Raw genomic sequence first — 479,709 nt, 5'->3', positions numbered from 1 at the left:
CTACTCAATAATGAAAATTGCCCTCTTTGTCTTTATTAAAATATATTAAAATGATTACATCCTTGTATTGTGTGTATATCCCACTGTATTTCCGTGGTCTGTACTTTAATGCATACGACAAAGATACACGACCAGTTGACATACAAAGATAAAATAAAAAGCGTCATACAGTGTTGCCGGTTCGTACGAAAAATAAAATAATATACGATGATAATATATCTAAGCCATTCAATAATGCTTATTTCTGTTGGACAGTTGTTTAAGAATATGTTACAGTTGTGAGTAACTAATTGCGAAAAATAAAGTTCCAACCCTAGATGCACCATTTTTCGTAAACACCTACTTGTGGAGCTTGAAATTTTAAAGCAAAATCCGGCAATATGGCATTCAAGAGATGTATGAACCTAACTTTTACCTCTTTTTAATATATTTGACTTTTCATTTAAGCTGTCTACATCGCTGTCTTAGACGTTAAAATCCAGACCACGCAGTTTCGATGACCAGATCGATATAACTTCCTTACATTTGATAAGCGTCAAATTTATTTTGTATTTTTTGCTACTTTTCTTCCAATCTATTCGTATTTTATCACAAATTAAACATTCCTCTGACTTCTACAAATATTAGAAAACCAACATTTTTCTCAAATTCAACAGAATCAAGTTTCAAGTTTTTCATTTCACGGTATTGAGCTATTTTTCCACAGTATTGATATAGTTTTAAGTAGAAACTCTAATTATTTTTTTTATTTATTTGAAAATTATACAGAAAATCAATTTTCAAATAAATTAGACAAAAAAATTATTTTCTGCTATTGACAGTAGTAATTGATGTCAATCGGGGGTTTTCTCGAAGAGGCATGACATGGCAAGGTGAGGATCGTGACTTGTGCTAGATGCACCAGAAGAAGTTTTTACTCCCCTCAGTATCATATAAACAATACATACTAAGGGCTGGCAAAGGTTAGTCTTGGATCGAGATTTCCGTATGTAAGAAGAGTACAATGCGTTTATAATGTACTGAACAAAGAGAGGACAGTAAACACGTTGCCAAACGTATGAAATAAAGCGAGAAACTGTGCACATCGCTAAGAGACGTGGAAGGGGATAAAGCAGATTTGTCGCAGTTGACCGGTCGACCCAATCAATACCTTTGTCAGTACTTAAAGTTCTAGGGAATGGTGTACGTCATGCGTTCAGCTTCACTATTTAATTACGTCTGGTGATACTTAATTTGTTTATTTATTAACGAATCGTTGTAATTTTTCCTATAGCTTGAATTTTTTTAAGTACAAGCTAGAAACACTTGCATTTTTGGTAAAAATAAGTGGAATTGAGTGGGTGTTCGATAGTGGTCGCGCTATTAGAACTATGAATTCAAAAATCGATAACTTGAAATCTATTAGAAATAATAGATTGTAGTTTTTTCAAGAAGTTTATTAATATTTCTACTGTATTTTCTTTGTAGACAGTATGTGAAAATCTTTATCAATAAAAAAATTACACAATTGCTGAAAATTGCTATGCTCTAAAAGTAAATGGATGGATTGTTTAGAATTTTTGAACGGAAAAAACAACCTTATCGAATTTTTCTTATGTAAACATATTGTAAAATATCCGATCTTGAAAATAAAAAAAAGTTTCAATATCTAAAGTGTTTCTTGAGTTATGGCCTGTTATGTGTTAAAAAGTTGAGTTTTTAAATTATCGCGATTACTGACGTTTTCTCGCTATAAAAAAAATGACACCTTAACGATATCCTTATAATTCCATTTCAGATGCTCAGAAACATGTCTAATGATTTTATCTAGTTATCTCTTGAAAAAAAAGTCTTTTTTAAAAATAAGCGGTTTGCGATCGTGATTTTACTTTACTTGATAGGGAAAGGCGTATCGGCAACGCCGCAACAGCACACCGTCGCGCGTCGCGTCTGTTGGTCGCATTTCTCTCACTCCGACTTAATAAGATCCCTATGCGATTTACTTCCACACATGTAAATGCCGACCCAAACATAACAGTTGCCAGCACGGTATACCTAAGTTTTCTGTCCATGGCGAACAGTAGATGGAAAACTTTAAGCCTCTAAAGGACAGCCAGGAATACTTGGCTCAAATATAACTTTAAGAAATCGGGAGAGCTCATAACTAAGTCGCGTAAGGATATCGCCAAGCATACGGGACACTGGCCAGTTGATAAACATGCGGCGAGAATGGGCATCCCGTTTAACGAAAATTGCCGAAGCTGCAAGGACCCGCAAAAAGGGGATTTTTCCATTTTTTTACATGAAACCGGCTTTGTATAAGACCCGCAATCGTTTCTTCGGATATTACAGCTTTGTAAATCTTTAAGATGTTGCCGGGAAAAGTATAACGGAATAGACTAAGAGCCAGTAAAAGGCTACCTGCATGTATTTGACCAGACCTAGGGTTTTGTACAGTGAAGCTCCTATACTTACTGTACATGACATGGGGACTCACTAAGCCCAACGTGGCGGACGCGGCAGGCGCTCAGGTTAGACAGTAATCAATTTTTGGTAAATTTTAAATGTATTTGACCACGTCTGCCGTTTTGCAATTTGAAAATATATTATTATTATTATCGGAAAACAACAATGGCAGACCATAATCGCGCATTTAACATTGCTGCAGACAGTTTTGAAAATGGTGAAAAAAAAAATTTGAAAGTAATTGACCAGATCTGCCATTGATATATTTGATTTATTAGGGTCTTATAAACTTATGTTAATCACGGTAGATGTCTTTATTGAGTACACACTTCAGCAGACAACAAAATCTAAAGTGCTATCCGATGAGATGTATGTTTATGACGTTCCCTGTTTCACATCAATATGATTTACACTATCACTGTATTTATAAAAATTAATATTTAATTTTGTCAACAACATACTAAAACATATAAGGCTGATGATAAAAAAGTAAATATATTTTGAAAGAATTTCAAATATCTAGGTATAACGCAGTCAGCAAATAATAATTCAAATATTTATTTGAATTTCTTCTTTTTATATATTTAAGACAAAATTTAAAAAAATGAATTAAAAACGTAAATTGATAAAAAAACGTTTTTTTTATCAATTTGAATTTGTATTGATCGTCATCGGAATTATGTTTTTCATGGTGTAACTGGTCTTCATCGTCCATTGAATCGGAATCTGTAAAAATAAAACGTAAATTATGAAATAAAAGTAATTTGTAAATTGATCCGAACATAGTCGATAAAGAATTGATTACTATGAAATTATCAGAGACTTGGGTAATTAAGTCACTCACAAGGGTTGGAAATTGATCGTCTTCGAACCATTTAAACACAAATTTCTCGTATTGTTCAATACAACCATACTCTAACGGGTCCAATGTCGTAGGTTTGCTTTTTGTGAGCATTTTTCCAAATTGTTGAAATATAATGTGTTCTTAGAAGTTGCTGGTACAGCTCACTCTAACATGGTGGTATTGAGCTTGCATCAAAATTAAGTATTTTTTTGCTGAAGTTTTAATTGACGACGGAAGCTTTATAATTGCTGTCGAAAAGTTAGTACCTTAATTCTATCATCAACGTCAATTGATTTTTCTGCATTATAAAGGTGGCAAGTAAATTTCTGAATGCTGTTAAATACCTGTTGTAACTGGTCCTCTGTCAAATTTTCTTCACCAAGCATTCCAAATGCTTGTTGAAATTCAACATCTTTTTTCAGTAATGTAAAAAGTATTTTCTTCCCCTTATTAAAGAAAACCGGATTAAAATCACATCCTGTGAACGCACGGAAATCGATTAAGATTTTGGCTAACAATTCATCAAGCTCTTTATACATTTTTGTGACGTCAATATACGTTATTTCCAGTTCCATTGAGCATTCAAATATTCCAATGAGAATTTTGCAAATGTGTCATAATACCAATCATTGTAATTAAAGCTATTAGTCTATGCGTACATCCGATCGGACAGTAGTTCAGATTTTGTTGTTTGCTGAAGTGTGTACTCAATAAAGACATCTGCTGTAATTAACATAAGTTTATAAGACCCTAATAAGTATAATCGAGAGTAAAATATATCAATGGCAGATCTGGTCAATTACTTAGTTTCAAAATTTTATTTTTTTCACCACTTTCAAAACTGTCTGCAGCAATGTTAAACGCGCGATAATGGTCTGCCATTGTTGTTTTCCGATAATAATAATAATATATTTCCAAATTGCAAACCGGTAGACGTGGTCAAAAACATTTAAAATTTGCCAAAAATCGATACTTTTTTACCTTGGCGCCCGCAGCGCCGCGTCCGCCACGTTTGACATGGGGAGTCACTAATCCCCATGTCATGTACAGTAAGTATAGGGGCATCACTGTACAAAACCCTAGGTTTGTTCAAATACATACAGGTAGCCTTTCACTGGCTCTTAGACTAGAAGTCACCCGTTACCTTAATGCCACCGACAGTGAACTATCGAGTTTTCCCATCCTAGGGTCTCAAAGTGAGTGATATCAAAACGGAAATTCTGCTAATTGGAGTTCGACAAGCGGTCGCACTCGCCACTTCCACTAACCCATTGATGTCAATGTAATAGTTGATACTAATAATAATTGCAATTATTGATTTCTGAAAATCAGTGATATACTAGATATATAAATTATTAATGCATGAAATTAATAAACGCATGATAAAATTTTAATTATTTTTTCTAAAAATACGCATTTTATTTGGGAGATCCCCATGTAACAAGGTGGATCAAATTACACGGTTTTAAAGGGAAACGCCCTTTTGTATTGGAGATAGACAAAAACTAATATCTTTAATAATAATAATATCTTTTTTAGCAAAATATCATAAGACGTAATTAAAACCAAAAATTCCGTATTATGATAAATGCGTAGGAAAATTAATTATGTTTTGTCCCCTTTTTCATCTAGAGAAATCTGGTAACCATATGTGCATCATAAAAGTTTTGCATAATTAATTTTCTTACGACGCGACGGCAACAAAAAAGGGCATATTCTAGAAAAAAAAATATTTTCACTGAACTCAACCGTGCCAATAGAGCTGACTTTCCTAAAAATCAAACCCCTTCCTTAGTCTAATCGCGCAAAAATCAACTCGACTTTTCCGCTTCATTACTTTGTACTCATCAACCCTTTATCACAGCGGACGTATCGCCGTATAAGCTCATTATATTCGACATTTTTTCCCCTACACCTCCTCCACCCTCCCACTATTATTCTCTTCCATTCTCTACCAAAACGATCAGGGGTGGGGGTATTACTACGGCGGGGGAACGAATCCAGAGGGCGCCTGCTCCAGATATCCGGATGCTGGATGCCGCCGGAGCCAGGCGTCAGCAGTAACGGTTGCGAATCTGGTGACGTAACCGCGGTCGACGGGGTGGTTTTTTGAGGGCGCGATCGTTTCAAAAACGCGATTTTTGAGAGAAAATTTCGGGAAATTGACTGAGAGTGGGTGGAGGTCGACGTGATTGAGTCTACTTGATGCAGGTAAACATATTTTTGAAGTTATTTGAGTATTTTGGGATGTTTTTGCCAAAAAAATGATGCGTGTAAATAGTATTGTATGGTTGGGCCGTAAGGATAAATCCCAAATGTGTAGTTCATGTTTTTTTTTGTTCACGTGGCAAATTATATACCCTAACATTTTCGCCCTACTGTTAAATATATTGTGATTATGTTTTGGTAAATACGAATTAGAATACTTTTTATTTGTAATTTATCTAGTAATTTTATACTGTGTTGAACACAGTTGATCTTATTTACCATGGATTTTTAAAAGGATTACCTGCTATCTAATATTGACAGTTTATATTTAAGGAGTTTAACTTTTAATCGAAAATTTATAAAATATATTTATTATTTATAACTAAAAACGCTTGTGATAAGTTATATTAAGTAAAATTCTATGAACTAAACGTTTTCTATAAAATTTGTGTTACAGTTTGGCGACAAATTTCTTATTTATTATATTGAATTCTCGATTTCTGAAGACTTGTTGAATATATCGCCAATATATGGGCTATAATTTTAAATATAGTATTTCTAAGTACAATTTTCTAGATATTAATTGATATATTATATCGTAAATATTGATAATACGTATATATTGATTCGTAATTGTTTTTCTTTTCTCTAACTGTTGCAGGTAAATATATTTTTATATATACTTGTATATTTTTAGATGTTTTTACGGAAAAAAAGTGCGTGTGTTATAAACTTACGTGCATAGAAATCGGCCCACTGTGAACTTTTGGATTTAACTGTATCTTTTAGAATCTATTTATCAGAGCAAGTAAAAGATATGAGCTGTTTCAAAGACAATTTAACATGCTTTAATAAGAGCATAAATTTATCCAGGGGCGCTATTCTGTACAATCGTCGGTATCGGCAAGTTACCGACAGCTATCGGTACGTACTGCCAATGAGCGTCGTGTTGATTGTTGTTGTCATACTTACCGATTGGTCCTATGGCAGATATCGCAAATTTGTACCGACGAAAATCGATATACCGTGCCCTTGTCAACCTCACGGTAGAGATACCGAGAGTCGTCGGTACAAATTTGCGATATCTGTCATAGGGCCCGGTAACTATGACAACAACAATTAACACATATTTACTATATGCAAATGTGTACCGATAGCTATCGGTAACTCACCGATTCTGACGATTGTACAGAATAGCGCCCCAGGGTACTTATCGTTTATATGCGTACCAACGGGTAAACAAATAAAAGGTATTTATGTTGTGGTGACAATAAGAATAACAAACTTGTCAAATATTACAATTACTACCTTTGTAATCCAAATTTTCAAATTGTTCTTTTATTTTTTGATTAGTTGTGTTTCATTGTTTGATTAGTGTTTCAATTTAATGCATGCATCATCGGAAAAAGCCGCTTAAGTAATCGCTTTAATCGAAAATGGACTAAAACAGAGAGCTGTAGCTCGGCAACTACATATGACACGAGGAGCCGTTCGAAGAGTGTGTGAACGATATGAGGAGACTCGATCCTTTCGTAGTCGATCTGGAATTGGTAGAATGAGATATACAACGGATCGTGATGACCGCTTTATTGCTTCAACAATGTTAAGAAATCGGCGTCTTAATGCTATTCAGGTGCAACAACAGCTCCGTGAAACACGAGGAGTGACTATTAGTCAGTGGATAGTAAGACGAAGATTGAAGGAAAGTAACATGACCCCCAAAACTCCCGCAATTGGTCCAAAACTTACCCCAGCTCATCGTCAAGCACGCTTGCGTTTTGCACTGGAACATCTGAATTGGACACTAAAACAATGGGAATCTGTTTTATTCTCAGATGAGACCAGGATATGCCTCTATGGTAGCGACCGAAGAAGAAAAGTGTACTGGAGGCCAGGTGAGCGATTTGCAGAATGCTGCATTGAGGAGGGGATTGCTTATGGAGGTGGTTCCTGCATGATCTGGGATGCAATTTCTATGACTGCGCGAACCGACCCAGTTTTCATCCGTTGGGGCGACCGTCGGTACGGGAGAGGAGGTTTAACTGGTGCTAGGTATATTGAGGAGTTTTTAGCAGTTCATGTGGTACCTTACGTCGACTACATTGGAAACGAATTCACTTTTATGCATGACAATGCGAGGGCACACATATCAAGAATCGTACACGATTACATTCAGAAGTCGGATTTCGGGTTATGGAATGGCCAGCAGGCAGTCCAGACTTAAATCCGATAGAACATTTATGGGATGAGCTAAAACGAAGAATTCGTACTAGACGAAGGGCCCCAACTTCTATCCCAGCGCTTAACATCCCGCAAGAAACAATATTAAATTTGATCGAATCTATACCAAATCGTATGAGAGATGTTATTAGAGCAAGAGGGGGTCATACCCATTATTGAAAATTTAGTTTAGTTAATTGTCTATAAATAAATAAATAAATAATAACATACCTCTTAGTGATAAAAAACGATAGTTTGTTTCATGCATTAATTTAATAATTTTAATCCAAAGAAACCAAAATACAAATTATTATCTCTAAACTCTTTTCAAAGAATATGAAATTGTCTTTCAAACAGCATGTATTTTTTCTTAATCTGACAAATATATTCTAAAAAATATATAGTTAACTTCAAAAGTTTGCCTTGGGCCGATTTCTATTCACGCAAGTGTATTATTGTATGGTTGGGCATTGAGGATAAATCCCACAGGTACAGGGGGGCAATTTTTGGCCAATCGTTTCCATGCAAATTGTTCGCAACTTTTCGATCAACACTAAAATCCAATTTTTAAGTCTTCGCATTTTTGCGTATTAGCAAATTTCCCTGCGTTATCTTGTGAGCGGATCGACAGCATCGTAAGGATATGTTACGTTTTGGTTATTATTTGTTTAAGTGCGCATATTAGATTTGATAATGTTTCCAAGTCTGTAGTTGGGTTTAGGTGTAACAATAATAGTAATGGATGACTTAATGAACGTTTTGGCCATTCGAAACCTAGATAATGCCGAACTGCTGGGAACTGGGGAATTTATTAAAATATTTCGGTTATCCAAAGACTTCTGCCGTTTTTTAATTCAGTTACTTGAGCCGTATATGCGACCACAAAGAAGAGAGACTGATTTCGATGTGCAAAGCCGGGTAACATTTTTCTCTATTATTGTATATCTATGAAGTAACATTAAATTTCAGATTTTAGCTGCTTTTTTTCATTATTAACCCACTTGACCAACAACACAACAAACATCGATTATCGACACCAAGTAATGAAAAGTAAACAAACAGTAAAAATACAGTTAAACTGGAGAGAATTTAGTTTTTCACTGTGATTTGTCGACGTTGCCACAGCTCCGGCTCGTAATTTTGCGTACACTCACGACGATCGCAAATTAAGATGCGAAGATGGCTGAAAAATTGAATTTTTAAAACGCATTCGTTTTCTAACACTCTCAAAGTTGCGCGTTCGCATGTAAACGATCAATTACAAAAATTGTCCCCCAGTTCGTGTTTATTTGTTGACGTGGTATTACTTTTTCCTCCAATATTATATACATTATTTTCATTCAAATTAACTTCACTTAATTTATTAATTACAATACTTTGTATTTTAAAATTTTCTAGTTGAATACTTTATTACTTATTGTAATTTTAATACACATAAAAAATAGAAATTGAGATTTTGTAACCTGAATTTCCAAAAGGTTTTGCGTGGTTTGTAATACTGATAATTATATTTAATTGTCTGTTTTAACTTATACAATCCAAAATGTAAAAAGGCTATTTACCTATTATTTATAATTAAAAATACTTGATTAATTGTATATAATAAAATTTTATGAACTAAATGTTTACTATAAGATGTGTGTTACAGCTTGGAGAAAAATTATTTATTTTTTTTTTATATTAAATATTGAATTCTATTCCTGAAGACTTCGTTGAATATATCGCCAATATACCGGGTGTTGCATCGTCGGACGGGACATAGGAATAACATATATAATTCTATTTAGGTTTATTGAAGAGCACTAAAACCCACATTCAAAAGAATAACTTTAGATATTTTTGATTAGCTCGTTTACGAGTGCTCGAGTTATCGCCGATTTCTTTTTAAATATTTCTCCTTTCTTATGGCGCTGTATTTACTTATGAGCACCAGTCAAGGTAAAATATAACTGTCAAATGAAGTTGTCCTTTTAGAAATTTACCTATTTAGTGCTTTATTATTATTGAAAACTCATTCCTACATCGGAAATCTTAAAGATGTATTTATAAATACAAATTAATATGAATTGAAGTTAAATAAAGTAATCAATTACAAGGTTAATTATAGTATTATTACAATATTCAATAAGTGATTAATTTAGGTACTATTAAATTGTTAAAACTTTAGGATTTAAGAAGATGTTCAAATATTCGTCCATCGACTGATAGACAATAACCCAGGCGATCATAAAATTCTCTTCTTACATTCGCTAGTTGGTAAACTGAAATTCTATTGCATTCGGCAGAAATAGCATTTTTTAACTCGTCTAGATTTGGGTATTTTTTATCCTTGTATATCCTGTTTTTTAAATGGCTCCAGAGAAAGAAATCATTTGGCGAAATATCAGGAGACCTTGCTGGCCAATTTACTGTATGATTTAGGCCAATAACGTTTCCGTTAAAGCTATTGTCTAAATAAAATATTCCCGAACAGCCAGGGTACTATGTGCCGGGCAGCCATCCATTTGGTACCAAACTTCCTGATTTTCCCTAGCGGCATCATGTAAAGCAGGTAAAATATGATTTTCGAGTAGTTCCAAATAATATTCTGCATTTAAATTTCGCGTAAGAAATAATGGCCCAATAATATTGTGTCCGAATATCTCTGCCCAAACATTTACTTTCTGTGGATATTGCGTCCTTGTTTCGACAAACCTGTGCTGGTTTTCTTTGCTCCAATATCGATAATTTTGAACATTGGGTTCATTATTTAAGGTAAACGTGCATTCGTCAGTGAAACATATGTTTTTTAAAAATTCCCTATCCGTGTTTGCTCTTTTTATCATATCAAAACAAAACGCCTGCCGCCGTATTTCGTCCCCATCTCGTAGCTCTTGGTGCTTTTCATATTTGAAGGTATAGTATTTGTGTCGTTTCAAAATTCGAAACGCTGTATTGTGATCTATTCCTATTTCATCTTCAAGTTTCCTTGTGCTGATCTTTCCATCGTTCTCTTCCACGCACAATAAAACTTCCGTCGGTATCATTTCTTGCACCTTCTCTTTGTTCCTGCCTGGCTTCACATCTGCAATTATTTATTAGGGTACCTTTCGTCTCAAATCTCTGGATATTCCTTGCGATTGTAGATTTTCCAGGTATCGGTCTATTCGGATACAGAGCAGCAAACATGTCCGACCCCTTTTGATAACTATTTCCTTGATAATACCATTTAATCATCAATACTTTTTCTTCGGTAGTGTAATTCATGGCTAATATTTTCGATGTAGGTATGAGTTTTTAATAATAATAATAAAGCACTAAATAGATAAATTTCTGAAATGACAACTTCATTTGACAGTTATCTTTTACCTTGACTGGTGCTGGTGAAGTAAATATAGGGCCATAAGAAAGCAGAAATATTTAAAAAGAAATCGGCAATAACTCGTAAACGGGCTAATCAAAAATATCTAAAGTTATTCTTTTGAATGTGGGTTTTAGTGCTCTTCAATAAACCTAATAGAATTATTCTCTAAAATAATTACGGAAGCCAATAATTGACCCCATTAAAATTTACATGGGCTTTCCTATGTCCCGCTCGACGATGCAACACCCGGTTATTATGGGTTATATTTTTTAATTTGGTCTTTTTAAATCAAATTTTCTAGTTATTGATTGAAATATTGGCTTGTTGAAATATTGAAATATCTTGCTTCATACGAGTATACTTGAAGCAGGTAAAGATATGTTTAAAAAACCCTTTAGTATTGTTAAGTTATCATTTAGGAAAACACAATCGTGAATATGTTTAGGTTTCCTTGGTAACAAAAGAGACGCATGCATATACAATTTGATCGAAAAAAAACCGGCATCAGCGATGGCTATGAAACTAAGATCTCTGTCATTTTAGAACTATGTAATATGACCTTGTGGATTGAATATAAAAGTAATCAGTCCTGTCGGCTTATTAAACACGTAGCTACCCCGACAGAATTAGTTCTGCATACATTTCACAAGGCCCTTACTATATACCTAATTTTGTTTAAAAATAATTTCAATTTTGAGGAAATTGGACATAGACTAGTTTTAAGTTTGCTTCAGTTAAAAAGGAAGTGCCACTATACAGGGTGTCCAAGAAATAAGTGCAAGTATTTTAACCCTCAACTGGTGTGGTGTGGTCCAGAGGACTTCAAGCACTATTTAAAGCTCTGTAAAATGTTTACGTTTAAGAATTAGGCCTCACCGCGCCAATTACCTTTAAGTTAGGGTACCAATATGCAACTGTTAAAGGCGCACTTGATTTTATCAAGTATTGTTCTTACCAGCGGGGGCTAAAGTTTCGTTGGGGTCTGTGTGGCACCACCACGCCTAGAATGTTTCATTATTAGGGTGGTGGATAGTCTAAAAAGTGTACCGCACTGGGACGCTAATTTTGAGGAAGCATTAATTGAGTGGTTTGATGAATTTAAAGAGGCTTAAGTGTGATGAAGACCATCGAGACATTGATTTTTCTCCGAAGAGTAACCATAACTCCGATTCTGAATCTCTTACACTTATAGAAGAGAGAGCTACCTTCCGTCTTAATAACAAGCTAGCGAATACTGAAATAAGCGTCCAGTTTGGTAACACCACTCTGCGTAATAACAAATATCCAAAATATCTGGGGATTACTCTAGACCGTACACTCTCATTTCGAAAACACTTAGAAAATGTTGCTGGGAAAATCAGAACACGAACAACATTATACAAAAACTTTGTGGTACTTCTTGGGGTGCAAAAGCAACAACACTTCGGATCTTCGCCCTTGGTCTGGTATTCAGTGTGGCAGAGTATTGTGCACCCGTGTGGTTGAACAGCCACCACACAAATCTCGTAGACAGACAGCTGAACAACACCATGCGGCTGATTACAGGGACAATCAGATGCACCCCTAGTTACTGGCTTCCAGTTCTGAGTAACATCCTACCTCCAAATCTACGCAGAAACGAGGCTCTTCTTAGAGAATTTGATAAAATAATAGCTACCCCAACGCTACCTGTCCATAAAACACTTCCTGCTTTACAGGTGAATAGACTTAAGTCGAGGAATCCACCTTTGCGAACAGCTGAACAACTAAAAAGCAGTAACTACAATTCTCGAGAACAGTGGCTTTAGTTATGGAGAGAAATGGCCGATGCGCACCTATATTCCTGGTTCAAACATAACTATTGCCAGACACTTTGAATAGGATACGCTCTGGCCATGGAAGATGGGCGGATTCCCTTTATAAGTGGGGAAAAATACCTTCCCCAGAATGTGATTGCGGATCCCCTCACCAAACCATCCATCACATAACTAGAGAGTGCAACCTACGCGCTTATGGTGAAGACTGGAGGGACTTTCTGGAGGCTTCTCCATCAGCTTTGGAATGGATAGGGCATCTAGATGTTAATATATAGTGTTCGTAAATACGTTTTTTATGTTGTTTTTTTATATTATACTTGTTTTTTTTTATATTTACATTGTAATGTTTTCATTTACATTGTAGTTTATTTTATGTCAATGTTTAAGTGTCTGGTTTTCTTGCATGTATATGAGCCATACGATAAATAAATAAATAGAAGAGAGAAAATTGAATAATCAATACCAGAAAGAAAGATATGTGGTATATGGCAACCATATGTCAATGAAGAAATGACAAAAAACAAAAATCTCATGAATCAAATGTACCCGATCCATGTGCGGTAAATGCGGATCCTATATATTAACTGTATTTGAAAAAGTTATGTACATTCAAGGTTTGCAGTTTTGTTGAAAATAATTTATGTTTATTACTTTAGCTTCACATTTCAGTTGTTTGTACTTTTAATAATACGGTAAAATCATAAAATATATATGTTTTTAATTTCTATGGGTTTCTTAACCAAGTTATATTTTTGTTGTCAAAAATTCCTAAAAAATGCGTTTTACTTCATTTTTGTGTCCGTTCTTATTAATTTGTGTACAGTGTTAAAATAACAAGCTTTTTATAAAATCTCTTCATTATGTATTTTAAACTGAAAAAAAAAATTGGGGTCCGTCGGACCCCAGCACGTCATAAGCGTTACAAAAATTCACCACACCGCGTCGCGAACAAATTTTTTTTGAAAAATCGAAATTTTTTGAAAAATTTTTTGGAATTTTTTTTAGTTTTTAGTTAAAAACATAATTTCTTGATAATATGGCAACATAGGTATTAGATTAAATTTACAAGAAAGAATATCCAGGATAGTTCCAGTGGTTCTCAAAATTGTAGCAAAAAATCATTTTTTTTGGAAATTTTCAGAGTAAAATAACTCCGTTATTTTGAACTTATTTGAAAAACGGTAAAGAGAAAATCAACCAACCTTTAAAATACTTGCACTTGTTTCTGGGAGACCCTGTATAGCATTGGCATTGGATAGCGAGGATAACTCCCAAATAGATTTTGGTATATTTTTAATTGGGTATTTCAATTTTTACTTATGTCATTATTATTCAGTATAACTTCTAATATTTTTTAATATTTTTAGAGCAATTATAGTTATACACTCATAAGTTTCAGAAATCCGTCCTGTCGTTAACTTGCTATATAAATTATATAACTTGTCATATACTGCACAAGCCACGAACACAGACATTTCAGTCTAGAACTGAACTTTACTCCCACATACCAGTTTCTGATTATATCTGTAACTTACTTGGAACATGAATGCTGTTTAGACTTGCAAGAGTCCTTATCGTGCCCGGTGAAACTTGATATTACAGGACATCGCGTATCGACGATAACAAGATAAATTCTGATCTGGAGCTATTGAGTTTTGAACTTTGATAGAAACTGTTCATAGCACTGATTCGTAGTATTTATAAAATAAAAATGATCTGAAGTGTCTAATATGAAGTTTTTGATGGTTGATGAAATTTCTAATATACTAATAAAAGTTTATATAAATATAAAAATAAAAAAAAATAAAGTATATATAAATAAATGGAAGATATTTTAGATTCCTCTTTCAGTCGTGGAATACCCAGGCTTATAAGTATTTTTTTTTTCATGGATTGGCGTAAAATTTTTATAGCACTTGATCTTCATATGCTAGAGGAAAGTAACCAAATATGGAATACCATTTAGTTTTCGTGTTATATGAAAAAAAGGTATTGTTATTAGGTTTTCGATTAGGTTAGGTTGTACAGGGTTTTCTACATTCATGACTTGAGCACAAAAACGAAACTTGCAGTATACCGAGCAACAATAATCCCCATCATGTTATATGGAAGTGAAACCTGGGTACCGGAACGCCTGCACATGAACGCATTAAACAAGTTGCAACACGTTAGAAAACTGTTAGAGTCAAATCGTACCACCATGTCTCAAACTTATCGGTCTTTGATAGCTAGCCTAGATCGGTCCTCCTAGCTGCGAGAGCGATGAAGTCATGATAACTAAATCCCGCTTAAGATGGGCTGGTCCCGAATGGAGGATGCAAGAAAACCGCCTACCGAAATATTTTCTTTATAGTGAGCTCATAGACGGTAAGGGAGAACCTGGCAGACAACTCAAAATGTACAAGGATATTTTCTACGAAAACTTAAAGAGGTTAAGCATGCAAAATCAGTGGGAAAAAGCAGCGTACAATAGAACGCAATGGAGAAGAACTGTAAACTTAGTTAAGAACGACAGCCGATTTAGGAGACAACAAAGTATTAAGGAAGCTATAGTATCGGGCTTTTATTTATTTATTTATTTCTAGCCGGAACAAAAACAGGACAAGTCCCAAAATTAGTGTCCACAGCTTGCATATAATAACTAAATACCAATAACAATAGTAATAACCAATTTTAAAATTATAATACTATTTTTCTTAAAATTACAATTTTTTCTATATATATATATATACACAAACTAAGTCAATATCAACACCAATATGTTTAAGATTTAAGCAAAAAAATATGAAATGAAAACACTATGAAATAACAAGCAAAGGAATCGCGATAAGGAATACAATAATTATATATTAAAAGTAAACAATTAAATTATAGATATTAAACCATAGAAAAAAGGAATTAACTTATAAATACAAATTTACTATTCAGGAGTATAATATCTGGACATGGCTATACACTCACAAATTGTCGTTTTAATTTACATTTTAAGGCAAACAAACTATCAGAAAAAAAAATCAAAATCCGTGCAGTAGGAATTGGCAAACTCCAGCATTCTGTTAACTGGTGAATTGGCAGCACTATTTGTGTGAGAAAATGTCTTCTTGAAAAGGGAGGTGAATCTTAAATTTTTTGTTGGAACATTAAATGAAATCATAGACAAGAGATAAGGTGAATCGATGTGGAGAATTTATTATTTTGTGTAATACTGCTATATCAGTAATTATTCTACGATGTTCTAAAGTTAATATATTAAATCGATTGCACATAGATATATAAGAGTCGTTAATATTATTTTTATATCTCAAATATTTAACAAATCTTTTTTGCACCTGCTCTAGCCTATTTATATAAATATGGTACATTGGATTCCACATTGAGGATGCAAAGTTCAACTGACTGTATACATACGCATAATATGAAGAGAGCAAAGCTTTATTGCTGGTGAATTGTCTAGCCTGCCTGTTTATAAATCCCAGCATTCTAAATGCTTTAGAAACAATAGCCTCAATATGCTCGCTAAAAATCATTTTCTCATCAAAGAATACACCTAGATCTCGTGCTCCTTGTTTTCGAAGTAAATCAATGTCACCTAAGCTATAGTTATACACTATCTTATTGTGATTACGACTGAATGAGATCATGAAACATTTTTCCGGATTTAGAAAAAGATTATTTTTCGAACAGTAATTCTTAAAATTGTCCAATTCAGACTGAAATAAAAGCGCATCATTGATGTTATGAATTTTCATAAAAATTTTTAAGTCGTCCGCATATAACTAATAGTTGGAAAAATGAAAACAATTTTTTATATCATTAACATAGATAATAAATTATAACGGACCCAGGTGACTTCCCTGTGGAACTCCCGATGTAGACTCATACGGGAATGATAGACTCTCAGCCACTGACACCCACTGAGACCGGCCCGATAAATACGATCGAAACCAGTCAAGCATGACTCCGTCCACACCGACTCCCGCCAATTTTCCTAACAAAATACTATGATCGACCTTGTCAAAAGCCTTACTGAAGTCAGTGTAAACAGAGTCCACCTGTACACGATCATCCATGCTACTCAATATAAATTGGGCATAGCTGATAAGGTTTGTGTCTGTAGACCTCCCAGAAAAAAACCCATGTTGCTCGGGAAAAGCCACAGTTGCTCTTTTCAGCCACAGAAAAGCTCAGGAAAGGAAACTCCTTGCGTAACCATCTTCTGATGGGTGTCAGATACTCGTCAGCGAGTTAAGCTGTACGCACACTGGTGCGATCACGGCCGCGATCACAATTTCCACGCAGTCGCAGCCAAAAGTTGCTGAAGAATACATATTTTCCGTTTCACATTGGCGCGATCGAGTTTTGGAAACGAAGCGGCCTGGCAGCGTTCTATTCTGCGGTGGCGATCAGATTCAACTTGTCGAGTTTGATAGTGTGATCGCGACCCAACTGATAGGAATTTTCCGTTATTTTGTGTGTTTTTTCTTGTTGCAGTTTAGAAATGGAGTTAACAGAGCAGCTAATTAAGGCTGTAAAAATACACATTTTTTCCTGACATCTGAAGACTTTTCTATATTTATATATTAATCGTTTAAAACGTTCTACGTCTGCCGATGCCATCTCTCCATGTCTGTTTATCTTTCCATGCACCGTTTCCGAGAGCTCTTTCGTGCATAAAAGTGTCAATCCCTTCATGCCAACTTCTTCTCGGTCTACCTGGTTTTCTTCTTCTTGCAGGTTTCCAGTTTACAATTTGCTTTGGGATTATTATTTCTGCCATTCTTTGGACATGCCCGTACCATATGAGTTGTCTATTCTTTATCTCATCCACTATTGTATGTTTAACTTCCATAATCTCTCTTATGCGTTCATCAGTTATTCGTTCGAGTTTTGATTTGCCTGCTGCTCTCCTCCAAAAATCCGTCTCTGTAGCTTCCAGCATTCATTTTGTTGTTTCCTTAATTGGCTACACTTCACAGCTCTATGTGGTTATACTCTTGATAATGGTATTATATATTGTTTTGTATAGATATGTTTTGTTCCTGTTTTTAATACTTCTGTGCCACAGTATCCCATTTAATACCGTGATAGCATTCCTCCCAAGTTGGTTGCGTTCTTTAATTGCTGTATCCAACAGTCCATTATTTGCGATTTACATACCCAAATATTTGTGTTTTGTGCAGCATTTAATTTTCTTCCCTTCTTCTAGTATTTCTATATTAAAAAAAAACATAAAACTCTAAATATTTCGTTAGTAATTGATCATGAAGAAACAAAACTTGAATAAAAATTTACTAGAAGAACTTTGTCTATTAATATTTTACTTTTATTGACTGCATTTTAGAAATTACGAAATAATTTTATTCATATTTATTCAGACAAATAAACTTGCGGTTAAAAATTTGCTGTTATTTTGCATATTTTTATTAGTCTCGAAAATATTTATCACGACAAAAAAGTAAAAAATGTATTTCAGTTGAAATTAACTTCCATTATTGGAGAGGATTATTGGAGAGCCTCAACGGAACCTTCCTTATCAGATCACAGAATCATCATCGAACTTCCCTTCTTTTTTTAAATAATTATATTACTGTTTTAGTACTACTTTATGTTTAAGTTTAATAAAGAAATATTATTTTATTTAGGATTGTTTAAAATTAGAAGGTAAATTAACTAATTAAAACAACAGAATATTAAACAGAAAAAAAATTCTACTATCCTCAATCCTCAAACACAGCAATATCTTTAATAGCATTGTTATAAACTCTAGAGAGTTTAAGCGACAAGTTCACACCTTTTAGAGTAGGTAATCAGTTAACATTCCTGAATATTTGCTAATGGAGTAATGCGCATCTATTTAACCCAGTTTCGTTAATATTTTTGCTCTAGATTATTATCTGGAGCAGTAATATTACCGTTCCATCCTTTTAAGTAATTACTTTAAGAGATAGAACTAGTGCAGCATCGTAATAGTTTTTGACAATATAATTTAAAGAGTTCCAGGAGTATATTCTACCGTCCTTAAAACGAACTATAGTGTGATTAACTAAACTACACAGAAGAACTATACTGTGATTAAACGAGAAGGCTTTCTTACAGATTTAGTCTCACTAAATAAGGTCATATTTTAAAATAACAGTTACCTACTTATTGCTAGTCACAGTTTTATCTGATATGGTAAAAAGAACAGGCTTTAAACGACTAATATTGGAGGTAATTTATATTTATTTCTTGTGTTTGATTTAAAAAAAATTGCGCCGGGAGGCACGTATAGCCGCCCATACTAAAATATGTAATAAGAAGTTGGCAGTTCTTTTAGTTTCAAAGTAAAGGAATTTTTTCAATTTTTTTTATCTCAAAAACTGCGACTTTTACTGATTTTGATGTTATTACAAATTTTGTTGCAAATATTATTCCTAATCTTAAATTGAAAACCGCGTTTCGCTAGCTACTGTAATTTTGGAGTTATAATTTTTTAAAATTTTTTACCTCCTGCCATACCCCCTTACCAACCCCCACCCCCACCAAAAACTAATAGCCAGATTCTCGGATGCCACAGTATTTTTGTGCCAAATTTGGTTAGCGGTTTTTGAGTTATCGTGTTACAGACGGACAGACACCATGAAAATATTTTGTATTTAGGCCATTTATGTCCCAAATAACTCATTTGAGTGAAATTAAAAAAAAACTTTTTTTTGCCGATCTTAATAGCCTACCATACCTATTGGTATGGTCGGCTAAAAAAATAAATAAATACGCGATAGTTGTTGCTGTATACATATTGATAGAATATAAATACATAGAAGATAGTTAAATATCTTCTTGAAATGGACATTGTGTTAATTTTGTTTTGACATTGGGTTAATTTTGAAATTTTACATAAAATTTCGGTCAGATATATATCACTGACCGTTATCAGGTGTAAATTATTCTACATCCTAAAACTACTGAGCTTATATTTTACTCGTGAAGGAGTTGGGTGCAGTCAAATTAAAGAAACAGTTTTGCTTCTTTAAATTTAAGATTTTTTCAATGAGATTTCTTGTGGACAACCCGGGTTTCCGATCACTTCATGTTGTGGTAACTGAATCACATAAAATCAACAACGTTCACAAGGTACTTGGTAGATGTACATTTTCTGTGTTTTCGATCTTGTTAAGATGCCATTTTAAGTAGTTATGATTTCTGTGAATGTAAAATGGAAGACTTGGAGGCAGTGGCGTATACAGGATTCATGCCTGGGGGGGTCTATAACTCAGTATTATACCTAAATATATATTTTTTTACATTAACAAGTAAGTACCTACCTAATTACAGCTAAGTACTATGATAAATAGTAGGTATAAATAAATAACAAATATTTTTCTTAGGATAATGGTTTAATAATTTTTCTATACTTTGCTAAACTGTTGACCGAAGAAAGAGCCGAATACCAACAAACATTGCAGCCACAATCCGACATTCAAATAAGAACCGCAGCCTCTCCGGAGGATCAATATTAAAGAAGTAAAACAAATTTGCCAAACCCTGAAAAATAGAAAATCGCCTGGTCCAGGTGAAATTCCTCCAGAATTACTCAAGTACGGCACGGATAAATTATATAAGCAGCTCGCTAGTTTTTTCCGTCTAGGAATCTCCGTGTTGAGCTCTGTTTCAAGGGTCTATGGAAAATTGGTCAAAAAAAGAATTGAGGAAGAATACCGGGATATGGAGGCTGAAGAGCAAGCGGGGTTTAGAGCTGGTAGATCCACGGTCGACCATTTATTTACACTGACACAGATAATTGAGAAAAAGATGACAAAAAATCAAGAAATACATCTCCTCTATGTAGACCTCAAGAAAGCATAAGTGTACCCCAGTCTAAATTGTGGGAAGCCCTCGAGAAAACGAATATCAGCAAAACATTAATTAAGGCTGTCCAAGAACTTTATAAGAACAACACTAGCCAAGTAAAGAAAGGACAAACATTATCAAAGGGATTCAGCATAAACAAAGGTCTTAAACAGGGCTGCTGTCTATCGCCGACACTGTTTAAAATTTATTTGGAACAAGCTCTGAAAACGTGGAAAAGGAAGTGCTAACAGATGGGGATACCACTAAACGACTCGATAGTTTACACTCTGTGTTTCGCTGATGATCAAATAATACTGGCTCAAGACTACTAAGTAACATTACATCACAAAAAAAAATAATCATTAACACAAAAATTAACTAAAAATTAAAGAAACAAATAACAAAATAAGAAGGAACAAACAAAAGGCCAAGTGAATAAAGTAAAAGCACAGATACAAATAAAATTAAATATTAATATCCAGGCTTTTTGCCTTTTGCCTGCATTTCATTAAGTACCTCCTCTGTACTAACACATATTTCTGGATACATATACAAAAGGGATAAGCCATTTAGTCTGTCTTTACTTACGGTGTTACTTAGATAGGACTTTAACAATTTTAGGGTTGAAAATTTCCTTTCAGGTGTAGCCGTACTAACGGGTGAAGTGCAATTTTTTTTTAATAAAATAAATATGTTAGGAAGTAGTTCTTCGTCAAATCTTAACAGAGCATCGAGTGCGGAACTTGGGTAGTCTTCTGGTGCATAGTCTTCAAATATTCTATGCTAGAGCTTAAATTCAGCCGAAACTACAGAAAATGAAGAGTTTTCTAAGTCGTTTTTATAAAAATCTATAGCATATATTTTAAATGCGATACTTCATAATCGGATTTTTTTATTTAGGGAGGGAATATAAGAGAGCTAAATGACCGTAGTATGTCTTTGTATTTAACAAATCGTTCTTCCAAATAGATCTACGTAAATCTTCTACGTAATCTAAAAAAGGAATAAAGATTGATAATCTGTAATAATCTTGAGCAGTTTCAGTTTTAAAATTCGGCCTTTTTTTTGTCTACTAGTTAGTAGGAAACAAAAAGGAAATAAAAAAAACTGAATGGTTTTTTTTATTTCCTGTCCAAACAATTCGTTCATGTTTCTGTTTGCTTCTGTAAAAATATTTGCGAAGCTGGTATTTAAATTATTGTTTAAAATATAAATAGGACCGGCGCGCGTCGTGTCTGGAGGGGGCAATTGCCCCCTTTGCCCCCACTTGGATACGCCACTGCTTGGAGGTGTTTAGATTACTAAGGTATTTTCTTATAACCGAACCGATTCTAAAACTCTGTTGCGCATACACGGAAGAAAATGTGCGGCAAATATTTCTAGTAGAGATTTTAGACCGTCCAAGATCAGTAATTATAAAAACCAGAAGAAATGTGTTGCTTTGTTAATTTAATAAGGTACCCTGCACAGAGATGTGAATGTGCATTTAAATCAAAGTAAATCAAATTCAAATTCAATTCAAATTCAAATTTCTTTATTAGACCGCATTACGTTTTACAGATTAATAATTATTCTTAATAAATGCGTGTCTAAAGGGATCGCACCGCGATTAAAAAACCGATACAAAAGCACAAAGTGCCAGAGTGGTGCGACCTTAAAAAGAAAATAAAAATAAATTAAATTATAAAAATAAACGGAATTAAAAAAAATAAAATTGGATCAAAAAAAGTGAAAATATAATTTTGTCAGCAGAGATAAGCTGACAGGCATAACGAAACAGTGTAAAAAGCGGAACAGGAATCAATGACGGGCATATCAGAAGAACAAGAACCTCGCAAATCAGTAGAAGAAATTATAATTTTTACGAATTTAGTAAATTATTTTTAATTTGTTTTTTATAATCTGTAAAGGATTGACATTTAAAGTTATTAGAAATATTATTCTAATGTGGCGCTATGAAACTGAAAGATTTTTGGAAGTTAGCTGTTCGATGTGGAGAAATTTTAAAATAATGCACTCGCCTAGTCGAATCATGGTCAACGTAGTGAAACAATGAGAACAAATAGGGAGGCTGCTCTGTGGTTAAAATTCGATAAATGAATGTCATTAAATGTCGTCTGTTAGTCATGGATAAAATAGATATTTTTTTAAGATGTGGCGTTATATGATCTCTAAAAGGAATATTAAAAGAAAACCGTAGACACGAGTCTTGAAGCATTTTAATTTTTCTAGAGAATCTAGCGTTTAGGGATGTACCATAAATAACATCGCCGTAATCAAATAAAGATAAAATAAGTGTGTCACATAATTGATACTTAGTCTTTGATGGTATATATTTCTTAAGAGACGAAAAATTCTTCAAACGTATATAATCAGCATTTAATTTAGTAGTTATATGTGCCTGAAAAGAAAGCTTCGCATCAAAATAGACTCCAAGATTTTTAGTCTCTGTAACATTATCTATATGGATATTAGTGTTACCAGCCGTATTTGTAATTTTGTTTATATCACTACCAAATACTATAACACAAGATTTACCCACATTTTTTTTTAAATCAGTTTAATTGTTAAACACATATGATATAGTGGAGTGCACGGAGATTTTTACCTCTGAATTCATTAAACTAATAAGTTCCAGTAAAATTAAAATTTATAATTTAAAATTGGCTAAAGCAACGTAAATTTTATCAGCTCTAATGAAGGTTTAGCTTTATAGAGGATATATCTAGAGGATAATAAAAATCGAGATAAAAATAATATTATTTTCGGTCATATATATTGTTAAGGAGACGTCATTGCCTTTTATTTTGCGAAAAAGCCAGTTATTAAGATATATAAAATTCTGGTAGCACAATAAGTCACAATAGTGGTAAATAGAGGATTGCGAGAAAGGAAAAATAACATTTTCTTTTACACACACTGAGCGGTTGTATTCGCCCTTTAATTCATCCGAAGGGATTGGTCTTAAAAGATATAACATTATATACTTTTTGTAGGTTTTGTGTTAATACATTTTATGATTGTAGAATAGGGGAGCCATTTACATTTATGGTGATTTTAATTAGTGACTTTTTTCTCAATGACAAGGGGCCGTCCACTGCTGGAAACCCTGCGACCTGTGAGGCCTATTTGGTTTGTCTCCTTTCTATATCTACACCCATTCTCCTTTCCCTGCACTAACTTATGTAGGTCCTTGATAGGATTGGAGCATAGTTGCTCCGGTTCTAGCCTAGTTTTCCCAAATAAAATGTGTCGCTGGCGATTAAGAGTCTCGCAGTGAGATATTATAAGCTCCGAGATATTATGTTGTTCCGCAGGATCTTTATTGCAGAGGTTGCAGCAAATAATTCTTTGATACAGCTTGTTCAGATAGCACTTGACAACCAGTGCCATAGCACTTGACAACCAGCAGCGACTCTTCCCTTACTCGATACCTACTTTACCAAATTTTGACACCAATGAATGAAAACTCCTAATATTCTGGTATAATGATAAAGAAGTTAGCTCTGCAATATATATTTTTTTTTAATTTGGAAATAATAAAAATCTAAATGCACCGGAGAAAGAAAGATTTAAACACCTCAAAGAACTTCTTACACTGATATTCGGTAAGTTATTGATGGATCAATATACAGATATGTTTAATACTCAATAATCAGTTTCATATAAAATTTAATGGTGAGATTGTTAATCTCGAAATAAAATACAACAAAGTCCAACAGGGTGCTCGTTGAATGAGTATGCTAACAACCCAACTGCTTGGAGGGAAAAGAGAAGAAAAAAAAATGACTAAACGAGATCCACCAAATCGTGGCGATATACCAGTGTTTACCATTTTAGTATGTTGTTATACTTGGTACTTATATTTTTAATACATTTTGATACGAATTCTGTTCTTTTACAGTGTTTTCCTAGTTCTGGTTTCTGCAGTGTAAATAATTATTATTATTGTGTTATTTGCGCTATTGCGTTTCATGATATAAAGAAATATAAGAATTTTATTTTTTAACCACTAACTTAATTCATTTCATGGAAGAAAAATGGTACATTTAATACAAAACAAAATTGGAACAATTTTAAGGCTACTTCTCTTGAACTTACGATCGAGATACTTTTGGAAAATACAAAGTTTTGCCATCCTAATTTTCGTTCTAAAAAGATATAATTGGTATCATTGAATACATATTTCTTAAAAAGAATGAAAAGTTAGGCATCAAAACTTGTATTATTTCCTAAATTCGTGTCCTGTCAAGAGGCCTGTTGTAATCCGCACTTTATTCCTGCTAAGCATTACCAACTCTTTTGCGGTTTTAGAGCTAAGCCCTTGGATAAAGGCCTTGCTGTGCCTGTGTCTCTGTCTGTTTTTCCAGTGGACAATCTGCTTTTTCCTGATCCAGAGTTAATAATCCTTAATTGGTGATGGTCAGAATTTTAAAAAATCCAATAACTAAATTTTAAAAACCATTTTTTTCTGTAAGCTACATTTAATATTAATGTTTCTCATATATACCCTACTAGAACCGACTAAAAATATACTTTTTGTTTTCCAAAAAGTAAGCGTGTATGCTTCTATATGGTAATGTAATATAAAACTTTGTGTTACTGAATAGACTGCCCCCGCTCTTACATAAAAACGTATATTTTAACGTCGTGTCGAAAGTTGAAATGTAGTTTTAGAATGTTTAACGGCATCAAGTTTCAACTTCCACATAAGCAGAACATTTTATTTGCGAACATTCAATACGAATATATTGATATTTTGAAGCAAAATATCAATATGATTTCCTTCTTATTTCAGCACTGTTAATACAATTTGTACAATAATGCAGTGGAATTAATTTACAGGGTGCGTCTTAAAAGGATATAACTTTTTTATTTTTTTTTCAGATAAAAAAACGAGATTTGGTATGTTAGTATTTGACATAAATTAGGATTGACTGACGTATTCAATTGTTTCTGGTTACTTTCTGTTTCGCTGGAAATGGCTACAACTTTTGTTTTTGTACTTTCTTCTTCTTACAGTGCCATACTTTATACTGAGCGTTGGCTACCTCTCGCATGTACTTGTGATGTGTGTTATTAGTGTTTCACAAGTATACGGGACCTACAGTTTATCGCCGAATCCGAACGGCACTATTTGAGAGGCTGTACAAGTCAAATATACTCAAGACGGTTTGCCATTGCCTTCTTTGAGGTGGCGCGGCGCGGCAGCTCGCTGGTTACTCTATTTAGATAAATCAATATTTTTATGTAAATAAATAAAGCGACCTACTAGCCGAGGACCGAACCCAGTACCATCCCATCTCTCGCACCGCAAATCGACACACTAACTGCTTGCTCTACGGCCGGCCATGAATCATATAGGTTCTTCTGTACTTTATTCGATAGAAAATAGCACTCTGAATAGAATGACATATATGTCAACTTTTGACATTTCCACATTAAAAAAATCGTATTTTAAATTTCAATCTAGAGTGCCAAGGCTGTATTAAAAACACTAATTTTTAATCACGGTGCTTTTGTTAAAAGGTGCCCAAATAGTATTTTTAATCATATCTCAATTTTTTTTCAAATGGAACAACGGCGGCTCATTCGTATATTTGGAAAAAGCATATTTGGAAAAAGCATTTATTACGGATAATTTGGTACCACACAGTTGTTATTTCGAGTCAAATTGTCGTTATGAATCTCATGATACAATCTCAAATAAACCATGTGCAAACCTTTGGACAAATACACCAGCCTGACGCATCTCCACCAAAAGGTAAGAACCTCTCACTTCCACTCCGACGAGGAGAAAAAAGCCAGGATGGAAAGCCGTCCAACACCGAGAAGCAATCCGGGACGTATCACCAGCTTCAGAACTCGAATTTAAGGACATGGATTAGGCAAGTCATTAACACTTAGGGTCATGTCTTTACAATAGGAATTGACCTCAAATCCAAGGAGGCAATAGAGAAAGAGGAATTGTCCTCTATTATAGATTCGGGACAACACCGGTGCCAGGTCTAAGAAGAAACCAAGTTAAAGAGGGGGAGAAAATGGAGAGATTCTCCAGCTTCCACCTCATGGGTATCTCAGCTTCATCCAGAGACAAGCTCCTCGACTGTGAAGGGACGTAGGGCCAAATCCCAACCGTGGAAGGTTGCATACCCTCGGAGGAAGTAGATGTCCACTTCTCGGAGGAAGATCATACAACAAGAGAAAAATCCCCATGCATGATGGGTTATAGACTATATGATGGATTATAACTCAAGTAAGGGGTATACAATAGATCTTTAAAATATCGGTGATTAACCCTCCTTCCACCCTTTCTAAATCCTACAACTCAAGGGTGCGACCATAGTAAGGCGGTGAGCGAAGAGGTAAGATAAGAGGTGCAGCGCGCGGTGAACCTCCTGCTAAACAAATCAACGACGGCTTATAGAATATCCTATAGTGGGGCTGCGAGGACAGCGGTATCGCGAGCTGGACCGCGATGTGCTCGCGTAAAATCAAAAATGTTTGTTTTTCAGGCGGTGTAGTACGCTCGAGACGGTCATCGGCTTAACCCGTGTACCTTCGAGGGGGATCGGTCTGTTCACTTCTACATTATTGGCACAAATATTGGCGAAACTTAACTTAAACTTTCCGTTAATAAAAGCAATCGAACCTTCTTTGAGAACATTTTGGTACTGACTGATGATCGAAGTGTATCACACCGCACCGTACACCGCGTGGTACACCTCCACACTATGGCCAGGCCCACTCTCGTCTCACCTCTATCTGCCGCTTACCTCCTAGTTCACCGCTACACTATGGACGTAGAGTAAAACATCAAAAGCGAGCTATATAGGCAAAGTAACAAGATAAGCAGATAAATACGAACTCCTGAGACTGGTTTAAAGGAATTCTCTATCAAGAATCCTTTATTCTTGATAGAGAATTTTAAACTTAAACCTTTAAACAAGAATACTTTATAATCTATTTTATCAAGAATAAAGGAAAAAGATCCATCGATCGAACCTAACAAAACTCTTGGTTAAAGAGCCTCAGAAGATGGTTTGGATGCTTATCAATAGCTATCTTTAGTGCTGAACTATTCATAACCATGTCAACCATTTGAATTATTTCTGTTAATAATTGTGAAGAAACGGCGATTTTTGAGGAGAATGGAGCATTGAAATCAACTGCATTGATAAATTAGTCTTTACTAATATACTTATTTTCACGTTAATGTTGTGTCGGTTCTGTTTGGTGCGGGCAGTGTATAGTGACGAAGGATCCAGACAAAGGAGCCGACGGCGGTAGCGTATTTTTTTAGTATTAAGTACAATTTTGTTATTTGAGCCAAGTTAATAAATCGTCCACGTATGCACACGATTCGTCTTCTCTTCCTCAACCCGAACACTCAGACCCTGGGAGTGACCCTAGTATCCGTCTAAGAGACTGCTGCAATGTGTAAATAACATACCATGGGACAACAAAAATAGTTTTTAATTATTATTTATATTTTTCCATATACGTATTTTCTTTGGAAACATCATTTTGTTGAGCGCATTAAATGAAAAGGGTAATTCTGTAATTAAGTAAAAACCTGACCTTTCCTTGTCACAAACAAATTAATTAATTACCCACTAAATAATTCAAAGCGAGATAAATTTACCACTAACTGAAATAGTTGATATTTTCAATTCAGAATAACTATTTTAGTACTATATAGAAAGCAACTTGAATAAAGTTTGTCATATAAAATATGATTTCCTTGAAAGTGATGGAAATGTATTTTAGATTTTACGGAATAATTCCCAAATTTAATACAAAGAAAATATATATTTATTTATATTATTTTTATCAGTCTGTGTTAATGGGGATAATATTGGTTATTGTTATATTTGGTATAAAAGCTAGGATAAATTACCTTAAAAGAGATAAAGGACCTAATAGTCATATTTATATATTTTTGGAATTACTTTTAGGTAAGATCGGTTTTATATTGAATAGGTTTTGAGTTGTAAGTAGTAAGTGGTTGAAAAGACTAAACATTTTCACATTGGACAATCGAATAACTATTACCCTCTGAATAGCAAACTCATATGAATAGCTTGCTATTGGAGTCCTGCTATGCCTAACATAGTATTACTATTTAATCCTTTGATTTCATGAAGTAAAAATTGAAACAAAGATTAGTATTAGAGCTTTGTTTGGAGACAAGGACAGTCTCTGATCCATGATACTGCTGCTATCTTAAGGTGTTTTTTTTTGCAATTCTTCTTCTTTTTCTTCAAGTACCATCTGCTAACGGAGGTTGGCTATCATCATGGTCATTTTTATTTTATTTGCGGCTACTCTAAATAATCCATTTGATGTCATTCAATACCATTCTCTGAGATTCTTCGGCCAGAATGTTCGTCTCCTGCCCCGATTACGTTCTCCTTGGATTTTTCCTTCCATAACATTCTGTAGGAATTGGTATTTAGGACTGCGCATAACATGCAAAATAGTTTTTGAGTTCTCAGTTCTGGACTTTATTTCTTGCAATTGTTCGGCAGTTTCATTTATTATTGTGCCTAAGTATTTGTAGTGTTGGACTTTTTCTATTGGCGTGCTCTGTATTTACATTTTGGTCTTTTGTTATAATCATGAATTTTGTTGTCTTAAATTTTTGCAATTATATTTGTTAATTTCATAAAAGTATTACACCTAGTATTTTTCTCGAGATTTATATTGCTGAAAGTATATATGAGTAAGTACGGTGCGATAAAAAAAACGGCGTTAGCGATGGCTATGAAATGAAGATTGCTGTCATTTTATATGTAAAAATATATGGGGAATGTCAACGATCGTCATTTTCAAGCCAAATAGACGCCGTTTTTTTTTCGATCAAACGGTATATAGTCTCCAGTAACGTCGGAGCCCGTAGAGTTTTAATAATGCTCCATTATATTCATACAAGTACTTTTGTAACCATACCATTGGAATATGGTTTTCACTCTATTATTGTTAGTACTATACCATACAGGGTATCCCAAAAATAAGTGCAAGTATTTTAACTGGTAGTATGTTCACCCCATGTATTAGAAACAGCCCATGAGTTTTTTTTCGAAAAAAAAAATGCTAAAAATTTTATATTCTTCTTGACATTTTCCGGAAAATATTCAAACATTTTTGAGTGCCGCATGTTCAGTTTTTGCAAATTTGTTTATAGTGCTTCGAGAGAACGCAATGTTGCCACCTCCTACTGTTTATAAGTTAACATTTTCAAATTTTGAATATTCCATGGTCTAAATTATAAGAAAATGCATTATAAGAAAATCTTGAAGAGATAAGTAAAAAAATGGTATAATACAATTTGATAGACGATTAAATTGTGCATCTAATTCACGTAAAATATACAGGATGTTCTATTTAAACTAAACAAGTTATTGCCGTTTAAAGCTAGTAATTATTAATTATTTAAAATAAATGTTTAGATACTCTGTATAAAGTAGTATAATTTTTATTATTGAAACACAAAATTCAGTAGATAGAAAAACTTCAGTCCAATATTTGGTTTTAAAAATTTAAATACGCCTAGAAAAATGAAGCATTAAAATTGTTATTGTATTTTCACAAAAACGTTAAATATTTCAAAAACGGTCAGATTTAACTGCGGTAAACCTTAATTTTAATTGTAGGAACTAAAAATGTAATAACATACAGGGTGTTCCATTAAAAAATACAACTTTGATATTTTTTATTTATTTGGGACACTCTGTAGCTTTTGAAAATAATTTTAAATTGTAGCTTCAGAGTCCTCCACCAATCCCATAACTCCAAATTTCTAAAAATCTAATCGTGTAGCTACAATATTCTAAATACGTGTCGAATGAGGTGAATAACCCTGTATATTGTTATTCTTTTGTCCCAGTGGGCAGTTTCCATATTGATACTGATCAAAATATACCTACCTTTTTAAGGTCTGCTAGGTTACTCAGGTGTCTTAAATATGATAGTAACAAGCATTTTGAGAAGAAGACAATGGGAACAACTTATCGAGCAATTGTATTATCTAGAGACTCAATTTAAAGGAGCTAAGAGGAACAAACGATTTACATCAAAGATCGTCACTTTAATGCTGAAAATTATCTACACCCACGCACTTTGGATTATCGTCTTAAATATCTGGATTTACGTTGATCCTATCTGCTTTCTGATGTACAGATACGTTATTATGACGTATATGTTGACGTATTTTACCCTATTCTCCGAAATTGTTTATATAATCAAGAACAGCCTTCTTGAAATCTATGAAAGGATATTAAACTTGGAACATTTTGACAAAAAGCAGTTTATCAGATATTTCCGAATGTATAGAAGATATATTTTTAAACTACAGACTTCGGTGGATTTAGTTAATAACTTATGTGCTAATTCGTTGTTCTTTGGATTTGGGTTTCTGTGGACCAGTACACTACTTTCCGCAACTTTGATGTATAACATGATAACGATAAGAGCGTATTTTGGTCTTGAGTTGCAGAAGAAATTCTTTGTTTCATCGTTTCTGGCCAATACAACCTTTATGGTAAGTTATTTAGTTAAATGTATCCCACCAAAATGAAAAGATGTAAAAATATCTTTATTTAGTTTCAACTTTTTTAATTATTCCCTCGTTTATTCTTTTTTTAATGTTGACTGTTTGAATGTCTTGATTTTAGTTATACCATTATAGTTATTATGCCATTACAAACAAAAAATGTAAAAATAAACTTGCTTTTGTTTCAACTTTATTTTAATGATTTTTGTTTAATTTTGACTGCTTTGAATGTCTTGATTTTAAAATTGCCAGCTGCCACATAAATCAGCTCTGATGTAATATACGATTTTTGTTTTATAATTGATTGTTATTATTGGATTGATGATTTAAAAACTTAGGGTCACACATAAATTATGAGAAACGCCATATTAGCTAAATTAATTTAATAATTCAAATAAGCTAAAAAATGAGACATTCAAATAAAACTACTGAAAACTTATATTCAGTCACTTTTGTTGTTAGGAAAATTTAACAGTGATTGTTAACAAATCATCCCCATAATTTGTTTAATCTTTGTGTGAGGAATTATGGAAAAACTGAAATTTCAAATCCATTGTCTCATTTTGAGGTTTAAAACTTTTGAAACTGATTACCAAACTTTTGTCGAGTGATATCAGTATAATGTAGTAAACGTTAACTCCTGTCGTCGCGTGCGTAGATACTTTAAGGTATATGATATAGAAAGGAATGTCCGTTTAAAGGGGCACTGACTATGTGGGTGCTCAGGTGCTTCAGCACCCACGAGAAAATAACAGTGGGTGCGGAGCACCCACAAACGTAAGCATCAAAGTTATTTAGTCTAGCAACTTTAAGCGGCACTTATCTCATCCACCGAAAGTCAAGTCATCGCTCAAAAAGTATAGAGGGTCTTTTGGTTCATGCATATGCAATATAGTTACCAACCATTCTCTTTTTCAACTTTTAAATCAGCAAACAATTTGACACGGGAATAATTATTTCCTTCATGTAGCCAATTCTGGGTCCATCTTCTATTAACTAACCGTTCTTTTTCTGTTTTTTCTTTATTGCACAAGTGAGCAAAATGCAAGACAGAATTTCACTTTGAAAAAAATTGTTGAAATGAGAGCGTCACTGTAGCAACCATTGTATATAAAACTGTACTATAAAATTGCATGTGTGTACAGAGACCAATACAGGTTAAACTGCGCAAACTGACCTGCACAGTCCGCCTGTGTTAAATAACAGCATGTTTGGGGTCTCTGAACACAAATTACCTATAACAGATGCGAAAGAAAGCGACTGCATCGGAAACCGCTCGGCAAACCCGACACGCCTATTGAGTGGTGTAAATACACCAGTCGTTTAGTCCGGAAACCTATGCTGTGTCGTATTCGCTTGCTGGAATGACATAGTGCGTGGTTATATGTTTCTTTTTAAAAACGCGTGTAGGATTTTTGTTGAACTTTTGAACTGTTATTTCTAAGTTTTGGTAATTTGTATATCTTATTTAAAATGGGATGCAAATGTGTTTATTTATAAGGAAAAAAAATATTTATAGTATAAAAAATTAATTTATTTAACAAAATTTAATTAAAAATGTGACAAAATAGTTACCTTTCTATTGGTTCTATCGGACTTTTTTCGACTATATAAATCTTTATTTGTAAACTTTAATACATCAAATATTTTCAATCTAATAAATCATTTAATGATGTAAATAAGAGGAAATTTCTCACATGGGTGGTCAAATTTTATAGTTTTCATTATATCAAACAGCCTCTGAGAAATGTTTTCAACTCAAAATGCCTTTAATTATGTTTGACTACATCATTAAAAAGGGTCTTCAAATACATCAATGTGATATTTGTCTAAAATTTGCAAAAGAATCCGAATCTCTGGATAACTCGAAATTATTTACCCATTTAAAAGCCTTTGATCATGAAAGTGGAAAAATTTGTTCATTTTATTTACAGGCTGGAAAAATTATTTATATTAAATTTTGATGAGTTTTGCACTGAAGAAAACATTCAGAGGCTGTTTGATATAATGAAAACTATAGAATTTGACCACCCATGTGAGAAATTTCCTCTTATTTACATCATTAAATTATTTATTAGATTGAAAATATTTTATGCATTAAAGTTTACAAAATAAAGATTTATATAGTCGAAAAAGTCCGATAGAACCAATAGAAATGTAACTATTTTGTCACATCTTTAATGAAATTTTGTTAAATAAATTAATTTTTTATACTATAAATATCTTTTTTTTTCCTAATCTCCTACGAGCTGATATAATATGACGAGCAATCTATTAAATTACTGCGAGATTATACAGAAAAGTCCACAGACTTCGAGACATAGGAAAATCAGGTCCATTTAGCGTGGGTCCAAAGTTTGACAACTTTTCAAAAATGACAGTTTTGTTTAGACTGACGTTTAATTTCACCTGACTTCTCGGTGAATGGTATCTTTTTATGGGGGTACATAAAATCTAAAATTTACGGCCATGAAGAAATTCAAAACTTGGAGCAGTTAAGGCAGAAAATATTTAATGCCTTTGACACTGTCACCCCTGATATGTTATCCAATGTGAGGAGGGGATTTTATGATCGTTTGGGTTATTGTTTAATGCAAGAGGGAGGCACTTTTGAACAATTTTTGTAATTTTTTAAATTTCATTATCCTGTTTTTTTACCGTTTACCCATTACCTACCTTGACGAACATGGGAAAATGAAGGTCCTTTTCAGGACCACAAATATTTTGATTGAGAGAATTGGTAACTTTTTTTTGGATTAAAAAACAAAAGTTGTTAATATAATACCAATTTAAAAGTGTTTTAGTAGTTTTAATACACACTATGATATAAAATTTATTATTATTATAATGTACATTATTAAAACTATTGTTCATTCAAAAAGGCATTAAGGCCCAATTGCAACAATGATTTAAATTTTTCTTAAAGATAAGTAGAGCTTAGAATGAGCTGTATTTATATTTACTTTAATATTCACCTTAAATGAGGGAATCTGACTGATACAATTTTTGAATTTGAATTGTTTTTAATGATACTAACAATTTTAGTTCAATTTTTAATAAAATTTATTTAATATTAATAGAAATCCAAGAGATTTGAAACCTCTTTTAGCGATTTATAACATTCTCAAATGAATTACAGGTGCCCTTATTTTCTATGAAAATCACACAGCTTTTTTCATAGTCGCTGCAGTTGCTATAGCTATAAAAAACTAATTTTTTAAGGTGTAAAAATTGCGACACACGCTAAAAGGACTTGATTTTTCGTATGTCTAGAAGTCTGTGGACCTTTTTGTATGCCTCGATAACATATTGGTGCAGATTATTTTCACCCAAACAAATAATAACCCAAACTATACATTAATGCGGATTGTCTATGAACTCTTTCTGAAGGTCACAGAAATCTGAACGCGTAATTCGGTGTTCTTTCGCATCTGTTATAGGTAATTTGTGCTCTGAATGTGTTTACAAAGTTTATATACAGGGTCCGGCAATAGTGCGTCGGGTATCTGTAGCTCCTAGAATAAAAAACTTGAGAATTTTGTTTAAGTGCGAACCTAAAGTATATGCCAGGATGTATTTCAAGAAAATATTTTAACTCCTATAGGGTGGCTCAAAAAAGTGTGAGTGGACCTTGATGATTTTTTTTAAATGGAATACCCTGTATATTATTGCATTTTTGGCTTCCTTTCAGATCATTTTACATAACCTTAAGATATGAATAAATATATTTCGATAGTTTCAGAGATATTAAAAAATAAATAAAAAATATGTATTTTTCAGCCATTCTTAAAAAATTATTAAAAATACAAGAACTGTCCTGAAATCAAAACTATATTAGGTATTTACTTTAGATGGTCTGTATTTACTTTGCTATAAATATGAAAATCGTAAATTATACAGAATGTTCAAAATTCTGCGCCAAACTTTCTAAAATATAAAATAATTTTTCCTCGTTTCTTTAAATGGAACATCCTGTATATTATTTTTTCAATAGACGGAGACTTAAAAAATGAACATTTTTTGTTTTTAAAGTATTTCAAATTTTTTAACGGTTTCGCAGATATTTGCGGTTTTATATTTCATATGGCATTTTCCACAGTAAATTTTTATCAAAGCCACCCAATGATTTTTCTCTCGTATTTTACCATTGAAAGCGCCATATGAAATAATACTGCGCGTATCTGCGAAACCGTTCAAAATTTTGAAATACTCTAAATACAAAAAATGTTCATTTTTTAACTCTCCATTTAATAAAAAAATAATATACAGGGTGTTCCATTTAAAATAACAAAGAACAATTATTTTATATTTTAGAAAGTTTGGCGTAGAATATTGAACATCCTGTATGATATACGATTACTATATTTATAACAATATAAGAACAGACTATCTAAAGTAAATGCCTAATATAGTTTTGATTTCAGAGCAGGTTCTTGTATTTTTAATAATTTTTTTAAGAAGGGCTGAAAAATACATATTTTTTATTTATTTTTTAATATCTCTGAAACTATCGAAATATATTTATTCATATCTTAGGGTTATGTAAAGTGATCTGAAAGAAAGCCAAAAATGCAATTATATACAGGGTGTTCCATTTAAAAAAAATCATCCAGGTCCACTCATACTTTTTTGAGCCACCCTATAAAAGTTAAAATATTTTCCTGAAATACATCCTGGTACATACTTCAGGTTTGCACTTATACAAAATTCTCAAGTTTTTTATTCTAGGAGCTACAGATGCCTGACGCACTATTGCCGGACACTGTATATCTACATTAAAATTATAATGATTCTCAATCATATCAATCAAATTATACTCAATAGAATTGTAAATGACATAAATTAGTATTGTATTTTCCTAATTATTGTTATGTACGTTGCGCATGTAAAATGTGTAATAAATACAACAAATAATGTTGATCTGGAAATTTGTTACGTTTACCCATTAAGGTTAAAAAAAATTATATAAGCACTCACGAGGTTTCATAAAAGCCGGCGCCCCTGTCCATTTAAATTGAGTCTTGTTGGTATGAGAAGCTTATATTAGCTTATTTAAGCTACGAGAAGATTATTTTTTGAGGGGTAAATTTGAGATATATATATATATAGAGGTAATAATGAGACAAAGTAGGGGTAAATATGAGACAACTTAATAGCATGCATATTTTAGTCACATCTCAAACCTATAACAAAAAAATGTAATGAAACGAAACAAGTAGGTATATAGAAAAAGATCTTAAAAAGGCTGCAAAGTTAGTCAGCAGCGGAGATGTTACACAGCTAAAGCTTTTCATATTGATCAAAACTGTAGTTACTGAGATAAACAATGTTTTAAAGAAAAACGTTGTTTTAAAGGCGCAGCTTTTAGGATTGCTGGAATGTTTGCTCTAACATTATTAATATTTAATGTCACTTATTAACTACATTATATTTTTCTTCATTTTTAATTTAATATAAATGTTTTACATTTGAAAAATGTCTCATTTTTACACCACTTAAAGATTGCAATAGTTAATGAATTTTTAATAGAGTATATTTTAATATTTAAATCCCTTAGAGAATGAAAGAATATGGACGTCTTAAAATATAAACAAAATAATAAAAAAAAATTAAGCATCCTCAATACTAATCAATTGAAAGAAATAGTTGAACTTAGAATAATCTATTAATTCAACAATAAATATGTAAAGTATATTACTATTGGAAAATACAAAAAAAGCTTTAATTTATTTAATAGATATACTAATTCGAGTTATTTATAGATATTTTTATAATTAATTAATAAAAAGGCGCCACATAAACATATGAAACATAAATAGATGAGACATGTTATCTAAAAACCCAATCCAATATCTAACTTTTAATTTGACAGAAACTTTAATTAATTATGAAGTTAATAACTTACATTCTTGTAGGTCAACACTAACATGTTTGTTTTCATATGCATTTTCAAAGTAACAATGTAGTTGTTATTCAGAGAATTACTCCGATATTCACTTTAAACATGTTTAATTTAAGAGTTCTAGAAATATATTGTAAATGTTACGGAATTATTCCTACTCTAAATTCAAATAAATTGTATTTTTCTTTATATTGTTGTTATCAAGTCCTATTCGTTGCGGGTATATTAGTTATTACTAAATTGGGTATAAGAGACAGAATCAATTACCTTAAGAGAGATAAAGGTCCCTACAATTATATCTTTGTTTTTCTCGAGTACTTATTAGGTAAGACAAGGTTGGATTTTTGCTGAATATACAAAATGCACATTAGACCCTTGAATACCTGAAATTTTTACATATCATGTCCCAAACATTGTTTACCTCTATATTTTTGTTCCTTTTTCTTGTCTCATTTCTTTAGAAAAGTTTTTGTTTGTTTTGGTTCTGAGGCCTTCCAGGATTTGTTGGACATAGTTTAGATATGTTTATGAGAAGAGTTTTTTTAATAGCATTTATTAATAGTATTATTTTAATTTGTAGTATCTTTTACCTCCATACTTATACCGTATAATCGAAAAAAAAACGGTATCCAGTTGGTTTGGTAATAAACATCGATGACATTTCCCATATAATTTTACATATTAAATGACAGCGATATTCATTTCATAATTTTTTAATATTTTATTCTTTAAATTTACGCTTCTTCCAATGAGGTTCAATATGGACAAGCCACACGTTACAACCACATTATGTGGTCTAAATATAGTCTAAAATGCCAGTTTTAGACTATATTTAGACCACATTTTTCGACGTTTCCAATATACGTCTTGTATCATTCTTAGCGAAGTTCCAGATTTAAGAATAGTATTTATGCTATAATGTTTAGTAAGGTCATTTGATAAAAATACAATTTGGGCATCTTTTAACCGGCCAGGATAAGACACGAAAAAAATTAGACTATCAAATCCATTTTTCCAAGGCTCCTTGATTAAAAATTAGTAATTTTAACACAGTCCTGACACTCTGAATTGAAATTTGAAATGCAATTTTGTTTTAAAACAAAAATGTCAAAAATTGATATATGACGTGTCATTCTATTCAGAGTGTCATTTTCTATCGAATAAAGTAGAAAAAATACACCGAGGCTGCCATTTAAAAATCAAAAGGTGTAGTAATTTTTCCGGTGAAACAGGAAGTGATCAAAAACAATTGAATACCTAAATCAATCCTAATTTATGTCACATACACTAGCATACCAAATCTCGTTTTGTTTATCTGAAAAAATAAAAAAGTTATATGGATAAGCCATTTAAAGTAAGCCAAGTAGATTTTCCTAGTCCTCCCCCCCTCCTCCTTCTTATTACTCTATAAGAGTATGGTGACATTATGATATCGCATTTGTGGTGGCCTCGTGCAGACTATGACCTATTATTGTCTTCATTTGGTCCACCCAACGGTTTGGAGATCTCCCTCTAGGACGTTTCCCGTTCACTTTTCCCTTCACAATTAGTTTTTCTAGGCTTTTTCCTGGATATGTGGCCAAAGTATCTTAAGTATGACTGATTTATTGATATCGTCAGTCTAGATTCGATATTCAGTTGTTCTAGTATTGAAATATTTGTACGGTGAGCTGTGTACGGTATTCGCAGCATCCGTCTATAACACCACATTTCAAAAGCATCGATTTTACGTTTCATTGCCAACTTCAATGTCCAGGTCTCTGAGGCATAAGTGGCAATGGGGAAAATTAGGGCTCTTAGTAGTCTGAGTTTGTTGCTAATTGAAATGGCTGAATCTTTCCATATTTTATTGAGTTTGGTCATGGAATTACGTGCTATACACAATCTTCTCTTGATTTTTGCATCACATCCTCCTTTGTTTGATATCAAGTGCATAATGGATTTTAATTCATTAGCGGAGGATGCGAGTATAAGTGTATCACCTGCGTACCTTAAATTTGTTATTTATTTACCGCCTATAGTGATACCGCCGTGGTAGTCTTCCATAACTTCCCCCATTATAGATTCGCCACATATATTGAAGAGTAAGGGAGATAAAATGCATCCCTGGCACACTCCCGTCTCCAAGTCAAATGCATCTGAAATGGTGTGCATCCTCTGCTGTTCTCGTACAGACCTCGGATCAGCTGGATAAGGTGTTGAGATTTGGTTTGGTTTGGTTTACCATGTTTTCTAGTACAGACCAAAGTTTGCTCCACTTAATACAATCAAATGCTTTGCTGTAGTCCACGAAACACAGATTAGTCGGGGAACAGCATCCAAACTCATACGCTTTCTTGATAATTTGTCGGACGTTTAATATTTGCTCTTTAGTACCTTTGCCGGGCATGAAACCTGTTTGCTCTTCAGATATTTCTTTTAGAATAAAGTATTTTAGGCGGCTATTGATAATGTGTAGCAGTACTTTGCTAGTGTGATTGATAAGCGCTATCGCGTTCTATAATTAGCGCAGTCAGTAGCGCAGCCTTTCTTGAAAAGTGGTATGCGAGTGTATGCGAATTAATACGTATTAATGTAATTGCATTAATGCGGGTAATGCGAGTAAAGTGCGAGTATATGCGAATTAGCTGGTTCAAGGTTTTTATATAGCTTCTCATTACCACTCACTCTTGTTTCCATACTTCAGCTATACCTACTGGGTTTGTCACTGTCACCGTCTCATTTTTATTATTTCTTATTATCTGTGTCCGTGGTTTGAATTCGCGAGCGAGGTACCTAACCTTGTCATATAGCTCACGCGTTTTATTATTGTTTGCATGGTCTTCCAACTCTTTACATATTCTTCCAATATGGTCATTTTTGTGCTTTCAACATGCCTTCTTTATATCCTGATCTAGTTTAATTTTAATGGTCTTTTTTTCTTCTGATGTACCTTTTGTTATCATTAAAGTCCTACGTTCTTCTATGAGTGAAATCGTATTTTCGGATATCCAGTTTCCTGCAGTTGCTTTGTCACGTGAGCTTTGTTCTAATCCGTTCTCTATCCATTTCCTTGCTCTACGCCATGATTTATCTGGATCGTCTGTAAAGGCTGGTGAGCCTAGCTGTTGTAATGTTTGTTGGAGCAATGTACTGTCTGGGATCGTCCATTTTTTGTTTGTGGTCGTTTATGTTGTTGTTTGTAATTTCACGGCCAGATCTATCTTTATTAGCTTGTGGTCATATCCACACACTGCGCCGGGTTTTGCCCTAGTATTTGTAAACTTTTTTGTACACTCCAGATGGCGACGTCCATGTTGAAAGGCGACGGGGGTGGTGTTTAAACATGGTGTTTATGATCGCTAGTCCATTGTCTGTGGCGAATTGAATGAGATTCTCCCCTCGAACATTTCGATCTCCTAGTCCATACTTCCCCAGTACGTTTCGAATGTGGTTGTCCTCCGTTGTTTTACCTACTTAAAATCCCCCATTAGTACTAATATGTCCTTACACGGAATTGTAGACATAATAGTTTCTATTTGTGCATAAACGGCTTGGGCGTCATCATCCAGAGCATCCGAAGTGGGTAAATATACTTGAACGAGGTGGAGTTTAGTCGGCTTACAATCCAGCGTGATTCTAATGATACGCCACTAATTGCTTCGTATCCAATAACATATTGCGATACTCGCTTATTCACAAAGAAGGCCACTCCACTAGTGCCAGTTGTTTGTTTTGGCTCCGGAAATGTAAACTGTGTGATCCGCCGTGTCGAAATTGTGTTTCAGATATTCCACAAAACGCTAAATCCTCCCTCAGAATTTCTCTCTCCAAAATATGTAACTTGCTTGTTTGCAACAGACCTCAAACGTTCCACGTTCCCAAGAAGATCTTTTTTCTTATTTGTAGTCGATTGTTCTTTCCAGTCGGACATTTCGCCTGCGTTGCCTGGTTGCTCACATTCGCAGGCCCGGTAGCACATTTCACACCAATCGACCCGGACCCGATTAGGCGCCGGTTGCCAACCGGATTGCTAAGCGATCTCCGTTGCTGTTTTTTACTGTTCATTTTCCTAGTACACCCTCTCAAATAGTGCGGTTTGGATTCGTCAGAGAAAATCTAGATCCCATGCACTTGTGATACATACATACGAAATCTAGAAACCAGAACATGCTACGCTTTGAACAGAGCTAAAAACTTACCCAATGTTTAGATAAACATATTATGCCTTAATGAGCATTTTGTATATCATTTTGTAATATTCAATACAGAATAGGACATTGTAGATTGAAGAATTCGTTTTAAGGTTTATCCGGTTGTGCATCTATGCTTAATGCCATATTCACCAGTATCAGTAAAAAGACGCAATGGGAACAACTTTACGAACAGCTGAATTTTCTAGACACTAAACTTAAAAGCAACGAACAGAAAGATCGCTTTAGGTCGGAGATTACTACATTATTTTTAAAACTTATTTTTCCCTATATAGAACTGGCAATAACTTTGAGCATATGGATTAATGTGGACCCGATGTATTTTCTTATATACAGGGACTTAATTTTTGTATACATACTAACCTTAGCCACAGTGTTCTCTGAACTCTTATACGTAGTTCGGAGGAGTCTTCAAGAAATTCATAAAAATATAAAATGTCTGGAAAATATGGACAACGAGGAGTTTCTCAGACAGTTCCGATTATATAGAAGATACGTTTTTAAGATTCAAGTTGCGGTAGATCTAATTAATAATCTATGTTCTAATTCTATGTTTTCCGTGTTTGCTTGTTTGTGGAGTAGCACATTACTGGCAACCACATTGACGTATAATATGATTGGTGTGAAGTCGTACTTTGGTATTCAGTTGAAGATGAAGTATATTGTGTCTACCATAATATCAAATACGACGTTCCTGGTAAGATATTACGGTTTTTTATAGTTAAAAACAATAGGATCAAGTGGTGTAAAAATTAGACACGCCATATTTAGGTTAAAAATGAGTCATGTAAATAAAACTACTAAAAGTTCAGTAATTTCTAAACTACTAAAAACTTAAAATATTCAGTAAGTATTCTTGTAAGGAACATTTAACTGTAATTGTTAACAGAGTATACCTATAGTTGTTTAATCTTTGTGATTATTTATCGAAAAACTGAAATTACAAATCCATTGACTCGTTTTCAAGGACCGACTTTTGAAACTGACTATAAAACTTTTGTCGAGTGACATCAGCATGAAGTAGTATGCGTTTAATTCCTGTCGTTGCGTGCGTATATAGGTTACGGTACATAGTCTTGAAAAACATGTTCGTTTAAATTAAGTTCTGTTGGTATGAGAAGCTATATTTTTGGATGAGTAAATTTGAGACACAAGGATGGGCAATAATGAGAGAAAGATAGGGGGACAACTTCATAATCATCATAATTTTCAGCTTATTAAACCGTTTCTAAATATGGTGTAGCCTCCCTCACATATTTAGATACTCTCTTTATAGTTGGGCCCATTGTTGTCTATTGTTGGCTATGCGGGCCCAAGTTATCCCTGCTAATTTCCTAATATTATGGTCCCATCTCAGGTTCGGTCTTCTTCTAGATCTCTTAATTCCTCGTGAGTACCATGCTGTAATTTCTGTGGTCCATCTGTTGTCCGTTCTTCTTGCTAGGTGTCATGCCCATTGCTATTTGAGGGATTTGATTTTGCTATTGTGGATGACATCTATTACTTGGGTCTTTTGTTTTACCGTCTCTCCTGGTTATCCCAGCATATTTCGTTTCATTGAGGCAGTTTAATGTCCGTTTTAAGTGTCCAGGTTCCGCATCCGGTCATGACTGGTAGTACATATTGGTCGACTGTTTTCTTCTTTAGGTAGAGTATCATTGGCACCACTACTTGAGACAACTTAATACTATGTATGTTTTTGAATTATAGTCACAAATCACAATATAACAAAAAAAATGAACCAACCTAATCTAACCACATACAGAAAGAAAACATACCGGGTGTTGCATCGTCGAGCGGGACATAGGAAATCCGATGTAAATTTTAACGGGGTCAATTATTGGCTTCCCTAATTATTTTAGAGAATAATTCTATTTAGGTTTATTGAAGAGCACTAAAACCCACATTCAAAAGAATAACTTTAGATATTTTTGATTAGCCCGTTTACGAGTTATCGCCGATTTCTTTTCAAATATTTCTCCTTTCTTATGGCCCTGTATTTACTTATGACCACCAGTCAAGGTTAAAGATAACTGTCAAATGAAGTTTTCATTTCAGAAATTTATCTATTATTATTATTATTAAAAACTCATACATCGAAAATATTAGCCATGAATTACACTACCGAATAAAAAGTATTGATGATTAAATGGTATTATCAAGAAAATAGTTATCAGAAGGTGTCGGATATGTTTTCTGCTCTGTATCCGAATAGACCGATACCTGAAAAATCTACAATCGCAAAGAATATCCAGAGATTTGAGACCAAAGGTACCCTAATAAATAACTGCAGATGTGAAGCAACGCAGGAACAAAGAGAAGATGCAAGAAATGATACCGACTTGGAAGTTGTGCGTGGAAGAGAACGATGGAAAGATCAGCACAAGGTACAATAGATCACACCAGATCGTTTCGAATTTTGAAACGACATAAATACTATTCCTTCAAATATGAAAAGCACCAAGAGCTACGAGATGGGGACGAAATACGGCGGCAGGTGTTTTGTTTTGATATGATGGAAACATCAAACACGGATAGGGAATTTTTAAAAAAAACATATGTTTCACTGATAAATGCACGTTTACCTTAAATAATGAACCCAATGTTCAAAATTATCGATATTGGAACAAAGAAAACCAACACAGGTTTGTCGAAACAAGGACGCAATATCCACAGAAAGTAAATGTTTGGGCAGGGATATTCGGACACAATATTATCGGGCCATTATTTCTTACGCGAAATTTAAATGCAGAATATTATTTGGAACTACTCGAAAATCATATTTTATCTGCTTTACATGATGCCGCTAGGGAAAATCAGGAAGTTTGGTACCAAATTGATGGCTGCCCGGCACATAGAACCCTGGATGTTCGGGAATATTTAGACAATAGTTTTAACGGAAACGTTATTGGCCTAAATCATACAGTAAATCGGCCAGCAAGGTTTCCTGATATTTCGCCAAATGATTTCTTTTTCTGGGGCTATTTAAAAAACAGGATATACAAAGATAAAAAATACCCAAATCTAGACGAATTAAAAATGCTATTTCTGCCGAATGCAATAGAATTTCAGTTTTACAACTAGCAAATGTAAGAAGAGAATTTTATGATCGCCTGGGTTATTGTCTAGCAGTCGATGGAGGAATATTTGAACATCTTCTTAAATCCTAAAGTTCTAACAATTTAATAGTACCTAAATTAATAAGTTATTAAATATTGTAATAATACTATAATTAACCTTGTAATTGATTACATTATTTTACTTGAATTCATATTAATTTGTATTTATAAATACATCTTTAAGATTTCCGAGGTAGGAACGAGTTTTCAATAATAATAAAGCACTAAATAGGTAAATTTCTGAAATGACAACTTCATTTGACAGTTATCTTTTACCTTGAGTGGTGCCCATAAGGAAATACAGGGCCATAAGAAAGGAGAAATATTTAAAAAGAAATCGGCGATAACTAAGTAACGAGCTAATAAAAAATATCTAAAGTTATTCTTTTGAATGTGGGTTTTAGTGCTCTTCAATGAACATAAATAGAATTATTCTCTAAAATAATTAGGGAAGCCAATAATTGACCCGATTAAAATTTACATGGGATTTCCTATGTCCCGTCTGACGATGCAACACCCGGTATACCTACAATGAAGTTGGTTTTATAAGGGGTCGATCAACGACAACTAATGTTTTAATTATTACACAATTTATTGCTGATGCTATTGATACAAAGAGTCAGGTATACATTGTGAATACTGATTTTTCCAAAGGGTTTGACCCACGCCGACGCACAGTAGTTCACTCCCTTATAAAAATTTGGCCAAAACTCAATATATCGAAAAAAATTATTTTGATCAAATATTTTATAATATATATTTAAAAACATGAAAGGTTTGTTATAAAAATATATTTTGGAAAATCATGCACTTTAGAGCACTTATGTGATAACATTTTATATGCAATAGTCTAAAAAAGCATATATAACTGTTTTTGTATCGACAATGAATAAATTACTCACTTAGTGTTTTCAAAATAATATTAAATAGTGCATTTTATAATTAGACCATACTGCACGTATACTTTCCTCATATAATATCAGTTTTTGACAGATAAAATGAAAAAAAATAGTACTAACCATTTGAAAATATCAAAATTATATTGTACCTGTGAAATATATTTTATATACATAACTAAATCAAGGATATCGCAGCTGAACTAAGTGATTGTTTTTAACTTAAATGAAACTTCATAATGTCTTTTTTGAGAACCATGTCAAATTAGCTGCTAATATCTGCTATTCAGCATAAATTGTCTTGTAAACAAACGTCTTATATAAATGTTGCATGGTTTATAAATGTGCATTTAAAAAATTGAAATAGAGCATTTTAAATATTTCATTGTTAGCCAGGCCATAAAAAATGACCGGTATAAGATATGTGAGTTTTTCTTCACAAATTTATTCTATTTTCTTTGGTGTTAAGAAAATATTGGTTTAAAGTACAGGGTATTAACATAGTATAGCATTAGATATTAACAAATATAAATTAACCTCAGATTTTAACCAATTTTCGGATATACCTACTATTATTAACGAAAATTTTAATAAATAAGAAATAGCATGGCAACACCGCATAGTTTTTCAAATAAAAATAGTGTCCTATATGCACAATTTTATGCTGAATCAAATTATGTACAGAAAAAGGGAGTTATGATTTAAAAAAGCCCAGGACTTTATCATTACTTTGGGACACCCTTTATACAACAAAATATTTTTAGTATATGCACCTTAATAAAACATGCAAATACCGTATGATCGAGAAAAAACGGCGTCAACGATGGCTATGAAATGAAGATCGCTGTCATTTTATATGTAAATTTGTATGGGAAATATCATCGATCGTCATTTCCCAGCCAACTGGACGCCGTTTTTTTTCGATCATACTGTATTTATATAATACTTTTTTCATATTTTCGTCTACGCAACGACGATATTAAACTTTCTCACACTTATGGGCCACCCTGTATCTTTATTAGCTTATCAACGATTTACCGCATATCTTCTAACCGTTGTTCATTCTGTTTGTTGTTTTTTAATTTTTCCTAAATATCTTTATAAAGTAATACTTATTAATATTGGTAAATAAATTGCGCTTTTAAATTCTAATGAACCATCGTTACTTTACCTGTATAATTGAAAACGTCTAACGATAAAGAACTTTTTTTTATAGGTTTGGCAACTCCAAACGCCTAAATATTTATAGATTTGCTAAAAAATATTAATTGATACATTAATTTTCCCCGATATAATAATATACAGGTTTTGGCCACGTACGTCCATAAGAGCGAACCAGTGTGCGACGTGTCCATGGGACTCTTTTCTACCATCTGTAGCAGGTTGGGTTTTTCGCTAATTTGTTAATTTTGTTTGAGTCCTATTTAAAAACATATCGTTGAGTGTGGAGTATGGTCAGAATTCGGTTGAACTCTGCGCTACTTCAGGTGTACCTCAGGGGTCTATTTTGGGACCGTTATTGTTTAACATTTTTATAAACGGTATCACCAATATAATTGATTTAAATGTTTCTTTCAATGAATTGATTGTAATATGCCGTAGGCGTATTTTGATTGCATTGGTTAATCTCTGGGGTTATTTTTTTGTTTAGATTGCATGCGAAATACTCGTTTTGCGTGCACAGAAGTTTTATTTTTAGTACACGGTTAACGTGCACTTCACGGGGGTGTCACTTGTATGGGAAAACAGGCAACAGTCAAATTTAAACGTGCCAGGACCAACGACAAAGAAAGCAACATCTGCCAGGCATTGGCTTTCTTTGTCACTCACATTGCTTAAATCATGATACCGCGGCCATTTTGCCAACAAAGAAGCTGGCCGGCTGTCCTGGCAAGTGATTTAAAACAATTTTGCTTTTTACAATATTAAATTACCATTTGGATGTATTTAATGCGATTATTCAATTAACTGGTAAGTCAGAAATTACACACAAATACTTTATTCGTAAATACAACTAAGATGTAAACGTAGTTTTGTATTTTTAGATTTCAACTTTTGCAAAGACCCGCCATAGAACTTGCCTGGCAGCGTACCTGTTTAATTAAACGTATTATTTCCTGATAATAATATCAAAACACGTAAGTACCTCTATAATTTATGATGAAAAATGATTTTGATTATGTTTTATATTATTTAAATACTTTATAACCTCAAATAATAGTAAGATCCTTGTTTATATCGCACAGCCCGTTCAAAACTGTATTGTCTTCAAAAAATGTTTACAGAACAAACAATTATTACAAAAACAATGTCCTTTTAATCTGATTTATACCTCAGAAGGATGCCAGTTAAATTTTTATTAAATCAACATTACATTATTTGGCCATTAATATGCAAAAAGGAGCATATTGCGTTAACTTAAATTTTCTTTTACTTCTCCTGACAATGTTCTCTATATTCTCTATTTTGAGTTAGTAAACTTTTGAACGGGATGTGCGATATATAAAATACATAATATATCCAAGGGCATGATCTGATAAAAGTATTTTTTGATGCATTTTTTGGTTGTTTATGCACATTGGCTTGGTTTATGTTTTATTCAGCTTATATTTATTTGGTATAACAGTTTTTTTTGCCTTTGGAATGGCATGCATTGAGGCTAGATAGTGTTTCATTAGACCATTAAAGAAATTTAAATTAGCATATATTTTTTGTGATGTTAGTGTGTTATCATGATACAGGTAGTTGTATCATAGTGCCTTATGCATGTTATTTACCTTTATATACTTATGTATTATCAGTAAATAGATGATAACATACTACTAAAATGTCTTTTTAATAGTATGTTTATCTTTCCAATTCACTACTTATTTGCAAAATGTATTTTGAACTAATTTAAGTCATTAATTGATCATCTTTCTTTTTCAGGTTTCGGGAAATTCTTTTTCATTGTTAAAAAAATATATATATTTCAATATTATTGTAATATAAATCGCAGCTCTAAAAAATAAATGATATTGTTTACTAATGTGTAATTTATTTACAATGAATTTTCTCTGAAAATAATGTCTTTAATAATATCATTGATTTGCTGTGTAAAGTTAATAGACATATTTTTTAATACATTAAATTATATTAAAGTAATAAAAAATATGTTTATTAACTTTAAACAGTAAGTCAGTGAGACTTATAAAAATATTTTTTTTTAAATTTCCCCTCTTTTAAGCCCCGCTCCTCCAATTCCCCTCAATTTAGCTAGTACTGCCAGGCGACACCAGGTGGCGTCTGTTTCCATTTTTTAACATGAAGTTAGCATTTCTTTAATGTACCTATTCCCTGGTGCACTTAGACACAGCGATTTCAATAATCGAGTACTCGAGCGAATTTTTGCTCGAATTATCTCACCACTAATTTTTATGATTTAATTACAAATATGCAGTTTTCATATTTTTCCCTATACTTGTAGTAAAGAAGTAGTTTTGGGAAAAAAATCATAGACGTGCTTCTGGGGTCGAAATATATTACCCCAAAAAATATTTGCACTTATTTAAGACTTACCGTATATTAATATAATATGTAATATTTTTTGTACTATTTCTTTCTTTTAAGGAAGGTATTATTATTATTATTGTTATTTAAATTTATATTTTGTGTGTATACAAATTCCGTTATAAAATGTTATTCAATTATCACATTGATATACTAACAATTTTAATTTCTTATAGCTCAAGTTATATTTATTTAAAAACCATACATGGTCTATAAATAGATTATTATCAAAAAACCTTATCTATTATTTAACAATCAATTTATTAGAAGCTCTAATTAATTATGTGTTTAATAACACATAAATTCTAATAGGTTAACATCACAACCACCCATTCATATATTTCCATTTAGGAAATTTGTATTCGGCAGTTATTTATAACTGAAAGTCAAATATTCTTGTTAGGCATGTTGAATTTAAAAATTCTCGAAAAATACTGTAAATGTTATGGAATTATTCCTACACTAAATACAAGTAAAATTTATTTTTATTTATATTGTTGTTACCAGTGTCTTTTCGTTCCGTGTGTATTAGTTATTGTGAAATTGGGTCTAAGAGACCGAACAAATTACCTTAAAAGAGATAAAGGTCCGTATAATAATATTTTTGTTTTTCTGGAACACCTAGTAGGTAAAGTACAGCCGTACAGCATATTGTTGTTATTTAGGATCGTTAATATATAAAATGCGTTGAGTATGAATTGACATTCATATTTTAGATTTTTTATATCTATATTATAATATCTGTTTGATAAATGGTGTTTTATTTTATTCACTTATTACTCCATAATTTAAAAAAAAAATATTACAAAGTTTTAATTATACAGGGTTGTTCACCACATACGACACGGAGTATTGTAGCTAAACGATGAGATTTTTACAAATTGTAAGTTTGGGGTTCGTTGAAGGACTATTAGAGCTACAATTTAAAAATATTTTTACAATATACAGAGTGTCCCAAATAAATAAAAAATATCAAAGTTGTATTTTTTTAAATGGAACACCCTGTATATTATTACATTTTTAGTTTCTACGATTAAAATAAAGGTAAATTTGATTAAGGTTTATTATACTTAAACCTTACCGTTTTTGAAATATTTTCAATTTTGTGAAATTGCAGTAAAAATTTTAAAGCTTCATTTCTCCAAGGGTATCAATGTTTTTAATACTAAATATTTAATGAAGTATATTTATTGATCAGTTATTGTGTTGCAATAATAAAAATAATACAGAGTGTCTAAAAATTTATTTTAAATAATTATTAGCTTCAAAAGGCAATAACTTCTTTAATTTAAATGGAATGCCCTGTATATTTTAGGAGAATCAGATGCACAATTAAATTGTCTATCAAATTGTATTATACCATTTTTTACCTATCCCTTCAAGTTTTCGTAGAAAATGCATTTTCTTATAATTTAGACCTCACTTATCAATATATCCATGGAATATTGACATTTTAGATTGTTTTTAAAGCAACAAATGTACAAAATGTACAGACTAGTAATATTATCGTTTTCAGCAAAACAATAATATTACTAGCCCATTTGTATGCAAAAAGAAAACTATTTAAATCTTTATAAAAGAGTATACCATTAATTAAATATAACACCATTATTTACGCCCATATACTAATTAATGACATACTTAATTGTGTTCGTTAATAAATTATTATAAATAAATGTGGATTTTTGAGTCAGAAATCAATATAATAATAAGTTATCAAATTAAAGTCTTTGTTGTTATAAATAAGCATTTATTAAAAAATGAAATATCATTTTTAAGGTATTACTTTTTATCACACTGTCTAATGCCCATACAAAATTCAGTTTTTTAGTATTTGAAGCAATTATTAATCAACGCAAACAGTCAGTTAATGTAGTTTGAATACTGAAATCATATTAATTGGTCCTCTTTAACAAATATTTAAACAGTTTTTTTTTATTTTTTAATGAAATAAACGAATTATATCGACAATATTATTATCTGTACTCTTTAAAAATTTGGTACATCTTTAAAAATAATCTAAAATGTCAATAGTCCATGGGTATATCGATAAATAAGTTCTAAATTACAAGAAAATGCATTTTATACGGAAACTTGAAGAGATAGGTAAAAAATGGTATAATATAATTTGATAGACAATTAAATTCTGCATCTGATTCTCGTAAAATATACAGGGTGTTCCATTTAAATTAAACAAGTTATTGCCGTTTGAAGCTAATAATTATTTAAAATAAATTTTTAGACACTCTGTATAAGGTAGTATTATTTTTATTATTGCAACACAATAACTGATCAGTAAATAAACTTCAGTAAATATTTAGTATTAAAAACTTTGATACCCTTGGAGAAATTGTACCTCTAATAGTCCTTCATCGAACCCAAAACTTACAATTTGTAAAAATCTCATCGTTTAGTTACAATACTCCGTGTCGTATGTGGTGAACAACCCTGTATATTCGTGGTTTTCGTTTGATTTGCTATTTCCATCTTTATAGTCCTGTTTTATTTCTTTATTCCAGATTATACAGTGACCGAAAAATGGACACCTTCAAATTTTCACATAATTTACACCCACACTTATATTACCACAATTATATGACTAAAGGACCGCAATTTTTATGGTTTTATACAGGGTGGCGCACTTCATTCGCCTCGATTGATTATACGAAAACGGAAAGATGTAGAAACAAAATATTTTATGGGTATTTGTGGGAAGGCAATGTGCATAATTTTAAATTATTTTGAAATATACAGGGTGTGTCAAAACCAAGATCCATACCAAAGTTGTATTTTTCTTATGGAACACCCAGTATTTTATTTCATTTTTGGATTCTTAGACATAAAATAAGGCATTTGTTATAAGGGTTTAATATGTTTAAAAGCTTTGGTTTTTGAGATATTTAAATATGCATGCTATAATAAAAAAGTTTGTCAACACCTTGTACATTACTTTTCGGGATTAATTCTTGTGCTAACTTTTAAGCCAGAGAAATAAACTTTACTAAAAATTTTTATTGCTTCCTTAAATGTATACAAGGGTATCAAAAATTGCTGGTCTATTTTAAATATACATTTTACATAAAAACTTCGTTATTTCAAACGCAACACTATGTATTTTTGTAAATAAATCGAAGAAGATTTAAATGCTCTTTCAAATTATATAAGGGTTTCCTATACCTATGTGGCTCAGATTTTGAATAAAAAGCGATTTTTCAATAAAATTGTAATCAAGATAGCTGCCCAAGTAGCAAAAAGAAATTCTAAAAGGATTGAATTATTTTATAACAGTCGAATAGCGTTGTCTTAAGGACTGCTTGATTTTATTAAGCGTTTGGTTTCGACCATTCTGTTTTTTAATAAAAGTTGTCATATTAAACTATTTTCTAGTGGTTTTTACAACGTATCCTATAACGCATTAAACGATAATTTCTTTTAGTATGATATAACACTTAATAAGACAATGCTATATGATAAAAAACATATTATTTTATTAGACTCTTATACCCACCATGTAAGAGTTCTATAATATTCATATAGTTACTAGTTATATAGCCTTATGCCTTATATGATAAAATTGTGATTAACAAAATAAATTCGCTGTAATATTTGCATTATAAAACTGGTAATGTATAATATAACCTCATTTTAAATTAAATGGTATACCTAGCTATTTATTTTGTTATTTTTGTTGTTGCAAAAGTAATATCTACGTAGAAGTATAATCACAGCTATTATGAATTCTGGACAAAGTTGGAAAAAAGTTAACAAACGCAGTGGTAGTTATAAAGAGCATGTAAGAAAAAACTCCTCGAAATTACGGCAAATAATCCCGAGAATTCCTTGGGTTCCCAAAAGCCAAAATCTCTCGGGTTGTCTGGCTTCTTCAAAGCATTGTTGCCACGTTGATGTAAAAGTTTTACTGTAGTAATGTTTGTATTGTTTTATTGTTGTTTTTCCAAGTCCTTAGGTTGCCGCTCACTCGTCGGGCATGCATGAAATGCATTGCGTGCATGAATCCATGAAAATCTGATCATGTTTGTTAGTTTAAATACTAACCAAATGAGATTTGGCATCTATTTGTCACAAATCTCAATATGTCAAAAATAGTTCTATAGTGCCTGGAAATTCTGCGTAATGATAGATATTTATCCTATACCGTTTTATTTTACAACAAAGACTTATTTAAGGGATTCATTTATAATAAAATGGTTGCATTATAATTCGCCATGTTTAAGGCAGAATTTTTGTATGGCCTATGGCCGCCATTATATGAAGCAAAATTAAAAACATCAAAATAAATTGTAAAATGTTATTTTTGAGAACTATTTTGTGATAAGATTTCCACATACAGTAATAATCTGTTTAATTAAATTAAAAACAAGAATTTTTGAAAATTTTATTTTATTTTATTGTTTAAATTTATACGTAAACCTTAATCGAAATTAAAGCGCTTTAATTTTTTGCCAAATACTTACCTATAATCTACCAGTAAAATTTTCTGCGCAACAAAAATTATCCCTACTTTTCAAATCCAAAGATTTTTTATATTATATATTTGATGTACCTTCTGGCTCTATCCACCATTTTCACCGTCGAGTAAAGTCTCCTTTTTAACAATCCACATCCTCCAGATTCATTTTACGACACGCTTAAAATATAATTTGCTCCTGATTTTTTTCGGTAAAAAATAAAATACTCTTTTACCTCGCTAAATGATCAAATGTTTTTATTGTTCTGTTTCTTAGATGTGAGCACGTAATACACAATAAAACTAGTTTTATAATAGTTATATAACGCTGTGTAAAATAGTTGTATAAGAGTTGTATACCCTTTTTATAGAACTTCTAGACTACTAAACGGTTGTATAAAAATGGGCCTTTTTTGGTTGTAAAGCTATCGTATTACGGTCTTATAGCACGTTATACGAATTGAGGTATCCTATAAAAATGATCACATAGCTGTTTATACAGCCTTTATAAAATAAAATTTGCTACTTGGGTGGTGTTGCCATGGCAATTTTCTAGTGACACATAGTAACTATTTTCAAAATCGACATTAGTCTATGGACTTAATTTAAATTTATAACAGTTTATTTTTATTTAATTTACCTACAATAAGGTTAATAAGTAAGTATTTATTATTTTATCAAGAAAAATGAAGCAGTATCTCCTGACGGAAGGACTGGATATGTTACTAGTGATGTTATTTCGTGAGGACAATTATTGCTTGTTGGCCTGAAGGGTTTATGCTCAAAGATATCCAAATAGGAACTTTCTTGACAAGCGTTCTTTTGAAAAACTACGAAGAAAATGAATTTGCCTTAATTGGTTCTTTTATATAGAAAATCCAATATATCTACAAGTCATCGTAATATAGATCAGAGAACTACTTTATTTTTCTTGATAAAATAATAAATACTTACTTATTAAACTATTGTTGGTAAATTAAATAAAAGTAAGTTGTTATAAATTTAAATAAACTCCATAAACTAATGGCGATTTTGAAAATTACCATGCAATACACCAGCTATCTTGATTTTATTGAAAAAATCGCTTTTTATTCAAAATCTGAGCCAGATAGGTATAGGAAACCCTAATATAGTTTGAAAGAGCATTTAAATCTGCTTCGACTTATTTAAAAAAATACATAGTGTTGTATTTGATATAACAAAGTTTTTATGTAAAATAAATATTTAAAATACACCAGCAATTTTTGATACCCCTGTATACATTTAAGGAAGCTATAAAATTTTTTAGTAAAGTTTATTTCTCTGGCTTCAATGTCAGCACAAGAATTAACTCGAAAAGTAATGTACAGGGTGGGTCAAATTCGACGCTTTTAAATGGAAACACCCTTTTCTATAGGAGATAGACAAAAACTAATATCGGTGTCTGGAGCTCAATTTTTGTCAAAAACATGATGGTGAAAACCGCATATCGATATCTGTTACCGTTTCGGAGTTACGGGGTGTTTTTCAAAAATATGCGTTTTTAACAAATCGCTGTAACTTTTTTGGTATGGAAAATTTTGTATTTTTATGAAAACATTTCCAAAGCACCTTTTTACGTAGAATTTAATGGTTTAAGTATAATTTTTTTAAAATTAATAATTTAAGAATTATCAACAGAAAATTTGATTTTTTATACGGGACACCCTGTATATTTTCAATTAACTGAAAAGAATTTAAAATTACCGTTCCAAAAATATAGCACACTTGATATTTTCTTATAATCCCCTTCGAAATACAGAATTTTTAAAAGTTCGCCACTTTTAACTAGTAGGCTTTGAACCCCTCATTGATGATATGCCCTTAATGGAACTCGAAACCATATTTTTCCAGCAAGACGACGCACCGCCTCTGAACGCTGAAGTTATCAGCAAATTTCTACACCCAATTTCAAGAATAATTGAATAGCTGACCAAGAACCCAGCCGTTGGTCGTCGAGGCCGCCTGACTTAGTGCCCATGAATCTAATCCTATGGATATATTTACGGAAGAATAAAGGTTCCTTATTCTTCTGTATAATCTAGACAAGAATTAGAAATACTTAGCAGTTATGAGAGGGTATCTTTCACCCCCACTTAGTTAATGAATTCCGCGAGAAATGTTCAAAAACTGCCCCGTCTGTCCATAACAGAAGACGGTCGATATGTCGAACACCTGTAGCAAAATCTCATGTCCTGGTTTGCTATTTATTTTTATTGTTATTAGATATAGTTTAAATGTGTTGATGTCGGTTAAATATGTTTTAAATTGTTATAAAATTCTGCATCTCTCATAGCAAATATTATTTTCGTTTTAATTGATGCTCATAGCTAGAATTTTTTTACATTACAGCCGGTGCCGTTCAAAGCCTACTTATTGAAAGCGGGCGAATTTTTATATACTCTATATCTCGAAGAGGAATCGAGCAAAATATCAAGTGTGTTATATTTTTGAAAGGTAATTTTAAATTCATTTCAACAAATTAAAAATATACAGGGTGTCCCATATAAAAAATCAATTTTTCTGTTGATAACTCTTAAATTATTAATTTTAAAAAAAATATACTAAAACAATTAAATTCTACGTAAAAAGGTGCTTTGGAAATGTTTTCATAGAAATACAAAATTTTCCATAGCAAAAAAGTTACAGCGATTTGTTAAAAATGCACATTTTTGAAAAACACCCCGTAACTCCGAAACGGTAACAGATATTGATATGCGGTTTTCACCATTATGTTTTTGATGAAAATTGAGCTCCAGACACCGATATTATTTTTCGTCTATCTCCTATAGAAAAGGGTGTTTCCATTTAAAAGGTCGAATTTGACCCACCCTGTACAGGGTGGTGACAAACTTTTTTGTTATAGCATGCATATTTAAATATCTTTAAATATCTCAAAAACCAAAGCATTTAAACATATTAAACCCTTATAATAAATGGCCTATTTTATGCCCAAGAATCCAAAAATGAAATAGAATACCGGGTGTTCCATAAGAAAAACTATAACTTTGGTAATGGATCTTAGTTCTGACACACCCTGTACATTTGAAAATAATTTTAAATTATGCACATTGCCTCTCTACACATACCTACAAATAATTTGGTTTGTACATCTTTCCGTTTTCGTATAATCAACCGAGGCGAATGAGGTGCACCACCCTGTATACTGGGTGCGTCTCAAAAGTGGCTCACCCCTATAACTTTTTTATTTTTTCAGATAAAACAACCAGATTTGGTATGTTAGTATATGACATAAATTAGGATTCATTGACGTATTCAATTCTTTTCGGCCTTCCTTGTTTCACCGGAAATGACTACAAATTTTGATTTTTAAATGGCACAGTCGGTATTTTTGTTTTACTTTATTCGATAGAAAATGACACAATAGAATAACATACAATCAATATGTCAACTTTCGATACTTTCGATATATTCGAAAATGTCAAAAGTTGACATATTATGATATGTCATTCTTTTCAGAGTGTCATTTTCTATCGAATAAAGTAACAAAATACTGAGGGTGCCATTTAAACATCAAAAGTTGTAGTCATTTCCGGTGAAACACGAAGTGACCGAAAACAATTGAATAGGTACATTATATATAATTGTATATATAATTGTGTTTATTTTAATAACGGTCAGTGTATTATCTAGGATGAAAGAACTTGTATGTGAGAATGAAGTACATATGTAAGAAAGTACCTTGTACGTATGTAAGAAAGTACCTTGCTTTCTTTAGAACTTTATTTATCATATTTATTTTTTAACTGATTTTTTTCTATTTACACATAATCCCTCGATTATTGTTTTTATTTCTATTTTTCCTAGACCTTTGCCATTTTATTTACCTAAAAAGAAAAGTCTTTGTTTGCTGTTAAGTTCTCTCTAACATCAAATTGAGTATTCCTAGATATAACTGACATAATTTAAAGTTATTGTTTGATCGTACACAGCATTTTATGTATTAATAATTTTAGTGCAGATCAGAACTTGGTTCAATAAAATGTCATTTTAAGGATTGTCCGGTTCCGCGGCTATGCTTAATGCTGTCTACACTAGCTTTCAGAAAAAGAAGCAATGGGAACAACTTTTCGAACAACTTTATTTCCTAGATAATAAACTCAAAAAGGCGAAACGAAATAACTGGTTCAGATCGGAAATAGCAACTTTATTTTTAAAACTCGCCTACCCTCATGGAGTGTGGATAACCACCTTGAATATTTGGATTCACATAGATCCTATATGCTTTCTTTTATACAGAGACGTCACTTTTGCATACGTATTAACTCTAGCTACGGTATTCTCGGAACTCGTATACATTGTTAAGAGAAACTTGCAGGAAGTCCATAAAAATATAATATATTTGGAACATAATATGGATATGGAAGAGTTTCTTAGATATTTCAGATTATACAGAAGATACGTTTTAAAAATTCAAGTCGCAGTGGATCTAATTAATAGCCTGTTCTCTAATTCGATGTTTTGCGTTTTCGGCTTTTTGTGGAGTGGTACATTGCTTGCCACTACATTGATGTACAATATGATCGCGATAAAGTCATACTTTGGTATTCAGTTACAGAATCAGTATATTGTATCTACTATTTTGTTAAACACAACGTTTTTGGTAAGATATTAAAATTTTTAATCACTGTTTATTAGCCAGAGATATTTTTGCTACCCATAGTTTGCAAATTTGAAGAAGAATTTTAATTGCTAATTACTAAATCTTTCAAACTAGTCAGAGGTTAGAGAGATATTTTCAAAATTATCTTTTTTTGATAACCTAAAAATATTAAATTTTTTATTTGAATTACTTTGGTATTTTTGACAATGTACTATTTTAGAAGCGTCGAAAGAGACAAATTTACGCCATACAGTTCTATCGTGATATATTCACATTCAGGCAAGTGCAATAAGTGCAAGTATTTTAACTGGTAGAATAGTTCAACCCCAGATACACGCCTATGAGGTTTTTTTCGCGAAAAAAACATTTTGAAAATTCGAAATTTTTTGAAAAAATGTTTGGAATTTTTTTAGTTAAAAAATATAATTTTTTTTATATTATGGCAACATAGGTATTGGACTAAATTTACAAAAAAGAAGAAAGAATCCAGAAAAGATCCAGTCGTTCTCAAAATTTTAGCAAAAAATCATTTTTTTTTGGAAATTTTTGAAAAATAACTCCGTTATTTTGGACTTATTTGAAAAACGATAAAGAGAAAATATGTTTCTTTTATCGAGATCTACCACCCCTTAAAATACTTGCAATTATTTCTGGGACACCCTGTATAATGTTGTAAATAAATATTCAATTGATATGCTAATTTAAATTTCTTATAGCTCATGGTAGGGTCCAGTAGTGCACAAATGAAACATTTTTAAACTAAATATTGCAAACGTATAAAAATATACCAAAAGTACCCCTCAAAAAGTCAGTCTTTCAGATTTAACCCATAAAAAGTCTAAAAATGAAATATTATCCTGGTTTAAGTATGAAACAGTCACCAAACGCACGTTTAAAGACTTTGCAATCGTTTATTTTTTTTATTTTTTTTTGATATTATTAATTTATTAATTATCAAATGCTGAAGTAAAGGTGAGGCTAGAAGGACAGAAATTAGACACAGGAATTTATCTTTTTTATGATTAGAACTCAAATAAAAAATCTAAATTAATAAAAAACACCTACATATAATTCAGATCACAATAGAGTAATATTACACCGTCCCAAAAAATTTATAAACTGAAAGTGTGAAATAATTATATTAAATTAAAAATTAAGAAGAATCGGTAGTTAATAAGTGGCATTAAAATGTTAATAGTGTCACCTTAAAGAGTGAAAAAAAAACAAAGAACATTTTTGCAGTCCTAGAAGTCCCCCATTGCAAATTTGATGGTGCTAATTTTACAACAGTGTCTATCTTTAAAACATTATTTATCTCGGTAACTACAATTTTGATCAATATGAAAAGCTTTGGCTGCGTATATTAAGGTTAAATCTCCGCTGATGACTAACTTAGCCTTTTCTAGATCTTTTTCGATATACTTGTTTGGTTTCTTAACATTTTTTGTAACTTTTGAGTTTTGAATAAAATTTAAAAATATATATGCCATTAAGTTGTCTCATATTTACTCATACCTTTGTCTCATTTTTTACTTCTATGTGTGTCTCAAATTTACCCCTCCAAAAATTGTTTCTCTGTGTGGCTTAATTTAAACAGATATGCCTGTCTTTACTATATACGTAATCTATCTACGCACTCGAGAACAGGAGTTGAACACTTACTACTTCATACTTTAGTCACCCGACAAAAGTTTGTTAGTCTGTTTCAAAAATGTTATATCTCAAAACGAAACAAGGGATTTGCAATTTTAGTTTTTCCATGATTTGATCATCGCACAAAGATTAAACAAATATCGGGAATGAACTGTTCACAATTATTGTTAAATGTTTCTAACAAGAAAATTAACTGAATATAATCGAATAGAGTCAATCAGGGTAAAGGGAATTTAGCGGTAAATGAAAACACCTTAAATTATCTATTCAAATCGCTAAATACGTTTCATTGACATGATGTGTTCCTTAAGCGAACGAATTATTTTTGTATTTTCATGAATGAATTGTTGTTATCATTTACCCCAATGTGATGGGTAAAAGAAAATATTCATGGGGAAAATGGAAAGACAATATTGTCATGTTTTTTTACGTATATTTTCACATACCAGCTGAGAAGGAACCGCCATCTATAGGAAAACGTATAATTTTCTTTTATATCTTATCTAGATAATTTTAAAATAAAGTTCAGTTAAATAAAATAATCGGAACGCTTCTCTAAATACTTGTCAGTTACGTAACACAGTGTTTCCATGCTCTGTCGTTTGCATTCCTCCATCTTTGAGTACCACGTTTGTTCTTGAATGTATAAATCAGTTAACTTCTGATCTTTAATATTTACGCCTGACGATCATCAGTTTCATGAATCAGTACTTTCACAAGAACTCAAAAGAAAATGTTAAATCGAAAACATGTAGCGTTGGAACTTACAGGCGTTGAAACTTTAAAAAAAGGATTGTTGAAAAGACCTCAAAGGTTTAATAAATGGTTAATAAATAATGTCTAAATCTATGGAGTGCCTACATGTCTGTAGGTACCAAATTTCAAGAAAAATGGTTCACAAATGTTAAAAATGAACAAAATATGTATATGTTATGGCTAAAATGGATACTTGGCTAGTTTTCAAACTAGCCAGCTATTTTGCAAACAAACAGCACAACTAACACCTAACCCACAAAATAACAGCGCTTTCTGCAAAATAGCCGGCTAGTTTGAAAACTAGCCAAGTATCCATTTTAGCCGTAGCATATATATTTTTATTTAACCTTTCGAGGGCTGTAACTTCTATGTAACTTTTACGTTTATAGAAACTGTTTGTTTTGTTTTTATATGTAGAGCCACCCACTAAAGTTGAATACACTATTTTTTGACAGCCTGTTTAGTGTTATTAAAAAAAATCTTATTCATTATTTTTAGACAATGCCATGGATAATGTCATATTTATGTGACAAATCAACAAAGATATCAGATAATATATACAGTACATGTCTGAAAATGATTTCCAAAGAAAGATCATTCGACGAAAAACGACTGGAAGTTCAGGACTTTCTCGAACAATTAACTATGAAGAAAATAAGATATTCACTGTCACGCATCACAACTGTAAACAAGAAGTTGATTTATGTATACTTTAGTGCTATAGCTAGTTATTTTGTAGTTATATTACAATTTATGCCGTTGAATGTTATACGAAACACAAATGAAACAAATATATAACAAAAGATATTTTAAATATATGAGTTTTATTTTTAACAATAATTATTATATCTTTTGACTAACAGTTCAATGAAAGAATTGACAGAAAAAAAAATACATAGATTATACCAAATAAACTTTTAGTCACAAGATTAAGCTTGACCGGCACAATGTTGCCGAATTTTACATATTTTCTTTTAATCCAAATATTTTAGGAAACAAAAATTAATTAATTAGAAATATATAACAAGTATTATTTATATATCAAAAACACTCACCTCCTTAACAGCATCTACGGGACATAAAGAGCCATTATTAACGCTTTCATATTCAAAATATTCTAATAAGATCGCGATGAGTTTTTTTTGCAACGGCTGGTAAACTGCTTCGGCATCTTCAGTACTTCAATTACTGCAGGTTGCACAACGCTCAATGAAACGAAATATATTGGGAATAACCAAAAAACTGCAAAAGAATAGAGTGGATAGGATAAAAGACCCAGGTAATAGATGCCATCCACAGAATCAAATCCATTAAGTGGCAATGAGCAGGAGACTTGACAAGAAGGACGGACAACAGATGGGCCACAAAAATTACAGCATAATACCCACGAGGAATTAAGAGACCTAGAAGAAGACCAAACCTGAGATGGGTCCATGATATTAGGAAATTATCAGGGATGACTTGGGCTCGCATAGCCAACAATAGACAGCAATGTGAGGTATGTGAGGTAGGCTACACCATAAATGGTCGAATAAGCAGAAAATGTTGATGATATATGTATAAATAAATAAGTACCTAAAAACTGTATTTGGTTGAACAGCGACTCCACTTCTTCTTCTTCTTCTTCTTCTTCTTCGGGTTCCATCTCCTAATGGAGGTTGGAAATCATCATGGCAATTCTAACTTTGTTAACGGATGCTCTGAATAACTCGTTTGGAGTCATTCCAAACTATTCTCTCAAATTCTTGAGCCATTATGTTCTTCTGCTTCCTTGGCTCCTTCTGCCCTTTCCTTCTATTATGTTCTGCAGTAGGGCATATTTAGGTCCTCTCATTATGTGTCCAAAGTACTCAAGTTTTCTCTTCTTAAGGGTGTTAATCACCTCTTCGTCCTTCTGAATTCTGCGTCGCAGTTCTACATTTGTAACCTTGTCAGTCCATGCATGCAATCCTCAGCATACGCCGATAACACCATCTTTCGAATGCCACAAGCTTCTCCATTTCGGCGTTTTTAAGTGTCCAAGCCTCTGAACCACAGAGTAGAGTTGCAAATATGTAACCCCTTAGCATTCTTAATCTAAGCTTTAAGTTGATGTCTCCACTGCAGAGACATTTTTTGAGTTTTACAAAGGCTGCTCTGGCTATTTCTATTCGAGCTTTTATTTCTGCTGATTGATCCAAGCTTTCGGTCAACCAACTGCCTAGATATTTTTATTTTTGTACTCCCTCCATAGGTGTATATATCATCTATTAGAACATTGGCTTGGACATCTTCTCTCTTAGTAATTATCATAAATTTAGTTTTCTTAGAGTTCATTTTCAGGCCATAGACACTACATATGTTATTTAGTCTTTGTAGAAGTGAGACCTTCCACGTTGTCTGCTATAAGGACAGTATCGTCCGCGAACCGCATATTATTTAAGACCTGCCCATTAATAGTGATGCCCTTCTTACTACTAGTCAAGGACGCAAAATTGATTCGCTATATATATATTAAACAATAGCGGAGAAAGTATACATCCTTGACGAACGCCGCTCAGAATCTTTACTTCATCAGAAAGTTGGTCGTCCACTATAACCTTCGCTGTTTGCCCCCAATAAAGGTTTACTATTATCTTGATATCTCGGCTATCGATATTCATGCCTTTAAGTATTTCAATTATTCTATGATGTTGAAGTTTATCGAAAGCCTTCTCGAAATCTATAAAACACACATACAGGTCCTGATTACCACTCCACTTGCCCCAATATTATTTTATAATTTTTTATCCCTCAGCTAATTGTACAATAAACTATTTTTTTGTGTATTATAGTCAATTTGGAAACTTTTTTACCTCTACGCGTTTTTGCTCTATATGGATATCTTCTCCATATTATGATCATCGAAAAAAAAACGGTAGCACAGACGCCTCGAAAATGATAATTGATGATAATTTTGGTAAAGTGGATCTTTAGACATCATTTACATGAAAAAAATGACATAAAACTTATCAAAAATGAACATTAATAATTATACAAGGACTAAACAAAGACAGAACGTTTCCAGAAACACCAATCTATTTCCAGAAAAATATATTTTTCTCGAACTTAAAACTTTACCATTTAAAAATCATTTTTACTCAGTACTATGGAGTAAAACTACGAAGTGAAACTATGGAGTGTAGAGATGAGGAGAAATATCTCTTATGGGACTTTATTTCAAAAAGTGGTCACAAAAAAGAATAAAGGTTCACTAATTGACCACAGTGGCGCTAATGGCGCATAAATCTAAAAAAATGAAAAGTAACCATAGATAAGATAGTAAAAGTAACATAACCAAACATTACCCAAAAAAGCATTTTTTTATTTTTTAGAATATAAAACTATTATTTTTATATATTAGAGGCCCAGTTTATTGCTGCTGAATAAAAATCGATAGTTTATTTCATGTGACTTGAAACACGCGCCTTCACGTCAAATATTTATCTCTTTTGAATTATTTCCTGTTCTAAAAATTTTCGGCGCATATTTTAAATTTTAGGTTTGTGCTACAGCAGCGCCATCTTAATTCTTCCTTTTTTATTACCATTTTTTAATGCACGAAGATATTTCTCCTTACCTCTACACTCCATGCTTAATACCAAAATAAATTACAACCTTTCTAATTTGAGCTGGCCGTAAGCGCCATTAAAAAATAAAGAAGAGTACTGGTAAAGTAAATGACGTTTAGGGCTTGACCTCTCCAAAATTATTACCGATTGTCATTCCCAGCCGTCTTTGACGCCGTTTTTTGTCGATTGTATGGTACAATTCAATATTAATAGAATTGCTTGATTGTATTAATTTTAATGGATTGCCTATACAAGAATCAAATGCTTATTTCATGTCATTAATTTGATAAACCTAAATGTATTAATTTTCTAAATACATTAGATTTCTACTATGAGTATTAATTTTACAAATTTTTACTAAAATGATTAAAATTAAACAATAATCAAATTAAAATTGCTGTGTGGGTAAAATATTTAATTTCCTAATTGCTATTTGATTTTAAAACCTCAAATGAACCAGAACTACTTTTTGAGTTTTAAACCATGTTCTATTTGAAAATGATCGAAATCTACTGTCAATTTTACGGTCTCGTTCCCATGCTTAATAGAAATAAAATCTACTTTTATTTGCAATGTTCTTATCAATGTTTGCTTGTTCTCACCACGTTTGTGATTATGGAAATCGGTATAAAGGCTAGAATAAATTATCTTATTGACGCCAAGGGTACTTATAATCACATCTTTATTTCTTTTGAATTCATTCTGGGTAAGATGCTTAAGATTTTACATTGATTGTTGTATCCGTATTGTTTTTGAAATGTAACTCACTTTAGAATTTATTGTTATATTTATTATTTATCCCTACTAAACTATTTTCTTCGTTATTTCAAATGGAACACCCTGTATAATTAATCATAAACTAACATAGATTTTATTTAACTTACTATGTAATATCAAAGGATCTGCTATCCTAACACTAGACCGAATTGACACTTATTATATGCAGAATTTAATGATCTTTAATTTTCTCCTTCTCCTTCTCCTTCTCCTTCTCCTTCTCCTTCTCCTTCTCCTTCTCCTTCTCCTTCTCCTTCTCCTTCTCCTTCTCCTTCTCCTTCTCCTTCTCCTTCTCCTTCTCCTTCTCCTTCTCCTTCTCCTTCTCCTTCTCCTTCTCCTTCTCCTTCTCCTTCTCCTTCTCCTTCTCCTTCTCCTTCTCCTTCTCCTTCTCCTTCTCCTTCTCCTTCTCCTTCTCCCTTCTCCTTCTCCTTCTCCTTCCTTCTCCTTCTCCTTCTCCTTCTCCTTCTCCTTCTCCTTCTCCTTCTCCTTCTCCTTCTCCTTCTTCTCCTTCTCCTTCTCCTTCTCCTTCTCCTTCTCCTTCTCCTTCTCCTTCTTCTCTTCTCTCTTTCTCTCCTTCTCTCTCCTTTCTCCTTCTCCTTTCTCTCCTTCTCCTTCTCCTTCTCCTTCTCTCTCCTTCTCTCTCTCCCTTCTCTCCTTCTCTCCTTCTCTCCTTCTCTCCTTCTCTTATCTTCTCTCCTTCTCTCCTTCTCTCCTTCTCTCTTTCTCCTTCTCTCCTTCTCTCTTCTCTCCTTCTCTCCTTCTCTTCTCCTTCTCTCCTTCTCTCCTTCTCTCCTTCTCTCCTTCTCCTTCTCTCCTTCTCTCCTCTCTCTCCTTCTCTCCTTCTCTCCTTCTCTCCTTCTCTCCTTCTCTCCTTCTCTCCTTCTCTCCTTCTCTCCTTTCTCCTTCTCTCCTTCTCTCCTTCTCTCCTTCTCTCCTTCTCTCCTCTCCTTCTCTCCTTTCTCTTCTCTCCTTCTCTCCTTCTCTTCTTCTCTCTCTTCTCTCCTTCTCTCCTTCTCTCCTTCTCTCCTTCTCTCCTTCTCTCCTTCTCTCCTTCTCTCCTTCTCTCCTTCTCTCCTTCTCTCCTTCTCTCCTTCTCTCCTTCTCTCCTTCTCTCCTTCTCTCCTTCTCTCCTTCTTCTCTCCTTCTCTCCTTCTCTCCTTCTCTCCTTCTCTCCTTCTCTCCTTCTCTCCTTCTCTCCTTCTCTCCTTCTCTCCTTCTCTCTCTCTCCTTCTCCTTCACCTTCTCCTTCTTCGAGCCTTGACCATTCATGAAACATTAGAAAATCTTAAATAGTCTGGCTTTTTTTATTTATTTAGATCTGTTTATTTTGTCTGTAACTTTATAACTTAGTTTAAATTAATTTTATTATTTTACAATACGACACATAAACTTGACATATTATCTTTAAGGTTCACTAAGTTACTTGGCTATTTTAAATTCAACAATCACAAGTATGTGGAAGCGTAGAGAATGGGAACAACTTCTCAAGCATCTTTATTATTTCGAAGCTAGGTTTGAACAAACTAAAAGAAAGCGATGGGTTAGACTAGATGTTATAACTTTAATCATTAAAATGATCACAACCCATGGACTCTGGATAAGCACCATAAACATTTGGGCTGACGTGGACCCAAGTTATTTCCTTCTATACCGAATTATCATTTATCTGTATATATTAACTGTATTAACGGCATTTTCAGAGATAATCTATATTGTCACAAGAGACTTGAACGAAACATACCAGAGTATAAGACGTTTGGAGCGTATGAACAAAATAAAGTTTCTTAGATATTTTCGAATGTATAGAAAACATGTATTCAAAATCCAAATTACAGTGGACCTGATTAATAATCTATGGTCAAGTGCTTTATTCTTCGCGTTTGCTTATGTGTGGATCGGTACATTGCAGGCGGCCACGCTAGTTTATAATATGATAGTGGCAAAATCGTATTTTGGTGCTCAACTGGAAAGCAAGTTCTTTGCCTCTCTAATTGTTCGGGATATAACATTTTTGGTGAGCAATATAATTTTATTACTAGGGATTCTCTTAGTTATTGTCCGCATAGAAAATTCTGTAAAAAAATTTATACTGGAAATCATTAAGGCAAAAAAGCTCTTTTAAACGAGCCCTAGTTTGTTAAAATCGGCTAACCTAAATCAGAGTTATCCTTATTTTAATAAAAGCAAGTTTAACCTTTCCCCACAACCTTCCCCCACCCCTTATGAGATAGAGCAAAATACTCTATATCAAAAAAAAAATAAAAAATTTTCGATGATTACAATATATTTTAAATACCTGTTCACCTGCATATTTTTGAGAAAAACCTTGTTTTCTGATTGGCTATCAGAGGAACGCCCTCTAGCGGACATTTTTCGAACTTATTTCCGAAAATTATTTCCAGCAATTTCTCTTGGTCGATTAAAGCTTGATTTTCCTGCATCCGTTGTCCGACGATACGTTCATACGATATTAATTTTATTGGTAGAATTTAAAGACTTTGATTGGTTAGAAAATAACGCAGTTTTTAAATTTATTGCATTTTCATGCCTCCGTTTATCGGATATACGTTGGTGTTATTTTATATTTTCTTTTCCATAACGATTTTGCTATTTTACTTATATTTTTATTATTGTTAGATTAAATTTGTCAAAAAAGTGTCAAAACGTCCGTTATCGTATGAACAGGTCCGTTGACGGGCTGAAGTAAAATATTTACGGATGAAAAGTGGCGCGAAAACGCTATGACCAATCAGAGCACCGTCGGATCAACGTACCAACGTATAAAGGATGCATGAAAATCAAGCTTTACTCATTAGAATTTTTTTCCCAAAGTTATACGATAAGTAGTTTCCGAGACTCAACCGGTATCCATTCATATTTGGTGCTTTTGGTTCCATCGTAACTTATACTGTTTATTTATTTTCCTCTGCCTTAAACCATACTGGTATCAGCAATTCGTCTGTCAAGACTGTGAAATACAAAAAACGTATACAAATTGTACAGCAAGAGAAATAAATAAGGAGGTAATTAGTTTTTCATCAATGTATTAAAAAAATAAAATTATATTATTAAATGATATCGATGTTTGGCCAGTAATATTCGATGTTTCGTAACATCGAATAATTCGTCTTAATATTAACCTAACTTCTATGAAGTGTAGCAATTTTAAACAATTCCTCGCCTTATCTGTTTACTTCACTTATTTAAAGATATTATATAGCAAAAAAACTAACGCACTTTTGCAAAATCTCTTGTTGGATGTAGTTTTTAAGTCTTTCTAGTCGATGTGGCAACAATAGGCGACGAACATACAACACGGGTAGGTAATTTACGATTTCTGCCGGCGGTTCTCAAAATGTTTTTGGTTTGGTTTGGTTTCTCTGATTTATGTTAAATAACTCAATTTATTTTAAAAATGGCAAAGACACAATATGTGTCTTTTGACAAGATCTACCCCCTTTTAAATAATTGCACTTATTTCTGGGACACCCTGTATAATAGTTGATAAGTTTTTTTATGGCGTTCTGCATGTTGTTGCCATCGTACTCTCATGGCAGATGCTTTATAGGTTAGGTTAGGTAATAGAGTATCATGAAAAAAATTACAGTTTTTTCTCTTGGACTCTATTTGAAACTATTTCCTTCTTTTACTTTTTTAAGTAATTTTTTACTTTAAAATCTATTAAATTGTAAATATTTTGTTTTAATTTTAGAGTATACCTTGGGTAGTAACGTATCTATGTGAGAAATCTACAAAGATATCAGAAAATATCTATCAGACATGTTTAAAAATGATTTCCAAAGAAACAACCTTCGACGAAAAACGTCTAGAAGTGCAGGACTTTTTAGACCAATTGACTGCGAAGAAAATAAAATATTCCTTTTCTCGAATTTCTACTGTTAACAAGAAAGTTGTGTACATTTACTTTGGCGCTCTTGCCAGCAATTTTGTTGCTATTTTACAATTTATGCCAATAAGCGCTGTAAAATTTAACCAAAATTCCACTCGTTCAGAGTAAGAAATGTAACAAATAAAATAGATTTTTTAGACTAGGTTTATTATTTTATAAAAAAATAACATTAGTGTTACTTTAATAAAATTTCATTGTTCTTAAAATATTGAATGTTTATACAAGTAGGTACATATTTATATTAAAAGCGACTTTCAAATTAAAAGTTAATTACTTACTTAACATTTGAAACCGGGACTGCGATAGATAGCAGATCGACGCAGTTAGCTGGGGGTTGTTCGCTAGGGTCGCTATACCAGGTTCTTTCTTTTAATGAAACAACCATTAGAAAGATATATCCATTTTTTAAATATACAACTACATATATGACAAATAAGTGTAGATTACGATTTTAGGGAATGCCAAGACTTAACAGTTCAAGACTCAAAGAGGTACTTACAACAGCATCTTGTCTGACTGGCTAACTTCTGTCTTCTACTGATTCACTCGCAACCAACCGACTAACTAACCTCGATTAACTGACTAACCTTGACCAACTGACTAACCTGAACTAACTGACTAACTGAACATTGGACTGCAACTGACTAACCGACTAACTCGAACTCTCTTCAGCATACTCTTTTATTTTCTATCCCTCGTGGTCATCGCCGGTTACGTTGTTCAATATGTTTTCATCTAACTACATTCACCCGGCTATGATCACGAGGAAATCGATCTTCGGTAACCTGCGTTTGATTATCGATCCGAGATTGTTGTATTTTAATATTGTTTAATTTTTAATGTTATTTAAAAACATATCTGGGTCGATGTCATGCAGGTAACCGATCTCTTGGGCCTATATCAAATTGGTTTACTAGAATTATATTATTTGCACTTTTTTACCAATTTGATCTACCACCTAACCCAAGTTGACATCTACTTAAGTCTTGACAGTATTTCAAAAAACATGTGCTATCTCTCGTGGGGAGATTTCTCGTGTAAAAATAAGATTTTTTTGCATATCAACATAGGTTTGGTTTTGCTTTGTTTCGTAGCTACAATGTGTTAAAGTCTCAAAATTCTTTTAGCGATTCGAATGAAATTTTGATGGTAAAAGTTACTATAAACGTGGGACCTAATACTCATCTGGGACGTGCATATGGTTTATCACTGGAATATTTTTTTAAAAAAAGCATGTACGCCACTGACTTTTTTCTCTTGTTAGCGAAATAGTATAAGCCGTTAATGGCGACTAAAAGTTATCTCTAGATATTTTGTCGATTTCGGCGTCCTTTATGAGATAAACGCAATTTTACTAATTTGTCTTAATCCAAGTTAATAGTAACCTTTAAAAAAAGTTTTTAATTGGCATTGAACGGCCTACACAATTTTGCTATTAAAAGAGAAAAATCAGTGCCGCACATTTTTTTTTTTTTCGAAAAATATTCCAGTGATATCCCTTGTACAGAGTGGGTCAAATTCGACGCTTTTAAATGGAAACACCCTTTCCTATAGGAGATAGACAAAAACTATATCGGTGTCTGGAGCTCAATTTTTGTCAAAAACATGATGGTGAAAACCGCATATCGATATATGTTACCGTTTAGGAGTTACGGGGGTGTTTTTCAAAAATATGCATTTTTAACAAATCGCTGTAACTTTTGTGCAATGGAAAATTTTGTATTTTTATTAAAACATTTCCAAAGCACCTTTTTACGTAGAATTTAATGGTTTAAGTATAATTTTTTTAAAATTAATAATTTAAGAATTATCAGCAGAAAATTTGATTTTTTATATGGGACACCCTGTATATTTTTAATTTATTGAAAAGAATTTAAAATTGCCTTTCCAAAAATATAACACACTTGATATTTTGCTCGATTCCTCTTCGAGATATAGAGTATATAAAAATTCGCCCGCTTTAAATAAGTAGGCTTTGAACGACACCGGCCTTAATGCAAAAAAAATCTAGCTGTGAGCATCAATTAAAACGAAAATAATATTTGCCGAGAGATGCAGAATTTTATCACAATTTAAAATATATTTAACCAACATCAACACATTTAAACTATATTTAATAACAATAAAAATAAATAGCAAACCAAGACATGAGATTTTGCTACAGGTGTTCAACATATCGACCGTCTTCTGTTATGGACAGACGGGGCAGTTATTGAACATTTCTCGCGGAATTCATTAACTCAGTAGGGGTGAAAGATACCCTCTCATAACTGCTATGTATTTCTAATTCTTGTCTAGATTATACGGAAGGATAATAAGGAACCTTTATTCTTCCGCAAATATATCCATAGGATTAGATCCATGGGCACTAAGTCAGGCGGCCTCGATGACCAACGACTAGGATCTTGGTTAGCTATTCAATTATTCTTGAAATTGGCTGCAAAAATTTGCTGATAACTTCAGCGTTCAGAGGCGGTGCGTCGTCTTGCTGGAAAAATATGTTTTCGAGTTCCATTAAGGGCATATCATCAATAAGGGGTCCAAAGCCTACTAGTTAAAAGTGGTTTTAAAAAATTCTGTATTTCGAAGGGGATTGTAACAAAATATCAAGTGTGCTATATTTTTGGAAAGGTAATTTTAAATTCTTTTCAGTTAAATAAAAATATAGAGGGTGTCCCAAATAAAAAATCAATTTTTCTGTTGATAACTCTTAAATTATTAATTAAAAAAAAAATATACTTAAACCATTAAATTCTACGTAAAAAGGTGCTTTGGAAATGTCTTCATAGAAATACAAAATTTTCCATAGTAAAAAAGTTACAGCGATTTGTTAAAAATGCACACTTTTCAAAAACACCCCGTAACTCCGAAACGGTAACAGATATTGATGTGCGGTTTTCACCATAATGTTTTTGATGAAAATTGAGCTCCAGACACCGATATTAGTTTTCGTCTATCTCCTATAGAAAAGGGTGTTTCCATTTAAAAGCGTCGAATTTGACCCACCCTGTACACGTCCCTGATGAATCTATGGACACTTTTTGGGATTAAAATATGTAGCCCTTATAGTATCTCAGAACCACTTTACCTCTTTTTGTTTCCCCGGCTACTACTATACTTTTTATACCATATAATCCTAAGCGGCAGCCTAACATGATTTGTTCTCTTTATATCTCCGGTTAGAGAGAAGATAGAAAGTTGCGGTTTGCGCTGATATTTTGGAAATTTTGTACCCTATTTAACTGTGAAAAGAGAAATATAGCCTCCTATTTAAATTTTTTATTCAAAAGCGGAATATCTGTTATGATATGATGTCAAACAGCGCTCTCTAGCTACCACGAAAAAATGTATGGAAACAAAATTTATACTGGAGATCATTAAGGAAGAAAAGCTCTTTTAAACTAGCCCTGGTTTATTTAAATCGGCTAACCCAAACCAAAGTTATCCTTATTCTAATAAAACCAACTTTAACTTTACCCCACCACTCTATTTTTTGAGCTCATGAAAATGCTCTATCTCAAAAAAAATTAAAATTTCTCGATGATTACAATAGTAATATTTAAAATACCTGTTCACCTGCATATTTTTGAGAAAAAGCCTGTTTTCTGATTGGCTATCACAGAAACGCCCCTTAGCGGACATTTTTCGAACTTGAAAATAATTTCCAGCGATTTTTCTTGGTCGATTTACTTACTAGAGCTTTTTTCCCAAAGTTATACGATAAGGAGTTTCTGAGATACAGCCGGCGTCCATTCTTGATCACCCGGATGATCGGAATCCAACAAGCGATGGCTCGTTTAAAAGAGCATTACTTGCTCTATATTGTACCATATAAACAATAATAATAAGCTTTTGAACGTAGACGCTAGGGGGCGTTGTCTTACAATTTAACAAACATTGCGCGTTTTTTTCAAAAAAATTAAATGCAATAGTATATGTAATATTAGCTGATAGTAAAGAGTACTTAAAGCTTAAAAACTCAGCGAAAACCGCATCTTGATCTCTTTTTTCAGACCGAAGATATTAGCAAAATTATAATAAATACCAAAATATAAGCCCATAATTACCTTATTTTTACAACACGGTATCAAAAGCCCTTATATATCATAATATCAGATGTATTAATATCTAATAATTAAGATAATAATAGTGAACAAGAAACGATGATTCAGTGAAGTCATGGTAGGCTTTGGAAAAAAGTTGCCTTTGACGTAATAGTATAAACGTCAAATTGTTATTAGATCAACATTTTGATAGTATTAGCTGCGTTTTTTATCTTTTGGTTGCCTTTTCAAAATGCCAACAACTTTAACTACTTCAAATAATAAAGGCATTTTGAAAAAGCATTTATAAAAGATAAAAAAACGCTGCTAAGACAATTTTAAAATAAACTAACTGTTTCTATCTTATTTTTTGTTAGAATGGGCCTAATCAAGAGGGCTACTGATACTGTATTGTAAAAATAAGGTAATTAAGGGCTTATTTTTTGGTATTGATTATAATTTTGGTAATATCTTCGGTTTGAAAGAAGATATCAAGATGCGGTTTTCGCTGACTTTTTAAGCATTTACTACTCTTTACTATCAGCTAAAATAACACATACTATCGTATTTATTTTTTTTTGAAAAAACGCGCTATGTTTGTTAAATTGTAAGAAATCGCCCCCTAGCGTCTTCGTTCAAAACCTTATTATTATGATTTTATGGTATAATATAGAGTAAGAAACGCTCTTTTAAACGAGCCCTCGTTTGTGGGATTCTGATCATCCAGTCTGGAGTTATTAACATTTAAATAAAGATGGATCTAACCTTCCACCATCACTTCATTTCAGCAGATAGGGGAAAATGGTTCTAACAAAAAAAATCCAAAATTTACTGAAGATTATGAAGCTATTATTTATAGTACCTATGTACCTACCCTGTCTATGTAAAATTCTGTAAAAAAATTATTTTCTTATTTCCTCTAGCAGTTGCGCCACCTAGCGGCCCTTTTACAAACTTGAAAATAATTTCCAGCAATTTCTCATAGCCCCTTTAGTTATAAATATTTTTTTCCGTAAGCCCTACGGCTAATAATTTCCGAGATACAGCCGAGAGCTATTCTTAGTGGGACACCCGGTACAATGATATCGGACATGGAGAACTAGCCTCTGTAAAACCATCTCAGATAATGGCTTTTATTTATTATAACTCGTACATAAAAGATCTGTAAGGTCGCAGTGATTCCCCCCCCCCACATCCCACATATTCTATATTCTACATCAAATTATTACGCATTCTAGATATAATGTTGGGGTTTACTCTTTTCAACTTTTGCGCTAAATATACGTTACAAGAGATAAAGTCTTTCAAAGTTAACGGTAACAAATATAATAGTGGTTTGCTGTAATAGTGCCTTAACTCATCTTTTTTAACATATTTATGGGACCTATACTTCACACAAGCCGGCAACAAAAATAACCTTTTAATGCTAAGTTAAGCACGCTGTCCTCAGTAGAGAACTAGGTTTAAAACGCATTTAGGTCAAAAAACGAGCGAGACCAGCAAAGCACACGGACCTAGTATAATGAGGAGAATCCTCGACGATAATAGATCTTTGCTGAACGAGATAGCGCACGAACTTATCCACTAGAGGCGGCCAAGTTTGCCCTTCCAATTCGTTTTGTGTACAATGGACGACGTCATTCGGCTTGATTTAATATGTTCCTCGTTACGGTGGTGGCAACGTTAAAAATCCGAACCGTGTGTGCGAACTATCCGCAAATTTGTTCAATGCGGAACGATCAGGGGCGGCTCGTAGCACTGGAAGATGGTGAGGCACATTAGAAGAGAATTTTTATTAGTATGTATATAGGGTGACCATTAGTACGAGGAAGTCCAATATCTTCGTAATTGACAAATATATGAAAAAAACTTCTATATAAAAAAAGTGTAAAATTGCAATCGCATTACCATTTTTCTGTACAGAATTGGGTTCAGCATAAAATTCGGCATAGTTCACACTATTGATTTATTTGAAGCACTATATTTACGGTGTACGGGTATAATTTTACGGTGCGGATATAACTCAGAGGAAGAGGAAGAGGAAGACTCGTTTGTGAGAGCGAGGATTTGCAGTACGATGAGTCATATACAAATAGTGAGACAGAATAGCAAATATATGATATCTGTTATTGAAATAATAAAAAAAATATATTTATGATATAATCGTATACATGATTTATCTATAATTAAATGGACGAGGCGGCGAGCGTTCCCTGAAAGCGCTAGAGTAATATCGCGTTTTTGACAACTGTCTGCAGCTGCTTTAGCCACGATCTTTTTGTCTGCCCTTTTGCATACGGCTTTTAAAATAAATAAATATGACATTCCACCAATCCCCATGCATGTATGCCCATATTTTTTTTAATTCTTCAAATTTCATTTTTTAATAATTTTTAAAAATTCATGCTTCTTTCGCGTTGTCTGTCGGCATTTTAGCGACTAGAAAAATGTCAACAATTTTCCACGTTTCTTAATAATAAATAAAAGTTATTTTCGCAATTATAACTCGTGTAGCTTATAAAATTTTTAGTGTCAAAATTTCACCCTTTCGATTGGCCGCCCCCGCTTTAAGCCCCGGGATCGCGCTGGCAGACATGACTATTTCATAATGGCTACACAAAAGGATACTTCACACAAAAAAAATAGCCATGTAACGATGATAAGGTTTTTCATGTAGCCAACTCTTAGACTAACACTGAGGTGTTCGTTTAGGGGAGAGTGTCTTGTTAAAAACTTTGTGGGGAAAATCCGAAGATTGTTCTTACATAATCAAGGAATATCTTTTATTTTTCTCGGTCACAGGTTCTGAGAAATTTCTTCGATTATCATAGACCGTTCAGGGATTCCTATTGATAGATAAGTTGGTTTCCACTTGGGAAACAGAACGGTTCTGGTTCATTTGGTAGAATGTTCGCTCCTTTTCTAGCTAGATCATTTCCTTTTTCTTTGTTTCCTATCTATATGGTCGTTTTAAATGCTTGTCTTGGTGAGCCGATACGCAGAGTGGAAACAGTTTATTTCCTTTGCCTAATTTGTTCCGCTTCTCTAAGCATTCTTTTAGCAACTTCGAATTGATGATTACTGAATTGATCGTTTTAAATGCTACTTGACTATCCGATAAGATGGATATTTCTTGTTTCCGATTGTTCCTATCTAAGATAGGAGTTGTACGGTATTACGGATTTTTCGGTAGCCTGGAGGATTTACCTTGAAAGATTTCTGCTTGAAGGATGCTGGAGAGTAGGTTCCCATTAGTTTGGAGTATTTCAGCCCAAATACTCCTCTCCCTGTCCCTGCTTTGTTTATGGAAGCATCAGTATACCACGTTATGGTATGGTCTTTTATTCAAATATTTTTTACTGCTCAATACTAACAGTAAGATGTTTCTTAAAGTTGTACATTCTTGGTATGCCATCCACTGGGAGTGGACGTTTCCTTTTGAGGGTGTCAAAACCGATCCCCTATAATTTGATATAAATAAGAATCAGTGACCTAAATAAGAATCAGTGGCCTTGATATGATTTAGAGCCAGTCAACATCTTGGCCACTCTCAAATTAAGCTGGCGATGGCGATTGCCTTGTAGCCATCATAAAACAAGAAGAAGAACTTCCTCATATGAATAAAGATTCACAACCATTCCTCTTTATTGTGGTTGGTAGGTATATAATCTTGTTCCATTCTAATGGTAAGCCAAATTTTCTTCGTCTCTTTTACAGTTATCTGTGCCATAATAGGTATATTTGACTGCCTGATATATTTCTCTTATTAATATATCAACAGGTATTGACAGTCTGTCTGTAGTTCATACTTAAACTTTTATTTGACATTGTGTCTTTCAGATTATTCCAGTTTAGCTACCATTTATAAATATCTCTTAATGTGGCTTTGGTTGTGAAATTATTTATAACAATATCATCAACATGTTTCAAAATATAATTCAAATTGTTATATAAAAAATGCACTTGGAATCATAACGAATTATAACTACACAGGGTGTCAAAAAATAGTGGATCTTGTGGGTGATTCTACACATAAAAATAGAGCAAACAAGTTCCTATGAATAAAAAATATGCCCTAAAATGCTAACCATTTAAAATCTAAGCCGTTTTTCTTGAAATTTGGTACTCTTACACATATGTTAATGCCAAAGCTAATGGCGATAGTGTAAAATTCCATAACAGCCCTGAAAGGATACTTTCCATTAGGGTAGAGAGCACTACTGGTGATACTTCTTTTATCATTATCATACAGTAATTTCAACAAATGATAATTAAAGCTAGGACTTTTTTATGCAAAGAAGGTGCTCTTCATTTAGTTCGAAACCGTGAACGGGTTTCAAGGTTATAACGCCACCTTGGGTGAAAAAAAAGTTTATAATGGAAACTCAGGTTCACCAGGTCCCGTTACAAATAGGTTCCAGCTAGCTCAGTAAATAATTAAGTAAAATATATGCACAGAACAAGAGATATCAAAAGGGAGGTGTATGGAAAAAGTGTACTGATTGAAAAGTCTAAAATGTACTGGATTCGTTTAATAAATAGTAAATTTAAAGTTAAAACAAATTGCCAAGATCTATCATAAAATGTAGCAAATATTTAAATACGAAATAATGAAATATATATATATATATATATATATATATATATATATATATATATATATATATATATATATATATATATATATATATATATATATATATATATATATATATATATATATATATATATATATATATATACTAGTAAAAATGAACTATCCGTAAAATAAATTAAATCATGAATAGTATCACAAAATATTGTTGTGACTAAACTGTGAACAACCCTGATGCGTATTTGTGATTATGATTAAATGTCTATAAAGAATAAAATGAAATTTAAATGTAAAAATCCCCTGGTATACCAAGTTCACATACGATCGTATATTTAATGTAATAAATTTTAATCAATCATAAACGCAATAAAATAAGATATGATTAAAGTCTTATCTGTCATCCAGTGGTCGTTCCAGTCAGTCCATGAAAAAATCCAGATTGCCGGTCTTCAGTGTCACAGTGGCATTCCTCGTCACAATGGCATTAGTTGCAGTACCAAATCCAGTACAAAAAAAAATTGATAAAAATCTTAAGCTAAACCGTAATCATCACTAAGGAGTAATAGCCAAGGAACAAGAAACCTAAAATATGATCTACTTTAGTGACACGTTCTAGTTTGGACATAGTAAAATACCTTTCCACCATGCGGACCTTCCAAGACAAGATGGCGTCTCAACGCATGTTACTCCATGGAAAAGGGTTCCTTAACTGTCCTCGTACTCATCCCAGTACGTCCACGCACCCATCTACAGCTCCTGTCCTCTAAAATAAATAGTTGTAGAAGAGAACCTTACACCTAAGAATGTCTCTTACCCAACCAACAAAGATATCCCTTTTCAAGGTTTTCCTCGGAATTCGAACTACACAGGCCAAGCTCAATTTCTTGCCAATCGGTCTTCTCGACCCTCAATGAATTCCAAGACCGTAATTCTACTGAACAATCCCAATATGGAACGGCGACCAGCCAAAATTTCACTAGAATTTCTTTCTTTTATTTTCGGCAGAGATCAGAAGGCTTCCCCTGCTTTACCAAGATGGTTCAAAGTCGAAAAAGGACGCGTGTTTGCAAAATCCGCAAAAGACGCTGGACTCCAAGATACCAACCCAAAATCCAACACTGGCAACCAGTAAAACAAAAGACCCAAAATAAAATTTGACATACAATTTTATTTAATGCATACGAATTGGGTGAAACATTTTATTACATCATAATAAACATATTATAATCCATATATGAACATAATATCTTCGGAAAATTATTACTACATTTTCCGATCATAAAAAAACGATTAAAAAGATCGAAAACCTAATTTACAAAGATCCATCTGTCAACCTTCAACTTGCCGGTGTCACACGATCAGCTGACAAACAATTGAAACGTCAGTCTGTAAATCGTAATATAAACAAGATGAAATTTAGGGAAAAATCAACTATAATCAGGTAAAATCAATTGATTACACACAGGAAAAATACATAATAAAATCCTTAACCCATATGTATATTGTAGACCCAACATTCCCACTTGTTGCGTTGAAACAGACAAAAGATAATCACATCAAAATATCCTAACACAAGCATAAGTCTAAATAAAGAATTAGTAACCACTGTAGAAAGAAAAGTAGGTTTTAAACAGACAAATTGATATTTTATTAATGAGGTTTTATATTACAGTTATCGTAGACAACTCCATCCCAAGAAATTGTTGTGGTGAAGAGACTTAATAGATATGATATTATTAGAAGTTATATGTACAGTTAAGAAGTAAGCTAATTAAACGTTATTATTCAAGTTATTCAAGTAAGTTTTAGTTTTATTCCTAAAAATAAGCAAAATAAGTAAAATAAGTTACGGTGAGATTTTAAACCGTAGAATGTAGAATGTAGAATGTTTAGGAAGGGAGATAATCACCGCGACCTTATAGATCTATTGTGTGTTCCCCTTTCTTGAGTTATAACGAGTTATAACTCATCATACAGTCTCAGGGCTTTAAGAAAAGCCAGTATCTGAGACGGCTCCACAGAGGCCAGCTCTCCATCCTCGACATCAGACGTACCAAGGTTCATGGCACGAATGGTCGTCGTCTCGGCGCACTCAGTGATAAGGTGTTCTGGTGTTTCCCCATTTTCCCCACAAAATCTGCATTCGCCGTTGTTTCTCATTTTCAGCCTACTGAGGTGTTCGTTGAGGAGACAGTGTCCTGTTAGAAACCCCGTGACAATCCGAAGATTGTTTTTACTTAAATCAAGGAAAACCTTTGATTTTTCTCGGTCGTAAGTTCTGAGGAAGTTTTTCGAGTGTCTTAGACCGTTGAAGGACACCCATTCCAAGTTACGGATGGAGTCTTCCAGATTCTTCAGTTCCGCTTTCAGTTGGTTCCCGTTTGGAAAACAGAACGGTTCTGGTCCAGTTAGTGGAGTGTTCGCTCCTTTTATAGCTAGATCATTTGCTTTTTCATTGCCTTCTATCCCTTGGTGAGCAGGCACCCAGAGTAGGAGGACTTTATTTTCTTTGCCTAATTTGTTGAGCTTCTCCAGACATTCTTTGACCAACTTCGAATTGATGGTACCGTAACAAGGTATTTGCGTTTAAAGGTCCCGATGCATCGATTTTAGTTTTAGCAATCAAGAGATTAATGGTTTTAGCACTCAGGAGATTAATTTATTTAAAATTTCTTTACATTTTATCATTTCACTAATACTAAAATCGATACATCGTAATTTTTAAACGCAAATATCTTGAAAACCGTTCACCCTTTCGAAGTAAACGAAGAGTACCTTTTTTACGTAAAAAAATCTAGCTTTTATGTGTTGAAATTACTGTATTTATTTATAAGGATAAAAGAAGTAAAAAAACTGTTTTTTTTTATTTACACCACATAGAGATCATGTCTAAATGAGCCTGCAACTGTAAAAATTTGTACGTCATATTTATAGCACGCGTAATATTATCAAATTAAAATAATAGTAATAAAAATTAGTGATGGGTTGTTATTTAACTATCTGTTATTTTATAACAATTATTTAGAAATAACATAACGCAATCGTTACTACTTCTAAAAAATAACAGATATAAAATAACGACACATAGAGATCGGCCGCTCGTGAAACGAAAAACGAAGTCGGCGCTCTGCACCGCCACGAAATTCTATGCTGCTCGAAGCAATTCCAAAAAACAACTAGTATGGATGGAAAATATGTTATTTCGTCAACCATCGATACAGGCGGCGAGACAACGGACAACGGAGTGAAGAATGCGCTACGGCGAACGTAGCTGCTTCGGTCGATGCCGTCGACGGTGGTATTGGGCTTCCCACAACAGCTTAAAAATAATAGGATATAAAAGAAGCAGGTTTTTTGAAACAGTTGCGGGCATAACGCCTGGCGGTCGAGATAACAGGAGTGGGAAAGGAACGCTGCTGCATCGGTCGATTGTCGATGGAGGCTCGCAACGGGTTGGAGAAGCAGTCATTTTAGATACGTTGTTTTTCAACCTGTTACGAGCATAACAGGGTGGCGGTCGAGATAATCGGAGTGGGAAGGAACGCTGCTGCATCGGTCGATTGTCGATGGAAGTTCGAAACAGGTTGGAGAATAACGCATCAGTTGTTTTAGATATATTGTTTTTCAACCTGTTACGAGCATAACGGGTGGAGGTCGAGATATTATGGCGCTGTATGTTTCAGTACGTTATTAAGTTTCAATATTTAGGTATTTATTTATTCTGAAAAATCTTCAGAATAATATTTTAAGATTTTTTAAAAATGTATACAGGGTGTTTTGAAAAATCTGGCCATTGAAATAATGATTAATCACGATCCTGCTTAAAGCCCTTGACGTAAAAAGCTGATTTTTGGAAAACGGATTGACTTTAGGGTGTAGAGGTTCGATAAGAAGGGATTTTTCGAAACTCGAATTCTAAGGGGGTGAAACCACCCTCAAATATTCGAATATTTTTTATTTAAAAACCGGTGAGTTTTTCGGAAAAACTCTTAAACACATATATTTTATTTCGTTGTTTTACATATTTTAAGATTTTTTAAAAATATATACAGGGTGTTTCATAAAATATGACCATTGAGTAATCACGATTCTGCTTAAACTGCTTGACGTTTAAAGCTGATTTTTGGCAAACGGATTTACTGTGGGGTTGAGATTCGATAAGGAGGGGTTTCTCGAATCTCAAATTCCAAGAGGGTAAAAACGCGCCTCAAATATTACAATATTTGTTATTTAAAAAACGGTTAGTCTTTCGGGAAAACACTTTCTTGGACACGCGTAATTTATTTTGTTTTATTACATATTTTGAATTTTTTTAAAAAATCATACAGGGTGTTCCAAAAAGTTGAGTAATTGATTAACCACGATTCTGCTTAAACTGCTCGACGTTTAAAGCTTATTTTTGGCAAATGTGAGAAACTTTTATCCAGTTTGTATGTTAATAGAGATTCTTGCTTTGCTTTATCATCACCATTACAAATTAAAAATTAAATTAATTCGACGCGAACGAAGACGCGGGTACACGCTAGTTTAAGTGTAAAATTAATTCGAACTCTAGTGTGTAGTTGGTTTACTTATGAAGAATATACTACACATTTTTTTATATTGCTATTTTTTGACCGCAAATGGTAAAACTATAACTAAGAGCTTCTCGCCCGTCGAGAGAGATGTACCCTGTACACTGCTACGCAATTCAGGATCTACGCGGATCGAGGGGCAGGGCGTAGGTAGATCGGAATGTATAGGTATAGACGAGTGGCGGAATTTTGGCTTTTTTATATCGCAATTTGTAAACAGCGCTTATTGTAAACAACGACCATTTTTAGAGGGGTATTTTAGATAACAATTGATATTTAGAAATATTTTGATACCCTGGAAATACTACCACCGAGCATGTCATTGTTGCAAGTTGCAACTGCGTTAATACGCCTGGCGGTGACCGCGTCATACTCTTTCAGATATTTTGCAATAAAATAAAGAAAACTGTTATCTAAAAATAACAGTTTTGCCCACCACTAATAAAAATACACATTATATGCTACGTTAGCTATCCCAAAATCGACCTTGAATATAACGAAACAACCGAGATGAGTGGGTGTGAACACGAAAAGCGTAGGTGATATATAAAGATTTTTTAGATAACCGAAAAAAAATCTACCCGGTCTCGCTCTTCTCCGAAAATCTTTAACAATAATTTTTTTCTCCTTTTTGTGCTGAAAAATGGAACAGGATGAGGCGTATTTTTCATTCGAGGTGTAATGAAATAGGCTTTTACATCTGTCGGCCATGACAACGAACCGATTTGTTATCCGGAGACACCTTAAATCGGAAGTAATGGTTTCTTGTCACACGGTTTTTCCTTGGCTTAATGCTTTATATGTAGTCTTGTAGAATTTAATACTTTTAACGGTATTGCAATAAATTGGAGTAAGCGGAGTTATTTCAATTCTATCACGTATTATGATATATTATCTAAATAGTAGACTTCAGCTAGTAGACAGAAAAGACATTCTAATAAATAACACAACACAGGAAATAGTAGAAGAATATACAGGGTGGTCCGAACTGTATTCCGGAAACTTCTGCACTTCAGCGTATTCTGCATATAAAAATAAGTTCGTATAAATGTATGTCCTAAAATGTATAGTTTCGGAGATACATGGTGTAGAAGTTTCATTTTTATTTCTATTTTTTCCAAATAATTTCTGAAGTAACGTCAATATTTGCATGAAAATTGGTGTGTGGGAGTTTTTTGACACGAGAAATTTGATTTTGATGTCAATATGACTCCCATTTGTAGGTGGCGCCACCTACATGTGTTTTAACAGTTATGAAGGGTAATCACTTTTCATCCGTACCTGTATAAAAGTACTGAGTGAAGAATTATGCATTTCTGTGACTTTTTACGTAAAAAATGTATCCTGGTAAAAATTGCGACGAGTAACCGTTCTCAAGATATTTAGAATGGAAATAATCAATACATATCATTATTTTCAAAACATAAAAAAGTTGAGTAGATAGTTATTTGACTGAAATAATATATTCGGGCAATTTTTATTTTTTAATTTGTATTGATAATTTCGATTACAAATATCTCGAGAACCATTACTCGTAGCGATTTTTCCTAAGACACCTTTTTTTTACGTAAAAAATGTCGTAAATGTATATTTTTTTACTCAGTAGTTTTATACAGGTACGGACGAAAAGTTATTACTCTTCAAACTAGTTAAAACACATGTAGGTGGCACCATCTACAAATGGGAGTCATATTGACATCAAAATCCCAAATTTCTCATGTCAATAAACTCCCAGACACCAATTTTCATCCAAATATTTACGTTACTTCATAAATTATTTGGAGAAAATCGAAATAAAAATGAAACTTCTACGCCCTGTATCTCCGAATCTAAGCCATTTTAGGACATATATTTACACGAACTTTTTTACTTATTTTTATCTACAAAATATGCTGCTGAAGTCTCCGGAATACAGTTCGGACCAGTTATACACAGCTCGGGATCTCTACCAAAGTTTACAGAATAAAATATAAGTTCGGTCACTTAGCATCGGCACTTTGAATATCGCGTATCAAAAGCCAGAAACCGCCTCGTCCGATACGCCGGACTTCGATGAAAACAGGAGTGGAAGCCGGGGTAAATAGAAGCCGCATTTTTACCGATCGCAATGTGCGACAAGGTGCAGGGGAACGTGGGGTATTTCAAAAATACCTAATAGTAAATCTACAAAAGAAAAAATATACTATCAGTTTATTGGTGTATTACATATAAATATTTAGACATGGCAAGATAAAAAAAGATATAGCAAAAATAAAATAAATTTTAAAAACAAACAATAAAGCTACACAATATCAACAGTAAATAATGTAAAAGTATATTACGTAACGAGTGTTTTGGAAAAAATAATATTACGCACGAGTGCAGTATTCCATGAGTGCGTAATATGGTTTTCCAACACGAATTACGTACACTATAAAATTCAAAGCTGAAACTATTAAATGTCAACAACTTTTGATGTTTAAATGGTATACTCGGTATTTTTTTACGTTATTCGATAGAAAATGATACTCTGAGTAGAGATACACTCTGAGTAGATATCATATGTCAGCTTTTAACAGTTTCACATATGATTTATTTGAAAGTGTAACACGCGGTTTATAACGACAATTTGACTCGAAATACCAAGTGTGTGGCATGAAATTATTCGTAAAGAAATACTTTTTCCAAATATACTAATGAGCCACCCTCTTTCCATTTGAAAAAAAATAAGATATGGTTAAAAATACCATTTGGGCATCTTTTAACCGGCCAAGACAAGGCATGGAAAACATTAGACGATCAAATCTATTTTTCCCAGGACTCCTTGATTAAAGTTTTGTTTTTAAAAGAGCTATGACACTCAATATTGAAATTTTAAAAGATTTTTTTAAGCTAAAATGCCAAAAGGTGACATATGATATATCATTATATTCAAAGTGTCATCTTTTTATCGAATAAAGTAGAAAAATGCCGAGGTTGCCGTTTAAAAATCAAAAGTTGTCGTCATTTTCGGTGAAACCGGAAGTGACCGAAAAAAATTGAAAACGTTAATCAATCCTAATTTAGGTCATATACTAACACACCAAATCTCGTTTTTTTATCTGAAAAAATAAAAAAGTTATAGGGGGTAGGCCACTTTTGAGACACACCTAGTATATGATTTTTCGTGTAAAAAAATAAAGTGTTCTTGAATAATTCTAATTAGATACTTTAAATAATTTTTTTCCAGTGGCGAAAAACTCAATATTATTTTTAAGAAATAATAAAAATAATTATGCTTTTTTTATAATACACTAATAAATAATTAACTAAGGCTAATGTGATCAGTAACATTTTGCAATGAAAATTAAATAATCACTTGAAAAATAATTCCATATGCATGCGAGACCACTCTGTAATAACGCCGAAATCAGAGTAATACGCCGAACGTGATCCGCCGTGTATGCTGGGTCCAAAGTCCACACACCAGTAATACACTGGGAAACACGTGCGTGAAGCGGCTTTTGATACCTGCCGCCGACACAAGTGACGGTGATATTTTATTCTGTAAACTTTGTCTCTACTACAGAAATCAACAGAATAATTAAGTTAGCATGGAGTACTTATGGAAGAAACTCAATTATATTCAAATCTAGTATGCCACTTAATTTAAAGAAAAAATAACATTCGACCAATGTGTACTACCCTACATGACCTATGCATGCGCGAAACCTGAACACTTAAAACGGACATTATAAGGAAACTGCAGGTCGTACAATGCGAATGTGAAAAAAAGAAAGACCGTAAAAGGATATAGTGGATACGACAAAAGGACCCAGGTAATAGAAACATACACAGAATCAAATCCCTAAAATGTCAATAGGCAGGACACCTGTCAAAAAAGACGGATAACTGATGGACCACAACAGATGGTACATCATGATACCCACGAGTAATTAAGAGAACTAGAAGGCCGAACTTGGGATGGGACCATTATATTAGGAAATTAGCAGGGATAACTTGGGCCCGCATAGCCAAAAATAGACAACAATGTGTCCAATGACAAAGGATCTAAACATGTGTGTGTGTGTGTGTGAGGCAGGCTACACCATAATTGGAAACGTCATAGCTCAGAATTACAGTTGGCAAGGAAGAGCTTGGAAAAAATATCGGGAAATTAGATTTGAATTTAGGAAGTGACTTTTTGGAGTATCCCACTAGCATATTCTCAGTCTTTCACTTTTTCTCTGTTTATAGAAAACCGACATTTATGTGTGTCGGTTTTCTATAAACAGTATGTTTTATAATACTAAACTATATATTTTTGAAACTATTATTGAACAATTTTGGAAGATTTCATTCTTAAATCCACTGTATATCGAAGTGCAAAGTATACTAAACGATATAGTAATTTTGGAATTAGCTAAAATATGTAAACCAAACCAACCTAACCAAACTATGCTAAAATACCGGGTGCGTCTCAAAAGTGGCTCACCCTTAAAACTTTTTTATTTTTTCAGATAAAAAAATGAGATTTGGTATGTTATTATATGACATAAATTAGGATTGATTGACGTATTCAATTGTCCAATTCCTGTTTCATCGGAAATGACTACAACATTTGATTTTTAAATACCCTCGGTATTTTTTTACTTTCTTTACATATCATATGTCAACTTTTGACATATTCGCTCAAAAACAAACTGTATTTTAAATTTCAATCTAGAGTGCCATGGCTTTGCTAAAAACACTAATTTTTAATCAAGGAGCCTTGGAAAAATAGATTTGCTCGTCTAATATTTTTAGTGTCTTGTCCTGGCCGGATATAAAATGCCCAAATCGTATTTTCAAAAATATCTCAATTATTTCAAATGGAGTGAGGGTGGCTCATTAGCATATTTGGAAAAAGCATTTTTTTACGAATAATTTGATACCACACACTTGGTATTTCGAGCCAAATTGTCGTTATGAACCGCATGTTACAATTTCAAATAAACCATAATATGCGAAAATGTCAAAAATTGACATATGTTATGTCATTCTATTGAGAGTGTCACTTCCTATCGAATAAAGTAAAAAAATACCGAGGGTGTCATTTAAAAATCAAAAGTTGTAGTCATTTCCGGTGAAACCGGAAGTTACCTTGAATAGTCTGTTAACTGGAATGGTATCATATGCTTTGTGAATGTCAATAAACATGAGGTGTGTCTCCTGATCAATACTACTTTTTTTCTCTATTGGTTGTTTCAGACAGAAAATATTATCGGTACAGGTTCTCCCAGTCCGAAAACCAGATTTGTTTTTCTACTAAAAACTATCTTTAAATAAAAAACAGGAAAATTGTAAACTGGACGAGACACTTAAAATAATGTCGCTGTACACCATCAGTTTCAAAATTTTACTGGTGTTGGTGGATCCCCTGCTGCTACATTTCTATCATATTCCCAAAACTCGTAAAAAATATTAACACTGGAAATCATTGGTCCAAAACATTGACCTAAAAAATAAAGCTTTTGAATCGAAGTATAGAACATATTATGAGGAGCAGACTTACTAAATGCATTTTGTCCATTTTTTAAGATTTTCAGCCAAAGGTGGCATTGCAAACTAGATACACAGAGTTACAATATGATGCCATAAACGACGTGTATAATAAATTTTATCCAATTCGAATTAAATGGCGAAAACGCCAAGACTTTCTATCTGCGGTAGATAAACATACAGAAGTATGTCATTGTTTGCTGTGGATATACTGCTGTGTGTTTGTCATTGCCATATGAGAGTTTTTTTGTGTACTACAACTTCTCTATTTTTTTTAAAATAATACTACTTTAATGAAACTACGACTGGGGACCATGTAGTTGGGGATACGGACCGTGGTAGGTAACAGAAAATTAAAGAGAAATTTCACGTTTAAAGAACAGTCTACAGTTTTTTTTCAAATTTTTCAGATATCATCAAAATTAGATCTTTCACATGTAGGTGTACTATTTTTATGATTTTCTATCCATTTTACAAGTATACTAGTCTGTCGGTAAGTTTGTTCCAAAAAGCGCGGCAGATTTTCTTTGTTTGCCCAAATTCGAAAAAATGGACAAAATGCATCTGGAAAGTCTGCCCTCATATACTTTCACTTGACAGACTATTTAAATATAATGATAATTCCAATCCAATTAAAAAAAGAGAGACATAATGATATATAGAGTAAATTATTAATTGGTTCTGCTAAAATTAAATTATGATCTAAACTAAAAAACGGAAAAGTGCACCAATATAAAAATCTAATTTTCTTGTTTTTCCTTACGTTCAGCATAAAGACAAATCCAGGGCTCATTAAAAGTGACGTTTAATTTTAGAAAGAACGACAATTTTTCTAGGTTAAGAGCTGCTTTCGTCTCATTTCCTGCCGATTTAATAGGTCGAGAAAATGGGAAAAACCGGCGACGGGCATCGGGGAAAATCGAAAATTTTCGGTATCTCGTCGGGCGGAAAGTTAATATTCGACGTTTATAGGTGGATTAAAAGTTTTACGATGGGAGTTGCACAAGACTGTAGCCGATAAGTTAATGTCTTTATTGGGTAATAAAATGGATATACAAAAAAATTATAGGCATGTATACAAATAGAGTTGGAGTATATGTTTGATATTTAAATATAATATCAAGGTTAGATGTAATATTAAATCTGATGCTAGTTTATCGGAACCGTTGACGGTTATTTTCTATGCAGTTTGCCAAGTTTTACTTCTATCCTTGTCTGAAAATAAAACCTGCAAAAAATAGTGTTACAAGATCTTGTAACAGAAATGTTAAAAAACATTTTCTGCAATTTGTGTCCAAGATGCTTCCGTTTTCAGCAGCCACTGTTTCTAAAAAAAAAGCAAATTCATCGTTTCGTTTAATAATGTACTTTCATATTTTTAATATCCCTTCTATACAGACCGGACCACCGTAGTAGTAACATAGGCAGAACCGGACGAATTATCGTATACCCGTCCGCCGGATAAAAAGCAGGCAAAAAAATGCGATAAAATAAAAATAAGTAGATATGTGATAAGAATGTTTCAGAATTTGTATTATTCGTATTTTAATAGCCACAATGAATACTTAGATTCTCGCGACAGTTCTCGTGTAAAATTTATGTTTTATGTAAAATAATGGATGTTTACGAAGTTCGTGAGAAAATTCAAATTGTAAAATGGTATTTCCAAAATAGGTCTTATTGGGATATACAAACAATTATTCCACAAACTTTTGTAGACAGGCCAATTCCATCTTTACCTACTGTATACATGGGTGCGTGTTACCACAAAAACAAAAAAAGCCTGATGTGTTGATTAATGAAGAACAGGAGTTAAAGCAAGTGTTCATTTGTGCTACCGCGGATCAAAATCCCACGTTTTCAAGTAATCAAATTGCTGAGGTGGTTGTCCTGCCCACAATGCCCGTATTGTTTACGAATATTTGAACAATACTTTTCCCAACCGTTTAATTAGTGGACAACTATTTTGTGGCCCGCTAGATTACCAGATCTTTCTCCCAATGACTTATTTTTGTGGAGTTATGTAAAATCCAAAGTGTATGGTCATAATAGGGCTAATAATCTGGATGAGCTTCAAGTAAAAATACGAGAGGCTTTCCAAACTATTAGCCCTAATATGTTAGCCAATGTCAGACGGAGATTTTAGGACCGCCTAGGCTTCTGTCTAGCACAAGAAGATGGTCTTTTTGAACCCTTGTTATAACTTTTTTTTATTTAGAGTAATATTTTAGTTTTTTTTTGGGTTTAGAGAATTTATTTATTTTTAGTTTTGGCTTGCAAACACACTCAAATAATAAATATTTAAGTATTTTAATTTTAAATGTTACCTTAAATGAAGGTAAACACTTAAAATGAAAATAAGAAATACTCGGCACTCCTCAAGTCGTATTCCTAGTCTGTCACGACCGACCCGTCCAAGCACAACTGCAACTGCGTACTGCCTGACCAGCCGACTAGCCGGCAGTGAATCTCGAGTACGAACGCAAAACGGGTAAACGTAAATTCGTCCGGCAACTTGCTATGTTACTAGTAGCCTGGTCTTCTCTGTATATCATTATTTGTTGCTACATAATATTTTTGTTTAAATTATACATTTTTATTTTTATTTCTATATCATGGTTCTGAAAATAAAAATATATAAATTAATGTAAGTAGTATTCTTATGAGTTTAAAAGCTCAACAGCTGATTAAAACATATATTTTTAGTTAAAAACGCTACAATAGCCAACACAGCTGAATTTTAATTCATTATTACATAAAATTGACAAGGAGTAGGACACAAATCATCTACATTATATCATATTTGTGTCTAAAAAGAGAAAAACTCGTGGTTCGAAAATGAATCGACAATAAAATGGAAACCTTATTTCCAAAATGTTTCCGTTTAGCGCTATCTGTGTAGAAATTTCGAACGAGTCACCTGTCAACAACGCCAATCCGAACTTTAATTTAAACATTTTTATTTACTTATTATAACACAATTAAAACATAAAAACATGTATTCCGTTGTGGAAAAAAGAGAAAAAAAACGTTTGCTGCTAACATTTTTCTTCGGTCTCCTGTTGGGTATGGGTAGTGGCTGTTATTACATTTAATCCTAAAACAAATAATCTCTGGAATGCGTATAATAAATTATTATAAAATCGATAAGAAACATATCTCTATTTGTAGTCACCATATATATGTCCATTCCTCTGCTTTTTTTTAATTATACTATAAAAACATTTTAAGAATGCTTAAATTGTTAAGTCTTCCCCATTTTGCAAAAACTGCAGAAAAAAATCCAAACTGTAAAATTGACAGATTATCAAATAAATTATGGAAACTTTTCAGGCACAAAACGGGTACGAAATCTTTGTAAATGTGAGCCACATCTGTTTCTTAAAAGTTTCGAAAAATTTGTGACACTAAGATCTTTATTGTTATAGCTTATGTAGCGAAACCATATTTTGGTAAAATATTTCGAAACAAAAAGCGATTTATTATACGAAACATATGTATAAAAAATGTGACGAAACTGTTTCGTAATGTTTCTTAGCGGAGATTTTGTTTCGATTTTGTGTCTAAAAATGTTATTTGGGTATTAGTATGAATATTGATTGATATTGTCATCTCAAGATTAATATTTTTTCGATGGTAATCTAATGGCAATTGGGGTGATAATCTTTTTGTCACCCGGTAAAACAACAACAAGCTTTTTTTTCATGGACGAATCTTACGAGTTATATTTTTTTAGAATTTCTATTAATTATAACATTGGCAAAAACAGCATATTATTATTGTACCTACTTTATTTTGAAATTTAATGCATTATAAAATACTATACAATGTTCCTTTAATATTTTCCTCAGCTGTAAAAGCAAAGGAAGTGTAATGAGCAAGGCAATATCGCTACTTGTGGTTAAGCAGGTGTAGCTAAATGCTACATTTCCTTTAATATAAAGGTGCTAAATTTCCCCCTCCTGTTTGGTTCATTTAATGTTATAATATGCGGTTCATAATGATAGTATTACTCAAAATACTAAGTAAGTGGTACCAAATAATATACAATATTTGTAAAAAATACTTTTTTCAAATATACTAATGAGTCACTCTTGTTCCATTTGAAAAAAAATGAGATATGATTAAAAATACGATTTGATCATCTTTTAACCGGCCATGACAAGACACGTAAAATATTAGACGATCAAATTTAATTTTCCATGTTCTTAACAGAGCCACAGCATTCTAGATTGAAAAATAAAATAGGATTTTTTAAGCGAGAATGTCAACAGTTATAATATGTCTTTCTATTCAGAGTATCATTTTCTATCGAATAAAGTATAAAAAATACCCAGGGGCCATTTAAAATTCCAAAGTTTAAGTAATTTCCGGTGAAACAGGAAGGGACCGAAAACAATTGAATATGTCGATCAATCCTAATTTATGTCACATACTAACATACCTCTTTTGTTTACCTTGAAAAAAAACCGGTATTGCAATTAATATTAGTCATGTCTTAAACTGTAAATGTGTTATAATATAGCCTGGTCTTATAGCCCAGTCAAATTAGACAAATCGGTGGAAATAATTCCTAGAGTTTTCCTAGATTTGTGCTGATATGTCACAAGAATGCAGCGAGGTCGAGAGGGGAGTACGGGTTAAATGTCAATTTTATCACTTTTTCTCTTATATCTCGGTAAAGATGACTCCTACAGAAAAATACTTCATATACAAAATTAATTTCCTACTACTAAAATTGTATTTTTTGTTTAAGTCATTTAGTATATTTATTCTTTATTTACTAATGAGTTTATATTGGTTTCAGATGTAATGACAATGAATACAGTTGCAATTTTGCTTCTGGTGATGGCTAGAATGAAATTATTGGCTGGACTTCCTGACACCATCCCTATAGGTAAATTAAGACTAGTTATTTATTTTAGAATAAGTACTATGATATTGTTTATTAAATAGCCAATTAAGCCCATAAATTAATTCAACGTTTACATTTAATATAAGCACATTCAATACTATAACAAGTAACAACGAAACTGAGTAACAGTGACAAAATATATTAAAGTAATTAAAGAAAACTACAGAATATTTTTGAGAATGACGTTATATTTTTATGTCTTTCTAAATAGGAGCACGTCTTGCTATAGTTTGCACCATCAGACATTTAGAGACAAATTCTTAACTCTTATTGTGTAAAATGGTTAATATAGGTGCTCACTTGATATTGTGGATGAAACTTTCTGCATTTTGCAATATGCATTAGGGCAATCTTCGTTTCGGTTATTTGCTATTCTTAAATTTTCCCTTCAGCCGCTTGTTTTCGGGCAAATTTACTGATACTATAAAAAATTACTTGTAAAAGGTGGCAGATGTAGCAAAAGTAATTGGTTGCTCTCTACAGGGTGGCCCATCGAAAACGTTTCGGAAGGAATAACAGACAGGGTATTTTTTTTCAAAAAATTCAAAAACACGTCAATTTTGTTTGTGAGGGGGACAACTTTTGACCCAAAAATGATTGCAAAATCTTCAACCCTCTAAGCGGGGGTGTCATCCCCCAACTTTTTTCAAATGGGAAGGGGGGTCAGGTGGCGCCGCAATGAAAAGGGCTTTTATTCTCTATATTCCCCGCTTTGTTTTTAAAAATCGGTCGAGTCATTTTTAAAATATGAAGGATTGAAATTTGAAAAGTACTTTTTGCAAAAAAACGCATAAATTGAATTAATTAAAAAAAACTTAACTTATTAATGAAGCAAATGCTGAAAATGTTGCCCGTCAACCTCCATACAGTAATACAAATTATTTTCAAACAGTTCTCGAACATTCTGAAGAACTTGCGGGGTCACTTCGCGACAAACATCAATAATTCGTCTTCGCAGGTCTTCTAATGAGGCGGGTGGAGTGCTATATACTTAACTTTTTATGTCTCCCCATAGAAAAAAGTCTAAAGGAGTCAAGTCGGGTGACCGAGGAGGCCACTCAATTGCACCCCTTCGTCCTGTCCACCGATCGGGAAAGTTATTGTTCAAAAATTACGCACATTTTGAGAACAATGTGGAGGTGCACCGTCTTGTTGAAATATTAGTTCCACTTCAACGTATCCAGGATTGTTCTCTATGATGTCAGTTAGGACTGGGTCGATGGTATTTTCCAGTAAATCAAAGTACATATCATTTGTTTGATTTCCAGGAAAAAAAAACGAAACCAGTTTTTTGCTACTAACTCGCGAACAATTTTGACATACACCTGTTTGTCAGGATGGCGTTCATTGAATATCTACGCAACCCGATTGCCACATTCATTATTTTTAAAATTTAGTTCGATTATTTCCACTTTTTCTGCAAGTGAGTACACCATAATTGATAAAAAATTTAACGATATTGAGAAGAACTTCAACGCACAAGTCACAGAACAGCTATCTAGCAACTACCCCACCTGATCTTTCAACCTTGTGGCAAGTGAAAAAATGCGTAAACATCTAGAAATAATAAGAAAAAACAACAAATTGGTTGAAGGAATTTATCCTTATCATTTACACTGATAAATGTTTAAATAAACTTTTCAAATTTCAATCCTTCATATTTTCTCAATGACTCGACCGATTTTCAAAAACGAAGCGGGAAAGTATAGAGAATAAAAAGCCCTTTTCATTGCGGTGCCACTTGACCCCACTTCCCATTTGAAAAAAAGTTGGGGGATGACACCCCCGCTTAGAGGGTTGAAGATTTTGCAGTCATTTTTGGGGCAAAAGTTGATCCCCTCACAAACAAAATTGACGTGTATTTGGATTTTCTGAAAAAAAAAAATTACCCTGGTCGTTATGCCTTGCGGAACGTTTTCGATGGGCCACCCTGTATACGTCATAATTCGATTGCCGGTCGTCCGGTTTGATGACTTCGGTCGTGTGAGACGACTAATGTTGGAGACCCGGTCGGAATTGGTATATTGGTAGTGTGGACAAAGAAATCCGCCATTCTTAACAGGTATCCGATTGTCAGCCATTTTAAAATCGTTTTTCGTTTTTAAAATTTATATTCAGATTCCGATTTTTAGTAGAACAATATTGATAAGGTTGAGTTTGGGGGGAACCAAAGTAGAGTTTTATGATTAAACCAGCTAGAAAATAAAAAAAAAATATTTTGCGAGTTACTTTTTTATAGATATTTTTATTTCATAAAACTACCTAATTTTGAAGGCGCTCGTTGTTTTCCGGAGTATTTAAATCAGATATATCAAAAAAGTGACATCCGTTTACAAAACTGATGTCTGGATTAATGATTCAGAATTATTATAATATGAAATTAGGTAGGCACTTATAGTTATATATTCGAGGAGTGATTTTCGAGGATGATCCATTTGTAATGAGATAGTTTGGTTAGGTTTTTATGTATTCTAGGTAGCGAATTTGAAACTAAATGTAACGTAGGTGCTTAGAGACGAATTTTAAATGACTGAAATCCAACGTAATATTACGTTGGTAATTGGTAGAATTACACTCCGTATTAGGTCAGATACCGACGTTGAGGCGACCCGAATGTGTATTCCTCATTTAGGTGCAAATAAGGGTCGTCAGGCGGTCGAACCGACGCGACGTTGGTGTACCCGACGTCGGGTTTATTGAACTCGACGTATACCCGACGTTAGATAACGTCCAAATGCTACTTGGGTCGGAACTGGAATTTCGAAAAATCCCTTCTTATCGAACCTCTACACCCTAAAATCAACCTGTATGCCACATTAGAATCAGCCTGTATGCCAAAATTGAGCTTCTTACGTTGAGTGGTTTGAGCAGGATCATGATTAATCAGTGAGTCAGTCACTTGGACACTTAAAACGGACATCATAAAAAACGTCGCACAACGTTCAATGGAACAAAATATGCTGGGAATAACCAAGAGAGACCGTAAAAGAATAGAGTGGATACGACAAAACACTCAGGTAATAGATATAATCCACAGAGTAAAATCCCTCAAATGGCAATGGGTCCTGCCCTGAAATATGTGTTTATACTTGCCATGTTTAACGACAATTTAATAACCAAGATAGACCGTAAAAGAATAGAGTGGATACGACAAAAAATAATAGATGTCATCCACAGAATCAAATCCCTTAAGTGGCAATGGGCAGGACACCTGGCAATAAGAACGGACAACAGATGGACAACAAAAATTACAGCATGGTAGGTACTTACGGGGAATTAAGAGATCCCAAAGATCAAACCTGGGGTGGGACCATGATATTACGAAATTAGCAGGGATAACTTAGACCTGCATAGCCAACAATAGAGAACAATGGGCGCAACTACAAAGAGAGGATCTAATTATGTGAAAGAGGTTACAACATAATTGGAAATGGTTGAATAAGCTGAAAATGATGATGATATTTTATTCATTACTGTCAATTACGGCTTATGTACATACACTTGCCAAATAGACTTAAATACAATAAGTGTAGTTAATGAAACAAATTAAACAATAATATTATATAAGTATGGACAGCGTTAATTAAAAAATAGATTTAAAAACTTTCTGTGATTCCGTAATAACTAGTAGCTAGTAATTTAATAGACTTTTTGACTTAATCCACTTGCTCTTTAATAAATTTAAAAGCATCTGAAATGAATTTATTCGCTTTTAAATTAACAATACCGACCACTTTCCGAGCTCAATAAAAAAGAAACATCAATTTAAGGAGAAAATACGTAACAATGACTGGAAGGAAAATCGAAAGGCCCTTTGGATTGTGCTGCAAACGGCGAACCGCGCCTCGAACAGTGACAAAGAAATGTAGCACGTGCCTGGAAAAATTACATTTTCCGAAGGTAAAAGGGAATATTTTCGGGCTGTTTTACATTTCTATTGCTTTTCTACCGGCTTGTTTCTACTTGGCTAGATGTAAATGCGTAGTTTAGTTAAGGTTTCTTTTTCTTGTTTTTTTTTGTTTTTTTTTAATATGGAATGGAGGGATAAACCTACTACCTAATTTAAACATAATTATTTCACGCTAAAACGGTTTACAAAGGTTTACGAATTTTACATTTGAAAGTATCTACAGATCTAACTTTTTTAAATAAATACCTAACCTTTGTGTATACGGGGTGTTTCAAAAAACATGTGCCATCTCACGTAAAAATAAGATTTATATTTTATATCAATATAGGTCCGATTGTGCTTTTCCTCGTAGCTAGATGGGGTTAAAGTCTTATTTTTTTTTCGATTTATTATAATTTTCTTCCAAGTACTTTTAGCGATTTGAATGAAGTTTTGCGGGTAAAAGTTACTATAAGTACTGCATATTTGAATGCTAAAAAAGTATCGACAGAATCACCAGGGGCGTACATATGGGTTATTACTGGAATATTGTTTTTCTAAAAAAAGCATGTACGCCAGTGGCTTTTTTTTCTTGTTAGCGAAATAATGTAAACCCTTTAAAGCTGATTAAAACTTGTCTCTTGATATTTTGTCGATTTTGGCCTCTTTGATTAGATAAATGCAATTTTATTATTTTATTTGTCATAACCCAAATTTAATAACAATCTTTAAAAAAAATTAATATAATTAACTTACGAAAGTGTTAAATAAGTAATCATTAATTCCTCATCAAAAAATATGAAAAAAAAGTTCCTATAAACATGGGTATGGAAATGTATATTTATAAAGTTACAGGATGTTAAAACTTATTTAAAATAAGTCTTTTGTACTTATATTAAATACCATTATTTTTTATTTGAAATTGCTGTAGGTTAAACTAATAGTAATAATAACTCATAGTAATAATATTTAAAAATAAATAAAATAAAATAAATAATTTATTTAATTTTTATTTTAATTTTATTAATTCTGATTAATAAAATAGCGTTTATCCCGTCACGGAGATCGAAATCGACAAAATATCAAGATACAACTTTTAATTGGCTTTAAAAGGCCTCTACAATTTTGCTACCAAAGAAAAAAAACAGTAGGGCACATTTTTTTTAAATATTAAAAAATTCCAGTGATAACCCATATTTTAATGAATCTATCGACACTTTTTTAGCACTAAAATATAGCAAAAAAAGTTAGCAAAAAAAAGCAGCACTGATAGTAACTTTTACTCTCAAAATTTTATTCAAATCACTAAAAGTACTTGGAAGAAAATTATAATAAATCAAAATGAATGTGTTATTAAGACTTCAACACCCTGTAGCTACTAAACAAAGCAGAATCGGACTTATGTTGATATGAAAAATAAATCTTATTTTTACTCGAGGAATCTCCCTACGAGAGATGGCATATGTTTTTTAAACACCCTGTATGTTTTTAACAGTTTTATATTCTACAATATGCAATAACAGGCGAATACAATTTAATTATTGTAATGTAACTTACTACTACCAACTACTAAACATCTCTAGTACTAGAGTTATGCTAAAACGTAAACTCACATTTCAGTTTAAAAGTAATCTAAATGCAATCAGCTATTATCTGTTCGTGCCAATGTTTTTGGTTCAGTATAACTTAGTGTGACAAGGGCCTTTGACTGTGCTTAAATTTTCTCTCTGTGACTTTGTGAATAGCACTGCAAACAAAAGGTGCGCAGTCAAAAGCGCAGAAATGCAGTATTTTTAGTCTAAATACATATATTGGCACCAAAAAAATATTTTATCATCAAGCCTGGCATCCCAGAGATTTCAGTACATGCTTGTGGGGACCTGCTAACTAACAAAAACCTCTTCAGTTGTGAATGTAACAAATGCGGCATGTTTTTGATATTTGGATTTTTTGGAATAGTGATCAAGGTTTTCTCTGCCGTGTTTTTTTCCTTGTGAATTCCAGTCAGAGCATGGCTGTTAATGTAAACTGTCTGTTATACAGTTACAACTGTTACTTGTTACGAGTTACACCTACTATTCTGTTACAGTGGGAAATGTGAGTGTTCGATCGTGGGAAACTTATATTACAGCTGTAAATTCCTACTGTTACTTGACTGTGAAAAAATCGCAGTTACTATTTTTCCCTATATTATCTCATCTGTACCGGGTGCGTCTCGAAAGTAGTTCACCCCTATAACTTTTTTATTTTTTTTAGATAAAAAAACGAGATTTGGTATATAAATTAGGATTGATTGACGTATTCAATTGTTTTTAGTCACTTCTAAATGAATTGGTGTTTGTTGTTCCTGTTTTAGTCAAATTTAATGATATATTTATATTTGGAATATTACTGGAGAGGTATAAAATACCTCTTCTTTACCCTTTGGTAAAACATTACCGGAAATGACTACAACTTTTGATTTTTAAATGGCACCCTCGGTATATTTCTAGTTTATTCGATAGAAAGTGACACTCTGAATACAATGACATCTCGTATATCAACTTTTGACATTTTCGCTTAAAAACAAATCGTATTTCAAATTTCAATCTAGTGTGCCATGGCGGTGTTAAAAACACTAATTTTAAATCAAGGAGCCTTCGAAAAATAGTTTTGAGCATCTAATGTTTTTCGTGTCTTGTCCTGGCCGGTTAAAAGATGCCCAATTTGTATTTTTAATCATATCTCATTTTTTTCAAATGGAATAAGGGTGGGTCATTAGCATATTTTTTTCGAAAAAGCATTTTTTTACGAATAATTTGGTACCACACACTTGGTATTTCGAGTCAAATTTTCGTTATGAACCGCATTTTACTGTTTTAAATAAACCATATATGTACGAAAATATCAAAAATTGACATATGATATGTCATTCTATTCAGAGTGTCATTTTCTATCGAATAAAGTAGAAATCTACCGAGGATGCAATTTAAAAATCAAAAATTGTATTCATTTTCGGTAAAATAGGAAGTGACAATAAACAATTGAATACGTCAATCAGTCCTAATTTATGTCATATACTAACATACCAAATCTCGTTTTTTTATTTAAAGAAATAAAAAAAAATATAGGTGACAGCCACTCCAAAAAAATCCCATATGGGTATTTCGCCACTAAAAGAAAATTCACAAAATAAAATAGTTATTTTTTGTAAACACTTCTTGTTAACCCAAACGGAAATTACTTGTCAGAAGTTAGGTTTACAGATATACAAATTTGCCTAACGAACAAAAAATGTTTAACGTTTCGGAAAGTTTATCTCTTTCCGTCGTCGTCGGTAAAAAAAATACAAAGAATAAAGAAAAAAACTATTTAAAATATTTAAATTCCACAATTCGAGAACACTTTAGTTTTTAAAACAGATACGTCTAAAAAAAGTTTGACATTCTGTTAAAAAATAACAGAACAAATAAAAAAAATAGCAAAAGTGTTTACACAATAACTATTTTATTTTGTAGATTTTCTTGCAGTGGCGAAATACCGATATAGGATTTTTTGGAGGGATAAATCCGCCACATAGGTATAGACATGTTTTACAATGTCAGCCAATATTGAGATGCACCCGGTATTTTATACCTCTCAAGTAATATTCCAAATATAAATATACAGGAACAACAAACAACAATTTATTTGGGGTATAATGGTATAAAACTAGCTAAATAAACAGTTAGTTTTTTATATTTTGTTTTTCTTTTCTACATGATTTACAATTATTAATACGTTGTAATAATTCTAAATTGAGTGTAATTCTACAGATTAATATATAACTATTATTAACAAAAATATTAGTATTAGTTAAAGCAGGAAATTTTAAAGAATAAACGACTACATCGCTGCAGATATTATGAAATTACGTAAATGTAGCCTTAAGAGCTTTTAAGCTGCTTTAATTATAGTATTTAAAGTGTGCAGCACAATGTAATGCTTTCAGCCATAGTATGCTCTAGTTTCAGCTTGTGAAATACGAAATTATAACTATAGATATCTATATATATATATCGATATACTATATTGAACAAAGTTTGTATTTTGCATTGTTGAAAAAAAAATACATAACTTTTCGCTCATAATATAACTTTTAACATTTGTTTTGCTTATCTTTAGTTTCATTTTATATATTTTTTTTAATACCGGTAATGCAGTAATAACAGTTGATTATTAATTTTATTGTTGGGTCATTTTAGCTTGAACTTCGTAAATTTTATTATTATTAGTTTTGTTTATCAGAAAAAAAAAATGTTTAAATGTGTTTACACATTTATAATAAGACCCTTTACACATAAAAGATAGTAAAATGAAAGTTCTGAATAAAGTACCCATGCTAAGAGAGGTTCCTTACAGTACTCTAATCTATTAAATTTTAAGTCTTTAAGGGGCCCACAGACGGTCAAAATGTTTGCGCAATAATATTGCCCAATAATATTGTTAGTTATCTCCAAACAGTACAATGAATTTGTTCAATAATTAGTTTCGTTTTGCACTTTGGCTAACATGGATAAGAAAAAACAAGTTGCTATTGCCATTGTTTTGGCCACTTGTTTAAAAAAGAAACAAAAGTGTCGAAGTAAATGGATGAAAGATTGGTATAAGATATATGTTGCTATATTCTTTGCTTTTAGTATTCCATAAAGTTGGCAAAGAATGGTACATTTCGACTTGACATGACTTCTAAAACAAATCGTCTTTCTTCCTCTTTTGCTTTTGATCCCATATTTGCTGACAATCCACTGATCTAAATATTCTAAATAGGACCTAGAAATAGCCAAAATATAAATATCGCATAATCCTATAAATAAACGTCAAAGTGACAATTCTATTTAGATTTTAATGAATAATATATAGAATACGAATAGAATTATTAATAACATAAAATATTAAGTTTACGTTAATAACCCTATTACATATCTATATTTATTAATTTACAATTTATATACCGGTGGGCATACGTGTTTTGTTCCTTTTAGAACTCACAATATATTTATTGTTCTACTAGTTAGTGTAAAGTTCATGACGTTGGTGTTAATTAAATACTACTATTTGGCGCTTGGAGCTCATTATATCCGTTTTGTTGCATATTAAACAACAATATTATTGGTTTAAACTGTATTGAATTGCAGCATCAAACTCTGAGTTTCAATTAATTAGAATATTTGGGAAGGCAAATCATTTTTATAAACTTATCGAACCGGCATTGGTAGTTCAGGAAAAAACAACACAACACTGGGATATTATCCAATAAAGCTAATTATTAATTGTGGCGTATATAGTAAATTCATTTAGTAGTAGATATTTTGCAGTTAAGCTTTGCCTGCTAATTATATATATATATATATATATATATATTAATGTATTAACATAATGGCTTTTGTTTAAAGTTGGTCGTATTTGTTACTTTTGTACAGAAATGTAGTTTTGTGCAGGGTTTACTGTTACTACAATTATAGTTTTTATGTAATATTAAGAAAAAAATACTAGATATTTTTAGTATTAATATTCCATAAAAAAATCAGATAGCGTATCAAAACGTCAATGGTCTTTTTTTTTCGTAGATGCCGAATGTGGCACTGACCACCGACTTTTAATCTCAAAAATAAAAATCCAGTTAAAACCCAAATATCCACACTGTAAAAAGCAAAGCTACATGACCAGATTGAACGTACGGGGTCTAGAGAACAACGATACCGCCGACGCCCTCCGGGAAGCCATCAAAGGATTACTTCCACCGATAACTTCAATCTCAATCGTGGATGCTGAACATGGCTGGACACAACTAAGAGATGCGATTCACAAAAACAGCGAAGCAATACTGGGAAAATCCAACAAAAAGAAACAACCAGACTTGTTTAACGAAAATCAACCGCATATACAGGCTTTGTTGGAACAAAAGCATAGAGCACATCAAGCCGTCACTGCAAATCCACACAATCCAAGACTAGCAGCCAACTTTAAGGTAGCTAACAACACGCTCCGAAGAAACCTGCGCCAACTAAAGGATAACTGGTGATCGCAAAAAGCTAGACAGATTCAGGAGTATGCCACGCATCACGACTATCGTAAATTCTTCGTGGCTGTAAAAGAAGTATACGGTCCAACTAAGAAGGCAAGATTCCCAATCATTGATTGAGCCAATGGCGAACTTCTAAAAGAGGAAGAGCAAATCAGAAACCGCTGGAAAGAGCATTACAGCCATATCCTTAACCAAGAAAACAACCCCAATATGGAAACTATCAACATAATACCTCAGTATGACAACATCGATGTATTAGACATTTCAATAACAGAACAGGAAATAAAGGACTCCATAAAACAGCTTAAAAACAACAAATCAGCTGGCTGTGACGCGATTCCGGCGGAAATCTATAAGTGTGCAAGTAAAGAACTTATTGGTCATCTTAAGGCTCTCTTTGATCTGATATGGGAAAGCGGAGAAGTATCTCAGAAGTGTCATATCATGGATCACTGAGCGATCCCTTCCTAACAAACACAGGCGTTAGGCAGGGATGTGTCGTAGCGCCTCTCCTATTCAATATATTCATGGCAGCGCTCTCCATTATAGTGGACAGCAAACTGCAGGAGAGAGGTTTGGGCATTAGATACAGATACGACGGCGGTCTGTTCAACATAAAAATACTCAGGGCAAAAACACGTACAAAATTCATCACAGAACTTCAATACGCTGATGACTGTGCTCTAGTTGCAAATACGTTACAGCAATTGCAAGAAATGTTGAACACATATACATGGGCATACGAGGCCTTGGGACTTATGCTGAACATCGATAAAATTAAAATCATGTACACTCCCCCGGAAGATCACAACAATGCTATAAAAATCGGATATGAGCTGTTGGAATATGTATTCAATTACCTCGGCAGTTTGATTTCGGAAAAGGCCAATATCGACTCTGAAATTCAGCACAGGATTAGCAGCGCCTGAAGAGCATTCTGGAAATTAAAAGACAGGGTTTTCTACAATCATGACTTGAGCACAAACACAAAACTTGCGGTGTACCAAGCGATAATAATTCCCACCATGTTATATGGAAGCGAAACCTGGGTGCCGATGCCGTACCGCCGACACATGAACGCATTAAACAAGCTGCAACAGAGACCTCTTAGACAACTCTTAAGAATAAAATGGTTCCATCATGTCTCAAACGTAGCGGTCCTTGAAAAAGCTAACTGCGAGAGTATTGAAGTCATGATTACAAAGTCCCGCTTAAGATGGGCTGGTCACGTATGCAGAATGCAAGAAAACTGCATACCAAAATCGCTGCTTTACGGTGAGCTTGTAGACGGTAAGAGGAGGCCGGGTGAACAACTCAAAAGGTTCAAGGATATTTTCCACGAAAACTTAAAGGGAATTAACAAGCAGAATGAGTGGGAAGAGGCAGCTCACAATAGAACGGGATGGAGAAGAATTGTAAAGTCAGTTAAGAGCGACAACCAAAAAGTAAAGAGGCAACACAGCAGTGAGATTTTTGAATGTCTGGAGTGCGGTAGACAGATAACATCACGTATCGGGCTTTTCAGCCACAGAAAAGCTCATGAAAGAAAACGCCTTGCGTGACATTTTCTGATGCGAGTGAAAATACTCGTCAGCGAGTAATGGCGGTATGGTATGATATGGTATGGTAATAGTTTAAAATTTTCCACGCCCTTTTCACAATTTTGAGAACAAATGAAGGATATAGGAAAAAACATGATAAGCGTCATTTTACTAAATTTACAGGAGATTACTGGACGACTAGTAGTTATCAATTTCTTTTCTTATATGTTTGTATATTTTTACTAGGCTATTTTGACGACGATATGTCAATATCACGAAGTGGCGTAACTCATTTTTTGATATTTTTCGGGAGAGCGGTTTAAAGCTTCTTACTACTTTTGTCTCAGTACCAACCAAAATATATTTTAGTCACTCTATCTCTTTAACAAAAAAGAAACGCAGTGACTTCAATATATTTTGGTTAGTATTGAAACAAAAGTCATAAAAAACTTTAAACCTTTACGCCACTTCGTGATATTGACGACGATATATAATATAATTTCAAAGCTTATTGCCCTGCAGTGTTTATAGATTTTGCAGGGACCTGTTAGACCTATTATAGTATTGTAAAATATTAAAATTAGTAAAAGGGCGCTTATCATGTGTTTCCTCTGGACTCTTCGTTTTTTTGCAGGAAAAAGATTTAGTTAAATGAATTTTGCTTCTTCAGCAATATATCTGGACAGAAGACTCAACCTAATTTTCAAACAGTAGGTAGTAGAAAAAGTTCTATACAGACATTATGAGGAAAAGCAATATTTTCTTCACTTTTTATATAAATATAAATTAATGTGTTTCTATTTAAGATATATTATAATGTTGTTAAAAATAATAAATAAAAATATATCAAATATTTTTTTTATTAACATACATTAATAGTATATTCGAAAGCTATATAAAAATGATCCAAATAAGACTAAGTTTAAACTAAAAATTACTTCATATATCCCTCAAATAATCGATGGTTTAAGCCATTAGAGCATTGGTGATTGTGCTTAAATGCCGTGTTTTATAAATCTAATTATTACATAATCTATATATCTATGAGACACACTTTATAATTTTTTTCTTTCGTTTAAAAGTTTTTAAAGTTACCTAATGATTTATAATATCAAATGTCATTCGTAAAACTCGATTGGTTAACTAAAAATTAAGGTATTTTATACAAAAAGAATATATTACTTTTTATCATGACCTTCAGAAAGTTCGAATATCATTACTTTTTTTGTATGTCGTAAGTTAAAGATAGAAAAGTATTATATACTGGTTATTCACCTCATTTGACACCAAGTATTGTAGTACACCAAATATTGTACTGAAGTTTTTTCTATTTACTAAATTTTGTGTTGCAATAATAAAATAACACTGCCTTATACAGAGTGTCTAAAAAATTATTTTAAATAATTACTAGCTTTAAACGGCAATAACTTTAATTAAAGGGAATATTCTGTATATTTTCGATGAATCAGATGTACAATTTAATTGTCTATCAAAATGAATTATACCATTTTTTACCTATCTTTTCAAGTTTCCGTAGAAAATGCATTTTCTTATAATTTAGATCTCAGTTATCAATATGCCCATGTTGTTCCATTTAAATTAAAGAAGTTATTTAAAGCCGTTTAATGCTAGTAATTATTTAAAATAAATTTTTAGACACTCTGTATAAGGCAGTGTTATTTTTATTATTGCAACACAAAATTTAGTAAATAGAAAAATTTCAGTACAATATTTGTGTTTAAAAACTTAAATACGCCTAGAAAAATTAAGCATTAGTTGTTACTGTATTTTCGCAAAATCGTAAATATTTAAATATTTCAAAAACGGTAAGATTAAAGTGCGGGAAACCTTAATTAAATTTACTTTTATTTAAATCTTAGAAACAAAAATGTACTAATATACAGGGTGTTTCATTTAAAAAAATACAACTTTAATATTTTTGATTTATTTGAGACACTCTGTACCTTTTGGAAATAAATTTAAATTGTAGCTTTAGTAGTCCCCCAACGACTCTATCACTGACAATTTCTAAAAATCTAATAGTGTGGCTACAATACCCCGTGTCGAATGAGGTGAATCATAATCCTGTATATTACTGGCAGAATTTGAAATCCGAAATTGTATAAACTCCTAGGTATTATATAAATCAGATATTGTTTAAAATAAATTATATTATATACGTCTTGTAATCATTGTATAAAATACTGATTTTATAATAAGCCATATATGGAAAATTATGCATAAAATTTGGGCTTTACTGGATAAAAGTGCTGTTTTAATCAGGGTTGTTACAGTGAGTGGGTTAACCTTCTCCGTCGAAATTCCTTTTCGATGCATTACGCCAAGGCAAGATTGTAGTTTTAAAAAATACAAGCAATGACGAAAAAAAGGTTGAAAGCAAAGTTATCAACTCATTATTGCAACTGAATAGCCGTAAAATTTTATAGCGCGCACAGCAACCATAATAAAATATCTTTCAGAAATAACTAGGACGCTCGTAATATACTTAAGTACAGAATTTAATGCTTAACCGTCGTAGAAGAGAGCCGAGTGTGTATAATAATATATGTACAAAGTTGCCATGGATAGATAAAAAGACATATATGTACAAAATTGACCTGGTTTATGCTTTTACAGCACACTCTGTAGCTAGCAACCAGAAATAGAGAGCTCATACTTGGTAACTATGAGGCCTTTGCATCCAGATATTTTAAGAAAAACTAACAGTAAATTTAGTGATTCACAAGATAATTTACTCGATGAACTCAATAAATTATTCTTATAATATAAGGCAGCATTATTCTTATAATATTTGGGATTTGAAAAAATATATCAAAAAAGATGTTTTGCGAAAGTTAAACGTAAGGAAAATATATTTTTTATACATTCAATAACAGTAAAAACATCTCGGAAACTTCTCAAAGCAACTGACTGTAAAATATTTTTTTACTTAAAAAAAACTTCTCAAACATTAACAAATTACTTCAGAACTTTGTTTTATTATGTTTAAGCATAAAGTGAAAAATCATATACACTCAAAGATGAGTTATGTTAAAAAATAAATTACTTTTTAACTTGATCTTAACTTTTATAAGCAGAGCCAGTTCGAAAACCGTTTATTGACTTGTGAGAAGCTGTTTGGGATTAAAGCTACATCTTTACCAGTCATTAATAAAAAAATATTACCTTCAGTATTAAAAGTAATTTAAAGTTATACGGAAATTGTTTACACATTTTAAATAGTAGATTATTTAATTTTTTACTTACTAAGCTTAAAAAGAGAAAATTATAATAATCGTTTTAGGAGATTAGATTTTACTGGGGGGCGTTTTATATTAAATGTATATCCAACCCATATTTATTCTTGTTAATTACTAATAAAGTATAAGACAAAGTGAGTATCCATTTTTGGTATATCCGTTCATTCCATTTTCAATTACTATAAACTACATTATATCCTTCGTCCAAGCTTTTACCAAATAAAGTTTTTTGTCGGATATCTTGGAAATAAATTGAAAAATATACACTTTGTAATATGGCATTATTCCATTAGTATACAGGGTGTTTCAAAACATATGCGAAAAACTTCAGGGGGTGAGTCCTTGTTCAAAATAAAGGGTAGTTTGCTTCATAAACGTTGGGTCAAAAGTCAACCATTAGGGAGATATTGCGGTACAAAGATGGCGGAAAAATAATGTTTTTATTTTTTATCTTGAAAACGAAAAGAGATAGACTAATAAAATTTTATGGAAGCATTACTGTTATGAAAACACACTTTCTGGTAATTTTTTCACTTTTTTAAAATGAGTGGAAGGGGTTGAAATAAACTACCCCTATCATTCTTGTTAACGAAATTTAAAGAAAAATCTTATCAAACACATGCAAGAACATTAATTTGGATAGTTTAGTTTGTTTAGAAACTTTTTTATCTCTTGTATTTTTTTGATAAAACTCACCGATTTGAAATTAAAAAATAAAATGTAAAGCATTACATGTCAGGACAAAAAACATTTTTAGATTAAGAATCTAGTGATAATAACGATAATAATAATCATCTAGATAATAACGTACTGCAGTAGAGTAATGTCAAATAAAATAATATTAGGAACATCCTAAAAAGTAACAGCGGCCGACTAGATTCTTTTCTAAAAAAAAATAGCAGCCCACTAGATTCTTTATCAGAAAATGTTTTTTGTCCTGACATGTAATGCTTTACATTTTATTTTTTAATTTCCAATCGGTGAGTTTTATCAAAAAAACACAAGAGGTAAAAAAGTTTCTAAATAAACTAAACTATCCAAATTAAAGCATTTGCATGTGTTTGATAAGATTTTTCTTTAAATTTCGTTAACAAGAATGATAGGGGTAGTTTATTTCAACCCCTTCCACTCATTTTAAAAAAGTAAAAAAATTACCTGAAAGTGTGTTTTCCTAACAGTAATGCTTCCATAAAATTTCATTAGTCAATCTCTTTTCGTTTTCATGATAAAAAATAAAAACATTATTTTTCCGCCATCTTTGTACCGCGATATCTCCCTAATGATTGACTTTTGACCCAACGTTTATAAAGCAAACTACCCTTTATTTTGAACAAGGAATCATCCCCTAAAGATTGTCGCATTTGTTTTGAAACACCCTGTATAAAAATAAAACTTTTCATTTGTACACTGCCATCGAAAAAAAAAATCACCATCCTAAACCTTTTTGTCAAACATGATGCTTTTTAACTTCTTTATTTTACATCCTATTTTTATTTTCGGGGTATTTTACCAGTTTTAGATTGATTAATTGTTAATGTTTTTTATATGATGATAAATAGCATATTTTATTTCGACAATATTATAAAACAAAACTAATTCAACACAATGTACTAAAACACTTAACTTTTTACACTGGATGTGCGTTTCGCTAATCACGTTAGCATCATTAGCATGTGATTAACATTTATTTTTTATGTATTGTACAGTATGTCCCCGGATTATCTATACAAGAGGAAAAACTTTTATATTATTGATATATAGAGGAAAATGCATCCTTCATAAAAATTATTATTAATCAACGTAAACAGTCAATTAATGTAGTTTGATTACTGGGATCATAATAATCGGTCCTCTTTAACGAAAAAGTATTTAAACAGTTTTTTTTTATGAATTAAACGAACTATATCGAGAATACTAGTATCTGTACTCTGAAAATTTGCAAAAATAATCTAAAATGTCAATATTCCAAAGGTATAGTGATAAATGAGGTCTAAATTATAAGGAAGTGCTTTTCTACAAAACCTTGAAGAGATAGGTGAAAAATGGTATAATGTCTTAAAATATACAGGATGTTCCCTTTAAATTAAACCAGTTATTGCCGTTTAAAGCTAGTAATTATTTAAAAAAAAAGTAAAGTAAAGATTTCAGTTAACGACTCCTTTTTGCCGCCAGGGCTAATCTGGACGGGGCCTACTTTGTTGTACACGTTATCCGAACCGCGGTCCTCGGCCATATCATGGTCAATGGCCTACCGACTTAGGAAGTGTCTAAATCATCCGGCCTCGAACCGGCGCGGCGCGGCGTGAATGAGCAGTGTGTATCAATAGATTTTACACTTTTCCCTTGAACAACAGCACGATACAGAGTTTCGAACCGGTCACCCGTCCATCCACCAGTATCGCCTTACGTTGCTTAACTTCGGTGGTAAATGGGAACCGGTGTTTCAACGTAGCTAGGCCGTTGCTAGTAATTATTTAATAAAAAATTTAGAGACTCTCTATAAGGTAGTATTTTGTTTATTATTACAACACAATATCTGATCAATAAATAAACTTTGGTAAATATTTAGTATTAAAAATTTCGACCCTTGGAGAAATGAAGCCTTAAAATTTTTATTGCAATTTCACAAAATTGAAAATATTTCAAAAACGGTAAGGCTTAAGTGTGATAAACCTTATGGCCCTCGTCTGTCTTTCTTTCTGCCATTGTCAGTCGAAATTTTCCGTGTGTTATTGTACAGACTCTATATTATATATTTAAGTAAAGCAAGAATTCTTATATAATTTTATTATATACCTATTCTGCAAGAAATTTGTTTTCTATTTTATAATTTGGCTTGCCTGAAAAAAGCCTTTTACCATACTTTTTCTATCGATAGTTGCGCCTCGGTGGTACGAAAGTACTACCATTGCACGCAGGCCGCTATATCCCGTTCGGGACTTAATATCTTACCGATACTTTCCGACAAGTCGGAATTAACCTCTCTGCGCTGTGGTTGTCATTCTGTGGATCTGCCCAAGCTCATCTGATGATGGAGTAGGGCTCCGAAACCGGTAGTGAGAGCAGGTTGATCCACATTATGACAAACACAGCGTAGAATTAAATTTCTATATCAGCAGTTAAGTGGCAAAAATTCTTATATAATTTTATTATATCTTTTATAAATCCTTTTCTACTACCTAAATTTATATCCATTAGTATTTTAGACCATAATTTAAATTCGTGACTCTATATCATTTTCGCTATTTCGTATTAGCACGTCCTACGTGAAACAAACTCCAGAATTCTCTGCCGGTGAATATTTCCAGAATCTCGAAAGGGAATTTAAATTGGGATTTTACAAATTCAGAAACGAAACAGTTCATCGCTCTCATTTCTAATTAGGAGGATTTGAGTTATCTTCTTCCTTGTTTAAATTATTGAAGTTAATCTGAGAGTATAGCCGGGAGCTTTCTGTAAATTAAGGATCTTGTTATAAAATTTTTATTTTTAGAAACCTCTTTTAATTATTTCTATATTTATAAAAATTTCATCATCTAAAAAAAACATGTATTGGGAAATAAAAAAAATTAGATAAATATTCGACTATATTCGATAAGGGGCAACGGCCCAGCTACGTCGAAACACCGGTTCCCATTAGAACACCGAAGTTAAGCGACGTAAGGCGATGCTAGTTGATGGACGGGTGACCGGTTCAAAACTTTGCATCGTGCTGTTGTCCAAGAAAAAAGTGTAAAATCTATTGATACACACTGGCCGGATGAGATCGGATATCTCGTGAGTAAGAGTTAATTTAGACACTTCCTAAGTCGGTAGGCCATTGACCATGATATGGCCGAGGACCGCGGTTCGGATTCCGCGTAAACAAAATAGGTCCCGTCCAGTTTAGCCATTGCAGCAGAAAGGAGACGTTAACTTGAACCTCACAATATATTCGATAAGTAAATAAATGCCTTTATTGTCAAAAATTTTTACAATTTGTAGATAAAGGTAAAGTTAACAAACAAAAGAGAATACAAAACAAGTATACAAATTACATTGTCAGTCTTATTGTTTAAAATAAACATTTATAAATGTTTAAAATGGCAAAGAATAAAAAAATACAAATAATATTCAAAAATATTTAGTAAGTTTGGAGTAAATATAGTAATAGCAAATATTAGACCAGTGTTTACAAGATCAAATTCGATTATCAAAATATAAGTAATTTACAGCGAAGAAAGCCTTGTCTAGTAAATAAGATTTCAGTGCTTTGCGAAATGAAAAAAATGATGTTCTGGATTTTACTTCAAATGGCAGGTGTTTGTTTATTTTTTTCGAGTTGTATAATATTGAACTTTTAACTAACTCTGAGCGTGGGGTAGGTAGATCTTGCTCTGCATTCTTGAGTGGATAAGTGTGAGATGGCCTTTCTTGAGAAGCTGATACATGCTTACGGATTAGACAAACGGATTCAAATATAAATAAAGAAGGAAGAGTTATTATTTTTAATTTTTTAAAAAAGTTCTGGCAATGACTTCTGCTGTATAGTCCCAGTGAATATCGAACAGCTCTCTTCTGGAGCTTGAAAATGCGGTCAAATTGAGCGGCACAACACGTACTCCAGAATGGAAGGGCATATCTGAGGTGTGACTCAGAAGGTGCATAATAAACAGTTCTAGCCACTGACAAGTTAAGTTCCTTAGAAATAGATCTTAATGCAAAACAGGCAGAGCTTAATTTTTTCGACAAAACGTCGATATGCATGTCCCATTTTAGAGAATTTTCTACAACAAGCCTTAAGAATTTGACAGATTTTACGACGTCAATGGAGGTGTTGTTAAGTACAAAAGCCTGCAGCGAGTTTTTATACGACAAAGCTTTAGTTTTAGAAATGTTGTCATGTGTAAGTCATTTGATATAATCCTATGAAGTGCCGTGAATAATAATAAAAATAATAAAATTTTGACTTCACATCACTAGCCATCGTTCTCTACATCCTGTTATTTTATCTCTATGATTTTTGAAGTGAAACTTTACGCGTGCTGGGAGTAAAAATTCAAAGCCGTCACCCTACACCCGAATAGAGTCCTCAGACGCTCGAGATAGTCAGATACACGGACAGACGGACATTTTAATACAAATTTTGTAAAAGCGAATCAAATTATTTATTAGTTTTTAATTTATTAACTTTTTCAATATTTCAAACAAATTTGAAATTTATCGAACATGTCCTTCAAATCCTTCATTTAATAGCTGCTAGTAAGGAGTTTTATTTCAAATATGCGCACATAGTGCACACATATTTTTTTAGAAGTAAGAACTATTTTGTTTTTTTTTTATTTCTAAGTAACTATTTAAAAACAAGTATATAAAACAACAGTATATAATGTGCTAAGCGACAAAATCATTTATTTCGAGATATCCTATATTTTTTGTTTCATAACCAAAGTATAAGAACGGGCGGTGTGCGTTGAGAATTTTTTCAATATAATTAATAGCCGTGGCACTTAGCGCTTTATACAGGATCAGTCTTAAATAAGTGCAAATATTTTTAGGGGTAGTATATTTTGACCCCAGAAACACGATGTTATTTTTGAGAAAAGTGAATTTTGGAAATTTGGAATTTTTTAAAAAATGTTTTGGAAATGTTTTTAGTTGAAAAAAAAATAATTTCTTGATAATATGGCAACATAGGTAGTAGATTAAATTTACAGGAAACAAAACCAAGAAAAGATCCGGTGGTTCTCAAAATTTAAGGAAAAACTTATTTTTGAAAATTTTCAAAGTAAATTAACTCGGTTATTTTTGACTTATTTGAAAAACGACAAAAAGAAAATATGTTTCTTTTATCGAGATCTACCAGCCCTGAAAATATTTGCATTTGTTTAACACTCACCCTGTATGTTGGTTATGGAATTTAGGATATTTTACAAATAAAACATGACTAACCGATTTTTTGGTACTTACCAAATTTTATTTAATTTATATCTTCCATTGTTAAATGACCAACCATCTCTATTTTAACTTAGGTATGCTGTATATTTTTGTATGTTTAGTCTAGTAGAATGTTCGTATGTCTGTAGAGAATAATATAGTAAGCTAAAACAAGTAATTGGCAACACCAACAAATCTAAGAAAACCTGTACAGTTTCTGTACAGTAATGTCTAAGAAGGTTACTTAAGAGTCTATTACGCTGTACTGTTCGGGTCGCTCTCAGGGGTCGAATGAAGCGGGTGTGTGACCGAAGGAAATATATATTATATTCAGAAATCTGCCTAAGGCTTAGCCCGATCCTGTCGTGTTAAACCACACCCAAAACACACTTGCTTTGATTAAGGCTTGATTAAGGTTTGCAGAGCTTCAGCATTTGCCATAAAATAGCGAGCAATTTGATACAAAACCATAAAAATTATATATTACTGTAATCACAAAACTTCAATCTATTTACGTAGTGTAACGGAATCTTAAAATATGTCTTTATTTTCGAGAAAATTTAGTCCAAACATAAGGAATATTTTGTTGATGTTTGACCATCAAATTCTTAAAAATATAAAGTTGTCTAAAAATGTGCTACCATACGGATATAGTATAATCCTTCATCTTTAATTTCCTTCTTCATTTGTGTAAAAATACCTAACCAGTTTTACATAAAACGTTAAATGCCGAACGCTTATTTTGCTACTTTTTCGAAGTAGTGAAATGGACTCTTAAAATATATCTTATCCAAATAATCATTATAGGAGAAAAATTCAAAGGAAGGAAATAATAGAATTTATAGTAATCGAAAACGGAGCAAACAACTATAAAGAAAATTGGAACTGACTCTGTCTATTAGACTTAGCTGTAATTAACTGGGTTAAATATTGAAGGTCAGTGTATTTAACAGCTAAATTGCATTTTAGGATGTTTTAGTTCAAATAATATACATTTTTGAAGGTTTTGCCAAAAGTATAGCTAACTTATAACGTTGTCGATTAAAAAACTAATTATTACATATTTATATGAGCGGTTAATTCATCTGATAGTACAATCAATACCTCTCTGTATTTATTGTCAAGTTATTTTTTTTTTCTTTAGAATTATTTTATGTAAAAGGGTTCTTCAAATGACATAGAAGAATTAAAATTGCGCATAAACGTATGAAATAGAACCGAGAAAAATATCTCCAGAATAATCTAAGGAAAGTCCGTAATCGACTAGCTTACTGTCAGGAAGTTGGTGAAAGACCAAATTTGAACATTTAGTAAAAAAATAAATAGGAGCAAATTTTTTTTACAATATAGAAAATTATTTTTTTTAGTATTTTCTTTAATTATTTTTTTACTCCACAGCGCAGCGGCTTAAGTTAGGTATAGAATATATTGAATGATTTCTGTTTAAAGGGAAACTTTTGTATTGTTATTAGAAAATCGATAAGTGTGGTATAACCGCAGATAGACTTTTAAATCCGTGATTATCAATATACCCCACGACCAAGATTTTAAAAATATTTTAGTACCGGTTTTTAAGATATTTAGCCAAGTCTAGACTTTTGGCAAACCCGGTATAATAAACTTAATTAGGGTTGCCAGACCTCCGGGATTTTCGGAAACCTATTTTACTATCCCGGAAAGGCATCAATCAAATTTTAAAAATAAATATTGTAAGACAAAATAAATAAATTTATTAACTTATGCTTCATATTCTCCCATCACATTTTTTGACCTAGATTCACCTTCATTTATGATATTTTGGTAATTGTACAGGGTGGTCCGAACTGTATTCCGGAAACTTCGGCATCATATTCTGCAGGTAAAAATATGTAAAAAAGTTCGTATAAATGTATATCCTAAAATGCTTAGTTTGGGGTATAGAAATTTCATTTTTATTTCGATTTTTTCCAAATAATTTCTGAAGTAGCCAGTCATCAATATTTTGATGAAAATTGGTGTCTAGGAGGTTTTTGACATGAGAAATTTAATTTTGATGTCAAAATGACTCCTACTAGTAGAGGGCGCCACCTACATATTTTTTAACTGGTTTGAAGATTAATAACTTTTCGTCCGTACCTGTATAAAGCTATTGAGTAACAAAATATACATTTACGACGATTTTTTGCGTGAAAAAGGTCTCTTGGTAAAAATCGCTACGAGTAAAGGTACATTCAGGCTGAGAGCGTGGAGCGTCGCGTCGCATTTGCGTCACGTCCGCGTGTCGAAATGGAATCAATTCTCTTAACTTAAATTAGAGCGTTCAGGCAGACAGCGTCGCGTTTGGCGTTGCGCTAGCGTCCGCTGAGCATCGGGGTTCGAGTTCAATGGAGCGGACGCGACGCAAACGCTCTCAGCCTGGATGTACCTTAATGGTTTTCGAGATATTTGGAATCGAAATTATCTACCTGTCATCATTGACATAAATTAAACACGTTGAGTAAATAGTTATTAGACTGAAATCATAAATTTGAAATGTTTTTGTGTCAGTTCATCAGAAACTGTTTTATCATAATTTTTTGCAGAAAAATTTATGATTAATTTAAAAAAATAAAAATTTCACAAATTTATTATTTCAGTGAAATAACTATCTACTAAGCGTGTTTATTTTTCGTCAATAATGATATGTATTGACTATTGCTATTGTAAATATCTTAAGAACGGTTGCTCGTAGTGATTTTTTTAGCGTAAAAAGGCACAGAGATGTATATTTTTTCGCTCGGTAGTTTTATACAGGTACGGACAAAAAGTTATGACGCTTCAAAACAGTTAAAACACATGTACATGGCGCCCTCTCTTAGTAGGAGTCATATTGACATCAAAATCAAATTTCTCATGTCAAAAAACTTCCAGACATCAAAATTCATCCAAATATTGACTTCAGAAATTATTTAGAAAAAATCGAAATAAAAATTAAACTTGTAACACCATGTATCTCTGAAAGTAAGCATTTTAGGACATACATTTATACGAACTTTTTTACTTATTTTTATCTGCAGAATATGCTGCCGAAGTTTCCGGAATACAGTTTACCACCCTGTATATCTTCGTTTTTTCAGAGCGTCGCTTTTTTTGCTCTCGCTTTTTCTTGCTCTCTCGGAATTTTGCTATGAAAATCTAGCAACCCTGGATTTAATGTAGCTAATTTAAATTCCAATGCCAAAAATATCAAGCTCTCTACACGTCAATTGAACTAACCTCTCTGTAAATACTGGAAATGAGCAATTTCGTTTCTAACCTAGAAACCAATTTAAAGGCTGCTATCGATTAGCGACGTTTGCTAAATATTTAAATCTCAATTTGCCCTTAGTCCGATCCAATCGCCACAAACGATAATTAACAGGAAATAGCTTTACATATTTGTTGATTAAATGGTACAGTTTAATTTTTTGAAGGGGAAATCGGAAAACTAATTATACTTGTGTTTGGCATTTGTAATACAACGTAAATACGTGTACGTTCAAAAGTTGGGGATATTGTAAATGAGTTCTCACGTTCAGGCTGTAATAACTTTTTAATAAAATGGATGTTGTGTGGCGGAATACTAATGGTATTCATATTGAGTGTCAGAGTTTATTATATAAAAAAGATCCTTTTTTCATTTTTAAGTGTGCACCATTTACTTACCATCAATTAACATTAAAATAAATTTCTACAGAATGATCCAGAAATGAAGTGCTACAAATTCGTGGTACGAGCAAGTTTGCCAAAGTTGTGCCTTGAGATGTTCACCAAGATTCCATCAAAAAAGTTTAAAAAATTTCCAGGATTGCTGAGTTATTTGAAAAAAAAACGGATTTTTTGAAACTTTTTCGATATCATGTTGGTTTCCGAGATAATATCCAATGATACTAACCTAACCAATGCTCGTACCTCGAATTTGTAGCACCCTGTATATACAAATTTAATCAGTGTGCTTTAATTCTCAACAAATTATTTTTTTTAAGTTTTGTTCGAGAAATTTCCACACTCGGATTGCTCAAGAATTGCTCAAGATTTTATTTTAATAAAAGGTTTTCTTTAAATTTACGGTTTTAACAAACACGTTCTTATATTGTGGTGCTTGGACCGAACATGACCTGCAATATCTGGCTTAATTATGCTCTTTGCTTTTTATGTCATTTAAGTTGAATATATCACAGGACAACAGGAGAGATTGTATGTTTTAGGAGAGGAGACATCAATAGGATCAGAGAGGAAGAATATGAACATATTAAACGGTGCATTAGAGAAGCTGCAGAAGAAGCACTCGGACAAGAAGATCGGAAGACAAAAACGGCATATTGGTGGGACAGAGAGACTGAAAAAAAAAACAAAAGAAGCGTATCAAAAATTACTGTAACACAAAGACAAATATACCAAAACAGAATATAAAAGAATAAATAGAGAAGTGGTAATTAGAAAAGAATATAAAAGCCTGGGAAAACAAATGTTAGCACGAGATACTCCGAAACCTGGAAAACAATAAAAGCAGTTAGAACAAAAAATAAAACAAAAATCGTGCTAAATAATGTATCAGATCACCAATGGCTACAATATTTCCGTAAACTTCTTTCGGAAACTAAAACAAATTTTTTCGAAGAAGAAAAATACACTGTTTTAGAGGGAATCCAGCTACTATCGAACAAGTAATAGCAGTAATAACAGTCAAAGAAACCAAACTAAAAAAAATATCCTGAACCAGGTGGCCTAAATGCAGAGCTGATCAAGTATGGCCCATCAAAACTCTTAGAAATGCTCAGAAAACTATTTCAGAGATGCCTAAATGGGGAAACGATACCTACAGAATGGAGACAAGCGTATATATTATCTCCTATCCACAAAGAAGATCCAAAAAACCATCCAAAAAATTACAGAGGAACCGCGGTAATACCAACCATAGCCAGACGATCGACGATCGTCTGTGGACAATGTTTTTACTCTTAAAATCACTCTGGAGAAAAGACTACAGCGTAGCAGAGAGGCCGATGTTGCTTTCATAGATTTGGAAAAAGCTTACTATAATATACCTAACTTAAGACTATGAAAGGAGATGAAAACTTAAGGATGTAAATATAATATCAATTAATACAAATTATTAAAATACTAGTTTTTAATCAAGGAGCCTCGAAAAATAGATTTGATCGTCTAATGTTCTTATGCCCTCTTGCACCGTTTGTATAAACTTTGTTTAAAGGCTAACCAGTGATTAACTGTAATGAAATATTATATAGTTAATCACTGTTTAGCCTTTAAACAAAGTTTATACAAACGGTGCAAGTGGGCATTAGTGTCTTGTCCCGGTCAGTTAAAAGATGCCCAAATCGTATTTTTTATCATGACTCAATTTTTCGATTCCTTAACATATTTGGAAAAAAAGCATTTTTTACGAATTATTTAGTACCACACACTTGGTATTTCGAGTCAAATTTTCGTTATGAATCGCATGTTGCAATTTCAAATAAACCATATTCGAAAATGTCAAAAGTTGACATGATATATCATTCTATTCAGAATGTCCTTTGAATAAGAAGACTAAGGAAGGAGCATATCAAAAATCTTAGGTACACCGCGATGGGCCTCAAATATGGCCGACTTAAATTCCGGTTTATCAGTGTCGGTATAATTTTATTTAAAAAATGTAAAACTATGATGTAGGGTAGACGTGGGGTAGACTCAATAATTTGTTGTTTTATTTTACGTTGTGAATAAATGTTGGTAGTTATTAAAATTGTTATAAAAATATATAATTCTAATAAAAATAGATAAGTTATAATAAATATTAATTACCACAAACATCCGATACGCTACTGAAGCAGGTAAGTCAAGTTAACGTATCTAAATTCTTTGACATCTAATCTTTGACAAGTAATAAATAAAAGCTAAAATGCAAGAAAAATATATAATTTAGTTAATTTAAGTGAATTTCATAAATGATCGGTTTACTACACGTATGTATATTATATAGTCACTTACTAGCGAAAAGTTGTTCCATTATTTCACTCAATTTTTGCCGAGATCTACCGCACGCTACACAACCAACTATTTTAGAGTCTTTTTCGATAAATCGCGATAGTGTCACTGTTAATTTAAGTGCTGCCACAATTTCCATCTAGATTTACCACCTTTATACAACTATCAGTAGTAGAATAAATAATAAATAACATAAAATAAGCTCCGTAAAGACTGACAAATCCACAAAATTTCAAATCAAATTCAAATGTGTCAAATGAATCGTCAAACAGAACTGTCAAGGATCCCCACCCTAGAGAGCTTTTATGGTGCTTTTTCCGCCCACCATGCATGAATACATGGATAGCATTATGCTCCTTCCTTAGTCTTCTTATTCAAAGAGAATGTCAAACCAAAACAAAATACCGAGATTGCCATTTAAAAATCAAAAGTTGTAGTCATATCCTGTGAAACAGTAAGTGGCCGAAAACAATTGAATAAGTCAATCAATCCTAATTTATGTCATATACTAACATATAGTAAACGCCACGAATGTTTGGGAGTGATTCATCGGTCGCTACAATGTGAACTAATCTGTTCAAGGTCACATAAAACTTACTTCCAGTGCCGTGGTGTTTCAAGTCATATAATAATCAATATATTATCTGTTGTAATTTGTTGTTTTAACTGTCAAAGTCTTGTCAAAACATATTTTTGATTATAAATATAAAATGGAATGCCCCATTGGTCGCACTGCAAGCACACCAATGGACTGACGCACAAAAACGAATCAATCAAAGAAACGCGATATAGTATCGTCTTTGTCAATCACGCTAAGATTTTAGAATAAGTAGGAGGAGCGCAGGTAGATGATTAGACCGGGCCTTTAAAAACCTACGTCTGCGGTAAAAATTTACGTTTTTAATGTAAAGATGATAGCGCGCGTGTCGATTCCAACTTCATCAAGCGATGAATCACTCCCAAACATTCGTGGCGTTTACTTTACCAAATCTCGTTTTTTATCTGAAAAAAATAAAAAAGTTACAGGGGAGACGTTAGAGTTACACTTTTGAGACGTATCCGGTATTTTACTTTGTTTAAACTAGAAATAATGTATTATTTTCACATGTAAATTTTATAACCGAAAAGACTATATACATAGTCTTTTCGGTTGATTTGTATATTTGTTTTACTTCACTTATCATGAAAATTGATGAGCTGAGCTCATAATATTACCCGTCTGTATGTCAACAACTTTCAATTGTATTAATGCTGGTTGTATATTACCAAAAAGTTCTAGCTTAACCATTTGCATCCGAAATGAAATAAAAACAGTTGCCATAAATCCGCCTGCCAAAGCAAACGTTTTTTCGCGATTTATTTCACTTCATTCACGTTTCTATTACTGGCTGCCGTTTCCACTTTAAATTCAAATGCGCTATTTTTGCAGGAGGACTGTTCCACCCGACCGACGATAAGCAGGAAATCGCTTTCCGATACGCGGTGGAGAAAATTAACGGCGATCGCACCATCCTGCCGCGGTCTAAGCTGCAGGCGCAGATCGAGAAGATCCCGCCTCAGGACAGCTTCCACGCCTCAAAGAAAGGTAAGTTAGTTTTTTAGGTAGAGCTGGAATTTATTTTAGGTGTAGATGCCGCTATTTAGTAGGAATGCGTTCCTTTCGTGAATGTAACTACAGAACGATTATCGAATGTAATACCACAAGATGTTTCGGAATTAGCGAATAATACTTTTACTTGACACGAAATGCGTTACCCGGCAACACTAGGACTCTGAAGGAGGAGTAGTGTTGCCGTTCGTTTGCCATTCTGTAAAAAAATACCATTTAGTGAGTGTACCATTTAAAAATCAAAAGTTGTAGTCATTTCCGGTGAAACAGGAAATGACCAAAAACAATTCAATACGTCAATCAATCATAATTTATGTCATACTAAAGGCTGGCATAGGTTAGCCTTGGGTCGAGATTTCCGTATGTAAGAAGAGTACAATACGTTTATAATGTACTGAACAAAGAGAGGACAGTAAACACGTTGCCAAACGGATGAAATAAACCGAGAAACTGTGCACATCGCTAAGAGACGTGGAAGGGGATATAGCAGATTTGTCGCAGTTGACCGGTCGACCCAATCAATACCTCTCAGTACTTAAAGTTCTAGGGAAAGGTGTACGTCATGCGTTCAGCTTCACGATTTAATTACGTCTCGTGATACTTGATTTGTTTATTTATTAACGAGTCGTTGTAATTTTCCCTATAGCTTGAATTTTTTTAAGTGCAAGCTAGAAACACTTGCATTTTTGGTAAAAATAAGTGGAATTGAGTGGGTGTTCGACAGTGGTCGCGCTATTAGAACTCTGAATTCAAAAATCGATATCTCGAAATCTATTATAAATAATAGATTGTAGTTTTTTCAAGAACTTTGTTAATATTTCTGCTGTATTTTCTTTGTAGGCAGTATGTGAAAATCTTTATCAATAAAAAAATTACACGATTGCTGAAAATTGCTATGCTCTAAAAGTAAATGGTTGGATTGTTTACAATTTTTGAATGGAAAAAACAACCTTATCGAATTTTTCTTATGTAAACATATTGGAAAATATCCGATCTTGAAAATAAAAAAAAGTTTCAATATCTAAAGTGGTTCTTGAGTTATGGTCTGCTATGTGTTAAACAGTTGAGTTGCAGATGCTCAGAAACATGTCTAATGATTTTATCTAGTTATCTCTTGAAAAAAAAATCTATTAAAAATAAGCGGTTTGCGATCGTGATTTTACTTTACTTGATAGGGAAAGGCGTATCGGCAACGCCGCAACAGCACACCGTCGCGCGCCGCGTCGGTCGTTCGCATTTCTCTCACTCCGACTTAATAAGATCCCTATGCGATTTACTTCCACACATGTAAATGCCGACCCAAAAGTAACAGTTGCCAGCACGGTATCCTAACACGCAAAATCTCGTTTTTTAAATAAAATAATAAAAAAGTTATAGGGGTGAGCCACCTTTGAGACGCACCCGGTATATACTTATAATAGTGACGATATAGTTCGCTTATTTCATTAAGAAATAAAAAAAAAACTGTTTAAATAAATGTAAAAGAGAAGCAATATTTAATATGCCCCAATATTCGAACTACGTTAACTGACTATTTGCGTAACAGAATTTTGTATGCAGTATTAGACAGTGTGGTAAAAAGTAACACCTTATAAACTCTATTTCATTTTTTGACGAATGCTTGTTTATAACAACAGAGACGTTCACATTCATAACTTATTATTATATTGATCTCTCATTCAAATCCACATTTATTTGTAATAATTTATTAACTGACACAATTAAATATGCAATTAATTCATATTTGGGCGGTAATATAATGGTGGTATATTTAATTGGTACACTCTTTTACAAAGATTTAAATAGTTTTCTTAAACTATACGTTTTGTACATTTGTTGCTTTAAAAATATCTAAAATGTCAATATTCCATGGGTGTATTGATAAATAAGGTCTAAATTATAAGAAAATGCATTTTCTATGAAAACTTGAAGAGATAAGTAAAAAATGGTATAATACAATTTGATAGACAATTAAATCGTGCATCTGATTCATGTAAAATATACAGGGTGTTCTATTTAAGTTAAACAAGTTATTGCCGTTTAAATCTAGTAATTTAATAAAGCTTTCTTTTAGAGATTTAAGCTTTATTTAAACTAATTTTTAGACGCTCTGTATGAAGTAGTATGATTTTATTATGGCAACACAAAACTTAGAAAATAAATAGAAAAACTTCAGTACAATATTTGGTTTTAACAACTTAAATACGCCTACAGAAACAAAACATTAAAATTGTTACAACATTTTTATAAAAAAACTAATTATTTGAAAAACGGTAAGATTAAAGTGCAGCAAACCTTAATCAAATTTACCTTTACTTTAATCGTAGAAACTAAAAGTATAATAATATACAGGGTGTTCCATATATAAAAATACAACTTTGATATTTTTTATTTATTTGGGACACTCTGTATCATTTGTAAATGATTTTAAATTGTTGCTTTACGATACCATCACCCACAATTTCTAAAAATCTAATAATTTGGCTACAGTACTCCGTAATAAAATAAATGAGGTGAATAACCCTTTATAGATAAAATCCAAAAAAAAAATTAAAATCTAATTTATCTGTGAATTTTTTTGACAGACACAACTGTCCCAGTTATGGTATCTAAGGTTGGATTGACTTTTAAAAGTTAACTAGTCTTGCCGTTATCAACGATTCAGGCATATATTTTTAACACTCTCCTTCAGACAATTTTCACGCCTCAAGGAAAATGAAATTGGATTTAGTCTAGCGTCAAGCAATATCTAAGCTTTTCAGAACAGGCAGTACTCCGATATTAAATTCTCGATATTGCTTTCACGTATCGAAGTTAATATTTATTAAAAATAAGTCTTTCTAAAATTGGCGAATAAGATATATCAAACATGGTGTGACTGTTTATTTTCTTGTTATTACTGTAGATGCATTGAGAATATTTCCATAGTCTTTTATGTCTGTTTTATCTTAAAAATAATAACTGCCTATACATACTAAATATAATTAATTAAATAATAAAACTCGCTGCAGCCTTTTGTACTTAGCAACACCACCATTGACGTCGTAAAATCTGTAAAATTGTTAAGGCTTGTTGTAGACAATTCTCTGAAATGGGGCATGCATATCGACGCTTTGTCGAGAAAAAATCAGCTCTGACTGTTTTGCATTAAGATCTGTTTCTAAAGAGCTTAACTTGTCAGTGGCTAGAACTGTTTATTATGCACTTTTTGAGTCGCACCTCAGATATGCCCTTCCATTCTGGGGTACGTGTTATGCGACTCAATTTGACCGCATTTTCAATCTCCAGAAGAGAGCTGTTCGATATTCACTGGGTCTAAACAGCAGAACTCTTTTAAGAAAAATAAAAATTTGAACTCTTCCTTCCTTATTTATATTTGAATCCGTTTCTCAAGAAAGGCCATCTCACACTTATCCACTCAGGAACACGGAGCAAGATCTTTATCTACCTACCCCACGCCCAGAGTTAGTTAAAAGTTCAATATTATACAACTCGAAAAAAATGCATAATCACATACCATTTGAAATCAAATCCATAACATCATTTTTTTCATTTCGCAAAGCATTGAAATCTGATTTACTAGACAAGGCTTTCTACGCCGTAAATGACTTATATTTTGATAATCGAATTTGACCTTGTAAACGCTGGTCTAGTATTGGTATTACTATTATATAAGGATTTTTGCCACTTAACTGCTTATATAGAAATTTAATTCTACGCTGAGTTTGTCATAATGCGGATCAACCCGCTCTCACTACCGGTTTCGGAGCCCTAATCCATCATCAGGTGAGCCTGGGCAGATCCACAAAATGACAACCACAGTGCAGAGATAGTTAATTCCGACTTGTCGGCAAGTGTAGGTTAGATATTAAGTCCCGAACGGGAGATAGCCGCCTCCGTGCAATGGTAGTACTTTCGTACCACCGGGGCGCAACTATCGATAGTAAAATGATGGTAAAAGGCTTTTTTTCAGGCAAGCCAAATTATAAAATAGAAAACAAATTTCTTGCAGTATAGGTATATAATAAAATTATATAAGGATTCTTGCCACTTAACTGCTTATATAGAAATTTAATTCTACGCTGTGTTTGTCATAATGCGGATCAACCCGCTCTCACTACCGGTTTCGGAGCCCTACTCCATCATCAGGTGAGCCGCAGCACGCAGGCCGCTCTCTCCCGTTCGGGACTTAATATCTAACCGACACTTTCCGACAAGTCGGAATTAACTATCCCTGCGCTGGTGGTTGTCATTTTGTGGATCTGCCCAAGCTCACCTGATGGTGGATCACTACCGAAACCGGTAGTGAGAGCGCGTTGATCCGCATTATGACAAACATAGCGTAGAATTAAATTTCTATATAAGCAGTTAAGTGTGGCAAGAATCCTTATATAATTTTATTATATACCTATACTGCAAGAAATTTGTTTTCTATTTTATATTGGTATTACTATATTTAGTATAAACTAACTAAATATTTTTGAATCTTATTTTTATTCTTTGACATTGTAAACATTTATAAATGTTTATTTTAAACAATAAGACAGACAATGTAATTTGTATACTGGTTTTGTATTCTCTTTTGTTTGTTTACTTTACCTTTGTCTAAAAATTGTAATTTTTTTTTGACAATAAAGGCATTTATTTATTTTTATTTGTACAAATTTAATCAGTGTGCTTTAATTCTCAACAAATTAACTTTTTTAAGTTTTGTCGAGAAATTCCCACACTCAGATGCTCAAGATTTTATTTTAATAAAAGGTGTTCTTTAAATTTACATTAAGGTTTTCTTTTAACAAACACGTTCCTTGTGAACAACCGTCTTCCAACCACCTTATGTTATGGTGCTTGGACCGCACATGACCTGCAATATCTGATTTAATTATGCTGCGCGTATGCTTTTTATATCATTTAAGCTGAATATATCACAGGACAACAAGAGATATTGTATTTTTTAGGAGAGGAGACATCAGTAGAACCAGTGAGGAAGAAGTTTTATCTTAAAAATAGAATGTTTACAAACTAGGCAAGAAAATTGAGAAATGATAGGATGGGAGATTGTTTTTCAGATTTCCATTGTCTTTATTTATTTTGATTAAAGGTTGATTCTCACCATATACCATCCATTTCCATTCCGTATGCATTCCATATCTGTTCGATAAACGATGATATAAAAATAATGGTATTTAAAATAATTACAAAAAACCTAATTTTAAAAATTTTTAACATCTTGTAACTCTAAAACTATGCATTTCCATACCCATGTTTATAGGAACTTTGTTTCATATTTTTTGATGAGGAATCAACGAGAACTTATTTAAAACTTTCGCAAGTTAATGATATTAAAATTTTTTAAAGGTTGCTATTAGACTTGGATCAAGGCAAATTAATAAAATTGCGTTTATTTCATCAAGGAGGCCGAAATCGACAAAATATCAAGAGACAACTTTTAATCGGCATTAAACTTAGTTTAATGCCGAAAATTACACTAAACACATACACTAAATTACACTAGTTCGATAGCAAGAGAAAAAAAATCAGTGGCGTACATGGTTTTTTTAGAAAAATATTCCAGTGATATGCACGTCCCTGGTGAATATGTCGATACTTTTTTAGCTTTAAAATATGTCGCATTTATAGTAACTTTTACCCTCAAAATTTCATTCGAAACGACTAAAAGTACTTGGAAGAAAATTATAATAAATCGAAAAAATATTAAGACTTAATAGTAGCCACGAAACAAAGCGGAATCGGATCTATGCTGATAGGAAAAATTAATCTTATTTTTACGTGAGGAATCTTTCCACGAGAGATGGCACATGTTTTTGAAACACCTTGTATATTCTTAATGCGAATTATTTGCCCTGTTTACAGACAATCCATTAGTAAGATAAAACCACCCCTTAAAGACCCTAGCAATATTCGTTTCCTCGATACATTTATACATTTGCAGCCATAAAACGACAAAAAAATAATATTTCCATTTTAGATATATCCTATTTGATAGCATCAAAGACTTATTTCTAATAAATATCGACTTTGATACGTGAAAGCAATATCTAGAATTTAATATCGCTGCATTTCCTGTTCTGAAAAGCTGAGATATTGCTCGACGCTAGTCTAAATGCAATTTACGTTTCTTTGAGGCGAGGAAGCTGTCTTGATGAGGATTTTTTCTCAATCGTTGCTTATAGCTTGAAGAAAGACCAGTTAATGGTTGTTTGATGAAAGCTGTTAATTGCTACCCCTGATGAAAGCTGTTAATTGCTACTATATCTATACTAATATATAAAATCCTTAAGTGACTGACATACTGATTAATCACGATCCTGCTCAAACCACTCAACGTAAGGAGATCAATTTTGGCATACAGGTTGATTCTAGGGTGTAGAGGTTCGATAAGAAGGAATTTTTCGAAATTTCAGTTTCAAGAGGGTGAAACCACCCCTCAAATATTACAATAGTTTTTATTTAAAAAACGGTCACGTTTCCGAAAAAACGCTTAAACACGTATATTTTATTTTGTTTTTTTACATATTTTAAGATTTTTTAAAAATATGTACAGGGTGTTTCGAAAAATCTGGTCATTGATTAATCACGTAGAGGTTCGATAAGAAGGGATTCTTCGAAACTCGAACTCTAAGGGGGTGAAACTATCCCTCAAATATTAAAATATTTTTTATTTAAAAACCGGTGAGTTTTTCGGAAAAACTCTTAAACACGTATATTTTATTTTGTTGTTTTACATATTTTAAGATTTTTTTATAAATGTATACAGGGTGTTTCATAAAATGTGACCATTGAGTAATCACGATTCTGCTTAAACTGCTTGACGTTTAAAGCTGATTTTTGGCAAACGGATTGACTGTGGGGTGTAGAGGTTCGATAAGGAGGGGTTTCTCGAATCTCAAATTCTAAGAGGGTGAAAACGCCCCTCAAATATTAAAATATTTGTTATTTAAAAAAAGGTTATTCTTTCGGGAAAACGCTTGGACAAGCATAATTTATTTGGTTTTTTTACATATTTTGAATTTTTTTACAAAATCATACAGGGTGTTCCAAAAAGTTAAATTTCTTAACCACGATTCTGTTTAAACTGCTTGACGTAAAAAGCTAATTTTTTGCAAACGGATTTTTCGAAAGTCAAATTCCAACGAGATGAAACTACCCCTCAAATATTACCAAGTTATATAATAATATCGCCATATTGTTTTTTTCATGCTGACATAAATGTGAAAATTTTTATCCAGTTTGTATGTTAATGGAAATGTTGCTTTGCTTTATCATCATTACAAATGATTAATTCGACGCGAATATATAAAAATCCTGGCACCCACTGATTACCGCCATCCTGCTCAAACCACTCAACGTAAAAAGCTCAATTTTGACATACAGGTTGATTCTAGGGTGTAGAGGTTCGATAAGAAGGGATTTTTCGAAATTCCAGTTCCAAGGGGGTGAAACCACCCCTCAAATATTACAATATTTTTTATTTAAAAAACGGTCAAGTTTCCGAAAAAACGTATATTTTATTTTGTTTTTTTACATATTTTAAGAGTTTTTAAAAATGAATACAGGGTGTTTCGAAAAATCTGGTCATTGGTTAACCACGATCCTGCTTAAAGCGCTTGACGTAAAAAGCTGATTTTTGGAAAACGGATTGACTTTACGGTGTAGCGGTTCGATAAGAAGGGATTTTTCGAAACTCGAATGCTAAGGGGGTGAAACCACCCCTCAAATATTGAATATTTTTTTATTTAATAACCGTTGAGTTTTTCGGAAAAAACTCTTAAATACGTATATTTTATTTTGTTGTTTTACATATTTTAAGATTTTTTAAAAATTTATAAAGGGTGTTTCATAAAATATGACCATTGAGTAATCACGATTCTTCTTAAACTGCTTGACGTTTAAAGCTGATTTTTGGCGAACGGATTGACTGTGGGGTGTAGAGGTTCGATAAGGAGGGGTTTCTCGATTGTTTTTTCTCATGCTGACATAAATGTGAGAAAATTTGAGAAAAAAACCAAACCATCACCATTACAAATGATTAATTCGACGCGAACGAAGTCGCGGGTACACGCTAATAAAAATATTTCTTGCCTTGAGCTGCTCATATAGACATTAATTCCACACTGTGTTCGTCATAATGTGGATCAACCTGCTCTTTTTTGGTTTCGGAGCCCTACTCCATCATCAGGTGAGCTTAGGTCGATTCCGCAAAATGACGTATTTTCACTTAGTCAAATTTAAAGTGTTATATTTTTGTTATTTTTAGCCCAATTTTCATGAATTTTTAGCAAGCTATATAAAGATAAAAAAATTGCAACTAAAAATAGGAGTCGACGTGTCCGAGATTTACAATTCTACCCTTTCTATTTTTTTAGAAGTGCTTAGAGCACAATTTAATATGTATGGAAAAATATACTACTCATTTTAAAGCACAAAGATATTGAGCTTAAAAAAGAGCACTTCAAATATTAGCATTTTAAGCCGCAAGCCTCGAACCATTTGTGAAAAATTAGGCGAAATAATCTTATTAAATTCGCCACTGTGACGGATACCATGAGCCACAGAACAGAGGCAAATAATTAAAGGGGAAATTTACCCAAATTGCCGGCGGGATCTCACTAATTATCCTGTGTACCATACGGCTTACAATAATATTAATGTTTAATAAAGTCCCTGCACGGGGACTGACCGTGCCAGGCCGGACACTACGACCCGCAATTAGAAGCACTAGGATATTAGTTCTGTCAATTAATTGCTGTCCATATTTGGGAAAGTGTACAAAAAGTTTGCATGTACAATGTACATGTTTGAGAAATTATTTCTTTTATAATTCTGTTTTTCCTTTACCTAATTTATTATAATTATTAATTTGTTATTATTTTATATTTTATTTTTTTTATATTTTTGTATTATTATTTTATATTTTATTATATTGTTAGTATTAATTGGACACATTGGATTTGCCGCTAGTCAAGCTTATGTTGTCTTTAGTGAAATAAAATCTCTATGATGACTCCTCGTTGAAAAATTGGTAGTTCTAAATTAATTGAAAAAATATCATGTAATAATGATGCATTTAAATGGGGTGATTCACGACGATGGTACGTCAGACGATTATGGAAACCCGATGATAGAATTTTTTGGAAAATTTGGTCTTTTATATAAAGTTCCATCTATATAAAATATTTTTAGCGTTACAATGTGGCCACATCATTGCAAACGTGGTAGCATCTTTCTTATTGTAAATATAACACCCAGTATATTATTACATTTTTGAAAACTATTTTTATCTCTCCAAAAAAATCCTTTATGGGTATTTCGCCACTGCACTGCAAGAAAATCTACAAATAAAATAGTTATTTTTATAATCACTTCTGCATTCAACCTAAACGGACACTGCTTGTCAGAAGTTATGTTTACAGTTATACAAATTTGCCTAACAAAGAAAAAAATGCTTAACGTTTCGGAAGGTTTGTCTCTTTCCGTCGTCGGAAGCAAAAAAAAAATACAAAGAATAGAAAAAACTATTTAAAATATTTAAATTCCACTATTCGAGAACACTTTACTTTTTTAAAACAGATACGTCTACAAGAAAACGTTGACGTTCTGTTAAAATGACATTATATCAACTTAAAACTGAACAATTTCTACCTGATAACAATTACTTAATAAGGTAAAACCAAAAAGCCCCAAACTTTCTGTATGATTATTTTTAAAGTTTACGTATGTTATGTTCTTTAAAATAAAAAAAAAACAAAAATTAAATAACGCCAAAATTATAATGAAAGAAGCGATAAATCCCTAAAAGAAAAATAAAAGAGGCTTTTTTAATCCAATCTAATAAAAATAAATGTATTGTTCATGCATCTGTAGATGTTAGTAATGTATGGCAATCGCTTCTTTGATTTTAAAGAACATAACATAAATAAACATAACATACGTAAAATTTAAAAATAATCATACAGAAAGTTTGGGGCTTTTTGGTTTTACCTTATTTGTTATTTATACTTTTTGGTTTTACGTAATTGTTATCAGGTAGTAATTGTTAATTTTGAAGTTTAACTTGATATAATGTCATTTTAACAAAACGTCAACGGTTTCTTGTAGACGTATCTGTTTTAAAAAAGTAAAGTGTTCTCGATTAGTTGAATTTAAATATTTTAAATAGTTTTTTTCTTTATTCTTTGTATTTTTTTTGCTGCCGACGACGGAAAGAGATAAACTTTCCGAAACGCTAAGCATTTTTTTCATTGTTAAGAAAATTTGTATAAAACTGTAAACATAACTTATGACAAGCAGTGTCCGTTTTGGGTTTAACGCAGAAGTGTTTACAAAAAATAACTATTTTATTTTGTAGATTTTCTTGCAGTGCAGTGGCGAAATACCCATAAAGGATTTTTTTGGAGAGATGAATCCGCCACATAGGTATAGACATTTATTACTATTTTTATATCTCATAATTTTTCTATTATACTGCTTCGAGCTAATAAATAAAATATGTGTAAAATTGACAAACACATTTGGATAAGCATTAGTAAAATCATGAATTGATCTTTTTAAAAGTTGAAATTTGGGTTATAAGATAATGAAAGAGGATATATTTCAGCTTTCTAAATATACTGATTGGATATTACACAGGGAGTGCAACAATGTTATTTATTTTCGTTTCTCAAACCCTTGTTATTTTAAATTCAACCCTATGTATCTTACTTAGAAACATGAAAACACTAATAAAATAGTTTTTAATAATTTACCTCTTAATAGCCTATGTCTAAACCTTCGAGTTTCTTAAGTAGACCTATTTAAAAATTAATAATTCTATTACTATAGTCTTATTTCAAAAATTTCGTTACCATGACAATTTTATAAATCTAGCAAATAAAGTCTAATTGATAGTTATAATTACTGTATTTTAAGGAACTCTTTAATGTTTTAAATACATTTTCTGTAAAATCAAATGGGGAAAACTTATTCATCATTTTTAAAATTTACATGGGATTTTCTATGTTCAGGTAGACACACAACAGTTTTCAGCAATTTATCATCGATGTGGTTTTTGTTATATTTATATTGCTACACGGTTTTACGTACATTGTGGACGTATTTTTTCAGATCGATTTCATTTTTACATACAACATAATAATAAATGTGAATAATATTTTGTTCGAATTTTTACGGAAATAGTAAATTTAAAACAATGGTCTTATAAATTTAAAACAATGGTGTTGTGGTTTAAACAATGTTAAAAAAGAATGATTCGATAGATACATATTATAAAAATAGATAAAAAATAACAATTTTTGACCCAGGTACTTGAATTAGAACTAAGGACCTTGATAAATACACTTATAAAAATATATCTGTATAGGGTTTTCTGCAATTTATAACTTTTTAAGTTGTTAGGAATTATGAAAATCTAATTTGAATTTTCTGTGCTCTAGAAATTGTTGTGCTGTTAAATATGCAAAAATATATGTTAATATAAAAACTTATATAAGTTCAAAACAGTTTATATAAGTTTAAACGGTAAAGGAAAATATAGTACCAAAAAATAATTAAGTTGGAAGACCTTATTTATATATCAGAAATCTAGCTTTACATTTGAATCAAGTGAGTAATATTTGTTAAAAGTGAATTATTTTTGTATAAGAAGATAATGATCAATATTCGCTAATGAGACGAGATAAGGAAAATAGAGCTTCCAAAAAAATATGGTAGGGAAATAAAAATAAACATTCGAATTTATACAGAACTACTTAATTAACAAATTACAGTTAGATAAAATTCTAGAAATAGCCTCAAAGTTTATAATATCTTTCTCGCGCATAAACAGAACCTCCATTGTCCCATTTCCAAGTAGGAACAACTTAGGCAAATTATAAAACAGTTTATAGTTTAAAATATAGCTAGAATTTATTGCTGCCCACCAAGAACTGAACTGGCCAACTTTAGAATAAAATGACAATTGTTCTCCAATGAGAATTATATTTTTTGTGGCTGCTAACAATATCCGCTACACCAACGATACTGTCTTATTCGACTGACTAAAAAGATAGGAGAACACACATACAAAACTTATGATAACATACCGAAATCCAGATATGTTTAAAAAATTTAATATAATATTTAACAGAAGGCCCATAGAAAGAGTATATAAATTTAAGTACTTGGACAACTGGCATTCTTGAGGTTTCGAAGAGTACTTGTCTATTCAAAAAAGTAATCTGTGTACTTCGCCATTTGCACTGTAAGAAAATCTTCAAAATAAAACAGTTATTAATTGTAAAACAGCTGCGTTAATCCAATGGAGACCAACTTGTCAGCAGTGGGTTACTAATAAAACAAATTTGCCTAACTGACAAAAAATGCCTAACGTTTCAGGAAGCTCTTTCCGTTGTTGGAAGCAAAAAACAATACAAGGAACAAAGAAAAAAAACTATTTAAAATATCTAAATACATTTATTTAAGAACGCTTTATTTTTTTTACAAATTTTAACTCCGACACAGAAGTATAGACTGCCAGGTTAAGAACTACATGTGGTGGGTTCTCCTGTATGGTATGGAAGGTTGAGGAGAACTATCTGAAAAACCAAACGAAAAAATATCTTAGTTGAGGAATATCGGAGATAATATTACTTTGAATAATCATGAATAAAGCTCTTGATGTTTTGGAAATAAAAGTTTTGGTACATTAACGCTGCGCTGATTGACTGTTAATAATTGAGAACAATACAATTTTTATCTAATATAATTATTTTCAAATAATATTAAACCAGTATGCATCAGATAAGAAATTAGTAATCATCAATATAATAAAATAGATAAGAAAAAAAAGAATAATAAGTGATTTGAGAAATTTAAAATAAATTCTTTAAAAAATATGAAATATTTTACCGCAATGTTATTAAGGAATCTTCTCTGCATTATTCTGCTTTACTTCAGACTTTGCAAATACATATTCGAGCGTACTCTAAATTATGAGTTGGCTCAAGCGTGCTTTTAAATCCTTAGGAGCTTTAGTGCTGATTAACCGAATCTAATAAATATCTCGACTGCAGATTACCACCTGTGGAAAAATCGATATCCGGTGATTTACCGCCGTTGGCTTTTGTATCTTCTTTCGCATTTCATTATAAGTTTATCGTTTAAGAATGAATTAGTAGAGTGTTTAATCATTTGAAAGAAGGCTTTCAACAAATTTGCATTACAAATAAGTGACTTTTTAATAACCTAAGGGATATATTTAGGGTGTATTCCGTTGCTTACCTTGATTCTGATTTTATGTCCCGTTTCTATCGGTTTCCTGAAAGTTTTGTTATTACGGAACACGGTTCCTGAAAAATTCGGTTATAACTGTCACCAAACTAACCAGCGCGAGAAGGCTGGTTTTTCTGGTTTTGTTTGTCATTCAATGTCATTTATGTGACATAAATCAAGCAAATATTGGAAGTTCGAGTGAAATAATTCTCATTTAATTTCTATAATTTGTAATAATATTTTGCATTTACATCCAAAAGCTATGGAGGTAGGCAGCAAAGGTAAATAAATTTCATTAACGGAGTCAGGAACATTTAAAGAAAACATGAAAAATAAGACAACAAGTAATCGTGAATGTTTTGTAAGCTATAAAGATATAAATATTGATTAGATTTGTTTATTTATTATTGACCTGTTTTAATATTGGACCTGCAAATCTTCACTTGAGCTGTCTAACGTGTTTAACAGTTTATTAATAAAGTACTTTTCAATATTAAACTTCATTGAAAAGAAGAAGCAAACGTAACAGCAGAGAATAGGTACATTAAAAATGCATAAAAAATACATTTTATAATAGATGTATTGAAATTTAGAAAACGTCAACATTTGACATTTCCAGTATTTTACCAAACCGTTCCGTATCGAACCGATGTTTTTCAGGAACCGCTCTTTACCGTAGTTTACCGGTTTGGTTCGCCCGCTTTTGCAACGAAATACAGCCTTAAGGCCTTTTGAGGAGTTAGAAAGGGTTAGGTTGAGGAGTTAGTAAGTAATAACGGTACGGAAATTTGAAAAACTATGAAATGGATTAACCATTTTAGAACAAGCAAACATTTTTTATGAAGAATGCATTTTTCTAAAAATGTAAATAATAAAAAAGTTTTTTTTCTTGTAAAGACAATCCGGAGACATACTCTATGTCGAATAAAAGAAAAGTTGTTCATAACCTAGCAAGTTACGAATCACCTTTCTTTGATTCGAAATTTGGAACCTCTATTCCACTTTAATCTAAATTGTTAAACATAAACGGAACATGCTGTGTGCAATTGAATTTCATTATTGAAGCATTCATTCGAATATCGTCCCACGTGGCTGTCTGCTAATGCAACAGCAAAATTAAAGCTGTATGTTAATTTGGCTGATGAATTTACCATTAGCGGTTTACCGTAAACTGTAATTTGCTAAGCTTGCTGTGGGTTTTTAATAGACTGGTCCGATACGTTGCTTTGTGCATTTATATCGAGCTTTATTATACTATGAAATTATTGCGTTAAATACGATACTCTGACATTGAATTGAGTACAATTAATATATTATAATTGAAGGGCCCAGGGGAAAAACTTGATAAGCGCCAATTTTTTAATTGTAGGATTTTACAATATTACAGTAGGTCTAATTGGGCGCTAGAAAATGTATAAACTCTGCAGGGAAATAAGTTGTTAAGTCCTATGATATATGCTTAGTAAAAATATAGAATACAAGGAAGGAACCTGATAACCATCAGCCGTCCAGTGCTCGCCTGAAAAATTAGAAAAATGGCGCTTATCATATTTTCTCTTGAACCTTTCAATTAAAACCAAAATTCCATTTTATATTCTAAAAAAATATACCTATATTCGGTAGTCTTCTACAAAGAATTTTATATATTTAAGCAGCTAAATTACCGTCGGGGATAAAGACAATTGACAAAAAAGACCGCCGTTAAGGACTGTTTAGATTATCGGATAACTTGTTTGGGCAAACCATTTGTTGGATGCGAAATAAGCTAGCAATAAACACTAAACTTGTTTATGACCTAATAGAAATGCAAAAATAAAGGTTATGTTTTCATTTCGAAATGAGTCCATCAAAATGGACGGACACAAAGCAGTAATGATTTGGCGGTAGGTGGAACCTAAAGGTATGGTAAAGTTTAGTTTAAAATAGCTTTAGCAAACAAAACACGCTTTAATCAAAGCTGAAAGCGTGTTTAATTGCTTTGGTTTCACTCTTGTTCTTTTATTTGTTTTTCTATATTTGATTACTGCGCATCTGCTTGCTATGCGCAACCTAACCAAAACGAAGCGAGCAAAATAATATATAAATTTATATATTATAAAACTATATAAGAATTCTTACCATTTAACTTCTGATGTAGAAATTTATATCCACACTGTGTTTGTCATAATGTGGATCAACTTGCTCTCACTACCAGTTTCGGAGCCCTACTCCATCATCAGGTGAGCTTGGGTCGATTCCAAAAAATGACAAACACAGCGCCGAGTACCTAATACCGACTCGTCGGAAAATAGCGGTAAGATATTAAGTCCCGGACGGGATATAGAGGCTTGCGTGCAATGGTAGTACTTTCGTACCACCGAGGCGCAACTATCGATAGTAAAAAGATGGTAATGGTATTCTGCGCTGTGTTTGTCATTTTGTGGAATCGAGCTAAGCTCACCTGATGATGGTGTAGGGCTCCGAAATCCTTATGAGAGCAGGTTGATCCACATTATCACAAACACAGTGTGGATATAAATTTCTATATAAGCAGTTAAATGGCAAGAGTTCTTATATAATTTTATTATATACCTATACCGGAAGAAATTTGTTTCCCAATCTTCTTAAGTGACTGACATACTGATTAATCACGATCTTGTTCAAACCACTCAACGTAAGAAGCTCAATTTTAGCATACAGGTTGACTCTGGGGTGTAGAGGTTCGATAAGAAGGGATTTTTCGAAATTCCAGTTCCAAGAGGGTGAAACCACCCCTCAAATATTACAATATTTTTATTATAAAATTATAAAACGCTTAAACACGTATATTTTATTTTGTTTTTTTACATATATTAAGATTTTTTATAAATGTATACAGGGTGTTTCGAAAAATCTGGTCATTGATTAATCACGATCCTGCTTAAAGCTCTTGACGTAAAAAGCTGATTTTTGGAAAACAGATTCACTTTAGGGTGTAGAGGTTCGATAAGAAGGGATTTTTTGAAACTCGAATTCTAAGGGGGTGAAACTATCCCTCAAATATTAAAATATTTTTTATTTAAAAACCGGTGAGTTTTTCGGAAAAACTCTTAAATATTAAATTAATTTTTTATTTTGTTGTTTTACACATTTTAAGATTTTTTAAAATTTATACAAGGTGTTTCATAAAATATGACCATTGAATAATCACGATTCTGCTTACACTGCTTGACGTTTAAAGCTGATTTTTGGCAAACGGATTGACTGTGGGGTGTAGAGGTTTGATAAGGAGGGGTTTCTCGAATCTCAAATTCCAAGAGGGTGAAAACGCCCCTCAAATATTACAATATTTGTTATTTAAAAAACGGTTAGTCTTTCGGGAAAACGCTTGGACAAACATAATTTATTTGTTTTTTACATATTTTGAAATTTTTTAAAAAATCATACAGGGTGTTCCAAAAAGTCTGGTAATTTCTTAACCACGATTCTGCTTAAACTGCTTGACGTAAAAAGCTTATTTTTGGCAAACGGAATTTTCGAAAGTCAAATTCCAACGAGATGAAACTACCCCTCAAATATTACCAAGTTATATAATAATATCGCCATATTGTTTTTTCTCATGCTGACATAAATGTGAGAAAATTTTATCCAGTTTGTATGTTAATGGAAATTCTTGCTTTGCTTTATCATCACCATTACAAATGATTAATTCGACGCGAACGAAGTCGCTGGTAGACGCTAGTTTATATATAATATATGAATATAGATATGTATTTCCACAAATTTGCTGCCAGTTTCTAAAATATTAATTTTGCAATTTTTTAATATGATTTTAGACCACTTTAAAAGATAGGCGATTAAAAATACAATATATATTGTAAAATAAAACAGTAGTAATTATCTACTGTTTCTGAGCAGAATAGCTAGAAATATTTCTATAAATGTCATATTCTATCAGACGTAAGGTTTCGACCAGAACTTATTCTAAAACCGTGCTGTTAAAAGTCGATTTGTAGCGCTCTCGAAGCTTGAAATATAAATCACGCTACCTTCTATGAACTCTAGCTTTTAGTAGTGAATAAATCACACAAACGACGAGTAGTACGTCCAGAGTTATTTATAATATCATTACTTATAGGACAATTACCTTTATCATATTTTATTTACCTTCTCGTTATATTCTTGATAAAGAGGTCTTTAAAGTGAGACTTAAGAGAGGTTTAAGACTAACTTATTTTTACAATTGAAGGTGTTTTGATTAATTTAGTTATTCAATTGCTTTTATTAACTAGTTTATTCATACTTTCTTACAAAACATTCTTATAAACAAAAGTACATTAAATTTAAAAAAAAATCAGGGTGGCGCACCTCATTCGCCTCGGTTGATTATACGAAAACGGAAAGATGTAGAAACATAATATTTTATGGGTATGTGTGAGGAGGCAATGTGCACAATTTAAAATTATTTTGAAATATACAGGATGTTCCAGAACTAATATACGTACTAAAGTTATATTTTTTCTTATGGAACACCCGGTACTTAATTTTTGGATTCTTTGGCCCAAAAAAAGGCATTTATTATAAGGGTTAAATATGTTTAAAATCTTTGTTTATTGAGATATTTAAACATATTTAAATTTGCATGTTAAAATAGAATAGATTATTAACACCCTGAATTTAAAGGTAAAGAAATAAACGTTATTGAAAAATGGTATTGCTTCCTTAAATTTATACAAGGGCATCAAAAATTGTTGATCTATTTTAAATATTTATTTTGCATAAAAACTTCATCATTTCATATGATGATGATTTCATACATCACCCTGTATTTTTTAAAATAAATCTAAGCAGATTGAAATGCTCTTTTAAACGATATTAGGGTTTCCTATACCTATCTAGCTCAGATTTTGAATAAAGAGCAATTATCCAATAAAATGGGAACCAAGGAGGCTAGTGTCTAGTGACAGTTAGTAGCTATTTTCAAAATCGAAATTAGTTTATGGACTTATTTAAATTGATACCAGTTTACTTTTATTTAATTTACCCCTACAATAGTTTAATAAATAATATTTATTAAATATGTATTTATTATTCTATCAAGAAGAACGGAGAAGTAGTTTTTTTTATTTATTTTACGATGATTTGTAGATGTATGGATTTTCTATAAAAGAGCCAATTACGGCAAATTCATTCCAACGACAGGTTTTTGCCTGGTTTTTTATAAACCACACTACCAGATCTGAGAAATAGGTCAAGTAATTTTTCAAAGGAACGCTTATCAGGAAAATTTCTATTTGGATATCTTTGAGCATAAGCTCTTGAGGCCAAGAAATAATTTTCCTCACAAAATAAAATCACTAGTAACATATCCATTCGTTGCACCAGCAGATAATGCTTTGTTTTTCTTCATAAAATAATGAATACTTTCTTATTAAACTATTGTAGGTAAATCTAAATAAACTGTTATAAATTATAAATAATAACGTCCATAAACTAATGTCGCCTTTGAAAATAGTTACTAACTGTCACTAGAAAATTGCCATGGCGACACCAGCCATCTGGATTGCAATCTTATTTAAAAATCGCTTTTTATTTAAAATCTGAGCTAGAAGGTAGAGGAAACCTTAATATAGTTTAAAAGGGCATTCGAATCTGCTTCGGTTTGTTTTAAAAACTACAGGTTATTGGTTTGGTTTGGTTTGGTTTGTTTGGTTTGGTTACAGGTTATTGCATTTGAAATAACGAAATTTATATATAAAATATATCCTTAAAACAGATCAGCAATTTTTGATACCCCTGTATGGAAGCAATACCAATTTTCAATAAAGTTTATTTCTTTTCCTTTAGGCTTCATTTAGAACCTCGAAATCAGTGGAATGAATTAGTAGTTTCAATTAGCTGTAGAAGTTTGTTTACCTAATTTTAATGTAAGCATTCAGAACGTCATAAGTAGTGGTAGTAATTTTCAATTAGTGGAAGAAGTTAACAAACTTTTGACTATTCCACTAACTATACTTCAAAATTTGCGAGGAATGTCATTTTGGCCTTTGATTATCACCCGTCAAGAAAAATTTTGGTTAGAAATAAAAAGTTTATTGTTTTATAAGCTAAATATTATGCTTTCTCTATGGATACAACAGACTACCGCAAGCTGTTGCTAGGATACTTTATTAATTTTAATTGTCTTTTTTAGACATTGTGATCGGAAACTAAAAAGTATAAAGTATAATTGAAACTACTAATTTATTCCACTAATTGAGAGGTTCTGAACGAAGCTTCAAACTCAGCACAAGAATTAATTCTGAAAAGTAACGTACAGGGTGTTAATAATATATTCTATTATAGCATGCAAATTTAAATATTTTTAAATATCTCAATAACCAAAGAATTTAAACATATTTAACCCTTTTAATAAATGTTTTTTTTGGGCCCAAGAATCCAAAAATAAAATAAAATACCTAATCTTCTATTTGACGATCATGGAAATCCCATTATCAATGGCGAAAAAATCGTTCAATTTAATGGGTCTTTGTAGCGTTGTGACTCGGGAACTATGTAAGCTAGGAGGCTGAAACTCGGAATGAAAAAGTACCATCTTTTTAAGAATTTTGATATACATTATCAATGAATCAAATCAAAAAATCGTCAGATTTAAATGATTTTTTTATGTCGATAAATTGAACCAAAGCTTACTTGACCCTGTACGACACGTTTTTACTTACGTCAAGTTACTTACGTCTACCATCAAAAAGTTTTGACGTAAGAAACGTCAAAAGTTGATGTTTTACAGCGACCAAATTTGATGGGTAGGCTATGTAAGCGACGGTGCACACGGTCCCACCGTGTAAAGTTGTATACGACGCCGACGTTTCGTTTACATCTTCTTTAGGGTGGGACTAAGGCATTTGGTATTGAAGAAAAATGTGGGTCGATTTCGGCATAATATGGGACGGGCTACAGGCCGACGCCCTTATATAATTAAGAAAACCCCTGATGATTTCGTCCATTTAAAGGCATCGATTCGAAATATTCGAGTATAATATACTTATTATACCCGAATGGAGTCCTCACTTCAAAGATGCGCACACAAATTTTTATATTAAAAACTTACTAAAAATCAAATGAATACTCTCTGTTAATTAAACTCATTACCTTTAAATTTTACGTACACTTTATTAAGGTAGCATAAAGCTTTTCTTATACAGCTTTGTCGCCCTCTTTTAATATTAATCCCTTAATACGCGAGACGTCTCCATCCGGGATATACCCCAGCTACATCCACTTACCCCCACCAGAAACGTCGCGGCGTAAGTGTGTTCCTCATTACTCGATGCATAAGTAATTAGTTTACTTTCGCTCCATCACCTTAAGGGTTATTGACTGTAAACTCGACGGAGCATGAAGACGAACCGCAACCGAGATGAAAGATGTCTTGTGGCCGAACTTAAAGACAGTGGTGGTTCGTTGGGTGTGCTATAATTTAAATTAATAATTGTTAGATATCAAAGAATTCATGTCGAATATTTTTAGTAGTCAATATACAGAGTGTCCCAAATTCGGGCCTCATAACTAGGATCTCGAAAACTAGAAGAGATATGAGATCGGTTAAAAGGAGACAAAGTTGCACTTAATTGCTAATAATAATAATAGCTCCCGTATACAGACCGGACCACCGTAGTAGTAACATAGGCAGAACCGGACGAATTAGCGTATACCCGTCCGCCGGATAAAAAGCAGGCGAAAAAATGCCATAAAATAAAAATAGGTAGATATGTGATAAGAATGTTTCAGAATTTGTATTTATTCGTGTTTTAATAGCCAAAACGAATACATAGATTCTCGCGACAGTTCTCGTGTAAAATTTATTTTTTAAGTAAAATAATGGATGTTTACGAAGTTTGTGAGAAAATTCAAATTGTAAAATGGTATTTCCAAAATAGGTCTTATCGGGATATACAAACAATTTTTCCACAAACTTTTGTAGACAAGCCAATTCCATCTTTACCTACTGTATCAAGAGTTATTAATAATTTTGAAACACATGGGTGCGTGTTCCCACAAAAACACAAAAAGCCTGATGTGTTGATTAATGAAGAACAGGAGTTAAAGCAAGTGTTGATTTGTGCTACCGCGAATCAAAATCCCACGTTTTCAAGTAATCAAATTGCTGAGGTGGTTGTCCTGCCCACAATGCCCGTATTGTTCACGAATATTTGAACAATACTTTTCCCAACCGTTTAATTAGTGGATATGGAACTATTTTGTGGCCCGTTAGATCACCAGATCTTTCTCTCAATGACTTATTTTTGTGGGATTATGTAAAATCCAAAGTGTATGGTCATAATAAGGCTAATAATCTGGATGAGCTTCAAGTAAAAATACGAGAGGCTTTCCAAACTATTAGCCCTAATATGTTAGCCAATGTCAGACGGGGATTTTTCGACCGCCTAGGCTTCTGTCTAGCACAAGAAGATGGTGTTTTTGAACACTTGTTATAACTTTTTTTTTATTTAGAGTAATATTTTAGTTTTTTTGGGTTTAGAAAATTTATTTATTTTTAGTTTTGGCTTGTAAACACACTCAAATAATAAATATTTAAGTATTTTCATTTTAAATGTTACCTTAAGTTTCTCGATGGTTTGTTTTTTGGTTCATCTCATTAGCTTTATTTTTGTTGGAAATATTCGGTTTTAAAGAAGGCACTAACATTTTTTCGTAATTTTTACATTAGACCATGCCTTTGTTTTTGGGCCTAGTCAACACATCTAGTAAGTTCAATGACTTATTTTTGTGGGGTTATGTAAAATCCAAAGTGTATGGTCATAATAGGGCTAATAATCTGGATGAGCTTCAAGTAAAAATACGAGAGGCTTTCCAAACTATTAGCCCTAATATGTTAGCCAATGTCAGACGGGGATTTTACGACCGCCTAGGCTTCTGTCTAGCACAAGAAGATGGTCTTTTTGAACACTTGTTATAACTTTTTTTTTATTTAGAATAATATTTTAGTTTTTTGGGGGTTTAGAAAATTTATATATTTTTAGTTTTGGCTTGTAAACACACTCAAATAATAAATATTTAAGTATTTTTATTTTAAATGTTACCTTAAGTGAAGGTAAACACTTAAAATGAAAATAATAAATACTCGGCACTCCTCTAGTCGTATTCCTAGTCTGTCATGACCGACCCGTCCAAGCACAACTGCAACTACGTACTGCCTGACCAGCCGACTAGCCGGCAGTGAATCTCGAGTACGAACGCAAAACGGGTAAACGTAAATTCGTCCGGCAACTTGCTATGTTACTAGTAGCCTGGTCTTCTCTGTATAGCGTTTAACGCCTTGGAAGTAGCAAGGTACAGCTTGCCATACCAGAACCGTTCGGTATACAAGGAAGGTAATGTGGCTAGCACTACGCTTCAACCGCCTATTATTACCTCAGGATTATGAATCCCAAGTATTCATTTAAGACTGAATCGACCTAGGTACCCAAACTATTTCAATTTTTAATAAAAATAGTCGGCTGGTGCAATGCCGGGTGTGGGATTCGAACCCACTACCTTGAGATTGGTAGCCAGAGCCTGTACCTAGTTTAAAAGTTTTGAATACTTAAAAAAAAAATTAAAAAATTGTATGTGCACTATGTGTGCATATTTGAAGTGAAAGCTCTTCTTACTTCCGTCTGTCTTTCTGTCCGTCTGTCCGTCTGTCCATCTGTCCGTCTGATGACTCCATTCTTGTACCTCTATCCACGAGCCGAGTTAAGTTCCAATCGACCCATAATTAAGAAAAATCCTGATGATTTCGTCCATTTAGAGGCATCGGTTCGAAACATCGAGGGCGTCATCCCGTCCCCAATTATGCCAAACTTGACCTACATTTTTCTTCAATATCAAATCCTTAGTCCCACCCTGATAAAGATGTAAACAAAACGTCGTATCCAAATTTGCAGGGTGGAACTGGGTGTACCGTCGCTCACTTAGCCTACCCACTAAATTTAGTGGCAATCGGACGACATCAACTTTTGACGTTTCTTACGTCAAAACTAACTGTCACAGTGACACATGCCGTACACGGTTAAGTTGGCCTTGGTCCAATCTATCGACATATCAAATTTTATTTAAATCGGACGATATTTTCATTTGATTCATTGATGATGGGGTTTCGTAGTGCACGTAACGTCGTCGAAACATCATGAAAAGATGGGGCTCTTCGAGCTTAAACAATATTTATACATATGGCATAATATAACGCTTGCTGGGGTTATTAATATTTGCTGGTATAAATATATATCTTGCCAAAAACTTTTTATTTATATTTTTGAGTCATCTAAAGATACAGAAAAATGGAGATATCTATCGTTTGTATAAAGGAAATTTTATTGCGTTTATTTTTTAGACTGTTTGATTTTTTAGAGACTTTTTCTATTAATGTAATTTTTGTAGAATTAAAATAGTATATTGTTTTATCAGGTATAAAAATGACACTTTTTGTAACGAGGCTGTGGCTCCACGTTTGACGGAGGAGCGTTAGAGTCCGTGATACAGTCGAGGCACAAAAAGTAATTCTTACTTCGAATAGAACATGCTATTTTTTTCAAACGCTACAAATAATTTGAAACGTTCGAAATACTCTTAATATACCTTGTATGTAATTATATAACGAAAGACTATGGTTACGCTCGTTGAATTTGATACTTTATGTCAGTTTAATAACATATTTTCGTACTTTTATGCTTAGGAGTAAAAGTGCTTTACTTTTATGCCTACAACAACACATCAAAATTAATTAAATCGAAAAGTCAATAACGGTTGGTTTGAAATACGTTGGGTCTATTTTGATTTTTGTTTAGAATTGAAAAATGAAGTGAAATATGCAATAATGTACGGGGGTTCCATTTGAAAAAATTAAACTTTGATCTGCCACGACTTTATGACCGACCCTGTATACTGAACTTTATTATTCGCTAATAGACATTTAAAAGCTCTATAACTTTTATATTTAACCTTTTGCGTTACCTCGTATATTTTACCTAATAATCGACCGTTTCCGTACATATCAGCAATCCTCTATTACAATATATTTCTAGATTTGAATATCATATTTTTAGATGTTTAGTATAATGTTCAGTATGTCACTGATTTACAGTGGACATCAGTTATTACAAATAAGCTATAAGCGTAAGCGACACGAGCTGTCAATTGTGGAAGATGGCAGAGTTCCAAACCAAATTTATTTAAAACATAATTTTCTGTACAATTATTTTCCGTCAATTCTTCTTATATGTTAATAGATATTATTTTACTTCAAACAAAGTCGAATCAAACAAATACGAGATTATTAAAATCGGACCAACCGTTCTTGTATCGTAAAAGTGTAAAAAATGGTGTAAATCCAGATTTTGACTTGGTTATTTAGATTGCGTTGGTCACTTAAGTACAGTTAAATAAATTTGATATCAAAAATGTAAATTTGTATAACAATACTAGAAAATTAAATATAAAAAGAAATGACAATAACATTATGAATATTTTAAATAAAGAATAATATATAAATATTTCTTAAAAAGTTTAATTCTTATATTGTATTTCCCCAGATGACAGTATAAAATTCTTTAATATCCCTTGTACCCGAAAAAAACACACACTAACCCAATAAATCCGTCACCGTCTGACAGCCGACACAAAACCGACCTTTACGACAGTCTTTTTCTTTTGCAGTTTGTCATCTTTTGAGGACGGGCGTGGCCGCCATTTTCGGTCCCCAATCGCCCCACACCGCCAGCCACGTGCAGTCGATTTGCGACACCATGGAGATCCCCCACTTGGAGACACGCTGGGACTATCGCCTGAAGCGCGAGAGCTGTCTGGTGAATTTGTATCCCCATCCGACCACTTTGTCGAAGGTAAGTGAGGGTTATTGGATATCTGTTGTTTAATATGCGAATATCTATATTAATGTCTGGCCACGGAGCGATCAGCAATGAATGAAATGGTTGGTAATACTGTGTAAGAAGATTTAGGGGTAGTGATTGGTACTGATGCTAAAACAAATTGTCGATAGAGAAATGTTAGTAAATTATATAAATTTTTTGGCTTTTCTTTTTCCTATTAAAAATTAGCAAATTTTGATCTTCTTATTTGTGAAATCAACCTTTTTTTCATGTCAAATATTACTATATGTAATGATGTATGATGATGGTAATGAAAAATTTTTCATTACAAAAATAGTGTTGAACATGGAAAAAAGATTTAACATAATCATAGCTTATTTTCATCCTGGCGCACAGGAGTCATTTTTTTAGGAATTAATAAATCGAAAAAATAATGTATCAAAAAAAAAACAATGATTGATGTTGCAGTCTAAGAGTTAGCAACGTTTTCGAGAAAGTCTTTTAAGATGTCTGACTCTTTGATATATCTTTACTAAGCTCTCTGGAACAGCATGCGGCCCGTCTGGCTGCCGATACCCGTTGCGCTCACTACTGCGCATCGGAAGAAGATCCTATATATTTTATTTAATTTAGTCTATAAATTCTAGTAGTGAATATAAATCGAACATGTCTCCATAGCGCAGTGCGTAGAGTTTCCGACTACGAACCGAGGATTCAGAGTTCGAATCCGGGTCAGGGCAAAGACTTTTTTATTTTATTTTCGTTTATATTCTGACAATGAAGTATTAACCCATACAGCACATCAAATCACATTTACGATGTGTTTACATTATTAGATGTAGACACAAGGTGACACAATTCCCCCGATGTAAATATGCTACGTTTACACATTGTAGTTCAACACGTATGCACAAAGGTTAAACGTCCGCCTCACACAATGTAGCCACAGTATAGCATTTACGTATACACAAAGTAAGGGATACACAGTGTGCCGTAGGATACACAGTGCGTGTGTATTACGTTTAAACTATGTTTACACATTGCAGTTGTGACTACCGCGTGTATACGTATGTATTTTGCTTCGTATATACATCTTGTGCTAGATAAAACTACTTCTTATGAACGAATTTAGGAAATAATACAAGTTTTGATGTATAATTTTTCGTTCTTTTTAAGAAATATTTATTCAATAATACCAATTATATCTTTTTAGAACGAAAATTAGGAAGGCAAAACTTTGTATTTTCCAAAAGTATCTCGATCGTAAGTTCAAGAGAAGTAGCCTTAAAATTGTTCCATTTTTGTTTTGTATTGAATGTACCATTTTTCTTCCATAAAATGCATTAAGTGGTTAAAAAATAAAATTCCTATATTTCTTTATATCATGGAACGCAATAGCGCAAATAACACAATAATAATAATTATTTACACTGCAGAAACCAGAAGTAAGAAAACACCATAAAAGAACAGAATTGGTATCAAAATGTATTAAAAATATAAGTACCTAGTATAACAACACACTAAAATGGTAAACACTGGTATATCGTCACGATTTGGTGGACCTCGTTTAGTTATTTTTTTCTCCTCTTTTCCCTCCAAGCAGTTGGTTTATTAGCATATTCATTCATCGAGCACTCTGTTGGACTTTGTTGTATTTTATTTCCAGATTAACAATCTCACCCTTAAATTTTATATGAAACTGATTATTGAATATTAAACATATCTGTATATTGATCCATCAATAACTTACCGAATATTAGTGTAAGAAGTTCTTTGAAGTGTTTAAATCTTTCTTTCTGCGGTCCATTTAGATTTTTATTATTTCCAAATTAAAAAAAAATTATATTGCAGAACTAACTCAGCTAACCTCTTCATCATTATACGAGAATATTTGGAGTTTTCATTCATTGGAGTCAAAATTTGGTAAATTGGGTATCGAGTAAGGGAAGAGTCGCTGCTATAATATTAATAATACTCTTAGGAAGGTGTAACAAGGTAATTAAAAACTTGTACTTACCTTAAAATCTCTTTTAAACTACACACAAACAGAACATTTATATAGAGCTTCCGAATGATAAAACAATAATGGCTGCTAACATATACCACTCCTAGAAATGAGAAAGGAGAGAGGCCACATAAGATACACTTGGTCGGTGTATCTACGCTGAGGCTATCCGCGCATGCGCCCACCTTCATTTCATGCTAGAATGTAGACACAACAGTACACTATTACAAAGTGTCTATATAGATATTTATATTATGTGTATACGTCACATTTTTACAAGGTGTGTACTATAGGCACAACTATGATACGAAGTATCACACATACATATGACTTATACATTGTATGTCTCATATACCGACGTCAGATTTCATCATTTTAATAATTATTTGTTACGTTACAAAAAACACTTTAGAATATTGAGTGCATACGGTATACAACTAGTAAACACTGTATCACACAATTCTATCAATACAAACCTGCGTGTATCTAATATGCATATGTTAGAACTAGATGAACACTTAGGTTCACTTTAACATATGTTGTTGCGTTTCTGTCTCCCTTGTAGAAACGTAATTTCATTTGGAAGTGCTATATGGGAAATAATTCTGGTAATTAAAAAAACAAATATTTAATACCTTACTATCAGAATATAAACGAAAATAAAATAAAAAAAGTTTTTGCACTGACCCGGATTCGAACTCTGACATATCTAACCGACACTTTTCGACAAGTCGGAATTAACTATCTCTGCGCTGTGGTTGTCATTTTGTGGATCTGCCCAAGCTCACCTGATGATGGAGTAGGGCTCCGAAACCGATAGTGAGAGCAGGTTGATCCACATTATGACAAACACAGCGTAGAATTAAATTTCTATATAAGCAGTTAAGTGGCAAGAATCCTTATATAATTTTAATATATTTTCTTATATCTTAGGATTATGTAAAGTGAAAGTAATCTGAAAAGAAGCCAAAAATGCAATAATATACAGGGTGTTCCATTTAAAAAAAAATATTCCGATCCACTCACACTTTTTTGAACCACCCTATAGAAGTTAAAATATTTTCCTGGAATACATCCTAGAACATATGTACTTTAGATTTACACTTAAACAAAATTCGTAAGTTTTTTATTCTAGGAGCTACAGATGCCCGACGCACTATTGCCGGACCCTGTATATAGTTCCATAAGCGCTTTTTTGTAGCTAGATGGTTTGCATTCTCATTGCCTCCTATCCTGTGGTGAGCGAATGTTCTATCCTTTCGTAAATGGCAATGTTATTTTATAATTTATACCTAGAACTATTTTATTCAAACGTGCATTTTACTATTTATTTTAATATATTATTGGGTATAATTGAATTAAAATTTCACTATTTTTATACCAAAATCTTTAATTATTATGAAAATTTTATCAATATTAATATAAAATTTCAATAACATTGAGTCTTTTAAGGAGCCTAGCTATAAAAAAAATATGACTATTAGTTAGTATTTACAGTAGTTAAATTAATGTAGCTACATTCAAGACTCTCTTACCAATGTTTGATTATTCCACTAACAAATTTTATTGTTCGATATTATATGAAAGCCATAAAATTTTTATTTTACTACCTTGCTGGTATCATTTTATATGTCTAACATAAAGACATTGCTAATCACATATTTTATTAGATCCAACTACTCGGTCAAAACCTTATTCTTAACTGAGTCGACATTCTTCATCTTCCACTACAACAGCAACTATGTATTTTCTTCTGGCGCCTCGCCAGAATATGTATGCAGTTTTAAAAACTACAAGCATACACTTTCGGTAATAAATTTAAAGAAATTTTGTGCTCCCAGGCTCCGCTTGTACTTTATTTTAGGAGGAGCTTTTCGTTTTTCGGCTTTTTTCGGCAGTGCGGACCCATTTATGTTATCTTTAGTTTATGGTCAATTTAAAAATTCAAATTTTATTCCAAACGCTTTTAACTTAGATTTTCGCCTATAAGCAGAAAGCGTATTGTTATTTATAGTGTTGTAATTTTGTTTACAATTTGCGAGTTAAAATATTGTCGCGAACTAGCCTTGGGGTCTCAATTTTCCTTTAAAATAGTGTGCTTATATAACTGAATATTTGTTAATTATAAAATTAAATTAATAAATTAACGATCAAAGTTGGCAAATGCAATTGAAACTTTTATGGATATACAGAAAATAATATTTACTCAATTCATTATTAAGAATGCTGCCAGGCTAATGACTATAATACTGACTGAGATATAAGAATATCTGTAAGAATGTAAGACTTATTTTAACATTGACCACGCTATCTTCTATATAGATCAGGTGAAAGTTAATCATCGGCAACATTAGAGATCTATTGTGTCTCTTTCTTGAGCTGTAACTTATCATACAGTCTCAGGGCTTTGACAAAAGCCAGTATCTGAGACGGTTTTACAGAGATTGGTTCTTCTCTCCAATATCAGTCGTTCTCAGTCCATCACCAATATCAGTCGTATCAAAGTTTATAGTACTGATGGTTATTGTCTCGGCGCACTCAGTGATTAGGTGTTCTGGTCTTTCCCCATTTTCTCCACAGAATCTGCATTAGTTGTTGTGTCTTAGCCTCAATCTACTAAGATGTTAATTGAGGAGATTCCTGTTAGAATATCTGTGACAATCCGAACATTCCCACCCCAGATCACGGATGGGGTTTCCAGGTCCTTGAGTTCTACTTTAAATTGCTTTCCACTTGGGAAGTAGAACGTTTCTGTAAAAAGCAATGGTGAACGCTTATTAACAACATGCACAGAGTATAATCTTTGCATCACCAATACGTGGTTCATGCTGAAGGACAAATTTAAAGGTGCCTGGAAACATCCGAGATCAGGCTATTGGCACCAATTGGACCACGTAGTTGTTCGAAGGACGCACCTAAAAGAGTCAAATCAAGTCCCACAAAAGCAAGTCTCACAAAAGCCAGAGTAGATGCCACGAAAACTTAAAGGGAATTAACAAGCAGAATGAGTGGGAAGAGGCAGCTCACAATAGAACGGAATGGAGAAGAATTGTAAAGTCAGTTAAGAGCGACAACCAAAAATAAAGAGGCAACAAAGCAATGAGATTTTTGAATGTCTGGAGTGCGGTAGACAGATAACATCACGTATCGGGCTTTTCAATCACAGAAAAGCTCATGAAAGTAAACGCCTTGCGTGAACATCTTCTAATGCGTGTCAAATCCTCGTCAGCGAATAATGACGGTATATGGTAAATATGGTATAGAACGTTACTGGTTCAGTTCCTGTTCGGCCCTATCTAGATCAATTGCTTTTTTACTAAATGTTTCCCTAATTTTTCCGCCTTTATTCCAATAATTAAGTTGTTAAGATGAAATTTTCGGGAATTTATCTAAATCAAAATAATTTAAACAAAATCGGGTTAGTTGCGCCTCTTTAAATACAAGAACGGCTAGACCGCATGGAGTACTTATGGAAGAAACTCAATCATATTCAAATCTAAAATGCCAATTTATCTAAAGAAGAAAATATTCTACCAATGTGTACTACCAGTCATGACCTATGCTGCTACCTGGACACTTAAAGGTTGATTCTCACTATATCTTCCGTTTCCATTCCATTCCATATCCGTTCCGTATTTTTTATTGTATTGACGCTATACGTAAGCTTTCGTTCCGTATCAGTTCCAAACTTTTTATTGTACAATTTATATCATTACGAAAGTTTTATTTTAAAAAATTGTATCTTTTGAAAAAGGTAATAATAATTAAATATCAGAAAAATGTTAACAGAAATGGCACAAAGAACTTGACAACGCTGATTCCGTTACGCTTCAGTCCGTCCACCAAAAAAATGTGTGGAAGGAGATGATATGGAACGGACGGGAAACGGAAAGGATAATGCATTGTCCTATTCATTTACTTGATATAATATTTTATGTAAACGGTAGGAAGCTGATACGGAAGGTATAGTCAGACTCAACCTTAAAACAGATATTTCGGAACGAAATATGCTGGGAATGATCAACAGAGACCGTAAAAGTAATAAGTAATTCACCGAAACCATATCCTACTTTCACAACAGTAGCGGATATGATTCACCCTTTTTTGACTAAGAAATAAATAAAATTGCCCAGGTGCCAACGAAATTTTTGTTAGCAATTTTTTATAGATACTTCTATTTAATTGTCCATATTTATGTTCTTATAATACACCTAATTATACAGGGTGGCCCATCGAAAACGTTCGGCAAGGCATAACGGCCAGGGGAATTTTTTTTCAGAAAATTCAAAAACACGTCAATTTTGTTTGTGAGGGGGACAACTTCTGGCCCAAAAATTATTGCAAAATCTTCAACCCTCAAAGCGGGGGTGTCATCCCCCAATTTTTTTCAAATGGGAAGGGGGGTCAAGTGGTACCGCAATGAAAAGAACTTTCTATTCTCTATACATTCCCGCTTCGTTTTTTAAAATCGGTCGAGTCATTGAGAAAATATGAAGGATTAAAATTTGAAAATTTTATTTAAACATTTATCAGAGTAACGATAAGGATAAATTCCTTCGACCAATTTGCAGTTTTTTCTTTATATTTCTAGATGTTTACGCATTTTTTCCCTTGCCAGAAGGTTGAACGATCAGGTGCGGTAGTTGCTAGATAGCTGTTCTGTGACTTGTGCGTTGAAGTGGTTGAAGTTCTTTTCAATATCGTTAAACTTTTTAATAATTATTGTGTACTCACTTGCAGAAAGAGTGGAAATAATCGAACTTTATTTTACAAATAATGAATGTGGCAATCGGGCTGCGCAGATATTCAATGAACGCCATCCTGACAAACACCTTTATGGCAAAATTGTTCGCGAGTTAGTAGCAACATTTCGCGAAACTGGTTCCGTTATGAATAAATAGAGGCAGAGGGAAAATCCTGTAGTAAATGAAGCTATGGAGGTATTCGTATTGGGCGAAGTTGCCATGGACAGTACGCTGAGTACAAGAAAATTAGCCAATGAGACCGGCGCGAATCGTACAAGTGTCCAAAGGTGTCCAATTAAAAAAACACAAGTTCCACCCGTACAAAATTCAGTTGGTACAAGAACTCAACGAAGATAAAAGATACAAGACTAAAAAATATTAAAAATTAAAGAAACATGATATAAAATAAATATAAAATAGCTCGACGTATTTTTAGAAAAAAATCCTAACAAAGATGACTTTTGTTTCAGTGAGGATTAAATTATCTTTTAAAGCTATATCACTGCCCAAGCTATATTAAACATATTAACCATATGAGATAATTTCTATAGTTAGATACGTTACAATATGGATGGAAGAAAGATCAAAAAGGCGATCTGACACCTATTCAATCAACAGAAGATAAAGCAAAAAAATGCGTTTAGTTAAAATCGAATGAAAACTAAAATAAATAATACATTGAGTACACAAGTAGGTATATTGTATAAACAAAATAATTAACAGGTGTAGATAAAACAACCACAAAACTTCAATGTGGCAATATCAATACTGACAATATTGCCATAACAATAACTCTGTAAAAGGAAGAAACACACAATTGCGACGAAAAAAGTAAGAAAGCTTTAAAGAAAGACACACAAAATGTTCATTCCCGAAAGCACCCTCAACACACTAAAAAAAACAAGAAAACCCTGCATGGTTAAACCTTTCTTCTTTCATTAATTTTTTTGTACTTATTTAAAATGTTGCTATATATTACACTGAGACCCTGGGTATCAGACCTCATGTTGACCGTTTTGTTCAAATTAATATGAATCATTTCGCCTATGTTGCGTTTATACCAGTTTGGTTCTCTCTCGAGAACCATAACATCATCAAAATTAAATTCATGTCCAGTGTCAAAATGGTGTGAGGCCAAAGCAGTTTTATCCTTTTTAGATTTGTTCCGAGTATTGCAATCATTTCTGTGTTGATTAATCCTATTACCTAAATATTGCTTATTCTGACCTATGTAACAACTGCCGCAAGAACAAGGAATGCTGTAAATTAAGTTGGATTGGAAGAATTCTATTAATTAATTTAGATTGAGTAGAATTTTTTTAATGGAAAACAATTTTTTATATTGTATATTTATATAATTTCTATATTAGTTAACAATAAAGCAGACATTCAACAGTAACAGGCTAAGCTAGTTTCCGTCTGGATTAGACGCAGTGGTTTTTTACAAAAAAAAACTTTCATTTTTTAGATTCTATTTCTATGGCGAAATGTTTTCAAGAATGAACCCGCTATAAAGATATAGACATTATCGATATTTGGGGCTTACCAGGTAAACACATGCAAAAATGTAGAAGTTTGTAGATAAAAATGAAATTCGGTGTGGGACAGAGATATGACAGAGAATTCAGATTGCATGAAGAGTTGTAGGGACAATCAATTCAGTCTGGTGCGACAAACATATAGATATTAAGAACAAAAAACCTATTGATCAAACAATGTTAGAATCTGTCTTAGGCTATGAAAGTGAGATATGCGCTTTAAAAGGAGGAAACAAACGGAGAATATTGGCTCTAGAGATATATTACTTACGTATAAGCGCTAGGGTGACACAAGAAACACTAACGCAACAAAAAGAATAGGTTTGTGATAGTTTGGTCATCTAATGAGAATGGAGGAAACTAGCGCCGAAACGTGCACTCAAACTTCAACAACAATTAGGAACAGGTCAAAAGAGTTTAAGAAATTCGTTAGACCCTCCCATCCACTCGAAACTTTCGCCACTTCGAAGCCTTTCAGCAAGATAGCCGTAAAGTTCCCTTTAGATAAAGCTAAAAATATATAGGCCCTAATAACACCAACTGCTTAAGAATGATTTACGAGGCGTTCGCAGTTAAAACCGTCTTGGCTGCGAACTAACTAAGCTTCGGTCCTGTCATAAAGCAGAAACAATAATACCCTCTGGTTTCCCTGCGATATCGCTTTATGAAAAGCGACTTTAATTTAATAATCCCGCTGCGAAACGAATGTTTGGAAGATCGTAAAGCGATTTTTGCTAATTCTTGTCGTATTTAATTTTATGCTCGGTGAGTGGAAAATTGGAATAAGTACCGACGAACTTTCCTTTTAAGATAAGTTTGCCATTTAACTTTAAGAATTGGACAGAGGGTGCTCTAAGGAAGTATTAAAAAGGTTATTATTACTATGTTATAGTGAAGTTTATGAATGAATGGTGAAAAAATGGAGTTGAAATCAAAGTTAAAATTGTAAATTCTTTAAATATGTTTTTATAGTAGTAGTAGTTTGCATTCTTTAAGCCCCAATCTTCTTTGCTGATATCACTTGACATGGTACTACTCTGGTATATGAGCTCAGTAGTTTTAGTATTTAGATCAGATCATACCTGATAACGATCAGTGATATATCTGACCAAAACGTTGTCATAAAAAAAATAATAAAAAAAATAGTAGAAAATAAGATAAAAGGTAACAGAAAGAAAGGTAAATTAAAAATTATATAAAAAATATTTACGGATATAAAAAGAGCTATAAAAGGGGGTGTCAAAATATCTAAAATCTTTTTTTCTCATATGACAACAGAAAAACTGTAATTTATATTATAGCTGTGTTAAATTAAATAAAACTATGTTACGGTGAGATAAATCAAAAGATAAAGAAAAGAGACAGCGACAAACTAATAGTTATTATTTAATTATTTAACTTTTACTCCTCAAAAGGTCAATGCCCAAATCGGTAGCTTCTACGGAGAGTAGGGGGGGTTATAACTAAATGTGTCTAAATTAAATATAAATAAGCGCCACCCACTTTCTGGACCCTAAAAGTAAAAGTGATGTTTCTGATAGAAAGTGGGAAACAAAATACTAAATAAAACAATAAGAATCACTTAACTCATTTAATAAAGAAGGTTCAGCAGCAATCACGATAAAAAGGTAAAACTCTAAATATTGTATGTATGGCTTAAGACGAGAAAATCAGTTGTCAATATATCAAATTAAATTATAGAAATATACCAATATATCAGATAAAACTATTTAAATCTTATACTGAAATAAACTTAATAACTCAGTACATTTATATACTAAGGCAAATAATGAAAAGTAATTAACTACAAAACAGTACAGCTCAAAAAGTATCGGCAGTACACAAGTGGTAACTTGAACGATAGTGTCTAAACTTAAAACGGTTAAATCGATATCATAAATCTCAAAATGGTTATATAACAAACGCTATAAATTACTAAAACGGAAATACGTACTCGCGATACTTACTAGTAAGTTCACAGATCGAGCCGCAAGTAAAAAGTCTAAAGAAGTTAAACTACTAAGTTAACTATCTTAAATACGCAAAAATAATTAAACTCAATAAACGATTAATAAGACTGTTCGGCGGAAATAACTCAAAACAGTAAAATGAAATGAAATGGGTACTTATCAGGACATTCCAGAATCTCGGTGGTCGGTGACTCAGATGGTTGCTGACTTTTTGACTGCTTATGGAGACGGCGGACGGCGGACGGTGAGCTGGCTTCAATATCCCATGGTGGTCGGTCTCAGGAGGTCTTCTGGATCAAATGAGCTAGGTGATGAGGTGATGGTTAGCTCAGAACCACATGGTGAACACGGACGGGTGACGTCTTATTCAAAGGATGACGTAGGGACCTCATGACAAGAAGAAACGGCAGCAACGGCAACGAATAATAGATCCAGCAGTACAAAAGGTAAAATGGAGATCAAATCCAAAATTAAATGGAGATAAAAACGAAGTTAAACTAAATTAAATGTAAATCCAAATTAAATTAAATCCAACTAAATTAAATCCAAATTAAATTAAATCCAAATTAAATTAAATGTAAATCCAAATTAAATTAAATCCAAATTAAATTAAACGGCCTGAAAAAGAAGTTCAAAATTACCTTCAAGAAAAACCACAAAATGGCGTAAAACATACCTGAGATGTCATGTGGCCATTCATTAACTCTTTTCTTCAAATTCATAGGGTTCAAATAATTGGATAAATCGGAAAACTTCCACTTGAATAGTGCAAACGGCAAACTATTCACTAAATAATTATTTACCAGAATTTGCTATAGAACATATATCAGCACAAGGCTTGATCCCAAAACGTGTCTACACACAAAGACGGATCGTTCTAGAAGAAAGAATCATGAATGAACACCAGACAAAAAGGGCAGTAGAAAAAACACAGCAAATCAATGTTGCCAATAAACCAAATAACATACTCCCTAAGAGCAAAACATGATATACGTTAAATATAAAAAAAACAATAAATCAAAAGTATTGAAAGTAAACGGAAATCGAAGAAGAAATCGAAAGTACTACAGGAAAATAACATTACGCAACCAATATACAATGTAAACAATCAAAAAGTCACTATCATATATAAATGTCATATATAACTGTCAATCAAACCCTAATTCGGTAACTAATGCTAATATACTCGATATTTACGTTGCCGCAGAATAAGAAATTACAAAATAACCTCAAATATTATTCCGCTGTAAACACATCGCTCTCAAAACAGTACTCAAGCTAATTTTAATAAAATTACGATTTTGCAAGCCTTTAAGAGACTAAATATCAGCCACACATCGTAAGTAATATATTTAAAAGTACTTATTAATAATTACTAAACGTTTTATTTACTTTTAGTTTATGATGTTCAACAATTGAATGTGCTACACTGATATCAACACTTGTTCGATTCAAAATAAAGCTAAATCCGTATTATAATCATGGGAAAAACTATAGCATTTTTATAATAATGGTACATTCCAAGGAATTTGTGTAAAATATGATAATATAAACCAAATTTAGCTTGTTGAAATAGAAGGCATCGTATTTAGCTTCGAAGAACTATAAAGCAGTATGAGACAGAGAAATTTACAGTAAAATTAGATCCATTTTTTTTATGTTGTTAAAAGAAAAAGTGTAATGCAACAGTAAATAAACATATTTTAGACTAGAAATTATATTATTTACCAATTTGTTTTTAGATTTTAAAGAAATGGCGAATGTTCCAGGTTTGATAAAACAATAAACTAAATTCAAGAAATGTCTCTAAAATTACAATATTGAGGCCAAAATAAATAAAATTAGAAAAGAAATGTATGAGAATATAAATCCCGTAACAACGTTGTATATGTTATAGTAAAAGTTGGTAATCAGTGATTGTTAACAATTACTAGTAAAAGCTCACATTCACTGATTTGCGAAGACTACGCCAGTAAACGTTCAACAGCTATTGTTGAAACCAACTTTTACTAGTGAATGCTAGCATTCCCTGGACGATAGCAGTGAGTTTGAAAGATTCAGTTAGCGCGGTTGCCACATGTTGTAAAATATAAGAATAAATAAGGATAAGTTGAATAATATGCAATATAAGTGTTTTTTTATAAATGATTTAGTGTTTTATTTTGCTAAACTAGGCAGTCGCAAGAATGTAACAGTGTTTGTTTTTTATTTTTGAAATATAATGAAGCCATAGCAAATGTTAAGTATGCAAGAGAAAAATATATTATGGAACATAGTGACTATGAACTTATTTCCCTTTTGATATTTAAAAGGTTATAATATGTCGTTATTATATTTTTATAATTTTTAGTAAGTATACTAAAGAAGTAAATTTTAATATTAAGATGTGTGGATCGGCTTGAATATTGAGGCGATCCAATATTCTTAAAAGTTTTATTTGTTCTAACTTCCACCAACATTCTTCCTCACCACACTCGCCCTGTATAATATAATAACTTTTACTGACAACATTTAGTAAATGTTACTTTTAAGCTGGATTTATAAACTCGTGAGTTGAGGTTCAGTTGCCGTTCAAAATGTTCAACGCTATAAAATGAACGCGCGCATTTATGAAGTCACTTGATCGAAAAGTTGGCAGTTCATTTTACGTTCAACGGAGTTCAAAGATGGTCAATGTTTATGTCGGCAGTTGCGGGCAGTTGGCGACCGCTGGCGACGTTCGGCGACAGCCAATGAATAAGCGCCTGTCGATCACGTGAAGCACAGTACGCAGTGGCATTGGAAAATGACCCTTATTGTTGTTTCATTATTTCTGTTAATGTAATGTTTATATTTTGCGTAATCGTGGATTACTGTGTTTGGTTTGGTGTGTTTCTGTGTTTGAACTTTGACAAATACCAAAAGAATTTTTAAATCGAAAGAAAAACATTCGAAATTTTCACAATTCCAAACCTAACCTACAACCGACACTTACAGTTTTTAAATGCAAAAATATTGAACCTCAACTGCCGCGAACATCCAACTGCAACTGAACCTCAACTGAACGCCAACTTCCGAGTTTATAAAGCCAGCTTTAGAATAGAATAAAATAGAATAGAATAGAATAATTTATTTATGTCTTTGTCTTTCTTGTATCATTGAATATTTTAACCTTATAGTCGTAAATGTATTTTTTTTCACGTATCAGTAGTGTTATACAGGTACGGACGAAAATTTAATACACTTCAAACCAGTTAAAATATATGTAGGTGGCACCCTCTACACGTAGGAGTCAAGTTGACATCAAAATCAAATTTCTCATGTCAAAAACCTCCCAAAAACCAATTTTCATTGAAATGTTGACGTTTCTTCAGAAATTATTTGGAAAAAATCGAAATAAAAATGAAACCTACACCCTGTATCTCCGAAACTAAGCATTTTAGAACATACATTTATACGAAGCTTTTTACTTATTTTTATCTGCAGAATATGTTGCTAAAGTTTCCGGAATACAATTCGGACCGCCCTGTATAAATAACAGTAACAGTTTCAACTACACCACTAGTTCCTACACCACTAGTATAGCCTCTCAAATAGTACCGTTCGGATTCGGTGATAAACTGTAGGTCCCGGGTACCTCTGGCATATTAATGACACACGTCAAAAGTACACGTGAGAGGTAGCCTACGGTCTGTATAGAGTATGGCACTGTAAGAAGAAAATAGATTGTAAATATTAACAAAAATCTGTTTACGAAACTTGTATCAAAATTCGATGAAACTCTATCTGGATATTCCTTCTTATATCTGCTCCATTTAATATTAACTCGAAAACCTCTTCCAGCCGATGCTACCCCGCAGTAGTAAGAATAATATATTCTCCAGCTTTCCAACGATACCGCTTTATAAAATAGGAATTTAATTTAATAATCCCGCAAAGGCAGTCAGGTAGTCTGAGCGGGAGTTCTGGAGGGGACCGTCGCCGTGTAATATATTTGCTGGCGCAAAGCTTTGCGGTTATCGAGTCGGAGTTAGGTTTGCTTTAATATAACAGAGGGAATAGTAGAGCAAAGGAAGTGTTTACGCCATTACGCTAATTAATAGTAAGACAGCTATTGTTCTATATTTAACGAGGATGCCTCGCAAAAACGGTTATAAAAGTCAAATATAGTAGTACTAGTTCATTTTCTTAGAGTGCCGTGTAGATTCTTGCGTAGTTGTTATTTTTTTTATGAGATGGTTCTATTATTTGCAGTTTCTTGGTGTGCTTGGATCTGTATACCTGCCCAGTGCAACACTTAATTTTAAAATCGCACCTTCGATGACGTAACTGAAAGTTTATTTGATATGAACTGTACAATCCTATTCTATTGTATATTTCATACACATGCGATATAGATTTTATTTCTAAAATAATGTTCATTTGTATACTTTAAGAAAAATTTAATTCTTAATATTTTATTATTCTTATAGGCCAATCAAATTAGAGGGTTTACTTGGAAAAAAGTGTTGGAAAGCTAATTATGGTCTTGATTTGTTCAGTTGACATAAAAGATAAGCATTATGACAAACACAGCGTAGAATTAAATTTCTATATTAGCAGTTAAGTGGCAAGAATCTTTATATAATTTTATTATATACCTCTACTGCAAGAAATTTGTTTTCTATTTTATAATTTGGCTTGCCTGAAAAAAAAGCCTTTTACCATCCTTTTACTATCGATAGTTGCGCCTCGGTGGTACGAAAGTACTACCATTGCACGCAGGCCACTATCTCCCGTTCGGGACTTAATATCTAACCGATACTTTCCGACAAGTCGGAATTAACTATCTCTGTGCTGGTGGTTGTCTATTTGTGGATCTCTCAAGCTCACCTGATGATGGAGTAGGGCTCCGAAACCGGTAGTCAGAGCAGGCTGATCCGCATTATGACAAACACAGCGTAGAATTAAATTTCTATATCAGCAGTAATACCAATACTAGACCAGCGTTTACAAGGTCAAATTCGATTATCAAAATATAAGTAAGGCAAGAATCTTTATACAATTTTATTATAAAAGATAAGTATCCTATATAGTTTTGCACGGTTGCAGGAGGACTAAAATATGGTAAAATTCTTGGACTTTTTTTAGATTTTCACCTATAGTTTCGAAACGTTGCGTTCTAGCCAATATTTCACTATACAAAAATTAAAGACCATTAAATTCTGCGTATAATGAGTATAAATTCGTTCATTACTTATCTTTTATGTCAACTGAACAAATCAAAACCATAACAACATAACATATAACATTAAGGTTTCAAACACTTTTTTCCAAGTAGCCCCTATAATAGATCTTATTTGACTATATCTTATTATTGACTTATTATTGATCTATTAATAGTGGATTTTTACGATAATTAAATTTAAATAATAATCGAACATTTTATAACTGTCATCGTTCTATCGCACTGAAATTTAATAATTCCTCAAAGACACGACGAGAGGCCGCCAGGGCTCTATTTCTGCTCCACCTCCGCTCTATATTCGATTCCGTTCCCGTCTTGACGCATCGCGCATTGTGGTTATCCAGTTCTAGAGAAATTCAGGCTTTAATTGATTTGAGAAACGGAGAAACCAATAGCAAACTCAATTTACTCTCATTAAAATTTATTGGATTGCGAAATATTTACAGCTATCAATTAGATTCAAGTACTTCGGTATATGTCTGTGTTATTAATGACATAAAAATCTAGACATTTGTAGATAACGAGAAAAAATGAATAAAAGTGGAATGATATCGATTGTATTAATTTTGTAAGACATATTGTTACAATAGGATGTAAGAATTTACTAGAAAGGATAGATGCCAGAACTGCAAGGTTGCGCACTATACGCGCACCCTTGAGGGTGCGCGTCAATTCTGTACCGAAATTTTACTAATTTCAATAAAACAAAACATCCGTTGGTCGTAGAGGTCGGTATACCATTAAATATTCTTATTTAAGTAGTGGTGGGCAAAACCGTTATTTTTAAATAACAGTTGAAAATGCTCTTACTGTTATTTATATATAACAGCTTAAAACAACAGGTTTCTGTTATGTTTTTACTTTAATTTTAAACATCTAAAAGAGCATGCACGTTGTCCTAGTTGTAGTAAAATCATAAAAATGTTCATATTTATTTCTTAATAAAAAATATTGTAAAATTAAAAAGAAGTATAAAAAAGACTCAAAGTCTCGGTATCACAAAAAGTCTACTTTTAAAAAACACTTAATATTTCTATATCACCAAAATTCTAATTCATTTAATCACTAAATTTCTAATCACCATTCACAATTTCATGATATTGTTCTTGCAGATAGGCAAGTAAAATTATCTTTGAAGAGTTTTAAAACGTATCATAAAGAATTATTTAAAAATATTAATTAAAATAACTAAGCAACTGAAACTTAATAACTAAGTAATAACTTACAAACAAAAAACTTTAAAATGTAAATAAATATATAAAAATAAGTTTGCAGCAAATGCAAAACGATTCTAATAACAGAAGATGAATTAAGAATTTTCTTAAATAATTAATAATTATATTTATTAACCATGCAATAATGATGCCAAAAATATCCAGAAATCCGACAAAACAAAATCACATTCAAACTATTGAAATAAATTCAGACTGCCAATATGTTTTAAAAAACGCAAAATACCCTTTAGTTATATTTTTTTCAAATATATATATTAAAAATTAAATAATTAAATTCTAACGCCACCGTACACCGCAATCGACCTACATAGGCGAAAAAGCTATTATTTTCCAACACGGTTATCTCGACCGCCGCCCGTTATGCTCGTAAAAAGTTAAAAAACAACGTATCTAAAATAACTGTTTATTTTCTATACGTTATACTCCAACCTCTCGCAACTATTTTATATACTGATATTTTCAAAGCGGCCCATACATTATTAAACAAATTGCGCAACACAGGCTGTTGCGCAACGACTTGCCAATGTATGGTAAGGTTTGATGCGTTGCGCAATTGTTTGATAAGTTTCAAGAATGTTTGAATTCTTTTGTGCAACAGGCGTTTGCGCAGCGCGTTGTGTAGTGTATGTGTGTGCTGCGCAAATTATTTGTTTTCTTTTTCGATTTCCGGTATCATTGACATCATCTAGGGTATATACAATAATAATTGATGCAATGGCAATTGAGGACATGATTGTTTCTCAAACAATGCACGACTTTTAATAAAAGTTTGATCAAGATTTTACTAAGTGCATTTGTGAAGCAGTTGTGCAACGGAACGTTGCGCATCGCTTTGTTGCGCAACTTGTTTGATAGTGTATGGACCGCTGAATCAATTGTGCGACGGAACGTTGCGCATCGCTTTGTTGCGCAATTTGTTTGATAATATATGGGCCGCTTAACAGCGCATTCAGATGGAGTGGGTCCACGTGTTTCCTCATGATAGTCGGACTAAATCAACCGGACGGAGCATACGCGACCCATGTGAAATTGTACATATAAACTCATGGTAATTCCTCGACGTCGCGGACGGTCCGCTCCATCTGAAAGCGCTGTTAGTATAAATATATTTTTTGTATTATTGGGATTTTGCTTCTATAATATTTTATACCGTGCTGGCAACTGTTACTTACGGGTCGGCATTTACATGTGTGGAAGCAAATCACAAAGGGATCTTATTAAGTCGGAGTGAGAGAAATGTGACCGAACGACGCGACGCGCGACGGTGTGCTGTTGCGGCGTTGCCGATACGCCTTTCCCTATCAAGTAAAGTAGGATCACGATCGCAAACCGCTTATTTTTAAAAGACTTTTTTTTCAAGAGATAACTGGATAAAATAATTAGACATGTTTCTGAGCATCTGAAATTGAATTATAAGGATTTCGTTAGGGTGTCATTTTTTCATAACGAGAAAACGTCAGTAATCGCGATAATTTAAAAACTCAACTTTTTAACACATAACAGGCCATAACTCAAGAACCACTTTAGATATTAAAACTTTTTTTTAATTTCAAGATCGGATATTTTACAATATGTTTACATAAGAAAAATTCGATAAGGTTGTTTTTTCCATTCAAAAATTATAAACAATCCATCCATTTACTTTTAGAGCATAGGAATTTTCAGCAATCGTGTAATTTTTTTATTGATAAAGATTTTTACATACTCTCTACAAAGAAAATACAGCAGAAATATTAAGAAAGTTCTTGAAAAAACTACAATCTATTATTTCTAATAGATTTCGAGATATCGATTTTTGAATTCAGAGTTCTAATAGCGCGACCACTATCGAACACCCACTCAATTTCACTTATTTTTACCAAAAATGCAAGTGTTTCTAGCTTGCACTTAAAAAAATTCAAGCAATAGGAAAAATTACAACGACTCGTTAATAAATAAACAAATTAAGTATCACGAGACGTAATTAAATCGTGAAGCTGAACGCATGACGTACACCTTTCCCTAGAACTTTAAGTACTGACAGAGGTATTGATTGGGTCGACCGGTCAACTGCGACAAATCTGCTATATCCCCTTCCACGTCTCTTAGCGATGTGCAGAGTTTCTCGGTTTATTTCATACGTTTTGCAACGTGTTTACTGTCCTCTCTTTATTCAGTACATTATAAACGCATTGTACTCTTCTTACATACGGAAATCTCGACCCAAGACTAACCTTTGCCAGCCCTTAGTATATGAAAACTGTAATGAAAATTTTAATTCTTGCCTGATGTTTTCATTTCTCCAAAGCTCATTACCTTTTTTACCTTTAATAATGATGTTAATTATTAGGATTATGTCACTGTCCATTATAAAATTCATCAATACAATGTCATGAGTCATGCATTCAATGATCGCATGACTCATGACATCTCTAATATAAATATGCCTGTTAATCCAAATAGGTTATACTGCATTACAATTCCCGGCAGAATACAAGCTGTACTGCATTTTCTGGTTTAATTTTCCGACAGAGTTATAATAGGATTTCCCCCGTTATTACGTTAGGAAGTAATTTTGTCTTAGATGATTTGAGGAGCGAGGCGATATGAATAGAAACTTCGCATATCCCCTTGTTAAAACACGCTAACGATTTGGAGCTCAAAGTAATTTATTATTTACCTCTTTTCAACCAATTACGAGGCGGTTTAATGGATAAGATACAGATTTCACCGAAGTCTGGTGTATTAATCTCAATTTTATATGAGCGTAATAATGGAAACAGGTATTTGCTTTAAACATTTAACTTAGCCTAATTATTATATTTTTTGTGTATTCTGATTTTTTAATAGTCTAGTTAAAGCTGTAGTGGATCTACTAATAGGGCATTCTTAGCTTAACAGGCATAGCTGATGAGACTGACGGAGAAGTCATGTGCAGATTTTGGCAATCTGAAATAGAAACGACAGAACTCATTTTGTGTCGGTGCGACAGCCAAATGAGCCTGGTACTAAGGGCTAGCAAAGGTTAGTCTTGGGTCGAGATTTCCGTATGTAAGAAGAGTACGATGCATTTATAATGTACTGAGCAAAGAGAGAACAGTAAAAACGTTGCCAAACGTATGAAACTGTGCAACTGTGTTGCTAAGAGACGTGGAAGGGAATCTAGCAGATTCGTCGCGGTCGACCGGTCGACCCAATCAGAACCATATCAGTACTTAAAATTCTAGGGAAGAGTGTACATCATGCGTTCAGTTTCAATATTTAATTACGTCTTACGTGATACTTTATTTGTTTATTTATTAATCAGTCGTTGTAATTTTCCCTATAGCTTGTAAATTTTTAAGTGCAAGTTAGAAACACTTGCACTTTTGGTAAAAATAAGTGGAATTGAGTTGGTGTTCGACAGTGGTCGCGCTATTAGAATTCTGAATTCAAAAGTCGATATCTCGAAATCCATTTGACATAATTGATTGTAATTTTTATCAAAATTCATTCCTGCCTTATTTTCTTCGCAGACAGAATGTGAAAATCTTTATAAATAAAAAAGTTTCACGATTGCTGAAAATTGCAATGCACTAAAAGTAAATAGATTGCTTTTTTTTCAATTTTGAAGGGAAAACCCAAGTTTATAGAATTTCTCTTATTTAAGCATTTTGTAAAAGATCCGAACTTGAAAATAAAAAAAAAGTTTCAATATCTAAAGTAGTTCTTGCGTGTTATGTGTTAAAAAGTTCTTGTTATAAAAAAATGGGCACCCTAACAATATTCTTATAATTTCATTTCCGATGCTCAGAAACATATCTAATGCTTTTATCCAGTTATCTTTTCTAAGATAAAAGTCTTTTAAAAATAAACGGTTTGCGATCGTGATTTGAATACTTAATTGCAAATGCAACGCCATAACAGCACACCGTTGCATTTCTTTCACTCCGGTTTAATAAGATCCCCATGCGATTTACTTTCACACGTGTAAATACCGACCCAAAAGTAAAAGTTGCCAGCACGGAATATGAAGGGTTCAGTCTCCGAGTTCCTTGGCTTTTTGAAGAAAATAGGATTGGAGAACGTGAATGAATCTAAGGATCAGAAGAGGACCACAATACATCTGAAAAGGTCGCAGTGGCCGGTAGTCACCTCGAAGAATTTAATTTAATCTAATCTGATTTTTTATGGCATGAATTGTTGGCTCTAACTTTATCTTCTAACTTTATGCTCTATTATTTATAGCACATCAATTTTCATGAAAATGATTCACAAATTTTTGTATAAGTTGCAGGATAGGTTAGGTTACTGGGGTTTGGGATTATGTTTGATGCCTCACTCGGAGGCCTTGGGCCCATTGCGATACTCCTGTTTATTATTGTACCAAACATTCCTCTCATTCTTTCTTTGCTTTAAAAAAAATTCCGGATGTCGCTGATGTTAGCTTCTGTTTAAAATGTCGGTATTCCAGTGCCGGACAGTGGTACAATAGGCGCTCTGTGGTTTCTTCTTCGTCTCCGCGTTTTCTGCAGTAGTCGTTGTTGGAAACCTTCCATCTCACGAGGTTTACCCCTGTGGGGGCAATTTCCAGTAATGACATCTACAATTATGTGTACTAGATTCTTTTTGTGCTCTAGTAGTTCCTTTGTATTTTTGCTACCTACTACTAAGTCGTCACGGTGTTGCCACGTCTCTTGCTGCTTGGCGTTGATGGTAGTTATTATAATTCAGTGCGTTAATCTTCACAAGTAGTGGGTCGTCTACCACGGCTTCTACCCTGGACGCAGGCGGTCCATCACAATTTTTGATCTCACTGATTGCATGGTGATGCTTCTTAAGGCACTCTAGCTGTCAGAGTATATCACGATATCTCTTATTGGTCTATCAGCGATTTTCCTCGTATATTACTAGCTGCTTCCTTTATAGCGTAAACCTCTGCTTGTAGAACATAACAGCCATCCGATAGCCTTAAAGATCGTCGGATGTCTAGTTCCTCTGACAAGATTCCTACACCTGTGATTCCTGAAGTCGAGGAAGCATCTGTGTAGTTTATTCGAGATTCTAGCATATGTGCATCTATTCTAAGACTCTATACAGACCGGACCACCGTAGTAGTATCATAGGCAAAACCGGACGAATTAGCGTATACCCGTCCGCCGGATAAAAAGCAGGCGAAAAAATGCGATAAAATAAAAATAGGTAGATATGTGATAAGAATGTTTCAGAATTTGTATTTATTCGTGTTTTAATAGCCAAAACGAATACATAGATTCTCGCGGCAGCTCTCGTGTAAAATTTATTTTTTAAGTAAAATAACGGATGTTTACGAAGTTCGTGAGAAAATTCAAATTGTAAAATGGTATTTCCAAAATAGGTGTTATCGGGATATACAAACAATTTTTCCACAAACTTTTGTAGACAGGCCAATTCCATCTTTACCTACTATATCAAGAGTTATTAATAATTTTGAAACACATGAGTGCGTGTCCCCATAAAAACACAAAAAGCCTGATGTGTTGATTAATGAAGAACAGGAGTTAAGCAAGTGTTCATTTGTGCTACCGCGGATCAAAATCCCACGTTTTCAAGTAATCAAATTGCTGAGGTAACAGATTCTTCACCTAGCACGGTTAAAAGAGTCCTTAAAAAGAATGGATACCGATCGTATAAAGCGCGCAAAACTCAAGAAATTTTCCATGAAGACCAATTCGGCGTATGGCGTTTTGTGAATCTGTAATGGAAAAGGCCAATTTGGATGAAAACTTTATTCGGCGTATAGTTTTGACCGACGAATCAAGTTTTCATTTATTGAGTCGTCATAACCCTACACAAGTACGATATTGGTCTCGGCAAAATTTGCACAAATATTTTGAGGTACGCACGCAATATCATCAAAAGCTAAATATTTGGGGTGGTTTTGTAGGGGAGCATATGATTGGTCCATTTTTATAGAGGGTAATTTAACTGTTGCAAAGTATTTGGACTTGTTACAACAGCAGATTGTGCCTAGAATTCGTGAGATATTGGTAGAAAGATTCCACAATGTCTGGTTTCAACAAGATGGTTGCCCTGCCCACAATGCCCGTATTGTTCAAGAATATTTGAACAATACTTTTTCCAACCAATAATTAGTGGATATGGATATGGATATGGAACTATTTTGTGGCCCGCTAGATCACCAGATCTTTATCCCAATAATTTCTTTTTGTGGGGTTATGTAAAATCCAAAGTGTATGGTCATAATAGGGCTAATAATCTGGATGAGCTTCAAATAAAAATACGAGAGGTTTTCCAAACTATTAGCCCTAATATGTTAGCCAATGTCAGACGGGGATTTTACGACCGCCTAGGCTTTTGTCTAGCACAAGAAGGTGGTCTTTTTGAACACTTGTTATAACTCTTTTTTATTTAGAGTAATATTTTAGTTTTTTTTTATTTTATTGAGGTATATTTTAATTTTGGAAATGAGTTTTGGGTTTAGAGAATTTATTTATTTTTAGTTTTGGCTTGTAAACACACTCAAATAATAAATATTTCAGTATTTTTATTTTAAATGTTACCTTAAGTGAAGGTAAACACTTAAAATGAAAACAATAAATGCTCGGCACTCCTCGCGTCGTATTACTAGTCTGTCACGACCGACCCGTCCAAGCACAACTGCAACTGCCTACTGCCTGACCAGCCGACTAGCAGTGAATAAGTACAAACGCAATCGGGTAAGCGTAAATTCGTCCGGGAAGTTGTTATGTTACTAGTAGCCTGGTCTTCTCTGTATAAGACTGCTATATTATTATTGGATAAGTTGCAAGCGGCAGAAAAATTTCAATATCTCACAAAAAGTCAGTACCGTGTGATTAAATATAAAAGAATAATCCATTATTTCGATTACTAAATAAATCTAAGCTCTGCACTTAAGACTAAATTATTTTTATTAGTAGAATATCATGCAATATACAATTTCCAAATCATAATTATTATTGAAATAAAAATGTCTAATATTGATACGATGTTTAATAAAGTGGAATAGGTATTTTCATAGACACTAACTTGAAAGAGTTACATTGGAAGGCTTGGCATTTTTTTACATTTTATGTTTTTGATGGGTTCCATTTCTATATAATAACTAACGTGTAATGTGTATGCTTAACTTTTATATATTTAATGAAAAAACGTGTTATGTGTACGCTAGACCTTTATATAACTATTTAAAAAATAAAAGTATTTTTAATATCTAATTCTTGAATAATAATAAATTGTCAATCGTAAAAAACATACATTATACGTATTTATTAGGAAATGGTGTTTTTCTCAAACGTCACAAAAGTATTAATTTTTGCGACATGGTTATATGACATGATTGACAATATAAAAAAGTAATTTTAATGCCTGGCCTTTGAATAAGAAGACTAAGGAAGGAGCATATCAAAAATCTTAGGTACACCGCGATGGGCCTCAAATATGGCCGACTTAAATTCCGGTTTATCAGTGTCGTTCTAATTTTATTTAAAAAATGTAAAACTATGATGTAGGGTAGACGTGGGGTAGACTCAATAATTTGTTGTTTTATTTTACGTTTTGAATAAATGTTGGTAGTTATTAAAATTGTTATAAAAATATATAATTCTAATAAAAATAGATAAGTTATAATAAATATTTATTAACACAAACATCCGATACGCTACTGAAGCAGGTAAGTCAAATTAACGTATCTAAATTCTTTGACATCTAATCTTTGACAAGTAATAAATAAAAGCTAAAATGCAAGAAAAATATATAATTTAGTTAATTTAAGTGAATTTCATAAATGATCGGTTTACTACACGTATGTGTATTATATAGTCACTTACTAGCGAAAAGTTGTTCCATTATTTCACTCAATTTTGCCGAGATCTACCGCACGCTACACAACCAACTATTTTAGAGTCTTTTTCGATAAATCACGATAGTGTCACTGTTAATTTAAGTTCTGCCACAATTTCCATCTAGATTTACTACCTTTATACAACTATCAGTAGTAGAATAAATAATAAATAACATAAAATAAGCTCCGTAAAGACTGACAAATCAACAAAATTTCAAATCAAATTCAAATGTGTCAAATGAATCGTCAAAGAGAACTGTCAAGGATCCCCACCCTAGAGAGCTTTTATGGTGGCTTTTCCGCCCACCATGCATGAATACATGGATAGCATTATGCTCATTCCTTAGTCTTCTTATTCAAAAGAAGAGCACTTTTACGCCTAAGCAAATACGATAATATATTATTAAACTGACATAAAGTGTCAAATTCAACGAGCGTAACCATAGTTTCTCGATATATAATTACATACAAGGTGTAACTTTTAAATCTTTTTATATTATTTGGTCCCGATTTGAACGTTTAAAATTGTTTAAAAAATTATTTGTGGCCTTTGAAAAAAATAGCTTTTTCTATTCTGAGTAAAATTGACTCTTTATACCTCGGCTGTATGTCGGCCTCGGTATAGTCAAACGTACAGCATCGCCACAAAAAGTGTCATTTTTACTCCTAATAAAACAATATACTATTATTTTCAAATTAATTCTGACATTTTACCATTTTTATATAGCCATGTTTTCTAATGAAATAACTTTAAATAAAATGGTATTCACTCAAAATTTCAAATTTCAATCGTTGGACACACATACAGTAACGAGTTTCCATGGCTACATCGGCGAATAATAGAATTTTTCCCTTTATATGCACAATTATTTCAACACCGAATGTCGACTTTAAATAGTTTTTTATCAAAAAATGGAAAACGCTTTTATCTCTTTTGAAGTGATGCACAATTGGCCTTTTGAACGGTTGACAATGGATGTAACGCTAGTAAAATATAACGAGCTATCTGTCTTTCAAAAAGTTTCCAGTTACGGTATTTAGTATTACACTATTCTGTGAACACAATTTTTGATAAATTTCTAAAAGAATGTTAATATTCACTTTTGATGATATAAATTTGAATATATTTCGTTTAAAAAAAATATTAAATTTACATTTCCAAAAAAAAATAATAATACTATTACTATAACAGGGTGGTCCGAACTGTATTCTGGTAGCATATTTTGCGGATAAAAATAAGTAAAAAAAGTTCGTATAAATGTATGTCCTAAAATGCTTAGTTTCGGAGATACAGGTTGTAGAAGTTTCATTTTGATTTCGATTTTTTCCAAATAATTTTTTAAGTAATGTCAATATTTGTATGGGAATTGGTGTCTGGAAGTTTTTTGACATGAGAAATTTGATTTTGATGTCAATATGACTCCTACTTGTACATGGCGTCACTTAATTTTTTTTAACTGGTTTGAAGAGTAATAACTTTTCGTCCAAATTTGTGTAAAACTACTGAGTATACATTTCCGAGGTTTTTTACGCAAAAAAGGTCTCTTGGTAAAAATCGCTACGAGTAATGGTTCTTGAGATATTTGAAATCGAAATTATCAATACCTGTCATCATTGTCATAAATTAAATATGTTGAGTAAATAGTTATTAGACTGATAATAAATTTGAAATGTTTTTGTGCCAAAAGTTCAACAGAAACTCTTTTAGCATCATCTTTTCGAAGAATTTATGATATAATTTAAAAAAATAAAAATTTCCCAAATTTATTATTTCAGTCAAATAACTATCTACTCAACACGTGTGTTTATTTTTGTCAATAATGACATTTATTGACTATTTCCATTCTAAATATCTTGAGAAAGGTTGCTCGTAGCGATTTTTACCAAGAGACATTCTTTACGTAAAAAGTCACGGAAATGTATATTTATTTGTATTGTATTTGTATTTGACTAAGAGTGGGTCCCAGGTGGGACCCTCCACTGTGGCCGCGAGGGCCTATTGTAGCTCAGTTTCTACAAGCTCTTTAATAGAAAAAGAGCATTAAATTTCACCCTTAAAATACCCCGCAATATATTTATTTACTCAGTAGTTTTATACAGGCACGGACAAAAAGTAATTTCTCTTCAAAACAGGTAAACATACATTTTCTTCCAAATATTGACGTTAATTCAGAAATTATTTGGAAAAAGTCGAAATAAAAATGAAACTCAATCGTGTTTTTATCATTCAATTTGAAACAATCAAATGTATTATTCTTCACATATCCATAAGTCAATTGAATAATTGAATTTTCTGACTATAAATAATATATTTAATATTATTCGCTAAAATGTTTGATGCTTTTTTTGGTTTATTCCTGCATAAAATACTTAATAGGATTTGTTCCTATCTACGAACGAAAAGTAATTTCTCTTCAAAACAGTTAAACACACATTTTCATCCAAATATTGATGTAAATTCAGAATTTTTTTGGAAAAAGTCGAAATAAAAATAAAACTTCTACACCCTGTATTTCCAAAACTAGGCATTTTGGGACATATATTTATGACAAGTTTTTTATTTATTTTATCTGCAAAATATGCTGCCAAAGTTTCCGGAATACAGTTCAGACCACCCTGTGCTAATTGTTGATCAATGTTACCTACAGCAGATAAAGATAATATTATTGCAAAGAAAAACTGTTTTTAAAGTTTAACATCTTTAAAACTATGCAATTTTAGACCCATGCTTTTATGATTTTATTTCTATATTTATCTAAAAAAAGACCCATGTCTATAAAGAAGAACATTACAAAATTTTTAAAATAAAAATCGTTTTCTGTGTTAAAAGCCAGTGAAATAAAGTCTACACAGACATGTTTTTTAGTAGACTTTAACTTAAATAAAAGTTTTCTAACGAACGGAAATGTTTTAAAGTTTTATGTCAGACTGCCGTAGAGTACTGATGTAGAAAATAAAACAGTGGTATTTCTGCGCAATATATCCAACCATGTTAGATATAAAATAGTTTCAGAAAATAAACTCTAGAAGTCGAAAATATATGAACCATAATTTACAAATACACCATCTCAAATATTCGTAAAATAGTTTTACAAGTACCTTAATTAAAATTAATTAATCGCAGTTTAGTGTGCAGTTATTGCATTTTACAAGTTTATGAAGCAGCTGGAAATATTATTATGCACGGTTGAGGAATATTAAATATTATATTAATTGTGTTTAATTTTATGTATTTATGAAAATATAATCAATTAAACTTCTGGGCGTAATAAAATCTCAGCTCTTTATAATACCATATTCTTAAGACTAAAGTGGGCGCTATTTTCTTAATTTACGCTATATAGTTACTTAGTATACCAGTCTGTCACGCTTTGTAATTATATGTATAGTATAAAATTTATGGCTAAAAATGTATGTAGTGACAACATACTATTATTTTATGATCTTGCTTTTCGTTTGCTCTTTTAATACAGCCCTGAAAAATTAAAATATTATCATATATCAGTAACTGATTTTTCGCGTCGACATCATCGTTATAACAATGAAAAGTTAGCCATAAAAATCTTTATAATTCTGAAGTCCCAAAAAGCACAGCATAATATAAAAATACATAAGTATTATCAAGAGAATCATGATGTTTTTATCTACTATAACATGTTTTATAATAAAATAAATAAATGTGTCTCATAATTTTATGAATTATGAAAAACAATTTTTTTTGAATTTTGTTATATTTTTGGCTGTAGATTAATTAAAACAACATTTAAAACCGTAAAGTATATATTTAAATGTGATATACTATTGATCTTTCTTCTATTTGAAATATTTATGAGTCTCAAAGTCGCCAAATTTTATATGTAGATATAAAATCTGAGAAACATAAAAAAGAATAAATATAAAAGCGAACAAACACACGTTTATGATATTATTTTACCCTGGCAATATCAGCAAACGGATATGTTTAGAGGTTGATATTTCTATACGGAAATATATTTTTTTTATTATTAATACAATAGATTCATTCAACTAAATATTATATTGTCTCAACCTTTTTTGTTTATTACAACAATTTTTTTAATTTTTTTCGACAAAAAAACGAGATTTGATAGGCTAGAATATGACATAAACCAGGATTGATTGCTATATAAATATATGTTTTATAATGCTTAGTTTCGAAGATACAGGATGTAGAATTTTTAATTTTATTTCGATTTTTTCTAAATAATTTCTGAAGAAACGTAAATATTTGGATGAAAATTGGTGTCTGCGAATTTTTTGACATGAGAAATTTCATTTTGATGTCAATATGACTCCTATTTGAAGTGTGGCATCACCTACATGTGTGTGGTAACTAAATTGAAGAGTAATAACTTTTCGTCCGTACCTGTATAAATACTACTAAGTTAAAAAATATACATTTGCGTTATTTTTTACGAAAAAAATGTATCTTTTTCAAAATTGCTACGAGCAACCATTCTCAAGATATTTAGGATGGTAATAGTCAATACATGACATTATTGACAAGAAATAAGCATAGATACCTATATATATATATATATATATATATATATATATATATATATATATATATATATAGTAGATAGTTATTTGAGTGAAATGATAAATTTGGCCACTTTTTATTTTTTTAAATTTATCATAAATTTTTCATCGAATAAATGATAAAACAGTTTCTGTTGAACTTTTGACACAAAAACATTTAAAATTTATGATTTAAATCTAATAACTATTTGGTCGACATGTTTAATTTATGTCAATGATGACAGGTATTAATAATTTAGATTCTAAATACCTCGAGGACCATTATTCGTAACAATTTTTACTAAGAGACCTTTTTTGCCCAAAAAACGTAGTATATGTATATTTTTTTACTGTTACTAGGTACGCACGAAAAGTTATTACTCTTCAAATCAGTTAAAAAATATGTAGGTGGGGCACTCTAGAAGTAGGAGTCCTATTGATTTGGTTTTTACAAGAAACAAAAAATGTAGTTTGTAGGGACCATTTTTTAAGGGTGGGGGTAGTTTTCACCCTTCCCGTACTTCTTGATTTTTGTAAAAGTTAGAAGTTAGATGTTAGAGCACTTACCGCCATTACTCGCTGACGAGTATTTGACACGCATCAGGAGATGGTCACGCAAGGCGTTTTCTTTCATGAGCTTTTCTGTGACTGAAAAGCCCGATACGTAATGTTATCTGTTGCACTCCAGACATTCAAAAATCTCATTGCTTTGTTGCCTCTTTACTTTTTGGTTGTCGCTCTTAACTGACTTTACAATTCTTCTCCATTCTGTTCTATTGTGAGGTGCCTCTTCCCACTCATTCTGCTTGTTAATTTCCTTTAAGTTTTCGTGGAAAATATTCTTGAACCTTTTGAGTTGTCCACCCGGCCTCTTCTTACCGTCTACAAACTCACCGTAAAACAGAGACTTTGGTATGCGGTTTTCTTGCATTCTGCACACGTGACCAGCCCATCCTAAGCGGGACTTTGCAATCATGACTTCAATACTCCCGCAGTTAGCTTTTTCAAGGACCGATACGTTGAGACGTGATGGAACCATTTTATTCTTAAGAGTTGTCTAAGATGTCTCTGTTGCAACTTGTTTAATGCGTTCATGTGTCGGCGGTACGGCACCCAGGTTTCGCTTCCATATAACATGGTGGGAATTATTATCGCTCGGTACACCGCAAGTTTCGTTTTTGTGCTCAAGTCATGATTGTAGAAAACCCTGTTTTTTAATTTCCAGAATGCTCTTGAAGCTCTCTCCTGAACGAAAGGATTGAAGCGCTGCTAATCCTGTGCTGAATTTCAGAGTCGATATTGGCCTTTTCCGAAATCAAACTGTCGAGATAATTGAATTCCGCTACACATTCCAACAGCTCATCTCCGATTTTTATAGCATTGTTGTGATCTTCCGGGGGAGTGCACATGATTTTAGTTTTATCGATGTTCAGCTTAAGTCCCAAGGCCTCGTATGCCCATGTATATGTGTTCAACATTTCTTGCAATTGCTGTAACGTATTTGCAACTAGAACACAGTCATCAGCGTATTGAAGTTCTGTCATGAATCTTGTACGTGTTTTTGCCCTGAGTTTTTTATGTTGAACAGACCGCCGTCGAATATGTATCTAATGCCCAAACCTCTCTCCTGCAGTTTGCTGTCCACTATAATGGAGAGCGCTGCCATGAATATATTGAATAGGAGAGGCGCTAAGACACATCCCTGCCTAACGCCTGTGTTTGTTAGGAAGGGATCGCTCAGTGATCCATGATATGACACCCTTGATTTGTTGTTGTTATGGAGGCTTTTACACACTGTAAGAAATTTGATGGGTACTCCAAACTTTTTCATAATTGCCCAAAGTGCATCTCTGTTCACAGAGTCGAAGGCTTTTGTTAGATCGTTGAATGCAACGTAAAGTTTAGACTGCTGCTCTTTTACTTTTTCCTGTAGTTGCCGGATGGAGAATATGGAATCGACGGTACCGCGGTTGGTGCGAAAACCTGTTTGCGATTCTGGGAGGATTTTTTCTATATGTGGGTGCAGGCGGTTTGACATAATTTTTGCAAAAATTTTTCCTCCAATAGCCAGTAGTAAAATTCCTCGGTAGTTTCCGCAGTCTGATGCACTTCCTTTGTTCTTAAATATATTCACTATATTCGCGTTGCAAAAGTCCTGAGGTACCTCTCCGCTTTCCCATATGACATCAAAGAGAGCCTTAAGATGACCAATAAGTTCTTTACTGGTACACTTATAGATTTCAGCCGGAATCGCGTCACAGCCAGCTGATTTGTTGTTTTTAAGCTGTTTTATGGAGTCCTTTATTTCATGGATTCTGTGATTAGAATGTCTAATACATCGAGGCTGTTATACTGAGGCATTATGTTGATAGCTTCCATATTGGGGTTGTTTTCTTGGTTAAGGATATGGCTGTAATGCTCTTTCCAGCGGTTTCTGATTTGCTCTTCCTCTTTTAGAAGTTCGCCATTTTGTGCCATGATTGGGCATCTTGCCTTCTTAGTTGGACCGTATACTTCTTTTACAGCCTCGAAGAATTTACGATAGTCGTGATGCGTGACATACTCCTGAATCTGACTAGCTTTTTGCGACCCCCAGTTATCCTTGAGTTGGTTTCTTCGGAGCGTGTTGTTGGCTGTCTTAAAGTTGTCTGCTAGTCTTGGATTGTGTGGATTTGTAGTGACGGCTTGATGTGCTCTATGCTTTTGTTCCAACAAAGCCTGTATATGCGGTTGATTTTCGTTAAACCCGTATTGGTGACGCAAAGATTATACTCTGTGCATGTTGTTAATAAGCGTTCGCCATTGCTATTTACGTTTCCCATTTCATGTTTTCCCAATACGTCAGGCCATATTTCCTGTTGTTTGCCGACACGGGCATTAAAGTCACCTAGCAAAATGATTCGTTCGTGCTTTGGAATTTGTTTGAGTATATTTTGCAGAGCTTGGTAAAATTTATCCTTATCCTCAATTTTAGCGTCTAGGGTAGGAACGTAGGCACTTATGATGTTGACGTAAGTTTTGTCTGATATGGGGTACCTTAGGGTCATAAGACGTTCGGAGACACCAATAGGTACCTCTGTTAATTTGGTGGCGATTTCGTTTTTGATTGCAATGCCTACGCCATGAATCCTCCTGTGTGTTGCCGGGTGACTCTTCCAAAAGAAGGTGTAATGCTCCTCAGTGAGACTACCTTCATCCGCAAAGCGGGTTTCGCTAAGAGCGGCAACATCTATATTTAATCGGTGGAGTTTCTGTGAGACCAGTGCTGTTCTTCTCTCTGGTCGATTGGAGTTTGTCCTGTCCAGTAGAGTGCGGACGTTCCACGCCACAAACTTGAAATATTGACGAAGTTTAGTTCTCCGATGATACGCTCGAGTAGGCACCCCCTTCCGGACATCCGATCGAGGGGATATTTTACCTCCGGACGATGATTTTGTCCTACTCGAATGTTCCATCCTTGATGAGTGTAAGCTGCGTAAAAAGGTTAAACTGTGACGGTTACGCTGCCGCACAGTTTGGCTGCAACTTTAGCACGGGATGGCTATGGCACAGTGAGAACTGCGACGATAGTTCCCTTGTGCTACGCCCTCGGCCGGCCTTACCAAAGTCGACCTACCTCGGCTGCACTTACCAAAACATAGACACCCAAAATCTGATTCAAATCGGAATAACGGTTCCTAAAATATCTGAAAAAATGTGTTCAAATTTTTAAAGTTAGATGCCCTCTAGCGGATAAACGAAGCACTTTTGTATAGAAGGAAATTGTGTAAAATGAACTTATTTTGATTCCAAATATACGTGGTAGTTTTATGCCCAAGGAATGTTGGGACACCCTGTATTAAAATACCAAATTTTTATTAGGAAAATTCGAAAAAATTACAGAAGCGACATTTTAAAAACACCCGTTATATCAAGTGACTCTAACTTAAAAATATTCTTTTCGGTAACTTTTTCTTAATTTAATGTAAAAGTCTATGATTAAAGCGAAATACCAGACGAATGAATAAAAAAGTAAAAAAGTTTTCAATAAACCCGACTGACATTTGTCGTAGAAAAATTCTTCCATCTCTCATTACGAATTCATAAATTCGTCCTATAGAATTAATGCAATTTGTCTTCAGTTTTCATTTGACTAAGAATCTCATTTATTTTTCCTTAATGAAAAAGGGGACCGTTAAACGAGATTTCGCTCTTTTTTTTTTCATTTATTTTTGTCAAAAGTACGTGGATCTGATGGACGCTAGTAGCTACTTTTTTTCGTTATTTCTTGATTGTTTACAGGGTTTTTTAAAGGTTTCAATTAAATTACAAATTAAATTGTACAGAACTGGAAATGACCGTACGCTTTCAAGAATAAAAAGACAGGATTAAAGAGAAAAAATGTAATAATTTGCTTTTTTAGTGTTTTTCTGTTAGTAGTTGTTTTTTGTTTATCAGACAATCATGCATTTTTATATATAATATAATTTAGTAAATAATCTCAAAATAAATTACAGTTTTTAGTCTACGATGTGATGCATTATTTATATAACAGACCTATGAAGCATTATCTACAGGGTTATTCACCACATAGGACACGGAGTATTGTAGCTAAACTATTAGATTTTTACAAATTAGTTAAGGGTTTGTTGAATGACTATTAGAGCTACAATTTAAAAATATTTTTACAAGATACAGTGTCCCAATTAAATAAAAATATCAAAGTTTTATTCTTTTAAATGGAACAGCCTGCATATTATTATATTTTTAGTTTTTACTAATTAAAACGGAATATTTCTTTTCCGTTTTATATACAATAATACACAAAATAATACACAATAAAAAAATGTATTTTAAATTTCAATCTAAAGTGCTCTGTTAGAGGGCTAAGTTAAAAACACTAATTTTTAATCAAGGAGCCTTGGAAAATGTATTTCGTTAGTCCTGGCCGGTTAAAAGATGCGTAAATCGTATTTTTATCCATATCTCAATTCTTTCAAATGGAACAAGTGTAGCTCATTAGCGTATTTGCAAAAAGCATTTTTTACCAATAATTTGGTACCAATCGCATTGAACCGCATGTTACAATTTCAAGTAAGCCATATGCAAAAATGACAAAAGTTGAAATTTGATATGTCATTTTATTCAGAGTGGAATATTACACTCTGAATAAAGTAAAAAAATACCGAGGGTTTAATTTAAAAATCAAAAGTTGTAGTCATTTCCGGTGAAACTGGGAGTGACCAAAAACAATTGAATACGTCAATCAATCCTAATTTATGTCATATACTAACATACCAAATCTCGTTTTTTATCTGAAAATATAAAAAGTTATAGAGGTGAGCTACTTCTGGGAATCACCCGGTATACACGTTGTTCTAAATCAGACTGCACACTACAGAGATCTCTTACACCAGAAGATAAACAAAGATGATTAAATTAGAGAAAAATAGCGGTTTGTTGAATTCTACAACATTATGTTTTAAAATCTAAAAAAGTCCGATAACTTCTGAGTCACACAAAAAAGTGGTCTATGCTTTTTACCAGACCATCTTATGAATATACTAGCTACATGTGAATAAGTTTTTTTGTACTGTTTCTTTTCCCTCCTGTAAAATTAGGAATAATGGAAAAGCAGTTTAACACATTTCATTGACGTTATGCTATTTAGACTAAAAAATAACCACTTTCAAAAATATCAAATGTATTCGAAACATGAAACATGAAAACAAAAAAGAAAACATGCTCGTTTGTGATCATATATGCTCTTATAAGGGAACGTTCCCGTACAATGATCCTGAACGTCCGAAAATGTTCGCGAACTCTAGTTCTCTCATCACGAACTGGTATTTTCTCTCCGTTACACTACTACCTAAGTATAACAAAAATCTATTGTTTTTTTTAATTGCAGGCATATGTGGATCTTGTGAAAGCCTGGGGCTGGAAATCCTTTACGATCATTTACGAAAACAACGAAGGATTGGTGCGATTACAAGAACTGCTCAAGGCTCATGGACCATACGAATTTCCTATAACTGTGCGACAGTTAAGCGAAGGAACTGATTACAGGTAAAATCATTTGAAATAAAAATATAGAAAGTAGGGTAAAATTAATAAACGTTGAGAAAAAAGTGTAGTGCATGCAATTTTCTATTTACATTTGCATACAATTTGCAGTGTATTGCATATAATTTAGCTTACAATTTGCGGTTTTGCGACGGCATTGAAATTTGAATCAGATTTTGATCCCGATACTGCAAAGAATTTTATCACACTGACATTAACGTTGGTTGTTTATACAATAGTATAACTGTATCTTATCATCTCATCTCACTGCCATTACTCGCTGATGAGTATTTGACACGCATTAAAAGATGATTACGAAAGACGTTTTCTTTCATGAGCTTTTCTGTGACTGAAAAGCCCGATACGTGATGTTATCTCTCTTCCGCACTCCGGACATTCAAAAATCTCATTACTTTGTTGCCCTTTACTACAATCAGTAGTTACTATAATCAGTACAACAAGTAGTAACTTATCTTATTCAATTATCGTTAGGAATTAAATTGGATTATCTAATTAATTTATTAAATATCATTAACATTCAAAATTAAGCCATTAAGGTTTAAATTAAACAAAATGCAGCTTAGATATTAGGTACATAAAATATCTAAGAAAAATAGAAGACCAGTATATTGGTGGAACAGTGATATCTCTAACTCACGGAAACTCTGCGTTAAAGCCAGAAGAGCGCTCACTCGGATGCGTAAAAAGGTATGCCACAGTGATATCATCGAGGTCGAGAATGAGTACCGTACTGCAAGAAAAAAATTGAGAAGCAAGATACTAAAATCTAAAGAACAATCATGAAGAGAAATAGTGAATAATTTAGAAGACGACCTCTGGGGACAGGCTTATAAGATAGTCACAAAGAAATTAAAGACCAAATGCGATATAGACCCACTGACGCAGCGGCAGGAGGCGAACGGCTATTTTCAAGCGGAAAACATGAGAAATGGTCAAAGGTTGATTTCAACTACTCTGCATCAGTAACCGAGATCGATATCAAGAATTCAGCGCAGAAGCTTAAAAGAGGCAAAGTACCTGGACCTGACGGCATACCGGTAGAAGTGGTCCAACTGATAGCTGACCAGCATCCCTCCATTATTGTCAATCTTTTTAACGGTATTATAAGGAGAGCTGGCTTTCCCCAAAAATGGAAATGCGCTCAACTCGTACTCATAGAAAAACCAGTAAAAAAAGGTGAGAAACGCTCATATAGACCTATATGCATCTTAGATTCAATGGGGAAACTCTTAGAAATGACATTGAAAGAGAAACTGGAGTGCGAATCAATTTGGTTTTCGTAAAGGATTAATCACAATAGACCCCATTAACAGAGTAGTCAACACAGTGGAAAATTTAAAAAAAGTGAGTGTAACAAATAGGGATGCTTTACTGCTGATTACACTAGATGTAAGAAATGCATTCAATACGGCATCTTGGGAGGTCATAGTGCGCGAACTCACGTTCCACTGGAAAGTTAGTTAGTATCTCATTGAAAACGTCAAGAACTATTTCAGTGAGAGATCGATACTGGTGGGTGACGGTAAAATGAAGGTGACGAAAGGGGTGCCACAGGGGTCAATTCTGGGTCCACTTCTGCGGAATGTACTCTATGATGGGCTTCTCAGATTGCAGTTCCCTCTGGGTGTTGATATTTTAACATATGCTGATAATATTGCCTTGATTGTTAGAGCCAAAACCGTTAAGGAACTTGCATCCATAGCGGAGCATGCTGTCGACCAGGTATGCTCCTGGATGGAAGAAGTCGGATTAGAAATTGCCCCTTATAAATCTGAGTGTGTAATGCTGGCTGGTGCTCGTATTAAGGTCGATCTAGAATTTCCGCTACAGGGCAAGATCATCAAACCAAACAAGTCCTTAATACTTTAAGGACGACATACTAAAAGGTACTCCTTGGAGTCACGTTTGGATCTAATGGTAGCTTTGTCGAACATATTGGTACAATAACAACAAAGGCGAAAAGGCAGAGTAAGGCAGCCAAATTGGTCGATCCTAGGCCAAACAAAACGACGGATGCTAACCGCGGTGCAGACATCAACCATTCTCTATACCGCAGAATGTTGGGGGAAAACCATCAGCATAAGGAAATGTAGAGAAAAGTTAACGGCGGTTCAAAGACGATTGGCTCTAAGAGTGTGCCGTGGGTACCGCACGATATCTTCAGACGCTGCCCAGGTTATCAGCTCCATGACACCCATAGATTTACTTGTTGCAGAACGGATAGAGAGTAAAAAACACCCCAAAAGAAATAAGAATGAAAATAGAGCAATAACATTAGATCTATGGAGCGAAAGATGGAGGCAAAATACCAATAGAAACGCTTGCTGAACCAGGAAGCTCATACTGGATTTGGAGAGTTGGGTGAATAGAAGTCACGGAGAGGAGGGTTATGCCATGACCCAATGCTTTTCTGGCCATGGTTTATGCATTATTTATTTCGAACGCATATCATTCGTCAGAGAGGAAGGAACTTTCGAAGAAAATAAATCAAAAAAACATATCACTTACCAACCTAGTTCCAGCTATGTTGCAGTCGATCGAAATCTGGGAGGCTGTACAAAGCTTCTCATGGAGGTAGTCATATCTAAGGAAGCAAGATAGTTATGGATCTAACAAAATTATATTAATAACTTACCATGGGAGTTTAAAACGTTGAATTTTTTACTTCTGACTGATGCTACGGGCCTCTGAAGAACAGTCTAGGAGTGCCCTTTTTCAAATACATAAGATCGTCACAGTACAACATAACATCGTCACAGTACAACATAACATCGTCACAGTACAAACTTATCACGTACTGGAACCGCCTCCCCCGAAGTTATACCGAAAGGTGATCCCGGGCCGAGATATCTTAGGCGGAACGTGGATGTTTTTAGTCGGTAAGGCATACCATCAGCCACCCCGACAGTCCCGTCAGTGAGGTGGACTCTGGTTTGCAGATTTTCCCCCACGAAAAAAAAAGAAGATATTAGGTACATATTCTAATCAATTCTGTTTTACCAATTGATATAATCTATTACACTAAAGCTTCATTCAGAACCTCCCAATTAATGGAATAATTACACTTTATACTTTTTAGTTTACGATCATTCACAATGTTTAAAAAACAATTAAAATTAATAGAATATCCAAGCAACAGCTTGCGCTAGTCAGTTGTATCCATAGAGAAAGCCTAATATTTAGCTTATAACACATTCAACTTTTGATTTCTAACCAAAACGACGAAAGATAATCAAGGGCCAAAATGACATTTCTCGAAAATTTTGATATATAACTAGTGGAAAGCTTCATTCAGAACCTCGCAATTAGTGGAATAAATTAGTGGTTTCAATTACAATTGATACTTTTTAGTTTATGATCATTCACAATGTCTAAAAAACACAATTAAAATTAATATAATATCTTAGCAACAGCTTGCAGTAATCAATTGTATCCATAGAGAAAGCCTAATATTTAATTTATTAAACAGTAAACTTTTGGTTTCTAACAACATTTTCTCTTGACGGCTGATAATTAAAAGGCAAAACATTGCCTGGAAACTTATATGGTGAAATTTTGATAAAATAATTTAGTACTCACTAAAAACACGGTATGTCGCTAGTGGTAGGAAAAATAATTTTTAGAGGTTACTAGTTTATTTGGTTGCCTGTGATATGCATATACAGGGTGTTTCTTAATTAATCTAAAAAATAAAAAATCATTAGAAAACGGCTTAAGGCGGGCTCTTAATAAGTATATTCATTTTTTTCTCGGCAACCGTTTGATGAACAAGAAAAACTCAAAAGATCAATTTTGTTGAAAAAGGATGGCCAGTCAAGAAAAAAATATATTTTCTTTAAAAAAGCAGTAGTGTACCATTTATGTTAAGCAAAATATCGATTTTTTTTAATTTTTAACACCCTGTAGATCAGAAAGGAAGTACTTTAGACCTAATGGTTATATAAAAATTGTTTTAAGAACACATGAGGAATCACACCACATTTTTTTAGACTAATTAGAAGACACCCTGTATATTGTCAACTTGACAATGATTGTTGATAAATCAAAAAATACCTTTTCTGTGAAAAAAAGCCCGATTTTCGCAAGAAAAATTTTGGTTTTTATTGAATTTGGGCCTGCGTCTGCAAATACCGGTATGTTTTTTAATATTCTATCTATCTAAATTTTAAATATCATTGTCAGAAATAGTTTTATTATTTATTAACTGTAAAAATGGTTTACTTATAAGTTTTATCAAATATTGTGATTTACTTTCTACCTTGTAGTCAAAATTTATATTTAATAAACTGTAAAATATATATATTCTTATGTTTTAATCAAGTTACTCTGATATATTAATATATCAGTGTAACTTTAAAGCTAAATCCTTTGAAATCAAATATAAACATAACAAATATTTACAGCTGAAAAGGCGAAGGCGCTGGGTTAAACGTAGTCTCTACTAAGAACACGGAGGGGCGCTTTGACGCAAAATTTTACTATAAAGTTTCATATCTATCTTAATAGAAGATTATTTTCTTTTATCTATGGGCCAAAACGACATTCCTCGCAAATTTTGAAGTATAATTAGTGGAAAAGTCAAAAGTTTGTTAACTTTTTCCACTAATTGAAAATTCCTACCACTAATTTTAACGTTCTGAATGCTTACACTGATATTAAAAGAACAAACTTATACCGCAAATTGAAATCACTAATTTATTCCACTAATTGCAAGGTTCTTAATGAAGCTGAAAAGTTAAAAGTTTGATAATTTTTTCTACTAATTGAAAATGTCTACCACTAATTTTGACGTTCGGAATGCTTAAATTAAAATTACAGGAACAAACTTCTACGCTAAACAACTGAAACCACTAATTTATTCCACTAATTGCTAGGTTCTAAATGAAGATTAAAAGCCGAATGCAGTTTAAACACATTTGTTATCGCTAGTAGTATGAATAATATTACCAAATGTTTCGAAAATGGCAACAATTCATTTGATGTGCCATGTGTCGGAGCACCACAGTAGCACGAGCCGCTGTCTAATAATATTCTTGACAAATATCTTTTCCTACACTATACTACCACTATACTGCGATATACATAAAGAGAGGGAAATGTATGGGCCATTAGAGAAATAGATGGTAATCATATACGGTGTCGGAATGATATAGACACGCCGGCTGTAGTAAACGGATTTACTATTGAGATAACTCGAATTTGTTACTGCAGAGTCATTCGTTTAAACAAAGAGAATAATTTTAGTATTCTAATTTGTCTTCCTTTTTATATACAGGGTGGCCCATTAATGCGAGGAAGTCTTATATCGTAGTCATTGTAGAAGATATTAAAAAAGTTTTATACAGATGTTATCTATACCCAAGTAGCAAATTTTATTTTATAAAGGTTGTATAAACAGCTATGTGATAATTTTTATAGGATACCTCAATTCATATAACGTGCTATATGACCGTAATATGATAGCTTTACAACCAAAAAAGGCCCATTTTTATACAACCGTTTAGTAGTATAGAAGTTCTATAAAAAGGGTATACAACTCTTATGCAACTATTCTACACAGCATTATATGACTATTATAAAACTAGTTTTATTGTCTATTACGTGGTCACATCTAAGAAACAGAACAATAAAAACATTTGATCATTTAGCGAGGTACAAGAGTATATTATTTTTTACCGAAGAATATTAGGAGCAAATTATATTTTAAGTGTGTCGTAAAATGAATCTAGAGGATGTGGATTGTTAAAAAGGAGACTTTACTCGACAATGAAAATGGCAGGTAGAACCAGAAGGTACAACAAATATGTAATCAAAAATCATTAATAGGGTTTGAAAAGTAGGGACAATTTTTGTTGCGCCGAAAATTTTACTGGTAGATTATAGGTATATATTTGGCAAAAAATTAAAGCGCTTTAATTTCGATTAAGGTTTACATATAAATTTAAACAATAAAATAAAATAAAATTTTCAAAAATTCTTGTTTTTAATTTAATTAAACACTTATTACTGTTATGTGGGAATCTTATCACAAAATAGTTCTCAGAAATAACATTTTACAATGTATTATGATGTTTTTAATTTTGCTTCATATAATGGCGGCCATAGGCCATACAAAAATTCTGCGTTAAACATTAACGCTGCGTTAACATCATTACGCAGAATTTCCAGGCACTATAGAACTATTTTGGACATATTGAGATTTGTGACAAATAGACGTTGCCAAATCTCATTTGATTAGTATCAATCAACTAACAAACATGATCAGATTTTCATGGATTCATGCACGCAATGCATTTCATGCGTGCCCGACGAGTGAGCGGCAAACTAAGGACTTGGAAAAACAACAATAAAACAATACAAACATTACTACAGTAAAACTTTTACACCAATGGCAACAATGCTTTGAAGAAGCCAGACAACCCGAGAGATTTTGACTTTTGAGAGCCCAGGGAATTCTCGGGATTATTTGCCGTAATTTCGAGGAGTTTTTTCTTACATGCTCTTTATAACTACCACTGCGTTTGTTAAGTTTTTTCCAACTTTGTCCAGAATTCATAATAGCTGTGATTGATTATACTCGTAAGTAGATATTACTTTTGCAACAACAACAATAACAAAATAAATAACTAGGTATACCTTTTAAATTAAAATGAGGTTATATTATACATTACCAGTTTTATAATGCAGATATTACAGCGAATTTATTTTGTTAATCACAATTTTATCATATAAGGCTATATAACTGTGTTGTATACAGCACCGTAGTTTAAAACGTTCTATCATACAACGTAATACAACTTTAATAAGACAAGTTTAAGTAACTATTATATGATCTTGTGACTACTAGTTATATGAATATTATAGAACTCTTACATGGTGGGTATAAGAGTCTAATAAAATAATATGTTTGTTATCATATAGCATTGTCTTATTAAGTGTTATATCATACTAAAAGAAATTATCGTTTAATGTGTTATAGGATACGTTGTAAAAACCACTAGAAAATAGTTTAATATGACAACTTTTATTAAAAAACAGAATGGTCGAAACCAAACGCTTAATAAAATCAAGCAGTGCTTAAGACAACGCTATTCGACTGTTATAAAATAATTCAATCCTTTTAGAATTTCTTTTTGCTACTTGGGTACTAATATATAAAATCCTTAAGTGATTGACTCACTAATTAATTACGATCCTGCTCAAACCACTCAACGTAAGAAGCTCAATTTTGGCTTACCGGTTGATTCTAGGGTGTAGAGGTTCGATAAGAAGGGATTTTTCGAAATTCCAGTTCCAAGGGGGTGAAACCACCCCTCAAATATCACAATATTTTTTATTTAAAAAACGGTCTAGTTTCCGAAAAAAAGCTTAAACACGTATATTTTATTTTGTTTCTTTATATATTTTAAATTTTTTTAAAAATGTATACAGAGAAAATCTGGCCATTGATTAATCACGATCCTGCTTAAAGCGCTTGACGTAAAAAGCTAATTTTTAGAAAACGGATTGACTTTAGGGTGTAGAGGTTCGATAAGAAGGGATTTTTCGAAACTCGAATTCTAAGGGGGTGAAATCACCCCCCAAATATAAGAATATTTTTTAGTTAAAAACCGGAGAGTTTTTCGGAAAAACTCTTAAACACGTATATTTTACTTTATTATTTTACATATTTTAAGATTTTTTAAAATTTATACAGGGTGTTTCCTAAAATATGATCATTGAGTAATCATGATTCTGCTTAAACTGCTTGACGTTTAAAGCTGATTTTTGGCAAATGGATTGACTGTGGGATGTAGAGGTTCGATAGGGAGGAGTTTCTCGAATCTCAAATTCCAAGAGGGTGAAAACGCCCCTCAAATATTACAATGTTTGTTATTTAAAAAACGGTTAGTCTTTCAGGAAAACGGTTGGACACGCATAATTTATTTATTTATTTTGCGTTCCAAAAAGTTGGGTAATTAATGAACCACGATTCTTCTTAAACTGCTTGACATAAAAAGTTTGTTTTTGGCAAACGAATTTTTCGGAAGTCAAATTCCAACGAGACGAAACTACCCCTCAAATATTACCAAGTTATATAATAATATCGCCATATTGTTTTAACATTGAAAATGTTTCTGTTATCCTATATAAGGGAGCCCAAATCGAATTAAAATGCTACATTTGCCACACAATGACGTCATATATACAAGGGTATAGGAAATCTCGGCGCAGCGGCGGCAGTCGGCCAGCGCGCGCAAAAACCATTACATCGCTAATTGTTTATTGATATATCTTTATTAGTTTAAAAGCAAAAAATATGGGGTTTGCTTTGATACCTTGTCAAGACATAAGCGAAACCTTTAAATTGTTTTTTTTTTTCATTTTGGCCTTCGTTTTTCGTTAAATGAAAGTTATTATGTTTAAAGTTTTTTTTGGTCATAAGCGCTAATGGAAATGTTTTTTCGTAAATAATTATAAAAAATTACTCCCTACGAAGACTTTGTTGTGTACTGGATGAAAAAATAAGTATTTGTTTTCTCTATACGGTGGTATTAATATATCGGTTTTTGATGATAGTGCCCTTTTACCCGGTCTAATTTTGTACTCCTTTCGGAATAAGGGTCCCCATATCATGTACTGTGCTTCCATCCCTGAAAAATTCAGCTTGTGACACCGAAGTGAGAGGTAACGTCAAAATACGCTTTAATCTACCTACATCATAGGTAGGTGTAGGTACTCTAGGTATATTCTACCTAGACAGTCGCTGAACTAGCTGACAGTAGTAATTAATTTGTTATCCGATAAGTAGTTGTCATTATATAAGTTTAATCATCTTATACCTCCTATAACGGTAGGTTTTGGATTTTTCCTGATTGGTTTGTTAAACAAAAATATACTGGGCATATAAATGTCTGTTACAGGTTAATTCGTTAAAGAAATATGTTACACACATATTATTTTAATAATAATAGTATAATAGTAATGGCTATATTATGTTATAACACATACATATGTATTGAATGTACTTATTTTAACCAATGCATTGTTTTGTTTTTTTAATCTCACAAATAAGAAATGTTTTATAGTTTTTATTATAAAAAACAGTGATTATACAATTTATTTACACCCCTTACACTGTTTTCTGTAAGGGGTGTAACCAGGAGTATATTTCGTAACCTCTTACGATATAAGAGGGCACAAAGTGTTTTATTACTTAATGCTTAAAATTTAATAATATATTTGTACATAAAATAAAATAGACTAGAAAGTCAATTAATTAATATTGACGTAATTACTAAATAAGTACAAGATTTTTTTTCTAATTATTTTAGTGTATTTTTAGTCACCTAATTATAAAGGAGAGATATCCAACCATTGCATTATTTTACTCACAAATAAATGTTTTATGGTTTTTATTATAAAACAACGATTAATTTATTATACACCCCTTAACCCAAACACTCCAAGGAGGATATTTCGTGACCCCTTATTTAAAGTGGACAAGCTTTATTAGTCAATGTTTTAATTACCCAGCGTCTTTAATAAAAATCTAATGTAATTTTTCATAGAAATGATCTGACATAAAAAGCAAATTTTATCAAAAAACTTTTTGATTATCTACAAGGAGTAAACCGCTGACAAATGTCTGTATACTAATGCCAAAGTAATGCCAAAAATACAAATTAAATACCAAAATTTCTCATATAATGCCCCACTAATGCCAAGCTGATTCCAATATAATACCACTAATACCACGAATAATATGTAACACATTTGTTTCACGAATTAACCTGTAACAATACTGGTAGGTACGTGCACAGATTTTTTCCTAGGTAACTTAAAAGTCGTTAAAAAGTCTAATTATATTTAAAGAAGATATAATTCCAACAAATTACATTATAAGGCCAATAATGCACAAGTAATACCATTAAAATTTTAGCGTTTTTAACTTGTGTAACATATTTCTTTAACGAATTAACCTGTAACAATAGTGGTAGGTACGCGCACAGATTTTTTCGCTAGGTAACTTATTAAGTCGTTAAACAGGCCTATAAAAGCTATAACAACATAGGTAACTAATATTTATAATTTAATTCGAGTTTTAATCTCAAATAATAAATGTTTTTACTGGTGTATTTCTGAAGTGTTCATTATTAAAAGTAGATATTCTTCAAGTTATGCGAAGTAATAAGTAATGTTTCCGGTGAGACCGCGTATATGTCACCGGATTCTGGTTAGTATAAAGACTTTTTCTATAGAAAGAGTTTTTTCTATATTTTCCTTTCAAAATAAGACTAATTTCTTCTTATTCTTTTAAATATTACAGTGTTTCTTTTTCCTAAAATGTTATACTTAATTTTCGCTTAAAATTAAAAAATCACAAATGGAGGAAAATATACGTTATTGAATAAAGTTTATACAAATCACTTTACCATAACAAAAAAGTAAAAACATGTCATGGCGGAAGATATTCAGGTGGCATTTCACACATTTATCTATTAAAATCGAGATTAAAATAATAAACTTGCGTAACATGTTATACACGAGATAGAAAATTTCAGAATCGATTAATACGCAATACGCTACGCAGTCAACTTATTCCTATGCGCGGATGAGCGTCTTCAAGACTCTTCCTTCGGCCAGGGTCACGACGCCGTCGAAGAGGAATCGGCCTACGTTTGGCTAAACAGGCTGGACACGGAGTACGATATTGGCGAGTCTGACTATTTATAAAAATTTGCAAAGTAAAATATGTTGGAAAAATAATTAATCCATACATATATAAAAGCTCAAAGGGTTTTTTTGTTGCATCCATCCCGCCGAAACCGCTTTACCAATCTTGATGATTCTTTTTTTAAATGAAAAGTATATATGTGTAGATTTGTTATGAAGTATTTTTATAGTGCTTAATGGCTATTTCTTTGTATAAAACGACTAAATACTAAAACATACCTGAAAAACACCTACACACAATACCTCCAGAAATAAATTATTTGTCATTGTCAGTGGTGTGTCAGTTAGATTATATATAACGTTTTTAGATATTTTAGAGTGAGTTCATGCCGCCAGCTTTACATACATAAATATTAGCACAAAGGTTCGTTTAAACGACATTAGTGAATTAGCTACACAAAGCGATTTTAGGAAATTCATCCTCTTAGAGAGTAAAATTATCTCGGAACAGTTTATTGTATGAAAATTCCTTACTATTTGGTCTAGAAGAATGAAATCCTACAAAAAGAATTAGAAGAAATTTCTGAAATTCATCAACCAAATGGGTAAAGTTAGTAAAAATTTATATAAAACTTGGTGACCTCTGGATTATACACATAAAAATTGGCACAAAGGTAAAGCGAATTTATGAAATTTATACCCTTAGGGAGTAGAATAGAGAATGAAAGTTTGCTCTACGAAAATGCAATACTATAACATTATAAACCAGACAGTATAAAATGTTATACAAGGGTTTATTTAGTGACATCATAACGAAATATATCTTCCTCAATTATCCTTCAAAGAATAAAAAATAACCTATAAAGAGAGTATTAGTGCTCTTAATAAATAAAAAAAATGAAAAATAAAAAACATCTATGCTCACTAGCTCTCTATAAAGAAGTAAAAAATCATTTAAATCAATGCATGAACGATTCGAGGTGTAACGCGAACGTAGTCGCGAGAAAAAGCTAGTAATTTATTAAATTATTTTATTTAACTCATTAATTTTCATTGAAAAGGAATTTTTGTAATTCGCCACTATATTAGTTAAAAACTAAGAAACTCATATCAAATTTAAGTTTTGCGATTTTAACTTATACTTTTTACAAAATCTGAACACATTTTAAAAGAAAAAAAGTTTTTCATAATATTTGTGTAGATTGACTACAAGTTGTATAACATAAATTTCTACGACCGGTCTACCTAGTGGTCTGCAGCATCGCCTTGTGGTGCAAACGTGGGCCTGTTAATCTGTGACGTAACGCACAACAGCCAAGAAAAACAGAAGCGTGGCTAAGAATTTAGTAATTTAAAAAAATTATTTTAAATACAGTAGTAGGTATTATAAAGTTTTGTGTTTAAATGGGGTTTGCCTTTAACAGTTAAAAAATTATATCGTAAAGTGTAACTTTCCGTAAGAATTCTTTTTTTTGCTTGCTTGTTTTACGGATAGGTGCGATCGCATAATTATTATTGATAATGTTTTACTTAATTTTAACATTACTACTTTTTCAGCGAATCTTTAAATCTGTTGTTTTTTGTTAAGTTCGTTATTTAAACATATGTATGTAATACACTCATATTAACGCTAATCATATTTTTACGTTTTTATTCATCATTTTCAATGCCCCCCCGGTGGCATCTTTGTAAAGGACTGTGAATTGTTTTTCATGCTGACTTAAATGTGAGAAAATTTTATCCAGTTTGTATGTTAATGGAAATTCTTGCTTTGCTTTATCATCACTATTACAAATGAATAATTCGACACGAACGAAGTCGCGGGTACAAGCTAGTATGGTTTATAAAGAGGCATTATTTTAAAAATATATTTGTATATACAGGATGTCACGATAAAAAAGTAATAATACTAGTATCTATTATATTCATATTGTGCTCCCTATTTTTGTGTAGAATAATTGGATTCAGTATAAAAGTCTGTATATAGAACACTATCTTTGTTTGAAGCACTATGCGGTGTCGACATTCTATTTCTGATTTATTTATTTATTATACTAGTTTATTAATACTTAGCTATATTTTCCTTAACACTAAAGATAACAGAATAAACCTGAGAAGGAAAATTTACATTATTTTATACAGGGTAATTTCTATAGCGTCGCCAACATTGTTAGTTTAAAATGCAATATCCCATTTTTTTTAAATGTGGCACCCATAATAGATAGACGCTGAGCGTTTTTAAGATACGATTATTTTAAGTAAGAAATTTAGTAAAAAAAGTCATTAATGCATTTAAAATTATTCCGTTAGATTCTTAAATACCATGCTGTAAATTCACATCATAAAACTGAATAACGGTTTTTTTTGCTATGAATTTTCTTCTTCCATTAACGTCTTTAATTACAACTCAACGGTTTTCTTCGGGCTCCATTATAGAACGGAGAAAAATTTTCCAACAGCAGGAAAGAAAAAAAGTAAATTAATTTTAAGTAAGACTTTTATTGGCCACAATTTATTTCTTTTAAAGGTGTGGCGAGAAGGGGTTAATAGGGTTATTTTTTTGGAATTATCGGCGATGTGGAGGTTCCTGTTATTTCTTATTTAAATTTATTTTTAGGATAAAAATAGATGTTTTTTTTGCTATTTATGTATACAGGATTATTCATCTCGACACGGAGTACTGTAGTCAAATGATTATGGCTTTAAAAATTGTGTAATGGGATCATTGGAGGATTACTAAAGCTACAATTTAATATTATTTTGAAAAGGTACAGAGTGTCCCAAATAAAGAAAAAATATTACAGTTGCATTTTTTTAAATGAAACACTCTCTATTATCATTACATTTTCAGTTTCTCTGATTAAAATAAATGCAAATTTGATTACGGTTTACCGCACTAATCTTACCGTTTTATATTTACAATTTTGTGAAAATACAGTAACATTTTTAAGCAGTTCATTTCAAAAATTACATCTACATTTTCTTTAATTTCCTCTAAAACGGTAAGGAAATTTGGAAGATTATAAACGGGATTTACCATTTTAGATCAAGCCAATATTTTTATGAAGAATGCATTTTTCTCAAAATGTCAACAATAAAAAAGTTTTTCTAAAACATTTTTATTATTGACATTTGAAAAAAATTTAATATAAAAACTTACTGGTAATCTAGCTACTCGGTTTTTGTTTATAATTAGCTAACATTTTAATACGATAATTATACAAATTGTCTGACACACGAGCATTAGATTTATTTATCATTTTACCATGTTAACTGCGAACATTTTTTTATTTTATTTTCCAACACGACACATTTCAGTTAGTCGAAAAAACAAATATGCGACCTAATAAAAATTGCAAAAAACTGCATGCGACTGCATTTTCCACTTTCAACATTGGTTTTATGACAACGGTGTTGGCAATATGCTTTTAAATTACGCACAGTTTAAATCGGTGTAGTAGTTACGGTCCATTTGTTTGGGAAAGAATTATAACTGCTGCGTCTGAAAAATTGATTTTAAACCTTTTTGTTGGATATATGACCGCATAAATAATTTACAATATTTTTGAAAAAAACTACCAAAAAATGCTGGCATTTTGTATTTGTTTTTATATACGGATAAAAATACAGGGTTGTTCACCACATACGCCACGAAGTATTGTAGCTAAACGATTAGATTTTTACAGAAGTTTTGGGTTCGTTGAAGGACTATTAGAGCTACAATTTAAAAATATTTTTACAATATACAGAATGTCCCAAATATGGGACTACTCTACTATACTCAAAATCATAGTTTTGACAACTTGAGCTGTCTAGTTGTTGTAATATCTTTACTTGGAAAATATCTACGTTTCACACTTTAAATATAAAGTGGATGACGTCATTTTTAAGTTATCTAGTTGTTGCGATAGAAAGATAATCCAAAATAACAAAGGTTGGTAAGAGTTAACTCAAAACAGCCAATTTTCTAGTTATCTAGTTGTAGTTTCGAAGTAGAGAAATAGCAATCGTGATTCCCAAATTTGAACTGCCTTAACACCTCTTATAAACAGCAGACGATATCGCGAAATTCGGTAATGGGTTGCTCGTAATCAACATTTAGGATCGCAAATTTTGTTTGTCAACGCAAATTAAACGATCCAAAAATCAAAAAAGGAGTGTTTTCAAGCGGCCACCCCTTCTAATAACAAACAATATTGCTGCTTAACTGTGGTAATAGTACGAAAAAATACACGTCAACTTGCTGTTGATTTATAAAAATTTCGATTATTAAAGAGGATTATAAAGTAAAACCTTGTCGAGAAATCAACAGAACATAGATTCCCAGATGACACTATTTTATGTTCATCCAACTTACATACGTATGCAAATTACTTAAAACAAAATAGATATATTATGATTATAATATATTTTCCATAGAACTCAATATACAGGGTGTTTCAAAACAAATGCAAAAAACTTCAGGGGGTGATTCCTTGTTCAAAATAAAGGGTAGTTTGCTTCATAAACGTTGGGTCAAAAGTCAACCATTAGGGAGATATCGCGGTACTAAAATGGCGGGAAAATAATGTTCTTATTTTTTATCTTGAAAACGAAAAGAGATAGACTAATGAAATTTTATGGAAGCATTACTTTTATGAAAACACACTTTCTGGTAATTTTTTCACTTTTTTAAAATGAGTGGAAGGGGTTGAAATAAACTACCCCTATCATTCTTGTTAACGAAATTTAAAGAAAAATCTTATCAAACACATGAAAAAAAAATTAATTTGGAAAGCTTAGTTTGTTTAGAAACTTTTTTATCTCTTGTGTTTTTTTAATAAAACTCACCGATTTGAAATTAAAAAATAAAATGTAAAGCATTACATGTCAGGACTAAAAATATTTTTAGATTAAGAATCTAGTGATAATAATGATAATAATAATAATCTAGATAATAACGTATTGCAGTAGGGTAATGTCAAATAAAACAATATTAGAAACATCCTAAAAAGTGACAGCGGCCGACTAGATTTTTTCTAAAAAATTACAGCTGCCCACTAGATTCTTTATCTAAAAATGTTTTTGTCCTGACATGTAATGCTTTACATTTTATTTTTTAATTTCAAATCGGTGAGTTTTATCAAAAAAACACAAGAAATAAAAAAGTTTCTAAATAAACTAAACTATCACAATTAATTTTTTTTGCATGTGTTTGATAAGATTTTTCTTTAAATTTTATTAACAAGAATGATAGGGGTAGTTTATTTCAACCCCTTCCACTCATTTTAAAAAAGTGAAAAAATTACCAGAAAGTGTGTTTTCATAATAGTAATGCTTCCGAATGCTTCCGTAAAATTTCATTAGTCTATCTCTTTTCGTTTTAAAGATAAAAAATAAAAACATTATTTTTCCGCCATCTTCGTACCGCGATATCTCCCTAATGGTTGACTTTTGACCCAACGTTTATAAAGCAAACTACCCTTTATTTTGAACAAGGAATCACCCCCTGAAGTTTTTCGCATTTGTTTTGAAACACCCTGTATATTTCTAATACCTAACTTTTCTTAAAAAAAAAATGTGTCCTAAACTATAAAAATATCAAGAAGTTACAATCTAGTTACACGTTACTTGTACTAGATAATGTCAAATTTTTCCTGCAAAGAAACTACACAAAGTGTAGTTTTTGTTTTAAATTTTTGAAGTAAAGCTGGTCAAGAATACATTGGGTAAAATGTCCTGGAAATTTGAAACATTCTGCATCTTTATTCATTTCAGCATTTATTTTTTGATTTCGATTTATAATCTGTTTTTTAAATTAATTTATTTTGAGTAATTAATCTTTTTATTTACTGCTCTTTACTGCTTAATTTCGTGCTTCTAATTTTTTGAGTATTTTTTGCAATGATGGCGACAGTAATTGCCGTGAGGTAAAATCGGGATAACAGTGCCGCCAAGCCTTTAAGCAAGCTTTTTTTCCTGGCAGCAAAACGCAGTGGTTAAAATTGAAGGAACATCGTCAGAAGAAATCACGATTAAACGAAATGTAAGACAGGGCTGTGTGCTGTCACCGCTCTTATTTAATATATATTCAGAGGCTATCTTCAAAGAAGCTCTAGAAGGAATCGAATGTGGAATTAAGATTAACGGGAAAGTGATCAATAATATCAGGTATGCCGACGATACAGTTGTGCTGGCCGAGAATGAACAAGATTTGCAGAGGCTAATGAATGAATTAGTTCGGCATAGTGAAAACTGCGGTGTCCTCATAAATACCACAAAAACGAAGGTTCTTGCATTCATCAAAACACCTGTGCAGATTCACCTGGATATCAACGGTGACCCAGTAGAGCAAGTGTCTTCATACAAGTATTTGGGGTGTATTGTAAATGATCAATGCGACCCGAAGAAAGAAATTAGAAGCCGCATAGAACAAGCTAGAAAAACATTTATAAATATGAGACAATTTTTCACAAGGTCAGATTTGAGTTTGGAGCTACGGGTACGCATGGTCAGATGCTACATTTTTTCAGTTCTCCTGTACGGGTGTGAGAGTTGGACTCTTGACATATCGTTAGAAAAAAAACTAGATGCCTTCGAAATGTATATTTACCGCCGTATATTAAGGATATCATGGGTCCAAAGAGTTTCAAATGTGGAGGTTCTTAATCGAATGAGAAAACAGAAAGAACTCATGCTTACCATCAAAGAAAGAAAAACACGCTACATAGGCAACATAATGAGGGGTAAAAAGTATGAACTTCTCAGATTAATAATTGAAGGCAAAGTCCAGGGCAAAAAATCTATCGGCAGACGCCAGAATTCCTGGCTAAAGGACATTCGTAGATGGTTTGGTTGCTCATCAATCGACATATTTCGTATGGCTGTATCTAGAATGACGTTAGCTATTTGGATCGCCAACCTTCGAAAGGAGACGGCGTCGTAAGAAGAAGAAGTCCTCTAAGACTTCTAAAAAGCTGTTGTTGTCTTTAATTCTACAAAAAAATCAACAATTATGGAATCAACAACACTGCTGCAACTGTTTTCGATACATATTCTGAGGGTTAATATATACAGGGTGGCGCACCTCATTCGCCTCGGTTGATTATACGAAAACGAACATATATAGAAACAAAATATTTTATAGGTATATGTGGGGAGGCAATATGCACAATTTAAAATTGTTTTTAAATATACAGGGTGTCTCAGAACTAAGATCCATACCATTTTTTCTTATGAAACACCCGGTATTTTATTTCATTTTTGGATTCTTGGGCCCAAAAAAAGGCATTTATTATAAGGGTTAAATATGTTTAAAATCTTTGGTTTTTGATATATTTAAAGATATTTAAATATGCATGCTACAAAAGAAATAACTATTAACACCTTGTACATTACTTTTCAGAATTAATTCTTATGCTGAGTGTAAAGGTAAATAAATAAACTTTACTGAAAAATGTTATTGCTTCCTTAAATTTATACAGGGGTACCAAATATTGGTGATCTATTTTAAGGATTTATTTTACATAAAAACTTTGTTATTTCAAATGCAACACCCTGTATTTTTTTAAATAAATCGAAGCAGATTCAAATGCTCTTTCAAAGTATATTAGGGTTTCTTATGACTATCTATCTCAGATTTCGAATAAAAAGCGATTTTTAGATAAAATTGCAATCAAGATGACTGGTATCGCCATGGCAATTTTCTAGTGACAGTTAGTGACTATTTTCAAAATCGAAATTAGTTTATAGACTTTATTTAAATTTATACCAGTTTACTTTTATTTAATTTACCTACAATAGTTTAATAAATAATATTTATTAATATTAATATGTATTTATTATTCTATCAAGAAAAACGAAGAAGTAGTTCTTTGTTTTATTTTACGATATCTTGTAGATATATGAATTTTCTATAAAAGAGTCATTTAGGGCAAATTCAATTTCTTCACTTCAAACGACAGGTTTCTGCCTAATAAATTTCTTATAAACTACACTACCAACTCTGCGAAATAGGAAATAGGACAAGTAGTTTTTCAAAGCAACACTTATCAGGAAGATTCCGATTTGGATATCTTTGAGCATAAGCTCTTGAGGCCAAGAAATAACTTTCCTCACAAAATAAAATCACTAGTAACATATCCATTCGTTCCGCCAGCAGATACGGCTTTATTTTTCTTCATAAAATAAAGAATACTCACATATTAAACTATTGTGGGTAAATTTTAGTAAACTGTTTAAATAATAATGTCCATAAACCAATGTCGATTTTGACAATAGTTACTGTCACTAGAAAATTGCCATGGCGATACCAGCCATCATGATTGCCATTTTATTTAAAATCGCTTTTTATTCAAAATCTGAGATAGATAGGTATAGGAAAACTTAATATAGTTTGAAAGAACATTTGAATCTGCTTCGATTTATTTAAACAAATACAGGGTGTTGCATTTGAAATAACAAAGTTTTTATGTAAAATAAATCCTTAAAATAGATCACCAACTTTTGACACCCCTGTATAAATTTACGGAAACAATAACATTTTTCTGTAAACTTGGTTTCTTTACCTTTAAACTCAGCACAAGAATTAATTCTGAAAAGTAATGTACAGGGTGTTAATAGTCTATTCTATTGTAGCATGCAAATTTAAATATCTTTAAGTATTTCAAAAACCAAAGATTTTAAACATATTTAACGCTTATAATAAATGCCTTTTTTGGGCCCAAGAATCTAAAAATGAAATAAAATACCGGGTGTGTTTCATAAGAAAAAATATACCTTTGGTATGGATCTTAGTTCTGAGACACCCTGTATATTTCAAAATAATTTTAAATTGTGCATATTGCCTCCCCATATATACCCATAAAATATTTTGTTTTTATATCTTTCCGTTTTCGTACAATCAACCGAGGCGAATGAGGTGCGCCACCCTGTAGATCTGCCGTATTGTCGACAAAAAAACGGCTGAGGTTTCACCTTCTTCCCCCAGAAAAATTGTCATATACCCCTTTTTAGATAGTATTGAGCAAAATTTCTTTTTTATTATGAAGCTTCGTTTTACAATGTCGTGCTTTTTTGTTTCAGACCATTACTGAAACAAATTAAAAATTCGGCAGAGAGTCACATAGTGCTTGATTGCTCAACGCCGAGGATTTACGACGTACTAAAACAAGCGCAACAGATAGGGATGATGAGCGACTACCATAGTTACTTAATTACTTCTCTGGTAAGTCAATTATTTCATATAATTTACTAATCTTAAGAGCTGTATAATGGTCTGTCTTTCTGTCTTCGCTAAGTTCCTCAAAAAAAGTAAAGCTTTCGGGCATTTATGCCTAATTGTCCATTTAGATCTCAAATTTTAATTATTGTCCTCATTAAATTTAATAAGAAAATGTCTGTGAAACAATGATTTAAATCAATGCTGTTCTAATTAGAGCGTTTACAGTTCTTCATTTAAAGTTATATTATCTTTTGAGAGAAGTAACGACAATAACGACAATGGAGAGATTTCTTTTTTGAATCAATATAGGTCCGAGTTTGTATTTTTTTGTAGCTACAGGGACTTAAACTCTACATTTTTTTTCAATCTAAACTAATATATAAAATTCTTAAGTGACTGACTCACTGATTAATCACGATGCTGCTCAAACCACTCAACGTAAAGGCGGCTACAGACGTTCATGCAGACTTGACAAGTGTACTTGTGCAAGGGTACTTGTACAAGTTTGCATTGACTCCACACAACACAAGCGCACTTGATTAGTTTTAGTCTGGTTTTAGTAGGTAAAAATGGACGAAAAAGACGCGCTAGCTCTTGCGATGTTCGTGATTCTGCATAAACAAAAAAAACCGTTGATTTTAGTGCAAAAACTCGCTTCTAAAGGGGAATATTTATTCGCATACCAATATTTTAAACAAATTGAAGTTTTACCCTGCTGATTGGCAAAATTATTTACGAATGAATGAAGAAACATATTTTAAACTGTTATTACTGGTTAACCCTTTTATTGAAAACAAATTGTTCTTAAACCTACTAAAACCAACTTCAGGCTTGCGCAAGTGATACAAACGTTCATGCATACTTGCGCAAGTCAATGGGGCATGAAGAAAATTCGTACAAGTCTATGCCACTTGCACAAGTCGAAATACTTGTACAAGCTCAAGATTCTTATACAAGTTCTACACACGCTCAAGATTCTTATACAAGTACGCTTGCACAAGTACGCTTGCACAAGTACACTTGTCAAGTATGCATGAACGTCTGTAGCTGCCTTAAGAAGCCAATTTTAGCATACAGGTTGATTCTAGGGTGTAGAGGTTCGATAAGAAGGGATTTTTCGAAATCCCAGTTCCAAGGGGGTGAAACAACCCCTCAAATATTACAATATTTGTTATTTAAAAAACGGACAAGTTTCCGAAAAAATGCTTAAACACGTATATTTTATTTTGTTTTGTTACATATTTTAAGATTTTTTAAAAATGTATACAGGGTGTTTCGAAAAATCTGGTCATCGATTAATCACGATCCTGCTTAAAGCGCTTGACCTAAAAAGGTGATTTTTTGTAAAACGGATTGACTTTAGGGTGTAGAGGTTCGATAAGAAGGGATTTTTCGAAACTCGAATTCTAAGGGGGTGAAACCACCCCTCAAATATTAGAATATTTTTTATTTAAAAACCGGTGGGTTTCTCGGAAAAACTCTTAAACATATTTTATTTTGTTCTACATATTTGAAGATTTTTAAAAATTTATACAGGGTGTTTCATAAAATATGACCATTGAGTAATCACTATTCTGCTTAAACTGCTTGACGTTTAAATCTGATTTTTGGCAAACGGATTGACTGTGGGGTGTAGAGGTTCGATAAGAAGGGGTTTCTCGATTTTTTTTTGTTCTATGCTGACATAAATGTGAGAAAATTTTATCCAGTTTGTATGTTAATGGAAATTCTCGCTTTGCTTTATCATCACCATTACAAATGATTAATAAGACGCCAACGAAGTCGCGGGTACACGCTAGTTTATTATAATTTTCTTACAAATAAGTCCAGTTTCGATAGTAGTTTGACATTGTTTTTTGTTTATCACAGACTTATTTAAGACTTTGGCCAGTTAATGGCATTAAAAACTTATAGGTTATAGGTTGCTATTAGTTTTGAACTCGATTTTCTCTCTCAAGAGATCTCATCAAGGAGACTGAACTTTTAATTGCCATTAAACGGCCTACAACATTTTGCTAAGAAGAGAAAAGAAGGTCAGTGGCACACCTTTGTTGATATAAGAAATAAATCATATTTTTATATGAGGAATCTCCCGATGACAAGTGGCACATGTTTTTTGAAACAACCTGTATATGAACCATGCTATAAAATTTCAACATTAACCAAATTTTAGTTTCAGAAGGTATTTTATTTCAAGGTTGGCGTGTTTGAACAGACTTAAGTAAAGCGGATATAGCTCAAATTTTGAACTATATATACTATAATCTATAGTAAAAAAAATTGAAGCTAAGTATACAAGATAAACCTGAATTAATTTTCAGGACCTGCATGGTGTCGATTTAGAGGAATTCAAATATGGCGGCACCAATATCACCGCTTTCCGATTGGTCGATCCGGACGGACCGGAAGTCCGCAAAGCCGTACGAGATTGGAATTTTCCGCAGGACAGCAAGGGAAAGAAAAATGACAATTTGCCCGCTCTCTATCGGGTAAGCAGATTTATTAACCTTTAACCTACGTAGGCTAGGCCATTCTAAATGCGTGGTCTGTTTAAAAGACAAGTTTAAAAGTAGTAAATTTACATTTAAACATTTCATAGATATGGGCCATTAAAAATGCAGGTTGTCATAGTTTTGATTATGGAAAAGCAAAGTTGGAATAAAATTGAAAGAAGGGGTTACACTGGTAGGATTTGAAATACTACATCAAGTCCGGAAATTGTAAAGTAATCGCAAAACAATTTCCGATGCACGTGATCAATTTTGAGTGACAAGCGATGGTGACAGCGCTGCCAGATTGTGATGAATTTATGAGATGAATCTTAATGTAAAATTGCGAAACAATATATCTATTATATCATTTATAACTATTTAAACTTTGCACATTAATATTTAATTTATAAATACATATTTGTACATGGTAACTTAATTCCAACAAAATAATCTCTGAATTAAATGCCTGCAAATAATTGAAATGAAACCGAAAAAAAATTGTTTTTATGAAAATTTGAAGTACTCCAAAATATTGTTACGTCAGCCGCATCGGCTGCCGACGGGTCTCAATAATCTTTCTCGCGCTTATAAATACTCATAAGACTTTTTTGTCGCGCTCATTTAAACTCTTTATTCGCGTCAGGCAAGTATTAAAACCCGTTAATTCGTCTGGCAATTATTGTATTTTACTAAGAGTGAGTTCCAGGTGGGACCCTCCACTGAGGCCGCGAGGACCTATTGTGGCTCAGTTTCTACAAGCTCTTTAATAGAAAAAGAGCATTAAAGTTCACCCTCAAGACCCAGCCTTTTAACATAGGCCGTTATGTCCGAGGGTGATATGTCTTCTAGGTCTGTTAGGTCTAGCATGGGTTTGCTAAACACCTCACACCTGGTCCTGCCCCCAGCGGGGCAGGTAGACATAACGTGCTTCATTGTTTTGTCATCTTCCATACAGAGGCGGCATTCGGCGTCTTCCACCAGTCCCATACTCTGTAGATGTGATCTCAGCCGGCAGTGGCCCCTGTATACTGCAGTAAGCGTACGCGCTCCGTTCCTACCAGCCTTTAGGAGTTCATGTGTTCTACGTTTGGATGGCCCTGCTAGGATTGTCTTGGTATGTTCCATTCCGGGACTGTCACACCAGTCCCAAAACGTCACACCCCTAACTCATTCACAGAGCCTGTCTCTTGCGAGATTTTTTGGTACGCTAAGTGTCGGTTCTGGGCCCACGAATGGCGAGCTTGCACCAGTTTTGACGAGGGAATCAGCACGTTCATTTCCCTCTAGGCCGACATGTCCCGGTATCCATATTAGCGACACTTTGTTTCCATCTCCTAATATATTGAGTAGTTTCTTACAATGAAGAATCGTCCTGGACGTACTTTTCGTTGCCTCAAGTGCTTTCAACGCGGCTTGACTATCCGAAAATATGCTTATTGTTTTCCCGGTGTATTGCTATTCTACCAGCAGTTGCACACAGGTTTCAATCGCATATAGCTCAGCTTGGAAAATAGTGGTGTGTTTTCCAAGACTGTGGCAGATCTCAGTCTTTGGACTGCTGCAGTAAATTCCTGCGCCAGGTCCTTTATCCTGGCAATTAACACATATTGTTTAATATCATCTAATAAACACGCTGTAAAAATTTTAGAATGCCTCAAGTATGTTTTCCAGGTATAATAATTAAACATATTTGGAATGGTCGGATTACACCTTAAACCCGAAAAAAAAGTCTGGCATACTTATTTCTAGGTTAAATAGATGCTAAAATTTAAGAATAAACAAATTTCAAGTTGCCTAAAGAATGTTTTTTGGATTTATTTTTTTGCAAATGTTATGGGTTGCGCAGTAGCGAAATACCCCCAACCCCCAGCCAGACAGGATTCTGGGTTCACAAGTTATTAAACTTTTTTTTTGTTATTCTAACTTGCCTAAAATATGTTCTCTAGATATGTCGCCAGCTCTCCGGCTATGGTATAATGTGCTTACCAATCAAACCTACTTTTTTTGCTGCTTTCGAAAATATCTTCATGAAAGAACTCTCTCCACAACAGACGAATGTTTATATTGTACTGAAGCTGATAATATAGAATACACCTTTTTTAAATGTTCTAATTGGGAAGACTATAGAAGCATATGACACAATAACAAAGGTTCCATTCATTGTAGAAAAAATGACGGCAGGCTTCTTGGGCAACTAAACTACGTGGAAGGGCGCACAAACGCCTGAGCACCCTTTTCATTGTCATACTTCTATGACTGCAGTCAGGGGTAATAAAAGACGTAATGGACCTTTATTATCACGTTTTCGTTCAAAATATCAGGAAAGCTACAAGCTCTTTGTTTCGACACACAAATTTCAAGAAATGCAATATAAAAACTCGAAAATTTAGTTCTCAAAAGAACTGTTGATGCTTAAAAGTTCAATTTTTTAAAAAAGACTATGAAAATCGACAAAAAAACGTGAATTACTCCGAAAGATTCAACAACACGATATTATACAAAATAATGACATTGCGATAATTGTCAAATAATACACGACAACGTTGTTGATCGTGGCGCAGTGTGACCAACATGGCGATAATAAAAATAGTTTTAAACTAATTTTTGCAGCTTTGACCTAATTAAATCTCTGTTACAATCGTTTGCTCTATGAAGTAAAATGAAAAGCTGCTCGGTATCTTAAATTATACAAAAAATTTAAACATTTTTATTAAAATCTCATTTACTCAGGTTTATAGGCTTTATTGTCAATGACGTGCATCGAATTTTTTTTGCGATTACCGTAGCAAAATTACTTATTAATTATTGATATACTTAGCCTTCAGTCTAAACTTAGCTTGTACCTCTTGTGTCCCCCTTTCTTGAGTTATAATTTATCATACAGTATCAAGGCTTGACAAATGCTAGTATCTGAGACGATTTTACAGAGGTTAGTTTTCCATCTTCGATATCAGTCTCCGATGGGACTAATGATTGTCATCTCGGCACACTCATGAGGTGTTCTGGTGTTTCCCCATTTTCCCGAAAGAATCTGCATTCGCCGTTGTTTCTTAGCTTCAATCTATTGAAGTGTTTATTGAGGAGACTGTGTCCTGTAAAAATCCCGTGACAATCCGAAGATTGATATTACATATATCAAGGAAAACCTTTATTTTTTTCAGTTCACTGGAACTATGGGAATCTTGTAAAATTATCGAAATTTAATAATATTTATAATATTATATCAAAAGGTGTGTGTCTAAAGTTCTCTAGAATTATTTTAGAGTATTTATTTTTTTTAGAGTATGTAGGAAGTATGCAATTAATGCAATATATTTTATCTCATAATGCGGAAAGTTTCCAGAAGCTTGACAATTAATTGGTATAGTTTGCCTATTATACAGAACAGGAATGTCGTCTTGGTATCCCGGAGTGAGAGTTCGAAGAAACATTAATGTTCTAGTACGTTATTGTTCTAGATAGTTTAATTTCAAGTCAAAAATATAATATTAGGTTACAAATCATTTTGTATACCAATATAAAATGTAGGTAATAGTGAGCACGTAAACCACCAAATTTAATGCCTCTTTTTGTAAAAACTAATTGAGATTTTATCATTTCTTTATTAATTATATTTGATATGAATGATGTGTCATAGATTTGAAAGTAATATACAAAAACGTCGGCGAATTTCTTCGTTTTATACCTCTCTATTACCAAAGCTATTACTTTCTAAACAAAACTCTCAGTCGCTACATGCTGAATATTCGTGCCAATTCCACGCTAGCTATCATTTTTCATCAGAATTAGTCTACCGTGTCATCTGATTGCACTCACTGCTCATGGTAATATTACGATAAGCAGTGAGTGCAATCGGCACGATTGGAATTATCAGCGTTGGATTTGGACTATTGATTCTTCGGATTGGTTATTTCACTATATTTACTTCCCACGATATTGTTCTTTCTACAAGCTTATGTTCACAGAAAACGTCCAATGACAGTATATTGTCCACTAGATGGAATGTACTATGTTTAGATAACGTTTTCCGCAGAAGATATTTATAAAATAAGCAAAACCTACAGGAACATATCTGATATCTGAGTTTTACAGTTAGACAAAATTTCTCGAAAAATGTGCGTATATTTGTCTTCAAAGCTACAACAAATCAGTTTAAAAAAGACTTAAGTCATTTTTAAAATGAAAATGATTTAAGTCAAATTCGACAAAATTCAAACGCCCAAAAATTAGTTAATTACATACTTAATTGTTTTAATTAATAAATGATTCTAAATAAATGTGGATTCGACTCAGAAATCAATACAATAATAAGTTGTGAAAATGAAAATCTCGGTTATAAATTAAAAATATATAAATTAAATGTCTGTTACATTGGCCAAAAAATTAAATAAAATTTATAATGTGTTACTTTTTACCACACTATCTAATACACATACAAAATTCAGTTTTTAGTATTTGGAGCAATTATTATTATTAATCAACGTAAACAGTCAATTAATCATTAATGTAGTTTGAATACTGGGATCATATTAATTGGTCCCCTTTAACAAAAAATATTTAAACAGTTTTTTTTTATCTTTTAATGAAATAAGTGAACTATATCGACAATATTAGTAACTGATATTTTTTGGAAATTTGTTACATCTTTAAAAATAATCTAGAATGTCAATATTCCATGGTAAATGAGGTTTACATTATAAAAAATACATTTTCTTCGAAAATTTGAAGAGATAGGTATAGAATGGTGTAATACAATTTGATAGACAATTAAATTGTGCATCTGATTCTCGTAAAATATACAGGGTGTTCTATTTAAATTAAACAAGTTATTGCCGTTTAAAGTAGTAGTTATTTAATATAAATTTTTAGACACTCTGTATAAGATAGTATCTTGTTTATTATTGCAACATAATATCTGAGCAACAAATAAACTTCAGTAAATATTTAGTGTTAAAACCTTCGATACCCTTGAAGAAATGAAGCGTTAAAATTTATACTGCAATTTCATAAAATTAAAAATATTTCAAAAACGGTAAGGTTTAAGTGTGATAAACCTTAATCAAATTTAGCTTTATTTCAATCGTAGAATCTAAAAATAGAATAATATACAAGGCGTTCCATTTAAAAAAAATACAAGTCTCTTGTAAAAATATTTTTAAATTGTAGCTCTAATAGACCTTCAACGAACCCAAAACTTACAATTTGTAAAAATCTAATCGTTTAGCTACAATACTCCGTGTCGTATGTGGTGAACAACCCTGTATATTTTTGACTTAAATCATGATTATCTGCAAGTTAAGTCAGTAAAACGACTTAAATCAATATAACTATCCCCAAGTCAAGATAACCAGAATTGAATTTAAGTACCTTTTTTTAAATGTTTAATAATTTTCTTGTATTACCAATTAGCGATTTTCTTAGTAAGTATAGTATCATATTATTCATTTATTGTAGGTACAGACGAACTAACTAAAACCACATAAAATAAAACATTTAATTTTCAGAATATGTTATGTATATAACTATGAACCCGAAAATATTTTTTTTATAAAATTTAACCGATTTTTTAGTCTTTATATGTTAAGATACCATTACAGTTTAGATGTCACCGAATACATGTCTATTAAAAATGGTGATGTGTTTTGATCAAAATGTAATATTTCGATGGCATAAGCTAAGGGCTGGAGGATTTTAAGATACTCTTCAATTTATTCGAGATAAATTTCTTTCTTTCGTCTTTCGGGCTACATAACGTAGTCGGGGATTCACTTGAAAGAAAACAGATTCATTACGCACGCGTAATACGATAAATAGACTTAAATTTTAAGTTTTAAGTCAGCTTTCGAAAAAACGACTTAAAATCAAATGACTTAACTTAAATCAAGAAAAGACTTAAGTTTTCTGTGAGGTTGCAGCTTTGTTTTTCTTTATTATACACTATCATTTGCTTGTAGAAATGTTTCTATGGAAGTTCAAATTTGCATAGTAGGTTATCTCTCGCCTCTAATAAGCAAACTATAACCGCCCTTTAAAATAGCAATCGATTAGCTAAAATAACATTTCCTAATGTATGGAAATTTTATCTAAACATAATAGAGAATTTTAGTCCAAACTCATATTATTAGCTTGTACTATTGATGTCAATTTGTACTATATGTACTCTTGTCTTTAAAAAAAATAAATAGAACATTCAGTTCTATTCTCTTTCAGTTTTGTTTCTTTTTGAAACATAAATAATCGTTCTTTATTGTAAACTTGTTATCTTAATTCTTTTCAAATAATGCTTTTTTTTTAACTTTATGGTAGACTTATTTAAAATCTGCCACATAAAATTGACCCTTCAAATAGGAAGGCTCGCATCGAAAAAAAAAGGAGTCAGCGATAGTTCTGAAATGAAAATCATTGTCATTTTATATGTAGAATTAGGTATATAGGAAATGTCTTTGATCGTCATTTCCAAGCCAACTGGACGCCGTTTTTTATTCAATCATACGGTATAAAAATTTAAGAACATACCAAAACAAACATTAAGATTTAAAGACATAAAACTCGGTTTACGCATAATATCGATAAATTATATGGAGCCTGATATAAAACACATGGATGGAAGGGAAATAGATAGAGATGCCATCAGCAACATCTGGCACATATTATTAAGAAACCTTTAAATTGCAGATTTCGAAAATATCTGCTTCGAGTTTTCACACTTAGCTTGAAGCGTCACGTGTTTTTTATGTTTTTCTTTTTGGAGATATCGAAATCCGTTAAAATCAAGATGTAAAAATTCTTTTCCGAAACTATTCTTTGATTTATGCCTAGTTTTTACTTCCTGGTAGGTAACACGTAATGTACACATATCTGGATATTTGTATGAAAATAAAAATGTTTCTAATAAATATTCACGAACATAGAAATAGGCCTACATTTACAATATTTTTTCCTTAATTAATTTTTGAGAGAATATGATAATTTTAGGATTGTAAAATATATTTGTTTAATATAAGAAAAATATATCAGAGTATCTATCGCTTCGAGAGCTAGCAATCTGCGGAATATAGGTATACTAGTTCTAATTTCTTTTTTAAGATGTAATAATTTTTATTTAAGTTTTGTTAGCAGGGTATTATTTGATAATATTATGATTTGTTTGTTTTTGCTGCTCATTAAAGGATAATGGTACATTTGTAAAGGTAAGGATTTTGCAACGGAAAATGTTATATTTTTTATTTTTAGCCCAATCTTATTGATTTTTTTTTGGCAAACTGTATATAAATATATCAACTTTAATTCTTAATCTCAGGTTTGTATAAACTTCAGTACTGTGCTATATTATACAGGGTTTATCGAATGGTTGTTTTTACCTTAGCTTTAAAACACGCGGTGCAATAATTTCGTGAGGAAATTTTCCTAAAGCATTATTTTTCTGTCTTCTGAGTATTTTGTACTTTGTCCCATATGCTTTGCTTAATTTTTAAAAGTGAAATGAACTTGCTACCAACAATTTGCAATTTTTTTCAATTATCATTACTTTTTGATATTATTTTTCAATGTAACAAAGTGGCTTTGGTAATTATTGCGACATATTACGCTGCATTAGATACTCTATACTAAATTTAAAAAAAAACGTTAAAGAGTAACGATAAAGTTCGAGTTTTTACGAGATAGATATCTGTAAAAATAAATAAATATCTGTAATAGTCAAATATACAAACAGAAAAAAAAGTGTAAACTATACCATAATACTTTGCATTGCCTCCCTTCGCCGAGCCGCTATAACTGCCAGTATATGTTAGTTCATACGTCAATGAGGTTGCATATATCATATTGCATTACTTTTTGATATTATTTTTCAATGTAACAAAGTGGCTTTGGTAATTATTGCGACATATTACGCTGCATTAGATACTCTATACTAAATTTAAAAAAAAAACGTTAAAGAGTAACGATAAAGTTCGAGTTTTTACGAGATAGATATCTGTAAAAATAAATAAATATCTGTAATAGTCAAATATACAAACAGAAAAAAGAGTGTAAACTATACCATAATACTTTGCATTGCCTCCCTTCGCCGAGCCGCTATAACTGCCAGTATATGTTAGTTCATACGTCAATGAGGTTGCATATATCATATTGCATTACTTTTTGATATTATTTTTCAATGTAACAAAGTGGTTTTGGTAATTATTGCGACATATTACGCTGCATTAGATACTCTATACAAAATTTAAAAAAAAAACGTTAAAGAGTAACGATAAAGTTCGAGTTTTTTACGAGATAGATATCTGTAAAAATAAATAAATATCTGTAATAGTCAAATAGAAAAAAAAGTGTAAACTATACCATAATATTTTGCATTGCCTCCCTTCGCCGAGCCGCTATAACTGCCAGTATATGTTAGTTCATACGTCAATGAGGTTGCATATATCATATTGCATTACTTTTTGATATTATTTTTCAATGTAACAAAGTGGCTTTGGTAATTATTGCGACATATTACGCTGCATTAGATACTCTAAATTAAAAAAAAAAACGTTAAAGAGTAACGATAAAGTTCGAGTTTTTACGAGATAGATATCTGTAAAAATAAATAAATATCTGTAATAGTCAAATATACAAACAGAAAAAAGAGTGTAAACTATACCATAATACTTTGCATTGCCTCCCTTCGCCGAGCCGCTATAACTGCCAGTATATGTTAGTTCATACGTCAATGAGGTTGCATATATCATATTGCATTACTTTTTGATATTATTTTTCAATGTAACAAAGTGGCTTTGGTAATTATTGCGACATATTACGCTGCATTAGATACTCTATACTAAATTTAAAAAAAAACGTTAAAGAGTAACGATAAAGTTCGAGTTTTTACGAGATAGATATCTGTAAAAATAAATAAATATCTGTAATAGTCAAATATACAAACAGAAAAAAAAGTGTAAACTATACCATAATACTTTGCATTGCCTCCCTTCGCCGAGCCGCTATAACTGCGGCTAATGAGGTTGCATATATGATATTGCGTTATGTTTTCCCATTATTCTTTAAGGACCAAACGAGGTTCATTTAATGAAGCTGGTACCGCTTCGCGACCTCTAACCCTCCTGCCAAGCAGTCCCCCAACGTCGTACATGCATATAGTCGTATAGTTCACAATAATTGCAAAATAAAAACACTAAATCACCACAATACACCAAAACACTTTTACTTTTACACTGGACGCGCGTTTCGCTAACCATGTTAGCATCATCAGCAGATGATTATAAACTGTTAATTATAAACTGTAACTGTTAATGATTATAAACTGATAGTTTATAATCATCTGCTGATGATGCTAACATGGTTAGCGAAACGCGCGTCCAGTGTAAAAGTAAAAGTGTTTTGGTGTATTGTGGTGATTTAGTGTTTTTATTTTGCTGTTTAACACCAAAGGTTCCAACCCTCAACTGTAATCACAATAATTACCAAAATAATAATTTTAGAGTAAACACTTCTAATATGAAAAATATTCATGAGAGTGTAATAAAACAATTTAAAAACTTTCCTCTTAATAAAAAATGTCTATACCTATGTAGCGGATTCATCTCTCCAAAAATATTCTTTATGGGTATTTCGCCTGCAGTATTTTTTTATTTTGTAGATTTTCTTGCATGTTCCTTATTGACAACTTGACAATTACGTCAAATACATTAAAACGACATTATATGTATATTACATTATATGTATACATACTACATAAATATGTATGTATTTTTCCCTATGAATTATTTCCAATCAAATAAACTAATAACTTCTAAAAATATTTTTCATACCACATACTGTCTTAGTTAATACTAAATTATTTTGTCAAAATTTCACCATATAAGTTTTGTTTTGTCCAGGCAATGATCTACAATATACCTTTTTTTCAAACGTCAAAGCACTTTTACGCCTAAGCATAAAAGTACGAAAATATATTATTAGAGTGTATTACCATAGTTTCTCGGCATATAATTACTTAGAAGGTATTACATTTAAATATTTTAATATTATTTGCAAGGCTTGAAATTGTTTAAAAAAATCATTTGTGACGTTTGAAAAAAATAGCATGTTCTATTCGGAGTAAAAATGAATTTTTGTGCCTCGCCACAAAAAGTACCATATTTTTTCACCTAATAAAATAATACACTATTATTAAAGCTGTTCTATGCTAGAAACTAATAAAACAATAGTGAGGTTGGTAAAACAAAAATAAGTCATATTTAATGCGGTCGAATACTTGGCCGTGTTCAAAATATTTATTTCAATTTTTCATGGTATATATGCATATTTGGATTTATTGTAATGGCTGTTTACAGAGTTTTCATATTAAATTTTTAATCCAGATTTATATCATGGTTATTGATCGGGCGCATTATCCTGGCTAGTACTATAATACTGGCTAGGATTCGATATTATATTTTCTCAAGTAATTTTTTTAGTTTATGTTGTCATAATATTTCGTCTATTTTGTAGCATATTTGAAAATGTATAATTAAAAAAGTAATCTATACTAATATATAAAATCCATAAGTGACTGACATACTGATTAATCACGATCCTGCTAAAACCACTCAACGCAAGAATATTACAACATTTTTTATTTAAAAAACGGTCAAGTTTCCGAAAAAACGCTTAAACACGTATATTTTATTTTGTTTTTTTACATATTTTAAGATTTTTTAAAAATGTATACAGGGTGTTTCGAAAAATCTGGTCATTGATTAATCACGATCCTGCTTAAAGCGCTTGACGTAAAAAGCTGATTTTTGGAAAACAGATTGAATTTAGGGTGTAGAGTTTCGATAAGAAGGGATTTTTCGAAACTCGAATTCTAAGGGGGTGAAACTATCCATCAAATATTGAAATATTTTTTATTTAAAAACCGGTGAGTTTTTCGGAAAAACTCTTAAACACGTATATTTTATTTTGTTGTTTTACATATATTAAGATTTTTTATAAATTTATATAGGGTGTTTCATAAAATATGACCACTGAGTAATCACGATTCTGCTTAAACTGCTTGACGATTAAAGCTGATTTTTGGCAAACGGATTGACTGTGGGGTGTAGAGATTCGATAAGGAGGGGTTTCTCGAATCTCAAATTCCAAGAGGGTGAAAATGCCCCTCAAATATTACAATATTTGTTATTTAAAAAACGGTTAGTCTTTCGTGAAAACGCTTGGACAAGCATAAATATAATAATAAAATAATAAATAAAAATCATACAGGTTGTTCCAAAAAGTTGGGTAATAAAACTGCTTGACGTAAAAAGCTTATTTTTGGCAAACGGATTTTTCGAAAGTCAAATTCCAACGAGTTGAAACTACCCCTCAAATATTACCAAGTTATATAATAATATCGCCATATTGTTTTTTCTCATGCTGACATAAATGTGAGAAAATTTTATCCAGTTTGTATGTTAATGGAAATTCTTGCTTTGCTTTATCATCACCATTACAAAAGATTAATTCGACGCGAACGAAGTCGCTGGTACACGCTAGTATTATAATAAATACAGGGTATCCAAAAAAGTCCTATGGGTATTTCGCCACTGGAAGAAAATCAACAAAAAAAAACAAATTAAAATAGTTATTTTTTGTAAACACTGTTGCGTTAATCCAACGGAGACTTACAGCGCTTTCAGATGGAGCGGTTTGGTTTGTATGTGAGCGGACTTGATTTTACATGAGATCTCACAATTTTTTATAGTGGAAGAATTGTGTTTTTTTTTAGAATTTAGAATGAGTGGGAGGGGGGTTAATCACTTCGACCTTACAGATCCATTGTGTCCCCCTTTCTTGAATCATAACTCATCATACAGTCCCAGGGCTTTGACAAAAGCCAGTATCTGGGACGGTTTTATAGAGGGTAGTTCTCCATCTCCAATATCAGTCGTACCAAAATTCATGGCACGAATGGTTGTCGTCTCGGCGCACTCAGTGATGAGGTGTACTGGTGTTTCCCCATCTTTCCCACAGAATCTGCATTCGCCGTTTCTTCTTAGTTTCAATCTACTGAGGTGTTCATTGAGGAGACAGTGTCCTGTTAAAAACCCCGTGACAATCCGAAGATTGTTCTTACTCAGGAAGATCTGTGATTTTTCTTGATCATAAGCCCTCAGAAACTTCTTCGAGTGTCTTAGACCATTGCAAGATTTCCATTCCAGGTTGCGGATGGAATCTTCCAAGTTCTTGAGTTCCGCCTTGAGTTGGTTACCACTTGGAAAGCAGAACGGTTCTGGTCCAGTTAGTGGAGTGTTCGCTCCTTTCCTAGCTAGATTATTTGCTTTTTCATTGCCTTCTATCCCTTGGTGAGCAGGCACCCAGTGTAGGAGGACTTTGTTTTCTTTGCCTAATTTATTCAGCTTCTCTATGCATTCTTTGACCAATTTCAAATCGATTGATACTGAGTTGATCGCCTTTAACGCTGCTTGACTATCAGATAAGATGGCTATTTCTTGTTTCCGATAGTTCCTATCTAAGATAAGTTGTACGCATCTCTCGATAGCGTAGATTTCTGCCTGTAGGATACTAGGGTAAGTGCCCATTGGTTCGGAGTAATTAGCTCTCGGCGCAAACACTCCGATCCCTGTTCCCGTATTGGTTTTGGAAGCATCAGTATACCAAGTTATGGTATGGTCTTTTAACTGCTGGGCAAGCGTTTCGCTCTTCCAATCCTTCTTATTGCTCAATACTACATTGACATGTTTGTCAAAGTTGTACGTTCTGGCATATCGTCCACTGGGAGTTGCATGAGTTGTATTTCCTTTTTGAGGGTGTTCCAAGCCCCTGATCTGACAATTCTCCCAGTACTAATTCCGTTAGTGACCATTCTAATCATTGTCGCATTGGCATATCTACCAATGACAATGTGCAGTGGTGTTAGATCTAGAATGACCTCCATTGCTGCTATTGGACAGGTTCTCATGGCTCCTGTGATGCAAACACATGCTAGTCTCTAGTTTGCATAGGTTTAGCCTTGCCGTCCGTTGCTCTAGTTTTGTGTACCAGGCAACTGCTCCATAAGTAATCATGGGTCTTACTATCATGGTATATATCCAGCGCAAAATGTTAGGGGAGCAGCCCCATCTATTTCCGGCCAGTCTTCTGCATATCATGAGAGCCTTTATGGCTTTGCTGGTAGTGTTCTTAATATGCCTGTTCCACAGGAGTTTACTGTCCAGGGTTATTCCCAGGTATTTAACTTCCTGTGTTGGCAGTATTTCCTTTCCATCTAGTTGGATTCTTTTCAAGTTATTCAAATTTCGCCTTCTGGTGAATGGCACTATCGCGGTTTTGTCTGAGTTGATACTCAGCCCGACAGTCCTACACCATCTCTCAGTGATACGGAGTCCTCTTTGGATAATATCACACAAGGTGCCATGTTTCCCCCGAGCGATCATGACTATGTCATCTGCATACCCAATGCAGTGTATTCCCGCTAGAGTTAATTCATCTAGTAGTTCATCCACCACCAAACTCCACAGCAAAGGGGAGGTTACTCCACCTTGTGGCGTTCCTTGCGTTGTTTTAACAGCTACAGTTTTGGTGCCCATCTGAGCCTCTGCTGTTCGTGTTGTGGCACATGTTTTTTGAAGCACCCTGTATATTCTTTTGGTTATTATTGATGTCTAGAGTACTCGTAATATTTTTCTTGAAAATTTAAAAAATATTGGCTTTAACCAATTTGTTTTATTAAATATTAAAATTAATCGAATTATTAATTCTTATCTGGATACAGTTTTGGTGCCCATCTGAGCCTCTGCTGTTCGTGTTGACAGCATTTCCCAAAACCAGCGAATAATAGTTCTGTTCACCCCTCTTGTTTCTAGAGATCGCCTGACTACCTTATGTGGTATATTGTCAAACGCCCCCGCAATATCCAAGAAGGCACAAATTGCTGTTTCTTTGCTATCCAGACTTGTCTGTATTAGTTCCGTTAATTGGTACAGAGGAGTTTTTGTGGATCTGCCCGTCCTATATGCATGCTGACTATCATGCAGTGGTTTAACCTTTAGATGATTTTCTCCAATATGGTTGTCAACTACTTTCTCCAGCGTTTTTAGTATGAACGATGTGAGACTAATAGGCCTAAATGACTTGGGATTTGTCCAGTCAGTTTTGCCTATTTTGGGTATGAAGATTACTTTTTGCTCTTCTTCTCCATGTGGTTGGTATATATCCCATCGCTAGACTGCTTCTTGTAATGCTTAGTAGATGGTGAGTAGCTATTTGCTGACCCTCCTTTAGAAGGGCAGGAAAGATCCCATCCACTCCTGCTGCTTTATAGGGCTGAAAGGTGTCGATCGCCCATTTCAGCTTTTGTTCTGTTATTACTAGCTTGGCCACTTCCCAATCTTCCCTGCAAGGATTGTGGGGTTCAGTGGGATCTACATAAGTATCAATAGGTATGCTACCTGGAAAGTGTGTATAAAGTAGGAGATTTGCTCTCTCTTTCTCTCCCTCCGTGTAGCTTCCGTCAGATTTCTTAAGTGCCATGTTGGGGATAGATCCACTCTTGGCCATAGCTTTGTGTAATCTAGCTGCATCAGGAGTAGAAGTGATGTTTTCGCAAAAGGATCTAAAGTCAGACCGCTTTGCCCTTCTTATCTCCTTCTTATACTCAGTTAATTTCTCGCTGTAGAGCTGCCATTCGCCACTGGATTTAGTTCTATTTAAGAGTCGTCGGACCTCCGATCTAAGTTTGGCCAACTTCTTGTTCCACCAGGGCTTGTTGTTACTTTTTTGTATGCCTTTACTTGCGGGGCAACTAGATTTATATGCATCCAATATTGCACCGCTGACTTCCCTTGCGTACCATTCTAGATGCAGATGGTTTCTGGCCCTACTTGCATCTATACGGTTTAGGTTGTCTACGAGATTGGTGTTATACATGTCCCAGTCTGTTTTTCTTGGATTCCTTCGAGTTTCTGTTTGTGTGTGATTCCTCCTAATTTGAACTCGATGATTCTGTGATCTGATAGGGAGGGTTCCGTTGAGACCCTCCATTGTTTCACGTAACTGATTACACCAGCACTCCCGATTGTTAAATCTAACACTTCTGCCCGCGTTTTGTCACAAACGTGGGGCTGTTCCCTACATTGAGAACTTCAAGATTGCATGCTAAGAGGAATTCAAGTAAACACTCACCTCTAGTGTTAGTGTTAGTGCTTCCCATACCTCATTGTGTGTATTGGAGTCGCATCCCAATAGCAGAGGTAGTCGCCGTTGGCTGCAGAATCGCACGAGCTCCCGTACCTCCGGAGGCGGTGCCTCCCCGTCACCCGGAAAGTAAGCAGAGGCAATCACGATGTTTTTACTACAATCCTCGATATTAAGCTGAACCATGATAGGAACAAGATCTCGGGTTGTAAATTCTGAAACACATGTGTAGTTAATGTCCTTTCTTATAAGAATACAGGCTCGGGGAAATTCCTGCCTGTTATCATATATTACCTTTGAATTTTTTCCAGACAAACCTCTAATTTGTCCCTGATACACCCATGGTTCCTGGGCTAGTACCATTGCATAATGATTTTTCTCAAAGAGTCTTGCTATTGTAGCGGAAGACCCTTTTGCATGGTGCAGGTTTATTTGGGATATCCCATGCATGGGGGGGGAGGGAGAAAGGATGTTGGGTTTAGAGGTAAGCTCCCGACCCTTGCTCTAGGAGGTGGTAGCTTGAGTGCCACTAGCGCAGGACGGTCCCGCGCAAGTGTCAGCCACCTCTCCTGTAGTTTTCTTTGGGGGGTTTGACCCCTTGGAACTTTCATTGTTCCTGTTCCCAGTGTCGCTAGGGGGTTTCCCCGCAGCTTCTCCGGTGGTGTTTTTACTGTTATTTCTGGATCTCATAGTGTTCTCACGAGTCGCTAGGGATAGTCAGTCCACTTCTACAGAGCCCGGCATGTAGAAGTAAGGGGTAGATACAATGGGGTGCCCCCTGATGCCCCAAGGTTGAGACCAGTAATGGCTAGTCCTCTATCTAGCCACGCATCCCTATGACCTGGCCCCGCCATCGTAGGATTTAGGTTTTCGGTGAGGTTGTCTCCTCTTGGTCCAGGCGGTTAAGCCAAGACCCCCCACACCCTCTACCCGCGAGACATGCCCACAGACAGTAGAAGGTGCCTGATTTAAATGTCTTGGTGCAATTCCCTGGCCACTACAGCCAGAGACAAGACAATGAGTGAGATGCTTCTTAAACCGAGCCAAAGTGCTCGAGGAGATTCTGCCAGCACCTCACAAGGAGCTTCCCCACCAAAGACAAGGTCTTGCATCTCCTAGGGGAAGAAGAATTGTGTTGCGAGACTTGGATTTTTTTTACATTCTGTTTTTGATGGGATCTTATTTTTACATGAGGAATACACGCCCATACTTCGCCTTCTGGTGAATGGCACTATCGCGGTTTTGTCTGAGTTGATACTCAGCCCGACAGTCCTACACCATCTCTCAGTGATACGGAGTCCTCTTTGGATAATATCACACAAGGTGCCTTCATGTTTCCCCCGAGCGATCATGACTATGTCATCTGCATACCCAATGCAGTGTATTCCCGCTAGAGTTAATTCATCTAGTAGTTCATCCACCACCAAACTCCACAGCAAAGGGGAGGTTACTCCACCTTGTGGCGTTCCTTGCGTTGTTTTAACAGCTACAGTTTTGGTGCCCATCTGAGCCTCTGCTGTTCGTGTTGTGGCACATGTTTTTTGAAGCACCCTGTATATTCTTTTGGTTATTATTGATGTCTAGAGTACTCGTAATATTTTTCTTGAAAATTTAAAAAATATTGGCTTTAACCAATTTGTTTTATTAAATATTAAAATTAATCGAATTATTAATTCTTATCTGGATTTTTTTGCAATTAAATATAGTAATGAACACAACAGACGAGCGAAAAAAAAAACAAAAACAAAGGACATTACCATTTCCATTATACAGTATAACTTGGATTTCTAAACGCCAGACATCTGTTTAAACATTCGGATATGTTTCACAGTACATCGTCCGTCGGTTTTAATTGAATATTGACATTCCGCCAAACGGGGATAAAAATGCCGCTGTGAACGCGGCCATCGTAAATTTTTACGTTTTTCAATTTCCAGGGGCCATTTCTGTGTCGAGTGCCACTAAAAATAATCGTTAGGACAAATAAAAATGTTAACGGTTTGATGTTTTTATTTAAATGTGGTGGTTAAAAGCATCAAAATAAATAAAAGTAAATATCTTGTTATAGACGGAGAGCTGGCTACATAAATAACGTTATCATCGTTACACACAAAAAAATAGTGGCTCAATCAGCGGTAGACAGTTATCAAAAGCGCGGTATTAAGGTACATTCAGGTTGAGAGCGTCGAGCGTCGCGTCGCGTTTGCGTCTCGTCCGCGTATCGAAATGGAATCAATTCACTTAACTTAAATTAGACCGTTCAGGCAGACAGCGTCGCGTTTTGCGTTGCGCTAGCTTCCGCTGAGCGTCGCGTCGGGGTTCGAGTTCAATGGGGCGGACGCGACTCAAAAGCGACGCGCCGCTCGACGCTCTCAGCCTGAATGTACCTTTACTCTACAGGGTGAGTTTAAACTGAGGTTGCGTAAATAATTTTGTGAGCCACCTGTTTTTTTTTTCTGTATTTGCATCCATTCTTTTAGTGTCGTAACCATAGAGTAAAGCCTTAAGCATGGTAGATTAAGAAATAATTATACCGTAAATTTACGGTGAACAGGCTGTAACGTGCCAAAATTTCACTAAACTATTTTATTTCTTTTCTTTAATAATTTAACGCTAATTGATATTATTATTAGTCTGAAATATCGATCAGTTCAATTCAGTAAACCAAGAATAAATAAATCGTACTTACATGTTAACAGAAGTAATTATTCCATCCTTATTTTTAACTAAACATATTTCACACTTAATAACATTTTTTTTTTGCAGCACAAAACTAGTTTGATTTAATACAATTTAATATTTATTTTAGCCGAAATAGATAAAATAATTCTTTCCGCCGTTAATTCTGTTTATATACTAAATACGTAGGTTAGAAATTTTTGAATTGAACTGTCAAATATTTATTTATATTTTTATTAACATTAACTATTAGGCAACCCAAAATATACTTTAATAAATTGATTATATATTTTTTGTATTTTATTTAATCAACAGTAATTATTGAGCCTATTGTCACTTAGTTAAACTCATTAAATTTATGTTGCTCTATTTTAATTTTTAGGTAGAATTTTCTAAGCATAATTGTCTTAAAAATATCGTATCGATCCGGCAAGTGAGTCATGCGCAATATCTCTAGATTGTTGTTATTTATTAATTTTTGAATGTTTTGATAAGCAAATTTCTATATAACTTTCATTAATCTCGTTAACTTTATTTATTCTATTAATTATATAAATTATTGATATTAACTTTATTTTCCTTTTTAATATATAACTTTTTTCTTCATGTCTTTATTCAGCTCATGGTTGGCAATCCATATTTTATCAAGGGCTCGTGTTTTTTATCTGGCTATTTCTTTGTTGCAAAAAAGGTTTTCGTTTTTCTTGGAACTACCTTGGTTTGGTCACTTTATGTTCAGCTAGTGTGAGGTACAGAGGCCTCTCGGTCATTTTTCTTTTGTCAAGTTTTTGATTTTTACCCTTGTGGGGATTTTCGAGTGTGCCTCAAAAATTACTGCAGCATCCTATCTTACCTTTTGTTTTTTTGGACGGTGCTACGGTTTACCGGTGACGGGATTTTCACCTCAAAAAGCTGACGTGGGTCAACCAAGCAGCCCGCCTTTTTTTTTATTGAGCACCCCATTCCATCCAGGGGAAGAAATAATATTAATCACCTGAGGATTCGAAGAAAACCCTGAGTTAGCAGGGTTTTTTTTTTTGTCGGAGCCGAAGAGTTTTTGTCTGGACCGAAGAAGTTTTTTTGTCTGGGCCGAAGAAGTTTTTCTTCTGTGTTGAAGACTTCTCTCTGAGCCAGTTTTTTTGTTGGAGCAGTTTTTTTTGCTGTATCCATTTTACTTTTCTGGAGGAGTTGACAGTCGACGGTTGACAGTTGACAGCCGACGGTGTCTGCCCAAGATTGATTTGATTTAGAAGATTTTCAACTATTTGGTATCGTACAATTCAATTTTTATTTTTTTTCCCTATCTTACGATTTGAATTTCATTGGTGCGTACGAATACTGAACGTAGATAATTTTTTTTTTAACATTATAATTTAATTAGAATAAATTTTCACATACTTAATTCTGTTGATAAAATAATATTTCATTTTTTTTTCCTTTAATTTTTTTTGTAAATTTAATACAGCTGACACAGTTTCTTTTTGTCTCTATTTAAAATTTAAATCTATTCATTTTTTTTTTATCGATATCTAAATTTCTTGAACTGATGAATTCATAATTATTAGTTGATTATTTTATTTATTTAATAATTATATTATTAATTATTATTATTAGTGAATTGGTTTAGTATTATTTATTTGATTTATTAATTTGTTGATTAATTTGATATATTAGCTGAATTTAGTTGCGCTGATATATACATATATATTTTATTTTGTAAATCTTACGTGATCACGAAAGGTACCGAGGTATTTACGTAATTTTGCTACTTGCGTATTGTGAGATATATTTTCCTTGGTGCACAATTTTTTTTATTGATTTATTTAATTTACTATTTGCTATTTGGTATTTTCTATTTACTGTTTCCTATATTTTCCTTTTATATTTCAATAGAGGGTACTGAAACTAATCAGTTTGCATTATTTTTTTTATTTCCTTTGGCCCTATGTCTACATAATTCTAAGATCTTGATTTTTTTTGTTTATTTATTTACTTTTTTTATTTATGTATTTGTGGAACTTGTAAGGCCCTAAATACACCTTGGGGGATTTCTGACTTTTTTTTTCCGTCTAAAGTCAGTGGCGCTCTTAACCCGCCCCTACTCTCCGAATTTTCTGAGCTAGGGCATAAATTTGTTCGCGACTAGACCCCTGCAAATTCCATAAATATTTATTTTTCTTAATCGCTAACTTAATAATATTTTTTTCTTCTTCGTATTTTTTTTACTTCTTTTCTAAATTTTTTTTTTTTTTTTTTTTAATTTAAAAGAGCCGAGCTAAGGCCAAAACGCGTGACAAATTTTATGGCGCCCAACGTGGGGCAATTGATTTAAATAGGGCAATTGCATTAAAAAGGGCAATTCTATTAATATCTATTATTATTATATATCTATAGAGACTTAGGGCCAAATAATTTTATATTCATCTTGCTGGTTAATATTTATTCATTTTTTTTCTTTTAATATTATCTTGACTCCTGATTATTATTGATACTGATTATTTTCATTGATTTATCTTTGATTTACCTTTGATATTTTTACTTACCTTTTGATTGATATACGTTTTGGTATATAGTTGATTTGCCTTTTCTATTTATCTTTTTCTATTTTCTATTTACCTTGTTTTTTTTTACCTGGCGGATTGCATTACTAACTTACCTGTGATTTCGATATCGATATTTTTAATTTGATATTTACTTACTTTTTCTTTGCTTTATTTTTGTTGACAAGTATTATTTTGCCATTTTACACCTTAAACACTTGGTTTACTTTTTGGACTGAACTTTATATAATTACTGATATAATAAATACTTCGTATTTTTACTTTATAATTAACATCATTATTATTTTTTTTAAATTTTACATTTAATAATTAAATTTGTACTTTATTGAAATTTCTTGGCATTATGGATTTCAAAATGAATATTTGTTATCTCAAAAAGGAAATGTTACTTCATGAGCTTAGGGTTCGTGGTGTGTCTGTTGATGATCAAAGTACTGTCGATAAATTGAGAACTACCTTGCGACCTTTATTAAAAATGGAAAAGGCCGGAGCTTTCAAATCTTCTCCCTATAACCTAGAGTTTGATGATGAAAAGATAATTATTCGTACGCTATTAGACGAGGTTAATGAGTCCATTAGTACAGTATCATCGGAAGAGAACGTCCAAAACAAATTTCTGTCCATTCAGTCTAGACTAGTCCATCTGCTTAACCGTGTAAATAGAATACCTGACCAAGTTTTGAACGTCAACCAGCAATCTGAGAAGACCGAACTTTTGATTGATGTTTTAGCAGCAATCGATACTTTAGAATCAACGTCTCGACAAGAACCTCAGTTGAGCAATCACTTTCGAGATCCTGATGATGATATACCATTACATTCCTCACATGTACATAATTCTACTAGTCAATCTGTTCCTTTTGTAAATAGCGTCTCCCCTTCGAAATATCTAAGCCTTGAGAAATGGAATTTAAAATTTACCGGCGACATTAAAAAACTATCAGTCCACAATTTCCTAGAAAGAGTGAATGAGTTGCGCTTGGCTCGTAATATAACTGAAAAACAATTATTTGATTCGGCCATCGATTTGTTCACCGGAAAAGCTTTAAATTGGTTTAGGGCAAATAATAATAGGTTTCAAGATTGGCAGGGTTTAAGCCACCTATTGCGCAGTCATTTTGAGCCACCTGACTATCGTGCTAGACTCTTTAAAGAAATTTTAGAAAGAACACAGGATACCTCCGAGACTATCATTGACTATCTTTCATGTATGCAGGCATTGTTTAGACGCTATGATGGTTTATCCCCAGATACTCAACTGGATATTTTGTGTAGGAATTTATCCCCATTTTATACCACGCAACTTCCTGTTGTAAATACAATTGAAGAGCTTGAGAGAGAATGTCTTAAGCTAGAGGTGAAGAAGTATCGTGCCGAAAGCTACGTACCTCCGTCTAGGAAGAAGCAACAATTTGTCGAACCGGACTTTGCTTTTGTAGGAGTGCAGAATTCACAGCCTTCTACTTCTTATAATTTTATTGATGAAGAAAACCAAGTCAGTGAAATCTCTCGAGGCCTACAGAATAATTCTCATAATTCGTCTAGGGAAATTACTTGTTGGAATTGCCAGAAGACAGGCCACATAAATCGTAATTGTCCTAATCCCAGAAAAATGCATTGCTATCGTTGTGGTACACCAGATGTGATAACTAGAACCTGTCCAAAGTGTTCCAGTTCGGGAAACGGCCCTCGGGGAAATCGTTAGGTCGTGCTATTTCCTCTCAATCCACACTATTAACGGCCCATGCAAATAACACCCAAGATTTTCAAAATAAAATTCTCCTTGACTATATTGTTTCCCATGCGCAAGGCGATCAACGTCCTTACCTTCAAATTAGTATTTTAGGCTATTCACTTTTGGGTTTACTTGATTCCGGTGCGAGTCGTACATTAGTTGGCTTGCCTGGTTACGAAATTCTGTTGAGTCTGGGACTGAAATTAATTAAGCAAGAAAGTTCATGTACAGTTGCGAATGGTGAAGTATGCACTAGTATAGGTTATATTCAAACACCAATAACATTAATGAATAAAACTAAAATTATTGATATTTTGATACTTCCTGGATTATCTCACAAAATTATTCTTGGCATAGACTTTTGGAAATCGATGGAAATTGTACCTGATCTCAGGCAAGACGTTTGGCATTTTTCTGAGAACACTGAACTTGCTCAGATTTGTGGAGTGCAGAGTAAAGACCTTTTAACGCCTGTAGAGAAAACAGCTTTGGATAAATTGGTGGAAGAGAAATTATCTCAGATGGGATCTACTCTTGGTTGTTGTAGAGTTGCTGAACATGAGATAGTTCTTGAACCAGGAACCAGGCCAATAAAACAGCGATATTATCCAGTGTCTCCATACAAACAAAAATTTATTGACGACGAGGTCGAAGAAATGCTTAAACTTGGAGTGATAGAGAGATCGAATAGTCCTTGGTCTAGTCCTGTCTGTCTTGCTCGGAAGAAAGATGGATCTTTCAGATTTTGCATCGATTTTCGCAAGCTGAATGAACGCACGAAGAAAGACGCCTGGCCCATTCCTTATATTTCCACAATTTTAGATCGGTTACGGAATGCCCAATTTATTAGCTCGGTTGATATTAAATCCGCTTTTTGGCAGGTACCGTTGAATGAGAGTTCTCGTGAGTACACTGCATTTACAGTGCCTGGGAGAGGCTTGTTCCAATTTCGCAGAATGCCGTTTGGTCTATCAAATGCGCCTGCTACTTGGCAGCGTATTGTTGATACAATTTTTGGTCCGGAACTTGAGCCAAATGTTATGGTCTACCTCGATGATATTGTTATTTTATCTTCATCTTTTTCCGAACACCTGAAACTTTTGGAAATTGTTTTTGACCGCCTTGCCAAAGCTGGTCTTGTCGTGTCTTTAGATAAGTGCAATTTTTGTAAACCAGAATTGCGTTATCTAGGTTATCTAGTAGATGCCCAAGGACTTCGTCCAGATCCAGAAAAAGTAGAGGCCATTGTCAATATTCCTCCACCCAAGAATATTAATGAAGTTCGTCGATTCGTGGGTACAGCATCGTGGTATAGGCGTTTCGTTCCAAATTTTTCCTCGCTTCTTGCACCTATCCTCAACCTCACGAAGAAGAATGTTAAATGGAATTGGACTGATGATTGTCAGAAATCATTCACACTACTCAAAGAATGTTTAGTTACTGCCCCTATTTTAACAGGACCCGATTTTGAGAAGCCCTTTTGTTTACAGACCGATGCGTCGTCATACGGACTTGGAGCTGTTCTTACCCAAGAATTTGAGGAGGGTGAAAAGGTCATATGTTATCTTTCCCGTTCACTTACCAAGCAGGAAATGAAATTATCTGTAACAGAAAAGGAATGTTTGGCTGTAATATGGTCAGTAGAAAAACTGAGACACTATTTGGATTGCGTACATTTTAAGGTAATCACAGACCATGCCTCTTTGTTGTGGCTGCATAATGTAAAGGACCCTCAAGGTAGATTAGCTCGCTGGCAGTTGCGTCTGCAACAATTTGATTTCGAACTTATCCATCGGAAGGGAAAATTCCATATTGTTCCTGATTTTCTTTCGAGATCCCCTGTTGTTCCTATCGATTCTGTCCAGATTTTAGATTTACCCCAATTTTCTAACACGACCGATAAATGGTATAAGAATATGTTACAAAATGTTCAAGAAAATCCTGTAAAATTTCCTTTATGGCGTGTGGAAAATAATATTTTATATAAGTTTGTAAAATCGCGTATACCAGAGTTATCTTCGTCAACGGAATGGAAGATGGTAGTTCCGAAAGATAAAAGAAAGGACATATTCCACAGGTGTCACGATATTCCTGCTGCAGGACATGTTGGTGTTTTCAAGACTCATGCTAAGATTGGTCAGCTTTACTATTGGCCAAAATTAAAATCAGATGTTATTCGTTACGTGAAATGTTGTGTAGAATGTGCTCAAAATAAGGTTGAACAAAAGCGTCCCGCAGGTCTAATGGGAGAGCGTCCAGAAATAACCGAACCGTTTCAAGCCATCAGCCTTGATTATATAGGACCCCTGCCTCGTTCCAAGAAGGGACATTGTTACATTTTAGTAATTTCGGATTATTTCAGTAAAGCCGTCTTCTTGTATCCTTGTAGATCGGCTAATTCTAAGAGTTTGGTAGAGCACGTCGAGAAATTTTTCTTACTTTTTGGCACACCTATGTTCCTGACGTGTGATAACGGCGTGCAAATGAAATCCAAAGATTTCCAGGATTTGTGTAAGAAATATAAGTCACGAATATTTTACACCGCAAGTTATAATCCCCGCGCTAATCCTGTTGAACGTCAAAATAGAGTAGTGAAAACGATGCTTCGAACATATGTTAAACAGGAAAATCACAGGACGTGGGATGAACATCTACAGGAAATTGGTTGTGCTATCCGAACTTCGCCAAGTGAGACTACAAAATACAGTCCATATTTCGTGTTATTTGGTAAGGAACATAAATTGTATGGCAATTTTAATAAAGTAGATAATAAGAATGTTGATATAGATTCGTATGTGAAGGTCCGCCAGGAAGGTTTTATTAAGTTATATAAACAAGTCCAACAAAGAATCGAATCCTCAAGATCTAACAATGCTCACAGGTATAATTTACGTCGCCGTCCAGCATTTTTCAACCCAGGTGACAAGGTTTGGCGCAGAAATAAAGTTCTTTCCGATGCTGCTTGCTATTATACTGCAAAATTAGCGCCACCGTACATAGGACCGTTCACCATCAAACGCAAATGCGGTTCTTGGTCGTATGAACTCCAAGACGACCTAGGTTGCTCAAAAGGAATCTGGCATGTACAAGATTTAAAACAGTACACCGACCCAGCACTTGCCAATGAAGTTTCAGATCCTGATGAGTAACTGTTTTATTCTATTTTTTTTTCTGAGGTAGCGAGTAGGTATACTCCCAGTGGTGGTCCGACCTACTTCAGGGATGCGCCCCTGCCCACGCGAGCCGTGATTTGCTCTCAATCCTATTTTCCTGAGGGGAATCATGTCCTAACCTTTAATCCTATCCAATGCCAAAATCCTTGTCCTACCTCCTGTTCCATTTAGAATTTAGAGTCCCTAGAATTAGTTATTATTAGATTAGTTTTTTTTAGTTACAGTACCTTTAACCCTTATCAGTTAGTACCTTTAAAGTCATATAGTTTGTAATTTTTATTTCTTTTCGTTCCTAGTTACTTATAATTATCAATTTCTTTCTCATTTATATCTTACTTCAGTTCACTTTTCTATTTGCTTTCAATAATTTTCTTCGCTTTCTCTTAGTATACATTTAGTAGTTCTTGTTTATCATCGTCGGAAAATTTTCTCCTTAAATTTCCCTCCTATTCCAAGGAGAGGGGGGGTTGTAACGTGCCAAAATTTCACTAAACTATTTTATTTCTTTTCTTTAATAATTTAACGCTAATTGATATTATTATTAGTCTGAAATATCGATCAGTTCAATTCAGTAAACCAAGAATAAATAAATCGTACTTACATGTTAACAAAAGTAATTATTCCATCCTTATTTTTAACTAAACATATTTCACACTTAATAACATTTTTTTTGCAGCACAAAACTAGTTTGATTTAATACAATTTAATATTTATTTTAGCCGAAATAGATAAAATAATTCTTTCCGCCGTTAATTCTGTTTATATACTAAATACGTAGGTTAGAAATTTTTGAATTGAACTGTCAAATATTTATTTATATTTTTATTAACATTAACTATTAGGCAACCCAAAATATACTCTAATAAATTGATTATATATTTTATATTTTATTTAATCAACAGTAATTATTGAGCCTATTGTCACTTAGTTAAACTCATTAAATTTATGTTGCTCTATTTTAATTTTTAGGTAGAATTTTCTAAGCATAATTGTCTTAAAAATATCGTATCGATCCGGCAAGTGAGTCATGCGCAATATCTCTAGATTGTTGTTATTTATTAATTTTTTGAATGTTTTGATAAGCAAATTTCTATATAACTTTCATTAATCCCGTTAACTTTATTTATTCTACTAATTATATAAATTATTGATATTAACTTTATTTTCCTTTAATATATAACTTTTTCTTCATGTCTTTATTCAGCTCATGGTTGGCAATCCATATTTTATCAAGGGCTCGTGTTTTTATCTGGCTATTTTGTTGCAAAAAGGTTTTCGTTTTTCTTGGAACTACCTTGGTTTGGTCACTTTATGTTCAGCTAGTGTGAGGTACAGAGGCCTCGGTCATTTTTGTCAAGTTTTTGATTTTTACCCTTGTGGGGATTTTCGAGTGTGCCTCAAAAATTACTGCAGCATCCTATCTTACCTTTTTGTTTTTGGACGGTGCTACGGTTTACCGGTGACGGATTTTCACCTCAAAAGCTGACGTGGGTCAACCAAGCAGCCCGCCTTTTTTTATTGAGCACCCCATTCCATCCAGGGGAAGAAATAATATTAATCACCTGAGGATTCGTAGAAAACCCTGAGTTAGCAGGTTTTTTTTTCGTCGGAGCCGAAGAGTTTTTGTCTGGACCGAAGAAGTTTTTTTTGTCTGGGCCGAAGAAGTTTTTTTCTGTGTTGAAGACTTCTCTCTGAGCCAGTTTTTTGTTGGAGCAGTTTTTTTTGCTGTATCCATTTTACTTTTCTGGAGGAGTTGACAGTCGACGGTTGACAGTTGACAGCCGACGGTGTCTGCCCAAGATTGATTTGATTTAGAAGATTTTCAACTATTTGGCATCGTACAATTCAATTTTTATTTTTTTCCCTATCTTACGATTTGAATTTCATTGGTGCGTACGAATACTGAACGTAGATAATTTTTTTTTAATTTATAAATTTAATTAGAATAAATTTTCACATACTTAATTCTGTTGATAAAATAATATTTCATTTTTTTTTTTCTTTAATTTTTTTGTAAATTTAATACAGTTGACACAGTTTCTTTTTGTCTCTATTTAAAATTTAAATCTATTCATTTTTTTTTTTTATCGATATCTAAATTTCTTGAACTGATGAATTCATAATTATTAGTTGATTATTTTATTTATTTAATAATTATATTATTAATTATTATTATTAGTGAATTGGTTTAGTATTATTTATTGATTTATTAATTTGTTGATTAATTTGATATATTAGCTGAATTTAGTTGCGCTGATATATACATATATATTTTATTTTGTAAATCTTACGTGATCACGAAAGGTACCGAGGTATTTACGTAATTTTGTTACTTGCGTATTGTGATATATATTTTCCTTGGTGCACATTTTTTTTTTTATTGATTTATTTAATTTACTATTTGCTATTTGGTATTTTCTATTTACTGTTTCCTATATTTTTCTTTTTATATTTCAATAGAGGGTACTGAAACTAATCAGTTTGCATTATTTTTTTATTTCCTTTGGCCCTATGTTCTACATAATTCTCTCTAGATCTTGATTTTTTTTTGTTTATTTATTTACTTTTTTTATTTATGTATTTGTGGAACTTGTAAGGCCCTAAATACACCTTTGGGGATTTCTGACTTTTTTTTTTTCCGTCTAAAGTCAGTGGCGCTCTTAACCCGCCCCCTACTCCGAATTTTCTGAGCTAGGGCATAAATTTGTTCGCGACTAGACCCCTGCAAATTCCATAAATATTTATTTTTCTTAATCGCTAACTTAATAATATTTTTTTCTTCTTCGTATTTTTTTTACTTCTTTTCTAAATTTTTTTTTCTTTTTTTTTAATTTAAAAGAGCCGAGCTAAGGCCAAACGCGTGACAAGGCAGTTCTGAAAAATTTTCTAAAATATACAGGAAAATTTAAAAAAATGCACGATTTTCAACATCTTTTTTTTTGCGAAAAAAACTCATAAGACGTGTTTCTATGGGTCGAAGGAGGTCAAGTCATGGTCAGGAAACGCTCGTCGCGTTATTAATTGAAACATAATCCATGTGTAAAAATTTTGCGGTGCAGATATCGACTGAGAAGAAAACTCGTTTGCGAGAGCGAGGATCTGCAGTACGATAAGTCAGATAGAAATAGTGAGACAGAATAGTAAATTCATGACATCTGTTATTGAAATAATACAAAAATATATTTATAATATTATCGTATACATGATTTATCTATACTTAAATAAATGAGGCGGCGAGTGTTGAAAGCGCTAGAGTAATATCGCGCTTTAGATAACAGTCTGCCGCTGATTTAGCCATAGTCTTTTTGTCCGTCCTTTTGTATACGGCTTTAAAATAAATAAATATGACATTCCACCAATCGGCATGCATGTATGCCATTATTTTTTTTACAAAAATTCATACCTCTTTCGTGTTGTCTGTCGGCATTTTAGTGACGAGAAAAATATCTGCCAACAATTTTCCATGTTTCTTAATAATAAATAAAAACTATTTTCGTAATTATAATTCGGGTACCTTTTTAGCGTTAAAATTTCACCCTTTCGATTGGCCGCCCCCGCTTTAAGCCCCGGGATCGCGCTGGCAGACATGACTATTTCATAATGGCTACACAAAAGGATACTTCACAAAAAAAATTAGCTATGTAACGATTATAAGGCTTTTTATGTCGCCAGCTCTTAGACTATTACAACCTTTAAAAAAAAATAATATCATTAATTTGGTATTATTAGGTTAGTCTGTGGTTATATTAATGTGCGCCAGCTCAGATTGAAATAAATCTGGAAACTTCTAGCCGTAAAATAAGTCGCGAGTGTTGTATAAGTGATTCTTATGTAGGGAAAATTATCAAAAATCAAAAAGGTGCCCGGTGGCGTAGTTCAAAAATCAAAAAAGTGCCCGGTGGCCTCTCGTCTACCAATCTCAAGGTAGTGGGTTCGATTCCCACACCCGGCATTGCATCAGCCGACTATTTTTATTAAAATAAAAATAGTTTGGGTACCTAGGTCGACTCAGCCTTAAATGAGTACTGGGGATTCACAATCCTGAGGTAATAATAGGCGGTTGAAGCGTAGTGTTACCTTCCTTGTATACCTAACGGCTCTAGTATGGCAAGCTGTACCTTGCTACTCCCAAGGCGTTAAACGCTATATACGGGAGCTATTATTATTATTATTATAAAATTATCAAAAAATAAATATCACAACTTTAAATTGAAATATGTAACAAATTTACATTTTTTACATGCTGATGATCACAAGAGAAGATTACAATTTTGCAAATGGTTTCAGGAAAGTGTTCAAGAGAGCCCTTTTTTTTCTAGAAAAATATTATGAACGGATGAGCGGAATCTTTATTTACAAATTCTGGTACATTTAACAGAAAAAAATTCACATTATTATGCAAAATTATGAAACCAGACGACAAATATGATATTCTTTGAACGTCTGGGCTGGCATTCTCGACAATAAAATTCTGGGTTCTGTATTGACCTATACTGAATTCTTTTATACAATTTTTGTGCATCCAGATTTGATAGAACTGAATAGATTAGAATACCAGAATAGAGTAAACAAAAAATAACTTGCTGACATATAAAGTGTCAAATGGATTTCCAAGGCAGACCTGATCTTAGGCAAATTTAAGAAAAAATATTTTTTTAGTGAATTTACATAAGAATGAATAAAAATTAGATACCACCGTATAGACTTTTTTTCGCTCTATCTAATAGTATAAAAATTCAAAATAGCGGCCATAAGAAAATAAAAACTTAAGTGTTGTTATGCGAAATCTAGAACGCTTAGAAATTTTCCAAAAACGTAATTTTATTGGCCGAGGTCAAAAATACAAAACTACCAAATTACGTTGCAATAGATACAATAGTTCTGAAGATATTGCCACTTAAAATAAACGTATTATTTTCATTTTTTTTACATAAACCCGAAACTAATCAAGATACCGGGGTTTCTTCGTAGGTGTTTGTCAAACTTCTAATTACGCAACTTTTGTCCCAATTAACCGATTTCGTATCTCTCGTAGTTTCTGAGATGCCAATGTTGAGCATCGAAATTGTCACCACCCTGTATACTGCATATTGATAAAAGTTGCTTAGTAATTTTACATGGTGTTTATAGTAGGTTCGAGAATAAACTCATACTAACTAAACTTATGCCTAAGCTCATGCTTAGGCGTAAAGTAGATACTTTTTATAACATCAAGTAACATTTGTGTAGTGTGATCTGTGCTTGGTGTGATCTGTGGTTGACAGAACTTGAACATTGACGTTTGGACAAGCGCTAAGATCTGAATTGTAATCACGTTTTGCTGTAGTAATCTTTAGTAGCTTTGTTAATAATAAATAACATAAAAACAAAGCACTCGTGTTTATTAAATTATAAAACTAAATCAAGGTATAAATAAACACAACATGGCGCAGTCGATAATCGATCTAAAACCACCAAAATTCGATGTTAAGGATGGAGCCACAACGTGGTCGAAGTTTACACAAAGTTTTCAAGTATTTATCTCAGCCATGGGTTTAACGGAAGCTGATGAACAAAGGAAGTGTAATTTATTATTGCACTGCATGGGTTCAGAAGGTTTGGATATATATAATACCCTTGATTTGAAGACAAATGAGATTGACAACTTTGAAATACTATTAAATAAGTTCAAAGAATACTTCATACCAAAAGCAAACATAACATACGAAAGGCATAAGTTTTTCACTAGAAATCAAAAGCCCGGTGAAACAGTTGATGCTTATGTGACCGAATTAAAAGCTCTAGCCGCTACGTGTGAGTTCGGCAACTTAAAGAACTCATTAATTAAGGACAGGCTTGTATGTGGTATTGAGAGTAAGAAAATCAGGGAAAGACTTCTAACTGAAAGCAAATTAGATTTAGCCAAATGTGTAGAAATATGTAGAGCAGCAGAGTCTACCAAGCCACGATTACAAGAAATAACTTCAGAACCTACAATGACACAGGAGGTTGCTGTCGTGTCAAGAAGCACCGGAACGAAATTTAAGAAAAATTATAAGCAGAAAGAAGCAACAAATAAGAATACTAAAAGTGACAACAGCAGCAAAACAATTTCAAAATGTACAGGATGTGGAAGAAGCCATAAAATAAATTAATGCCCAGCGTATGGTGTCGAATGTTTCAAATGCAAAAATAAAAACCATTTTCTCAAAATATGTGTAAATTTAAACAAATTAAGGAAATTAGAACAAGTAACCAGGAGGAAAGCAACGATGAAGATTGTTTGTTCATTGGAAGCATAGAAGATGTAGAAGCCAATGGAACACAGATCAAGAACTAGACTGAAACAATAATAATTAATGAAAATCCAGAGGTATTTTTAGATTTTAAGTTAGATACAGGTGCACAAGCTAATATTATTCCTAGCGATGTTTTAAAGAACATTCCTAATGTTAAACTAGAAAAGTCAAATGTTAAACTTGTTAGTTATAATGGATCTAAAATACAACTTACAGGTATGTGTGATTTAACCTGTCAAATTAAAAATAAGCCAGATAAATATAATTTAAAATTTTATGTTGTGGATAGCAACAATAACAATTCAGCAATCTTAGGGTTGGCAGTCTGGTCGAATCATACAAAAATTAGAGAAACCCAGAACATATTTATTAAAACTTGATAATGGTAGTGTCATAGAACGGAACAGGAGATTCTTGATTAAGGATTCAAATTTAATCAAGGATCCACCGAAACTAACACCAATAGATATAACACATAACAAAAACATTAGACCTAAACGAAATATATATCCACCAAAAAAATATACTGATTTTAAATGTTACAAATGTACTGTTGTTAACCCTTAACTGTGTGGTCCGGTAATAGATATGCATCATAAACGGTCCGGCGTAGTCTGTAGGACTACGCCTTCTAAAAAGTTAAAAAAACACACAAAAACTAAAAAATAACAAATTTTTATTTCATTATATATTATATTATGTATTATTAAACTAATCTAGACAAAAATGGGTTCAATTAATATAAACTTTAAAGAAAATATAGTTCAAAATAAAATAACGTACATATAAATTTGAAAAAAAAACCGTATAGGTTTTTACTAAGCTTTAAAAAATATAACCAAATTCCTAACAGTCATTACAATATAGAAATAAGTTTTTAATACTATAATATATAAAAAAAGTTATAAAACTGGAGTTAAAGAAAAAGTTTTTAGTTACAGCATGTGTCAAAGTTCATTGTTTTCCTGAACATGTTTTACACAATGGATTCGTACATTATAGACATTAAAAATAATTAACTAAGACAAAACGTTGTCTTTAACTAGTATAATAATTCTAGGATAAGAATATCTCCGTAGGCGTGTTCTGTTTGTACAGGAATTGCAAGTATTCTACCATTTGTAAAGCGTATTTCTCGTGGAATATTTGACATTGTCAAACGCATTTGTCTGACAGATTGTCATATTGTCACTGTCACAGTCTTCATCATATCATTTTATAAGAGTTTCTTCGAAACTAGAGTCTTCTAAACGCACTCTTTTCGAAGGCCCGGCCATATTTTACAAAAGTTTGTCACACAAAAAATCTTACACAAACGGTCCGGCGTAGTCTGAGAGACTACGGCTTAAGTTACTTCTGCTAGAACTTCTAAAAAACTAATTCAATTTGGGCATAAATATGGCTATCAGTCATTGACCAAGAGGGGAAGGATTAGCTGGAATGCCAATCGTGTGGGCGGTCCCAGTAATTAATAAGAATGAGTTAATTATTTGGCGTAGTCTGTCAGACGACGCCGGACCAGTTAAGGGTTAATGTTAGAATTGCACTATTGTTAATGTTAGAAATGTAATAGTGTTTATTTAGAAAAGAAGGGAGGTGTAGTGTGATCTGTGCTTGGTGTGATCTGTGATTGACAGAACTTGGACATTGACGTTTGGCCAAGCACGAAATAGTCAGTGGTAACTAGGTTAAGATCTGAATTGTAATCACGTTTTGCTGTAGTAGTCTTTAGTAGCTTTGTTAATAATAAATAACATAAAAACAAAGCACTTGTGTTTATTAAATTATAAAACTAAGTCAAGGTATAAATAAACACAACAATTTGGATATCCTTTTTAAGTAACAGAATAAAACTAATGTGGTATTCTCAAATTTTATCTATTTTATTCTCTTCTGCTACGTATTCCATTTGATAGTTTTCCGAATTTATTTCTCTTTGAGCCCTAGTTAATATTTTATGAAGCATTTTCTCGTAAACTGACTCATGAAAAATGCAATTTTCGTTAAGTAAACTGCGAGCGGTTTTATATTCCTATTAAAATGTTTAAACTGTTCTAGACAAACATTGGTCTGTTGTTCTTTCATAAATTGTTCCTCGCGCTGAACTTGCTTACAGAGTAAAGAAGTGATATTTTTCCATGGCGACTACTGTTTGAAGTAAATGTCACAGTCAACTAGGCTTTGGTACTTTTGAATATATTAAATGAGTAAATAAGTATAGTATTTATTTAAAATTAAAATCTATTTTATAGATATAATTATACTTTCTATGCATCCGATTGTTAATTATATGTGTCTAAATGTTTACAGATTTAAAATTAGCATATGTCTAGTCAAACCCCTTACAATATTTTTATGGTATACAGGGTAACGCACCTCATTCGCCTCGGTTGATTATACCAAAACGGAAGGATGTAGAAGCAAACTATTTTATGGATATATATGGGGAAGTAATGTGCACATTTTAAAATAATTTTAAAATATACAGGGTGTTTCAAAAGTAAGATCCATAAGATCCAAATCAAACCAAAGTTATATTTTTTCTTATGGGACACCCGGTATTTTATTTCATTTTTGGATTCTTGGATATAAAATAAGGCATTTATTACAAGGGTTTTATATGTTTAAAAGCTTTGGTTTTTGAGATATTTATTTTTTTATTTTATTTATTATATTTATTATATTTATTATATTTATTATATTTATTATATTTATTATATTTATTATATTTATTATATTTATTATATTTATTATATTTATTATATTTATTATATTTATTATATTTATTATATTTATTATATTTATTATATTTATTATATTTATTATATTTATTATATTATTATATTTATTATATTTATTATATTTATTATATTTATTATATTTATTATATTTATTATATTTATTATATTTATTATATTTATTATATTTATTATATTTATTATATTTATTATATTTATTTTACTTATTATATTTATTATATTAATTATATTTATTATATTTAAATATGCATGCTATAATAAAAAAGTGTGTCAACACCTTGTACATTACTTTTCAGAATTAATTCTTGTGCTGACTTTGAAGCCAGATAAATAAATTTTACTAAAAAATTTGAATGCTTCAAGGGTGTTGACAAACTTTTTTATTATAACATGCATATTTAAATACCTTTAAATATCTCAAAAACCAAAGCTTTTAAATATATTAAACCCTTATAATAAATGCCTTATTTTATGCCCAAAAATCCAAAAATGAAATAAAATTCCGAGTGTTCCATAACAAAAAATATAACTTTGGTATGAATCTTAGTTCTGGCACACCCTGTACGTTTCAAAACAATTTTAAATTATGCACGTTTCCTTCCTACGTATACCCATAAAATATTTTGTTTCTACGTGTTTCCGTTTTCGTATAATCAATCGAGGTGAAAGAAGTGCGCCACCCTGTATACTGATTTCTGAATCACTTCCATATTTATTTAGAATAATTTTCTTACTAGCACAATTAATTATGTAATTTATTAATATTTGGAGAGAAATAATGGTGGTATATTTGGTATAATGGTATAATTGGTATACTCTTTTTCAAAGATTTAAATTTTTCTTTTTGTAAACAAATGAGCTAGGAATATCATAATTTTTAGCATCTCTACATTTTGTAAACTTGTTATTTGTTAAAAAAAAATATAAATTTAAATGTCCACATTCATTACAAAAATATGTTTAATGAACGTGTTGCTTAAAATACCCTGTATAGACCAGAAACTCGTAGAATTATTTAAAATGATAAATCTTAATTTCCCATTTAATTTTGAAGTTTCTTAATATTACCAAGGTTCCTTTTCAAACATTACCTGATAGTTAACAAGCTCAATTTATTGGACTATCTTGAAACCTTTAAGAAAAAATCTGAACTTTTACGGCTCTGAAAAACTTATTCTGAAAGTTCAAAAATCCGTATCACGGCAATTTGTCAAAGTTTTTCTGTATAGAGTAGAAGAAATCCTGTAATAATGAGTTTGGTTTGGTTTGGTTTGTCCTGTTTTGCCTCAAAATAGTCCTGTTTTGCCTCATTCTATTTTTTTCTAAAGAAAAAGATAGTCATTCCCAGTTTAATACCCCTAATCTTGTTGTAGGTTTAGTTTATAGTAGGTATTGAATTCGATTATATTATTTAATTCTTGGTAATAAAATATATACTAAATTCATCATTCATCACTAAATTCTTCATTCACTACTGCATATACATTATTTTACAATTATCTTTTGATGATTTTGAAATGAAACAAAATATAATTTTGTAGGTTCCTATTAAAATCTTGAACTTACTGAAGTTTGAACACAATTGTGAACATGATAATAATGCCTTTATTGTCAAAAAATTTTACAATGTGTAGACAAAGGTAAAGTAAACAAACACAGAATAAGAGGTCACAAAACAAAAGTATAAAATGTATACAGATTACATTGTCAGTCTTATTGTTTAAAATTAACATTTATATATAAATGTTTACAATGTCAAAGAATAAAAAAAATAAAAATAAGATATTTAGTAAGTTTATACTAAATATAGTAATAGCAAATATTGGACCAGTGTTTACAAGATCAAATTTGATTACCAAAATATATGTCATTTACGGGGTAGAAAGCCTTGTCTAGTAAATAAGAATTCAATGCTTTGCGAAATTAAGAAAATTATATTATGGATTTGATTTCAAATGGCAGATGATTGTGCATTTTTTTCGAGTTGTATAATATTGAACTTTTAGAGGTAGAGAGAAGAGAACTTTAGAGGTGGGGTAAGTAGATAAAGATTTTGCTCCGTGTTCCTGAGTGTGAGATGGCCTTTCTTGAGAAGCTGATACATGCTTACGTATTAGGCAAACGGATTCAAATATTAGGAAGGAAGAGTTAATATTTTTAATTTTTTAAAAAAGTCCTGGCAATGAGTTCTGCTGTTTAGTCTCAGTGAATATCGAACAGCTCTCTTCTGCAGCTTGAAAATGCGGTCAAATTGAGTCGCACAACACGTACCCCAGAATGGAAGGGCGACTCACAAAGTGCATAATAAACAGTTCTAGCCACTGACAAGTTAAGCTCCATAGAAACAGATCTTACCGCAAAACAGGCAGAGCTTAATTTCTTCGACAAATTGACAAATTGCAAACCGTCGATATGCAGGTCCCATTTTAGAGAATTGTCTATAACAAGCCCTAAGAATTTTACAGATTTTACGACGTCAATGGTAGTGTTGTTAAGTACAAAAGGCTGCAGCGAGTTTTTATACAACAAAACTTTAGTTTTAGAAATGTTGAGACTCAGGAGGTTCGAATCTCACCAAGATTTAATGGTGATTAAGTCATTTGATATAATCCTATGAAGTGCCTTGACGTCCTTGTTACTCCAAGTAAAGCTAGTGTCGTCCGCCAAAAGACCACATATTTTACCACTGATGTTTATGTTAGCAATGTCGTTAATAAAGAGAAGAAACAAAATAGAGCCTAATACTGAGCCTTGAGGTACTCCACATTCTATTGGCTTGCTAGAAGACAACGTAGTATCCACCCCCACAAGTTGACTTCTGTTGCTCAGATACGACTTAATCCATTCGAGAGATGTTTCCCTGAACCCATAGTGCTGCAGTTTATTAATTAGGATCTTATGATTTACACAGTCGAACGCGTTAGAAAAATCACAGAAAATTGTTGCTGTGGAAAGATGGTTATTTAGGCTGGAGAAAACTTTATTATGGAGGGAAAACATAGCGTCATTTGTGGACTTGTTTGGACATGTTTTTAAAAAGAGTTTTTATTCCAGTATGTGGATATGTGATTACTTACCAAAACAACCAGGGGGGAAAACATTTCCCTTCGAGCTATCTAGAAAGTAGAAAAGAGTATTTTTCCTAATACTAATTATTATTAAACAAACAATGTATGTTTCTGGACACCGATTATTAAAATCAAAAAGATCATTAAAATATAACAAAAGGCGAACCATACAAATCCGAATTATGAAAATAAAGTAGTTAAAATTGTGGTTCTTATCTTTTTATTATAAAATGACAGTTTTAAATAGTGAATTATAAAAGGCTATGAAAAAATATAAACTTTGTGAACATGCAACACAAGGGTCTATAATAATATAAATAGTAAAAAATGTCAATACCTATGTGGCGAATCTCGTGGCGGATTCATCTCTCCAAAAAATCCTGTATGGGTATTTCGCCACTGCAAGAAAAACTGCAAAATAAAATATTTAATTTTTGTAAATACTTCTGCGTTAATCCCAAACGGAAACCACTTGTCAGAAGTTAGGTTTACAAATATACAAATTTGCCTAACGAACAAAAAAATGCTTAACGTTTTTGAAAGTTTATCTCCTTCGGTCGTCGGAAGCAAAAAAAAATGCAAGGGATAAAGGAAAAAAAACAGATACGTCTACAAAAACCGTTGACGTTCTGTTGAAATGACATTATATCAAGTTAAACTTAAGGAATTATTTAAGGAATTACTACCTGATAACAATTATTTAATAAGGTAAAACCAAAAAGCCCCAACCTTTCTGTATGATTATTTTTAATTTTTACGTATGTTATGTTTATTTATGTTATGTTCCTTAAAATAAAAGAAGCGATTCCCATACATTACTAACATCTACAGATGCATGAGCAATACATTTATTTTTATTAGATTGTATTAAAAAAACCTTTTTTATTTTTCTTTTAGAGGCTATCGCTTATTTCATTATAATTTTGGCGTTATTAAAATTTATTCTGTACCCTGTCCTGTCCCATGAATGCTGACAAATCTTAGATTTGTGAAAATCTCGCTTTCATAAAGAATCTTTATTTTCTTTAATTCGAATATTTAAAGGTCTAGATGTTTCACCAATGTAAAATATATCGCATTCACATGTTATTTTGTATATTAATGGATCTAATGGATCTAAGTGTATTTTGTGTTTTGAAAGATGTTCGTATGTTATATTGTTTATCTATCATTCTTATTTTTTCCGAAACGCCTCGTATGTATGGAATTGTAAGCTGTATATATTGTGTATTGTTATCATTTTGTCGATGATTTGGGGTTTGTATTTCGTTTAAAGTTTTGTCAATAAAATATTGTGTATAGTCGTTTTTTATTAATATATTTTTTATGTGGTTCATATCTCGGTTTAGTGAAATATAACTCTACATAGTGGTACCCGAGTAGTACTTTCTCATAAAACACCTAATAAGATTCTATAATAAGATAGGACTATGACGTAGGAAAATGATCTGAAGCAAATTGGCACAGCAAATCATAGAAGCAATAAGATTTATTACAAAAATTAATCAAAACTAAACTGAATATTATTTTGAATATTTAAAAAATATATTAAAAAGTAGTTTTTTTTAATTTTTACACAGAGACATTATATTTCCCAAAGTTTTATATTCTTATACATTTTTGTTCACTACGTGAAAAGTTTAATTATACACCCTTCGTTTAAACAGTCTAATTAAAGCTAACATTTGTAGTCGCAGCATAATGTATGTCTCCACTTTGCACTAATGTATGTACTAACTTAAAACAAACACGAACTCGCATAAATAATGTAAACTTTCTAATTTACTCCTGAAAGTGTGAACAAATAGAGACGCTTGACACGAGAAACAACTAAAGTGTTAGTTTCACGTTTGTTTTTCATAATTTTGAATGACGTTAAACTCACCTTTTTATATTTATTAATAAGCAATTATAGAATTTTTTCTCAATGTGACTAGACAAATTTTTTTCTTTAAAGAGACATTAAATTTTTACCAAAATAAAAAGCGTATTACTTAATCATTATACCACTTAACTAGATTTAAAGAACATATGGCTCAGATGAGATATGGTATTTGTTGGTATTATTTTTTATAAGATATACTAGCGTGTATACGCGACTTTGTTCGCGTCGAATTAATCATTTGTAATGGTGATGATAGAGCCAAGCAAGACTTTCCATTAACATACAAACTGGATAACATTTTTTCACATTTATGTCAGCATGAGAAAAAACAATATGGCGATATTATTATATAACTTGGTAATATTTGAGGAGTAGTTTCAACTTGTTGGAATTTTACTTTCGAAAAATCCGTGTGCCAAAAATAAGCTTTTTACGTCAAGCAGTTTAAGCAGAATCGTGGTTAATCAATTACCCAACTTTTTAGAACACCTTGTATGATTTATTAAAAAGAATTCAAAGTATGTAAAAAAACAAAATAAATTATGCGTGTCCAAGCGTTTTCCCAAAAGACTAACCGTTTTTTAAATAACAAATATTGTAATATTTGAGGGGCGTTTTTACCCTCGAGAACCCCCTCCTTATTGAACCTCTAGACCCCACAGTTAATCCGTTTGCCAAAAATCAGCTTTAAACGTCAAGCAGTTTAACCAGAATCTTGATTACTCAATGGTCATATTTTATGAAACACCCTGTATACATTTAAAAAAAATCTTAAAATATGTAAAAAAACAAAATAAAATATACGTGTTTAAGAGTTTTTTTTCGGAAACTTGACCTTTTTTTAAATAAAAAAAATTGGAATATTGAACTGGAACTGGAATTTCGAAAAATCCCTTCTTATCGAACCACTACACTCTAGAATCAACCTGTATGCCAAAATTGAGCTTCTTACGTTAAGTGATTTGAGCAGGATTGTGATTAATTAGTGAGTCAGTCAGGATTTTATATATTAGATTAGATTTTTCGTGTCATTTTTTTTTATTTCGTGTATACGAAATAACAATTGGTAATAACAAATACGAAATAACAATTGGTCGCGATAACCAGACATACGAGATACAAAGAAGAATAGGACTAACATGGGCAGCATTCGGCAAGCTGAGATATGTGTTAAAATCATACATATGGCGCAGACACTTACACTGATGAAAAAGTCCATAGAAAAAATCCGTGTAGCCCAACGAACTATAGAAAGAGCAATGCTTGGTGTATCTCTTATGCCGCAACCGCACATGCGGCATTTAGCGAACTGCGAGCGCTCGTGATCGGACTTCGCCTTTCCATCCACACATGCGGGCTCTGATAGCAACAACATAGAGACGAGCGCTCGTTCTCGTCGCCGATCGAGTCGCCGAACTCCGACTTCCCCATCTACACACATAGGAAATCGGAGCAGCCCCGATCGGAGATCGCCAAATGCCGCATGTGCGGTTGCGGCATAAGAGACAAGATACCCAGTACCGTTATAAAACAGCGTACACGAATTACAGATGCTATATATCTGCTTAAAAAACTCAAATGGGACTGGGCTGAGTATATTGCCAGAAGAATGGACGATAGCTGGACCAAGCTAATACTAGAATGGCGGCCAAGACAGGATGTTCTCAGAAACAGAGGCAGACCTCCGACAAGATGGTCAGATGACTTAAAGAGATTTAGGGGAAACTGGATCCAAGTGGCACAGGACCGAGAAGAGTGGAAAGATTTGAGGGAGGCTTTGAGGTCCAGAAGTGGACACTTCAGGCTGGTTGATGATGATGATGATAGATTTTTAGAACAGTTGTTCATATTTTGTGAAATATACATATACCGGGTGCGTCTCAAAAGTAGCTCACCCCTATAACTTTTTTATTTTTCCAGATAAATAAAACGAATGTTAGTGTATGACATAAATTAGGAATTGATTGACGTATCCAATTGTTTACGGTCACCTCCTGTTTAACCGGAAATGACTAAAACTTTTGATTTTTAAATGGAATCTCGGTATTTTTTTACTTCATCGAATAGAAAATGACACTCTAAATAGAATGACGTAACACATGTCAACTTGACATAGTCTTTAAAAACTCCAAATACCAAGTGTGTGGTATCAAATTATAAGGGACGATAAACATTAGATGATTAAAACTATTTTTCCAAGACTCCTTGATTAAAAATTAGTGTTTTTAACACAGCCATGGAACTCTAGATTGAAATTTAAAATCAGATTTGTTGTTAAGCGAATGTCTATGATAATGTTGATGTCGTTCTATTCAGAGTGTCGAATTTTATCGAATAAAGTAGAAATATACCGAGAATGCTATTTAAAAATCAAAATTTGTACTCACTTCCGGTGAAAAAGGAAGTGACCAAAAACAATAGAATACGTCATTCAATCCTAATTCATGTCATATACCAAACCAAATCTAGTTTTTTTATCTGAAAAAATTAAAGGGGTGAGCCAGTTTTGAGACGCACCCGGAATATTTTTATAAAATATTATGAAATAACGGTGCCAGTCCTTTTGATTATACCTCTAGAGAATATAAAATATGCTGATTTAAATTTAAAATTTATAGCCATTTCCAATAATACTCTAGAGTGTATTTCCAATAATAATCTAGATTCGATATTAAACGTACATGAAATATCGAAAAGTCTAATGTAATATTCTAGTTTTCATCGCTTTTTAAAAGACTTTTTTTGTGTTACGTTTTAATACAAATTTTTATACCTATTAATTTTAAATGCCATTTATTTATCCTTATATTAACAGAACACGAAAATATAAAACAGATTATTAATTTTATATATTTTTAAATATTTTATGCTGAATTGAAACTACCGTAATTCGTTGTCAGTTTTCAATTTATTTGCTCATGTTAAATATTAGAGTTCTTTGAAATATTTCGATTAACAAGAAATATAGGCAATATGCAATAAAACAGAAAATTTTATTAAATTTTAAACAGTACAAAATTTTCATTTATTATGATTTATAATATTTCATATTTCAACAACTAACTGTTATTTCAAACATGCAATATTATATTAAATTTGTTTATGATTAATATAGATGGTTTATTTATTATAAGTCTTTCTTATAAATGTTTGGACAATATCGTGTAAGAACCATATACCTGTTGATATATGTTACGTATATCAGTGAATGTTATACACATAAACATTTTACGATTTATATACAGTATGTCAAGATTTTTTTTTACTATAAACCTTTTGAGAAAAATGTATTCTCTAAGTATTTGCTTGCTCTAAAATGATTAATCCCGTTTATATTTTTCCAAATTTCCATAAAAATAAAAAAAATATATAAAATTATAGTTGAATATTTTCACAAAAATTAAAACTCGTTTCTATGGTAATATTACTTCCTTTTCTATATTCTACTATTAATTTGGATTACCGTTATAATATTTTGCTAATTTAATACGTTAAAAAAGAACAACCTTTTCAGGTCACTTGAACTAAATAAATGTTGTACATCTTTAGCATATTAAAACGGCAAAAAATATCACGTTGGTTAAAATTAATAGGGACTATCTATTTAGAATAATTTGAGAACTGGTTACCACTTGACTTATTAGAAGTTTAGCGACCTCAAACAAGGTGAGCCTTTCCACTGGTATGCGTCTCAAAATTCTATGGTTTTGTTATAATAGGTATATAATTTTTCATAAAATATAAGGGGAACTACTTACGTAAAGGAGCATATCTGAGAGTAAAACTGGCATTTTTGAGACATATTGATTTTTAATTTTTAGGTTTAATGGCCCGTAAACTTACTGAAGGTTTGAAAAATGTTGCAGGGTATTACGCTTGCTAGAATTTTGCTAGATATATTAAGTATTTTCAGTCCGTTCATTTTAAGAGAACTTGCTAGGTCTATAGATATAAAATATAGTTGATAAATATTACAGCTATCGCTATATTTTTATAAATGTTTAATAAATTTTTAATTATTGAAATTTCACCATTTTCTTCGGAAACTCTAATTCAACAAAAAGTTGTGTTTTTAATGGAACGACCTATATATTTATCAATTTTCGGATTCTATGTTAAAAAAATGAAGTTTAATTTCATTATAAATGCAATGTTAATATAAAGTTAATATATTAAATTATTTTGGAAATACTTTCGAAAAATTTCCAATAGAATCTAACTAAATTACAATTTTTTCTCTATACTTCCCTAACCTAACAACCCAGGGTCGATCAACAAAGTTGAAGAGGTAAGATTATATAACAAGCAGTTTAAATGAAATACAGGAACCTACGTTGTGTTAAAAATATTTTTATGGTGACTTACCTTTTGTTAAGCTCGACAGAAGCAGTATTAGGAAAATTTGAGGAGAATATATTATGTAAATCAAACGCTAAATTTGTAAATAGCCCTACTTATTTTATTAAATGAAATGGAAGGAGTGCCGTACTGTGCCTGGAACTTAGAATTAAAAGAGCAGAGAAAGTCTCCATCACTATTCCAAAGAATTCAACTATTCTGTTTTGAACTTTAATAAAAGAAATAATGTGGAATAATAAAATATGTGTAGTTAAATACATTCAAAATATGCCACGTGTATTTTATTCTGTTTCGGGTAGTAAAAGTATGGGTATGAAAAAGTATTTCGGGTATGAAAAAGGCGCCGCGCCGCCGCCGTGTTGTGTTGTGACAATTTCAAATATTAATAAAAGTGTTAACGCTTAAAGGAGGGGATACTTAGAGCGTTTTTGGGTGCAATAATATTCCATAACTCAACTTTCCCGGATATTCAACTTTCCGAAAACACTATTTTATAGCTTCATAGTTTCTCACACCGATTTGTTCAAAAGCTAAAATTGATTCAAGCATTTCGACGAAACAAGTGAATAAACAAAAGGCTCGTTACATAATCAAAAAATTAAATAGACATATACTGTGAGAGGATAAAATATAATTTGCAATAATAATGGTATATTTTGGTCTCGCCTTTTGTGCTTAAATATTTTATAAACATCTAAAATTATAATTATTTACTTTTAAAAATTATTGTTATAGCCGAAATAGCCCCAATTCTGACCCCACTAGCAAAACCTGTGCGTAAAAGTATGCTCGCTACCGTAGTTGAACTCATCTAAAAAGTTTTTTAGCTGGAATAATAAATTATAATACTAAAATAGATGCCCGGTGGCGTAGAGGTACAGGCTCTCGTCTGACAATCTCAACAAACTTACCAATTTCGAATCAACCTTTCGGTTCGAATCCCACACCCGTTATTTCATCGGCCGACTATTTTTATTAAAATAAAAATAGTTTGGGTACCTAGGTCGACTCAGCCTTAAATGAGTACTTGGGATTCACAATCCTGAGGTAATAATAGGCGGTTGAAGCGTAGTTCTAGCCACATTACCTTCCTTATATACCGAACGGCTTTAGTATGGCAAGCTGTACCTTGCTACTCCCAGGACGTTAAACGCTATATACGGGAGCTATTATTATTAATAAATTATAATACAAGTTAAACCTTCTGAAGGTATGAAAATATTTACTTTTTCATTTTTAGAATTTTCGCAAATTATGCTTTCTAACAGATTTAGAATATATTATATAATAAATTTTTCATATACTTGCTATTTAAACCCGTGTATTTGTACAGTTGGTTCCAAAAAAAATGAATACGACTCTTTACACATTTTTTTCGAATATTTGAGCAGTGTATATTTATGTGTCAAGTATTTTGACATGTTAAGGTTATTGTGATATTAAATAAAACAACTTTACTTTTGACAAAGTGGCAAATAAACTTTTCAGAATGTCAGCATGACATGGGTAGAGAAATGGAGGATTGGTTTCATAGAATATATTGCCCGAAATAATAAGAATATGTTTTAAATCGTATTCAATTTTATTGGAACCAGCTGTACATATCAGTTGTTTACGATATTCTCCGATGGTGGCAGCACTGGCAGAGAATTCACCAAATCTATATACGAGTAGAATCGAGTGCCTTTAGCGCTGCTTGGTTATCTGTGAAGATGAAAACGTCGTGTTCTTTCGAGTCTTACTATTTCTTTCACACAATAAGGATTCCTGGAAAAGTGTACATCCAGGCTTACGGAAACAGCTATTTCTTGTTTGAACCCTACTAATTTTAAGAATTATTATTTTTAGTATTTTAATTACTTGTAATTTCATATTTATAAGTTTATAATAGCGTTATATTTATTCAGTAAAATGCAATCAAAAATTATTAATTTTTCCAGTTTGTTTTGCTTTTAGACGGACGCGATGATACTAAAATTAACTTAATCTTAACTGACCTTACCAAAAATCTTGCCTTAGACTATTACTCTTACCTAGAAAAAATCTCTTTATAAGGCGCATTTCCGGTATAACTCATCATCCCCGATATTATAACCCGTCCGAGCCCTGCCAAAAATACCTCCTTTTTCTTTTTGTAGGCGGAGACGGCCCTAATGTACGACGCAGTCCATCTATTCGCCAAGGCCCTCCACGACCTGGACACCAGCCAACAGATCGACATCAAGCCGCTCAGCTGCGATGCGGTCGATTTCTGGCCGCACGGCTACAGCCTTATTAATTACATGAAAGTGGTGAGTACAGGTTTAAAAGTTAATTTTCGGGAGTTGTATTGTAACTATTGAGAATGAAGGCTAGACAAGTGTGTCGTAAAAATCTGATGTGTTATCAAAAAAGCTGTACGATCGTTAGTTGAGCTAGACAATAATAGAAATTAATTGAAAGTTAATGCTTAGCATTTAACACTACAATTTGATGAACTGTGTAGTTTCCTTGGAATTAAATTTAATTTACCTAAACTGGTGTTTAATCCTAACCTCGGCATAAAAAAAGACAATTTGTCGATATGACTGGTCCCGTTTTAAGTTGACAAATTATATGCCATTCTAATCAGAGTGTAATAATTCTATTTAGAGTGTCATTTTCTATCAAATAAAGTAAAAGCAAAAAAATACAAGGAATAAAGAAAAAAAAATATTTAAAATATGTAAATTCAACTATTCGAGAACACTTTAGTTTTTTTTCAAACAGATACGTCTACAAAAACCTCCTTGTTTGTATTTTTTTTGCTTCCGATGACGACGGAAAGAAATAAACTTTCCGAAACGTTAGGCATTTTTTCGTTCGTTAGGCAAATTTGTTTATCAGTAAACCAAACTGCTGACAAGTTTATCTTTATTTGATTACGGCGATGTTATTTATGGCACATCCATAAATTGCTAGATTCTCTAAGAAAATCCAAATACTTCAAAACTCGTGTCTACGGTTTTCTTTTAACATTCCTTTTAGAGATGATACATCTTAAACATCTTAAAAATGTATCTATTTCTACAGAGAAATATTTAATTGATTTTTTCATTTTTACTTTTCGAGAAGTATGCGCGGTTAACGATTCATTTGTTTGGACAAAAGTATTGTAAATAAAATTCAGTTTCAGTCAATTACAGTATTTTTTTAATACGACCCTGTCGTATTTTCTGAGAAATTTTTTAATACGTTTTAATCCGGCCCTGACTAGGAAACCATAATGGCGCCGACAAGGTCAAATTTTATAGAAATTTTAAACAATGGAATCTGAGTAGAGTTGGCGTGCCGATTGTTTTATGTGCCGTGCTTATATGGTGAAATTTTGATGAAATAATTTAGTACTCACTAAAAACACGGTATGTCGCTAGTGGTGGGAAAAATAATTTTTAGAGGTTACTAGTTTATTTGGTTGCTTGTGATATGCATATACAGGGTGTTTCCTAATTAATCTAAAAAATAAAAAAAATCCTTAGAAAACGGCTTAAGGCGGGCTCTTAATAAGTATATTTATTTGTTTCTCGACAACCGTTTGATGAACAAGAAAAACTCAAAAGATCAATTTTGTTGAAAAAGGATGGCCAGTCAAGAAAAAAATATATTTTCTTTAAAAAAGCAGTGGTGTACCATTTATGTTGAGCAAAAAATTGATTTTTTTAAATTTTTAACACCCTGTAGATCAGAAAGGAAGTACTTTAGACCTAATGGTTATATAAAAATTGTTTTAAGAACACATGAGGAAACACACCACAATTTTTTTAGACTAATTAGAAAACACCCTGTATATTGTCAACTTGACAATGATTGCTGATAAATCAAAAAATACCCTTTAAGTGAAAAAATCCCGATTTTCGCAGGAAAAATTTTGGTTTTTATTGAATTTGAGCCTGCGTCTGCAAACACCGGTATGTTTTTTAATTTTCTATCTATCTAAATTTTAAATATCATAGTCAGAAATAGTTTTATTATTTATTAAATGTAAAAATGGTATACTTATAAGTTTTATCAAATTTGTGATTTACTTTCTACCTTGTAGTCTATTACTTACTTACTTGTAGTCTATTTCTTACTATTTTATCCATGACTAAAAGACGACAATTTCATTTAATGACATTCAGTTATCGAATTTTAACTACAGAGCAACCTCCCTATTTGTTCTCGTTATTTCACTACGTTGACCATGCTCATTCGACTAGGCAAGTGCATTATTTTAAAATTCCTCAACACCGAACAGCTAACTTTTAAGCTTTCAGTTATATAGCGCCACATTTGTGGAATAATATTTCTAATAACTTTAAATTTAAATCCTTTACAGTTTATAAAAAACAAATTAAAAATCATTTACTAAGTTTGTAACGTTTTTAGTTCGTTACATGTCTTTTTTATATATAATATATGATGTCTCGCCTATCATCACCGGATTCCCTCTCGTTCAGGCCGGATAGTTTATTCGACGCGTAATTTTTACGTTCTCTAGTCGGCAACCCTGCTATCGTTTCACTGTTCTGTGGAGGCGCTGTCAACATCGCTTCTGTCAACTCTCTCCGTGCTTAACTTCACTTGGCTTTGACCGTCCGACTGTCACCGTCAAAAAATCCTTGCTTCGAGAAACTGCAATTATAAAAATCTTGCTGTATAATTTGAATCAGCTGCTATTTCGAAGTTACAGGGTAGAGTTTTGGATGTCCCAACCTTACTTGTATTTGTATTTTGCTGGCACGTTGGCGTCCCTTTTCTTTTTTGTCCTCCAGAATGTCACATGGAAGAAAGGACATGTTCTTTATTATTTAGTGAGCCCTCGGAAGTAATTCGAGGTAGGTTCATTTTGTTTATTAGACCTTGTTTGATTTTAAACAAGAGTTTCGTATTTTTAGGGTCCAAGGTACGGACTATTTCCAAGGTTATAGTCCTAAGTTATGGTCCAAGGTACGGGTAGTGTTCCCTTGTACCATTATCCTATGTACGGATGTCCTGTGAACGAGTGTCCCCAGTAGGAATGATTTTTCTTGCATATAAAGTGCCCCAGCGTGGATGTAGCTTGAGCCCCATGCTGCTTCGTTCCCATCCATAAGATAGTTAGTAGTTACGGCTGTTCCAATTCATGGTGTCCTTATTCTGGCCCCTTTTGTTGTATTGGATGGCCGAGTACAGAGATGCGAGCCCACCTCACGCTGTTACTGTTTGAAGCAAGATTACATAAAGAACAGCTAAGTTTAGATTTAAGTTTTAGCTTACATCTAACATTTAACACATTTTCAGTCTTAAACAATAACGTACATCTTAAGTAATATCGTACAGACTATGTTTAGTGGTTAGATTGTTAAGAACATTCATGTCAATTTAATATTTAAAATATAATTTAGATCTTAGGTTTCATTGCATTACGTCTTGTAATGTAATGAAACTGTATGTACTTATATGGATATTATTATTGCACTATTTTAACAGATGCATAACCAAACATAGATTCTAGAATCTATGGGTTGCAACATCTTCGATTTAACATCACATAAAATATATCAAATTAATTAAAGTAATACTACATTTCATACATTCTCTTAAACTTTACATGTCTTGTATTTTATCATAGTTGTTTTCATAGATATTTAGCACAACTCTTAACACCACTTTCTTTGACATATAACCACTATATATTTACTAGAACTTTACAATGTCATGTACCAGCAAAGAACATCATGAATGAATATAGTCACTAGTTTTAAGTAATAAACAACTGTGTTTTCTCTCTCTGTTCATGCCTGGCGCCCAATATTTATAATTTCGAGTTATTATTGTTAATTAGTTCTTTCCAGTGAAATACCTTATCCACGACTGCTCTACCAACGAAAAGCTGCCGTTCGCAGTGGTAATGTTTATAAAAAACGCTACAAGTTCCCAAAAATTATAGTAATTTCTTTGGCTGATTTTTGAGGTTCTTGATGTTCTGATATGTCCGTCATTGGTTGCTGTTCCGGAATTTACACTGTTTCGTTCTGCCTTTCTGCTTATCTCCGCTCATCCCTGATAAAATTATGTTTTCCCTTTTTTTAATCTAAGTTCTGCTTATTTTTATAATTTAATTTATTTCTATTTTGTTTTTGAGGTCGCACCACTCTGGCACTTTGTGTCTTTGTATCGGGTTTTTTTAATCCCTTTAGACTCACACATTTATTAGAATAATTATTAATTTGTAAATCTAATTGGATCTAATAAAAAAAATTAATTGAATTGAATTAAAGCTTCCATTGTATTAGCGCAGCAGTGTTTACAAAAAATAACTGTTTTATTTTGCAGATTTTCTTGCAGTGGCGAAATACCTATATATACGATTTTTTTGGAGGGAAAAAGTTATAAACATCATTTTTTAATTTTTTTCATTAAATAGCTTAGAAGTTAAGGTTGATTATCACTATGCCTTCCGTATCAGTTACTTTCCGTTCCCTTTCCGTTTACATAAAATATTATATCATGTAAATGAAAAGGACAATGCACACTATTATTTAGTTTCTCTTCCGTATCCTTTCTTCCCATACATTTTTTTGGCGGACGGACTGAAGCGTATCGGAAACAGCTTTGTCAAGTTCTTACATTTGTACTAGCTCTGTTAATATTTTGCTGATATTTATTATTATTTCACCCCTTAATTAAATCTATTACCTTTTTCAAAAGATACAAATTTTTAAAATAAAAGTTTCGTAATGATATAAATTATTAGTTATGGGCAAAACTGTTATTTTTAGATAACATTTGAAACTGTTATAGGTTATTTATAAAAAACAGCTTAAAATAACAGCTTAAAAATAACAGGTATTTATTTTATTGCTAAATATCTGAAAGAGTATGAGGCGGTCACCGCCAGGCGTATTGACGCAGTTGCAAGTTGCAACAATGACGTGCTCGGTGGTAGTATTTCCAGGGTGTCATAACATTTCTAAAAATATCGATTGTTATCTAAAATACCTCTCTAAAAACGGTGGTTTTTACAAATAAACGCTGTTTACAAATTGCGATATAAAAAAGCCAAAATGCCGCCACTCGTCTATACCTATACATTCCGATGTACCTACGCCTACCTGCGCCATCGATCTGCGTAGATCCTGAATCGCGTAGCAGTGTACAGAGTGCATTTCACTTGACGGGCGAGAAGCTCTTAGTTATGATTTTACCATTTGCGGTCAAAAAATAGCAATATAAGAAAATGTGTAGTATATCCTTCATAAGTATACCAACTACACACTAGAGTTCGAATTAATTTTACACTTAAACTAGCGTGTACCCGCGACTTCGTTCGCGTCGAATTATTAATTTGTAATGGTGATGATAAAGCAAAGCAAGAATTTCCATTAACATGCAAACTGGATAACATTTTCTCACATTTGCCAAAAATAAGCTTTAAACGTCGATCAGTTTAAGCAGAATCGTGGTTAATCAATTACTCAACTTTTGAAACACCCTGTATGATTTTTTAAAAAAATTCAAAATATGTAAAAAAACAAAATAAATTATGCGTGTCCAAGCGTTTTCCCGAAAAACTAATCGTTTTTTAAATAACAAATATTGTAATATCTGAGGGGCGTTTTCACCCTCTTGGAATTTGAGATTTGAGAAACCCCTCCTTATCTCGAACCTCTACACCCCACAGTCAATCCGTTTGCCAAAAATCAGCTTTAAACGTCTAGCAGTTTAAGCAGAATCATGATTACTCAATGGTCATATTTTATGAAACACCCTGTATATATTTTTTAAAAATCTTAAAATATGTAAAACAACAAAATAAAATATACGTGTTTAAGAGTTTTTTCGAAAAACTCACCAGTTTTTAAATAAAAAATATTCTAATATTTGAGGGTGGTTGCACCCCGTTAGAATTTGAGTTTCGAAAAATCTCTTCTTATCGAACCTCTACATCCTAAAGTTAATCCGTTTTTCAAAAATCAGCTTTTTACGTCAAAGACTTTAAGTAGGATCGTCATTAATCAATGACCAAATTGATTTTTCAAAACACCCTGTATACATTTTTAAAAAATCTTAAAATATTCTGAAAATTTTTCAGAATAAATAAATACCTAAATCTTGAAACTTAATAACAAAGTACTGAAACATACAGCGCCATAATATCTCGACCTCCGCCCGTTATGCTCGTAACAGGTTGAAAAACAACGTAGCTAAAACAACTAATGCGTTATTCTCCAACACGTTGCAAGACTCCATTGACAATCGACCGATGCAGCAGCGTTCCTTTCGCAACTGTTTCAAAGAAGCTGCTTCTTTTATATCCTATTATTTTTAAGCTGTTGTAAGCCCAACACGCCGCGCCGCGCCGTAGCGCATACCCCACTCCGTTGTCCGTTGTATCTCGCCGCCTGTATCGATGGTTGTCGAAATAACATGTTTCCATCCATACTAGTTGTTTTTTGGAATTGCTTCGAGCAGCATCGAATTTCGTGGCGGTGCAGAGCGCCGGCTTCGTTTCATGAACAGTCGATCTCTGCGTATTGTTATTTTATATCTGTTATTTTTTAAAAGTAGTAACGGTTGCGTTATGTTATTTCTAAATAATTGTTATAAAATAACAGATAATTAAATAACAACCCATCACTATAAATTATACAATAAAAAGTATGGAACTGATACGTATAGCGTCAATACAATAAAAAAATATACGGAACGGATATGGAATGGATATGAAATGGAAACGGAAGGTATAGTGAGAATCAACCAGAAGTGTCTAGCCCCAGCAAGGCAACTATTAAGCTTGGTTAGCGTGGTTATTTGGAGGGTGTTAATTCATTGGTTAGTTGGTTATTTGGTGGTGTTGGTTAGTTTTTACCAATTTATATTTGTGTTTTAGATATTCATTGACTTTCTTCATTTATTTGTAATAAATGTATATAGTACGCCACAGCTGTTCTGCATCCGCTTTTGTCAGAAACTCTAACGTGATTGGTCAAGCTTAATAGTTGCCTTGCTGGGGCTAGACTCAAGTAAAAAAAGGCAAGGAGAAAATATTGAACGGAATATTGAGATTGCACATATTTTTTTTATATTAATTGTACGGTAAACTTTTTTGACTTTGAATTAAGTTTATCAATTTTTCTATAAAAATCGAAATATTGATGGAGTCAGATAATAAATGACCCGTTGACATTCAAAAAACAGTATTAATATAAAAGTTTTAATAAAGAGGACAGCTTCATTAATCACAATTCTTAAAAACTACTTCGAAAGAATAAGCAATTTCGAATATCGGTCAATCTTAATTTACATATTTTAAATTCACAACAGACCTCTTAAATCGAGAAAAGTTCAAGATACGACAACTTTAGAAGTAGTTCGAAGTTTCCGGTGATAACTCCGAGGACATTAATCACTCAGATACGTATCAGGGTTTATTTTAATAGTTAAACTTCGTTTTTACGAACCATTTGAATGGCCGGCACGTTTTCACGGCAGCCAAATAACTGTCAAATAAGAGGTATAAGTTGGATCGCAGTTTAGTGTCCCACTTATTTAAATGGCACTTGTTTTTCTGTTATAGGAAACTTTCATTTATGTACGAAATTTCATTCAGTGCCTTTGTTTTATTTCTGAAATTTATATCCAAATTAAAACCATGAAAAATAGTAATTTTACGTTATATTTCAATAACTAAAAAATATATCAAGACAGATTCTGTTTAAAATATTATACCGGGTGTTAAAAATGATGGAAATATTAAAAATTGCGTTTGCACTATCTGCAAAAATAGATTTTTACGTGTAACAAATAGTTTTTTACATGTAACAAATAGTTTTTGCGTATAACAAATAGTTTTTAACAAGTAAAAATAGTTTTTTACAACTAAAAACAGTATTTTGCTTGTAGCAAATAGTTTTTGACGTACAACAATTAGTTATTTACGCATAAAAACAGGTTTTTATGCGCAACAAAATAGTTTCAAAAAATTTAATTTTGGAGTCACTGATTCTGCAAAGTTTGTTTATTTACGGATTAAAATATTAACAAAGTGTGAATCATATGTGACTAAATTATGTATACTCGTACTTACTAGCCTATATTAGGTTAAGTTGCTCATGTACTAGTTATATACAACGTTAGCATATTTCAACCCCAGAAACACGTCTATGAAGGGTTTTCTTTTTGGGAAAGTTATGAAAAAATTTTTAATTTTTTTAATTTTTAGTTAAAAATTTGGCGCCGGGTGGCACGTATAGCCGCCCATACTAAAATATGCTAATATCTTGAAAACTGATTTTGATGTTATTACAAATTTTGTTGCAAATATTATTCCTAATCTTAATTTGAAAACCGCGTTTCGCTAGCTACTGTAATTTTGGAGTTACGATTTTTTTAAATTTTTAACCCCCTCCCATACCCCCTTACCAACCCCCCACCCCGACCAAAAACTAATGGCCAGATTCTCGGGTGCCACAGTATTTTTGTGCCAAATTTGGTTAAAATCGGTTCAGCAGTTTTTGAGTTATCGTGTTATTGACGGCAGACGGACAGACGGACAGACGGACAGACGGACAGACGGAAAGACGGACATACGGACATATGGACAGACGGACAGACGGACAGACGGACAGACGGACAGACGGACAGACAGACAGACAGACAGACACCATAAAAATATTTTGTATTTAGGTCATTTATGACCCAAATAACTCATTTTGAGTGAAATTTAAAAAACTTTTTTTTGCTGATCTTAATAGTCTACCATACCTATTGGTATGGTCGGCTAAAAATAATAATTTGACAATATTGCAATATCGGTAGTAGATCAATTTAACAAATAAGAAAACCTAGAATGTATCCAGTGGTACTCAGAATTACGTAAAATAACTCGGTTATTTTGGACTTATATGAAGAATGGTAAAAAATATATGTTTATCGAGATCTACCAGTCCTGTAGAAGTACTTATTTGAAGAGTAAGGGTGAAAAACCGACGATGTCACAAAACTGACTTACACAGAAAACTGATTTAATGTTGCCAAATACCATGTTGCCGATAAAAAAAATATTAGTGTATGCGTTATTATTTGGACATCCTTTGTTTTATTTTACTACAATTTAGCATGTGTTTAGGAGTTGGCATTCTCCACAGATTATGATGATTACTTATTTTTTTATAAAATGGACATCGTCGATTTTTTTTATTAGTCTCGCTTTATAATGAGTGCGTCTCAAAATGGCTCATCCCTATAACTTTTTTAGGTTTTCAGATAAAAAACGAGATTTGGTATGATAGTATATAACATAAATTAGCATTGATTGACGTATTCAATTGTGTTTGGCCAGTTCCTGTTGCACCAAAAATGACTACCACTTTTGATTTTTAAATGGCACTATGGTATATTTCTAATTTATTCGATAGAAAATAAAACAGAATAACATATAATATGTCAACTTTTGAAAATTTTTGCATATGGTTTATTTAAGATTGTAACATGCGGTTGATAACGACAGTTTGACTCGAAATACCAAGTGTGTGGTATCAAATTATTCTTAAAAAAAGCTTTTTCCAAATATGCTAATGAATCACCCTTTTCCATTTGACAAAATTGAGATATGATTAAAAATACAATTTGGGCATCTTTTAACCGGCTAGGACAAGACACGAAAAATCTTAGACGATCAAAACTATTTTTCCACGGTTCTTTGATTACAAATTAGTGTTTTGGCATGGCACTCTAGGTTGACATTTAAAATGCGATTATTTTTTAAGCAAAAATGTCAAATAAAAAGTTGACATATGATATGTCATTATATTCAGAGTGCCACTCTCTGTCCACAAAACATCCCCCTTTAGAACTTTTTCTTTAATGGCCATAAGCTGGAGTAAAAGCCGAACCGCCCGAATAAACACTAGAGGCGCAACCGGTCATCAATTGGTGTAAAAATTGCGAAAATTTAATCTTCTAATTTTGACACAAGGGGTCGCGCTTAACTTTTTCAATTTTAATTCAATATTCATTGTTGTCAAACTATATTATTAGACTTTGTTGTATTTTGTGAATGTATAAATGTTTTCTTAGTATAAAGTTGCATTATAGTAATTTAAATTATATTACATACATATTTAAGATTCAAATATTATGACATATATGTCAGTTGCCGTCTAAAATGTCATCTTGATAACAAAAAGTTAGTTATTGTCAAAAGTAGTTAAAATCATGTTAAAATATTAAAATTTACAAGTTATAATTAGATATTTTATATTATTTCAACAACAAACACATAATAGTACAGCGTAATGTTGATATGCAGGTCCAAAACAAAAAGTGCCGTTATATTTTTCAGTTTTCGTTGTCAGCCGCTGGAGTTTCAGTGATTTTAGTGTTGTCGGATATTTTTATTTGTAAAATAGAAATATTGCGTTTGGATTGCAAAACTAAAAGTGGAAGTTTTATTGCAATGTAAGTAAGCGTTTGTCCATTTTATATTTTACTTTTTTCATACCTACGACAAATATACATATATTGAAATTTTATAATTCGTTTTATTTAAAAAATGTTAGAAAACAAGCTTGTAATCCTGTAATTGACATAATTGTTGTGTAATATATTCCATTTAAATGTAATATATTACTTTACAATTAAAAAATGTAAATTTAAAAATTTAAAAAAGGCATTAATTGAAATTTTTTGAGTGCGAACAAACACGAGAGGCGCTTTATTATTTACTTTCATTTCTTAACATGACAGATGAATTTCTAAAAGGGGATGTTTTGTGTTTCTATCGAATAAAGTAGAAATAGCACAGAGAGTGCCATTTAAAAATCAAAATTTGTATTCACTTCCAGTGAAACAGTAGGTGGCCAAAAACAATTGAATATAATAATAATAATAATAGACCTCAGAATGAGGTTTCTAAGATTTCTGTAATTTTCCAAGTTCTCTGGTGTGTTGTTTTTCTTATAGTTCAAAAGAGCTTTATCACGTTTGCCCATTAATAGTTTTAAAGCTGGAGTTAGCCAAGGCGCGGGCGGCTTAGTTACACGAACTGTTCTTAAAGGAACATGCAGTTCGAATAAGGATTTTAATTGAAAAGTGAGAAAATCGACTTTTTTCATCGATATCTGTCATATAGTAAATGCTGTGCCATGGTACATTATGCAAATCACTATAGAATAAGACCTCATGAAATTGCTTGTAGTCTCGAAATGTAACAAATTTTAGAGGATTTTCTTGTATAGGTAACTTCATATTACAATATGTTAGTCTATGATCGCTTATATGCTGAGCATCAAGGGTACCACCAGACGCCACAATACTAGAGTCACTGACAAAAATCGGGTCGAGCAGGGAAGATCGACTATTGGAAACTCTAGTAGGTTCATCTATAACTTGAACAAAACCAAATGTATCAAAGAAATCCGATATTGGGTTTGATATATTATTGGAACACAAAAGATCAATGTTTAAATCACCCAAAACTGTAATATAGGTACATGAAGACAACATGTCTGGTAGAAATTTATCTAGAGCTTGAACACAATTCAAAACACTCATCTTAGTTCTGTAAATGACGCCTAATCCAAGACATATCCTATGGTTAATTTTAATCTTTAACCAGATATTCTCAAACCCATCCACCTGATCCTGTAAGTAAAGTCTTTCACACTTGTAGACATTTTTTACATATATCCCAACACCTCCACCTCTACCAGTCAAGCGATCGCAGCGATGGAACGTGTAACCCGGAACAACACAAGAGTCAGACGCAATATGAGCACCTAGCCATGTCTCTGTTGTTGCTACAACATCAAAATTATGTTGTGTCACAATATCTGAAAAGTAATGAAATCCTGCGAAAAGAGATCTTACATTCAAATGACCAAGCCTAAACATAATTTATCTTTGATTTAAGAAGGCCCACTTTAGATTTATAAAAATTACAAATACGATCACTGGCCGAATGATCCATATCCCAATTTGTTTTGTATTTTTCATTGTGGAATTTACAGTTAGGGCAACATTTATTTATATCTGTAGTACAATTCTTACTGATATGATCACCTGCACAAAATTGACAAACAGGTTTATTTCGACAGTTTTTACTTAAGTGGCCGAATCTACAACAATTGAAACAACGGACTATATTAAAATGTTCACATACTTGGCACTTTATCCATCCAATATAAACATATCCTTTGTTCATTAGCGAACAGTAAACAGATGGAGACACATTTAATATAACATTAAGAGAAAATTTCAATGTAAAGATCTTAACCACTTTTATGTTGTTTTCATCTTCTTCAAGTTTATTATCGTAAATTAATGATTTTATAAAACTATCGATAAGTACATCGGACGCATTGCCGGTACTACCATCACTATTTAAGTAGCTAGAAGGAACACCCTTTATCATAATTGTTGGATTTATTTTCTTTTGATCATAAACTTGATATTTCTCACCAATTGTGTTTACAAGATTTTGTTTTAATATATTAAGGTCATCCTTATCTTTACAAGCAATTAAAAATCCGTTTTTGTAACTTCTCGTATTTTTAATTTCAATATTTACTGCGCCCGGAGAACATTTCGATTTTATATCATATTCAATTTTATTTGGAGACACATTACTATCGACAGATTTAATAATTAAATAGGGCGAATTATTTGTTTTCACTATATCACTATAAGAAATGGTTGGAATGTTCGAATGTTTTTGTTCCATTCTTGTTATCATACCTTCGCCGACGGCCAAGGTCCCGTACTTAGATTCCATATCTCCCATTCTTTTCTTTAACACTTGGATCGTATACTCTCTCTCGGCAGCTATCGTATTAATTAATTCTTTTTCTCTTGATAAGCAGTCAATTTCCTTACGCAAAATTGTACACTCGTTAGAATTATTTTCTACAGTAGTAGAACCTAGTCTTGTTCTTCGAGGCCCCTCACAGCACACACGACAACGCCAATTTTTCGAATCCACCATAAACCATTTCGAGACGTTTTCAAAACATTTTCTATGAACGAAAACACTACATGCCTGTGTCGAACACTTCAAACTACGTTTATCTACAGTTTCACAACAAATCTTGCACTTAATCTTATCGTTTTTATCGGGCTCTTTAGGCTCCTCAGACATCGCGTCCGACTCGCCCAACATCGCGCTTATTCTTTATTATTCTATATGTCAATCAATCCTAATTTCTGTCATACACTAATCTTGTTCTTTTTATATATAATAATAGCAGCTCCCGTATTAACGCCTTGGGAGTAGCAAGGTACAGCTTGCTATGCTAGAGCCGTTCGGTATACAAGGAAGGTAATGTGGTTAGCACTACGCTTCAACCGCCTATTATTACCTCAGGATTGTGAATCCCAAGTACTAATTTAAGGCTGAGTCGACCTAGGTACCCAAACTATTTTTATTTTAATAAAAATAGTCGGGTGATAAAATGCCGGGTGTGAGAATCGAACCGACACCTTGAGATTGGTAGACGAGAGCCTGTACCTCTACGCCACCGGGCATACGTTTTTTATTATCTAAAAAATTAAAAGATGAGCCACTTGCGAGATGCACCCGGTATAACTTAAGCTAGTTCTGTACTAGAATCGGTTCGAATACATTTATTTTTATTTTCGACGTGTTTAATAACGTGTAAAACTTCAAATTTTAAAGGAACGTTTCTGCAATGCGATAAAGTTCAATGATTCCGGCCTTACGCGATTCTGATGCAAGTAGAGAATAGAAATGCGCAATTCTGAAAACGGGGAAAGAAAGAAAAGTACGGGATACGCTGACGTTTAGAATTCAATGTACCGTGACTTCGGCTAAAAGTTATTCAGTCAGGCAAGAGTTTCTTTCTTTAATGTGTTTTCACTTTTTGTTTTCTAATGAATTTTAAACTAACGGGGACTGTTTAGAATTAGTATTATTTATCAGAAAATTATTTACATATCTGACAGACAAAAACTGGTTTTGCAAAAAGTATCATTAATTGTAATTATTACTCTTGCCACCATTGAAGATTTAGACAGAATATCGTGAATTGTATATCGGGCATAATATTTATTTATTTATAGTTAAAAATGGTTATATTTATATTACAGTACCACTAAAGAAATTTAAGTATCCCATTTAGTAAAGCACAGAATTTTAATTCAAGAAATGACATATGTATTGAAAATATTTTCTATTTCATAATACAAGTAAATAGCTGTTGAACATATAAGAATTATTTAAATTTACTAAATAAAACGTTTTAAATCATATGAAAAGTAACATTAATCGATTATTTTTGATAGGAGGTGATTCTTTTTTAAGGAGGTGATTCTAGGACCTATTCTAAGAAAAAAACTTCATATGAATATACGTCCTAAACATCTTAACTTTTTAGATACATGGTGGTATCATTTTTTTTTTCTTGAAAATATCTCTGATGGTATATTTGATACACGTATTCCATGCATCAAAATGCTTATTTTGATATACAAAAAAGGGTTTTATTTCTTAATTTCCTTCCAGCCGATGAAGAAATGATTTCCACACAACAGTCTGAACAACATCTGAAATAAACTAACATTTTTTAAGCGAAAAATATGCTTCGGACAAAAAAAAATCAGGAGATTAAAAATGTTTTGAAATGAATAAATATTTTTAAAATAATTTTTATTTCAAGAGAAGTCAGTGGTGTACCACTTTTTTCTCAAAAATTATTCAACGTAAAACCCGTATGGACGGTACTGATTGAAGTAAATAAAATTCTTTGTACACCAAAAATTATTATATATTGATGCATAGAAGACGTGTATCAAGTTTCATAAAAATATCTGTAATAAAATTAGAGTTATTATTAAAAAAAAATTAAGGAAAATTTACCACCCTGCATCTCAGATATTAAGATGTTTAACACATACATTCATAGTATTTCAAGTTTTTCTCTTAGGATAGGTTCAAGAATCACTCCATTAACTATTAGCATGTCATTAAGGAACACCCTGTATATGTTTTTGCTTTTCTACACAAATACAGCTGTTCTGAATTTTGTTTCAATATTTGTATTTTAATTTCGAACAGTTCATGGTAACTAAACTACATTAGTCTATATTTTTCTTACTAACCCTTTTTTAACTATCATCTACAACTAATGGTGAATATTTCACTTTGGTGAACATTTGTAGCACATTCTCTGATACTAGCTAAATCATACTGTTGTCTTGCGTTTTAATATAAAAGAAAAATCTTAACTTTCGAATTAATTACTACTATATACTACATGTGTGTGTATTAATTAATCTAATAAGATTTTTAGTAACATAACTGATATTTTTTTGTAACTGATAGTTTTGTTATTAAATCATTATTTTAATTTATATATTTTTGATTCGAAACATTGATTCGGATTTTTTCGGTCACATGTGTTTGTCACATGTGCGCGTCACACTTGTATTTCAACAAAATATAATTTCACATTAAATTCCAGGTGGAAATGAGAGGTTTAACCGGCGTGATTAAATTCGATCATCAAGGATTCCGAACGGATTTTATGCTGGACGTCATCGAATTAACCAGAGACGGACTAAAGAAGATTGGAACGTGGAACTCGAGCGAAGGTGTGAATTTCACTAGAACGTACGGAGAGGCATACACACAAATCGTCGAAATTATACAGAACAAAACGTTTGTAGTCACTACTATATTGGTAAGTTTAGTTATATTATGTGGAAACAAAATCATTTCCGCCACTATAGTCGAATATTTTTAATTGAAGATTTACTTTAATTGACTTAACTATCAATTATAAATTGGTAATATTTTGACTTTCTCCGTAAAACGCTTGTGTTGATGGACTAAGTTATACAGGGTTGTTCACCACATACGACACGGAGTATTGTAGCCAAACAATTAGATTTTTGCAAATTATAAGTTTTGGGTTCGTTGAAGGACTATTGGAGCTACAATTTGAAAATATTTTTATAAGATACAGAGTGTCACAAATAAAAAAAATATCAAAGTTGTATTTTTTTAAATAGATCATCCTGTATATTATTACATTTTTAGTTTCTGCGATTAAAATAAAGGTAAATTTGATTAAGTTTAATTTAATGCTTCATTTGTCTAGGCGTATTTATGTTTATAAAACCAAATATTGTACTGAAGTATTTCTATTTACTACATTTTGTGTTGCAATAATAAAAATTATACTACCTTATACAGAGTGTCTAAAATGTATTTTAAATAATTACTAGCTTTAAAAGGCAATAACTTGTTTAATTTAAATGCAAGACCCTGTATATTTTATGAGAATCAGACACAAAATTTAATTGTCTATCAAATTGTATTATATCATGTTTTACTTATATCTATACTATCTATACTATTCAAGTTTTTGTAGAAAACGCATTTTCTTATAATTTAGACCTCATTTATCAATATACCCATGGAATATTGACATTTTAGATTATTTTTAAGGATGTAACAAATTTTTAAAAAGTACAGATACTAATATTGTAGATATAGTTCTTTTTTTTCAGTTACATATTTATTATTTAAGTGCGTCTGATCCTCATAAAATATACAGGGTGTTTCAGTTAAAATAAGCAAGTTATTGCCGCTTAAAGCTAATAATTATTTAAAATAAATTTTACACTCTGTATGAGGTAGTATTATTTTTACTATTGAAACACAATAACTGATCAATAAATAAATTTCAGTAAATATTTAGTATAAAAAACTTTGATACCCTTGGAGAAATGAAGCCTTAAAATTTTTACTGCAATTTCACAAAATTGAGATTATTTCAAAAAATGGTAAGGTTTAAGTGTGATAAACCTTAATCAAATTTACCTTCACTTTAATCGTAGTTTAAAAATGTAATAATATGCATGGTGTTCCATTTAAAATAACTTTGATATTTTTTATTTATTTGGGACAATTTTTTTAAATTGTAGCTCTAATTGAGAATAGACCTACAACGAACCCAAAACGTTTTTTTTTTGTAAAAAACACTACAACCCATACGAGAAACTGGCAACGCCAAGTACTTTTTTAATAAAATTAAAAAGTATAATTAGTTAGTGCACGATTCGGAATCCAAACTGGAAAGTCCACAGTCGTTTACAACGTGAAAATTGAAGTAAAACCTAGCTGGAAGTTGAGTAGTTTCAGTCGTAGAAAAGCAACAAGTTAAAAAGACCGGCAACGTTTCCATTACCTCGGGCTGCTTGCTCACGACCGACTTTTTACAGACCGCCGGAACAAGAAAAAAGGAAATGGATTCCGTCTTTGCCGTTCCAATTTAACCGTTTGTATGGTTCATGATTGAATCATACTGACAGAGGGCTTTTATATGCCAACGATATCGGAGAAATGTATTGGTTTATTTGTTAATAAGAAAAATTTAAAAATTGATCTAAAATATCAATATTGGGGAATAAGTAAATAGCTCCTATACATTTCTGTGCCCTAGAAACAAACTATGTAAAGTCCAAAATTGGTATATTTGAGATGTACAGGGTGTCTCAATATTCCGTGGACATAGAACTACTACGTATTTTTAGAATCAAAATAAGTTCAATGGACACAATTTACCTCTATACAAAAGTTCTAAACAGTTCTTAAAATATCTGAAATATACGTTTATTTCTTTAAAATTTGATGTTCTCTATTGTCCACTAAATGTCTACAAGGTATAGGTTTAATATCAAATTTAGTATAATTATACCAGGCAGGAAAGAAGGTATTAATGGTACGCTCGTTCACACTGATTCAGCCTGATACACATATATGGCTTAAAAACGCCAGAAGGCGTAGGAACTGGAATATTACACTTACAAGTATTATTGGGTACACGGAATAGCTTTTTTCGTAAGCCTATCCAAGGATGTCTATTTTCCAGTGAGAAATAACGGCAATCCACACACACATTATTTTGATCAATTGCCATTTTTACAGACAGCCAAACAGCGCCACGGTATTTGGTTCCACAGGGTTAATCCTAGACTAGAGTGGTTTGCATGCTGTAAATACAGAATTCTTGCGTGGCACTGCAAAAGCAGTCCTAAAAATGGTCACAAAACCGTGGGTGGCCAACAAATCTCTAGGATGGGAGAGAAATTCATCAGCGCAGAGCCAGGAAAACAATTTATAGTAGAACATTTGCCAAAATTTACGGCAGACCTGATAAGCAAAGACAGAAAGTCTGTAAAATCTGTAGTAGGTCTATTAACAGGCCATTGTCAACTTAATAGGCAAACAAATCTGATGGGATGTTGTCAATCTGAAGAACAAACGACAGGGGACTTTCATGTTAGTTGGACAGTCTGGCAAATATGCAGTTCTTTCTTTTACACAATTTGAAGCTATTGAGGGTTCAGTTTCCAAGTTACTAGATTGTTTGAGAAGAATAGGACAGGAGATATAACTTAGAAATAAGAAGAAAAATACAATAAATCCTAATTTCAAAAACTTAATGAAATCTAATCTAATTGTTACTCGACTCGGGGTTCTTTTTATCTCCAAGGCTATAAGATAAACACGTGTTTGTTATTAAACATTTTCTAGCTAACAATATCAATAAATCCTTTTTCTTGGTTTATGTATTTGTTGAATTTTGTTCTTTATTTTTTATTTTTCTAGCTATTGGTATTGCGGCCGTTATCTATGTTGGCTAATTTTGTAGCTTTAAGCTCCCGTTTGTTCCTTATGTTCTTTTGTCCATGTTAAAATTGTAATATCTATAAATTTTGACAAACAAATTTGTTGTCTTAGTTGCAAAACCTAGTAGTTTTATGGGTTTCACATACAAGACACGGACCAATTTGCATCTTATTGTCTCTAACTAGTACCTTTACCTTTGAAGCCTATTTAGCGAGGAAAACTTGGAAATTTCTGGAAAGAGTTCGTATACTGGTTCTTTCCGTCATTACTACAAGTTATATAACATATATTTAACAGATTATTATAAAATCAATCGAAAAAATTAATTAATTTAAAATGACACCAAATAAAGCAAAATAATTAAATAATATGATAACTATTTTACTTACCGGGAGCGTAGCGGCACGGAGTACCGCAACTTCTGTGGTTGCCGGGTTTACGGCAGAATTGCTACTGAACCAAAATCGCTGGATAGGCAACTACTACGATCCAGGATGTCAAATATCCCTAAATAAGCATATTTAATGGCCGACTGACCGACCTACGTTCAATGGATATTTTGTTTTAATGAAATTAGTAAAATTGCGGTAAAAAATCCCGGACGCGCCCGCTCGTGTGTTAAAGACACTGAAGTTTAAATTTCAGACACTTTTATATCATCTTTATACTCAATAATGAAAATAATGTACATTGGTTCATCAATTAAACGTCGATACAAAATATATACATTTTTTATATAAAATAAAGTAGAGAACTAAGAAGGAAAACAAATCAAACATATAAAAAATAGATACAATAGAAAGAATTATAAAATATATATACAAATCAACATACAATAAAATAAAAAGACATCACTCGTTTTATCAACAATACCAAGGTGAATAAAAATTCAAGTTAAAAAGACACCAAATTATAAAATATTATAAACACTTGTAACGTTTTTAGTTCGTTACATGTCTTTTTTATATATAATATATGATGTCTGGCCTATCATCACCGGATTCCCTCTCGTTCAGGCCTGATAGTTTATTTGACGCGTAATTTTTACGTTCCCTAGTCGCCAACCCTGTTATCGTTCGACACAACCCTGTTATTGCTCTGAGGAGGCGCTGTCAACATCGCTTCTGTCAACTCTCCGTGCTTAACCTCACTTTGTTTTGACGCTCTGTTGTATCCCAGCTTTTAGAAATGGTGATTATTTAAATCTTGCTGTATAATCTGAATCAGCTGCTATTTCAAAGCAACAGGGTAGAGTTATGGATGTCCCAACTTGTATTTGTATTTTGCTGACACGTTGGCGTCCCTTTTCTTTTGTCCTCCAGAATGTCACATGGAAGAAAGGACATGTTGTTTATTATTTATTGAGCCCTCGGAAGTATTTCGAGTGTCCAAGGTACGGACTGCGTCCAAGGTACGGACTGTGTCCAAGGTACGGACTGTGTCCAAGGTACGGACTATTTCCAAGATACGGACTGTGTCCAAGGTACGGACTGTGTCCAAGGTACGGGTAGTGTCTTATGTACAGACATTATCTTATGTACAGATGTCCTGTGGACGAGTGTCCCCAGTAAGAACGATTTTTTCTTACATCTAAGCGCCACAGCGTGGATGTAGCTTGAGTCCCATGCTGCTTCACTCCCATTTCTAAGCCTAGTCAGTAGCTACGGCTGTAAGGATTCATGGTGTCCTCAATCTGGCCCCTTTTGTTGTTTTGACCAACAGGATCGGCGACAGACAGTACAGAGATGCTAGACCACCTCACGCTGCTACTGTTTGAAGCAAGGTTACATAAAAGAACAGCTAAGTGTATATTTAAGTTCTAGTTTTACATTTAACATCTAAAACATTTTCAGTCTTAAACAATAACGTACATCTTAAGTAATATCGTACAGACTATGTTCAGTGGTTAGATTGTTAAGAACATTCAATTCGATATAATCTTTAAAATATAATTTAGATCTTAGGTTTCATTGCATTACGTTTTGTAATGGTATTACTTTTATAGATATTATTGCACTATTTTAATAGATGGATAATTAAACATAGATTCTAGAATCTACAGGTTGTAACATCTTCGATTTAGCATCATATGGAATATATCAAATTAATTAAAGTAATGCTACATTTCATATTTTCTCTTAAACTGTACATGTCCTGAATTTTATCGTAGTTGTTTTCATTGATATTTAGTACGACTCTTACCACCACTTTCTTTGACATATAACCACTATATATTTACTAGAACTCTACAATATCATGTATCAGCAAAGAACGTCATGAATAAATATAGTCATTAGTTTTAAGTATTATACAACTGTGTTTTCTTTCTCTGTACATGCCTGGCGCCCAATATCTATATATCTTTTGTTAATTATTACTGATTAATTTTCTCTCTAGTGAAATACCTTATCCACGACTGCTCTCCAATGAAAAGCTGCCATTCGCAGTGGTAGTGGTTTAATAAACGCTACACACTCTTTTATGTGACTAGGATTGCTTAGCGAATGATATAAACTCTTGAATTTAGTAGAAACCATTCTCGAGTAAGTAGGTATCTTTTTACTGTGCCAGCAAATTTGTTGCCTCTCAATGAGCGCAACTTCAAAGGATGTGGTTTTATTTTAACTTTGTGTTATGAAAGAATTAAATTATTTAATCCTATTTTATTATTATTTTTTAAAATATAGAACCAAAATTCAGCTTGCACGATACATATTTCGAATACCATTCTTTCTCATTTCAGACTCTATAACGTTACATTTTCGACATAAAAAAGAAAGAAAAGAATGTTACGGCAACGACTGAAACATCAACTCGTAATGTGTCTGACCGAAAAGAATAAACAATAGAAAAAGAAATTCCGCACCAAAAAATGAAATGTTTTCCGAAACAAGGGTAAATCGCCGGAAGGTGGAAATGCCATTTTTGGGATGGGATTTTGCGTTCTCGCTTCTTTTTGTTTGTTTTTCTCTACGTGCATGTGTATAAGTGTTTTTTTCCGTGGTATAGAAATTAATGGTGCGTTTTATGCTGCTCCAGATTCTGTGATGGGGAGTCGTTTCCTTGTTTTCTTTTTTAATTTCTAACGTACGTATTCCGACAAAAATCATTTTTTATTTTAGACTTTTTTAATACAAAGATGTATTAATCTATTAACTGACCTAATAATTGTATTTTTTTAGACATTATAGTCTACCTTATTCTCGAGAATAATTGGGTAAATTAACTTCCTTGTTCTAGAATCTCATAAAAACGGAAAGCAACTCTACACATCTAAGACTACTGCCATTGACTTCTAGTAACGTTATATATGATTAATTTTAATGATATTTGAAGTTACTAGCTCGTCAGAGGTTAATGGATACTTAGTAACGGCTATGTCTAATAATGTTGATATACTAGTAATAGTATATCAATATTAGTAATAGTTTTATTTTAGCTATTCTTGGAAATATAAAACACTAAATCACCACAATACACCAAAATACTTTTACTTTTACACTGGACGCGCGTTTCGCTAACCATGTCAGCATCATCAGCAGATGATTAAAACTAAACTAATATCAATGCCAATTGTTGGCAATTGTTGGGAAAGTTGGCATTTGCCAATTGTTGGCAAAGGTTCCAACCAACAAATGTAATTAACTATCCTTTCCAAATGTAATAAATTATATTTAAAGGTTTAAGTTTATAAAGAGTGTCCCAAAAATAAGTGCAAGTATTTTAAGGGGTGGTAACTCTCAATAAAATAAATATATTGTCTCTTTATCATTTTTCAAACAAGACCAAAATAACGTTATTCTGCTTTGAAAATTTCCAAAAAAAAAAATTTTTTGCTAAAATTTTGGGAACCACTGGATCTTTTCTGGATTTTCTTTCTTTTAAATTTAATGTAATATCTATGTTGCCATATTATCAAGAAATTATGTTTTTTAACTAAAAACTAAAAAAAATTCCAAAAAATCTTTCAAAAAATTTCGAATTTTCAAAATTTTTTTTTCGCGAAAAAAATAATTCATAGGCGTGTTTCTGAGGTTGAACTATACTACTAGTTAAAATACTTGCACTTATTTCTACACTCTGTATAACTGTAAAATGCCGTAAAATCAAATAAGAATATTGCAAGAAAATGCAAAATATATGCATGGAATGGATTGTAGGAGGATACAGAAATTATACAGGGTGGTCCGAACTGTATTCCGGAAACTTCGGCAGCATATTCTGCAGATTAAAATAAGTAACAAAGTTCGTATGTTGTAAATGTAATGTATGTCCTAAAATGCTTCGTTTTGTTTCGATACAGGGTGTAGAAGTTTCATTTTTATTTCGATTTTTTCCAAATAATTTCTGAACTAACGTAGATCTTTGAATGAAAATTGGTATCTGGGAGTTTTATCACATAAGAAATTTGATTTTGATGTCAATATGATGTCACCTACATATTTTTTAACTGGTTTGAAGAGTAATAACTTTTATCCGTACCTGTATAAAACTAGTGAGTAAAAAAATATACATTTACGATGTTTTTTACTTAAAAAGGATCTCTTGGTAAAAATCGCTATAAGTAATGGTTCTCGAGATATTTGGAATCAAAATTATTAATACCTGTCATCATTGACATAAATAAAACATGTTGACTATAAATAGTTATTAGACTGAAATCATAAATTTGAAATGTATTTATGACAAAAAGTCAACAGAAACTGTTTTAGTTTGGTTTGGTTTTTGAAGAAAAATTACGATTAATTTAAAAAAAAATAAAAAGTTTCTAAACTTATCATTTCAGTTAAATAACTATCAACACAACATGTTTATTTTTAGTCAATAAATTCCATTCTAAATATCTTGAGAACGGTTGCTCGTAGCGATTTTAATAGAGAGATATTTTTTACGTATAAAATCACGGAAATGTATATTTTTTTACTCAGTAGTTTTATACAGGTACGGACGAAAAGTTATTACTCTTCAAAACAATTAAAACAAATTTAGGTGGCGTCCGCTACAATTAGGAGTATACTGACATCAAAATCAAATTTCTCGTGTCAAAAAACTCCCAGACATCAATTTTCATCCAAATAGTGACAAAATCGAAATAAAAATGAAGCATTTTAGGACATACATTTATACGAACTTTTTTCGAAGAATATACTACCGAAGTCTCCGGAACACAGTTTGGATTACCTTGTATACAAAAAAAAACTTGCCTTGCATTTTCTACCTATTTCAATAAAATTTTTAATATTCGACGTCCAACTTTACTCCAACGGCTTGCTTGAAAACCGCCGATTGATTTCCGCCTGGTCTCCGCTTTCAGAGCTCGCCGTACGTGATGCGGAAGGAAGCGAGCGAGAAGCTGAGCGGAAACGCGCAGTTCGAGGGCTACGCAGTCGATCTCATCCACGAGATATCGCGGACGCTCGGCTTTAATTACACCATCAAGCTGGCACCGGACGGACGCTACGGATCGCTCAACAGGGAGACGAAAGAATGGGACGGGATGATCAGGTAATATTAGGATAATATTTTTTAAGTTTGATTTTTTTAGTCAATCACTTGACTGAATTCTAAATTCATTACAAGAATTGCTTTTATTTTTGTTTGTTCAACGAGAAACTACAGGATGATTCATAGCGATGCACAGTGGAGTATTTTTCATATCTACAAAATCATAATTAGGAGAATCAACGTCCTACTGAAGTTTTACGATATGATACTTATATATTACTTTAATTTAACAGAATCTTTGTTGATGTGGTTATAGCAATAAAATCGGTATTAATTAATTCATAGTCAGGGCCCAATTAGTCAATACAAGTCACAGAATCATACCAACAATCTATTTATAGAATTTATGGTGTATCAATTATTTCTAATTGTTGTTATTAATAGTGCCGTAATATTAATGTTTGCTGATATATATTTCAAGTAAGTGGACATCTTAGTACAAAATATAAGATGTATTTTAGCATAAACTTATTTGTAGTTTTGACATTTTTTCTAGTGAAATATAACTCGTATGATATTGACATTCTGGTGCGCCATTTTTAATTTTCTTTACAAAACTGTTCTAGCTAAAAATTGAGATTCGACCGGATTCGGGTTGACTTAGATAGTTGATAGATATGTATCATAAACGGTCTGGCGTAGTCTGTAGGACTACTCTTTAAAATTTAAAAAAAGTTTAAAACACACACAAAAACTAAAAAATAAAAATGAAAAAAAATATATTTCATTATATATTATATTATGTATTATTGAACTAATCTAGACGCAAATGGGTTCAATTAATATAAACTTTAAGAAAATATAGTACAAAATAAAATAACATGCATAGACATTTGAAAAAAAAATCAATTAGGTTTTTATTAAGCTCTAAAATAAAAATAAAACCAAATTACTAACAGTCATTACAATATAGACATAAGTTTTTAATACTATATATAAAAAAATAAGTTATAAAACTGGACTTAAAGAAAAAGTTTTTAGTTACAGCATGAGGCAAAGTTCATTGTTTTCCTGAACATATTATTTTACATAATGGACTCGTATATTCTATAGGCATTAAAAATAATTAACTTGGATGTAACATTGTCTTTAACTAGAATAAGAACTCTAGGATAAGAATATCTCCGTAGGCGTGTTCTGGTTGTACAGGAATTGCAAGTATTCTACAAATTGTAAAGTGTATTTCTCGTGGAATATTTGACATTGCCAAACGCATTTGTCTGGCAGATTATCATATTGTCACTGTCACAGTCTTCATCATATTATTTTAATAGAGTTTCTTCATAACTAGAGTCTCCTAAACGCACTATTTTCGAAGGCCCAGCCATATTTTACAAAAGTTTGTTACACACAAAATTTTACACAAACGGTCCGGCGCGCGGCGTCGTCTGAGAGACTACGGCTTAACTAACTTCTGACGGAACTCCTAAAAAAATAATCCAGTTTGGGCATAAATATGGCTATCAGTCGTTGGCCGTGAGGGGCCCAAGTAACATTTGGACGTTATCTAACGTCGGGTATACGTTTCGTTCAATAAGCCCGACGTCGGGTACCAACGTCGGTTCGACCGCCTGACGACCCTTATTTGCACCTAAATGGGGTATACAGATTCGGGTCGCCTCGACGTCGGTATCTGACCTAATAGAAAATGTAATTCTACCAATTACCAACGTCATATATTACGTTGGATTTTAGTCACTTAAAATTCGTCGCTAAGCACTTACGTTACGTTAGGTTTCATATTCGCTACCAAGAATACATAAAAACCTAACCAAACTACCTAATTACAAATGGATTCATAATCACTCCTCGAATATAACTATGAGTGCCTATCTAATTTCATATTATAATAATTCTGAATCATTAATCCAGACATCAGTTTTGTCAACGGAAGTCACTTTCTTGATATATCTGATTAAAATACTCCGGAAAACAACGAGCGTCTTCAAAATTAGGTAGATTTATGAAATAAAAATATCTATAAAAAAGTAACTCGCAAAATATTTTTTTAATTTTCTAGCTGGTTTAATCATAAAACTGTACTGTGGTTCCCCTCAAACTCAACCTTATCATTTCTACTATTATTCTACTAGTTATACTAGAAATCGAAATGTGAATATAAATTTTAAAAACAAAAAACGATTTTAAAATGGCTGACAATCGGATACGTGTTAAGAATGGCGGATTTCTCTGTTCGACTTAATATGAACTACCAATATACCAATTCCGACCGGGTCTCCAACATTAGTCGTCTCACACGACCGAAGTCATCAAACCGGACGACCGGCAATCGTATTATGCCGTATATAATTCCAACGTACGCCACGTAACCTCACTTTGCATTTTGCGTATCAGTGATTTGTGGATTTGTGCAACTATATTTTAGTTTTTGTTTTCTCGTTAAATAAAATGGGCAGCCACTTTTTTAAGCCTAACCTCACATGTCGGAGGAGGATAGGGTCTGCCGGTAACCTAAGCTAAAATATGAAATTAAGATGCACCAGTGTAATGCAGCATCTCTTCCGGATAAAAAGCATTTACGGGTGGAGGCAAGACATCACTACTACTATTATTATTTTGCAAAAGCCTCGACCTCTTTCTGTAAAATGTAGATGAATGTCTAAATGCCTTTTTAGTGTTTTTTTAGGCATAATAAAAAATTTAAGTTTGTTTACAAAAACTTTTAATTAGGTTGTGTTCATGATGTTCATTAGGTCGCAAATGCTACTTAATGGGTTGTATTTACGAACATAAATAGAGATACGTAAATTAGGTTATAAATATGAACATAAAATACAACAAAATATAATTGGACGTTACTTTAGGGATTATTAGTGAGACGTATCCTATTCGGACAACGGGTAGACGTCGGGCTAGTTCAAGTATATGTACGTCGTGCAAGCCAACGTGGGAACGCCGTTGAGAAATTAATAAAAATGGTACGTTGTTATTTTGTACGTCGACATATCGTTGGATTTACCGACTCGGATCCAACGACGTCGCTTTTAATAGGAAAGCGACGTCACAGGTCGTATCACTAGCACCCGACCTAAATTTGCACAAAGTCTGACGTTGCTTCAGGTCAGATTTAGTTCGAAGTCAGATAGATGCTACTTGGGGGGAGGATTAGCTGGAACGCCAATCCTGTAGGAGGCCCCGGTAACTAATGAGAATGAGTTAATTATTCTCTGCATTATTTTTCATTAAAATTTAACTGCAAAGAACTGCCAGTAGCTAATATACCGGGACATTTCAGGTGCCATGTCTGTACGAAAGAAAGCACTTTAGCAGGTCTGATGCCACAAAGTCAAAGCGAAAAACTTGGCTCTCTTTCAGTATGTTGCTAAAAAATTGGCGCCGGGAGGCACGTATAGCCGCCCATACTAAAATATGTTAATAAAAAGTTGGTAGGCAGTTTTTTAGTTTCAAAGTAAAGGAATTTTTCCAATTTTGGTCCGCGGTTATTTCCCCTATCCCACCTGGGATCGTGTCCGATGGGAGTTTGTAGTTCTCCACACGGATTTTCTGAAAAACGGACTACGGAAACACGGAATATCTCAAAAACTGCGCCTTTGACTGATTTTGATGTTATTACAAATTTTGTTGCAAATATTATTCTTAATCTTAAATTGAAAACCGCGTTTCGCTAGCTATTGTAATTTTGGAGTTACGATATCTTAAAATTTTTAACCCCCTCCCATACCCCCTTTCCAACCGCCCACACCCACCAAAAACTAATGGCCAGATTCTCGGGTGCCACAGTATTTTTGTGCCAAATTTGGTTAAAATCGGTTTAGCGGTTTTTGAGTTATCGTGTTAGAGACGGACAGATGGACAGACGGACACACGGACAGACAGACAGACAGACAGTAGCATTGTTGTATTTAGGTCATTTATTACCGAAATCACTCAGTGAAATTAAAAAAAAAAATTGTCGATTTTAATAGCCTACCCTCGTGCCTACCATACCTGTTGGTATGGTCGGCTAAAAAATAAATATAGAAGATCCTGATGAACACACATACACTGAAATTGGCATAACTGCTATCGCACTTTAAAAGTGTTCGTTGTCCGCTCTGATCAGTCGCTTGATGAAGAAATAGATATTATCCCTAGTTAATGCGGTTCAAATAATATAGTTCAAGAAAATGTTGTATTTCTAAAATAATAGATTGAAACTGAATTATTATTATTTGAATTCGACTTGTAAAAATGTTCGTTAAATGATTAGTTATCATATCTAACAGATTCAGCACAAAAATATACACATATTAATTTTATACGAGCCCCTCCATGTTGGCATTATTTTTAAATCAGTCTGTACATAACGTAATATTTGATGAAAGAAACGTTTTTTTTTAAGTTTTAGAAACCAATGTGAAATCAATAGTTTTTGTTGATTATTAATTTTTAATTGCTAGATTATACACTTTACGCACTGTGCGATGGTGGATTTGGTTTTTTTGAGTTCCTATAGCGGCTCAAGCCATCATTAGTTAAAAAAAACATTCAGTATACTGTAAACAGTGTTAAAATAACAAACTTTTCATAAAATCTCTTCATCATTTAATTTTAACTGAAAAAAATTGGTGGTCCATCGTCCAGAACGCCATACGTGATACAAAAATTCACCACGCCAATTGAGGGTTAATGTCGACCTAGGGTAAAATCAAAATAAATATTTACGTTCTACAAACCCTTAAATTTTTCTGATAATTTAGATACCTATTATAGTGATTATTTCCCTCATCGTGAAATGGACCAATCAGCTAATCTAATTTTTCGAATAAATTTTGTTTAGATAAGTGATTAAATCCCAAGACCAGTTTAACCGCGATTATTTTTTCGGCTTCCTTTTGGGTTTTCTTTTTGTCGTTTATCACTAATTCTAAGAGATTTTGGCAACAGTTCATTTAAAAACATTGATTTACAACTCATATGTATGACTTAATAAGGATTTTAATCGGTGAAAACCCCTTATTCGATATTATTTTGAACAAATAAGTGGAGAAAAATACGTCAGAATTTGATATGTTGACATGCGAAACGGTCAATGCATTGTTGGGATGCGTAATCAAAGTAGCAGAAGCACAAACATTACTTACGAGACGTCATTTTGAAAAAATGTTGTCCGAAAATGTTAAATTTTATAGTTAATAAAATTCTTATAGTTATTTGCTTCATCCTAAGTCATTCGTTTCATTCTAAGTCATTCAGAAAATAATGTAGCCGTATGTCACTCAACCTATAAATTTAATTGATTAAACTACCCAAATAATTTTTTGCATGATTTTGCTTATTAGAAAATAGTTTCATGCGCAATAATTTTAGAATAAAAGTTATTGTGCCATTCAACTATTTTCCAAGCAAAATCACGCGCAAAATATATATGAATAGTTTAATCGATTAAATTTATAGGTCTCGTGATATAATATACGAATATTGTATACACAAATAAAAAATTAGGTTATAATTTGACATTTTATTAAATATTTTCAATTGCGATCCATCTTTGTATATGCTAGAAAAACCTATCCTTTAAAAATATTAATCAAGTTAATAGTATTTCTGAAGAATCGAGCTACAATTCGTAAACGATGCGGAAGGTCGACAGAGAATTGATCTAAAAATTTTGCCCGTTTCCTTAATGGTGTCCTTGTGTGTATAATATATTTTTATCAAAATCATAAAATGTCCGAATTAAAATCGATGCATTTTAATTAAATTAACTCCTTCAAACTTTGTTTCATTTGCTCCTCACAGAGAATTGATTTTGTGCCGACAGCCTTCGATTCTAATTGAAGTCATAAATTACACCGTTGGGATCGCTATTGGAGCGATAAAGAAAACAAATGTGCTTAAAAAGGCCCTAATTCCACGCTTAAACGGAGCTTATAATGTCGGCGTAAATCTCGAGAGTTTGGCGTTTTCTCAATACACCGATAAATTCGAGTAACTTGACCGCAACCAATGGTTTCTCGGCTCTGTTTTCTAATCTTATTCGGTTCTGTATAAATCCGTGTTGATGTTACGAAACATGTAAATCACTATAAAATAATATGTAAGCCCTTGCAAATATAAATGACATAATATATCATATTACAGTAAATGACATATATCTGTATAGTAAAATCATTAAGGCAATGAGAACTGTGTCGACCTATTAAGTGCATATTATTATATTTATATTTTATTCGACAAATATGTGAGTTGAATAAATAAACATTAATAAACAACGAAATGATCACAAAGGAAAATACATCAATATACGTTTAACCGAAGCATGAGTTAAACCAAATATTTATGCGTTTCTTTAAAATAAATCATATCCTCTCCAAAAAAAATCCTTTATGGGTATTTCGCCACTGCACTGCTAGAAAAATCTACAAAATAAAATAGTTATTTTTTGTAAACACTTCTGCGTTAAACCTAAACGGACACTGCTTGTCAGAAGTTATGTTTACAGTAATAAAAATTTGCCTAACAAAGAAAAAAATGCTTAACGTTTCGGAAAGTTTAAACCCAGAAACAAAGATAGTTACTTAAATTTCACATCTAATCACAGTATAAGTGTAAAAAAAGGTGTTATAAAAAAATGATAGGGCAAAAATAATATGTACAGACGACATTTCACTAAATAGAGATATAAACCAATAAACCACATAAAAAATACATTAATAAAAAACGACTATCCACCATATTTTATTGAACATCTAATCACAGTATAAGTGTAAAAAAAGGTGTTATAAAAAAATGATAGGGCAAAAATAATATGTACAGAATGGGTCAAATTCGACGCTTTTAAATGGAAACACCCTTTTCTATAGGAGATAGACAAAAATTAATATCGGTGTCTGGAGCTCAATTTTTGTCAAAAAAGTGATGGTGAAAATCGCACATCGATATCTGTTACCGTTTCGGAGTTACGGGGTGTTTTTCAAAAATATGCATTTTTAACAAATCGCTGTAACTTTTTTGCTATGGAAAATTTTATATTTTTATGAAAACATTTCCAAAGCACCTTTTTACGTAGAATTTAATGGTTTAAGTATAATTTTTTTTAAAATTAATAATTTAAGAATTATCAACAGAAAATTTTATTTTTTATATGGGACACCCTGTATATTTTTAATTAACTAAAAAGAATTTAAAATTACCTATTACTTCGAAATACAGAATTTTTAAAAGTTCGCCACTTTTAACTAGTAGGCTTTGGACCCCTCATTGATAATATGCCCATAATGGAACTCGAAAACATATTTTTCCAGCAAGACGACGCACCGCCTCTGAACGCTGAAGTTATCAGCAAATTTCTGCAGCCAATTTCAAGAATAATTGAATAGCTGACCAAAAACCCAGCCGTTGGCCGTCGTCGCCGCCTGACTTAGTACCCATGGATCTAATATTATGGATATATTTGCGGAAGAATAAAGGTTCCTTATTCTTCTGTATAATCTAGACAAGAATTAGAAATACTTAGCAGTTAGGAGAGGGTATTTTTCACCCCCACTGAGTTAATGAATTCTGCGAGAAATGTTCAAAAACTGCCCGTCTGTCCATAACAGAAGACGATCGATATGTCGAACACCTGTAGCAAAATCTCATGTCCTGGTTTGCTATTTATTTTTATTGTTATTAGATATAGTTTAAATGTGTTGATGTTGGTTAAATATATTTTAAATTGTTATAAATTTCTGCATCTCTCATAGCAAATATTATTTTCGTTTTAATTGATGCTCACAGCTAGAATTTTTTTGCATTACAGCCGGTGCCGTTCAAAGCCTACTTATTTAAAGCGGGCGAATTTTTATATACTCTATATCTCGAAGAGGAATCGAGCAAAATATCAAGTGTGTTATATTTTTGGAAAGGTAATTTTAAATTCTTTTCAATAAATTAAAAATATACAGGGTGTCCCATATAAAAAATCAATTTTTCTGTTGATAACTCTTAAATTATTAATTTTAAAAAAATTATACTAAAACAATTAAATTCTAGTTTTCGTCTATCTCCTATAGAAAAGGGAGTTTCCATTTAAAAGCGTCGAATTTGACCCACCCTGTACAGACGACATTTCACTAAATAGAGATATAAACCAATAAACCACATAAAAAATACATTAATAAAAAACGACTATCCACCATATTTTATTGACAACAGGGACAGAATAAATTTTAATAACGCCAAAATTATAATGAAAGAAGCGATAGACTCTAAAAGAAAAATAAGGGGCTTTTTTAATTCAATCTAATAAAAATAAATGTATTGCTCATGCATCTGTAGATGTTAGTAATGTATGGCAATCGCTTCTTTAATTTTAAAGAACATAACATAAATAAACATAATATATGTAAAATTTAAAAATAATCATACAGAAAGTTTTGGGTTTTTTGGTTTTACCTTATTAAATAATTGTTATCAGGTAGTAATTGTTAATTTTGATGTTAGAACGTCAACGGTTTCTTGTAGACGTATCTGTTTTAAAAAAAAGTAAAGTGTTTTCGAATAGTTGAATTTAAATATTTTAAATAGTATACGATGACGGAAGGAGATAAACTTTCCGAAACGTTAAGCATTTTTTTTTCTTTGTTAGGCAAATTGTTATTACTGTAAACATAACTTCTGACAAGCAGTGTCCGTTTAGGTTTAACGCCAGAAGTGTTTACAAAAAATAACTATTTCATTTTGTAGATTTTTCTTGCAGTGCAGTGGCGAAATACCCATAAAGGAATTTTTGTTGGAGAGATGGATCCGCCACATAGGTATAGACATTTTTTAAAAATCATATCCTCTTCAATCTCATGACAGTTAGAGTTTGTTAGCGCCAGTTTGTTTAGCCATAAATTAGTTTGAATAATAATATAGTAACATATAATTTTGTTCCTATGTCATAATGTGTGCATAAAAATATTCCCTAAACCTTTTCTACCTGACCCTAAAAGTTTTTTTTTCCAATAAATTCCAGGGAACTGCTTGACCAAAAGGCCGACCTAGCCATCGCCGACCTCACAATAACGTACGACAGGGAACAGGCCGTCGACTTCACCATGCCCTTCATGAATCTGGGCATCAGCATCCTCTACCGGAAACCGATTAAACAGCCGCCCAATCTGTTCTCCTTCCTGTCGCCCCTCTCGCTGGACGTCTGGATTTATATGGCTACCGCCTACTTGGGCGTATCGGTGCTGCTCTTTATTCTGGCCAGGTATGGATTGTGATTAAGCAGGGTTTCCTGTTCGGGCGAAAATCGGAACTAAAAGACAAGAAAAATTTGCAAAATAAAAGAATTTAAATGGATTTCTTTATTACTGGTAACATAATATGTATGTGAACTTGAAAGGAATTTGTCCAAGGAATTATTACTAAAGGGGATAAAGAATGAAATAACATTCACAGTTAATCTTTACGAAAATAAACTGTGAATGTGAATTTTATCTTTTGTGATATTTTTCACATTTTTGTTATGTTGTTGTCATGAAGTGATTCTTTTACTACTTTTAAACGTCGGTTGAGATTTTACTATAGTAGTTTTCCACGTCAAATAGGGCCTAGAGTCTCATAGATAACACATAGTCAAAATATGAACAAAATATAGCGACAATTGTGTCCCTATGTTCATTTTTTTTATAAAACAGTAATTAGTTATAACTGAAACTTTTTTACATCACACTCAACTTTTATAATAAAATTATAATAATTGTGGGTCATAAAAATTGTAATTCATTACACTCAATGATAATTCATAACGAAAATCTGGATGCCAGTACTACAATATCTCTCCGGATTGTTTTTACAAGAAGAAAAACATTTTTATTATTGGTATTTTGAGAAAAAATAATTCTTCCTAAAAATTATTGCTTGTTCTAGAATGGTTAATTCCGTTTATACTTTTCCAAATTTCTACACCGCTTTAGAGAAAATTAAGAAAAACATGAAAATATGGGTGAATTCTTTTCCTAAAAGTCCTAAAAATCAAAACGCATTTCTATGGTTATATAAATTCGATTTCATTCTTTGATAGATGGTTATTATTAAGTTTGATTAATGTCATATTCTTTCATATCTTTTGCTGTTGTCAAAGTCTCATATTTTCCGATAATTATCATCACCTTACCGTAGCATTGAACTAATTAAATTTTGTAGTTCTTTAACATTTTAAAACAGCAAAAAATATTACGTTAATTAATACGATATGAATAACAATAAATCAAAAAATGAAAACGAACTGTATGACCATAGAAACGCGTTTTAATTTTTAGAACTTTTTTTATTTTGAAATTCAACCATATTTTTCTTAATTTTCTCTAAAACGGTGTAGAAATTTTGAAAAGTATAAACGGGATTAAATGTTTTAGAACATGCAAAATTTTTTATGAAGAATGCATTTTTTCTGAAAAAGTCAATAATAAAAAAGTTAAAAGCTTTTTGAGAACCAGACTTTAAATATTCAATAAATTAAAGAATTACCGAAATACGAGGGGCCTCCTAAGATGCAATATATTTTAAATTTCACCCTCTCTTGAAATAAGGGTGAAACTCGAATTATTTAATATTTGGACCACTATGCCTCGTATGAGTAAATAAAGCAGAATATAACAAATTTGATTACGGGATTGTTATATTTACCAAAATTTAGCCGTATCCATTCTACATCTTCAAAAATAACGGATATATCCGACAAGGGCAATTATACAGACACTGTACAATAATTATTAACAAGCTATCAGGAATAAAATTTACCTTGAATTGACTAATTAGTCATAAAAATCGCAATAATATGCTTCAGAACATAAATTTTCTTACGTCAAAACTAACTGTCACAGTGACACTTGTCGTACACGGTTAAGTCGGTGTTGGTCCAGTCTATCCACATACCAAATTTCATTTAAATTGGACGATTTTTTTTTGGATTTGATGTTGTGTTATAAACACAAGGTGAAATTTCATTGTTAAAATTCCAATTTAGTCACTACCCACCTTGTTAATTTTGAATGAAATTTTAATGAGGTATAGGAAATCCAGAAACCAAGCATTGAAGGGTGCGAGACGAGCGAGAATACATCCTCCGCACTTTCTTTTTAAATCTCCATATCGAAAAACTCGTTACGAGCATGTTTCTCTGCTATTGTTATCGTTGGAAATGCAACACAGCCTTTTTGTTGGCTAAATTGGATATGCTTTCAGCTCGTTGTTTGTTTCGATATCGTTGAAATACGAAACAACAAAAACCGTTTTAAATTGCATTGTTTTGTGTTTAGAGTTTTTCAGTTTGACATTCCGTATTTTTCAGAATATAGGAAAAAATTGACTAAATATTCTATAAAACATTGATATTAGTAAATAAATTATAAATATTTATTTAAAGAGATGTCAGTTTGGAAAAATAATTTTAACTTTATTGTGTAAAAGTTATGCACTTTAAAAGAACCTAAATATTTATTTGAGTTTGCAGCAGAATTTCACTGATTAATTTTTGAACATTGTAACATATTTTTCCTGTTTTACTTAAATTGTTAGAGGATTATAAGACTTTTTTGATATAACTTCGTAGTATCATCGAGAAATTAAAAAGAACAAATAAATGTAAATCATACAATGATAAATTGTGCTATAGAGTTTAATTTAAATTTTAATAAAAATATCTGTACTGTTTATGTAAACCTCTAATATTTGATAATATCAAAATAGCACTCATAGTTTGCTTCAAAACAGCTGCAACTCGAGACGAGACGTAAAATAATATAAAACGACGGAGTGAGTGAGAGTATATATTTTGGATGTGTAGTTATAGTGAAAGAATTTTAACTAATATATAGATTAAATTATTAATAACCAGAAGAACCTGAATAATCAGAAGTAATCAGAAAAAAATACTGCCAATGACAAATATTTATTTAAGGAGATATAGAAAAATAATTCTAATTTTATTTTGTTACGCACTTTAAAAGAAACTAAATTTATATTTGAATTTGCTGTAGAATTTCACTCATTAATTTTTGAACCTTTTAACATATCTTGGAAGGAATTCTGCACCATTTCACAAACATATTTTGCCAGTTTTACTTAAAATATTAGATGATTATTGAGACTTCTTGTCTGGTGTAGCTTCGTGGAATCATCAAGAAATTAAAAATAACTAAGAAATGTAAATCGTAAAGTGACAAGTTGTGTTAAGTACAGGGCTCGAATTCTGGAACTTTGACATAAAAACGTTACGCTTTCAAAGCCGTAAGCGAAAGTATTTGATTATTATTCATACCGTTTTAGAGAAAATAAAAAAAATAACATGAAAATATAGTCGAATTTTTTCAAAGTACTAAAAATCAAATGGCGTTTCTATGGTAATATAATTTTGATTTCATTCTTTAATAGATTGTTATAATTAATTTTTATTAACGTGATATTTTTTGCTGTTGTTAAAATATCAAATTTTCTGATAACTATTATCACCCTTTCCCTAGCATTAAACTAAATTAATTTTGTGCTTCTCTAAAATTCTGATACAGCAAAAAATATGTCGTTAATTAAAATTCTAACAATAACAATCTATCAAAGAATGAAAACGATATTATATACCATAGAAACGCGTCTTGATTTTATTTCAAAAAGTATGAACAGAATTAACCATTTTAGGACAAGCAAAAAATTTTATGAAGAACGCATTTCTGTCAAAATGCCAATAATAAAAAAGTTGTTCCTCTTGTAAAGACAATTCGGGGACTGTATATGAAATTTTTATCCGTGTCGATTATCTTTGTTGTTGAGTATAAAAATAAGGTAATAGTCATATATACAACTTTATAAATAAAAGGTAAACTTTTATTGTGAAAATTACATTTTAGGCACGAGAAATCCCCGACGCTAAGCACTCAAGCGTGTGAGGCGAACCTCTGCACTTTCTTTATAAATCTCCATATGGAAAAACTCGTTACGAGCATGTTTCTCTTCCATTGTTATCGTTCGAAATGCAACACAGCCTTTTTGTTGGCTAAATTGGATCTGCTTTCGGTTCCTAGTTTGTTTCGATATCGCAGGAATATCAGACATGAAACAATAAAAACCGAATTAAATTGCATTGTTTTGTGTTTAAAGTTTTCCAATTTTTCATGGTATTTTTAGGATATAGGAAAAAAAAGTCTCTAAATTTTATAAACCATTAATATTAGTAAATACACTAAAATATTCATTTAAAATGGATGCCAATTAGGAAAAAATTTAAATTCACAAAGAAATGCGAATCACACACTGGTAAATTATGTAAATCGTACAGGGATAGTTTTATGTCAGTTTAAATAGAAATATATTTACTTTTTGTGAATCATACGCATTTGGTAAAATTGAAATTAAGATAAATTAATAAATATTAAGATTATTGTTAGTTCCCAGGAGTTAGTACATAGAAAATATTAATTCAAATGAACCTGCAAAGATTCATGGCGATTCCATCTGGCAACATTATGAGACACATACAGACGAACGAACAGAAACTTGGAGTATTTTTGACCCTATTCACACCGATACTAGGTTTATGTCGTACTCACGTACGACTTACGTATGGGGAAATTAAAATAACTTTGAGTGCACATCATAATACCAGCAAACTCCATATATAAGACAACGCATAGTGTCATTGATGACGTGCAGGCATTTGGATTAATATATGCCTGAAGAAGCGACAATAAAGTCGCGAAACGTCGCGTCGCAAAAAAACATAATTGTTTCCTTTCTGGCCTTCCCAAACACCCACTATTTTTTTCTACGTGTTAATAAATATGTGCTGGAATACTAGACGTGAAATAATAAGAGAGTATTATACAAATAGCTTGTTAGTTTGTGATGGTCCGTTGTTCTTGAAGATAGTGGATTACAGTTTTCATGAATGTTAGCTACTTTTTTATAAGTATCCATGACTAAAATTGTCACACTCTGCTTTATTTATGAGATACAGGGAGAAGTTAAAAATATATTATTTTGGAAAACTCTTTGTAACTCGGTATCTCTGTAGTATTTTTACGTAAAAACTGACATAATACAGGGTGGTCCGAACTGCATTACGGAAACTTCGGCAGCATATTCCTCAGAAAAAAGATAAGTAAAAAAGTTCGTATAAATGTATGTCCTAAAATGTTTAGTTTCGGAGATACAGGGTGTATAATATGTATGTTTTATTTTTATTCCGTTTTTTTTTTCGAAATAATTTCTTAAGTAACCTCAATATTCAGATGAAAATTGGTGCTCGGGAGTTTTTTGACACGAGAAATTTGATTTTGATTTCAACAACCTTCATATTTTTAACTGGTTTGAAGAGTAGTAACTTTTTGTCCGTACCTGTATAAAACCACTGAGTAAAAAATATACATTCATTTACGACGTTTTTTTACGTAAAAAGGTCTCTTGGTAAAAATCGCTACGAGTAATAGTTCTAGATATATTTGGAATCGAAATTATCAATACCTCTCATCATTAACATAAATTAACCATGTTGAATAAATAGTTATTAGACTGAAATCATAAATTTGAAATGTTTTTGTGACAAAAGTTCAACAGAAACTGTTTTTTCATCATTTTTTCGAAGACAATTTATGATTAATTAAAAAGAATAAAAACTTTCCAAATTAATCATTTCAGTCAAATAACTATATTTTCAACATATTTATTTTTTGTCAATAATAACAAATATTGACTATTTCCATTCTAAATCTCTTGAGAACGGTTGCTTTTAGAGATTTTTACCAAGAGACATTTTTTACACGGAAATGTATATTTGTTCACTCAGTAATTTTGTACAGGTACGGACGAAAAGTTATTTCTCTTGAAAACAGTTAAAACACATGTAGATGGCGCCCCCTACTATTAGGAGTCATATTGACATCAAAATTACATTTCTCATATAAAAAAAAAACTAGACACCAATTTTCATTCAAATATTGACGTTACTTCAGAAATTATTAATTTGGAAAAAATCTAATTAAAAATGAAACTTCTACACCCTGTATCTCCGAAACTAAGACATACATATATACAAACTATTTTACTTACTTTTATCTGCAGAATATGTTGCCGACATTTCCGGAATACAGTTCAGACCACCCTGTATAACTACAAAAGACTAAACATTACGTTTTTAATGTTTATTCCTTGACAAGTAACTTTTGTAATAAGAAATAAATATTGTACTAAAGCAACCGCTTTTAAGAGTCATGAGTTACCACGGGGGATTAAGCCAACGTCTTTTCCGAGGCTTTAAGTTTCCGTTTCGCCATTAAACAGGAAAAACAAAACAGGGTAGAGCAACAAGCCCGGCAAAGTATGGCGAGATCTCGTCGTATTTATTGAGGTATTACCGCCCCTAAGTCCGCTGTCCTCTATTCAGATTAGAGACCCTTGTCACATGTTTATTCAAATATTTGGAAACGCGACGAAAACTAACGAAGGCACGTTGGCCAAGGCTTAAATAATTCAAAAACCCCTTATTTACAGCGATGGAGCGTCCCATATATCTACGAGTATACCATGTCTACTGAATATACATATTATTAAGTCACTGTGTTACTTAGTCCATTAAATAAGGATACGAAAAAAAATCTCGCCGAAACAAAAACTGGTAAAAACTTTTTAGGTGGAATGTGTACCTTTTGGGGAGTAGTTTTAGGGGGAGAATTGTAACCCCGTGCTGGCCAAAAAATCTGTTTTTCACAAATATCTGCCAAAATATGCAATTTACAAAATTTTTCTTAGAATAAGAAATGAAGATTAGGTTATTACCTAAAAAAATGATCCTAATCATTTTTTACGTAGAATTAGTAGTTTTCGAGATATTCCGCCTCGAAGATCTTAACGCTCCGGAAATCATAAGCGGAGTGATAGGAGAAATTGTTTAATAACTCGGCTAAAATTTTATATTTTTTAATGATTCAGAGTTCATTTAAAACGTAGAATCAACAACTATCACATTTTGGAACTTTTCTGAATTTTGTCATATTTTATGATAATTTTGCCAGCCATTCCTTATCACTAAAAATTTTCAGATTTTTCCTAACTTATTCATATTTTCACTAATAATAGCTTATTTGTCAAGATTTTTTAACAGTTGTTCTTAGAGTCTCTTTAAGCAACAAGTTTGAAGTATTTGTTTAATCATATTTTAATAAATAAACAACTATTCGTAAGTGGGTTTTTCTGCTTTTTGGGATTTCCGGAATGTGTAGTAAACGAAAGAAAATGTCATAATAAATTTATAAGTAACAAACACCAATGAGAAGTTAGAAATCAATGATAAAGGTTCAAAGTTACCTTCTTTCAAATTTCAAAGTTCTTTCAGAGTATATTGTTCTTGTCTATTTTCCCGGATATAATGGACTACATTTTAGGGGCTATGAAACATAACTTATAAAATTGCGTATGACCATGCTTGTGATATCTGGTACCCGCACCAAAAAGAATCTTGACAAATAAGCTATTATTATTAGGGAAAATACGAAGAAGTTTGTAAAAATCTGAACATTTTTTGGACAAGGAATATTTGCTCGGTTTTTTATTATCATAAAATATGACAAAATTCCAACAAGAAACAAGTACCAAAATGTGATACTAACTATCAAAACAAAATTAATAATAATTTAGGATTATACAGGGTGTTCCTTAATGACATGCTAATATTTAAGGAGATAGTTCTTGGATCAATTCTAAGTAAAAAACTTAATATGGATATATGTCCTAAACATCTTAACTTTTCGCGACATTTTCTTTTTGAAAATTTGGATTTTTTTTAAAAGAAATTATGTTTTTTAGTTAAAAAACATCATTTTAGAAGAAACAAAATCTGGAAAAGATCCAGTGGTTCTCAAAATTTAAGAGAACATTTTTTGGAAATTTTCAAAGTAAAATAACTCGGTTATTTTGGATTTATTTGAAAAATGGTTAAGAGAAAATATGTTTCTTTTATCGAGATCTACCAGCCCTAAAAATATTTGCACTTATTTAAGACTCACTCTGTGTAATAAAAAAAGTATTCCTCTATTTAAAGTTTACAGAAAACTTAAATAACCAGATTACTGCGCTAGAGAAACCAAAGAACTCGACAACGTGTTCTTCATTTGAAATTTAAATTACCTCGTGCTTTACAACACCGTGGTTCAGTGTGATTCTTTACAGATTTACGCCTTACGAATGGCAGAATCCCCACCCGTGCAATCCCGATCCCGACCGCTTGGAAAACCAATTTACATTGTTTAACTGTATGTGGTTCGCCATCGGATCGCTGATGCAACAAGGATGCGATTTCCTACCCAAGTAAGATTTTGGACGTGTTTTGGTTTAGTGGAAGAGATTAATAATTCAATTAAATTAAAGATTTAAAATCTCGGAGAGATTTAGTAAAAGGATTTTCAGTTTTTTCAAGAGAATATTGAGAAACAACCTTTATTCCTTGATTTTCTAGAATTAATTTGATTTTGGATAGTTACATTAATCAAACCTAGGTTGTTTGTTCCTGGAAAATAGGTGTCCCAGTTTATATTTTAATTAAAAAAATGTTACTGCTTATTTTTTTATCCTGTATATTAAATTAAATTAATAGAAACATGAAAACAGAGTACATTTAAAAAAAATGTAAAGGGCAGTTTGGGAGTTTAAAAGTGAGTGATTCATCGTAGTTTAGCCATTTATAAAGAAAAGGTGATTTGTCTAGACCATTTTCAGCGTTGAATTTGTGCCGCCTCATTTCAAAAGTAGTCGTATCTTTAATGGAATATCCGATATATTATTACATTATAGCAATTACTTTCATTTCTTATACTCATATATACAGGGTGTTTCAAAACAAAAGCGAAAAACTTCAGTGGGTAGTTCCTCGCTAAAAATAAAGGGTAGTTTGCTTGTATATATCATTAACACCCTGTATATATCATTAATACACTTACCAGTACGAACAGTCACCTTAAAATGTTCATGTATTTTAAAATGATTGTGTTCTAGTTGACCGATTTTGATAACTTTTAAGCAATTTGTAGCTAAATTATTTGACTTTTTCATATTTCTTTCGAAATTAAAAATCAAAATTCCCATCTGTAAATTATACGAGGGAAAAGAAAATGTTAATATTTTGGTGAATGTTTGAAATACCCTGTGGAGTATATTAATGTGGCAAGGATATTAAAAATAGCTTTATCATATTCTTTCGATAGTTTGTTTTTTTGGTTCATCTCGATAGCAATAGAGAGATTCGCTTTTGAAGAAGATACTAAAATTTTTCGTATTTTTTACATTACAGTCATACCTATGCTCTTGGTCCTCCTCAAAAAACCTATAAATTAGTGTTGTTGTCTATGAAAAATCATATAATTCTTGTCTGTTGGGAGAGATGGTTTTAAGTTCAAAAGTTGATCTCTACCATGATCAATTAAAGCAGCAATATCCGACACTTTAGAACTTAAAACTAAAACAAAAACATAAATAAACAATAATAATATGACTTTTGATTAGAAAAACAACAAACACTATTTTAAAAAATGTCTATACCTATGTGGCGGATTCATCTATCCAAAAAATCCTTTATGGGTATTTCGCCACTGCACTGCAAGAAAAATCTACAAAATAAAATAGTTATTTTTTGTAAACACTTCTGCGTTAAACCTAAACGGACGCTGCTTGTCAGAAGTTGTGTTTACAGTAATAAAAATTTGCCTAACAAAGAAAAAATGCTTAACGTTTCGGAAAGTTTTTTTTAACGACTATCCGCCATATTTTATTGACAAAACATTAAACGAAATACAAACCCCAAATCATAGACACAATGATAACAATACACAATATATACAACTTACAATTCCATACATACGAGGCGTTTCGGAAAAAATAAGAAGGATAGGAAAACAATATAACATACGAACATCTTTCAAAACACAAAATACACTTAGATCCATTTTATCACATACTAAACCAATAAATACAGAACAACAAACAAAAAATGTAATATACCAAATACCCTGTGAATGCGATAAATTTTACATTGGTGAAACATTTAGACCCTTAAATGTTAAAATTAAAGAACATAAAGATTATTTAAGAAAGGGAGATTTTCACAAATCTAAGATTTGTCAGCATTCAAGGGACACAGGGCACAGAATGAAAAGAATCTTGAAAAAATGAAAGAAGCGATAGCCTCTAAAAGAAAAATAAAAGAGGCTTTTTTAATTCAATCTAACAAAAATAAATGTATTGCTCATGCATCTGTAGATGTTAGTAATGTATGGCAATCGCTTCTTTGATTTTAAAGAACATAACATAACATACGTAAAATTTTAAAATATTCATACAGAAAGTTTGGGCTTTTTGGTTTTACCTTATTAAGTAATTGTTATCAGGTAGTAATTGTTAATTTTGAAGTTTAACTTAATATAATGTCATTTTAACAGAACGTCAACGATTTCTTGTAGACGTATCTGTTTTAAAAGTAAAGTGTTCTCGAATAGTTCAATTTAAATATTTTAAATCGTTTTTTCTTGATTCTTTATACTTTTTTTGCTTCCGACGACGGAAAGAGAAAACTTTCCGAAACGTTAAGCATTTTTTCTTTGTTAGGCAAATTTTTATTACTGTAAACACAACTTCTGACAAGCAGCGTCCGTTTAGGTTTAACGCAGAAGTGTTTACAAAAAATAACTATTTTATTTTGTAGATTTTTCTTGCAGTGCAGTGGCGAAATACCCATAAAGGATTTTTTGGACAAACACTATTTTATAATAACAAAGGTATGCTTTCAATGCTAAAATTGCTGTAAATCGTTACTGTCTTATTCAAAATCGAATATTTTCAATAAAAATAAAGCTACTGAGATGAATAAAAAACAGACTATCGACAAAAGATGTACCTAGATGATAAAATTATTTTTAAATTCCTTGCTTTGTTAATATTTCATGATGTTTACTCAGGATGTTTCAAACTTTCACCAAAATATCAACGTTTTGCTTTCCCTCGTATAAATGACAGATGCGAACTTTCATTTTTAATTTAGAAAGAGACACTAAAAAGCCAAATAATTTATCTATATATTGCTTAAAAAAATCATTAAAATTGGCGCACTTGTTCAAAATATATTGAACTTTTAAGAACTTTATATGTGCCCGTTTTTCGTACCGGTCGGTAGTAGAGTGTAGTTTTTCAGAAAAAATATAAAACATGATCTTGAATAAGCATTGGTTAAATCATGAATTGAACATACTGAATATATAAATTTGAGATCATGGTAATATATTCGATCTGTCTTAAGTAACCAAATGGATATCATACAAGGAGTTAAAAAAATAATTTATTTCCGTTTTTTTTTATAAAATTGCTTAAATCTATGTTATTTTAAATTGAAACCAATGTACCTATATTATTTATAAAATTAGAAGACTTTTAAAAATACTTTTTAAAGGTATTATCTGTCATACCGAAACCTTCTGATTTCTTTAATAGAGCCATTTAAATATTAATAATTCAATTATTATAGTCTCATTACAAAGAATTCCTACCGTGACAATTTTAGAAATTTAGCAAGTAAGTAATTCATTTTCAATATGCCCAATTCATTATTTTAGCAATGCTTATTTAAAATCATATTTTTACCGCTTTTAGAGATCATTTTTTTCGAAAACTATTAGAGGAGGAACGGAAATCGTTAGGGATTTAATGAAAGTACTTTAAAAACCTAATATTATACATGGAGTTTAAAAAATCAAAGATGATACTACTTTTCAAATGAAGCAGCGTTTCTGTAATGCTGAAAATAATGTAGGTTCAAGCAGGTGCCTTTATGTAAAAATACAAATTTTTAAAAAAAATATATATCACTGGTTCTCCATAAATGTCTAATATACGCATCACCGTGAATAACCCTGTATAAAATATTCTCCTATCAATTTTACGTAATAAAATTTGATACTGACATAATTTAAAAGGTTAATTAACATATTTTAATATTATTTGATTTTTTTTCAAATCAAATCAAATTTAAACCAGATCAAATTTAAACCAGTAGGTAGTAGTTTCAAAAAAAAATTAATTTCATTTATTGAACTAAACGATGTTAAAGTTATTATAAACCAAAAATAAATACTCAATATATTACCAATATGCAAATATATATTTTCTGCTTAACAATAAGATGACTAGTTAGCAAATAGATGTGAGCAGAACGCTAGCATATAAATTTGAATTTAATAGTGGTGAACTTTTCATAACTTCTTAATATAGGATTTACCGATAGTCTACAAACAAGTTTATTGACTTAAGGGTCTTTTGGCTTTGGCTTATATTTTGTAAATACCCACTCAAGTCAGAATTACTTTTTATTTTTTAAAAATAAACATATTTTGAATTATTAAGAAAATGTCAATTTCAGAACATTGAAAGTTTTATTATAAATTAATAAATAAACATATACTTGCGACTATTAATGTTTTGCGGAAATATTTTAAAAATTAAATCTCCTGAAATGTATAATTTCATTTTAACATGTTTACAAAATTCATTTGTTTTCTTCCACTACCAAAACGCGTCCCACAATTAGTTTAAGTAACACTGTCCTGATGGTTGCAGGTTCAGCCCTTACGAATGGGACAACCCGCACCCATGCAACAGTGATCCCGACGTCCTAGAGAACCAGTTCACCCTGTTAAATTCCCTCTGGTTCACCATTGGGTCGTTGATGCAGCAGGGGTCAGATATCGCCCCAAAGTAAGTGTCGTTTCATGTCATATTTTGTTGTCATACCTTCATTTCTACTTCTTTCTACTCATTTTTAGCTGTATATGCTGCTATTTATGATCTACCTTAATGCAGGGTGAACTGCTTCTTTTCGGGTCTTTCTAGGTGTTGAATTAGCAGTGTAAAGCCGCGTACACACGTATACAAAGTTACCTCCGTAAAACATACGTGTAGGTTTGCTCTCAGTTTGGACGTTACATGTTGTTTAGATATTATTGCTTAAATATTGATAAAAAATAATGTGAATAACATGGCTTGAAAGCACAAACATGCTTAAGTTGTGTACTTGGCTTTACGTGCATGTAACTTTTATATTTTAAAAATTATATTTATCTAAGCTAATACGTATTCTATTTGGCAGTGAATATCACAATATTATTTCGACTGTATATTTACTTAATAAATATTATAGCGATATTTTTAGGAAAAAGTAAATTATAAAAATTAGTATAATAAATTATAATAATAATACATTCACCGGCACGATGGACCGATTTTGATGATTTTTTAAGCAATTTGTAGATAAATGATTTGACTTTTTAGTACTTCTTTCTAAATTAAAAATGAATTTTTCCATCTATAAATTATACGAAGGAAAACAAATTGTTGACATATTGGTAAAAGTTTGAAGACCTTGTAGAGTACATTAACAAAACAAAGAATTTAAAAATAATTTTGTCATCTAGGTGTATATTTTCTCGATAGTTTGTTTTTTATTCATCTCAATAACTTTTTTTTTAGATATTTGCTTTTGAAGAAGACAATAACATTCTTTCGTATTTTTTATATTAAAACCATGTTTTTGCTTTTGGTCCTAGTGAACAGACCTATGAAATAGTATTGAGTTATGCAATGTCACTGTCTTTGAAAAATCATATAATTATTGCCTGTTTGGCAGTTACTCTAATTTATAATTCAGAAAGAGGTATTAAAATATTAAATAATTTAGCTCCAAATTTCTTAAAAATCATCAAAATCTTCCCACTAGAAAAAAATATATTTAATTTTAAAGTACACCATAATTTTACAGTGTGAGGAGTGTATATTTTAATTAATTAAATATTAGTTTTTAAAATATCTAATAAACTTAGTTAAATTTATTTTGAACATAATAAACTACAAGTTAAAACAAATTTTAAACAAATAAATATTGTTTGCTCTGTTGTAAACTCATATTAAATAATATAAAATTTTAAAATACGATATAGAATTATAATATAAACTAGAAGAGTTAATCATTTAATTCTTCTAACAGATAAATGTACTATATCTGGTTCTGGACACATCAAATTTTAGTGAATAAACATAGAACCTAACAGAAAATTAGCCAGCAGAACTCACCTTTACTAGTATTTTCTTTACTTGACATTATGATGTGTATAGGTGATTTTTTATTAAACGGTATATCAAAATATTTGATGGTTACCAAATATTTATGATTTTATAATCTATAGAAAAGCAGCGCTTTAGCATTTACCATAAAATAGCGAGCAATTTGTGACAAAACAATATAAATTATATATCACTGTAATCACAAAACTTTGATCTATGTCGGTATCGCAACGGAATTTTAAATTGAGTCTTTATTTTCGAGAAATTTTAGTCCAAACATAACGTATATTTTGTTGATGTTTGACAAACAAAATCTTAAAAATAAATAAGTTGTCTAAAATGTGCTACAATACCGACATAGTACAATCCTTTATCTTTAATTTCCTTCTTCATTTGTGTATAAATATCTAGCCAGTTTTACACAAACGTTAAATGCCGAACGGTTATTTTGCTACTTTTTTTTGTCTAAATTTACACATCATTTTTATTGAATAGTTATAACACCACAACATAGTTATGAATAGTCACATACAATAACAAAATAAACTGATCTTTTCAGAAATATAATTCACAAATAAACTGACTGACCATTTAGAAGACATCTTCTACTAATGTGGAAATAGTTATTTTTTATACAAGACGATAAAATGGTATTTTATCATCTACCGAAAAGATTTAATTTCGGGACCGAAAAAAAGAATTAATTTCGGGAGACGATAATGCAATTTTATAGTCGTGTATAAAACAATATTTTTTTTTTCATAGCGAGTTACGTTTTAAAAAATATTCAGACATTATTATTTCAAGGAATTTATTACGAGTAGAAAAAATATTGTGCTGGGTTGGCGTTGGTTTCTATGTAATTTGACAAATAAGTAAAGCTGTCTCTTTAGTTGTCAGTTTTGAGTCAATATTTTTTAATTCTCTTTTGTGTCGATTGCTGATTAAATTGGAGCCAGAAATGGCTCAAAACGAAGTAAGTAAATTACCAACAGATATTCAGCCTGAGACGAATATACGCCATATCCAAACTACTTCCATTTAAATCCCGAATAACTTATGAAAAGGAATACAAAAATTTTCAAAAATTGAAGCAATTAAAGAATGTGCGAGAAGAAATAATGTTTTTAACCTATCCTCGCTGTTAAGTATCATTTAATCTACCCTTGCGGTTAAAGTACTATTTTATCTACTATTTTTGATAGATATAAGTCAATTTTAACAGTTGCTATGGAAAAAAAAAGTATTTTATTTTGATAAGTTTGCGAACTGAGAACGACCAAAATTGACAATTAAAATCAAAAGTACTAATACTGGAAAATCTCTCAAAGGAAAATAATGTGCTTTCCAACTTCTCATAGTTAACTTAGAACTCTTGTAATTCAATTCAATAAATAACTTCTTACGAACGTAAATCTCTATCATTATTTTCAAACTCTCAAACTTTAACCCTTTAATTCAACTTTAGTTTATACTATAATTATACAATACCGTTATAGTGCCATTAAACAGAATATAATACAACAATAGTGTACACCAAAAGTTTCTTCAATACCAACTTAACTGTTAAATATATCCTCTAAATACCTCTCGATATTTCAGTAAACTAAGTAAATTTAAGTTTTGTTAGATATAATAGAGTAAATTTCATTATAGCCAAAATTACATTTTAGAATTATATTTTTCTCTATTTACGGATTATAGTTTTTTAGGGATAATTAGAAAATTTTGAAATAATGCGTCTAGACTTTTAAATGGATTTTATGGATATATATGAATTCTCTCCATAAAAGTCCTATGGGTATTTTTCGACTGTAAGATAATCTACAAAATAAAATAGTTATTTTTTGTAAACACTGCTGCGTTAATCCAACGGAGACAATTGTAAGCACTAATAAACAATTTTGTCTTACAGACAAAAAGTGCTTAACGTTTCGGGAAGTATCTCGTTCCATCGCCAGAAGCAAAAAAAATAGAAAGAGCGAAGAAAAAAACTAAAACAATTTTTTTACTAGTATATTTTTGTTCTGTGTTCTTTGTGTTTTTTTTTGCTTCCTACGACGGAAAAAGATATACTTCTTGAAACGTTATAAGCATTTTTTGTCTGTTAGGCAAATTTGTTTATTGGTAAATCCCTGCTGACAATTAGTCTCCGTTGGATTAACGGAGCAGTGTTTACAAAAAATAACTATTTTATTTTGTAGCTTTTCTTACAGTGGCGAAATACCCATTGGACTTTTTTGGAGAGATGAATCCGCCACAGAGGTAATATACAGGGTATCATTGAAATGGTGTAAAAAAATATTATTCACGAAACAACCCACTACCCTTGCAAAAACTACCCTTTCCGCTTTTCCAAATAATTTTTCAGTGTCACCATTTGATTTAGGATCAAAATTTATGACAAAGGATTTTTTTCCAAATTTTATTTCGTTTTTTAAGCCTACAATTTCAAAACAACCATTTTTTAAATTCACCCTTTCAGTGCCCCTAACTCCCTTAATATGCATTTTCCGCCCTATACTTATAGGAACTTTTTTTAATATTTTTAGGAGTACCATCACCCCCCCCCCCCATTTTTTAAACCATTTCAATGACACCCTGTATAATATAAGTAACAAAAATATAATTTCAATATTTTTAATTCGAAATTTTTTAAAAAGTGGACAGTTAGTTAAAGAGAATACGGTACTTATATCTATCACAAACCTTCCTTCCTTCAGATTTATCTATAAATATTTCTTTCCATAAGATCTATTATCAACGTACCCAAATAAAACTTTTAATGAGCCTTATATAGTCTAAACTTAAATTTAAGTAGATGCGACTTTGATTTAATTGGTCGAGACAACGTGAATTTTTAAATATCACAATGAACCCTTTTTATAAAGCTCTTTCTGTAAATTTAAATTTTCTTACCTGCATCTTCTTCTTAAGGTGCCGTGCAGATTTCTGCATAGGCGTTCATCTTTTTCTTCCTCATCAGATGGTTCTATTTATTGCAGCAACTTGGAGTGCCTGGAAGTCCTGTTGTATGCCTGTCCAATGACGAATATTTCTCAGCCAGAATAGCTTCCTTCGGCCTATTCCCCTTTTGCCCCCCCCCCGCGATTTTTAGCGTTCTCCTCGTAGTATGTGTTCCAAATAGGCTATTTTCCTAAAAGAGTCCACGTTCTTCTAGACCAGTTCTTCTGAGAATGTCTTCATTTCTCTCACGGTCGACCCAGGACACTCTTTGCATTCGTCGTAGGGTCCCCATTTCGAAGGCTTCAATTTTGTTTATTGTTGCTACCTTCAGTGTCCATGCTTCCACACCATAATATAATAAAACGGACCAGACATAGCACTTCACCATTCTGTATCTGAGGCTGAAGTTCAAGTTACTATCTGTGAGAAACCTTCGAAGTTTTAGAAAAGTTGTTGTTCCTGATCTGGATCCCACGTTTGGTTAACCATGAATCCCAAGTATTTAAATTGTGTGACCTGCTTGATAACCTCCCCAGTCAAGTAAATTCTGGTGTTCGGAATGTTTCTGCCGACAGTCATAAATTTGTTTTTTTTTAGTATTAATTTTTAAACCCAGTATTTGTCTTTAATTGTATTATTATTAATTGGAATGCCATTTATTTTCAAGCCAATGGAGATTAACTCAGTGAATGCTCTTTCCACATACAAGTTAAACAACATTGGAGACAGAATATTTCAAAATCTTCTGTTATTCCCACATTATGTATATGAATTTCAGCTTTTTTGGCTTATTGGATTTGGCTTATTGGCTTTGGCTTGGCGAATTTCAGCTTATCTGCATAATAGCACAATATTAAATTGTACAAAATGTTATTCATTTATAAATTGATTTAGTAGGAATAGTTGAGAAATGGTTCACAACATTTAAAGCAGACGAATTAGATGCGAACATTGTAAGCTAACAAAAGAAACTTCTAAATGTGAAATCAATGGTCGCTAAAGTCTAAAATTAATATCTTATTTGTGAATCATTTTGGTACACTATTTAGCTTTCTTTTTCTAAAATTAATGTAATAACATAATAATAATCGTCTTTAGTAGATTATAAAGAAGTTTAACCCTATAAAATTAGCGTCCAAAAAAATAAGTATTTATTAATTTAATTATTTGGATTATATTAAAAATAAGTTTTTAAGCTTCATTTTAATTCTCCTTTTTAATCCATTAGCCATACTAATAATTCTGAGAATAATTCATATTCATAGAATACAACAAACCCAGTTTATATATTAATATTACTCGTAGAGGTCAATGAACGCCTTACAGCATTATTATACCAAAAATTACAGGACCACTACAAAACTTTCGCTAAAACTCTAACTCCATTTCATTAATTTCTCCCCGTACACGTGTAAATCAAGCAGTACTCTTCCTAACAACCGAACTGCTTATTCTTCGTTACGAAATTTGCTGCCTCAGCATCGTATCCTGCTCGTATTCAATTGCCAGCTTGGAACTTGTCGGTATTCCAAGTGGTCCCTCAAGACATTAACCGGAGGAAACAGCAAAGTGCAGTTATTACTATTACGGTATTTACACGTAGGAGCATCCATTACGTTTAGAAACTGATTGCCTTAGCTCTGTTAGAATAGGATTTAATATGTTTCGTAGTAACGTTAACTACAATCTTTTGATTGATTATTTTGAAGATTGATCATTTTTATACTTATCTAGTGCACTAACATTAGTATTACAGAAATAAGTAATTTAGAGTTATTCTTTTTAAATTACTTTCTTCGCAATTAATAGTACACAAATGGTGACCCAGTGTTAATAATTTTCATCAGGATTTATTTCATTAAAATTTGTAAAATTAAAAAAAAATATTCCCAGAAATATAAGACGGTTCAGACATACAGGATGGCACCTCTCATACGCCTCGGAGGCCCCAAGGAGAACGACAGTTTGTATTGAAATGAAATTTTGTGAGCATATATATAGGTTCATTCAGAGCACTTTTAAAAAATATAGAGAGTTCTACAGGGTGTCCCCAAAAAAGTTACATATCAAAGTTGTGTTTTTTGTAATGGAACACCCTATATATTAATTGATTTTCGGATTCTCGGAGAAAAATAAAGGTGAGTTTTATAAGAGAAGTAAAAACTAAAATGTAAGGTTTTTGACATATTTAACATTTTCTAGAAATGAAGAACAATTTTCTAAATTACAATAAAAGGTACATAAATTGGAATTTATCCGATATAGCCTAATATGTAGTTAAATTGACTATTGTACTTTAAATCAAATTAAAACTTGCTCCAAAAAGATATAGAGAGTGAGATAAAATTAATGTTGAACATTGGTCACCTTTAAAAGCATGTTACTCTTTTATTTTAAATGGAACACCCAGTATATTATTCCGATATTCAATGGAGAATTCGGCTCTCCTCAAAATACTATTAAGGTTGCCTCCTCAAACAAAGATTTTCCTAGATATTTTCATTTACATGATTTGATCTGAGTAGATCTTTATTATTTGATAAAATCTAGGTGGCTGTGATATAGTCTGACGTTACATCAACATAGCTTTATAATTAGTCCAACTTTAACAACTAGTTATCATTTCAGTGCCAACAAAAAAAAATTCTCAGAAATCTTATCCTACATCAGAGAGAATTGATATGATTCTATTAGTTGGTGAATGCAGTGTGCATTCACCAATTATGGTTAATATGTTAAAGACAGTGTTTACAAAACTCGAACAACTAGTTTCGACAACATGAGAGAAATTACTGTAGCTGCTTTTCGAGGTAGAACTCCACATATGCCTTTTAAATTGAAAAGTCCTTTTGAAAAGACAATCATTTTTAAACGGTTTTATTTAGCTCGACCCGTATGGTATTTATTTATTTGTTTGTTTATTTGGGTCAAAATTAGAAATTTAAGTACCTTCCTGTTGTCAGATTGATCTGAAATTTGGTACACACCTTTAGTTCCGATGACAATACAATATAGTAATATCAATAATATTGCAAATATAAGATGGCCGCCGGTACAAAATGGCGGATTTCATATTTTTCCACAACCCCCTCAATATGGGTATCAAATGAAAGGGCTACACTAGTTGAATACTGTGATTATGACAAAACAAAAATTTAAAATCCAAGATGGACGTCGTTACAAAATGGCGTATTAGGTGAGGGCATGAGTAGTCGTGTCCAGAACAGTTGTGTCCAAGATTGTGTGACGTTAGAAGGACAGATAAAAAAATAGGTGATTAGATGTACCTACGTAGTTAGCGGTAGCTTTACCACCCAAGTTAAGGTAATAGGTTAAAACGTGCTGAGGACTGTATGGCATTAGGGTGGCTAAAAATGTAATGTCGCAAGCGTTTTCCCCTCAAGATTGGGCGCCTCTTGTTGTATATTATAGCCTTACCCCTCTACTGGACCTCTGAGGGGGTCGACCGTTAAAATGTCCATTACTCGTGGGAACAACATGGAAACAATAAATAAAAAAACAAACAAAAATAAAAACGGAACTGCTACACAACGAAAAAGAAGGCTCGAAAAGGCGAAAGAAAAGTATAGAACGAAACGTGCAAAAGAAAGTGAAAATGAAACCTATAGTCGACTACAGAAACGAAGAGAACGGTTAGCAACAGAAACACCTGAGCAACATGATGCCAGGTTAATAGCACAACGTGAGAGACAAAGGCAGTTGGTAGAGTCAGAAACACCTGAGCGTCATGAGTCCAGGCTAGCATCACAACGTGACAGACAGGGAGAGTTGTTAGCGGCAGAAACACCTGAGCGTCATGAGTCTAGGCTGACATCACAACGAGAGAGACAAAGAGAGTTGTTAGCGTCAGAAACACCTGAGCGTCATGAGTCTAGGCTAGCATCAGAACGCGATAGACAGAGAGAGTTGTTAGCGGCAGAAACACCTGAGCGTCATGAGTCTAGGCTGACATCACAACGAGAGAGACAAAGAGAGTTGTTAGCGTCAGAAACACCTGAGCGTCATGAGTCTAGGCTAGCATCAGAACGCGATAGACAGAGAGAGTTGTTAGCGTCAGAAACACCTGAGGGTCAGATTGTAATAAATTATCAGGTAAAACACCATGTAATAATGATGCACTAAATGAATGAAATAGAATGAGGAATATTCGGTAGGCATTTCCGTTAAATACTAAAAACTAGAAAATAAAAATTCGGTAAAAAAACTTTTAAGTTAAACGGTTTTATCTTATGTGCACTGAAAACTAGAAAATAATAATAACAATTAGGTATTTTGAACTTCTAGTTCAGAAATATTTTAGTACTAGGCAGAATAGCTTTTAGGCATATTAGACTAAAATAAAAACGTGGGGCCCATTAACTATTGCTGTAACACTTTCTTCTATACTAAGTGTGGATTGCATCGACTTACTATAATCGTAACTGGAGATTTTGACAATCAATAACCAGCCGTGGCGGCTTCACCAGCGAACGCCGAGCTCATGATCTACCAAAGTATAAAGATATGCTTTGCCATAGGTAGGATTTCTGAGGGGCCCCACGTTTTCATTTTAGTCTAATATGCCTAAAAGCTATTCTGCCTAGTACTAAAATATTTCTGAACTAGAAGTTCAAAATACCTAATTGTTATTATTATTTTCTAGTTTTCAGTGCACATAAGATAAAACCGTTTAACATAAAAGTTTCTTTACCGATTTTTTTAGCAGTTAACAAGAAAGGAAGCATTTTGAGCATTTGATTTCATCTAGCTAATGTTTGTCGCATAGTTATAGGTTTATATCTATTTTTGATTCTGTAATACTCGTAATTAAAATATGTTTTAAACGTGTATCTTTTTATTACCCGTGAGTATTTTACTCTACAATTTATTTGTTATAATAATATATTGTTATTTTTCAAATAATAAAGATTTACTGATGTAAAATCATAAAAATTAAAGTATCTCTAAATATTTTGAAGATATATAAATTCCCCACTGAACACCGGAATAATATACAGGGTGTTCCATTTAAAATAAAGGAGTACTTGCTTTTTAAAGTGACTAATGTTCCATATTAATTTTGTCTCACCCTGTATAACTTTTCGGGTCAAATTTCAATTTGGTTTAACATACAATGGTTACTGTAATTAAATATCGGGCTATACAAGGTCAACCAAAATTTAGGTAGCTGTTATCGAAATTTAAAATTTACTCTTCATTTTCACAAAATGTTAAATATGTCAACATTCTTACAGTTTAGGCATATGCTTCTTTAATTAAACTCATCATTATTTTTGTTCTAGAATCCGAAAATTAATTAATATATAGGGTGTTCCATTAAAAAAAACACAACTTTGATACGTAACTTTTTTGAGGGACACCCTGTAGAATTCTATATATTTTTATAAAATGTTTTCACTTAACCTACATATGCTGCAAAAATTTAATTTCGATATAAACTACCGTTCTCCTTGTACAGTAGGGGCGACACCCTGTACAGCATAGCTTTTTAAATTTTCAATGTAAAACAACTCTTATCTTTTTACTGTCCAAAAAGTAAGGTCTTGTTAAACATGCCTTTTTTACTTCCCTTGCCCTTCCACATTTTACGTACGAGGAAAAAAGTTTTAATTCCCCCTAGTTTTATATAAAATTTAATCAGTACGTTAGAAGAGGAGTTTCCGAAACAATCTCGTTCTCTATTTAATTAAAAACTTTTTCCGAGGGTTTTTCTTTTCCACTCCTCCACCAGCAGATATAGTCCAACACCCAGAAAATTAATTTAAATTATTTGGGCAACAACTGAGGCGGACTTTTGCCCGATTCTCGTTGAAAAGTTCTCACAACTGAATTATTTCCCACGATCTAATTGCTTAGTAATTTTGTTAAGAAGTTAATCTATGAAGTTTGTACGAGTTTATTTCTGAGAGAGGAAAATCTTATTTAGCTCTTATGTGGGATTTCGATCACTGATATGTTAGTTTGAAGCTTTTCGAATTTTTGCAGTTAATAAAACTACTAGTTTGTTTTAAGACTCAATCAAATTATTAGAAAATAAACATATCCCAGTGCTTTTACGGTTCATTTAAGAAATACATAATCATGTATTGAATAAAAAAAATCTTAAATAGGTTCAAGTCATTGAGACATTGGATATTTCATTGATATAAGGGTCATTAACCCTATGTAAACTAAGCAAGGCTTATCAATGCCATCCATATGCCCAGAATTCTTCTGCGGCGCAAAAGCGATCATAAGAATGACTACAAAACTGTGGGTGACCAACAAATCTCAAGAATGGTGGAGAAACACACCAGTACAGGACAGGCGAAAAAGTTCATAGGGAATGTTATGTGATAAACAAAGACAGAAAGTTTATCAAAGTTATAGTAGGTCCATGGTACAAAGAATACAAGGTATGATATTGCGCAGGTTGGTCGCTACGTCACAGGTGATAACAGGCGCTATTGGTCAGCACGCTCCGCGCGCCAGTTCAAATCGTCAAGATATTGTTATAAACCTGTTTTTTTGTTTATATACCGTCATTGAATTATCGCTAAGCAAGTTACTGTGGAGCAGTGCGTAAGGAGTCGGGCTAGGAAGCGAGAGACCAGAGTTCGAATCTCGGCCGGGACATAACTTTTTATTTATTTTTTTAAATACTGTTGTATTCTATAGTTTATTTTTGTAGTATAAAAAAAAGAACTATTTATTCTGTTATTTTTTAATCTCCGGTATTAATATAAATTGATTATTGGTACAATACCTCATTTAATATAAAATAATATTCTACTTTTTGAAATGTATCGGTCCGTAATTGTACCTAAAAGTAATATATTTTTAATGATATACCATATTGTAAACTATTTAATATTTCAGTCACTTAAAAAATTAACTTGCATTGATTCGCCTACCATTAAAGGAAATTTGAGCTATATAATCCTTGATGGGCATATTCTGGGTATGCAAATACTTCCTCTAAATTTTGGGTTTCGTTCAACCGATTTATTCTCAAAACCTGAAACATCTAAATATAAAAAGAAGCACAGGTTACTAATTATAATAAACTTCACCCTTCGAATTACTTCCACTAATTATAATAAACTTCACCCTTGGAATTACTTCTATCACAATTACAATACATTCATCTGCATTGGCATTTTCTACTTTTCGATGGGAAACAATAAAATTCCCAACATTTTTTAAATGATGTAACAATTCCTCTTGTGGTTACTTTTCCATATATATCCTCATCTCTGTCCTCATGTGAAATCAGAGGCAATGAACATGAAAATTATTTACAATAAACATCGCAAATTAAAAACCTAATAAACAATTTTATAGGTACCTACCGAATATAGAAATAAATTTAGTATTCTTACCCTATTATGGTCCAAAGTCCAAATCCATGTTAATAGATAATTATTATTTTTAAATATATTTTTTGGAACTGCTGGTTTTAGTAATTATTAATTTAAACGAACTAAAAAGTCTTAAAAATAAACAATTCTTAACCATAACCCCAAAAAATGCAGATCTCCTGTCAACTTTCTTTATTTTTTATTTATTCCTCATTTTCCTAGTGACGTCACAGGTGGTATGCGCGAACTGAACGAAATTGGAGCCGCTATCGATCATACCTTGTATTCTTTGTACCATGTAGTAGGTCTAGTAACAAGACATTGTAAACTTAATAGGTATCGTAAGGGGGATTAACTAATGAAGCCATGTGTAGATTTTGTCAGTCTGAAGAAGAAACTACAGAACACAATTTATATAAGGCGTACAGCCCTGAAAATATTTGCACTTATTTAAGACTAACCCATGTTTATACCGTACGATCGAATAAAAACGGCGTCCAGTTGGCTTGGAAATGACGATCGATGCAATTTCCCATATAATTTTACATGTAACATGACAGCGATCTTCATTTCATAGCCATCGCTAACGCCTTTTTTTCGATCATATTGTGTTTTAGATTCTAAATAGGAAAAACACTGGTGTTAAAGGACAAAAGGATACTTTGACTTTAAGCTTTGCGAAATTAAGACATTTTAGAAATATTAAAGGTTTTGATAAATTGTTTATTATAATTCCAAGTAAAAGTGAATCAGATAGGATCGTCAGGAGAACTTTCGCTGCCATACTGTTCAATTGAACACGTACAATAACGCCAAACTAGATAGCTTCGCAAACAGATTCTATGTCTACCCATTTAAAATAAGAAAGTTGCTGTCAACTCCCGGTATTTTCGGAAGTGCCGCCATATTGAAAATATTTTTAATCGAAAGATCTCGTTGTGAAACAATGATACGCAAAAAATCTGCGATCTAGATATTGTAGTTCTCTAGAAACTTCTAATGTACGCTCACCCTGAGACACTCTGTATATGGGGTATTGATTGCCATTTCCCAGTCAACTGGACACTATTTTTTCGAGACGGTATATTTTACGGCTATTCAACTACAGGATGCTTGCCAGTTACAGTTTGTTTCTGTAATTTTAATTCACAGACAAATTATATTTACTCATTTAGTCATTTTAGAATGTCGTCTGTCAGAATATTCAATAACTCACGCTTTATCTGTAATTTAATAAGTAGTAAAACAATATTTTATTTCTTCAAAATTAAGGACATTACAAAAAAAGTTTTAAATCTCTAAATTTTAACTAATATTCAAAACCCAACATTCTTTGTTTGATGTTTATATTTCTTTTTACCAAAAGAAATTACAAATTTAGCAAGTATGTTATTGAGACTCTAGTTAATAATTCAAAACCAAAAAAAAAAACAAGAACTTTAAGCCAACCCTATCATTTAAAGCGGCATTAAAACCCGTGAAAAGCTCCAGATTAAAACTTCACTCGTTGAAAATTCAAAAGAAAAACCCGTTAGAAACTATGTAAATAGCCGAATCCGAACTCGGCCAGAGACGTAATTATAAAAGTTTATCAAAAAAGATTCGTAATTACGGGCAAAGCAAGTAATTAGTTTACACAATGGCTGTGTTACTTAACCGACCGAACAAACACGATGCAAAATGGGGATAAAAATTATTTAAATTAGTTCGTTTTTGGGAAAGTTGTAAAGCATAAGTTAACTTATAAATTACCGTCGTTTGTTAGAAGATAGTAATCCTCTTATATAAATTTTCATCTTTTAAATTAGTGATGGGAAAAACAGATTAATTTCAATAATCGAGTATTCGAGTTTCAAGCAGTTGCAATAACCGAGTGATCGCTCGAGCGAAATATCACTCGTACTTAAAAGTATGGTTTTTCACACGTCGCTTGTTGTAAGTACTCGTTAACGCCAAGCGCCAAGCAGTAAGTGGCGTGCGCACGGCACATATTCTTTCGGTGATGAATGGCAAGTAGCAAGCGGCGAGCGATTCGCTTGATCGCTTGATTTAGTTTATTTCAAAGCATTGTCGATGTAGGTCGTAAAATTTTGTCCCTCAGATACGCAACGGATAAATATATACGGCGTCGTATAAATTTGCTACCTGCCATGTATGTAGAAAATATAGAATAGCCATCCAAACCCTACAAAAAAAAACAACTTTAACTATATTGGGGTTAGTAGAAAAACGAAATAAAAGACATAACCCATCATTTGGATTCCATTTTTGATTTACCTCGAATTCATGTTTAAAAATGTGTTTTTTCTGCAAAATTTGAAATGTGTCTATGTACTTTCTTGTTCGATATTTTATTCTATTTGAAATACTGAGTATGTCTGCAAAATTTGTTACCTTAGACTATTGGATGATAATCATATTTTCCTGAAAATATATCAATTTATTTATTATTAATATTTTAAACGTTTCACAACTTCGAATTATGATGGGTCCATCGTCGAATATTCTATGCAATATTCGACCGAATTGAACATGATATACCGAAGCCACCGAAGGTCAACAAGAAGGAAAATAGAACTAAACTTGGTATTCTCCAAAACACAAAAAAATCGAAAGAACTCTTCTAACAATTAACAAAGAATTGTTAGAAAAGGTGCTGCCAAAATTTTTAATTTCCTTGTTGAAATAAAGTTTGTTTTTTGAATTAGGGGTTTAGGATAGTAAAGATAAGACAAACACAGCAATCTAAGGTAAGTACCAAAACTTTAGAAGCTTGTTCAAAGACTCTCAGTAATAAGAAATTTCTTAGATGTTAGTGTCTGTTGTATATTTGTATTCAATTTTCAAACATCTTTCTCTTTTTTAAAATATTTTTAATTCATTTTTATCGTCTAATATTTTCGTCTCATTCATATTTAAATACCACAGTTAATCATTTTTTTTATACTGCCAAATAGAATTTGAAGAATTAACAGGTATAATAATTTAATAAAAATTAACATAATAAAAATATTAAATATATTTAATAGGATTGGAATATAAAAGTTACAATGATTATAAGCAATTGACTAATTAACAGGGGCGGCTCGTAGCAGAGGAAGATGGTGAGGCACATTAGAAGAGAATTTTTATTAGTATGTATATAGGGTGACCATTAGTACGAGGAAGTCCAATATCTTCGTAGTTGACAAATATATGAAAAAAAAGTTCTATATAAAAAAAATGCATATCCTAAAAAAAATATTTTCTTTAAAATTGCAATCGCATTACCATTTTTCTGTACAGAATTGGGTTCAGCATAAAATTCAGCATACATCACATATTGATTTACTTGAAGCACTATAGGTATTTTTTAATTTCATTTTTTAAAAAGTGGTAAAAACCTGGAGTGAATTTAACTTATTGATATATTATTGCTTAAGCATGTATATAGCGAGGTATGTAGGACAAACGAAGAAATCCGAGAAAAATTCACATTATTTTATACAGGGATTTTTTTTATGGCACGGCCAACATTGCAATATTATAATGCTATATCTCAATTTTTTTAAATGCAATACACACTGTATATTATTTTTAGTATTTTAGATACCTACACACTTAAAAAGCGCCACATTTTTGTATTTAAAATATTTCTAAATTTTTAGCAGTTGCAGAAATAGCCTTATGTAATAAAATTCGCAGTATTATACCGTATGATCGAATAAAAACGGCATCAGCGATGGCTATGAAATGAAGATCGCTGTCATTTTATATGTAAAATTATATGGGAAATGTCATCGATCGTCATTTTCAAGCCAACTGGACGCCGTTTTTTTTTCGATCATACGGTACCTATTACATAGGGCTATTGCAACCGTAAATTTTTATCAAAGCGACCTCAGGATATTTTGTCTTTTATTTTACTCTGTATGGTAAAATTTTGTTTTTATACCAAAAAAGTTTTGTTTTTCGTTCACACAAAATGAAATATGTAACAGGTTGCTTTACTTTTTGACTATACGAGTACACAATTTATCTAGAAATGATTCGAATTCGAAAAACTTTACCTGGGGAAGTCCTCTGATGATGTATGGTCCCTCTAAATCATCATATCAATCTACAAGTCACTGCCCACTTTTTAGGTATTTACTTAATACGTTGTAATCAGTAAGACGAGTAATTAAACATGCAATTCACATTAAAAAAAGTATATATTAATCAATTAGAGACAAAACAGTGCAATAACCGGCAGAGTTAATTCAAACTCTGATTCAAACTAATACAAATTCCCAAATAATGCAATTCTGCATTTTCAGCCTATCGCCTAAAATCTCTCGGGCTGATCGGGAAGTGATACTTGGTGATAACATATTTTTAACGAACGGCCTTTAAGGTTTACATTTACATTTGAGGCTCGCCTCAATACGGTCTTTTTACGCGCTACTACTCCATACATTTTATCTCTCTTCAACTAAAGGTTTTGCCTATGCTTTTTCTTTTCATTCTATAGATTTAAGATCCCAGTGAACGCTGTCGCTCCGTCAATGCGATATACCACAATACGCTAGACAAGGAAAGGCGAGAGGCAAACCTCTGCACATATACTTCTTAAAGGACAAATGAGATGGATACACATCGTCGAGTTTGTCGCATATCGGAAAGGAAGCGCGTTTAAAGGAATACCATCGACATAATTTATTGTAGAATGATGGATAAAAAATACAATTATTATTGATGCAAATAGGGAAAAAATATAAAATTGTGATTAAAGATGTATCGATTAATACGTGTAATTCTTCAAATGTATTGGTGAGACACTGCCTCATCTGCCTCATAGAACAAGCCGCCCCTGCTAATTAATTTCATCTTTACACTCGATAGTCTGACATATTACCCTGTGCATTACCTATGACACATTATGTATCCAATAGGGCTGTTTCAACAAGAATGGTTGCTGGAATGTGGTGGTTCTTCACTCTCATAATGATATCATCGTACACTGCCAACTTAGCTGCATTTCTCACAGTGGAACGAATGGACTCGCCGATAGAAAGCGCAGAGGACTTAGCTAAACAAACTAAAATCAAATACGGAGCTCTTAGAGGTGGATCCACTGCAGCTTTTTTCAGGGTAAAATCATATATATTTATATTCTTATATTTTTCCATAAAATATTCTTCATTTTGAAAAAAAAGCCTAGTAAAAGATAAAAATACCAACACATTTTTTTGTTTTAAAGGTAAAAGTTATTACTACAGAAGAAAGTTTTGGAGCTTTATTTTTTGGTTGTTGAAACTGTGTGTTGAATAATAGTGAACAATGTTTTATGTCAAACAAAACTGACAGACTTAACTTTCTGATTTACACGAATAAATACGGCAAATAATAACAAGAGTGGTTGGCATAATAATTTTGTCTGAGTCTATACTAAGGCTAATGCTTGATTTTCATGCGTCCGTTATCCGTTGATACTATTCAAAGGTTGATACGATGGTCCAACGACGCTCTGATTGGTCATAGCGTTTTGGCGCCACTTTTCATCCATCAATTTTTTGCTCCAGCCCGTCAACTGAGAAAGATCGTACGATAACGCATGTTTTGACATTTTTTTGATAAATTTAATCTAACCTTAATAAAAATATAATAGTACAAGAGTTAGCACCGCACAGTGGATCGAGGTATAGGGATATAACGGTCATAAATAGTAAAAATACTTTAATAAGTAATTTGTAGCCCAGCTGCTTTATTTATGGCGAAAAGAAAAATATCTATAGATTTTTTTTATAATTTTAATTGAATTTTAGCAAAACGCCGGTCAAATCATGACTGCAAAAATTATTTTTTTGTAGAGCATTTTTTGTACACACCTGTAGATTTACCGTTATTGCGTTGTCATGATTTCTGGTGAACTCCAAAAAATGTTTTCCTTACATTAACAGCCCCACGCCCCCTCCTTTAAAGGGTGAACATGGGGGATGGGTTTCGGGAAATGTTTGAATTGGGTGAGCAAGTGAAAAGTGAAAGAGATAAGTTTATATATTCTTTAAAAATCACTTCTTGTATCACTAGCTGTTTGTTTAGACATTTCTTAATAAAAAAAATTAAGTTCCCCCGTGAAAAAATAAAATAACAAGATACTAATTTAACAATGGGATCCAAAAAATATATTATATGCGTGCAGACGAAAAAGTGTTTATAATTTATTTATGTTTGTAAAAAAGTGTTATTTTGTAAATCAAGTGATTTCCATACCTAAAAGAAACTTTAAACAATACTATAAAAAAGTATAAAATTAAAAAAATATATATTTCACAAAACAAAAAAAATAAACCACCATTACAACTCTGAACGTAAAAGTAGAAAATAATATTTATGAAAGAAAACATATTCTCAACCAACTCAGTAATATGTTCTATAAAAGGAGTTCTTTGGCTTCATCATCCAGCTCTAAACATTCACTTTTCTTCCACATATGCCGAAATGCAGCCAAAAAAGGGTTAGACGATATCAGGAGACAATTAAAAACATCTTGATTTGTGGCATTCCGTTAACATTTTCGACTATTGTCTTTTCTGAAAAAACGTAACTTAAAATTGTGTTCCGGTCTATTGGGAAACACGGACTACTTCAAATAAATATATCGCTTGAATATCCAAGTGGTAACCAACTCAAGGCGGAACTCAAGAACTTGGAAGATTCCATCCGGAACCTGGAATGGAAATCTTGCAATGGTCTAAGACACTCGAAGAAGTTTCTGAGGGCTTATGATCAAGAAAAATCACAGATCTTCCTGGGTCTGAGTAAGAACAATTTTCGGATTGTCACGGGGTTTTTAACAGGACACTGTCTCCTCAATGAACACCTCAGTAGATTGAAACTAAGAAGAAACGGCGAATGCAGATTCTGTGGGGAAGATGGGTGAAACACCAGTACACCTCATCACTGAGTGCGCCGAGACGACAACCATTCGTGCCATGAACTTTGGTACGACTGATATTGGAGATGGAGAACTACCCTCTATAAAACCGTCCCAGATACTGGCTTTTGTCAAAGCCCTGGGACTGTATGATGAGTTATGATTCAAGAAAGGGGGACACAGTGGATCTGTAAGGTCGAAGTGATTAACCCCCCTCCCACTCATTCTAAAAAAAATCGCTTGAATAGGCAGAATTCGGTAGACCATTTTTTGTTTATAAACAAATACATTCCTCAAACAATATTATTTGCGATAAGAGGAAACGTCGATAAGCGTCGATAGTATTTTTTTGGAGTTTTGAAAACTATAAAAATATGGATAAAAACGACGTTTAAAAATACATGAAAAATTAATACATAATAATAATTTCAGAACTTTCTTAGTAATAGTCCAAAAGTAGAATAAACCTTTTCTTTAAAATATAAAAAATAATAATCATCTCGGGTTTTTTAAAGCCTCCAGGAATATTTAGATTCTTATTTGCTGATTGATTCTATCACTAAGCGAAAAAGACAATTAAATGTGATGGGTTTAAGAGAAAAAAAAAACATGGTTTCAAATTTTATTCAAAAAATTTGTTGTTATTTTTTTATAACTAATGCTACTACTATTCAAAAAGTTTAACAGTGTGTCATATAGTTTAATTTTTCCAAAATCACTTATGGCCGCTCTTTAACATATGCAAGAGCCACTGTGCACCGTGGGGAAAATAAGAATTTTAAGAAAGCTGGTTCTTTAATATATCTTCTACTATGCTCTCCTGTGCTGTCCTGACCAAAGGGCGGGCCGTCTGGTTGCCGCGCGGTTAGGCTACTGCGGTTCGCTACTGGGCATCACATTTGTTCAGAGTATCCCATTTTCGTGTATTTTATGGGATTTCTCGTTTATGAGTAGAGATACAATCATGCGATTTTCACATGGCTTTGCTACTTTTTTATGAAACTAAATTTGTCACACATAGGCTTTTCCTAGCCTCCTTAGTTCATGAGATACAGGGCGAATTTGTGATGCGCAATAGAGAACGGATGTTGAATACATATATGGGGGATGTACAGTAGTGAATGCAACGTCTACTGGCAGCCAGACGCAGACGGTCCGCACTCTGTTCAGGAAAGCATAGCAAAAGATATATTAAAAAAACAGCTTTCTTAAATTTCTCCCTCAAAAATGTTGCTATAGTAAACTCCACGAATGTTTGGGAGTGATTCATCGCTTGATGAAGTTAGAATCGACACGCGCGCTATCATTTTTACATTAAAAACGTAAATTTTTACCGCAGACGTAGGTTTTTAAAGGCCCGGTCTAATCATCTGCCTGCGCTCCTACTTATTCTAAAATGTTAGCGTGATTGACAAAGACGATACTATATCACGTTCCTTTGATTGATACGTTTTTGTGCGTCAGTCCATTGGTGTGCTTGCAGTGCGACCAATGGGGCATTCCATTTTATATTTATAACCAAATATATGTTTTGACAAGACTTTGACAGTTAAAACAACAAATTACAACAGATTATTTATTAATTATTATATGACTTGAAACACCACGGCACTGGAATTAAGTTTTATGTAACCTTGAACAGATTAGTTCACATGGTAGCGACCGATGAATCACTCCCAAACATTCGTAGCGTTTACTATAGCTCCCAGACTATAAGTAAAACAGCAAAATCGTTACGAAAATAAAAATATAAAATGGCGCCAATCTCAAGTAAATCGTATATCCAATGAATGGAGGCATGAAAATTCAATAAATTTAAAAACTCTCTAATTTTCTAACCAATCGAAGTTTTTAAATTTAACCAATAAGATTAATATCTTACCTTCGTATCGTCGGACAACAGATGCATGAAAATCAAGCTTAAGGCTAAATTTCAAAGCAATAGGTTAATGCTTTGCATATTTAGATTTGGAAATAACTTTCCTGTCCTAAAAAAATGTATTATGTCTTCAGGATTCAAACTTCTCAACCTATCAACGGATGTGGGCGTTCATGGAGTCTCAAAGGCCGTCAGTGTTTACCTCTAGCAATCAAGAGGGCGTCGAACAAGTGGTAAAAGGCAAAGGAAGTTACGCCTTCCTGATGGAATCTACGTCAATCGAATACGTCATTGAGAGGAACTGCGAACTGACGCAAGTTGGTGGGATGTTGGACTCAAAAGGATACGGAATTGCCATGCCTCCAAGTAAAATATTTGTTCTGTTATTTATTAAGTTTCGTCTCAAAATTTTGATATGATAATTGTAGATTTTCAATTTTTAAATTGGCACTTACGGCAATATTTGACATTCAAATTCAATTTGGCCAAAACGCTAAAATTATTCAGGACCTAAGTAACAAAATTCCGACTTCCGACTAGTTTTGACTATGCGCAAAGTTGAAATTGGTACTTTTCCCTGCCCTATGCATACCCAAACTTCAAATTACGTAGCGAAAACGTCGCTACGACGTTGCACTTAAACAGTTGTATATTTTGACCCTTAACAACGTTGGTAAACGTTGTAGGGCACAACGTTGTTAGAAGTGGGGTTTTATACCGTTGTCATTACGTAGGCAGAAGGCATGTTTATTGTACTACAGAATAACAAACGTAGTACAATGTTGTGCAACGTACTTTTAAATGACGAGTGTATGTACATACTAACTACAACGTAATACAACGTTTTATTAAACGACCCAAAGCACATTCAAAATTATAACCAATTACCTCGTTGGATTACGGCGACGAGCGCGACGATATCGATTTTTGTTGTAGAAGCGGAACTATCTACACCTAACCTCAAAAAATTCTGTACTGTACTATCACAGAGCAATTGGTTAGGTATTTTTTATGTGGTACTTACTGTGTAAAGCGAAAAGAAGATGTATAGGAAAAAAGTATATAAATACTCTACAATTTTTTATAGAAAAAGGAAAAAGTATTTAGAAGAAAGTCAGCGAGCAAGTCAGTGTCCGAAAAATGAAGTGGAAATAACGAGTTTAGGTTCGTCATCCACATCCTCGCAATGTGCTACAACTGGTAGCTTATCATCAAAGGATACTATAGAAATAAATAACAGTACACCTGAAGCCCATACAACAGAGGAATACTATGAGAATAATGATCCTCCAGAAGAGCAGTCAACTGAAATTCATCCTGACGTCCTTTCGACCAAAAAATAAAAACATTTTTAAGTCAGTGGAGTGTACAAAATAATATATCCCATTCAGCTGTAAACTATATAGTTTTTAAAAGGATTATCATCTTGTGCAACAATACTTACTTCCTGTACGGCTTTTTTAACAATTAATAAATAGAAATACTGATCTAATGTCAGCCATCTTATTAACGAGTATGTGACCACCACCACCAAAGGATGACTCAGCTTTCTTCTTTATTTTATTTTTCTTTGGTAAAAAGAGCACTGTAAGCAGGAATTTTGTTATTTACCTCCTACATGTCGATAGGGTTCATAGGTCCTATTTCGTCAAAGCAGGTGTCAATTTCTGAACAAAAGGTTGGCATAGGTGAGCCAAAGGTCGGTTACCGCACCTTATGCACTATGTTGGTATTTTAAAGGTTGCCTTAGGCAACTCCGCCATTTTAATACGATTTATCTTTTCGTGCGTTGTTGACGAATCGAATAAAATATCAGACACCACAAAATACTGCAAATTTCGTTAAAGAACTGTATCTGTTAGGGTTGTAAGCTGATTTTCCTGATAGATTTCGTATATTTGTATCAAACTTAAACAAAACAAAAGTTAGGTTAACCAAGTAAACTATAATTTTAAAATTAAAACGAGGAAATAAAAAAGGGGTTTTGCCATATTTCGAAGTATCATGGTCACTTTCAACAGTAAACTAATCTTCGCTGATGAAATTCAATTGCCGACATCTCAAAACTTTGCAGATTTGTCGAAGTTAAATTCACCTAGTTATTTCTTAATGGAGCATAATATATTCCATTTCTAATTCATACATCATTCATTTTGGTTTCCCCATGGTTGAATATAGTAATATTTAACGACGAATATTTTTAACTCTAACCCCAAAATATCGCGAATCGGCATGAAAAACAACTTTTAGCACACGACGTACTACGTCGCCTCAAGCAACATCGCCAACGTTGGCGACGTTGTAGCGACCCTAAAAACATCCACCATTTTGGTGCAAATATGGGTCGCTTAGACGTCGCTCCGACGTTGTCCGGCAACGTTGGGTTGCTCCTGGCCACGTTGTGATTACGTTGAACAACGTAATTTTGCCACTTGGGGAGTGAAAGCATTGGAGATTTTTCTTGGTTTCCATTTTAAAGTTTTAACTTCACTATGTCATCTTTTTTTTATCATAAAAAGGCAAAAATTATGTGCGATTGAATGTATGGAGTGCACGATTATATTGTCCAAGTCTAGACCATACCGGGTGGTGCATCGGCGTTGAAAAAGTCCCATGCAAATTTAGAACTGCCTAAATATTGGCTTTCCTACTGATTTGACAACGAAGTCGTAACTAGTTTTTCTTAAATTAGTTAAAAAGGGCTTTTACAAAGACGTCCAACGTTAACATGTATATTCGGCATATTCACCATCTATTATTGTTATTGTAATTTGGTAGCGATCGGACGACATCAAACTTTGACTTTTCTTACGTAAAAACTAACTGTCAAAATGACACGGGTTGTACACGGTTAAGTTGGCCTTGGTCCAATCTATCGAAATACCAAAATTCATTTAATTTGGACGATTTGGACTTAAATTTCTTCGAATGTTAAAAAAATAGATAGTAATAGATAAACCTTCCATATTATTAGTTTTTCTACGACTAGCCTAGAAAATGCAGTTTGACACACGGAAACCTCGATCTGAAATTGGCGTTTTGCAAACTGTTGTGTGCTAAGATTTAGCGCACTGGTTTTTTTCTCTGGGCCAATTGTAACATTTTTAACCTCCAATGTTTAGCTGAAACGCGAAACGCAACGCGGCCGTCAGAAAAGTGTCATAATTACATCGCAAATTATTTCACAAAACTGGCAAAAACTGAGTGAGTCTGCTGCTAATTTGTAGTCGTAGAAAAATAGCGTAAAAAACTCGTTCGAAAACTTTTTTGTACACTCGTTCGACTTGTGGCTCTTGCCTGCGGCTCGAGCCAACAAACTGGCAAACTCGCGTGCAAAACGTCGTTTTCGAAACTCGTTGTTTAATATACTATTTCGACCTGAAATAACACAGACAAGAAATTATTAATATTTTTTAATCTGTGTTAATTTCATAAAAAAATTTCGTTCGTGCTTTCATATTATGATTCATTTCATTTCCCTCAATCATAGTTACGTAAAGTCTACTTATAGCTTTTCTTTCTTTTTCTCATTGAAACGAAATTAAGATAACTGTTTCCAAAGTAACGCAATTAAAACCTCTTTTCCATTTCCTTATTTATTCTGCCACCAGATGGCACATCCAGATGCTCCGATTTAGGGAACTAATGAATTCGCTTGTCATAAAACGGCCGCCATCTAAACAAATATTGCCGTAAAATTTGATAATGGCCGACGGACGTTTCGTTTAACTCGCATAAAACTGAGCGGTTGTTCCGAAAATTAGATCGCTAGCTAAACAAAGACTTTATCCGTTGGAAGTTGTAAAAGTGGGTCGGATGGACGACGAGTTTCCAAGAACGAGTAACTTTTTAGGAAGTTAGCAAGGGAATGGCCGTATAGGCGCGGCGGAATAAATTTTTCATATCCAAACAAGCGGCGCGCGTTTGGAAATTTTTCCAAAATTAACTTTTGAAAGTCTGACTGGGTCAGTCTGTTAACAAGTAACAATAATTCTAGGAAAAGCTAGTCTAATTTCTAATGCAAATTTAGTTACCTAATGTTGAAAAAAAGTTCTTGAATTAATTATAAATTGCATCCGCAAACTCTGAAATAAATCGAACTAGACCGAGACACGCCGAGATTGGTTGTTTGTTTTTTATTGTTTACTTTGTAATGGAGTGTATGTAATACCACTTTATTACATATACCGCCATTACTCGCTGACGAGTATTTGACACGTATCAGAAGATGGTCACGCAAGGCGTTTTCTTTCATGAGCTTTTCTGTGACTGAAAAGCCCGATACGTGATGTTATCTGTCTACCCCACTCCAGACATTCAAAAATCTCATTGCTTTGTTGCCTCTTTACTTTTTGGTTGTTGCTCTTAACTGACTTTACAATTCTTCTACATTCCGTTCTATTGTGAACTGCCTGTTCCCACTCATTCTGCTTGTTAATTCCCTTTAAGTTTTCGTGGAAAATATCCTTGAACCTTTTGAGTTGTCCACCCGGCCTCCTGTTACCGTCTACAAGCTCACCGTAAAGCAGAGATTTTGGTATGCGGTTTTCTTGCATTCTGCATACGTGACCAGCCCATCTTAAGCTGGACTTTGTAATCATGACTTAAATACTCTCGCAGTTAGCTTTTTCAAGGACCGATACGTTTGAGACATGATGGAACCATTTGATTCTTAAGAGTTGTCTAAGATGTCTCTGTTGCAACTTGTTTAATGCGTTCATGTGTCGGCGGTATGGTACCCACGTTTCGCTTCCATATAACATGGTGGGAATTATTATCGCTCGGTACACCGCAAGTTTCGTTTTTGTGCTCAAGTTATGATTGTAGAAAACCCTGTCTTTTAATTTCCAGAATGCTCCTGAGACGTTGCCAATCCTGTGCTGAATTTCAGAGTCGATATTGTCCTTTTCCGAAATCAAACTGCCGAGGTAATTGAATTCCAATTATTGTTCTACATATTCCAACAGTTCATCTCCGATTTTTATAGCATTGTTGTGATCTTCCGGGGGAGTGCACATCATTTTAATTTTATCGATATTCAGCTTAAGTCCCAAGGCCTCGTATGCCCATGTATATGTGTTCAACATTTCTTGCAATTGCTGTAACGTATTTGCAACTAGAACACAATTATCAGCGTATTGAAGTTCTGTGATGAATTTTGTACGTGTTTTTGCCCTGAGTCTTTTTATGTTGAACAGACCGCCGTCGTATCTGTATCTAATGCCCAAACCTCTCTCCTGGAGTTTGCTGTCCACTATAACGGAGAGCGCTGCCATGAATGTATTGAATAGGAGAGGCGCTAAGACACATCCCTGTGTCCACCCAAACGCCTGTGTTTGTTAGGAAGGGATCGCTCAGTGATCCATGATATGACACTCTTGATTTGTTGTTATTATGGAGGCTTTTACACACTAAGAAATTTGATGGGTACTCCGAACTTTTTCATAATTGCCCAAAGTGCATCTCTGTTCATAGAGCCGAAGGCTTTTGTTAGATCGATGAATGCAACGTAAAGTTTAGACTGCTGCTCTTTTACTTTTTCCTGTAGTTGCCGGATTGAGAATATGGAATCGACGGTACCGCGGTTGGTGCGAAAACCCGTTTGCAATTCTGGGAGGATTTTTTCTATATGTGGGTGCAGGCGGTTTGACATAATTTTTGCAAGAATTTTTCCTCCGATAGCCAGTAGTGAAATTCCTCGGTAGTTTCCGCAGTCTGATGCACTTCCTTTGTTTTTAAATATATTTGCTATATTCGCGTTGCAAAAGTCCTGAGGTACCTCTCCGCTTTCCCATATGACATCAAAGAGAGCCTTAAGATGACCAATAAGTTCTTTACTTGCACACTTATAGATTTCCGCCGGAATCGCGTCACAGCCAGCTGATTTCTTGTTTTTAAGCTATTTTATGGAGTCCTTTACTTCCTGTTCTGTTATTGGAATGTTGATGATACATCGAGGAATGTTGATAATACATCGAGGCTGTTATATTGAGGTAATATGTTGAGTGCTTCCATATTGGGGTTGTTTTCTTGGTTAAGGATATGGCTGTAATGCCCTTTCCAGCGGTTTCTGATTTGCTCTTCCTCTTTTAGAATTTCGCCATTTTGTGCCATGACTGGGCATCTTGCCTTCTTAGTTGGACCGTATACTTCTTTTACAGCCTCGAAGAATTTACGATAGTCGTGATGCGTGGCATACTCCTAAATCTGACTAGCTTTTTGCGACCACCAGTTATCCTTTAGTTGGCGCAGGTTTCTTCGGAGCGTGTTGTTGGCTGCCCTAAAGTTGTCTGCTAGTCTTGTATTGTGTGGATTTGCAGTGACGACTTGATGTGCTCTATGCTTTTGTTCCAACAAAGCCTGTATATGCGGTTGATTTTCGTTAAACCAGTCTGGTTGTTTCTTTTTGTTGGATTTTCCCAGTACTGCTTCGCTGGTTTTGTGAATCGCATCTCTTAGTTGTGTCCAGCCATATTTAGCATCCACGATTGAGATTGAAGTTATCGGTGGAAGTGATTCTTGGGTATCGTTGTTCTCTAGACCCCGTACGTTCAATCTGGTCACGTAGCTTTACTTTTTACAGTGTGGATGTTTGGGTTTTAACTGGATTTTGAGATTAAAAGTCGGTGGTCAGTGCCACATTCGGCATCTACTCTGGCTTTTGTGAGACTGACATCTTTTAGGTGCGTCCTTCGAACGATTACGCGGTCCAATTGGTGCCAATGGCCTGATCTCGGATGTTTCCAGGTACCTTTAAATTTGTCCTTCAGCATGAACCACGTATTGGTGATGCAAAGATTATACTCTGTGCATGTTATTAATAAGCGTTCACCATTGCTCTTTACGTTTCCTATTCCATGTTTTCCCAATACGTGAGGCCATATTTCCTGTTGTTTGCCGACACGGGCATTAAAGTCACCTAGCAAAATGATTCGTTCGTGCTTTGGAATTTGTTGGAGTATATTTTGCAGAGCATGGTAAAATTTATCCTTATCCTCAATTTAGCGTCTAGGGTAGGAGCGTAGGCACTTATGATGGTGACGTAAGTTTTGTCTCATATGGGGTACCTTAGGGTCATAAGACGTTCGGAGACACCAATAGGTACCTCTGTTAATTTGATGGCGATTTCGTTTTTGATTGCAATGCCTACGCCATGAATTCTCCTGTGTGTTGCCGGGTGACCCTTCCAAAAGAAGGCGAAATGCTCCTCAATGAGACTACCTTCATCCGCAAAGCGGGTTTCGCTAAGAGCAGCAACATCTATATTTAGTCGGTGGAGTTCCTGTGAGACCAGTGCTGTTCTTCTCTCTGGTTGATTGGAGTGTGTCCTGTCCAATAGAGTGCGGACGTTCCACGCCGCAAACGTGAAACATTGACGATGTTTAGTTCTCCGATGATACGCTCGAGTAGGCACCCCCTCCCGGAGATCCGATTGAGGGGGTATTTTACCTCCGGACGATGATTTTGTCCTACTCGAATGTTCCATCTTTGATGAGCGAAAGCTGCGTAAAAAGGTTAAACTGTGACGGTTACGCTGCCGCATAGTTTGGCTGCAACTGTAGCACGGGATGGCTATGGCACAATGAGGACTGCGACGGTAGTTCCCTTGTGCTACGTTCTCGGCCGACTAGGAGTAGTTTACTACTCCTCTTCCCCAGAAAGATAGTAGGTCTGAGGGTTGTGTAATGATATACCGCCTATACTCGGTCGTCAGAGCCTCGTTTGTTTAAACAGGGTGCACCACGTGAAGGTGAGGTTGACTTTTGGGTAAGCTAGGCTATATGTATCGCTTCAATACCCCTTGCTACCACTATATTAAACTGATATGAAAAATCAAAAACAGTGCTTTTCGAAAACAGTTACGGATGGTAAATTAAATTGGCTATTCCTCTAAGATTACACAAGAATATTATTTTTAATCATTGTCAAACATTATTAGTTACACTATAATAGAAATATATATTTCCAAAACTTAAAATCGTAAAACTGCAGGGCAACAGTGACTAACTGTTCTGGCAGTCCACCTTTTATAGGTTGTATTCCACGGTGTTACTATTTAAAAAATCCTCGAAGTATTTCTTATTTTTGATTGGATTTATGTGAAACCATGTTATTATCGTATACAAAAGTATCTTTCACAGTTTTCTTTTAAAACTATAAGAGAACATTGCTTTTTAAAAATATCCGTGGACCATACTTTTATTGACATCGGGTCAATCAATAATTTTCCCAATATGCTCGATATATTGATGATGTTGCCAGTATTACTCATCAAGCAATACTACTGTTAATTATAATAACTATTTTATTTTGTAGATTTTCTTACAATGGCGAAATACCCATAGAACTTTTTGGACATTTTGTATAGTTTTTTTCTTAATTCTTTTTGTTTTAACTCTTTTTATTTCTATACCCCCTTCAGACGTTAATCAACAATCTACTATTTCAATTTTAACGAAGTGACATTTTACATAAAATAACTATTTTACATAAAAAATGTAATCGATGTGGATGGATATGATACTACAAAATATTATTAAAATGATATTAATAACTAAACGAAATTGTAAGCCCATTTGATTAAATTGCTTTATCGCTGAAAGATATATCAGAATCGTAAACAAATATTTGACTTAACTATAGATAATGAAACCCTTTGTTGGCAAATTAACAACAGGACAATAGAAGGGGAATTCGAATACATCCTGGGCGTTTGAAGGAAGGATTCTATATTTAATAATCTGGTATAATACAGTAATAAGGTAAAGTTACCTAACATTATACAATGGGACTCCGATAGGATAGTAGACCGATGTAATAAGGTTAGAGCGCCGTTTTATCACTTTAACTGAAACTGCAACTTTACTCTTAACAACACTTCATTTCACTTACCCACGTGTATTTAGCACAAAATACATTCGCTATATAAACGTGAAACAACAAACAAAAATCGCATTAGAAATTACACTCGCTTTTCCTAGAATTATTGTTACATGTAAACGGACTGACCCAGTCAGACTTTCAAAAGTTAATTTCGGAAAAACTTCCAAACGCCGCGGCCGCTTGTTTGCATATGAAAAATTTATTCCGCCGCACCTATACAGCCATTCCCTTGCTAACTTCCTAAAAAGTTACCCGTTCTTGGAAACTCGTCCATCCGACCCACTTTTACAACTTCCACTGGATAAAGTCTTTGTTTGCCTAGCGATCTAATTTTCGGAACAACCGCTCAGTTTAATGCCAGTTAAACGAAACGTCGGCCATTATCGAATTTTACGGCAATATTTGTTTAGATGGCGGCCGTTTTATGACAAGCGAATTCATTAGTTCCCCAAATCGGAGCATCTGGATGTGCCATCTGGTGGCAGAATAAATAAGGAAATGGAAAGGAGGTTTTAATTGCCTTACTTTGGAAACAGTTATCTTAATCTCATTTCAACGAGAAAAAAAAGAAAAACTGTAAGGAAACTTTGAGAAACTTTGAGCGAGGAAAATGAAATGAATTTTATGAAATTAACACTGATTAAAAAACATTAATCATATCCTGTTTGTGTCATTTCAGGTTGAAAACTAATACTAACTTACCTATTTTTTCGTAGTTTTAGTTTTATGTTTCAAACTCTGAATAAAAAGGCTGTAGTATAACAACCCAAGTTCGTTCAACAAATTTGAAGAGGTAATATTTTGGTCAACTGTATAATAAACAATTTAAATGGACTAAAGGAACCTACGTTGTGTTAAAAAAAATGATTGTGATTACCTCGGATGCGCCCGACAGAAGCAATATTTTGGGAAATTTGAGAAGAGGTTATGTAAATGAAACGCTAAATTTCTAAATAGCCCTACTTATTTAAATTAAAACCTTGATCACTATTCCAAAGAATCCAACTATGCTGTTCTTAACTTTCATAAAAGAGAAATAATAATAATAAAAACACTGTTTTTACCCCAAGGTTTGTAGTTTCATACATCCAAAACATGCCACATTTATTACATTTAAAACGGATGTGTTAGTTTAACGGGTCCCTACCTGTAGGTACTAATGCCCTGGTTGCGAAACTAGAAGCTAAAGTTATGCTAAAATTGAAGGTTGAGTGCAAATATATTTAGATTAAAAGTTATTCTATAAGTTATTCTATTTATTGCTTTTGTTTGCTCTTTTGTGAACTAAGATATTCGCCCATTCACGGTCGAAAAGTGTTAGTACATTCAACAAGGGTTTCATTGTCATTCTGAACCACAAACATCGGCAGGAATGGTAAAAATGATTGTATTTAGATTACTTTTAAACTCCATTAAATACATACACATGTTGTCCGAGTAAAAAGACACTGACAACCTTTTTTTTTCAATTTTAGCGAAGTGGCATTTTACATAAAATAAAAAAGTTATTTTTTATTTCTCTAAATTCCTGTTTCCAGTGGCAAAATACCCAAACATTCGTCTATGTATGTAATAATACTTTATTTAAAAAAGTTAACCTATGTGGATAAATATTATTAAAATGAAATTAATAACTATAGAGAAATTAAAATAACTTCAGATGCACGTCACAATGAAAAAAACAGTAAACTCCATAAATATAATGACGCTTGGTGTCATTGTGACGTGCAACTAAAGTTATTTTAATTTCTCTATAAATGACATTATAAGTCCATTTGATTCAATTGCTTGATATCTAAAAGATATGTCTGAATCATAAACAAATATTTGACTTAACTATAGATAATGAAACCCTTTGTTGGCAAATTAACAACAGGACAATAGAACAGGAATTCGAATACATCCTGGGCCTTTGAAGGAAGGGTTCTATGTTTAATAATGTGGTATAATACAGTAATTAGGTAAAGTCTATCTATTAGAGAGGGGATGATTTTGGCAGACGACATGGCGGGACTTAAAACGAGTCTATACAGGGTGAACACTACACGGTAGATCTCGACAAATGAAACATATTTTCTCTTTAACATTTTTAAAATAAATTGATAATAACCGAGTTATTTAACTTTGAAAATTTTAAAAAATAATAGCAACATTTTGAGAGCCGCCGCCAGTAATCGACCATAGCCGCATCACAACCAAACCATACCAAGCAATTACCTGAATCTCAGCTTGTTCGACGCCACATATCGACTAGAAAGATTTAACAACGACTTGGAAAATTCAGATTAAAATAAAAAACTTACCTAACATTATAAAACGAGACTTCGATAGGGCATAGCAGATCGATGTAATTAGGTTAGAGCGTCGTTTTATCACTTTACCTGAAACCACAACTCTACTCTGAATAACACTTCGTTTCACTTCAATTCTTAACAGCACTTCAAAATACCCACGTGTATTTGGCACAAAATACATTCATATGCCATCTGAATTATTTGGGATTATTTTTGACATCTCTCACACTCTTGTTTTTGTGAATAACCAACAAAATAATTGATATTCTATTTGAATATAAGTATTTTTGAGGCTTACCTTACATTTGTCTATTTTTTTTAGTTTTGTCAGAGGCTTACGGTTTAGTGTAAAAACTCAAATCAATTGGACAACCTAAATCATCTCCTGTTCATCAACTAAACAGATCAGCTGGTCTGTTTAAATGTAGGATAAACGCATAGATAAATGAAACAAGTTTAGATTGGAAAGTGCCCATAAGGACAATGTAAACACTATTTGGCGCTATTCTTGCAAAACTTTTGAAAATTTCGGAGCGGTTCGGCTTTTTCCGGAATTATATCGCCAAATATTGTTTATTCAAATTTATTATTATTTTCGTTTAATTTTATAAATAAAATACAGTGTGTTGCATACAAGAAACTTTATTTTATATAAGGACGCATGTATGAAATACCTATGAAACATTGGAAACCGACGTTATGCCACGATCCACGATGGTTTTTGCAGTTCACACTTCACAGCACAGCTTTTTAAGTTTTTAATGCCACTTTATCACAATTATCACCGGTTTGGAGTAAATAAAACTTGAATTAAACTCACAAGATAGCAATAATTACTTTGAAAATGGACGCTATATAAACACTTTTCGGAATTTCTTTAATGAGAGCGGTTTAGATTTTGAAAGATTATTACGATTTTTGAAGATTCTGATTTTGACAAGAGAAAATTATTTCTGTTTCTGTTTGCCGTTGTTCTTAGCGACCGCTATAGCAGCGCCAGATCGCGTATAACGGTCGCGACCCAAAATAATTTCGCGACCTAAAATTTTTACGGGCTTTCCAATCTAAACTTGTTGCATTTATCTATGGTTAAACGTTGGCTATATTTATATATCTAATAGAGGGCGCTCATTTTCATATTTGTCATTTTTTCCAGTTTATAATACATGAGAAATATAAAAACTACACAATAAATAACATAATATTTAATCGGTTGTACCAATTTTGAAATTAAAAATAAATTATTTCGAGATAAACTCCAATGAAGGAATAAGATACTCGTTTCCCTCATTTGAGGTTATTTACTTAAAATGAACTCACATTGTGCCAATGTATGTAGGTTTGTTAATACATTATATCTTTATTAAGCTTTGAAAATAAGTACTATCAAAATTCGCAATATTTTAATAGCTTAAGTTTTATTAAGTATTGAAAATAAGTAATAGATAATGTCGGAATTCGGAATGGTTGCATTTTTTAAGTAGTGAATTTATTTAACCAACAGTCAGAGTATCTCCTACGATGGTGTACTCTGGTACCTCCAAGTTTGTTGGTGCTGGACCCTTGCGAGCTCTACCGGAAATATCAAAATGGGAACCATGGCATGGGCAGTAATAACCACCAAAGTCTCCTTGATGCGATATGGGTACACAACCTATAAATAGATATTCGTTTAATACATCTTCGACATGGATCAGAATATCGATCAGAATTCGTTCAAAAACAGGTTAATCCTCGTTAAAGTTAACATTTATAATTACTATAGTATCTCCAACAAGCCAGAGAAGATGTTGACAGATGGTATCAAAAAAATGACAAAATATACAATTTGCTCGTGAACTAAAGTGACAGATACAACTTTTACCGTCAGAGATTTTATCGTTGTATAGAATAATGGTATTAAAACTATAAATTTTACCTAAATGTGTACAAACACCTATAACGACCAACCACTTAGGATCTTTAACTCTTGCAGCATCTTCCTGAGGGTCTCTAAGGATTGATAATGGAATACTCCTCACCTGTTATATTTGAAAATGAAATTGAATATTTAACATTGATCAGATAAATGCAATTTTATTAATTTGCCTTGATCCAAGTCTAATAGCATCCTTTAAAAAATTTAATATCAATAACTTGCGAAAGGTTAAAATAAGTACTGTAACGTTTTTAGTTCGTTACATGTCTTTTTTATATATGATATATATGATGTCTGGCGTATCGTCATCGGATTCCGTATCGTTCAGGCCTGATAATTTATTTGGCACGCTTGGCGTAATTTTTACGTTCCCTAGTCGCCAACCCTGTTATCGATTGACACAACCCTGTTATCGCTCTGAGGAGGCGCTGTCAACATCGCTTCTGTCAACTCTCTCCTTTGAATAAGAAGACTAAGGAAGGAGCATATCAAAAATCTTAGGTACACCGCGATGGGCCTCAAATATGGCCGACTTAAATTCCGGTTTATCAGTGTCGTTCTAATTTTATTTAAAAAATGTCAAACTATGATGTTGGGTAGACGTGGGGTAGACTCAATAATTTGTTGTTTTATTTTACGTTGTGAATAAATGTTGGTAGTTATTAAAATTGTTATAAAAATATATAATACTAATAAAAATAGATAAGTTATAATAAGTATTTATTAACACAAACATCCGATACGCTACTGAAGCAGGTAAGTCAAATTAACGTATCTAAATTCTTTGACATCTAATCTTTGACAAGTAATAAATAAAAGCTAAAATGCAAGAAAAATATATAATTTAGTTAATTTAAGTGAATTTCATAAATGATCGGTTTACTACACGTATGTATATTATATAGTCACTTACTAGCGAAAAGTTGTTCCATTATTTCACTCAATTTTTGCCGAGATCTACCGCACGCTACACAACCAACTATTTTAGAGTCTTTTTCGATAAATCGCGATAGTGTCACTGTTAATTTAAGTTCTGCCACAATTTCCATCTAGATTTACTACCTTTATACAACTATCAGTAGTAGAATAAATAATAAATAACATAAAATAAGCTCCATAAAGACTGACAAATCCACAAAATTTCAAATCAAATTCAAATGTGTCAAATGAATCGTCAAACAGAACTGTCAAGAATCCCCACCCTAGAGAGCTTTTATGGTGCCTTTTCCGCCCACCATGCATGAATACATGGATAGAATTATGCTCCTTCCTTAGTCTTCTTATTCAAAGACTCTCTCCGTGCTTAACCTCACTTTGTTTTGCCGCTCTGTTGTATCCCGGCTTTTAGAAATGGTGATTATTTAAATCTTGCTGTATAATTTGAATCAGCTGCTATTTCGAACCAACAGGTAAAGATGAGATATTATCCTTTTAGATTCGATATTATTACTGCATATTTTTAGGGTAGTTTTGGATGTCCCAACTTAACTTGTATTTGTATTTTGCTGGCACGTTGGTGTCCCTTTTCTTTTGTCCTCCAGAATGTTACATGGAAGAAAGGACAGTTTCTTTGTTTATTATTGAGCCCTCGGAAGTAATTCGAGGTAGGTTTATTTTGTTTATTAGACCTTGTTTGGTTTTTTAAACAAGAGTTTCGTATTTTTAGGGTCTTATGGACGGACTATTTACAAGGAACAGGCATTATCCAAGGTCCTAGTAGTATCCAAGGTACGGGTAGTGTTCCCCTGTACCGTTTTCTTATGGACGGACTGTGTCCAAGGTTATGGTCCAAGGTTATGGTCCAGGTTACGGACATTATCCAAGGTCCTAGCAGTGTTCCAAGGTACGGGTAATGTATGTATTGCCACAGTATGGATACAGCGTAAGCCCCATGCTGCTTCGCTCCCATTTCTAAGCCTAGTCAGTAGCTACGGCTGTATTGATTCATGGTGTCCTCATTCTGGCCCCTTTTGTTGTTTTGGCCAACAGGATCGCCGACAGACAGTACAGAGATATGAGCCCACCTCAAGCTGCTACTCTTTGAAACAGGATTGCCTCAAGAACAGCTAAGTGTAGATTTAGGTTCTGGTTTTCAGTCGATTTTCAGTCTTAATAACGTACATTTTAAGGGTTAAAGGTTAAACCAGATATATATAATATCGTACAGACTATATTTAGTGGTTAGATTATTAAGAACATTTATGTCGATTTAGTAGTTACAATATGATTTAGATTTTAGGTTTCATTACATTACGCCTTGTAATAGTATTACTTTTTTATAGATATTATTATTGCACTAACATCATATAAAATATATCAAATTAATTAAAGTAATGCTACATTTCATATATTCTCTTAAACTTTACATGTCTTGCATTTTATCATAGTTGTTTTCATAGATATTTAGTACAATTCTTAACACCACTTTCGTTGACATATAACCACTATAATAATTATTAAAATTGTACAATGCTATTTACCATCACAGTCCATCATGAATAAATATAGTCATTAGTTTAAGTAATATACAACTGTGTTTTCTTTCTCTGTACATGCCTGGCGCCCAATATCTATATTTTTTTTTTATTGTTATTGATTAGTTTTCTCTCTAGTGAAATACCTTATCCATGACTGCTCTCCGATGAAAAGCTGCCGTTCGCAGTGGTAATGTTTATAAAAAAAACGCTACAGTACTCATTGCTTCCTCATCAAAAAATATGAAAGAAAGTTCCTATAAACATGGGCATGGAAATGCATAGGTTTAGAGTTACACTGGCCAGAAGACACGAAAAACATTAGACGATCAAGTCTATTTTTCCAAGGCAGGGGCTTTTAAAAATTATTAGTGTTTTTAGCTTGAAATTTAATAATTATACTCTAGATTGAAATTTAAAATACGATTATTTTTAAGCGAAAATGTCAAAAGTTGACATAATATGATATGTCATTCTATTCAGAGTGTCATTTACTATCGAATTTCTACGTTATTTCTCTATACTCTCTTTCGCAACTAGACTTTTGATATTAACAAAAATTTAACAAAGAAACTTGCCTGCTTTATGGACTCTTCCGTACGATGCCAGACGAAGAGGGGCTTCCCGCGCCATTTGTACGTCATATGTTTATCCTCTGCGATTTGACTGAGATCTATTTCGATTCTGGCTAGGGCCAAAACCTCAGCCGATGGAGCCATGAATTCCACATATCTAAAACAAAAAAATATTTAACCGAAAACTCGTTGATATCTCGGGATTTTTGAAACTAGATATTGGACAATAATTTAGACACGTTGTCGAAATGTTTATTTTTTTATGTAACGCTAAGTGTATAAAAAAATTGATCAAGTGCGAGTCGGACTCGCGCACGAAGGATTCCGTACCATTCATTATCTATACAACATTAGACACTATATTATTATAAACTTTTTTTCCGATTTAGCTGAAATTTCGAATGCGCGTATAAGTAATTTAAAAAAAAAATGAAGAAACACGTTACTAAAAATTGTATTAATCTATAATAAATATGTCTTCTTCATCTTCTTCCTCCTTTAGAAGGCGTATCGCCTGTTTAGTTTCGGTTTCCTCCTCGTCTAAGTAACTCTTGCGAGGTTGACTGCCAACTGCCTTGCCAACGTTTAGGTGGTCGTCCAGTAGGTCTTCTGCCATGGGGTACGTTGTTGCGAATTAGGCCCCTAGCAAATTGCCATGGCGACACCAGCCATCTAGATTGCCATTTTATTGAAAAATCGGTTTTTATTCAAAATCTGAGCCAGATAGATATAGGAAACCCTAATATAGTTTTAAAGAGCATTTAAATCTGCTTCGACCTATCTTAAAAAATACATAGTGTTGCATTTGAAATAACGAAGTTTTTATGTAAAATAAATATTTAAAATAGACCAGCAATTTTTGATACCCCTGTATACATGTAAGAAAGCAAAAAAAAATTTAGTAAAGTTTATTTCTCTGGCTTCAAACTCAGCACAAGAATTAACTCTGAAAAGTAATGTACAGGGTGGTGACAAACTTTTTCATTATAGCATGCTTACATATCTTTAAATATCTCAAATCCCAAAGTATTTAAACATATTATACCCTTATAATAAATGCGTTATTTTATGCCCAAGTATCCAAAAAAGAAATAAAATATCGGGTGTTCCATAAGAAAAAATATAACTTTGGTATGGATCTTAGTTCTGACACACCCTGTACATTTGAAAATCATTTTAAATTATGCACATTGCCTCCATGGTACAAAGAATACAAGGTATGATATTGCGCAGGTTGGTCGCTACGTCACAGGTGATAACAGGCGCTATTGGTCAGCACGCTCCGCGCGCCAGTTCAAATCGTCAAGATATTGTTATAAACCTGTTTTTTTGTTTATATAGCGTCATTGAATTATCGCTAAGCAAGTTACTGTGGAGCAGTGCGTAAGGAGTCGGGCTAGGAAGCGATAGACCGGAGTTCGAATCTCGGCTGGGACATAACTTTTTATTTATTTTTTTAAATACTGTTGTATTCTATAGTTTATTTTTGTAGTATAAAAAAAAGAACTATTTATTCTGTTATTTTTTAATCTCCGTTATTAATATAAATTGATTGTTAGTACAATACCTCATTTAATATAAAATAATATTCTACTTTTTGAAATGTATCGGTCCCTAATTGTACCTAAAAGTAATATATTTTTAGTGATACACCATATTGTAAACTATTTAATACTTCAGTCACTTAAAAAGTTAATTTGCATTGAATAATTGCCTACCATTAAAGGAAATTTGAGCTATATAATCCTTGATGGGCATATTCTGGGTATGCAAATACTTCCTTTAAATTTTGGGTGTCGTTCAACCGATTTATTTTCAAAACCAGAAACATCTACATATAAAAAGAAGCACAGGTCACTAATTATAATAAACTTTACTCTTGGTATTACCTCCACTAATTATAAAAAAAATTTCACCCTTAGAATTACTTCTATCACAATTACAATACGTTCATCTGCATTGGCATTTTCTACTTTTCGATGGGAAACAATAAACTTCCCAACATTTTTTAAGTGATGTAACAATTCCTCTTGTGGTTACTTTTCCATAGATATCCTAAACTCTGTCCTCATGTGAATTCAGAGACAATGAAAATGAAAATTATTTACCATAAACATCGCAAACTAAAAACCTAATAAACAATTTTATACCGAATATAGAAATAAATTTAGTTTTCTTACCTATCGTCCAAATCCATGTTAATAGATAATTATTATTTTTAAATATATTTTTGGCACTGCTGGTTTTAGTAATTATTAAATTAAACGAACTAAAAAGTCTTAAAAATAAACAATTCTTAACCATAACCCCAAAAAATGCAGATCTCCTGTCAACTTTCTTTATTTTTTATTTATTCATTATTTTCCTAGTGACGTCACAGGTGGTATGCGCGAACTGAACGAAATTGGCGCCGCTACCGATCATACCTTGTATTCTTTGTACCATGCATTGCCTCTCTACATATACCCATAAAATATTTTGTTTGTACATCTTTCCGTTTTCATATAATTAACCGACGCGAATGAGGTGCACCCACCTGTATATCCACTCCCCAACACTTACCTTATGATTTCAGCTTTGGTACCGTACATTAACCCCGTCCAAAGCATCCCGGTCAGCATATAAGTCATCAATCTTCTTCCATCGATAGACTCAGCGGAGTCAGATTTTGGATCGGCGACACTGTGCCGCATGTGCTTCGTGAAATCAGGCACTTTTATGTCGGTGTGCCCCAGTCGAAATATCATGTCATTCCGCGATAAAATACTGGAGAGAATTCGATATTGCAAACTGCGAAACGGTCGGAATAAAGTTAGTTTGCTCGACATTTTCGAAACTTTTTAACTTGTTTTTAACGTCTGGGCGTTCAGTTTGACATCGGCGTGACGGAACGTCATGTCAGCGTTAGTGACGCTGACGTTTAATGGATATATCTTTTATTTTTGAATTTTATTTACTTTGTACAAATAAGAAATGTATTATTGTTATAGTAAAATAGTAAAATAATAGTTTCTAAATGTATCAACAGTAATTTTTAAAAGTTTGTTTCTAAAAGATATTGATCTTGATTTATCTTATTACAAGCTTTTATATTAACAAAGTCAAAACTTGCGAGATGAATTAGAACTACTTCCTGATTTTCAATTGGGATGAAATTTCGTATACTTGCGTATCTTCGGTGACAATGTGATATTATGGTACTATGAAGAATATAAAGTGGTGCCATAATATGGTACCACATTATAATACCACTTCCTGAAGTTTATATTTTACATATACTTGCGTAACTTTAGGGACAATCCAATGTTATGATCTCGGTTATGGTAAAATGGTAAATTGGTACCATAATTGAATGGCACCATACAATGTTCAAATCAATCATTTCCTTAAGCTCGATTGGGCTGAATTTTGATATAGAGGAAAGTCGCCTAATATGGGGTAATTTTTTGAAAACACTATATATAAAAGACGTAATAACTTTTGGATATTATTTCTGAATTTTACGTTTTTTTGGACACATTTTAAGCATTTAGTAAGAAGAAACAGGTTAAAAGGAAATAGAGAAAAGAAATATGCATTAACAAAAGATTCCCTACCCCATATTAGGGGAATAGGGTATCCTAATATGGGGTACACTAGGTTCGTAATATGGGGTACCATTTTCAATATTAAATTTCAAAAAAACTTGAATTATTTTGGGTTGTTTTGGATTAAAACGATTTATTTATAAAACCGACATATAAAAACTACACCTCCTAACAAAAAGGTATTTTTTCTTATAATGAGTCACAAAAAACTTACTTATCTAGGAGTAACATAAAATACATCTGTTAAAAAAACTACATCTAACAAAAATATATGAACAGCTAAAATTGCGGAAATCATTTCTTCCTTATTCCACGCTTTCCGTGTTTTAGGCATCTGAAAGAAAATATTTTGGTATTACACAAAATAGGAAATAATCTCCTAATATGGGATACCCCAAATTAGGAATTGGCAGGTATCCCATATTAGGAATAAACTAGAATTTTGGGAGGGGCGGCTTTTTGCAAAAAGTGTGTTTGTATTTTAGAAAACCTAAGTATTTTCATAAACTAGGCTAAATTTTGTAAAGGATAATATTATCAAAACTTTAAAAACTAACCTTTAAGTCTCCTTAAACACCTAAAATACAGCACGACCAAAAAACTTTGCTTACTACACAAAACTGTTATAACCTCAAACGTCAAAACAGAGCACAAATTTGGGCCAAAAAAAGAATGGTCACCTCCTGGCATGTCGGCGGTTAGAACCAAACCAAACCAAAAACAATGCATACAATAGATTTTGCACTCAGTACTTCCGCAAAAACGACCTACCCCATATTAGGCACTATCCCCATATTAGGTGACTTTCCTCTACCTGAAGCGTATCTTCGGAGACAATGCAATATTATGATTCCATGAGGCAAATAAAAAATGGTACCATATTATAGCACTTCCTGTCGTTTGAGTGGGCTCCAGTTTGCGATGGTGAATGTTGAATGTAGAATGTTTATTAGGGGAGTTAATCACCGCGATCTTACAGATCTATTGTGTGTTCCCCTTTCTTGAGTTATAACGAGTTATAACTCATCATACAGTCTTAGGGCTTTAACAAAAGCCAGTGTCTGAGATGGCTCCACAGAGGCCAGCTCTCCGTCCTCGACATCTAGTGTTTCCCCATTTTTCCCACAGAATCTGCATTCGCCCTTGTTTCTCAGCTTCAGCCTACTGAGGTGTTCGTTGAGGAGACAGTGTCCTGTTAGAAACCCCGTGACAATTCGAAGACTGTTTTTACTTAAATCAAGGAAAATCTTTAATTTTTCTCGGTCCTAAGTACTGAGGAACTTTTTCGAGTGTCTTAGTGCACGGCCACACAGAAAGCGTTTTTTGCGTTTTTAGTGTGAAGCGTCTTTTGCGTCTAAAACAAAATAACAGGATTATAAATAGGAGTGGCCCCACCAAAAGCGTCTAGCGTTCGGCGTGTCTCGCAAAAAACGCAAATGAAAACAAATCAATTTGTTTTCTGTAGCGTTTTTAGCGTTTTCTATTAGACCCTGTCATAGGCGGACGTAATATTTAATAATACAATAAAAAATAAATTAAATAGTATGCATTTTTTTCGAGTATTATCTAAAAATATTTTTTGTAGAGAACATATACTGTTTAGGAAGATTCTATTAAATTCAAAAATTTGAAGGAAATGTTTGAAAAAGTGTAGTTTGAAATGTTGAAAAAGTAATAAAGTATAGATATATTTTTTACGCGTAAAAAATTGTTTTTTATGTATAAAATGTTTTTTTACGCGTAACAAATATTTTTTTACGGGTAACAAATAGTTTTATACGTGTAAAAAATAGGTTTCTTGGTGCAAAAAATAGATTTTTATGTAAAAAAATTTTTTTTTTTGTAAAAATATTTTTTTACAGGTAGTGAGTAGTATTTTACGAGTAAAAAATAGTTTTTTTACGTGTAACAAATAGTTTTACATGTAAAAAATAGTTCTTTGTGCAAAAATGGTTTTCTACCAGTAACAAATAGTTTTTTACACTTAAAAAATAGTTTTTTACGTGCAACAAATAGTTTTATACACGTAAAATAAAAAAATAATAAAAATCGTTTTTTACGTGTAAAAAAATTAATTTTTTGATAATGTTAATAGTTTTTTACGTGTAACAAATAGTTTTAACACGTAATAATTTGATTTACTTTTACAAAATTTGTATTAAAATATCAATATTTTTGATAAGCACGTGGACTACTCACAAATATACGTCGCGTCACTACGTATTTCTAAGCCGTTACCACTTTTCGTTAGCACTAGCTCGTGTGTCACGGCTCTGAAATTTTACTCCCAGGGCGCATAAAGATGTGTCACTTCAAAAAAGTTTGATAAATCATGTCTTAAAATTGCGTTAGCAACTAGTAATATTTACTAGCGTATTATAAAATTATAATTATTTATTATATCATATTATTATATTATAATTAAAGACACAAGTAATCACAAAACTACGACATAAAAAATCTATACATTACAAATCGTAAAAGAAATGGCAAATAATTATTTGTACACACGCCACTGGCACGAATACGAATCTGCGCTCCGGCCCGTTCAACAGTCGATCCCAGTGCGAGCATATCTTTTTTCTTTGTCTCCTCAACGCTAACCGGCGCCGATCTCGGCTATCTCTTTCTCACAGGATTGACTGTTGGACGGGCCGGGGATCGACGCGCTTGCGATGTTACTAATTGACATCTTGATAGAAACTACAGACCTGCCGCGTCTTTTGCGTGTTTTTAATGGACACAAATCGCAAAAAACGCTTCAAACGGTAAAATCGCAAAAAACGCTTGAGACGCAAAAAAACGCAAAACGCTAAAACGCTTTCTGTGTGGCTGTGGGCTTAGACCGTTGAAGGACACCCATTTCAATTTACGGATGGAGTCTTTCAGATTCTTCAGTTCCGCTTTCAGTTGGTTCCCGTTTGGAAAACAGAACGATTCTGGTCCAGTTAGTGGAGTGTTCGCTCCTGTTCTAGCTAGATCATTTGCTTTTTCATTGCCTTCTATCCCTTGGTGAGCCTAAGTTGAGCTTCTCTAGGCTCTTTGGCATTTTTTAAAGAGCACTTGAGAAGGATAAGAGTGGATGGGTGGAGAATAAAGGAAAAAGACAGAAACAAATGGAGAAAGATAGACAATCAAGCCATTGCATGCTAAGATTATAGTTTTCGGTGACAACGCATTATTATGATTTTATGAGGTATATAAAATGGCACGCTATTCGTATTATAATACCATTTCCTACGTCTGATTTGGCTCAAGTCTGGTATACTTTCATATCTTCGGGCACAATGCAATATTATGGTACAGTGAGGCATATAAAGTGGTACCATAATATAGTACTATACTATGGCACCATTTCATATATTATTATTCTTTTCAGACTCCCCATTTCGAACTGCAATAAGTGGCGCTATATTAAAACTACAAGAAGAAGGGAGACTTCACATATTAAAAACAAGATGGTGGAAAGAAAAACGAGGTGGAGGAGCTTGTAGAGTAAGTACAATAGCTTATGTTAAAATAAAATATATAAAACAATAATAACAATAAATAAGTAGATTTTTTACCATACCAAATAAAATCAATCAAAATTTAGCATAAATTATATTATAATAAAAATATAATTTTTAAGGGTGCAAAAATTAGAAATTTGATTTTTATTAATATCTTATCGCAGGATGAGACCACAAAAACGAGCAGTACCGCCAACGAGCTAGGCCTCGCTAACGTTGGCGGCGTCTTCGTCGTGCTCATGGGCGGTATGGGCGTGGCATGCGTCATAGCCGTCTGCGAATTCGTCTGGAAATCCCGAAAGGTGGCGGTAGAGGAACGGGTGAGCAGCATTCTACACGACACGTAGCTATAAGGGTGATTTTTAAGCCAATAATACATGCCAATATACTATACGTTCAAACGAAACATAATAGATGAATATTCCATCAGTATTATCTAACGTAATAGTAAATAATGTTGTCCACAAAATTTGCTCATTTTTATTGTTGTTTGTTCATACATAGATGAAACCTTAATCCAAATTGTCCGATAAAAGTCTGTCTAACGAGGCAGGCAAGATTTCGACAGATGACATCGAAAAAATGAAAAGAAATATTATTTACTTGTAGATTAAAGTGACTGACACAGCTGTCACTGTGATGGATCCTCTTCTTGGACAGACTATAAAAAAACGTTATATCAAACTCAAAAAGTCATTACTTTTAAATATATGATAAAGGCATAACCAAAAATTGATTATAATATTTTAATTTTTGGATTGGATTTAACATATTATTTTAGTTTTATGGACAACACTGTATATAAAATTCGTGCTACAAGACTGGATTTTCACTACCTAATTAAAATGAACATGAAATTAGTCCATAACTGCACTAAGCCAAAATAATTAAACTTAATCTGACAAAATTAATAACAATCTTATTATTAGTAATTTGTGAAGCGTTCTTAAATTTGGAATGGTCAAATTTAAGGATCGTTTAACTTAAACAAGAATATAAATAAATGCTACATTCAGAAATATAAATAAATAGAACAAAATTGGGTTAGTTACACCATATACTGGGTGAGTCTCAAAAGTGGCTCATCCCTATAACTTTTTTATTTTTTCTTCGTCTTGGAAAAGTAGATTTGGTTGTTTTGATGTTTTTCATGTCTTGTCCTGGTCGGTTAAACGATGTCTAAATCGTATTTTTAATCATATCTCAATTTTTTTCAAATGGAATGGTGGCTTAATTATTAGCATATTGGGAAAAAGAATTTCTTACGAATAATTTGATACCACACAAAAAATAACACATAAGTTGTAGTTACATTTATGACCATGACACTGTAAATTGAAATTTAAAATGCTATTTTTTAATTGAATCTGTCAAAAGTTGACATGTACTATGTCATTTTAGAGTCAAATTCGTATTAGAGTGTCATTTTCTATCGAATAAAGTAAAAAAATACAGATGGTTCCATTTAAAAATCAAGAGTTATTATTTCCAGTAAAACATGAAGTGACCGAAAACAATTGAACACGTCAATCAATCCTAATGTATGTCATAGGTACACTAACATACCAAATCCCGTTTTTTTATCAGAAACAATAAAAAGTTATAGGAGTGAGCCACTTATGAGACGCACCCGGTATATTTGATAATATTTCATATTCTTACGTTTTTAGCTTTTAGCTTAGTGCAGTACTTAAAACTATATGCTAGCTGATGTCAGTCATCTAACATAGCTACTCATACATTTTAAAACATTTGTCTTATATTTTTATTTCATTTTTAACTTCATTATCCTGACGTTAATTAATATTATTTAAAATGCTTTAGATTTATATAATGTCATTTAATCAGTTTATTTATACGAGGCATGTTTTTTAAGTAAGTACCGTTTTGCGATTCCGCCGCCGCAGCGCTACGGTCGGCGTTCCGCGCATGCGCGCTGGTTACCTACATCTCTTGTCTATGCACAGACGCCAGACGCCAGTACAGTCTGATTCTTCATTGTATACGTTGTTTATTGAGTGTTTAAGATGCCTCCGACAATCGTGAGCCCCGCCGATTGTGAAGTACGGGCTGTCATACGATTTCTTAGTGCTAAAGGCGTAAAACCGATCGATATTCATCGTGAGATCTGTGAAGTTTACGGACAAAACATTATGAGTGATGGAATGGTAAGGAAATGGGTGAGAGCATTTAAAGATGGCCGCACAAATGTGCATGATGAAGAACGGAGTGGGCGTCCTTCGGTCGTTAATGAAGATTTGGTGCAGAAAGTGGACGAAAAGGTGAAAGAAAACAGACGCTTTACAATTTCATCAGTGTGCGACTACTTTCCTCAATGTTTTCGTAGTGTTTTGTATCGCATTGTGACCGAGAACTTGAATTACCGGAAATTGTGTTCACGTTGGGTTCCGAAAATGTTGACGGATTTGCACAAAACCCAACGTTTAGGCAGTGCATTGACTTTCCTTGAGCAGTACCACAATGAAGGTGAAGATTTTTAGACAAAATTGTTACTGGTGACGAAACATGGGTGGCCTACGTCACACCAGAATCGAAACAACAGTCCATGGAATGGCGACATTCATCATCACCCAAAACAGTGAAGTTTAAGCAAACAATTTCTGCCCGGAAAATCATGTGCACAGTTTTTTGGGACAGGAAAGGAGTATTGCTAGTGGAGTTTCTGCCTCGTAATTAGACAATCAATGCAGCATCTTATTGTGAGACATTGAACAATCTGCGCCGTGCAATCCAAAACAAAAGACGTGGCAAGTTGAGTAAGGGTATTGTTTTGCTGCATGACAATGCCCGTCCACATGTGGCTAATCGGACCAAAGATCTCATCAAATCTTTTAAATGGGAAACTCTAGATCATCCTCCATACAGCCCTGATCTGGCGCCCAGTGACTACCATTTATCCCTGCACTTGAAGAAACACCTGGGCGGTCAGCGTCTTCAAGACGATAACGAAGTCAAAACAGTTGTGATACAGTGGTTAACCAGTCAGGCGGCAGAATTTTATGAGGAGGGTATTGAAAAACTGGTGCCACGTTATGACAAGTGCCTCAATATTCACGGAAATTATGTAGAAAAGTAGATTAAGGTACAGGCTTTCATGTAAAAATAAAATTATTGCGATATCTTTGCACGTTTTTTTTAATTAAATTGTACTTACTTAAAAAACATGCCTCGTAGTTGTCTTTTATTGTCCTTTTTGTTTTGTTAATAATAAAAAATACACAGTACGGTATTATATTAAATTACTACTTCGTTTATATGAATTATATTATTGAATTTTCATCAAAATGCTCACTTTTCGTATAAAGACTTTGTACATAAAATATATTAAACATTAATACTTAATATAACTAGTACATAATTGTAAATGTTACCATGATACAATATATAACATAAACCAAAATACAAGGATAAATTTAAAGTTATAGGTATTAAGATTATATTGAATGATGTAGCTTTTTCATTTCCAATATTTTATAGAACGTAATTATTAAAGTGTAAAGAAATAATAGTAGTGAAAATATATTAAATTAAAGCAAAAAATAATATAAATAAATTAGATAAAATATTTTAAAAATAACAAGGTCTATGACACAATCAAGTAATTTCAAACAATAATTTAGTGAAATTAAAATAAACTTAATTATTCTTTGAATTCCACCAATATAAAAGTAATTAAAAGCTATTATTTTAAGTTTATTTCAGATTTAGGTTACAGATTGTTTTTAAATCTAAATATTATTCATATACATTATTAATTTATGTTTATAATACTACAAAAAGATCAACGAATGTATATGTCTAAAGTATATCGAAAAAAAATCGACAATATATGAAATGCCCAATCAAAAACCGCATAGATCTCAAAATAAACAACTTCTTAAACTAAGAAAATTATAGGTACTAACAAAATATGATTACCAGTTTTATTGGTAAAATTATTACAGCTCTTGTTTCAAGTTTTAATTTGTTTGCTTTGTCTCCAGCATAAGGGATATTGTATCCAGGTTATTATATAAGCCGTGGCTTTCAAACTAAAGTTCTAGGTTATGTTCGAGTTGATGTTTGGGAGCAGACAATAAGCTCCTTGTTTTAAAGCAGGCATATAGGTATAGGTACATAGAAATACCAGCCTCAATGCAGTGTACAACATGTAACTTAATTTGACAGCAAAACTCTAAATGCCGTAAACAGAAACATGTGTATTGGTGTTTATGTTTATGTTGTTCTTTGAAATAAACTGCATATTTTCTATTTCTATACAAGAAATCTGTCGAATTATGAACATTTGATTTGAAAACTTCTTGTTTACAATTTCATACAAATAAAACTAAAAAGTACTTTGGCAAACTATTTTATATGAAATTCTTTCCTGCAATGCTGAAATGTTTATTATTTTTGTAAATCAAGAACTGTATTTACCAATATAAAGATTTAACTTTAAACTGACGTTCCAAGATGTGATTGGCTAGATTATTTTGCTTATACGGTGTCCCAAAAATAATTGCAGATATTTTAAGAGGTGCTAGAACTGGTCAAAAGACACATATTTTCTCTTTACCGTTTTTAAAATAAATTGAAAATAATCGACTTATTTAACTAAGAAAATTTAAAAATATTTTGGAACATTTTGAGAACCGCCGCGCCGGCAGATATCTCCAACACCATCCGATTAACCCGGATCGGTGCCTGTGTTGCCGCATAGTCAAGAAAGTATATGCTTAAAAATAAATCAGAAAATCACAGCACCTGAGGAGTTTAGCAGAAATTGCAGAGATAGATTACATTTTTCTTCTTCTTCTTCAAATGCCTTCTTCGTTGCGAAGGTTGGCAATCATCAGTGCTATACGTATTCGTGACACAGCCGACCGAAAAAGTTGGTTTGTGGTGCACCCGAATCAGTCACGTAAGTTTCTCATCCATGAGTGGCGCCTTCTTCCTACACTTCTCTTTCCTTGAATTTTTCCTTGTAATATCAGTTGGAGTAGGTGGTACTTTTCTCCTCTCATGACGTGTCCAAGGTACTGAAGTTACTGAAGTTTACTATTACATTTTTAAGAAGGTGTTATTATTACACAAAATAAATTAAAAGAATAAATTTACCCAGAAAATTAAAAAAAAATACTTATGACGTATTTAGTAATTACTGAAAAGTAACTGTGACAGTTCTTTTTTTCTATACACACTACACTGCGCACTCTGCTGTTTTATATGTTCATGATATTTGTAATTACTGCTAAAATAACAGTCCCCATTTCTGACAAATTATTACTTCTTATCGCAACTTTTCTTTTTTCGCTATATTTTCGATGTATGTCCGACGTATTGCGATGTATTCAATGGCTCTACATGCGATGTATTCACACCAACTGGTTGTTTAAAAGGCGCCGCCACGCCGCGCCGTGGCGAGCTTGCATCATGCGACGATGTTAAGAAACGTTGCCGTAGTTACAACAGTTTTAAATTCTTCTTCATGACATTCCAAGCAATCAAATTCGTATTAAATTAAAAAAAAATAAAATAAAACAGAGAAACACGAAACGAAGTAAACAAAACGGTTCGATCCAAAGCAATCAAAACACGCTTGTCGAGACAATTGCCCAGCTTAAAGGGTATGCGTATGGCATAATTGTTATTAATGTTTTATTTTGCTCTGTAATCAATAGTGAAAATTAGTGAATTTATTAACATTCCTAAATTTTTTGTAGAAATTTAAAATTGCTCTGAATTTATAAATATAGAAATATGCAGAATGTGAATAACGTAGGAGGTGGCAACACTGCCCACCTTCATAGATACACCATAGTAGAGAAATATCAGGTGAATAAACAAGTGGCATTAAAAAGTTTTTTTTAATTTCCCATCAACATTTTTACAATTTTTCGAAATCGAGTAAAAATATCGATCGGTCGAAATATAGTACCAGTTAAAATATCTGCACTTATTTCTGAGACACCCTGTATATTATAACTATAAATTATCTTAAATCAGTACATTTCATACAAACAATGTTTTTCGTGTAAAAATAATAGGTATTATTTATTTACTTAATTATTTATCTGATTATTCTACTGTAAATTTTCGGAGAAATTCAAACAACTATCAATTTGCCACATGCACAGGTGCATCCAGATGAAAATAATATTTTCCGTAAATTTAAACAGAATACCTAAATTATTGTCTTTATTTTATTAGACTTGGCTCGCTATTTATAAAATGTTGAAATTTTCCATTACTATAGCCAATTGCAGTCGTACAATACCCAGTTTAATACATAAACAATATAATGTATAAACTATAAAATAAATGAAATAAGATTTTATAGTTATACAGAATATATGCTTAAATATATTTATGGTTTTAGAGTACTATTAATTGAGTATTGTACATTATTTATGCTTTCCTACTAAATTTGGACCAATAGGAGGTAAGTATTACTAGGACAAGTACAATAGAAACAATATTAATTTCAAACCCAAGTAATGCATGTAACATTATATTGCTACTGAAACGAAGATAATTTCATACATAATTGAGAGAACATTCAATATTGATGTAATATAGAGGGAAGTTTGATATTCTCAGTAGTTGTTTAGAGCCATAAAAATAATTTAGCTCTAAATCATGAAAAGTGTTATGAACAAAAAAGAAGCGATCAATAATGATTGAAATAGTGGCCACTGTGTTAGAAGTGTTATTGTGTTAGAAGATTTTAGAATTAGTGATTGGTGTTGATACTAAAGCAGATTATAGATCGAAAAAATTTAGCAAATTATGTCAATTCATTGACGTCAGATTTTTAGCTTTTCTTTATCTTCTTGAAAATTTATAAGTTTCGACTGTGTTAAATGTTTTTTTTTAAATTGATATATTTTTCAACGGTACTAGTACGTTTCAATACTGCTGTGATAACGAAAAATGCCTTAACTACAATCGATTCACGTGTTATTATGAACATAAGAGTACTTTACAACAAAATGAAAAGCAAAAACATCTTTTCTTGCTTTGTTTTCGGAGTTACAATGAATATCCTATAATTCCACTTCTAATGTTGGTAGTCTAGAATTGGTTCGTCTAGTGTAAATCCGACTTTATTTATATTATACACTCACCTGCATAAAAAACGAAACGGGCACATTAAAATTATAATATAGGCCTATTTTAAAGTTTTATTTATTGTATTTTAGTAGAGACCGATTTTGATGAGTTTTGAAGTAATTTGTAGCTAAATTCTTTGATTTTTTATTATTTCTTTCTAAATTAAAAATGAAAGTTTCCATCTGTCTACTATACAAGGAAAACCAAATGATTATATTTTCGTGAAAGTTTGACCTAACCTAACACCCTGTGGAATATGTTAACAAATCAAGGACTTTAAAAATAATTCTATCATCTAGTTGGATCTTTTCTCGATAGTTTTTTATTGGTTCATTTCAATAATTTTATTTTTTTAAATTTTTTGAATAAAACGAATTTTTTCGTAATTTTTACATTAAAACCATGCTTTTTCTTTTTGTCCTAGTCAAAACCCAGTGAGCATTTTATTCCTTTAAGGGAAACGTGTTCTAGGTGACGTCGTTGTTACGTTACCAGGCCCTTCTTTTGCTTGATAAAAAACAATAAAACGCAGATACGTAATTGTTCCTTAATGTTTGCTAAATGTGAAAAAAACTTTGCTCACTTCGAAGATCTATGAAATAGTTTTTATGATTTATGTAATGTCACTGTAATTGAAAAATCATATAATTATTGTCTATTGGGCACTCTAGCAGTGATGGTTTTAAGTTCAGAAGTTGTTATCCGCTATAGTTTCTTTAATTGAAGATGGTAGAGATTAAAATTATGCCGCTAAGGCGCGGTCTCTTTAGGTATTAATAAATAACTTTTATCTAACAAATAACCATCTAAAAGATAAACAATCTAGAGCCTGATATCTATAGGATATAACATTTGGGTATTTTCATACAAAATAATCCAATAGATAACAATTTGGAGGACGGCCGCCTACGGACCGGTAGACACTCCGTAGAGAAAGTGTTGCCAATATGATATCTGAAATTGAGATGGTTATATATGAAAAGTCGATACAACAGACAGAGACAAAAACTCGGAATTTCAAATCGTTAGATTAAAAAGTGAGGTTATTGTTCAGTTGTCAAAAGATCGTCAAAATGAAAATAAAAACAATAAAATTCAACTAAAATATATTTTGTGTTCAACTCCCAACTAGTCCTATTATGGTATAGGCTATTTAAATTTACCTTTATGGAAAAAGGGAAAGATAATTCAATTTCAGCAGTGGTGGTGGTGCAATAGATCTTTTGATGGAATGCGATTTATAAGAAATTAAAACAAGAAAAAATAATCTGTAAGTAATTTAGAGTTTAATTACATGATATTACTGTTATATTTATTATATTAACATTTTAGTACAATTGATAATAGAAAATATGGAAGAAGCTGGTGAAGTGCAAGCAGAGATTTATAAACCAATCCTAAAACCACCATCTGGTAAGTTATTAATATTGAAAATTAAAAATAGCATAAGACTGTTAGTAATAACAAATATGTTGTTCTAGGGCTTTTCATAGTAAAGAAATAGGTAGGATAGCATCAATGATAGTAATTAAGGTGAGTTTTTATTTTATAAAATAGATAAATGCACTTATACTTTTGTCTTAATAATAATAAATGAATAGTACCTATAATAATTGTTACATTTACACATTATATGTACGTACAAATTATTTAATAAAAAAAAATAAAAACAATTTCGTCATATTACTTTTATTTTTAAGAACTCCAAGTGATGGAACTTCAAAAAAAAAAGAAAAAATAAAGGAAAAATCTTGTCTAAACAAAGCTGAACTAACTGGAATTCAAAGGACCACAATACAGATGTTTTAGCAAGGTTTAGCTAGATAGTTAATTAAAAACAGCATGGAGAGATAATACCGTATGATCGAAAAACGGCGTCAGCAATGGCTATGAAATAAAGATTGCTGTCATTTCATATGTAAATTTATATGGGAAATATCATCGATCATCATTTCCCAGCCAACTGGACGCCGTTTTTTCGATCATACGGTATAAGGTACATAGTGCAAGAAATTACACTAAAATTGTAACACAAAAGAAATAAAAGCAAATGTGAGTTGAATAACAGGTTTTATAAGGTTCCTGTTATAATATTAATGAATTAAGATATGCGAATTAAAAATGAAATAAATAGTTTGATTTAAAAAGTTTTATTTATTTTTTACCTACTTTAGAGCTTTATTAAAAACTAGTTGAAGCCCGACGCATTCGCCATGAGATCAGGAAAAAGAAATACTTTTTATTTTTTTAATTAAATGAAAAACAAAAAATCCGGCGACGACAGTTTTTGGAAGAGCCATTTAGCTATCTTTTAGTAAAAAAAGCAACTTTCTAGAGCAAGTCGTTACTTCAGTAGAGACAACACAGATAAACATTAGCATTTTATATAATATGTAGTAATGGTTTATAATTGAAAGGATTTAAATAAAATAATTTATAAATTACTGTTTTATCACTATTATCCTAACTTAATGCATTCTCTTCGTTCTGATGCTCTAACAGAACAGAGACTCTCTTTATTTTGTAACAGTCCTTATAAAGTCCGGCACTAAATAGTTTTTTGCACCATTTCAATGTGTTTATTGGTGTTTATACCCCATACGTTCTAAAATGATTATAGCCTACATACTCAGAATAGGTAAGTCCTTTCCAAATAATCTAAAATCGAATTTATTGGAATAAACGAAATCTTCAATAATAACAATGTCTTGGTTATGTTAAGCAATTTTGTCAAATATCAAATAAAATCAATATCTCCTCATGCCTTTGCTCATGCGGTAAATTTTTATCCGACAAATAAAGCACTATTTGGCAGTTCGGGCGCCAGATAGGATATCTGGGAGATAAGTTTAATTTATCTAATAGATACTGTTATCTATAGGTGAAGATACGCGTTTTTCTGCTATCCGTCAAATAAAATATATCTGGCAGATTATAACACGCTATCCGTACCTGAGAACACCGGGGGTAAGTGATTTAGGTGTGATTGAAGCTCGGGGGGATAATACTAAGTATTAGTAAGAATTTTCTATGTTTTTCTTTTTTCCTTTATTTAATCGGTATCTCTGATCTCTGATAATAAATTAGAATAAAAATTACGAAAAAATGTTAGTATCTTCTTCAAAAGCGAATATCTTCAACAAATATACAGATATTGAGATAAATCAAAAAACAAACTATCGAGAAAAGACGTACCTAGATGATAAAATTATTTTTAAATGTTAACTTGTTAACATATTTCACAGGGTGTTTCAAACCTTCACCAAAATATAATTACACCAAAAAAAAAATAATTTCACCAAAGTATAATTGACAGATGGAAACTTTTAAACCATTTTTAATTTAGAAAGAGAATATAAAAAGTGAAATAATTTTGCTACGAATTTCTTAAGAAAGCATCAAAATCGGCCCATTAGAACAAAATATATTGAACTTTAAAATACATCAAAATTTTAAGGTGCCGGCTTTTCGTGCAGGTGAGTGTATTTTATAAATTTATTGTCAACCAAACGAGGTAAATTAGAATAGCACACTATTTCAATCATTCTTGATCTTGTATTATGAATTGATAGAAACCATTGAATAAATACAAATTTTGAGTAATGGATATGTTTTCTCTGATACATTTTACTGTTAATTATTAATACTAATGCTAGTTTGTTTTTAGTCCTCTTTGTGCTCAGAAATGATTGTAGAGCTCCAGCATGCTTTCTGCTGTCAACAATCCAAAAAACCGATCAGGAAAAAAGACAGTTCCCCTGACAAAGATGGAAGATTTCATCCACCAGGTTCTTATACCAGTTATGGTTTTGTAACAACAAAAGATTCGATTTCTTAAATAACCAATCAACTAATTTTGTTAATTTTATCATCAGAAAGCTTTTTGCTGTGAAATCATATCATCGTTTTCGAATTAACTGACCAGAATTCAACGACGTGCAACGCGCCAATGAATTGCATTGTATTATAAATTATAAATGGTTCTTTATTATCACAATCAAGAAATTCTTGTATGAATTCTTACACACTGTTGCCAAAAAAATTATTTAAAATATTACATAATACTAATTACTAAAGTGTTAAAATTATTATAGATTTTTTTATTTAATTCTGGATGATGTAGATACTAAATTTGTGAGTGACCATTAGAATCTTGAGAGCTACAGTTAAAAATAAATGGTAATTGAATGAAAAAATTAACACTTTTGTCAAAACATAGATTAATTCGTATCTCTTATAATATACAGGGTGGCCCATCGAAAACATTCCGCAAGGCATAACTGTCAGGGTATTTTTTTTTTCAAAAAATCCAAACACACCTCAATGTTGTTTGTGAGGAGGACAACTTTTGCCTCAAAAATAATTGCAAAATCTTCAACCCTCTAAGCGGGGGTGTCATCCCCCAACTTTTTTCAAAAGAGAAGGGGGATCAAGTAGTGCCGCAGTGAAAAAAGTTTTCTATTCTCTATATTTCCCCGCCTCGTTTTTGAAAATCGGTCGAAATTTGAAAAGTTTATTTAAACATTTATCAAAGTAAATGATAAGGATAAATTCCTTTGACCAATTTGAGGTTTTTTCTTAGTATTTCTAGATGTTTACGCATATTTTCACTTACCACAATGTTGAACGATCAGGTGCGGTAGTTGCTAGATAGCTGTTCTGTGACTTGTGCATTGAAGTTCTTCTCAATATCGTTAAACTGACCCACAATAGAATTTCCAAAAATACCAACCCACACAGTTCAATTTCTGAGGGTTTTGTGTGTGCACCTCGTGAAAAACCCTGGGGTTGTCCTCAGCCCAGTACCGACAGTTGTGCCGATTAACTACACCGTTCAAAAATAAAGTACACTCATCCGAAAAACACACATTAAATAGGAAATTATTATCATTCGCCACTCGTTCACTCATAGTCTCACAAAATTCACAACCAAACCAAATCAAAATCGTCTTCGTTGAGTTCTTGTACCAACTGAATTTTGTACGGGTGTTTTTTTAATATCCTTTGGACACTTGTACGATTCACGCCGGTCCTATTGGCTAATTTTCTTGTACTGAGCGTATTAGCCAAGGCAACTTGGTCCAATACGAATATCTCCATAGCTTCATTTACTACAGGATTTTCCCTCTGCCTCTTTTTATTCATAACGGAACCAGTTTCGCGAAATTTTGCTACTAACTGGCGAACGATTTTGCCATAAAGGTGTTTGTCAGGATGGCGTTCATTGAATATCTGCGCAACCCGATTGGCAAACATCTAGAAATAATAAGAAAAAACAGCAAATTGGTCGAAGGAAAAAAAGATTTTGCAATAATTTTTGGGGCAAAAGTTGTCCCCCTCACAAACAAAATTGACGTGTTTTTGAATTTTCAAAACAGACCGTTCAAAAAGAAAGTACACTCATACGAAAAACACACATTAAAGAGGAAATTATTATCATTCGCCACTCGTTCACTCATAGTTTCACAAAATTGCAAGCAACGATCAAAATCGTCTTCGTTGAGTTCTTGTACCAACTGAATTTTGTACGGGTGGAACTTGTGTTTTTTTAATATCCTTTGGAAACTTGTACTATTCCCGCCGGTCTTATTGGCTAATTTTCTTGTACTCAGAATACTGTCCATGGCAACTTGGCCCAATACGAATACCTCCATATCTTCATTTACTACAGGATTTTCCATCTGCCTCTTTTTATTCATAACGGAACCAGTTTCGCGAAATTTTGCTACTAACTGGCGAACAATTTTGCCATAAAGGTGTTTGTCAGGATGGCGTTCATTGAATATATGCGCAACCCTATTGCCACGTTCATTATTTTTAAAATAAAGTTCGATTATTTCCAATTTTTCTGCAAGTGGGTACACCACAATTATTGTTAAAAAGTTTAACGATAGTGAGAAGAACTTCAACGCACAAGTCACAGAACAGCTATCTAGCAACTACCGCACCTGATCGTTCAACCTTGTGGCAAGTGAAAAAATGCGTAAACATCTAGAAATAATAAGAAAAAACAGCAAATTGGTCGAAGGAATTTATCCTTATCATTTACTCTGATAAATGTTTAAATAAACTTTTCAAATTTCAATCCGTCATATTTTCTCAATGACTCCACCGATTTTCAAAAACGAAGCGGGAAAGTATAAAGAATAGAAATCCCTTTTCATTGCGGTTCCACTTGACCCCCCTTCCCATTTGAAAAAAGTTGGGGGATGACGCCCCCGCTTAGAGGATTGAAGATTTTCCAATCATTTTTGGAGCAAAAGTTGTCCCCCTCACAAACAAAATTGACGTGTTTTTGAATTTTCTGAAAAAAAAATTACCCTGGCCGTTATGCCTTGCGGAACATTTTCGATGGGCCACCCTGTATAAAATAATAAAATATTTGGAAATGGCATGACTTTAAGTTAAGAAAAAATAAATAAAAAGTGGGTATATCGACTCTTATTGTTGACCTCTACAGTTCGACAATACGTCGACCATGTCGACATTGTTTACATTGTCAATTTAAAGATATAGAAGGCACAGGCATAGTGGTTAGGTTTGTCATTAGAAGAGGAATAGTAATAATGGTTACTCATTTTACCATTCCTGATTGCCTAAGATCGAGGTGCTACACCAATGACTAAAGAATACGAGGACATGTAGGGCTGGAGCAGAATTTGTGTTGTTAGATGCCATTCTGTTGGAGGAACGGATGTGTCATCAGCGACAATTTTAGCGACTTTTGATACTTTATTGTGTGCCCCCACTGCACTTTGTATAAATTCATACATATTACAATGGTGATTTGTTCCGATTTCAAATGGATAAGCTGCAACGATAAAAAAGAGCCAGGAGTTACGTTTTCATAGGTAAATAAACAATCCACTCCACCTTTTTAGCACTTTCTTATTGAATTTTATAACTATATTTCTGATATTATATTTTATGTACTTCATATATGTGCTATATGTCGATACTAGTTTTGTACCTTCTTAAGTAGTATGACCACACCTAAATATGCAGCATACACCATAGGCGTAGTCAAAGCATTTATCAAATATACAAATATCTTGTCAAGTAGGTAAGTTAAGAAAAATATGTGGCACGGCACTGTTTGGAGGTATGGTAACAGTTTTGTCTGGGGTATTATTGGTTTTTGTTGTATTCTTAGTGATGCTTCACCAGGTCCTTGTTGTATTCTTTAGTCATGTGCTACACTATTTTTCGTGTCTTTCCTACTTTGCATAGTTTTTTTTTGTTAAAGCTATAACTACTTGTTAAACTTTGTAGCTGTTGCATCTATCTTTTAATCATGTATAAAATTCAGTGCTCATATCATATTTAAAAACTACATGTTTGAATTATCTTCAGTATAAAACATACCCTCCGGATCCTCAATGAAGCCAGTAAATGATAATCGATGATATAGTGTTCTCAAGGCATTCATAGCATAACTCTAATATCACTGCTGGTATTCAGAGAAAATAATTTGGCATTTATTTATATCTTAAATTGATTTGACAAACCATCCATTCTGAGTATATTTGTTTCAATAATGTAACCCCCATGATCACTTACAAATCTAGTAACGCATTACATTAAGATATACAGGGTGGTCCAAACTGTATTTCGAAAACTTCGGCAGCATATTCTGCAGATAAAAATAAGTAAAAAAGTATAATTATATATATAGATTTGTATAAATGTATGTCATAAAATGCTTAGTTTCGGAGATACAGGGTATAGAAGTTTCATTTTTATTTCGATTTTTTCCAAACAATTTCTGAAGTAAGGTCAATATTTCTATGAAAATTGGTGTCTGGGAGTTTTGTGGCACGAGAAATTTGATTTTGATGTCAAAATGACTTCTATTTGTAAGGGGCGCCACCTACATGTGTTTTAACTGTTTTGAAGAGTAATAACTTTTCGTCCGTTCCGGTATAAAACTACTGAAAAAATATACATTTCCATGACTTTTTACGTAAAAAATGTCTCTTAGTAAAAATCGCTACGAGCGACCGTTCTCAAGATATTTAGAACCGTTCTCAAGATATTTAGAATGGAAATAGTCAATACATGTCATTATTGACAAAAAATAAGCACACACGTTGAGTATAGCTATATGACTGACATAATAAATTTTTATCTTTTCTGCGAAAAAATTATGATTAAATAATTTCTGTTGAACTTTTGGCACAAAAAGGTTTCCAATTTATGATTTCAGTTTAATAACTATTCAGTCAACATGTTTAATTATGTCAATGATGACAGGTATTGATAATTTCGATTCCAAATATCTCGAGAACCATTACTCTTAGTGATTTTTACCAAGATACCTTTTTTATGTAAAAAAAGTCGCAAATGTATATTTTTTTACTCAGTAGTTTTATACAGGTATGGACGAAAAGTTATTACTCTTCAAACCAGTTAAAAAATATGTAGGTGGCGCCCTCTACAAGTAGGAGTCATATTGACATGAAAATCAAATATCCCATGTCAAAAAAATTCCAGACACCAATTTTCATCCAAATATTGGCATCACTTCATAAAATATTTGGAAAAAATCGAAATAAATATGTGACTTCACCCTGTATCTCCGAAACTAAGCATTTTAGGACATACATTTATACGAACTTTTTTACTTATTTTTATCTGCAGAATATGCGGCCGAAGTTTCCGGAATACAGTTCGGACCACCCTGTATAATAAAAATATTTGCAAATATTTTAAAATAAATATTACAACTTTTTTTTTTATTTTTGTATCCTGATAATCAAACTTCTATCGCCTTATTATACTTATTTTCTCATAAAATTATATTTTTCTTAATATATAATATTAATAGCTTCACTACAAAAGACAAGAACAATCACTTTATTTAGTTGATGAGTGTATATGAAAGCGTAAATAATGAAACAAGTGTGATATTTTATTATCAAATTATTTAGTGTATTAATAAATTATATAAATATGTTGGTTACAGTAGTATATTGTCCAATTTTTTGAATTAGAATTTAAAATTTAAAATGAGTGGCAGGGAGGTTAATCACTGCGGCTTTACAGATCTGCGTACGCATTTTTTTGCAGGGCTATAGTTTGAAAAAACATTTAATAGCCGTACACCTGCTTTATGTGCGAATTTTCTGTTTAAAGCTTGTCAGGCCAAGGAGACTACCCATTCGTCGACCGGTTTCGGAGTTGTACTTCATCATCAAGACGACTGTGATAGTCTAACTCGACCTGGCAAACTCCAAACAGGAAACGTACAACGTGCATTTTCTGTTTGGAGCTTGCCAGGTCGAGGTAGACAATCAAAGTCGTCCTGATGATGGAGTATAACTCCGAAACCCGTCGACGAATGGGTAGTCTCCCTTGGCCTGACAATCTTTAAGCAGAAAATTCGCACATAAAGCAGGTGTACGGCTATTAAATGTTTTTTACAGATCTATTGTGTCCCCATTTCTTGAGTTATAACTCATCGTACAGTCCCAGGGCTTTGGCAAAAGCCAGTATCTGGGACGGTTTTATAGGAGGTAGTTCTCCATCTCCAATATCAGTCGTACCAGAGTTCATGGCACGAATGGTTGTCGTCTCGGCGCACTCAGTGATGAGGTGTTCTGGTATTTCCCCATTTTTCCCTCAGAATCTTCATTCGCCGTTTCTTCTTAGTTTCAATCGGTGAGGTGTTCATTGAGAAGACAGTGTCCTGTTAAAAACCCCGTGACAATCCGAAGATTGTTCTTACTTAAATCCAGGAAGATCTTTGATTTTTCTTGGTCGTCAGCCATCAGAAACTTCTTCGAGTGTCTTAGACCATTGCAAGATTCCCATTCCAGGTTGCGGATGGAGTCTTCCAAGTTCTAGAGTTCCGCCTTTAGTTGGTTCCCACTTGGGAAGCAGAACGGTTCTGGTCCAGTTAGTGGAGTGTTCGCTCCTTTTCTAGCTAGATCATTTGCGTTTTCATTGTCTTCTATCCCTTGGTGAGCAGGAACCCAGAGTAGGAGGGTTTTGTTTTCTTTGCCTAATTTATTCAGCTTTTCTGTGCGTTCTTTGACTAATTTTGAATTGATTGATACTGAGTTGATCGCAATTTTTTGAAACTTTTAGTTATAATAATTAATAAGCAAAATTAAAAGTGTCCCAAATATCATTTTCATTCAATCCACTCACTTAAATAAATAATTCAGTTACAAATGAATATTAGCACTTGGTTTCATATATCGTTCGTTTTGCCAATTAGTTGTTATAACAACCGTTTTTCAATTCATAAACTTATCAATATTCAATTAAATTTAATGAAATGTTTAGCAAGAATTAATTCAATTGGTTCGGCAATATGCTGCTGTGCATTTTACTAGATATTTTAATTTGTTGAACTTGTAAATGTTAAAAGTGTTACGTGTGTTTTTGAATTTAGGGGATAAAATTGTGTTTGATTTATTTTAAATTTTGATTTGTCTGTACATATATCGGATTAGGGAACACTGATATATTTTTCATCAATGAAATATACCGGGTGCGTCTCAAAAGTGGCTCACCCCCTATAACTTTTTTATTTTTTCAGATAAAAAAACGAGATTTGGTATGTTAGTATATGACCTAAATTGGGATTGATTGACGTATTCAATTGTTTTTGGTCACTTCCTGTTTTACCGAAAATGACTATAACACACACAGTATTTTTTTACTTAATTCGACAGAAAATAACATTCTGAGTAGAATGATATATCCTATATGTCAATTTTTGACATTTTCGAATGATGGTATATTTGAAATTGTAACATGGGGATCATAACGGCAATTTGATTCGAAATACCAAGTGTGTGGTACCAAATTATTCGTAAAAAATGTTTTTTCCAAATATGATAATGAGCCACTCTCGTTCGTTTGGGTTGTAGGTGGTTGTATCTTAATGGTTGTATCTTTTAACCGGCTAGGACAAGACACGAAAAACATTAGACGAACAAATGTATTTTTCCAAGGCTCCTTGATTAAAAATTAGTGTTTTTAACACAGCCATGGTATTCTAGATTGTAATTTAAAATTCTGGAGGATTTCTGGAGTTGAACTATACTACCAGTTGAAATACTTGCACTTATTTCTGAAACACCCTGTATTAATTTATCCAAACTCGTTTTTTTTACTGAAAAAAAAAGTTATAGAGATGAGTTGCTTTTGAAAAACACACCGGGTGCTTTATAAATATAAATCTATATAATATAATATCTAAATTTTCCACATTATTGCAATTTTAAGGAAACAAATAAGATAAGTATCCAATATATCCAATATCATCTGGATAGTGGTTATATCTGGATGGGTATATTTTAATAGTTTAAATATAAATATTTTATGTGAAAATATTTGTAATTTTAGTTTCCCAAAAATATATTAGTGTTATTTAAGCCGATATTTATTATATTATGTACTTAAAATTTATAAAATTAAACAAATACATTAGACTATATAAATATATAAACTTAAGACAAAGGAAACTAAAGTATGAATGAAATCATAAGTGTCATTTTGTGTAATAAACCTATAAAATAAAGTGTGCTATATCAATTTCCTAAGTAGTTTGTTTTACTTTTTTATTAAATTTAAAATAAAATATTCTGCAGTAAAGAGAATTAACGAAATAACACTTTCGACATACTTATTTAACATTAAAAATAGACCATAGCGCTTCCTCGTATTTCTAAAAATATATTCAGTTTGTTGCCATCGGTATTAAAGCGCATAACAGGTTATAATCAACATTTTGTATTTTGGATTTTGATTTTCTTATCGTGCAGTGTTTTAGGATATATTTCTTGGAGAAAAATGATGGAGGATGTAAAATACTTTATTGTTTTGCTTTTTGCGTCCAGCATAAGTCCGCTGAAAACTCAATATAGAATAGGTAAGTAGGAATATTTCAAATACAAAACACTCTCAACATCAATGACAATTATTAATTTTTATGTCTGTATATGTTAATTTGACTTGCGAAATAGTTTTACTAATATAGTAACTAATTTTGATGAAGTTAATTTTTGTTTAAAATATTTTTAAAAATATATACAGGGTGTCCCGGAAATAAGTACAGATATTTAAACTGGTATAAACTGGTAGTATATTTCGACCCCGGAAACACATCTATGAGGTTTTTTGAAAATTTGGAATGTTTTGAAACAATTTTTGAATTTTTATTCGGTTTTTAGTTAAAAAACATTATTTCTTGAGAATATAGCAACATAGGTGTAATAGATTAAATTTACAAGAAGGAAAACCCAGGAAAGATCCAGTGGTTATGAAAAATTTAAGCAAAAAATCATTTTTTTTTGGAAATTTACAAAGTAAAATATCTCGGTTATTTTGGACTTCTTTGAAAAACGATAAAGAGAAAATATGTTTCTTTTATCGAAATCTACCACCCCTTAAAATATCTGTACTTATTTCTGGGACACCCTGTGTATTTATGGCAATGGTAGTGTCGAAATAATTTTTATATCTCATCTCAATTTATTCTATAATTGTTTGAAACTTACTATTAACAAAGTTTTTATTAGTGATGGGATAACTCGATTATTGAAATAACCAACATCGCTCGATTATGAACGAGCGATGAAAGTGATGAGTTACGAGCGACGAACGCAAGCGATCCTAGAATGAAATAAATTGAAATCCGATTTTAATGTGACACTGGATACAAAGCCGAGCGAATTTTATACATACTTTGCAGGTAGCAAATTTATACGATGTTATCCGTTGCGTTACAAAATGTTACGATCTACATCAACATTACTTCAAAGTAAACTAAATCAAGCGATTCCTCGTCGCTTGCTACTTGCCATTCATCACCAAAAGAATATATACTCTGCGCACGCAACTTACTGCTTGGCGTTACGAGTTACAAGTACAAGCGACAAGCGACGGGCGAAAACCCGTATTTTTAATACGAGCGACACTTCGCTCGAGCGATCGCTCGATTATTGAAATCGCTTGAAACTTGCGTCCTCGATTATTGAAATTAGTCGGTTTTTCCCATCACTAATTTTTATATATTTCTAAAATATAAAACACGAACATATTATTACCCAAAGCGGTTAGCTGTCAAGCGATAGACGCATGAGCGCCGGACAGGGGGGGCAAGAGGGGCATTTGCCCCCCCCTGGATCACTGAAACAATAAAAATAAAAGCTATCTTCTTACATCCATCTGTAAAAAAATAATCATTATTATGAAATTGTTAGGTGTTACCTGTAAAATAATAAAAAATGTGGTAATTATTGGGAAAACTGGAAATCGTCCGATTTTCACCAAAATTGGTATACACACTATTTTGAGGTCGTAGATTACGAATCTACTTTTTTCTTGGCGGTCTCTTACCGTTTTTCAGAAAAACGGAAAATTATTTCAACATTGAATTTTTCTTTATTTCGGCCCAATAAAGTAATAATTTCACTGTGTTTTCATTATATTATCTAAAAGTCAATCTAAAAGCCACACTTGATTGGGGATAGAAAAATGTCCAACATTATACTGAAAAACACTTTTCTTAACAAAATAGCAAAGAAAATTGAGACCAGATGGAAGTTTGACATTTGATATATCCTTCTTTCTCTCTCCTATGTAATAAGAGAGACAAATATAGTCTAGACCTAATCTAGAAATTTGAAAATTTACAACGTTGCCATATCTTCTATTTTTTCGGGTAATTAGGGATTTTAAATAAATTACCTATTATGAGATCGACAATAATTAAATATACAATTATATCCACAAAATTACGCGGAAGAGTTTTGATTGCATTGGTTTTAACTTCTTTGCGGAGGGGGTTAATCTTTTTTTGATATAACAACAAAAGATTAACACCCTCTGCATGGAAATTGTAACCAATGCAATCGTGCAACTTCGTGGGTATAAATAGTCAGATCTCGTTGGTAAAATATCAGTTATGGGCAGGAGCCGTTCTTCTGGCGACCGCCTTTCGTAATTCCAGAATGAGCGAAAAAAACACGCTAAATTTAGGTTTAGCATTGGCAGCGTTGCTTTAAATGCCAGAAACACATAAGCTTACTTCGGGTTTCTCTTATTACTGATTCTGAACCGTCCTAGAACTGTGATGCGTATGCGCAGAAGGAAATATGAAGACATTATTTCATTTGCGCATGCGCTGCAGAGTTCTTGGACGGTTCAGAATCGGTAATAACAAGAACCCGAACAAAGCTATAACCTAACATTTTCAGATTGTTTACAAATTTATTTTAGCAAATTTTCCTCTATTATGCATAGAATTGGTTAAAAAAGTAACAGAAAATAGCAAAAACATTATTGATTATTGAATACCTAACAAAATATGTGCAAGAAAACCTTAAAAATATGAGAAATTAAGAAAAATTCGATATTGAAATTATTTTCCGTTTTTCTGAAAAACGGTAAGAGAAAGCCAAGAAAAAAGTTCAGATTCGTAATCTACGACTTCAAAATAGGGTGTATACCAATTTTGGTGAAAATCGGACGATTTCCAGTTTTCCCAATAATTACCAAAAATGTCAATTTTTTATTCATTTTTACCTTGCCCCCCCCCTAAATTTCATTCTTCCGGCGCCCATGGATAGACGCAAATGAGCAGAAATCAGTTTGTTTTTGACAGTATAGCGTGTGGCGTCTTTTGCAATTTTGCATGCACAAAGTTGGCAATATTGGCAAGTGTTGTGTATGCCGAACAACGTTGTCAAATAATCAAAAATTATATCTTTTAATGAAAAGGTGATATGAGATTGAAAAATTGCTGTATTTTTTCTACAATATTGTGATGTTTTATTCTACAATATAATATAGTATTATTTGATGTTCTTATTCTATAATATTCAAAAAAATTGCAAAGGTTTTGATGCAATTGGTAGAAAAGTGTATGATATTTGTTTTGTGTTTTTTCCTATAATCACAGAATATCTAGCTACGCAACAGAAAAATACTCGAAATGAAAGAGCTAAAATTGCACAAATAGAATACTAGATGGCGCGACAATATCATAATCAGAATATGATTAGAAATTTTGAACTTTCGGTTTTGGATCGACGGATCGTCGACGGCCTTGTAGCTCGGCTAAATATGCACAGTTGCCAGATTCAAAAAGACTTGAATTGACATCCCATTCTTTTATTGTGTATAAAGCAGTATGTGTTTCTTTCTATTCTTCTTTTCTTGTCAGATACACTTATATAAATTATTCCTTTGGCTATTAAAATAGTTTTAAGTATATTATTACAAAACATATACATTTTTAATATACACTACCTTATAATGTTAACTAAGAAAATACCTTTAATTACCTTTAAAATTAATAATATACAGGGCGATTGATAGTGATATTTATTAATGCTGGAACGTTAGTAATGAAATATATAAGTTTAATAATAATGGAAATAATTTATTAAAATGCAGTACAAAAAATGTTAACTGACTAAAAAATACTATAATAACAAATTTCTTCCGTTTGCCACGTGATTTATATAGACCTGGGTAGATTTTAAAAAGTGACACAGGTACAATTAATAATATATTAGTTCGGCATAAAAGTTGCTGTCACCGACATCGAACAATAAATTAGAATTCGTAAAATAAATTAAAATTATTAATTAAACAAATCTTTATAAAGAAACGCAAGTATACCAAATTTGGGCCCAATCGAACTCCAGGAGATGATATCATAATAGTGTACTATATTATGGTACCACTCGATATGCTTAAAGGTACCATAATATTGCAATGTCACCGAAGATCCGTAGTATACCAAATTTAAGAACAATCGAACGCCAGGAAATGGTATCGTAATATGGTACTATATTAAGGTACCACTTTATATGCATAGTACCATCATATTACATCAATGTCACCGGAAATACGTAGTATCCGAAGTTTAAGCTCAATCGAACGCCATGTACGTAATATAGTACTATATTATGGTACCAGTTGATATGCTTCACGGTACCATAATAATGCAATGTCGTCAAAAGTACGCAAGTATATATCAAATATAAGCTCAATCGAACGCCAGGAAATGGTATTGAAATATGGTACTATTTTAAAGTACCACTTTATATGCATCATAGTACCATCATATTACAATGTCACCGAAAATACGTAGTATACCAAGTTTAAGCCCTAATGCCGCCATGTACCTAATATTGCTATGTCATCAAATATGGTACTATAGAAGGTACCACTTTATATGCTCCATGGTACCATAATATTACAATGTCACTGAAGATATAGTATACCAAGTTTAAGCCCAATCGAACGCTATGTATCGTAATATGGTACTATATTATGATATCACTTGATATGCTTCATGGTACCATAATATTGTAATGTCATTAAATATAAGTATATATCAAATACCGTATGATACCGAAAAAAACGGCGTCCAATTGGCTGGAAAAGGACGATCGATGACATTTCCCATATAAATTTACATATAAAATGACAGCGATATTCGTAGCCATCGCTAACGCCGTTTTTTCCCGATTATACGATATGAACTTGGTATGAACGCAATCGAACGTCAGGAAGTGGTATCATAATAGTAGAACAACACTTATTATATTGTCGCCGAATTACAATGAAAATTCAGGATTCAATTATACAATCAAACGTCAGGAAGTGATTGTAATTTAGCTAATAAGATTTAATTCCAACTAACATGGCAAATTGAAAAAAACAGCTCTGATCTATTTTAAAATGTTTAAATGATGTAGCAAATTTGAAGGTAGGCTTTATCAGGAAGTATTACGATATGAATTACACAATGGCAATACTGCACAAAATTCTTTTAAATTTTGTTTGTAGAAAACTGTTTTCTTTTAAATTTATTGCCCTCTATTATGTAGTAGCGAAACTACCGCATCAAAATATCTGATTTGGAGACAGGCTTTAAAAGCCTGTCTCCTTTTGCTACCTACAATTTTATACATGTAACGAGGCTTCTGTTACGTAGCTAGATATTCTGTGCTATAATGCATCATTACAGACATATCATTGTTGTCTTCTAATTTAAGATGAATATTTTCACTTAGTAATAAATTCTTCATGACCCTGCTCATCGACATCTTGATAGAAAGTGCAGACTTGCCATTTCTTTTGTTTGTTTTGAGTAGGCACAAATTGCAATAAAAGCATAAAAAGCTAAAATAACATTGATATAGCTATAAACGATAAACACGTTTATGTCATACTAATTGCATTCTCTGTCGCCGTACACTAATAGTACGCATGTTACAGTTTTTATTATTGGACGACCCTGTAGTTTAACGTTTACGCTAGATCTATTCTGATATAATATTTTTATTACTCATGCGGGGAAAGTAGTATTTTTTCGCATTCTTTTGAAGACGCTAATTGCCCACTTCACAATTACCACACTAGTTTCACTAGTTTTGAGCAAATTTAATATCAAATTTTATGTTGATGTAAATTTTCATTGGCACACGCAAATTGAAAAGCAAAAAAGACAGTCTAGAAGTGTCAATATTAAAGAAGTGAGGTTGACATTTAAATATTTTTTTTTATTTTTTGTTTATTTTATTACGCTGCTTTTTAATATGTCTCTTTTGTTATATTTCATCATGTAAACAAATTATTAAACACCATTATGAAAAAGCAACGTTAAAATTCCTTCATTTTCTACTCTAAAATTCGATTTAAAAATTTGAAGTTTTTAATGTCATCTTTTGCATTCATCTAAGAGGTTCCAAAATGTTCCAAAAGTTGTTGTTCTTGTCACGAGATTTTTAAAGTATCTTTTGCTTTTTAATAAGTTTTGTTTGTTTACATGATGAAATATAACAAAAGAGACATATGAAAAAGCAACGTAATAAAAAATAGTATGTGCAACTCGTGCGAAGTTGTCGACTGCCCACTCGAGCGAATGAATCAGCTTCTCTCTCGTGCGCAATCGACAACTTTTCGCACTAGTTGCACAATATACTATTTTTCCAAAACAGAAAATTTTTGATGTAGATGTATATTATAATTACAAGTAATATATAAATATTGAAAGAAGAAATAATAAATAGAGGTACCCTTAATAGTAATAAAATTATACAGGTTGTTTCAAAAAACATGTGCCATGTCTCGTGTAAAAAAAAAATAAAAAAAAAACATAAATTTCTATAATAATTATTGCTCATATCTACATTACCTACATGATGATATTTACTAACTATTTACCTGTATTAACATTATAGGAGGACTTTTTAACGATGTTGTGCACCAAGTAGCCTTCCAAGTTATAATTAACGATTTAAATAACGAGAATTTGGATTCGTCATTTGAATTTATACCAGATCCCTTTAATGCCTCGTATTTCAATAGCTTAGAGGCTAGGAAAGGTAAATATTAATTTATGAATAAAAGATTTAAAATTTAGTTGGTAGTACTCAGGCACATGTTTATACAATAGCAATCTTTCTTCAATATGTAATGTTCAACTGTTTTATTTTCTTTCTCCTTTTCTTCAAAATATATTCTAAAAATATTACCATGAGATTTTTAAAACATAAATAATGTTTTACATGTTTCTTTAGGAGTGTGCACACTTTTAGAACGAGGTGTGATAGGTATTTTTGGTCCTAGCTCGCTACATACATCGAACTATATTCAAGCCATATGCGACCAAAAGGAAATACCTCAAGTTGAGATTCATTACGATAGCAAAATTGACAGGAATAAGTGTGTTGTTAATCTACACCCTCATCCAAATGAAATATTTCAGTTCTTTAAACATTTGGTAAGTTAATTTCTATAGATGTTTTCAAAATTTTATTTATAATTTATTAAATATTAATTAGAATTTAAAGCTCTATATTCTTTATTATAATTTTATTTTAGATTGTTTCTCTTGGATGGGACAAGGTAGTTGTCCTATTTGAAGATAACGAGAGTTTACTAAGAGTTTCGCCACTGCTCGAACTAAATATGGAGTATGGGGTGGATCTTATTTTCAAACAATTGGAGAAAGATAGTACAGGAAGTTACAGACAGGTAAATAGACAGACAAAGTTTTTCATCTTTACTTTGAATGTAGTAGTCAATTATTCAATATTAAAACTTCAAGAACTTTGGACTTCCATTGTCTTTATTTATTTTACTTACAAAACGCCCAACGTTCGAAGTCCGAAATGCTTTTAGTTTTAATATTTTTTATGTTTACATTCACAACATGGACTAACATACCGCATCGGCAACATAGCGTCTTGGGTCGGTATTTACATGCTTACCGAAAAAAGAAAATAAGGATTATTGTGACAGAAAAAAAAATCGTACTTTATGAATTATGAATACTTCATACACTAGAAAAACAGAAGGAGATTGATTCGGAAACAAATAGGGAAGCAGTTGCTAAAAAGATTAATAAAATTTAAGAAGTTGTTTTAGAAAAAAAAACACAAAGTCTTAAAGAGCAATAATTTAGCGGTAAACTGCACAGTTATAACTCCGCAAACTGGCCTGCACAGTCTGCCTGTGTTAAAGAACTGAGCGTCTGTGAGTGCTCTAAAAATTATAATTTTTTGTCAAAAATCTGTAAAGATATATATTTCATTTTCTTTATATTAATAATATTCTGTTTTATTTTAAAGATTTTAAATATTCTAAAGAAGATGCCAGAGAAAAATATAATATTAGATTGTTCAATTAATGTCCTAGAAGAAGTACTAACTCAAGCCCAACAAGTGGGAATAATGACAGACGACTACTATTATATCCTAACAAATTTGGATATGGGAGCAATCAACCTAGAACCATTTAAATATGGTGGTGCCAATATTACTGGGGTAAACAATTATTTGTTCCATAACTTAATCAATGTTAATTTTAATTTAATTTCTCTATTTCAGGCTAGAATTTTTGATCCAAAAAGTGAAAGAGTTTTAGAAATCAACGACAAAATTTTGGATATCTTGAGAATTCCTGAAGAAGACAAAGAAATGTGGACTATGAGACTTTCTACTGCCCTACTAATAGACGGAATACATTTATTTTATAATGTTATTAAAGAAATGACTTCAGTTCAGAATGAAATAAGAGCTGAGAGTCTGGATTGTAGAGACTTCAATTCGTGGAAATTTGGATATACCTTAGCCAATCAAATAAAAGGAGTAAGTCTGAGTATAAGTTTAAAATTTTATTATATCGTATTGTAAATTTTAGAATGATTTTCATGGAGCTATCACTGGAAGTATTAAATTTGACGTCGAAGGTTTTAGAAGAGATTTTAATATAGAGTTATTGGAACTAACAGAACCTGGTTTGATAAAAGTTGGAGAGTGGAATACAATGAAAAAAGTGTTGCATATTAAGAGGCCACATAATGAGGTTGTGGAGGAAGGCACTACTACTGAACCAAATTTATTTAATAGAACTTTTAAGGTTATTACGGTTTTGGTAAGTCAAGTGAATAAATACACACACCGGAAAAATCTAGGGATATCATTTTATTAAAGTTAAAAATAAATGTTTTGAATAAACAACCACATATTTGTAGGCCGATTCTTTCTACTTCGATTGAAACGAAGTAGTCACACTAGTTATTTCTAAATTTGGGATATTTGCAGAAGTGTTTGTGCATTTTTTGTCAAATGTATAAAAAGCACCTAGCATCAATTGTTCGAATTTAACCTGTACTGGCTATGTTTTTATGATAACTGGCCAAAATTCATTCAAATAACTCTGTTTAGTATTAAGCGACATTATGGAGCGTAGACATCTTAATAGAGACGAAATGCTAAGGGCCATGGGTATGCTCGAAGCTGGAATGCGCCAAATCGACGTAGCTAGAGCATTAAATACAACGCAAAGTGTAATATCGCGATTAAGTGCACGCTACCGTGAAAGTGGTGATGTTGCTGAAAGGCACACAGGGCGACATCGCATTACTACCCCTCAGCAAGATCATTTTTTACAATTAAATGCTCGACGCCGACCGACTCTTACAGCACCAGAGCTTAGTTTAATTCTCCAGGAAACACATAATGTAACTGTTAGTCCTGACACTGTTCGCAATAGATTAAGAGAGGTCAACTTAAGAAGCAGACGCCGCTGAAGAGCTCAACCCTTAACGAGAGGAAATCGAGAGGTACGATATTTGTGCGCTCAAGATCATGTTCAGTGGTCGAATGAGCAATGGGCCAATGTTCTCTTCACGGATGAGTCACGCTTTGGAATTCATCCGGATTCGAGAAGGCTTAGGGTATGAAGAGAACCGGGAAATCTTATTCGGTTGGATCATGTTCAGGTAGTGCACCCTTATCAAGGTGGAACAGTTATGGTCTGGGGAGGACTCCAGTTAGGCCGAAAAACCGATCTCGTTTTTCTTGAAAGGTTTCTAACAGGAATCACATATCGTGATTTAATTCTTCTATCGTGTTACCATATGCTGATTTTGGGAGAAACTTCATTCTCATGCATGACAATTCACGGCCTCATACAGCCAGAGTGGGAAGTGAGTTTATCAATGCTCATCTGGCCGGCACAATCACCTGACCTCAACCCCAGGGAGCATGTATGGGACGCGGTCCAAAGAAAAATTTTGAGAATGGGTATGCCTCATGAAACTCGTAGGGATCTGGTTCGGGCCGTGAATGCAGCGTGGCAGGCTGTACCCTCAAGAAAAGATCGACAACCTGATCAGGAGCATGGAGAGACGATGTAGGGCTGTAATGAACAGTAGAGGAGGCCATACCCTTTATTAAGTAAAATTGGTTTTATCTTTTTTTTTAATTCACAGTTTAGGTTTAAAAAAAATGTGTGTATTTTTTTGAGTTCAATAAAACTCAAGGTAAATTTTAAAAATTCGGTAAATTTCGCATTTTTATTTCCAATACGTCCTGTAAACTATTTGTTTATTTTAATTTTATTATATCAGAAATGCAAATAATAAAATTACTGACGATGGCTGGATAAAACTGTAATATCCCTAGACCTTTCCGGTGTGTGTACATAATGTTACGGTAATCGCAAAGCAATTTCCGATACACGTGATCAACTTTGAGTGACAAGCGATGGCGACAGCGTAAGTATCCAGTAAGAGGGTACTATTATGCACAAACTAATAATCACACAATTTAACTAAACTAACATTAACTAAAAACTAACGTAGAAATAACTTTTGAAAGTGGTATAATGTGCTTATCAATCAAACTTACTTTCTGACTGCAAGCGAGGGTAATAAAGGACCTTTATTCAGGGGCGAATCCTCCTTGAATGCAACGCATGCACTGCATGCCTAAGAATACTTTAAAAATCTACTATTTATTATCAATATTTTCTATTCATATAGGTAAATAATATACTGTGTCAAATAATCCCATAATCGGTATCAAAATACGGAAATACTTAATTTTAAATTACTGCATGCATGATTATTATGTGCATTCAATCATTCAATCACAACAGATACGCGTATACTAAGCACGTCGAGGTCACTGACCCACACATCGATTCGGCAGGATTCGGCCGCTGCCGCTGCTTTCCCGGCAAATGCATGCACGAAACGAGATGGCTTTTTTTGGCACACAGTCAAGTTGACACACAGTGCAAGCGACATTCACCCGAGCGAAAAACGATCCTATCCGACTCAGACCGATCTCCAATCCACGGTGTACTAGGAATGGGCGTTTATATCGATAAAAATTTGACTAATAAAAGCAGAATGCAGAATGAAATGTATTTTGGCCATTTTTTAACTAATGTGCCTGATCAGTTTTTCAATTTTATTTTATATAAAAGATAAAATAAATCACCAATTTTAATTAAATAAATATCTTACATTATTTAAGAGTATTCGGGCATTTTTTCGGACATTCGACAATTCTTTTTTATTGAAAAAAAATTCCAACTTTTCAAATAATTTTTTCTCGAAAAATCCTTTATAGATGTGTTTCTGGGGTCGAAATAGACTACCTCTAAAAATAGTTGCAGTTATTTAAGACTCACCCGGTATATAAGTATTTTTGTTATTTTTTTACAACCGAGAAACAAATAAATGAAAAAAGATCAAGTAAAAAAAATACATAATTATGATTTTTTTTTATATAGAATATAAACAAATATAGAGCTGTTTACAGGGAGTTTTGTTGCAACTTGACTAAATATCTCCAAAAAATCCTATATGGGTATTTCTCCACTGCAAGAAAATCTACAAAATAAAATATAGTTACTTTTTGTAAACACTTCTGCGTTAAACCCAAACGGAAGTTACAGTTGTCAGAAGTTACAGTTGTCAGAAGTTACAATATAGAGCTGTTTACAGGGAGTTTTGTTGCAACTTGTCAGAAGTTTACAGTTATACAAATTTGCCTAACAAACAAAAAAATGCTTAACGTTTCGGAAAGTTTATCTCTTTCCGTCGTCGGAAGCAAAAAACATACAAAGAATAAAGAAAAAAACTATTTAAAATATTTATGACTAAATATCTGTGTTGGGCTGGTTATATAGTGGACTGTATTTTTTAATAGTTTTATTAACGTTTATATAAGAAATAACAATTGTTTTAATAAATCAAAGAAATGAAAATTCCTGCGACTTGCTGGGCTGACAAGAAGGTGGCACGGGTGGCAAGTGACAATGACAGAGACGGGTTCCCCCTAGAGGTGGGTTGTGAAATCGCAGTCCGCTACTTTGTCACAGCTCCACCAACGTCGCAGTATGTGACTGCTCCAGTTCCAAGAAAATCGCAGTGACATTTCGGAGCAGTTTACAAGTTTAGGACATCTGCGCTCGTGAGTAGCAATAGGAGCAATAGCAGGCAATAGTGTAAATTCTGAAAATGCTCCTAGCCCCGTCGCCCGGTCAGACTGTTCCAGTCACAGTCGTCGCAGGTCGCAGTCGACTGGAGCATAGTATATTGAGTATATTCTGTGTACTGGAGCTGTTGGGAGTTTGGGAACGGGAAACGTAGCAGCGTTCGCTTTTTCTTTCATGAATCTAAATAAGATATTTATGTATTATATATTAATCACAAACAGATGTTTTTGACAAAGGTAATTTTTAACTTGTTAGTATGTTTATTTGTTAGTTAATTTTGTATCTGTGTTTTGTTGTATATCCTAAATCTTTTATTTGATCTTATACATTCATATAAGTTTTATTATTTATATCTATTTTTAAGGTCTGATGATGGCTAAATAGCCGAAACCGGTCACTAATAAAGATTTTTTTGACAGTTTCGACTTTGAATTGAATATAACATTAAGTTTTTACCATGGGCCACCACTCTGTGAAAATGAACAGACTCTTTAAGATATTTATAGCAAAGTGCTTGGTACTTAGAAACACTCAAATTCTTCTGAATAGACTAAAAAAATATAGCAACATCTATCAAACTAAGACATCAGTATAGTACCGTACAGCCGCGATTTTAAGAGCTCTAGGGGCCCGTAGTTCGGAAAAGTTCGAATCTTGTTCGCAAGGGCCCGGGAGGCTTGGGGCTCGTCGGTGACTTACCCCGATTGCACAGACGTTAAAATCGCCACTACTGATCGAAATAAAAAACGACGTCTAGTTGGCTTGGAAATGACAATCGATAACATTCCCCATAAATTTTACATATAAAATGCCAGCAATCTTCATTTCATAGCTATCGCTGACGCCGTTTTTTTCGATCATACGATATAAATAAACAAAAACTAGTCGATGATGTTGCCTATCATAATCACACCTATAGTCGTACTTTTTTAGTAAATGCAACGAACGGTGCCGAACACCGAGCGCGATTTTTCGGAGCAATTAACCTATAAAACTACATTTTTAATTTATAGGTTATTTGCTCCGAAAAATCGCTGCTACTTGTCACAGTGCTTTTATTGGAGCAGTCGCAGAGCGTAGCAGCTCCACAAAAATCGCAGACTGGCCCACCTCTAGTTCCCCCTCCGTCGCGTCGGATGGTCGGACAAAAGCCGGACAACGTCAGGCGCAGAGATAAAAGGTCTGGAGCGGTTGTAGCATTTAGATGGAGCGGGGCAGCATTTAGGTGGAGCAATTGCACCATTTAGAAACTTGAGCAATCGCAGCATTTAGAAGCTTGAGCCCAAACAATCTGCGTAAACTTTCGCACTTCGCACCCGGCAGAAATTAAATATAAAAGTTCAACAACCAAACCGAACCAAAATTAAGATAGGCCAAGTCATATACAATCCTAGATACCATACGGTCGAAAAAAAAACGACGTCAGTAATGGAAATGAAAATCGCTGTTATTTTGTACGTAAAATTATATGGGGAATGTTATCGATCGTCATTTCCAAGCCAACTGCATGCCGTTTTTTTCAATCAACGCACATTTTGAAAATAATTTTGTCAACATACAGGGTGATTCAACATATTTTCAAACCAAAGTTTTATATTTTTAAATGGAATACTATATATTTTAGCTCAACTTTCGTTTAGCTGAAATCTGTTATATAAAAACTGACTTTATATATGCGTTCTAGAAGGCGTTAGGAGTACAAATATACAAAATTTTCTACGGAAATGCGTCACTTTCATTTTTCGGACTTTAGTATAGCCGAAATCTCTTACATCAAAACTAGTCTTCGGGGTGTGTTTTAGACATTTTTCTAAACATAAAAACACAAAAAAGTGTCTGCGGAATTTTTTTATTTTTATTTTACATAAAAAAATTGGCACCGGGAGGCACGTATAGCCGCCCATACTAAAATATGTTAATATCTCGAAAACTGCGACTTTGATTCATTTTGATGTTATTACAAATTTTGTTGCAAATATTATTCCTAATCTTAATTTGAAAACCGCGTTTCGCTAGCTACTGTAATGTAGGAGTTACGGTTTTTTTAAAATTTTTGGAGGGTGTTAAGCTGTGGTTTTTATATTTTAATAATTAACTGTGATTTTGCAAAAATATTATTAGATTGGTTAGGATTTGGGTTACTTTGGTTAGCTTTTCTTTGTGGAGGGTGTTAAGTTCTGTGGTTTTTATATAATAATAATTAACTGTGATTTTGTAAAAATATTATTAGATTTATTATTAGATTGGTTAGCATTTTAAACACTTTTAAATGTTTTTTTTTCGATCAAAAGTGCTTCATCCAAGGATTTTTTTTAAACTGTTCTATAAGCGTAGAACTTTCTGTCAAAAATTTGCTAAATTCGTGGGTACTTATACTTTACAAGAGCGGATAATATATAAGGAACAAATGGAAAATGGAAATTTTCGATGCTGCATCTCTTAATATTAATATTAAGAGCTCAAACTTTCACGGTATTTTTTTCGTCATTTTCAACATTTTCGATTAAGAGAAAAAATAGTAATTGATTTTTTTAAACAGTCTAAATGTGTATTGTAATCTTTGACCAAAAACATGATTTTTAATAATAATTTATTAAAGATAAATAAGAAGAATAATAAGAATAATAAGAATACCAAATCTTTGATATATCAGAAAATCCTTGTTTATGATGGCGTCTCATACGTCACAGGCTCCAAGGAGAACGATACTTTGTATTGAAATTACACACAATAGATCTGTAAGGTCGCGGTGATTATCTCCCCTTCTAAACAGTCTACATTGTATTGAAATTTAATTATTTTGTGAGCATATGTAGGTTAATTTAGAGCATTTTTAAAAATATATAGATTTTTATATTCTATAATATATTAATTGATTTTCGGATTCTATGAAAAAAATAAATGTGAATTTTATGAGATAAGCATATAACTAAAATTGAGGTTGAAAAAGGTTTATGACATATTCAACATTTCCTAAAAATGAACAAAATTTTTTAAATCCAACTAAATTAGAATTTACCCGGAATAGCAATCTGTAGTTAAAATAATCAATCTACTTTAAATCAAAATAAAACATGACCATAAGTTATTTAAGTATGAGAGGCGCCACCCTGTATATACCTACAAGAATAAGAATATTAATTATTAGCATTCAATATATCCTAAGTTTGTTTTTAATATTTCAAATATTAATTTATAAACGACTTGCCATGCCGCATGCAAATTGACAAAATGGTGACGGAATATATAAATAATTCTCCATAAAGAAATAGTCATAGTGTAAACAGAGCATATTGTGACCTTTTTTTAGCCTGCATCTTTAAAATGATTATTCATATGACTATTACCAGTTTTCATATAAATATCCAATGATTAATCCATTGATTTATCCATTCACTATCTTGCCACAAGACATTACATTTTACATTCACAACAGTTAAAAATTTTACAGAAGATCGTTAAGGAAAATTCAAAATCTATATAGTATCTTATTCTTTTACTAAATGCCAAAGAGTTGAATTTTGAAAAAAAAAACAGAAGATATACATGGTTGAATAATTATAACAAAGAACATTTAATCCAAGTTTTGAGTGAATTTTTTCATATATATTATAGGTATATCTAATATACTTTATTTATAATATACGTTAATTTACTTATACATTTTGCCTCATCATTTTACATTTTACCCCATAAATGGCGTAATTTTGAAAAACAACAAAAACGTGTTTGATTAAATCATATCGAAAACTATCTACATTAATACCAAGTTTTACGCATCATATTCTACAAAACAATATCCACAATAAACTTTATCACCCCTGTTCATTTTCGTAGCCTATTTACGAAGGATTGAGAATAAAACTTTGTAAAATCCATTCATAAAGGATGCCTAATATAGTCCCTTCAGCGACTAAGGGAAGATTTCGACATAGGAAATCCAAAAAATGACAAACAATGAAATTTGTTTATGAATTAAAATGACAAACTCCAAATCAAATCAAACAGTCAGGGATCCCCCCGTTGGACAGCCCATAGTTTTGCACTTTTTTTTCTCAAGTAGCTCAAATTTTGAAAAATGTTGAAATATATGAACCTATTCATTTTACGTTTTACCTTATTTTTTTCAAGTTTCAATTTTTCATTTAAAAATAATTGAATATAATTATTATCCCACTTTAAAACATATATACTAAAAAGTAAAAAAAAATATTTGATATTATTTAGTGTTGCAAAACTTTCGAAAATTAAAACTAGTAAAAAAGTTCTTATTCTATCGTATTACAAATTATAAATCGATCGATTCGGTCTGTAACAATTATTAAATGACCCATCACTAAACAGAATTATACTGCGCACGAGCCTAGAACTGTGTACCGTGTGTGGCTCGAAGATTTCCGATGTAGCTTCGGCTTGTGTGTCGGATACACATTGTACCATTTGTGGTTTCCCCCACGAAACATTATGCATGCTCGCATAATAATTGTTTTGTTTTAGTCGCCGGTTGCAGATCGGGAAAGTATTTCGCGTCTTTGTTTCGCTGACGAATAGTGTTGATTTTATTTCGAGCTTTGGACTTCTGAATAGTTTTATGGATTTTTTGTGAAAAATTCACAGATTTTGCAACATGCGCAACCATCATAGGCGTATTGAAAATACCAGACACAAAAGTCGGCGGTGGTCAGCAATCACCTGTTTTTTACATTTTATATTAACTTGTGACGTCATTTGGCAGAGCTCAATAGAAATATAAAAGAACTAAAGCTTGTTTGGAAAGCAATTTGACATTCGTGACGTCAGCACTCCGGCAGTCTAACGTATCGCCAATTGCCATTCGCAAATATATTCCAGATACGTATAGTGATATTGTATTAGTATTTTGAGATTAGATTTTTATCGTCATGGCTTTTTATAAAAGTGAAGAATTTAGTAAGAAAAATATTAATGATGGAGATGAACGTGTACGGATTCATGAATGGTCACGATCACGGTCACGACACTATAGAAATGTGAGGTATGTATGTATATATATACATAGAATTAATGGGCATTAATTTGCAATAGCACCTCGAACCCACAGGTTCATTATGGAACCAGATTAAACCAATCAGAATGAGTATTATGTTACCGTAAAAGCCCGAATATTGGTTAAACGTAGGGTTACCCACGTAGGAGCCCGAAATATGCAAAAAAGGTCACTTTAGGTTAAGTTTATTATAAGCCCTATATTATAAGGCATATATTTTTATTAATGCAAAACCAACTAAAACCTAATTCTAATCTAACCTAAACTCACTCTCTTTTTTGCATATTTCGGGCTATTACCTGGGTATTTCTAGGTTTAACCAATATTCGAACTTACGGTGTAAATTTATGGACGGTCCATAAATTTAAATTCGCCGTACAAAAAATAAGTAATAGTTACTGTAGATAAAAATAAATTAAAATATAGTTCCACGATAACTTAGTTTGCAGCTTCTTTTCATCATACCTAGTAAAAACCCGTCACAACCACTACTCATAGTATGTATACCCATGGTACAAAGAATACAAGGTATGATATTGCGCAGGTTGGTTGCTACGTCACAGGTGATAACAGGCGCTATTGGTCAGCACGCCTCGCGCGCCAGTTCAAATCGTCAAGATATTGTTATAAACCTGTTTTTTTGTTTATATACCGTCATTGAATTATCGCTAAGCAAGTTACTGTGGAGCAGGGCATAAGGAGTCGGGCTAGAAAGCGAGAGACCGGAGTTCGAATCTCGGCCGGGACATAACTTTTATTTATTTTTTAAATACTGTTGTATTCTATAGTTTATTTTTGTAGTATAAAAAAAGAACTATTTATTCTGTGATTTTTAATCTCCGGTATTAATATAAATTGATTGTTGGTACAATACCTCATTTAATATAAAATAATATTCTACTTTTGAAATGTATCGGGCCCTAATTGTACCTAAAAGTAAAATATATTTTTAGTGATATACCATATTGTAAACTATTTAGTATTTCAGTCACTTAAAAAGTTAATTTGCATTGAATAATTGCCTACCATTAAAGGAAATTTGAGCTATATAATCCTTGATGCGCATCTTCCTCTAAATTTTGGGTTTCATTCAACCGATTTATTCTCATAACCTGAAACATCTACATATAAAAACAAGCACAGGTCACTAATTATAATAAACTTCACCCTTGGAATTACTTCCACTAATTATAATAAACTTCACCCTTGGAATTACTTCTATCACTATTACAATACATTCATCTGCATTGGCATTTTCTACTGTTCGATGGGAAACAATAAACTTTCCAACATTTTTTAAATGATGTAACAATTCCTCTTGTGGTTACTTTTCCATAGATATCCTCATATCTGTCCTCATGTGAATTCAGAGGCAATGAACATGAAAATTATTTACCATAAACATCGCAAACTAAAAACCTAATAAACAATTTTATACCGAATATAGAAATAAATTTAGTATTCTTACCTATTATCGTCCAAATCCATGTTAATAGATAATTATTATTTTTAAATATATTTTTGGAACTGCTGGTTTTAGTAATTATTAAATTAAACGAACTAAAAAGTCTTAAAAATAAACAATTCTTAACATGATTCTTAACCATAACCCCAAAAAATACAGATCTCCTGTCAACTTTCTTTATTTTTTATTTATTCATTGTTTTCCTAGTGACGTCACAGGTGGTATGCGCAAACTGAACGAAATTGGAGCCGCTATCGATCATACCTTGTATTCTTTGTACCATGATGTATACCTATGTATTTTTAAACATCATTATGAGATTTAAGTCATAGGTGCCCATAATATGAGTAGCGGTATTGACGGTTTTTTGTTATGATGAAAATGTTGTGTGATATGAAAAAGCAACAAAATATATTATCGATTGCAGCAACTATATCTAGTTTACATTCAGTATGTCCAATTAATATAGAACATTATAGCTATGCATGATTTTAAAAATTTGCTACCATTATATTTTGATAGTTGAGTTTTTGAAATTATTTGTTAGCTTCTTAAACAAAATAGACCCATACTAATTCAAATCTTTATCATCCAAGACTTCGAAGAATTATAAAGTAATCTCACGTCAAATTTTTTAAAATTATTGCATGCCTTAAATGTTTGCGAAGTTAACAAAAATATGTCTTTGATTACCTGCAATTAATATATTTGGTCCAATTTATCAGTTCTGCATCATATCCGAAATTCAGATTGTGTGTGACACAACGAAGAGTCAACGTGCAACGTGAACGACATGAAAATGGCAAGTAAAAAAAATTGTAAAGTCTTAATTACTAATTACACAGTCGTTCTCTTGAGTTCTCCTGCCTAAAATCTATATTGCCTTCCCTAAGATTTTAAATATAAATGATTGAAACTCATACAAGTTTACCACAATTCAAACTTAAAATAATTATTTAATTATTAAATCCATAATTATATTAAAATATAACACTTACGAAGTTACTAAATATTAACTATTTCTACTTAATCATTTAATAATTCTGATAAAAACACGCTTGATTATTTATTTTAGAAATCATACGGGCTATAATCATTAATATGACTATTAACAATACTTAAATCAAAATTTATTTGAAGGAATGCTACTGTATTACAATAATTGTAAAACAAGTATGTAATAATAACTCGGAATAATTATTAAAAACTGCTCATCTTGTTATAGATGTCGGCGTCTTGTCTCTATTATTTTATTAGCCGTTTAGCTATAGTTTGATTTCAGATAATGCAGATTTTAATGTGCCATTTGTGTTTTTTTTATTGGAATTATTATTTTTAGCATATTTGGTATATTCTATGAAGTTATTTTTAAGTGCTCCTGTCCATTTTTCAATTATTAAAGTGCCTTTAGATACAATTAAAATTAATTAATTGGTGTATAGTATTTGTATTATGGGTTTGTTCATTTTTTATGAAATGATTTTTTTTTCCTATTAAAATAAACATAGCTTACTAAATCACTAGCTAGCCATTTTTAAATACAGGATGTTAATTAAGTATCTGGCCAAACTTCAGGAGGTGATTCTTTGAGTGTTTTTAAGGTAAAAAGTTCATATAAACATGTGTCCGGAAATGTATAATTTTAAAGATACAGGGGGGTGTCAAGGTGTTTTGAGATCCGTTAGCCGATTTTGTTGAAATTTCGCCGTGTTGTGAAATTTAATAAGTTAGCACTAATTAAATGATAATTATTATTTACAACAATATTTAAACGATAAAAACTTATCCCAATAAATATTTGGCACCGCCTTGAATTCATTTGTTTTACGTTGGCGGTGGAAACCATGCAAGCTTTTTCTTTGTCCTAAGTTGTTAATTAAAAAAATTATTATCATATAAAAAAATATAGGTCCTAATAGTCTAATTTTTATCAAAATATATCAGCAAATCCTATGAGCCCGAATTATTATATGTTTTGGAACTTAATGATTTAATTAATTATTCCCTTTAATGCATCGATTGTGCGCATTATCCTACGCGCCAAGAAAAAAGTTGCATTAGTCTAAATTTATTATTTATGTTATTCCGCTCTTTCACGTATAATTTGCCCCCTGCTTCTCATACGGAAAGAGTTAGATTAAAATGGCCCAACTGTACTTAACAACCCATGCCTTGACGCATATTCTTTTTTATAATAATATCGGCTTTCAGAGACTAAACATCCATATCCATAAAATAGTTGGCCCACACTAATAAGACCTCATTTCGGCCCTCGGACGGCCTTGCTCTATTCACGACTTACGTGTTGACAAGTTGATTAGGCAGGTTATTGAACTCCATGTCGCCTCTAGCATGTCGTTTTTTCAAAGATGGGTCCCATATAAACGCGGCCAGAAGTATTTTCAATACTAAAAACTAGAAGAATGGAGTTTAATCTATACTAATATATAAAATCCTTAAGTGACTGACTCAATGATTAATCAGGGGATCCTGCTCAAACCACTCAACGTAAGAAGCTCAATTTTGGCATACAGGTTGATTCTAGGGTGTAGAGGTTCGATAAGAAGGGATTTTTCGAAATTCCAGTTCCAAGGGGGTGAAACCACCCCTCAAATATTACAATATTTTTTATTTAAAAAACGGTCAAGTTTCTGCTTAAACACGTATATTTTATTTTGTTTTTTTACATATTTTAAGATTTTTTAAAAATGAATACAGGGTGTTTCGAAAAATCTGGTCATTGATTAATCACGATCCTGCTTAAAGCGCTTGACGTAAAAAGCTGATTTTTGGAAAACGGATTGACTTTAGGGTGTAGAGGTTCGATAAGAAGGGATTTTTCGAAACTCGAATTCTAAGGGGGTGAAACTACTCCGCAAATATTAGAATATATATTTTTTTAAAAACCGGTGAGTTTTTCGGAGAAACTCTTAAACACGTATATTTTATTTTGTTGTTTTACATATTTTAAGATTTTTTAAAAATTTATACAGGGTGTTTCATAAAATATGACCATTGAGTAATCACGATTCTGCTTAAAGTGCTTGACGTTTAAAGGTGATTTTTGGCAAAGGGATTGACTGTGGGGTGTAGAGGTTCGATAAGGAGGGTTTTTTCGAATCTCAAATTCCAAGAGGGTGAAAACGCCTCTCAAATATTACAATATTTGTTATTAAAAAACGGTTAGTCTTTCGGGAAAATGCTTGGACACGCATAATTTATTTTCTTTTTTTACATATTTTGAAATTTTTTAAAAAATCATACAGGGTGTTCCAAAAAGTTGGGTAATTTAGTAACTACCAAAATATAATAATATCGCCATATTGTTTTTTCTCATGCTGACATAAACGTGAGAAAATTTTATCCAGTTTGTATGTTAATGGAAATTCTTTTATTGCTTTATCATCACCATTACAAATGATTAATTCGACGCGAACAAAGTCGCAAGTACACGCTAGTTTCAAATAAATCATATTTTCATAGACAAGACTGTTTTTTAACGATTCTAAACGATTTCTAGGCGAAAATTGGCAGTACCGAAAAAATTCCGCCTTCTGCGGGCTCACGCTTTTTAATATTATTATTACCTCGTAGTGCATGCCTAAAGCAAAAATTCACGCAACGCCCTGCCTTTATTATCACGTTCTCGTTCAAAAGAGTTTATCAGGAAGCTACAAGCTCTTTGCTTCGACTGTTTAAATGCTACGACATATTTTCAACACACAATTTCAACAAATGCAATACAAAAACTAGAGGATTTAGTTCTTAAAAGAACTGTTTGCGCTTAAAAGAACAGTTTTTAAAAAAAAATATGAAAATAGGCAAAAAACGAGAATTACTAACAACGATTCAACAACAACACTGTAATATACGAAATAATGACTGATGACATTATGATAATTGTCAAATAATAATCGACAACGTTCCTGAACTCGGCGCAATGTGATCGATAATAAAATTCGGTTTAAACTAATTTTTGCAGCTTTACTCTAAATAAAACATCTGTTACAATCATTTGCTCTATAAAGTAAAATAAAGAGCTGATCGGTATCTTAAATTATACAGCAAATTTAAACATTCAGTCAGGTTTATAGGCTTTAGTGTCAATTTCGATATGATTGATGACGTTCATCGGAAAATGTTTTGCGATTACTGTATGACTATATTGTTGCAATAAGAATGTATTTAAAAAATATATAAAATTACTAAAATATGCCAATCATTTAGACTGATCCTTACGTCATGATCAAGCAACTACCTGACCAGTTAATTGGAAATGACAGATACGAGGGATTTGGTATCGACGTCATTCACGAGCTATCTCTGCTTCTTGGTTTTAACTATACAATCTTGGAGCAAAAAGATGGAGTTATTGGTAACTTGAATCGTAACACCAACCAGTGGAATGGAGCCATTAGAGAAATTATGGATGGAGTACGACGGAGACAGTTGCACTTTGATTGTAGTGTTCTAATGATGTAATTATTGTAGAATGCAGACTTGGCTATTACTGATTTAACTATTACTTCTGAGAGAGAAACTGCTGTTGATTTTACTATGCCCTTTATGAACTTGGGTAAGCAGAAATCAATACATATACATCTTTTCTAAATATTTTTAAACAAATTGGTGGTGTTTCTTTTTGCAAAGGTGTTCTTTAAGTTTTCAATGTAGGACATACTGTAGAATTTAACCACTATAAACCTAAAAATTTCTATAAAAAGGAATTATTATACTTTTTTGTGTATTTATTTTTACAATATTTATATTTTTATATGTTATAGGTATCAGCATATTGTACAGGAAACCAATACCCGTACCACCCAGTCTCTTCATGTTTACTTCCCCTTTTTCCACTTCAGTATGGGTAATGCTGGGAGTTGCATACATGTTAGTGTCCATAGCCATATTCATCATGGGCAGACTGTCGCCAAGCGAATGGACCAGTCCATTTCCATGTATTGAGGAACCAGAGTATCTTATTAACCAATTCAGTATAAGAAATTCTTTGTGGTTTACTATTGGTGGTTTGTTGCAACAAGGATCTGAACTTGCACCTACGTAATAACTATGATATAATTATAATAGCTAACTAGGATATAACTAGGATTTTTTTAAGATTTCTATTTTTTAAAACATATATGACCTGTTTCCAGAATGTGCTTATTTCAAATATCTTCTTAGAAATTTCAAGTATTTTATGAAACTCATTTTAAATATAATACATTCTCGAATGATATAAATTTTGGCAAACAAAAAAACAAAGCATTGTTAGAAACACCTGTTTCTAAAATATTAACGACCAAAAATTTTATTAAACTTACAGCTTGTTGTATCTCAAATTAGCATAATGAATGCCTTTCTTTTAGGAGTATATCTATTCGTACAGTTTCCGGAGTTTGGTGGTTCTTTGTGCTGATTATGGTGGCTTCCTACACAGCCAATTTAGCGGCCTTTCTTACAGTGGAAACTTTAGTAACTCCTTTTAAAAATATCGACGAGTTAGCCCGACAAACTGATATATCTTATGGAGTAAAGAAAAATGGAGCTACTGAGAACTTCTTTAGGGTAAGGATAATATTATTAATAGAGTTAATATAATTTAAATAAACGTATCATTATACATATTCCTATAATGTATATTAAAGTAAAGTTAGATGTTCAAATTCAGGCACAATATATTGTCTATGCTAATTTCACGAAAAACTATAAAAACACATAATGAATTTTAAAAATTATTGTACTTAACTATATACCTATTCTAAAAATCAATTACCTTAATACCTTTGTTCAAATAACACATGCATGGCAATGTCAATATGACAGTAAATAATATTGACGTCACTAGTTTATAAAATGAGCGATTCGGAAAGTATTCCCTCTGATATTGAAGAAGAGGCATTCAGAGCCATTTCTGGGTTGCTTCCATTAAGATCGAAACAGAAGTATGAATATGAAAGATTGTTCAAACTGTACCATTAACATTTATAATAAATAAGTTTTCATGTTTTATAATAATTATCAATAGAACAGTTTATTTGTATTTAGTATGTATTTTGTGCAAAATAAATGTTTTACAAAATATTTTTTCTCTTTGGTAGTCATCTGAACAAGGAGTGCGGTAATGAAAATGCGTGAGTTAAGAAGCTCTTAACTCACTGACGTAAATAGAATTTGTTATATTACAAAAATTGTATAATTTCATATACATTTAATTGCGTGAAATTTCTTTTATAGACATTCGTCTATTAAATAGACTTTTAATACAATATTTATATAATTTATTAAACATTTAGTTTACATATAATAATTAGTGTTATAAATAATATATAAGAGAAACGGAAGATACATTATGGAATAAATTATATTTATAGGATTCTAATGTCAGTAGTCACAGGAAAATTTTTAATTTTCTTCGGGAACATCCAGAAATGAATACAAAAGATAACGAAGAAGGTGTAATGAGAGTTGAGAATGAAAACTATGCTTTCTTTATGGAGTCAACCTCTGTCGAGTATATTGTGCAACGGCACTGCAGTTTGGCTCAAGTTGGAGGTTTACTAGACGATAAAGGATATGGCATAGCAATGAAGAAATGTGAGTATCATAAAACTATTACTCTTTACTCTACCTCTTTAGGCAAGTTTTGAAATAAATAAATATAAGTAATAAATTAACATAGAGCAATCACTATATTATGTAGATGCAGTGACCAAGAATCTCTGAATTCTGAACTAAATAATATTAAAACCGATTTGCTTCAGAATGGTTACTCTGCAAAATCCCTAGACAATTTTATATCCAATTGCATGACCGACTCATTGGTACGCCATCGTCAGCCTGAGGAGGATGCTCTCTCTCTCTCTCTTAACGATTCCATATGTGAAGGAAACATCGGAGAAGATCAGGCAATATAAAAAATAGCTAAGCAATATAAAATTAAAACTGTTTTTAAGTCTGGGACTACTCTAAGTATCCTAACAAAAATGAAACCTGAATAATCAAACCTAGAGAAAGAGTGCATTTTATCAGGTACCTTGCGAGTGCGGTGAGTGGTATATTGGAGACACAAAACGTCGTCTACATGTGCGAGTTGACGAACATAAAAAACATACGCAAAGAGGTGAAACAATGAAGACGGGCATTGCAGATCATGTGTGGTCCAAGCACCACAACATAAAATGGTCACATATGTTTTCAATGTATGATTCTTTCTTTCAATTGAGTTTAATATTGAAAAGTACTTACTCGTATTAATGAACTGTTAAACTCGTCAGACAGTTCAAGTAATGAATTTTTGCTGGCCCGTGGCCATATAGGTAACTGGTCGATATTAAAAGAAATCAATAATATACAGGGTGGTCCGCACTGTATTCCGGAAACTTCGGCAGAATATTCTGCAGATAAAAATTAGTAAAAAAGTTATAAATGTATGTCCTAAAATGCTTAGTTTCAGAGATATAGGGTGTAGAAGGTTCTTTTTTATTTCGATTTTTTCTAAATAATTTCTGAAGTAATGTCAATATTTGGATAAAAATTGGTGCTTAGGAGTTTTTTGACATGAGAAATTTGATTTTGATGTCAATATAACTCCTACTGGTAGAGGGCGCCACCCACATGTGTTTTAACTGTTTTGAAGCGTAATAACTTTTTGTCCGTACCTGTATAAAACTACCGAGGGAAAAATATACATCTCTGTGACTTTCTACGTAAAAAATATCTCTTTGTAAAAATCGCTACGAGCAACCGTTCTCAAGATATTTACAATGGAAATAGTCAATACATGTCATTATTGACGAAAAATAAATATAGGTTGAGTAGACAGATATTTTACTGAAATAATAAATTTGGGAAATTTTTATTTTTTTCAATTAATCATAACTTTTTCTGCAAAAAAATGTTGATAAAACAGTTTCTGTTGAACTTTTGACACAAAAACTTTCAAATTTATGACCGAGATAGTCTAATAACTATTTAGTCAACATGTTTAATTTATGTCAATGATGACAGGTATTGGTAATTTCGATTTCAAATATCTCGAAAACCAATACTGGTAGGGGTTTTTACCAAGAGACATTTTTTACGTAAAGAACGTCGTAAATGTATATTTTTTACTCAGTAGTTTTATGCAGGCACGGACGAAAAGTTATTACTCTTCCAACTAGTTAAAAAATATGTAGGTGGCGCCCTCTACTAGTAGGAATCATATTGACACCAAAATCAAATTTATCATGTCAAAAAACTCCCACACACCAATTTTCATCCAAAAATTGACGTTACTGCAGAAATTATCTGAAAAAAATCGAAATAAAAATGAAACTTCTACACCCTGTATATCCGAAACTATGCATTTTAGGACATACATTTTTTATACAAACTTTTTTACTTATTTTTATCTGCAGAATATGCTACCGACGTTTCCGGAATACAGTTTAGACCACCCTGTTTAAATAATTTTTAAGTAAGTTATGTGAATTTTAATTATGATCTAATTCATAGTGTCTAGACCTCATAAAAATTATGTTATTAATGTCTAGACCTCATAAAAATTATCATCCACTTTCATTCTCCAGCCGTCTTTGACGTAATTTTTTTTCGATCATAAGGTACAATAGTTCTAACAAACACAGAAGTAAATTGCAGTTTTCTCATCTGAGGCAGATCTAAACTAAAAACTTAGCTATTAGTTGTATTTTTAAAATTCGTACTTATTTTTCTTGCTACCAGATTCACCATATCGCAATGATCTGAGTACCGCCGTTTTAAAACTTCAAGAAACCGGTAAACTAACACAACTAAAAATAAAATGGTGGAAAGAGAAGAGAGGAGGTAGTACATGTTCGGTAAATAGGTCTATAAAAGACGAATTTGTCAGATTTCAGTTGTACTATCTGATATTTTTTCACTCATTTGAAAATTATAATTTTTTATTACTTTATTATTAAGGCTGTAATGAATTTTGAATATTCATAGTTATTGTTAATGTAAAAATATATAGAGTTTTTTTTGTTAGACACTATGAAAGCTTTATTTTTGATTATCAGATAACTTTGACATCTGATATATTCGGGGTATGAAGCACCAATGGCAATATTTTAATAGGTCATTTGTAGGTTTCTTCTGAGAGTGCTTCAGCTGAAGCTTTGGATTTGAAGAATGTCGGAGGTGTATTTCTAGTTCTATTTCTGGGAGCTATTTTTGCATTAATAGGCTCGTTTCTGGAGATGGCCGCTAGTATATACAAGAGATGCAAGAGCTCCAATTTGAACTTCAAAGAAGAACTACGCAAAGAGCTGGCCTTTACTCTGAAGTTTAAAACCAATGTGAAAGAAGCTCCTATGAAATCCATATCAGATACCAAAAGTATTTAATATGCTTCTGTAACTTTATTGTGACAGTTATTATGGAACGAGAAAACATAGATATTAGTATATTAATAGATAAAGGAAACAAGTTTAGATTGGAATGCTCGGCTTGCCGCCAAAACCGATAAGCCGATTGTTTTGGAGCGCATTCCTTGTATGGCGCTGCTATAGCGGTTGCTAAGAACAACCGCAAACAAGAACAGAAATAATATTCTCTTGCCAAAGTCAGGATCATAGACAAACAAATAAAAAGAGACTGACAAATCCCATGGTAAAGAGTGGGACCGCGTTCCCATAGCGCAACTCAGAATAACAATTTTGAAACCAATTAGCAGGACCATGGCAGGACGTACGTCTTTTTTGCTATCTTTCTTTATTATGTGTGCTTTATATGAAAAAGAAAGAGATAGGTATAAACCGTATCGTAAGACATTATCGCACATTCTAGCTGGCGGAAAATTTAAATTAGCCATTATTAGTAGTATTCTTTCATTCTGAAACTGAAAATTTTCACTTAAACTGATTTATTCCCTATACCACGTAAAGGGAACGTGGTGTAGGGAATAAATCAGTTTAAGTGAAAATTTGCAGTTTCTTTCAGAACGAAAGAATGCTACTATTATAAGGGAAATTATAAAAAAGCAAAAATTGTACTGTTTTATAAACATATTTATTTATACATAAAAATATATAAACTTTTTATAATATAATAACAAAAAATAACAGTGTTTATTCCACCCACCTACCAATTTTAAATGCAGAAGAACTGACTGTTGGAGGAAAAGCTCGGCCAATTTTTTTAAAGGGCATTAAAAATCCCATTTTCGAAAAAACTGCCTAATTGCAATAACAAAGTGAATATCCAAGCAAAGAAGACTTTACGAGAATCATGATCCTGAACCATTTTCAAGTCAAGTTTTAATCCTAAAACAAAAGTAAAATAGTTATATTAATAAAGTTTCTGGTTACTATAAACCAGCTATAAACTACCTACCCAAAAAATGAAAAAATTAATTGTATTAATTTGTTATGTTAAGAGAGGTTCGAAATATTTTTGACACTACTACTTCTACTTTTTTCTTAATAAGATGATAAATATAACTACTTACTTTTATTTTACCGGGTGTCTTTACATATCTATCAGAGAAAGGGGGCACCAATACATATAGAAAATAGATGATACTGGCTCCTGCAGCAAATAAAATAAAAATATATGGAACAAAGGAATTTGTTCCCTATCCATATTCATAAGTCAATAAAATGGAGAGTTTAGAAAAAAAGGTAAATCGCCAAAAGAAAAATTAACAAACATGACGAATTGTCATGATGTTGTCATCTTGGTTGTCATGATGACGAAAACGAAAGGCGATTGTTCTAATTTCTATTTAGAAATTACGTTTTATATGGCTGCTTCTTTCTCTCTTGTTATATTAGAATGAGATAATGGGCCCAATAGATGCAATGTGCAGATCAACATAAATAGAACGTAATTTTGCGTTCTGAGTTGCGCTACGGGAACGTTGTCCCTCTCTTTGCCATTTAATTTGCCAGTCTCTCTTTATTTGTTTGTCTATGGCATAGATAAAAGAAAATAATCTTCTATTAAGATAGATATGAAACTTAATAGTAAAATTTTGGGTCAAAGCGCCCCTCCGTGTTCTTAGTAGAGACTACGTTTAACCCAGCGCCTTCGCCTTTTCTGCTGTAAATATTTTTTATGTTTATATTTGATTTCAAAGGATTTAGTTTTAAAGTTACACTGATATATTAATATATCAGAGTAACTTTAATAAAACATAAGAATATATATATTTTACAGTTTATTAAATATAAATTTTGACTACAAGGTAGAAAGTAAATCACAATATTTGATAAAACTTATAAGTATACCATTTTTACAGTTAATAAATAATGAAACTATTTCTGACTATGATATTTAAAATTTAGATAGATAGAATCTTAAAAAACATACCGGTATTTGCAGACGCAGGCCCAAATTCAATAAAAACCAAAATTTTTCCTGCGAAAATCGGGCTTTTTTCACAGAAAAGGTATTTTTTGATTTATCAACAATCATTGTCAAGTTGACAATATACAGGGTGTTTTCTAATTAGTCTAAAAAATTATGGTGTGATTCCTCATGTGTTCTTAAAACAATTTTTATATAACCATTAGGTCTAAAGTACTTCCTTTCTGATCTACAGGGTGTTAAAAATTAAAAAAAAATCGATATTTTGCTTAACAGAAATGGCTTTTTTAAAGAAAATATATTTTTTTCTTGACTGGCCATTCTTTTTCAACAAAATTGATCCTTTGAGTTTTTCTTGTTCATCAAACGGTTGCCGAGAAAAAAAGAAATATACTTATTAAGAGCCCGCCTTAAGCCGTTTTCTAACGATTTTTTATTTTTTAGATTAATTAGGAAACACCCTGTATATGCATATCATAGGCAACCAAATAAACTAGTAACCCCTAAAAATTATTTTTCCTACCACTAGCGACATACCGTGTTTTTAGTGAGTACTAAATTATTTTATCAAAATTTTACCATATAAGTTTCCAGGCAATGGTCTATGGTCAGGATTCAAAAATTTTAAAATGTTTTAAGATTTAAACCGTCCACATTAAAAAAAATACCGAAAAGTGTCCAAAGCGTCCATTTTCAAGTAAAGTAATTTTTAAGTAATTATTGCTATCTTGTGATTTAATTTAAATTTTATTTATTCAAACCCGTGATAATTGTGAAAAAGTAGCATTATTACTTAAAAAGCTGTATGAACTATGAACTTCAAAAACCATCGTGAATCGTAACATCGGTTTCCAATGTTTCATAGGTATTTCATACATGTTCTTATATAAAATAAAGTTTCTTATATGCAACACACTGTATTTTATTTAAAAAATTATAAGAAAATAATAATAAATTTGAATAAATAATATTTGGCGACATAATTCCGGAAAAATCCGAACAGCTCCGAAAATATCAAAAGCTTTGGAGAGCGACCGTTGTAAGAATAGCGCCAATTAGTATTTATATTGTCCTCATGGAAGCTTTCCAATCTAAACTTGTTTCTTTTATCTATGGTGACAATTACCGTCTGTCATATATTCGAAAAAATATCTTTCTGTTAATTTTGGTACGATATCTTTTGAAATAAGATATTTGTTCGCTAGATTAACTGAAAATAATCTTTCATCAAAAATGTATAATACTTTTCAATATAGATCAGGATAAGTTATTTACTTTTTATTTACTTTTATTGTGAATAGGAATAACACAGAAATGTGGAAAAAATTGTTGAATTTGTTCCTAAAATAATAAAGGTAAAAAATATAAGAAATTAAACATAAAGACATCACTATTTGTAATATTTTATTTCTTTATAATATAATATTTTACAAATATTTACAAAAATAAATTTTCTAACATTTTCATTTAGTTTAGTTATTTTAATTTTTACCTTAGGCAGTTACAAATGTTATTTAATTTTAGATTTAACTAGTCAGTCTTTTCAAATTTTTATTTATATTTTTGTTCATTATAGGTACTAAATTTTATTAAAGTAATAATAAAAGTTAATTTCACAGAAAAAAATAAAGGAAGCATGTTGAAACATGTAATAAATTTAATGTTTAAAACATTAATCTATGAATAATTCTTTAAAAGGCACTAAAGAACTAATATCACCAATTATTTGTCTCACAAAGATCCTCATAGCCATTGTAATTGATTGACCTACTTCATCGTAGACTTCTCTGAAATTTTCGTTTAAGAATTTGTTCATGTTGTCGCCTAAAATAAAAATATACGAAATGTGTTATTAATAAATATTTTGCTATTACATGTTAAATTATTTTGATTAAAATAAAATACTAAACCATTAACAAAAAGTAGTTTTTTAAGGTACTTAATATTTCGTATAACCAAGTTTGATCTAGACCATTTATTTGCCGAATTTGAACGACGTATATTCGGTACCAATTAAACTTTTAGTTACGTAATCGAGGGCACGATTTTTAAATTCATTGTTGCCAACCATGGGTATGTTCGACGCCGGGCTGACTAACTGGAATTTAAATTTCCAGCTGGGGATTTAGGTGGTAGCTTTGCTGTAAATAATGTCAAGTTGCAACATTTATTTATTTATTTCCTGACATTGTCATTCGTTTTGACACTTTAATTTTGTATTACGAGCATAGATAAAGGAAATAAATTTAGATTGGAATGCCCGTCAAAATTCTAGGTCGCGAAATTGTTTTGGGTCACGACCGTTGTACGCGATCTGGCGCTGCTATAGCTGTTGCTAAGAACAACTGCAAACAAAAATAGAAATAATTTTGTTTTGTCAAAAATTATAAAATCTTTCAGAATCTAAACCACTCTCGCTGAAAAAAACCCAAAAAGTGTTTAAAGCATCCATTTTCAAAGTAATTATTGCTATCTTGTGAGTTTAATTTAAGTTTTATTTACTCAAACTCATGATAATTGTGAAAAAGTGGCATCAAAAATTTAAAAATCTGTGCTGTGAACTGCAAAATCCATCGTGAATCGTGGCATAACGTCGGTTTCCAATGTTTCATAGTATTTCATACATGTCCTTATATAAAATAAAGTTTCTTGTATGCAACACACTGTATTTTATTTATAGAATTAAAAGAAAATAAGAATAAATTTGAATAAATCGTCCCATTGCTGCCAAAAATCACTAACTTACTTTTCAACACTTCCGAGAAAAATGCGAAGATGAATTGCATTGCATAAAGATGTTATATTTAGTAACTATTCGGTATTAAAATAAAACATAAATAGCCAGAAATCGTAGTTAATGACTTTTGCAATCGATTCTCCGCTTCAAAACATAGTTAATGATTGAATTTGGTTGTTCGGAAAAATGTTAGTTAGTGACTTTTAGCAGCAATAGAACGAAATAATATTTGGCGATATAATTCCGGAAAAAGCCGGAACCGCCGGAAAATTCCGGAACCGCTCCGAAATTTTCAAAAGTTTTGGGTCGCGACCGTTGCAAGAATAGCGCCAAATAGTGTTTATATTGTCCTTATGGGCACTTTCCAATCTAAACTTATTACGAGTTTTTGGTTTAATTGAATTGTGTGGTAACACTTCTTTTTAGAACCTCTTTAAGTGCGAAGTGTACAACATAGCTTACTAGTCGTAAAAACTAATCGCAACTTTATTATAATGTTTTGAACGGAAAAGCGCCTTAAGGGAGAGCGCCCACTAAAGCAACGTAGCATATGAAGTTGCACATACATGGTAATGATATGGCAATAGCGTTGCATGATTTTTCGGGAAGCGCACATATAAGTGATGTGGCAGTAGCGTAAACATATCGTCCTCAGAGGATGAAGATTTGTTAGCAGATGTAAACCTAATCAATATGAACCAAAATTATCCAAAGTTCGAAACACCCCTTTTGGAAAAAGAGACAAAGGAATATTGGATTTAGTATTTTTAAGGAATTGAATATGTATCCAGAAAGATTTCAAGCATTTTATAGAATGAAAAAAGAAACCTTTGATGTGCTAGTTAGAAAAGCCTCTATCAATGATACAAAACGTATATTGAAGTCCAAATCGTCCTTCATTTTTACTAAATTCGAGTAACGTGTTAATAGCACGTGGCGAAAACTAGAACCAGATCTATGTTTGAAGCAGTGGCATGGCATGCTACAACGACAAATGACACGTTTCTGACAGCGCTACTTCAGTGTGCGCTGATACACTTATTATCGTTTGTTCAATTCGACGTAACTTGCTAGATGCTTGTTACTTGCCAGATCACATGCCACTTCAGATGCTACGTCACTTTGTTGGTGGGCGCTCTCACTTAAAGCTTCTTGGTAACAGCACTTACCTTCTTGGTAAGTTTTGTTGATGTAAATAATAACTGTTTTTATACTTATAATTAATTTATTTTTGTTTCCTAAAATATTTTCATTAAAATAAAATATGTAAAAGTGGACAACGCTATGCAGGTCAAGCTTAATTACGTGACTAAAAGTTTATTTGATATTGTCAAGTAGGACCAAGACTTAAATAGATGTCAACTTGGGAAAAATCATGAAAAATTTAATTCTTCTAACCCAATTTGATGTAGACCCAGGAGATCAGTTACCTGCATGCCACCAACCCAGATATGTTATTAAATAACAGTAAAAATTAAAATATAGCAATCTCGGGTCGGTAATCAAACGCAGGTCACCGAAGTTTCATTTCCTCATGATCATAGCCGGGTTAGTGTAATTAGATTTTAAACTATTGAACGACGTAACCAGCGATGACTACGGGTAATAGGAAGATAAAAGGAGTATGCTGAAAAGAGCGGGGTTAGTCAGTCAAAGAGTTGTTAGTTGACAGTCAGTTAATCAGTAGCCAGTCAGCCTGTTAGTCAGATACTTAGTGAGTTCATTGAGAAGTCAGTCAGCGAGGGAAGATGTTCTTGTAAGTACCTCTATAAACGAATTATCTCGTAGAATTGTACTTCATGCTTTTAAAAAATTTAAACTATTGTATATTTTCGCACAATAAATGTATATTTTTCTAATTGTTGTTTTAATCGAAAGAGTGAACAACCTCCAAGCTTCATAGCTTCAACTGGTTAAAAATCTACCTAGTTCCTTATTTCCGTTAAACAAATTGTCCAGTTTAATCTTGGCTTGTCCAATTTTCAAGTCTAGTACGTCATCTGGTTCCATATGGAAATATTCTTCACCTTTTTTTCTTACTAGTGTATAGTTTACTGTATGCACAGCATCCGAATTTTCTATAAAAGAAATGTTGAAGTTTTCAGAATTTTTATTTTTAATTTACTGGAAAAAATGTAATCTTGAAAAGCTGAGATACATATTATCTTTAGCCTCACCTGTTACTACGTCGAATGGTCCATTTCCTTCAATAGGCAGAATTAAGAGTCTTCCTTTAACATTATAAGTTCCTTGCAACTCTAGACGCTTAGAGTGGACTTTTATAGTAAATGTTTGTTTATTACGGTGTTGTCTATTGAAAAAAAATATATTAGTCGACCTTAGCTGAGCTATCAATACGAACAAAAGAGTAAAGAATACCGGGTGCGTCTCGAAAATGGCTTACCCCTATAACTTTTTTATTTTTTTTAGATAAAAAAAAGAAATTTGGTATGTTAGTATATGACATAAATTAGGATTGATGAGGTGGACTCAGAAATCAGTGACAACCAAGTAGGGTTTAGAAGATGCATGGGTACGAGAGAGGCTCTGTTTAGCATAAATGTGTTAGCACAGAGCTGTATTGATATGAATCAGGACCTGTATGTGTATTTTATAGATTTTGAGAAGGCTTTCGATAAAGTTCAACATCATAGACTAATTGAAATACTTAAAGGCATGAATATCGATAGCCGAGATATGAGGATAATAGCAAATATTTATTGGGGGCAAACAGCGACAGTTATAGTGGACGACCAACTTTCTGATGAAGTAAAGATTCTGAGCGGCATTCGTCAAGTATGTATACTTTCTCCGCTATTGTTTAATATATATATAGCGAATCAATTTTTTGGGAGGCCTTAACTAGTTGAAAGGGGGGCATCACTATTAATGGGCAGCTCTTAAATAATGTGCGGTTCGCGGACGATACCGTCCTTACAGCAGAAAACGTGGAGGGTCTACAAACACTTCTACAAAGACTAAACAACAAGTGTAGAGTCTATGGCCTGAAAATGAACCCTAAGAAAACTAAATTTATGATAATCACTAAGAGAGAAGATGTCCAAGCCAATGTTCTAATAGATGATACACCTATGGAGAGAGTACAAAAATATAAATATCTAGGCAGTTGGTTGATCGAAAACTTGGATCAATCAGCAGAAATAAAAGCTCGAATATCAATAGCCAGAGCATCCTTTGTAAAACTCAAAAAATGTATGTGCAATGGAGACATCAACTTAAAGCTTAGATTAAGAATGCTAAAGGGTTACATATTTGCAACTCTACTCTATGGTTCAGAGGATTGGACACTTAAAAAGGCCGAAATGGAGAAGCTTGAGGCATTCGAAAGATGGTGTTATTGGCGTATGCTGAGGATTGCATGGACTGACAAGGTTACAAATGTAGAACTGCGACGCTGAATTCAGAAGGACGAGGAGGTGATTAACACCCTTAAAAAGAGAAAACTTGAGTACTTTGGACACAAAATGAGAGGACCTAAATATGCCCTGCTGCAAAACATAGTAGAAGGAACATCGTGGCTCAAGAATTTGAGAGAATGGTTTGGAATGACTCCAAACCAGTTATTCAGAGCAGCCATTAATAAAGTTAGAAGTGCCATGATGATTTCCAACCTCCATTAGGAGATGGAACCCGAAGAAGAAGAAGGATTGATTGACGTATTCAGTTGTTTTTGGTCACGTCCTGTTTCACCGAAAATGGCTACAACTTTTGATTTTTAAATGGCACTCTCGGCATATTTCTACTTTATTCGATAATTAAAATGACACTCTGAATAGAATGACATTGTCCACTTCATATGTGACTTCACTGTGTGACTTCATATGTCCACTTTTGACATTTTTGCTTTAAAAAAATTGTATTTTAAATTTCAATCTAGAGTGCCATAGCTGTTTAAAATTACTAATTTTTAATCAAGAAGTTTTGAGAAAATAGTTTTAATCGTCTAATGTTTTTCGTGTCTTGTCCTGGCCGGTTAAAAGATGTCCAAATCGTATTTTTAATCATATCTCATTTTTTTCAAATGGAACAAGGTTGGCTCATTATCATTCTATTCAGAGTGTCATTTTCTATGGAATAAAGTAGAAATATACCTAGGATGCCACTTAAAAAACAAAAGTTATAGTCATTTCCGGTGAAATAGGAAGTGACCAAAAACAGCTGAATATGTCAATCAATCCTAATTTATGTGATAAACTAACATACAAAATCTCGTTTTTTTATCTGAAAAAAACAAAAAATTTAGTGCCGTATATTCGACACTAGTAAATAACAAGGTTCAAGCTTTCTTGGAGGTATTTTTTGATTATGTTCTATTTTGATGCTTGTTTTAAAAGTATGATCCATTGAATTAAATACAAGCTCTCTTGATTATTTCAGAAAAGCAAATAATTAACAGCAACTAGCAATCAAGTTATGACGAGGAGAAATTTTGTTTTTTAACTAAATACTAAAAAAATCCAAAAAAAAATCAAATTTATTAAAAAAAAATCGCGAAAGAAAACTTCATAATCGTGTTTTTGGGGTCGAAATATACACCCCTAAAAATATTTGCACTAATTCAAAACTCACCCTCTATAATACTTACATAAAATCTACCACTTTAACTGTATCCAGGCCATATAGTGCTACATTACTGAGTTTGATCTTGAGGTTAGGTCCACTATCTATATCAACTCTAGGAACCCTCAGAGGTAACATGGGTGGGACACGGTATTTTCTATCTCCTTTTATTATGCTAGGCAAGGCATCGTTTGCTGATTTAATAGCACATGGACTGTCGTATCTCTTGCATGGTTTAATGTATGGAGCTGAAGAAAAAAATATTTATTTATTAACATATACAGGGTTTTCCTTAATGTCATGCTAATATTTAAGGAGGTAATTTTTAGGTGTATTCTAAGAATAAAAGTCACATCAATGTATGTCTATCTAACCTTTTAACTTTTGAGATACAGGGTGGTAAAAATTTCTAATAAAATACTTGTAATACAATATATTTATACAGTAGCTCCTATAATAAAAAACTTGAGAATTTTGTTTAAGTGCAAACCTAAAGTATGTACTAGGATGTTTTCAGGAAAATATTTTAACTTCTATAAGGTGGCTCAAAAATACAAAAAATGTTCATTTTTTAAATCTCCATCTATTGAAAAAATAATATACAGGGTGTTCCATTTAAAAAAACGAAGAAAAATTATTTTATATTTTAGAAAGTATGGCGTAGAATTTTGAACATCCTGTATGATTTACGATTTCCATATTTATAGCAAAGTAAGTACAGACCATCTAAAGTAAATATCTAATATAGTTTTGATTTCAGGACAATTCTTGTATTATTAATATTTTTTTTAAGAAAGGCTGAAAAATATACATATAATTTTTATTTATTTATTAATATCTCTGAAATTATCGAAATATATTTACTCATGTCATAGGATTCTGTTAAGTGATCTGAAAGAAAGCCAAAAATGCAATAATATACAGGGTGTTTCATTTAAAAAAAAATCATCCCGATTCACTCACACTTTTTTGGGCCACCCTATAGACGTTAAAATATTTTCCTGAAATACATCCTCCAATTTAGGTTTACACTTAAACAAAATTCCCAAGATTTTTATTCTAGGAGCTACAGATGCCCGACGCACTATTGCCGGACCCTGTATATTATAAGGATATTATACAGACCGGACCACCGTAGTAGTAACATAGGCAGAACCGGACGAATTAGCGTATACCCGTCCATACATACATACATACAGCCGTTACTCGCTGGCGAGTATTCGACACACATATAGAAGATGGTCACGCAAGGCGTTTTCTTTCATGAGCTTTTCTGTAACTGAAAAGCCCGATACGTGATGTTATTTGCCTACAGCACTCCGGACATTCAAAAATCTCATTGCTTTGTTGCCTCTTTACTTTTTGGTTGTCGCTGTTAACTGAGTTTACAACTCTTCTCCATTGAGTTCTATTGTGAGCTGCTTTTTCCCACTCATTCTGCAGGTTAATTCCCTTTAAATTTTCGTGGAAAATGTCCTTGTATCTTTTCAGTTGTCCACCCGGCCTCCTCTTACCGTCTACAAGCTCACCGTAAAGCAGAGATTTTGGTATGTGGTTTTCTTGCATTCTGCATACGTGACCAGCCCATCTAAAGCGGGATTTTGTGACCATGACTTCAATACTCTCGCAGTTAGCTTTTTCAAGGACCGATACGTTTGAGACATGATGGAACCACCGAACTCTTAAGAGTTGTCTAAGGTGTCTCTGTTGCAACTTGTTTAATGCGTTCATGTGTCGGCGGTAAGGCACCCACGTTTCGCTCCCATATAACATGGTGGGTATTATAATTGCTCGGTATAATGCAAGTTTTGTTTTTGTACTCAAGTCATGATTATAGAAAACCCTGTCTTTTAATTTCCAGAATGCTCTTGAGGCGTTTTCCGAAATCAAACTGCCAAGGTAATTGAATTCCGCCACATATTCCAATAGTTCTTCTTCGATTTTTAGAGCATTGTTGTGATCTTCCGGGGGAGTGCACATGATTTTAGTTTTGTCGATAGTTGTATACCCGTCCGCCGGATAAAAAGCAGGCGAAAAAATGCCATAAAATAAAAATAGGTAGATATGTGATAAGAATGTTTCATAATTTGTATTTATTCGTGTTTTAATAGCCAAAACGAATACATAGATTCTCGCGACAGTTCTCGTGTAAAATTTATTTTTTAAGTAAAATAATAGATGTTTACGAAGTTCGTGAGAAAATTCAAATCGTAAAATGGTATTTCAAAAATAGGTCTTATCGGGATATACAAACAATTTTTCCACAAACTTTTGTAAACAGGCCAATTCTATCTTTACCTACTATATTAAAATTTAAGAGTTATTAATAATTTTGAAACACATGGGTGCGTGTCCCCACAAAAACACAATGTTGATGTGTTGATTAATGAAGAACAGGAGTTAAAGCAAGTGTTTAACCGTTTAATTAGTGGACATGGAACTATTTTGTGATCCGCTAGATCACCAGATCTTTCTCCCAATGATTTCTTTTTGTGGGGCTATGTAAAATCCAAAGTGTATGGTCATAATAGGGCTAATAATCTGGATGAACTTCAAGTAAAAATACGAGATGCTTTCCAAACTATTAGCCCTAATATGTTAGCCAATGTCAGACGGGGATTTTACGACCGCCTAGGCTTCTGTCTAGCACAAGAAGGTGGTCTTTTTCAACACTTGTTATAACTTTTTTTTTATTTAGAGTAATATTTTAGTTCTTTTTGGGTTTGGAGAATTTATTTATTTTTAGTTTTGGCTTCTAAAAATACTCAAATAATAAAGATTTAAGTATTTTTATTTTAAATGTTACCTTATGTGAAGGTAAACACGTAAAATGAAAATAATAAATAGTCGGCACTCCTCGCGTCGTATTCTTAGTCTGTCACGACCGACCCGTCCAAGCACAACTGCAACTTCGTACTGCCTGTCTAGCCGACTAGCCGGCAGTGAATCTCGAGTACGAACGCAAATTGGGTAAACGTAAATTCGTCCGGCAACTTGCTATGTTGCTAGTAGCCTGGTCTTCTCTGTATATAGCTATACTTCATAATATCAGCTATACTTCATGAATCTTGATACACGTCTTCTATGCATCAAAATGCTTTTTTTGGTGTACAAACAATTTTATTTATTTGAACCAGTCAGTGGCGTCTATACGGGTTTTATGCTAAATAAATTTGAAAAAAAATGATACGCCACTAGCTTCTCTTAAAATAAACATTACTTTCAAAATTTTCATTCATTTCTAAATAATTTTTACCTTTTTTTGACTGTTTTTGGCAACAAAAAAAATTGTACATCAAATCATTTTTATGCATAGGATGATGTATCAAATTTCGTAAAGGTAGCTGCAATAACATCAGTGTTATTATAAATATTTTTTAGAAAATCTTACCACCCAAACCCGTATCCCAAAAGTTATAATATTTGGGACATACATTCATATAAAGTTTCTTTCTTAGAATTGGTCCAAGAATCGCCCTCTTAAATATTAGCCTGTCATTAACGAACACCCTGTACATACGCAATAAAATTATAGTAAACTAGTTATCAATTTTGCTATTATGGGTCACTAAGACTAATGTAATTATCATAACATAAAAAAAATTAACGGTTATTATACAAATTAACTAAAATAACTGTTTAATATTAAAACAACTGTATAAAGCCATGATATTAATCAAAATTGATATCTTACTAGTGTAAATTGTACACTAGTTCCTGGTTACCCTTTACTTTGCAAAAATACAGGGATTCTTTCAAAATAACAACCTTAATTAGTTAATTTGAAAAATCATTATTTAGTTTTAAAACTAATCAAATACCTATTTTAGCTGTAACATATGTATAACAAATACTTACGTAATTTGCACCATGCGGTCTCAATCACAAGAACATATAACAGAAATACTTGAACTACCTTCATTGTGTCACTCTATATGTCTTAGTAAAACACCAAACTGTTTCAAATTCAGTTTCAACATCCTCTTTTATATACAATACTATTCGGTTAATGGCATTTTTATGACCATTGCATTAAAATGTCTTTATCAAACTGAATTCTACACGTTCAACAGAAAATTTTCGTATTGGCCATAGACTTAAGGTAATTATTACTATATTATGTTATTTGGTCATTGTACTTCCTGCACGAATAATTAGAGGAAAATTTGCAAGTTTGTTGTTGCTTTATTTAAACAAAGGCTGTATTTTAAATAACGCTTTATAAGTTTATTTTAATTTCTTTTATTTTTAAAAATAATAGCAATGAACTCAATTGTGGCGTACATCATTTTTTATTTACAAAAATGTCAGTTTGAGAATGGCTTTAAAAAAATGAGAAGGTAAGTGTTTGAATTAATATTTAATAGTATGAATGGTATCATTGTTAGTATAAATTAATGAGCAATAATAAATTAAATGCTTGGGATTTACAATCAATAATGGGAGTAAGACATTGAGTCAGGTGAATAAAGTCAAGTAAACGCTTTAACTTTAAAGTTTTTAAGTTACTACTCGTTGGAAGTTGAATAATAAAAGTACTTACTCATGCTCGAAAGTAAATACTCTAGCTCACCTTAATAGCAAGTAAATACTTAAAATTCGATGATTAAAATAAAGTAAAGGCTCCCACTTGTAAGCAAGTTCTCGTTTTTGTGTAAGGTAGGTCCGTGTCATACTTAAATATGAATTTTAAGCAAAATGGCTACTTTTATGCATGTACGTGCGAGAAAAAAATATAAGCCACAATGCTTGTATTATTATTTGTATATCCCATGAGTGTAATTGTAGTTATGAACTGAAAAACATAGGAATATATATACATATATTACCTCTATCTTTATAATAAAGAATAAATTACACTATTAGGTACTTAACATATTATAAATGACATACTATGCTAATATACGAGTAAATATACCTTTATTTTCGGTTATAATATTATAACATATGTACAAATAAGAAAAAAATCTAGAAATTCGTTTAATTCAAAATCAAAAACTCCTTTAAAACACCATCAGTATCAGCAAATGTTACCAGTTCTTTTTGCGTGCTACTGGTGCTAGTGTCTGATTCCCTAAGCCTTTTCAACAATTCAATTATTCTTCACGCATAATTTGGAGACGAGTCAGCCGTAACTGCTCCACTAAAACTAAGCGCTGTAATTCGGATGTTAATAGCTGTGCTGTTTCTTCAGTTTCACTCTGTAATTTTCTTTTTTTCTGTGTACTTTTCGACAAATCTTTGGTTGCGTCAGGAGTAACAGGCACGGGTTGAACTGTATTTTCCACGGAATCTCGATTGCCTTTAAAACATTCTGTTCCAATATTAACACTACCGGGAGTAGAGGTAGATGGCCGATTCACCATCAAGCGGTGGCGGTTGAGGCGCACTGCGCATGCGCGTAAATCAGGTAAGAACGGTTAAAATACGCTAATAAAAAAAGAATAAACAGGTTTGAACAGCTTTGAACTGCTTTAAACCGCTTTTTAGCTTAAAACAACAGACCTGTTAATTTTTTGTTCATACCTGTTTATTTCTGTTTTAAAGCGGTTCAAAGCTGTTCAAACCTGTTTATTCTTGTTTATTAGCGTATTTTGACCGTTCTTATCTGATTTACGCGCATGCGCAGTGCGCCTCCACCGCCACCGCTTGATGGTGAATCGGCCATCTACCTCTACTACCGAGTACTTTGACAAAAACAGGGTTCTCATCAGATTTCATCAGACGAAGAAATTCTTTTTCCCAATCCAGTAATTTAATTGGTTTATTCCCAGTTGCTTGTATGTTATTTAATAACTTTTTCAGTTGACTGACAGTTATTTCCTTTCCAGTATGTTGTATGTATTCTTTTTTTATAGCTACCCATGCTTTTTCTTTGCGTTCCACCCCTTGTGGTAACATAGACTTGTCCAGGACAACTATATTGGTTTTATTATATTTGCAAAGACCGCTCTACTATCACTACTCACTTTGTTTGTGCAATCATCGTCATCATCACTAGAAGCTGAAGACATTACTGCTACGTATATATTTTGTTCTTGAGAAGAATAAAAATATCTGACAAAAGAATTTGATGGGTTCCAAACTAACTCTGCAAACGCGAGAATGACTTGATAAATCGTTTGACCGTAAACATAAACATTCCACGTGAATAACGATCCAACGAGTAAATACTTGCGAAGAAAAGTCGCGGCAACAAAAGTAAACTCTCACAAGTAAAAGCACTCTCTTATGCACATGTTGGGCGAGCAGATACTTTACTCGAGAGTAAACTCTTATAAGTATTTCCTTGTTTTTATTCACCTAACCCATTATTATCTGTGCTTAGAAAAATAAAATCAACACTAAGACCGCGAACACTTTTAAATTTGTATTATACAGACATTCTTCACATTTCTTTACATTTCTTCACATCTTCTTCATTTCTTCTTCATTTTCTTTTATTTTTTCATTCTCTTCTTTACATTTTTTCATTTCACTAAGATTAAAATCGACCTATCGTATTCTTTAAACGCAAATATCTTGAAAACCGTTCACCTTTTCTAACTAAAGAAAGAGTACTGGTTTTACGTAAAAGAGTTCTAGCTTTTTATATCATTTGTAGTAATTACTGTATCTGCTACAAGGATACAGTATCTCCCTAATGGAAAGGTTAGTTTAGTTTGGTTAGTTTACCCTTTCGGCTGTTACGGAATTTTTGCCATTCGGTATGGCATTAAAATGTATGTAAAAGTAACAAATTTCAGGAAGAACGGTTTACCAATACTCTTAAATATAAACAAAATATATTACTTTTATTTAGCCTTTTGAGGGCTGTAACTTTTTCGGGAAGCATTTTAGGGCATATGTTTATAGAAACTATTTGTTTTATTTTTATCTGTAAAATCACCCACTAAAGTTCGATACACTATTTTTTACACCCTGTATACTCTTTTAGTCACATATTTACAAATACATAAATACTCTGTCGGGTAGCTTTCTAGCTATTTCTATTGCAAGTCGCCTTTTATGTGGAAACGATGTTAAAAATATTAACACAATCTTTATTCTGAAAAATAAATGATATATCGAGAAAAAATTAAGCCAAAATTTATTATTAAGTCTATTTTCAAATCTGTAACGGTTTTTTTGTCAAAAAATGACCTAATGTTCTCCAGATGCATATCCAAGGTTCGATACCCAAAGAAACTGATAATTTTATTTTTTCACGATGTGCCGTGCCAGAGGGTAGAGTAGAGAAATATTATTGTATGTTAAATTATTCTGTCAGGATATAAATGAAAATGCATTTTTATTAAATTTAAAAACGTTTTATTAGTATCTTTTTATTGGTTGTTATAATAAGAAAATTGCCATTAGTTTTAAAGCTTATCACACGGATATATGATGTTGCTATTCTGCAAAATAGTCTTTATAGGGAAATGTTTTACTGAAAATGGTTGCCACATCCCTAATGGCTTTTCGCATAGTTGATCTAATTGACGATCCTAGTTCAGCAAACACCTCTTTGGAATTTTCATTCAAGAATTTGTTCATATTGTCAGCTAAAATGTTAGTAAATGTCATCACAGTGTACAAGGTCAATCAATAAATACCTTTGAATAAAAAGATTAATGAAGGAGTATAATGCTATCCATGTATTCATGCATGGTCGACGGAAAGAGAACTCTAGGGTGGGGATCCTTGACAGTTCTGTTTGACTATTAATTTGACACATTTGAATTTGATTTGAGATTTTTTGGATTGGTCAGTCTTTATTGAGCTTATTTTTGTTATTTATTATTTATTCTACTACAGAGAGTTGTATAAAAGTGGTAGATCTAGAAGGCAATTGTGACAGAACTTAAATTAAAAGTGACACTATTGCGATTTATTGCGGTCAAAAATCGAGGAAAATAATGGAATAACTTTTCGCTAGCAAGTGACTATATAATATACATATGTGTAGTAAACCAATCATTTTTGAAATTCACAACGTAAAATAAAACAACAAATTATTGAGTCTACCCCCAGTCTACCTTACTATTATCGTTTTGAATAAAATTAGAACGGCACTGATAAATCGGAATTTAAGTCGGCCATTTTGGAGTCCCGTCGCGGTCGATCTAAGATTTTTGATATGCTCCTTCCCTATTATTTTTATTCAAAGATAAAAACAGTATAATATTGTGGTATTCTAATATTGTTATTATTTGACTTTACAGGCGAGCCACAAAAAATACATTTTTACTCCAAATAGAGAATGTTATTTTTTTCCAAACGTCACAAATAATTTTTGAAACAAATTCAAACGTAAATAATATAAAAAATATACCGTAATTATACAGGGTGAATTTTAAATAAGTGCAAATATTTTCAGGGCTGGTAGATCTCGATAAAACATATTTTCTCTTTACCGTTTTTCAAATAAGTCCAAAATATCCGAGTTATTTCCAAAAAAAAAGAACTTTTGCTTAAATTTTGAGAACCACAGGATCTTTTCCGGGTTTTCCTTTTTGTAAATTTAATCTATGTTGCCATATTATCAATAAATTATGATTTTTAACTAAAAAAAGTAAAATTCCAACAATTTTTCTTATGAAAGATACCTCGTTATCGTGTTTCTGGGGTCGAAATATACAGGATGGCCCATCGAAATCGTTCCGCAAGGCATAACGGCCAGGGTAAATTTTTTTTCAGAAAATTTAAGAACACGTCAATTTTGTTTGTAAGGGGGACTACTTTTGCCCCAAAAATGTTTGCAAAATCTTCAACCCTCTAAGCGGGGGTGTCATCCCCCAATTTTTTTCAAATGGGAAGGGGGTCAAGTGGTACCGCAATGAAAAGGGCTGTTTATTCTCTATACTATCCCGCTTCGTTTTTGAAAATCGGTCGAGTCATTGAGAAAATATGAAGGATTGAAATTTGAAAAGTTTATTTAAACATTTATCAGAGTAAATGATAAGGATAAATTCCTTCGACCAATTTGCTGTTTTTTTCTTATTATTTCTAGATGTTTACGCATTTTTTCACTTGCCACAAGGATGAACGATCGGGTTAGGTAGAGTGTACTTTCTTTTTGAACGGTGTAGTTAATTGGCACAACTGTCGTTACTGGGATGAGGACAACCCCAGGGTTTTTCACGAGGTGCACGCACAAAACCCTCAGAAATTGAAAGTGTGGGCTGGTATTTTTAGAAATTCTAGAGTCCTTTTTTTCTGAGAGTCCTTTTTTTCTTCCTGGAAATCTATAAGGTGATAAATACTTGGATTTACAGAAAAATACCATCGACCCAGCCCTAACTGACATCATAGAGAACAATCCTGGATACGTTGAAACAGAACTAATATTTCAACAAGACGGTGCACCTCCACATTACTCTCAAAATGTGCGTAATTATTTAAACAATAACTTTCCCGTTCGGTGGATAAGACGAAGGGGTGCAATTGTGTGGCCTCCCCGGTTACCCGTCTTGACTCGTTTAGACTTTTTTCTATGGGGACACATAAAAAGTAAAGTATAGCACTCCACCCGCCTCATTAGAAGACCTGCGAAGACGAATTATTGCTGTTTGTCGCGAAGTGAAGTTGGAAGTTCTGCAGAATGTTCTAGAACGGATTGAAAACAATTTGTTTTACTGTATGGAGGTTGACGGGCAACATTTTCAGCATTTGCTTCATTAATAAGATAAGTTTTTTTTAATTAATTCAATTTATGCGTTTTTTGCAAAAAGTACTTTTCAAATTTCAATCTTTCATATTTTCAAAATGACTCGACCGATTTTTAAAAGCGAAGTGGGAAAATATAGAGAATAGAAAGCCCTTTTCATTGTGATGCCACTTGACCCCCCTTCCCATTTGAAAGAAGTTGGGGGATGACACCCCCGCTTAGAAGGTTGAAGATTTTGCAATTATTTTTGGGGCAAAAGTTGTCCCCCTCACAAACAAAATTGACGTGTTTTTGGATTTTTTGAAAAAAAAAACCCTGGCTGTTATGCCTTGCGGAACGTTTTTGATGGGCCACCCTGTATAATAGAATAATAGCTCCCGTATATAGCGTTTAACGCCCTTGGGAGTAGCAAGGTACAGCACTACGCTTCAACCGCCTATTATTACCTCAGGATTGTGAATCCCAAGTACTCATTTAAGGCTGAGTCGACCTAGGTACCCAAACTATTTTTATTTTAATAAAAATAGTCGGCTGATGCAATGCCGGGTGTGGGATTCGAACCCACTACCTTCAGATTGGTAGACGAGAGCCTGTACCTCTACCCCACCGGGCACCTTGCGGTCGAAATATACTAACCCTAAAATATTTGCACCTATTTAAGACTCACCCTGTATATCGAGTCAATCACGTCACAAAATGTAGTACTTTTTATTTGTTTTTTTTTATTTAAAAATAATATATTTATGTCTATTTTTAATAATACATACCGAGTTCCTTGTTTCCATTAAACAAATTCTCCATATGGAAATAGGCATGTTCGCTACTTGAGGTTAGCTCATCGTTAGGTAAAATATTAAAGTAAGTTTCTCCATCCCGGTCGTACAATTCAATGTGGAATGTATAAACAAAATCGGAGTTTTCTGAAATAAAAATACATACGTGAATTATTAAACTACATATTATAGAAAATTATCCAAAGCTGTATAGTTTTAATATCAACGAGTATTCCAGGTACTATACTACTACTTATTACAATATATCTTATCTATAAATCCACTAAGTCTAGAATAGACAATATAATATAATATATTTTCGGTAAGTAACAGATTTTTTTTGTTATGTCAAATTTGTTCTTAAATAAGAGAAGATGTCCTGATATATCTAGGCTTTTACCACAGAATATAATGTGCTTTTACATAAAACAGATATTTTCTATACAGGGTCCGGCAATAGCGTCGGGCATCTGTAGCTCCTAGAATAAAAAACTTGAGAATTTTGTTTAAGTGCAAACCTAAAGTATGTACCAGGATGTATTTCAGGAACATATTGTAACTTCTATAGGGTGGCTCAAAAAAGTGTGAGTGGACCTGGATGATTTTTTTAAATGGAACACCCTGTATATTATTGCATTTTTGGCTTCCTTTCAGATCACTTTACATGACCCTAAGATATGAATAAATATATTTCGATAGTTTCAGAGATATTAAAAAATAAATCAAAAATATATATTTTTCAGCCCTTCTTAAAAAAATTATTAAAAATACAAGAACTGTTCTGAAATCAAAACTATGTTAGGTATTTATTTTAGATAATCTGTTCTTACTTTGCTATAAATATGGTAATAGTAAATCATACAGGATGTTCAATATTCTACGCCAAACTTTCTAAAATATAAAATATTTTTTCTTTGTTATTTTAAATGGAACACCCTGTATATTATTTTTTTATTAGATGGAGAGTTAAAAAATGAACATTTAGAGTATTTCAAAATTTTTAACGGTTTCGCAGATACGCGCAGTATTATTTCATATGGCGCTTTCAATGAGAGAAAAATCATTGGGTGGGGCTTTGATAAAAATTTACTGTGGAAAATGCCATATGAAATATAAACCCGCAAATATCTGCGAAACCGTTAAAAATTTTGAAATACTCTAAATAAAAAAAATGTTCATTTTTTAATTCTCCGTCTATTGAAAATATAATATACAGGGTGTTCCATTTAAAAAAACAAAGAAAAATTATTTTATATTTTAGAAAGTTTGGCGTAGAATTTTGAATATCCTATATAATTTACGATTTTCATATTTATAGCAAAGTAAGTACAGACCATCTAAAGTAAGTACCTAATATAGTTTTGATTTCAGAACAGTTCTTATATTTTTAATAATTTTTTTAAGAAGGGCTGAAAAATATATATTTTTGATTTATTTTTTAATATCTTTGAAACTATCGAAATGTATTTATTTATATCTTAGGGTTATCTAAAGTGATCTGAAAGAAAGCCAAAAATGCAATAATATACAGGGTGTTCCATTTAAGAAAAATCAGCAAGGTCCACTCACACTTTTTTGAGCCACCCTATAGAAGTTAAAATATTTTCCTGAAATACATCCTGGTACATACTTTAGGTTTGCACTTAAACAAAATACTCAAGTTTTTTATTGTAAGAGCTACAGATGCCCGACGCACTATTGTCAGACCCTGTATTTTTGAAACACTTTTTCTTCACTGGCAATATTCTCAGATTTATGCATGTATGAAGGAATCCATAGCCAAATATATAGAAACAGTATATTCAAACAATTAGTTGTAATTTTTAGTGCTTATTTAATTTTAAGAAGAAAATTCTCAATAAAACATATTTTGATAATAAATCTAAATTAATGATATGAAATAAGAATTATTCCTTAGAGGAAATCTTATTATATTTGGGTAAATATCCAAATGGCATGTTAATTACCGTAATAATTGTCATTAATATATTATCTCATTAAATTGGTAAAATTTTAATGAAAAGAAAATCTATTAATTTATTGCTAATGAGTGAAGGTCAGAAAAATTCCTGAATAATTTACTGACGATGTGGAAATGTATCAATAAAGTGCATATATATTTATAATGTATACTGATAAAACGATGTTGATAAGAATGATATAGGTGAATATGTGAGTTTTACTAATTTTTATTTAATTTAATTGTTTTATTCCATTATAAATATTCCGGTGCAGGATTTGCATTATAAAATATTAGTTTAAATTAAATGTACAGAGTGTCCCATTTTTATGTGTTTTGCAGGGTTACTCGTTCATAAGTAGATATTCCAAGATGCTGTTTTTACATCACTCGGTCACTTTTTTATCAAACTAAAGATATGTACTTGCACTTGATCAATTGACATAATTTGTCGAGTTTAGACGGTCATAATATTGCATTCATGCGAATTGAATTCATGTGACTTGATCAACTCACTTGACTTGTTTAAATGTGCCTTAACAGTTTCAACGTTACTGAAGCCTAGAAAGAAAATTGGGAAAATAGTGAACACCTTCATCGGCAGTTGCCATGCATAACAGAGAAACCACCGGGTTTTAAACTACTGCCACAAATTACCTATAACAGATGCGAAAGAAAGCGACTGCATCGGAAACCGCTCGGCAAACCCGACACGCCTATTGAGTGGTGTAAATACACCAGTCGTTTAGTCCGGAAACCTATGCTGTGTCGTATTCGCTTGCTGGAATGACATAGTGCGTAGTTATATGTTTCTTTTTAAAAACGCGTGTAGGATTTTTGTTGAACTTTTGAACTGTTATTTCTAAGTTTTGGTAATTTGTACATCTTATTTAAAATGGGATGCAAATGTGTTTATTTATAAGGAAAAGAAAGATATTTATAGTATAAAAAATTAATTTATTTAACAAAATTTAATTAAAAATGTTTTCCATTAGTTCTATCGGACTTTTTTCGACTATATAAGTAAACTTTAATACATCAAATATTTTCAATCTAAGAAATCATTTAATGATGTAAATAAGAGGAAATTTATCACATGGGTGGTCAAATTTTATAGTTTTCATTATATCAAACAGCCTCTGAGAAATGTTTTCAACTCAAAATGCCTTTAATTATGTTTGACTACATCATTAAAAAGGGTCTTCAAATACATCAATGTGATATTTGTCTAAAATTTGCAAAAGAATCCGAATCTCTGGATAACTCGAAATTATTTACCCATTTAAAAGCCTTTGATCATGAAAGTGGAAAAAATTGTTCATTTTATTTACAGGCTGGAGAAATTATTTATATTAAATTTTGATTAGTTTTGCACTGAAGAAAACATTCAGAGGCTGTTTGATATAATGAAAACTATAGAATTTGACCACCCATGTGAGAAATTTCCTCTTTTTATTTATTTACATCATTAAATTATTTATTAGATTGAAAATATTTTATGCATTAAAGTTTACAAAAAATAAAGATTTATATAGTCGAAAAAAGTCCGATAGAACCAATAGAAATGTAACTATTTTGTCACATCTTTAATTAAATTTTGTTAAATAAATTAATTTTTTATACTATAAATATCTTTTTTTTTCCTAATCTCGTACGAGCTGATATAATATGACGAGCAATCTATTAAATTACTGTGAGATTATACAGAAAAGTCCACAGACTTCGAGACATAGGAAAATCAAGTCCATTTAGCGTGTGTCCAAATTTTGACAAGTTTTCAAAAATGACAGTTTTGTTTAGACTGGCGTTTAATTTCACCTGACTTCTCGGTGAATGATTTCTTTTTATGGGGGTACATAAAATCTAAAATTTACGGCCATGAAGAAATTCAAAACTTGGAGCAGTTAAGGCAGAAAATATTTAATGCCTTTGACACTGTCACCCCTGATATGTTATCCAATGTGAGAAGGGGATTTTATGATCGTTTGGTTTAATGCAAGAGGGAGGCACTTTTGAACAATTTTTGCAATTTTTTAAATTTCATTATCCTGTTTTTTACCGTTTACCCATTACCTACCTTGACGAACATGGGAAAACGAAGGTCCTTTTCAGGATCACAAATATTTTTATTGAGAAAATTGGTAACTTTTTTTTGGATTAAAAAACAAAAGTTGTTAATATAATACCAATTTAAAAGTGTTTTAGTAGTTTTAATACACACTATGATATAAAATTTATTATTATTATAATGTACATTATTAATACTATTGTTCATTCGAAATGGCATTAAGGCCCAATTGCAACAATGATTTAAATTTTTCTTAAAGATAAGTAGAGCTTAGAATGAGCTGTATTTATATTTACTTTAATATTCACCTTAAATGAGGGAATTTGACTGATACAGTTTTTGAATTTGAATTGTTTTTAATGATACTAACAATTTTAGTTCAATTTTTAATAAAATTTATTTAATATTAATAGAAATCCAAGAGATTTGAAACCGTGCCGTGGCACATATTTTTCTTTCTTAACTTAGCTGTTGGAAGAGATATTTATATTTTTTGGTAAATGTTTTACTACGCTTATGGTGTATACGGTGGTATCATACTAATTAATTACGAAAAAAAAAACGTATTAAAATGTTAACAAAAGGTACAAAACTAGTATTGACGTATAGCACACATCAAGTACAGGGTGTCTCACTAAGAATAGCTCTCGGCTGTATCTCGGAAAGTATTAGTCGTAGAGCTTGCGGAAAAAAATATTTATAACTAAAGAGAGCATGAAAAATTGCTGGAAATTATTTTCAAGTTTTTAGAGCGGCCGCTAGAGGGCGCAACTGCTATTAAAAATAAAAAAGGAGTTTTTACACAATTTTGCCTAGATAACGGATAGTATGAATAATAAATTCATAATCTTCAGTAAATTTGGTATATTTTATTATTGTTAGAACCATTTTCCCCTATCTGTCAAAATAAAGTGGTGGGGGAAGGTTAGATCTATTTTTATTTAAACATTAATAACTCCGGACTGGATGAACGGAATCTAACAAACGGGGGTTCGTTTAAAAGAGTGTTGTTACTCTATATTATAGCGTATAAACAATAATAATAAGCTGTTGAATGTAGACGCTAGGGGGTGCTGTCTTACAATTTAACAAACATTGCGCGTTTTTTCAAAAAAAAAATGCGATAGTTTATATAATTTTAGCTGATAGTAAAGAGTAATAAAAGTTTAAAAAGTTAGCGAAAACCGCATCTTGATATTCTCTTTCAAGCCGAAGATATTAGCAAAATTATAATAAATGCGAAAAAACAAGCCTTTAATTACCTTAATTTTTTAACACGGTTACAGTACCCCTCTTGATTATAACCATTCTAATAAAAAATAATATAGAAACGATTAGTGTATTCTAAAATCGACAATATACCAGAATACGATAATACCAGATGTATTAATATCTAATAATTAAGATATCAATGACAGTGAATAAGAAACGACGCCTCAGTGAAGTCATGGTAGGCTTTGGAAAAAAGATGCTTTTGGCGTATAGTATAAACGTCAAAGAGTTATTAAATCAGCATTTTGATAGTCTTAGCAGCGTTTTTCCTTTTTTGAAGAAAGGCATTTTTAGAAAAGCAACCAAAAGATAAAAAACGCTGCTGAGACTATCAAATTGTTGATATAATAATATTTTGAGTTTAAACTATCTCTTTAAAAGCAACTTTTTTTCAAAGCCTACCATGAATTCACTGAGGCGTCGTTTCTTAGTCACTCTCATTGATATCTTAATTATTAGATATTAATACACCTAGTATTATGGTATTCTGGTACATTGTCGATTTTTTGAACGAAATAATCTTTTCTATAGGATACTGTGTTAGAAAGATAAGGTAGTTACGGGGCTTATTTTTTCGTATTTATTATAATCTTGCTAATAACTTTGGTTTGAAAAAAGATATGAAGATGCGGTTTTCGCTGAATTTTTAAACTTTTATTACTCTTTAGTATCAGCTAAAATTATATATACTATCGCATTTAACTTTTTCGAAAAAACGCGTAATGTTTGTTAAATTTTAAGACAGCGCCCCCTAGGGTCTGCGCTCAAAGACTTATTTTTATTGTTTATATGGTATAATATAGAGTAAGAAACTTACCCACTTATTGGATTCCGATCAACCAATCCGGAGTTATTAACATTTAAATATAAACAGGTCTAACCTTCCCCCACCACTTTATTTTGGCAGATAGGGGAAAATGGTTCTAACAACAAATATGCAAAATTTACTGAAGATTATGAATCTATTATTTATAATATCCGTTATCTAGGCCAAATTGTGTAAAAACTCCTTTTTCTTATTTTTAATAGCAGTTGCACCCTCTAGCGGCCGCTCTTCAATACTTTCCAAGATACAGCCGAGAGCTATTCTTAGTGGGACACCCGGTACATATAATATCAGAAAAATAATTATCGAATTCAATAAGAAAACGCTAAAAAGGTCGACTGTTCAGAGTGGACTCTTTATTTACCTATGAAACGGAACTCGTGGCACTGTATTATCGCTGCAGCTTTTACACTTGAAAGCTGAACTAATCACCATTGTAATAAAGTTTATACAAAGTTCACTACAGACAAACTATTAAAAATCGCTAAAATTTTCGCTAATGACCAGCTGATGACTCATTCGTTGACACCAGCAAAATGACGTGTAATGTCACAAATTCTGCTGCAGCCCGTATATGGGAGTTACATGTCCTTGTATTCTTTAGTGAATGGTAAAAGCCAATCCCCACGGCGCCGTGACCGTGGCGTGACTGCAGTACCGAAGACAAACGGTGAAATATAGTGAGGAGGAAGGTCCACTGAGATCTTAACCTGTCGAGATGGTCGATTTCCTGACTGCCATTAAAAATGCAATTGAATACATAAATGGATTAAATGTGCGTTTGTGATGGTTTTGTTTGCAATATTTTACCCGGTATTCATTATTTGTTTCTTGTACTTTTTTATCTTTTGTAGACGTGTAAGTGGTTTGTATTTTTATTTTTTGATGTCTAGCCATACGATAAATCTGTAGTACTAAAGCAGAATCCGATATGTCAAGAGAAATAATGTTAACATATCGGGTTCTGCCTTAGTACCACAGAAATAATGTCCGCTAGGACTGGACTGGCTCGGAAAATGTTTACAAGGTGGCCACTGACGCCAGGTACTAAATGCGTGTAGATCAGCCTTTATATTTGCTAACGTTTTATTGGAATCAACAGTACTTACCAACTGTCACATTTATAGGACCGCTGCCTTCAATTGGCATCATTAACAATTTGCCATTTATCTCGTAATTTCCTAGAACCTCCAATCTCTTAGATTTTAGATGCATCGTGAAAGCTAGTTCATCACGATGATGTCTACAAAAATTAAGATTTACAAAGAATAAAAAAAAATCAGTGAAACAAAAAATTTCAATCAAAATAATACTATACATGAAACTATAATAATGTATGAAATTTCAGAACTCTAAAATAAATTAATAAATGATTTTCTGACGGAAATTGTTCAAAATTAATATTGAGTTTCAATTAAAATATCGAACAAATTATTTCTTACGTATAATCCACTAATTCCATCGTATCCAATCCATTGACAATGATGTCGGTCATGGTTAGTTTAAAATTAGGACCACTTTCAACTTCTATTTTGGGCAATTTCAGTGGCATCAAAGATGGTAAATGGTACTTTTCATCACCTTTTAGTAGAGTTGGTATGGCATCTTGTCCAGATTTAAGGGAGCAAGCATCGTCGTACATTTTACATGGTTTTATATAAGGGGCTAATAGAAGAGTAATAAGATAATTTATTTATAATGAATATTAATTAATAACTAAAAAAAATAACTAATAATTATTAATTCTTTTATTAATTTTACTTTTTAATTTATTCTTTTATTAAATTTTTATTAAAAATGAAGTAAATTTACAAATCTTTTTTTAATAGAAGTAAATTTGAAGTAAGCCTAGAAATAAAAAAAATTTAGATTTTTTATAATTTAAAAATGATCTTATTACTAATATTTTTATTTGACAATCAAAAAGAAATATAAAAAATTGAATTTGAATTAAATTGAAAAGTTAGTTTCTAAACTATGTTTTCAAAAGCACATACTATTGATCGTTTGCACTACTGATTGTTAAACTGGTTGATTAATTTTTATAAAGTTTTAGAAAATAATTTCCTAGTTATTTCAACAGATTTGTTTGTACTAAACCGTATTCTATAGTTAATTTTGTAAGATAATTATATATTTACTTTGAATATGGTAGACAATGATTCAATATTTAAACAAACCGAATTTCGGACTTCCATTGTCTTTATTTATTAACTCTGAAAAGTGTCCTAACAAAAAAAAATCAGAATCATCAAAACAAAAGAAAGAGTGCTTCTACCTGGTACCTTGCGAGTGCGGTGAGTATAGTATATTAGAGAGACAAAAGCCCGGATTGTCCACAAAGAACCCCATTGGAAAAAACGTAAAATTAAAAAGAGGCCGTATTCATATCTAACAATAATAAAATCTTTATTTTTTCCAAATATAAAAAAAATTGGTCAAGTGCGAGTCGGTGTCGCGCAGGAGGGGTTCCGTACCATTCATTATCTATACAACATTAGTCACTATATTATTATAAACTTTTTTTTCCGATTTAGCTGAAATTTTGAAAGCGCGTATAAGTAATTTAAAAAAAATGAAGAAATACATTACTAAAAATTATATTAATCAATAATAGATATGTAAAAAGTACAAATAAATATGTAAAAATATGTAAAAATTAAAAAAAAACGATTAAAAAAAGTCGCCTTGACTAGGATTCGAACCTGCCTTACTATGGCTCTAACGTCATACCAGCGTAAAGTCCTAACGCTTTGACAACGCGGCCACCGAGGACTTGAAAGATTCTATATAAAATTCTTACTTAAAAGATAATGTTTAGTGGAAGTACTTTTTTATTTATAAACATTTATTTAATTCTTTAATTTTAGTATTTGTTCTTATGGCAGCAACATAGATACGTTATTTGTAAAAAATTCAACTGTCTAGCTATAACGGTTCAAGATCGACCTTTGTGACAGACGGACGGACGGATGGACGAACGGACGAACGGACGGACAGACGGACGGACAGCGAAGTCTTAGTAATAGGGTTCGCGTTTTTACCCATTGGGTACGGAACCCTAAAAAGTAAAGAAGTATAAAAAAAACTAAAAAAATAGAGCTTACGTAATGTGGTGTATCCTCCTTCAAAAATTACTAGTAGTACTAAAAACAGTACATCCATCGTCATGTCCATTTTATATATCTTTTGTATCTACGATGGCCGAACCTTCAAATATGCTACTCTTAAATTCTAAAAAGTATTATCTTTATATATTGAAATGCATGTGGTATATTTTTTGCAATAATAATAATAAATTTATGAGACTTTTTTAAGCATGTCATGTATGTGAGTTTAAAATAAATTTATAGTCATTTAGAGTTCATTAATAGAGATTTATGACAAATATAATATTTTTTCAATGACATTAACCAAAAATATGTCTTAAGACACGCAATTATTGATGCATTTATTTTTGAATAATTATTTTTTTATTATCTTAAATAATGGATGGGGACATTATATTATTGCAAGTTTTCTTCGCTGTAAGTTTTCTGAAAAGGTAAATGTGCCTTTTCAGAAAACTTGGCGTACTTCTAATTCAAACTTTAAATGCAACTTAAGTATTATTGTTTATTTTAAAGAAATTTCTTAAATTTGCTAATTTACAGGTTGGTACAACAGTTTAGTTTTATTTATTTAACTGCCCATGGTATTGAAACTTGGAGAGCCAGATGCTTATTCCTCTCTGAATAGAAGAATAAAAAGTGATTTAGTGTACTCTTCAAAATTGTTAAATATTCTGCTATAAGTACTTCACCTTAAGTGTAAATTGCTGAAACATCACTAAAAAATGTATTTAATTCTATTCTGGTGTTTTATAAAAAAAACAAGTCCTAAAATGTCGGAAGCATACTGTTGTAAGCATAAAATTACAATTAATTATTGCATTTTTTACTAGATTCACATTAAGCATAAATATATGGATAGTTTTAACATGGGATAGGTCTTAAGAGAATGATCACTGAAGACCGTTCACTTCGGAATCTCAATGGCGATCAATAGAAAATGGAAAAAGCAGCAGTCCTTATAGGCCGGTTAATGCACAGTAAGTATAAGTAAGCTAAGGCACATCGAAGTTGTTATAGCTGCACTTAACAGATCTTATTCTCTCATTATTTAAGTCTAATATTCTTCCAAAGCTGAAATTTAGATCATTCTCCACTAAAATTACTGCACACAACAAAATGTAATGTAAAATAAAACTCATCGGTGCTAAACCCTCACAAGGTGACCGATTTTTATGATTTTTTAAGCAGTTTTTAGCTAAATTATTTGACTTTTTAGTATCTCTTTCTAAATTAAAACTAAAAGTTTCCATCTGTCAATTATACGAGGGAAAACAAAATGTTGATATTTTGGTGAAAGTTTGAAACACCCTGTGGAATATATTAATAAAGCAAGGACTTTAAAAATCATTTTCTCACCAAGGCGAAGAATTTAAAAATCAATATATCATCTAGGCATATGTTTTCTCAATAGTTTGTTTTTTGATCCATTTCAATAGCTTTATTTTTTTGGAGATATTCACTTTTGAAGAAGAAAGTAACATTTTTTCGTATTTTTTACATTAAAACAATGCCCTTGCTTTTTGATCCTAGTCAACAAACCTATAAAATAGTGTTTATGATTTATGTAATGTCACTGTTTTTGGAAAATGAAAATCATTATGTTATTTTCAGTTAGGCAGTTACTTTAGTAGATATGGTTTTAAGTCCAAGAGTTGATGTGCTATGATCAATTAAAGCAGCAATAACCAATACCTCAGAACACTCTACTAAAGTAAACGTCAATAAACAATAATACAATAATAATACGAATTTTCAAAGACAGTGACACTACCAAAACAATAAACACTATGTGATATATGTGATGAGAATCCAACATTAATGCTAAAATTGCTGTAAATCGTTACTGTGTTATTCAAAAGCGAATATCTCCAATAAAAATAAAGCTATTGCGATGGAGGAAAAAACAAACTCTCGAGAAAAGACGTACCAAGGTGAGAAAATGATTTTGAAAGTCCTTGCTTTATTAATATATTCCACATGGTGTTTCAAACTTTCACTAAAATATCAACATTTTGTTTTCCCTCGTATAATTGACAGATGGAAACTTTTAGTTTTAATTTAGAAAGAGATACTAAAAAGTCAAATAATTTAGCTAAAAACTGCTTAAAAAATCATAAAAATCGGTCACCTTGTGAGCGTTTAGCACCGATGAGTTTTATATATGTATAATCTGCACTTACTTGACATTGGTAGAGTATTGGTTAAATTATTACCTTAAAAATTGATCCTAATTGTTTCTTGACAAAAATTTGAAATAAATATCTTTATTAAAAAAATGAAAATATTTAAAACTAATAATATAGTATAACTAATAATAGACTCAGTAACTACTAGTATAGAAATAAATAAAATAACATAATTTAAAAACATATCTTTATTTTTTTAGTTATAATTACATACAACAAAAAAATATATAAAATATACAAGTAATCTGATTTCAACTTCACTGCCATTATTCCATGAGTATTATCACTGAATAAAAAGCTCTCTGAATGGTATATTTGCTAAGATCTCTCCAGCCACTTGTCTGATTATAGCTGAAATTGTTCCTTTAACTGTACCTCCTAGTTCTTTAACAACGTCCTGTTGATTATCGTTCAAAAATTGATTGACTTGGTCTCCTAGAAAATAGGAGAACATTATAATAATGACAATAGTGACATTACTGAATAAAATAATAAAAACTTATTATTCTGATAATATAGAAAGATTAACGTTGCCTGGATTTTAAAAACAGAGCAATTTATTTTTATAGAAAGTAGATTTTTTTTATAGAAAGTAGGAACATTTTACAAGATTCAGTCTGAATTTCTTCGAATATCAAGCAGAAAAACACTACAGTTATGAAAACGCAAAGAAATGTTTTTCAAATAAATAGTAGTCTGGTTCCTCTAAAAGGAGTTAACTTAGAGACAGGACATAAATATTATATAAATTAAATATTTTTCGGGTTGGAAAATTTAGTGTTACTAATGCTAAAACAGTTGACGTGTCTTTCGCTAACCATGTTAAGATCATCAGCAGATGATTCAAACTAAACTGACTACTAAAACTAAACTTTATTTTTAATCATTCGTTGATGATGCTAACATGATTAGTGAAGCGCGCATCGAGGGTTTAAAAGTTCAATATTTTCGTGCACTGTGGCAATATTATTTTATTTTAACACAGACAAAAATTGTCGTAAATGAAAAATAAAATCAATAATTGGTCTTACCCATTTCCTTGTTTCCATTAAACAAATTATCGAAGTCAAATATCGCTCTTCTAACAACAAAATCTAAGTTATCATTTGGTAACATCACAGCATATTCCACACCATTCCTAGATTCTAACTTATAGTTGAATGTATATTTGAAATTCCCATCCACTAAAAAATAAATCACTAATTAGGAATTTTTATTTTAGAATCATAAAAAGTTTGTCTCAGAAGTTCTAAAAATATACTTGGTTATTTTTAGAACCTCTCTTATTTTTTTTTAAATATACATCATCGTTGTAAACATAGGAAATCTCATGCAAATTCTGAACTGTCCAAATATTGGATATTCGTTCCTCTATTATGCTAACTGTTCCAATTATCGTCACATTAAGGGAATATTCCAGTTCAGTTATGCTATAAAATTCCTAGCTATAAAATCCGAATTATTAGTATAAGGCTGCCTATGCTGAATACACATGCCAAATTTGAACAATCCTGAACAAGCCAATTTTAAATAATTTAAGGAAAACTGCATCTATTTTTAAATTAAAACTGATCAGGTAACAATCCAAAACCAGGCAAATGTCAACATACCTTAAGTTGTCAAACTATGATTTTATCATTGTCAAATGTAATTTGTTGTACTAGATACACTACTAAATCAAGAAAAAAAACTAGCCGTAAATTGGAAATGTCATAATCACATTTTCTTGAAATGCACAGTAATTATTGGGACTTAGAGCTGCAGCTTCAATCGTAGAATGCATGCATAACTGAATAGTTGCAGAGCTTAAAGCAACCTGTTTAATAGCCTCAATAATTGTTAGTCGTTAAGAAAGATAAATCGGTGAAAGTTCATAAAACGTGACCACCCAAAAAAAAGAAAAAAGAAAAGCAGAAAAGTACTTTGCCAGAATGGTCCTGGCAGCCTAGGCAACGCAACTCTCTCCTGAAAAGGAGAGTTTGAGAAGAAAGAAGAAGAAGATACACTACTAGGTAATAATACCTATGCTTAGTGTCCCCGAAATGTATTTATGTAATTTAAAAATGGTTTAAATGAGGCAAAATTCTAACGCTTAGAAAATACAATTATTTGACATTAACGCAATTATAAGATGACAACTTAAGTTGGCATTTGCCTGGTTTTGCATTGTTAGCTGTTCAGTTTTAATTAAAAAAAAATAGATGCAGTTTTTCTTAGATTATTCAAACTAAGACTACACAAACCTTTAGCAAACCTATTTACAACTTCGCTGTAAACACGGGAGCTAATACCTAGACACTTCAAAATTTGTATGATTTCCTATAGTATACACAAATTAAACGTTACCAAAAAAAATTATTTAAAATTTGAAAAAAAAATTAAATTATATTAGTATCAAATAACAATTTTATATATTCAAATAAATAAATACTAAATATTATATATAGATATAATTTACCTATGGTAATATTACATCTTCCATTACCGGTAAGAGGTAATACCAAAATTTTTCCATCGATTTCGTAGGATCCCAATAAGTTAATTTTATCGATATTTAAAGATATAAGCATCGACTGCTTCTCCGTATCAACACTAAAATAAATAAATAATATTACAGTTTTACTGCGTAGCCCCACATGATGCGTAGGGGAGCGGGGGACACGTTGTTACACGGGTAAGAAGTTACACGCCTTTTTTACCAAGATTTTTAACTCTTTGATGGATATAAGTGGACTCATTTGTTTTCTTATAACATTGTGCATTACATAAAAATGATCAGTGACTCGCCAAGCGCCAAGCTGTTAAGTTGTGTGCATGTGTCTCGATTTGAACCAAGTAAGTAAACAAATCCTTTACGAAATTTTTGATTCCTGATGTCTATACTTTTTATTTTCCCAAAAATGTTTACCTTGAACGTTCATAATATATCTACCTTTAATTTACAATGCTGTGTTCTTCTACTATCGATATCCATTAATACCGACTTCAATTTATATTTAAAAACGTGCCATGGGGCACGTAGTACAATTTTTTGGGGTAAGTTGTTACATGTAACATCTTACCCCAAAACATTACTATGCCTTTTATTGTACCGTTCGTCATCATATTTTAAAAATTCTAAATATTCTTTGTTGTAGAGAAATTATAAAAGAAAAACAGAAAGAGGCACAACTAGTCAAGAAGTTTATGAATCGCAAGAAGTACTGCAGAATAAATCGAGCATTCGTAAAGCAAGCGAAATATTTAATTTGTGTCCGATGTCCTTATCCAGGTATGTCAGAAAAAAACAAAACAACGAAAGTTGTTCAATGGGTTACGTTAAACCTAGATTGGTATTCTCACAAGAAACAGAACATAAATTAGCTTCTTATCTACTCAAAAGTTTAGAAATATATTTTGGTTTACTACCAACAGAAGTTCGAAAACTAGCTTACCAGTATGCTGTAAAACTCGAATTAACAAATACAAAGCTGACTTCCCCCCAACTGGCTTAGAATTAATATGGCTGGGCCGGACTGGTTTAAAAGTTTTATGGATAGAAATACTCGACTATTTCTACGAACACCAGAAGCTACATCTTTGACTAGAGCAACGTGGTTCAACAGAACTAACGTTAAAGATTTTTTTGACAAACAGCAAGGCTTACTCTAAAAATATGAATTCACTGCTTCGCGCATATGGAACGTTGACGAAACAAGTGACACAATTGGTACAGAAGCCTAAAAAATAGTTACTGCCCGTGGTCAAAAACAGGTCGGTGCGATCACATCTACCGAAAAAGGAACACTTATAACACTTGCATGTGCCATAAATGCTGCTGGAAATTCAGTTCCGCCGATGTTCGTGTTTCCCAGAATGAATTTTCCCAGAGACACGGTCTTTTTCTCCACATATCTTTTTCTCCATGCTGTAGATATTATAATTACTCATAAATGTTAAAAGACTGTTTAAAGTGATTTCTTCTGTTTATAACGCTTTGAAATAATAAAAAAAATTATTATTGATGATTTTGTTTATTTATCTACCGTAACATCGTGCCCCGAAGATGTAACAACTAGCCCTAAAAAGGGGGTAAATTGTTACAATCGACGTCTTTGGTTAAATTGTTCATTGTGAAATAATTATATAAATTTTAGTAACTTTTTAATTATATTTTAAAAACTGAGTAGGCATACTAACGATAAAATCAATCAAATGTACAAATTATTTAATAGCTTTTGTTAAATTGACAATTCTCTAAAATTTGTAACAACATGCCCCCGCTCCCCTACAGCGTAGCGTAAAGCGGCATGACATATGATATGTCACCTTTTTACCTATTCGCATATGGTTTATTTGATATTGTAACATACGGTTCGTAACGACAATTTGACTCGAAATACCAAGTGTGTGGTACCAAATAATACGTAAAAAAAAACTTTTTCCAAATATTCTAATGATCCACTCTCGTTCCATTTGAAAAAAAAAATGAAATATGATTAAAAATACAATTTGGGCAACTTTTAACCGGCCGGGATAAGACACGAAAAAATTAGACGATCAAATCTATTTTTTCAGAGCTCTTTGATGAAAAATTAGTGTTTTTAACACAGCCATTGTTGTAATTTAAAATTCAATTTTGTTTTAAGCGAAAATGTCAAAAGTTGACATATGATATGCGAATTTTTATCTGAAAAAAATGAAAAATTTATAGGGATGAGCCACTTTTGGGACGCACCCGGTATTATCTCTGTCGCATGCATTAAAATACAGACCACGCAAATGAACCAGGGCTAGTAATGGAAAAAACTCAATCATATTCAGAACAAGAATGCCACTTTAACTAAAGGAGAAAACATTTGATCAATATGTACTAACAACGGTACTACATATGCAAAACCGACATTATGCAGGTCGCACAACGCTTGATGAAATCAAATATGCTGGAAATAACGAAGAAAGGCCGTAAAAAAGAAAGTGAATAAGACTAAAAACCTAGGTAGTAGACGTACGGAAGTACTGAAAACAGATGAGCCACAAAAATTACAGCATGATACCCACAAAGAACTAAAATACCAAACTTATGTAAATATGTCAGATAAGCTACATCATAATTGAATATGGTTGAATAAGCTGCAAATGATGATGATAGTGATGATGATGATAAATAAATAAGTATGAAAAATATAGTGCAAGTCTTACCCAACATCCACCAAAGTGGCCGTGTCCAGACCGACAATATTCAAGTTGACGATTTTCAACTTCAAATTCGGACCGGTGTTAACATTCACCTCTGAGATCTGCAAGGGCAACATATTAGGGATTTTGTATTTCTTGTCGCCCTTTAGAATGTACGGTATCGCTTGGTTGCCAACTTTGACGGCGCATTCGTTAAATTCAGGGCCCACTGCGCATATTCCAATATAAGAAGCTAAAAATAAAATGGAGTTGAATTAAAATTATACATAATATTAATTAATAGGTATACCGGGTGCGTCTCAAAAGTGGCTCACTCTTATAACTTTTTTATTTTTTCAGATAAAAAACGAGATTTGGTATGTTAGTATATGACATAAATTAGGATTGATTGACGTATTCAATTGTTTTTGGTCACTTCCTGTTTCACCGGAAATGACTACAACTTTTGATTTTTAAATAGCACCCCCTTCTGAATAGAATGACATATCATATGTCAACTTTTGACATTCTCGCTTAATAAAAAATCGTATTTTAAAATTCAATCTAGAGTGACATGGATATGTTAAAACACTAATTCTTAATCAAGGAGTTTTGGAAAAGTAGATTTGATGGTCTAATGTTTTTGTGTCTTGTCCTGGCCAGTTAGAAATTGCTCAAATCGTATTTTTAATCATATCACAATTTTTTTCAAATAGAACGAGGGTAGCTTATTAGCATATTTGGAAAAAGCATTTTGTTACGAATAATTTGATACCACACGCTTGGTATTTCGAGTTAAATTTTCGTAACGAACCGCAAGTTATAATTTCAAATAAACCATATTCGGAAATATGTCAAAAGTTGACATATGATATGTAATTCTATTCAGAGTGTTATTTTCTATCAAATAAAGTAAAAAAATACCGAGGGTGCCATTTAAAAATCAAAAGTTGTAGTAATTTCCGGTGAAACAGGAAGTGGCCGAAAACAATTGAATAACGTCAATCATTCCTAATTTCTGTCATATAGTAATATACCATAATAGTACGAGAGCTAGCAACGTCGGGAAAACAAGTATTTTAAGACGTCTGGCTCTTTGATATATCTTTTATTATGCTCTCTGGAACAGCATGCGGCCCATCTGACTGCCGATACCCGTTGCGTTTACTACTGCGCATCCAAAGAAGATCCTCTATTTTTTACTTAGCGCTTTAAATTCTAGTATTCAATAAAAATCGAGCAAGTCTCCATTAGCTCGGCGCGTAGAGCTTTCGCCTATGACGCGAAGGTCAGTGGTTCGATACCGGCTGGGGTGCAAACGGATGGCGCTTATGGGTTTATGATCCGTAGTGGGTATAAGTAGAATTTGATACTTTCATTTGTTTTGAAGGATTATTGTGGTAATTAATAATTAATTATTAGGCAGGTTTAGGATGGTCTGGCTGCCGCGCCGGTAGGTTGCGTTCATTACTGCGCATTACATGTGTACAGGGTGTCCCATTTTTGTGCGTTTTTTGGGATTTCTCGTTTATAATTTTATTTTAAAGATTTAAACATAATATATAAAAATTAACATTTTAATGCTTTATTAAGGTAATTTCTGCCTGTCTTTCTTCAAAATTTTTTTTCAGCTGTTGTTTATTATTTTAATAATACTTTTTATAACAGATTGTTATCTAAAAACTACACAAGTTTATTTTCAGTTCAGTTTGTTAAGATAACGATGGAAAACAAAATTATCTGGTTAAATTAAATTAAATAAAATAATAATACTTTCTAAACAAAATTGATTAATGTTAATGTGTAGAAAATGCACAAATCTAGGGGTAAAATATTTAGTTACATAAAAAACTAGCAAAGTTATGTGTAAAAAAACGCATCATTGTATCTCCACTCATAAACGAGAAATCCCAGATATCCCAAATCCCAAAAAACACACGAAAATGAGACACCCTGTACCCATGTGATGCGCAGTAGTGAACGCCACCTACCGGCGCGGCAGCCAGACCATCCTAAACCTATCTAATAATTAATTACCACAATAATCCTTCAAAACAAATGAAAGTATCAAATTCTACTTATATACACTAGGTAAGTATCATAAACCCATAAACGCTATCCGTTCTGGTGATAAAAAAACAAATATTTAATACTTTACTATCAGAATATAAACGCAAAAAAAAATTAAAAAAAGTTGCAACCTCAGCCGGAATCGAACCACTGACCTTCGCTTCATAGGAAAAAGCTGTACGCCCCGGGCTAATGGAGACTTGCTCGGTTTTTATTCAATACTAGAATTTAAACCGCTAAGTAAAAAATAGAGGATCTTCTTTGGATGCGCAGTAGTAAACGCAACGTGCATCGGCAGCCAGACGGCCTGGAAGCTGTTCCAGAGAGCATAATAAAAGATATATCAAAGAGCCAGACGTCTTAAAATACTTTCTCGAAAACGTTGCTAGCTCTTAGACTATAAGGAAAAGGAAATGGCTAGAGTTAAGGGAGGCTTTTGTTCAGCAGTGGACGGTATAAGCTAAATGATGATGATGATGATGAGTAACATACCAACTATCGTTTTTTTATCTGAAAAAATAAAAAAAATTGTAGGTGCGAGTCACTTTTGAGACGCACCCGGTATAGCAGTAAAGAAAAACAAAATTATCGGGCAAAACCCACAGGAAAATTAGCCAAGAAAATCAAGTACGTGTATATCAGAATAATAATATTAGTATATTTGTTTTTAATGGCATCAATCTTTAATGCATTATTTATTCGGCATCAGGCTATTGAGTCTAGCCGTCTGGCCATTACAAAAGAAACCAGAACTATAGGAATTTGCAGTAGTACATCAATTATAAATATTAACCTGAATGATTTTTTTGTTATACAGGGTGAGGCTTAAATAAGTGCAAATAGTTTTATGGGTAGTACATTTCGGCCACAGAAACACAATTTTGAGGTTTTTTTCGCAATTTTTTTTTTTGGAAAATTTGGAATTTTGTTTTAGTTTTTTGTTAAAAAACATCATTTCTTGATAATATGGCAACACAGGTAATAGCTTAAATTTACAAGAAACAAAAACCCAGAAAAGATCCAGTGGTTCTCGTGTCACGTGACTCTCAATAAAGATTCTCATTTTAAGACACATGATTACTGTCAAAAGTTAATCGGATTGCTCGAAGATGTAATTACCGAACTTAGCATAAAATGTCATTGTCAACTGTCACTGTCACTCAAAGAAAATAAAAGTTTTTTGTTTTACCGGCGATACTCCATTAATGTAGTCAAGACTTCGAGAAATGAGCTTTGACCTAATATAATACCTTAAAAATATATATAAAATACCTTAAGCAAGAAATCTTGACCTTTGAGATTATTAATTTAAAGAAATCTTAACCTCATATAAAGAAAGCGAACTTTAAGGTTTTAAAATTATGGAAAACCTAACTTCATAGACGAATAGTTAAAAACACCATTAGCGGCCATTTTCTTATCCAATTTGTTTTCAAAACTAACTAAACTATTGAAAAAAATAAACATACGTTAATGAATAATACTACCTACTACAAGTTAAATTAACTAATTAAGAATTTTAAAAGTGTACCAAGAAAGTTAGCTGAAAAAAAGTTAGGTTAGAACCTTAAAAATAACGATTTATTCTAAAATTAATGGTTGAAAATACATAAAATTTTAATGGCGCATAATTTTTTAGGGCCTATCATATTTACATTTCACAGAAAAATTTTCTCCGCAGACATAATAATCATGGAAATCCAGTAATCCACTTCTTACCAATAACTTATTTACATTTACTAGGAACTATATACACAGGGCCGGCGGAAGGACCGGGCGACCCGGGCGGCCGCCCGGGGCGCCGGAAACGAGGGGCGCCACGACAGCAACTAAAATATTTAAAAACAGTAATCTAAACAAATAGTAACGAATATCCAGTTCAATAATTAATCGGTACTCTCAATTTCCACATTAACACATTAGCTGACTAAACTTATCACAATATCTCACTAAACATTATAAACATTATACTATATCCTAGATGTATCTTATAGTTTACTCATATTGAAATTATGCTAAAAAATCCTTAGCACGAAAGCTTTGGGATAGTTTTGATTTCTTCTATTCTATTTGTTTTTTGAGTGCTCTATCCGAAACTGGGATTTGCGAATTCATTTTCGTTGAAGAATATTAAACAAAATTAAGTAAAAAAATATAAATCGAATTTGTTCGTGGCATTTTTATAACTTTTTGTAAATAATCCTTCTTTCTATAATTCTCGTTTTTATAAATTTCTAAACAAAATGTTTTGGGTCAAGAGCCAGCAAAATTAACAGTTTTAGACTGACTGCTCAAAATTGCATTTTTTTCTACTATCCACACCCTTTATTTGTTATTAATGGCTGATATGCCCTTAAGTTATATGCGGCAAATATTCATTTGCAAGAAGCTGAAGAGGATCCCGATATCCTTATTATTAAAAAAAACTTATAAGTTTGCCTCATTAATTAAATTAATTTATTAATAGTAGTGGGAAAGATATCAATCTTTTGGTGGTTTTGATTGTTCCGGATTGAATATAATATGTAGTAATACACTGAAAATGGTAGCAAAATCGTAGAATTTTCTCACACAACGAAAAATTTCCCACAAAGAAATGAATTGGCTGATCCTCATTAAAATCCTAAATATGTAATTGTTTGTGAAAAAGAAAGGGACGTTTTCTTAAATTCTTAATAATAAAATATAATAAAAAATAATGCAACTGCTTGCAATTAAATACTGTTATGTTTTCAAAGATTACTTATACCAGAACGAGACTGCCGAAGTTCTATTTCTTCTACATACCGAGTGCGTCTCAGAAGTTTCTCACTCTATAATTTGTTTATTTTTCTGGCACTATAGATTAAAATTTAAAAGACGATTTTTTTAAGCGAAAATGTCAAAAGTTGACATATGATGTCAATTCTACTCAGAATGTCATTTTCTTTTGGAATAAAGTAGAAATATACCGAGGGTGCATTTAAAAATCAAAAGTTTTAGTCATTTCCGGTCAAACAGGAAGTGACTAAAAACCACTGAATACGCCAATCAAACCTAATATATGTCATATACCAACATACCAAAACTCGTTTTTTATCTAAAAAAATAAAAAAATTTAACATTTGAGTGAGAAAGAAAAAAAAGAGTGAGTCACTTTCGAGACCGGTGTAGAAAAAATAACAATCGCAGACTAAGATTGAACGAAGAGAAGAATTTTGAAGTATCTTTAAGTGAAAATTTATTGTTAAAGTAGCATAAATTTGCTTAGTTTGTAGTTAAAGTATAGGACTGAAGAAAAAAGAGAGTTATAAAAACTGTTAAGGAGGGGGGGGGGGCGCCAGATAGGGTACTCGCCCGGTCTCAATATTTTCCTTCCGCCGGCCCTGTATATACATATATGTAGGTATTTCATCCATATTGGATTAATGTACAAACGGCCATGCCAATTATTACACTTGTTTGTCTTCCTGGTTCATTATTAGAAAATTCATTTACATATACTGGATTTATTAAAAAGAAAAATACTTTACCTTATTCTTTCTCTTTCTTTCTCATGTTAAAATGTAGGTAGTACAAATTAGGACTACTTTTAGTAAAATTCACCTCTATTTTACCATGTTATGACCTCAGATCGGTTATTTTTGGCTTCATAACCCATATTTCATACAAAACCTGTTAATCTGTTTTTAAATTCCAAATTACTTTAGTTTTACTCCCCACTTTGGGAATTTGAACGTCAATTCTTGGAAATTTCGAGTTGGTCAATAATAGTCCAGGTGGTTAATTTAATGTAAATAAATAAATGCCTTTATTGTCAAAAATTTTTACAATTTGTAGACAAAGGTAAAATACACAAACAAAGTAAACGAACAAGGTACACAAACCTTTTTTGTAATTTTACCTTTAAATGTTTGTTGGGTTAAGTCTAGGCTTAGATATTATCAGGCTAATATTTATTGACTTCAATTTTATTTTAATTTAAATAAAATAATTAGATTTTTTTACTGTGTAATTTTTATTAATAAAAATCCATTAAATTTTTATTTTATCCTAAACTTGGACAAAGTCACGTAAAACTCGTCTTTATAAAAAATTAATTGACATTATTAAAAACACTTTCAAAAAAAAAACAAATAAGTTATTTGAGTAATTTAATGTGAGTTAATTGGCCGTCATTAAATCGTTAGGGGTCGCATAAAACCTGTACTTATTACAATAATTATTTGGTACACTCCGTCTTTGGTTATAATTGCCATTTCTTACCAATGTAATTGCTCCAAAAATAAGTTTTAATAAACGAAGTCGTAAACATGGGAAATCAAGTTTTAAAAATAGTATTTGCAAAATTATGGGTTTAAAATTGATTTGTAATTTTGCTTATTTGGATTTAATTTATTCCCGAATATTTTACGTGTATCATTCAGGTTGTCATTAATAACTGATGTAGTACTACAAAAAGTCACAAGAATTCTGCTTTTAGGCCAGTAAACGTAGCCGAGTATGATACAGGGTGGCCCATCGAAAACGTTCCGCAAGACATAACGGCCAGGATATTATTTTTTTCAAAAAATCCAAAAACACGTCAATTTTGTTTGTGAGGGGGACAACTTTTGCCCCAAAAATGATTCCAAAATCTTCAACCCTCTAAGCGGGGGTGTCATCCCCCAACTTTTTTCAAATGGGAAGGGGGTTCAAGTGGCACCGCAATGAAAAGAGCTTTCTATTCTCCATATTTCCCAGCTTCGTTTTTGAAAATCGGTCAAGTCATTGAGAAAATATGAAGGATTGAAATTTGAAAAATTTATTTAAACATTTATCAGAGTAAATGATAAGGATAAATTCCTTCGACCAATTTGCTGTTTTTTCTTATTATTTCTAGATGTTTACGCATTTTTTCACTTGCCACAAGGTTGAACGATCAGGTGCTGTAGTTGCTAGATAGCTGTTCTGTGACTTGTGCGTTGAAGTTCTTTTCAATATCGTTAAACTTTTTAACAATTATGGTGTACTCACTTGCAAAAAAAGTGGAAATAATCGAACTTTATTTTAAAAATAAAAAACAAACAAATTATACAAAATTATATTATTATTTGATAAACTATATAACTTTCTTACTAAACTTTTATGATAAAAAGGGGCATATTTCTATTTACATTTGTCTTAGATACTTTTGTTTCAAGTAGTTATAGTACGAGAACAAGCAACATCGGAAAAACAAGTATTTTAAGACGTCGGGCTCTTTGATATATCTTTTATTATGCTCTCGAGCATGCGGCCCGTCTGGCTGCTGGCTTTTATTAGTCCTTTAAATTCTAGTATTGAATATAAATCGAACATGTCTCTATAGCGCAGTGCGCAGAGTTTCTGACCATGAACCGATGATTCAGAGTTCGAATCCGGATCAGGGCAAAGACTTTTTTTATTTTATTTTCGTTTATATTCTAATAGTAAAGTATTAAATACTAGCGTGTACCAGCGACTTCGTTCGCGTCGAATTAATCATTTGTAATGGTGATGATAAAGCAAAGCAAGAATTTCCATTAACATACAAACTGGATAAAATTTTCTCACATTTATGTCAGCATGAGAAAAAAGAATATGGCGATATTATTATATAACTTGGTAATATTTGAGGGGTAGTTTCATTTCGTTGAAATTTGACTTTCGAAAAATCCGTTTGCCAAAAATAAGCTTTTTACGTCAAGCAGTTTAAGCAGAATCGTGGTTAAGAAATTCCCAACTTTTTGGAACATCCTGTATGATTTTTTTAAAAATTTCAAAATATGTAAAAAAAAACAAATAAATTATGCTTGTCCAAGCGTTTTCCCGAAAGACTAACCGTTTTTTGAATAACAAATATTGTAATATTTGAGCGGCGTTTTCACCCTCTTGGAATTTGAGATTCGAGAAACCCCTCCTTATCGAACCTCTACACCCCACAGTCAATCCGTTTGCCAAAAATCAGCTTTAAACGTCAAGCAGTTTAAGCAGAATCGTGATTGCTCAATGGTCATATTTTATGAAACACCCTGTATAAATTTATAAAAAATCTTAAAATATGTAAAACAACAAAATAAAATATACGTGTTTAAGAGTTTTTCCGAAAAACTTACCGGTTTTTAAATAAAAAATATTTTAATATTTGAGGGATAGTTTCACCCCCTTAGAATTGGAGTTTCGAAAAATCCCTTCTTATCGAACCTCTACACCCTAAAGTCAATTTGTTTTCCAAAAATCAGCTTTTTACGTCAAGCGCTTTAAGCAGGATCGTGATTAATCAATGACCAGATTTTTCGAAACACACTTTATACATTTTTAAAAAATCTTAAAATATGTAAAAAAACAAAATAAAATATACGTGTTTAAGCGTTTTTTTCTGAAACTTGACCGTTTTTTAAATAAAAAATATTGTAATATTTGAGGGGTCGTTTCACCCTCTTGGAACTGGAATTTCGAAAAATCCCTTCTTATCGAACCTCTACACCCTAGACTCAACCTGTACGCCAAAATTGAGCTTCTTACGTTGAGTGGTTTAAACAGGATCGTGATTAATCAGTATGTCAGTCACTTAAGGATTTTATTTATTAGTATTTATTTGTTTTTTTTTAATTACCAGAATTATTTAATACTTTACTATCAGAATATAAACGAAAATTAAATTACAAAGTTTTTGACCTGACCCGGATTCGAACTCTGAATCATCGGTTCGTGGTCGGAAACTCTACGCACTGCGCTATGGAGACATGTTCGATATATGTTCAATACTAGAATTTATATGACTAAATTAATAAAGAATATAGGATCTTCTTCCGATGCGCAGTAGTGAACGCAACGGGTATCAGCAGCCAGACGGGCCGCATGCTGTTCCAGAGAGCATAGTAAAAGATATATCAAAGAGCCAGACGTCTTAAAATACTGTCTCGAAGCGTTGCTAGCTCTTAGACTATTAGGGGTTTCTATTAATATAATTAATAGATAAAAAATATTACAGATGACCAAACACATTAAATTTAGTGTGATTTAAAAGAAATATAAAAGAAGAAGTTGAAGGACAAATAAGTTAATAAAAATATACGTTCATGTTTAATAAAAGAGCTTTTAACAATGGCTTTTGAAATAACAATCGGTGATATATGCTGTAATAAATGACAATCTACATATTTAAAAAAAATTCTCAAATAGTCAAAATAGTAAGTGGAATAAAAGCATTTGCTATTATTAATTATTGTTTTGTTTAATTGTACTATTTTAATTTTAATATTACTTATATTCAATAATATTATAATAATTGTATTGTGTACTTTAAACTTACGTATGTCGCCATTGGTGAACTCTAAAAACACCGAACAAAATCCAACAAATAAAATCCAGTTAAACATGGCGTCGATATGTTATAATAACCAACCCGCTACCAGAGAAACTACTGAAATTATTTTCGCACTATAACTTTCTTATAAATCATTTTCTTTCCATCAATAAAAATGATACAAAGTCTGAAAAAAATAATTGCCCGATAAAATAGGAAATGTATTATATATGGCAGCGCTATGTATAATCGTCGTTTTTAATTGTAGCTTGTTAATTTTTTGTTAGTTAAATGTTCATGTTGATACTATATTTTTACATTTTAGTTAAAATTATTTAATTTGTATAATTTCTTATGATTTTCTTTGGGCAATTGTATGACCTTTTTCGAGATTAATGGCTTGAGTTTGTTCCTTTATTTATTTTTTTATGAACTTTTAATTGACAAAAATTAATTTATTTTTGTAAATTAATTCTAAACAGTAATAAAATAATATCTTATTTCGAAAATTGCCTCAAAACAATTGGCCGAAAAAGAATTGACAGTAAGTTGATCACGGAAAAAAAGATTGCTCTAACGAAAAATTGCCCTAAATGATAATTCCCCTAAGAACATTTCGTCGAACCAGAAACTTGTTCTGAAAGTAATATTTCTATTTAATATGTTGTTGGTTTGGTTTGTTTTTTTCCCAAAAATCGACTCTTTCGAAGAGCTCTTATTTCTGTCAATTGTAATTCGGTGGTATTTCTTTTCGAGTAAGTATTTTTCGGTCAATTGTTTTTGGACAATTTTTATAGATCAAAATAATATTACTACCTTATACCTTATATAAGCAACCTTAATAGTATTTTTAAGATACATGCATTCTCCAGTGAATATCGGAGTAATATACTGAGTGTTCCATTTGAAATAAAAAAGTAACTTGCATTTTAATGAGACCATTGTTCAATATTAATTTTGTTTTACCCTGTAACTTTTTGAATCAAATTTTAATTTGATTTAAATTACAATAGTAATTTTAACTACATACTAGGAGAAATTCCAATTTAGGTACCTAGCTTTTATTGAATTTTTAGCCGACCATACCAATAGGTATGGTAGACTATTAGGATCGGCAAAAAAAAAGTTTTTTTAATTTCACTCAAAATGAGTTATTTGGGTCATAAATGACCTAAATACAAAATATTTTCGTGGTGTCTGTCTGTCTGTCTGTCTGTCTGCCGTCTGTAACACGATAACTCAAAAACCGCTGAACCGATTTTAACCAAATTTGGCACAAAAATACTGTGGCACCCGAGAATCTGGCCATTAGATTTTGGTGGGGGTGGGGGGTTGGTAAAGGGGTATAGGAGGGGGTTAAAAATTTAAAAAAATCGTAACTCCAAAATTACAGTAGCTAGCGAAACGCGGTTTTCAAATTAAGATTAGAAATAATATTTGCAACAAAATTTGTAATAACATCAAAATCAGTCAAAGTCGCAGTTTTCGAGATATTAACATATTTTAGTATGGGCGGCTATACGTGCCTCCCGGCGCCAATTTTGATATATATTTTTCATTGTTAGAAAATGTTAAATATGTCAAAAATCTTATATTTCATACTTTATTTAAATGCTTCTCTAAGAGGCTGCAGCGACCAGCATTTGATTTAACGATATTACTGGTTGCACAGTGACCAAGCTGCGACCAATAATACCATGAAATCAAATGCTGGTCGCTGCGACCTAGTCGTCAGTGCGTTTGAGATCTAATAAAGATTATCTTTATTTTTTTCTTAGAATTTGAAAATCAATTATTAATATATTGGATATTCGATTACGCAAACAAATTTGGTGTGTACTTTTTTGGGGGACACTCTGTAGAATAATATATAATTTTGATAATGCTCTCAATTAACATACATATTCTTACAAAATTTCATTTCAATACAAACTATCGTTCTCTTTGGTATCTCCGCGTAGTATGAGAAGCGCCTCCCAGAGATATCAACAGGCAATAAGAACACAAACCTTGAAAGTAAAATGATCACAAGGATCAAGAGCATTATAGGCCAGTAAGCGAAGATAAAAATGGGGTATTACCTCCGAATTCTTGACACCCACGCCGATTGACATGAAATTTTAACAGTGAATAGAGTCATACAGGATGGCCCATCGAAAACGTTCCGCAAGGCATAACGGCCAGGGTAATTTTTTTTCAGAAAATTCAAAAACACGTCAATTTTGTTTGTGAGGGGGACAACTTTTGCCCCAAAAATGATTGCAAAATCTTCAACCCTCTAAGCGGGGGTGTCATCCCCCCAATTTTTTTCAAATGGGTAGGGTGGTCAAGTCGTACCGCAATGAAAAGGGCTGTCTATTCTCTATACTTTCCCGCTTCGTTTTTGAAAATCGGTCGAGTCATTGAGAAAATATGAAGGATTGAAATTTGAAAAGTTTTTTTAAACATTTATCAGAGTAAATGATAAGGATAAATTCCTTCGACCAATTTGCTGTTTTTTCTTATTATTTCTAGATGTTTACGCATTTTTTCACTTGCCACAAGGTTGAACGATTAGGTTAGGTAGAGTGTACTTTTTTTTTGAATGGTGTAGTTAATCGGCACAACTGTCGGTACTGGGCTGAGGACAACCCCAGGGTTTTTCACGAGGTGCACACACAAACCTCTCTGAAATTGGTTGTTGGTTTTCAAAAGTGTGGGCTGGTAATTTTAGAAATTTTATTGTGAGTCCTTTTTTTCTTCCTGGAAATCTAACAGGTGATATGTACTTGGATTTACTGGAAAATACCATCGACCCAGCCCTAACTGACATCATAGAGAACAATCCTGGATACGTTGAAGCAGAACTAATATTTCAACAAGACGGTGCACCTCCACATTACTCTCAAAACGTGCGTAATTATTTAAACAATAACTTTCCCGTTCGGTTGATAAGACGAAGGGGTGCAATTGAGTAGCCTCCCCGGTCACCCGACTTGACTCCTTTAGACTTTTTTCTATGGGGACACATAAAAAGTAAAGTGTATAGCACTCCACCCGCCTCATGAGAAGACATGCGAAGACGAATTATTGATGTTTGTCGCGAAGTGACCCCACAAGTTCTTCAGAATGTTCTAGAACGGATTGAAAATAATTTGTTTAACTGCATGGAGGTTGACGGGCAACATTTTCAGCATTTGCTTTATTAATAAGATAAGTTTTTTTTTTAATTAATTCAATCTATGCGTTTTTTGCAAAAAGTACTTTTCAAATTTCAATCTTTCATATTTTCAAAATGACTCAACCGAATTTTAAAAACGAAGTGGGGAAATATAGATAATAGAAAGCCCTTTTCATTGAGACGCCACTTGACCCCCCTTCCCATTTGAAAAAAGTTGGGGGATAACACCCCCGCTTAGAAGGTTATAGATTTTGCAATCATTTTTCGGGCAAAAGTTGTCCCCCTCACAAACAAAATTGACGTGTTTTTGCATTTTTCGAAAAATAAAATACCGTGGCTGTTATGCCTTGCGGAACGTTTTCGATGGGCCTCCCTGTATATATAAGAAACAAAAGATATATATCTAGTAGCGATGTGTGCTTTCACCCTGGGGGTGAGTGCCACCCCTTCTCGGGGGTGAAAAATAAATCACCCATTTTAATTGCAAAAATCGATAAAGGTATGCCAGTCTAAGCAAAAATGTTCTATAACATTATTTCAGAAAATTAATATTTTCCGAGTTATTTAGGATTGAAAATGTTGACTTTTCATCTAGAAACTGCATATTTTTCTGCCATTTTTTATTAATAACTCGAAAACCCTTCCGGTTTTATCGCAAAACCCATATAAAGCAAAAATGAAGCTTTTGGATTAACGAATTTACAGTTGAGGTTTGGAACCTTTGGTGTTACACAGCAAAATAAAAACACTAAATCACCACAATACACCAAAACACTTTTACTTTTACACTGGACGCGCGTTTCGCTAACCATGTTAGCATCATCAGCAGATGATTATAAACTAAAGTACAATCTACAAGGTGAGCGTTTATATACTCGCTCAGTGGGCCCCGAGTGGGCGTGGCAAAATCTAGCCAACCAAGTCAGAGCCTACTGAGCGTAACAGTTAGATTTCCGCCACTAGAGTAGTAGGAACAAAGAACTTGAAGGAATTGGACCGTTGACTCTGTTCATACTATCTTTACATTTATTAATTATGATGCTTTCATATGCATCTAATTGCCTGTAATTTGAGACTTGTTTAATTAATTTTAAATTATTAAGATCTATACAATGTTCATTATCAACAATATGTTCGGCAACGCAAGATTTATCCGGTCTACCATATCTTATCTGAGCTAAATGTTCTTTAAATCTAGTTAATATTGATCTTCTAGTTTGCCCAACATATTTCTGATTACAATCTTTACAAGAAATTTCATAAATACCCGACCTTTCCAGTGGAGGTGTTTTATCTTTTGGATTACCTAATAATTGTTGTAATTTATTATTAGCACTATGCACAAGTTTATAATTGACATTCTTAAAAATTCCTTTTAGACCACGGGATAACTCTCTATCAAACGGTATCGAAAAATATTTAGACGTATCTTTCTCCACTTGAAAAGTCGAATTTTCAGAAATCATTAACCTATACCTACGTTTTCTAATTAATTTATCAACTAGTAAAGGAGAATATCCATTACACGAATTAATTCATTTTTTTATTACCGTAGGTGTAATAATAGCCGAGTTATGACTCTGTAAAGGTGATTTTTTGACTTTTCGAAATCTAAATTGCAACCTTTTACCGTAAACTAATGGCAAAAGAAGATATTTTAGAAGAAAATGAATTTGAGCGTTTTTAAAGTAAAAAATAGATGTGACTATTGTTCAATATTAATTTTGTCCCACCCTGTAACTTCTCGAATCAAATTTTAATTTGATATAAAAATGACAACAGTAATTTTAACTACATATTTGGCTATACCGGAGAAATTCCCATTTAGGTAGCTTTTATTGAATTTTGGTGAATATATTTTTTATTGTTAGTAAATGTTAAATATGTCAAAAACCTTACATTTCATACTTTATTCATATACTTCTTTAATAAAATTATCTTTATTTTAATAATATAATGGATATTCAATGACAGAAATTACAAATTTGGTGTGTACTTTTTTTGGTGGACACCCTGTAGAATTATATCTGTTTTTGATAATGCTCTAAAGTAGCATACATATTATGTATGATGCTCACAAAATTTCATTTCAATACGAACTATCGTTCTCCGCGTTGTATGAGAGGCACCTCCCAGAGATATCAACAGGCAATGAGAACACAAACTTTGAAAGAAAAATGATCATCAGGATCAAGAGCATTAAACAGGATGCAAGAAATATAATTTACTGTATTTAATATAATAAATATTGTAATTTACTGCATTTAAGTCGTTTATGTAAATTTTAAGGATATAATAAACCGGGTGTTTTTCAAAAGTGGCTCGCGCCTATAAATTTTTAGTTTCATATAATAAATCAATATAGTGTACTCTATTTTTTTCTCATGTAAGATTTCGACAGACGATGACAAAAGAAAAGCAGAAGACGTCCCATACCAATCTATTCATTTTACTAAAAAAAGTTTCTAATATTTTTTAAGTTAACTATGGATGGGTTTAAATATAAGTCCGTCATGCGTCGTCTCTTGTTGTTTTTAACAAGTTTTACTGGTTTATTTTAAAAATGACAGATCATATTTCAATTTTATTGGTTTGACGAAACGGTCGATGAACGACAAATGGACGCCGATACGTATGAACCCGCCTTTAGATTTTTGAAACTTGTCAAAGTCTTACCAAATTATATTGTGTCAACTTATGTCAAATATCTGCGTTTTGGAAGATGATGCATTTTGATTCGTGTTATTACGTGTGTTTTGTGTCTTTTGAAGTCAAGTGGAGGAAAAATCGAGGGAGAATTAACTGTAGACCCAAAGCAAAGTTTATAGTTAATACTCAATGCCCAGGTAGAAAGTCTTATACACCAACAAAATTACCATCAATAAAGTGTGTATACCATCTCGTCGTAGATAAGTGCATCTCGTATATGCTACAAGGATCGTACTAAACATATACTACTTGACTAGCTGTAAAATATCGACATCACACGATAGGTAAATAATGGATTTTAGTACTGCAGAACAATAATGTCAAAAGGTACTGGGTAAATGTAAACTAAATAATGTCAAAAGGTAAAGGTTCTACCTTAAGAGGATATTATGTTTATTCACTATTTTGTATTCGTAAGTTATGTATAAGTCTTGTATATACTTTGTAATTGGATCAGTTTGAATAAACATTATTTATTATTATTATTTATTACTGGTTTATAAAAAATAAGATTAAAGTTAATTAATCAACCTTTAAGGTATAAAATTTGGTAAGTGTTATTATTAATAAAATAGTTTGATTTATTTATGTTGTTTTATTTATTCCTGTGGAATATTACAAATTTGTATTTCTACATAAGTTATATTGATAAATATAATCATAAATGCGTGAAGCTTGAAAGTAAGAAATAGTTCTTTTTAATATTTTTTTGGTAAGTGGTGTTTTAACACATACCGTTTTTGTTAAATACGTATAGAGTTTTTTTTCACAATATTTTGAAGTAATGACTTATCAGTCAAATTTTAAATATATTAATTGCCTGCTATGCGTTCCAGTTGTACCAACTTATTTCTTTGTAAAAAAATAAACTACTTTGAAATTAAAATGACAGACACATCTATCACTGTCAATGATCTGGTCGTTGGACAGACTATAGTATCAAAATATGTGACAAAAATCAGGATTGATTGACTTATTCAATTAGTTTCCGTCACTTTCCGTTTCACAGGAAATTATTGAGTCATTGTAAATTTAAATTTAAAATACTATTTTTTTAAGATGAGTACCATTGAAAACTAAAAAATTGTAGTTATTTTCGGTAAAACAGGAGGGCACTGGGAATAATTGAATACGTCAGTCAATTCTGATTTAGGGTCATACACTACCCAAGTAGCAAAAAGAAATTCTAAAGGAATTGAATTATTTTATAACAGTCGAATAGCGTTGTCTTAAGGACTGCTTGATTTTATTAAGCGTTTGGTTTCGACCATTCTGCTTTTTAATAAAAGTTGTCATATTAAACTATTTTCTAATAGTTTTTACAACGTATCCTATAACGCATTAAACGATAATTTCTTTTAGTATGATATAACACTTAATAAAACAATGCTATATGATAACAAACATATTATTTTATTAGACTCTTATACCCACCATGTAAGAGTTCTATAATATTCATATAACTAGTAGTCACAAGATCATATAACAGTTACGTAAACTTGTCTTATTAAAGTTGTATTACGTTGTATGATAGAATGTTTTATTGCGTTAAACTATAGTGCTGTATACAACACCAGTTACAGTACGTCTGTTCGTTCTGTAGCTACGGAGTATCCGTGAGCGAGGAAACGATATTCTCTCCATGTTTTTCGTAAAAAATTAGACGACGCGTCCCATCAATAAAAATTCCACAAATTTGCAAGTAGACAATAAAATGAGTGGGCGGAGCGATTTGCGGGGACGTACTCGTCAAGTCGACGTATAAAATATATTGTTGTTTATTTAAATGTTTTTTTGTCCGCATTCCTTTCATAGACACAGATCCAGCAGACGTACTGTTATAGCCTTATATGATAAAATTGTGATTAACAAAATAAATTCGCTGTAATATCTGTATTATAGAACTGACAATGTATAATATAACCTCATTTTATATTAAATGGTATACCTAGTTATTTATTTTCTTATTGTTGTTGTTGCAAAAGTAATATCTACGTACGAGTTTAATCAATCACAGTTATTATGAATACTTGACAAAGTTGGAAAAAAGTTAACAAACGCAGTGGTAGTTATAAAGAGCATGTAAGAAAAAACTCCTCGAAATTACGGCAAATAATCCCGAAAATTCCCTGGGTTCTCAAAAGCCAAAATATCTCGGGTTGTCTGGCTTCTCCAAAACATTGTTGCCACGTTGATGTAAAAGTTTTACTGTAGTAATGTTTGTATTGTTTTATTATTGTTTTTCCAAGTCCTTAGGTTGCCACTCACTCGTCGGGCATGCATGAAATGCATTGCGTGCATGAATCTATGAAAATCTGATCATGTTTGTTAGTTTAAATAATAATCAAATGAGATTTGGCAACATTTATTTGTCACAAATCTGAATATGTCCAAAATAGTTCTATAGTGCCTGGAAATTCTGCGTAATGATAGATATTTATCCTATACCGTTTTATTTTACAACAAAGACTTATTTAAGGGATTCATTTATAAAAAAATAGTTGCATTATAATTCGCCATGTTTAAGGCAGAATTTTTGTATGGCCTATGGGCGCCATTATATGAAGCAAAATTAAAAACATCAAAATAAATTTTAAAATGTTATTTTTGAGAACTATTTTGTGATAAGATTCCCACATACAGTAATAAAGTGTTTAATTAAATTAAAAACAAGAATTCTTGAAAATTTTATTTTATTTTATTGTTTAAATTTATACGTAAACCTTAATCGAAATTAAAGCGCTGTAATTTTTTGCCAAATACATTCCTATAATCTACCAGTAAAATTTTCGGCGCAACAAAAATTGTCCCTACTTTTCAAACCCTATTAATGATTTTTTATATTACATATTTGTTGTACCTTCTGGCTCTACTCGCCATTTTCATTGTCAAGTAAAGTCTCCTTTTTAACAATCCACATCCTCTAGATTCATTTTACGACACGCTTAAAATATAATTTGCTCCTAATATTCTTCGGTAAAATATAAAATACTCTTTTACCTCGCTAAATGATCAAATGTTTTTATTGTTCTGTTTCTTAGATGTGACCACGTAATACACAATAAAACTAGTTTTATAATAGTTATATGACGCTGTGTAAAATAGTTACATAAGAGTTATATACCTTTTTTATACAACTGCTATACTACTAAACGGTTGTATAAAAATGGGCCTTTTTTGGTTGTAAAGCTATCATATTACGTTCTTATAGCACGGTATATAAATGGAGATATCCTATAAAAATTATCACATAGCTGTTTATACCCCCAGCCTTTATAAAATAAAATTTGCTACTTGGGTAACATACCAAATCTCGTTTTATTTATTTTCTTTTATAGAATAAAAAAGTTATAGGGATGAGTTTCTTTTGAAAACACTCGGTATACTGTATGTGAATGTCACATATTTTATCTCAAATTTTCAAGCTGATGCTATATTTTCTATAACCATCCAGATTAATCCTAGTTACAAAGAAGGGGATGTTAACTTAACAAACTTTTTACTATTTTTTTCAAAAAAATTATTCAAATAGTTCTGCTTTTTGTAAATGTTTATACACATAATGTTATCCATAATGTTATCAAGATATGAGTAATAAAGATTACCATAATATTAGTTTTGAAATTAAATTATGAACATTTTACCACTATCTAATAGTAATCGTATATTGTTTTATTAGGAGTAGATATTATACTTTTTGTGGCGAGGTTGCCCGTTTGGGCGACATATAGGCGAGGCTCAAAGAGTCATTTTTACTCGGAATAGAACATGCTATTTTTTTTTCAAACACTCACAAATAATTTTTTGCTGAAACTGCTTTCAAACGTTCCAAATAATATAAAAGATTTAAAAGTAATACCTTTTAAGTACCTCCAAAAAAATCTTTTATGGGTATTTCGCCACTGCACTACAAGAAAATCTACAAAATAAAATAGTTATTTTTTGTAAACACTTCCGGGCGTTAAACCTAAACGGACGCTGCTTGTCAGAAGTTATGTTTACAGTAATACAAATTTGGCTAACAAAGAAAAAAATGCTTAACGTTTCGGAAAGTTATCTCTTTACGTCGTCGGAAGCAAAAAAATACAAAGAATAAAGAAAAAAACTATTTAAAATATTTTAATTCAAACTATTCGAGAACACTTTACTTTTTTAAAAACAGATACATCTACAAGAAACCGTTGACGTTCTGGTTAAATGACATTATATCAAGTTAAACTTCAAAATTAACAATTACTACCTGATAACAATTACTTAATAAGGTAAAACCAAAAAGCCCCAAACTTTCTGTATGATTATTTTTAAATTTTACGTATGTTATGTTTATTTATTTTATGTTCTTAAATCAAAGAAGCGATTGCCATACATTACTAACATCTACATATGCATGAGCAATACATTTATCTTTATTAGATTGAATTAAAAAAGCCTCTTTTATTTTTCCTTTAGAGGCTATCGCTTCTTTTATTATAATTATGGCGTTATTAAAATTTATTCTGTGCCCTGTGTCCCATGAATGCTGACAAATCTTAGATTTGTGAAAATCTCTCTTTCTTAAATAATCTTTATGTTCTTTAATTCATAACATTTAAGGGTCTAGATGTTTCAGCAATGTAAAATTTATCGCATTCATAGGTATAGACATTTTTTACCTTTTAAGTAATTATATATCCAGAAATATGTCAGTTAATAATATATTTTCGTACTTTTGTGCTTAGGCTTAAAAGTGCTTTACTTTTATGCCTATAGGAGTTAAAATTACTTTTTTATATTGTCAATCACGTCGCAAAAATTAATACTTTTATGTACTCATAAAAAAAACATTTTTCGCAGCCAACAAAAAATGCTAAATGTTTTAGAAAATAGATATATCTTTCCCCCTCGTCAGAAACAAGGAAAAAAGAATAAGAAAATATTTAAAAGTCTGTAATTATTTCGTAAGCACTTTATTTTTTAGAACCTGAGACGTCTGTTAAAACCGAGGTTAAAACCCTTGATATTCTGATATAGTTTTAATCATATTTTAATAAGTCGATATATGATATATTCTACATGAGACCTTAATTTTTAATAAAAAAAATACTAATACGTTAGAAACCTTCATACGGGGGGATTTAATAAAAAAAATATGCTTCAAACTTTGATATATTTTTAATGTTGCACGATCTAGCATCATCTTTTAAAATTTCTTTTGAAAAAAAATTATATTTTTATATAATTTATATAAATATATGACATTTATTCATATTTTTGAAATTAACAAACAAGTAAATTACACTAACAAATATGTACTAATCCAGGAATAAGTCCTTGTATGGTATGCTGTCAAAAATTCCTTGAAAAAACTGTCTGCCTATAGCTGAAATTGTTACCTTGATAGCACCTGACATTTCTTTAATAGCATCCTGGTGATTTTCGTTCAAAAACTTGTTAACATGGTCACCTAGAACAACCATTTTGGAGAATAATTTTTATATTAATAATATAACATTATGATTTAATAAACATTAGACATATAAATAGAGGGTGTAAATTAATAAAGATGTTTTTTTCATAAAAAAATGATAAATGCGTTAAGGCTCTCCTTCCCACTGGCGCTAGCCTAGCATTTGTAAGGGTTGTCACAAAATGCTGCAAAAACCATGTGACCTTTCTACACGAATCTTTTTTTATTTGTTTGTATACACCTTAAGACGTGCTTATTATTATATTTCCTTCCCCAAACTCAACTCAAACTATTTCAAATTTACCCCTAAAACGCCCTAAAAAAAGCTGATTTTATAAGTAATTTTTTTAGCATTAAATGTATTCAAATCGATTTTAAAATTAATTACGAGCATGTCCGGAAGCTTCCTTAATAAAGTGAAACAAAAATTATTACAAAATATTAAAAAACATGGTCGCAATTTTGTGACGTCCGACCCTCTGCAAACCCAATTTTGATCATTTTTGTTGCCCGTAATGTGGCGCACTCACGTGAATTTTGTTGCTGACGCTTTTGAAGGCGGGCAAAGGAAACCAGGTACGTATTCGAATTATTTGAATAAATTATTTTATAACGCTTGTCTCTTACACAATAATTTGAAATTTTTATTTTGTAATTAAATCACACGGCAAACAAAATTTGCGTTGCATCTATTGTGTGTGTATGGTCATTGATCATGATGCAAGGTAACAAAACATAAAACAATAAATAATTAATAAGATGGTTTGACCACTGTGAAGTAATGGAAGTCCACAGTAACTTGGACCTGCGCCGGCGCGCGGCGCGACTTCAATAAGCAAAAATTAGAGTAAAATCGTTATATCGCATTACATAAAGAGATAGTACATGATACGTGATACATGATACAGAGATTACATGATATAATAATTTTGTTACTACCTATTCTTACTTTGCTCTATTATTTTTAAATTGTTTAAAAAATTAATATTGTTAAGTGATAAAAATTATACTACTATGTATTATACTAGTGATAGTTAAAGTGCCATAATAGTAGTACTCTACAAACAAAAAATAATTCGTTCAAAAAAAACACACCAAAATAAAATAAAAAACATTGAGATGTACTAAGATGACATCTTTACTCAAAAAGTATGTACTACATATACGAAGTCAATGGACATACATATGGGCAATAATAATGCATATAAACATTTATTATATTAGATAATAATATTGTTTAAAAAATGGACGATTACGATTAACTTTTAACAGAGATATTTCTAATAGGCATATTTCTAGATTTTCTAGGATCCACCAATTCGGTCAAAAGACATTTTATGTAGAATTCCGTAAGCTGTTTTTTAGTTTCTTTTCCAAAAAACTTCATCTTTGAAAATAATTTCGTGTTTAATCCCCCAAGGGTGACCACACAGGAAACAACAGAGGGCCAGGGTCACTAAAAACATTGATTATCTCCAAAAAAAATATATTACCATTTCATAAATCTTGTTATTTTACAAGTAGGCTTTGGAGCATCACAAAACAAAAGCAAATGAATAATGGAATTGTCGTAACTAATAAAATGCTATTATATCGCAGCAGAAGTGTCTCAATTTTGTAATTTTTTTAAAACGTATATATTACAAATATTTTTTTTATGATGAATGTAGATGATAGGGGTAAGTTTTTACTGTTTTTGTGCTCTTTCACATTTTAATAATATTTTTCCATATTTGTATTAGAGTCATTTTTGTTAAAGAAAAGTTTGCAAACCTAAAGTATGTACGAGGATGTAATTCAGGAAAATATTTTAACTTCTATAGGGTGGCTCAAAAAAGTGTGAGTGGACCGGGATAATTTTTTTAAATGGAACACTCTGTATATTGTTGCATTTTTGGCTTCCTTTCTGATCACTTTACATAATCCTAAGATAAGATGTAAATATATTTGGATAGTTTCAGAGATATTAATAAATAAATAAAAAATATATATTTTTCAATAAGTTACAAAGTAAGTTGATAAAATATTGCATTTTCAAAATAATTACAAATAAAATGAAGCTACAGCTCTTATCATATTTTTATGCAATTGTCTCAAAAGTCTTAAAAATCGATTTTTAAGAAAAAATAGTTTTATAAAAAGTTCATTACTTTTGACTTGAGACACCCTGTATAACATTTTTTTACATATTATGATGCTTCTAGGCTCATACATTTTTTGGAAACTAGTTGAGGTGTGACTTTGACCTGAATCTGCGAAAATATGATTTTTTATGTGGGTTAATATTGTAACACCCTGTATAAACCATTTCCTATGCACTAATAATTGTTATTTTTTTTATATTTTGTATTGACTTTGTAATTTTAACACATATTAAATAATATCTACGAGCAAAATAATTTTTCCTTAAAATATGGTCCACCGTTAGGATTTTGGGCACCGTTGACCCTGGATTTATCGAGAGATTCATAAGTGCAAGTAGCCGATGCACCGCCTTCTGTTAGTTTAAAAGCTACCTCGTCTCTTCGGATTCCCCGCAGGTGTTATAGTTTGTCTAGGGAAGGGCAGCCTTAAGAGAAACCTAATTATTATCGCCTTTTTCAAAAAAGATTAGCACTTTAAAAAAGTGTAATACAACTACATTTTTTTTAATTTTAAAAGCGACTTCCATTGGTAATTTTAAAAATTGGGCCTGAAAATAGAAGATTCTACACATAGTAGGTATTCTTTTTTTAGATAGATATTAGATTATGAAATTTTGGCTATAGCATTTAAATTTATAGAATATCCCATATAGTAGTACTGGGAAATATTGAAACTATAGAATATCTATTTCATAAGCTCGTTTGAAAAATGCATTCACTTTACTTTAATAATCAGTAATTAATTAATAAATAATTTAAAATTATATGCTAACCTCTAGATGGTGTGAAATATTTGTCTCGCATAATAGCTACTATACGTAAAGTAATTTAAGTTTTTTCGCTATTATTTTTAATTACACATTTCATTCAATGCCACTGATTTTTTGAAAAAAGTTACAGTTACAAAAGGAATAATTGGTAATACATTAAACGCATTCATTAGTAGGAAGCTTGGTACAATTTTATTTATCGATATGTGCTTTGTCATTGTATAATATTTAATAAAAAATGACTAACAATGATAATACTCCTAATTCTGTAAAAATAATATAACAATTCTCTACTAACAATAAATAACTTATTTTAAATTATACTTTAAATAGGACTGATAGTAATATAAATTGAGAACAGAAATGTGGAAAATACAAATAAGAGAAAATCCGAATAAACAAACAAAAAATGATTATTTTCTAACACAGACCCCCCTTGTATTAAACCTTTGTATAATATTTTTCTCTTTACTATTATATCTAATGAAAAACTACAAGACAACTTCATATTGAATTAAATTATAATATTAGGCTATATTAGAAAAATCGATTTAAATCTCACCCAATTGTTTATTTCCATTAAACAGATTGTCTAGTTGTATATATGCCATAGGAATTTGAAACTCCAAAGTATCTTCTGGTAACACTTGGGCATAGTCAACATCATTCTTCTTCACTAACTTGTAATTAAAATCATACTGGAAATCCGAGTTTTCTGAAATATATTGTTAATGTTAATCCAATTCGATAACCAATTGTCAACCTTGGATATATAACCTATATCCAAAGTAAATGATTGATAATTTGGTATCTACATATATAAAATGCTAATGTTTATCTGTGTCGTCTCTACTGAAGTAACGACTTGCTCTAGAAAGTTGCTTTTTTACTAAAAGATAGCTAATTGGCTCTTCTAAAAACTGCCGTCGCCGGATTTTTTGTTTTTCATTTAATTAAAAAAAATAACAATTTTTTTTTTCCTGATGTCGTGGCGGATGCGCCAAGCTTTAACTAGTCTACATTATATAAAATGTTAATGTTTATCTGTGTCGTCTCTACTGAAGTAAGGACTTGCTCTAGAAAGTTGCTTTTTTACTAAAAGATAGCTAATTGGCTCTTCTAAAAACTGTCGTCGCCGGATTTTATGTTTTTTATTTAATTTAAAATAAAAATAAAAAGAATTTTTTTTCCTGATGTCGATGTCGTGGCGGATGCGCCAAACTTGTTTATACCGGGTGCGTTTCACCCCTATAATTTCTTTTTATTTTTTCAGATAACAAAACGAGATTTGGTATGTTAGTATATGACATAAATTAGGATTGACTGACGTATTCAATTGCTTTTGGTCACTTTTTGTTGAACCGAAAATGGCTATAACTATGGCTGAATAAAATGATATGGCATATAACTTTTGATATTTTTAATTAAAAAAATTGCATTTTAAATTTAAATTTAGAGTGCCATGAATGTTAACGACAATTTGACTCGAAATACCACTCGTGTGTGGTAAAAAAAATATTTTTACAAATATGTTAATGAGTCACCCTCGTTCTATTTGAAAACATTGAGATATGATTAAAAATACCATTTGAGCATCTTTTAACCGGCCAGGACAAGACACGAAAAACATTACGCCGGGTCCAGACCAAACAGAAAAAACAACGACAAGACAGAAACATTCATGTTTTACGACAAAATTGCGACAAATCCAATACATTTCTAAGACTCATTTTTGTTTTGTTTCAAAATTCAGAGACAAGTGTCAAAGTAAGTTTCTAGTAAAACAGGAAGTAACCAAAAACAATTGAATACGTCTATCAATCCTAATTTATATCGTATACTAACATACCAAATCTCGTTTTGTTATCTGAAAAAATAAAAATGATATAGTGGTGAATGATATACTTTTGAGACGCACCCGGTATATATCAATCTATGATGTCAAATACCGCAGCTTACTTTCTTCTACCTTTTGATCTAAATGGAATTTAGAATAATTTAGGAATGTCATTTTAGCAACACTCTATGTATCGAAACTGAATTGTAAACATAAACTCTAGTTACTAAATTTATTTATGACCACCACATTACTGTCCATACCCTCGTGGCAGGTTTATATCTAGAAAAAAGTCTGAATTTAAAATAAAAATGTTTTTTTTAAGTGTTATTAAAAATAGTTCAAATAGTTTTCTTTCTTGGGGGTCCTTCTGCCTCTAACGAATGGAAATTGTTTTATCAGTTCAAATGTCACTGATGGTTTCTGTTTGGATTCATTGTAGTGTTGTTTACTTAGATTACTTAAAAAAATATCTTTTTATTTTGTAGATATCTCTTCCAGTGGCAAGAAAACTATACTTTTTTGAGATGCATTACTGCTTTCCGTTTTATTTTATAAAATAACTAAAATTAATATTCTCCAGCAGAAATGCTGATGTAAAATGTTTGAACGTTTAGATACATACCACTATTGACAATGCATAGAATTAACAATTCAAATTTTTTATATGAATGAATTGCCTGATGAATGATTAAAATGTTTCTTATTCCAACTTTCTTCCATTACTTCATAGTGTGCGATTTTTTACTGCGACCTTCAGACAGTACCAAAAATAATCATGAATTTGTACCTGTTTGGCGCGTGTTAAACATACTTTTACTAATTAATTTTAATGACAAGGTCGTTCCCTTCATGTTTTTGTGAAGATTTTCAGCAATCTTTAGATTTAAAAACATTATAACCTATGTACTGTACGTCCCATTTTTATGACAATGACCCTGATTAGATTTTTTTTATTCTATTCCATTTTTGTGATATTCACCAATTTTTATATTTTTTTAATGGAACACTCTATACCGGGCACGTCTCAAAAGTGGTACACCCCTATAACTTTTTTATCTTTTCGGATAAAAAAAACTAGATTTGGACTGTTAGTGTATGACATAAATCAGGATTGATTGATGTATTCAATTGTTTTTGGTCATTTCCTGTTTTACTGGAAATTACTACAATTTTTTATTTTTAAATAGCACCCTCGGTGTTTTTTTAATTTATTCGATAGAAAATGACACTTTGAATAGAATAGCATATCACATGTCTACTTTTGACATTTTTGCATATGATTTATTTGAAATTATCATATACGGAATTATAGCAAACCATAACTACATTTTGACTCGAAATACCAAGTGTGTGATATCAAATTATTCGTTAAAAAATGCTTTTTTCCAAATATGCTAATGAGCCACCCTCGTTACCATTTTCTATCGAATAAACTAAAAAAATACAGAGTGTGCCATTTAAAAATCAAAAGTTGTAGTCATTTCCGGTGAAACAGGAAGTGACCGAAAACAATTGAATACGTCAAAAAATCCTAATTTAGGTCATATACTACATATATATAACAATAATTGTAATCATATTATTTCCTTACCAATAGTAATATTCAAATTCCCATTGCCTTGAATCGGTAGTACCAGAATTTGTCCATCTACTTCGTACTTTCCAATTAGAGCTGCACGTTTGGCGTTCATGAAGAGAGTTACGTGAAGTTTGTCAAAATCAATTCTAGAATAAAAACAATTAATTAAGTTCTAGAATATAAAAGAAAAACAATACAATTTGTCCCAAATTGGAAGATACCAGTGGCATATCAGAAGCCGTAAGAGATACTTACAAAGATATTTAAAAAAATAAGACATTGTAAAAACCGAACTAAAAACTACTATTCAATTTGCGAACTTTCGTCATCATTTTCGGCGCCATATTGGTTTTCACGTATTTCCTGACTTGGTCCATGAGTTGTTTATATCTCTGGTTGTAAACTAACAATAACAAATTTAATAACAAAATATTAAACAATGACAAATTTATTTTAGCCTACCCGCAGTATACAATGAATAAATACGTCCTCTAATAATATGTTCATGGATCTTATAAGCAGGAATTCCACGGGACAAACGAATGTTGTGACTGGTTTTGCTGCTTTTTGTTCTTTATCTTTTACGATTCCTCTGGAACGTATTCTTTAATTCCTAAAGCCTCCGATGCTCTCTATAAAACACGTGAATATTTTCGATTTAGTTACAAAATATTAACTCTGTAGTTGTCCAATTACACCGTAAACCGCCGACACAGGTAAAAGGGGTTTTCCAGCATCTTTTTCGAGTTTCAAATACTCGATAACTTTTAATATGAGCCGTTGTTCTTTTTCACTAAAACGGGACGGCATCGGCAGTTTAAACACAAATTAAATCATAAATAACTAAATAAACATAGAAAATCCCACAAAAATTTACGGGAAACTATCGGAGTCTTTAAAATTTAACGACAACTTTGACAGTCGGTGATTCGTTTTGTTCGATTTCGGCGGGTAATACAAATACGATGTTTGCCTTTTTCTATTCGTGCACATTAGACAAGGAAGTACAATTCTTTGTACGTAATGAAGGTGATCTGTATTAGTCGTAGCGGTAGAACACAAATACACGAAAAACGTTTCAAATAATGATAGAAGCAAGTGGAGGCAAATTTAAAATGGCGGCGTTTTTTAAGAATTACTGTTTTTTTTAAGTTTTTTAATCGATTAAATTTAAAATAAATGCTAATAATAATAGGATTAATACTACACTAAGTATATAAAATTCAAAATGGCGGAATTTAGTTCTGTATTAATTAGTAGTTGCGAGCTAATTCTCTATCACCTACGCGCGAGATATAAGTTTTAGTTCAAATCAAAAATGTATTACAAGCAGCAGCGCACCAAGAAAGTAATTGTGAGAAGACCCCCTTCCGCCCCCTCTTTCCCCACCTGCCTCCCCCCCCCCCAAACAAAAAAATCCGAAGAAAACATATTAAATTTCCATATAAAATATAAACCTTGTACATTAAGTAGGGTAGAAGCACCGGTTGTGGCCAGGTTAAGGGATTTCTAGAGTTTGACTTATCAGAAAAAATATTTGTAGTTGATTTTGGAGATAAAACAAAATTTTTGGTGCTTCTCCAAACATTTTTCTTTCAAAATCTGCTTTTATTGTAAAGATTTGTATTCTTAATAAATAGTTATTTTCTGTTATTTTATGAAAATATACGATTTTTCCCATTTGTGGCCACCTTGTGCCAAATGTGGCCACATTTGCTACCATTTGTGGCCACATTCTTGCAAAAATATTCTCTATATTGAATTTTGCAGTAACTAAGCAAATAACATTTTTTTTTATTTATTAATTTCTTTAAAAAAAAAGACATAAAAAGAGACATTTGGTACCTAATTGTTTATATTTTTAACAAAAAAAAAAAAACATGAACGTTTATTCTTAAAACAAATCAAGTGATACCTAATACCTTAATTTGCTTTTTATCTGTTATACAAATGTTAAATAAAAATTAGGTACATATTAATACTACTGTGAGGAACAATAAGTTCACTAATTTATCAGAATATTCTTGAATATTTGTTAGTTGAGGTAACCACATATATCTCTTGAATTGACTTTTTTAGATTCATCAATTTTCATTGTTATAACACTCAGTTTGTACTAAAGCGAGTCATTTTTACTTCCAATTGCCGCAGATTTGAACCATTGCTCAGCTATAATATTCATTATTTTCGATTTGTAATATTTTTCCTGGATTCAACTGATTCCCGTATTAATAATAAAATTTCCTATATTTAATTCAGCAGATGTCACATAAGTTTAAGCTGGCGTTGGTGTCTCTTTTTTATTTCTACTAGAAAGATCTTTATTTTCCTTAAATTTTATTTTAATTGTTTTCTTTTTTGCAAAGTTTTCATTTTCAGTTTGTGTTTTTTTCTCCTTTCCCTTCATTAATTCAATCCACTTATCATAGGTAATGACTGATGGTAGATGTAGCCTCTTTCTTTTTAAAGATTAACATCTTCCCGGGCATCATCCTAGTTCATAATTATGTCTACTAGTCCTTTTCCTGCATGGTTTCGTCTAGTGGTCCTGAATCATCTTTCTTTGAATTCTCATAATTTTTATTTTCATTGCATTCATTCATATTTATTCCATTTAGTTCTAAATCTATATTTCATTTTCTCATCTGAAGGAAAACTTATTGGGACGGTATATGTTCAGATTGGTAATCTTGGCCGATAATTGTATTTGGGATATTATTATATTTAGGTACTATTATTCAGTTTTTATTAAAAGCTGAATAATAACAAATAAAATGTTCTTCATATTATGTTCTCCGTCGTTTGCACTTACATTATAAAGCTAAATAATATGTGGCCACAACTAGATTTCGATTGCACCATTTTTGGCCATAACCTGGCTACAAGTAGAACATAATTAACATTTAATTACACCTTTTGTGGCCACACAAATAAATCCTAAATATTAATTATTTGAATATAATAAATTTAAAAAATAGTTGCCAGATGTATAATATTTATAAAAATCACGGAAAATTAAACCCCAATACAGATTATTGTTAATAATTTGAGTTCTACTGATCTAGCTATCCTTAAGAAATGGGTTAAGAAAACAGCATCTAGCAAATATGTGCTACTACTTTTTGGTCTCACAGCCGACTTTTACACCAAATTTGAATATTTTCTATTGCATATAGCGCTGGATATATCAATTTAGTAAATTATATATGCACGGTTGTCACAATGACGTGAAAAAACTTAATTTTTAAGATTTAAAGAAGTGGCTACAACAGGGTCAATGGCCACAAATGGTGCGTCTACCCTATTGTTACAAATTTACTCTATCCGTGGGTCCCAATAATTCAAAACACTCAGTACAACAACGACTTGACTTGTTCCATTGTATGAAAAAAATTAAAAAAATTCTTTGTCAATTTTTGCATCCAAAAATACGGTAAACAAATCTCTAGTGAAATGTACAATCCAGTAACTTAAACTGGACTATCAGCTATTTTCAAGATTATTATTTATTGAAAGCCTTTCCCGTAAACTGGATTTAAATGTGTTCTTTCAGCATGAAAACCAACAATGCCTGCCATCTCTGTCTCAAAATGGAGAATTACGCCGGGGGCAAAAAAGTGAGCTCACCAATATACTTGAAGGTACATAATTAATTACGCGTATTATGTTTAAGTTTTACATATCTATATTTTTTTCTGTTGTAGAACTATAGTACCAAGCGATACCTGATCCAGAATCATGCGATGGTATTGTTACGATGGTGCAGCTCTTGTACACTTTGTCATGCCCCATTATAGCAAAACATTTCAAGAATATTTTGAACTGGAGCTTAAATCTTATTTTGAAAAAGATGCCGCAAAATTGGGAGTATTGCGCATTGATATTGTTTGGGATCAATATGTGATTGATAGCTTTAAAAATACTGTCCGTGAATAACGAGGACATGGAATTCGCTGCCAAGTAACCGGCCTTATTAGACTTCCACCAAACTTTCTTAAAAAACACATTAAACAAAATTGATCTCTTCATTTTTATTGCAGTAGAAAGCAAAATAGTATACGAGTATGTATCAAATATACGTGACATAATTTACTCATCAGCAAAGGCAAACTCATCTCTTAATGGTGTAAAATGTAGTACTAAAGAAGAAGCTGATGGCAGAACACTTGGCCTAAAAAATCATACTTTAGATGCTCTTGGCGACAAGGCTAGCGCTCTTCCTGGGTTTCATACTTTTACAGGATGTGACACGGTGTCTGTCTTTTCTCACAAAGGAAAAAAGTCTGCCTGGAAACCATGGAATTCGCAGAGCGATAAGGCAACCAAAGCTTTTCAAGCGATTTTAAGCCCATCACTCTCTTCCATTCCGGACGATGTCGTCAAAGTTCTTGCTAGCTTCACTGTTCAGACGTACAATCCACTTAGCACTGCAACCAACACTGACACCACAAGAAAATAATTATTTTGTTCTCAAAACAAGCCAATTCATTTGATACCTCCGATTTCTGCAGCACTGTATCAACATATCCTAAGGGCTGCTTACCAAGCTGGTCAAGTCTGGGGTTGTTCTTACGATATGGATGACGTAACGCCATCACCTAAGGTATGGAGCTGGGATGAAAAGAATTCAAAGTAGACTCCTCTATGGTCTGCTCTTACAAATGTATGGTAGACATGCCAAGAGCTAGCTAAATGCTCCTGTAAAACTGGATGTAGCAGTAGTCGGTGTAAATGCAAAAGAATTGGTCTTTCATGTACACTGCAATGCAGTTCCTGCAAAGACATATGCACCAACAGTGTAATTCAAAAGTTGGTATTTTTAAATATTTTTATATTTTTCCTGAGCTAGACTAACAAAAAGTTTCTGAGTAGACTTATTCTTTTTAATATTTTATTTTAGTTTAGAAGATTCCGAAGACTAAGGAATGGTATCCGGCGCCATTTTGTAAAAAATCACGGCATTTTATTTGTTTTTTCTTAAAAACGCTGTGCTTTTAATAAATTATAAAAGTTAAAATTGCTATTCTATTAATTTCAACCCCATTAGTCTCATAAGAATTAAGTTAAGCTGCGCAATTTTGAAAAATTCCGCCATTTTGAATCTGCGTCTACTCCTGATAAGCTGCTGCGGTCCAAATCAACCTACTATATGTAAGTAAACTTTCTGCCAAGCGGTTTTATTCTATCACGATTTGAAACGGTCTACCGCTACGACTATATGTGAAAATAAAAAAATAATCGAACGATGTACAACAACAACAACAAAACAACAAACAACGCTTTATTGTACAAAAAGCCAAAACAGCTTCATCGACCAAGCACTCACAAACAACAAAATCACAAAAAAATCCAAACAACAAAAAATACACAATACAAATAATACAATTTAAAAAAAACTAAGTTTTAAAATTACAAAAAGAATATACATGGACAATTTTAGAACAGTACGCAGTAAATAGGTATAATTTTAGAGTTATAAAATATTAAATACTTGACCTTTGACCAGTGTGTGAGATGACCAAAATTTTAAAATTCAAAATTGTTCATAATTAAACATCAACAAAAAAGTCGTTTACCGCATGTAGGGCTCTCTCCAGTAGGTATGATTTTAGAGCTCTGCGAAATGCGGGAAAGAATGGAAGCGACTTGATATTACAAAGGCAGATGATTGTACATTTTTTTGGCATTCTACAGTATTGAATCTTTAACTAGTTCTGAGCTCGGGGTTGGCAGATAAAGATCGTGCTCTGTATTCCTAAGTGGATAGTTATGAGATCGCCTTTCGGGAATAGCAGATATGTGCTTGCGGATTAACCAAAGGGATTAAAAAAAAATGAAATATGATGGACTTCGTTTTTGACACAAAATTTCCATTTCATGTGATAAACATGGATAAGAGAGAGAATGACAATCTGTGACGAAAGACTCAAACTTCGCAAATTGAACAGTATGTAACTTTTAATAGTATTCATAAAAAAATTAAATTTAGGCATAAACTTACTTGACATTCTTTAGGACAACTGTATCAAGACCAAACACGTCCAAGTCGAATAGTTTAATTTTTAAAGTTGGTCCAGCATCTACGTCGACTTCTGGAAATCTCATGGGAAGCATGTTCGGAATTTTCATTTTCTTTTCTCCTTTCAAGAGATGTGGTAAGGCATCATTACCGCTTTTGACAGCGCATGCGCTGAATTCGGGCCCTTTGTGACACACTTTAAGGTATGAAGCTGAAATAAAAGAATTATTATAATAAGACAGGAATGTAGGAATCTGATTAGTAAAAAGAATAGTGTAATTAGTATTATTTTCAATAATATACATGGCGTTTCGTGTAAGATTGCCAAAGATCTATAATAAAGCACTATAATAAATTATACAGGGTGCTACAAATTCGAGGTACGAGCATTGATATCTGACTTTATTTTTTTTTGTTTTGGGTATCTTAACAACAACAAAACTATTTAATTATTATATAAAATAATTTCAATCTGACTCTGTTTTTTTAATATTTAATCTAATTGAATAAGGAAAATCGAGCCAATTGGAAGATTCAAATAAATAATATCCAGATCAGTAATTTAAAGATAATATTTTCAATTTTTCTGATTTTATAATTGTGAATTTGAAATCTCACTGTACGATCTAATAATATGCATTATATTAATCGTACTTATAAATAAATCAACTTCTACAAACTATAGTTTCTAATGTTCGAAAGGGTTACCTCCCTCCCAATTGCACTAATTTATTTTTTGTTCAATTTTATTTATAGCTCTTTGAACAGATCTTCTTCTTATACTTCCAAATGCTTTTTGTACTTATTGTAAATGTTGAGATGTATTGATTTTGCTTTTACAAATGACGTCAAGTAATGCCCCCCGCCCCTTTGGTGACAGGTCCAGGAACCTCGCTGGCCATTATACTGCTTTACTATTTACAATCCATCTTCCGAGGAAATAATTTGATTGTTTATATTATATTATATTTATATTATTTATTTTATGATCTTTTTTATTATTTTATTGATTTGTTTTTCCGTATTCAATATTTTATTCCACGTCATTTTTAAATTTGAAAGATATACATTATTGTAACAATAAATAGATTAAATATTAAAAAAAAACAGAGCCGGACTTAAAAATAGTTTAAATAAATTGTATTCAAATTTCCGAAACAAAAAAAAATATTTAAGTGTGGCATATCATTGTAATCAAGAGCCCGAGTTCTTTCAAAACCTAAAATAAAAAATGCAGGTCCGTATTTAACAAAATTAAGCTGGCCTCTGTATCTTACAAATTATCAGCTAATTTGAAAATTAAAAATAACCATCAGGTAGCCCTAATAAAGTAGCTATGAGAATGTGCAATTAGTTTTGTGATTTTCTAAAAAGTAACGAAAGGAAAAAATTAAATTGATTTTGAAAAAAAACGTTTTTCCAAAAAATTCAGCAGTCCTTAAAATTTTTAAAACTTTTTTGATGGCGTCTTGATGAACATTCCAAAGTGGCAAGTTTGTCGCAAATTAAACTATGTTCGTATCTATTACGGTTACCGAGATACCAATGCTCGTACCTCGATTTTGTAGCACCCTGTATAGGAAAAAAGCACTAGAAAAAATAGTTTAATTGTACAGTATTTTTCAGGCAACTTGTTTATTAAACTTTTTTTAGGATCTAATTTAAGTACAAATTAAATATTTCAAGGTAAGTTTTTTAGGGAGACACCTTTATTTAAAAAAAAGGAGCTGACGGTATATTTAATATAGTTTAAAATAATATATTTTTTGATTTTTAATTTCTACATGAAATTCTAAACACATATTTTAATTAAATTTAAATTTAGGTCAAAAATAACATATGCCGAACGATAGATAATTAGATATTTTTAGTCGATTGCATTTTCACATTAATTTATTGATGCTTGTCTTTCAACAATATGTTTTACGCTACTTAAATTTATTAAATATTTTACAGGTTGCAAGTTATTTTCTTTATTAGTTTTTGTACTTATTATTTGTATTTATGATTATTAACAACCATATTTAAATAAATACACACATCTAATCGGGTTTTAGAAAACATATTACACAAAATTTAATTAGTTAATAATTATGCAAATTATTGATATATTTTTTGTCCTATGGTGCAAAATACAAGTGTTTTTGAATCAAATACTTAATAACAAACAATTTAGACATAAAAACAACAACATAGATTTATTTATTACATTAACTAAACAGGATGGCTCAGCGTAAAGTTGTATCAAGTTATATGAGGTTTTTACAGCAAATTTTCTTGTTACATATTTCATCGAGACCCGTCCACACAGAAAATTTGGAATGTTTTGCGTTCGTCTCATGCGCCGCCGCACAGTGGTTTCGGCAATGGAAAAAAAAAAACAAAAAAGAAGGTGTTAAATCGGGTTTAAATTATCCCATCTTACATCGAGTTAGTTCAAAGACAATATAATAATATTACTTTTTTAATTTAATTACTAGTTTTGAATTTACAGCACCTCCATTTTGACAATTTTCTTAATATACGAAACGCGCAAAAATAAAGCGAAAACAAGTAATATTTTACAGCCCTTCTTTTAATTGCTAAAAATCGGTATTACTCAGGAACTGTTGGGTTTATCCAAGGGCATTAAAAGTAAAAATCATTTTGCCAAAATATACCGTGCCTTTGGTGCAGTTTAGTTTGAATCTATTTCTAATAAAATTACTTTACTTCTTACTTTAATCAGACTAGAAAAAAAAAGCTTTACCGAGCTTTGGTCTCGGATTAATTTGACTAAAAAAAGCAACTGTTAAAGTAGTGATTCTATAAATTTTATCGCCAGATTCGGCCAAGTTTGTTAAAAATTTAAAATAAAAGATAAACAGTGTGAAAAAAAATTAAAACTACTTTCTTCATTTTTGCAGATGCCGAAAACCGATTTTAGATAAATTTTGATATGAAACTTTATCAGTATTGTTGTTGGATTTGTCTTATTAGCTGGATAATAAACATGTCGCAATTTGTGATACCATACAGTGTTGTGTGCGAGTTACTCTTTAACCGCGAGTACCCTTTAGAGCAAGGTTTAAGGGAACAGTATCCAGAATTACAAGGAGAGCGGTTGTTGCTGGTAACTGGAACCATAAAAAGATTTCAACCCAACTTTGCCAAAAAATTGAGAGAAGTGCATCATGTGAAACGAATTTTTTTTTCGAAGTATAGTGAGTGGTTGCAGGGCGAGTTTTTGGTTAATTTTCCTGAATCTGATCATGAATCCGAAAACGAGTCATCCCTTAAGTCTGTCGGAGGTCGCCCAGAGAAACCTTTTGAAGATTTGTGTAAAAGAAGTAAGCAAAATAAAATAAAAAAACTTCGAGAGGATTTTTCGGATGAATTGATAATCGCAGCAGCAGAACAAATAAAAAAAGAAAAACAAGCTGATACTATGAGGTATATTGATTCTAAAAAAGCCTTGGGTTTAATTTTTGACGCATCTTTAACAAAATATCAATATGAAATATTAAGAAAATGTGTTAAGGAAGTAGGCTGTAATATTTTCCCGCCCTATTTGCAACTACTTGATTCAAAAAAAACAGTGTTACCCTAATACGGTGGAAATAACAGAAAGTTGTGGTAAAGTCACTTTGCAAGGCTTATTGGATCATACTGTGGCGAGAATTATACAAGGAAAAACGGAGAATGAATTGTGCATGATTAAAAGTGAACTCACACTGATTTCAAAACGGGGATGTGATGGTTCATCAGGACATTCTCAATACAAACAAACACTCTCCGATGAAAACGTCACAGATGCAAACATGTTTTTGACGTCAGTTGTGCCCTTGTCCTTATCTGAAAACCACGATGCTTCCATAGTTCGTTGGGAAAATCATAGACCATCCTCTACACGATTTTGTCGGCCTCTTAAATTTGAATATATCAAAGAAACAGCAGAGGTAATACGAAATGAAGTGGAAAGAGTGGAACTGGAAATTTCGAATTTGACACCTTCCGTCATCAAGTTAACGGGAAAAACTTTCACTGTTAACCACACCCTAGTATTGAATATGATAGATGGAAAAGTTGCGCAAACAGTGGTTGGAGCATCATCAATGGCTGTTTGTTGTGTATGTAATGGTAAGCCTTCAGATTTTAATAATTTGGAACTTGTGAAAAGTAAACCAGGGGCAAACAAGGCGATACAGATGGGCTTCTCTCCATTGCACGCTCGCATAAAATTCATGGAATGTGTGTTACACATTGCATATAATAAAGAGTTTGCAGCTTGGCGAGTTAATCAGGAAACAATTATAATATAAATATACTAAAAAATATAAATTCATAAAAAAAATAATATATTAATTTCATAATGAGATAAATTTATTAGAATTAAAACCTTACCGAAAATCATAAAAAAAGGAAAACATCGCAATGGAGAGCGATACCCCAAAAAAACTCAAAAACGTCCCGAGGTATAAAACAGCTCTTTTAAAATACCCACAAATAATGGAAATCCTCCATCCCCCCACAAAATGGAGGTCACTTAAAATTTTGTAAAAAATGCACGCATTTTTGTTTTACCCTGTATTATGGGTATTGGCCAATAATTATATAAACTGCAAAGAACGGTTCGACAGTCGATAAAAAAGCGTTTCAGAATCTGGCTAGCAATTCAAAATGCCTTCAATAGTTTAGAAAATACAAGAAGTTCAACTTGATGCAAAAATTTTCACTTTACGTTTCAATTGGTGCTCAGTTTACTTTTAAATAAATTTATTAAACCATGTTATTTGATGTATTTTATTAAGCTGAAGCGAATAAAATTCGTCCCAATGCGATTGGATTAACGGTTTAGGAAATATAGGGTTTTTTCGTTATATTATCAGTTTCACACCACTGTGCGCGCCGTCTCGTCAGGTATGTACGTACCTCTATGAATATACGAGCTAAATTGCTGCGCATATTTTAAAATGTTTTTTATCAGTATATTTGAAAATTCAGACATACAGGAAGCTACAAATTCGGGGTAAGAGCATTGTTATCTCACTAACCGTAATAGATACGAACATGGTTAAATCGGGACAAAGCTGCCTTGGGATGTTCACCAAGATGTCATTATTTTTTTTAAAATTTCAAGGATTGTTGAGTTTTTTGGAAAAACGGATTTTTTTGAAAATAAATTTTATTTTTTCCTGCCAAATCAAAAAACTAATTGCACATTCTTATAGCAACTTTATTAGGGCTATCTGACTGTATTTTTAGATTCTCAATTTAGCTGATAGCCAACTTAATCTTGCGTTTAATATAATCAGATTAAATAATAATTAAAAAAAAATAGATTCGGACTTGAAATTATTTGAAATAATAATTAAAAAGTTTTGTTGGTGTTAAGGTACCTAAAACAAAAAAAAAGTATAAAGTGTTGAACTCGGAAAACCGAGTTCTTTCAAAACCTGAAGTAAAAAATGCAGGTCCCTATTTAACTATCTTCGTATCTATTACGGTTTCCGAGATAACAATGCTCGTACCCCGAATTTTTAGAACCCTGTATAGTTAATTAAAATTTTCTCAGGTTTATTCCACCCCGTTACAAATATGTAGGTTAGGTTTAGTTTCATTTTAGGTATCTCTATATTGATTAATAAATACAAAAAATTAAGTTAAACTGAGATCAGAAATTATTTGAAAGAAATCGAAATACAAATTAAACTTTTACATCCTGTATCAACAAAACGAAGCATTTTTTAATTATTTTTATCTGCCAAATATGCTGCCAAAGTTTCCTGAATATAATTTGGACCACCCTGTATTTATAATTTAAAAATAAATATTATTGTCCAATCCCAAAACAGTTATATACTTGATTTTTTTTGTTAGATTTAGGTCAAATAAAACTCAGATTGTAACAATTTGACGTTTCGACAAAAGTATCGTCTTCTTCTGAACTATACTATTTTAAAAGCCTTTCGTCACATTCATTATATTTTCTACTTAAGAAATATTTTTTTATAGACATAAATATTGTTTAAAAAATTGCTCAGAAAATCTAGAACAACCTTTTCATTAAAATAACTTTTAAATAATTTTTTTTAAATAAATAAGTATTTGCACAAGCTTTTATCAAAATTCTGGGGGGGGGGGGGGCACAATATTGTGCGGAATTGTGCATAATATGTGAAAAACAAACATAGACATAACGAATTTGACGAAAAGACTTTAAAATAGTATCGTTCTGATGAAAGACTAAACATTTGTAAAAAGCTTAACTTAATTGTCACTAATTTAAAATTCTAAGATTTATTTGATTCAACTCTAACAAAAAGAACTATATATTTTGTTATGATCCCCAGAGGCCCTTATCAAGAATATATTCTAAAAAAAGGAAAAAAATGCTATATGTGACAAAAATTATTAAGCCCGCTTTATAAAGTACAAGTTTTTTACTTACGTATTTCTGCATTAATGGATTGCACACAAATTAAGAGAAATCCAAATGAAATTATTCTATAACACATTTTGTTTATACTCTTTTCTAACCACAACTCAACTGCCAACTATAGTTAGGTAACTAATATGGGTTTTACTGTTTTATAAATTAAATGAACTGCGGCTATACTGTTATTACATAGTTCAGTATTTAAATGAAGCAAAAATCAAATTGTTAACTACTGAACAATTAACGACAAATCATTTACATTAGCGCTGTTGTTTTAATTACATGTTATAAATATTTTATTCAAATTTATTTATCTTTTCAGAAGTCATTTTAATGACAACATAATTATTTTTCCAAAATTATACAATGTAAACTTTAAAATGCATGATTAAAAAATTACTGTAATATTTAAGTAAGAAGATTTTAATAGTTTTGCTTAAATCGTATTGGAATTTTAGAATATGTGTATAGAAACAAGTTGTGTGCTATATTAAAAGTTAATAATTGACATTTTTAAGGAATAAAGTACACTGAACGACACGAAACATGGACAAGTTTATTAAGACTTTTATTCTAGTTGGCAGATTTTGACGATTTTTAAGCTATATACAGTGTGGCCCATCGAAAACGTTCTGCAAGGCGTAACGGCCAGGGTATTTTTTTTTCAAAAAATCCAAAAACACGTCAATTTTGTTTGTGAGGGGGACAACTTTTGCCCCAAAAATGATGCAAAATCTTCAACCCTCTGAGCGGGGGTGTCATCCCCCAATTTTTTTCAAATGGGAAGGGGGGTCAAGTGGTACCGCAATGAAAAGGGCTTTCTATTATCTATACTTTCCCGCTTCGTTTTTGAAAATCGGTCGAGTCATTGAGAAAATATGAAGGATTGAAATTTGAAAAGTTTAAAAATTTATCAGAGTAAATGATGAGGATAATTTCCTTCGACCAATTTGCTGTTTTTTCTTATTATTTCTAGATATTTTCGCATTTTTTCACTTGCCACAAGGTTGAACGATCAGGTGCGGTAGTTGCGAGATAGCTGTTCTGTGACTTGTGCGTTAAAGTTCTTCCCAAAATCGTTAAATTTTTAACAATTATGGTGTACTCACTTGCAGAAAAAGTAGAAATAATCGAACTTTATTTTAAAAATAAACTTTATTTTGCTTTATTTTAAAACGTCTTCGTTGCGTTCTTGTACCAATTGAATTTTGTACGGGTGAAACTTTTTTTAATATCCTTTGGACGCTTGTACGATTCACGCCGGTCTCATTGGCTAATTTTCTTGTACTCAGCGTACTTGGCAACTTGGCCCAATACGAACATCTCCATAGCTTCATTTACTACAGGATTTTTCCTCTGCCTCTTTTTATTCATAACGGAACCAGTTTCGCGAAATTTTGCTACTAACTCGCGAACAATTTTGCCATAAAGGTGTTTGTTAGGATGGCGTTCATTGAATATTTGCGCAACCCGATTGCCACATTCATTATTTTTAAAATAAAATTCAATTATTTCCACTTTTTCTGCAAGTGAGTACACCATAATTGTTAAAAAGTTTAACGGTATTGAGAAGATCTTCAACGCACAAGAAACAGAACAGCTATCTAGCAACTACCGCAACTGATCGTTCAACCTTGTGGCAAGTGAAAAAATGCGAAAACATCTAGAAATAATAACAAAAAACAGCAAATTGGTAACAAAAAACAGCAAAAAACTTTTCAAATTTCAATCCTTCATATTTTCTCAATGACTCGACCTATTTTCAAAAACGAAGCGGGAAAGTATAGATAATAGAAAGCCCTTTTCACTGCGGTACCACTTGACCCCCTTCCCATTTGAAAAAAATTGGGGATGATATCCCCGCTCAGAGGGTTGAAGATTTTGCAATCATTTTTGGGGCAAAAGTTGTCCCCCTCACAAACAAAATTGACGTGTTTTTGATTTGGTTTGGTTAGAAAAATTACCCTAGCCGTTATGCCTTGCGGAACGTTTTCGATGGGCCACCCTGTATAGCTAAATTATTTGATTTTTTAACTTATTTTTGAATAAAAAAATAAAATTTCCATATATTATTTTAGTATGAAAATTAAAAACCAATTTATTTATATTACTTAAACCATTTTATCTCGATAGTTTGTTTTTTGATTCATCTCAATAACTTTATTTGTTTATTCTTTTTATAATGGTTACTATCAGTGAAAACTCATATTATTATTATTGTATATGTTGGCAGTTACTCTAAAGCCTCATTCAGAATCTCAAAATTTGTGGAAAAATTAACGGTTTCAATTAGAGTAGTAGTAAGTTTGTTCTCCTAATTTCAATGTAAGCTTTCAGAACATAAAAATTAGTGGTAATAATTTCCAATTAGTAGAAAAAGTTACCTATATATATATATATTTAGTTAAGAAAGTTACCTAACCAAAGTTACCTTAATAAATGTTACCAACCCTAACCTAACCTAACGCAAGCTGTAGCTAGGATATTCTATTAATTTTAATTGTATTTTTTTCATTGTGAATCGTAAATTCTTAAGTGTAAAGTAACCCACTAATTTATTCTATTAATTTATTCCAATAAAGTAAACCACTAACTTATCCTCCTAATTTCGTATTAAAAATTAATTCCTGTTAAACATAGACTTAAACAAAAGTAAATTCTTTTATAGGTACTGAATATTTCGTATGACAGAAAAGAAGTCGTTTAGATGGCTTGGAAACGAGCTTGGAAATGACGACTATTGACATTTACCATAATATTTTACATTTGAAATATCAGCAATCTTCATTTCCAAGCCAACTCGGATGCCGTTCTTTGTATAATCATAGAATATTATATGAAATTGATACATATACAGGGTTGTTCACCACATACGACACGGAGTATTGTAGCTAAACGATTAGATTTTTACAAATTGTAAGTTTTGGGGTCGTTGAAGGACTATTAGAGCTACAATTTAAAAATATTTTTACAAGATACAGTGTCCCAAATAAATAAAAAATATTAAAGTTGTATTTTTTTAAATGGAACACTCTGTATATTATTACATTTTTAGTTTCTACGATTAAAATAAAGGTAAATTTAATAAAGGTTTATTACACTTAAACCTTACCGTTTTTGAAATATTTTCAATTTTGTGAAGTTGCAGTCAAAATTTTAAGGCTTCATTTCTCCAAGGGTATCAAAGTTTTTAATACTAAATATTTATTGAAGTTTATTTATTAATCAGTTATTGTGTTGCAATAATAAAAATTATACTACCTTATACAGGGTGTTTCATAAAATATGACCATTGAGTAATCACGATTCTGCTCAAACTGCTCGACGTTTAAAGCTGATTTTAGGCAAACGGATTGACTGTGGGGTGTAGAGGTTCGATAAGGAGGGGTTTCTCGAATCTCAAATTTCAAGAGGGTGAAAACTCCCCTCAAATATTATAATATTTGTTATTTAAAAAACTGTTAGTCTTTCGGGAGAACGCTTGGAAAAGCATAATTTATTTGGTTTTTTTAAATATTTCGAAATTTTTTAAAAAATCATACAGGGTGTTCAAATAAGCTGAATAATTTCTTAACCACGATTCTGCTTAAACTGCTTGACGTAAAAAGCTTATTTTTGGCAAACGGATTTTTCGAAAGTCAAATGCCAACGAGACAAAACTACCCCTCAAATATTACCAAGTTATATAATAATATCGCGATATTGTATTTTTTCATGCTGATATAAATGTGAATTTTATCCAGTTTGTATGTTAATGAAAATTCTTGCTTTGCTTTATCATCACCATTATAAATCATTAATTCGACGCGAACGAAGTCGTGGGTACACGCTAGTACATTTATATTTATTTCAATAATTATTCAGATTCAAAGAACTCTTTAATAAAAGTCAACTGCCTACATTATTTATTTATTGTATTTATATTTAAACATATTTGTACTATTAAATAACACTAAATAAAATATAAAAAATTAAAAAATATAAAAAATAGGTACATGTATATTATACGAGGAACAACTCGTCGTATGGAATGCTGTCAAATATCCCTTGGAAGAATTGTTGACCTATAGCTGAAATGGTACCCTTGACAGCTCCGGATATTTCGTTGATGAACTCTTTATCGTTTTCGTTCAAGAATTCGTTTACATGGTCGCCTAAAACCAAAGAAATATATATTAATATTTTGAATTTCGCACAACCTATACGATGCGATTTTGAGATTAGACCTAACTAATTTAGTTCAAAATGGCCGATTTATTTCAGCTTAAAAATTAAAAAAATATATATACAGGGTGTCAAAAAATATCCCTATATTATTAAAAAATAGTTTTGTTTATTTTAATTTACAAAGTTTGGATGTGGCAGTTTCACATTTCTGAGAGCGACGAACTTGTTTCAATGGCAAACTAAGTGAAATTGTTTAAAAATGATAAGAATTAACTATAACTCTGTAATTTCTTGAAAAAAAAAACATATTATAGCTTATGCCACAGAAAAGTTTAAAAATGGCGCTTTTTATGAAGTCATGACCAACTATGGTTTCCATTTAAAAAAACATAAATTTGTGATATATGTCAAAAATGACAGGCTTTAGAAAAAAAAACGGAGCACACAATCTCATTAAGGATGTGATTATTTACAACTTTTATCTGAAAACTTTTTGTCTAAAATAAATTATAATAGAATTAGAGACAATTTTTAACATTTTCCAAAATTTATTTTGTTTAAAATATCTAGTAAGCCATGAACTTTTTCAAAAATCTAAAAGGCGCATATTTATGACCCTACAAAACTGCAATTCTTTCTCCATTTAACCGATTCTCTATCTACAAGAGTTTGTGAGATACCCAGAGAGCAAATCGTATAAAACTCATCCTGTACAGGATGACCCACTAAGAATAGCTCTCGGCTGTATCTCGGAAAGTATTAGCCGTAGGGCTTACGCAAAAAATATTTATAACTAAAGGGGCTATGAGAAATTGTGGCGCAATTTCTATGGAAAATAAGAAAATAGATTTTTTACATAATTTTGCCTAGATAATGGGTACTATAAATAATAGCTTCGAAGAAGTTTCTGAGGGCTTATGATCAAGAAAAATCACAGATCTTCCTGGGTTTAAGTAAGAACAATCTTCGGATTGTCACGGGGTTTTTAACAGGACACTGTCTCCTCAATGAACACCTCAGTAGATTGAAACTAAGAAGAAACGGCGAATGCAGATTCTGTGGGGAAGATGGGGAAACACCAGTACACCTCATCACTGAGTGCGCCGAGACGACAACCATTCGTGCCATGAATTTTGGTACGACTGATATTGGAGATGGAGAACTACCCTCTATAAAACCGTCCCAGATACTGGCTTTTGTCAAAGCCCTGGGACTGTATGATGAGTTATGACTCAAGAAAGGGGGACACAATGGATCTGTAAGGTCGCAGTGATTAACCCCCCTCCCACTCATTCTAAATTCTAAAAAAAATCTAAAATAATAGCTTCATAATCTTCAGTAAATTTTGGATTTTTTTTTGTTAGAACCATTTTGGATGATCAGAATCCAACAAACGAGGGCTCGTTTAAAAGAGCGTATCTTACTCTATATTATACCATAAAAATAATAATAATAAGGTTTTGAATGTAGACGCTAGGGGGCGCTTTCTTACAATTTAACAAACATAGCCGCGTTTTTCCAAAAAAAAAAAATAAATACGATAGTTATTATTATTAATATATTAATTATTAGATATTTATACATCTGATATTATGATATTCTGGTATATCGTCGATTTTAAAATAAACTAATTAATTCTATCTTATTTTTAGGTTAGAATGGGCATAATCAAGAGGGCTACTGATACCCTGTTGTAAAAATAAGGTAATTAAGCGCTTATTTTTTGGTATTTATTATAATTTTGCTAATATCTTCGGTTTGAAAGAAGATATGAAGATGCGGTTTTCGCTGATTTTTTAAGCTCTTACTACTCTTCACTATCAGCTAAAATTACATATACTATTGCATATAATTTTTTTGAAAAAACGCGCAATATTTGTTAAATTGTAAGACAACGCCCCCTAGCGTCTACGTTCAAAAGCTTATTACTATTGTTTATGTGGTACAATATAGAGTAAGAAACGCTCTTTTAAACGAGCCCCCGCTTGTTGGATTCCGATTATGCAGTCCAGAGTTATTATCATTCAAATAAAAATAGACCTAACCTTCCCCCCCTTACTTTATTTTGATAGATAGGGGAAAATGGCTCTAACAAAAAATATTCAAAATTTTCTGAAGATTATGAAGCTGTTACTTATAGTACATCTTAGCTAGGCAAAATTGTGTAAAAACTCCACTTTCTTATTTTTGTTTCAGTTGCGCCCCCTAGCGGTCGTTCTACAAACTTGAAAATAATTTCCAGCAATTTCACATAGCCTCTTTAGCTATAAATATTTTTTCCGCAGCCGTTACGGCTAATACTTTCCGAGATACAGCCGAGAGCTATTCTTAGTGGGACACCCTGTACATGCCTAGTAAAAATATAAAATATACAGAAAGAACCTGATAACACAAGCCGTCTAGTGCTCTCATGTAAAATCAGTGAAATGGCGCTTATCACGTTTTTACCCTGAACCCTTAATTTGCTATTCTACAATGCTTTCGTTTATTAAAAGGGGAATATGCTATTATGAATAAACTTTAGCTTACCCATTTGTTTATTTCCATTAAATAGATTCTCCAAATTTATATACGTCTTTGGAATATTGAAGTCCAGAGAACTTTCTAAGACTTCAGCATGCTCACCTCCATTTTTCTGTACCAGCTTGTAGTCAAATTGGTATACAAACTCTGGATTCACTGAAAAAATCATGCCGATATTTATAATGAAATATTTTATCTTTTATTTTATTTGTTTTTTTTTAATATACAGGGTGGTCCGAATTGTATTCCGGAAACTTCGGCAGCATATTCTGCAGATAAAAATAACTAAAAAAGTTCGTATAAATGTAGGTCCTAAAATGCTTAATTTCAGAGATACAGGGTGTAGAAGTTTCACGTTTATTTCAATTTTTTGTAAATAATTTCTGAAGTAACGTCAATATTTGGATGAAAATTGGTGTCTGGAAGTTTTTTGACATGAGAAATTTGATTTTGATGTCAATACGACTCCTACTAGTAGAGGGCGCCACCTACAGGTGTTTTAACTATTTTGAATCGTAATAACTTTTTGTCCGTACCTGTATAAAACTACCGAGTGAAAAAATATACATCTCTGTGACTTTTTACGTAAAAAATATCTCGTAAAAATCGCTACGAGCAACCGTTCTTAAGATATTTAGAATGGAAATAGTCAATACATGTCATTATTGACGAAAAATAAACACGTTGAGTAGATAGTTATTTCACTGAAATAATAAATTTAGGAAATTTTTATTTTTTTTTAAATCAATCATAAATTTTTCTTAAAAAAAATGATGATAAAACAGTTTCTGTTGAACTTTTGGCACAAAAGTATTTTAAATTTATAATTTCAGTCTAATAACTATTTAGTCAATATGTTTAATTAATGTCAATGATGACAGGTATTGACAATTTCGATTCCAAATATCTCGAAAACCATTACTCGTAGCGATTTTTACCAAGAGACCCTCTTTATGTAAAAAACATCGCAAATGTATATTTTTTTACTCAGTAGTTATATACAGGTACGGACAAAAAGTTGTTACTCTTCAAACCGGTTAAAAAATATGTAGGTGGCGCCCTCTACTAGTGGGAGCTATATTGACATCAAAATCAAATTTCTCATGTCAAAAAACTCCCAGACACCAATTTTCATTCAAATATTGACTTTACTTCAGAAATTATTTGAAAAAAAATCGAAATAAAAATTAAACTTCTACACCCTGTATCTCCGATACTAAGCATTTTAGGACATACGTTTATACGAACTTTTTTACTTATTTTTATCTGCAGAATATGCTGCCGAAGTTTCCGGAATATAATTCGAGCGAACTTTCGATTAAGTTAAAATTACAATTGATGTAAGAATAATTTATACAGGGTGGCCCGAATTTTATTTGTAAAACTTCAGCAGCATATTCTGCAGATAAAAATAAATAAAAAAAGTTCTTAGAAATGTATGTCCTAAATTGCTTAGTTTAGAAGTGCTACTGGATGTAGAAGTTTCATTTGTATTTCGATTTTTTCAAATAATTTCTAAAGTACCGTCAATATTTGGATGGAAATTGGTATTTAGGAGTTTTTTCATATGAGAAATTTGATTTTAATGTCAATATGACTCCTACTTGTAGAGGGCGCTACCTACGTATTTTTTAACTGGTTTGAATAGTAATAACTAAAACTACTGAGTAAAAAATGTACATTTCCGTTGTTTTTACGTAAAAAAGATATCTTGTTAAAAAATCGCTAAGAGTAATGGTTCTCCAGATATTTGGAATCGAAATAATCAATCCATGTCATCATTCACATAAATTAAAGATGTTTACTACATCGTTATTAGACTGAAATAATAAATTTGAAATGTTTTTAACCAAAGGTTCAATAGGATCTGTTTTATCTTAATTTTCTCGAAAAAAAATTTATGAAAAATTTTAAAAAGCGTAAAGATCTCAAATTTATTATTCCAGTCAAATAACTATCTACTCAACATATCATTAGGTATGTTTAATTTTTGTCAATAATGACATGGTATTGACTAATTCAATTCTAAACATCTTAAGAACGATTGCTCTTGCGTGATTTTTACCAAAAGACTTTTTTTACGTAAAAAATAACGGAAATGAATATTTATTACCCAGTTGATTTATACAGGTATGATCGAAAAGTTATTATTCGTTAAAATAGTTAAAAACATGCAGGTGGCGCCCCCTGCAAGTACCAGTCATATTGACATCGAAATCAAATTTCTCATGTCAAAATCATCAGAACCAATTTTTATTCAAATATCGAATATAGTATGAAACTTCTGCACCCTGTGTCTCCGAAACGGAGCATTTTAGGACATATATTTATAATAACTTTTTTTACTTATTGCAGAATATGCTGCCAAAGTTTCCGGAATGGAAACTTGGACCACCCTGTATAATAAAGCTGTAAGAATATTACATGTTTGATACAATTAAAACCATAAATTTTAAATTTTTCTGTCACATTTCCGGATAGAACAAAAATGCGGTTAATTACTAAATAAATTATCATTGAACTCATGAACAGTCATTTTCGTGACAAACATAGCCCCAATTTGAGAAACCCGGTACCACATTTTTTTTTTAATTTGAAACACCAGTGTAGAGTACAGTATCGTGTAAACTTCTAATGTAATTCTCAGTCAGGCATATGTTGTATAAAAGGCCAATAGTGGCCCAATATATTTTTACTTACCAATTGTCAAATTACATGGTCCCTTTCCTTGAATGGGTAGTACCATAATTTGTCCATCAATATCATATGTACCTATTAAAGATACCTGTTTAGCATGCATGGCAAGCATTACATGAAGCTTGTCAAAATCGATCCTACAATATAAAAATAACATTGACTATAGGTATTCAATTACTTTTTATTTTAAGAATATGATTCAGTATAGATTTTAGAAAACATTCTAATCAAAGATTCAAAAATTTAATGAAAAACCTCAATATATGTAGAATGTGGAATGTTTAGGAGAGGAGTTAATCACTGCGACCTTATAGATCTATTGTGTGTTCCCCTTTCTTGAGTAATAACGAGTTATAATCATACAGTCTCAGGGCTTTAACAAAAGCCAGTATCCGAGACGGCTCCACAGAGGCCAATTCTCCATCCTCGACATCAGACGTACCAAGGTTCATGGATAGCCACCAGGGAAGATTTTATTTGGGATATCCCATGCATCAGGTTTCTGGGATATGTAAGGGTTCCCCTGTTGTAGGGAGGACAGGGTATTTCCCATCCCCCCCTGACAACAGATGTTCCTCCTTCGAGTCATCAACCTCCTCTGAGGATATATACCCTCTCACGGTTGGAGTTTCGCCATCCGTGTCCTTCATAGTCGAGGAGCTTGTCGCCGGCTGAGGTTCCTGTGAGGTGGAGGCTAGAGTATTTGTCTCCATTTTCTCCCCCTCTTTAGCTTGTTTGTTTCTTGGACCTGATACCGGTACCGTCCCGAATCTATAATAGAGGTTATATCCCTCTTTCTCTATTGCCTCCTTGGATTTGAGGTCAATTCCTATTGTGAGGACCTGACCATGGCCCTCCTCCTTCGAGTTGAGGACTCGCCAGCTCGATGTACTCACATTCTCGTTCTGAGCCTGGATAAGGTCTAGCAGGTAGGTGGTGTCTTTTCCCTTGCTTCTTGGCAGAAAGACCGTGATGGTTGTCCCTTTAGGGATGTTTTCTCCCTCATTGCAACCAGTCCCGGCCCCTGCCAATTTTTAAGCTTGGAACCAATCCGCCGATTTTTCAGATGCACACTATATGAGGATCATGCCCACCCTAAAATGTATCCCCGCAAAGCGCAGCTGACCCACACTTTGTGGATCGTTGCGTCGCAATCCGCTCGCTACTACTTCGTCCAGTATCGCCTCTTCTAGAGCCGTTTGCTGGTCAGTAGTCAGTACAACCTCCGGATATTCCTTTGGCAGCACCGCAATTTTCACTTGTCCAGCAATAGCGGCATAGCTAGTGATACGTCCCTGCTTGCCTCTTGGTGTGGGGGCGGCTTTCCATCCTGGCTTTTTTCTCTCCTTGTAGGAACAAAGGGGAGAGGTTTTCGCTCCCCCTCTTGCCCTTTGGTGGAGATGCGCCAGGTTGTTTCTTGGTTCCTTTTTCAAGGAGAGTTTTGGCTTTTGCTTCCTCGGGAATAAGTCCTTCGTGGAGCAGTCGGAGGTATCTCCGTGCTTGTGCTCCGCTAAGACCTACTCTCAGCGGATCGTCTAACCCGCCTGGTTGACCCAAGCCGGGTAGACGGAACGGTAGCTGGTGTCGCTTGTTAGGTCTAGAGGTGGACTCCCCACTTGTAGAGGCTGACCTCGCGCAAGTCTCCACAAGTGGTACACAAGCTACCACCTCTTCTAGTAAGGGTCGGGAGTCCAACCTCAATATATACACTCACCAGCACGACAACGGGCACATTAAAATTTTGATGTACCTATTTTAAAGTTTAATATATTTTGTTCTACTTAGCCGATTTTGATGATTTTTTAAGCAATTTGTAGCAAAATTGTTTGACTTTTTAGTAACTCTTTCTAAATTAAAAATGAGTTGTCATCTGTCAATGTCAACGAGGCGAAACAAAATCATAACAAAATGTTGATATTTTGGTGAAAGTTGCTTTTGGAAAAACACCCTTTTGAATAACTTTATCATCTAGGTGTATCTTTCCTTAATAGTTTATTTTTTGATTCATCTCAATAGCATTTTTTTTTTGGATATTTGCTTTTGAAGAAGACACTTTTTCGTATTTTTTACAATAAAACACTGCTCTTGCTTTTGGTCCTAGTCAACAGACCTACATAATAGTGTTTATGATTTATGTAACGTCACTGTCTTTGAAAAATAATTTTATATTATTGTCTATTAGGCAGTTAATCTAGCAGATATTGTTTTAAGTCCAATAGTTGATCTCTGCCATGATCAATTAAAGCAGCAATAGCCGATACTTCAAAACTTAAAACCATCTATACTAACGTAAATGTCAACAAACAATAATAATATCATAATAATATGACGTTTCAAGTTTCAATCGCAGTAACATTACAAAAACAAAATAAACACTATTTTATAAGTGTGTTGATGAAGACCCAAAGTCGAGGGGTGAACACTTAGGGGATTTATGGTGTACACATGAGAGGATTTCCAGGGGATGTACCGAGGATGTAGTGGATGTACCGAGGATGTAGTGGATGTACCGAGGATGTACTAGAGGATGTAGGGGATGTACCGAGGATGTAGGGGATGTACCGAGGATGTACTAGAGGATGTAGGGGATGTACCGAGGATTTACCGGGGATGTATTTCAAATTATTTGGGGCGTAATTTGCCGAATGCGATGTTTCAAGTCATCCAAATTTGTGGGTTGTCTTTTGAATACATTTTCCATAAGGTATCCTCTTCGGTATCCTCTTAAAAAGGTTTTTTCTAATATTTTTTTTCACTTTTTAATTTTTAAATGAGAATAACTCCAAAAAGCTTGGATTTGGGTATAGCACTAACATGGAAAATATTCAGAATTTTAAGGGCAATTCAAAAATGCAGAAAAATAATAATTATGTTGCCACGAGGGTTGCCATTAAAAGAAATTGTTTTGGACAAAGCATTTTTGAGACACCCTGTATAATATTCATTTTTGGCATAATCTGCCCCGGAAAAATTAAAATAATTGATGTGGCCGAGCGATTTCCAAAAAATGTGGTTCTCGAGATGTTGATATTTATTCAATATTTTACAACCACCCTGTACGAAATCAAATAAGATCGAATATCGATATTGTGAATATAGATAGATATAGATATTTCCGATATGAAGTATTCATAAAGAGATATAGCGGTATCTGTTATATCGATAGCTATATCGATATTTATGGACCAATATATCGTTACTTGGTTTTCACGTATGTGAATTAGCTTGTGCACATCCGTTTTTCTCAATGAATTTATTAAATAAAGTTTGCACAAGCCGATTTTCACAAGCCGATTTGCACAAATTTCATGGGAGTGAAAATGGACCTTTATTTGATATATCGATAAAAATATCGATACTCAAGGCTTTGTGGCTCACCCCTACTCATAACCTCAAAATATCTCGCAAAATGTATGTATAAGTCAGATATATAGACTTTAATCCATATCTCTGGTATAAGTTTATGCAAAAATGTGTTTGTGTGTGTTCATATCTTATTGCATAGTGCCGTAAGCGTTATGAATTAAAGGGAAGTGTGTGTAAATAATTATTATTGTACCCTCTATACGTCAAAAACGAAGTTCATAAATGCGAATGCCTTTAACGTTGCCTATTTTTAGGTCTGTTAAAGTAGATCCTCGGTAGCTACTAGATCTCATTTTTATTTGGGGTTCAAAACACGAGATTGATAACTTTGCACATAATATAGGGCTTTACGCATGACTTAAGTTATTTTTTCCGCCGACATAAACTGCATAAACCGAGGCATAAACTGCTGTTATCCAGGGTAAGTCTTAAATAAGTGCAAATATTTTCAGGGGTGGTATATTTTGACCCCAGGAACACGTCTATGATGTTTTTTTGCAAATAAAATATGTTGAAAATCGTGCATTTTATTTTAAATTTCCCTGTATATTTTTCGAAAACTTTTTAGAACTGCCTGTTCACCCCTAATTTTCCCACGTTATAAATTCTTAATCTCTGATATTACCATAGTTACAGCTTTACTCTATGGTTCGGCACTAAAAGGGATACAAATACAGAAAAAAATCAGGTGGCTATCAAAATTTAAAAAAATCATTTTTTTTTAAATTTTAAAACTTAAATAACTCTGTTATTTTGGACTTATTTGAAAAATGGTAAAGAAAAAATATGTTTCTTTTATCGAGATCTACCAGCCCTGAAAATATTTGCACCTATTTAAGACTCACCCTGTATAATAAAAGTAACGGCGAATTGTTGTAGGCACAATAGCCGAGATTGTTACAGCTCTGGCAAGATTTGGTATGGGTTGGCGCGCCTTAGTTCGATTCTCGATGACCCCATATAATTTTTTTAAATGGATTTGATTTTTTTTATCCTTTTGAATTCAACAAAAATATTAGGTGTCAACTATATTACTAGCCAATAAATTGTAGAGGTTTGAGAAATTTTGTGTAGTTATACATATAATAAAGCTCGTAATAAAGTGGGAGATCGCTCTAACATAAATAACAATTCCGGTTTCGTCGTAAGTAAAGTAACCTTAATTTTGTTATTTTAAATAAAAAACACCCTGTAAATTTTTATATCCCTCTAGTAAATGTAAGTCGAAATGGTGCTTCATCTTTTTTTATATATTTAATAGTTTCGGAGATAATAGCGTTCAAAATTTTAACTTTCTTTTTACCATTCAAATAAAATTTTAAAAAAATATATACAGTGTGTCCAAGATAAGTATATCTCGAAAAGTATTTTAGATACGTAAAACGGTTCATCACGAAAATTATTCTAAATGTATGGCGTACACATGAGAGGATTTCCTGGGGATATACCGAGGATGTACTAGAGGATGTAGGGGATGTACCGGGGATGTACCGAGGATGTAGTGGATGTACCGAGGATGTAGGGGATGTATTAGGGGATATAGGGGATGTACCGAGGATGTAGGGGATGTACCGAGGATGTACTGGAGGATGTAGGGGATGTACTAAGGATAGAGGATGTAGGTGTACACTTTTTGCCCTATGTGTTTACCCCTCGCCCAAAGTCAATGCTAAAATTTCTGTAAATCGTTATTGTCTTATTCAAAAGCGAATATCTCCAACAAAAATAAAGCTATTGGGATGAATTAAAAACCAAACTATCGAGAAAAGATGCACCTAGATAATAAATTAATATTTAAATTCCTTGCTTTTTTAGCATACCCCACAGGGTGTTTCAAACTTTCACCAAAATATCAACATTTTATTTTCCCTCGTATAATTGACAGGTGGGAACTTTCGTTTTTAAATTAGAAAGAGAAACTAAAAAGTCAAATTGTTAGCTACAAATTGCTTAAAAATTATGAAAATCGGTCCACTAAACGATAGATAGATTGATAATTTTGTAAAGGTTTATACGTATATTGTATTCTAGTGGAACACAATAATATAAAACTTTAAAATACCTCAAAATTTAAATGTGACCGTTTTTCGAGGCGTTGTAGTAACGAAGTTACAAAAATTGTTTGTAACGGAAAAAATTATCTGATTTGTAAGAGAATCTAATTACATTATTATCTTTCAGTACAGCATTATTAGAACTATTCAGAGTTTTTCAAAAAATAAGATAGAGCAATTTAAAAAAAAATCATAAAGTAAATTTTTTTAAAATGTTTGAACTATTCGTATGAGATATTTGTTGTGCAACTTTTACTGGAGATAAGATGTATATCATATATCAGAGACCAGGTAATTGCCAGATGACAAAAACGGCCAAGATTGCCAATAGCGTCAATTTGCAAAACCCGCCTTATCAATTATAAAAAAATGGCCTAATGACATATATATTAATAGTGGATCCTGAAATCCGCATAAACATAATTCCAAACTGCAATAAAAGTCGAAATCTTTTGAAATCCTTACTTAATTTTAAGAAAATAGTATATTTAATAAATCAGGTTAGGATGTAAATACCGCATGATTAAAAAAAAACGGCGTCCAGTTGGCTTGAAAATATCGATCAATGACATTTCCCATATAAATTTACATACCTATAAAACGACAACGTTCTTTTCGTTCGTCGTCATCGCTAATGCCGTATTTTCTTGATCATATTGTACCAAAACCCACAATATGCATCATACTGCAACAAAAGCCGCCTTATACAAATTTGTGTTTTTTTGTTTAAAAATTAAATATTAATTTTTATTTCTAGAAAAACGAGATACAAAACAATGATTCTACTCAATGGATACGTTTTTTCAAATTAACGCTTCAAATATTTGCTAAAACAATTTTTGCTTATTATCTCGAAACAACGTTTATGGGATAATACGGCTTTTGCAACTTGACGCCTCAAATATAAACTACACTGTATATTCTTACTGGAAATCATCTATAATCATCGTATCAAGTCCATAAATGTCCAAGTTGTACAGTGCAATTTTCAAATTTGGTCCCGCATCAATTTGGACTTCGGGAAAATTCATAGGGATCATGTTCGGAATTTTCATTTGCCTTTCGCCTTTTAATAAATGTGGCAATACTTCGTTGGCATCCGCAACAGCGCATTCGCTGAATCCCGGTCCTCTGTGACATACTTTTAAGTACGAAGCTGAAAATAAATGAGTTGCTGAAGCTCTAGACTTTGTGAGTCGACTATATCGGTCTGTATAAGAAGTAAACCTTTCATCTAGATATAAAGATACTAAATAGAAATTTCTTGCCTTAAATTTTTCAATTTTTGAAAACCGAAAAAAGGAAAAGATGAAAAAATTGTTATGTTTGTCGTTCAATTTGCGGTTTCATTTTTTTATTCTATATTTCTACACTCTATACAAAAAATAACACACACACCACCCTTTCACTTATACTTTTCTTCAATAAAAATTTGTTGACGGCATCCATATTCGATATAATAAAAATTAACATTTTATTCTATGTTTAGTTCTATGTTTTTATTCTATGTTAAAAACCGACGTGGAAGAATTCTTAAGCACAAATGTTTGTACAAATTCATCTATGTATCTCCTTTTTAATTTTTTGGCGAATTTCAATTCTTATTAGTTGCATAATAGAGCATTTTATGATATTATTTGGACATAAAATAATTCTTAAAAAATTTTCTGGAATACAGTATCTTAAATTACAGTTTGGGGTTGGAACCTTTGGTGTTACACAGTAAAATAAAACACTAAATCACCACAATACACCAAAACACTTTTACTATTACACTAGACGCGCGTTTCGCTAACCATGTTAGCATAATCAGCAGATGATTAAGACTGAGTGTTGTCTGACGATTAAGACTGTGAAGAGTCTTAATCATCTGCTGATGATGCTAACATGGTTAGTAAAACGCGCGTCCATTGTAAAAGTAAAAGTGTTTTGGTGTATTGTGGTGATTTAGTGTTTTATTTTGATTTTTACACAGTATCTGAAAACAAAACTTTATTTCCAGTGGTGTATTTTTCTCTTTTTATAAGTTAATAAACTTCTATTACAACAATTTTATTTTTGACAATTCCCTAACTTAATATAAAAAAAATCTAGTTAAAATAAACACTTACGAATGGCACCACTAATAAACTGGATATTAAATAAAAACAATCCAATACAGAAAATACTTGGAAACATATCGACTTTTAAATCGTTTGGTTTTGGATAGGATGTTACAACAGAGCACCAACAAATCTGGCAAGATGAAGCAAAATGAAAAATTGATTAAATTGTAAACAAATTTAAATAGTTGCCCCCCTGATCTTCCTCACTATATAATATCAACTTAATTACGGGTTATAATTGTTGTTATTTAGTTCTAATTTATCGGGATGACATGTTAAAGTGCACCTAATTTTTATAAAAAAATACAACGGAAATTTTATAATTGGACTTATTAGTTATTTTTATGAAGTTACGATGTGGTGATTTTGGTGTCAATTAGTACAAGAAGGACGAGGGGTGTCTCACTCGGGTAAAAAATGTACACGTACTGCCAAAATAATCTTTCGCTGTCAAGCGACTGCCAATGACTACGAAGAAGACTGCCTATGACTGCCATGTAATTATTATAGGCGACTGCCATAAGACTGCCAATGACTGCCAGCGACTGCCAAGAAAATGTACATGTAATTCCAATAGTGAGACACCCCTCGAAGAAGGATATAAAACTTCAAAATAATAGGGTAAAATATTTATATTGAAACATAATATATCTACTTAGCAATGTCTTATTTGGGACACCCTGTATAATTTTCATTAAATGAATAGGACTTAAAATTGCCTTTCCAAAAATATAGCACACTTGATATTTTGTTAAGAGTCCCCTTCGAAATACAGAATTTTTAAAAGTTCGCCACTTTTAACTAGTAGGCTTTGGATCCCTTATTGATGATCTGCTCCTAATGGAGCTCAAAAAATATTTTTCCAGCAAGACGAGGCACCGCCTCAGAACGCTGAAGTTGTCAGCAAATTTTTGCAGCCAATTTCGAGAATAATTGAATATATTCAATCAAAGCTATAGCTAACCATGATCCCAACGGCCGTCGAGGCCGCCGGACTTAGCGCCTGGATGGATTATTATCTTAGCGTTCTTTTTTAGGTTCTTATTTTTATATTGCCCGTATAATCTAGACAAGAATTAGAAGTACTTAGCGCGATTATGCGAGGGTATCTTTCACCCCCACTGAGTTAATGAATTCCGCGAGAAATGTTCAAAAACGATCCCGTCTGTCCATAAGAGCAGAGGGCCGACATGTTTTTTTTTCATAACAAGGGGCCGTTCTTTGCCGGAAACACTACGAACTGTGAGGCTTATTGTGTTTGTCCCCTTTCTATATCTGCACCCATTCTCCTAGCCCTGTGCCCTGCACTACCTTATGCAGGTCCTTGATAGGATGGGAGCATAGTTCCTCCGGTTCTATAGCCTAGCCTAGCTTTCCCAAATAAAAGTGTCGCTTGCGATCCAGAGCCTCGCAATGACATATTGTAAGAGCGAGTAAGAAAAATAAAATATTTTTTTTTTGTTTATATAGCATAATATATGAATGGTATTAATATCAATTTAATATTCAAACAACATAAACAAAAGAAGCTAAACTCACCTTAGATGCCGGGACACTTGTGTAATCGAACTAGTGTACTCAAACTCTTGTGTAAACACTCACTCTCTGATCACGCAATTTGCAATCTATAAAAATAAAATTTACTTGAGCATCACTGGAAAATACACATGATCACATCACCATAATCGAGTATATAAAATAGTTAAATATTTTTGTTGTTTCCTAGCTAAGCGACAAGGCGTCTTTCCTACACACAAAGGGATGGCCACAAAGCGACATAGCATAATATTGTTGTTCCGCAGCTAAGCGACAAGGCGTCTTTCATACACACAAAAGCGATGGCCACAAAGCGACATAGCTTAATATTGTTGTTCCGCAGCTAAGCGACAAAGCGTCTTTCCCACGCAC

At 32.3% G+C, this 479,709-nt stretch overlaps 8 protein-coding genes across 9 annotated transcripts; 2 read left to right on the top strand and 6 right to left on the bottom strand.

Moving 5' to 3' along the window:
• Positions 1–5,377: 5,377 nt before the first annotated feature.
• LOC115879316 (glutamate receptor ionotropic, kainate 2) lies at positions 5,378–349,749 on the top strand. Its single transcript, XM_030896084.1, has 18 exons — positions 5,378–5,500; positions 92,214–92,303; positions 120,391–120,546; positions 145,516–145,700; positions 180,639–180,796; positions 200,534–200,675; positions 202,994–203,161; positions 210,334–210,354; positions 248,980–249,132; positions 264,301–264,519; positions 272,791–272,981; positions 281,947–282,186; positions 294,564–294,701; positions 311,305–311,503; positions 315,303–315,534; positions 338,279–338,394; positions 338,576–338,731; positions 349,195–349,749. Exons 2-18 carry the CDS (start codon positions 92,219–92,221, stop codon positions 349,363–349,365), a joined length of 2,730 nt encoding a protein of 909 aa, XP_030751944.1. The 5' UTR covers positions 5,378–5,500; positions 92,214–92,218; the 3' UTR covers positions 349,366–349,749.
• LOC115879199 (zinc finger CCCH domain-containing protein 13-like) lies at positions 65,514–66,062 on the bottom strand (the record flags this gene model as incomplete). Its single annotated transcript, XM_030895891.1, has 1 exon — positions 65,514–66,062. A coding segment is annotated over exon 1 (549 nt), but the record flags the coding sequence as incomplete, so codon positions are not given.
• On the bottom strand, positions 327,745–334,214 carry LOC115879318 (cytochrome b-c1 complex subunit Rieske, mitochondrial-like). The gene is made up of 4 exons (XM_030896087.1): positions 333,875–334,214; positions 331,316–331,469; positions 328,264–328,366; positions 327,745–327,999 (listed from the first exon to the last, which is right to left on the bottom strand). The coding sequence occupies exons 1-4, from the start codon at positions 334,138–334,140 to the stop codon at positions 327,839–327,841; spliced, it is 684 nt and encodes a 227-aa protein (XP_030751947.1). The 5' UTR covers positions 334,141–334,214; the 3' UTR covers positions 327,745–327,838.
• A 7,451-nt stretch (positions 349,750–357,200) lies between the features above and the next one.
• On the top strand, positions 357,201–385,503 carry LOC115879317 (glutamate receptor ionotropic, kainate 2-like). 2 transcript variants are annotated; one of them, XM_030896086.1, is made up of 15 exons: positions 357,201–357,255; positions 357,313–357,411; positions 363,743–363,886; positions 364,082–364,284; positions 364,386–364,538; positions 365,135–365,329; positions 365,393–365,653; positions 365,706–365,939; positions 380,018–380,224; positions 380,282–380,366; positions 380,575–380,851; positions 381,163–381,358; positions 382,165–382,387; positions 384,518–384,633; positions 384,904–385,503. In XM_030896086.1, the coding sequence occupies exons 2-15, from the start codon at positions 357,333–357,335 to the stop codon at positions 385,159–385,161; spliced, it is 2,631 nt and encodes an 876-aa protein (XP_030751946.1). In that variant the 5' UTR covers positions 357,201–357,255; positions 357,313–357,332; the 3' UTR covers positions 385,162–385,503. The 2 variants fall into 2 exon arrangements, with proteins under 2 accessions (XP_030751946.1, XP_030751945.1); XM_030896085.1 differs by lacking the exon at positions 357,201–357,255 and having other exon boundaries at positions 357,262–357,411; positions 381,160–381,358.
• Positions 385,504–388,713: 3,210 nt separating this feature from the next.
• LOC115879198 lies at positions 388,714–430,931 on the bottom strand. The gene is made up of 13 exons (XM_030895890.1): positions 430,811–430,931; positions 421,471–421,699; positions 418,748–418,881; positions 417,321–417,473; positions 416,577–416,724; positions 414,035–414,051; positions 412,433–412,655; positions 412,100–412,233; positions 404,859–405,011; positions 394,468–394,690; positions 392,039–392,172; positions 391,787–391,939; positions 388,714–388,948 (listed from the first exon to the last, which is right to left on the bottom strand). The coding sequence occupies exons 1-13, from the start codon at positions 430,875–430,877 to the stop codon at positions 388,797–388,799; spliced, it is 1,920 nt and encodes a 639-aa protein (XP_030751750.1). The 5' UTR covers positions 430,878–430,931; the 3' UTR covers positions 388,714–388,796.
• On the bottom strand, positions 401,743–414,226 carry LOC115879321 (protein takeout-like). The gene is made up of 5 exons (XM_030896091.1): positions 414,098–414,226; positions 412,433–412,655; positions 412,100–412,233; positions 404,859–405,011; positions 401,743–401,986 (listed from the first exon to the last, which is right to left on the bottom strand). The coding sequence occupies exons 1-5, from the start codon at positions 414,165–414,167 to the stop codon at positions 401,835–401,837; spliced, it is 732 nt and encodes a 243-aa protein (XP_030751951.1). The 5' UTR covers positions 414,168–414,226; the 3' UTR covers positions 401,743–401,834.
• A 10,914-nt stretch (positions 430,932–441,845) lies between the features above and the next one.
• Positions 441,846–461,101, bottom strand: LOC115879405 (protein takeout-like). Its single transcript, XM_030896229.1, has 5 exons — positions 460,902–461,101; positions 454,454–454,682; positions 448,465–448,598; positions 445,596–445,748; positions 441,846–442,116 (listed from the first exon to the last, which is right to left on the bottom strand). Exons 1-5 carry the CDS (start codon positions 460,966–460,968, stop codon positions 441,965–441,967), a joined length of 735 nt encoding a protein of 244 aa, XP_030752089.1. The 5' UTR covers positions 460,969–461,101; the 3' UTR covers positions 441,846–441,964.
• A 3,713-nt stretch (positions 461,102–464,814) lies between these two features.
• Positions 464,815–477,986, bottom strand: LOC115879338 (protein takeout-like). Its single transcript, XM_030896114.1, has 5 exons — positions 477,808–477,986; positions 476,624–476,852; positions 470,280–470,413; positions 467,586–467,735; positions 464,815–465,043 (listed from the first exon to the last, which is right to left on the bottom strand). The coding sequence occupies exons 1-5, from the start codon at positions 477,872–477,874 to the stop codon at positions 464,892–464,894; spliced, it is 732 nt and encodes a 243-aa protein (XP_030751974.1). The 5' UTR covers positions 477,875–477,986; the 3' UTR covers positions 464,815–464,891.
• Positions 477,987–479,709: the final 1,723 nt, after the last annotated feature.

The sequence above is a fragment of the Sitophilus oryzae genome, unplaced genomic scaffold (assembly GCF_002938485.1).
Source record: "Sitophilus oryzae breed Bouriz unplaced genomic scaffold, Soryzae_2.0 scaffold_1576_pilon_pilon, whole genome shotgun sequence".
Classification (NCBI taxonomy): Eukaryota; Metazoa; Arthropoda; class Insecta; order Coleoptera; family Curculionidae; genus Sitophilus; species Sitophilus oryzae.
This window is presented reverse-complemented; position numbering and strand designations above follow the sequence as displayed.

Bases quoted from the DNA above. Each gene is read 5' to 3' on its own strand.
- LOC115879321 (XM_030896091.1), bottom strand. From the start codon at position 414,167: ATGGACATGACGATGGATGTACTGTTTTTAGTACTACTAGTAATTTTT. The intron at 405,012-412,099 runs GTAAGTACTGTT...TTTTTATTTCAG, and splicing joins TCCTATAAATGTGACAGTTG to AAAACTCCGATTTTGTTTAT. The intron at 401,987-404,858 runs GTATGTATTATT...CTAACATTTTAG, and splicing joins TAATGGAAACAAGGAACTCG to CTGACAATATGAACAAATTC.
- LOC115879405 (XM_030896229.1), bottom strand. From the start codon at position 460,968: ATGTGTTATAGAATAATTTCATTTGGATTTCTCTTAATTTGTGTGCAA. The intron at 448,599-454,453 runs GTAAGTTTATGC...TTTTTATTCTAG, and splicing joins GTTGTCCTAAAGAATGTCAA to AATTGATTTTGACAAACTTC. The intron at 445,749-448,464 runs GTAAGGAAATAA...AATATATTTCAG, and splicing joins GAATTTGAATATTACTATTG to AAAACTCGGATTTCCAGTAT.
- LOC115879338 (XM_030896114.1), bottom strand. From the start codon at position 477,874: ATGTTTCCAAGTATTTTCTGTATTGGATTGTTTTTATTTAATATCCAG. The intron at 476,853-477,807 runs GTAAGTGTTTAT...ATTTATTTTCAG, and splicing joins GTTTATTAGTGGTGCCATTC to CTTCGTACTTAAAAGTATGT. The intron at 465,044-467,585 runs GTAAGCTAAAGT...CTTTGGTTTTAG, and splicing joins TAATGGAAATAAACAAATGG to GCGACCATGTAAACGAATTC.
- LOC115879318 (XM_030896087.1), bottom strand. From the start codon at position 334,140: ATGTCGAGCAAACTAACTTTATTCCGACCGTTTCGCAGTTTGCAATAT. The intron at 328,367-331,315 runs GCAAGTTTCTTT...CAAATATAACAG, and splicing joins CGGAAGAGTCCATAAAGCAG to GTGAGGAGTATTCCATTATC. The intron at 328,000-328,263 runs GTAAAATTTATA...ATCTATTTATAG, and splicing joins AGGTGTTTGTACACATTTAG to GTTGTGTACCCATATCGCAT.
- LOC115879316 (XM_030896084.1), top strand. From the start codon at position 92,219: ATGACAATGAATACAGTTGCAATTTTGCTTCTGGTGATGGCTAGAATG. The intron at 272,982-281,946 runs GTAATATTAGGA...AATAAATTCCAG, and splicing joins GAATGGGACGGGATGATCAG to GGAACTGCTTGACCAAAAGG. The intron at 282,187-294,563 runs GTATGGATTGTG...TGATGGTTGCAG, and splicing joins CTGCTCTTTATTCTGGCCAG to GTTCAGCCCTTACGAATGGG.
- LOC115879317 (XM_030896085.1), top strand. From the start codon at position 357,333: ATGATGGAGGATGTAAAATACTTTATTGTTTTGCTTTTTGCGTCCAGC. The intron at 365,330-365,392 runs GTAAACAATTAT...TCTCTATTTCAG, and splicing joins GTGGTGCCAATATTACTGGG to GCTAGAATTTTTGATCCAAA. The intron at 380,367-380,574 runs GTAAGCAGAAAT...TATATGTTATAG, and splicing joins TATGCCCTTTATGAACTTGG to GTATCAGCATATTGTACAGG.
- LOC115879198 (XM_030895890.1), bottom strand. From the start codon at position 430,877: ATGTTTAACTGGATTTTATTTGTTGGATTTTGTTCGGTGTTTTTAGAG. The intron at 417,474-418,747 runs GTAAATTATATC...TTTATTTTTTAG, and splicing joins AAGATGTAATATTACCATAG to TGGATGGGAATTTCAAATAT. The intron at 416,725-417,320 runs GTAAGACCAATT...CCTATTTTCTAG, and splicing joins TAATGGAAACAAGGAAATGG to GAGACCAAGTCAATCAATTT.